Source organism: Symphalangus syndactylus, chromosome 21, assembly GCF_028878055.3.
Source record: "Symphalangus syndactylus isolate Jambi chromosome 21, NHGRI_mSymSyn1-v2.1_pri, whole genome shotgun sequence".
NCBI classification, from domain to species: Eukaryota; Metazoa; Chordata; class Mammalia; order Primates; family Hylobatidae; genus Symphalangus; species Symphalangus syndactylus.
This window is the reverse complement of record NC_072443.2, coordinates 18,398,020-18,974,735: the sequence shown is the minus strand read 5'-3', so window position 1 is coordinate 18,974,735 and position 576,716 is coordinate 18,398,020. Positions and strand designations below refer to the sequence as shown.

Here is a 576,716-nt window from a genome sequence, read left to right as displayed (position 1 = left end):
ATCTAGAAGCAATATGTTTGTAAGTTCTACATAAAATACAGATACATATATATCAACTTGAACATTTAGCACTCTAGAGAGCATGTGTATTCACGTTCATTGACATTCCTTTACAAATCCAGCAATCAAGCTTAGATATTAGACGTGAAACTATATGGTGAACATAGAAATAGAATTTTGATTTGTGCCAAAAACACATATTTTTTAAATTGCTGCAGTATCCCTTAAATGTGTAATTTATTTTGAAATGGGAACATATTTTATCTACAGGGTATTCATTTTCTTAATAACTGAATCTGGCATAACTTGCTAACAAGACAGCTTGAACTTGCACTTAAGAGAAAGCACTCGTGGTTATAGGTAGTTGAACATTTTAAAAGAAAATCACTTAACCTACTCAATTTAGAGCTTTAGAAGGAATACATTAATGTGTAAAGGAAAGAAGATCCAAAGCATAAATGCTTTTAAATTATCTTTTCCCTAGATAAAAATTATAGTACCATGACTTTCAAGCAGACATTAAAAATTCAACAATATGGTTTTGTTCTTGGAATTATTTTAAAATGAGGTTTATCAAGTACAGCACTATTGATATTTCAGACTGGAAATAATTCTTTATTTTAGGCTGTCTGATGCATTATAGAATATTTAACAGCATCCCTACCCTCTACCCACTAGATGCCAGTAGCACTTCCTAGTCATGACAATAAAAAAAAATGTCTCCACACATTGCCAAATATCCCCTGTGGGGCAAAATTTCTCCTGGCTGAGAACTACTTTCTTAAAGAATAATTTTAATATTAATCTACAGCATAATAATATTATATAACAATAAAATTTCTACCTATTATTAGTTTTCTATATAAATAATCATTTGTGAAAATAATGAGCAAGCTGCATCTGAAGTAAAATTATGAAATGGCTTCAAAATCTGTCGAAATTACTGCGATAGCTGAAGGGTTACAAGAATCATAAGGTCAATAGAGATAAAAATCATTTCACAATGTTTTCAAAACTGATAGTAACATACAAAGATATCACTCCTGGTCTTTGACTTACAATCCTCACCAAAAAAAAAAAAAAAAAAAAAAGAAAGAAAAGGCTTGAATCATCCAAGAAATATGGAAAATTAATAGTGAAAGAAACACAGTTTCAACCAGGAAAAACAAGGCAAAGTTTAGGATTTCGGAGCAATTCAAAAGTGGAAGTTACTGGAGGATTCAAAAGCAAAGGTTAAAGAATGGTGATTCTTAGGAATTCAAAGACTAAGTAATTGCCAGAGCCATTCTCTTTCTACCCACTTTTTAATCATCATGGGGACCCAGATAATGTAGAAAAGACAGAAACCATTCTGGCTTTAAGAATCCTAGGAGATTTTTTTTAACCATCTTATATGGAAATATTATTAGATTGGGTCTTATCTCTTCTTCAGCATTAATCAAATATTTTTCACATACAAATTAATGAATATATACTTCCATACTTATTAATGTATCATCTCTTTCAATCTGGCTCCCCATTTAAAATGTCTAACATGTTGTCTGTCACATATAGGCACAAATTGATTTTTTAAATAAATAATCAACACCATTTCTGAGGACTCTGTTCTGTTCCATAGATGTATGTCTCTGTTGTGGTACCAGTACCATGCTGTTTTGGTTACTGTAGCCTTGTAGTATAGTTTGAAGTCAGGTAGCATGATGCCTCCAGCTTTGTTCTTTTGGCTTAGGATAGACTTGGTGATGCGGGCTCCTTTTTGGTTCCATATGAACTTTAAAGTAGTTTTTTCCAATTCTGTGAAGAAAGTCATTGGTAGCTTGATGGGGATGGCATTGAATCTATAAATCACCTTGGGCAGTATGGTCATTTTCACGATATTGATTCTTCCAACCCATGAGCATGGAATGTTCTTCCATTTATTTGTATCCTCTTTTATTTCATTGAGCAGTGGTTTGTAGTTCTCCTTGAAGAGGTCCTTCACATCCCTTTTAAGTTGGATTCCTAGGTATTTTATTCTCTTTGAAGCAATTGTGAATGGGAGTTCACTCATGATTTGGCTCTCTGTTTGTCTGTGATTGTTGTACAAGAATCTTTGACAAACCTGACAAAAACAAGAAATGGGGAAAGGATTCCCTATTTAATAAATGGTGCTGGGAAAACTGGCTAGCCATATGTAGAAAGCTGAAACTGGATCCCTTCCTTACACCTTATACAAAAATTAAGTCAAGATGGATTAAAATCTTAAATGTTAGACCTAAAACCATTAAAATCCTACAAGAAAACCTAGGCAATACTATTCAGGACATAGGCATGGGCAAGGACTTCATGTCTAAAACACCAAAAGCAATGGCAACAAAAGCCAAAATTGACAAATGGGATCTAATTAAATTAAAGAGCTTCTGCACAGCAAAAGAAACTACCATCAGAGTGAACACGCAACCTACAGAATGGGAGAAAATTTTGGCAACCTACTCATCTGACAAAGGGCTAATATCCAGAATCTACAATGAACTCAAACAAATTCACAAGAAAAAACAAACAACCCCATCAAAAAGTGGGCAAAGGATATGAACAGACACTTCTCAAAAGAAGACATTTATGCAGCCAAAAAACACATGAAAAAATGCTCATCATCACTGGCCATCAGAGAAATGCAAATCAAAACCACAGTGAGATACCGTCTCACACCAGTTAGAATGGCCATCATTCAAAAGTCAGGAAACAACAGGTGCTGGAGAGGATGTGGAGATGTGGAGAAATAGGAACACTTTTACACTGTTGGTGGGACTGTAAACTAGTTCAACCATTGTGGAAGTCAGTGTGGCGATTCCTCAGGGATCTAGAACTAGAAATACCATTTGACCCAGCCATCCCATTACTGGGTATATACCCAAAGGACTATAAGTCATGCTACTATAAAGACACATGCACACGTATGTTTATTGTGGCACTATTCACAATAGCAAAGAGTTGGAACCAACCCAAATGTCCAACAACAATAGACTGGATTAAGAAAATGTGGCACATATACACCATGGAATACTATGCAGCCATAAAAAATGATGAGTTCATGTCCTTTGTAGGGACATGGATGAAACTGGAAAACATCATTCTCAGTACACTATCGCAAGAACAAAAAACCAAACACCGCATGTTCTCACTCATAGGTGGGAATTGAACAATGAGAACTCGTGGACACAGGAAGGGGAACATCACACTCTAGGGACTGTTGTGGGGTTGGGGGAGTGGGGAGGGACAGCATTAGGAGATATACCTAATGCTAAATGACGAGTTAATGGGTGCAGCACACCAACATGGCACATGAATACATATGTAACAAACCTGCACATTGTGCACATGTACTCTAAAACCTAAAGTATAATAATAAAAAATAAAAAATAAATAAATAAATACATAAATAAATAAATAATCAAATATTGGATAAATGATTTCTGTTTCTTCTATCACTGTAACAATCAACATTCCATAAGAGCAGCTCTCATCAGGGGGAGGAGCCAAGATGGCCTAATAGGAACAGCTCCGATCTACAGCTTCCAGTGTGAGCCATGCAGAAGACAGTGATTTCTGCATTTCCAACTGAGGTACCGGGTTCGTCTCACTGGGGAGTGCCAGACAGTAGGAGCAGGACAGTGGGTGCAGCGCAGTGTGCATGAGCCGAAGCAGGGTGAGGCATCACCTCACCCAGGAAGCGCAAGGGGTCAGGGAATTCCCTTTCCTAGTCAAAGAAAGGGGTGACAGATGGCACCTGGAAAATAGGGTCACTCCCACCCTAATACTGCACTTTTCCAACAGGCTTAAAAAACAGCACACCAGGAGATTATATCCTGCACATGGCTCGGAGGGTCCTATGCCCACAGAGTCTCGCTCTTTGCTAGCACAGCAGTCTGAGATCAAACTGCAAGGCGGCAGTGAGCCTGGGGGAGGGGCACCCACCATTGCCGAGTTAGTTGTTTGATTAGGTAAACAAAGTGGCCAGGAAGCTTGAACTGGGTGGAGCCCACCACAGCTCAAGGAGGCCTGCCTGCCTCTGTAGGCTCCACCTCTGGGCGCAGGGCACAGACAAACAAAAAGACAGCAGTAACCTCTGCAGACTTAAATGTACCTCTCTGACAGCTTTGAAGAGAGTAGTGGTTCTCCCAGCATGCAGCTTGAGATCTGAGAATGGGCAGACTGCCTCCCCAAGTGGGTCCCTGACACCCGAGTAGCCAAACTGGGAGGCACCCCCAAGTAGGGGTGGACTGACACCTCACATGGCCGCGTACTCCTCTGAGACAAAACTTCCAGAGGAACAATCAGGCAGCAGCATTTGCAGTTCACCAATATCTGCTGTTCTGCAGCCACCACTGCTAATACCCAGGCAAACAGGGTCTGGAGTGGACCTCTAGCAAACTCCAACAGACCTGCAGCTGAGGGTCTTGTCTGTTAGAAGGAAAACTAACAAACAGAAAGGACATCCACACCAAAACCCCATCTGTACATCACCACCATCAAAGCCCAAAGGTAGAAAAAACCACAAAGATGGGAAAAAAACAGAGCAGAAAAACTGGAAACTCTAAAAATCAGAGCACCTCTCCTCCTCCAAAGGAACTGAGCTCCTCATCAGCAATGGAACAAAGCTGGATGGAGAATGACTTTGACGAGTTGAGAGAAGGCTTCAGATGATCAAACTACTCCGAGCTACAGGAGGAATTTGAACCAATGGAAAAGAAGTTAAAAGCTTTGAAAAAAAAATTAGATGAATGGATAACTAGAATAACCAATGCAGAGAAGTCCTTAAAGGACCTGATGGAGCTGAAAATCAAGGCACAGGAGCTACGTGACAAATGCAGAAGCCTCAGTAACCAATGCGATCAACTGGAAGAAAGGGTATCAGTGATGGAAGATGAAATGAAAGAAATGAAGCGAGAAGAGAAGTTTAGAGAAAAAGAATAAAAAGAAACAAAGCCTCCAAGAAATATGGGACTATGTGAAAAGACCAAATCTATGTCTGATTGGTGTACCTGAAAGTGATGGGGAGAATGGAACCAAGTTGGAAAACACTCTGTAGGATATTATCCAGGAGAACTTCCCCAATCTAGCATGGCAGGTCAACATTCAAATTCAGGAAATACAGAGAACGCCACAAAAATACTCCTCTAGAAGAGCAACCCCAAGACACAAAATTGTCAGATTCACTAAAGTTGAAATGAAGGAAAAAATGTTAAGGGCGGCCAGAGAGAAAGGCCAGAGAGAAAGGTCCCACAAAGGGAAGCCCATCAGATTAACAGCGGATCACTTGGCAGAAACTCTACAAACCAGAAGAGAGTGGGGACCAATATTCAACATTCTTAAAGAAAAGAATTTTCAACCCAGAACTTCATACCCAGCCAAATTAAGCTTCATAAGTGAAGGAGACAGACAAGCAAATGTTGAGAGATTTTGTCACCACCAGGCCTGCCCTAAAAGAGCTCCTGAAGGAAGCACTAAACATAGAAAGGAACAACCGGTACCAGCCACTGCAAAAACATGCCAAATTGTAAAGACCATCAAGGCTAGGAAGAAACTGCATCAATTAATGGGCAAAATAACCAGCTAACATCATAATGACAGGATGAAATTCACACATAACAATATTAACCTTAAATGTAAATGGGCTAAATGCTCCAATTAAAAGACACAGACTGGAAAATTGGATAAAGAGTCAAGAACCATCAGTGTGCTGTATTCAGGAAACCCATCTCATGTGCAGAGACAACATAGGCTCAAAATAAAGGGATGGAGGAAGATCTGCCAAGCAAATGGAAAACAAAAAAAGGCAGGGTTTGCAATCCTCGTCTCTGATAAAACAGACTTTAAACCAACAAAGATCAAAAAAGACAAAGAAGGCCATTACATAATGGAAAAGGGATCGATTCAACAAGAAGAGCTAACTATCCTAAATATATATGCACCCAATACAGGAGCACCCAGATTCATAAAGCAAGTTCTTAGTGACCTACAAAGAGACTTAGACTCCCACACAATAATAATGGAAGACTTTAACACCCCACTGTCAACATTAGACAGATCAACAAGACAGAAAGTTAACAAGGATATCCAGGAATTGAACTCAGCTCTGCACCAAGCAGATCTAATAGACATCCACAGAACTCTCCACCCCAAATCAAAAGAATATATATTCTTTTCAGCACTACACCACACCTACTACAAAACTGACCACATAATTGGAAGTAAAGCACTCCTCAGCAAATGTAAAAGACTAGAAATTATAACAAACTGTCTTTCAGACGACAGTGCAATCAAACTAGAACTCAAGATTAAGAAACTCACTCAAAACCACTCAACTACATGGAAACTGAACAACCTGCTCCTCAATGACTACTGGGTACATAATGAAATGAAGGCAGAAATAAAGATGTTCTTTGAAACCAGTGAGAACAAAGACACAACATACCAGAATCTCTGGGACACGTTCAAAGCAGTGTGTGGAGGGAAATTTATAGCACTAAATGCCCACAAGAGAAAGCAGGAAAGATCTAAAATGGACACCCTAACATCACAATTAAAAGAACTAGAAAAGCAAGAGCAAACACATTCAAAAGCTAGCAGAAGGCAAAAAATAACCAAAATCAGAGCAGAACTGAAGGAAATAGAGACACAAAAAAGCCTTCAAAAAATTAATGAATCCAGAAGCTGGTTTTTTGAAAAGATCAACAAAATTGATAGACAACTAGCAAGACTAATAAAGAAGAAAAGAGAGAAGAATCAAGTAGACGCAATAAAAAATGATAAAGGGGAGATCACCACTGATCCCAGAGAAATACAAACTACCATCAGAGAATACTATAAACACCTCTATGCAAATAAACTAAAAAATCTAGAAGAAATAGATAAATTCCTCGACACATACATCTTCCCAAGACTAAATGAGGAAGAATTTGAATCTCTGAATAGACCAATAACAGCCTCTGAAATTGAGGCAATAATCAATAGCTTACCAACCAAAAAAAGCCCAGGACCAGATGGATTCACAGCCGAATTCTACTAGAGGTACAAAGAGGAGCTGGTACCATTCCTTCTGAAACTTTTCCAATCAATAGGAAAAAGGGAATCCTCCCTAACTTATTTTATGAGGTCAGCATCATCCTGATTCCAAAGCCTGGCAAAGACACAACCAAAAAAGAGAATTTTAGACCAATATCCTTCATGAACGTCAATGCAAAAATCCTCAATAAAATACTGGCAAACCAAATCCAGCAGCACATCAAAAAGCTTATCCACCATGACCAAGTGGGCTTCATCCCTGGGATGCAAGGCTGGTTCAACATATGCAAATCAATAAATATAATCCAGCATATAAACAGAACCAAAGACAAAAACCACATGATTATCTCAATAGATGCAGAAAATGCCTTTGACAAAATTCAACAACCCTTCATGCTAAAAACTCTCAATAAATTAGGTATTGATGGGATGTATCTCAAAATAATAAGAGCTATCTATGACAAACCCACAGCCAATATCATACTGAATGGGCAAAAACTGGAAGCATTCCCTTTGAAAACGGGCACAAGACAGGGATGCCCTCTCTCACCACTCCTATTCAACAAAGTGTTGGAAGTTCTGTCCAGAGCAATCAGGCAGGAGAAAGAAATAAAAGGTATTCAATTAGGAAAAGAGGAAGTTAAGTTGTCCCTGTTTGCAGATGACTTGATTGTACATCTAGAAAACCAGATCATATCAGCCCAAAATCTCCTCAAGCTGATAAGCAACTTCAGCAAAGTCTCAGGATACTAAATCAATGTACAAAAATCACAAGCATTCTTATACACTAACAACAGACAGAGAGCCAAATCATGAGTGAACTCCCATTCACAATTGCTTCAAAGAGAATAAAATACCTAGGAATGCAACTTACAAGGGATGTGAAGGACCTCTTCAAGGAGAACTACAGACTGCTTCTCAATGAGATAAAAGAGGATACAAACAAATGGAAGAACATTCCATGCTCACGGGTAGGAAGAATCAATATTGTGAAAATGGCCATACTGCCCAAGGTGATTTATAGATTCAATGCCATCCCTGTCAAGCTACCAATGACTTTCTTCACAGAATTGGAAAAAACTACTTTAAAGTTCATATGGAACCAAAAAAGAGCCTGCATTGCCAAGACAATCGTAAGCCAAAAGAACAAAGCTGGAGGCATCATGCTACCTGACTTCAAACTATACTACAAGGCTACAGTAACCAAAACAGCATAGTACTGTACTACCAAAACAGAGATACAGACCAATGGAACAGAACAGAGCCCTCAGAAATAATGCCACATATCTACAACTATCTGATCTTTGACAAACCTGACAAAAACAAGAAATGGGGAAAGGATTCCCTATTTAATAAATGGTGCTGGGAAAACTGGCTAGCCATATGTAGAAAGCTGAAACTGGATCCCTTCCTTACACCTTATACAAAAATTAAGTCAAGATGGATTAGAGACTTAAATATTAGACCTAAAACCATAAAAACCCTAGAAGAAAACCTAGGCAATACCATTCAGGACATAGGCATGGGCAAGGACTTCATGTCTAAAACATCAAAAGCAATGGCAACAAAAGCCAAAATTGACAAGTGGGATCTAATTAAACTAAAGAGCTTCTGCACAGCAAAAGAAACCACCATCAGAGTGAACAGGCAACCTACAGAATGGGAGAACATTTTTGCAATCTACTTATCTGACAAAGGGCTAATATCCAGAATCTACAATGAACTCAAACAAATTTACAAGAAAAAAAAAACAACCCCATCAAAAAGTGGGCGAAGGATATGAACAGACACTTCTCAAAAGAAGACATTTATGCAGGCAAAAAACACATGAAAAAATGCTCATCATCACTGGCCATCAGAGAAATGCAAATCAAAACCACAATGAGATACCATCTCACACCAGTTAGAATGGCCATCATTAAAAAATCAGGAAACAACAGGTGCTGGAGAGGATGTGGAGAAATAGGAACACTTTTACACTGTTAGTGGGACTGTAAACTAGTTCAACCATTGTGGAAGTCAGTGTGGAGATTCCTCAGGGACCTAGAACTAGAAATACCGTTTGACCTAGCCATCCCATTATGGGTATATACCCAAAGGATTATAAATCATGCTGCTATAAAGACACATGCACATGTATGTTTGTAGCGGCACTATTCACAATAGCAAAGACTTGGATCCAACCTAAATATCCAACAACGATAGACTGGGTTAAGAAAATGTGGCACATATACACCATGGAATCCTATGCAGCCATAAAAAATGATGAGTTCATGTCCTTTGTAGGGACATGGATGAAACTGTAAACTATCATTCTTAGCAAACTATCACAAGGACAAAAAGCCAAACACCACATGTTCTCAGTCATAGGTGGGAATTGAACAATGAGAACACATGGACACAGGAAGGGGAATATCACACGCTGGGAACTGTTGTGGGGTGGGGGGAGGGGGGAGGGATGGCATTAGGAGATACATCTAATGCTAAATGACAAGTTAATGGGTGCAGCACACCAACATGGCACATGTATTCTTATGTAACAAACCTGCATGTTGTGTAGATGTACCCTAAAACTTAAAGTATAACAATAATAAAATTAAAGAAAAAGAACAACTCTCATCAAGAAAGTCCTTCTTTTAGAGATCTCTATCTTTTTTGACATTCCATGATGTTTAATACTCCCCAAAATTGATCCAGATTCCAAAACCTTCAACTCTTCATGACTTAGTGTCCGCAATCTCACTTTTACTGCCCTGACATTCATAAAAAAACCTACAGCGTATGTTAGATAAGAAAAAATAATCTTATCTGGAGAAGCCGAAATCAATATAGTAGAGAGAAAAATACAAGATATGACATATAGTATTGCAAAGCACTTAACTAGAAAATAAAAGAATGGTTATACATTTATTCAAAATAATCCAACCTTGAGTAACTAAGTCTCTATACAATCTTCTGGCTTGATTACAGAGAAAGCCCAAAACAGGTTTTATATTTTAAGTACTAGACAACAATGAAATTCTTTATAATCCTGTTCATATTTTAGAACTCAACATGCTTAAATGTTAAGATTCTCTGGCATTAGGTCTCTAAGCAAAATAATAATTAATATTTAGAACCTATGTCTCTCACAGATCCTGAGGTTAAGTTACAGCAGAAAGTCAAAGCCAAATATACCATCAAAGGGGCAGAAATATATATTTCATTTTCGTGTTACTATATGACATAAAGAGAGATCAGTAGTTTTCAATCCTGCCTCCACATTATAATCATCTGCAGAGCTTAATAAAGTACTATTGTCCAGATGCTATTCTTAGAAATATAGGTTTAATTTTTCTGCATTGGGGTCAGAGCCTCAATATTTTTTAAAAGCCCACAAGTATTAGATTGTTAGTTTTTGGCAAAAAAAACGCAATTACTTTTGCACCAACCTCATAATTCCAATATGTAAACACTGAGACATAGGCATAATTAAAAGCTAAGCAATGAGGCTGGGCGCAGTGGTTAGCACTTTGGGAGGCCAAGGCAGGTGGATTGCTTGAGCCCAGAAGTTCAAGACCAGACTGGACAATGTGGAAAAACCCCATCTCTAAAAAAAAAAAAAAATACAAAAATTAGCCTGGAGTGGCGGTGTGTGCCTGTAGTCCCAGCTACTTAGGAATCTTATATGGGAGGATCACCTGAGTCCAGGGAGGTCAAGGTTGCTGTGAGCCATGAGAAACAAACACACAAACAAACAAACAAAAACCTTAAGCAATGGGGGAGAAATACAAGTAGAGAAGTTAGATAGTCATTAAAGCCATCACCTGATATTTTTAGTATTTGTTAGTGTAGTTAATTGGATATGTCTTATTCAGAAAATACAAGGCAACCTCTGCCAGTATACATCAGTGTTTGACAGTACAAACTCCTGGATTCAAATTTTCCTTCCTGCATTTCAACACGAATTAAAATATTTTCTCTTTCCTCTCACTAAAATCTTTGTTAGCATTGTCAAAATTTTGACACATTTTCCAATATTAAAAGATATAACATCTTATTGTGTGAAGAAATGTGGTCCTTTCAGTGATAAGATTCTCCACCTCTGAAGTTAGTGGCACACAAAAAAAGTAGAGAAAATCCAGCCAATCCCATTATAAATCAGTAATCTAGGTATTCAGATGACTACAAAGTGATGATGACATGAAATTATCAATAGATTTCTCAAGACAAATGACAACTTATAAGGAAATAATTGTCTTCTGTCTGAATTTGGTCAAATCAGTATATCTGAAAAATACATAGCCTTTGATCCCAAGAACAACATTGATTAAGTAAATATCTAACCAAGTGGGATTTCATCAAGGCAACTGCATAAAATTGAGATGAGGCTACATCAATGGTAGGTGTTTTGAAGAGCAATAGTCAAATGAGGCTTCACAGAAAGTACACCTACATGAAACAGATAACATATCAGTTTACACATGTACGAGAAATGTAATAAATCTCTAAATGTGCAATAAAATGAGAGGAAACTGCTTTTTAAAAAAATTAAAAGAATCATGCTCAAGGACAAAGAAATTGAGGCACAACAGCAGCAGCATTTTGGGAGCTGGAAAACAATTTGAGGGACCTGAAAGCTAAATCTACAATGGATTTGGGGGTCAAGTTTTAGGAATTGGAGCGGAGCTGCTAGAAGAGATAAAAACAGGTTATTGCTCCTCCTCAACCTCAGTAAAGGACAGAAGTTTTACTCTATAGAGAGATTGTTACAGAGAGACCCAAACATGGCCACTGATAGTATACTATTTTCACATCCTAATGTGATTCATCCAGGAGTGCCTCTCTCCAAGATTTTCTTGATAGAAGGACCAGAGAAAAACTACCCTTACTTCAAGTTGAGAAATTGAAAGGATGTAACTCAGGAAATGTTAGGAATTTTGTATACTGCCACGTAAAGACATCTAAGAAAATGAATCCACTAACAAATTAAGAAGCCGTAGTAAGAATTAGAAACAGATAACCTCATTAATACAGACTTTAAGTTTTAGGAAATCAGTAAGTGACTGTTTTTACTCCCTGTTGACCTCAGAGTTTGGCACATACTATAGCAGGTTCTCAATAGAAGTTTGTTGAATGAGTACATCAAGTTTCTGATTTCAGTTCTTAAGATCCTAGAAGATTCCCTGCTTCTTATAGATATCCCAGCAGTCATCCCTTAAAATACATATATATATATGCTTTTTATATTTTCATATATATTTATACTTTTTTTATATGTGACGTATATATCTTTTTGCTCACATTAGTTTAAATTTTGTCTTAATTTAAACTAATGTCAATTAAATACAAAAACAATAACAAAAGAGGAAGGAAAAAGGTTATAAGCCGTAAAATGTAGAACTAGCTTGTTCAAGTTGGACTAGGGGACAGTGAAGATCCTTCCATCCAATGCTGGAAAAATAATTGTTCTAAGTCAGGGAAGCAGTTTATTAAGCAATTGATAGTCTTTAATATGTGCCTGCCTAAATTCAATCTTCAATGGGAGAAAAATATTAGAGTATTGGAATGCTGCCTTTGTTTCCCAGGATTCAGTAAGTTCCTATAGGAGAGATACAAGCTTTAATCCAAGTTTGTCCATCTGAAAAGAGAAAGGCCACTACAAGCATAAATGCTTTTTAAAAGATACATTTTCTACCTGTGGCCATTAAGCTGTGACTTCTAAACCTTATAATTATAAACCTTACATCAAAATTTGTGTTTGCAAAGGTTAGGAAGGGAGAAACACTGCACTAGCTAAGACTGAAACCCAAAAGAACCAATATAATGGGGTAGTCTCTTCTATCAGGCTGCTCTTGAGCTTTCCTTTTGTTGTTATTCTGAACTCCCTATCTGGCAAAGGTGTTAACTTTTCTCTAAAAGCATCATTGAGGAAAAGGCAGACTCTAGGCTTTGAGCATTTAAGAAGCTCTGCCTTACCACTCTGGCTTACTGCTTTATTCTATTTGGGCAGTAGCTTAAACCAAAGGCATTGAGCTGAGACCTGACACATTGAGAGGGTGTGGGACCTGTTGCTAAGAAACAGAAACTGCAAAGGAGAGATCCATATACAAAGATCCCAAATTCACAATTTTTAATTTTATTTATTGCTGAAGAATTTCTATCAAATGAAACTTACAGGCAACTATACATAGAGCTTAAGAAAGTGAGAGGAAGAAAAAAAAAGGAGAGAAGAACAAAGAAGAGGAGGACAAGAGAAAATAAAGGAAGGAAAGAAGGAAGGAAGGAAGGAAGGAAGGAAGGAAGGAAGGAAGGAAGGAAGAAAGGAAGAAAGAGAAAGAAAGAAAGAGAAAGAAAGAAAGAAAGAAAGAAAGAAAGAGAAAGAAAGAAAGAGAAAGAAAGAAAGAAAGAAAGAGAAAGAAAGAAAGAGAAAAAGAAAGAAATAAGGGGAGAGAGAGGGAGGAAAGATTTATTGAAAAAGAAACCACAGGCTTGGTAAACAATGGTGACTTATTATTTAACTGCAGAGGCAATCCGCATGGTTGTGACAGAATTTTCCTCCAGAGGTAGACCATCCCACAGTTGGTGAAGCCTCATAAATACCCCTGCAGATATGTCTATAAAGAACCTTGCAAAATTGAATTTTTTCAAAATTCCATTTGGGTATAACCAGGACACCAAAATTTCTAACCAAATAAATCACACCACTTTCAGGAAAGTGAGTAAATATGTGGATACTCCTCAGTGTCCCAGCCTAGCCTGATAATAATGAAAGCTAACATTAATGGGACATGCACTCATTGTATGCAGGCATTGTATTAAGGGCTCATTGAATCCTCAAAATAACCCATGAGATAGTTCCTATCACTATGTTGGTTTGAAGAAAAGAAAACATGCTTACAAAAGTTAAGGGCATTGCTCACAGTTAGAAAATTTTTAAGGGTAAGAATCCAAACCGAAAGAATTTGACTCCAGGGCTAGCCATTGTAACAGCTCCACTCTAATAATTATGTAATGGTTTTGGACTCTTGACAGCTCTATACTTCTTCACATTTTCTCCTTATTTAGTGGTTTTTGGTTATGGGAGATTTTGCCCCTCAGAAGGTATTTGGCAATGTTTGGAGACATTGTTTATGTCACGAGGTTGGTGGAAGGGTGCTACTGACATTCAGTGGATAGAAGCCAGGGATGCTACAAAACATATGAAAATACACAGGAAAATCCCCAAGAAGAAATAATTAATCAACCCAAAATATCAATAGGGCCACTGCCTTGCCTGGAAAAAAATTTGGCTCTTCTTTGTACATTGTGAGTATTGGGTGGTCAAAAGTACCACCCTATACACGAGTCAGCTAACCACATCTAAACTTGAATGAGAAGATATCGCATTGCCCAGACATTCTAGATGTAAAGTTGGATTGTTTTTTTGCTTGTCACCTATATGAGAAAGGGTAGGATAGTTTGTGATTACACATAAAGCAACTGAATATAACACAGGAATCCTTCTGAAATTATACATGTGGAGAGTGGTGTCAGAAAAATGGTGGAATAGGAGTACTGTGGCTTCACTGCCCTCAAACCAGCAACTATTTACAGACAAAAGATACCTTTGTGAATATCTCAGAATTAGGAAGTGAGGCTGAGACACACTGCCTTGAACTGCAGAAATTTGAGAAAAGCCATGTTCAAAGAGTAAAAGAAATGGTTGTCTTTCACCATACTCTCCCTCCTTCAAGTCAGCACAGAGCCACACAGATGATTCCCCTGGACCTCCAGTTTCTACAGTGGGAGAAGTAAGACGAAAGTAGACATTCAGCTTCCCCGTGATTCTGGGACCCCTTACAGGAAGAATTGATACACCATAGTAAAAAAATAAAGGATAAAAATTATATAATCATCTCAATAAATGCAGCAAAAGCATTTGACAGAATTCCACACCCTTTCATGATAAAAACTCTCAACAGATTAGGTATAGAAGTAATGTGCCTCCACACAATAAACTCCATCATTACAAACTCATAACTAATTTCATTTTCAATAGTGAAAAGCTGAACATTTTTCCATCAGAGGTAAAACAAGAATGCTCTCTCTCGCCAATTCTTTTCACTGTACTACTAGAAGTCCTAGCCAGAGAAATTAGGCAAGACAGAGAAATAAGATGCATCCTAATAAGAAAGTAAGAAGTAAAATTGTCTCTATTTGATGACGACAAGATCTTATATGTAGAAAACCCTAAAATCTTCACCAAAAATAAAAAACAAATGCTTTTAGAATTGACAATTGATTAAGTTGCAGGATATGAAAGTGACATGCAAAAATCAATAATGTTTCTATATACTAATAATGAACTATCCAAAAACAAAATTAATAAAACAATTTCATTTATAATGGCAACAAAAAGATTAAATGCTTAGTTGTAAATTTAATTAAGAAGATAAAAGACCTGCATATTGAAAACTACAAAACATTGATGAAAGAAGTTACACAAAACACAAATAAATGGAAAGATATTCCATGTTCATGGAGTGGGAGATTTAGTATCGTGAAAATATTCATACTACTCAAAATGAACTACAGATTCAATGCAATCCCTATCAAAATTCTAATGTGATTTTTCAGAGAAATGTAATAAAGTAATCAAATTGTATGGAACCACAAAAAGTCTGAATAGTCATAAAAATCTTTACTGAAAAGAACAAAGCTGAAGACATCCCTCTTCCTAGTTTCAAAACATATTATAAAATAGTATGGTACTGGCATAAAAAATAGACCCACATGACCAATGGAACAGTATAAAAGCCCCAGAAATAAATTCATGCATTTATGGTCAACTGATTTCTGACAAAGATGCCAAGATCATGCAATAGGTAAAGAACAGTCTGTTCAATAAATGCCATTGGGAAAATTGGATATACACCTGCAAAAGGAAGAAATTGAATTCTTGTCTCACACCATATATAAAAATCACCTTAACATGGATTAAAATTTAAACATGGAACCTGAAAGTATAAAATAAGATATAGGAGAAAAGCTCTAAAACGCTGGTCTGGGCAGTGACTTTTTGGAAAGAACTCCAAAAGTACAGGCAATGAAAGCAAAAAGAGACAAATGAGATGGCATTATACTAAAAAGCTTCTCCCCAGCAAAGTAAATAACTAACAAAGTGAAGAAACAACCCAGAGAATGGGAAAAAAATAGTAGCAAGCCATACATCTGATAAGGGATTAATATGTAGAATACATCAGAAACTTAAACAACTCAATGACAAGGAAACAAATAACCCATTTTAAAAAATGGAAAAAAGAACTGAAAAGACGTTGCTCAAAAGAAGACATACAAGTGGCCAGTAGGTACATAAAAAATGCTCATCATAATTAATTATTAGGGAAACAAAGTTGAACTTATAATGAGATATTTCTTTAAAACTTTTAGAATGACTTTTATCAAAATAAAAATGAAAGATAAATGTTGTTGAGGGTACAGAGGAAAGTAACTCTTGTGCATTTGTTGGTCAGAATGTAAATTAGTAGCCACTATGAAAAACGGTATGGAGGGTCCTCATAAAACTAAAAATGGCATAACTATATGATTTAGTAATTCTACTTCTGGAAATATATCCAGAGAGATTGAAATCAATGTGTTAAACGGATATCTGCACTTCCATTTTTTATTACAGCATTATGCAGAATAATCAAGATATAGAATTAATCAAAATGTTCATTAGTAGAAGAATGGATAAAGAAGATGTAGTGCATATGTACACAGTGGAATACTATTCAGCCTTAAAAAGGAGGGATATCTTATCATATGTGACAACATGGATGAACCTGGATGACATTATGCTAAGTGAAATACGCCAGGCACAGAAAAACAAATACGACAGGACTTCACTTATATGTAAAATCTAAAAAAGTTGAACTCATAGAGAATACAATAATGGCTACCAGAGGCTGGGTAGGTAGAGAGGAAAAGAATGGGGAGTTGTTGATTAAAGTGTACAAAGTTTTAGGTAGACAAGAGGAATAGATTTTAAGATCTGTTGTTCAGCAGGGTGACTACAGTTAATGATAATGTATTATATATTTCAAAATAACTAAAAGAGTGTATTTCAAATGTCTCATCTTAAAAATAATGGGTAAGCAAGCTGAAGGATATGTTAGTTTGATTTAATCAATCCACATTCATACATATATCAAAACATCAAGTTATACCCCATAAATATGTCATATGATATATCAATCAAAAATAATATAAATAAAAATAAGAATTAATTAGAATTACTGCAGAACAACAACAAAAAATTATACACATGGAAAAATAGATGTAGGTACTTTACATTCACAGAGTGGACTCTTATAGACATTAGACATTTTTGCTGCCTATAACCACCTTCCTCCCCTTAGTGACTAGAACTTTGTCTTTCTCATTGAACTGTCAAATATCTTGGCCTACCTTTCTGGCCACAGACACAAATACATAATCCACTCATGACTGATCTTGGCACCTCATCCTTCTGGCCCAAAGATTTTTCCTGATGATCACATGGCTGTAACTAGTCCAGTAAGATACTTTCCTCAGTATTTTTCTATGTGGAGATTTTGGTGAAAATTCCTTTTATCTCTTGCTCTTTGGAGAAATGTTTTCATGTAGAAGAATCTAAAAGACTGGAGCCTACACCCACAGAAAAGTACAACTAAGATTGCAAGAAACAATCTTGCCAATACTGAGTCTTCAGTTCCGGTGTCTGAGATCTGCAAAGCAGCCCTCCCTTCTTTTGTAAGTTATATAATTTTTCTTTCAATCAATCGTTTCTTTCCTTGACTTAGATTTCTGTCCATTATTACTCAAAGTATCTTTATGACTACAACATCTCATGGGTATGGCTTTCCATAGAGCACTAATCGAACAGTTTTGATGTAAATGTTTTCAAATTTTTCCCAGGTATAAAAGTCCTATAATTCTAGTGGATCTAAAATTCTATAATTATAGTGGTCTTAGCTTTGAGCATCATCAAGCGAAATTAGCAGAGCACTTAAAGGAAACCGGATAATATTTATATATTCTGGATGCTGTCATGCAACATGCCCCACAAATTCAGCTTTCTAGAAACTCTGAAGCTATAATCACTGGGCTCCTATCATTATAATTGAGCTCGTAGAACAAAGTTCACAGGGGTGAACATAACATCATGGCTCTGACCAACTACTACTTCCCAGAGTGGCCTATGCACAGTAAAAGTAAAATTAAATTAAGCAATAACATAAAAATTTTAAAGTAAAATGCATCATCTCCTCTAAAACCATATGCTCTTGTGTTGTCATTTAATCTCCTGGGAAACCACCAAACTACAATGAAAGGAAAAGCAGTAGAAACTCTCCTCTGGTCTCAAACACATATATCCAAGTAGTGTATATCCAAGCATGTCTATTTCAAAAACTGTAATTCTGACAGCATTGCAAAAACACCATAGCTCAGTGGTTAATCAAAAGGTAGGAATGGGGAGGAGGTTACACTAACTACAGATGGAAAGATTTATGCATGTCAGAGAACTGTGAGAGTTCATGTTCAGCTAACATCATCCTCCTATTCACGAAGACAGAAGAAAATCAACTCACATGCTATTTAGTGTCAAATAGCAATCTTCTGCTATTATTCAAAATTTGCTTGAAAGTGGCCTGAAAGTAAGTACCTAGCTATTTCTACATATTCCTTTGCATGTGTGTGCAAGAGAAGGAGACAAAAAAGAACACTTAAAAGCAAATGATTTGCGAATGATTCAGGGAAATACGTGCACTTTAGATGCTGTTATGTGAGGAATGGGGAATAAGAAACTACTATTAGCAAGGTGAGTGGGAGAAAAAAAGGAAAAGAGAAAGGAGAAAAAAGAAACAGAAGAAATTAAATATATTACAATGTCGAAGAAAGAGAAACTTCTTTTTAATCCTCTAGGTAATAATCCCATGCCGTGTTACTTTTGTCATGTGTGACAACAAAATACATATGCTTTTGTAAAAATACATATCTCATGTAAAACAAACAATATTAGATTAGAAATAATCCAGCTACCTGAATAGTCTAAGGACAACAATAATTTATCTGCAAGATTTATAGGTTAAAATTATAATTCAACAAAGCACATTCAGAAGAAAATATGAAAATAAAGCCACATATGAATCAACATTGCTATTTCTTCTAAATTTATTTAACAAATTACTTCAAGCAATCACATGTTTTCAACTCATCTTGAAATGCTAATTGTAATATTTTTATATAACACTGGTAAGCATCTTTACCAGATATGGCTTTGGAGTTTAATATAATCTGGAGTGTTCAAGGTGTATTATTTTACATCAATAATATATGTTTTGTGAATAATAACAAAACTAAGTGGCCCAGGGAATTTGTTAGAATACAAAGTTAAGCACCTTGTAGCCACGATGTTCTTTTAATTTAAAAATAAAAGTGAAGATTACAGAGAGAAATAAAAATAATATAGCAAAGGCACCATGTAATGCCTTAAAATTTTGCTGCATCATTTACATAAAATTGAATTTGTATTAAATTATACAATCTTTTAATTGATCAATAAGTGTTGCTAAATAGCTGGGAATATAAAATTCACAGCTACTTAGTTCTTTTCCTTTGAATCAGTCATATTCAAGTAAAGTTCAAACAGACTATGGGATAGGTTTTATTTAATCAAACACTGAATTTAGGCAAGTGTGTTTTTGGCTTGTGTGTTGTCGTTTTAGGGAAATATTGTGAAGGAATTTAACTAAAGCAAAATCTGTAGGCCACCCTAAAGAGAATTTTTATTTGTATTCTCAAATTTGAAAGTTTGAAACATATTATACATACATTGAACAACTTAAAATTCCTTGTATCTTCACACTGCAGCTATTAGATTAGAGTAGACCTGTGGTTCTAAAACTAGTCTTCAAGGTGAAGGATATAAAGATAATTAAAGTGGTTACTAGACAACAGCTGCCCAAAGAATATACTTCACATTCCTTATAATCTCAGTGTCTTTCCGTATTATGGACTGAATTGTGTACCACCAAAATGTACATGTTGAAGCCCTAATCACCAATGTGAGTATTTGTACATAGGGCCTTTAAGAAAGTGATTATGGGTAAATGATGTCTTAGGGTGGGGCCCTAATCTGGGAGGACTGGTCTCCTTCTAAGAAGAGAAAGAGACGTAGTGATTGGTCTTCTTCCATGTGCACACAGAGGGAAGGCCATATTAGGACACAGCAAGAAGGCATCTGCCTGCAAGCCAGAAAGAGAGGCCTCACCGACACCAATGCCAATGGCACCTCGATCTTGGACTTTTAGCATCCACAACTGTGAGAAAATAAATTTTTGTAGTTTAAGCCACCCAGTCTGTGACATTGTGTTATGGCAGCCTAACAATATACCCTTTGTCTTCTGTTTCTGGCTTACTTAGTCAACACTAAGCATATCTTGACACTTATTATCTTTATGTATCTATCAGTTTGTTTATTCAACAAATCATTGTCTATTTCTACTGCATGCTAGGAATTGTTTTGATTCCAAAGTTGTTATCCAAAGATTCTGAAATCAGGTGCTCTTTCTCCTAGATCATAGATACTAGTCCTAGCCTGCCTTCTTTCCATTGCTGTCCCTTCTGTATAACCACCAGATTTAAGAGTTGATCAATGGCCATATTGCAGCCAAAGCAGGTATAAGTGTTACTTTTCCCCACTCCTGGTCCTCAGTTAAGAAGAAGGAAAAGGAAATTACATTTTTGCAAGTACTATACTAGATGTTATACATATTTTATTTTATTTAGCAAATATAGACAGGAGAAACCTTCAGGAGCTGTAGTAGTTGAAGATTATTCTATAGGATTAGAATTCAAATACCAGTAATAAAAACGTTTTAAATTTAGAACTTTGGCTTCAAAATATAGATTTATATCATCTGAGTAATAATTGTTTCTACCTCCATATGATCTCCACAAAGACTGTCATGTTTCCTTCTATTCCATCTTGTCTGAGCTGCAAACTAACTTTTCCAATATCTTATATAAAAATTGAGATATTAACATAACCCAGTAGCCCAATCTATATAAAATGAAGATGTATAACTAAATTTAGTAGTGGCTTAAGTAACTACATATAGCATTTAAACACACTTATCTTCTACAAAATGAAAAAAGAAATTTTTAGTAGACTTCTTGCATTTTAACTTTCAAGACCTGCCATTTTTTCTTCAATCAGTAGATGAAATGTAACTTGAAATCTATCACACAAGTAAATTTTGGTTTTCTATGTTTAATTTTATAAAAACTTGGGTATACTGAATACTATGGGCATACGACCATGATTGTTTTAATATGTAGTAAATATAAACATTTCATCTGCATGACACAGTAACTTGAATAGGTTATATATGAGACAAATCTTTAGCTTGTAAGGCAGTATTTATAGCAAGAAATAGAAATATCACCAAGTTAACACATTCTCAGTATATATCTATCAACAAGTTTAATGTGGACGCCTAAAATACTCATCCCAGGGTATAAATGCCAAGCAATACTTTAGGTTTTGCCAAATTTCTAGAACTCTTTCAAAATTTCACAACAAGCTCTGAATTCCACTAAGTGATATTTTTCTTCCTCTTAATTTGTTTGGTTTGCAAAGGAAATGACATTTTCCAACATGTTTCAACTTAAATTAGTGTTTTCTGCTATGAAAACATAATTTCACATCTTGGAGAAACTCACCATTACTGACTCTGAATGGCTGTTATGGAAGCAGTAGCTATTTGTGAGGCCTTTTGCAAGGATGTGGTTGGTCCAAAGGGCAAAACTAAAAGAAATCTCAGTGAGCATAATAGAACTCGCATGACATGATCAGTCCTTAAATAATTAACTCTATTTAAACTTGTAATTTTTTTTTAGTTGGTCTACCAAGGAATTGGGCTAGTGGAAAGAGTATCTTGCATTAATTTTTATAGTTCGCATGTGTTATTTTTTTGATTTCCCAAGAATATTTTTATATTAAAGAGACAACAGTTTAATTTTTTAAAAGCTTTAAGCATATAGTTGTTTTCAAAAAATGTTTGTTCATTGATTTATCATGCCATGACTTTGTTTTAAATAGTAATTGTATCAGTTAGCTCTGTCTGACATAACAAAATACCACAGAATGGGTGGCTGGCTGAAATCATAGATACTTATTTTTTATAGCTCTGGAAGCTGGAGTCCAAGATCGAAGTCTGGCAGGGTTGGTTTCTTGTGGTGATCTTCACATGGTGAAGACAGAAGGTGAATTCTCTGGTATCTCTTCTTTTAAAAATATATATATGTACATATAAATATATACATATAAATATATCTACATATATAAATATATAATAAATATATATATTTGTATAAATGTATGTGGTACAAGCATAATTTTGTTACATGCACAGATTGCATAGCGGGGAAGTCAGGGCTTTAAGAATATCAATCACCCAGATAATGGACATTGTACCTGTAAAGTAATTTCTAACCATCCATCCCTCTCCCACTCCCTCGTCCTTCTGGGTCTTCATTGTCCATTTTCCCACACTCTACATCCACGTGTACACATTATTGAACTACCACACATAAGTGAGAAGATGAAGTGTTTTTTTTTTTTTTTGTATGTCTGAGTTGTTTCACTTAAGATCATGGCCTCCAGTTCCATCCATATTGCTGCAAAAAACATAATTTTATTCCTTTTTATGACTAAATAGTATTCTCTTCTTATAAGGATGCTAATTCTGTTGAATCAGGGCCCACCCTTATGAACTCATTTAACATTAATTACCTTCATAATTGTCTTCAAATATAGTCATACTGAGAATTGAGCTTTCAGTATATGAATTTGGGGGTATGCAAACATTCGGTCCATAACAACAATGTTCCACCCAGCAGAGCTGAAGAGTCTCTGCCTTAGTGGGTTTAATATGACTTAGCTGACAGCCGAGAAGTTATCTCATAGACAATGGTCTAATCAGAAAGCTCTTGTACGTTCCTGGTAAGTCAAAAGAAGCACACACTACTTGCTAATAGTTAAGATTATAGGAACTTTTCTGCTCTACTTCGCAGTGATAGTAAAACCATGCAGCACAGCCTCAAGAAAAATCCTTGTGTAGAAAAACCTATAAACAAATAATGCATGTTGAACATTTCAGTATATTAATTTTTTTCAGGCTATTCATGTTCCAGACTGGATTATCTTAGATATGGGTTCACAAAAATTATCTACAAAAGAAGCAAATCAAATAGCGAATATTTTCTGAGCCTCTATTGTGTGAAACCATTACCAGCCATTTAAAGAGCACTCTTCCACAAGATCTATGTGGCTATTTCCAATAGTTCGTAGCGTCAATAAACACCATACATCCAAAGCGTGTAGTGACCCTATTGTTGCACATGAGGCTTTCCCACAGAGCCCTTTATTGCTAATATAAAATGAAAGAGATGTTGCTGCAAGTAAAGAAGTGGATCAAGCAGCAATATACACTACATATAAAAGAAATATAACTTCTCTTTCTAAAAATTCGCTTAAAACTTTAATAATTCATATTCTCTGCTTCTTTGTGCCAAAGTGAAAAGGAGCAAAAGCTAAGAGGCAATGATTTTTACTACATGATATTACCCACAGCTAGCTCCATGAGAAAAAAAAACATGGTTGTACTTTATCTGGGCTCAGGAGAAGTTTCTCTGGAATACAAAAAGAACACCTGTTTCTTCAGTCCCAGTTCTACTATTAGCTAACAATATGACCTTGGGTTAGTCACTTGGCAGTTCCCTCTCTGATGAACTTTGAGGAAGAAAAATGTCACCCACTTCTTTCAGATGTGGAATGCTACAATATGGTTTTCTAAATGTGTTTTTAGCCCACATAAGATGCAATGACATTAGCTTATGGAATTTACTACCCTGCAATATGGCCGAAAACATTGCCACAATTCGTCAAAAATTTTAATATATGCTTATAACTGTTGACTTGTTTCTCTTAAGAGAGAAAATAGAAAGAGTGTACAATAAGAGATGAAATTATTTTTCTCTCTGGCTTTGTGAATAAGATCGAAGTTATTCAGTATGCCAGGTTCTCAATGTGCTGACTATCTCAAGAGATTGCCTGGACATTTTAATTGCCTTGGGTACACAAAGCCTGCTCAGCATGTGTTGCCAGAAAGTGCTACCCAAATGTTTTGGAGTCCCCAGGGTTTTCCTATACAAGCACAGTAGAAGTGCAAGCTCTAAGATTGAGTTTATGTCAAAGATCCTATTTTCTCTCCTGTATATACCCAGCTCTAAGAATGAGCCTTTTGTAAATGTTTATTTGTCCCTTTCTGAAAAACCTAAAAACTGGAAAGTTGGTAATGTATTAAAATTGTATTCCATGAAACAAAATGTTTTTCCCCTAAGCCCCCAGATTTCTCACACGACACATTTTTCAGACTTATGATTCTCAATGTTTGCTTTTCACTTTCTGAATGTTTCCTCTGGTAAGATGTGGCATTTTGTCCTTGAGAAGTGAGTGCAAGTTACTATATTTTCCTTCTTGGCCATCTCATGAGACAGGCAGTGAAATGCCAAGAATAACGTAAACTGTACAGGAAAATACCATGACGTACTACACCTAGAAATATCTCAGCTTAATAGGTGTTGTGCCATTAACGGTGAACTTTATGGAGGTAAGGAGACGTAAATCTGTCATGCAGACAAAGATTTACAATAATATTCACTTCAGTAGATGATTTTCATCACAGTCAGGACCGTCAGGCAACTTGCGTGTTTTCTTGAGTCTCGTAAATTATGAAGGCCTCCTCCTGTTAATCCAAGGTTGGGCTCTTGACCTTCCTGGGGGTTGATGCTGATGATGTAGTTTGCAACTCTTCCCTTCCATTACCACTGATGTGATTTCAGTCAGTGAGGTGGAGTTTAACTGAGTAGCATTTATTGAAAACGATATTTGGAACAATTTAATTTAATAATAGTTTTCTACAAATAATGCATTTTTATGGTTGTAGTGTTATATATTTACAAGCAGTTCTAGACACAGCCTTCATTTTCAAAAGACACACACAGTACATTACTGTGAGAAATAATTTAAATTGTATTTTTATACCTTTATTTCATAGTTGTGAGGGAAAATTGAATGACAATTTTGTTAGCTATTAATGTGAAGTCACTGGGAGGCAAACCATGTTTACAAGGAGCTATTCACAGACTTGGGAAATACCACTGTATTAGGAAAATAACGACTAAAAACAGGTATTCTCTTTTTATTTGTAATAAAGCAAAAAAAATTTAACAGAAAAGGTACATATAGCCTTTTGTTTTAGCTCTTTTGGTTATCTATTGTTAACTGAACATGCTAGATAAGAAAGAAAATAATTTTTAATATCATACTCCATTCCTTTCTATGTATTTGGATACTAGAAAATGTATGAGAAAAATAATTTGAGATATGATTATAACTTATATAATATGTATTAAATATGTATGCTAACATAGTTTTAAGTGGGACTTCCAGCCCATTGTTTACATTGGAGTCCTAACTCTGTGACTTTACAAAGGCTATTCATTAGACAATTTTATTTTAAAATTTAAGGTAAAACTGCAGGATTTATTTGACATGCATGTGTGTATTCTAGATTATATATGAGGCAGGAATGAAATGGCAAACTGACAGTTACAGTCAGAGCTGCCGGACCTGGGATTAGGTGCTGCCCGGAGGACTTAAGCCTTACCAGTATCAGAGTTCTGAAGATTACTAGTTAACTGGTATTCTTCCAAGGGTAAAAACATTACTGACTTTCTTCCTAGCAAAAATCCATAGACAGAATCACAGAGTAAACTGAAATTAAGCCAAAAAAGTGATGTTGCAGAGATAAATATCCCTGGATTATTTTCATTTTCTCTTCATTAAAGCTACAATACCAACCATGTTTGTAATTCATAGTTTTCTAGTAAATAAGGAAGGCAAGCAAACCGCAGTAGTGTGCTAAATAACACCCATGAATCCCAAAAGAGTATGATTTATGAAGACCAAAGGAGGCTTGATGGAGCTGTGAGCAAGGAGACAGTTACAGAAGGCTGCAAATAGAAAGACAACCTTCCTCTTCAGCCCAGACACAGAGACGTGGAGGTGGAAAGAGTCATTCCTCTATATCAGTCACTACTCAAGTGCTTTATTTTTGCTTTTAAAATTTATTATTTACAAGATGTAATATTACAGCCATAAAACATACTCATCTGTGCAAGATTCTAGATAAACACTCTCAGTAGCGGAAAGTTGGTTGAAATGTTCCAAACACTAATACACACAGTACCATATACTAAACCAATTAAGATATTCAAAAGGCCACCACTAGATGACTGCAAACGTCAGCATAAAGGTCACAGTTTTTTCAAATACTTTTGCAATGTGTATTAAAATATTTAATCTCATTTAATTTTAATTGCTGAGTTTTGTTAAACCTTATAATTCTTTCACAAATAATAAATTACACACTATCACTGAAGGAGATATAGTATTAAACGGGATAATTAGCATCTCAAACTTCAGTTTTCACTATCCAATCCAACCCATGAAGGAAAACATGTTGTTCATATTTACCTGTAGGTTTTAATTCCAAATTTTGGAATTCAGCACTGAGCATTTTGGTCCCAGTATCTGTCACATATAAATTTGTTTCAAGACTTTTATGATGAACAGCAAAGAGCAGGTACAGGATGACAACATTTGCTTATTGCAGTAACCATTCTGATAATTTAGATTTATAATAAAAGTTAACTTATTCTGCTTTTACTCTGTGTATATAGTTTCTATTTTAACCACTAATTATTTAAATTACTATAAATTCAATGATGAGAAAAAAATAAGTATTTATGCATACATATGTATTAAATTTATTTCACACTTAAATAGAAATAAAAGTAGTACAAGGAGACACAGATACGTTCTAAATGTATAGTCCAACAAGAAGCACCAAGAGAAAAAGATGTGATGTTTAAATTACTAGAAAATGCAGTTTGTTATATGGTCTTTTAGAAACATAATAATATATTTGCATTTTAGACTTTTTGAAAAATTATGCTGTCAGGAAACCTATTTCACTCAGTCTAACCAAATAAATTGCCAATTCACTTAACCATAAAACTCCATCCCTTTTAAAAATCTATCATCAAGACATTTTGTGTTTTTTTTTAAACTTCCTCAAGTGTCTCCTCTCTGATCACCCTTCTAACAAAAGTGATCTGTGTTTCATAGCACTCTGTACTTGCCCTAATTATTAAACTCTATTGTTACTACTCATGTAATTACTTAGACCCGGGATCAGCAAACTACAACCATCAGGCCAATCCAATCCACTGCCAGTTTGTGTAAATAAAGTTTTATTGGAACACAATCATGTTTATTTATTTACATATTGTCTATCACTGCTTCCACACTACAATGGCAGAGTTAAGTAGTTGCAACAGGGAACTCACGGCTAGCAAAGCCTAAAATATTTACTCTCTAGCACTTCAAGAAAAACTTTGCTGACTCCTGACAATAGTTACAGAAAGTTTCTTGACTGCCCATACCTACTAGTAAAATATATTTTGATCTTCCAACTTTTATTTTAGGTTAAGAGGGTACTTGTGCAGATTTGTTACATGGGTAAATTATGTGTCACTGAGGTTTGGTGTACAATTGCATCATCCAGGTATTGAGCACAGATCCAACAGGTGGTTTTTTAATCATCACCTTCCTCCCACCCACCATTCTCAAGTAAGCCCTGGTTTCTACTCTTCCCCTCTTTGTGTTCATGTGTACTCAATATTTTGCTCCCATTTATAAGCAAGAATGCACAGTATTTGGTTTTGTGTTCCTGCATTAATTCACTTAGGATAACGGCCTCCAGTTGCATCCATCTTGCTGTAAAGCACATGATTTCATTCTTTTTTGTGGCTACATAGTATTCCGTGGTGTATATGTACCAAATATTCTTTATCCAGTCCACCATTGGTTAGCATCTGGGTTGATTCCATGTCTTTGCTATTATAAAAAAAAGTACTACAATGAACATAAGTGCACATGTATCTAGTGGAATGATTCATATTTCTTTTGGTATGTACCCAAAAATGAGATTGCTGGGTTGAATGGTAGCTCTGTTTAAAGTTATTTGAGTAATCTCCACACTGCTTTCTACACTGGCTGAACTAATTTACACTCCCATAAGCAGTGTTTAAGTGTTCCCTTTTCTCCACAGCCTTGCCAGGCACCTGTTGTTTTCTCACTTTTTAATAATGGACATTCTGACTGATCTGAGATGGTATGTCATTGTGGTTTTGATTCGCATTTTTCTAATGATTAGTGATACTGGGCATTTTTAATATGCTTGTTGGCTGTATATATATCTTCTTTAGAGAAGTGTCTGTTCATATCCTTTGCCCATTTTCCAATGGGGTTGTTTGGTTTTTGCTTGTTATTTAAATTCTTTATAGATTCTACATATTAGTCCCTTAGCAGATGCACAGTTTTCAAATATTTTCTCCCATTCTGTAGGCTGTCTGTTTTCTCCACTGCTAGTTTCTTTTGCTGCACAGAAGCTCTTTTGTCTAATCAGGTTCCGCTTGTCAATTTTTGTTTTCATCACAATTGCTTTTGGAGTCTTCATGAAATCTTTGCAAAAGCCTATGCCAGAATAGTATTTCCTAGGTTTTCCTATAGGATTTTTATAGTTTTAGGTTTTATATTTAAGTCTTTAATCTGTCTTAAGTTGATTTTTGTATATGGTGAAAGGAAGGGGTCTAGTTTCAATCTTCTGCATATGGCTAGCCAGTTATCCCAGCACCATTTGTCGAATAGAAAGCCTTGTTATTGTCAACTTTGTTGAAGAACAGATGGTTGTAGATGTGTAGCTTAATTTCTGGGTTCTCTAACCCATTCCATTGGTCTATGTATCTATTTTTGTACCAGTACCAGGCTGGTTTTGTTACTGTAGTCTTTTAGTATAGTTTGAGTCAGGTAATGTGACGGCTTTGGCTTTGTTCTTTTTGCTGAGGATTGCTTTGGCTATTCGGGCTCTTTTTTGGTTCCATATGAATTTTAGAATACCTTTTTCTAATCCACTGAAAAATGACATTAGTATTTTGACAGGAATAGCATTGATTCTGTACATTTCTTTGGGCAGTATGACATTTTAACAATCTTAATTCTTCCTATCTATGAGCATGAAATGTTTTTCCATTTGCTGTGTTTCTGATTTCTTTCAGCAGTGTTTTCTAATCCTCATTGTAGAGCTCTTTCACCTCCCTGGTTAGCTGTATTCCTAGGTATTTTACTCTTTTTCTCTTTTTGTGGTTATTATGAACGGGATTGCATTCTTGATTTGGCTCTCAGCTTGAATATTCTTTTATTTTATTTTATTTTTTGAGACGGAGTTTCGCTCTTTTGCCCAGGCTGGAGTGAAGTGGCATGATCTCGGCTCACTGCAACCTCTGCCTTCCAAGTTCAAGCAATTCTCCTGTCTCAGCCTTCCAAGTAGCTGGGATTATAGGTGCCCACCACCACACCTGGCTAATTTTTGCATTTTTAGTAGAGACGGGGTTTTACCATCTTGGATATGCTGGTCTCGAACTCCTGACCTCAGATGATCCACCTGCCTCAGCCTCCCAAAGTGCTAGGATTACAGGCATGAGCCATCGCTCCCAGCCTGGATGTTCTCAGTGTGTAGAAATGCTACTAATTTTTGTACATCGATTTTGTATCCTGAAACTTTATGGAAGTTGTTTATCAGTTCTAGAAGCCTCTGGGCAGAGACTACGGGGTTTTCTAGGTATTGAATTATACCATCTGTGAAGACAGATAACTTCATTTTTTCTTTTCCTGTTTAAATGCCTTTTATTTCTTTCTTTTGCCTGATTCCTCTGACTGGGACTTCCAGTTCTATGTGGAACAGGAGTAGTGAAAGTGGGCATCCTTGTCTGGTTTTGGTTCTCAAGAAGAATGTTTCCAAAATTTGCTCATTGGGTGTGATGTTAGCTGTGGATTTGTTATAGATGACTTATTATTTTGAGGTTCTTTTGATTCCTAGTTTTTTGAGGATTTTTAGCTGAAGGAATCTTGAATTTTGTCGAAAGCCTCTAACTGCATCGATTGAAATGATCATGTGGCTTGTGTTTTTAGTTCCAAATCACATTTACTGATTTTGTATGTTGAACAAACCTTGCATCACAGGAATAAAGCCTACTTGATCATGGTACATTAGCTTTTTGATGTGCTGCTGGATTTGATTTTCTAGTATTTTGTTGAGTATTGTTTTGTCTGTATTTATCAGAGATACTGGCCTGATGTTTTTTGTTGTTGTTGTTGTGTCTCTGCCAAGTTTTGGTGTTAGAATAATGCTGGTCTTACAGGATGAGTTGGAGAGGAGTTTTTTTGAAATGCATTCCATAGGATTGGTAGCAACTTTTATTTATTTATTTATCCTAGAATTTGGCTGTGAATCCGTGTGGCTCAGCACTTTTACTAGTGGGTAGATATTTTTATTACTGCTTCAATTTCAGAACTCATTATTAGTATGTTCGGGAATTTAATTTCTTTCTGGTTCAATCTTGGGAGGTTGTATGTTTCTAGGAATTTATCTATTTTTTGTAGGTTTTCTAGCTTGTGTGCATAGAAGTGTTTGTAATAGTTTCAGTGAGTTTCTTGTATTTTTGTAGGGTTGGTATAATTTTTTTGTGTAATTTTTCATTGTGTTTATTTGAATATTTTCTCTTTTTTTCTTTTTCTTTTCTTTTTTTGAGACAGAGTTTCACTCCCGTCACCCATGCTGGAGTGCAATGGCATGATCTTGGCTCACTGCAACCTCCATCTCTTGGGCTCAAGCAATTCTTCTGCCTCAGCATTCCAAGTAGCTGGGACACAAGCGCATACCACCACATTCAGCTAACTTTTGTACTTTTTGTAGAGACGGAGTTTCACCATGTTGCTCAGTCTGGTCTAGAACTCCTGAGCTCAAGGGATCCACCCACCTCGCCTCTCAAAGTGCTGGGGTTACAAGTGTGAGCCACTGCACTCAACTTATTTTTTTCCTTATTAGTCTACCAATCTTATTTATTCTTTCAAAAAACAAATTTCTGATATTGTCAATATTTTGTATGGTTTTTTTGTGTCTCAATTTTCATCAATTCACCTCTGATTTTGGTTTTGTTTTGTATTATGCTAGCTTTGGGGTTAGTTTGTCCTCATTTTTTTAGTTCCTTTAGGTGTGATGTTAAATTGTTAATTTGAGATCTTGCTTTTTGATGTGAGTTTTTAGCATTATAAACTTTCTTCTTGATACTGCTTTAGCTCTATCCCAGAGACCCTGGCATGTTGTATCTCTGTTTTACTTCATTTCAAAGAATTTCTTGATTTCTGCCTTAATTTCATTATTTACGCAGAAGTCATTAAAGAGCAAGTTATTTAATTTCCAAGTAATTGCATAGTTTTTAGAAATCTTCTTGGTATTGATTTCTATTTCCATTGCACTGTAGTGTGGTTGGTATGATTTGAGTTTTTTTTAATTTGTTGTGAATTGCTTTATTGCTAAGCATGTGTTTGATCTTAGAGTATATGCATGTGCAGATGAGGAAAATATATATTTTGTTGTTGGGTGGAGTGTTCTGTAGATGTCTGTTAAGTCCACTTTGTCAAGTGTTGAGTTTAGATTCTGAATATCTTTGTGAGTTTTCCACCTTAATGATCTCTCTAATACTCTCCATGTGGTGTTGAAGTCTATTGTGTGTGGTTATCTACTATTAGTGGTAGTAATATTGTGTGGCTATCTAAGTTTCTTCATAGGTCTCTAAGAACTTGTTCTATGAATTTAGGTGCTTCAGTGTTGAGTGCATATGTATTTAACATTGTTAAGTCTTCTTGTTGGACTGAACCCTTTATTATTGTGTAAGGCCCTTCTTTGTCCGTTTTCATTATTGTTGGTTTAGTTTGTTTTGTCTGAAATTAGAATAGCAACCCTGGCTCTTTTTTCTCTGTTTGCTTAATAGACCTTTTTTATTCCTTAGCTTTGAGCCTATGGGTCTCTTGAAGACAGCCTACAGGTGGATCTTGCTTCTTTATCCAACTTGCCACTCTGTGGCTTTTGATTGGGGCATTATCTGATTTACATTCAAGGTTAATATTGATATGTGAGGATTTTATCATGACGTTGTGTTGTTGGCTGGTTGTAATGAAGATTTGATTGTATAGTTTCTTTATTATGTCAGTGGGCTATGTACTTAAGTGTGTTTTTGTGGTGTCAGGTAATGATTTTTTGTTTTCATGTTTAGCACTCCCTTAAGGATCTCTTGTAAGGCAGGGCTGCTGGTAATAATTTGCATTATCATTTTCTTATCTGAAAAAGATCTTTATTTCTCCTTTGCTTATGAAACTTAATTTGGCTGAATATGGAATTCTTGGTTAGAATTTCTTTTCTTTAAGGATGCTGAACATAGGTCCCCAATAACTTCTGGTCTGTAAGGTTTCTGCTGAAAAGTCCACTGTTAGTCTGATGGGGTTCCTTTTGTACATGACCTGCCGCTTCTCGTCTTTAATATGTTTCCTTTCATGTTGACCTGGAAGAATCTGATGACTGTGTGTCTTGGATATGTTCATCTTTTATATTATCTTAATAGGGTTCTCTGAATTTCCTGAAGTTTCATGTCAACATCTATAGCAAGTTTAGTGAAATTTTCATGGACAAGATACTCAAATACGTTTTTCAAGTTGCTTACTCCCTCTCTCTCTCTTTCTGGGACACAAATGCATTATAGGTTTAGTCTCTTTACATAATACCATATTTCTTGGAGGTTTCCATCCTTTTTTAACTCTTTTTTCTTTATTTTTGTCTGAGTTGATTAAATGAGCCAGTCTTCAAGTCCTGTGATTCTTTCCTCAGCTTGACCTATTCTGCTGTTGATGCTTCTGATTGTATTATGAAATTATTATTATTATTTTAGCAAGTTAGGATTTTCATTTCTTTTTATTATTATTATACTTTAAGTTCTAGGGTACATGTGCAGAACGTGCAGGTTTGCCACATAGGTATACACATGCCATGGTGGCTTGCTACACCCATCAACCCATCATCTACATTAGGTATTTTTCCTAATGCTATCCCTCCCCTAGGCCCCACCCCCCGGCAGGACCCAGTGTGTGATGTTCCCCGCCCTGTGTCCATGTGTTCTCATGGATCAACATTGATCAACTCCCACTTATGAGTGAGAAGATGTGGTGTTTGGTTTTCTGTTCCTGTGTTAGTTTGCTGAGAATGATGGTTTCCAGCTTCATACATGTCCCTGCAAAGGACATGAACTCATCCATCTTTATGGCTGCATAGTATTCCGTGGTGTATATGTGCCACATCTTCTTTATCCAGTCTATCATTATGGACATTTGAGTTGGTTCCAAGTCTTTGCTACTGTGAACAGTGCCACAATAAACATACATGTGCATGTGTTTTTATAGTAGAATGATTTATAATTCTTTGGGTATATACCCAGTAATGGGATTGCTGGGTCAAATGGTATTTCTGGTTCTAGATCTTTGTGGAATCGCAACACTTTGTCTTCCACAATGGTTGAACTAATTTACACTCCCACCAATAGTGTAAAAGTGTTCCTATTTCTCCATAGCCTCTCCAACATCTGCTGTTTACTGACTTTTTAATGATTGCCATTCTAACTGGTGTGAGATGGTGTCTCATTGTGGTTTGGATTTGCATTGCTCTAATGACCAGTGATAATAAACATTTTGTCATATGTTTGTTGGCTGCATAAATGGCTTATTTTGAGAAGTGTCTGTTCATATCCTTTGCCTACTTTTTGATGGGGTTATTTGGCTTCTTGTAAATTTGTTTAAGTTCTTTGTAGATTCTGGATATTAGCCCTTTGTCAGATGGATAGATTGCAAAAATTTTCTCCCATTCTGCAGGTTGCCTGTTCACTCTGACGGTAGTTTCTTCTGCTGTGCAGAAGTTCTTTAGTTTAATCAGACCCCATTTGTCAATTTTGGCTTTTGTTGCTATTGCTTTTGGTGTTTTAGTTATGAAGTCTTTGCCCATGCCTATGTCCTGAGTGCTTTGCCTAGGTTTCATCTAGAGTTTTTATGATTTTAGGTCTTATGTTTAAGTCTTTAATCCATCTTCAGTTAATTTTTGTATAAGGTGTAAGGAAGGGATCCAGTTTCAGCTTTCTGCGTATGGCTAGGCAGTTTTCCCAACACCATTTATTAAATAGGGAATCCTTTCCCCATTGCTTGTTTTTGTCAGGTTTGTCAAAGATCAGATGGTTGTAGATGTGAGGTGTTATTTCTGAGGCCTCTGCTCTGTTCCATTGGTCTACATATCTGTTTTGGTACCTGTTCTGAGGCCTCTGTTCTGTTCCATTGGTCTACATGCTGTTTTGGTTACTGTAGCCTTGTAGTATAGATTGAAGTCAAGTAGCGTGATGTCTTCAGCTTTGTTCTTTTTGCTTAGGATTGTCTTGGCAATGCAGGCTCTTTTTTAGTTCCATATGAAATTTAAAGTATTTTTTTCCAATTCTGTGAAGAAAGTCAATGGTTGCTTGATGGGAATAGCATTGAATCTACAAATTACTTTGGGCAGTATGACCATTTTCATGATATTGATTCTTCCTATCCATGAGCATGGAATGTTTTTCCATTTGTTTGTGTTGTCTCTTATTTCCTCGAGCAGTGGTTTGTAGTTTTCCTTGAAGAGGTCCTTCACATCCCTTGTAAGTTGTATTCCTAGATATTTTATTCTCTTATTAGCAATTGTGAATGGGAGTTCACTCATGATTTGGCTCTCTGTTTGTCTGTTATTGGTATATAGGAATGCTTGTGATTTTTGCACATTGATTTTATATCCTGAGACTTAGCTGAAGTTGCCTATCAGCTTAAGGAGATTTTGGGCTGAAATGATGGGGTTTTCTAAATATACAATCATGTCATCTGCAAACAGAGACAATTTGACTTCCTCTTTTCCTAACTGAATACCCTTTATTTCTTTCTCTTACCTGATTGCCTGGCAAGAACTTCCAACACTATATTGAATAGAAGTGGTGACAGAGGACATTCTTGTTTTGTGCCAGTTTTCAAAGGGAATGCTTCTAGTTTTTGTCCATTCAGTATGATATTGGCTATGGGTTTGTCATAAATAGCTCTTACTATTTTTATATACGTTCCATCAATGCCTAGCTTATTGAGAGTGTTTAGCATGAAAGGCTGTTGAATTTTGTCAAAGGCCTTTTCCACATCTATTGAGATAATCATGTGGTTTTTTCATTGGTTCTATTTATGTGATAGATTACATTTATTGATTTGCATATGTTGAACCAGCCTTGCATCCCGGGGATGAAGCTGACTTGATCATGGTGGATTATGAAATTCTTGCAGTGAGTTTTTCAGTTTTAGAAGATCAGTTTGGCTCTTTCTTAAAATGATTATTTTTGTCTTTCAGTTCTTGTATAATTTTACTGGATTTCTTAGATTCCTTGGATTGGGTTGCAACTTTCTCCTGAATCTTGATTATCTTTGTTGCCATCCAGATTCTGAATTCTATTTCTGTCATTTCAGCCATTTCAGTCTGGTTAAGAACAATTCTTGGGGAGCTAGTGCAGTCATTTGGAGGTAAGAAGATACTCTAGCTTTTGGAGTTGAAGAGTTATTGCGCTGGTTCTTTCTTGTCTGTGTGAACTGATGTGCCTTTGATGTTTCAAATTGCTGTCCTTTGGATAGGGCTTTTTGATTTTATATTATTTGGTGTTCTTGAGGATTTTACTATGTTATAAGGTTGAGTTTAGTTGATTGGCTTTATTTCTGGATAATTTCAGATCTCAACTCTGAAGGCTCAGCTCAATACTCCTGTGCTGATGAGCTGAGTACTCTAACTCTGGGGACCAGGACTAGGCTCACAGTTTTTTTGTTTGTTTTTGGTTTGTTTTTGTTTTTGTTTTGCCCCATAAGGTTAAGCATCTGCCATGCTGGAGGGGACAAGGTGTTGCCAGTCTGCTGGCAACAATACTCTGATGGGGGGCTGCTGGCAAACGCACTTCAGTGGGTGGCAGCAGAGCAGTTGGGGTCGCCATGCACACGTGCAGCAGCAGTGGGTCAGTGGTGGAGTTAGTGTGTGCATGTGTCAGCAAAGCAGCAGGAGGAGGCTGTGGGAAAGCATGCATCAATAAAGCAGTGGGGGGAAGCTGTGAGTGAGCACATGCCACAAAGCAGTCAGGGAAGGGCTGTGGGCAGGTGCATGAGGGAGATAGCCTGCAAAAGCTCTCTGATAGGCAGGGTCTTCCAGCAAAAAGGCTACGGCAGTGGCTGATGGCAAGTAACTCAGCTGAGCAGCCAAGGCCATGCTGCAAGTTCTTGTGGCCCGGCAGACTCTGGGATAAGCCGGAAGACAGGGGGCTACTCAGATAAGATTGGCCTGTCCCACGTGAAAAATACCTCTGTTTTGTCCAGTTCTGGCAGCCAAAAAAAGGCTAAAGCCAACAAGAGAAGTATACTGAGTCTTGGGGCTTGGGCACTTATGGCTATGATCTACTGCAGCCATTCCCTGTGCCAAACCCTCTGGGCTCCATGCAGCCTGGAATTCTGTCTCTGCCAACTCTCTGTGCATTTCTCCCTGCCAACTCAAATGTCTGTCGGGGTCATGGGGTCTCCCGCAGCTAGGATTCCGGAGGTCCATGATGAGAATGCGCTACTCCACACCTCTTTCACTCATTCCTTCCCCAGAAACCGCTAGCGGCCAGGAGTGAGTCCTGATGCTCAGCAACTGTGGAGGGTTTCTAGCTTCCTCTCCTTTCAATGCGGGGTCTGTGTCTCCTCTCTACTCACTCTCAATGCCTTCTTTCCAAAGATCTGTTTGTAGTGCACCAGTCTTCTTGATGGTCCGGTCCTTCCATGGGAGAAGCTCTTCCTTTCCTTGTCTAGTCAGTTATCTTGCCTCCAAATCTGTAGCATCAAGACATTTTGAAACGTTCATCTAATTAATGGCACTTAAAATATTTATATTGACAGGGACCTCAAGAAAATGTTTAACAGAGGAAATGCTTATAGATTATTCAAACATATAATACACAGTCCTAAATGTTTTATTGGACTTATTTTGAGTCCATTGAAATACTTCTCTTTTGACTTAAGATGCTTATATAAAACCATACTTCACCTATACATAATCCCAAGTACCCAGTGTTAAAAAGAAACAATTCACAGAGACATCAATAGAGGAAAAATGGATAAAGGAACCACATTGAATAAACTTTTCCTTGATCACTGTTCTTTCAAACCATCAATTTATCTAGAGCAGGAAATACCACATAATTAGCAAGGCAACCAAAGCATATTTTGCTTATTGCCAGTAATGCCACTTCCAGTTATAAGTGGAAAACATCTAATCACTATTTATATTTCTCGCATCCCAACATATCCACAAAATCCCATTTATACCTTAAGGAACTAATATAGTCTTCTATGCAACAGTACTCATAAATTACAATTCTTGTACTGAATTTTAATTTTGAAATTTATTTTAACCAAAATAGCTCACTTGCACTTTAAATTATCTAATAATTAAGTTCTCAAAACATGACTCTAAAGAGTTCAGATATTATCTTCGGAAAACCTATACACCATCTGTGATTTTATGCAATTGTATATATATGACATATGAATATTTTTTGTAAGAGGGCTTAACATTTTAATAGCATCGGAGTTTAAGAAGACCTAACAAATTACAGTAGTATTCCATGTGTGCGTATGTTCAGCAGCAACAGAGAGATACACAAGAAAGTCAGGTAAATTGACACTCCCAAATTATTACCGATGAAGTTGTCTGGAAAATGAGAAAGTTGGAAGTCACATGAGAATCAGAAGTCTAGGCTTTGAGACTGTGCAAAATGGTGCTCTGGAACTTGATTTCACTTATTGAAGGAGTAGATGGAAAAATTTCATCTAACAGTAAGGAGAAGAGGTAAGTAACACACTTTCCAGGGCTCTAGATGGAAAAGATTTATGATGATGATGGTAACAGTAAAAATACTAATGAAAAATCTCCTCTGGTGTTTGCCATTATAAACCTACTCTCTCTAGGGTTTACCAACACCACAGCTGGTAAAAACTCAAAGTGACAAAAATAAAATGGTCTCAGATTCTTTACATACCCTGGTGCCCAGCAGAAGAAAATGCAAATTCGCATTGAAAATATATTAATATAATATATTAATATAATGTAATTAATATAATACCTTCAACCTAGACCCCAAATGACTACGTATTAAGTAGAGCTCACAATCAAAACTTACCAAATACATAAGAGGCTACCATGTATAAAAGTAGGAAGAAACCATGAAAAACAGTTTTATATTCCTCCAGTGACATCAGAAATTTTAAATATAAGATACAGAATGTAAAATAACCACCTATGGAATCTTTAAAGAATATTAATCTCCTCTGATTTTTCCACTCCTTTATGCCCCTCTTTTACCTAATAAAATTCATCACAGTATCTATAATGAGGTTCAGAGGTTGGCAAACTACAGCCCCATAAACCAAATCTGGCTGTGCCCATTTATCTACATATTGTCTATGACTTCATTAAAATGACAGATATATATATATACACACACACATTTTTTTTTTTAATTTCGTTGTTGTTTTTTAGGCAGAGTCTCACTCTGTCACCCAGGCTGAAATGCAGTGGCGCGACCTCGGCTCACTGCAACCTCCACCTCCTGGGCTCAAACAATTCTCATGCCTCAGCTTCCCAAGTAGCTGGGATTACAGGCATGCACCACCATGCCTAGCTAATTTTTGTATTTTTAGTAGAGATAGGGTTTTGCCTTTTTACTCAGGCTGGTCTCAAACTCCTGGCCTTAAGTGATCCTCCTGCCTCGGCCTCCCAAAATGTTGGGATTACAGGCATGGGCCACTGTGCCCAGCCTGAAATGACAGATTTGAGTAGATGTGACAAAGAATGCATTCTCCTCAAATCCTAAAATACTATTATCTGGCCCATTACAGGAAAAACAAAAGGCAAACTCTGGATTAAACAAATACTTAAAGAGAAGTAATAAAAATACCAAGAACAGAGAGATCACCACATTTGATTATAAACCCCTCTATTATACCATACACCTCCAGAAAAATTATAATTCAAAGTGTAAAGTATCAAAGAAATCAAAACCTCCTAAAACCTTCTAGAATGTGTTTTGTTAGATATGGGCATAGCAAGTTTTTACATTTGACTCTGCACTTTCCTTCAATTATTGTTAATTCTATTATTTTATTAAAAAATAGATTATCTTTTCAAGAATTATTTTAAAGTAAAAAATATGTTTCATATATTTACCTACATATTTACAATTACTGGCACTCTTCATTCCTTTGTATAAACCTGAGTTATCCATCTGGCATCATTTTCTTTTTCCCTGAGGAATCTCCTTTAACATTTCTTGTTGTCCCGGTCTTCTGGTAATAAAGTAGATAACATTTTGCTTGACTTAAAACATTTTTATTTTGCTTTCATTTATTAAGGATATTTTCACTGGATATAGATTTCTAAATTGACAGTGTTTTGTTGGTCCCCTACCTGCACTGCCCAGTACTTTTTAAATGTTATTCTATTGCTTTCTGACTTGCATTGTTTCTGATGAAAAGTTGATAATTAATTCTTCGTTTTGATGTTTTTTTCTTTTTTTTTTTTAGATGAAGTCTCACTCTGTTGCCCAGGCTGGAGTGTAGTGGCACCATCTCAACTCACTGCAACCTCCACCTCCCAGATTCAAGCGATTCTCCTTCCTGCCTCAGCCTCCCGAGTAGCTGAGACTACAGGCACCCACCATCATGCCGGGCCAATTTTTGTATCTTGTGGAGATGGGGTTTCACCATATTGGCCAGGCTGGTCTTGAACTCTTGACCTTGTGATCCACCCACCTCGGCCTCCCAAAGTTCTGGGATTACAGGTGTGAGCCACGACGCCCAGCCTCGATGTCTTTAAGTGTTGAACTTTGTAGGTAGGCAGTCAAATAACTTGTGGTTCAGCTTTATCCTTCTGAGGCTTGTTTCTAACCTTTGTTGGGACAAGTTTAGTATATCCTTTTACTCCAGATTTTATCACTATGAGTGAGCTTGACTCTTCAAGGATCTTTATTGAACACCCCATATGTTCATTTATGTGTTTCCAATCTAGCTGGTCAGAACTGGAACATCTCTCAGTCCTGTGTAAATTTGGGGAATATTCAAGTGGCAACTCCCAAGTAGTTTTTGCTTGGCCTCATACCATTTTACTTAGGCATTTTCAGATGAGTACAGATTAGCATTTTGCAATAGCATCAAGGAGAATCTTCTCCACATAGCTCCTTCCTCTCCAGTACTCTGCTCTGTAAATTCTCGTTGACTCAGTCATCTGAACTCCATCTCTATCTTCTTAACTCAGTAAGTGCACTATATTCTGCTTGGCTCTCACAACCTCCACCCCCAACCACATACACGCCACACACACACAACACACGGCACTTTCTAGAAAACTAAACTAAAGTTAGTTACCCATTAACTTTGAGTATATTTCTAAAAGTACTTTGAGGGTGGATTATAACTTTATGCCATAAAAGCAAATTAGGGTTACATGTGAATGTAACCAAGGTAAACTGTAAAGATAATCTGTGATCCTTCACCTTAAAAATTCTGTGACCTCTTCCTGGAAATGGAGTGAAGGAATAACGTTGGCAAATCTGCTGTGACAATTTGCTTTATGGGTAGGCACAATATGCAAGCCAAAGAACTATTGGAAGGCGGGAGATGACTGAAATCAGCTACTAAAGGTAGATACTACAAGCAGACCTAGAACATCTATTGTTTGAATAAATCTTATTCATCTTCACCTTCTTCAGTATAACGGTGGTTAACTGCATGGACTGGAAGCCAAACCCCTCAGACTTCAGCCCTACAATTTACTATCTGCATTGCCTTGAACAAATTACTTAACTTCTCGGTGCCTCAACTTACGCAGCTATAAAATACAAACAATAACAGCATATCCGCCATGTAGGATTATTGTAAAGATTAAATGACTCAATATATATAGAATGCTTAGAACAAGATCTGACACATAGTAGGCACTCGATAAGGACTGGCTATATTTATTGTAATCCTAGGCAGGAGGTGTTCTATCAGAGTAACATCTTACCCAGTCCTAGGCTCTATCTAATATAGTCTCACCATGCCCATTCCATATATCTCATCTTCACTGTATCTTCCCTTAGAACCTTTGTCCTCAAAGTGTGTTATCTGAACCAGCAGCATCAGCTTCAACTGAAACTTATTACAAATTTAAATCTTGGGACTCATCCCAGACCTACTGATTACAAACTCTGGGGCTGGGACCAACCAAACTGTTTTAACCAGCCCTCCACATAATTCTGATGCATAGTCAAATTTTAAAACCACTGCCTTAGATTCCTAATTCAATAAATCTCTGGACTATGTGAGCAAGCAGTAGCCCTGACTATAGTAATTTTATCACCTTGAAAAATATGCATTTTTAATCTTATGTTTATTTTCCCAGTCTTTCACTTTCAAATCTGTTCAGATTCTCTGAAACCACTTGGTTAGCTGTCACACCCTTCTATGAGGCAGTTTCCCAGTTACTCATTCTGACACTTGAATCCCACTTTAGAAATTATGATTTAATTGGTCTAAGTGTGCCTCGGCCATCAGAATTTTTAAAATGCAATCAAGGTTGGGAGAACTGATCTATATATCCTTGTTTAGGCACAAGTGATTCTAAATTTCCTTTTTCTAGACCTTAACACAAGAACAGTATTTTCTAGCCTCCATTGATAATTTAAATTATTTAGGTCCTTGGAAAAAATACAGATTCCAAGGCCTCATTTCAATCCCAGTAAATCAGAATCTTCAGAGAAAGCCCCAGGAAGCGGTATTTTTAACAAGTATCTCGGGTGATTCTTTTCATTATGGAAATTTAGAGAAGAGTGATACATAAAAAATAAATAAATATGTGTGATTCTTGCCACGTTTTATTAAGGGACAAGAATACTGTCTAGATTAGTGCACTGAACCCAGAATTACACCTCTTAGTTTTCCATTATTTTTATCTTTTTCCCATTAATTGTAATGTCCTAAACCAAAAAAATTATTATAGTTAGAGTCTCAAGGGACCAAAGTATGTGACATAGACTTAAGTTTTAAAATAACGATACAACTTCAGGGCAATTTTCAGAAAGAACAAAACCTAAATTCCTTGCTGATCTTGAAAGACAGTTACTTGCTTGCTCAGAGAGTAAACCAAGTTTACTATCTCATGTGAAAAACTATCAATCACTGATACTAATCTGAAAAAAATTTACATTAAAATGAACATTTATTTTAAATGAAATGGTTATATGATAATTAAATAGCAATTAATTATTACAAAGCTAGCATTTGTGAAGTTAAATGATTATTTGGCAAGAAAGATTATGAAATCCAAATTAAAAACACTAAGAAACTTAATTTGTCAAAATTACCATAAAACTTGCACAATGTCTCTTTGGAATTAATGAGACAGAACTCTGTGTGGTAGTCATATTACAGGGTAACTTTATGTATTTCTAATGTAATAAATGTGCTTTTATCAATTAAATACACAGCTTTTAGTATTTAGCTGGTAACAGTTATCTTGCTAAGTGACAAGAAATATATTCATTAGGTTATGTGATTCAATTTATTATCATAAAATTTATTCTGCATGGTAGATGTTCAAAATAGCTGAACTCATTTCACCACATTTAGTACTCATTCAGAGAATACAGCTCCTATGTTTCGCTTGAAACTTTAATCTTAATTGAGATCATTTGGTTCAGGAAAAATGCATGTGTAGCCAGGCTTAAAGATCGTGACTACCTGAGGAATATCAGATATTTTCCCCTTGAATTATTCAGTAACTATGACTGTGTCAATCTGTACACATTTTCAAAACAGGGAGGGTTTAAAACTGTCTATCTGTTCTAGCAGTCAAATACTAAAGCACAATGAATAGACCATAATAGCAATTTGTCAAAACTGCTTCATGCAGAATCCAAAGTATAAATGAATTACATGTATGTAATATTGTTATGTGCTTTAAGTTTATTGATATATAGTAGTTTCAATATTTGGGAGATACATGAAATATTTAATAAATATCTATGTACAATATGTAATGGTCAAGTCAGGGTAATTAAGATATCTATCACCTCAAACATTTATCTTTTTTATGTTGGAAATATTCCAATTATCCTTTTCTATCTATTTTGAAATATGCAATAAATTATTATTAGCTGTATTCTCTCTGCTGTACTTCAAATACGAGGACTTTAAATAGAATATTTGTTGGTGGTTGTTGTTGTTGTTGTTGTTGTTGTTTGAGACAGGGTTTCGAGGACTTTAAATAGAATATTTGTTGGTGGTGGTGGTTGTTGGTGTTGTTGTTGTTTGAGACAGGGTTTCTCTTCTGTTGCCCAAGGTTGTGCAATAGCGCAATCTCATCTCACTGCAACCTCCACCTTCCGGGCTCAAGTGATTCTCCTGCCTCAGCCTCCTGAGTAGCTGGGACCACAGGTGCATGGCACTATGTCCAGCTAATTTTTTTTGTATTTTTTATAGAAATAGGGATTTGCTATGTTACCCAAGCTGGTCTTGAACTCCTGAGCTCAAGTGATCCACCTGCCTTGGCCTCCCAAAGTGCTAGAATTATTGGTGTGAGCCACACCTGGCCTAAATAAAATGTTTTCAAACTAAAGATAAGAAATACAGGATAGCACTTTTTAACACAGGGCTGAAGGGCCCCTGGAATCATCGTGAAATCTGCCTCACAAGGCTTATTGCCAGTTCTGTTCCCATATTGTTTCCACCAAACCGCCTCAAGTCTTCCACCACCATCTTCCAAACCAATGCTCACCTTTCCATCCAAACTTACTCTTCTGCCTCCTACTCTCCCTTCTCTAGCCAATGTAACAGCTAATCTAATTAACTATACAGCAGGAACTAAATCCTATGTGTTTACTGAAGTGGTGCTTCTCACATTCTAATGTGTATAGGAATCACCTGTGGATCTTGTCAAAATGCAAATTCTGATTCTATACATGATGTGAATCTGTGATTTTGCAGTTCTGTCATGCTCCTGGGAGACTCTAGAATTCTGCTTGTCCACAGTTTATACTGGAAATAGACAGAGGCTTTTATAGTTTGGTTTGTTTGACCCCTCAAATCTCATGTTGAAATTTGATTCCCAATGTTGGAGGTGGTGCAAAGGGGAGGTGTTTGGGTCCTGAAGGTGGATCCCTCAAGAACGGCTTGGTGCTGTTCTCATGGTAATTAGTAGGTGAATTTTCACTGTAGCTCTATTAGTTCCTCAGTCCCTGTGAGATCTGGCTGTTAAAAAGAGCCTGATGTTTCCTCCAACCCCAATTCTCTCTTGCTTCCTCTCTTGCCGTGTGATCTCTGCACACACCAACTCCCCTTCACCTTTTGCTGTGAGTGGAAACACACCAAAGCCCAGAATAGAAGCAGATGCTGGTGCCATGCTTCTTGTACAACCTACAGAACCATAAGACAAATAAACCTCTTTTCTTATAAGTTTCTCTGTCTCAAGTATTCCTTTATAACAACACCAATGGACTAAGGCAGAGGCTAAAAGATAGCTTTATTCAAATTAGAGTGGTATCTTTCCTATCTGGTCCAAGGTCTCAGTGCTTCAGAAAAATGAAGATTGCTCTGCTTAATTCCAAACCTACTGAATTTGAATCTATGAAGGCTGAGTCCAGGAATTTGTAATTTTAAGAGTCTCTATAGGTGATTCCTGTATACCCTAAAAGCTAAATTACAGGTTCATCTTCAACCCCATTCCTAGGTCTTTATCTCGTAGCTATGTGTTTTGAGAGTTACCCTCTATAGATAATATTCTCATCCAAAGGAGCAAACCAAATAGTGGAGGTAGTAAAATAAGATGACAAGTTAGGTAAGAAATAGTTTTGGAAGAGTAGGGCATTCAATCAATGATGTTATATCTTTGTTCCAAACAACAACAGCAACAAAGTAGCCATTTTATTTTCTCTGATGTAGGGCATTTTAAATATTACAAAAGCATTTCTTGTAAAGTTCTCTTGTGCTGCTAGCAACGGTGAGAGCGTTTGCCAGAGTATGTGAGTCTCTGCGTTATCTCAGCATTTCCAACTTGCCAATCTTCTCTTTCTGACATTGCTTCCATTTACCATTACTTGGCACCACATGGCAGATGCTAAGTCATTGCTGGTAATTACATGCTCCAGTAGAAACTTAGATCCAGCATGCTCAGGAGAGTGTAAAAGCTGTCATGAAAATTTAAAAATAGAATCTCAAGCATGTGGCCTCTCAAAAGATCTACATGCAGCTTTCAACATCAACATTTCAAAAGAAATGAACAAGCTCCAAACTGAGCAGGGTTCTTCTGAAAATGTAAAGATTAAATGTATCCAGGTTATTTTGTGCAAAAACACCAAAAAAGCCATAAATGAAACGACTTTTGGAAGAACAGCTGCTGAAAATACCCCCAAACATATACAGACTTCATACAGCATTTACTCTGCATTTACACTGCCACCCTTCTTCCCACAGGGAAGTCACTGACTAGTATCAATTTTATTCACTTCCACAGCTTAGAAGTTTGCTGTTTTATAGATAGGTATGTTGAGTATACTGAGATATTTCTGAGGAAGTGATATGCTGAGTAGTATTTTTTGACATTACTTTGTGTTCTCCAGATGAACTCAGTTTTAAGCATGGTATGTTTTGTTGCTCAAAGCAGAATCCAAGAGTAAGTCAAGATTTCACAAATTCTATACAGAGTTATGCAATTTAAAACTTTGACATTTGTAGAAATGTGTAAGGATTCATGTCAAATTTGGTTTATTCTAAATCACTCTGCCTAACCCTAGGGAAAAATCAAATCGAGAAAAAATCCTTTGATATCAGGGAAGAGAAATAGTCACACTGTGTCTAGATGAATACATATATAGCAAAAATGAAAGAACGTAAGGGAGAGAAGGGTTAAAAGAGAAAAATAATCTAAATAAAATAGAACTCTGGTACATTGAAAACTAGAACAGCAAATTTTCTTAATATATTTGATCATAACTAAACACCTCTTTCACTCCTACTTATTTCAACTATATGCTTCATTTTATAAATGAAGTGCTTTTTTTATTACCTGTCAAAAATAAAAATTCAATTTAGTTCTCACATACATGTGAAAAACTAGTAAATAGCATTGTAAGATGCAAATTAGGCAATGTGGAGAATGAAATTATAAATAAGAAACTTTACTCTTAAGATGATAGTCACAGAGTCAAGAGAGTACAAGGTCATTAATAAGATAACCCTACAAATATGTATATTAATAATCAGGATATAAGTGATATGGAGGGGTAGAGAGCGCTAACAGGGCTCAGAGGAGTGACCTCATCAGGTAGGGGAGATCAAGGATTGCTTCCTGAAGTAAATGCTTTGTGAATGGGACCCTGATCCTTGATGAATGGGACTCTGATGCTTGATGAATAAGACCCTGATATTTGTGTAAGATTTTGAAAGAATGAATTTGAAAATGAAGATCTAGCAGAAACTACAACAAAAAAGACAAAGGCTGAAAAAGAAAGGATGTATTTGGCTGTATTGTGGATTTGAGCTCCTTTTGCATTCGTGGAAAGAAGAAGTTGAGATGTTGCTAATCACATGGTAGGAAGCCACATTGCAGAAGCACTTTAGTAAGCAGAGGACCCTTTTCATAAATCAACAATGGAAAATATTTTAATGCTTTGAAGTAAAATGCACAATTAATCTTTATATGTGGGGCATTTAATTGAAGAGAAGACTTGTTAAGATACTCCTATGAAGGGCTGTCTTGGAGAAAAAGACAAAGACAAAGCAAAGAAACAATTAGATGTATAGATATTGAGGAGATAGAAATTATATAGCTTCGTAATGGGTTACATGGAAAGTTTAGTAGAGAGATAAGCATGGGCTATAGTAGAGGCAGCTCAAAACTGACTTTAGGGGTTACAGTTTAAATGACTAAAAATATAATATTTTTCCAAAAATGACACAAAATTTAAAAGTTATATACATAACTGTTTTTCATTTCAATTCAAATATAAAATGTTTTGCCTCAGATGATCACTTGCTCTGCTTTGCTCATCTAAATGTTTTAATTACCTACTTTCTTTAGCTAACATATATGTAGCCTTTTTAAGTTAATATGGATGAATCAATTGTGAAGCACATACATAAACTGAACATAAAGATAGCTCCTGTGCTGGCAGATCATGCCTGACTGGTGGAGAGGTCCAGTGAGGCAGCCCCTACTGGTGCGTCCCAGACTACCCCCCCACCCAGCACATGTCACTTTGCTAGTGATTGTCTGCACAGATGGGTTTTCCTTACCTAGCCCAACAGTGCACACAAGTGAAGTCCAGCCACACCTCCACTTCTGTGACCACCATTGCAGACTGAGCCTTGCTGGGCACAGAGCCAGCAAATTCTGACTTTTCCTAGTGACCTGCCCTTGCACTAACACTACATAGAGAATTGCAGATCCTCCCCCTCTTTGAGCAATCACTCTCGCTTGCAGGGAACAGAGAAGGCATCCAGAACTGAGCCGGCCAGCACCCAGCCCCTGAGCCAACACCATCTCTAGCATGACCATGTACAGTCTCCAGAAGGGTCTCTCTGCTTACCCCTCCACGGCTTTGTCACCTCTGCCACTGTGGTGAATTCTCACAGGAAGGCAGGCACCCCAGCACCCACTAGCACTCTGCCACAGCTGCAGTACCTTGGATACCCAGCACAGGGGATTCCAAACCTCAAGGAACCAGAGAACAAAGTTTGGGCCCAATACAAGTCCCCCAGAGTTAGAGCACATAGTCTAAGACTTTGTAGCTGAATGTTGGCCCCCTAAAATCTCCCAGAAATAAAGCCAGTCAGCTAAACCCACCTTATAGCAAAATCAAACCCTCAAGGTCATCAAATAGGATACAAGAAAAAAAAAAAACTTCCAAAGGTCAACAATCTCAAAGATTGAAAGTACATAAGCCCACAAAGATCAGAAAGAATCAGTGTAAGAACAATAAAAACTCAAAAAGCAGAGTGGCATCTTTCCTTCAAATGACTGCACCACCTCTCCAGCAAAGGTTATGAACCAAGCTAAGATGGCTGAAATGACAGAAATAGAATTCATAATATACATAGGAACAAAAATGATTGAGCTACAGGAGTATGTTGAAGCCCAGTGCAAGGAAGCTAAAAATCATGATAAAACAATTCATGAGCTGACAGACAAAATAGTCAGTATAGAAAAGAATGTAACCAACCTGACAGAGCTGAAAAACACACTACAAGAATTTCATGATGCAATCACAAGTACTAAAAGCAGAATAGAACAACAGAGGAAAAATCTCAGAGCTTAAAGATTGGCTTTCTGAAATAAGACAGGCAGTCAAGAATAGAGAAAAAAAGAAAAGGAACGAACAAAATCTCCAGGAAACATGGGACTATGTAAAGAGACCAAATCTATGATTCATTGATGTCCCTAAAAGAGATGGGAAGAATGGAACTGACTTGGAAAACATATTTCAGGATATCCTCCATGAGAACTTCCCCAAACTAGCTAGAGAGGCCAATATTCAAATTCAGGAAATGAAATGAACCCCAGTAAGATACTTAACAAGAAGATTATCCCCAAGACAAATAACCATTAGATTCTCCAATGTTAAAATGAAAGAAAAAATATTAAAGGCAGCTAGACAAAAAGGGCAGGTCACCCACAAAGGGAAGCCTATCAGACTAATAGCTGAAACCTTACAAGCCAGAAGAGATTTGGGGCCAATATTCAACATTCTTAAAGAAAATAAATTCCAACCCAGAATTTCATACCCTTCCAAACTAAGCTCCATAAGCAAAGAAGAAATAAGATCCTTTTCAGACAAGCAAATGCTGAAGGAATTCATTATGACTAGACCTGCCTTACAAGGTCTGAAAGAAGCACTAAATATGGAAAGAACAACCATTACCAGCCATTACAAAAACACAATGAAGTACAAAGACCAGTGACACTAGAAAGCAAACACATAAACAAGTCTGCAAAATAACCAGCTAGCATCATGATGATAGGATCAAATTCACACATATTAATACTAACCTTAAATGTAAATGAGCTAAATGCCCCAAATAAAAAATACAAAATGGCAAGCTGGATAACGAACAAAGACCCAATTGCTAAGCTGTTTTCAATAGACCCATCTCACATGCAATGATACACATAGGCTCAAAATAAAGGGATAGAGGAAAATCAACTAAGCATATGGAAAACAGAAAAATCAAGGCTTACAATCCTAGTTTCAGACAAAACAGACTTTAAACCAACAAAGATCAAAAAAGCCAAAAAAGGGCATTACAGAATGGTAAATGGTTCAATTCAACAAGGAGATCTAACTATCCTAAATATGTATGCACCCAACACAGAAGCACCCAGATTTACAAAACAAGTTCTTAGAGACCTTCAAAGAGACTTAGACTCCCACACAATAATATTGGGAGACTTTAACAGCCACTGACAATATTGGACAGATCATTGAGGCAGAAAATTAATGAAGATATTCAGAATCTTAACTCAGAACTGGACCAAATGGACCTCATAGTTATCTACAGAACTTTCCACCCAATAAGAACAGAATACACATTCTTCTCATCATCACATGGCACATACTCTAAAATTGATCACATAATAGAAAGTAAAACATTCCTCAGAAAATGCAAAATAACGAAAATCATAACAATCTCTTGAAGCACAGCACAATCAAATTAGAAATCAAGACCAAGAAATTCACTCAAAACCCTGCAATCACATGAAAATTGAATAATCTGCTCCTGGATGACTTTTGGGTAAATAATGAAATTGAGGCAGAAATCAAGAAGTTCTTTGAAACTAATAAGGACAATGATACAACATACAAGAATCTCTGGGACACATCTAAGGCAATAATAAGAACAAAATTTATAGCACTAAATGCCCACATCAAAAAGTTAGAAAGACCTCAAGTTAACAACTGAACCACGCAACTAAAAGAACTAGAGAAATAAGAATAAACAGAACTAAAGACAAAAACCACCTGATTCCTCAACAGATACAGATAAAAGCATTCAATAAGAAACAAATCCCCATCATAGCAGAAGACAAAAAATAACCAAACTCAGAGCTAAACTGAAGGAAATCAAGACACAAAAAACTATTCAAAAGATCAATGTATTCAGGAACTGGTTTTTTTGAAAAAATTAATAAAATAAATAGACTACTAGCTACACTAACAAAAAGGAAGAGAGAGAAGATGCAAATAAACACAATCAGAAATGACAAGGAGAATGCTACCAGTGACCCCATATGAATACAAACAACCATCAGAGACTATTATGAATACCTCTATGCACATAAACTAGAAAATCTAGAAAAAACGGATAAATTTCTGGACATGTGCACCCTCCCAAGACTAAACCAGGAAGAAACTGAATTCCTGAACAGACCAATAACAAGCTTTGAAATTGAGTCAGAAATAAATAGCCTACCAACCAAAAAAAGCCCAGGACCAGATGGGTTCACAACTGAATTTTACCAGATGTACAAATAAGAATTGGTACCATTCCTGCTTAAACTATTTCAACAAATTGAGGAGGAGGTACTCTAACTCATTCTATGAGTCCAGCATCATCCTAATGCCAAAACCTGCCAGAGATACAACAAAACAAGAAAATTTTAGGCCAATATCCTTGATATACCTCAATGCAAAAATCCCTAACAAAATGCCGGCAAACTGAATTCAGGAGCACATCAAAAAGCTTATCTACCTCAATCAAGTAGACTTTATTTCTGAGATGTAAGATTGGTCCAACATATGCAAATTGATAAATGTGATGCAGTGCATAAACAGAACTAAAGACAAAATCACCTGATTACTCAATAGATGCAAATCAAAGCTTTCAATAATATTTAACATCCTTTCATATTAAAAACTCTCAATAAACTAGTTATTGAAGAAACCTATCTCAAAATAATGAGAGCCATCTATGATAAACCCACAGCCAACATCATACTAAATGAACAAAAGCCAGACATTCTCCTTGAAAACTGGTGCAGGAGAAGGATACGCTATCTCAACCTTCCTATTTAACATAGCATCGAAAGTCCTGGCCCGTACAATCAGGCAAGAAAAAAAAATAAAGTGCACCCAAATAGACAGATAGGAAGTCAAACTATCCCTATTTGCAGATGATATGAACTTATATCTAGAAAACCCCATAGTCTCAGCCCAAAAGCTTCTTAAGCTGATAAGCAACTTCAGCAAAGTCTCAAGGTAGAAAATCAATGTAAAAATCACAAGCATTCCTATACATCAACGATAGACAAGCAGAGAGACAAATAATAAATAAACTCCCATTCACAATTACTACAAAGAGAATAAAATACCTAGGAATACAGCAAACAAGGGAAGTGAAGAACCTCTTCAAGTAGAACTACAAACCATTGCTCAACAAAATCAGAGAGGACACAAACAAATAGAAAAACATTTCATGCTCATGGATAGGAAGAATCAATATTGTGAAAATGGCCATATTGTCCAAAGTAATTTATAGATCCATTGCTATTCCCATTAAACTACCATTGAAATTCTTCACAGAATTAGAAAAAACTACTTTAAAATTCTTATGGAACCAAAAAACAAACCCTAATAGCCAGGGCAATCCTAAGCAAAAAGAGCAAAACTGGAGGCATCACACTACCAGACATGAAATCATACACAAGGCTACAGTAACCAAAACCACATGGTTCTGGTACAAAACAGACACATAGACCAATGGAAGAGAGTAAATAACCCAGAAATAAGGCCACACACCTTCAAATCTTTGACAGTCTTGATAAAAACAAGCAAGGGGGAAAATATTCCCTATTTAAGAAATGGTGCTGGAAAAACTGGCTAGCCATATACAGAACATTGAAACTCAACATCTTTCTTACACCTTATACAAAAATTAACTCAAGATGGATTAAAGATAAATGTAAAACACCAAACCATAAAAACCCTCGAAGAAAATATAGGCAATATCATTCAGGACATAGGCATGGGCAGACATTTCATGATGCAGTTGCCAAAAGCAATCGCAACAAAAGCAAAAACTGACAAATGGATCTAATTAAAATAAAGAGCTTCTGCACAGCAAAAGAAACTATCATCAGAGTGAACAGACAACCTACAGAATGAGAGAGAATTTTTTTCAATCTATCCATCTAACAAAGGTGTAATATATCCAGAATCTACAAGGAATTTAAATAAATTTACAGGAATAAAACAAACAACTCCATTAAAAAGTTGCAAATGATATTAACAGATACTTTTCAATAAAAGACATTTATGTAGCAAACAACATATTTTTAAGAAAGCTCAACATCACTGATCATTAGAGAAATGCAAATCAAAACTATAATAGGATACCATCTCATGTCAATCAGAATGATGATTATTAAAAAGTCAAGAAACAATAGATGCTGGCAGGACTATGGAGAAATAGGAACACTTTTACACTGTTGGTGGGAATGTAAATTAGATCAACCATTGTGGAAGATAGTGTGGAGATTCCTGAAAGACTTAGAACCAGTAATACCATTTGACCCAGCAATCTCATTACTGTGTATATACCCAAAGGAATATGAATCATTCTATTATAAAGAAACATGCACGTGTATGTTTATTGCAGCACTATTCACAATAGCAAAGACATGAGATCAACCCAAATGTCCATCAATGATAGACTAGATAAAGAAAATGTGGTACATATATACCATGGAATACTATGCAGCCATAAAAAGGAACAAGATCAGGTCCTTTTCTGGGACATGGATGGAGCCAGAAGCCATTATCTTCAGCAAACTAATGCAGAAACAAAACCAAACACCACATGTTCTCACTTATAAGTGGGACCTGAAAAATGAGAACACATGGACACTGGTAGGGGAAAAACACACACCAGGGCCTTTCATCGTTGAGGGTTGGGGGAGGCAGAGCATCAGGATAAATAGCTAATGCATTTAGGGCTTAATACCTAGGTGAGGGGTTGATAGGTGCAGCAAACCACCATGGCACACGTTTACTTATGTAACAAGCCTGAATTTCCTGCACAGGTATCCCAGAACTTCAAAATAAAATAAAACAAAACATGTTTATATTTGGAAAAAAAAAAAAAAAACCCCTTTGTACATGGCTATCTTTTCTTCCTGTGTTCCTAAAGGATATTTGTAATAAAGGTTCTGATTCCATTTAAAATAAATAAATAGATATTAAAATTAAATTTTAAAGACACCCCTAAGTGAAACAATTGGCTTTAAGAAATACAAGTAATGTTTTTCTTTATGAGAGGAAAAAAAATAAGGGACTCAAATTTTTTTCTTAGCCAAGAGTATTAGTTTTCCATTGCTGTATAACAAATCATTACAAATATAGAGGTTCAGAATCATGAAAATGTATTATCACACAGATTTGATGAATCTGGACACTGGTTAATTGCATCATCATCTCAGGGTCTAACCGAGTGAAGTCAAAGTGTTGGCTGGGACTGTGTTCTTATCTGAGACTCAGGGTCCTCTTTCAAGCGGACTGGTTATTGTCAAAATTCATTTCCTTACAGCTGTAAAACTGAGATTGCTGCTTTATTGCCGGCTGTCAGCCATGTATTGTTCTAGCTTCTAAAAGCCACCTACTGTTCCTTCCATAGCGCCCTCTCCACACAATGACAATTTGCTTCTTTAAGGTCAAGAAGAGAACATCACTGTTGCTTCAAATCTCTCCAACATCAGGAAGACCTCAGTCTCTTCTAATTGCTTGACTGATTAGATCAAGCCTACCCAGGATAATTTTCATGTGATTATCTGAAAATCACCTTATTTGCAGGCTTAATTCTACCAGCGAAATTTCCTCACCTTTCTCATCTAATGGAACATAATCACAGGAGTGACATTCATTCTATTATCACTCAAGAGGAGTGAATAATACAGGACATGTACTCTAGGGTATGGGGGATTTTTGAGGGTCATATCAGAATTCTGCCTACCACATCAATAGAGAGATTGTTCTGAATTTAAATGTTTTTCTTTTCATTCCTAAAGGGAGATTTGTTTACTATTCACTCAATATGTGGGTTCCATCTCTCAAATAAAGAATAACAGAAAAAAGACAATTATTTAAACTCTCTTAGTCCATTTTGTGTTGCCATAACGAAATACCAGACACCAGGTAATTTATGAAAAAAGAATCTTAGTTGACTCATGGTCCTGGAGGCTAGGAGGTCCAAGATCAAGTGGCCATGTCTGATGAGGATCTTCTTGCTGCATCATCCCATGACAGAAGGTAGAAGGGCACGTGAGAGGGAGAGAGCAAGAGATTACATTTGCAGTCTCAAACCCTTTTATAATTAGCATTAATCCATTCATGAGAGTGGAGACCTCGTGGCCTAAACACCTCCCATTAGTCCACCTCCCAACACTGTTGCATTGAGGATTAAGTTTCCAACACATGGTTTTGGAGGGACACATTTAAACCATAGCACTGTCTATGACAACTCTCCCCACCTTCCTTGAAGAAATAGTCTTTGGGAACTTTTGCTTCAGATTGACACCAACTGCTGTCCCACTTTTGGGCAGTGCAGGCCTAGTGCTTGAAGCAGTACTTTCACCATTCCCCAATGGTATGGTTTCCATAAGCTCACTTGCTTCTGAACGTTCTCAGAGCATTCAGCACCATCACAGAAAAGAAACAGCAAAGTGCTAGGGACTCTTTGCCCTTTAAATTCTGGATCTCTTCCTGAAACTAGCAGAGATTAATCAGGTGAGAGTTAACCTAGTCAAGCTAGAATTATGAATCTATTTATAATAGAAACTGATTCTACTCAGTATCAGCTCTCAAAAGAAAATTCATTTTGCTTTTTGTAGCAGACACCTGTAATCCCAGCTACTAGGAAGGCTGAGGCAAGAGGATCATTTGAGGCCAGGAGTTCTAGACTAGCCTGGGGAAATATATATTTTCTTCAATATTGTGGCACAAATTAATTGCTACTTCTTCCATTTTTCCAGTATTGTTCAAAATTAAACTATAATATGATTCAAATGCCAAAATGGAGAAATCATTCAATGAATGTGTCTTTTCTTGTATGCAATGTATACTGGAAATTATAATACTTGCAAAAAAAAAAAAGAAAATACATAATATAGTATCTTCCTCAGCAAATTTATAAGATAATCAGATTCAAAGGCTATCTAAACATGGTAGAATACAGCACTATAATCAATTAACTTTGTCTTCCATGGGCATAGAAAAAAAATGGCCATGGAGCTGCAAACAAAATTAAGAAATATTTGCCATACATTTCCAAGAAAAAAAAATGTAGGATAAACTGGATTAGAGAAAAGAGTAGCAACTATCAGTTATTGAATTCCCACTTCGTTATAACCATTACAGTGGATATTCTATATAGATTATCACAGAACTTCACTGCTATCTTGCAAGGTATCTATATCATCTTTTAGAAATCATACAGTACAGAGAGACAGAAAGGTTAGTAAACTTACCCAGGAATACTGAAGGGAGTGAATGAGCTGCAATGTGTCCCCAAATTTAGCTGAGCTGAAAGCCAGGTCATTTTCTCATATATCATATTGTCTCTGGTAGAGAGCAGTGTCACTGAGAAGTCTGATGTTATATGTCTCCACAGCACTGGAGTAGCACTTGCTCAAGCAATGTTAGACTCTTCTGGTTGCTCAGTGACAGGTTTTTTTAAAAAAAAGAGTCACAAAAACATAAAAATGCCCACTATCCTGCATGTTATGATATTATGTCCTTTAAATTGGTTTATTTTCATAACAATTTTTAGTAACAGATTTTTTTTATCTTATCCATAAAAAAATTTTCAGCACAAATCTCATGGCTGATTAAATTCTTGGATTTGGTCATTTCTTTTCTTCTAGTTAAAAACAAACAAAAAACCCAGCTAATAATGCTCTACATTCAGAATATTCAGTTACTTAGTTTCTCAGGCTGCTTCCTGTGTTTCAGCTTGCACAAATCTGAACCAGTCTTCCTGAAAAAATAAATGATTGTTTGAGTGGGAAAGAGTCATACCACTTCAGTAACATATATATGAGTATGGGGAACAATTCTGTAGCTTTTGTGTTATTATATATTGATCTAATTGCTGTTTCCTCTAGTGTTGCTCTCCTTCCCCACTGAGAAGCCAAAGTGAGAGACTTGTGCTTGCATGTCCAGAGCCAGAAACATATTACGATAGCAGCCCTGCAAGGCAGCGCTGGGAACCAAACTGTGAAATTGTGTTTCCTCCAGCGGAGTGTGAACAGCACTATGTTCTTCTAGTTTCAAATGGATTAAACCACACAATCATAGCAAATAATCAGAAAATCCTGAACGTTGATTTTGTGTGTGTGCGTTTATTTTAGCAGTGTTCAAGAGAAAACTAATCAGAGAGGAAAATTTATTCAAATAAACGTTTCCTTGGCTAAGCAATGTTTGAGCTAACATTTGCTTTTCATTGGTGTTTGATATGTATTTTGACTAGTTCTTTAATTTTTTATTTCCTGAAGAATCCATTTTGACAGAGAATATGAGGGAAGAAAGATCAGTGGAATGATAATAATTTTATAATAACTAGAAAACAGATTTAGACACATATCTACAGCAAATTTTACATTCCAAAGACCATATCTATATTGTATAGAAATCTTGTACAAATTGGTATTTAAAATAATACTAACATTTGAAGAAAGTATATGAGTAATTGGAATTAAAGTTAGTAAGATAGTATTTAATATATATGTATAAATGTTCAACTCTGCCAGTTATCAAAAGAACACATTGAAATAAGAGTAATGTGGCTTTTTAAAATAAGAATATTTGGTAATCAAGCAGACAGTGTCATATCTAACTAATAAAAGTTATGAAAAATACACAATCACCAATGAAACAAAATGACAAAATTGGAAGATTCTTTTTGGAATAATATTTTTTTCTTGTGTTTCAAGACATGCAAAATTATCATAGCCTTTGATCCAATTACCCTACTTTTGGTAGACACATAGATTAAGAAAATTATCCTAAACAAGGAAAAGTTAATATACATGAAAATGTTTATTGCAGCATCTCTAAAGCCCTTAAAATTATGAAGATTATATAACAACCTAGAATGCTACTTATAACACAAACTGAAAAAGAAACAATTATATCTGACTGCTAATTGTAACAATATAAAAATCATGCCTAGATAAGGATTTTATGATGGAAAACTATGAAAGCAGTTTAATCTGTTACGTGTTAGACTGCAGATCATTTTAATATATTTTATTTTAATTTCAGTAAATGTTACACTTTTATTTGTCTAGCAAAAATAATTTCTTTAAAGCAAAAGTCTTTAGCAAGGAAACTAACAAGAGCACTAGTAGTCCTCCAACATCCATTCCCTCATTCTTCCATTTCAGCTGGGCACATGGCCACCAGAATAAAGATGACAATATCCAATCTCCTGTGTAGCCAGGTGTGGGCATGTGACTAAACCCTGGCCAAATGTGCTATGAGTCAGAGTGCAATGTGGCAGCTTTCTAGATACCTCCCTTAAGAGGCAGCTGTCACATGACCATCTCCCTACTTCTATGTTCCTTCCTTCTGCTACTTAGGCTGTAGAAGCCAACTTGGACAAGGGCCACTTCCTAGAGTTGGCAAAGCAGTGTAACTGAAAGTAGTCTGGGATCCTTCCAGACAGCACTGAACAGAGGAGTCATACTCCCAGAGTGAGCAACAAACTCTTGTGGAAACCACTGTTTTTACTTTTCTCTTACTCGCAGAAGTATCTCAATCTACTAAATGCAGAAGTATAACACCAAATGCCAGTTAGTTGCAATCTTTAAGCCATAATCAGATTTTTTAAAAAAAAAAGGCTGAAATCAAGGAAGGGAAAACAATGTGAGGCCACTCTGGCACAAAAAGGTTGCCAAAATTGACCCTAGGGGAATGAAGTTAGTTGACAAGATCTAGGCATGCTAGTACTACGATGTCAGGCATTCTCAGTGGGGGTCATATTGCCACAAACAGATAAAAACTGGTTGTTAGAGGATGAAAAAACTGTAGATATTAGAGAGGTTTGTAGCTCTTCAACAGACCACCATACATAAAGGGACATTCAATATGTCTGTGGTATTGACATTTTATTGGGAGCAAGTGCTAGTGTTTAGAACAAGGCTCTGAAAAGTTTCCTTAGGTGGGTAATAATGAAAGAGAAAGAGAGAAAGAAAGAAAGAAAGAAAAGAGAGAAAGAAAGAAAGAAAGAAGAAAGGAAAGAAGGAAGAAAGAAAGAAGAAAGGAAGGAAGGAAGGAAGGAAGGAAGGAAGGAAGAAAGAAAGAAAGAAAGAAAGAAAGAAAGAAAGAAAGAAAGAAAGAAAGAAAGAAAGAAAGAGGAAGAAAGAAAGGAAGAAAGAAAAGAAAGAAAGGAAGGAAGGAAGAAGAAAGAAAAGAAAGAAAGAAAGAAAGAAAGAAAGAAAGAAAGAAAGAAAGAAAGAAAGAAAGAAAGAAAAAGAAAGGAAGGAAGGAAGAAAGAAAAAGAAAGAAAGAAAGAAAGAAAGAAAGAAAGAAAGAAAGAAAGAAAGAAAGAAAGAAAAAGAAAGAAAGAAAGAAAAGAAACTACTTCTCTGAGAAACACTGCTCAATTTGAAATGTCCTCTCCCTCCTGTTCTACCAAACATATCCTATGTATTCTTTTAGACTCTGGAATTTCCCTAATTAACCACTACTTGTCACATGGTTTTATTAGTGATTGTTTATTTTTATATCTCTCCCACTAGATTTTTTAGCTGATTATAGGAAAAAGATTATGGCTTTCAGTTCTGAATCCATAACACATTGCTTGGCATGTATTAACAGCACAAGAAATCTGAATGGCTGAATGAGAACCCCAGGGGCATTTTTTCTTTTAAGTCTTCATCTCTGGCAATTTCCACTTCTTAACAATGGACACAATTCTCCCTCTGCTTGAATGGTGACACATTGAGACAACATGTGGCGATCTCACTTCATTGAGAACACATGGCCTTTCTCAAATAATACGTGGAATAAATTGTTAAAAGAACCCAGTTCACTGCAATAACATCCTCCTCCTCCTTATTTTTACCAATTTAGATTTTCCTGTAAAAAAAAATTAAAAGTAAAAATATTTAACCTTCTTTATATTCATTAATACTTAGCATTTTCCTTTTTAGTTTCAAACACTAAGTTGACTTGACGTCTGAAATAGTTTCACAATAGTGCAGAGTTTGATATTTGGAATTTACACAAACATTTCTGAAAAGGCTACTGCTAAAGAGAATCTAAGCTTTTCCAGTTTACAGGAAGTATCACAAACATTAATTATGAACTGAAATCTGTTTACTAGTGGTTTGTTTTATCAGTGTGGCTCAACTGTGTAGAATAACTTAAACAATAGTTATTAAGCACCCACCTACTGCATGTGAAGTGTTGTGCAAGATCTATGGGGGATACAGAGTGAAAAGAAGTATAGCTCTTGTCTTCACAATTTTTACATTCTATTTGAGAAACTATCGTGCCAGGTAATATAGTTAAGTGTCATAAAGAATATACCTATAGATGGCCGGGCATGGTGGCTCACGCCTGTAATCCCAGCACTTTGGGAGGCCAAGGTGGGTGGATCTCAAGGTCAGGAGTTCAAGACCAGCCTGGCCAACATGGTGAAACCTGTCTCTACTAAATAGACAAAAATTAGCCAGGTGTGGTGGCAGGCATCTGTAATCCCAGCTACTCAGGAGGCTGAGACAGGAGAATCGCTTGAACCCGGGAGGTGGAGGTTGCGGTGAGCCAATATTGTGCCACTGCACTCCAGCCTGGGCGACAGAGTGAGACTCTGTCTAAAAAAAAAAAAAAAAAAAAAAAAAAAGAATATACCTATAGATGTTTGGGAATTTGGAAAATAAAATTCATGCAAATAAGATTTGATGGATAGATTGACTGTGAGATGTGTTTTGGTTTATAATCAAGGGAGACGTAACAGCAAGGCATTGCAAACAGTGAACAGCACAGAACCAAAAAAGCAAATAAAACTTTCCAAGGACAGTGAATGACCTACATTTGATTTGTATGCACCTTAAATCTGAGAATCACTTATGTAGAGTATTTGTTGAAAAGTGAAAGAAAAAACAATGGCAATGTAGTTTGAAGCCATTTCCCACAAAATCTACCAGGTTTTGATGAAAACCTTTATAAGTCAGTAGGGACCATTGGAAGCCTTTGAGCACGTGATCTGAGGCTGTGTTTTAAGCAGATTAACATCACATATGTTTACAGGGTAATTTGCTAAGACTTTCAAAAGCAGGGAAACCAACAGGTAACTCTTTTGGAAGTCTGTAAAGAGTTAATGAAGACATAAATGAAGATTTAAGAGAGCAATACGAGACTGAGGATAAATGGGAGAACATTTCAGTAGTAAAATCTGCCAAGATGAAAACGGTCTTAGTCCGTGCAGTCTGTCACAACAACATACCTTTGAGTAAGTAATTTGTAAACAACAGAAATCTATTGCTCGCAGTTCTGGAGGCTGGGAAGTCCGGGATCGAGGTGTTGGCAGGTTTCATGTCTGGTGAGGGCCTGTTTCTCATAGATGGCACCTTCTATGTATCCTCATATGGTGGAAACCAGCTCCTCATCTTTTTTTTTTTCATAAGGGCACTAATCCCATTCGTAAGGAATCTACCCTCATGAAATAATCACCTCCCAGAGGCACCACCTTGGAGATCAGGTTTCAATATAGGAATTTTGGGGGACATAAACATTCAGACCATAGAAACAACTCTTTGAAGGTCAGGGATAAGGAACTGATATAGGGAAAAATTATTCCTGGTGTTGAGCCTGAGCAACTAAAGAGAAGTAGCTGAGAGAAATGTGGCGTTACACAGAAAGAGGAGAATAAGGAGGGCAAGTGAATTGCAGGATGTTGAGCAGATAAGGAGTCCCCATATGGCCATATTGAACTTGCTATACCAGCAAACATCAAAGTGAAGATATTTAACAGGCAGTATCGGTAGTTGGAAAAATGTTGAAGCTGAAAGTATAGTACTTGAAATCATGTAAACAGAGATGACTGTTGAAGTTGTGAAAATATTGGACAAAACAGAGTGTGCGGATAGCAATTAAAAGAAACAAGAGAAAACACTTGGAGTTTGCTAAATTTAAGAGATAAAAGCAAAATAGGAGGGAACAAAGGGGACAGAACAAAAGTCCCACAGGATATTTGGGGAAAACCATAGCAGCATATGCCGTCAAGACAAGAAAAGTCGGCCAGACACAGTGGCTCACGTCTGTAATCCCAGAACTTTGGGAGGCTGAGGCAGAAAGATCACCTGAGGTCGGGAGTTCGAGACCAGCCTGACCAAAATGGAGAAACCCTGTCTCTACTAAAAATACAGAATTAGCTGGGTGTGGTTGCATATGCCTGTAATCCCAGTTACTCAGGAGGCTGAGGCAGGAGAATAGCTTGAACCCGGGAGGCAGAGGTTGTGGTGAGCTGAGATCACACCATTATACTCCAGCCTGGGCAACAAGAGCGAAACTACCTCTCAAAAAAGAAAAGAAAAGAAAAGTCCACCTTTCCAAGAAAGAATCTGTGAGCACAGCAAGGGTACCAAGAGATCAGGAAGAAAGATGATATTTTCTTATGATTAAAATCAATTTTGGTAATCAAGTGCTCATTACTATTTTAATTAAAGCTCTCTCTAAACTCTGTTTTTCAAGGATTTCTAAGTACATACAGTACAAGTAGTGCAAAGCAAACACGAATGTATTATAGAATAAATATCAATGCAACAATATTGAAATACGTTTCCATTTATTTAGCATTATATCCATGCTTCTAGAAAATCAATTATGCAAACAGCAATATGGATTTTTTCATACAACTTTAGAGGATTTGTATTGCTAACTTAGTCTTTTTGAAGCCATTAATAAACTAGGGAATAATTTTCATTGTTGTCACAAGAATTACAATGTAAACTAATCCACAACATGAGTTGAGTTACAAAAAATATCAGCTGTGAACTTGCTTTGTGAACCTTGAAAAGTCCTAACTTCACTGATCTCCATTCTCTCTTCCTTCATATAAACTGTAGGTGCTGAATAAATCTCCAATGCACCTTCCTCACTTTCTACATTTTCTAATATATTCCTGAAATGCCTTTTAACTAATTAGCTTGTTTAATATATAATGCTGGATCTGATGAAAGGAATGAAAACAGGAATATAAAAGAGAGGAATATGAAGAACTACAGGCCTTCCATACACAGAAAGAAAGTTGTATTAGGTTCAAAATACTATATTGAAGAGAAGCTTCAGTTACATGATAAGAGACAGGAAATGTAACATTGGATGCTCAGCCGTGCTCTTTTGCTCCAGGGAGTGACAGATTAAAATAGCAAGGACTGTTGTTTTAAGAAAAATATTAGGCAAAAACTGAGCTCTTCTACCGGGGAATATCCGCAAAGATTAAAAAGAGACTATCGGATCTCAGCCTCTGTTAAAAATTGGTATTTAATCCTTTTTAAAAAAATAAATACACACAGCTGGGTCCTTCAAGATCCCCTTGCTCCTAAGAGACTGGGGTAAATTCCACACTCAGGTACTTAGGAGTCACTTAAATGAATCTCTGCCAGGAAGATGAATTGTTGTCCAATCCCAGTGGCACCACAGCCATAAGACAAGGGACTCCATTTTAGAAATCTCCCATCCCACATCAGGTTACAAAATCCACTTTAAGTATATATCAAGGGGGCAATCTGCTATTTATTCTCAAATGTGTTCAGTAATTTTCGGAAAAATATTAAACCAAAGCTGGATTTTTTTTTTCTTAACTTCTACCTCTTAATAGCACAAGCAGATATAGAGGCTAATTGGACCAGTTCATCAGCATAAATGTATAGCTACTTTTTTAAATGCAGTATCTGTCTCATTCATAGGAAAATTTGAAAAAGCTGATTTTCCTTAGTGACTGATAAATTATTTTTAGCAAATAAATGAGGCTAGATAAGATGATGTATTTTATTTAATTCCATATTCATTTTTTAAGTTTTCTTTTTATGAGCTTTTGCAGTATTTAAAATAGTGGAAAGTTTCATTAAGGTTTCATTAAAGGCATACAAACACAAACACCAAAGACTTACAGAGAAATAATAAACGTGTCATATTCTGACATAATAAGAAACATACATATTCATCTCTCCCCCGCCCTAGGTCCTCACATAAGAGCTCCTAACCCTCGTAGATAAGGGCACTAGGAGGATCTTTGGTTCCAATATTTAATCTTAAACTCAGTTCTTGAATGTGTGTGTTCCTCTGTGTGTGTGTGTGTGTGCGTGTGTGTGTATGTGTGTAGTATTTTCAATATGTGGTTAGTTGAACCCAATTTGGAACCCACAAATACAGAGGGCCAACTGTACTTAAAGAAACAGCAGGCATATGGAGGACTGCACTCTACTGATGGACACGTAGGCTAATAAACTTTTCTGAAGGACAATTTGACAATTTGTGTCCAAATTGTTAAAAATATGTTTAACTAATAATTATACTTTGCTAAAAAAAACTATGATTACAAAAAAATTTTTACTACAAAAGGAGCTGTGGAAGCCATATGCATAATAGAAAATAAATACATAGGACAACAAAGTAAATTTTGAATAAAAATAGCAGGTTATTTAAATTATGAACCTGATATTACATACTCATACACTAGACTATTATATAGTTATTGTAAATGTTGTAATGTCTGCTAAATGGATGCTAAAAGAGGGAAAATGTTCATAATACACTAATTTTTTTAAAAGATGAGAAGACAGTATGAGAGTCTTATTCCAGTATGTATATATTTCATACGTGCAGACAGAGAAGAAAGTCCTGTCTGGTAAGCTGTGAGAGAAGCTACCAGTTCACTTCACATTCTGGGTAAAAGTCATTCATGCTGGAGCATATTTTACGGTATAAAATGCTGATATTCTAATTTTATATTTTTTAATTAGCTGAAATAATGTTATACACAGATACTTCTCTTATCTACCATTTGGTTACCCAAGAGTACAGTTTATACAAGAAGGCAACATAAATGCCTATTCTTTCCTGTTGCATACTATTTTTCAAGATATGTATTAATCCCTTTACATTTTCAAAAGTTGACTAATTAATTTTTATATCATTTTAAACTCATGAATTTAAACATAGTGTATGGGTTTCACAACCTTGTATCTCTTATTCTATTGACTTTCAAATTGTCCTACATTTGGTCAGCTGGAGATACTTCAAGACAGTACATAATTCTTTTTGACATCATCCTAAGGATTCTCTGTTAGCTGTCTTGTCACCCAGTGTAACAAGATTTTCCAAATTTATCCTGTACATTTGTACCCCTATATGTAGAACCAGCCATTTCTCCATAAAGCCCCTGGCATTTCAAGGCAATTTGGTCACCAGAAACATGCACTGTTCCTGGTTAGTCATCGTTTCCAGCCACTTTCAGTGGGTATACTCAGTATATACATATAAATAATTAGCTTTAATTTTATATATAAATATACAATGTATAAATATATGCATATATTTATAACCACATTGATATTATGTAATCTCCTCTATATTGTATTTGTATCTTTTGTCTTCCACACTATGAATCTTGGTTTTCAAATATAGAAAAGATACCCTTGCTTTATCTCACATTATACACAGAATGATCCTAGAATATTAATACTAACAAAGCTACCACCAGTAATAATTATTAGAAACTATTTTTAAAAATTTTACGTAAGCTAATCCCTGCTTCCTTCTGCATTTCTAAGCTTTTACTCCAGATATATTTTCTCCTTTTTAACTTCTTTATTTCCAGTTTTATAAGTACACATTCTCATCACCATTCCACATGTAATGTCATGGTAGTCATCTGAAGTTTGCTCTCCAGCAGATTGCTCTGAGAAGGGCTCACAACAGCAATTTTCTCTGAATTCCTGTATATTTAAGAGTTTGTAACTGTTTTACTGATAATTTTGCTGCATATAAGTTTCTCACTTTATGATTTCTCTCCTTGATGTATTAAACATATCTCTTCATTCTTTTTCTGGCATGAAGCATTACTGCTGAAAATTATGAAGATGATATAGTTTTTGCCTGTAAGTGATAACTTTTTTACCCACTCAGAAGTTTATGTTTTTTTCTCTCAAGCTCAGGAGTTTCTCTAATATATCTTAACATTAGCCTTCCTGGGTTGACATTCTTGAGCATATGAGTATATGATGTGTTCTTTCAATAAGTTTCAAATCTTTGTTTAACCGCATAAGCTTTCTGGAATTACGGTTTTGAGCATTTCTTCTTTTTTCTGGCTTTAGTTTTCTTCTTCAGACAATTCTGTTATTTGTGTTGCATATCTTTTTTGTTTATCTTCAATGTTCCATTTTTTTTCCTTTGGCTTTAATTTTTAACCTTTCCTTTTCCTTAAGACATTATTAACTATGTTTATTTTCTCTTTTTAATATGATTTTTCCTTATATCTAATTCTTTCTTGAGTTCTGTCACTTAATTTCTGATTTTTCCTAATTCTCATGCGTGTTATTCATTTATACTTTGTATCACATTTGAATGACGCCGAAGTTGCTTTGAAATACCAGGTTACAATTTTGATCTGTTTTACAGGCATATCGTTATGGCATACTTTCATTGTCAGTGCAGATGTTATTCTGCTCCTTATTCTCTTTGTATATTGGTAGGTTTTAATGGGATTTAACCTCAACACTTTTTTGTTGTTTATTCTTATGTGAAATTGTATTCTTGAATTTTTAGAAGGGATCTTGGTTCAAATGATATTTTTTAACTGCACAGAGCTCCTTCTTGTAGTATTTCTGTGTAGCATTAAAATATATAATGCTTCTTACTGAGCTTTTCTCGTTGTTTCTTTCTCACTGTTACTGGGACACCATGTTTCCTTCCTTGCTATTGTCTCCAGCCTGATCAATTTTGATTTTATTCTTGGCAGTTTGGTACTCTGTCTTGGAAGGTTGATCAGTTTCAAGAGTTTATAAAGTCTAGACAGCTCCAGCTCTTTACACCTTAGTGTAAGCCTTACATTCACTCATCATATAAATAGGTAAGAACTCTCACCATATAAATAGGTAAGAACTCTCATCATATAAATAGGTAAGAACTATTCACTCATCATATAAATAGCTAAGAACTCTCCTCCTTTGTAGCTGTTGTTCTCTGACAGTTTCACGTTGGCTAATTTGGAAGTTTGTATTCTCAAGTCTTTTAGTCATTCATTGCTTCCTTCTTGTTTTTTCTAATGAAGATATTGGTATAATGCAGAATTTGTGGCTATTGGTGACATATTTCTACCTGCTTATATTTTGAGGCTTAAAAAAACACTTTGAGGCCGGGCGCGGTGGCTCACGCTTGTAATCCCAGCACTTTCGGAGGCCAAGGCGGGCGGATCATGAGGTCAGGAGATCGAGACCACGGTGAAACCCCGTCTCTACTAAAAATACAAAAAATTAGCCGGGCGTGGTGGCAGGCGCCTGTAGTCCCAGCTACTCGGAGAGGCTGAGGCAGGAGAATGGCGTGAACCCGGGAGGCGGAGCTTGCAGTGAGCCTAGATTGCGCCACTGCACTCCAGCCTGGGCGACAGCGCGAGACTCCATCTCAAAAAAAAAAAAAAAAAAAAAATACTTTGTTACCAAGTTTCATTATAAATATTAACTTCATGGATTTTTGATTTTTGTTTTCCAGCTGTCACTATATTCCTAGAATTTCCTAGGACATACTACTTTTCAATACAGATATAAGTACAGCTATAGCTACAGATGTAGCTGCAGATGCAAAATAGAATTTCAGGTGTAGGTAAAAATATGGATACAGCTACAGACATAGAAACAGACAGAAATGAACATGCATGGACAAAATGACTAGTAGAATAAGCATTGAAATATATATTATTGGGTAGAATTTTGAGTGATTTTTTTTTTGTTTTGATAATAGTGGTTTTTTTAAAACACGTAATAAAAACAAAAACCAAAGCTGGTACTTACAGATCTATGAGAATAACTTTCAGCTGCTCAGGGACATGTGGCAATGGCTACTTTGAGGATTCCATCAGCATCTAAATCCCAGTCACATCAAATTCAATTATCTCCCTCAGTTCAACTAGTTGTACTTTTATTTTCCTTAGGGTAAAGAAAATAGTTCACTGTTTATTTCCTCCCAACCCTTGGGTTCTTGGTATAAAATCTATTTTGAGTGAGAATATTCAAGACCAACTTCTGCCATTCCATTACAAGCTTCTTATGTCTTAATAGTGTTTAGCTTTTACTATTTAAACATTCTCAGCTTTCAGACTAATATCTCAAATAGAATATTATAAAAGCCCACTTAAGAGCTATAAAGTCAAGAATTTGACTCTCTTTGGAGTTCTTTTTTGTTTTCTTTTTCATTTTGTTTCCCCTCCCACCCCGCCCAGGGCAATAGATCTCACATTCATTTCCTAGTTTAATCATGAAGGCTGCAGAGTTAAAAGACAATTATCAAGAAGGAAGACCAAAGTAGATAGTATTTCAAACTGTTATCCATTTTTATTTCTATATATAAGTCATTTTCTCTGGATGATAGCATTATCCTTGTTTACAATGTTGACTATAACGCTCTTGTGAAAATTAGTTAATTAATTAGTTATTTATTAATGGTTAAAAATTGAACATTTGGTTATTATCAGACCTCTTCATAGTAATTTAGAATCCTCATTACAGTATCTTTATACTTGTTGTTGTTAAATTTGGCTGTTTTTGCTCTGAAAGAGCAACTAAGAGAAGTAACAGTTACTGCTAAAATAAAGCTTGCATTTTAAGGTTCTCTCTTTTCTACTGACGTTTTGAAAGGAATTATACAGCATAAAATCCCCTGGAAAAAAAAAGTCCCTTTTTCCTCTTTGAGTTCTCCCGACACCACCACCCTTACCCCAATTTTCCTATAGGTTTAACCATGTAAGATTACTGACATGCACGATTAGATGGGTAATGGTAAGTGGATGTTCTGTAATTCTCAGCTGAAGAGATAGCAAGTGCAATGACACTTTTTTCTGGGCGGTACCTCCCATCATGCCTCAAGGGCCATGTTACCCCAAGTCTTTCAGAAACTGAAATAGATGAGAAAAACTCCATCCTAATCTTGCTCTGAAATTAAGTTTCTATAAATGAGTTCTCTTCTTTATGGCCACCCTTTAGCAAGTTTAGTTTTTGATTGATTTAGCTAATGACTGATAATAAAAACCACAGTACATCAAATGCTACTCCTACCCAGTGGCATGGTCTTTGAAGAAAGCTATCATGATAAAGTTGCTTTTTAAATAATCCGAATAGTTTATGGATAAAATGTATTTCCATATCACGGGAGAGAATAACAAGGTTAATAAAAAGATAGTAGGCCCAAAATGGAGTCACTCATGCTAAAGTTCCATATTACCTATCCAAGAACTAAATTGTTTATTTGTATGACTCTGACCTTCTGAGAAATTAGAAGAAAGATGAGAACCAAATCCCCAAACGGTAGTTTTCAAAGAAAAAATAATAGAAGATTTTCAGCAACCAAACAAAATGGGATCAGTAAATCTGAGCAGGCAAAACAGGGAAGTCCTCTCGGCTTTAACCCATACAAGGAAAGTACCTGAGGACAACCAATCTACTTTCCACCCTTTTCGGTTTGTTTGTTTGTTTGTTTTCTACTAAATCTGCCTTACAAAAGCCAATCCTTCTGCCACTCCTGGCAGAGCTGCTTCTACTCTGTGGACTGAAAAATACTGCCTGGTTCATGAATTGCTAATAGAAGCCAATTAGAGCTTTAAAACTCAATTTATTGAAATTTTGTTCTTTGACAATAATAATGCTTGTATTTGTATAGTAATACACAATACTTTTACATACTTATTTCATTTGATTTTTAATTCTATATTTTACTAAATAAGTATTTACCGAATATCTGTCACGTCTGGCACTGAGTTGGTCATAATGGGTACAATCAAGTATAAGAAAAAATCCCCAATAGCCCAGTGGAGATGGAGGCAGTATCATTGCTGTTTAAAGAAGGGAGAAACAGTCTCAGAAAGATTAAGCAATTTTCCAAGGTCACTGGTAGGTAAATTGATAGCTGAATCTAGTATTCTCTCACTGAGAATATGATTTTGCATCACCCACTAATAATCTCCATTGGATCATTCACACTAATAACCTGTATGTATATATTTATATTTTCCTTAGTCACCATAAAATAAAAAGTAACACTTCCGGCTACAGAAAAAAAAAAATCAGCTTTATTTGAAACCAAATTTTCATGCAGATTTGTGTCTCTAGCATAAAACATTTTACGCCGCAATCAAATGAACGCAAAATTCAAATTCTAAACTGTCAACCTTTTTCTGTGTAGAGTTCAGATATTCTGGAATGCAAGATAGTTGAGGGAAGAGAGAATTTTATCCCTGAACTAGATTTGTTAAGCCAAAACACTTCTAGGGCTTATTACCTATTCAGTGACTCACTAGCCTATCAGTCTACTGTAGAAATAAAAGCTGCATTTACTTTTCTTTCTTTAATCTCAACGTTCTTAATTGCCATATTGACAAAAAAGAAACAGTTGTTTACCTTCCAAATTCTCTGGAGCACCAGCCAAATTAATCCTTTTAAGCAGTGTTGCTTCAGCTCCAGAAACAAGTAGAATGCAAAGTAGCAAGAGGCTCCCTTAACAGGCAACAAACACAAGATGCCTAGACATTAACCTTCACTGGGAGACCCCTGAAGGCATTTACTTCTTACTTTGGAAACAGCCCTGAGGTTGGGGAGGGGCTGTATGCACAACTAGAGCTGGATGAAGCAGTAAGCCAGCTAGGCAACTCCCTATGATGTCAATCCGCAAGGGAAAGCCTGGTAAATACTGTTGATTGCCTCCCCTTAGGCCGTTTTCCCTTCTTTCTTGATAACAGGATCCCAGCTATGTTCTCAACTATAATTTGTTTGGTCTAAGTGATGAATCGTGATCTGTTTGAACTGATGTTGCTATCTCATTTCCTTTGAAAGATGCTTTTATTCCTAGCCTCGCTTGCCTCTACAGGTGGCTATTTGACCCCAATTCTGAAAAACACTGTGAAAGAAATAATATGTTAGAATAGTGCTGGCTGACACCACTCCTTCTTCCTTCTTGTTTCGGACACTGCTGTGATGCTGTGCCCACAACCCAGAGGTGGGAAGAAAGGCTCACTTCCAGAGGAAGTGAGACCTAAATATGGAGAAATGATCAGGTTAAAGAGGATGGTAAATAGGGCTCCAAGAAGAAAAAGTACGCTACATAAAAACCCAGGCAAGAAACAGCATGGAAACTTATAAAACATTTAATAGGACCATTATAAAGTATGAGGCTAGGAGTGGTAAGAAATTAGAGAGATAATGATTATATGTCCGGAATTTATTCCTTCCGGTAGGTTCTTGGTCTCTCTGACTTCAAGAATGAAGCCGCGGACCCTCGAGGTGACTGTTACAGCTCTTAAAGATGGTGTGTCCAGAGTTTCTTCCTTGGTGGGTTCGTGGTCTGGCTGACTTCAGGAGTGAAGCCGCAGACCTTTGCAGTGAGTGTTACAGCTCTTAAAGGTGGAGCGTCAGGAGTTGTTTGTTCCTCCCTGTGGGTTGGTGGCCTCACTGACTTCAGGAATGAAGCCACAGACCCTTGCGGTGAGCGTTGCAGCTCATAAAGGTATTTCGGACACAAAGAGTGAGCAGCAGCAAGATTTATTATGAAGAACAAAAGAACAAAGCTTCCATGGTGTGCAAGGGGACCCAAACGGGTTGCCGCTGCTGGCTCTGGTGGCCAGCTTTTAGTCCCTTATTTGGCCCCGCCCATGTCCTGTTGATTGGTCCATTTTACAGAGAGCTGATTAGTGCATTTTACAGAGTGCTGATTGGTCCATTTTACAGAGTGTTGATTGGTGCGTTTACAATCCTTTAGCTAGACACAGAGTGCTGATTAGTGCATTTTTTACAGAGTGCTGATTGGTGTGTTTACGCTCCTTTAGCTAGACACAGAGTGCTGATTGGTGCATTTTTACAGAGTGCTGATTGTGCATTTACAATCCTTTAGCCAGACACAGAGCACTGGTTGGTGCATTTTTACAGAGTGCCAATTGGTGCGTTTACAATCCTTTAGCTAGACACAAAAGTTCTCCAAGTCCCCACCCAATCCAGAAGCTCAGCTGGCTTCACCTCTCAATTATGCAGGACACTCTGAGCCACAGTAAAGGACTTATATTTTAAACTAAAAGCAAACAGCTTTTAAAGAGCTATTGAAAGCTTGTAATTAAGGTGACAGAATTAAATTAGCACCTTAGAAGAAGAATGCATGGTATAACCAAAAGGCAGTTTCAGTCACTCACCACTTGTTAACTCCCGTTAACAAGAGTGACGTCTGGTATAAATGACTTTATTCCAAAGCTTAGCTTAGGGGAAGTAGTACAGGCTCCTGCCTTTAAGGGTACCACTTCATTTTGGGGGCAGAATGCAGCAGCTTTTAAAGGGGAACTTGGCATGAATGGCATGCAGGGGAGGAAGCAAGCAGATGCGGGGCCTACATGACTCACTTCAGTGCCTTATCTACCAGGTGGTCCAGCTGGCATCACCGCAGGTAGTGCTAGGTTTTAAAGTGGCCATAATCTGAGATACTCTCCAGGTGGGATGGAGTTCTATCATGGGCATCCTTGAGGATGTAAATCGACTGCTGTCAGCTGAGGCAATCTCCTGGGCAGAGAGAGTTTCAGTTCTGGAGCTTCTAAGTAAGCCCGTAATTAGGTAAGCTTGCCATGTAGCCAGTGTCTGGTGAAGGGAAAGTAAAGGTTATAATTGCATTTCTAAAGAGCTAAGTGGGAAGTGGAAAACAGGGGAGAACAAGGAAAGAGAGAAGAAATTAATTTAAAAAATAGCTCACTCTCTTCCTCTTAGAAAAATGGGGGTACTCAGTTACAATAGGACTTTAATAGAGACAGGGGAAACATGAAAATTACAGTTATAATAATTTCAATGAGAGATGATGTGGGCCAGACTAAGGCTAGTGACAGTGGTACTATTGAGAATTGAGTGGAACGTGGATATTTAGAAGGCAGAATAAACAGGAGCTCATGAGTGAATGAATACAGTGGGAAAGAACAGAAATGGGGGTTACCTCCCAGTTTCTCGTTCTGGCAGCTGCCAGGTGCAATGCCAATCATGGAAAGAGGAAAATCAGGAGGAAGAGTAGGCTTGAGAAGCTTTGGGGTATTTGTGAGTCCTCCAAGGGGAGATAAAAGTCTGAGAGTCAGGAATGAGATTGGAACTGACTCAAAACCTAGAGACCAGAAGTTCGATGCCCTTTTCAACAGCAGGGATAAATTTGGTGTGTCTGAAACAGATGTGTGCAGGAACCCTGAAATAGCTCATCATTTCAGGTAACAAATCTCAAACTGTACTGTGCATAAGGCTCACTCAGAGAAAATTTGCTACAAGGTAGATTCTTGGGTTCCTCACCAAGAGACTTCACTTTAAGTAGGCCTGCCCTCAGTCTGACAAAAATTTTGTGTTTATTTAAATAGGAATCCTATTATGATTGTTATGCATGCAGAAGTTAAAGACAGAGAAGAGCTCAAAGAGATGGGAAAAGAATGGAGAACACTGAGCTCTAAGGAAGGAGTGGCAATTTCTTTTTTTTTTTTACTCTGCTTACTTTTCAGCAAGTAGAGAAGACCAGCTGTGCCAAAATTAGGAGGAGCTATGCTAAATTTTACTTTAGTTCTTTAAGCAAGATTGGGAATACCATCAATGCAAAGAAGTCACCAAATAGAAGAGATGCATGTTTTCTTGTTTGTTTTTCTGACATTTAGTTACAATTCACTAGTTACTATTAAATATTTAAGCCCACTTTCTCAAATGTCCTATATATAGGATTTTTTTCTTATAAATTGTTTTTAAGCTTTGTTGATAATACTTCAGTTATTTTCCTTTAATTATAAAAAATAACAATTATAAATATCAAAACGAAAAGAAAAGTTGTGATTAATATTACAGATAAGTAGCAACAAATTACATAATCCATTGCTGAGAAAAGGATATATAATTGACCAAAGGACATGCAAAGTGGTTATTAAATAAGTTTTTTGTTTGTTTTTAGAATCCCATAATTGAGAATGTTAGGACAAATGGATCACACGTTTTTGTTTTAATAGGTATTGTCAGATTACTTTCCAAAAATGTTGTGGCGAACCTTTCTGTTCTAACAGGACATGAATTTCTCCATATACTTGGCACTCTTCAATCTTATCAATTTCCTAATTTTTGCCAATATGATAGCCTAAAAAATATTTCTTAATTGGTGCTTTAATTTTCATTTCCCTAATGATCAGAAAGATTTCTATATTTTTATTGGCAATATGTATTTTCTTTCAATAGATATCCTGCTTATAATCATGGTTTTTCAAAATTTAATTTTATTTTATTTTAGGTTCTGGAATACATGTCCAGAATGTGCATGTTTGTTACATAGGTAAACATGTGCCATGGTGGTTTGCTGCACCTATCAACCCATCACCTAGGTATTAAGCCCCGCATGCATTAGCTATTTATGCTGATGCTCTGCCTCCTCCCACCTGCCCAACAGGCCCGGATGTGTGTTGTTCCCCCTCCTGTGCCTATGTCCATGTGTTTTTATTGTTCAGTTCCCACTTATGAGTGGGAACATGCAGCGTTTGGTTTTGTATTCCTGTGTTAGTTTGTTGAGGATGCTAGCTTCCAACTTCATCTATGTCCCTGCAAAATGAGAGACAGGACTAGCTGGATTTCCTAGGCCGACTAAGAATTCCTAAGCCTAGCTGGGGAAGGTGACCACACCCACCTTTAAACACAGGGCTTGTAACTCAGGTCACACCCGGCCAATCAGATGGTAAAGAGGGCTCACTAAAATACCAATTAGGCTAAAGGCATGAGGTAAAGAAATAGTCAATCATATATCGCCTGAGAGCACAGCGTGAGGGACAGTGATTGCAATATAAACCCCAGGCATTCAAGCCAGGGGTGGGCAACCCCATCTGGGTCCCCTCCCATTGTATGGGAGCTCTGTTTTCACTCTTAAATCTTGCAACTGCACAGTCTTCTGGTCTGTGTTTTTCCGGCTCGCGTTGAGCTTTCACTTACCGTCCACCACTGCTGTTCACTGCCATCACAGACCCGCTGCTGACTTCCACCCCTCGGGATCCGACAGGGTGTCTGCTGTGCTTCTGATCCAGTGAGGCGCCCATCGCAGTTCCCGATCACGCTAAAGACTCGCCATTGTTCCTGCAGGGCTAAGTGCCCAAGTTCGTCCTAATCGAGCTGAACTCTAGTCGCTAGGTTCCACAGTTCTCTTCCATCACCCACGGCTTCCAATAGAGCTATAACACTCACCGCATGGCCCAAGGTTCCATTCCTTGGAATCCGTGAGGCCAAGAACCCCAGGTCAGAGAACAAAATGCTTGCTGCCATCTTGGGAGCAGCCGACACCACCTTGGGAGCTCTAAGAACAAAGACCCACCCATAACAAAAAGACATGATCTCATTTCTTTTTATGGCTTCATAGTATTTCATGGTGTATATGTACCCATTTTCTTTTTTCAGTCTATCCTTGATGGGCATTTGGGTTGGTTCCAAGTCTTTGCTATTGTGAACAGTGCTGCAGTAAACATCCATGTGCATGAATCTTTATAATAGAATGATTTATAATCCTTTGGGTATATTCCCAGTAATGGGAATGCTGGGTCAAATGGTATTTCTGGTTCTAGATCCCTGAGGAATTGCTACACTGTCTTCCACAGTGGTTGAACTAATGTACGTCCCCACCAACAGTGTAAAAGCATTTCTACTTCTCCACAGTCTCACCAGCATATGTTGTTTTTTGGCTTTTTAATAATCACTATTCTGACTGCTATGAGATGTTATCTCATTGTGGTTTTGATTTGCATTTTTCTAATGATCAATGATGTTGAGCTTTTTTGTCATGTTTGTTGGCCACATAAATATCTCCTTTTGAGAAGTGTCTGTTCATGTCCTTTGCCCACTGTTCTATGAGGTGGTTTTTTTTTCTTGTAAATTTGTTTAAGTTCCTTGTAAATTCTTAATATCAGACCTTTGTCAGATGGGTAGATTGCAAAAATGTTCTCCCATTCTGTAGGTTGCCTGTTCACTCTGATGATAGTTTCTTTTGCTGTGCAGAAGCTCTTTAGTTTGATTAGATCCTGTTTATCAATTTTAGCTTTTGTTGCCATTGCTTTTGGTGATTTCATCATAAAGTCTTGCCCATGAGTATTTCCCAAATGGTATTGCCTAGGTTTTCTCCTAGGGTTTTTATGGTTTGGGGTTTTACATTTAAGTTTTATGGTTTTGGGTTTTACATTTAAGTTAATTTTTATATAAAGTGTAAGTAAGGGGTCCAGTTTCAGTTTTCTGAATATGGCTGGCCAGTTTTCCCAGCACCATTTAGGTTATTTAATGAGTTTTGATAGAGAAAAAGATATACTTTAAATATGTCTGTTGGTTATAAAACAAAAACATTATTCTTGTTATAAGGGGAAAATATCCAAGGCCATATAAGGATCACAAAATCAAAATCTATTCTCAATATACTCCTTATTCATGAGGTGAAATCCATGAACTAGAGCATTAAGATTATATCATATGTTAAATGGGGAAAAAAGAGGAGTTATGAGGAAGATTATGAGACTTTCTACTTCTAAATAATTGAGAAAATGCATAGAATGTCATTGAGCAAATTTTTAAGAAACAGAACTTTCTGGTCTCTTGTGGCTTATGGAATGAAAAAATGTGGGCAACAATGCATTAAAAAAATGTCAGAAAGGAGTTGTGGGATATAGTCTATTTCTTTTGGAGATTAAATACATCAAGTATATGTAAGTGTTAAATATAAATGACTGAAACCTGAAAGATGATAAAAGTAAAATCATAGAGCCCTCTTTGGGCAATTAAGCCAAATAATACTAGCCTCTATGATTTTCATGCTGTAGCAAAGGAAGGAAGGGTGGGAGAGAGGCAGGAAGGGAGGGAAGGAAGGAGGGAGAGAGTGAGGGCATATTATTCTGCTAGATTGTCATATAGTCTAGAAGCTGTGCAATTGCTTTTTTTCCACTACAGAAAATCTAACTTATGAACCCAATTGTCTTTGAAAAAGACATTTTGCCAATTTTTCTTTCTATTTCATAGTGTAGCCAAGCCAATTTGTTGGCCACACTGTTCTGATTATTTTACCTTACTATATAACTCTAGTAAGAAACAGATCTTAATGTCGTTCAGTTTGATAATCAAATTGAGTACATTGTTCTTACATTCTACTTCCAGTTAGTGTTGCCATCATTTCTGAACGTCTCTGATAACAAATACCCTTTGGGCAACTTTATTTTTAATGCCACCCCACAAGAAACTTCCATTATTTGGCTGAGAAACAGTAGTAGGTTATCATGACTTGACATCCACCGTATCATGACTCCAACATAACAGGGTCATTCAGATCAGAATGACATTACAACAGCAATTGTACAGGTCTCTCCCTTGTTACAGTCATTATCTTTGGTCATTCAATTTAAATGCATCATTTAGTTTGACAGCACATTGTATGACAGAATAAAAGAGACCTTAGAGGTGAAAAAAAATCCCTAAGTAAAACTGATTTAACATCAAATAACTTCAAGGTTAACTCTGTACAATCAGTTGCTACCTTGCCATATCTCCTTTACCAAGAAGAATGCTGTCATAGCGAAACTGGGCCATTTAACCTTGAGGGTTAGAGAAACAAAGGAATAGGCTACAAATGTCTTTAAAGACACATGTATAGAAAACTCAGCAATTATAAAACAAAACAAAACCTAAATGGTTTGCAAAAAATGTACTTCAAACACAGAAAGTAGGGTCAAGTAGTGTTTAGGATTTGAAACTTATTCTTAAGAGCACAGGCTTTAAAGTTATACAAGCTTGTGCTTCGGTCCTGGTTTTGTTGTTTACAAGTGATATAATTTTGAGGTGGGCAAATGATTAAATTCACTAGTACAACTACCCTCGCCTGTAATACTGAGATTGTAATATGTATTCACGGAGTGATTTGGGGGGATAGAGTAAAATAAAAAGCTCTACTTAACACTGAAAATAACAAATGAGGGAGGGTAGTTTTTATCTATGGTACAATTGTTACTTAACTCATAAGAGAAATGACAACCTCTAATTAATTTTAAAGTTTAAGTTGAAGATTAAGTCTAAAGAATAGATGATTACTTCCATATTCCTTCCCAGTTGTCTTACAAATCCAGATGTGTCTTCAATTAACATAAAAAATACGTTTTTTTAATGTCATAGCTCAAGGTTAAATGGTCCAATTTAGCTATGACATAAAAACATATTTTTATATATTTCCACTTCCTCTCCTTTAAAATTGGAGTATGTAATGCAAATTTCAAAAAATAAAGCCAAATAGCACATATATACATGTGCTTCCTTACAAATTGACCTATTGTGTTAGCATGAATCTACAGCTTAAATTCTGAAAGCATATAACTAAATATTATAGCTCCAGTTCTTCCATTAGGAATGTATCTCTTGCATTAATAAACCATTGTTTTCAAAATGTGAGACACAACACATCCATAACCATCAAACACTCATATTTCAATGTAAACAAATGAGGCATTTCCACTGTCTTGTGGAGAACAAGGGAGGACAGCCCAGAGTGACACAAGACATCAATAAAGCAGCCTGAGTGAGGTTGGTACTTTAGCAAGCATGGAAATAGGGTTGCCAACAGACATGTAAGTAGAAAGAAAGAATGTATATATATAATAGAAAGAATATATGTATATATATTCTTTCTTATATTCTGTATTTTCTATATTACAGTTTTGCCTAGAGGTTTCATAAGCTTGGGCTGTAGTAAAATCTTTATGTGCTGAAACTTGCTGTAAAATATTTTATTCACATAAGGTGTGAGTAAATCTGTGCTGTGTCTACTGAGGGCCAAGAGACTCCCACCATCTGGGATACCACATAACTGAGGATGTCCCATTGAGCCATTTAGAAACATATGGCAGAATTGGCATTATCTGCAATTTCTTCCTAATCCTAATTTTTGTCTAATCTAGTTAAATTTAGTGGATTCAATTATTCAAGGGTCTCTTTGTGGTTAACTCACTCATTTTCAGGTTATAGCTCCGTTCTTCAGATTCCTCTGTTTCTCCCTAGGCTACTTTCTAACGTGTTATATTACAAGAGTGGGCAAACTTTTTCTATAAATACTCAGATACTATATTTTAGTCTTGATTGGCCATATGGTCTCTATTGCAACTATTCAATTCTGCCGTTGAAGCAGGAAAACAATCATAGATAAGATGTAAAGATGTAAATGAATGGGCGTGGCTATGATTTAATAAAACTTTATTTATGGATACCTCATATAGAGTTTGATTTTCATACAACATTCAAGTGTTACAAAATATTTTTATTGTTTTTCAATCATTTAAAAAATGTAAAAAAAAAAAAACCCCACACATTTTAGCTTCTAAGACACACAAAAAGAGGCAGCAGGCAATATTCAGCTTGTGGACTACAATTGGCTGACCCCTGGGTATATGGTGTTCTTGGTGTGGATATTTGAATGATCTTGGGACCTGCGAGAGGGAGACTCTGTAGCTTCAAGCTAATCTTTGGGTGTGTTAGCTGGTGATCATTCAGCCATTGTTAGCCTATTTATTGTGTGGTCATACCCCGTGATCCAAAATTTCTCAGCTTGGTCCATCCGCTTACCCCTCCAAGCCAATGCAGCTTCCTCTCTGCTCCCTGCTTCTGCAAACCCCTGAGTCTCTGCCACACCTTCCATCTCATCTTTATTCTCAGGTTGTTCCCACCATACCAATGTCCTTAAACTAATGCCCATGTCCAATGTCCATGCACTCTGGAATTGAAAGAGACACGCTTCCGGGCGCAGTGGCTCACGCTTGTAATCCCAGCACTTTGGGAGGCCGAGGCGGGCGGATCACGAGGTCAGGAGATCGAGACCACGGTGAAACCCCGTCTCCACTAAAAATACAAAAAAATTAGCCCTGCGTGGTGGCAGGCACCTGTAGTCCCAGCTACTCGGGAGGCTGAGGCAGGAGAATGGCGTGAACCCAGGAGGCGGAGCTTGCAGTGAGCCGAGATTGCGCCACTGCACTCCAGCCTGGGCAACAGAGCGAGACTCCGTCTCAAAAAAATAAAAAAATGAGAGAGACATGCAGATGTAAATGAGATCCACTCTCCATCAGATCAAACAAGTTGCTCTCTTAATTGTGCTGGTCTGGTGCTTCAGGTTGGCCAGACAAGCTCGGAACATCACTTTCCTACTGGAGAACCAAATGCTGAGCAAGGCTGCAGGCGCTCTGCCTTAGTTTTCTATCTACATGTGCAAGGAACTTCCTCCTCACTCTGGGGCTTTGAAACATTAGAAGGGAGATTACAAATTCTATTACAGTATTCCCCAACATCATATTCTCCTCTCTTCAGGAAGAGCATTGTCATTTTCCCTTTCTTGATGCCAAAATTGTGGAAAGCTAACTGATAAACAAATACTTTAATAAGTATTAAAATTACTACACCCTATATATTAAGGGTGTAGTCATTTTACACCTTAATATATAAGGTGTAGTAATTTTCGGAGCTATAACCTGAAAATGAGTGAGCTAATATATAGGGTTTTCATGGGCAGAAATGAGAAGGTTAAAAATTCTAGTGAAAAAGAACATTATAATCAAAGAAGAAAGCAAACATAAGATTGTCTACAGACACATTGCTTTCACTCAAAAGCATAATGCTTATTCTATAATTTGGTTCTGAAACCATCCTAAGATTAAGAAACCATTTACAGTGAGGCAAAATAATCTTTATGCTAATTACTAACAGGACTTTTTACAGATAGCATTGTGTTTAGAAAGTGTATTTTGTAGGAGAAAAGTACTTTATCTTGTACTCTGGGTTGAAAAATATTTTATACTTTTATTGTATGCAAACTTGTATTACAGAAGCAATTTAATAATGGATTTTTTTCCATCTGCAGGATGATGGATGAGAAATACTAGATTTGGCATTGAAAAAGAATAGAATACATTCTAAACATTCTGTTAATGAATAGTTTTATTTCATATGACCATAAATTATTAAATAAAACTAGAAAATAATCTGCTGATAGTTTAGTAAATACTCATTTACTTACTCAATGACCATTCAAAAAATATTTGTCGAGGACTTACCATATGTCAACCACTATTTTAGGACCAGATATAATATGGTGAACAAGACACTGTCAAGCACCATACAGACAATAAGCAAAATAAATAAGTAAAATATGTAACATGTAAATAAGTGATGTATGCTAAAAAAAAAAGAGAGAAATTATGAAACAGGAAAGAGCTCTGTGAAATGCAAACTTAGGTATTGAAATTTTAGATAGAATGGACAGAAAAGTCCTTACAAAAATATAACTTTGGGCTGGGTGTGGTGGCTCACACCTGTAATCACATCACTTTGGGAGACTGAGGTGGGAGGATCACTTGAGCCGAGGAGTTTGAGACCAGCCTCGGCAACATAGTGACTCTGTCTCTACAAAAAATAAAAAATTAGTCGGGCACACCTATAGCCCCAGCTACTCAGAAGCTGAGGTTGGAGGATCGCTTGAGCTCAGCAGATCAAGGCTGCAGTGAACCTTGATCAAGCCACTGCACTTCAGCCTGGGTGACAGAGTAACACCCTGTCACAAACAGAATTAATAAACAAACAAAGAAAAAAACCCACAGAACTTTGGAATAAAAATCAGAAGAAAGTGAGGGAAGTGAATATTAATAACTCTGACAATATAATAGAGAAGAACATTCTATTGAATGTTCTTTGAGAGCAGCAAGTACAGAGCCCTTGTCTTGAGAGTATGTTGGATAGGCTGGGAAAACAGTAAGTAGACAGAGTTTCTGAGGTCCTCAGAGGAAGAAATGAGGGTTGAGAGGTAACAGCAGGCCAGATGACATGCAGAGAGGTTATAGTGTGGATCTTGACTTTTACTCTGAGTTTTAAAGCTACGGAAATAGTTGTTCAGAGGAGAGACCTGATCTGATTATAATTTAAAAGGCTCACTCTGGCCACTGTGTTAATAACAGCCTTGTCTTAATCTCTCAGGCGGCTATAACAAAATATTTTTTACTATTCTGGTTGCTGGGAAGTTCAAGATCAAGTACACACCAGAAGATTCAGCTTCTAGAGAGGGCCCACTTTCTGGTTCATAGATGATACTTTCTTCTTGTTTCCTCACATGGTGAAAGGGGCAAACACGCTTTCTTGGATCTCTTTTATAAAGGCATTAACAAAAAGCAGATTCACTCTTGTGACCTAATCATCTACCAGAGGCCTCACTTACTAATACCATCACCTATGGGTAAGAATTTCAACATGTGAATGTTGAGGGAACTAAACATTGAGTCCATTGCAAGGCTATAGAAGGGCAATGGTAAAAACAGAGGTCAGATAGGAGGCAAGAGAGCATGGTGGCTTAGACCTGGGTGACAGCAGTAGATGTATTGAGAATGGTCAGATCCTAGATACAGTTAAAGGTTCAGCTGCTAGGTTTCCCTGAGGACTTGGATGTGAGGTCCAAGAGAAAATCAGTAGTCCAGGATGACAACAGGGATTTTGGCCTAAGATACTGGAAATAGAAAATTGTCATTTACTAATATGGGAAAAAACTGATAAAGGCATTGGCTTTGGGGAGAATACAGAGCTCAAGTTTGAACATCTTAAGTTTTAAAAGCCTGTTAGACACCTAGATACAGAGGTCAAGTAGGCAGCTGGAGCTAAAGAGAGAAGTGTGGAGCAGATAGATGTGCATATAAATGTGTGAGTCATTAGTGTGCAGAAGAATTTTATAGCCTAACGATTGAATAAGATCAAGGAAGGAGATGTCAGCAAAGAGATTGAGTAGGACTAGACAAATAGGAAGAAAACTAGATGAATAGAGTGTTTTAGAAACCAAGTGAAGATAGTACTTCAAGCAGTAGCAACAACAGTTGTTGAGACTGGTTCTCAATGTGCTCAAGTCATGATGGCCTTATGGTTTGCTTCTCTATTATGCCTTCTTTGTATTAGCTGATGTTCATTGTAGTTGGTTATATCATTGAATGAGTAAAAGTACTTGAGCACCAGGGCTAATAATGATATATGAGTAAGGTGGTTACCAAGACAATTTACTAGTGGGAATGTTCTGGATTAAGCTATTCAATACAATTGAACAAATATATATTAAGTTCCTACTATTTTTAAGACGCCTGGAAATCAGAAAAAGAGAGGCAACCACTGTCCTATAGAAACTCACCATCTAATAGGATTTATTAAAGCTGGCACACAAATAACAAATACAAATTGATACAGTTTAAATGTCTCCTCCAAGACCAACACTGAAATTTAATTGCCATTGTGATGGTGTTAATAGGTAAAACTTTTAGGGAGTGATTAGATCATGAAGCCTCTGCCCTCGTAAATGGATTAATGCCATTATCTCAGAAGTTTGCCCCCCTTTTCCTCTATCTGTCTCAAGTACTTTGGCCTCTCTAGCCCTTTCTCACCATGTGATGTCTTTCATCATGTTATGAAACAGCAAGAAGGCCCTCACCAGATGTAGCCCCTTGATCTTTGACTTCCCAGTCCCAAAAACCATAAGCCAAATAAGTCTCTTTTATTTATAAATTACTGAGTGTGTGGTATTCTGTTATAGCAGCAGAGAATGGACTAAGTTATAAACTGTAGTGGGTATGAATGTCATTCCACAAAACTCAGGTGGGCAAAAAGTATTTGTTTGTTTTCCTATGTCTTAAGTTAATTTTGTATTTTTGGTTCCCATTTGATCAAAATGAAATCTTAAGTCAAGATAATCACCTTTGTTCCAGGGGTTTTGTCATAAATAGAGGGTTCTTAGGTGGTGCCTCAATATAAGGGAATGAGAAGATGGTATTGTTCCTTATTCAAGAGCTCCTCCTGCTGCATCCTCTGAGATAAACATGTTAGGACCTAATAGTTACTGACCGATGTAAGTTGCCTTCAAGTTTTCCCTTGCTTCCTCCTGTAGGAACCCTCCAGGTTTGGTGCAGTCTCTGTCTCTGTTTCTCTCTCTCTCTTTCTCTGTCTCTGATGTTTTCAACATCTCAGAGGGAGAGAAAACAACCAGCTGCTTTCCTTTGCCACTGTAAGTTGTGAGAAATTCTGTGAGGCTGCTCTACGCTCTCTCATTTCAGACACGACACTGAAGCCTTCCTTTTGCTCTCACATGATACCGGGCACCAGGGGGAGGTCTGGTCTTGGGATTTTCTTGGTTATTCACTGAGAAGAAGAGAATGGATCTTGCTTTCAAATCTGGGATTTGTCTGTGCCTCTCCAGTTTTCAAGCAACTATGGAGCGGCAGAGCACAGCAGCTCTACCACACATAAATGTTCTTGCTTATCTTCTGATTACTTCTTTCTTCTCAGTCAAAGCAAATTTTATTGAGTCACTAGGGATGGGAAATACTAATTCTCTCTGATCATGTGTTTTTCCAACTTGATTGTTTGTTTATTTTAACTTTAAGCTTTAGAAATTCCAAAGTCTTTCACCAAACTAGGAATTTTAAAAGTCTTTTCAAATGGCCTTTCAAAAGTTGGGTTTTTTTTCTCTATCTCTCTCTCTTTCTGATTCTGGTCATATTTATTCCATGAAACATAAATGTGGAATATTTTAGCTACCTTCTCTACAAGAAAGATTATAAAGAACTACCGTCCATGTCTCAAAGTCTTATCCTACTGACAAATACATTTCTCCCACTGGCAAATACTTGCATTCTTTAACAAAAACCCTTATTCCAAAGCTCCCTCTGTGCTAAAAAGGTGAAGATTTACTTGAATTGGTTTCTACAGAATCTTAATTCCTTCATGCAAACAGCCATGGGTACTGTCTTAGTCTGTCATGTGCTGTTATAACAAAATATCACAGACTGGTTAATTTACAATAAACAGAAATTTTTTTCTCATAGTTCTGGAGCCTAAGAAGTCTAAGATCAAAGTACCAGCATCTGATGAGGGACTTCTTGCTGTGTCATAACATAAGAGAAGGACAAAAAGAGGGTGAGAGATAGAAAAGGGGGACAAAATTGTAGTTTTATAAAGAATCCACTTTCATAATAATGAGCCCACTTCCATGATAACAGCCTGAATCCATTCTTTACGGTAGAGCCTTCATAGCCTAATCACCTTTTAAGAGTCCCATCATTTAATACTGTTACAATGGCAATTAAATTTCAACATGAGTTTGGAAGGAGACAAACATTCAAACCATAGCATCTATGGTTTTCACCACACCCTACAAGGTTGTGTTATAAGCTCAGAAGTTAAGAGAAGTTTTCACCTCACTGTATTGCATCTTCACTCACTGTCTCAGGTGTCTCTCCATTCTCAGAAACAACTTTATCTCCTTCCATCTACAGGAGCTGAGCCATGGGTATAGGTAGAGCTTCTCTATCCTCCTATCACCATAGTTACCTGAATCTAGCCCCTAAGAAACCTCACACATTCCATTCTGGTACAATGATGGTTCTCAGTTGTTTTTGTCTAAAGTCGTCAGTGATATAAACTGACTCCCTACTCAATCTCTACCCATGCCTTCTTTCTACCAGAGTTGCATCTAGCAACTGAACATCAGCTATCTGGCTCAAGAAAGAAAATAAATTCTGTCCATTTTCTTAAAGAACCATAGTGTTTCCGCAACTTTTCGACTCTGGTTTCCTCCTGCAACTCCTCAAGACCACCTTAGTTTCCACCTAACCAGTGGTGAACAGGTTACAGATACAGTCCACCTGCAGATCGGCTTTCTTATAGGAAGACAAAAAGAAGAAAATCGATGTGTGTGAAGCTTTTAAATACTCTCCTTAAAATATCTCCCCTGAGTTCTATTCTTCCACAATTATTGAAGATTAAAGAGTTTCTATAATTCACTTGCAAAATTATTTGACATGTTGAAATAATTCAGTTAAAACTTTATTTCTATAGTTGGTATGCTAAGTTTTCAATTTCTTAGCTATTTTCTCTTTTACTAAAAAAAAAGAGCATGGTAGCAGAAAGTTAAACGGGAGTAAAATAGCTAAAATAATGTACTTTAAAATCTATTTTGTTTATGCTAAAAATATCTCTGAAAGGCCGTATTAATATTTACTTTATTTTACATGTCTAATTTTTTTTTTAATTCTGGGGTTATGGAATTTGAAAATTGTTTGATTCTAATTAATCAGAATTTTCTTTTATTTAGTTCTGAAAACCCATAAAAAGTATTAGCTGTCAGCAGCTTTAATGCCAGTTTATTAGAGGCCCTGACTCAGTGCCTGCTGATAGTTATTGTGAAGGCTGAAAGGTTAACAAGAATGGGCTGCTACCAACCGCCTTGCCAGGTGTTTTTCCCTGCAGTTAATGGACTTGAGCCAATTGAAATTATTACTCTAGAACAAGTTGCAGACACTCTTAATCTTCCCATAGAAACATTGCTAGGGAAAAAAAAATCTGGGATTTGTATTGTTGCTTTTCACCATTGTAAAATTTGGAACAATTAAAATAAACTATAGCTAATCTTCTATTTGTAAACGAAGGCTTGACAACTCTAAAAAGAAAGAAGTCTTTAAAAATAATATGAGTGTGTAGCATGTTTCATTAAACTAATAACAGTCCCTTCGATGAAACAATGTCTTGTAAAATCTTTCCCAATTTTTCTTTTGAGGCATGGTGGTTAAGGGCTACATAAGTATTAACATGTCTAAGTTCTTTTAATTGCTGGGTTTATAAATCTGAACAGCTGTAATGAAATAATCAGAAACAACCAGATAGAATTGGAGCCAGTCACCATGGGTATTTGAGAAGTGCATGCTGTTTGGGGAGACTGAATATGTACTGATCCAATCTAAAATGGAGCAGATGGCAAAGCAAACAGGTAAGCATTTGCTTTATCTTCCAGATATTGTGATTCACTGATTACCTCTATTTATTTTTGGAACTTTAGAACATCTGTAAAAATCATATGAAAGACAAACAGAGGTGACTGCGAAATACTTGAATAACGTGTGGAATTTTAGAGCTTTCTCATTGTCAGATGAAGATGGAGGGATTCTCACCACTTGCCAATCTTTAGGAATCCCATAGAATTTTAGGTAGAAACACATGAAACTAACTGCTTAGTTACAGAAAATACAAAGGAAGGAAATGCTTTAGTTGCATAAAATCCAAAATTAGGTAAGTGGGAACAAGAGAAAGAGGAATGGAAATGGACCAGATATAGCAGAAGTGGAAATTGGTCATGCCCACCCTAACATTGATGTGCTCATCTGGTGCCAACATCTTAGTTTCTAAATACCATTCTAAGAAACTTGAGTTCCTTAGAAAAATGGCTGAGGGCAAGAAAAATCACTGATGAATTTAAATGTTCTTATAATGTCAGAAAACAAGAAGGTCCTCAATGATTAATGGGGACATAACAAAAAGGCATAAGGACAAGCTTGAAAGATCTAGCTGACCAAATTTGAGACAATTTGAGCATTAAAGAAAAAAAATCATAACGTATTGCATTTTAAGTCAACAAAATGTAGAGGGGGTAGCCAGAAAAAAAAAAAAAAACCTCAAAAAAAGTATGCCAGCTACTATAAGTGGAAGAAATGATACAATTAGAAAATAACTATTTTGCAAACAATTTCAGAATTGATTTAGGCAACAATCATCAAATATTACTTAAAAACATGGAGTAAAATGACCTCCACATTGTCAGCGTTTCACCCAACAGATTATTATGGATTATGAAGGAAAAAAAGGGAAATTTTGCAATAGTGAGAGCATCTTAGCCCAGGGATCAAAGTAAGCATCACCAATAATGGGACAAATTACCATTATGTACCTCCTGATATGATACAATGGGAAGCCACAATACCACCTTGCTGTCGTATTCCTGAACAAAATATTTAACCTGATGTGTTCCAAACTGTGGAACATTTTCCAGAACAGTTTACCTGAATTTGTCAAAACCGTCAAGATATGAAAGGCCAAACAAATTAACAAACAAAACAAAAGAGATGATTGTAGATTAAAGGAAACTAAGAAGACATGATAACCAAAGGCAAATTGTGAGCCCTGATTAGATTCTAAAAAGTAAAAATATTAAAAACCGCATTCATTCAACTTATAGGGGAAACACATAAAACGATTGGAGAACTTTGAATAGAACTGTATGTTGAATAATATTATTAATGTTCAGTTTCTCAGATATGAAAACTAATGTTCCTGTGGAAGCATGATGCTGTTCTTATAAGGCATGTGCTGAAGCATTTAGGGTAAAATAGCATGATGTCTGCAACTTACTTTCAAATGTTTTAGAAAACAAAAAGGCAGCAGGGTGGGGTGGGGGGAACATAACAGTAAGTCTGAAGGCCCTGTGGAGGTAGTTTGCATGGAATGTAGCAGAACCTGCAAAATGACATGGCTGGTTGAAGTGGAATGAGGAAGAGAATTATGGAACCAGGGCCAGCTTTGGCATATGTGGTGCCTTTGTTGTATTTTTTAAAGGTTTGCGACAGGTGAGCATGGAATTGTGCAAAGAAGAAGGTATCTCTTCTCCAAGGGACATTCGTGCATTTGCCCAATTGCCCTCAGTTTGGGACCTTCTACAGACACAAACTGCACATTCATATGCAATGATCCCCAGTAGAATGCCAAGGAAAAAAACTGGAAGAAAAAGTCAATTCAAACATATAACGGAGATGAGTCTTATCTGAGTGTTCATTGTCCAATGCTCTAGTAGGGAGAATAACATAAAGGTATGCACAGTAAACTTATCACTTGCAGTTAGTCTCTACTCAAACATTTTTCCCCATTGGACATTATCTACCACAGCTCTTTAGTTCAACGTGTTTGCCTACCAGTCTCTCAATGAGTATTAGCCTAAAATGCAAACGTAATACTAAGTACTTTAAAAAGATATTACATTTCTAGTAAAATATTTAAAATATTATGAAATTAATGAGAATGACATTGGAGATTACTTGAATCACAAGAACAATCACTAACAAACTAGGAAATGGCCAAGTCTAGACATTTAATAGTTGAAGATAAGATGTCTTCAAGAGTAATAATGCTATTTGCAATTTTAAAAGGAATAATCGATATCGAGAGATTTAGAGAATGTTTAGGAAAATCGGTGAATAGTTTTGCAAAGTTAAGAGGAAAATTCTTTGAACTTTTTTTGTTCATTCTAATAGAGTATAGTCAAATATTAATTATATTAAATGTAAGAAAAAATAAACTTACTTTCACATCCAAAGATAACCAAATTTTTAATAGCATTTACTTATGAAATTTTGGTCTTCTTTTAAATTGAATTAACTTTAATTAGCCTTTCTAAAATACCAATTATTATCCTATTGAACCCTCTATTCTCTTATTCTTGTTCATCAGACCTAATTCCACAATCCCAAAATGGATCAATTTAACACTCCCCAGCATAGTCTCCTTCCAGAAGGATATGCTTTTTCTCTTGCCCTCAAGGAACTTACAAATGGCAAATATATAAATATTTACAGTAAAAATAGAACTTGGTTTATCTTGAACTTAGTATTATAAGAGAAGCACAAAGTATTAAGGGATTCGGAAGAAGAACAGGCCATCTTTATTTGGAGTCATCAATCAGTACTTCATAAAGGAAGTTGCATCTTAGAAGAATAAGTAGGATTTCTACAAGCAGAGTTGAAGAACTGAAAATATAGCAAATATCCAGGAATCAATGTATAATCCATTTTGGTCTTGCATAACATACATATAGAAGAAGGTGGACTTAAGACTCAGAATCATATTGGGGCTAGAGCTTGGAAGCCTTGAATACCAAACCAAGGTGTTTGGAATTTAGACAATGAGAAACAGGTATGGTAATCAGTCTTGTATTCATTTTCTTCAAAGAATGTGATACTATATACTAAAGTTTTGTACATTCACTTTCTCCAAATCTCAAAGAGAAAGCAGTTTAATTTTTTACAGCCCTTATTTTCATTGATTACCTTTTAGGAAAAATATATATTCTCATTGTTTGTAAAACCTGGGAGCACTGGTCCCAAATCCTTGCAAAAGACGCACTGTTGAATTGGGACCACAACCTGATTTCCTAAGGAAAAATTGCCATGACAGCAGGTTCTAAAGTTGTTCTTTCAGACAGCAAGCAGAGAAGACAACTGCCTCTTGAAGGAGTTATCCTGCTGCCCAGGTGAATGTTTCTGCTCAGTCAGCTTAGGGCTTTGATTCCATGCCCTTTAACTAGTTTATCTGTCAAGAGGACGTGAATGAAACCAAAGGTGGCATAAACACGTTTTTAATAGAAAAAAATAACATGGAACATGGATGATCCATGTACTAACAGGCAACAATGCAAATCATTAAAATCAGACTCCGTAGATAAGCAAATATCCGCATGGCAATGCTTTAATATAATTGAAGACAATAAGGAAATACAATTATCCTAAATGACTCAAGCACGAGCACTTCCTCTGTATTTTATTATTGGTTCATTTCTTCATTCATCAAACATTTACTGGAGCACCAGCTAAGTAAAAGGCATTGCAATGAATTCAGAAGCAGTGGCCATAATCACTCCCACTTTCTCATCAGAAAATTATTATAATTAAATGTCATTTGATAATTTTAAAATTAAAATTCTAAATTCTAGGTTAGCTGCACAATCTCTAGCATCGTTATTATATATTGAGCCTCTGGACTCAGGTGAGTTTTCCACTTATAAGCTGTGCATTCCTGGACAAGTTATTTATCTCTCTGGGAATCATTTGTTCATCTATGAAATAAAGACAACAAGAGCACATGTTCTATAAGATTGCTGAGAGGATTAAGTAAAGTTAGGCTAATACTTTTTTTTTTTTTTTTTTTTTTGAGATTGAGTCTTGCTCTGTCGCCCAGGCTGGATTGTAGTGGTGCGATTTCGGCTCACTGCAACCTCTGCTTCCCGGGTTCAAGCAATTCTCCTGCCTCAGCCTCCCAAGTAGCTGGGATTACAGGTGCCTGCCACTGCACCCAGCTAATTTTCGTAATTTTTGTTTTTAGAAGAGATGGGGTTTCACCATCTTGGCCAGGCTGGTCTTGAACTCCTGACCTCGTGATCCACCCGCCTCGGCCTCCCAAGGCTAATAAAATATTTAGAGTCTAGTACTTAACAATAATTCAATAAATGTTAGTTATGACTACTATTTGTAATTATTATCATTAGACTAAAGAGGCCACACCATTATTGAAAGTATTATTGTTAGAATCTCAGAGTGAAGTTCTATATATTTGAATTATTCTGAAAAACACAAAGATTCAATATCTATGTGTTTGTCTTATAGTAACAAGGGAAAAAACTGTTACACTGCAATGTAATGTCATGCATTTATAGCTTCAAGCTACAGAAAGGAATCGTTGTTAAATGAAGGGAACCAGAAGGACTCAAAATGCCTAATCACCCCCTCTTTGGGATTAGTGTTGCATCAAGTCACTTTTCCTGATCATTAGAGTGGACAGTTCACCCATAAGGACTGATTAAATCAATAACAATCAGATCAATGGACAGACACCTTGAGATATAAGGTTATTCAGATGTTTAGGCTGGATACCTATGACAGAGAATATATTTTGTAAACTCATCATAGTTGTGCTGGCAATAAAATCTCATTCTTTTTTTTGTTTTATTATTTTTTCCTTTCGAAGTTGTGGTCAGCTATTGTATGTGCTCTTTTTTCCTGTGTATTTGATGCCCTCTAGGCAAATGTTTTTAGTCTGCACGGTGGAAGATGTTGAAACATTTCTTTTGGAAATGCTTTATGACTGCCTGTAAAGGAGTTTAGGACTTCAAGGAACCATTAAATAAAGTCAATTTACGGGCTGGGCATAGTGGCTAATGCCTGTAATCCTGGCACTTTAGGAGGCCAGGCGGGAGGATCCCTTGAGCCCAGGAGTACATGACCCAGTCTGGGCAACATAGGGAGACCCCATCTCTCCAAAAAAAAAAATAAAAATTATCCGGATATGGTGGCATGTGCCTGTGGCCCTAGCTACTCAGGAGGCTGAGGTGAGAGGATGGCTTGAGCCTAGGAGGTTGAGACTGCAGTGAGTTGTGATTGTGCCACTGACCTCCAGCCTAGGTGACAGAGTGAGAGCTTATCTCAAAATAAATAAATAAATAAAGTCAATTTATACAGGAAAAAAACATCATTTTTATCCTTTCACCTCCACAGAGTGACCAGTCTAAACATCCTGATAAGCATATGCAACTATTATCACATCGTCAGCAAAGGCAATGTCTCATCATTGGCTTTTCTCATTTCTATATAGCTGCTAGTACTGGAATGTTCTAACACACCAAAGAGAATGATAAGTTTGACCTTTTGAGAAACATTGATGTTAAGGTGCTGGGGGTTTCTGGTGTGTTTTTATTCTTACTGTCTTATTTGTATTTAAAAAGCTCTAAATGAAAACTGTCATCAGAGTGAACAGGCAACCTACAGAATGGGAGAAAATTTTTGCAATCTGTCCGTCTGACAAAGGGCTAATATCCAGAATTTACAAAAAAACTTAAACAAATTTACAAGAAAAAACAACCCTATCAAAAAGTGGGCAAAGGATATGAACAGACACTTCTCAAAAGAAGACATTTATGCAGCCAACAAACATATGAAAAAAAGCTCATCATCACTGGTCATTAAAGCAATGCAAATCCAAACCACAGTGAGATACCATCTCACACCAGTTAGAATGGCCATCATTAAAAAGTCAGGAAACAACAGGTGCTGGAGAGGATGTGGAGAAATAGGAACTCTTTTACACTGTTGGTGGGAGTGTAAATTAGTTCAACCATTGTGGAAGACAGTGTGGCGATCCCTCAAGGACCTAGAACCAGAAATACCATTTGGCCCAGCAATCCCATTACTGGGTATATACACAAAGGATTATAATCATTCTACTATAAAGACACATGGACACATATGTTAATTGCAGCACTCTTCACAATACTAAAGACTTGGAACCAACCCAAATGCCCAAAAATAGACTTGATAAAGAAAATGTGGCACATATACACCATGGAATACTATGCAGCCATAAAAAAGGATGAGTTTGTGTCCTTTGTAGGGACATGGATGAAGCTGGAAACCATCATTCTCAGCAAACTAACACAAGAACAGAAAACCAAACACCGCATGTTCTCACTCATAAGTGGGAGTTGAACAATAAAAACACATGGACACAGGGAGGGGAACATCACACACTGGGGCCTGTTGGTCGGCGGAGGGCTAGGGAGGGAAAGCATTAGGAGAAATACCTAATGTAGATGACGGATTGATGGGTGCAGCAAACCACCATGGCACGTGTATACCTATGTAACAAACCTGCACGTTCTGCACATGTACCCCAGAACTTAAAGTATAATAAAAAAAAGCTTTAAATGAAGACTATATGACACTGTTTATAGGAGTAGAACAAGTTGTTTCATCACAACTTCCTCTGTTTAACTGTCTTTTATAACCTCAAGGCTATTCCAGATCATCAGTAAGATAGAGTACCTATGCCAGAATTCCCTGGAATTAGGTACATCCATTTTCCTTCTCCTGAGACCATTTGCCTGGGACTTTATCCTGACATATGTAGCAGTTAAGTGGGGAAACATCCAGCTGGACATTTCCAACACCTACATGGTTATATGTGTATACTTTTAGAATCATCATGTTAAGATGGCAGGTTAGACAACTCTCATAAGTATAGATGAAAAGTGGAAAATTGTTTTCATTGTTGGGAACAAATTGCTTGGATTTAGACAAAACCTGGATACTAACTCCAGCCTTAAAGTTTTAGCTGAGTTACCTTGGACAAGTTAGCCAACTTCTTTAGACTCCATTTATCCATCTATAAAATGGGGGTATGAATACATCACAGGATTGCTGTCGTAAGGATAAACGTGGCAATTTGATTCTAAATGTGTTAGAACGTGTTAGAATGTTAGATTCTAAATGTGTTTTTTGGTGATGCTTGACATTTAGTAAGCATTCACTAACTGGTGGCTGTTATTCTACAGCTTTCTTCATTGTTTGATGTTTCAATTTAAACACAGACTTTCAAGTTGGTCAGATCTCAGTTCAAAGAATATTATGTATAAAATCTTTGTAAGGGACTTCATCTTCCTGAATCGCGGTTTATTTATTTTCTCAAAGGGTATTTTGGGGAATAAATAAAGTAATGGCCATAAAGTGCCTAACATACAGTGTTGAAGTTAATCGTTACTCTGCAAGTGGCAGTTTCTTTACCCATTTCCGGTAATATATACCCTAGCTTCTGTATAAATGTGGCCTAAATATAATAAGCATTAAACAAAATAATACTGTCAACTAGCCAAAGTCCACTTACAACTCGCTCTCCATTGCCTGTCTACCCTAGAAAACCACTTAGACAACATGGTGACCCTGGATCTGGCAAATGAGATATTCACATGTGTGTGCTGAGGTTTTCTAGAAATGCTTTTGCTTTTCCTGATAAAAGGGACAGAAGAAGTTAACACCATTCCCTTCCTCCTTCTTCCTGCCTTGACCGAGGTCATAATTTCTGATCCTCTGATAACCATCTTGAGACCATGAGAGAAAGGGCAATAAAATTTCAGAGACAGCAACCTTGGCATGATTAAATAGATAAACCAATGCCAACAACTGCTTATTAAGTATTTTTTCTTAACCAAGGTAATAACTGTTTAGTTTGGAGAGTCAAATGTTGGTAGAGTTTTCTGTTACTTTTTTAGTGGTGTACTCTGATAGATAGTAAACCTCCTGTCTATAAATTAGTCCCAAGAAACCAAAAGAAAATATAACCCATACTCCTGCTGATGATTTGAATTTGTCTTTTGATTTTGCTCTATATGCTCCTGGCCAGATGCTTCCTTATTGTCTATTCTAATATCCCTAAGAATTAGAAAATAAAGTGACATGTGTAAGTAATATTTTATTTAGTCATTCCTTCTAACTCTTATACTGAACGAATTCTTTTGTTCCTATATATACAAACATTAAAATGGGTGAAGCTAGATACATGTATTATAGATGACATTGAATCCTGGAATGACCCTTTAAGGTAGGTTCTATTACCATCCCCATTTTACAGGTGAGAAAACAGAAGAATCAAGAAGCCCAAATTTTCATAGTTTGTAAGAGGTGAACTCAGGCAATCTGGGTTCTACATCATATTCTTTGGGCCTCATGTTCTTTATCAGTAAAAGGAGATGGTTTAACTAGATGGCTTCTAAATTTTCTTTCACCTCAAATTTTATACTTCTTTCAGAATATTAACCCCCAAATTTCTGCTAGTTCTGCTGTCCCCACCCAGTACTATAATTATAATTCCCTTGACGCACCGTAAGTGGGAAACAGTTTAACATAGACTGGATTTGAAGAATATTGCCTTGGTTTCAATCCTGTCTTAGTCATTTTTATTACCTATGTGACCATGGGAAAATTACTTAACTTCTGTAAGCCAAGTTCCCTCATTTGTGAAGTTGTGTACCATACCACATAGATAGTAATTTGATCTAAGGATTTCAAAAGATTATCCATATAAAGCACTTAATGCACAGGGCTTAGTGTATAATTCTCAGCAAACGTTAGTTATCTTTTTGTTGTTATTGCTGTTATGTTTACCTCTGAAAACTTGATTTCCAGCAAGGTGGTGAAGATTTTCCTGTGACCTTAAATCTATTGTCCTGAGAAAACCATCTCTCACAAGTTTGGTAAATTTTATTAATCTGTATTTATAATATCATAGCATTAAGTGTTTTTCTTAATACGCATGTTCTTTCTTCCCAGAAATAAAAAATTTATAAATTTAAAATCCACTTTTATTTTACTAGGCTTTTAGCGAAAGAAAAAATAGGATACTTTAAAAAGCAACTTTCTTTTGTCAACACCTACCAATCATCAGATCCTGATAACATGTATCTCAAGGTAGTTAAGGAATTGACTAATTACTGAGCCACTAAATATTATTTATGGTTCCTGGAGGACACAGTGCCTCTGATAGTAGTAACTCATCACCTTTCTTTCTGAATGATTAAGGGCAATTCCACAAGTAATAAGCCAATCATTTTGACCAGTGGATTTCCAATCATGTGCCTTAATTTTTTCCTCATGCTTATTCACATTCCTCTTTTAACTTTCATTAAATTATACATAAACACACACACACACACACACACACACACACACGTTGAGTATCCCTAATCCAAAAATTTGATATCTGAAATGCTCCAAAATCCCGAACCTTTTGAGTGCTGACATGACATCACAAGTGGAAAATTCCATGCCTGACCTCATGTGAAGAGTTGCAGTCAAAATGCAGACACACAACAAAGTTTGTTCAGCATCCCTAAGGGAAAAAAGACCATCCCAGCCCTCTTCAGCTGTAATATATCTTTTTTGTGCATGCACAGATTTCCCTACACAAGCACACCCACAAAGGGTAATAAAATGGCACATGTGCAGGTGGGATGTGCCAACAGCAGCTTCCCCAGGGTACCCCAGATGAGGCCAACACCTACAGCAATACTCACAAAATAGAACACAAAATACTATGTTTCTTTGCTTGTTCTCTGTTCTGTGGTGTAAAAGTATTATTGAAAATTTCAGAAAGACCTGTAGATACCCCTATGGGTAACAGTGATAAGAAAAAGAGGAAGCACAGAAAGTCAAGCTGTTGGAGAAACTAGACGCTGGTGTAAGTGTGAAACATATTACAGAAGAGCATATTGTCAGAATGACCAGCCTAAATCACCTGAAGAAACAGAAGGATAAATTGCTGAAGTTCTGTGCTGAAGGTGATGAACAGAAGTTAATAAAAAGTAGAAAAACACCACATGAAGCTAAAAATGGAGATCCTGGTTGTGTATTGAAAGAGTTGATCTATCAGCTTTGCAGTGAACACAAGCCACTTAATGGTATGCTGACTATGAAACAGCAAAGAGCATGATGAACTGAAAATTGAAAGAAGCTGTGACTATTCAACAGTCTGGTTGTGGAAATTTTAAAAAGGACACGACATTAAATTTTTTAAGATTTGTGGTAATAATGCATCTGCTGATCATAGGGAAATTCAATTAAGAAATTCATTAACGGCCAGGCACATTGGCTTACACCTGTAAGCCCAGCACTTTGGGAGGCCAAGGGGGGCGGATCATGAGTTCAGGAGATCGAGACCATCCTGGCTAACATGGTGAAACACTGTCTCTACTAAAAATACAAAAAAATTAGCCAGGCATGGTGGCGGGCGCCTGTAGTCCCAGCTATTTGGGAGGCTGAGGCAGGAGAATGGCATGAACTCAGAAGGCGGAGCTTGCAGTGAGCAGAGATCGTGCCACTGCACTCCAGCCTGGGCGACAGAGGAAGACTCCGTCTCAAAAGAAAAAAAAAAACAAAAAAACATAATGTGTGACTTCCTTACATACACACAAAAAAATCTACTTTCAGGGTCCATCAGTAAGCTGGAAGAAGTGAAGCTTGAAAAAAATTGTAACATAGATATTGAGGCTCCCATTGTTCATTCATTGACTAATGGTGAAATAGCCAAAATGGTGACAAATCAAAGTGACCATAATAATAATGATGATGAAGATAACATTGTTAACACTGCAAAAAATGTGCCTATAGACAACATGTTGAAAATGTATGATGGGCTTATTGAAGGACAAAAGCAATGTATTTTCATAATACAACAAGAAATTATATCCGTTTATAAAATCACAGAGAGACTTCTAAGAAAAAAACATTGTTAATGAGGTGAATGACTCTGAAGGAAACACAAAGCCATCCAGCAGAATGCCTCCTTATCCCTAGAAGACCCACTTCCTGGTCTCTTAACTTTTCTGATGTTTCTTCTCACATAAAAAAATAAAATACAGTGTCCAGTAACCTTTTAATCAAATTGCAGCATCATATATGGAGACTGAAAGCCTGCTGCTGTTTGTTGTTGCTGTTGTTTCACAGCTGACACAAGTATTCTGGAGATGCTACTGTGTTGCCTTGAACATATTATTTTTTCATTGTATTAATGGTATGTCATATTTTTACCCTTATGTACTTATGTGTAAGTGTAAAGAAAAGGATTGCTTTTCCAGAGTCAGGAATGAGGGTGATGCCAAACAACCAGGTTGTTCACATGAGTGCCTTAGATAGTGACATCTTTGTTTTCTGATGGTTAGATGTAGGCAAACTTTGTTTTATGCAAAAATTATTTAAAATATTTTATATAATTACCTTCAAGCTATTTGTATAAGGTTTATATAAAACATAAACAAAGTTTGTGTTTAGACTTGGGTCCCATCCACAAGATATTACATACATACAAATATTCCAAAATCTGAAAAAAAAATCTGAAACACTTCTGGTCCCAAGCATTTCAGATAAGGAATACTCAGTCTTTGTGTGTGTGTGTATGTGTGTGTATGTGTGTGTGTGTATGAAAAGATTGAGTATCCCTTTATATATATGAATATTGCAAAATGTATACACACACATATATACACACTTTATATACATATATATACTTTGCAATTTATATATATACACTAAGAATACTCACTCGTGTGTGTGTGTATACACTTTGTTTTTAAGAAAGGTTTTAAAGGCTCAAAAGCAAAAACAAACAAACAAAATTTTGAATTATTATGACTGAAAAGACACAAGAAGAAAATCACCAAATTGTTTAAAATCAATAAAATTATTTTTCATTTTCAAGGCTTTTGACTCACAACCTTCTGTGAGTACTACAAGGATGTTGCATATTGGAAGTGGGATTTTAATCTCTGCTCTTTAAATTTCCCATTCAGACAGAGTATAAATGGCTAGCTAATATTGAAATCCACAAAGTAAAAAGTTGGGATTTATCTAGTTAACGAGAATGAGCTAAGGTGCATTCACACCATGACCTCCAGCCTACAGAGGGTACCTACCACAGAGCTGTTCAAGGACACTAATGACCCTTCACCAAGGTATTTTTAAACGCCTGATTAAGAGAGTTTCTCTCTCCCTCTGGACAGGTATGGTTAGAGAAGTATCTGAACAGTTTGCAATATTAAATGAATTCAACACGGCTATCTCCCTGGACCTTTTAACTCCTTCTACATTATGCCATGGAAGTTGCAGTATTTCTGCCTTATTGATGGTAGGCCACCAATGACTCACCTATAATTGAACAACCTAATTGATTAAATCGTTTGTAGATGCATAAGCCAGCACATTAAATTCTGTGATCTTTTTGGGCATATCAATCATTTTATCCAACATCGTCCAATCAAACAATGTTTTTCATCTTCCTTGGTCTAACACCCATAGAATCCTATCTTATACGTGTTCCTGATTCCTGCTAACACAAACTGGGGTGGTCCTACAAGCCTTTGGGCATACAACCTATATTTTTCCAGAGTAGACCTTGAATGTCTCCATCTGTGCCATGTTGAGATCCAACTTCCATTACAGGCATGAGAGCCATGAAGGATAGTGAAGGTGGGTAACAAAGAGAATTGGCATTTCTTTGCGAGACAATTCACACCAATAGCAGTCATTAAAAGTTTCATTCAAGGGAATTCTTATTCACGCAGCTGAGGTTGGGAGGTAAGATTCTTCTATGCCCAGGAGATTAAGCTTTGAATTGATACTGTAACTCTGCAACCCTTACAATCAGATCCTAGGCGTGGTTTTCAGCCATATCTGTCGTGTGACTACAGGAAATGAGAGGCTTCCTCAAAGATGCCCTTGAACATTTCTGATTTCCTCTTTGTGTTCTGGATTGTATTTTCATTATCTAAAACTTGTCCCTTTTACCATGTATGATCTCTAGAGCCCATGGAAATAGCCGGGTGATCCACAGTCATTATAATCAATATTGTTACTATAGAACCAAATGCCACAGCACTGGATTTTCCAGTCCCTCACCTTCTAACTGCTCTTTAGCCTGTGCCACACAAGTGAAAATTTGAGGAATTATAAAAACTCTGTAAGTTATGGGTTACTAGTGTCCTATCCCTACTTCTAAGAAGACTATCTATGTGCTCATCAAATGTGTGGAGCTATTCAAGAAACAATTTCTTAGGTCACTCCTACCACCAGATACTTTATTAGTCAATTTCCTTGCAGAAAAGAGATTGCACATGCAATCTGGCTAACTTGTGAAAAGTTTAATTAAAGACTACTTAAGAAGAAGTGGACATGAAGTGCAAAGAAAAAATAAATGAAGATTTCGTAACTCCAGAGCTAGCAACAGCTGGAAACTACTATTGTTCCTGGGCCTAAAGGAGATTGAGTAGTATAAGAATGTGAAGTTACTAGTTGTCCACTGAAAAGAAGCTAGGGCAACCAACTGTAGAAAGAGAATTGAGTGGGTAATGCCCTGAAATCGCTCTACTCCTAGATTTCTGGATCAGCAGACACAAATCAAAATTGTTCGTCATACATAGTCTTAGTAGGGAAAACATTTCCACTGAGGCCTTGTAGCCAAAAATTACAAGTTTAGACATCATTCTAAATGTCATGTAAAACCACTTAAAGTTTTTAAGCTGGGAAATAACGTTGGATTCAACTGATGATTTAAACATAATTCTCTGGCTGTTCTGTAGAAAACAGATTGGAAAGAGTCAAGAGAGAAAATGAGAAGATGAATTTGGAGGTTACTACAATGGTTCAGACAAGAGATGATGTTGGCGTGCATTAGAAAGGTGGCAGCAGAGATGGATATAAAAGGCATGGATTGAGGTACATTTTGGAAGTAAATTAGGAGGACTTAGTGGCAAATACAATATGGAAAATGTGGTGAAAAAAATATGTCAAATATGAATACTAGTTTTCTGAACTCACTAACAAGCTACCACGTGTTATAATTTACCAAGATTTGTTCAGTATTAGGTAGCTGAGAATTAATTTTGAGAAAAATCCCTGAAGGGAGAAGGAAAAAAAAATGTAGTGCATAAAGAGTCACACAAGCTGCATAGTTTTCTAGGAACAAAACACATTTTCTTATAGTCTATTTCAGCATTTTGGACTCTAACCACAAATAGAAAAGTCAGCTTTATGGCTGTCTTCTGTCACTGGTAAATGGGAGCTTTCAGCGATGTCTGCTCACCTCTTTGAGATAAATTAGATTAGTAACTGAAGACAATAAAGTTATTTGTGACAAGCGAATTGAATATTGATTTTATTCTATTTTCTTCTGGTAACTTTGTAAGAAATATTTATAAGAAGTGAGGTTTCAATCCTAATCAATTAAAAATAACAATAGAATCAATTCATTGTTAAGTAACCCATTCCCAATATTTCCAGCTTCTGCATTTATTTGGCTTTAGTTTATATATCCTCCATTAGTCAAAATTTTATTAACTCTTTCCAGAATTGTGCACTCCACAGACACTCTAAGGGATGAAATGGAATTTAGTTTCAATGTCTGCTTTATCCTCTTCCCAAAATATCTGAATAACTTATTAGCTTTCCTAATAGGGAGCTAGTCATACCTGCAATGAGAGAATCTTGAAAGAATTCTTGGGGGAGCTTTTTTCCTTTTTCATGCTAATAAAAGTAACTCATTCTGTCAGACTGGGCAGCATGGCAAAACCCTGTCTCTACAAAAAATACAAAAATAAGCCAAGCATAGTGGAGTGTTCCTATAGTCCCAGTTACTCAGGAGGCTGAGATGGGAGGATTGCTTGAACCCAGGAGGTCAAGGCTGCAGTGAGCTGTGACTGCACCACTGCACTCCATCCTAGGTGACAGAGGAAAACCCTGTTTCAGAAAAAAAATTACATATCTCAAAAAAAAAATCACACTGGGATATCAGAGGAGTTTAGTGACCCTCAAGCCTCACAATCCAGCTGCTTCCTATAGGGGTTCCTTCCGGTACCCACGAGTAGGTAATTTTGTAAGGACTTTTGCAGGGCCTTTAGCAGAGAATCTGGGTGATTATAGTGCCACCTAGGATGGGTCTTAGTTCAGGTTTACAATGGTATCTCTCAGTGATACCCAGAAACAATGTGTAGAGTCTACTGTAGGCAGCTACGATAAGCCACTCCAATAAAGACTACTGCCTAGAACTTCTTGGCAAAAAATGTCCATAAATTGGTATGTCCAGAAAATACACAACATAATAACTTTTTGCTTCCTTAGAGGTTAGAAGGACATAGGACAGTTTAATTCCCTCTATTTAAAGTTTCAGTACTGAATAGTCCATGATGCTTTGACAGCTAACCCCACCAAAAGCCACCATCTGAGAACAGAGCTAAGGGCTGGTCCTTTAGAAGTGATGGTCATGATTTTCTTATGTGATCCAAAATACTGGCGACCACCGAATAGACGAGGAGTGGATGCCAGTCCCTAGAGGCTTACCAATAAAGGCAATCTTTGTGGAGTTTTTACTACTACATCAAATCAGAGCCTCTTTCAGAGTTTGTGAGACACAAAGAGGAATTCAGACAATAAAGTAGACAAGTCACTGAATCAGCTGTTGTTGGTAACAGCATAGAGGTAGACAGAATCACAATAGATAAGACAGAAAGCAATTAGTCCAAAGCAGGACAGTCTTCTAGAGCTGCCTTTGGGACATTATAACTATTCTTGTGGGCTGAAAAAGAATCTATTTATCCAGAATACTAGTTCTAAAACTCTAGAGCCTGGTTCCTGTTCTTTCTTATTTTCCAGTACATCTTTCCTATGATTTATTACCCAAAGTTTTACAAGCATATCTGGATTCCTGACACCTAACTCCTTAAAATTATCCTCATTTTGAGAATTATTTTTGAAAACTTATCAACAAGCGATCGCTTTTAATGTAGTAAGTGGGCGAATTACCTTTGAAATAGAATGTCTGTAATTCAAATTACGGCTTTTCTATTAACATGTGTGACTTTCACGAAGTTATTTAACCTCTCTGATCTTCAGGTTTCTTATCTGTAAACTGGAGATGAAGCCAGTGTTATAGTTGTAAAGTTTAAACAAAATGTTGCATTTATAGTATTTAACAAAAGATAATTGTCCATTGTAGAATATAATATTGTAGAAAATTATATTTTCTACAGATGGATAGGCTATATATATCTTCTAAAAATGACTAGAAAATGTATACTATATATAAAGTTTCATACCACATCGTCTTCTTATAGTTCTTATAGTTGGTATTCCTCTATCAAACGGTTGATTCTACTTGCCCTTGAAATTGAGTAAATTTTTGTAACTGCTTCAACCCAATGAATGTAATAGTGACACTACTTGACTTCTGTCAAGATCATAAAGACTAAAATGGAAGGGGCTTAATATAAAATAAAGTAATAAAGATCATAAAAGACAATATGGCTTCTGCCAGCTTTTTACTCTCTTAAAACTCTCACCCTTTGAACCCAGCCACCATGTTGTGGGAAAGTTTAGGACACTCGGAGAGCCCAAGTGTAGGTGTTGGCTGTGATCTAAATGTTTTATGTTCCTCAAAAATATTTGTGATGAAATCGAATCTTCAATGTGTTGGTATTAAGAGGTGGGGCATTTGGGACACGCCTAAGTTATGAGGGCAGAACCCATAAAACAAAATGGGATTTGTTCCCTTATAACAGATGCCTGAAGGAGATTTTTTACCCCTTCTGCCATGTCAGGACACAGAACAGGTGCTGTCTAGAAGGTGCTGCTTTTGACTAATCACTTTCTGTCATGTCCATTGTGATTCTGTCTACCTCTATGCTGTTACCAACCCACATCAGACTTTCCAGCCTCCAAAACTGTGAGCAATACATTTCGTTTTTCTTTTTTTTTTTTCTGAGATGGAGTCTTGCTCTGTTGCCCAGACTGGAGTGCAATGGCACCATCTCGACTCACTGCAACCTCAGCCTCCCAGGTTCAAGCGAGTGTGTGGCCCACCTCAGCCTCCCAAGTAGCTGGGATTACAGGCATGCACCACCACACCCAGCTAATTTTTGTATTTTTAATAGTGTTGGGTTTTCACCATGTTGGCCAGGATAGACTCAAACTCCTGACCTCAGGTGATATTTGAATGGTTGAAAATAGTGTTCCAGCTGAAAGTGCTAAGGCCTTAGTTATAGCCATCATTAACCACTAGATATGTGAGTGAACAAGTCTTCAGATCATACCACCTCTCAGTCTTGGAGTCTTCCAGTTGAGACCCGATACATTACAAAACAGAGAAAAGTCATCTCTACTGTGCCCTTTCCAAATTCCTGATCCAGAGAATCCATAACATAATAAATGATTGTTTTATACCATTAAATACTGGAGTTATATATTGCACCGCATTGTAACCAGAATTTTTGATAAATGATAGGTCTTGTAATGTCAGAACTCCTCAAATATAATGGAATAATATTACAATTACCAAGAACTTCATTATTAACATTATCATCATACTCATCACCATTATTAAAATGACAGTATTTTATAGGTGTCCTAAATATTTTCTCTAGGAAAATACAAAGTCAAGGGAAAAGCATTACTCAATTTATTCAAAGATTCTCTAAACTTAACTTTCCCGTAGTACATATTTCTTGAAATGAAGAGTGCCTATAATGTTTATAATGTGTCCTTGCCACTGAAGGACTGAGTCAGGAGAAACTTCCAGAAGTGTTTGACAAGCTGTATGTGTTTGTATTTATTTTAATTATGCTGAACAATCAAGAGAATTGAAATAGAGTATTGTGAAGACAAGCATTTTTTTGCAAGTTCCCAGACACAATGCATGTTTAATGTGCCCAGCTTCTTATACTAGCTATAGGGAAAAAATGACCTAAACAAGCCCTTTCAATAGGAAGTTGATGCTTTTTTTTTATGGTAATTGGCAGCAAGATAATTTGCTCTGGTTTATTTCTAGTGAATTTATAGAATTGATTTTAAAAAGTATACCTTTCACTCTTAGTAGAACCTGTACACAATACTATTGTCATATGGGTACCAGGGAGTGACAGATGCTGGTAATGTGGTTGGCTGCCTGGCTGGTTCTCAGCAATTCCTTGGGTTAATGAGACTTTTATGGTTATATTTTATTCTTCCATCTTCTACCCTCACTTATCTCTAATTTCCACCTTCTTGCTGAAACTTATAAAGGCAAAATACCTTTTGAAATATGTGAAAGAGCCCTGTGTCTTCGATGGAAAAGTGCCAGTGTCAAAAAGGAAGGATAAAAAACAGCAGTAAAACTAGAAACTATGGAAGTTTCTTTATACCTTAAATTACACAATATATGCAGTTCTTAGAAGTTAAATATAACTTGGACTTTGGTAAATTATACTTTAGATATACTATTAGAGTTTTAAACTGAAAAAAATTTTGTTAAATCTCTGTTTTGTAAATGTAAATGTTCAAATATTATTATTTAAGATAAATAGTGCCTAGACTTGAAAATATCATATACAAATTGAGTTAGAGATGAATAAAAAGTCTTAATGCAAAAGATAAAATGAAAACCACAAAAGTATATTTCAATATAAAAAATATCAATCTGATTTTGATTTTTTAATCTAAAAAAACCAGAATTTTTTAAACTCTGCAACTGTGAAGAGATCTTTAAAAATGAATTTATAAATTTAGTTTCATAAGTATTTGAAACTTAGATCTATAAAATATAATTCAAATTAATTTAAAAGGCAAATGAAAAGTATAAAAATAACTGCGATATGTACCATAATTTCATATATGCATACATGTAAATATACATATATTTGTAGAGACAGACATAGAGCTCCTGCAAATCAAACACAGTAATGAAAAGGTGTGTCAAGATGTAAAGAGGCAATTCAATTAAATAAACAAATAGTCTAATTAAATTATGTATAAATATATATATATCGCAAAATACACAAATAACAAATCAAAACAATGAGTTTTTAAAAATCTACCCAACTGTCAGTCACTGAAATGGGGAAACCAAAATACTCATACACAATATCATACGTTGTTTTTAAAAGTGTAAGTGGGTACCACCATTTTGAAGGGCAATTTTGCAATATCTACCAAAAAATGTATGATGGTTCACATCATTTGACTCATCAGCTTCACTTAGGGAATTCTATAAAACTGAGATATTCTCACAAGTGAGTGAAGGTGTATGCGTAAGATATTCATTAGAAAAATGTAATAGAGAAAAATTAAGGAAATACCAACAACAGAAGATCACAGGTATACGTATATATATATATATAATATATATATATAGCCATTAGAAAATTAAAGTTGACCTGTACAAACAACTATGCTTAAATAGGATATAAGTAAAAATGCAAGTTACAAATTAGTATTTATACCATGATTTAATTTTTTACAAAATAATATTAAAAATTATAGAAAAATTGAAAACTGCACTGTTTAAAAATGGTTATCTCTAGGGATGAGATTATAGGAACTTTCTTTAATACTTATTTCTATAGTGATCAGACTTTTATATAACAAACATGTACTGTTTCCTAATTAAAAATTTGAAAATGCAGGCTGGGCACGGTGGCTCACGCCTGGAATCCCAGCACTTTGGGAGGCCAAGGTGGGTGGATGGCTTGAGGTCAGGAGTTCGAGACCAGCCTGGTCAACATGGTGAAATCCTGTCTCTACTAAAAACACAAAAACTAGCTGGGCATGGTGGCAGGTGCCTGTAATCTCAGCTACTTGGGAGGCTGAGGCAGGAGAATCACTTTAACCCAGGAGGCAGAGGTTGCAGTGAGCCGAGATCACACCACTGTAGTCCAGTGTGGGTGACAGAGCAAGACTCCATCTAAAAAAAAAAAAGAAAAAAAAATCAAAAATGCAATAAATTGCGATAAGAAAGAAGTAAAACTTAACAGAAGACTCAATTTTATCTGTTTTTGTCCAACCTACAGAACAAATCCATTTAAAACTCCAAAGGCTCAACTAGCATTAAGGCTCGCATGTAATAACCTTGTCACTGATAAGAACTTGTTATATTAGGATTTAATCCATGTGTGATGTAAATATATGATCTTCAGCAGAACTCTGTCATGTACTTCATAACTATGAATATATAAGTGAAAGAAAAAACTAAAGTAAAGATACATTTTGAAAGTGTGTTAAAACAGTCTTTAATACAGATTCCATAGGCTCAGATTCTTGGCACTTAGAACAAATCTTTTCCTTGACAGCTCTAAAAATAAAAGGATTGACTAATCAAATTCACAACATTTAAAAATTTAAATTACTTCAGAGGGAAGCTTTCTGAGCATATTTAAATAATTCATTTACAGATAAAGTAAATTTTAATGAAACAAGAACTTCAAAATGTTGTAAATGTACTCTGCATATATTCAGTACTTAGAACTTGCTGCTAGTTTGTCTGGCCTCATTAATCAAAGTCAACTCTTGTTTGTTTCTGTTTTTTAAGAGCACTGGTCATTCAAACACTGCATCTAAAGGCAGATCCCAGTTTTATGTGGTTTATACAATTTAAAGAGCCCTCTCTAAGAATAAGAATAAAAAGGCACATGTCTGTGAAAATGTACTGCTAGTGTCCCTCTCCAGAGCATCACTATCTTCATGGGATGCCTGCTTCTCACTGTCCCTCATTTTATAATCAAGGAAAAGTAGTTTTCCTCTGCCTTGATTGTAGTTGTACCCTCTTTGAAGAATTAAGAATGCTTTCCTTTTCCAACAGAACTTAGTTTACTTTCCAGACTTTTCTTTTTCTCTAACAGAGGTTTCTTGGACTTCTTTCAGCGGCCTACTGAACCCCTTTCCACTTTGTACCTTCAAGAACAAAGACCACAATTCACTTTTCCTCATAAAGATTTGTTCCAATGACTGCAGAGATTCCCTTCGTATTGTATCATCGTTTTCTCCCAATTTTATAAAATGAAGATCATAAGGAAAGAATAAATCAAATGTTTCTATTCATTCTTTCCCAAGGAGAAACAAGTTCAGCTTTTTCTGAGATGATTACAAGGGGAGAAAATAGCCTTTCACTGTGTTAACATGTCAGGATCAAGAACTTTACTATCTTGTTAAAATACTGTTAGTAATCAGGATACAAAAATGGATCAGATTTACGTTTCTTCTTGAATAGCTATAAATGGCAGTAGGCTATGCACAATAATTACTCAAATAATCTGAAACACAAGGGAGGGTATAAAATCAAGAGAATATAAAAGCAAGTGCAACCAGATTACTGCTTGCAACTTGCCTTCAGACTCTAGTTGTAATATCATAAAAAAGGGAGATATAAACAACAAAGAATGGAAAGAAATAGAAAGAATTAGAAAAATACTAGCAAATATTGTTGATAATTCCTTTCATTTAAATACAAATTATTATTACATTTAAGCAAGAGAACCACATACAATACATTCTGAATATTCAAATCCATGAAAAATGAATATAAACTCTCCTTCTTTACCCAGCATTTTTTTGTAAGACAGCTTTCATGGGAAGTCTGGCTACATATTTCCAATTACTTAGCATCTCACCTAGCAATAAGGAGATATACTCATTAATTTTAAACCATTTATTCCAAACTAACAATGAGCTGACATACTGTTTGTGCTGGAAAGGTTGACATGGAAAGAGCTTTATTCAATATTTGTTTTTATTATTATCTTCATGCCGTCTTACTAAATAGATTACTTATGCATATGGTAATGAATAATTTGGACTCATAGTTTGCTTTGTTAAACAAAGCATCAGCATCTGCCTCAGGGGAATCTCTTACTTGAGTCTTAGCTTAAAACATTCCTGCCACTTGGTGTTAGACACCAAGTTACCTCCAAGCCCCTGAAATGAAACCTAATCCAAAGCTTTGTCATTTTCTTCAGAGACAAAGAGGCCACCTTCTGAGAAATCAACTGTAAACAGTTGATCAAATTATTGCTACCTTGTAATACTACATCATGCTTCATGATCTTAGGGCTTATGTTTTGAAGATAACATCTGAACTGATGTATCAGCCCAAATTCATAAAATCCAGAGGAAAAAACATAATGTGTACCATCTACTTCCTAGGAAAAAATAAAATAACTAAAAATAGAAATAAATACTGCCTCTGTCACTCTAAAAATGTACATGAAAGCCCAAATGCTGATCCCATAGCATATGCATGGGAGCCATTTGGGACTATCTGATGCAAAGAGACAGCAACCTCTCCCTGGAGTAACCCAATAGGAATAATAAACTAATTACTTATTTCAAACCAGAGGCCACTGAACATCCCTTCTTACTTCTTTTCCTCTCATTCCTTCTCCCACGAAGAAAAAGAGTACAACTTTTAAATCAATATCTGGATTCCACCAAGAAGTCAATAAATTCTAGTCTTTTAAGTGTAGTATCAATTTATATTTTGATTCCTCCTAGTCAATCTTTGGAAAATCAAGTCAGTTTTTCTCCATGTCTTAGTCAGTTTGGACTACTATAACAAGATACCATGAACTGGGTAACTTATAAACAGCAGAAATTTATTTCTCACGCTTCTGGAGCTTGGGAAGTCCAAGATCAATAAACCAGCAGATTTGGCATTTGGTGGGTCTGGTGAGGGCTTGCTTGCTCATAGACAGTACCTTCTCATTAGGTCCTCACATGGTGGGAAGGAAAAGGCAGCTCTCTGGGGTCTGCTTTACAACAGCACCAAACTCATTCATGAAGGCTCTGGCCCCAGGACCTAATAGCTTCCCAAATTTCCCACCTCTTAATACCATCACCTTGGGGGTTAGAATTTCAACATACGAATTTTAGCAGGACACAAACATTCAGGCCATAAACTAGAATAATTATGAAAAAGACTTTTCAGGGTTAAGAGGATCTACTTCCTTGGACTCTTCCTTCTTCAAGAAGTATTTGTGACTTCTTGTGCTCTATGCTACGATAGGAGAAACTTTGTCCACCATGGTTCACACTGTATTGTGTAAGGAGGCAGCTTCATGTGGTATTTGAGAGTGTGGGCTCTTCACACTGATCTCAGCTGTGGTGCATGCTGTGTTATAGTCAATAAGCTACATTACTTCCCATACCTCAATCTTCTCATCTATGAAATGGGAATAATAATAGAACAAAACTCAGGCTGTGATGCTGGGAGGATTAAATGGGTTAGTTCAGGTAAAATATTTAGGATAGTGACTTCTGCAGTGTAAATGCTCAATAAATGCTAGCTGTTGTTAGAGATTTTTCTAGGAAAAGTGTATGGCCTATGAAGTTTCTCTGCACATTCAAAAAACCCCACTATGTACCCATCCCTCTCACTGTGATATTCAAATTCTTGCCCAATTTTTCAAATTATCAAATTCACCATGTGTTCTTCTCTGAATTCCCAAAACCCCTTGATATCCAAAGACATCCAGTAGCTAAACAAAAGCTTTAGGCTAGGTGATTTTAAATTCTTTTATTCATTTGTTCCTAGAGAAAACAATTTTTAACACAGACTTTGTGCATGCAATGTGCTAGCCATTAGAACAGTGTAACAAAAGAATTGAAAGATGTGTCTCAAGTCTCCTAATTGGGTGGGAGGGGCAGTAAGGAGGAAAGAAACAGGTAAATAAGTAAATGAATAACTACCAGTTTTCTGCATTACTTTTCCTTTAATGTACAAATTATAATAGTCCAAGTCATTATCCAATCTGTGTCTATTCAATTTTGTTGTTTATGATGTTGAGGAATCCCAGTAAGTTCTGATGCACTTCACAGTTTATTTCTGACTGCCACCGTTTGTCTTTAAGAGTGACAACCTGCCCTGGCTTCTATCCCGCTAGGATCTCCTGGGATTCTCTCTGAAACACTTAACTTTCTATGTCCTGTTCTCTAATTTTCTTCACCCCCAAGCATGGATAGAGGTAAAACTAAAGGGTCTAAGGAGGCATGGATCATATCCGGGGGATTGAACCTTATTATAACCTCAGAACCTAACACAGTGCCTGGCATACAGGAGAGGCACTATAAATACCTGTCGAATGGAAGAATGAATATTTGAAAGAATTCATAAGCAAACACATAAAATAAGATTTTTTTTCTTCTCTTCTCCCCCAAGTCCTAGGCCTCTTCCTCCATATAAGGACAATCAATATGACTCTTTAAAATTTCTACAATGATACCTTCAATGATAGAATGAAAAAAAAACTTTATATTTTGTTTCAGAAAACTCTCAAACCATTTTTTCTGTGTGTTCACACCACAACAACTACAATCAACACAGAAGAAGACTTCTGTGACCAAATGTGTGGGAGGTTTTCCCCACACACTAAGCAATGGACACCACCCGGGTGGCCTCCAATTTAAGTCCATCACTGTCTACTGGGAGATTGGCCAGATACCACAGGTTGAGATCTTAGTCCTCATTACCGCCTCCCTACACACACACCAGTCACAAGTCCAGGCCTCCAGAACTTCTGACTAACCAGTTTCAAGTTGGGGTTCTCATAACCCCATCTTTGGGGTTTGATTTGCTGGAATGGCTCACAGAACTCAGGGAAACACTTATGTCTATTGGTTTATTATAAAAGATATTGCAAAGGCTACAGACAAAGAGATGTGTAGGGCAAGGTATGGAGGGAAGGGGGCAGAACTTCCATACCCTCCCTGGGCACACCACCTTCCAGGAACCTCCATGGGGTCAGTTATCTGGAAGCTTCCTGAACCCAGTCGTCACTGGTTTTTAATAGAAGCTTCATGATATCAATATTCCTTCTACCAGGGTATAGGGCAGGACCCTCTCTGAGTCTTAAAACCTTCAATCATAAAGGCGGGGAAGATTTGATTCCTGCCTTGAGGCAGGTGAAAGGAGGATAGGAGAAGGTCAGAGAAATTCTATTTCCTGAGGCCTTCCCCTGAAACCTAACACACCCAACTTTATAACAAAAGACTGTAACAAGGGTTATAAGAGTTATGAACCAGGAACTGTGCATGAAAATCAATATATATAACACCACATTTTCTTACATTATTCTAATATTAAACATCTCAGTGGCCTCATATCTGCATAATTCAAAAGGCTCCCCAAGCAGTCCTTCTCAAAATTAAGAGAGTACTCTCCTCCCCTCCTTGTTTTGCCCAGGTAAGACATGAAAATTCCATAACTTTTACTTTTATATGTAATACTTTTCCTCATATCCCTCTCTTTTGCTCATTGTTTATACTCTTATTTATTTTTGAATCTATCTCTATAATCTCCATACTCTGTAACGCAGTAAATTGAAAGATGAGATCTAGGCAAAATTATCCTGTGGGCTTTTGGACATAGGAAGTGCACCAGGTCTACACTTATAAAATAAAACAACACAAAATTTGAGAATTGCTTGCTGTAAAAAAAAAATCCACAGAAATATTATATGCATCTGTATTTAGATATATCTTGGGGTAAAATGCAAAAATGACATAATCCTTCACTCCATTCTGAATCCACATGCCTTGTGATTGAATTTGCACCTTCTTCCATCAAGAATGGGACCAGGCGGATGTTATAGCTCACTCCTGTAATCCCAGCAATTTGGGAAGCCAAGGCAGGTGGATCATTTGAGGTCAGCAGTTTCAGACCAGCCTGGCCAACATGGTGAAACCCAGTCTCTACTAAAAGTACAAAACAATTAGCCTGTAATCCCAGCTACTCGGGAGGCCGAGGCAGGAGAGTCACTTGAACCCAGAAGATGGAGGTTGCAGTGAGCTGAGATCGCCTGAGCAACAGAGCAAGACAGAACCTCAAAAAAAAAAAAAAAAGAATGGAACCAGTTTCTCCTCTTCATGTATTTGTTGTACCAGACTATGGATCTGCTTTGGCCAATAGCATGCAGCAGAAGTAATGATGTGTCAATGCCAAGCCTAGGCCTCAAGAAGTCTTGCATACTTCCTCAATTTCTTTCGGAATCCTAACTAGACACCATGGGAAAAAAAAAAAAAAAAAAACACTGGTAAGCTCATTGGAGAATGAGAGACCACCTGGAGCAGAAATGAGCCATAGCAGCAGAAGTTATCCTAGATGAGTCAGTCCCCAGATAACCTAGCAGCTGATCACATACACATGCATGCACTCAGCTAATATTAGAAGAACCTCCCTGCTGAGCCAACCCAAGTTGTTGACCTGCAAAAAAACCATGAGTAAATACTTTTTGTTTAAGATATTAATTTCAGGCTGGTTTGTTATGTAGCAAAAGCTAACAGACTCATGGAAGCTACTGATTGTCTACGTTCTTTAAGCAGTCTTGGATCTATTTCCCGTGAACTAAGGAAATGTATCTTTGTCACCACTGGTCTCTTCCCTCAAGTCTGAATTGTCAGGAGGCCAAAAACTACAAGGCAGTGGCTAATAGACCTAGGTTGAGAGGACAAGATTTACAGTTTTCTTCCGCTATCCTGAAACCTCAAATGTTACAAAGACAACTATTGATAATGTCTTTGTAACATTGACAACTAATAATAATGAGCTCTGCCTGTACTAGAAGATTCTGGTTTTCTTTTCATTTGGGTTTTCATGGCCTGGAATTTCATATTTTTTTCTGTCAAGTCTCAACTGCTGTGGCCCAAAACCCCACTGGGCAAAGCCAAGAGGGGTCTTGGAAGAAGCAGGAGCCTCTTTCCCAAGGGAAATGATGACAAATCTGGTTTCAACAGGGGCTTTGTGAAACATGGGCCAACGTGCTGACTGTGTCCCCAGCACCAAAGTTTGGTTCAAAATAAGGAGAAAAAGACATTCTCCCGACTTTGGATAGGACAGACCAATGAGTAAGTCAAGGCCAATGCCTGGAAGCAGTGACAGAACACGAGGCTGACACTGATGTCCCACTAAGGAGGCAAAGGCTCTGCAGAAAAGGTGGGCACCGTGGTGTTCGCTGTGATGGAGTCTGTTAGTGAGCATGTGTAACGAACTTCCTGAGAACACCAAGAAATAACCAAAGGCAACAGTTGCAGAAGTTCAAAGACCTGGGAGTTTTGAGCAATAAACCCTGAATAGAACAATTAAAATGCATAGGCTGGAGGTAAGTTGTGAAATTTGCATGACTTTAAATATTATGACATGTTTCATTTGGTGAATTTCTCTCAAAATAATTTTAAATATTAACAAAGCCTGGAAAATAGGTTGTGATGAGGTTTCTCATTTTCAAGATCAACAACTTGCCAGCAACAGTGAGAAAAAGAGTAATTTCTTGCCTCTTGAGGAAACATGAACTCTGTCTCCATTTCCTCCCAGCCACTGCAACCCCTCCCGGCTGCCCCTGTCAGTCTCACTAATAACACCACAGTCGGTAAAGTAAGCTGATGTCCCCCACGGTGAATGCTTTCTTCAGTTTTTAATTGGGCCACTGGCTAGCTCGTCAGTGCTCCTTTCACGCTAAAGCAATGGTTGAGCAGTCCAAGATTCCCACTTTTCACATTGCGTGACTTGACACCCAACAGCAAGAAAGCAACCCTCACAGATGCCTAACAAATGCTCTCAACCTGAAAGAGACACGAGTGTTTTCAGTGGCCTCTGCAATCCGCTTGTCAAGTTAGAGGAGGAGAAGCGGAAGAAAAAGAGAAAGGCTGCCAGAGCACAGTCCTCCCTACCCTCTTGTCAAAAGAATTATAACCACTCCGTTTGTTTACTAACAAAGATGTCAAAGTCCTTTTCAAGCCTAGGGTTTTACATACTGATCATATCAAATAAAGAAGCAAAGGAAAAAAGACTGGGACTTTTTTTTCCACCTCCCCCGCCCCCCAGCTTGTTTGTCAAACAGAGTATCATCAAAGAACTCCCGGACTCTGGAAGATGAAGGCATTGCCACCATGGCCTGAGGAGATTTTACTCTTGTCAATAATCACACCTAAGAGATGTCCAGGGTCTGCTTGGGTGTGACGTATGCCACTTTCAAAACATGGGTAGAAATGCTCTTTTAAAAATACACAAATGTTGGCAGCTGAAAAGATTTGGGGTTTCTCTGCTTTTGCAATACATAATAATATTTTTCAACATTCTTCAACATTGGACTCCAGAGTGATTTAAAACACACTATGTTCACGGATTCCTTTGGCCAGTACTGAAATGCACAAATAGGACAGACATGCATGTATAGAAAGATTATTACAGTTTCCGATCAAGAAGTAGGATAGGTGAATTTAAACATTGTCACAGTCAATGTGGTTGCAAATGCACAGAGGATTCCTGGCTTGGTTTAAGATTCGGTTGACCTACACCTTTCAAAATTACTGAGTTCAAGGAGGGACAGGATAAAATGCGGATTCTCAGGCCCAGTGTAAATCCGCATTCCCATGGATGGGTTATAGTTATCACTATTTTAAGCAAGTCTCCTAGAAGTGTCTTACTTAATAAGCCAGATGCAGTCTGCTGTATCTGCAACTGGGACTAGTGCCTAAGGATTCTTCAGATGCCAAGATGTTATAATTAAGAGTTTCTTTCTGTTTGTTTGTTTGTTTTGCATTTTTAAAAATAAACTGCCTACATTTGCAAGACCTACATGAGCTGGAGAAAACAGCATCCTCGCCTTCTAGAAGCTTTATAGTAGATACCTCTAATGTACATGAAGACAAAGTAAAGCGCATTTGCCCACATGCAATAGTGAAACTCCGAGACACTGCAACTGAAAAGAATTGGCAGCTGGTACAGGAAAAAAATGAACTGTGATTTCGCTTTCCCTAGTGAGGGACTAATTCCCCCAAGAGTACTTCAGTGTCCTTTCCAAGGTAATGTGAAAGTGTGCTTGACAGGCTTAGCCATTAAAAGGCCTGCAAGATGTGATGGACACAAGGACAGTAGGCTCACAGAAAGAGTCTCAAAAGGTGGACAAAGGGCAGTAATCTCCAGAGAATACAGCAGCTCTCCCCTGTCTGGGACATGAAGCGCTGCAGGGAAACATCCCACAGTGGAGCGGGATCGCAGGAAGGGTCAGAAGACTGAGATCCTGTGGCAATTCCCAGGGCAGCCTGAGGGAGTATTAGTGCCTCTACCCAATTTCTACCACCCTGTTTAGCTGCCCAAAGTGTTTTTAATAATAACAACATCCTTTAATATGAACAATTAGTATTTCTCTACCTTTCAGAGTAATAAATTATCTTAAGAAAACTTTGCTATTTATATGGGTCTGTAACATAAAGGTAATTTTGAATATATTTTTGCTGGGCACACAAACCAAGCTTCTTCATTCACCTTCCCACTGGCTAAATCCTCCCTAAATAGGAATAACGGAGCAACTACTGCTTTTGCTCTGGTCCTGGCTTGGAAAAATTATTCTTTCTCTTTGGAACTTTTTTTGCAGCATTCAGGATTGGCCTATGTGATTCCTATGTTCACGTAGCTAAAACACTATATTTGTTACTATTCTCCAGCTATAAAATATTAGAAATATTAGAACACTGTTTTCATCATACCAAAACCCCAAATCATCTTGTGCTTTTCCTTAATTTGGCATGAGGCTCTGCTTATTCTGATTTGATCTCTTGATACTTGCTAATCTTCTGATGGAGGAAAAAATTAATTCCGTAAATGGCCCTCTGGTGATCAGGGGATCTTAGATGCTAAGCTTTGTTTGTAGCAACTTCATTCTTAGCATGAGTCCTTTTCTCCCTTTGCACATACCACAAATTCCATCTCTGCATCTGTGCCAGCTCCTGGCAAGCACTCACACTGCCCTCGCTCACTATGATCAAGTTAGAGTGTGTACCAAAATAAACCCTAAACATTGTAAAGCCTAATAGAAAATTTAATCCATCTCTATTTTTATGAGTTCTGCTAATACTATAAATTTTGTTTTTAACTGATGGATGCCATCCTGTGGGGAAATTTGGTAATACCGAGCCATTGCTAACTTGCCTCTGGTTAGCTCTGATGCAATTAGCAGCAGGTAAATGTGCATTTTGCACTTCACAAGCCCTGAGATTGAGCTAAAATAAGCCCAGGATGGTCCCTACCAAAACCTCCAGCTCCCATTAGTGATAGCTGCCTAAATCATTTATTGAAAGGCTGCTAGCGAACTCAATAAGGGAGACAGTTTTGTTCCACAGATGATTATGTCTCCTGCTACACATATAAAACCTCGTTGCGTCTTCACAGCAACCTCCTGAAAAGTCTGCGTGACTACCTCTTTCCTTCAAAAAGCAGAAAGAAAAAAAATGTGTGGTGTTATATCTCAGTGAGGTAAGAACTCAATTCTGCTTTATAACTGAGCTTACTGCCCACCTCACCAAATGAATCAACCTGATTAGCTGTCGAGTACAAACTGCTGAGAGCCCACCACAGAGCGGTCACCTTTACACTTAACAGCACAGGAAAATTACAATTTCAAAACAAAACAAAACAAAATTTAGTCACTTACTTTAAAATAGCAAATCCAGTCATTGTCATGAATGTTGCTTAACACAATTTCATGCCCTCTCAGCCTTGCTGAGCGGCGTTTTTCTCCTCGCTGTCTTTGCACAGGGGAAGGTGAATGATTAAAGCTGGCAGCCTCACCACAGGCAGTTGCCTGTAAGCTTCTAAAGGCACTGAAGAAGTCTGTAGTCCTAGAGATGCCACGAGGAAAATGGCAAGCTGAGAGTGGCCCTAGAGATTGGCCATATTTGTCCAGCAGTGTTCATTCACCCCAGGAGTAGCTGACATTAGGGCAAGAGAATTGTCTCCTCTATGGAGGTTCAGTATTTGAGAAATAAACGGACAGTAGATAGATTAACAGGAGAAAGGGCATATCAATACATTACACGCATGGGAACAACTCAGGAGAGTGAGGACCCAATAACACAATGGGACTTCGAAGCTTATATGCCTTCTTCATAGGGGAAAGAGAAGTGGGAAATGTAGACGATTGTAGAGGAAGAATAAAAAACTTTTAGGGGAGATGAACAGGCCCAAAGAACCAACCACAGCATGGGACAAAGTCTATCTGGGCTCTGGTGTGGTGTCAGCTCTGCTCTTTCTTCCTGTGATATGCGCCATCTTCCCTCCTGGTCGATGAGCTCTCTGGGAAAGGGATTCACAACAGTTGAACTTCTGGAGGACCCAGCCTTTAACGCAGATAGAGAAACTTCACAGAGAGAGCCCTTTCCTACATGCGATGCTGCCCAGACGCTCTCTGTTTGGAGTACAAAGCAGCACATTTGGGGGTAATATTTTTCTGGGCCCCAACAGTAACTTATTATACATGAGAGGTACTCCCTTGTACTAAAGTAACTTGAATGTTTTTCCCATTTCCGCTACTAGATTGTGAGCTCCTGCAAAGCAGGAAAAATCTTACACAGTGTTGAATCTTTAAAACATAATAATAATAAAAAATAACTGAACAGCACCTTGTAAACATTAATTACAGTACTTAGAAACTTACATTAAAAGCAGTGGAGGAGCAGCTAAATAAAACCTGCTCCCACTTACTTAGGTAATAGTCCTTTTAAATTACCTAACTGCACCATAGAAAAATTATTATGCCAATTTTCAAACTTATCTGTTTCTCCCAATAACAAAGAATAACGAAAACCTTAGCTAGAATAATTGTAAACACCCAGCTTACCCAGCACACATGAGAGAGAAAATAGAAGACTGAGACAGAGTGTAACACATGATTGCAGCTAGACCACCAGTGTTTTACTACGTTATTTAAGCTTGGTATTATTAACATTTAGGGCTAGAAAATTCATTGTTATGGGTTATCCTGTGTATTGTATTTTGTGGGTGCAATAGTAATTGTGGTTTTTGCCATTGAATGTAACGGTAAAACCGCAATAACTTTTGCACCAACCTAATAGGTTATTTGGTAGCATCTCAGCCTCTCCCCACTAAATGCCGGTAGCATCTCCCCCTAGTTGTGACAACCGAAAAACAGCTTCCTCCAGATACTGTCAAGTGTCCCCGCTAAGGCACAGTTGACTATGTGTGAATCATTGATTTGAAGTTAACTTGAGTACTTAGGATGAATTTCCCAAAAGAAACAAAATGTGCAATAGATTTTACCTAGCATATTTTTATGTCTGGGTCATATATTATTCAGCCAGTCACTTAGAAACAGTAGTTAGAAACCTATCCTTAATGACTGGCTCTACAGTTGACTCTACAGCTAAAGCAATTGGGACCCAACACATTTCCCTAGAACAGTCATTCCCTAGATCTTTTTGAGTTTCACCCTGATTTTTGCGATGAAATTAAGAATGTAAAGCAGAGACCGTGCGCGGTGGCTCACGCTTGTAATCCCAGCACTTTGGGAGGCCGAGGCGGGCGGATCACGAGGTCAGGAGATCGAGACCACAGTGAAACCCCGTCTCTACTAAAAATACAAAAAATTAGCCGGGCGTGGTGGTGGGCGCCTGTAGTCCCAGCTACTCAGAGAGGCTGAGGCAGGAGAATGGCGTGAACCCGGGAGGCGGAGCTTGCAGTGAGCCGAGATTGCGCCACTGCACTCCAGCCTGGGTGACAGAGCGAGACTCCCTCTCAAAAAAAAAAAAAAAAAAAAAAAGGAATGTAAAGCAGAGGACTGGTCTGACCCAAGATATTGGATCCTCAATATCACAACCTCTTAAGCCCGTTAAACCATTCCTAAGAACTGGGGACAACCCTACTGAGCTCAGACCTCTGACTCACCAGGAAACTTGGACCAGATGGAGCTGCAGTGGATGGCAATCATTAGATTGAATCAGGGCATTCAAAAACTGAGAGAGGCCTCTGCCCTTCAAGATTTTGAGGACCTCTGGATATTAAAAAGGTAAAAAATTACATATAAGGATAATAGAAAAAACATTAAGACTGTTTATGCAATAAATAATAGAAAATTTAATTCAAAATTTGATTTGATTTCAAAAGAGGGGAGAACTTTTTATCATAAACATGAAAGTTCCTCAGCTACATCAGACCTCAAATTGGCAGATCTATAATGATATTGTTGGAGTCAAAATAAAAATGTAGAGATGACTCTCTAAATTTAACATTTTAGTCGGGAAGAAACAGTTGCAATTTGGACATACAGGCAGATCAGGTGGTCTTCAGTATGTCTGAAGTACAAAGAGAAGGTTGGGGAATTTATACAAAAGAAGAATGTTATGTGTGGTGCTAAGAGAAGGTTCTTTTTCATTATTAAAGTTTTGGGGAGCTGGCAAGATCTGCTGGGTGGGCGATGGCAGTGGGCAAAACTAGTTCTAGAGTTGCAGCAAGTTATCTCAGCAGCTATAGATCAAACTGGTCTCAGGTTACAACAGGCAGTTTCAGCAGCCAGACTTGCATAGCACTTGCGGAGAATTATATTTCTACAGCAGTGTTATGTACCTGAGTGCTATTTCTCCTGGTCCTTCTGACTGGGGTCAAGCTTTCACATTTCTCTTCCTTTTTTTTCCTTCAGACGATGTCTGGCTCTTTCACCCAGGCTGAAGTGCAGTGACGCCATCACGGCTCACTGCAGCCTTGACCTCCTTAGCTCAAGTGGTCCTCCTGCCTCAGCCTCCTGAATATCTAGGACTACAGGTACATGCCTCCATGCCAGACTAATTTTTTATTTTTATTTTTTGTGGAGACAGGGTCTTAGTATGTTCCCAGGCTGATCTCAGATTCCTAACCTCAAGAGATCTTCCTGCATCAGCCTCCCAAAATTCTGGGATTACAAGTGTGAACCACTGTATTTGGCCCATTTCTCCCTTTTGTTCAAGATCTTTCTTTGCAGATATTACTAATCAACTATTTTGCAATTAAGCTTAACTGTCCTTCCGTGCCAAGATGGACCTGTCCCAGTTTTCTCTTTCCCACATCAGTGAAAAAGAATAGGGATCTATGTCAGAGACACAGGCCACGTTGAGTAACAAAGAAGCCAGACTGACATATGTCCTCAGGAAAGGTCTTTTTGGAGTCTGGTATCAAGCTCTATCTTATCAGTCCTATAGGCATCAGCACTCGTCTTCAGGTGTTGAGCTAACATTATCCTGTTGGAAGAATTGGCTTTATAAAGATTAGACAGGCAATAAGGACAAAGCTTTAAAAATCATAATACAAAAAAAAAATCAGCAACAGTGTAATAAATCCAGTTTGAATAATAGTTTTAAACCGTGATCTAATTTTGAAAGTAACCAACTAAACAGATCAAAAAGTCCAGAAGTATCTGGTGAAAATTCTTGAAGCCATTTTTTTATCTTCTGTAATCGTGTTTCTACTTCATTAAGTTAGCTATTGCACAAACACTAGCTTAGCTAGTAAGTAATCTAGAGCAATTCTGTTAGCTAATACTAATTTAGCAAGAAAATCTAGGGAAATTTGTTGGGTCACAATGACCTTAGCTCTAGAGTCAGCTCCAATTGTTAAGCATAGGTTTCCAACCATTGTTACTAAGTGACTGATACAAGGCAGAAAAGCTCTGGCAACTGAGACCCATCTGGCTGGATGTATGCCTTCTAGGAGGGTATCTCTGTTAATATTAAAGCATAAGGTAATAGGTGTCAACAGTGTTCAAAGTTTGTTAACTTAATTTGAATCCAGAAATATTCTAAACCACATTGTCCTTTTCCTTTCCATTTATTGAGGTGTGATGTTGCATATACATATGATTGATTACCAAATCCCCCATAAATAAGAATGTATCCTATTGGGGCACAACAGGTAATCCCATGTAGAGTACCATATGTACCAATAGTTATTCATAGGGAAGTGTCAGCAATATTTATTCAAGGTCTTACTATCATGTTATTACATTGTTGGAAACCATCAACAATTAAAGAATTTGTATCATAAATATTTTTACAAGTTTTTAAGTTCTGATTTTTATAATTTTTAAATCTATTTTCAAAGTATTTTCTGCAGATTGTCAGCTCTGTTAGGGTGAAACAGGGAATCTGAACATGTGAGTCTGAAAGTTTGACTTTATAAAAAGGGCCAGATGCACAATTTGAACAAACAGTTACATTAGTAACATGAGTGAAATCTGTTATGTGGCAAACTAAAAGATCGCTTGCATCATGAACAGATTAGGGTTTTGAGTGACAGATCCAACAGTTATATTTCCACTTTGGCATTAGACTCGAAAATGTGCACTAGGGCATTATCTTTCCAGGAAAATGTAGACATGTAAGAAGAGACCAAAATTTTTTTTTAATGGTTTACTGACCTAATCCACAGTCCACAACAGATATTATCTGCTTTATCTCATCGATGAAGGGAATTTAGTTTTAAATTCCCTGTTTGGGTGCTGGTTCAGTGAGAAGTAGAAATCTTTTAAAATGAGAGATGTGGATCCAGGAGTCAATGCCCTTTAGTTTGGCAGCACAGGGACTTGTGAGAAGGACTGGTTATGGGCCTTCCGGTGAGGCTGGAGAGAATTATTATGTAGGTGTCTTTTCCAGTAAACCAAGTTGCCAGGCTGCAGATCATGATGTTTTAGGTCTTTGTTTCCTGGGACTGTGCTGTGGAAAGATGTTCTACCAAAGTATGATTGCCATTCATTACTTTAGTAATGCCTTTACAATATTGAAGTATGTCTCCTTTCATTGAGCATCAAAAGCAGAAGGAGCCAAGTGCATAGGATGGCCTGTGACAGTTTAAAAAGGTGAAAGTTTATGAGCCCCCAAAAAAAGTGGCCTTTTGATTTAATAATACCAAAGAAAGAACTTTAGGCCAAGGAAGGTGTAGAGTTTCCATAAATCTTTCAACTGGGTTTGTAGAGTTCCATTTGTTCGTCCTACTAGGCCAGAACACTGGGGATAGTAGGCACAATGGAAATGCTATGAAGTTGTCCAAACTGAACATACTTGTTTTATTACATGGCCAGGAAAATGGGATTCCCAATCACTTTTTAGTTCAAGAGGAGTTCCCTGGGTGGGATAATTTGTTCTGGAGGAATTTTGGCCATACCTGAAGCACTGGCTTATCTGCAGGAAAAAGCCTCTACCCAATGGGAGAACACGCAAGCCATTACTAGTGCATATAAACATATACCCACGGGAAGAGGTAGTTGGGTGAAATCCATTTGCCAAACCTTGAAAGGCCAATTAGGTCAACTAAAATGTCCAGGATTGGTACATATGGGTTTTCCTAGATTAAACTTAGGGCAGGTGGTGCAAGCCAAACAGGCATGTTTTGCAGCTTTTTAAATGTCACCCCACCAATATTGTTTTCTAAAAGAAATTAATTTGTTAATTGCCAAGTGAGTCAAATAATGTTCTTTGGTTAACAATGAATATTTTACTAAATTTGGGAAAACTGATTTGCTATCAGGTTCAAACCATAGTTCTTTTTTTCCATCAAACCGGCAGCCATGGACTTTCCTTTTCAGCTTCTGGGGTCCATTTTGTGAGTCTTTGGTAATTATTTTTCAGTCATCTTTCGAGGGCTCTTTTAGTGGGGCCACAGTAGAGATTTGATTAAGTGAGCCTCTAATAGCATCATTCTTTGCAGCATTATTAGCAAGGTCGTTTCTTCTAGCTTCCGTAGAGTCTACCTTGGAATGTCTGGAGTTCTGGTAATAGCCCAGGCAGCTGGTAGCTAGATGGTATTCAGGAAGTCCTGTACATTTTTAATTTGTTCCCTTGCGGAAGTGAGGAAACCCCTTTGTTTCCAGAGCATTCCACAATCCTGAGCAACCCCAAAAGCCTATCTGCTGTCTGTATACACACACACACACACGCACATACACACACATACACACACACACATATACATATATATACACATATATACATATATATGGGGCAGCATATTAACAGCCTTGTACAATAAGCCAAAAATCCCTTCTCTCGATAATACTCTCAGAAGAATCAACAAGAGCAATGCAGATTTGGGAGATATAACAATGAACCTTCATTATTTTATTTAACATTCCCAGAGAAAAAGTATCAGGCATTATTCTGCTTTCTCTGTGGGTTAGCTAAGTACCAAGGCATTCAGAAAAAATATCTCACTGTGCTTCCAATCAGAATTGAAAGGAAGTAGATGACTCAATTAAATCTGTATGTGTAAAATATATGTGTGTGTGTATATATATATACACACACACACATATACATACGCACATTTTCTTTTAGCAAGGGGGCAAAGCTGAGCTAGAGCAAATGTTCGGTCTGTTGGGCAGAAGTAGCCATAGGTAAGGGAGCATCTTCAATGACTTCAAAGGAAGTAGTAACTACATAACCTGCACAGTATTTACCACTGTTCTCTTTTAAATATCATTCATCTGTAAACCATAGTAGTCCAGAATTATCTAGAGGAGTTTCCTCTAAATCTTTCTGAGGAGTCAGAAAGTTTCCAGTAGTCACGTGGTAGGGGTTGGGGGTTCTCACCAAAAGGAGGGGGCAAAAGGGTAGCCGGGTTGAGATTATTACATTGAAAATGTGTCGTGTGAGGAGAAGCTTGTAAAAGTAGTTCATAAGAGGGAAGGTGACTGGTAGAGAAATGCTAGGTGTGATGTGAATTTAGAAGAGATTCCTCAGTGTGGGGAACAAAAATGCTTAAGGGAGATTCCATGATAATTTCTTCAGTGGAAGTTAGTTAATAGGGTGGTAGCTAGAACTGCTTGCAAACAAGAGGGTAATTCTCAAGCTACTACTGCCTCTAGTTGCTGGCTGTAATCTCCAGTGGGGTGGTGCTGAAATCTATGTTTCTGGGTTAGGATGTCCAAGGCATTTCCTTTCTATTCATAAACAAAAAGAGGAAAAGAAGCTGATAATTAGGGTGTCTAGGGCAAGGGTATTTAAAAGCCCTTCATTTAAGCTTAAAAAACCAGTATCTCCAGACTTTTTCCATATAATGGTATCAGGTTTAGAAGTTTTTAAGTAGGACATGCAGGGATCAGACAGTCAAAGAGAAGTTTGGTATCCATTTAATGGCAGTATCCCATCCAGTGAATCCAAAAAGCCCTCAAAGTTGTCATTTTATTTTGAGCTTACAGAATTGTAGAACACCTTGTAGTTGTTCAGGATCCAAATGCAGGTCTGCTTCTGAAATCAGATGACCCAGATATTTAACTTGGGACTTAACTAGTTGTAGTTTTTCTTTAGAAACCATGTTACCTTTGGTGGCTAGGAGTTTTATTTTTTTTTATTTTTTTTTTATTTTTATTTTTATACTTTAGGTTTTAGGGTACATGTGCACAATGTGCAGGTTTGTTACATATGTATCCATGTGCCATGTTGATTTCCTGCACTCATTAACTCGTCATTTAGCATTAGGTGTATCTCCTAATGCTGTCCCACCCCCCTCCCCCAACCCCACAACAGTCCCCGGAGTGTGATGTTCCCCTTCCTGTGTCCATGAGTTCTCATTGTTCAATTCCCACCTATGAGTGAGAACATGCGGTGTTTGGTTTTTCGCCCTTGTGATAGTTTACTGAGAATGATGCTTTCCTGTTTCATCCATGTCCCTACAAAGGACATGAACTCATCATTTTTTATGGCTGCATAGTATTCCGTGGTGTATATGTGCCACATTTTCTTAATCCAGTCTATCATTGTTGGACATTTGGGTTGGTTCCAACTCTTTGCTATTGTGAATAGTGCCACAATAAACATACGTGTGCATGTGTCTTTATAGCAGCATGATTTATAGTCCTTTGGGTATATACCCAGTAATGGGATGGCTGGGTCATATGGTATTTCTAGTTCTAGATCCCTGAGGAATCGCCACACTGACTTCCACAATGGTTGAACTAGTTTACAGTCCCACCAACAGTGTAAAAGTGTTCCTATTTCTCCACATCCTCTCCAGCACCTGTTGTTTCCTGACTTTTTAATGATGGCCATTCTAACTGGTGTGAGATGGTATCTCACTGTAGTTTTGATTTGCATTTCTCTGATGGCCAGTGATGATGAGCATTTCTTCATGTGTTTTTTGGCTGCATAAATGTCTTCTTTTGAGAAGTGTCTGTTCATGTCCTTTGCCCACTTTTTGATGGGGTTGTTTGTTTTTTCTTGTAAATTTGTTTGAGTTCATTGTAGATTCTGGATATTAGCCCTTTGTCAGATGAGTAGGTTGCAAAAATTTTCTCCCATTCTGTAGGTTGCCTGTTCACTCTGATGGTAGTTTCTTTTGCTGTGCAGAAGCTCTTTAGTTTAATTAGATCCCATTTGTCAATTTTGGCTTTTGTTGCCATTGCTTTTGGTGTTTTAGACACGAAGTCCTTGCCCATGCCTATGTCCTGAATGGTATTGCCTAGGTTTTCTTGTAGGATTTTAATGGTTTTAGGTCTAACATTTAAGTCTTTAATCCATCTTGAATTAATTTTTGTATAAGGTGTAAGGAAGGGATCCAGTTTCAGCTTTCTACATATGGCTAGCCAGTTTTCCCAGCACCGTTTATTAAATAGGGAATCCTTTCCGCATTGCTTGTTTTTGTCAGGTTTGTCAAAGATCAGATAGTTGTAGATATGCGGCATCATTTCTGAGGGCTCTGTTCTGTTCCATTGATCTATGTCTCTGTTGTGGTACCAGTACCATGCTGTTTTGGTTACTGTAGCCTTGTAGTATAGTTTGAAGTCAGGTAGCGTGATGCTTCCAGCTTTGTTCTTTTGGCTTAGGATTGACTTAGGAGTTTTAATAAATGTACACTGTCTTCCTTGCAGTCTTGCCTATAAGGAAGAACAAACAAATAACTTATCTACATAATGTAATAAAGACAAGTTTTAGGAAAAAGCCACATCTCCTAAATCAGCATTCAGAATTTGGGAGACGTAAAAAGGATTTTCAGTATATCCCTAAGGCATAACCACCCAGGTATATTATAGTTTTACCCAGGTGAAGGCAAATATGTATTGATGGCCTTAATCAACAAGAAGCTAAAGAAGGAACTGCAGAGTTTAATTACAGTGAAAAATTTACTATCCGTTGGTATTCATGTCAGCAAAGTGTGCAAATTTGGAACTATGGGATGATGGGGTATGATGATATTATTTATCTTGAACACATCTTCATCCTTGGCTGTTAGGTTTTCTTATTGGGATGAGAGTATTACAGAGATTAGTACAAGGAATTATTAAACCTTGAGGCTTGTATTTTCCAGTTATGGGTTTTATGCATTGTCAGGCAAATCGACTAAAGAGATACTTTTTGATATTAGGCAAGAGGGTCAATTTGGATTTTTATTAGGAGTGTACTCTGTCGATTATATGGCCCATAAAGACACAGGTATCTGTTCCAATAAGGAATTTTAGAAGGCAACAGAGATGTCTTTGGCACATGAAACAGCATAACAAATAACTGAGACATCATTGGTAGAGTCCTGTCAACTCGAGGCTAAAATAAGAGTCAATATAAACTTAATTTTATTTTGAGCCAAATTTGAGGATTGCAATCCAGAAATGCAGAATTAGCACAAACCAAGAATATGTCCTAGAGTGGGCTACATGAGCTCAAAATTTTTACATTTTGCTATCTAGAAAATGAAAGAAGGGAGACAGTGAAGCAAAGGTGACATTCTTACAATTCTGATTAGTGCTTAGTGACCTTATGTATAAGACAAAGCAAATAGGTGGTTAACATACACAGAGTAAAATGTTAACTAGTATATAGGTGTCTTAAGGTCTGGAGAGAGGTACCTGCTTTTATCCTGTCTTTGTGTTTTATCTGATAGGAAAGGTTGTAATTAGTACATGTCAGTTAAATATTTGACAGACCTCATCCTTGTGAGTGAGAGATTAACTTTAGTTTATAGGCCTAGTTTTTATTCCTCATATGTCCAAACTGAAGCAATCTTGGGTCACTTTAAAAACATATTTTTTTTTAGGTTTTCCTTTTTTTGACAGTCCAGTCAACTATTGGGGTCATCAAATTCTAGAATTATTTCCCTCTTTTGGGAAAAGGAGATGCCAGCATGGCTTTTCTCTTTAAAAAATCATATCCCCTTAAATGAGCTGGAGCAGACTCCACCAGTAAGAAAAGATGAGTATCCTGTAAAAATCCCAAGCAGAAAGTAATAGACTGGGACAGAAAGGCTATCAGTGGCCTATTAGAGACTCCCAGCCTTTGAATGTTTTATCACTCTGAGGTGTAGGGGCTGATTGAGGCTGCTGGGGTTGAACTGATAGGGTTGTTCCTGTGTCTCTGAGAACAGTTAGAATCTTATTGCCAATTTGAAGAGTAATCTCCTCACAGTGATTAAGACAGAGGATTGAAGAAAACAAAACACTGAGTCCTCACATCCCCTACATTGTGGGGGAGATAATGGAAGTTAATTTGAAGAAGGATGTTCTAATTCATTTTAGCTTAGGATAGTTCTTATTCCAGTGGTTTGGCTATTTACAGTAGTGACAATTACCAGGATATAGCCCTTGTGGATTCAAGTTGTACCATTTAGGATCTCAATTATGAGGTTTTTTGTTTGTCTGTTTTCTGTTTGTTTGTTTTGTTTTTGAGAAAGAGTCTCACTCTGTTACTCAGGCTGGAGTGCAGTGGTGTCATCATGGCTCACTGCAGCCTTGACCTCCCAGGCTCAGGTGATCCTCCAACCTCAGCCTCCCAGGTAGCTGGGCTACAGGCATGCACCACCACACCTTGTTGATTTTTGTATTTTTGGGGGTAGAGATGGGATTTTGCCATGTTCCCCAGGCTAGTCTCGACCTGTTGGGCTCAAGTGATCCAACTGCCTTGGCCTCCCAAATTGCTGGGATTACAGACATGAGTCACTGCACCCAACCCCCAGTTGTTTTTTCTGGAAGCATTCATCTGTGTAGTTGGACATTTAAAATTTTAGTGGCTTTCTTTTTATTGGTATTATCTAAGGTTTCAGGCCATTAATTTGCCAGATTAACAAGATTAGTAGTTGATATGGTCTCCTATTTTAGGCAGGCTCTTTTTATTGGTTAAGGAAGCTCTTAGGAGAGACCATTAGCAAACATCGAGTTAAAGGTGACTCTAGTGGAGTCAACATCCATGGGAAAACTAGAATTTTCTCTAAGTATAGCTTGGAACCTGATATAATATTTGTGAACCTATTCTTTTGGCTGTTGAGTACAAGCTTGAATTTTATTCCAGTCTGTGGCTTTGGGAAATGCTTTGACAATGGCCCCATGTAAATTTCTTGCAAGTTGCTGAGTCTGTTCCCAATATTGCAGACCATGTGCTGAGGAAGTAGGGACAGGTCTCACTAAATCCTTTTGGAGATGCGTCCAATCTGCTTTTGCATTTGGTGATGGGCCTGGCTTTCTACAAGCACACAAACAAGTCAGTAAAGACCAGAGAAGCCAAGCTCTTTTAAACCTGAACTGTAATGTAAAATTCATGGACAAAATAATGGGAGTCTTCAGTAACTAGGAAATTCCTTGGCTATAGCATGAAGTTCAAATTTAGTCCAAGGGTCATAAGAAATATAGGGAACCTCAGGATTGTTAGAGAGCCTGATCTTAAAGGAACAAGTTTTCATAGGTTGAGACTGAAAAGCAGGAGGTGGGGTGTTAGCACAGGAAGATGTATTAAAAAGGAGGAAAGTTTGGAAAGTGAAAGATTGAAAGGAGAGGCAGTAGATGGCACCTGAGAGACAGAAGGATTTTGGACTTTTAAAGTCTTTGTTTTCTTCTTTTAATTTTTTATTTGTCTTTGTTAATTAATATTTTGGAGCAAGAAAAATTTTGATTCTCAATTGCATTTAGATGCCTCAATGTACCAATTAAGGTATACATTTCATTCAGATTGCTTAGTTTTAGAGCCTTTGCTTTCTAGGTTATTCCTGAGACAAACTAATTTAGAGAAGTCAAAAGAACTTCAAGTAGGCCATTGTAATTCCAGGTCATCTTTAGTATGTTTGGCCCATCAAGACAAGAAAACATGTGAAGATGGACCATAATGCTTAAGTGTATATCCAGCTTCTATTGAGTACCCAGTGAGGGTTGTTTTGGCATGTCTTTGAATTTTAAGAACCCAATGTGATCCAGCTTAATGCCGAATACACAAAAGCCAATGCAATGTAAGCTCCAGTTCCCAAAAGCGAAATTAAAATGCAAGCACCAATTGAAGATAAAGTACATACCAGGAAGGATAGTACGCCTTCTCCAAATGAAAGGAAAAATCCCCTCATCCAAACCCGGAGGTCAAAACCTCACAGCTGAGGTCAACACAAGGAAAATAACCCTCCTCAACAAAAGATATCCCAGACAAGAAAGAGAAAGACTTCTCTTTAAACAGGAAGGAGAAAGACCTCTCCCAACCAAATCCCAAATAAAGTGGAACTCAAACCAAATTCAGGAGCTCTGTCCAAGAGAGACTCATCAGGGGGAAAAGGGGCACTCAAAGATCTCCATTATAGGTACCTCACATCATAATCCCAAGGGCCAGTGATTCTCCTCAAGGTCAATCAGCTTTGGAGCCCACTTCTGACACCATGTATTTCAAAGTCAAAATTAAAATGTAGAGATTAACTTTTTATTTGGGAAGCAAGAATTGTAATTCAGGGCATATATGTGGATTAGATGGTCTTCAGTATATCTTAAGAACAAAGAGAAGGTTGGGGGTTTTATAAAAAAGAGGAATGTTATGTGTGGTCTTGAGAAAAAATTCATTGGCATTAGTAAAGCTTTGGGGAGCTGGCAAGTTTCAATAGTGGGTGATATCAGTGGGCAACATTAGTCCTAGAGTTGCAGCAAGTTATCTCAGCAGGAGCTATAGATAAAACTGGTCTCAGGTTACAATTGTGTATTTGGTCTCAGGTTTATTGTGGCTACAAAAATGAAACGTATTGACTACCAAGAAAACCAGAACCATTCTGTATTGAAGGTAGAGTGAATACATGAGAGATGAATAGAGCCAAAATAAAATCTGAGTAATATTTGCTGAACTCTGCAAGTTCAGCAGCTGGACCTGCAAAGAATTATATTTCTAGAGCAATGTTATGTATCTCAAGTGCTTTTTTCCCCTGGCTCCTTGACTCTGATTTAGCTGGATATGACAAGAATGACCTAATTAGTATGATCAACTTTCACAGTATAATGGACGGACCCAATTCTTCCTCTCTAACATCATAAGGTTCATTCTTCTCATAGTATAAAGTCCACATTTCTTCGTTCAAATCTATTGAGAGCAGAAATATAACAGCTCTCCAAGAAAGAGTCCCAGAACTCAACCAAGTTAGACCACAAAAGTCACATCTATCCCTGAACAAGTGGTTGTGGCTACAAGAATGAAACATGCTGACTGTCAAGAAAACCAGAACCATTCTGTATTGAAGGCAGAGTGAACAGATGAGAGTTAAATAGAGCTGAAAGAAAATCTGGGTAATATTTGGAAGTGGGAAGGCAGGAAATGAATTCCAGAAATGCTACTAAAACTATCTACAACTGTGTTTAGATCTTCAATATTTACCTTTAAAAATTACATATTTTAAGCAAAAATTATAATGCTACTATTTTGCTATTTGCCGGATACATATAGAATAGATATTTCAAAATACATATCAATAAATTAACAAACTAATTAATTAAAAGACATATCAATAAACTAATTGATATCTGTATCAATTCATAGTGTGTTACGTTGATGTGGTTTGGGAACAGCAAGTTTGAAATGTACAATGATCATCTTTCAATACATTATGTATGTATCCGCATGTTATTTTCTTATTTTAAGATTATAGGAAGTCTAAATTTGGGACCTTTTCTGAATGCAAAGCTCTGGCCAAATAACCCTACTAGGCAGCTCTCACCACCACAACCACCACTACTGTGACTATAGACAGTTTCCACTTCTTTGAGTCTTCTAGTTTGATTAGTAAGCTTTCAAAGATAGTCACTAAATTAGAAATAGGGTTCACATTCAAATGCTCAAATGAAATATAAATATTTCTGCCTAGAGTGTATTCAGGAAATTAAACTCTCTGTTAGGGAGAATTACTTAACAGACAATTTCCATGAAGGTGAGTACACACTGCAGTAAAGAGCTTCAGAGATTGGGAAAAGGCTAAAGTTAAGCTGAGTTCCCTGGAGGATTGTTAAAGCAGTTTATTTTAAATATGCTAAAATGTTAGAGTATTATCTTTCTAATAAGATGAGATCAAAGAAGAGTCAACAAACAGAACTAAGAAAATAGATGCTGTTTCAGAGTTCAAAAGTTCAATAGCATATGCCTTCAGGCTTCCTGCTGACTTTTGCTGGGGTTGTTAGAATGTTCATGATTTTCAGGAGAGCTTGGAGAAAAACCAATAAAGATTTATTTGATATTTCTAAGCATAAAGATACCCTCTAACTTCCACATGGACATGTTGCAAGAGTTCAGGTTGCAAGTTTATTAAAACTCAATTTGCATTTTTCTGAGACACAACCAGATAGCGAAAGTGTCAGGAACAAAGTTCTGTCCTGAGAGTTTTGTGAAGAATCAATGCCATGTTACAATACTTCTGTGAGAAAATGCACTCAGCATGTCAACTTGGAATGGCAGGGGCATATTTCCCATCAGAGTAGGAATACTTCAGTTTCAAGTCCCTGGGCCAGGAGCCTGAGCTCCAAAACAGAAGAAGATAAGATATGAGAATTAAAGGAAACTTAAAGTGAAAACTTATAAAACCCAGGGACACCAACCAGGGAGTGGGAAGTATCCTCTCCTCACACCCCCATAACATCCTTTACCTCCATAGGCCTAGGCCATCTTGAACTGGAATTTGAGAAGTTTGCTTTCTACCTGACATTTTGTAATGTAATGCTTAACTCATTTTCGTTCATTTTCTTTCATTGTAAAATAAGCTCACCACCATTCAGAGGTTTTATAAAGAGTTATATTTTAGGCAAAAGTAGAGAGTAGCTAATACCTCTTTTGACTTTTTTAACCTTTTTAAAAATTTTGACCTATGTGTAGATCAATAAAACTACCATAAATTTAAACATACCAACATAATAATTGACTGTAAGAAGCATCTTATAGCCTTATAGACAAGAGAGGACTAATGAGTCTTCCCAAGGTGTTCAGCCTTTGAGAAGTAGTTAAAATCACAGGAGAATGTAGATTAAGAATATATTACCTATTCTTGTTACTGGGTTTTAAGAAGTTAAAATTCTTTTTATGTTACATAATTCAGAGCTGAAATAAAAGTTCAAAATTGGGTATTTTGAAGGAAAATACATGGTTCTACCAAAAAGACACCTGTACTTGTACGTTTATTACAGCACTATTCACAATAGCAAAGACGTGGATTCAACCTAAGTGCCCATCAACAGTGGATTGGCTAAAGAAAATATGAGATATATATCTCCTATAGAATACTATGAGATATATATCTCCTATAGAACAAAATCATGTCCTCTGCAGCAACATGAATGCAACTGGAGGCCATTATGCTAAGCAAATTAATGCTGGAACAGAAAACCAAATACCATATATATTCTCACTTACAAGTGGGAGTTACAAACTGTAAACTCAAGGACATAAAGATAGCAACAATAGACACTGGAGACTACTAAAGCAGGGAGGATGGGAGGGGCGTAAGAGTTGATAAACTAATAGGCACTATGCTCACTACCTGGATGATGGAATCATTTGTATTCCAAACCTCAGCATCATGAAATATACCCGTGTAACAAACCTGCACATGTACCCCCTGGAAAAACAAAAACTTAAATTATTAAAATAAATAAATGAATGAATGAGTGAATGAATTAAATACGATTGGATGCTGGATGCAACTGCAAATTGAAACAAACCCAGAACTGTTTATGCTAGAGCAAGAGAGAAAATTTGCCAGTGGGGTGGAAGAAATGGCCAAATGAGACAAGAAATGACCATCAGGTAGAGAAGAAAAGCCAAAAACAAGGACAATCATGTTGTATAGAGAAAGAGGGAAAAAAAAGATGACTAAGAAAAACAGTTGTTTTACACAAATAAAGAAAAGGTGAGTACGAGAGAAGGTAATAATTCCTGTCTTTCCTTTTCTAAAATCAGAATGATATTTGGCAAGCAGCGTATGGATTTCAGGATTGTCAGGATGTAAGAGCTGACTAACTTGGCTGTCACTCCTGGAATTAAGGGCAAATGTGACTCGAATTATAGGAACATTAAGGATCATGCCAACATCATCATATATCCAATCCACTGTGAGCAGTGTTTTGGCTGGCCAATCTCAAAAATCTAGGCTTTGATATCTTAGGGAAAGCAATGATTACATACCAATCACTGAATTACTGTTATCAGTTGTTTCACATTAATAAGCATCAGTGTTTTTTTCAGAAAAGTGTTAATCTGCTGGTCTTAAGGATTAAGGGAATTCTCCTCTAGAAAAAGGACACACACCAGGATTGATAGTCCCTGACACTAATCTCCTGGGAAAATCATGTAAGAGAAGACACTAATGCATGCATATGATACTCATCTAGTAAAGCTAAGACCCCCTTTCTACACTAAAAGTGCTCCCCAGATAAAGTGCATACAGATTATTTCAAGACAAAAAAAAAAAAGCTTGGCACATTATTTTACTCTGAAACAGCCAATTACCTTGAAATTTTTTGTAACATACAGAACTTTTTAATTAAGAACAACTGATTAAGCTGGCTTCCCATAGTCAACAAGAAAAGAGGTTAAACTGGGATGAGAAAGGGTATACAAGCATACCTTGGAGACATTGTGGGTTGGGTTCCAAACCCTGCAGTAAAGCAAATATCACAGTAAAGCAAGTCACACAAATGTTTTGGTTTCTCTGTGCATATCAAAGTTATGCTTACATTATACTGTCCTCTATTAAGTATGCAATAGCATTATGTCTAAGAAGCAATGCACACTCCTTAATTAAAAATACTTTATTGCTCAAAATTAGTAACAATCTTCTGAGTCTTCAGCAAGTCATAAGTCTTTTTGCTGGCCAAGTGGTCTTGCCTCAGCATTAATGGCTGAATGACAGATCAGTGTGGTGTTTGCTGAAGATTGGGATGGCTGTGGCAATTTCTTAAAATAAGAGAACAATGAAGTTTGCCACATTCATTGACTCTTCCTTTTCATAAAAAATTTCTCTGTAGCATGTGATGCAGTTTGATAGCATTTTACTTACAGCAGAAGTTCTTTTAAGACGGGAGTTGATCCCCTTGAACGCTGCCACTGCTTTCTCAGTTACGTTTAAAGTAATATTCTAAATCCTTTGTTGTTATTTCACCAATGTTCGCAGCATCTTCACCGGGAGTACATTCCATCTCAAGAAACCATTTTCTTTGCTCACTCATAAGAAATAATTTCTCATCCACTCAAGTTTTATTATGAGATTATAGCAATTCAGTCTCATCTTCAGGCTCTACTTTAATTCTCACACTGTTACCACCACAGCTTCAGTTACTTCCTCATCTGAAGTCTTGAATCCCTCAAAGTCATCCATGAAAGTTGGAATCAACTTCTTCCAAACTCCTTTTAATGTTGGTATTTTGACCTCCTTTCATGAATCACTAATGTTCTTATTGGAATCTAGAATGGTGAATCTTTTTCAGAAGCCTTTTGATTTACTTTTCCCAGAACCATCAGAGGAATCACTGTCTATGGCAGCTACAGCCTTAAAATTTTATTTCTTAAATAACAATACTTAACAGTCAAAATTCCTCTTTAATCCATGACTGTAGAATGCATATCGAATTATACAGACATGAAAATAACATTAATCTTGTACATATTTATCAGAGTTCTTGGGTGACAAGGTGTATTGTCAATGAACAGTAATATTTTGAAAGCAATCTTTTTTTCTAAGCAGTAGGTCTCAACAGTGTGTTTCAAATACTCAGTTAACCATACTATAAACAGAAGTGCTGTCATCCGAGCTTTGTTGTTCCATTTATACAGCACAGGCCAAGTAGATTTAGCATAATTCTTAAGGACCCTAGGATTTTCAGAATGGTAAATGAGCGTTGGCTTCAACTTAAAGCCACCAGCTACATTAGCCCCCTAACAAGAGAATCAGCCTGCCCTTTGAAGCTTTAAAGCTAGGCATTGACTTTTTTTTCTAGCTATGATAGTCTACGATGGGATCTTCTTCCAATGTAAGGCTATTTTGTCTACTTTAAAAATCTGTTGTGTAGTGTAGACTTCTTCATCTATTATCTAAGCTAGATTTCCAGAATAACTTGCTGCAGCTTCTACATCAGGATTTGCTGCATCATCTTGTACTTTCATGTTATGGAGAAGGCTTCTTTCCTTTCACCTCATGCACCAACCTCTGCCAGCTTCAGACTTTTCTTCTGCAGCTTCCTCGCTTCTCTCAGTCTTCACAGAACCTCACAGAACATGAAGAGAGCTAAGGCTTTGCCCTGGATTAGGCTTTAGCTAAAGGGAATGTTATGGCTGGTGTGGTCTTCCATCCAGACCACTCAAATGTCTCCATATAAATGATAAAGATGTTTTGCTTTCTTATTATTCACGTGTTCACTGGAGCAGCACTTTTAATTTCCTTCAAGAGCTTTTCCTTTGCATTCACAACCTGGCTAAATGTTTGTGGTACAAAAGGCCTGGCTCTTGGCCTATCTCAACTTTCAACACGCCTTCCTCACTAAACTTAATCATTTCTAGCTTTTGATTTCAAGGGAGATACCTGCAATTCTTCCTTTCACTTAAACACTGAGAGGCCATTGTAGGGTTATTAACTAGACTAATTTCAATATTGTGTGTCTCAGGGAATGGGAAGGCCTGAGGAGAGGTAGCGAGATGAGGGAACGACTGGTCGGTGAAGGAGTCAGGACACGCAGGCTATTTATCAGTTAGGTTTGCAGTCTTCTTTGGGCACAATTTGTGGCACTCCAAAACAATTACAATAGTAACATCAAAGGTTGTTAATCACAGATCACCCTAATACACAAGTTAATAATTTAAAAGTTTCAAATATTGCAAGAATTAACAAAATGTGACACTTACATAAAGTGAGCACATGCTATTGCTTGATGCAGGGTTGCCACAAACCTTCCATTTGTAAGAAACACATTATCTGTGAAGCACAATAAAATGAGGTTTGCCTGTATATTTATCTTATTGTCAGATAGAAACCACCAGATGGCATTGTGTTAGGTGTATCCTGGTAATTTTCATAATGCATTAGTGTGCTTGTGGCTGGACCTTAGGGAAAAGCAAGATGGCACTTTGTGTATCTCATAGGAAGTAATTAAACATTCCAGTAAAGCTTGCTCTATTGCTGAATTTGTGGCTATGATCATTTCTTTACTCTCTGCTACCCACTGTGTAGAAATACACCAACCACAACAGTCCGTGCTACTAACTGCTTAACTAGAGAAGGAAAGAACCACTTTGAGTGGGTGAAAGGAGTGTTTTGTGGTTGTTGGACTTCTGCACTGTGGGCTGATAGCAAGAAATGACCTCAGTCACAAATATAACAGCCACTTGGGTGTCTTGCAGTTTACTAAATAATGCTTCGTGTTTCATATTGTGTACCTTACAGACAATATTTCATTGATCCTGAAAAACATCTCAGTGAAATAAACAAGTGGAGATATTGCAATTATCTGTTACAGAGAAATTTTTAAAACACAATAATTTCATAAGAACTCAAGTATTGACTAAACATAAATTCAGAAATATGTCTCTAATATTTAACTGTCTAGATTATGGCTTGGTAATTATTTGCGATGTAGGGCCTCTATGTGGAATTAAAAATCTGTGCAGCACTATGATGTGTAGAGAATTACAGTCATTCAACATAGTACCTAAAGGCCTAACTAATTAGCTTTGTGACCGTGGGAAGGTCATACAACGTCTGAGCCTAAACTACTCCATCATAAAATTAGTGGAGTTGAACTATATCTCCATCATATCTGCAGTGTAGTAAAGTGTTTGCATGTGTAGAGTTTACAGTCAGAAAGATTCCAGTTTGAATTCCTGCTCTGTCACTTAGCTGTATGAACTTGAATAAGTTATTTAACTTCTTGAGCCTTAGTTTCAATATCTTTAAAATGAGGATCATAATGATACCTATTTCTTTAATTGCTTGAGAAAATCATGTGTGATTATAAACATAGAGTGCTCAGTATAGTGCCTGGTGCACACAAAGCATTCAATAAATATTAAGTATTATTACTTACAGATACAGGCTTAACATTGTGCTTCTTATTGGGCTTTACTTACCAGGTTGAATATGCTCTAGGATCTACAGCTGATTCAGGCTGTGCCAGCTCATCATTTGCTGCTACTTAGTTTTTAGTAAATGTAGTAAATAATAGCTTGCTTTTTCAGCTCTATCTCTTCTGCTCTGTAGTGGGGATGAGCAGGTCTGGCAAAAAGTTAAGGCAAATATTTAAGAATGCAGGAAGAGTGATTTAATCAAAATCACAGCTGCTATGAATGTCAGAGCTTTATCTACTGTTCCAGAAAGTTTTTGGCTTGCAGTAATGTCCTTAGTCCAGGCTGCATCTTGCCAACCCAAGTAATATTTCAAAGGTTGATTTAGATTTGGCTGTTCAAAGCATAGATCACTACTCCAATCTTCCTAACATTTCCAGCCCATGGCCAAGATTCTACCATCCTTAAAAGTTATTGCCACAAACAAAGCAATGATACACTGTGAAATTAAAATGCGGAAGAAATTATCCACAAGGAAGTGTATTTTAATTATTTCACCAAGTTTAGGTCAATCTAAGTGGATTTGGTAGTATTTCCTGATGAGATCCATGTTCTGGCACTAGGAAAAGGATTCAAAAGTGGCCCACCATGGTCTAAACCATCTCTAAGAGTATAATATCCAGCATCTCTAATGTTCCCACTAAAATACATAAGAAGATTCCGTGAGAACAAATAATAAGAAACATAAAAACTTACAGCCATTCCTTGAATCAGAAGCGAAGAATTTTTACTGTGCATCAGAGTAGGGGATAAAAATGAAAATAACTAGCCCTTAAAAATTCAGAGTGATAGATACACGTTCTAAAGATGGTCATTCCAACATATCCCAACCCATGTGATCTTACAACACTGACACTCCTTCATGAACATGGGCCTCCTTAGTTATGTACTATTAACAATATACAGAGGAAATCACTGTGTGACTTCTACGGCTAGGTTAGAAAAGTCAGTACTACTTCCACCTCTCTGTCCCTCTCTCTGTACCTTGCCGTTGGTACTCAGACACTGTATACAGGGAAACCCAAGCCACCAAGTCCACTATTAGGTTTTCTAGCCAACAATCCCAGCTAAGGTCTAAACCAGCAGCCAGGGCTGCTGGCAATGTAACAGTAGCTACTAGATGTGTAAATGAGGAGGACTTCTGACGATTCCAGCTCTCAGATTTTGAGATGCCCCAGCTGGTGCTGAGTGGAGCAGAAATGAGCTACCCCAATGCGACTTATCCAAATTGCAGATTTGTAAGGAAAATAAATGTTGTTGTTTTAAGCCACTAAATTTTGGGTTGTTTTGTTACACACCAATAGATAACCAAAAGACCCTGATACACATTTTTTCACATAAATGAAAGTGATCCTTTTGTTGTTAAGTTGGGATTGGAAATATTGTGTTCTTCTCTCCCTGCTTGTCCCGCCATTCAGAAAAACAGTTTCAACTGCAAAATTGGACTGTTCTTCCTTTATATGCACTGTTACTATAGCAGGATATTACCAATAAAAACAATATCATTCACTAATATTTACTGAGTGATTATGATTAAGCATGGTGTTAAGTATTTTGCCTACAATTTCTCATTTATTACCTTCAATAACTACATAAAATAAATAACAGAAATTCCAAAAAGTTAAGAAATATTCAAAATTTCTCAGCTATAAGCAGAAGAACACTATTTAAAACCAGTATGTTGAACCACATGGAAATATACAACCATTCTCACAAACTCTTACATCAATGACAAAATAAAAATTCCACTGGGAGCCCTTTGGAAAATAATAACAAAGACACCATAATAAAATAAAATAATATGTGAAAATGCATGGGATGTGGCCACAGCTGTACTCAGAGAACCAGAGTAAAATATACTCAGAATAAAACTAATAGGTTTAAATGTTTTCACTGTAAACAAACAAACAGAATAAAAACGAATGAACCAAGAATTCAATTCAGTAATTTATGAAATCAATATAAGGAAGCCAGAATGGATTATCAATATGAAGTGAAGCTTAGATCAAATAGAAAAGGTAGAGGTATCAAAACAAAACAAAACAAAATAAACCCAAGAGCACTGTCTTCATGAAAAAATAAAACCTGCAAATATTGAATGTAGTAGTCAGGGAAGGCTAACTGTTGCAGAAAAAAATAAATAAATTTTCAGTCACATAATAAAAACTGATTGGTTGCTTATGCCATAATCTAATAATATGGCAATGGGGTCAGGAGGGCTCTGCTTCATAAACTTGGCTTCTTCCATTTTATGTGGCCATCATCTTAAACATAGAAACTCCAAGGATGCCCTGAAAGAGGAAGGGAATAAATTATCGTTAAGGGGTGATGTTTACTGACTAGACCTAGAAGCTGTGTAGAAGAACACTTCTGCCTATGTTCCATTCACAAGAATCCCATCACAACCTTATCTATCTCAAGTTGGCTAGGAAGTTTAGTCCACCAATATTCCTCAAAGGAAAAAGAAGTGGATTTGGCAGACACATATCATTGTCTCTGCCACATTACTCTTTTGCGGAGGAAATGTTCATTTCTCTTTTCATCCCACATATGGAACACACTCATCCATACCCCAAAGAAAGTCCCAAGCATTCACTGCAATCGGTTGAAAGGTCAAAAACTCCTGATGATATAAAGTCCTTTTTAACTTGCCTCATGTTGCTTCTCACGGTCTTGTGACTAATGAACCAGAAAGAGAAATTATCTGCCTCCCTCTAACACTGACTACATAATGGTGGAGCAGGAACAGTAAAACTGCAATAACCATACCCATTCAAAAAGGGGAAGAATGGAAAACACAAAACAGTTAGTGGTACATAGCAGTTCTAAAATCCTGTGGGACAGATACTACAAACCTGACTCTGTGCTTTGGAAAGGACATCATATATTCATCACTCCTTTGGTCCCTGGCCTTCTCAGTTGAGAGAGTTTGTTCTTCCATTCCAAAATTCTCCATTGGCACAATTAAAATAAATTTTTGGAAATTATGCCCTCTCTGGGGGCAGAAAAGCCTTGGGAACCTACTTTCTGCTCATTGAAGGCTGAAGTTCCAATAATTGTTTTAGGGTTTAGCAGAAGAGTTTTAGTCCCAGTTTACTACTTTTTTTAGGCTTCTGAATTATTTGTTTCCAATTAGCGTGATGTACAGTAAGCATACCCAAATTCCTTTCATGGTCATAGTTCCCAAATCTATTTATTTTATTTTTTATCAACAGATCATTCCAAAATTAATGGCTGCTTTCTTGAGGAGTCAGAATTCCTTGAGGAAACAGGCTTAACTAAAAAGTTTTTTAAAAATATATTTAAAATATTATTACAATTATTATACATAATATGTTTGATAATGTTAAAATATTATTATATTATTAAGCATTAACTTCTCACAAGCTTTCTCAGTCATATTTGGTATCAAATCTTATTTCTAATTGTTTCAGAGCTAGAAACAATCAACTTTTCCAACTCTTCAAAGACCAGTTTTCTAGATTCATGTATTCCTATGCATTTTGCTTTCAAGTTGGTCAATTCCTTCCCGAAGCTACCTTTATCTTTAACAATCCCAATTAATATTAGCCAACATGTGTTAACAGTTTTATTCTTTCAGTTGACTCCCTTAGGCCTGTCAGCTGAGCAGGCCTATGGTCTGCCTCCCAGTATGGCAGGTTATAGCTTTACCAATTGTGTTGTCAGTGCATTATACAGATTGCCATATTTCCAGCCTCCAATACCTGTTTCCTTGAACTCTGACACCCAAATGCTAACTCACTCCCATGTGTTTTAGATTTTTATTATAGCCACAGCCTACTTGTGAATAAATTAAGGAAGACTAGCTACTTTTGGGGAAAAAAGAATGCTCAGAGTCTCAGAGGCTTAGCATATCATAATCCAAGGCAGATTGACGACAGGGTTTCTACTGCATGCAGTCATTCTGGAATGAAAAGAACCTTATTACCATACGCAGTGGTTCATGCCTGTAATCCCAGCACTCTGGGAGGCTGAGGCAGGTGGATCATGAGATCAAGAGTTCGAGACCAGCCTGGACAACATGGTGAAACCCCATCTCTACTAAGAATACAAAAATTACCCAGGCATGGTGGTGCATGCCTGTAATCCCAGCTACTCGGAAGGCTGAGGCAACAGAATCACTTGAACCCGGAGGTGGAGGTTGCAATGAGCCAAGATCACGTCACTCCACTCCAGCCTGGGCGACACAGCAAGACTCCATCTTGGGGGAAAAAAAAAGAAAATAACCTTGTTTTAGTTTCACTCTCTTCAACATAGGTTTTCACAATCCATATAGCATCATTCGGCCTGTGTGGAGAGAGGGAGAAAGAGAGCATCGAGAGAATGCACATCCTGCTCTTAATTGCCTCAAACTGAATATGCACCTAACTTTTCTTAAATTTTATCAGCTGGAGCTAGACTTATGTACCAGTGACTGTGTCACTCTTTTAGATGTGAAGACCTGGGAAGCATAGTTTAGTTGTGCACCCAGGTAGAGGAAATGGTTCTGGCTGATATTTCCCAGTTCAGTAGAGCCTTTGCATCTGTTGTAGGCAAACTCTTAGAAAGAGTTTACAGCCTAGACAGGAAAGAAAAGATAAAGCAAGGAAACCACTCTGCTCAAAATAGGATAGGGATTAATACCAGCAAAGAGATGCGAACATGTACTTAATACTATAATCTGGCCTCCTGAGACAACTGGATTCAAGGCCTTGATACCTAGTGACAGAAACAAGAGATAAGGCAGGGCGCGGTGGCTCAAGCCTGTAATACCAGCACTTTGGAGGCCAAGGCGGGAGAATCATCTGAGATCAGGAGTTTGAGACCAGCCAACATGGAGAAACCTCGTCTCTACTAAAAATATAAAAATTAGCCAGGCGTGGTGGCGCATGCCTGTAAATCCAGCTACTTGGGAGGCTAAGAAGGAGAATCACTTGAACCTGGGAGGCACAGATTGCAGTGAGCTGAGATTGTGCCATTGCACTCTAGCCTGGGCAATGAGTGAAAATCCATCTCAAAAAAAAAAAAAAAAAAGAAAGAAAGAAACAGAAGATAAAATTGCTGCCTCCAGAAGAATGGAAATTAGGAAGAAGTTTCAAGTTCCAGAAAACTAGGTCACCCCAGAGAAGACCACAGTAATGTTTCACCTTGAGGCATGTAGACCTTTAAGTAGAGTCCTTTATTACCACTTTTCCATTCCACTCTTATATCACTCCTAAAATCAAGACTGGTTCTAAAGTGTGAGGAGCAGTTGAACCTATATGTGAGGGTTAACCTGACAAGTCTGGATGGATGTAGAGACAGAAACCAAATCACCACACTACTAAGCCTAAAGGAAAAAAAATCAGAGACAAAGTTAGAGGAAAGAAAATCCATGGAAGATGGAACAGGTACCAAAATTTCTCCAATTTATATTTTTGAGAATGTACTGATGCTGAAGACACAAAGATGTGTAAGGAACATGATGTGATCCTCAAAGGACAGCTTATACTCAAGAGCAAGGCAAAGACTAATTGAGGAGGCATTAGTCAACCCAGTGGAATTAGCCCACTTCATTTCCCCTTTGGATGTTCTCCTGAAAATAATTCATTAAAATCAAAGTCTCAGAAGTTTTGACAAGAACAGTCAAAGAGCACTAGATTGTCACATTTTAAAGGATACTAGCTTTTATCTGGGAGGAGGGGTAATATAATTTTTAATGCTTTGAATCCCCAGTTTATCTCTCTGTAGAATGGATATTTTTTTCTCATCTGAGCATCCAGGCTTTTTGCCATTATCACTTGTTCTACTAATTAGAAAAGAACATACATAAAAATAACAACTTGAAGTAAATGTGTCTATTTTATTTAGTACTATATGAATGATATTACATTCTCATATGCTGTGACTTGCAATAATCATGTAATTCATTCTGCATCAATAATAAATAGTGATTTATTCTTTGAAGCTTTAATATGATTCATTTTGCCAGTAGTGTACTTACCTATTAGTTAATGCTTTGCTGCTGCTGACCTCAGTAGATTTTTTAGTAAAGCTTCATACAGCTTTCATATAGGTCACAAAAATGCCAACGATGTTCATTATGGTCATTTTCTAAACCACCCAACAGCAAAATGTTTTCCCTCAACTCATTTGTATGTATGTTCCTTAATTAATGCTCCACCTTATGCCAGATTATAGTGAAATTCTTGTCACTTTACATGCAGCGTGGCATTTACACAGATACCTTCTGAATTTATCATGAGCAATGCACATAGAATTTGCATCATGTGCCTTGAAGGCAGACAAACCAGAAACCTAGACCCATATACCTGCAGAATGAAAAGCATTAGGGAAATTAGAAAAGTGAGAGTCCTTGTAAAAGTTGAAAATGTGTGTGCCTTCTTCATCATCCTCAAAGGCATCATGACTACAAATTGCTGTTAACAAATAGATCTTCCAAAACCAGTGTAGAATTTTATGAATGTTTTTAGGAGGAGATTGTATATATAAGAAATATTCCTTATCTGAAAGATAGATGAGTTTTTTAAAAAAGTCAAAAAAGGTATTTGAAAGACTCTTAAAGCTTAAAAAATGGAACCAAACATCAATCCATTATGGAGAAAGTCCTGCCTGGAGATGATGGGGATTGAAATGGTGCCATTTGACTGTTCGAGGCATAAACATGTCGTTGGGCGCATAAAAGAGTTCAGTGAACAGAATTCAAAATTTTTAGATCCAAACTAGTTTCTGGTATGGGAACAGTGAAGAACTTTCTGTTGTAAGGTTGATTTACATGAGGTGTACCTAATATAAGAATGTTCCAATAGTCCCATTTTATTTGATGTCTTAAGCACAGCAAGCACAATAGTAACAGTGTTTAATGTAGCCTCTGAAGCTAGGCCATTTGGGCTTGCATCTCTGCTCTGCCCCTAAGTCACTGTGACACCTTAGGTAAATGTTCTAACCCTTATATTACTTAAGTTTCCTCATTTAGGAAATTTAAATGAAGGGAGGGCTTATAATAATAATGACTTCATGGGTTTTTATGAAGATTAAATGAGTTAATACAGGTAAAGCAATTTAGAATAGTGCCTGGCTCATAATAACCATTCATTAAAAGTTGCTATTGCTAGTATATATATATATATTTACTTGCAGGACAGGACTAGCGAGTGGTGGTTTGAATACAAATAGAATTAAAAATTACGATGTTGCTGAAACCTAGATTTTTTTTTATTACAGTTTGTGTGGGAAGTTTTGGGAGAGGACTGACAGAGAGAAAGGAAATGGAATTAAGGGGACAATGGTGGTCATGAAGCATCTGTGCCACCTTGGGAGTCACTTGGGATGTAATCTCCCTTGTAAGTTAATTCCTGCTTGGAGAGCCATATACATACATATATATTGCTTTCTTAGCAATAACATGGATGAAATATTTGCTATTTATCACAATTATTAAGATGAAGTTATCAACCTTATGACAGTTTAACAACTATTCTCTTTACCTTTTAATATCTATATTAAAAGGCACAGTAACATATGTATGTATATGGCTCTCCAAGCAGGAATTAACTTACAAGGGAGATTACATCCCAAGTGACTCCCAAGGTGGCACAGATGCTTCATGACCACCATTGTCCCCTTAATTCCATTTCCTTTCTCTCTGTCAGTCCTCTCCCAAAACTTCCCACACAAACTGTAATAAAAAAAAATCTAGGTTTCAGCAACATCGTAATTTTTAATTCTATTTGTATTCAAACCACCACTCGCTAGTCCTGTCCTGCAAGCAAATTGCAGTAATCTCCCAACTCACACATTTTTTTCCAGCGTTCTTTTTCCTTTAGGGTCCTTCAAGCCCTAAAATGTTTGAAAACATTTTTTTAATTGAAATAACAATCAATCAGGACTTGAACAGGGCTCCCCATCACATTTTTCTTGGATTTCCTCTAAGTAAGGGTCAGCACTTACTCAGAGAGGGGCTAAGCCTTTCAGACTATAGCTGCATGAGCTATTTTTGTGGTCCAATCTTAATCACCAGATGACATTTTAGGGATTTAAATGCCAAACTCGACCGCTTTGCGTTGCAGGCAAACAAAACCAGGACAAGATGTTAATAGGCCATTTGCCCTGAAAATATCTGACTCCAAAATGTCTGACTCTACAGATACCATACAGCTACAGACACAGTACAAGTCATGCAAAAATGACTCTAAGACCCGGCTTTTGTCTTAGCGCTACCTCCAATCAGCTTCTCGTCAAATAAAAAAGTAGGACTAAGTGGTATATAAGTCTTTAAAGGTTAAGACTCTAGTACAATAGTTTTTTTTTTTAATTATGTGTCTAATTTAAGACTCTCTGTTGCCACTTGGTGATCTCACTTATCTTTCTCAAATATTTTAAACATAATGATTTTCTCTAAGAAAGCAATATATATATGTATATGGCTCTCCAAGCAGGAATTAAATCAAAAATAATCATCTAATAAAACATAACATTATGTACAATACTCATTAGCTGAGATTTTCACACAGGAATCTTTTTTTTTTTTGAGACGGAGTCTTGCTGTGTTGTCCAGGCTGGAGTGCAGTGGCACAATTTTCCACCTCCTGGGTTCAAGCGATCCCAGGAATCTTTAAAATACCAACCTAGATAAAAGAAAAAAATTAATTTTGCTGACAAAATTAGATCAGTTCATCAGTTAGCTATGCAATGGATATATTTCATACATGAGGGGATATCAGCTAAATGATCTTAAAGGTTTTCTCTGAAACAGGAGGTCTTGATAGATTTTTTAGAGAGAAAAAAGGCAAAGCAATTTTAAGGTGTTTAAAATTTGTTGTGTCTTTGTAACATGGATGAAATATTCGCTATTTATCACAATTATTAAGATGAAGTTATCAACCTTATGACAGTTTAACAACTATTCTCTTTACCTTTTAAAAAATGACAGGCTTCTTTCACAAACTAGAGTTCCCTTTTGTGGGCAGTGTGTGCCGTATGTTACAACAACCAAACAACTGTATTTCAAATAACTTTTTAAGAAGCCCCTAGAATGCTGTATGTTGCTAACTCTGTGCATATCCTTTTCTGCAATGATACAATATTGCTAGGATAAGTCCATTAAAACCACATTCAAAAGGAACTGAAAATAAGAAGATAATAAAATTGAAGAATTTTCATAGTCTACATATATAGGAATGTCCTGCTGCAGTTTATATGCTGATGGCAAGAATAAGCAAAGATACAGTAACATATGCCTTCTGACTCACTCCAGGAAGAAGAGAAAAATACAAATTACGAAGAACAAAACATGAGATCGCTAAATTCCCCCATTAATATGTGTTAATATAGATTAAAGGAGAGATGATTAAACCTGGTAGGACTTGAGAAGTAGATGAGATTAAAATATTCCAAATAATTAATTCTTCTTTGCAAGCCCAGATATTTATAGCATACTTCTAAATATTTATAACCTTTGTGCTAGCAAATAATAAAGATTTGTACTATCAAGCCCCAAGATTTATTTGAGTGCTAATTTTTTCTAAACCTGGTATAGACTAGGAAGTTAAGCATCCTTGCTAGGAATTGCTCTAATATCTTACCCAGGGAAACAAAAAGGATTTATCCATGCTTGTAATGTTTGATATATTCTTAAATATTTTTAAAAGAATTCTGAAATGATTATAGATTCAGTGATACAGCATTTGTGATGGGTGAAAAACAGGGTGCACAGAGAAATATCAAGATTTTTGTCACCCTTATCTTGTAGGTACAAAGCAGGGAATAAATATGATGAATGCTGAACAGTCACTTCTCAACATTATATTTAGTTATTTTCTGAATCAAATTTCAGAATTTTGGCTGGACGTGGTGGCTCAAGCCTGTAATCTCAGCACTTTGGGAAGTTGAGGCAGGTGGGTCACCTGAGATCAGGAGTTTGAGACCAGTCAAGCCAACATGGCAAAACCCTGCCTCTACTAAATACAAAAATTAGCTGGGCATGGTGGCGGGTGCCTATAATCCCAGATACAGGGGAGGCTGAGGCAGGAGAGTCACTTGAACCTGGGAAGCAGCAGTCGCAGTGAGCCGAGATCGCGCCACTGCACTCCAGCCCGGTAAGAGAGCAAGACTCCGTCTCAAAAAAAAAAAAAAAGTTTTGAATACCACGTATTTTAATAGTCATACACACATACACTCACATTTTCTAAGCAATAGCACCTTAGAGTACATTTCTACCTGGTCCCTCAAGCCTAGCCAAAAAACAAAAATCAAAAAAATGAAGAACAAAAGGAAGAAAGAAAGAAAACAGACTTGATAACATTTAAAAGAGAACCATGTGAAAAATGCTGTCAGATACTGCTTGAAAGTGGATGTCAGACTGCTGCAAAACCAACTCCTAAAGAGCTCACACCACAAAACTGACATTTCATTCTTAATTGAACTTTCAAGAAACAGAACATTTTCAAAGTCTGACTTCTATTTTATGCACTTATTTTTCCTCTGCATTTTTTAACACATCAAGATACACTGAAGTTAATGAGGTCAACAATATCAACGACTGTGATCAAACTACTAACCAATTAGTGTTTAAACTAGAGAATGAATGTTTAAACTACATTTTCCATGTACTCTTGACTACTAGAAATTGTCAGCCGGTGAAGATATTTCTTCTATTACTAGATTTTATGCCAGCTACTAAGTTATCTATAAAGATTCTGCCAGGTTTTCAAGTTTATATGATTAATCCTGCAATGCTGGGCAATGATTAGCAATATGGATCTTGAATTTATTTTTAATAAATTACAGGTTAGTGAGAGAAGTAAAGATTACATTCAGTCTTGTAGAATACTTGATTTCATTGATTAGGTTATTGCTATAAAATGAGCCAGATTCTCTCACTGCATAAATCTATATATTTTTCTATAGCAACCAAGGGCACTGAGAATAATTTAATTGATAATTCTTTCCAAATATAACCTTTGTAGTACAGTTATGTGCCACATAATGACTTTTTGGTCAACAATAGACAACATATATGATAGTGATCCCATATGATTATAATGGAACTGAAAAATTTGTATCATCTACTGATGTTGTAGCCATCCTAACATCACAGCACAATGCATTACTCATGTGTTTGTGGTGATACTGGTTTAAACAAACCTGGTGCACTGCCAGTCACATAAAAGTATAGTACATACAATTATGTACAGTACATTATACTTGAAATGATAATAAATGACTACATTACTGGTTTATATATTTACTATACTACACTTTTTATCTTTAAAAATAGAAAAAGGCTTTTAGAGTAAGAGTATAGAGAAAGAAACCTATTTTGTACAGCTGTACAATGCATTTGTGTTTTAAGCTAAGTGTTATTACAAAAGAGCCATAAGGTTAAAAACACTAAAAAATTTGTAAGGTAAGGCCAGACGCAGTTGCTCATGCCTGTAATCCCAGCACTTTAGGAGGCAGAGGCGGGCAGATTACGAGATCAGGAGATCAAGACCATCCTGGCCAACATGGTGAAACCTCGTCTCTCCTAAAATAATACAAAAATTAGCTGAGTGTGGTAGCACACACTTGTAGTCCCAGCTACTCAGGAGGCTGAGGCAGGAGAATTGCTTGAACCTGGGAGGCGGAGGTTGCAGTGAGCCAAGATTGTGCCACTGCACTCCAGCCTGGTGACAGAGCAAGACTCCATCTCAAAACAAAAAAAAAAGAAAAAAGAAAAAAAAAGTGTAAGGTAAAAAAGTTCCAGTAAGCAAAGGCTAATTTATTATTAAAGAAAAAAATCTAAATAAATTTAGTGTAGCCTAAATGTGCAGTGTTTATAAAGTCCACAGTAGTGTACAGGAATGTCCTCAGCCTTCATATTCACCCACTGACCCACCAAGAGCAACTTCCAATCCTACAAGCTCCATTTATGGTAAGTGCGCTATACAGGTGCACCATTCTTTATCTTGTATACTTTTGCTATACATTTCCTATGTTTAGATACCCAAATATTGGCCATTGTGTTATAATTTCCTACAGAATTCAGTACAGTAACATACTGTACAGGTTCATAGCCTAGGAGCAATAGGCTATACCATATAGCCTAGGTGTGTAGTACGTTATACCATCTAAGTTTATGTAAATACTCTCTATGATGTTCACTGAATGACAAAATCACCTAATTGTGCATTTCTCAGAAAATATCCCCATCATTAGTGAAACAAGACTGCAGTTTAACAATTTTGATACTTGAAGTCATCACTAAACTCTTTCTTGTAAACCTCTTGTTCACTTTTTGTTTTTCTGATATCCCCCCTCCTTTCCTCACTCAATTTCCTTCTGTTTGAACGGTCTTCATAGGGTAAGGAAGACTCAATATTGTGGTCTACAGGATGGAGAAAGTATGATGCTATGCATAGTTAAAGGCATCTGAAGACTTCAGGATCAATGTTTCTCAGCCTCAGTCAGAGGCTTCAGAACTTCTATATGGAAACAGAGTAAGCAAGATGGTGGGAAGAGGGCAGTTGAAGACGGAATAGAGGATTTGCCTTAAGGCTGTATTTATATAGCCATTAAATATGTATTTGGGCAGTCTTGAGGTTGATGTTTTAATTGACTCAACTGATAACTGATGGAGATTTCAGGACTCTCCATTGGTCAAAACCACTGCTATTGACACCTCTACCACCCAACTCTGAGAATCATATGTCACTGAAAATCTGTGACAGAGATTGCCAAATGACAGAGTAAATGCATAGTAAAGTTAAGTGTCTGTTTTAGCAACAAATGAACAAAGCAGGACAGTGAATCAATGAAGTAGGACAATGATAATTACAACCGTAATTGGTGCTTCCATAGAAAAGTCCAGGATATAGTGAATATACAACAAGAAGGCTTAAGATAGACTAGGGAGTTAGGGAAGGACTTTGTAAGGAAATTAAAACTTAAGCAGCTTTATTTGTATATTCCACACATATGAACCAAATGCAAATAAATTTATTTGTTGATTGAACAAAAATTTCCCAAACTTCTAACATGTGGCAGGAACTCATCTGAGTGCTAGAGGTACAACAGTAAATGAAACAGACAAAATCCCTGCCTCCATGTAATTTAAATTCTGTACTAAAAGACAAAAAATTCACCAGTATGGTATGGGGTTTGGTGCTTATCACTACGGAAGCAAATAACTGAGATGAGTCAGATGCATTCTATGAATACTCTGCAGCAGTTAGAAGCAATACACATGTTTTATTTACACATAGATAGATTTCTTAAAACATGGTATTGAATAAAAAGAGTAAGATATAAACTAGGCTTTAAAACATAATACCATCAAAGAAAATTAAAAATAACTCCCACATAAAACAACACTATCTATATTACAAGGATTTAAACATATCCATCTCAAACAGATTAGAGTTGATTACTATGTGTCTTAGTCCATTTTCTGCTACTATAATAGAATATCTGAGACTAATTTATAAAGGACAGATTTATTTCTTACATTTCTTACAGTTTTAGAGGCTTGAGAAGTTCAAAGTCAAAGGGTCCACATCTGACAAAGGCCTTCTTGCAGAAAGTGAAGGGGAAGAGAGCAAGATAATGGCATTAACCCATTTGTAAAGACAGAGTTCTCATGACTTAATCACCTCTTAAAGGTCCCACCTCCCAACACTCTTGCACTGGGGATTAGGTTTCTATCACTAACTTTGGGGAACACATTCAAACCATAACACTCTGAGAGGAGGAGAATGAGAAAGAGAATCAAAGATGAGCCTGGATGCAGTGGCTCACACCTGTAATCCCACCAGTTTGGAGGTGAAGCTAGGCAAATCCCTTGAGTCCAGGAGTTCAAGACCAGCCTGGACAACATGTTGAAGCCCCATTTCTACAAAAAATACAAAAATGAGCCAGGCTTAATGGTGAGTACCTGTAATCCCAGCTATTCGGGAGGCTGAGGTGGGAGGATCACTTGAGCCTGGGAGGCAGAGGTTGCAGTGTGCCAAGACTGTGCCACGCACTCCAGCCAGGGCAACAAAGTGAGAGCCTGTCTCAAAAAAAAGAGAGAGAGAATCAAAGATGAAGAGGGAAACAATAAAACCAAACAAAAGGTAGACTTTACAAAACCTGATAATAGGATGTCAAGGACTTAGGAATCTGATTACCTATTTTTGAATTCCGGGTCTTAAGAACAAAAGGAAAGGAAAGGCATCTTTTTCTATTTCACATCACATTTTCACTTTTGTTACTTAACAATAAACGTACATTTCAAATATTCAATAACATAATCATGTATTTTCAGTTTTCCCTTTTTTTAAAAAAAGTGAGAAACTGGCCAAAAATTAAATTCAAATCTACCATTGCATAGAGCAGGCCTTCCATGTTCCATGCAGATAGAATAGAGGGATAGAAAATGAGTCCACTTCTTAGAGGTGGGCATTAACTATTTCCACAATTATAGTGCACATTTATTGTGCAGACACCTCTTTCCAAAGTGACCTAAATAAATTATTGCCCTCTCACCTATGAAAGGTCCCAGTTACTCCCCAAGGAGAAGAGAGACCTATTATCTAAATTATTCAAAAACTATTGGCTGAGAGTCTTAATTACCTTTCTAATTCATAAAATTCAATTGTGTGGGTGCTTCCAAATAGAGATAAGTCTGTGTGTATGTATTATTGGAATGATTGCTCAGTATGTGTTGATCTTTTTATTGTGAACAGGAGTATAATTCAGGATATAGAGTTTTTAGCAGTGACATCTTAAAACTGGGTCATTCAAAACTTGGGTCATTTTGAATTACTTTTCCTGGCTATCACTATTTTTTCTGGAGTTCATAGACTCAACCACAGGGATCTTCACAGCTTTGTAGAATTTGCACAACTCTTAACAAGAGATAGGGGAATCAGTCTGCCCTTGATTCATTGGAAGATTGGGATTCTTGCAACCTTCCTATAAATTAGACATAAATATATATTGCCTGTTAGCTAGTTCCTCATCCTCTTCTGTAGCAAAAACTAATTAAAGATGTAGAAGATTAATGTTGTAAAAGGCTGATTCTGTCGTGGAAAAATCCATTTCCTCTCATTTGATTTTATATTTAAAAGCCTTTAAATGATATAAAATAGTCTAACAAGATGTTCCCTTCCTTTTCCAGTGAGATCTAATCCTATGAGTTCTGAAATAAAGAAAGGGAAACTAGCAGAAATGAAAACAAAAAGTCCTCAGGAAACTCATCTTAGAGCTATTCCAACTAGTTTTAGAAGCAGCTGTCCAAAATTAACAGTTCTCAATTTTTTTGGTCCCAGAGTCACTTCACATTCTTAATTATTGAAAACTAAAAGAGATTTTATTTGTGTGGGGTATATCTCTCCAAAATTAAAAGTGAGAAGTTATTAAAATACCTGAATGCACAAACACACATTCCATTAGCTGTCTGAGTAATGATATCATCACATACCATGTAGTCTCTGGAAATCTCTCTACTGTGGCCTGGTGTGAGAATGAGGGTGAAAAAGGCAACTAGTGCTCTAATATTGTTAGAATGATAATTTTGGTATTGCAAACTCTCTGAAAGTGTTTTAAGGACCCCTAGGAGTCTACAGACCACTTTAAGATCCACTTTTCTGAATGAATGAATGAATGCTAAAATATATTTCTATAAGATTATATAGCTTTCATATAAGAATGTGCTGAACCTCATTTTTCCCCAAAGTGATGGGGCCAGGCCAGAGAAAAGCCAATGGTGAAATCTCAGGACACCCTACTAGTGATGGTATTCAGTCCTTCCGTGCAGACACAGAGCCCATTCCATTCTTCCACCATTAACCGCCTGCCAGAAGACCCACCCGCTCTGATCTTCTCCCTTTCCCTTTCCCTTTCCCTTTCCCGTTTCGCCTTTTAAACCTACCTTTCATTTGCCCTATTCCCTCCCAGACTCCCTCCCAGCTGAATAAATATAATAAACTAATTGCCTTTAAATGTTCATGGATATATGAGAATAGTGTGTATTTACATTTTAAATTGAGAGCTATTAAAATGACCTTAAGGAATCAACTTCTAGTGATAAAAATTTCTGAGGCAAGAAATTGGTGGAAAATTTCACCTGGCAAGAAATTTCAGTTGTCAACAAATCACACCAATAGCAACCACCTATAGATGCAAGAACAACTCTAATTTGAAAGCTGCTTTTACACTTTTAAATATCTACAAATCCAGCTCAACGCTTGACACATTGCAAGTCCTCATTAATGTCAAAGTGAGTTCCACTGAATTTACCATTAGTCTCTGCATAAAAACAGAAACATCTGAAAGCAGATGGAATTTCCTCAAGTTATTAAAACGCAATCTACTGTGTTTTCTATGCACAAAAATGCACTTCCAGTACATTTGCAAAGTTAAGGCAATTTCCAAAGGTCCTGAATTTTAGGATTTAGAGAAACAAATACAACTTCTTACTCAATTCTTCCTTTCTAAATTCCTTCTTTTTTTTCTTCAACTAATAGTTACAGGGCACATACTGTTGTGCCAGTCACTATTCTCAATGGTTTGGACTTATGATTGAATAAATATCAATCCATATCCAGGCGGATTTCTCACCTGTTGTCCTGTTGTTGCAAATGCTTTTCCTGTTCTAAAGCCTGATGTAGGGAGAGAAGTATGACATATTGTAATAAGCACATTTGAGGACCACACAATCTGCGTTCTAGTCCTGTTACTACCGTGCAATAGTGCTACCCTACTGTAAGGGTTTTCACCTTTGGCAATATTGACATTTTGGTCTGGGTAGTTTATTGTTGTGGGGGCTGTGTGCGTTTAGCAGCATCCCTGACCTCTACCCACCAAATGCAAGTAGCACCCCCTTCTCCAGCTACGACAACCAGACATGTGTCCAAACACTGCAAATGTCTCCTGGCGGACAAAATCACCTACGGTTGAGAACCACTGTGTTCACGAGACAGTCACTGTGTTCATGAGATGGTTCCGCTTTTCCTCTTTTGTAAAATGAAGAGATCATATCTCTGTCAAAATGTTGTTAATTAAACGAGATATTTATTGTTAATAAATATCTTCTACAGATATTTATTAATATTGACCAATTCATTTTTAACTAATGGGTTTTGCCTTTATGTAACTACTTGCTTGGGGTTTTTCTAACTCACCTAATCGTAGGCACTAACTAAGCATTTTATCAAATACAGATAGTTACCATTCAATCTTTTTTTTTTTTAACAAAGTAAGGTAAATATTCTTGGTCTGTGCCTATTTACCAGGAACAGAAGCACATTTGCCATTCAACTCAACAGTTCTCTCTCTGATTGCAACACAATTTTTGATTCAAAAATTCATATTCAGTTTTAGAAACAGTCACAGGGTAGACAACTGCCACTACATTTGACAGCGCCTTTTACATTTCGGCAGCTTTCCCCCCTAATCTGCGTTACAATTCAGTAGAGGGTGATCTACTATAGCAAGAAATGGTCTGGACAAGCTTCTGATTAGCAGGAGGTTCCAAACAGCAGCGTCTCTGCCAGACAGATGTCAGCAGAATCCAACCTCCCAACCTTGTTGCAACTGTGCACAGGAGCTGCCTAACCACGGTGCTTTGACATGACCCTCATTAGTTACGATTTCATACAAAGATGTTCAATAATAAATCCATTTTTTTCAGAGGTCAATATGTATTGGCCCTTCCACAACCATCCTGGCATCAATCCCAGGACATAATTTATTGCCTAATAAGCAAGCAAACTTTTCAATGATTTGCTGTCCCCCAAATCCCATTCTCTATGATTTGGCTGTCCTGCTGCCAACTCCCAGAAACCTGAGGCTAGGTGGGAAGGGGAGGGGGTCCTTAAAGAGACTGTCAATGCTACATAAAAATTTGGAAAAAATGGAAGCACCTTTACCTGATTTGGTAGTTGTCACTGATCGATTCACACTGCATTCTTCTAACTCCTCTTTCCAGAAGTCTGAGTCTATGTTAGTATTATAGTTTCCTGTCAACAGCTGTCCTTTCATTTCTCCTCCACACTTTCATTTTGCCCGGAAATCTGCTATTTAATTCCACCCACATGCTCCAGTCTAGCCACCCTGGAGAAGTTTCTGAGTTAATCAGCAAGCTTTAGCTTTTCCTGGCTAAAGCAAAGGGGCAGCTCAGAATAAAAGACGTCTTTGGCCCTTTGCATTGGGGCTTCCACCTAATTGCCTTGCCTTGCCTTCTCTCTTTGCACATCTCTTACACATTTGTAAGAGCTGGAGTCCTTTCTCCAGCAGCTGTGTCTAGCTTATGGACTGCTCATTCCTCATTCTGACACCTGCTTCTCACCAATACTTCAAGTCATCTTCCCTGGCAATGGTCCTTCACCCGATGTCATTGACAGTCTAGTGTTAGAACACCTGAGGTGTCAGGTAATGCTGAAGTAGACTACATTTGACAAGATAATGTAGCTTCGGAACTTTTGTACAATTATGGGCCAAAATCATTGCCTATAAGGAGAAAAATAACTCCTACATCAATGCAATTCATCCTTTTAAAAGTAAGCTGTTTTACTAGTATTTTCCTTCTAGCATTTTGTTAAGTTTAATAGCTTACTGAAAACCACAAGAGGAAGAAAGCTGGAAAATGTGGAAGAATTTCTAGCCTAATACATTGTTATTCACATTTTTTCTAAATAATCTACTTCTGGGAAAGAGGATTCATAAAAGGTAATGAGGGATTAGTATTGGTTCATCAACACTCTTTTCTCTCTTCCACCCGATCACATGCCCTGCTTGAAATCACTGACAGGGGTATAATATCAACCTGTCAATACAATCAAGTTCAACCTATTACATTTAGGTTAAATCTGAATTTTCTTACAAGAGTACCAAGTCTAGAAGCTTTAGAAGATGAAACCAATGTCCTCATATGAGATTGAGACAGTGCTGTGTGGCTCCAGTAAGATCATCTATGTCAATATATCTAGCAAAGTGTTTCTACAGCTATATCTGTACACAATTTTTGGATATTTGGCTTACTACAGAAGTTTGATAGAAAAAGAAGTATAAGGGTAAATGATAGAAGAACTCTTTTGATAATTAGCAGAGCAGAATGGAAAGGTAGAGACAGAAAAACTGTTATTCTCACTTTCTGTTTCTGGACACCAAAAAGAAAAAACAAAATCACTGCCCATGGTAACCTCTGAGGTGGCAATTTGAGACATTCCAAGTATTGAAATTCTAAAAGAAAGAGAATATTACCCGGCCAATGCTAGAAGAATGATGAGAGATTGCTTGGGCAATGCCCAAGGGGATGAAGTAGGCTGTGGGATAAGAGACCGCACAGACAGGGTGTCATTCATTAGCTTTGCAGGATAAACTTCTCTCCAGGCTCTGACCCTCAGCCAGGTCCCTTATTTTGTCAGGACATCAAGAGTAAATCCATCTTTCAGGGCTAAATTCTTATTAGCAAGTTTATAAAAGGAATTTATAAATCCAGAATTGGATAACACATTGGATAGCAATGTGTTTTTTTATGCAGGATTTGAACCATAGCAATTTAGCTAACTTAGAACTACATTTCCCTTAATTAACTTCCCTGTGGTTCAGGAGAGCCCTTTTGCATGAGTTTTGGAAGTTAGAGTGAAGCAGTGGCCATATTGTTTTCATCCTCAGGCTAGTGCAGGGGCACCAGGCACTGTTCCAGCCCATGCTCATTGACACCTCAGCTGACACTGGATTAACATGGGGCAACACCTAGCCCTGCAGCTGCCTCAACCCACCCTCAATTGTCCTTCAGGTTCTCTGTCTTCTTGGCCCATGTGTGTGTTAAGCTCTGTGGCAAAGGGCATCGGTTTCTCCTGCAGGCCACCAGCACCATTGAAGTTGGAGGCAGAATGAGACCAGGGTTTCAATCCATCCTCTCGGACTGCAGCTTGAGCCAACGAGTTACAGTTTTCCTTGCTCTCCCCACTCCAAATCTGTCTTCTTTTCTTGAAAGTCCTGTAGATTTTAAGCTCCAGAAAAGATGCAAAGGCAACAGCCTTGCAGAGGCTGATTAACCGTCTCCCATGATTGCATAAGGTACAATCTGTATAAAAAAATCTTAGTGGTTCTGTTTCTCTGATCTTACCCTGACTGTTAAAAAAAAAAAAAAAAAAAAAAAAAAAAGCTAGTTAAAAGATAGCTAGTATGGGTCTCAAGTTCTTCAAGCCCATGTGACAAGCATACTTCTCTGTAGACAGAACTAACTGAGAATGAAATAATAACCAGAAATTATTTCTAAGTTAAAAAACTTAGAACGGAACATTAATTAAATGAATTAAACATTTAATGTAAAACAGATGTCTTCATATAGCATCTTCTTGCCAGTTTACTGTAATCTAAGGCTGTCTTCTCCGAACTATGTTAAGATAAACTTTTCCAAAGTGTGCCTCTATATCCTTTTCAGTATGGCCAAGAGTGAATGACCAATGTCTGATTGATATTTTTTCGTTTGATTCATTAATCATTCAATCATAGTTCAATCTACATTGTTTTTTGTTTTGTTTTCTTTTTGTTTTGGTCAGCATAAGATGACTTTTTGTATCTCTTTTCTCATGTCTTATAACCCAAATACTGACCAAAAAATACAAGAGATCACATTTCTTCCCCACAACTGAGATGCTTTACTTCATTTCTTAGGTTCTGCAAGTTAGAGATAAACTTAACTTCTCAAGCAATCTTTTTTATGAGGCAAATACCCTGTAGAGGCTAGCAGACTTTTTCATCTTAGTGTGAATTAACTCCATCTGCTTGCTTTCTTCTTGCTGTGGTCAGCTGTGCTAAAAGAATCAGTTTTTTAGCAGAGGGTTAGGAAGGGAGAAAATTGTTTTAGAATGCAGGGATCTTTGAGGGAAGAGGAACCCAGTTGAATCATCACAGGAGAAAGTGGGCAGACTCATGTGGTCTAATGGTTCAGGGCTTCTGAGAAGCAGGAGAGGGAACATGCTCAGGATATGTTTTCTGACTCTAAATTCTGAAGTCATAAGTACGTCGGTAGATGATCTAGATTCTTCCATAGATTGTTTAAAGTCTCAGACCTTGACTGAGAAAATTAGATGGTGAGTTGTAGTTCAAAGGCTAAGTACATGAACAGCTCTCTCCCCAGTCGGACATCAAAGCCATCTCCATCTATGGTTCTCATTAGATGTCCTTTGAAAGGCTTTGGCACATATGTGTGGCATCAGAGATCTTGATAATTGCAAAATAATCAAGCTGCGAGCAGTAATTATTGACAATATAGAAGAATCATTGTATTTTTGCTGTTGTTGTTGTTAACTTGAATACAACCTCCAAATTAAGTGCCAAATGCAAGCCAAATGTGAAGTTCTTCTCTCTATCAGAACTCCAAATACTGGAGTTTATTTCATTCTTAAAAATAGTATTTTCAGCCTTAAAAGGAAAGCTTGGAATTATTGGAATAAAAATGAAAGAGTGTATATAACCGTATTTTATAAAATTTCACTTTCAAGCAAACTTTATGAGGCATTTTATTTTGTATAGAAACTTTGAAATAGCCTAAAGGCTTTCTTTGACCAGCTGCATATTCTATCTGTTAAATGTCTTCAGAGTGAAAAGATTCCCTCAGCAGAGGCACCTGCAGGATGTGCAACGATTCATTTTTACTCTGAATATCAGTTCTGTGGAAGCATCAGCTCTACTGGCTCATCATTTACATTCACAATGGACATCTGGAGCCAGAAAAATGAAACATTAGACTTGTTTGTGTTGTCAAATTAAAAGGGAAAAAGAGAATGGTTTAAAGTTCTGAGAGTCTCTGTAACATTTAATTATGCTTTCGACTGCAGTCCAATCAAAAATATGCTTTTGCAGGAAAATGGGCACCAAGAAAAAACATGCTTTGCTATTCAGATTGTTGCTAGGTCAACCTCTCAAATCACAAGCTTGGAGAAAAGCAGCCACCACAACGGGTATAGAGTCTTTCCTCTGAAGAAGCCGAACAGCTCCACCAGTATCCTCAATAGGACTGTTTCCTTACATTCCCAGGGGATGACATTGTTCATTTTTTCCTGACTGAAGCACTGTGAAGCCAACTGCATTTAAGAAGTTAACTAGATCTGGAAGATTGTGCTGTCAATATATGTATCATCCAGCTCCCGTAAGACAAATTCAAATCCAAAATATATGACTGGATACCTAGTTGATAGAGGAATGGTATACAGTGCAAAGAATAATATTTTGATGATTTTCTTATGGAAATTTTTGTTTTAGAAATTTTTTACATAAGAATTTTAGTAATTTTCAAAATCACTGCTCAGAAAGAAAAGGGCTTTGCTGTTGTTTAAAGAAAAAAAGTAGGGGCAGGCCAAGTGTGGTGGCTCACACATATAATCACAGCACTTTGGGAGGCCAAGGTGGGAGGGATCACATATGGCCAGGATTCTGAGCTCAGCCTGGGCAACATAGTGAGTCCCTGTCATTATTGCAAAAGAAAAAAAAAATGGGGGCATTAATAACAACTGCTGCTTTCTAATGACTCTTATACGATTATTCCTGGTGAAATTGTTTCAGATATTGGGCTATTTCTAACCTAATTCAATCTGATTCAAATTAATTTAATCATTTCCTGAAGGTCTGACAGGAAAAACTTCAATAGGCAGATGATGGCATTGGCAAAAAAAAAAAAAATGTTTTTCTTTTCTATTTTATCCAGCCATTACATCAACATTTATTGAGCCTTTACTTTGTTTACTGCACCATATTAAATAACAGGGAAAATTCAAAATGGAGCTTACAACCTCACTGGAAAGAAGGAACACAATAAATGGGAACAAGAAGACAATAATTTCTAAAATTCATATTTCAAAGAGAAGTTTTGTGCAAATTAGTGATATCCTTTTGTTAAACTTTCCTTGTCTACACACACACTGATCCAATGGGACAGTTTAAAACATTGTATCTCTAAAAGAAAATTGTGCTTGAAGAATAAAACAAACCCCTTAAAACTCAGATTTTCTAAAAAAAAAATTGAAACAAATTAATAACTATGAAGTTGGATACCAAATTCCTAAGATGAATATGCTGTAAGAGAACATATGAACAGTATGCAAAACTTTTGTCATATTATGGTTACCACATGTTGTTTATATTCAAAGTATTCTTTAAAATACTAGTACTTTTGAATCAATTTTTTATTGTTCTGAGAGACTTTACTTATGAATTGACATTTACTTCTAAGTTATTTTAATATTACGCTAAACCTCATTTTTTAAGAGTTTAGGATTGTTTGGTTTTGGTTTTCACATTTCTACAAACGTTATAATTCACGTCACCTGGTAATACCTCTGAGCAGCACCATGTATTTTTATTTAGCAAACGACATGGGATTGGCACAGTGTTCAGGCTTGAAAATCTGTTCCTCACTTATTCATATTTTTTAACATACTAACAGCAGCTAGTCCTTATTTTTTCTAATTCACAAAAGTATTTAGATTCTATTCTTAAAATTGCCTTTACTTAAGTTTTGTTCCCTATACGAGATGGAGATATTAAAATAGCAAGATGTCTTTACCTCACTAGGATATTGCTTGTGGTTAACCTGTTCATGCCTAAATGTCCAACATCGTTTAAGGAACCCATCAAGTAATGGTCGTAGCAGGTGTGGGAGGATTCTCCTGTACTTTGAGCTCCCAGTTTCAGTACAGTTGCACATCCTGCCAAGCTAAGCGGTGATCAGACCACCCCAGCTTGATTGTTTGCCACCCAGAAAATCCAAGCAGATGTCCTGTTAGAGAAACATGTTTGACAGCCAAAATATATCATGAAAAACTATTGCTTTAATTCCTCCTGTAACCCTCAAGTGATTATATCATGAAATGTAGATTGCATTTCTCTACATTTTTCCTATAGCTTATCACTAGCAGGACAGCAGAAGCACCTATAAAACCAGAGCTTTCTCTTCTCTAGCTCAGAGTTTGGTTCTCAAACTTTTCCTACACAGCAGAAGAACTTGGAGGGCTTGCAGGGCTCCACCCCTGGAGTTTCTGGTATGAGAGGTCTGGGTGGCACCTGAGAATTTGCATTTCTAATGTGTTTCCAGGTATTGCTGCTGCTGCTACCCCAGAAATCAGGCTTTGAGAACCACTGCTGGCCTCACGGCTTTTCTGCTTATTCTAAGATTATACACATATACACAAAACACATTCTCCATACAAATATTAATGGTATCCAGGCCAAACCATTAATCTCAGTTCAATATAAGAGCTCTCTAGTGTTCTCTCATTAAAGTATGGTGCTGTGGTGGGCTGTCTGCCTTCTGAGAAGTGGGTGTTGCCAGTCTCTGCTCTTTCCCTCCACTCATGTCCTGCCTCACTTGCAAACTGTTCATGCATAGGCTACTAGCTAGAAATAAGATTAGAAAGTTCTTAATTGGCTGTTACCTGTCACTGTCTTAAGCTGGCTTTGCACACTCTAAGCCTAGCAAATGTGGAAAGCCAACTCTTTGTCCTGGGTAATTTTGTGGGTCCTTTTGGTGTCCCCCTCCACCCCAGCATCCCAACACCCTGAACGTGTCTGACCAAAGCCCCAGTGATCAGGGCAGTGTCCCTTCTTTGCCTGGTGGCTGTTCTCTAAGCCTCTGCTTCTCTGGAAGTCTACTTGCTCACAATTTCTTGCCATGGGAATGTGCTTACCCTCCCTGTGAGGCAGGATTGTCTTCTTGGTCACTTTGCAAGCCAGGGAACTCCAGCCAGTGATGCCCCACCTGGGCCTCACATGGCCACACTACCTGTTGCAGGAGATGACCCATCCAGGCCGAATTGGCTCATGCGCTGCTTCCCAATTTCTTGTCCTGCACCCAAGAGGAATGAGGATGCACTGACAATCAAAGAGTGAGCAAGGCAGGAAGTTTTATTGATTGATTAAACAGCTTTCAGCAGAGAGGGGACTCAGGTATGGCCCTCCTACCCAAAGGCAGGAAAGTCCCCCTAATATGGCTGAGTCCAGGGCTTTTATAGGCTCAGAATGGGGAAGCGTCAGGTATTGGAAAAGGCAACATTTGATTGGTTAAAAGGCAGTACTGAGAAAGAATCAGTCAAGAAAGGGCAGTCAAACAGGAACAGAAGTTCTCACTCTGGGTGGAGGAGTTTCAGGAATCAGCAGTCCGGTCTTTCAGCCTTCAGGCTATTTTTGCCTCAAAGGTGGGATTTCACTAGGGACCCACTCCTGTTTGCCTAGGCATTTGGCTGCCTCCTGTTGTTACCACCTCAGGGTTCTCTCAGGCAGCCTTTGAAACAGTTCCAGGCCAAGTCTCTGCTTCTAGACCTTGGCCCTGGAAAATGTTCACACAGTTCTTGCCCCAGCGTCATTGGGATGTTTTTTACTTCCCAAATCCAGCTGTCAGTGAGCACAAGCTCGCTCTCTGCTCTGCTACAGACCACACTGACTACCTAGGCACCAGTGCAAAGTATATCCCACCTGTAAAGTGTGGAGTCCTGATAAGATAAGTTAGCAACCTTGAGGGAGGGGCCCCAGGTGGGGGAGAACAATTGTTCTGAGAGACAGTTAACCACAAACAATCAGCTTGCGCAACACCCTGTTCCCAAATACCTCACTCTGCAGGTAGCCCCTCCAACATGATCCTATAAAACTTCCCTCCAGCCCCTGCCTCCTGGAAGACACCTCCTTCTCTGCTGTGCTGCCCATTGGCCCCCTTGCAATGTATTTTCTAATAAACTTGCTTTAACTCACTGTTGTTTCAGTAAATTCTTTTACCAACCATGACACCAGCCTCAGTCAGTCACAACCATGACATAAAGAATGCATGTCAGGTTCTGGCTGTTCTGTGGTGCCACCTCCTCACAAGGCCTCAAGCTGAGGGAATCACTACCATCTCTAGTCCCCCTTAGGAGTAGTAAGATAGGAAAGGGCTCACAGCACAACTTTGTCCTGAAAGATCCTCTCCACAGAAGGAATCTTCCACATCCTTGTCCTCTTTCTTTGCTCCACTTCTTCCTTTCACTTCCTTCTCACAAGCTAAGAGCCTTCCTACATGCAGTCATGCCCTTTGAATGGCTGCATTTTGTCTGGCATCTCACTAGGAATTTTCTATGTTTTTTCTCTCTGGGCGCCACAGCCAAAATTTTCAATGTAAACATCCTATAACAATTAGAATCTTGCATCCTCTTGAACCAAACTAATTGCAATACCCAGCATCAAGGCTTTGTGTTCTCCAGACCACTCACTTATGCAAATGCCTTGTGAACAGTGTAGATTTTAGTGCATCTGTCACCTGCACCTACGCATCACATGATAACCTCTTTCACCCATTTCTCTTTTCCTAAGTCTCTGTCAGCTTAGAAGGCCCCATCTCTTACCATTCTCCTACCACTGGGTTCAACATCTTTCCCCTCCCTCAATCCTCTGGATCCAAATCCCTCTCTCCATTATCATGCTGAGTAATTTTCTTCAGGCAACCTGAACTTGCTAGAAGACATCAAGTTCCTGGAGGTTCAGTTTCTTCCTAACAATTGTCTCTCAATAAAATTGAATAGAAGCCCGTACATGCTCATTAATTCTGCTCCTTATTGTTGTAATTACAATATCTCATATAGCCTTCAAGAAAAACACTGTGAATGGAATATTAGAAAAGATAATGTTATAGATGATTAAATTGGGGTGCGAGATCTTAAGCTACTTGGGCAACATCACAAAGTAGAGGAGTGGCTACATTTACTTTTTATGTCGTCGAGGTGCATTTTATTATAAAACAATAAAACTCAGGTAATAGCCTGACCCGCAGCCTTCCTTCCTACTTCACCCAGGTGTGTCCTGACAGGCTAGTGTCCGAAAAAGAAATGAGCACAAGCAAATCAGCCTGGCCCAGGAACAGTGAAGACTTACTGTCAATCGATCAGAATTAACACTCCAAGGAGAAATGGCATTGCTTCTTAGCCAGTAGCTGCTGTCACCAAGAACTGTGCTGGCCACCATTTTAAAGGATTAGTTTCAAATTGCTTGTATTCCAAATTCCCACCAATTAACTCAGACTGACACAGGTTTGTGACATATTGAAACAAGAGGGGGCAGCCATCCTCTCCTGTGGAGAAACAAGGGATTTACTTCTGAAGCTGCTATTAGCATTAATGGCAGTTGTGAATTTACCTTGTCTCATTTCAGTGGGAGGAGAGAGTTGGCTGGATGATGAATGTAGATAAGATTGTTCTATTCAAAGGATTGTTTGCAATTTCTATTAGTAGCCATGGTTTATCTCCTTGTATGTCTTTATGAACCAAATTTTGCTCAAAAGTCATCATGCTTTAGATTATCAGCCGTATCAGGTAATGTCACCAATGATAAGTGCCTGCTGTTAAAATAAATGCTGTGTTCTGTTCTGCATCTCAACTTGTTTTTCATGCAAACTCCTAGGGGCTGGGGCAACAGTGGGAATCCATTTATCGGCACAAAACAGCCTTCTGTTTACATAAGATCACTTGGTAATCATGCCGCCTGTGCACCAGAAGTCAAGAAAAATAGTAAGTGTGGCTCAATTTGCAAGGCTAAAACAAGGGGGCTGTCTTTTGACACTCAAGCACTATTTATCAGGATTAATGTGGCTTTTGATAAGCTGCCAAACAACCAGAGAGGCCACATTTAGAACAAGGCCCACTGAAGACCTTTCGGCCTCACCATTTTCATAAAGACTCTTCACAGGGCATGTTGAGTAATTTCTCAGTAATTGGAAATAAAATGTACTAAAAGAAAGCATAACTAAGTATTCTCCCTGAAAGCTCAAATAATCCCATTTATCATATTCTTCATACCAAAGAAATTATGTTCTGCAATCATAAAAGGCAAAGATATTGTCTCCTTTTTCCCACAAACCCCAGTGTCCCCACACTTTTTCTGAAATTTTAATATATGCACCTGATATAAGAAGGCAATTGCTTATGTGACATGGCTTCAGAAATGCTACAAATCCCTGCAAACTCCCAAATTTTCTTTTCACCTGCTTGCCTGGATGAAATGGAATTAAAATAATATTTTCAAGCTAAGTGTTGAGAGATAGTCTTTCATGTATCTCTTATGCTTCTATACATCCTGCTGGGTGTGCCATGAATGAAAGGCCATGACTGCTCCTTACACTTGGCCTTTCATGAGGGCTGTGTTTGACTGAACAACCTTGAGAAATGAGGTAACACCTCTCTCCAGACAAAAGGCAGGCTTGCTTACTACTTGCTATAAAAGTATTGAATTGCCCAAGTTATTGTTCCTCCGATGCGATGTGAACCCACTGCATGTGAGGCATCCATCTGCCCCCTAGCATATGGGACTTGAAGCAAGGAGAACTGATGCAAACATACTGATAGTCATGCTGCTTGCTGTGTCATGAGTACTAAAGTCCTTTGTCTCTGACAAAGCAGTCTCATGTCTTCTGCCAACATCCATGAAATACTAACAGGATAACTTATTAGCTTGTAAGAGAGTCAAATCAAATTCCAACCCTGACACTAAGATGTATTATCTGTTCATGTTATAGATACCCAGAAAACCATTGGCAAAATAAGGAAAGAAAAATCTATTAGCGTATTAGCACAGGTTTCTTTATTGGATTTTCTTTCTTTTTCTTTCTTTTCTTCCTTCCTTTCTTATTTCCTTCCTTTTCATTTCTTTCTTTTCCTTTCTCTCCTCCACTCTCAGTTCATGTGGTTCAGGTGGGTCGAACCTCTTTTCTTCTTAACTCTATAACTAAAAACATGGTCTAGTCTAGCTATTTGGAGCATTCCATCCTCCCGTTCACAGCAGTTGGTTCAAGCTCAAGCTAAGCAAATGAGACTCAATTTATTGAACACCAACCACAAATAGGGACTGTTCTAGCAGCTGCAAATATATTTGGAAGCAAAACAAAAAAAAAGATTCTTTTTTGGAAGAGTTTATATACAAGTGGAATTTTTCTGTACTATCAGGAAAGAACTGCTGTCCTTGAGCTGCAGTTGATAAACTTGTTCAATGTAAGACTAAAGTGGCAGTGGCCATCCTTGGCTCCTCACTGTGAAGTTCTATTTGATAATAAACTCATTCCAGAGGGAAGATGACAACATTGATCCCCAAATGACCCATTTGCATTTAGTTTTTAAACTGACATAAAAATGTTATGTACTTATGATGCATAACATGTTTTAAAATATGTATACATTGTGTTATGGCTAAATCAAGCTAATTGAAATATGTGTTACTTCACGTGCTTAATCATATTTTGTGGTGAGAACACTTAAAATCTACTCTCTTGGTGATTTAGAAGTATATAATACATTATTATTAACTATAGTTACGTGCTGTACAATAGATCAATTGAACTTATTTCTCCTGTCCAGCTGAAATTTTGTCTTGATGCCCCATTTGAGCACCTCTATGTAGCTATGCATGCCTGAAGCCAAGCTACCCCTGGATATTTCAGTAATACAAATAGGTGAATTTCATTTTTAAGTAAGTCATTTTGAGTTGTGTTTTTGTCACTTAAAGCCAAGAGTCCTATTAATACTTGGGTTAGGTAAATTTGGATAATAGCGCATACTATACCAGAGAAGACTTGTGTCGATTCGCCTATTAGAGCCAAAAGAAGCCCTGCTGAAAAAAAAAAAAAAAAAGAGAGAGAAAGACAAAGAGAGAAAAGTTTAATTTTGTTTAAGTTGGCATTCGTCATACTATTTCTTATTTTCTTATTTTCTTCTTTTTTCTTTTTTGAGACGGAGTCTTGCTCTGTCACCCAAGCTGGAGTGCAGTGGCGTGACCTCCGCTCACTGCAAACTCCACCTCCCAGGTTCAAGTGATTCTTCTGCCTCAGCCTCCTGAGCAGCTGGGATTACAGGTGCACAACACCACGCCCAGCTAATTTTTGTATTTTTCGTAGAGACGGGGTTTCATCATATTGGCCAGACTGGTCTCAAACTTCTGACCTCAAGTGATCCATCCGCCTCAGCCTCCCAAAGTGCTAGGATTACAGGTGTGAGCCCCAGTGCCTGGACTATTTCTTTTTTCCCATGAACGTTTTCACCTTGTTTGTTTGTTTTGGTAACTCCTATCAATTTCTTATAAAATCAATGTTCCACAAATCTTGCTAAAAAATGTTGGTATATTCTTTTCCCTACATGTTCATGTTAAACTCATGATCAGAGAACCAAGCAGAATAAACAGAAAATGAGTACACACGTGAAAGCTTTCATCTACATAGTCTTTTACTTATTCCACAAGCATTTAATGGGAACTTACTATGTGTCAGACAGGGTGGAAGGCACTGAATACATAAACTCAGAAGGAAAAGTCGAGCAGAGAGTTTTACACAAAACCAGGTTTTACACAAAACCTGACCATGGAAACAGTCTATATCTAAAAGTAATGCAGTGTTTCATTTCCATAAGGAAAGTTGATATTAAACTCTATCATACTAAAACCATATTAGAACATGGAAAAGTCCATTCATTTTTCTGATTTTTGTTAGGAATTACAAAGTAAATTTCTCAGATTGTATACAGTAGCAATCTCTCAGAAGACAGCTAGAATTGTTGAAATAGCTAACCTATTTAAGACATGAGAATAATGTAATTTTTGGAATAGGAAACTTAATAATATCAGATTTACAACCCAATTTATAGTCCAAAGGATTTCAATTTGATCGGGAAATAAAACCAAAGTCAATAAACTGCTGTGTTAAATATTCCGAACAATGAATGAAAACTGCTTTGTAATGTGATAAGATGGAGGAACATACAAAAGAAGATATCTGTGGAGAATAAGGTAATCTTGAAAGTCAGACTCACCAGGAAAGGAGTGATGTGAATCTATTCAACAAGTTTTGGGGGTGGCGGAGATTTATCGCTTTTTGTTTTTGTTTTTGTTAGTTTTCTTGTTTCTAGCATTTGCGTAGTTCTATGCTAGACACTCTGGAAGACAATTTTAAAAACAACAAATAATAATGCAGCATTCTACAATCATATTACTCCGTTTGCATAATCAGCTCGGAAGTTAAATATCATTTTTGACTTGCCCTCTAACTGCCCATGAAAAATCAGAAAACAGAAATCGATATGCAGGCTCTAAACATAAGAAATTGAAGAAGAGAAAGATAAATTAGATCAGAATAGCTGTGGAAAACTTCTAAGAGAATCTCAAGACAAGAAATTCATCTAAACAAAGATATGGGGGTTATTTTTGTTTTTATTTGCTTGTTTTTAAACTACAGAGTGTTCATTGTGTCACCAATTTGGCTGAGGCAGAGGAGTAACATTGACAAGTAGCTAAAATGTGGGCAGAAAGACAGGCCCAGTGGTGACAGATGATGGAAAGAAAAGGGAAATATCTTTCTCATTTATTTCAATAGGCATTTCTTGAATAACTACTATATGCAAAACATTGTGGTAGCCTTTGTAAGTATATAAAGATTACTAATCTCTCAGATTTTTCACCAGGAAGTATCAATAAATCAGATACAGAACACAGTGCAGTGAAGGAAACAGGTAGCAAGGATCATCTAACTGATACAATTAAGGGCTATTGGAGGCTCAACGTAGGGTGGATCCCCTCTGGTGGGAAGTTAGAAAAAGCAGAATATACTCTGAGTCCTGAGGAATGAAAAAACTTTGACAGGTAGAAAAGCACATGAGGAAAAAGAGATAAAACTTGATAATTCATTGCAAAGAAAGAATGTAGAATTTTGTCTCAAATGAGATAATGTATCTAAAATTGTTATCAAGAAGTGCGAGAATCTTCAGTTCTTAGTCTTACTTGGAGAATCCTGCCAAGTGACTGATTAAGCCAAATTAAAAAAGAGAATTTATTGAAGGAAAATAGATAGTAGAGTGTTTATAGAGAGAAAGAGTACACTCTGAAAGATGAGGAAGAGCAGGCTGAAAGGGAGTGAGCCAGCAGCAGCCTGAGAAATCTGGGTTGGGTTTTTATGATGTCGACTTTTCTTGAAGTTCTCGCCTTTGTCTTAAGTCTCCACTTTTTTCCTTTGTTTAGCCTTCCCACTCTTGCCTTAAGTCCATCCTTTTCCCCTTCCTGGTTCCCTCCCAAGGCATGTGGGACCCTCCCTTCCTATTAGTTGGTGCACATGTGTGGGCCCAGTGTTGGATAGGAATTGCCCCGGCATCTCTTAGGAATTTTCCTTTACCCTCTTCTCCTTATCAGCATGCAGCTCGTTACATTCTAACAGGTTAAGTGCAGAGTGCATGACTTCTGGGCATCTTCACGGGTATTCCTTTCTGCTTAGATATTTCCCCTTCTCTCTGCTTATATCTAGTATGTAAGTTCGGGCAGCCTTTGGCATTTGGGTTTTTCCAGATCTCCCTTTTCTAAGGGGCTCCCCTTTTTGTTTCTGTCTAGCTACCTGCCTACTCTAACTAAATCATTTTGAAAATGGCTAAACACAATGCCACTGCAGAGGAGTAGACGGAGGCCTGGATCAATGTGCCTAATGCCTCTGAGCCTTGGTTCTTTGACTCTAGAATGGGAATAGTTGTGCTTTCCCTGCCCTTTCCACATGACTTTTGTAGCAGTTGTGTAAGAAAATGTAGCAACTTATTTTTTAGCCATACATATCTTTAACAGCTTTATTGAGGTATAACTGATATGTAAGGAATGGCATATATGTAATGTATACAATTATATGAGTATAGACCCATGAAACTGTCACCACAGTGAAGGTAATAAGCATATGTATCACCTCCAAAGTTTCCTCACGCTTCCTTGCTTTTGTTTTTATCTTGTGGCAAGAACATTTAACGTGATATCTACCCTCTTAACAAGTTTTTTAAGTGCACAATACAGTTCATTTATCTGTAGAACCTATTCATCTTGCATAAATGAGACTTATACTCATTCAACCACAACTTCCCTTTTCTCTTCTCCCCAGCCCCTTTCAACCACCCTTTCTGATCTCTGCTTCTATGAACTTGATTAGTTTAGAGACCTCATATAAGTGAAATCATGAAGTATTTTTTAGGCCAACTTATTTTTTAATTATTAATCTCTTTAAAATTGAAGTTTATCTATGACTCCCAAACCAAAACCAAACCAAAACTCCCATACCAAAACCAAAGTTGAGGTATGTCACTCAACTTAAAGAAAGCTAAAATAAAAATAAAAGTATCGCATTCCAGAAAAAGCAACAAAGCCAAATGTTGGGTCTCAGAAAACAATACCCCAAAGTATCGTGCTGTGCTATGTTGAGCACTTTGAATTAAAAGAAATGGGAAGACCTCAGAAGCTGCCTCAGAACCAAGGACTTGCTAACCTTCTCTTTTTTCTCCCCTTCAAGCACAGGAAGGGGTATTCTCTGGAATTTATTTATCTGAATAAGGAAACTTCTTTTCAAAAGAAATGCAATTATCTTAATCCCCTCCATAGAAATGTCACTAAATAACCAGGAAGAATTAATCAGAAGAGATTAAAAATCTCTACCACACCCAGGTAGACATTTTATCTCTTCTTCTGAAGGCAGCCCTGAGATATTACCTAAAAGACCTTATTTGTGTAAGATAACCTTTGTTGATGACACAGTTCAGCCTCTCACCTTCCTGTAACTGGCTAATCCCATTCAGTTTCCTAAAAGAATCATTTACAAACAACTGTCTGCTCTTTGAGCCTATTCATTTCACCTGAAAATCATTTACTATTCCTCACAATTCCCTGCATCCCCCATTTCCCTCTCGCCTATGAAGAGGGGTATGTAAGCTTCAACCATCTGGTCCTTCTTTGTGTCTCATATTTTGTATGACTCTCATGTTTATGAGTGTTAATAAATGTGTATGCCTTTTCTCCTATTAATTTGTCTATTGTCAGTCCTTTTCAACAGACTCAAACCTTCAGAGGGGAAAAGCAAAATTTCTTTGCCCCTAAATGAAAATCTTGTGACTAATGATGCAAATAAGAAAACCCAAAAAAGTAGACTTAAATCAGAAAAAAACAGAATATCCCGCAGTCTGATCGCAATGCAGGTTTCTGCCATAGCCTCAGAGAAATCCTAATGTGTTTTGACATATTTATCTGTGGGACTCTGCCATTGCATTAGCATTCTTCAAATTATTTCTACATTTAAATTGATTTCAATTACATAGACATTTCAAAACATTAATATTCATTTGAGATATTTCTGATATCTTCTTGGTGTGCTAAACTTTTTTAGGCACTAGTTCATAATTAACCCACTCCACATGTAACTGCTGGAGAACAACCCTATGAAATTCTGATTAGTATAAGAGCCTTTTTGCATATGCTCAAAGTTCCTAAATTATAAACATTTCATTGACAAAGAGCTCACAAGACTGCACTTTCAAATTTCTCTCTTTCCCATTGTTTGAGAATAAGTAACTTGGGTGAGGAAGAAGCTAAAACAACTAACAGATTCATTGGCTTGTTATGAGTTAGAAAGGGAGGAATTTGATTGGTTCTGTGGAAGAGATTAAAACGAGAATAAAGAGCTCAGAGGGACATAAAAAGATAACTTGATCCCTTCTTGTGAATTTCCTGAAGGACTTAGTATGAATGGAATGGATTTCCCATGGAAACTTCTTTTAAAAAACTAATTGACTTATGCAAACAGAGGTATGATGTACAATTTCAGGAGCCATGGGCAGAAGAAACCATGAACATTTAACTCAGAGAAATGAACAGCACTTGTAGGGAAGAGTCACGGAAGCAATGTCATCTAAATCTCAATGTGTAGAAAAACTCACAAATGTTATCTGAGACACATTAAAATTAAATGAAATAATACACAAAATACTTGTCACCTAGAAAGCATCTAAGAAGCAGCTATTATATTATCTCATTTAGGCTTCACAGCTTATCTAAACTTGAATGCAACGAAAGGTTTGGGGCTGCATGCCCCATGTTAGGCTGGAATGCAAGGTAAGGCAACACTGCCCCCTGGTGGTATGCTCTGTGCAAAACCTTCTCGGCGGAATTTGAAATAGTTACGCAGCTGCATTCCTGCTCTTGGTTGGGATCCAGGGATTGATGGGAGTGAATTTGAATTTGTGTTGCAATTGAAGTACTATCTTGCCTGAGGCCTGAAACTTCCCCAAAGTTGTATTAGAATAGAGAGAACTCCTGGAATCCAGAGAAAAACCTACTGTAAGTGAAGAGTGGTACAGATGGAGCAGCAGAGTGGGGAATTGTGGAGGAACTAGCAGTTCCAGGTGAACATAGTGCTAGAGTTGATCATCCCTTAACTTTAGCCTTCTAAAAGTTCTGTCCTCTGGAAAAGAGAAGGGTGCAATACTAAGAGGTAGTCAGTATCACTAGCGATGTAACAGCTTTACAATTAAAATGTCAACTGAAGATTTCCTGGCCAGTGGCTAGTTGAAGAGATTAGTAAGAGTCAATCGGGACGGGAGGTTGACAACAGCATGGCAGAGGTCTACGGGTGGCCTGGAAGTCAGCACAACAGAAGAGCTCAGCACCAGCACAGGCAGAGGCTCAGCAACTGGTCCTGCTAGTCCAACAAAAATAGGAGTAGAGAGATTGCTGCTCTGCAGGCAGAACTTTTCAGAATCACCCTCGTTTCTATCCAGCCAGAGATCCCAGAGGGAATAGCGAAGGAGGTCTCAGGGAGAACTCTTCTGTTAAGGACTTGTCAGGGAACATATTCACTGGCCAAACTACTTACAGTTTATAACCATTTAATAGATGTGAAAACTGAGATTTAGAAGCTTGGTCAAGTTCACACAAGTAGCTTTTTTTCTAGCAGAAAGATTAGAACATAGATCTATGTGATACTGATTTCTCTTTTACTTACACTGACCTAGCTCCCTTTTGTAAACAAACAAAAAACAAACACACAAAAAAACCCTTGGGTCTTCAGAGACATCTATGCCTCTGCTCCTTCCAATTTTAAAGTTTTCTTATTTCGCTTTACACTTAATTACATAAGTTTCTTCTAATCTTTTTCTAGAGTAGGTGGAAGATAAATACTACATAAAATAAATTATACTTCTATGGAAAAATATGGTACAAGTTCCAAACAACTGGCCTTTGCATGAGCCTTTATAAAATAACCTTTTAATGATTTGAGGTCAGAATCTATGTGGGCCAATCAGAGGATTGTTTCACAATCTACCAACAGGTTCCATTAAAATAATAAGAAATAAATCACCCTTTAAACTGCTTTGAAAAGAATATTCTGAAAGGTTAAATTATCCAACCTTGATGGATGTCTTTCAATGTATAGTGAATTTACAAATTTATGCATATGTCAAAGAGACTTGATATGACAAGGTTATGTTCTTAGAATTATGCATTTTCTTCTTTCATAGACTTTTAGTCTAAACTTCCAGTGAGATGGAAATAAGCAGAATTGAAAATAATGGCTGAGTCACTAAGAAATTTGTTAGCATACTTAATGATAAAGAGAGTTATTTTTCATAATAGGTAGAGAAATTTAATCACCAAGTTTCCTTGGAGAGAAGGAGGCCAAAAAATGTTTCCTAGTGTTTTCATAGGATGAAAGTGTGGACAATACTAATTCAAAATTAGATAGGCTGGGATACATTGAACCTCAGTTCTGGTTGCTATACTATTTAAATAGTGCCTACCACAACTCTGATTTCCAGATAAAATATCAAATGTTTTCTTTTTTCATTTATTTACAGAATTTGATTTTTTAAACCATATTTCATGGTCCTTTTGGAGAATAAAAATCGTCCTCAAATAATTTACATTTGACTTTTGGATTTCCCCCACACTTCTTTGTGGAGGAGGATGCTTGATTCAGTGGAGCTCAATTTCCATCCCACAACCATACCCTGAAAAGGAGCTTCCATTTGAAAGTTACCATGGTCTCAGTGTAAGCAAACAGGCACTCAAAGCTTTGAGAGGAATGTATAACAATATATTTTTATGACTTGGTAAAGATGTCCCTCAAATACCCCTCTAGCAGATGAGCTTATTTATTAGTAGAAGATACGTGCATTAGCAATTAGTATTTGATCACTCTAGTATTTCAAGCAGAAGGAGAATTAATACAAACAGTATTAATTCTTGTTTATCAAACTATCAGACATGCTGGAGGAATGGAGGCCCAGAAATACAGACTCTTGCTATCAGTGATGGCCAAACATTCAGAAATTTGCAGTAACCACAGGAAGACACTGACCACAATCAGTGCTGCCTCTAGCACTGTGGTGAATCATTCCCAGGGCCATATCTGGAAGCCCCTGCAAAATCTGATATCAGTTGAAGCCCACATTTCTGAACACCACTGCCAAGAGGAGCAATAATGGATTTCTGAGTTTCTTTCACCTTCCAAATCTCATGTCTTCTATGAGAAGCAAATTTCTGCCTTCCCCTCTATGTCAGAAACTAGAAGTTTTCAGGCAGCATCAAGGTTTCCGGTCACTAAAGACTTTTGGCAGAAAAAGATTCTAGGATCCTCTAAGAAGCACTTACGGTTAAGGACCAGGGAATCTGAATTGATGACCCAGACTTGACTACAACTACCTAAGAGGTTATATGGTGAGACTTAGTTCTCATACAACATGTAGCTGAAGTTGGATGCTCCTTCTAGCCAACTGGGTTACACTCTGGAAAGAACAGCTGAGCATCTGAGCATGAACTAAAAAGATGCAATTCTAAGAGAAAACTTGGACCATCCTTCACTGAAGGAGTGAGATTAACCTCCACCTGTGCAAAGGAACCTGTACAAGGATCTGGACCAGCAAAGTCATAAATGCTGCAGTGAACTCTGCCAAATAGATGTACAAAAGTGACACTGGGCAGCAGCTACAAAACCATGGCAGTGGAAAAATAAGTCCCACTAGTGAATCAGTCAATTCTCTTTTTCTCTCCCGGTGAGGTCATCGTAAGCAAGATTTGCATCTTATACTGTGTTATTGGAAGAGAGAAAAAATTTAGAAGATACTGGATACCCTGCTATTTTTGAAAGTATAAAATTGAGTTGATTTTAGTTTTAAAATTGTTAAGTTTCCAGATGAAAAATGGTAAACCGAAAGTATTTAAAGGGTCGTTGCTGTCTTCTGAAAGCCCAATAAACTGTATTTTTTTAATAAAGGCATAAACTCACATACACAAAGAGTGTTGGAAAAGAGACAAAAGCGACACAGCTTTGGAAGCTAGGAAGCAGCTGGATGAGTGGTAAATTACTTGGCAAATGTGAGAAAGCTGGATTCGCAGCCAGCAGTAGGGAAAGCTGAGCAGTTCCCTGATACATGTGACAGAAGCCCCCAGAGACTCGTGATTTAGTAGACCGGGCACCTCTAGAAGAACTGGGGTGGGGAAATGATGACTAAAACAGCAGGATTCTTTGGAAGTCATTTTAAAAGAAAAAATTAGACCTTCTGGCTTCTCACCAACTTTATGAAGCCGGACAGCTACTGTTGTCTCGTTCTGGCAGAAGACTAACTGCTTACTCAAAGAGAGTAAAACAGGTTTTTACCCACCGAAGGAGCGCCAGGCACAGTGGCAGGCAGAGGTGCCATAACACAACCAGGAGAAGTAATTCATACGCAAGTTGAGAGCCCCCAGGGTTCCTCCCCAACCTGACTCCCAGAATACCGGTTCTGAGGTCTACCCCCTCCAACCAGCACACAAAAACACCTCTCCTGGGCAAATCTGCAAATCCAAGAGAAAAGTTTTAAAAATGCTCTCTTAAAGGGTTTTTCCAAGGAAACACACCAGTCAAATTACTCTGAAGCCCACTGTTCACAGACATCCCACACATGCACAAAGCTTCCAAAGATAATTTTTTTGTTGTACTCTTCTCAAATATGAATGGCTAGTAAAGATACTTGAGGCCAACCTCTAAATGATAGACAGTTGCCAGATTAAATAGCTATAACAGAAACCTGAAGGAAAATAAGTCTATACCGGAAGAAGAAAAGAAAATTTAAAGATAGAATTAATATTCTCAGAGGAAAAAGGATATTGCATCAACGAATCAAGTAGTGATATTTGTATTAATTAAGGTAGTACTAATTGTTAGAAACAACTGGGCATTTCAGTGGCTTAACAACAGAGGTATTTATTTCTCACCTGTGTAAAGTTCAGTTAGGACTGAAATGGGGTGGGTGCTCTGTTCCACACAGTTGTTCAGGGTCCCAGGTTTCCTCCATTGTATGACTTCTGCATCTCTTTGGTTCTTATAGTTCAATCTGTTCATCTGACAAACAATGAAAGGAATGGTAAAGGAGGCGTACCTAGGTCCTAATGCTTTGGTCTAGAAAAATATGTACACACTATTCCTGTTCAATTTCCACTTGCAAGGCAAGGGAGCTTGAAAATGTGCCCCCAAACTGAGTAGTCACTTTTCATCAGCAACTCTATTTTAAGAACAACAACCAAAAAAACCTATATATGTGCCACACTTTTGTCAGAAAGCATGTGCTGCACTTTTAAAAAAAAAGAAAGAAGAAAAAGACCATCCACAGGAAAAAACAGCTCTTGGAAAACTTTAAAATATAATAGCAGTTATTAAATAACCAGTGTAAGAGCTGGAAGATAAAATTGATAAAACTTGGCAGAAAGTATACCAAAAGACAAAGGGATAGAAAATAGGACAGAAATAGAATAAAATTACAAGTGCATCCATAGAGTTCAACATCCAGATAATAAGAGTTCCAGAAAGAAAAATACAAGGGGAAAAAAAAAGAGAAAAATCAAATAATAATTGAGAGCAAATTCAGAGAACTGAAAAATATGAGTTGCCAGATTAAAAGATTTCACCCAAGGTCTGACATAGTAGATAAAATAGACTTATACCAAGATACATTACATGATGTTTAAGATCACTGGGCACAACAAAACTTTAAAAGCTTTAAGGGCAAAAGATCATATTTCATACAATAATCAAGAATTAGAATGACATTGGATTTCTCAACACTAAAACGGAAGTCAGAAGAGAGGGGAGCATTGTGATCAGAATTACCAAGAGGCATTGTTACCAGCTTCAAATTCTAGACACAGCCAAACTAACAACTAAAAATGATGGTATAATTAAGAGTTTCAAACATGCAAAGCCTTGAAAAGTGTACCTCCCTGCAACCTTTTCGGGTTGCTACTATAAATTGCATTCCACCAAAATGAGGAATAAACTGAAAAAAAGGAAGCTAAAGGAGAAAATAGGATCCAGTCTGAAAGAGAAACAAAGAGAATCCTCAGGATAATGGAGAACGGAGATCTCAAGACAGGGATTGTGCATCAGGCCTAGAGATTGACCTGTCTACATGGAAGCAGGGAGATGTTTCTTTCAACAAGTGAAACTGATAGCACACCGCAAAATTGACATTATGTTGAGAAGCTATTCAAACAGCTGTGGGGAAAGTTGGAGATAAAATAGTAGTAGTAAGAGTAGCAGCAGCAGCACAGGTGGTGGTATTACAAAAGATTGATTTGACATAACCGTGGCTAAAAAAAAAAAAAAAAAAGACTACGAAGGAAAAGAATAACATTAAAGAACATAAGAACATGTATGAAATATTAGCAATAGATTATTGAATAGTCAGGTAAAATTTCAGATTTTGTAACATATCTAGTTCTCTCATTCAATGAATAAATGGATTGTTTAAAATTTTCACATTGCATTTTGTCACACATTTAAGGAACACAGCCTCTTAGGAAAGCAGAAGACAGCTGGGTATGCTGGCTCACACTTGGTTTTTTTGTTTTTTTTTTGAGACGGAGTCTCGCTCTGTCACCCAGGCTGGAGTGCAGTGGCGCAATCTCGGCTCACTGCAAGTTCCGCCTCCCGGGTTCACGCCATTCTCCTGCCTCAGCCTCTCTGAGTAGCTGGGACTACAGGCGCCCGCCACCATGCCCGGCTAAATTTTTTTTGTATCTTTTTTAGTAGAGATGGGGTTTCACCGTGGTCTCGATCTCCTGACCTCGTGATCCGCCCGCCTCGGCCTCCCAAAGTGCTGGGATTACAAGCATGAGCCACTGTGCCCAGCTGGCTCACACTTGTAATCCCAGCACTTTGGGAGGCTGAGGCAGGAGGATCACGAGGTCAGGAGTTTGAGACCAGCCTAGCCAGCTTAGTGAAACCCCGTCTCTACTAAAAACCCAAGAAATTAGCTGGGTATGGTGGTGTTCACCTGTAATCCCGGCTACTCGGGAGCCTGAGACAGAAGAAATCGGGTGAACCCAGGAGGCAGAGGTTGCAGTGAGCCAAGATCGCCACGCCATCTTGGCGATCTTGCCGCAGTGCAAGATGCCATCTCAAAAAAAAAGAAAGAAAGAAAAAGAAAAAAAAAAAGGAAAGTAGAAGACAGCCTATGTTGCAACTTTGCAGATTGACTCATATTTTCTTTCCAGGTGTGGCCTGTTTTACTTCCTCTTAATTGCTACCTTTCATATGCAGCATTAAAATCATTAAGTGGCTTCTGTAAAAATATTGGCAACATTTTCAAACTTTTATTAAAATTTTGATCTTTTAAAGTTTTAAATTATGTCCTCCGAGGAAAGGTATTGGCAATCTTCTGTGAGTTTTCTGCAAAGTAAAATTAATCTTTAATAATTAAGAATAGGAAAGGCAACTTGGAACTCTGCAAAAGTAGGAGATTTACCTATCCATCTGGTGCAATTTGTGCCAGTTATACCAATTAGTACAAATTTAACACTTATGAGAAAATTTCTATAGTAGGTAGAAAACGAAGCTATATTATCCTAACCTAGCTTGCTAAATTTCAGGAATCATCTTTGGTATTTGTAACATGCAGGGATTAGGAGAGAGGAAACTGTAACCCCTGCCTTGTTTAAGCCGGGGGTAGTTTTTTTTTTTTTCTTTTTTCTATCTTGTATACACTTCATTCAATCTCTGTTAAAAGACACCAAAATATGCTTTCCTCTCCTTCCCACACATTGCAAGTCTCAGTCAGATAAAGCAACAAAAGGCACTGGTTAAGGGGAAAGGTTTCACAGGGTTTCTCAAAAGCCAACCTGTGAATCATATACCTAAGAATTGCCCAGAATATTTGTTAAAAATGCAATTCCTGGGCCCTGCCACAGAACTACTGATTCAGAATCCCCATGATAGGTCTAAAAATATGATTTTTTTAAAATTCACAAACATCCCTTATGGTTCTTATGCAGCTGAAATTTGAAGGCTCACTGACTTCGGGTGTGGGATTTGAAGATCAGAGCATTACAGGCGTCTTAGTGCCACAAGTTCAAGCAAGGCAAGGGACTCTTGTTCTCAGAGGCAGAGAATGGGAAGGATGGAAACCTTGAAGGTACAAATTTGCTGGGGCTGATCATCAAGGAGATCAGACATCTCAAGACAAACAAAGTTCTTCTCATTTTCCGCTGAGGTAGAGGCTATACATAGACATTCTTGGACCTGTAATGGTATTTTACCAGTTTTATGACTAATTTTATAAATTCTCATTTTACATGAAGCACACAGCAATATAGCAATATAAGAGGGTGTGTTTTGTTGTCTTTAATGGTTCTTATAGGGCTGTCTATGCAAGAGAAATAACTCTGGCTTAAGAAAGATGGAAGTGTTATTTTCCTCTCACATAAGAGCCGATAAAGCAGCTATACTTCTTCCAGGACCTATGCCTCTTCCAGGTCTCTGCTGTACCATCTTGATAGTCTGGCTATGAACTTGAGCTTACATCATGGTTTCCGAAGCTCCAGTCATCACACTTTGTTTCAGGAAACAGATAACAGCCAATGGCACAGATGTGCATATCAGCCAAGTCAGTCCCCTTTTGAAGGCCCCTTCCCAGAATCCGTATGTGATAATCTTTAGCTACATTTTAGCAGCCAGATAGTTTCTACTAGCTATGCAAAGAAATCAGTGAAATGTAGTTTTGGCTGAATGCATGGCAGTCTCCAACAAAGTTGGGGTTCCGTTGACCAGAGAGAAAAAGAAAGTAGATATTAAATATGACTTAGAAGTTCAGATTCTGTCATATACTTAATATTTGGCTGTGGAAAATTTGTTCATCTTCCACAGGCCTCCATTTTCTCATACGTAAAATAGGAACTGATACTTTTCATGATTATTGTAATGTTTAAGAGATAGTATATGAAAAAGACTTGGTACACAGTAGAGACTTAGTAAATGAAACAATTTGCCAGAAAATACCTGTAACTTCTAAAATATATTTTTGCAGTTATTCAATGCTGTTATAGGAAAGTTTAATTATCTAGTCACATGTAATACCATCAAATACTGGAACTACGTCACACTCCCTTGCCAGTATAGCTAACTACTTCATTCCATCTCATTCCATTACTACTGTCTTACCCTCTGGGGAAGTACTGATTAGGAATTAACAGACTCTTACAAAGTTCATCAACTGCTAAAGAAAAATAAGTATCTAGGAACAATAAAAACGGCAAATAATGAAGGGATCTACTCAGTATATGTAATAGATAATGCAAATCTATATAACTTTTTACTTTCCACCAAAACAATGTCCTCATTAGCCTAATAGACATTTTGTCTTAAACACATGCTACTTTGCTTCTTTAAAGTTTTCAAGAATCTCGGGAGGGAGCAAGGGAGTGAGGGAGGGAGGGAAGGAGACTGCAGAATCTAGGCAGGGCTCCTTACAAGAGCTCCTGAAGGAAGCACTAAACATGGAAAGGAACAACCGGTACCAGCCACCTCAAAAATATGCCAAATTGTAAAGACCATCGATGCTATGAAGAAATTGCATCAATTAACGGGCAAAATAACCAGCTAACATCATAATGACAGGATCAAATTCACACATAACAATATTAACCTTAAATGTAAATGGACTAAATGCCCCAATTAAAAGGCACAGACTGGCAAATTGTATAAGGCATCAAGACCCATCAGTGTGCTGTATTCAGGAGACCCATCTCACTTGCAGAGACACCCATAGGTTCAAAATAAAGGGATGGAGGAAGATCTACCAAGCAAGTGGAAAGCTAAACAAAAGCAAGGGTTGCAATCCTAGTCTCTGATAAAATAGACTTTAAACCAACAAAGATCAAAAGAGACAAAGAAGGCCATTACATAATGGTAAAGGGATCAATTCAACAAGAAGAACTAATTTTCCTTAAATACATATGCACCCAATACAGGAGCACCCAGATTCACAAAGCAAGTCCTTAGAGACCTAAAGAGAGACTTAGACTCCCAAACAATAATAATGGGAGACTTTAAGGCCCCACTGTCAACATTAGACAGATCAACGAGACAGAAGGTAAACAAGGATATCCAGGACTTGAACTCAGCTCTGCACCAAGTGGACCTAATAGATATCTACAGAACTCTCCACCTCAAATCAACAGAATATACAGTCCTCTAAGCACCACATCCACTTATTCTAAAATTGACCACATAATTGGAAGTAAAGCATTCCTCAGCAAACGTAGAAGAACAGAAATCACAACAAACTGTCTCTCAGATCATAGTGCAATCAAATTAGAACTCATGATTAAGAAACTCACTCAAAACCGCACAACTACATGGAAACTGAACAACCTGCTCCTGAATGACTACTGGGTAAATAAAGAAATGAAGGCAGAAATAAAGATGTTCTTTGAAACCAATAAGAACAAAGACACAACGCACCAGAATCTCTTGGACACATTTAAAGCAGTGTGTAGAGGGAAATTTATAGCACAAAATGCCCACAAGAGAAAGCAGGAAAGATCTAAAATTGATACCCTAACATCACAATTAAAAGAACTAGAGAAGCAAGAGCAAACAAATTCAAAAGCTAGCAGAAGGCAAGAATAATTAAGATCAGAGCAGAACTGAAGGAGATAGAGAAACAAAAAAAACCCTTCAAAAAATCAATGAATCCAGGAGCTGGTTTTTTGAAAAGATCAACAAAATTGATAGACAACTAGCAAGACTAATAAAGAAGAAAAGAGAGAAGAATCAAATAGATGCAATAAAAAATGATAAAGGGGATATCACCACCGATCCCACAGAAATACAAACTGCCATAAAAGAATACTATAAACACCTGTACGCAAATAAACTAGAAAATCTAGAAGAAATGGATAAATTCCTGGACATATACACCCTCCCAAGACTAAACCAGGAAGAAGTTGAATCTCTGAGTAGACCAACAACAGGCTCTGAAATTGAGGCAATAATTAATAGCCTAACAACCAAAAAAAGTTCAGGATCAGATGGATTCACAGCCAAATTCTACCAGAGGTACAAAGAGGAGCTGGTACCATTCTTTCTGAAACTATTCCAATCAATAGAAAAAGAAAGAATCCTCCCTAACTCATTTTATGAGGCCAGCATCATCCTGATACCAAAGCCTGGCAGAGACACAACAAAAAAAGAGAATTTAAGACCAATATCCCTGATGAACATTGATGCGAAAATCCTCAATAAAATACAGGCAAACTGAACCCAGCAGCACATCAAAAAGCTTATCCAGGCCAGGCGCCGTGGCTCACGCCTGTAATACCAGCACTTTGGGAGGCCAAGGCGGGTGGATCACAAGGTCAGGAGATAGAGACCATCCTGGCTAACACGGTGAAACCCCATCTCTAGTAAAAATAAAAAAAAATTAGCCAGGCATGGTGGCGGGCACCTGTAGTCCCAGCTACTTGGGGAGGCTGAGGCAGAAGAATGGCATGAACCTGGGAGGTGGATCTTGCAATGACCCGAGATCGCACCACTGCACTCCAGCCTGGATGACAGAGTGAGACTCTGTCTCAAAAAACAAATAAATACATAAAAATAATAATAAATAAAAATAAAAATAAAATAAAAAGCTTATCCACCATAATCGAGTTGGCCTCATCCCTGGGATGCAAGTCTGGTTCAACATTTGCAAATCAATAAGCATAATCCATCATATAAACAGAATCAACAATAAAAACCACATGATTATCTCAATAGATGCAGAAAAGGCCTTCAGCAAAATTCAACAGCCCTTCATGCTTAAAACTCTCAATAAACTAGGTATTGATGGAACGTATCTCAAAATAGTAAGAGCTATTTATGACAAGCCCACAGCCAATAACATACTGAATGGGCAAAAACTAGAAGCATTCCCCTTTGAGCCAGCACAAGACAAGGATGCCGTCTCACCACTCCTATTCAACATAGTGTTGGAAGTTCTGGCCAGGGCAATCAAGCAAGAAAAAGAAATAAAGGGTATTCAATTAGGAAAAGAGGTAGTCAAATTGTCCCTGTTTGTAGATGACATGATTGTATATTTAGAAAACCCCATCGTCTCAGCCCAAAATCTCCTTAAGCTGATAAGCAACTTCAGCAAAGTCTCAGGATACAAAATCAATGTGCAAAAATCACAAGCATTCTTATATACCAATAACAGACAAACAGAGAGCCAAATTATAAGTGAACTCCCATTCACAATTGCTACAAAGAGAATAAAATACCTAGGAATAAAACTTACAAGAGATGTGAAGGACCTCTTCAAGGAGAACTATAAACCACTACTCAATGAAATAAAAGAGGACACAAACAAATGGAAGAATATTCCATGCTCATGGATAGGAAGACTCAATATCGTGAAAATGGCCATACTGCCCAAGGTAATTTATAGATTCAATGCCATCTCCATCAAGCTACCAATGACTTTCTTCACAGAATTGGAAAAAACTATTTTAAAGTTCATATGGAACCAAAAAAGAGCCTGCATAGCCAAGACAATCCTAAGCAAAAAGAACAAAGCTGGAAGCATCACACCACCTGACTTCAAACTATACTACAAGGCTATAGTAACCACAACAGCATGATACTGGTACCAAAACAGATATATAAACCAGTGGAACAGAACAGAAGCCTAAGAAATAACACCACACATCTACAATCATCTGATCTTTGACAAACCTGACAAAAACAAGAAGTGGGGAAAGGATTCCCTATTTAATAAATGGTGTTGGGAAAACTGGCTAGTCATATGCAGAAAGCTGAAACTGGATCCCTTCCTTACACCTTATACAAAAATTAATTCAAGATGGCTTAAAGACTTACATGTTAGACCTAAAACTATAAAAACCCTAGGAGAAAACCTAGGCAATACCATTCAGGACGTAGGCATGGGCAAGGACTTGATGACTAAAACACCGAAAGCAATGGCAACAAAAGCCAAAATAGACAAATGGGATCTAATTAAACTAAAGAGCTTCTACACAGCAAAAGAAACTACCATCAGAGTGAACAGGCAACCTACAGAATGGGAGAAAATTTTTGCAATCTACCCATCTGACAAAGGGCTAATATCCAGAATCTACAAAGAACCTAAACAAATTTACAAGAAGAAAAAAGCCATCAAAAAGTGGGCAAATGATATGAACAGACACTTATCAAAAGAAGACATTTATCCAGCCAACAGACATTTGAGAAAATGCTCATTATCACTGGTCATCAGAGAAATGCAAATCAAAACCACAATGAGATACCATCTCACACCAGTTAGAATGGTGATCATTAAAAAGTCAGGAAACAACAGATGCTGGAGAGGATGTAGAGAAACAGGAATGCTTTTACACTGTTGGTGGGAGTGTAAATTAGTTCAACCATTGTGGAAGACAGTGTGGCGATTCCTCAAGGATCTAGATCTGGAAATATCATTTGACCCAGCGATCCCATTACTGGGTATATACCCAAGGATTATAAATAATGCTACTATAAAGACATATACACACATACGTTTATTGCGGCACTATTCACAATAGCAAAGACTTGGAACCAACCCAAATGTCCAACAATGATAGACTGGATTAAGAAAATGTGGCACATATACACCATGGAATATTATGCAGCCATAAAAAGGATGAGTTCATGTTCTTTGTAGGGACATTGATGAAGCTGGAAACCATCATTCTCACCAAACTGTCACAAGGACAGAAAACCAAACACCGTATGTTCTCACTCATAGGTAGGAATTGAACAATGAGAACAATTGGACACAGGGTGGGGAACATCACAACCCAGGGCCTCTCGGAGGGTGGGGGGCTGGGGGATGGATAGCATTAGGAGAAATACCTAATGTGAATGATGAGTTGATGGGTACAGCAAATCAGCATGGCACCTGTATACCTAGGTAACAAACCTGCACGTTGTGCACATGTACCCTAGAACTCGAAATAAAAAAAAAAGAATCTAGGCAGGGCTATTCCACTACTGTTCACTTCTCTACTTGTTTTTTATCAGTTGAAAAATATGACCACATGGTCCTCCCATCATAGTGTGTGTGCCTTTTTGCGATGTGATGGATCACTTTTCCCATCCAAAGTTGAAGTCTGTTTCCCTGTCTGTTGAATCTGGGCCAGTCTTGGACTTGTTTTGACTGATAGAAGGTGACAGAAGTGACATAATGTAACTTACAAGACTAAGAAGATCGCGATAGGCCTTACATACAACTCTGACTTCCCCTACTTGGAGCACTGCTTGGAGACAGCCATGTGAGAAAGTGGTCTAGCCTATGTGGAGGCAAGTGTAGGCGCTCCAGAGGACAGCTAGCACCAACCGCCGGATGTGTAAGTTAGGCCATCTCAGACCTTCTAGCCCAGGAGACCCTCCAGCTGAATGTTGCTACATGAGTGAATGAATCCAGATGAAATCAGAAGAGAAGCCACCTAGACAACCTACCAAATGGTAAGAAATAATAACTCATTGTTATTGTAAGCCTTTGAGCTTTGAAGAGATTTGTTGTATAGCAATATAAACTGATACAGTATTGTTTTGTGAAGAAGTACATTGAAGCTTTTATTTGCCTTACAGTAATCTCCGACCCTGTGAAAAGAAACATGATACAGTCCTAACACATAGCAGGCACTCAATAATGACCTTGTGGAATAATTAAATGAATGAGTCATGAGTGAATTTCCTTTAACTCAATAAAGATCTATGGTTCACATTCTGCGGCATTAAACCTCCATCAGCATCAAGATGAGGGCGCCATCTATTGGACACTCAGATAATTTGCGGAGGCAAAATAGAGATGACTTCAAGATCCCTTTTTTAATGTGAAACTTAACTCAGTAACAATTCTGAATGAGCCATATGCTTGCCTTAAAGAAGAAACTCATTATATAGATAACCCTATTTTTTTCTCTTCTCTATTTTTTATAATAAGAGCAGCTTCAACATACAATGGTTTCCACTCTGTTATTAGCTTTGTTTTCTTTTGTTTTTAGTGATAGAGTCTCGCTCAGTCACCCAGTCTGGAGCGCAGTGGCACCATCTCGGCTCACTGCAACCTCCTCCTCCCGGGTTCAAGCAATTCTCTGCCTCAGCCTCCCAAATAGCTGGGATTACAGGCACCCGCCACCACGCCTGGCTAATTTTTGTATTTTTGGTAGAGACGGGGTTTCACCATCTTCGCCAGGCTGGTCTTGAACTCCTGACCTCATGATCCACCCGCTTCGGCCTCCCAAAGTGCTGGGATTACAGGCATGAGCAACCGCACCCGAACGTTATTGGCTTTTTAAATAGCTACCCCAAAACAAAATTCACTTTTTGTGGATACAGACTCTCCAATATCTAATGGGATTATTTCTAAGCCTTCCTATATAAAAAATAAAATTTAGTCCTCTGGTACACATACTGTATCCAGTTAATATCAGAAGTCTCCAGGCATTTATACAGCTCAAAAGTAGATGTTTACGAAATACCTTATTGAGAATTGTTTTAATTGCCCCAACGGAAGATGTATTAACTATCCTTTGAAATCTTTCCAGGCTGAAATCACCACACCTGTGTTCTGTGATGTATAACTTTTGTGCATCAATTGCCCATGTGAGTGTTGGAATACGACCAAATTGTCTTCCCAGGAAAACCTTGGCCTCGTGCACAGAAGCTCATCAGGCACACATCCGTGAGAGATCACGTGACCTTCGCATCAGCTGTGTGTGCTGTGTGGAAAAGAAGATTCTTTTCTTGCTAACTTGTATGTTGCAAATAGAGATCAGAGGCCCATGCAGCATCACCTCCACAAGCCATTTGCTCCCTGTTAATTGCCATTTTATACACCTGTTCCCGGCCTGAGCAAGCAGTCAGGAATCCCGTTAGGAAAACTGACTTTATCTGTGATTAGCGATCTCCTCTTCTAAGAACGCTTGGGGTATTTTTTCTTTTTCCGTGGTCATAGGCTTCTTGTGACAGAAGAATCTGTGTGGCAGGAGTTCCTCCTAAAACAGGAAAGGCTGTGGTTAGGGTACTTTGTAACACAGCAGTGCTCTGAACAGGTGACATAGAATGGGCTGTGGACATTCTTGGAAGAATAAGGGTGATGTGGTCTTTATTAATGTTTAAATGTCAGAAGAGATATCAATTAATTGTTGAAGCACATACAGAATTTGTGCACTTAAAGCTGTTACCAAAAAGTGTAATCCAACATCCCTTCTGTATAATCCTTATCAAAAGCATATATGAGAGAGAGATGGACTAATGCTTCTGAAGTATTGCCTAAAGGTTATGCCATGCATCAATTCCACTAAATATTCTAAAATGTATCCCCAGATCAAGGTAGATCATGAGGGAAGGATGCATATATTTCATCATTTTAGCCATCCCAGAATTTCTTTCTTTCTGGTTTTTTTGTTTGTTTGTTTTGAGAGAGAGTCTTACTCTGTTGCCCATGAATGCAGTGGCACGATCGTGACTCACTGCAGCCTCGACTTCCTAGGCTAAAGCAATCCTCTGGCCTCAGCCTCCCATGTAGCTGGGACTACAGGTGCACACCACCATGCCTGGCTATTTTTTTCTTTTGTTTTTTGTAGAGATGAGGTTTCACCATGTTGCCCAGGCTGGTCTCAAACTCCTGGGCTTTATCCTCCCACCTCAGCCTCCCAAAGTGGGATTACAGGCATGAGCCACCACGCTCAGCCCAAAATTTCTTTTTGTTTATTCAGCTATCATCCTGTCAGGACTTTCTGCCTTGTCCTCCTAACTTGTCTTCCATATACATTTTCATACCCCTCTAATGCATTCTCCACACACTAATCAGTCTGCTTCTTGAAAAATGTGCATCTTATCACACATCTCCCTGAAAGCCTTCCATGACTTCCTAATGGATTTAAATTAAAGTCGAAATCCTTAACATTGTCCATAGGTTTATGCATGATCTCATCCCCATCTGCCTCTCCAGTTCCTTCCAAGGCCATTTGACCTCCTTCAGTAACCTGATGGAGTTATAAGGGAGCAGGTCCAGAAAATAATATTTCTCTTCCCTACACGTTCTGCCTGTTTAGGCAAAAGAGCAAGGTAAATGAGACAAAAAAAAAAAAAAAAAAAAAAAAAAAAAAAAAAAAAACACCTCTATCACATCTAAAGATTATACTAGAGAATATAGCTTTTAAATAAAGGGAATTTTTGAAGGCTAAACTCCAGAATTAGATTTATCCACCTAGGTCCAGCCAGCACTGAACAACTCTCCTCCTGACCCTGGACATAGCCTCAGCTGCTAAGTTTAACTCATTGCATTCTGTCAGCAGTCAGCTGCAGTACCACAGGATCTCAACATTTCGGTGCCTTGACACCACAAAGGTTTACTCTTTACTCATATAACGTGTCCGTCATGAGTCACCTGGGATTCTGCTCCACATCCCCTTCTCTCTAGGAACCAGTCTGAAGGAGCAACAACCATCTCAAACCTGGCTCTTTGCCATTACAGAAAGATAAATGGGGTTTTGGAAAGTCTCTCTTTTTGGCAATCACGTGCTCTGCTCCAGAAGTGAATCACATCACTTTCAATCTCAATCCAGTGGCCAGAACTAATAAAATTGTCCCACCAGTAAATTAAGCCTTTCATGTGCCCAGAGAATGGGATGTTGGAAAGCAAAAATAATGACTATCTCCACGGCCAAGAGTAACTGTGAGGACGTGCTCTTGGCAGGTACGTCATCCTCCTAAAAGACATGTGAGTAGAAGGTAGACTACATATACCAAAATTTGCCACTAAGAGTTTCATGGAGTAGAATAGGGCTTCTTTAAATGAAATCCTTTTTCATAGAAGCCAGATGAATAGGGAAAGGGTATTCTCCTTTGACAAGACCCTTTTGTGAAAATTTGACGTTTGGTTCAATTGAAATTAGACATGAAGCATAATTTGAGTTAGGTATTCATCTGAAACCATGGGCAGCCTCATGTGGAGAAATACACTGTATAGAGCTTGCCAAATATGTAGAAGACTTCCAATAAATAACTCAAGTGGGTTCTGGAAATTACAATGTGGTATTGGCAATCCTCAGAGAATAAAGAAAGAAAGTGTTTTTGCAACCTAATTTTTACATAGCTTTTCCCATTGGGAAAGTTGTAATGACTAACAGCATGATATGCTTGTGAATCATGGTATTCGTTTTCTCTGATAAGCTTTTTTAAAAATATATTAGGTGCATACAGAAAAGCATACAAACCAGGATTGAATAGCCTGATAGATTTTCACAAAATGAACATATCTGGATAATCAGCACTCAGGTCAAAAATCAGAATATCGCTGTCACCTCAGAGGGCCCTTTGTGTTTTCTTTCAGTCACTGCCACCAACACCAACCTACACACTATGGATGGTGATTATACTTTTGAGGAGGGGAGTGGGAGTGGAAGCAAGGGGAAAGAAGAAATATCATGTTTTGCCATGTATTGTTGTAATTGTGCACAAAAAGAATATGACTATTGAAGGGGTGGCCTGCCCCTCCACACCTGTGGGTGCTTCTCGTTAGGTGGGACGAAAGACTTGAGAAAAGGAATAAGACACAGAGGCAAAGTGTAGAGAAGGAAAAGCGGGGCCCAGGGGACCGGTGCTGTGCTTACAGAGGACCCACACCGGCCCCGGCCTCTGAGTTCCCTTAGTATTTATTGATAATTATCTTTACCATCAAAAAGATAAGGGAGTGACTGGACAATAGGATCATTGTAGGGAGGAAATCAGCAGTAAGACATATGAACAAAAAATCCTTGTAACATCAATAAGTTTAAAAGAAAATGCTGTGCCTTGAGATGCATATGCGAACATCTCCATAAACCTTTTAGCAGTATTGCTCCAGCAAGCCCCACCTTATTCCTAAAGGCGGTTTTCTCCTTACTCAGTAAACAAAGCACACAAAGGGTTTTACCTGGAGATGTTCCATCGCCCAGGGATGGGCAGGAGACAAATGTTTTTCTTTTTCTCTAGATTTAAGAGAATGGTGATGACCTTTAACCATAAGCAGCCTTTAGGCACTTGTTTAACAAAGCACATTCTGCACCGCCCAAAATCCTTTTAACCTTAAGTCACCACAGCACATGTCTCTTGCAAGGACAAGGTTGGGGGTAGGGTCGCAGATTAACAGCATCTCAAATACAGAACTAAATGGAGTCTCTTATGTCTACTTCCTTCTATATAGACACAGTAACAGGCTGATCTCTCTTTCTTTTCCCCACAGACTATATATTACCTTTGAAATAAAACAATGTTTTAAAGGTTGCAGCCACTTTAGACCCTCCTGTCTTTATCCAGTGATTTTCCCCTGGTAATCCTGTGTTATATCAGGTTGCACTCAGATTCAGTAGTTAAGAGCATGGCTTCTGGAGTAATACAGAAAAGACTTGAAGTCATGTCTTACCAATCACAAGCAAGCCTGGGCCTTGGTCAAATTACTCAAACTCTTAAAGCCTAAGGTCTATCATCTATAAAATCATTATGGTAATAATTAGTTAATTAAGGATTAAATGAGAGCGTCTTTGTAGAGTACTCAGTATAGCACCTGAAACATACTAATGGCTCCATAAATTGTACCTGTAATTATTATGTAGGAGAAAAATGTCAGGTAACTGACTTTTGGATATTGAAGAATATACTCTATTTCAAACACTAAATTAAAATACAGTTATTTCCGCCAGGCGTGGTGGCTCACACCTGTAATCCCAGCACTTTGGAAGGCCGAGGTGGCAGATCATCTGAGGTCAGGAGTTCAAGACCAGCCTGGCCAACATGGTGAAACCCTGTCTTTACTAAAAATACAAAAATTAGCCGGGCCTGGTGGTGGTTGCCTATAATCCCAGCTACTCGGGAGGCTGAGGCAGGAGAATCACTTGAACCTGGGAGGCAGAGGTTACAATTAGCCGAGATCACGCCATTGCACTCCAGTGTGGGTGACAGAGCAACACTCCATCTTTTCACTCTGAAGAGTTGAAGATAATAAGTGGTACTCACCATTCACAGAGTCTGAGAAACACAGAGCTAGCTAAAAGCATCTCAGAAATCATCAGATTCATTTATTTGTTTATTACGCAAATGAATAAACTGAAACTAAGAAAATCAATGATTTATTTATGCCCATGCCAAGAACCAGATTTCAATTTCTCTGACTCCCAGTCCAGCACTTTCTCCCACTATACCGTGATCCATTCACTCAGCCATATCCTAATAGAGCTAACAGTTATCGAGTGTCTTATAAGTACATGCCAGTAAAATTCAGACCAAAATGCCTATCTCAGGAAAAGGTGAAAAAACACTTTCTATTAGATCAGGCTGACTTATTTCCATTTATTCCATCAGCTTACTGGAAAGGATTGCGAAGAGATTACCTAAGTATTAGAAGATTGCTAACATGTGGTATTAAAAATTAATTCCATTTTTTAATATATTGAACAAGATGAGATCTTATCAGCCATCTGCTGCTGAGTCCTCTGTTGTCCCGGTTACTTATATTTACGCTAATGAAAAATCATTTCTCAGCCCTCCAAAACTCTTATTCTTCTCTATTCCTTATACACACCCTATCCAGAGAAAGGGATTAAGACTGAAATTAGAGAGTTGCAAATTCAACGTTAGTGGACAAGTGTAAGAAGACAGATGTGTGACCTGAGGAAAAAAAGGAGCAGGTGTTCTAGAAAAATATCCTCAAGTATTGATGACATTGGCTTGGAAAGGGAAACATGATTGCATTGAGAAAAGAAGTTTGGCCTTGTATTTGAATCCTGGTTTCTCCGAGTTGAATCCAACTGTTAATTCTGTAGCCTTGTGTCAGGCCCTTCCTTTGACTCACCATTCATTGCCTTGTCCCTAGAGAGCCTTCCATAACTGATCTGTGACTCTGTCATATAATTTTCACAAACTACAAAAAGAGAGGATTTCGAATTGCTAAAAGCATAAGGAAAGCTGTATTGTTTCAGCCATTCAACATACAGCACAGCTAAATCAGCTTCATAATTATAACTTTCATTGTTCTCTTTAAAGTCTTATTGACAAATCAGGGAAAATTTTTTCCTTTAAAAAATTTTAAGATTGAGAAGAGTACATTTCCTGTATTTTCTTTTAATAAATAGAAAGGAATGCCGAGATCAGCAAAGAGGGTGCATTAGAGATGCATACATTAGCAGATCAAAGAAATATAAATATTTAATACATAGGGATGAACATAAGGGAGTAGAAAACCAAATTTTTTTTCTTGACCACTACATGCATTTAATCAAATGGCCATATATTTTGTGTTCTTTCAACAGCATAACACATGGAGATAGCATCAATAATTCCAGTACCTAGTTTATTAATGGATCCTTTTTCCCTCAAACAGTATGTAAACAAAGAGCAATTATGGGATAATCTTGTTGGTGTATTCTTGAGAATAGGTAATATCACCCTATCACCTTCTATAAAGCACTTCAAAGAGATGTATTCCCTGTGTATGCATTAATACACTGACTCTTAAAAATGAAACATTATTGAAAACACACAAGAATCAGTGTCAAAACAAACTTTGCTTTCCACTTTAGTAGTCTGGCTTGTTTGAAAGAATAATGTTTTTTAAGTAATCTCATTCAAGAAAGCATTAAAAACCTGGTGGTTAATGATTCTAAAGAATTCATTAACCTTGAACACAAAGTTCCCCTTTTTCTCTGTTTACATTCTTCACAGTGAACAGATACGTTGAGTTATAACATCCAAAGAAAAGTAGATTTAGAAATTCTGTCTAAAGTAATTTTAACCACTCATTATGAAATGCAGCATTCAGAAAACGTACATGAAACACAAATGAAGAGTTCGGTGTTTTATATTTATAAAGCAAATGGCTATATATCTACCCCCCAGGTCAAGACACAGAACACTGCTGGCCCTGTAGATGTCCACGAGTCTCTCCTTGAACATACCTTTCTCTATCAACAAGAAATAACCAGCACCATAAATTTTATTATAATATCTCTTTTTTCATACTATCATCACTTATATGATCATCCCTAAAAATATAGTTTAGTTTTGTCCATTTTGATTAGAGTATATTATTTTGTGCCTTGCTTCTTTTTCAACATTATACCTGCATGTTTTATCCATGTAGCTGCATAGAGTTGTAATTTGCTCACTTGCTTACACACTGTGTGCAATTTCGTGATATAAATATACAAAATGTATTTATTACTCTAACGTTGACAGATACATGGTTTTTTCCCAGTTTTTGGATATCAGAATCAATTCTGCTCAGAATATTCTTGCAATGTATCCTGGTACATATGTGCCTAACTTTGCTTGAGCACTTATGGAATTCAGTAAGTGCTACAAATTGCATTGTGTTTTGTTGGTGCTGTTTTCCCAAGAGCCATTTTTAAAACATTTATCAGCTGCATTAAGTATATCTTCTTTTTCTGATGTTTTGACATCTTGGGGTCTTGCTGACACTAGAAGAGATGACTTTTTCCAGGGTTCACTAATTCCTAGGGATATAATGACTCACCTGGGACGATGTGTTTCATATAGAAACCAATGAATCCGAAGCACATACCTCACAACCTCCCCCTTTATCTAGCTCTTACACTCTGGGCTATTACCTACCTACCCCAGGGCCAGGTACCAGACAATGGGACAGCCCCTATTTCCCAGAACCTAACAAAAGTATTCAAACTAGCCAATTCTAAATCTGCTTACCCTGCCACCCCATTCCCTCCCACAAAAAGCACATAACAGGCTCTTGCACACATTTTCTCTCATTCCCTTTGCTTCCTGATTGACCCTGCTGTTTCCGCATGTGACTCTGCATGCCGTGCTGTACCTCCTGTTTCTAGGGATCTGTGAGTATAACAATTTCTTCTTTCATGACAGTCATGTCATGCATGTCTTACAACACCTGATTAACACACAGCCCGGGTACATTTTTAAACACTAACACATCTTTTTTTTTTTTTTTCTAAATTTTTCCAACATATCTTTTATAGCCAGTAACTCTAACTATACCTTACCCACACAAATGTATTCTTATAGTCATCAAAACGTCTCTCTGTGGCCGGGCACAGTGGCTCACGCCTGTAATCCTAGCACTTTGGGAGGGCGAGACCGGTAGGTCACCTGAGGTTAGGAGTTCCAGACCAGCCTGGCCAACATGGTGAAATCCTGTCTCTACTAAGATACAAAAATTAGCCGGGCGTGATAGTGAGTGCGTGTAATCCCAGCTACTCAGGAGGCTGAGATGGGAGAACTGCTTGAACCCGGGAGACGGTGGTTGCAGTGAGCCAAGATGGCACCCCTGCACTCTGGCCTGAGCAGCTAAGAGAGACTCCATCTCAAAAAAATAAAAATAAAAAAGTCTCTCTGCTCCTGCTTATTTGTCCTGTTGCTTAGAAATGATGAAGGTAGAGACTACATACAATTTGACTATGCTTGAAATACAAGAAATAAGGTAACAAAGGGTAAAATCAGCAGGAACCTCCACCAGACAAACTCACCGCCAGACTGTCCCCCAAGGAAGAAGAATTCTCTGAGTGTAATTATCCAGCACAGACTCCGAAAGAGTCTACGAGGGAGTTTCTAATTTTGTTGCTGAGGACAAAAAAATCAATTATCCATGCACCCCTGTCTACCCACCTCTGTATGTCTCATTTTATGTGTCTCTGTGACATACAGAAATGGAGGGTCATATGATTAATCTCCCAGGGACTCTGGAAGTGGTTGTCTAGGGAAGAATTTTTCAAGAGTGAGTAAAGCAGCAACTGCAAAGTTTGCTATAAGCTTTGCAGGGGTGACACAGGTTTCACACATAAGAAAATCTATCCCAACTTCTAGCTGCTGTGAACCAGGATTGGAAAGCCTCACTCAGAACAAAAGAACCTGCTATATCTGGCATATAGGGGAAACCTCTATCATGAAGAATCTTGACAGTGTGTTAAAACGTGAATAAACTTATCTCTTAGGATAAAAGTTTTGAAGATATTGACTCAGTTTTATTATCCAGACAAATTCAGTATTGGAAACTTGGGAGAAAATCCAAACCGAGGCTGTGAAGCAGTTATTATCCAAGAGAAAGATGAAAGAGAGGAAAGCAGAAACGTAGAAAAGAGTGTTGCCAGGTTACTGGAGGAATTAAATTCGCCAGAAAAGAAAGGGAGATGCTTGTAAATGAGGGGAAGGAGGACAAATTATTGCTGTATTCTTCTTCCAGTCTCTCACAGTGCTAATAAGAAAGACAACTCACTGATCTGAAAAATAGCTGCAGGCAGCCAAGGAGGTCAAGGAGGAAAAAAGTAGGAGGTCTCTGAATAAGCAAATCATTTGGGAAGCTTCTAGACAAGAAAGCAACCCTTTCTTGACTTGGACATGTGCTTCTATTTTGGCTCCAAGAGAGGAACACTGTAATAAAAGCCTGTCACTGTAAATTAGATTAGGACATTTGTTTACCCAATAATGTGCCAGAAACAGAGAAAAAACTGCATAGGCTGGGTAGACAAGCACTTACTGCATTTAACCAAGTCTGAGCATGAACTTGGGACAGTTGTCAAAGAGGCAAAATAAGACAAATGCGAGGACAGCAGAAGGGCAGTTAGGCGCCTGCTGAATCACACGGGAAAATGACTAAAAACATTGTGGAGACAATGACTGTCTCTCTGGTGTGAGATCACAGACCCCCAAGGTAATGAATTGAGTTTGCAAAAAAAGGGACAAGAACAGGTTCAAAAACAACATTCTCAAGCCTGCAGTGCAGTCTCCCAGCTGAAAGCTCCAGTGCTTCCTGTTGTTGCCAGGCACCATGGAAAGATCAAGGAGCAGGGAGAGGAAAATGGATGCTATGAGTAGCTGGGTGCCTCCGGGTATAACAAAATAAAAATGTGAACACTGCATTTAATTTGGCTTTCCTTGTCAGCAAGGCAGCTGTTTGTTCGGGATAAACTAAGTCATGACCTTGAAGTTCTATGCTTTGTACCAATGATATTGAGAATTGACTAGATTAAAACTCAATATCCAGAGATTTCAGAGCCTCCGAAATGATCGTCTCCAATCTATCATGTTATTTTCTGCCTCAGTACATTTACTTATTGTTTTTTCCTCCTTACTATACCTCTCATCTGCCCCTATTCAAAACCAACCTTCAAGCTTCCACTCCCACTTCTTCCTTAAAATTGTACCAGTTTTCAACCTTTGCTGATATTTCCTAACTTTTAAATTCTTTCAGTTAGTATCATAGAAATTATCATCTAATTGTTTTCTATTTGTCCCATGGGTGTTCATTGCCATTTGTCCTATTTTATAGGACTTTGAAGAAAGATAGAGAATCTTTCTCTCCACCCCCTTTTAATTCCCAGACTATCTGGAATAGCATTAGGCACAAAGTACGCCCTCACTAAAGAGTCACTTTTACAGGCTCCTAAATGATGTCTTAATCAACAACAATTTTTCTTTTTAAAATAAAATGGTAGAGTGGCCTGAAAATAAAACTTCACTCATTAAAACAAGCGTTAAGAGCCTGGCTGGAAAAATTCAAAGTCTAATTATTAGTTTTCCTGACGTGGCATAGGCAAACATTAAAAATGTAACACAGTCCTAACATCAGAATGCTGCTTGTGTGTGGAATTAAGGTGTAAAGTCATTAAGATGACTGTTCTAGAATCAGAATGGTTTGGAGTCACTCTGTGGTGCCACTGAGTACAGACATGGAACTGTGCCAGAGCCAATTTCTTCATTTGTAAAATGACGGCATTAATGGTAACCACCTCAGAAAGTCCATATTAGGATTCAATGAGAAAATATATTTTAAAAGTTAGTGTTTGGCACATAGTAAACACTCAATACATGTTAGCTAGTTGGAACTTTTACTCACATCTTGGCATTCCAATTATATTTATGGACACTCACAGATTCTAATCAACATCAAAGATATTGTGTTAAAATTCTAAGATTTTTTTTTTTTTTTTTTTTTGAGACGGAGTCTCGCTCTGTCGCCCAGGCTGGAGTGCAGTGGCGCGATCTCGGCTCGCTGCAAGCTCCGCCTCCCGGGTTCACGCCATTCTCCTGCCTCAGCCTCTCCAAGTAGCTGGGACTACAGGCGTCCGCCACCACGCCCGGCTAATTTTTTGTATTTTTAGTAGAGACGGGGTTTCACCTTGGTCTCGATCTCCTGACCTCGTGATCCGCCTGCCTCGGCCTCCCAAAGTGCTGGGATTACAAGCGTGAGCCACCGCGCCCAGCCCAAATTCTAAGATTATTAACTCTCACATCTGAACTTAGAGTAGAAGAATCAATTCAATTAGGTTTATATTTGGAGTAAAATGTAAATTAAAACCAAAGAGCTTTAGTATAGCTCTTCATTGACATATAAAAAAACAGTATTATTTACCACCCACCACAAGCATACAGAGATGATTCAAATAAAAAGTTTTGGGTGCATAGGATCAGTGAGACATTACACTAGGCAGTGGATGCATAGAAAGAGAAAATATTGACATCATTTCTGAATTTTCAAATAATCTTGGAAGCCAGAAAATCAAAAGAGTTGTATACTGAATGCCTCAGTTTTCATTCAGTGAGCATTTTTCTCCAGATTGAGAAGGGTAACAAGAAAATACACGACTTGGCCAGTGAACTTCAGAAGACAATCTGGTTGTAAAGTGAAATAATAAGTTAGACAATGTTTTTAAAAATATTTATTTTAGTACACAAAGAAGTACACAAATGCATGATATAAAAAGTAAGTTTGTGGCCGGGTGCGGTGGCTCATGCCTGTAATCCCAGCACTTTGGGAGACCGAGGCGGGCAGATGATGAGGTCAGGAGATCAAGACCATCCTGGCTAACACGGTGAAACCCCGTCTCTACTAAAAAATACAAAAAAAAATTAGCCAGGTGTGATGGCGGGCGCCTGTAGTCCTAGCCACTCAGGAAGCTGAGGCAGAAGAATGGTGTCAACCTGGGAGGCGGAGCTTGCAGTGAGCCAAGATCACACCACTGCACTCTCCAGCCTGGGTGACAGCGCGAGACTCCATCTCAAAAAAAAAAAAAAAAGGAAATTTGTGTGAACTGTCAAAGAAGACAGAGGCAATAGCAGTGGTGTGCTCATTTAAAAACTGGTTCTGGTCAGGGAGGAAGGATTGATTTTTTTATTGTTTGCCAATTGCTATTGTGCAAATATTCCCACCATGGCTGGTTTCAAGGTACTAATGAGATGTCGCTGAATACAGAGTTGGGGAAAGATGTGGATACTCGATTCAGGATCCAGCACACCAATGTCAGAATTTAAGGAGAAACTTGAAGGACTGACTGAATTGGAGATAACATTAGACAGTTGAGAAAATTGCAGGTGGAGACGATAGTTGGAATAAAGCCTCTGAGTAAAGACTAAGCACAGAATATAATGGAGATTGTGTGAAGTCAATCTGCTTAGAGTACAGTACACATGTTAAGAAATGGTAAATTTGAAAAAGTAGCTTCAGACAAGATTTTAGCAATTTCAAGCAAAGTAGACTAAAGGGTCGTTTGGTAGCAATTGAGGATTCATTAAAGATTTCTGAGGAGAAGCTGAACTCATGAAACTAACTCTTTAACGGGAGTGATTGATCTGTTGTATGATGTCTATATCAGAAGACGGAAAAAAACAGAGCCCTGGAGACCTGTTGCAAGATGAGGAGTACCAGGTCATAGTGGTGGCATTGAGGATGAAAATGTCACTGCTTTTTTATTCCCATTGTTTGGTGAGTGAAAGGGAGCAGTGTCCCCCAGCTTTTCCACTCTTGTAGTTCAGCAAGTGGGAAAGAGTGTTACAAGCCCTTTTGTTCATCAGGCAGAAAGGAGCAGCACCCAGTGGCTTTTTTCACTCCTGTAGTTCAGTGAGAGAGAGTGTTATAGCTCTTTTCACTCCCACCATTTGGCAGATTTTGGGTTTTGGTCCTGCAACCAAGAGGAATGAGGTTTGCAGACACTGGAGAGTAAGCAAGTCAGAGCAGAATTTTATTGATCAACAGAAAAGCTCTTGACAATGAGAGGGGACCTGAAGTGGGTAGCCATCTGTGAGGATGAGTCTGGGGTTTTTCTGGGCTTTGAATGGAGGATTATGTGCTGATTGGTTCATGGGTGGTCTTGGAAAAAGCACCATTTGATGGTTAAAAGACATCATCCAGAAGGAACTAACTGAGAGAGAGTGGGTAAGATGGGGATAGTTCTCACTCTGGTTTTAGACTCTATCTGGAATTGGCAGTTCAGTCCACAGGTTGAAGGTCAAGCCCTACTGGGGAATCACCTTTGTCTGCCTGGAATTTGTCTGTCTACTTTCGCTATCTAAAAGGCAAGAGAGTTGGATGCAACATTGTGGGGAAAAAATGTTGATAAAATTGGAAGACTTGTTAGATGTGAAGGAAGAAGAAAAGAGAATAACTATAACTTTCACATCTGGCCTTAAGAGTAGAAGAATCATCTCACTGAATGACAGGAGAAGCAACCGAGCAGAAGCTATTTTATGGGGCAGCCAATAGCTTCAACTTCAGAGATGTTCACTTTAAATACCAGTACTGTTTCTCTGCTCCCTTCAGAATTCCACAGGCCACACAGATATCTGGTTGCCTCTCTATCTGTTATTCCCTGTCATTCTCAAAGCCCAAACCCAATTAAACAACAGAGCAGAGATTTTAAACTCTTTTTCTTCTTGGAATCATCATATCCCTCCTATTTCTCCCTCCACCCCTATCTACTTACTCTCTATCCAATTCTGAGGATTTTTCTTTTACAGTAAATGCTCTCACTTCTAAATAATTTCCTCTCCCATAGTACATTCCTATACATTTTAGTACTATGTAGTATAGAGTAAATTTAGTATATTCTTATGCTAAAATAATTTGTATTTTAAATACTTCACTTTAGATAAACTGGTATATTTATTATTCCATCCATTCTCCTAAAATATCCTATGAGATAAGTGAGGGTAGCTATAATTAACCTCATTCTGTAAGTGGAGAAGTCGTAAGAGATAATTCATATAATCAAGTAACTGATTCAGAGGCAATCACTGATTCAGGATTTCCTTCTCAATATCCTACCCAATAAACAAAATACTGCTTTTTACCTCTAAATTTCCTTAAAAGAAAGATGCCACACAAATTCATTGTTGCTGTCTATGGTAATTCTAATTGCATTTCAAAACAATACAAAGTAAAAGCTAAACTAGAATTAAGAATAAATGCCTCATAATGAAAATTCCATTGCCTTTTTCCAAACTTGGCTTGTTTTCTAGGATTATCTATAACAACTAGAAAGTGAAGACCACTAAACAAAATTCTAAAGAAGATAATCCGAATGCTTTTTTATTTTGTGTGCCATAATTTACTACTCAAATAACAAAAATTAGAAACCAAATACTTAGATTTCATTACCATCTTAGCCTGGACATCAAAACCTTATAACTTTCAGTATATCTTTGTAAACAATAAGATGTATTTAAATACAAACAATTAGAAGTAAAGAGAGAAACAATGCAAGGCAGTTTCAGATCCAAAAGGTGCTTACTCTGTAAGTCTCAAACTGTAGTCTCCTCACGTCTCATATCCTTAGCAAAAGACATGCAATCAAGCCTCTATTCTGAGCTGAATGCTTCTAACTTATTAATTCTAACAGACAAGATAAGGAGAAAGAAAACCTCTCAAGCATGGAAATTTCATTGTTTCAATGTATAAGTGGTTTTAACCCTGAAGGGTAGCTCGCCAACCACTGAGGAACTCTTGAATGCTGAATGATGTTCTTCAATTCCTCCTTTTGAATTCAACATAATTATTTTGCATATGAACAACGATTCCTGAAAACATTGGCTTTGAAACTTAGACCAGTTTTTTCTAATATTGAGAAACAGGTCTCTAAGAAGCAATAGGGTTAGAAGGTCTGAAGCAATAGGGATATAAGCATGTTGAATGTAGATTGAGTGAATAATAATCTTGTATTTATAGAATGAGGTTGATTAGAGCCTACCCTCACTTATCTGATAGTATTTTTTAGGATAATGGGTGAAATTATAAATATTCCTGCATAATTCATAAGTCAGTTTTCTAATTATGTATTTTCCAATCAATGGACTTAAAAATGCCTCTTTGGCATTTTCAAAATATTTTGCTACTATGCAAGGGTTTCTCACTTAAAAAAAGGTAAGGTCCATTACTTAAATTTTAGGGTGGGAAACATATTGCACTCCTGGTGGGATTATTATTTAATGTTTTGTGATGTTTTCATTTTATATTTGAGAAAATATTTTTAGTCAGTAAGCAAACATGGGAACCACGTATAATAAAACATGTAAAATGTAGAAGGGGAAAGGTTATTATAAAGGTTCCTCAATTTTGGCTATTGCTGTGAACCATCTTTAGAAAATGTTCCATCTGAAAAATGTGAACATAGCTACTTTATACTCTCCTTATTCATGGAAGTATTTTCAACATTTTAAATTTTCATAATAATAGTGAGGTAATATCTGTAAAATGCTTTGAACTCCTTGGAGAAAGGCACTATGTAAATGCAAAACATCATGATTATTACTCTGCAATAAATTCCAGCTAACATAGTAGGTAATTAAGGGAGAGAGCTGAGGAGTAATTAAAAGTAATTGATATCTCACCATCCTTGCAAGGTGCTGTTTTGGCTGTTCATCAATGCCTTCAAAGTAGTGTCAAGTACAAAAAATAAATAAATAATTGTTAGATGAAAGCAGAAACCTGTCAAATCCCTTTTTTCCAACCAGCACATTCTGATATACAGTCTCAAAAAGGATTCTCAGTAATTCACAAATTCTCTTATTAATAGAGAACAAATAAGAGGTTACAGAGTCCATAATAGCATCTAAGGTCTTCATACTTTTAATCCTTCATACTTTAAGGATTCAAGGAAAATAATCTCAATACTTACTGCTTGTTTTGGGGGATGCAAATATAAAGTAAGTTGTTTAGCATTGAAAAACACATATTGCTTAATTGCATGAAGAATATGAGGCTGAAAAATTTGTTAGCACTGAAATCTCACAGAGATTCCTTTTGCCTCCTTCATTTCCAGCTGAAGTCTCACTGTCCGGTCTTTAAACCTTGAGCAGATCATAGTCATCCCCACTGGCATGAGTTTGCTCATTTCTCTACTCAGAATGCCCTGCCCATTTTTCTCTCCTCACTCAAATCTTGTCCATCATTCAAGGCCTGCTTTCCTATGACTTCACTTTTCAAAGAGAATTCAGAAGTGTCATCCTAGGACCATATTTAGAATTTCTTACTCCAAAACTATAGTAATTCCGAAGCATCCCAGCCACACAATAACAGACCATCCACATATTTAGAAAATATTTTCTGATCAAGGTTATAGCATGTTTTCTGGAATAAGAAACCAACAGGAGATTTGGAAATCTTTTGGTTTTCTCTCAGACTTTCATGATGTTAGGTCATTAGTAGTCCACATGCAGTCATGTTAGGGTAAGGTAGCAGATGGGCAAAATTGACCAGGGTCAATAATTTTGCATGCAGGAAGAGTCTCCTAGATTGCTTTAACCTAGTGGTAAAACCAGGTCTATAATAAATAGCACAAAACAATATTTTGTCTGCCCCAACACTACATCTCCAGAGTGGATTCAGAATTTTCTCCAACTACTTTTAGCCTATAGATAATGCCTGCCCATTTCCAGCAACACAATTTTTTTAAAAATATTAACCCTTTCACTTTCTCCCTTCCTTGTGATAGCTCCCTGTGAGAGCTACTTCTGAAATTTATCATATCACTGAAGCCACCACTTCCACTGAGACAGCCTCCTGCCTAAGGTACCACTACCACCGGTTATGATGCCTCGCAGAGGCTGCCTAAGTCTTCAAATATGTCTAGCCAAGTTGGAATCTTAGGAATTTAGTTAATGTCCAAGTTGAGATTCCCACATGATGGTCAGCAAATGTAGATATAAAGAAATAAGCAACGTCCATTTACAGGACTTGTTATGCCAGGTTTAATGACAGTATATCCGTATTTCAGTTGGTCCTTAACAATAATCTGGTGGAGGATATGAAGACATGCAAAAGTTAAGTAATTTTTCCAAGTTCACATTATTTCAAAACCAGAACTACAATTCAGGTCTGTGTCCTTTCAAAACTCTTTTTCCTTGCACACAACTATATGGTCTGGCATTCAAAAGGCATCAAGTCCACTAAGAGTGCTAAAAATGTGAGCACTGGGTGAGATCTGGCTATTTGCTCTCTGAACTGTTTTACTATCAGTTGAGTATGAGAATTTTGTACTTACCCACAGTGATTATAATCAAGAAGCTTCTAGAAACTACAGGTGAATGAATCTGACCTTCAGAGAACCTGGGACAGAAAAGATGGAATTTTCTCCCAAATGTGAATAGAAAAGATAACATAAAAGAAAGTCAGCATGGTGCTCCAATCTTCTGGAGGACACTTACAGGTCAGTAATTTTATTTCAATGGCTACTATAGGTAGATATAGGTCTCTTTGCTACTGAGAAACAGTTGCCTTTCTCACTTAACAGCATCCCTCAAGTTGAAGTGCCGTGAGAAACACAACAAATGCATGTCGTCAATCAGACACTGGCTTGCTATTTTCCATGAACTTGACATATCCCTGCTTTCCCATATGCCTTGCCTCCTCCTGCTACACATTGCCTTCCCACTCTCCCTCCTCCTCTTCATTTGTCACCTTCTGTTCCCTCCCCTGCTTCTTCTGTTTTCAATTTAGTGATGTTAAATGTTTTAAGTGTGAAATAATATGCATTAAACTGAGGTTCTTCAGGAGGACAATGGAAATATATGCACCAACCCTCTGTGTGTGTGTCTATGCATGATTATAATATATTGATCCATAGAAATAATATTCGCAATAATATAGTATGGGACCTGAAATAAATGTGAGATGGGTGAGTTAAGGTGTTAATAAAAACATAAAGTATGTCTCAGGGCACTCTAACTGTCCTTCTTTGGACCTTGATATCCACTGCTATCTATGTATCACTATGAAAGCACTGGCAAATACAAGAAGCTCTGATAGCTATTTTGCAGAGTAGTGTAAAGGTCTGCATGACTCTGAATGTTTTGAATATATCAACATGACAACATAGCATCTACTTGGCTATCAGTAAGGGTGATGATAAATTAGAGCATTATACATTTCTCCTATGTTAAAGAACCTCAAAACACTATATAGCTGACAACCAAATTTACAGAGATCTCAAGCACAATAAATAATGTCCTTTGTACATTTAATATTTAAAGACTAGTGATCTCTGAGACAGAGTTCATAGTACAGTGATAACTGGACTAACTCAAATCCCCCCAAAACAAAGGTATAGATGTGGGCACGGTTGGGATTTCTGTTGCCATCCTTAGCACAAGGTAAGAGGTATCGAATGAGGAAGATAAGACAGTGATGACATTTTTCCAAGCAGATCAGTTCTGGGCCTGCATGACACAAAGGCACGTGTTGGGGCATTGCAGAAGGCCTCAGCCACCTGGGAATTTTGGGGTAGGGGTGCAGCTGGATGTGATCTCTCTTTTTTAAAGAAATTTTACTCTTGATTCTCCCAAACATTTAATGGAATACTAGTACATAGTAGCTCTTACATAAAATTTTTGTTACTTAAAATTCTCTTGCACTCAGAAACTCACAGGAGCCTTTCAATTTCTTTGCCATCACTTCATACATACCCTCCTGGGCCCACCTTTGCTATACCTTTGGTTTTGTGTCCTCTGCTCTCCATGGTGCCATACTATACATTCTGAAGGGCCCTCCCTGTGGCCTCCAGGAGAACGAAGTTCTTTCTTTTTTCACATTTTAATGTTTTTCTTAGGCTCTGGAGGGTTTATGTATGTTCCATTTTCTTCTCAAAGAGTTGGGGTGGTTGTGGGTAGATTTGTATTCTCTGTAATGGTGAGCTAGGTTTTTCAGATCAATGTCCCCAGAGAAAACAAACAAAAAATTCTCATTTGTTTCTCTTCTCTCAGGGATCACAGTCCTTAGTTGCCTAGCATCATTGTCTTGAATGTCATTTCTTCCTGTATTCGGTCCGGTTTTTTAGTTGTTTAATGTGAGAGAGTGTTACGTTTTGAGTGTGTCCCCTCCAAAATCCAAGTTTTGCCAATATGATAGAGGCAGAGCCTTTCAGAGGTGATTAGACTATGAGGGCTGCTCTCTCGTTAATGGAATTGTACCCTTTTTAAAGAGCCTTCATGTAGTATTCGGCAAGGTTGCTAAATTGCTCTTCTGCACTTCTGCCATGTGAGGATGCAACAAGAAGGCCCTCATCAGACACCAGATGTCAGTGATTTCCAAGCCTTCAAAACCATAAGAAATAAATTCTTGTTCTTTGTAAATTACCCAGTCTAAGATATTTTGTTGTAGCAGCACAAACAGACTAAGACAGGGGTAAATCAGGTCTCTGTTACTTCATCTTGACTGGAAGCAGAAGTTGTCTTCATGACACAAGAAACCCAGAGCAATCATCTTGACCGTAGCAGACTTGCTTTCATAGCCTTCTCAACTTGCTGTCAACTTTAAGTGGAGAAACTTTCTTTACTGGTGTATTGTAAAGATACAACTCAGGAACAGCCCGATGGAAGAGATACATAGGACTAGTTATGGGGGATGCTGGGGGAACTGAATTTCCATGTGCCCTCTGGGTATGCCACCCTCTGAATACATCAATGTGTTCACCAACTGGGAAGTTCCTGCTGGGTTTGATCTTGTTTTACTTCCAAGGGAAGCTGGGACATTCAAACACTCAAGATAGAGAATGCATAGGCAGTAAATGAGAAAAGCACAAGGAGAAACATTTCTTTCTCAAAGAATAAGAGGAAGATATCAACATTTTGAAGCATTCCCCAAGCCTTTTCATATTACTTAATAGCAGGAATAGTTGTGGAGATAGGCTTAGCAAGAAATAACTGCAAGTCAATGTGATCAATGCTATAATACAGATATGTAAGAAAACTGTCATGGTGGAAGGAGAGAGAGTCCCTTCTTTGACTTTGAGATGTAAAGATTTTAAAGAAGGTATCAGAGGAGAAGTTACTTGAGGGAAAATGTTAAATCATGAGTTGGAATTGGATAGAACGATGGGGTAGAAACTTCAAATGGTAAAAAAAAGCATATGTAGACAAAGAGGGCGTTTAGGAAATATGAAAGCCAGCCACAAGTAGAAAAGGGCATGCCATGGGGAGTGCTCAGAATAGAGTTTTGAAATGTACAACAGAGTTACATCTTGAAGTGTTTTGTGAGCAAATCTATACAGTTTAAATCTGGAACAATGTTAAGCAGAAGTGTGACATAATCAGATTTTTATTTTTAAAAGATAAGTCAGAAAACAGTATAAGTCATGAATCAAAGGCTGTACTGAGACTTCTGGATAACAAATGAAGCTACCAAATAGCTACTGAGGAGTCAAGGAAAGAGATCATAATAATCTCATTAATCATCATAATCTATGCTTCATGTATAGATGGAAAGAAAAGATAGATTGAAGAGAAATTGAGGAGATGGAGATCTCAGGTAGTCATATTGGATATAGAGGGTTAGAGAGAGAAGAGACAAACAGGAAATTAATATTTTTCTGCTTGAGGGACATGGTAGATGGTGATGCTATCAATCAAGGCAGAAAATATGTCCCAAATGTCTATTGTTTCCATAGTCTTCCATGTGATAGGAGCAGATCCTCATCTTCTACCTCAAAGCTTTTGTTTTTAAAATGTACCCACAAACTAGTAAGTCAGCTAGACTTACTTGTGCCTATCATGTTCCTTCTCTCTGGCTTAGGCTCCTTTTCAACTACATCTACTTCCCATAGTGCAACTTGGAAAAACTGCCTCATCTACCACAGAACATGCTTTGTCAATGACCGTATCAAAGATACTATACCTGAATGATTCTAAGGCTTCCATATTAACAACCTTCAAAATGCCACTGAGCTCTATGCCAATGCAGAGGACAGGATGGGCCTGTACACTATAATTTCTCCCCCATCAGAATTTATGCTATGTAAATGCAGAAATTTTTATCTGTTTCGCTTACTGTAATTTTTTTTGGTATCTACACAAAGATTCTTTGTTTGACCAAACTTTGTACTTACCCACAGTGATTATAATCAAGAAGCTTCTAGAAACTACAGGTGAATGAATCTGACCTTCAGAGAATCTGGGACAGAAAAGACGGAATTTTCTCCCAAACGTGAACAGAAAGGATAACATAAAAGAAAGTCAGCATGGTGCTCCAGTCTTCTGGAGGACACTTACAGGTCAGTAATTTTATTTCAATGGCTACTGTAGGTAGATATAGCGTAAGTTGGGCTACTGAACCTTCTCCTAGGCCCATCTTTGTACTTGTAAAATGTAGTTTTAACAAGACTTCTACTAAGTCGCTTTAGTAAGAATCCCCCATCCTTGATACCTAATTACCCTCAATATCCAATCACAATTTCTCACTCCCTACTCTTGATGGCTCATCAACCTGGCCTGCATTCAGCAGGAATCCTGTTAGGCCATTTCAACTAGAATTGCCTAAGACAATTATCTCCTTTTAGTAATTTTTCATCCACAAACCACGTGTTCCTTGGCTATAATTCCCACTTGTCCCACTTGTATTCACAATGAAACCCAGTTCAATACTGAGGTCTCTTTTCCCCTATTGCAATAGTCCTGAATAAAATTAGTCTTGCTTTCACAACTGTTGTTGCATTGCCCTCTCTTGCTGTTCCAACTTCTGTGACAAGATGTCGCAGCATAAAGACCCTCACCAGATGCCAATGCCATGCTCTTCCACTTCCCAGCCTCCAGAACCATGAGCCAAATACATTTCTATTCTTATAATTTATGTAGTCTGTTAGAATCTGTGATAGCAGCGTCTTTTCTTTTGGATATATACTCAGTAATGAGATTGCTGGGTTGAATGTTAGCTCCCTTTTGAGTTATTTGAGTAATCTCCAAACTGCTTTCCACAGTGGCTGAACTAATTTACATTCCCATCAACAGTGTATAAGTGTTCCCTCTTCTCCATAGCCTCACTAGCATCTGGTTTTGTTGTTTTGTTTTGTGTTTTTTTGACTTTTTAATAATAGCTATTCTGACTGGTATGAGATGGCATCACATTGTGGTTCTGATATACATTTCTCTGATGATTAATGATGGTAAGCATTTTTTCATATTTATTGGCCACTTGTATATCTTCTTTTGGTAAGGGTTTGTTCATATCTTCTGCCCACTTTTTAATGGAGTTATTTATGGGGTTTTTCTGTTTAAACGTTTGAGTTTCTTAAAGATTGTGAATATTAGACCTTTGTTGTATGCATAGCTAATGAATATTTTCCCCTATTCTGTAGGTTGCCTGTTTACTCTATTAATTATTTTGTTGTACAGAAGCTCTTTAGCTTAATTGGATCACACTTGGCAATTTTGTTTTTGTTGCAGTTGCTTTTAAAGACTTAGTCATAAATTCTTTCTCAAGGCCAATGACTAGAACGATGTTTCCTAAGTTTTCTTCTAGAATTTTTATACTTTGAAGTCTTACATTTAAATATTTAGTTCATCATGAGTTAATTTTGTATATGGTTATGGGTAGGGGTTCAGTTTCATTCACCCAGTAATGTTTATTGAATAGATAGTCTTTCCCCATTTCTTATTTTTGCCAATTTTGTCAAAGATCAGATGGCTGTAGGTGTGTTACTTTACTTCTGTGTTCTCTATTTTGTTCCATTGGTCTATGTGTCTGTTTTTGTACCAGTACCATGCTGCTTTGGTTACTGTAGCCTTACAGTATAGTTTAAAGCCAGGTAATGTGATACCTTCAGCTTTGTTCTTTTTTCTAAGGATTGCTTTGGCTATTCAGGATCTTCATGGCTCCATATGAAATTCAGAATACCTTTTTCTAATTCTATGAAAAATGACATTGATAGCTTGATAGGAATAGCACTGAATCTGTAGATTGCTTTGGGCAGTATGGCCATATTAACGATATTGGTTCTTCCAATCCATGAGCATGGAATGTTTTTCCATTTGTTTATATCATATATGATTTATTTCAGCAGTGTTCTGTAGTTCTTTTAGAGATCTTTCACCTTCTTTGTTAGATGTATTCCTAGGTATTTTATTTTTTATGGCTATTGTAAACAAGATTGCACTCTTGATTTGGCTCTCAGCTTGAGCATTATTGGCATGTAGAAATGCTACTAATTTTTGTACACTGATTTTGTCTCCTGAAACATTATTAAAATTATTTATCAGTTCCAGGAGACTTTGGTGGAGTTTTTAGGTTTTTAGATTTCTAGGTATAGAATCATATTGTTCGCTAAGAGAGATAGTGTGACTTATTTCTTTCTCTTGCCTGATTTTTCTAGCTAGGACTTCCGGTACTATATTGGATAGGAGCAGTGAGAGTGGGCATCCATGTCCTATTCCACTTCTCCAGGGGTTTGTCATAGATAGTTCTTATTATTTTGAAACATGTTCCTCCAATGCCTACTTTGTTGAAGATTTTTACTAAAAAGGGATGTTAGATTTTACTGAAAGTTTTTTTCCATATCTATTGAGATGATCATATGGTTTTTGTTTTAAATTCTTTTTATGTGATGAATGACACTTATTGATTTGTGTATGTTGAACTAACCTTGGATCCCAGGAATTAAGCCTACTTGATCATGGTGAATTAACTTTTTGACGTGCGGCTGGATTCTATTTGCTAGGATTTTGTGGAGGATTTTTACATCTGTGTTAATCAGAGATATTGGCCTGTAGTTTTCTTTTTTTGTTGTGTTTTTGCCAAGTTTTGGTATCAGGGTGATGCTGGTTTCATAGAATGAATTAGGGAGGAGTCCCTCCACATCAGATTTTTGGAATAGTGTCAGTAGAATTGGTACCAGTTTTTCTTCATATGTCTGGTGGAATTTGGCTGTGAATCCATCCACTCTGTGGATTTTTTTGGTTAGTATGTGTAATAGTCCATTCTTACATTGCTATAAATAAATACCTGACACTGGATAATTTACACAGAAAGAAGGTTTAGCTAGCTAATGGTTCTGCAGGCTGTATTGGAAGCATGATGTTGGCATCTGCTCAGCTACTGGAGAGGCCTCAGAAAACTTACAGTCATGGTGGAAGGTGAAGGGCGAATAGGCTTATCACATGGCCAGAGCAGGAGCAAGAGAGAAAGGGAAGAAGTGTTAAACACTTTTAAAGGAAAATATCTCATGAGAACTCACTCACAGTCATAAGGACAGTACCAAGGGGGATGGTGCTTAACCATTCCTGAGAAATCCACCCCCTTGATCCAATCAATTTCCACCTAGACTCATCTCAATATTTGTGATTACATTTCAATATGAGATTTGGGTGGGAACAGACATCCGCACTATGTCATTCCATTCCCGTCCCTTCCCAATCTCATGTCCTTCTCACATTTCAAGTTACAATCATGCCTTCCCAATAATCTTCCAAAGTCTTAAGTAATTCCAGCATTAATACTAAAGTCCAACGTTCAAAGTCTCATCTGAGACAAAGGCAAGTCCTTTCTACCTATAAGCCTATAAAGCCAAAAACAAGTTAGTTACTTCCAAGATACAAAGGGAGAACAAGCATTGGGTAAAATGTCCCATTCCAAAAGGGAGAAATTGAGCAAAAGAAAGAGACTACAGACCCCACACAAGTCCCAAATTCAGTAGGGGATTCATTAAATCTTAAAGCTCCAAACTAATTTCCTTTGACTCCATCTCCCACATCCTGGGCACACTGATGAAAGGAAAAATAATTCTAATCAGTGCAGCTAAATTAGTTCTTGGCCCTAAATCAAAATATTAACACATCATTTTATTTAAAACATATTTATTTAGGTTTTCTATGGTCTGAATGTTTGTCCCCTCCAAATCTCAGTTGAAATTTGATCACCCAAAGTTGGAGATGAAGCCTAATGAGCAGCGTGTGAGTCATAGAGACAAATCCTTCAGGAATAGATTAATGCTCTCCCTCAGGAGTGATTTCTTACTCTGTTATTAATAGTTCTCATGAGAGCTGGTTGTTAAAAATTGCTTGGATTCTTATGTTCTTTGTAGAACTATTCACCATAGCAAAGACATGGAATCAACCTAGGAGCCTCTCAATAGTGGATTGGATAAAGAAAATATGGTACATATACACCATGGAATACAACTTGGCATAAAAAAATAATAAAATCATGTTCTTTGCAATTAGAGGTCTTTATCCTAAGTAAATTAATGCAGAAACAGAAAACCAAATATCACATGTTCTCACAAGTAGGGGCTAATCATTGGGTACTCATGGACATAAAGATGGCAACAATAGACATTGGGGGATACTAGAGTTGGGAGGAAAAGAGGGGGCCATGTTTTGAAAAACTGTTGGGCACTCTGCTGGCTACCTGGGTGACAGGCTCATTCATATCCCAAACCTCAGCACCATGCAATATACCTATGTAGCAAACTTGTACATTTACCCCCTGAATCTAAAATAAAAGTCGAAAATTGTTTAAGTGGCTGGCAGCTCCTCTATCCCCTTGCTTCTTCTCTCTCACCATGTGATCTTTGCACACACTGGCTCCCCTTCATCTCCCACCATGAGTGGAAGAAGCCCGAGGCCCTCACCAGATGCAGGTGCCCAATTTTAACTTTCCAGCTGTTATAATCATGAGCCAAATAAAATCTTTTTCTTTATAAATTATTTAGTCTCAGGTATTCCTTTATAGCACCACCAAAGGGACTAAGATAGGTTAAACCAAAATTATAGGATAAATATACTTATTTTGAGATTATCATTCCATATATTATAAAACTTTTTGACTAAGTAACTACTGGTCCCAACCATCTTGGTTAAAATGTTTTCTACCCTAGGACCATCACTCTGGTTTCATCTTTCACTCTGAAAACGGGATTCAAAATCAGTTCAAAGGAACTGATGAGAGACAAATGTCCTTTACTCCTTCCTGTTTTACTCTTTTTCCTTTTCAGCCATTCCCCTCATCCCAAGTTTAATTCTCTTCTTCCGATTACAAAAAAAAAAAATTGTTGAATATGATTTTAAATATTTACGTGAGATGTTGAGGGGGAGGAGAAATAAAGATCAACATTTTTAAGGAACAGTGACCACAAATGCTTTTTTTTTTTTTTTTTTTTTCAAAAAAAGTAAATAATGGAGAAGTGAAAAGCTAAGGAGGAACTGGTAATCTGAAAGTTGGTTTGAGATTAAAGATGTTACATTGCAAGACTTGCCCTCTTCATATCTATCCTTCATAGAAAAATCTGGTCATGTGACTCCTCAGCTCAACTTCTCCCTACCTAAAGACATATGGCCTATTGACATCCTCCATTCTCTCATTCCTATTATTTCTTCAGTCTTTTCATCTGCTGTTCTCTGCCATGTGCTTCACTCTCTAGGAATACCAGCTGACATTTTTTTACATACACACTACACTGTGCCTTCCTGAAAAACCTCTGCTCATGCTGTTTCTTCTGCCCTGATTACCTCTTCTAACCCACCTTTATCCCCTCGCTTCCTCTAGCTGATGCCTAATTCTTACTCATTTCTTAAGCCCAGTGCAAACATGACTTTTTCCACAAAGCTGTCCTGGGATTCTCCCCCACTGTCTACTGAGTTATATATACTTGAGCCTATTAATAATCAGTATTTCTTTTCTCCAAACCACAGAAACCCAATTCAAACGAGCTTAGAAGAACAAAGTAAATCTGTTACTCAAAAACAAATGGGAAGAGCGCCCACTGAAGTCTATTTTACTGTGAAATCTGCATTATTACACTTAATGCATAATCTGTTTATATTTCTAGCTATTGTAATCTATATTCCTGAAGTTATTCACCTTGAGATTTTCCAATGCCAATCACAATTCCCAGTGCAGTAGATATACATTGTTGTTGAATACAGAAAATTATTAAATGTTGGTTGGAAGTTCAGGAAAGTGATATCTAGTGGGAGTATATTATACATAGGATACCTTGTTTATAAGTGTATACAAGGAACTTAGTGAACAGAATTTCAGAACAAAAAATGATAAAATCTTTAAAGAAAAACTATAACTCTAGATTTCTATTTCAAACTTGGAGAAAAAGTGGGATACCTTTCCACTGAGATGAAAGGGCAGGAGGTAAGGTCAATGACAATAAATGTGGGATCAGAGGTGAGGAGATGAGTTGAAAGAGCTCATGCCTTCTGGTATTTCTTTTCTCACTGAGATAGCAGACAATGTCATCTGCTTCACAGAGAGAAGACAGTTGTATTTACAACTGAGATAGAAAGACTGAGAAAAGTTGTAACTTGAAAAAATTCTGGGAAAAATGGGAAGAGTTTCTTCTGAGGGACAAAAGAAAAGGAAGTAGTGGGATAATTTAATTATCACTTTGCCACAGGCCTAATGCCTCACAGTATAGCCAATAAAACATGGGCCAGAAAATTCTGTGAATTCACCTAGCAAGTTAGCTCTTTTTAGAAAGCAATCCCTTCCATTCATGTCTGTACTCATATCTATATTTTTATCTGCTTTAACTTTCTTTTACTCCTTCTATGAATATGCTTAAATCTTACTCCTCCCCAGAATGATTTTTCTTTTCCCCATGACTTAGTCCACTTTCTGTTGCTCATAACAAAATACCTGAAACAGAGTAATTTATAAAGAAAAGGAATTTATTTCTTACAGTTATGGAGGCTGAGAAGTCCAAGGTTGAGGGGTTGCATTTGGTGAAGGCCTTCTTGCTGTTGGTGACTTTGCAGTCCTGAGGCAGCACAGGACAACTCATGGCAAGGGGGCTGAGTGTGCTAGTTCAAGTCTCTCTTCCTCCAAAGTAACTAATGCCACTCTCCTGATAATCTGTTAAACCACTGACCCACTAATTTATTAATCCATGAGGGGATTAATCATGAGAGTTCTGGTTTCATGACCCAATCATTTCTTAAAGGCCCCACTTTTCAATATTGCCACTTTGGGGATGAAGTTTCAACATGAGTTTTAAGGAGAACAAACATTCAAACCATAGCACCATATAACTATAGTCTTTTCTCCCTCTTTTCATCCCCAGAATTTTTAAGAGTATCAACTATTCACTCTCTTATTTTACTTACTTTCCATTCACTGCCTCATTCACCATTTCTGAGTTTGGCTCTAATGCTACTGAAATATCTTTGAAAAGGGCACTATTCCTAGATACAAAGAACCAGAGCCTTTTTTCACAATCTTCCTTCTTTCTGGCATTTCTAAAAGCTTTCGGGCCCATTGGCAATCCCTTCTTTTTGAAACATTCTTATTCTCTGGCTTTGGACATAGCAATCAGAATCATTATACAAAATGAGACACTGTAGTGGTACAATGCAAAGACTGTGACTTGATCCCCAGCCACGCAGCTTCCTCACTCACTGGTGTTGGAGAAGTCATCTGACCTCCACAGCTCAGTTTATGTAGCTGTAAAATAGATATAATAGACATAATACTCACTTGGCAGTATTGCCTTCAGAGCTCAATCTTTTAATATTTAAGAAATATTGAACACCTTCTCTGTACCAGGCACTCTCTTGGGTGCTCGAGATACCTTAGTGGGGAAAAAGAAAAGATAAAAATGTATGCATCATTGCACTCGAAAAGAGAGAGAGACAATAAATACATAAATGGTATAGAATATTAGAGGAAGACAATGATAAAGAAAAATATAAACCAAGGAGAGGGGATTAGAAGTGTCCCAGTGATGGAACAGATTGCAATTTTAAATAGAGCGGCCAGGGTAAGCCTCATTAAGAAAATGACACTTCAGGAAAAATTTTTAGAAATGGAGGGAGTTAATCATTTGGAAATTTGAGAAAAGTATATTTCTGGCAGAAGAAATGAACTGAAAGGTCAGTGTGTCTACAGTCACATAGAGGAGGAAGATAGCAGTGATAGATGAGTCAGAGTTGTGAAAAAGAGAGGAGTGTGCTCTTATAGGCCATTGTGAAGATTTCCCCTTTTAGTTTGAGTGAAATCAAAAGCCTTTAAAAGGTGTTGAGCAAAAAATTGCATAATCACCAATGTTAATTAACAGGACCACTCTGGCTGATTTGTAGAGAATAGACTACACGGGATAAGGCATAAGCTAGAGACGAGGGTGCTATGGCAACAGTCCTTGTGAAGGATGCTGGCGGTACATATCAGAGAGATGATGGCAAATTGTGGTGAGATTGGTGAGAAGTAGTTGGATTGTAGACAGATTTTGGAGGTAGAAATGGAAGTATTTTCCTATTGGGTTGACTGTGAGAGCAAGAGAATAGAATGGATCATCGCAAGGTTTTGGCTGGAGCCACAGGAAAGACAAAGTTGCCATTTTCTATAATGGAGATGACTGAGAGAGGTAATGACTATCACATCATAAAATCTGTATAGTAAAATATTCTGCTGTTTTGTGAATTTGCTTCTTTCATTCTAAGATTTGTGGTAATCATTCCCTTTCTTATCATATAGTATTGCAGCATTCTTGAGGTAATTTCATATAATTCCATTTGTTTTTATTTTTATAGCCATTTTGTTTAGATAGGCCAACAAGATTTTATTATTCTCCATGTAACAGATGAGCTGACTAAGGCCTAGAAAAGCTATGAGATTAACCTAAGGCCCCAGTGTGAATACAATGGGTTGTACACTGGAACACTCAGTATTTTGCCTCTTTGCGTGACGTATTTTAAACCATATAATGCTTTCCAAGAATCAGGACAGTGCAGGATAATTTCGAGACAATGTAGTCCAAAACCTTATCATTATACCCGAAGCAACTAACAGAGAATCTAAATAACCTTCTCTGGATCAGTCTGTTTTGTTTTTCAAATCTGGAAAAAGACTTCATATTGACCCTCTATTTTGGCACAGTACATGACTTCTGTACTGTATTTTTTAATCAGAAAATTGACCACTGAGGTAGAAAGAAAACCAGGAGAAAGCAATGTTCCAGAAGCTAGATGAAGAAAGTCTATGAGAAAGGAACAACCTACTGCACCAAGAAGGAGGAGGCTGAGAAGTGGCCATTGCTTTTAGCAACATGACCAACACTGAGGACCCAGACAAGAACAGTTTAAGAGGATAGGTAGGGGCAAAACCCTGACTGGGGAGCTTTAAAGATGAAGAGTGGAGAAAACTTGGAGGCAGCAAGGAGTTTTTAGTAAATTGGAGCAGAAAAATGGAGCAAAGAGAAATAGTAGGGTTTTTTTTTCTTTTTTTTTAAAAGATGGGGTGGGGAAGAAGAAGGTTTTTGTATAAATGGCAACAGACCAGTAAAGAGGAAATACATGGTGATGTGAGAGATGAAAGTAAGTATCATGGCAGTAATGCCCTTGAGTGAGCAAGAGGGATAAAATTTAGTGCGCAAGGGGAGGGACTGACATTGGAATAGAGATGTGTGCAGTTATTCTTCTTCACAGGTGATAAAATTAAGCATGCAGAGGTCTAAAGGCTGGTCAGCAGGTAAGGGAGAAGTCTGGAAGTTCTCTCTGGAGTGTTCTGAGTACTCCATAGAGTAGCAAACAAGTCATATGCAGAAACTGAGGACGAAGGAGGATAAGATGGAAGAGAGGGAGAGAAAAAAGGTGTAACCCAGTCATGGAAAAGATTGCAAGAGTGAAAGCCAGGGAAGAACAGCACCATTTCCAGGTAAATTTATTTATTTACTGATTTTTAAATTTAATCAAAAGGTATTTATTTACTTTTTAAATTGATAAATAAAAGTTGAATATATTTATTCTGTACAACATTTTGTTTTGAAATAGGTGTACATTGTGGAATGGCTCACGCAAGCTAATTAACACGCACCTTACCACATTTAGTTATTTCTTTGTGTGGTGAGAACACATAAAATCCATTCTCAGCAATTTTCAAGAACAGAATACATTGTTATTAATTATGATTATCATGTTGTACAATAGATCTATTGAACTTATTCCTCCTATCTAACTAAAATTTTGTTATCATTTGACCAACATGTCTCCAACCTCCTTCCCCCAGCCTGTGGTAACCATTAGTTTATTCTCTATTTACATGAATTCAACTTTTTCAACGCTCCACATGTAAATGAGATCCTATGATATCTGTCTCTCTATCTGACGCATGTCACTTAACATAATGTCCTCCAGGTTCATCTGTGTTGTTGCAAATGATAACATTTTCTTCCTTTTTAAGTAAATAGTGTTCTATTGTGTCTACATACCACATTTTCTTTATCAATTTATCTATTAACGGACATTTAGGTTGATTCCTTATCTTGGCTATTGTGAATAATGCTGCAATGAATATGGGAGTGCAAGTATCTCCTTAACATAGTGACTTTCATATTCTTTGGGCATATACTCCATAGTGGGATTGCTAGGTCATAAGGCAGTTCTACTGTTAATTTTTTGAAGAGATTCCTTACTGTTTTCCATAATGGCTGCACTAATTTATATTCTCACTAACACTGTACAAGGGTTCCCTCTTCTCCACATTGTCTGCAACATTTTCTTTTGTCATTTTGATAATAGGTATTTTCACAGGTGCAAGGTGATAGGTATCTCACTATGGTTTTAATTTGCAGTTTCTGATGATTGGCAATTTTGAATGTTTTTTCAAATATCTGAAGGCCAAAGCTCTAGGAGTCAAAATAGCATAGTACTGGCATAAAAATTGACCCATAGAGAAATGAAGCAGACTAGAGAGCACAGAAATAAATCCATGCATTTTTGGTCAATTGATTTTGACAAAGGTGCCAAGAACACAAAAGGGAAAAGATGGTCTCTTCAATAAATGGTGTTGGGACAACTGGATATTCACAAGTAGAAGACTGAAATTAGACCCTTATCTCACACCATATGCAAAAATGAACTCAAAAAGGATTGAAGGGCCTGCCGCTGCAGGCTCCGTGAGACAGCTGGAAAGTTGTGAGTGTTCAAAGTGTGAAAGGGAGAACATCTGCTCCCAAATGCACATCCTCACTGGGAAACCTGAAGGATCTAATTATGGGAGAGGATTTGACCTTACTGGGAGCTGAGATGAATTTAGAGAGCTGGGCAAAATATAGGGGTAGAGGAAGCAGCAGGAAGAGTGCTGTGGTCACTCTTGGTCCCCAGTGAAGCTATTTCTGACTTTGCCTCACAAGGGTCCTTGGGGAGGGCTTCTAGTGGAATTAGGGAAAGACCACAGGGAGAAAGAAACTTCCAGCTGAACTTTGTAACAATTTCAACCAAAGCAAAGTTTCGTGGACCAAATCTCAGGGAGGAGGTGATCTGGGATTCCAGATAGGAACACAAAAGCCGTAGCCGGCAGACGGGAACAAAACCTGAAAGTCCTGCTTGTTTTCTTAGCAGGAAGGCTTGTAGCCTGGGCCAAGATCTTAGCCTTCTCACTGGCTGCCTGGAGATAAACTTGGTGCTACTGGGGGGACATGGTGGGAGTGAGACTGACCTTGCTGGCTGCATGAGAATTGGTGAGGCCTGTCCCTGCTGACTTTCTCCAACTACCCTGGCAACCTGTACGTTGCAGCAGAGTCAACTCTAATCCCCCCTGGGAATGTAACTCCATCAGCCTGAGAACCACACCTCCCATCCCCCAGAGTTCACAACAAGTCCCCTTATGGCCGGCTTGTGTCCAGCTTGTATCCTCCCTACACCACTGTAACTGATGCTCTCTTGAAAGTGCCACCTCCTGCCTGGAAGCCAACCAACACTAGGCCAGTGCACTAAACAAAACCACAACCAAAGACCCTCTCAGAGTCCACTTCATTCCCCTGCTACCTCTACCGGAGCAAGTGCTGATACCCGCAGCTGAGAGTCCTAAAGACGAAACACATCACAGGACCCTTTGCAGACATTCCCTAGTACCAGCACAGAGGCTGGTAGCTCAGCTGGGTGGCTAGACAAAGAAAAGAAATAACAATCACTGCAGTTTGTCTCTCAGAAAGCCCCATCCTTAGGGAAAGAGGGGAGAACACCACATCAAGGGAGCACGACATGAGACAAAAGAATCTGAACAACAGCCCTTGAGCCCTAGATCTTCCCTCTGACATAGTCTACTCAAATGAGAAGAAAATAAAAAAAAAAAAAAAAAATCTGGTAATATAACAAAACAAGGTTCTTTAATATCCCCCAAAGATCACACTAGCTAACCAGCAATGGATCCAAACCAAGAAGAAATATCTTAATTGCCAGAAAAAGAATTCAGAAAGTCAATTATTAAGCTAATCAACAAGGCACCACAGAAGGGTGAATGCCAACTTAAAGAAATCAAAAATATGTTATAGGATATGGATGGAAAAAACTCCAGAGAAATAGACAGCATAAATAAAAAACAATCATAACTTCTGGAAATGAAGGACCCACTTAGAGAAATGCAAAATACACTGCAAAGTCTCAAAAATAGAGTTTAACAAGCAGAAGAAAGAACTTCAGAGCCTGAAGACAAGTCTTTCAAATTAACCCAATCTGACAGAGACAAAGAAAAAAGAATTTTAAGAAAATGAACAAAGCCTCCTAAAAGTTTTGGATTATGTTAAATGACCAAACCTAAGAATAATTGGTGTTCTCAAGGAAGAAGAGAAATCTAAAAGTTTGAAAAACTTATCTGAGGGAAAAGTTGAGGAAAATCTGGCCTTGTTAGAGATCTAGACATCCAAATACAAGAAGCTCAAAGAACACTCAGAAAATTCATTGCAAAAAGATTATCACCTAGGCACATAGTCATCAGGTTATCCAAAGTCAAGATGAAGGAAAGAATCTTAAGAGTTAAAAGGCAAAAACATCAGGTAACTTATAAAGGAAAACCTATTAGATTAACAGCAGATTTCTCAGTAGAAACCCTCCAAGACAGAAGGGGTAAGGGACCTATATTTAGCCACCTCAACAAAACAATTATCAGTCAAGAATTTTGTATCCAGTGAAACTAGGCTGCATAAATGAAGGAAAGATACAGGCTTTTTCAGACAAACGAAAGCTGAGAGAATTTGCCACCACCAAGCCAGTACTACAAGATCTGCTAAAAGGACCTCTAAACCTTGAAACAAACCCTCAAAAAACACCAAAATAGAACATCCTTAAAGCATAAATCTCACAGGACCTATAAAACAGTAACACAGTGAAAAATAAAACAAGGTATTCAGGCAACAACCAGCACAATGGATAGAATAGTACCTCACATCAATATTAACATTGAATGTAAATGGCCTAAATGCTCCACTTAGAAGATACAAAATGGCAGAGTAGATAACAATTCACCAACCAAATATCTGCTGTCTTCAAGAGATTCACCTAACACATAAGGTTTCACATACAATTAACATAAAGGGGTGATATTTCATGCAAATGGACACCAAAAGGAAGCAGGAGTAGCTATTCTTATATATTAGACAAAACAGACTTTAAAGTAACAAGAGTTAAAAAAGACAGAGGGACATTATATAATGATAAAAGGACTAATCCAACAGGAAAATATCACAATTCTAAATATATATGCGCCTAACACTGGAGCTCCCAAATTTATCAACCAATTACTACTAGACCTAAGAAATGAGATAGACAGCAACACAATAATAGTGGGGGATTTCAATAACCCACTGACAGCACTAGAGAGGTCATAAAGAGAGAAAAATCAACAAAAAACAATGGATTTCAACTATACCCTAGAACAAATACACTTAACAGATATTTACAGAACATTTTACCCAACAACTGCAGAATATACATTCTATTCATCAGCACATGGGACATTCTCCAAGATAGACCATATCAAAGGCCACAAAACAAATCTCAATACATTTAAGAAAATTAAAATTATATCAAGTACTCTCTCAGATCACGGTGGAATAAAACTGGAAATCAACTGAAAAGGAACCCCCAAAACCATGCAAATACATGGAAATTAAATAATCTTCTCCTGAGTAATCCTTGGGTCGACAATGAAATCAAGTTAAAAATTCAATAATTATTTGAACTGAATGTTAATAGTGACAAAACCGATCAAAACCTCTCAGATACAGCAAAAGCAGTGCTAAGAGGAAAGTTAATAGCATTACATGCCTGCATCAAAAAGTCTGAAAGAGCACAAATAGACAATCTAAGGTTACACCTCAAGGAACTAGAGAAACAAGAACAAACCAAACCCAAATGCAGCAGAAGAAAATCAATAACAAAGATCAGAGCAGAACTAAATAAAAGTGAAACAAAAAAAACCAAAAGATAAGTGAAACAAAAAGCTAGTTCTTTGAAAAGTTAAACAAAACTGATAGACCATTAGTAAGAATAACCAAGAAAAGAAGACAGAACATCCAAATAAGCTCAATTAGAAATGAAATGGGGATATTACAACTGACACCACAGAAATACAAAAGATCTTTCAAGGCTACTATGAACACCTTTATGCACACAAACTAGAAAACCTAGAGGAGATGGATACATTCCTGAAATATACAACCCTCCTAGATAAAATCAGGAAGAAATACAAACTCTGAAAATACCAGTATCAAGCAGCAAGATTAAAATGGTAATTTTAAAATTGCCAAGAAAAAAAAAAGTCCAGAGCCATATGGATTCACAGCTGAATTCTGTCAGACATTCAAAGAAAAATTGGTACTAATCCTGTTGACACTATTTCAAGAGGCAGAGAAAGAGGGAATCCTCCCTAAATCATTCTATGAAGCTAGTATCACCCTAATATCAAAACCAGGATAGAACATAACAAAAAAAGAAAACTACAGACCAATATCCCTGATGAACACAGATGCAAAACTCCTCAACGAAATGCTAGCTAACCAAATCTAATAGTTTACCAAAAAAATTATCCACCATGATCAAGTGGGTTTCATACCAGGAATGCAGAGACATCACACAAGGAATGCAGAGATGTTTTAACATGTGCAAGTCAATAAATGTGATACACCACATAAACAGAATTAATAACAAAAATCACATGATCATCTCAATAGATGCAGAAAAAGCATTTGACAAAATATAGCATCGCTTTTTGATTAAAACCCTCGGCAAATCAGCATAGAAGGGACATACCTTAAGGTAATAAAAGTCATCTATGTCAATCCCACAGCCAACATTATGTTGAACAGGGAAGAGTTGAAAGCATTCCCCCTGAGAACTGGAACAAGACAAGAATGTCCACTTTCACCACTTTTATTCAACATAGTATGGAAGTCCTAGCCAGAGCAATCAGACAAGAGAAGGAAATAAAAGACATTTAAATTGGTAAAGAGGAAGTCAAACTGTCACTGTTCCAATGATATAATCATATACCTAGAAAAACCTAGACTCATCCAAAAAGCTCCCATAACTGATAAATGAATTCAGTTAAGTTTCAAGATACAAAGTTAACGTATACAAATCAGTATCTCTCCTACACATCAACAGCAACCAAGCTGAGAATCAAATCAAGAACCCAACCTCCTTTACAATAGCTGCAAAAAAAAACCAAAATACTTATGAATATACCTAACCAAGGAGGTGAAAGGCCTCTACAAGCAAAACGACAAAACAATGCTGAAAGAAATCATAGATGACACATACAATGAAAACACATTCCATGCTCTTGGTTAGGTAGAATCAATATTGTGAAAATGACCATACTGCCAAAAGCCATCTACACATTGAGTGCAATTCCCATCAAAGTAGCATAATCATTCTTCAAAGAACTAGAAAAAACCATCCTAAAATTCATATGGAACCAAAAAAAGAACCCACATAGCCAAAGCACAAGACTAAAAAAAAGAACAAATCTGGAGGCATCACATTACCGGACTTCAAACTATACTATAAGGCCATAGTCACCAAAACAGCATGGTACTGATATAAAAATAGGCACATTGACCAACGGAACAGAATAGAGAACCCAGAAATAAACCCAAATACTCACAGCCAACTGATCTTCAACAAAGCAAACAAAAACATGAAGTGGGGAAAGGACACTCCATTTAACAAATGGTGCTGGGATAATTTGTAAGCCACATGTAGAAGAATAAAACTGGATCCTCATCTTTCACCTTATACAAAAACCAACTCAGGATCGGTCAAGGACTTAAACCTAAGACCTGAAACTATAAAAATCCTGGAAGATAACATCAGAAAGACCCTTCTAGACACTGGCTTAAGCAAAGACTTCATGATCAAAAACTCAAAAACAAATGCAACAAAAACAAAGATAAATAGATGGGACTTAATTTAACTAAAAAGCTTCTGCAAGGCAAAAGAAACAATCAGCAAACAGACAACCCACAGAGTGGGAGAAAATCTTCACAATCTATAAATCTATACATCTGAAAAAGGACTAATATCCAGAACCTACAAGAAACTCAAACAAATTAGCAAGGAAAAAAAAAATCTCATCAAAAAGTGGGCGAAGGACACGAACAGACACTTCTCAAAAGAAGACATTTATGCATCCAAAAAACACATGAAAAAATGCTCATCATCACTGGCCATCAGAGAAATGCAAATCAAAACCACAATGAGATACCATCTCACACCAGTTAGAATGACAATCATTCAAAAGTCAGGAAACAACAGGTGCTGGAGAGGATGTGGAGAAATAGGAACACTTTTACACTGTTGGTGAGACTGTAAACTAGTTCAACCATTGTGGAAGTCAGTGTGGCAATTCCTCAGGGATCTAGAACTAGAAATACCATTTGACCCAGCCATCTCATTACTGGGTATATACCCAAAGGACTATAAATCATGCTGCTATAAAGACACATGCACACGTATGTTTATTGCAGCACTATTCACAATAGCAAAGACTTGGAACCAACCCAAATGTCCAACAATGATAGACTGGTTTAAGAAAATGTGGCACATATACACCATGGAATACTACGCAGCCATAAAAAATGATGAGTTCATGTCCTTTGTAGGGACATGGATGAAACTGGAAACCATCATTCTCAGTAAAGTATCGCAAGGACAAAAAACCAAACACCGCATGTTCTCACTCATAGGTGAGATTTGAACAATGAGAACTCATGGACACAGGAAGGGGAACATCACACTCCAGGGACTGTTGTGGGGTGGGGGTAGGGGGGAGGGACAGCATTAGGAGATATACCTAATGCTAAATGACGAGTTAATGGGTGCAGCACACCAACATGGCACAGGGATACATATGTAACAAACCTGCACATTGTGCACATGTACCCTAAAACTTAAAGTATAATAATAAAAAAATAAAAGAAAAGAATATTAAAAAAGAAAATGTGGCACATATACACCATGGAATACTATGCAGCCATAAAATATGATGAGTTCATGTCCTTTGTAGGGACATGGATGACGCTGGAAACCATCATTCTCAGTAAACTATCACAAGGACAAAAAACCAAACACCACATGTTCTCACTCATAGGTGGGAATTGAACAATGAGAACACGGACACAGGAAGGGGAACATCACACTCCAGGGACTGTTGTGGGGTTGGGGGAGCAGGGATGGATAGCATTAGGAGATATACCTAATGCTAAATGACGAGTTAATGGGTGCAGCACACCAACATGGCACATGGATACATATGTAACAAATCTGCACGTTGTGCACATGTACCCTAAAACTTAAAGTATAATAAAGAAAAGTATAAATTCAAAAAAAAAAAAAGAAGAAATGTTCAACATCACTAATGGTCAGGGAAATGCAAATCAACATCACGATGCAATACCACCTTACTCCTGAAAGAATGGCCATAATAAAAAAAAAATTAAAAAATAACAGATGTTGTGGATGTGGTGAAAGGGAACACTTTCACACTGCTGATGGGAATGTAAAATAGTACAACCACTATTGAAAACAGTACGAAAATTCCTTAAAGAACTAAAAGTAGATCTACCATTGATGCAGCAATCCCATTACTGGGTATCTATCCAGAAGAAAAGCAGTGATTATATGAAAAAGATACTTGCACATGCATGTTTACAGCAGGACAATTCACAATTGTAAAAATATGGAATTAGCCCAAATGTTCATCAATCAATGAGTGGATAAAGAAAATGTGGTTCATATATACTATGGAATACTACACAGCCATAAAAAGGAATGAGATAATGGCATCCACAGCAACTTGGATAGAGTTGGAGACTATTATTCTAAGTGAAGTAACTCAGGAATGGAAAACCAAACATCATATGTTGTCGCTCATAAGTGGGAGCTAAGCTATGAGGCTGCAAAAGCATAAGAATAATACAGTGGACTTTAGGGACTCGGGGGAAAGGGTGGAAGGTGGATGAGGGATAAAAGGCTACACATTGGGTCAAGTGTACACTGCTCAGGTGATGGGCACCCATCAAAGCCTCAGACATCACCACTAAAGAACTTATCCATGTAACCAAACACCACCTGTTCCTGTAAAACTACTGAAATATGAATAAAATGAAATTAAAAAAATGTATCGAAGACTTACAACTTGAAACTGTACTGCACTAGAAAAAAAACATGAGGGAAAAGCTCCATGATATTGGCCTGGGCGATGATTTCTTGAATATGAACCCCAAAGTACAGGCAACAAAAGCAAAAAGAGTAAAATAGAATGGCATCAAACTAAAAAGCTTCACAGCCAAGGAACCAATCAACAGAGTGAAGAGACAACCTACACTATGCGAGAATGTATTTACAAACCATACGTCTGGTAAGGGATTAATATTCAAAATGTAAAAGAAACTCAAATAATAGTAAGAAAACAACCCAATTAAAAAACAGACAAAGTATCTAAATACACATTTCTCAAAAGAAGGCATGCAAAAAAACAGGGTAAACCTAGAAGTGCCTTAGATGCGGCCATGGGAGCATCCACAGCCCTATGTGAGTACCCCAGTATGGTCTGCTGAGGCAAGGTTCTCTGCATGCTCAACAACTGGTAGCTATTATTATTGTATTATTCAAAAGCCCTCTATCCCTTAGTAGAGGTATTACAGAATGCTGAATTATCGACCTGAAAATTGCTCAACATATTTTTAGGCAAAAATTTAAGAATTTCCTCTTTAAAGTAATTATTTGGTATTTCTACAATCATTTATATTTGCAAATTGCTCCACAGTCATGCTCATTATATATGTTTCACCACATGTTTGACTCACAAATAGAATAAAATCAAGTTAAGTAAGTCAGAGGAGGCTCAATGCCTTCTTCAGTAAGTAACTTGGCAGCAGGGAATGGATAGGAATTATCCATTCCGGATTCAACAGTTTACAGCAGTATTTCCTCAAAGTATATTCTGTGGACCACTAATCCCAATAAATACTCCATGGGTCAAGAGTTCTATAGTCAAATAAGTGTAGGAACTTCACATAGCATATCTCACTCTTAAAGTTTTGCAATACGCATTGGCATCTTTGAGAAGCCTGGTGTTAAAAGACACTTGTTTAACTTTATTTACTCTTGCATTTCTAAGCCTTATTTGACCACAAAAAATTCTTTTTCAAATGGAGCTTACCTTTATGGGCATGTAGCAGTCATAGATAGAGTCAGTTCTCATATCCGTTTATCCCTTCTTCATTTTTACAATAATTCCCATTTTAGCTGGGTACATTGCCATTTAGACAAAAAGTTTTCTTGCCCAGATCCCCTTGCTGCTACATCTGGTCAAGTAACTAAGTTCTGACCAATGAGATATAAGTGGACATAATGTGTGTGGCAACTTAGAAATACCCTTAAAGGTAAGGAGCATTCCTATCTTTCAGTTGCCCCCTTCCTCCTTTCAGCTGATCAGAATGCAGTGATGGCTATAGCCTCAGAAGTTGAACCAGGAGGAGGGGCTCACTAAAGACAAGAAAGCTGCAAGACAGCAGGACCCAGACTCCTTATTGTGGGCCACCATACCAGTCAAATAGGGCCTAGCTCTAGACTTCTTTATGTGAGAGGGAAATAATCTTCAATCTTGTGTATATAATTGTGATTTTTTTTTCTGTTACTCAAGGCTGAGTCAAATCTCAATTAACAAGGTGTAACACCTACCATTATCTCATAGAGCTAATGTTCTTTAGAGGACTCTTTGAGAAGTGCTGGTCTAAATTCAGCTACTAAAACACCATGCCTCTTTTCCCACAGCAAGTGCAGTTATGTCTGAATCCAAACATATGTAATCTCCACTTATGTCAGATTTACATTTAATTCCAAATATTCACAAACAAAAGGCAGCAAGTAACTTGGAAGAACACTGGCTTATGTCGAAAAATGAACATTCAAGTCCTTACTCTGCCTCTTGAACTTAGAGAAGTATTCTAAAATCTCTGTGCCTCAGTTTACCTAAACACACAGTAAGAATAGTATAGTCACTAATTCACATAGTTGATATAATGGCTACATAAAATATAGGCCCCCAAAATCCTAAAAATTATGTAGTATACTATACAAAATATTTTACTGTTATTATTATTTTGCTGTTGTGGCTCAGAACGTGGTACCCCAAAATAGGGCATCTTAGCATGAATAGAAACATCACTCTCTGACCTTCCCCTGCATTTATTCCCTGAGGCCATGTAGCTAGGTCATTCTTGCATTGCTGTACAGACATCCACAGCCCTATGTGAGTACCCCAGTGTGCTCTGCTGAGGCAGAGACTGGGTAATTTATGAAGAACAGAGGTTTAATTGGCCAACGGTTCTGCAGGCTTTATAGGAAGCATGGTGCTGGCACCTGCTTGGCTTTTGATGAGGCCTCAGGAAGCTTTCAATCATGGCAGAAGACAAAGGGGAATTCCGCAGCAACTCACATGGTGAAAACAGAAGCAAGAGAGAGACTAGGGGAGAGGGGTACCACACACTTTTAAACAACCAGGTCTTGTGAGAACTCACTATTGTGAGGACAGGACCAAACCGTGAGAGATCCGCCCCCATACCCAGATACCTCCCACCAGGACCCACCTTCAACACTGGGAATTACAACTTAATAGGAGATTTGGCAGGGACACTAGACCACAAAAAGAATGCTTCCCTTCTTCCCTAAAGATCCTCACATGAGAGGCGTTGTGCCCCATACCAAGAGGAAAGGTATAAAGACGGAGGCACACAAATGAATCTTAACAAACAGGCCTTGCTAAGTTCCCCCAGTTTATTACCATTAGATCATACCCTTTTTGTCCAATCGTACTTCTACATGACTGGCTATTCTTAACTGAACCTCAGCAGCAAAATATAGTTTTCCCTGGGTCTTTGGCTCTTCATTTTTGAAGGCTCCCATGTCACATAAAACTTTGGGTAAATAGATGTGCTATGCTTTTCTCTTGTTAATCTGTCTTTTGTTTTGGCCATGAACTTTGTCATGGTGAAGGAAAAGATATTGTTTTATCTTCCCTACACCAGCATTTCAGCAAGAGCTCTTGTCCCAAACCTACCAACATGTAGGTGTGTGTTCTTGAGCTTTCTCACATCATTTCTATAGATGTCACTTCTCTGTGGACAGGTAGGACCAGCGAGACTCCTTGATCCCATTCCAGTGTAAATTCTAAGTGCAAATGGCATTCTTAGAATCTTGTCCCAGCTTCTCAGGAGGCTGAGGTGGGAGGATTGCTTGAGCTTGGGAGGTCAAGGCTGCAGTGAGCTGTGTTCATATTGCTGCACTCCAGCCTGGGTGACAGAGTAAGAGCAAGACTGTCTCAGAAAAAAACAAAAAACAAAACAAACAAACAAACAACAACCAAAAACAAACTTAAGACTAGAATGCAGCCTTTGGGGAGCTCATTAAGTCTATGTCTCTACATTAAGGTGAGATCACACCTCACCCATCCTAAAATTCTAAATTTATTAATTTATAAATTCATTAGTTCATAAAGACCTTGAGAGAAAAAAATTCTAAAACCTCATCTTCAAGAGCATAGCTCAGGGTTTAACAGCCTTCACTATAAGAACATTGCTGCTTAGAATTAAGTTTAAAAATTTTACCCTAGTTTAAGTCTCATGCTCTCTTGTGCATATTTTGATAGCAAAAATTTGGTACCGTTTGCTCAATATTCACCCTTTATGTGTGTGTGGGTATTTCCTAAAACAACCTTCTGAATATTGTGTCTGTAACTCACATTTGCCATGGCAATTGTTATTTCTATATTTTTTAAAAATCATATGAGATATCCACCTCACTGCTGAGGACTTTCATGAATATAATAGAAGTACTTCTAAATTTACTGATGTTAAGAAATCTATTTATAAGGAAAAGAGATTGAGTAACAAATTTACAAATCAAAACATGCTTTAAAGCTAAAATTGTCATTTCTAAACTAAGTAGCTAGAAAAATAAGACTATTAGTTAAAATAGGTACATACATTATTCAAATGACACAGCTAACATTTTAAGCTTAATATAAATGAAAAGCAAATGCCTAACTGGCAGTCATTTATTCTTGTCATTATACAACTAGAATAGGGCAAGCTAGTTTTGTATGTCATCATTCAAAGAAAGAGTGTTCCAACATCCTTTACAAAATTAAAATAATGCATAATATTAATTTTGTTTGTTTTCAGTTTCTAGGACATGTCTGACATATACTACTAGATATGTTCAGTCTCAATTTGCTGTTTTTATTGTAAATCCTGATGAAGGGTGTTAGCATTGCATTCAACAAGATTCATCAAGTGATTAATTTTCTGGAAGCAATATGAAATTAACCTAGTAAAATGGAGTTACTTAAAAACACTAATTAGATGTCTGTGTTTGCTTTTCAACCATGATCCCTATGCACTATTTAACTGCATAATCTACAGAACTGGTAATCTCCATTTGTCTCTATTGACAAACTTACCTTTATGAAGTCTGAACTGCAAGGAAAGTAGTTGAAGTTAAAAGTAAGAACAAAATGGGCCATATAAAACGAGTGCCACTTTGGTAACCATTAAAGGTCAATTTTCATATGAAAATATATTGTGGAGAATAAGAATTAGTTTTCTTACTGTTAGAGAAAGGAATTACAAACAAAGAATGAAAGAAAGTTAGAATAAAACCTATGGTGGTGAACTGGAATCTGAGGTAACTATATCAGTTTTTAATATAAATATCAGTGGATATAAAAATAAATACAGATGGCCGGGTGCAGTGGCTCACACCTGTAATCCCAGCACTTTGGGAGGCTGAGGCGGGTGGATCACAAGGTCACGAGATTGAGACCATCCTGGCTAACATGGTGAAACCCCGTCTCTACTAAAAATACAAAAAATTAGCTGGGCATGGTGGCTGGCGCCTATAGTCCCAGCTACTAGGGAGGCTGAGGCAGGGGAATGGCCTGAACCTGGGAGGCAGAGCTTGCAGTGAGCCAAGATCACGCCACTACACTCCAGCCTCGGTGACAGAGTGAGACTCTGTCTCAAAAAATAAAATAAAATAAAATAAAAATAAATACAGATATGTATATACGCATAGGTTAGTTTACATACACATATTTCCTACCTCTGTCCACTGAGAGAGCCTAGGAGCAAAGCTTTTTCAGCAGTAATGAGAATACCCAGGCCTTCATTACTTAATATCATCCTTCAGTAAAAGGAACCAGAGTTCTTGAAGGAATGTTGGATTCCAGGTCTGAGGCAGAGAAGGTATAAGACTATCTTGGAATATCTTGTGGTGTTAGAAATAAAGAAAATGCTAAAAATTGATCGGAGCACATTGAAGAACAACTTAAAGAAACTCAATGACCAAATCAGGGTCAATTTGAGAACAAAAATAAACAAAGACATATTAGATTAAAGCCCATAGTCCATAGTGATATAAATGATTGAATAAATTTAAAAATGAGTGACAAGGATAAGATTTTGCTAGCATCAAATTCTAATTAATAAATGTAGAAAGAATGATGGAAGTAGAAAATCAATATTAGGGCAAAAATAGTAACTATTACAGGTAAGAATCACAGATGAATGCTAAAATTAATATTAAGGTAGGAGAAGAAGCAGAGTATTTGCATGGCTTTAAACTATCTCTTCACCAGATACTTATTAATAACAAAAGAAAAAATAATAACTTTACAGTGGAGAAACCTAGCAGACACCACCTTAACCAGGGGATCAACGTTAAAATTATGTAATAAGACATAATGTATTAACACATATCAACATCCTATATGCCCTGACGTGATGCTCTGAGAAGGTCACAATATTACTACCATGGAATTCTAGCCAAAAATGCATAGTTTGAATTGAATCATGGGAAAACGTCAGACAAATTCAAATTCAGTGACATTCTACAGAATAACTGGTCCGTGCTCTTCAAAATGTCAAAATCATAAAAGACAAACAAAAACAGAGGAATTGTAATAGATTGGAGAAGACTAACAAACTATAACACTTAAGGCAAGATAGGATTATGGATTGAATCTTGGATTAGAAAATGGGTATTGGTGGTACAACTGGCAAAATTCAAAGAAAGTCTCTAGATTAATTAATAGTATTATTGTATCCAGGGTCATTTCTTAGATGTCATTAATTTTACTGTGGTTATGTGAGATGTTAATATTAGGAGAAGTTAGGTGAATGGTATATAAGAGTTTTCTGTGTTATATTTTAAAACTTTTGGTAAGTGTAAGATGATTTCAAATGTAAAATATTTCATCTTCACTCCCATTTTCATGAATTTCAATTGAAAACACTTAATCTTTGTGTTGAGGTTGTCTATTGCTATGAAATAAACCACTTCAGAGATAGTGGCTTAAAGCAACAGTCTATTATTATTATGTCTCATGTTTCCAGGGGTTGAATTTGAAATCATAGAAACAGCACAAATTGCTTTTTTTTTTTTTTGAGATGGAGTATTGCTCTGTCACCCAGGCTGGAGTGTAGTGGCACAATCTTGGCTCATTGCAACCTCCGCCTCCTGGATTCAAGTGATTCTCCTGCCTCAGCCTCCCGAGTAGCTGGGATTACAGGCACCCACTACCACACCCGGCTAATCTATGTATTTTTAGTAGAGACGGGGTTTCGTCATGTTGGCCAGGCTGGTCTTAAACACCTGGCTTCAAGTGATCCACCCACCTTGGCATCTCAAAGTGCTGGAATTACAGGCGAATTGCACAAATTTGATAACAGATGAAATGAACCAATTTCTTGCAGACACAACATGCCAAAACTCACACAAGAGGAAATAGACAATATGAGTAGGCCTATATCTATAAAGGAAATTGAACCAATAGTTAATAATCTTCCAACACAGATAGCACCTGGCCCAGATGTGTTCACTGTTGAATTCTACCAACATTTAAGAAAGAAATGATACCAATTCTCTATAATCTTTCAGAAAATAGAAACAAAGGAAATACTTTCTAATTCATTCCATGAGGCCAGCATCATCACAACACCAAAACCAGACAAGATTTTACAAGAAAATAAAACTGCAGAACAATATATCTCATAAACATAGATGCAGAGGTAATAAATACAATATTATAAAATCAAACCAACAAGGTATAAAAGGAATTATATATCACAACCAAGTGAGATTTATCCAAGATTTGAAAGGCTGGTTTAACATTTGAAATAAATCTATGTAATCTATCACATCATCAGGCTAAAGAGGAAAACTCACATGATATGTCAATAGACACAGACACCAATTCATAAAAAAAAAATCTCTCAGCAAACTAGGAATAGAGTTGAACTTCCTCAACTTGATCAAAAAACATCAACAAAAAAACCCATTGCTAACACATCTTATAGTAAGAAACTGAAGCTCTCTTACTAAGATCAGGAACAAGGCAAGGATGTCCCCTGTCATTACTGCTTTTCAGCATCGTAGGGGAAGTCCTAGTAAATGCAATAAGGTGAGAAAGAGAAATAAAAAGTATACAGATGAGGAAGGAAGAAAAACAACTATCTGTTCACAGATGACATGACCATCTATGCAGAAAATTTGAAAGAATCAACAAAAAATTCCTGGAACTAACAAGCAATTATAACAAGGTTGCAGGATACAAGGTTAATGTACAAAAGTCAATCACTTTCCTAATACCAACAATGAACAAGTGGAAATTGAAATTAAAAGGACATTTGCATTACATTACGTTAGCATTCATTTACATTAGCACCCCCAAAAATGAAATACTTAGGTATAAATCTAACAAAATATGTTCAAGAACTATACGAGGAAAACTACAAAACTAATGAAAGCTATCAAAAAAGAACAAAATAAATGGGGAGATATTCCATGTTTATGGATAGAAAGACTCAACGTTGTCATGATGTCAGTTCTTCCCAACTCGGTCTATAGATTCAACACAATCCCAGTCAAAATTCCAGCAAGTTATTCTGTGAGGGGCAAAAGCTGATTCTAAAGTTTATAAGGGAGGTAAAAGGATCAAAATAGCCAGCTCATTACTGAAGGAGAAGAAAAAAAGTCTGAGTACTGATGCCACCTGACTTCAAGACTTATTACAAAGCTATAATACTCAAGACAGTGTGAACTGTCCAAAAAATAGAAAAATAACTCTATGAAATAGAATAGAGACCCTGGAAATAGACACACATAAATATAATTAACTCGTCTTTGACAAACGGAGCAAAGACGGTCTTTTCAACAAATGGTGCTCATACCATTGGACAACAATCATGCAATAAATAGTGATAAATCTAGACACAAACCTCACACCCTTCATGTAAATTAACTCAAAATGGATCATAGACCTAAATGTAAAACATAAAGCTATAAAACTCCTAGAAGATAACATAGAAAAATAACTTGATGGCCTTAGCTATGACAATGGCTTTTTAGAGACAATACCAAACGCACAGTTCATGAAAGGAGTTGATAAACTGGACTTCACTAAAATTAAAAAGTTTATACTCCGCATGACATGGTGTCAAAAAAAATGAGAAGACAAGCCATAACCTGGGAGAAAATATTTGCAAAAGATACATCTGATAAAAGATTATTATCTAAAATATACAAAGAACTCTTAAAACTCAACAATAAGAAAATGAACAACTTTATTTAAAAAATGAGCAAAAGACCTGAACAGACACCTTCCCAAAGAAGACATACAGATGGTGAGCAAGCGTATGAAAAGATGTTCAACATCGTATATCTTCAGAAAATTGAAAATTAAAACAACAGCAAATGGCCAAAATTCAAAACATTGAAAACACCAAATGCTAGTGAAGATGGGAAGCAATAGATATGCTCATTCGTTGCTGGTGAGAATGTGAAATGGTACAGCTACTTGGTAAGACTGTTTGGCAATTTCTCACAAAAGTAAATATTCTCTAACCATATAACCCAGCAATCACACTCCTTGATACCCCTGGTATTTACCCAAATGAATGGAAAATTTATGTCCTTACAAAAACCTGCACATAGATGTTTACAGAAACTTCAGTCATGATTGCTAAAACTTGAAAGCAACCAAGCTTCCCTTCAGTAGAGAGTGGATACATTCATCTGTATCCATTCATCTGTAACTGTGGTACATCCAGACAATGGAATATTATTCAGTGCTTAGAAGAAATGAATTATCAAGCCACGAAAAGACATGAAGGAATAGGAGAAACTTAAATGCATATTACTAAGTGAAAGAAGCCAACCTGGATAGGCTGCATATTGTCTGATTTCAGCTATAGTAGGTTATGGAAAATACAGAACGAAGGAGACAGTAAAAAGATCAGTAGCTTCCAGAGCTGAGAGAAGGGATGGATGAATAAAGGATTTTCATGGCAGTGAAATTATTCTATATAATGCTACAATGGTGGCTACTTGTCACTATGCATTTGTCAAAATCCATAGACTGTACAACACCAAGAGTGAACCCTAATGTACACTTTGAACTCCAAATAATAATGATGAGTCAAGCAGGTTCGTCAGTTGTAGCACATGTAGCACCATGGTACAGGAGGTCAACATTAGGGGAAGTTGTGAGTTTGTGGAAATTGATGTATATGGGAACTCTGTACTTTCTGCTCCATTTTGCTGTGAACCTAAAACTGCTCTAAAAAGATTGTTTGTTAATTTTTAAAAAATTTTCTTTATATTAAAATGATCAATTTGGCATTTGCTGGAAATACTTATCAAGCAAAACACAGTAAATGCCAATCACAAAAGAAAAGATTGACAATTCCTAATGCATTAAAATTAGAAACTTCTGTCAATAAGAGATACCATAAACAATTTTTTTAAAAGCTACAGTCTGGGAAAAGATATTTATAACTCATAAATGTCCAGAACAACTCTAAAAAAAAGTCAAACAAGCCAATAGAAAAGTAGTAAAGGAAATGAAGAGGCAATTCACAAAGGGGACCCTAAGTGACCCATAGAAATAAAACAAATGCATAACCTCAGTAGCAATCAGGAGAATGTAAATTTAAACCTAAGATATTATTTCACATCTATCAAGTCAGCAGACATTTTTAGAAGCCTGAAATTACTAATATTTGGTGTGGATGTGGAGAAATACAAAATTTCTATACAGTGATAGAGGATAAATTGCTCTCTACCACTTTAGAGAGTAACTTAGCAATATCTTGTAAAGATAAAAATATTCAGCCCTAGAAAAACTTTATCCCACAAGAACAAAAAGGTATATACATAAAATGTTTGCTACAACATTGTTTGTAACCTAAATGTCCATCAGCAGGAAATGATTAAGTATGTTTTGATACATTTGTTCAATGAAGCACTATACAACCATTAAAATAAGTGAACTAAAATTACGTCTATTATCATGGACCAATTTCAAAACCATAGAGTGGTGTGAAAATAGTGAATAATCGAATGGTATGTGTAGTGCAATAGTATTTATGTAAAGCTAGAAAAGATGCGGATCAGTTCCACATGTTTTTTATAGCTACACACAGTTTTAGAGTGTAAAAATTTGCAAGGGAGTGATAAAAACGAATTTGGGCCTCTCTCAGTTATTGTATCAGAGGAAGGTACACAGAGTAGCTTCAACTTTTTGTAAAATGTTATTCTATTTTTAAAAATTGTATAGCAAGTAGAACAAAATGGTTATATTTTATATAATATTCTCCTAAATTTTCTGTGCATTGGAAATATTTCTTAGTTATGGGTAAATATGATAAATTCAAACAATTTAAAAGTTCACTGTCTTATTAGTACTTATTCCTGGCGTTGGCAGGACAATCTTCCTGAATTTCATAGCTGTAATAGGAGAAATTCTTTAATAACCTAATAACTTTGACCACAAGAAATGAAAATAGGAACTAAAATCAGGACATGAATTTGTAAGAAAAATCCATAGCCATGAATCCCCTAAATCATGAAAATGAAAGAACACCTCAAGGCATTATCTTTCACTGCTCAGTAAGAGACGAAAACTGACAGAAATTGAGTACTCTGAACATGATATTTTGTTTGGCTCTCTAATAACTCCAACTAGTTATTAGACAAAATTTCACTCAGGAAACAAGCCGAATCATGCAGAGATGCCATCTGAAAGTGTATGAGTCACTATAGCAAATGGAAGGCTAGTCTTTCATCCTGAATTGGGAAGTTAAAAAATCAAACCTAGGTGAGGGTCTAAATGAACATGCAATAATTTCGCATCTTGTGTTTGATTTTAGAAGTTCTCTGCAGAAGTGGCAATGATAGGTCAAACAATTTTGTCTCTAGACCATCCTTGCTTTGAAATGCCATCAAGGAAAAATCAGTTATACTCCAGAGAAATGCATTTTTAAAAAATTGTCAAACCCTTTGATTAGCTTCTCTATTGCTTCTATATCTATACTGTTTTTTTTTTTTTCTCATAGATTGGTTTTTAGATATCCCAATGCTGAACAAGCTTCATGCATCTTTATGCTAGAATGAACAGGTGCAAAGGCAACAATGTCCTCAAATGCTGTCCTCTCAACATGCACAGCCCCACTCCCTAGAGAGTAAAGCCTAAGGAAGGACAAGGTTTTTTGCATTCCCAAAATTTTGCAAAATTTTATCCAAATAATATTTGTTGTTACATTTCACCAAAGCACTAAAAAGTCAGCATCGTTATCAACCTTCAATACTAGGCATAAAAGAAAAAAAAATTCTAAACTACTAACCTCTTTACTCCTTTAAAATTTGGCCCTTACTTATGGAGGCCTTTCATTGCGTGTGATGGCTCTCAGGTGGAATCTAGTGAAATCCCAGGCATCCAGATAAAAATGTAGAGTTTCATGAAAATCTAATTATTGCATTTTTCTATCATGGAAAATGGTATATATTAGGGAGGACTTCTAGATAAGTAATTTAATTTATTTTTAATTTCTGTATCTGATGTTCTTTGACCTTTACCTACATCACAGATACCTTTTTGCAACGGGAAAATGAATAACATGGCAGAGAGCAAGTTATTAACTACTCACGAGATTATGAGCAGTTAATTTTCCCAATGACTCATTTCTTGAGAATTCTATTATCATCTCAAAGTATGACAAAATTCATGGGAAAAAAATGAGAAGCCCTTATATTTGAAACAATGGAGCATCTATAGGGTATTATCTTATATAGTTGGGTATTTTATGGATTTCATCAGAAGATGGGGTGAAAAGCCTGTGCATTGCTGATGCTTTGAGTACTTGAGTCCTTTCCCATTCGCTTGAGCCCCTCACAGCAACCCTCAATGATGGACTAAGGAGATGCAATTCTTCTCCCCATACCCTCTGCCTCATGCTGCCTTCTGTCTCAGTCACATTCCTTAAGGGCAAATAACTTCTCATTGCATTCATCTTCTTTTCTTATGCTTAGCAGACTGTCTGGTATACAGTGGGGCTCAATAAATATGAAAGAAATAAATTCTCCACATTTCACAGACGTGGAAGCTGAGGCTCAGAGAGGTAGAGAGACTTGTCCAAGGTGGAAAAGCAAATCCCAAGCCTCGTGACTTTGGCAGTCCACTTCGCCTTGCCCATGTTAAGCGATGGAGGGCCACTAACTCCAGACTCTCCTGTTAGGCAGCTTACAATGAAAACTACAGATTTCTCATGTTCTTCAAAAGGAAGGTGGCCCAAAGAGAGTGAAACCTAATTAAGAGGATATAACGTGGTAAAATATTCATTTACTGATAGTGATAACATCCTGCTCAAGTCAACTAGTGATGACATTTCTGACTGCTACCTTACTTCTCAAAGCTGCTAAAAAGGGTAATTTTCTGCTCCTACATGATTTAAATCCCTTGAGATCCATTCACACTTAGTGTACTCTAAGAATGAAAAATGAACGTTGTTTCCCACCATGTGTACCTTGAAGCATTTGCTCCTCAGCAGGATTGTATAACAGACACCTTTCAAGTGATTCCATGTCAATTAAGAGAAAGCAACTTTAGTTGTGATTGTGGATATTAAAACCAGGTGTGATTTCCTGGCTCTGTTTAGTCAAATCTCCCCAGGTCCCGTTCCATATAACAGCTCTCGGTTTGGTCTGGTCTAGGTAGATTGGGTGTACATTCCTGTTTATTGTGCCACAGCAAGCTTCCAATAGAATGTTGTTAGGGTGATTTCACACAGTGGCTGCGCAGGTGTGTTCTGCATAGGAGAAAAGGTTTTTCATCTTTGCGAATGCAATGAGATTTCATTCTGAATTCATGTAAAGCCTCAAATGAGGTTACGATGGTAAACATCACAGGAGAAAAAGTTAACAATGACAGTCGCGGTTCTCAAAATATTTTGGCTTTTTTCACCAAATTATTTATGGAGGAAACTTATTCTGTGCTTTACTTCTGTGGCTTGCTGTCAGAAGAGTGAGTTAGAGTAGAAGAGTGTGATTATTTTTACTAATGACCTTTTTTAATCATTATTTTTTACTGTTTATCAATGAAATGCATGGAGGAAGTAGAATGAAGTCTCATTTCATATTTAATACATTTAATATTGTTTGAATTTTCAGTGTGTGCTACCTTAGTAATTTTACATATTAATGAAATTTTTAAATGATGGACATCTTCCCAAATATGCTTATTTTTACACAATGTTCATTTTTTAAAACTCTGACAATAACAAAACGTAGCAAATAGCAAGAAATATATATATATGAAGCAACCACATAACTCAGTGAGAGACGTCAACTGAGAACATTCATATATATATTTATTCAAATTAAATTAGAAAAATATGTTTAACATGGATAATATAGTTTTGTTATATATTTCCTTCTCTTAATAATATATAACAATTATTTTTCCACATTAATGTATGAGTGTCTACAGCATTATTTTTAATGTCTTCAAAATATTCCATGATGAGCATGTTTTAAATATTTGTTAACCAATCCCTCAATAACATATATTTAGTTTGCCTCCAAATATTGTAATATTTCTCAATATTATAGATAATGCTATATAAGCATTTATATGCTTCTCCAATTAATTAGTTAGGATAAGGATGTTGAAGATATGCAGATTTTAGCGCTCTTATTACGTATCAGACTGTCTTGCAAAAATTTTAACTAACAGGTATTCCTACCCACTGTATAGTAAAGATACCACCAATTTATTATTTACAATGGGTATCTTATTTATCACAAAAACAAAATAAAAAATTATTTTTTAAATTTTCATTAATGAAAACAAGCTACAGAAGCAAGAACATTAATACCAACAGCCTCCTTGTTCAAATTCCTTTCCTTGGGAGAAAGGAAGGAAGGAGCTACAATTTGTTGGGTACCTATCATTGGCCTAAAAGGAAGAAGCTAAAGCTAAATTAATGCAAGTAGAGTTTATTTGGGCCAAGCTTGAGAACTGCAACCAGGAAGCAGAGATTTAAGTTGCCCTGAATATACACTCTGATTAGCAGCAGTTACAAATGGATTCTTAAAGGCAAAATAAGGGAAACAGGGAGTAGGCTGACACAAAGTTGTATATCAGAAATTCCCACAGGTTTACAGAAATAACATTGATCAGTGATTGGCTATACCTTGTTAAGCTATACGGTGTGGGTTATAGTGTCTGGTGTGGCATTATTAGGGTAATGTATAAGTACTTGTGACAATAGCAAGCAATTTTTTAAGAGATGAATACATAGCTCAAAGGCGGAAGTAGAAAATAATTGCTGTATCATTCGATTGTCTCTCTGGGCTTGAACATTAAAGAGACGTGCATTCTTCGGATAAAATTATTTTATTTTCTCACTGTAATGGACCAGTCACCAAGAAAAGTGCTTGATATGAGGCATTTCATTCAGTCTTTGATAACAACTCGGGAAATAGACACGTATTATGATTCCTATGTTACAGATAAGGCAGTCAAGTTTCACAAAGGTTGAGTATCTTGAGCAAGGTTACCTAGATAACCTTGAGATGTGAAGGCAGATTTGTCTGACACTATATTTAAGTTTGATGTTCACCAAATTTCCAACTATTTACGATGTTAGCAACACATGATCTTGCTGAGTTCAATATAATTCAAGGCACTCCTGGTCTTAGATCTGGAAGAAATATCTGGTTCAATATTTACATCTTTTATAGGGAAACACATAAAGCAAATAGGGAGGAAATGAGAATATTAGTTTGAAATATTTTCACAAAACTTTCAACTAAGGGATTATTTATATTCTGTAAAACTCAACATTTCAATGATAGAACTTTTAAAATGGGCTTAAGGAAAAGATATTTTCAGCTACGCACTTTTGCCTTAAATTAAAATTTAAAAAAAAAACGAGTTTAACTTACTAATGAGTATGTACCCTGAGAAATAAATGGCAGATAAAAAATAAAAAGGCAAAATGAGAACTAAGAAGGCAACGACGTACATCAGGGAATAAGCACTGAAGAACAATAGTGACAACTTCTAATGCATAACTCACATCCCACACGCCCATATGAAAGGCACAATCTTGAGTAATAGACGTAGCAGTCACTTATAATATCTGTTCTCATACTTGGTGTTAATGAAAGTGGAGCTGCAGGAGGGAAATGCACATGTTTTTTGTTAGCAATACACGGGTAACTTCACCTGTTCCAACTTTTTACATTCCTTTTGTTGACTACATGTTTATAGAGTTTTTCATGTTGGAATTTAATCATAAAGTCGTCATTTTAAAAAGACAATTACACCCTATTTTACTCAGTGCCATATCATGTTAAACTGTATAGCTTTAGTTAAGTTTCCTGTATAAATGATTACTCCTTAATATGGCATTTTAAAGAAGTAAGTGGAGCAACACGAAGATTCTGAATATTTTTCTAGACTTTTCCCCTTATAGTAAAGCAGCACAAACTAAAATTCCCAAATTTTAAGTCAGCTGATTATGAAATCTCGTATTTCTCTTTTTTTTTTTTTTTTTTTGAGACGGAGTCTTGCTCTGTCACCCAGGCTGGAGTGCAGTGGCGCAATCTCGGCTCACTGCAAGCTCCGCCTCCCGGGTTCACGCCATTCTCCTGCCTCAGCCTCTCCGAGTAGCTGGGACTACAGGCGCCCGCCACCACGCCCGGCTAATTTTTTTGTATTTTTAGTAGAGACGGGGTTTCACCGTGGTCTCGATCTCCTGACCTCGTGATCCACCCGCCTCAGCCTCCCAAAGTGCTGGGATTACAGGCGTGAGCCACCGCGCCCGGCTTCTCTTTATTTTAATGTTATATTTTGCACTTTTCTTCCAACAATGCAACCTGCTTTTGAAATATGTGCAGTGCCCCATATACACCATGGAATATTATGCAGCCATAAAAAACAGATGAGTTCCTGTGCTTTGCAGGGACATGGATGAAGCTGGAAACCATCATTGTAAGCAAACTATCACAAGGACAGAAAACCAAACACCGCAAGTTCTCACTAGGTGGGAGTTGAGCAATGAGAATACATGGACACAGGGTAGGGACCATCACACACTGGGGCCTGTCTTGGGGTGGGGGCAGGGGGGAGGGATAGCATTAGGAGAAATACCTAATGTAAATGACGAGTTAATGGGTGCGGCAAGCCAACATGGCACATGTATGCCTATGTAACAAACCTGCACATTGTGCACATGTACCCTAGAACTTAAAAGTATATATATATATATATATATACACACACGTGTATATACACATATATATACACACGTGTATATACACATATATATACACATATATATACACGTATATATATATACACGTATATATGTACATATATACGTGTATATATACACGTATGTATATGTACATATATACGTATATATGTATATATGCGTATATGTGTGTGTGTGCGTGTGTATATATATATATATTTAAAAAAAGAGGGCTGGGCACGGTGGCTCACGCCTGTAATCCCAGCACTTTGGGAGGCTGAGGCAGGTAGATCATTAGGTCAGGAGATCGACACCATCCTGGCTAACACAGTAAAACCCCGTCTCTACTAAAAATACAAAAAATTAGCTGGGAGTGGTGGAGGGCGCCTGTAGTCCCAGCTACTCGGGAGGCTGAGGCAGGAGAATGGCATGAAGCCAGGAGGCGGAGCTTGCAGTGAGCCCAGATGGCGCCACAGCTCTCCAGCCTGGGCGGACAGAGCAAGACTCGGTCTAAAAAAAGAAAAAAAAAAAATGAAAAGAAAGAAATATGTACAGTGCCCTAGTGCTTGTAGGAAACTGGATGCTAATCTTGTTTTTTATTTCACAACTTAAATTTACAAAATCACAAAACTAAAATCAGAAGACAAGGAAACTAGGAAAATCCTAGCTGGCTCAAGCTTGGGAGAGAGAAACCTTTTTTTCTTTTTCTGTTTGCAAATATACACCCAAAGAGAAAAATTTAGGAGTGGGAGTGATGCTGGCATTCCCATCTAATCTGATAGATATTTGAAAAACTAACCTTTATTCTAATTTATCTATGCTGTGGGAAATCACTTTTAACCATGTGTTGACAAAAGGCATCTCCCAGAATCCTGATAATTGATGCAGGTAGGGTGGTTATCTTTAATCTGAGACTGAGTTAAAAAAGTCTTCCTTCCCCCACCGCAAACACACACACATTCACAAAGGGTACTGACTCCCTAATAGAAAAATCTCCAGAATGCCTCCAAGGCATTCAACCTGTGTTAAGGCAGCGCTAATCTCAATTGAAGCACTTCTGATATAAAATCAATTGTTTCAATACCTTAAAAGAAATCTCCCTAAATAAACAAATGCATGAATAGTATGGTATTGTTTTTACCGAGGAGTTTGAGGAGTTTTAGATTTGGCAATATTCTGACTTCCCTACAGATATAAGACACTGGCATTCATCACGGACACTATTAAGAGAAAAAAAAAGTTTGATTATACTATTTCTGATGAATCTCAATTAAAAAGCCACAGATAAGTTTTGTTTCACTTTATTAGTATTGGCCAGAAAGCATCCTTCAATTCTCTTGGACATATTGGGAATATAGCCTCACTCAGCTCCCTTGCCCTGGCCTCTGCAGAAGCAATGTTTCAAAGAATAAGAATTCTGTCATTAGAAGAGCAACATGTGAGAGATGAAAGATGCCCAAGCTCTCATGGGCAGACAGCGTTCATTAGAACTCTGAGAGCTGAGGTCTCTCACCAACTCAATTTAGGCAACTTTTATTTACTTAACACTTAGAAAAACTGTAAAGAAAGAATAGATAGCCATCAGGCTATTCCTAAATTACCTCAGGAGTAACACAACTCTTCTTTCCTGCTGGGTAGGGTATCCACTTACTTCTCCACAGAGGGGTTCCATTTTCTACTTCACTTTTTTGACAGCAGCATGGGTCTCCTCCTACTGAGAGTCAGGCCTGGGGGGCATTTTCAATTAGAGCAGAAGGAAGCTTCTTAACAGTCTTTTCATATCTTGATCCAAATGCCCTAATGCCCTGAGTGGGAAAACACATAGATTGCAAACTGATGTTCCTACAAAATCCATATTTGCATCCTTGCTGCATAACTAAAATATAGGACTGGTACATTGAAAATCACAGAGAAGGGACATTTAAAATCATTTAGTTGACTTCCAGACCATAAAACCTCTACCTGTGAGCCAGACCTGACATTAACCTTCAAAACTCAGGTTAAGACTTTTTTGTTGTTGTTGTGATGGAGTTTTACTCTGGTTGCCCAGACTGGAGTGCAATGGCGTGATCTCGGCTCACCACAACCTCCACCTCCAGGGTTCAAGCGATTCTCTTGCCTCAGCCTTCCAAGTAGCTGGGATGACAGGCAAGTGCCACCATACCCGGCTAATTTTGTATTTTTTTAGTAGAGACAGGGTTTCTCCATGTTGGTTAGGCTGGTCTCAAACTCCTGACCTCAGGTGATCCGCCTGCCTCGGCCTCCCCAAAGTGCTGGGATTACAGGTGTGAGCCATCGCGCCCAGCCTTATTAAGTCTTAAATGGGGAAAGGAACAGAGGGGAAGACTCAGGGGCTTGCAGACTGGGGAAGGGAAGGAGACCCAAAATGTACATCTCTGTGAACAGTTGTAACCTCTTGTTAGTAAGAAGTATTTGAAGTACTTTAGAGTTTACATTTAATGTTTCACATGTTTTAGAAAAGATAATTTCAAAGTGTCTCGTTTATGTATATTAATGAACAAATATGAAGAGCAAACACACAAAGCTTACACAGTACTAGACACTTTCAATGCTTTATATATATTAAACTTCCTTAATCCCCACCACAGCCCTATAAAGAGGTACTATTGTTATTACTATTATTTACAGGTTAGGGAACTGAGAGGTTCGTTAACTTTCCCAAGGTCACACAGATAGTAAGTATTACGGCTGGGTTCATTTCCAGGAATTCTGGCTCCAGAGTTCATGCTGTCAACTCCCACATGATACAACCTCTTTGAGTTCTGGAAGATAATTAAATTTTATTTTTCTTTTAAACGTCATACAAAGGCATCAACTGGATTTACTCTCAGGCAATATACCTAATCCCTTCCTCCTCCTCCTCCAAGTTCCCTGAGTAGGTTTATTTTAAAGGTGTGTGCATTTAAGTTTTTATATTCTCAGAGATTATTTTGTAAATAGCATAAAATTCTTTGGAATTCCCAGATACATGCAAATAAAATTTGGAACTGATATTTGATGCTTTAACAAGCTGTGCCAAAGTCATTTTTAATACTACAAAAGATAAGTTTCAATAGCGAAATGATTGGTTTATTTATTTATTCAATTATTCACAATATGTAGAGCATGAGATCTTTTGGGTTAATTTTACAGATGAAAAATTTCATAGAAAGTGGAGAAATGAACAGATGGCATAATTCCAGGAAAAGCCAGGAAACTTAGTAGTTTTCTGCATAGTAATTTAAAGTAAAATTCACGTCAAAACCAAAGCATATGACTAGTTAAAGCAGGCAATCTGTTGTCTGGGTTAGAGTTTACAGAAAAAAGCATAAATATCACCAATAAGTGTATCATCTCTGACTCCAGAGATGTTCCTACACCCTCTAATTGGTGCCATTCTGTACTAATCAATACATTACAAGCACCTAATAGGCACTTCTGCAAATCCTGGAGAAACAACTCACACCACCAAAAGCACGGTAGCCCTGAATATTCATACCGAAGTGCAAATGTTAATTCATGCAGTGCTTGCGTTAAACTGGTCTAATTATCTACTGAAGGAATCTATTAAAGGCATGCTGTCAATCCTACAGATTGGGTTCAGCAAAGTGAAACCGAATTGCGTGCCTTTTCAGCTAATTGCAAAATTCTGCCTGACATGCTTTAAGAATGGTCAAAAAAAGTACACACAGCCAGCACACAGCTCCCAGTGAACATTGCTGCTTCTCCTCTTGTCAATCAAGGGAATACAGGACACAATGATAGGAAGAGAAGCACAGCCTAGGAGACGGGTGTCCTTTCATTACATCTCATATGGTCTCATGAGGAATGTGGCATGCTGCAAACCACCCGATTTTTTTTTTTAATCTCAAGCTGCATATACCCGGGTTTTCATTGCATAGTTTGAAACAAGAACCAATAACTTTTAAACCTTAACGATATTTCTCAATGGCTATGTTTAGTATTCCTATCGATTTAGGGGGATAAAAAAGTCTGTTTATAGAATTCTTTTTCCCGTTTGTCTCTAACATTAGAATAAAAAATAAAAGTAAGATCCTTCCCTTACTGCCACCCTCACTTCCTCTAGCTTCGCTGCATCACAGGTTTCAACTAGCTTCTCCCACACTCAGATAATGCTGAGGAAAGCTTGTTAGGAGGACAGAGGAACTACTTTACAACAGACCCTCTCTATTATTTTCCAAAATATTTTGTGGGGTGTGGCTGCTGTGCTGTCAAATCAGATCATTTTTTCTTCTGCCTGGAAAATGTTCATTATCATATTGCCATGGCCAGTCAGATTTCTCACACAGTTTTAATATATTCACACCTATATTCAAAACAGATACAAAAACTCAAGTTCAAAATTGTAACCCTCAGCCATCAAATAGCTGATTTAGCATTTGCATGCTATTTTAGAAGGCAGGCAGAATTTAATAAGATTTTATAAAGATTATTCTCAATAATGAATAAGGGATTGATGATTAAGTTATTTGGGAAATTCCCTATATAACGATTCACAGCCTATTTCTCTTTGTCTCACATTATGTGTCCAAAATATCACCCAGTCTGAGTAAGTTTACCTTCGAAATCTATCCAGATTCTATTCACTTGCTACCACCTCAACTGCTACAGCCTAGTTCAAGGTATCATCATCTCTTGCCTATAGCATTGCAATAACATAAACATTTGGATCTCTGCTTTCACCTTTGCCCTCCCTTAGTCTTATACCCCCTCCACACAGAAGCTATAGCATAAAGATAACATAATGAAGTAAAAAAATATCAAAGTGAAATAAGACAGTCTCGAAAAGACAAATAACATATAATTCCACTCATATGAGGTATCTAAAATTGTCAGACTCATAGAAACAGAAAGTAGAATGATGGTTGCCATGGCTGAGGGTAGGAGTGGGGAGAAGCGGAGGGTGGTCGCATGAGTCTACAGTGTCAGTTTTGCAAGATGAAAAGTGCCAGAGAGCTGTAGCACAGCAATGTGCATATAGTTGACACTACTGAATTGTACACTTACAAATGATTATGATGGTAAAAAAGGTCTTTTTAATGTCAGATCTTATCTTTTCTTCTGCTCAAAACCCTCTAATGACTTCACATATTACTCAGTAACATTCTGAACCTTTTCCTTGGCCCACAGGACTAAGCATGAATGCCCCCCAGTCTCCTCTATAGGATCTGCACCAACCCCCACACCTGCCTATGGAAACTCATCTCCTCTGTACTCGCTCTTCACTCATCTCTCTAGCCAAATGGTTTTCCCTCCTCTTCCTGAAAACACCAAGCACATGCCTTTCAACGCACATTCCTCCAGAGTACCAGCACTCTAAAATTACACCGGATTTACTGCTCATTCTAGCATTCATCAGCACCTGATCAATAGTCTATTTATTTCTTTTCTGTCTCCCCCAATTGAAAATATAAACTCCAACAGATCAAAAAAATTGTTTTGTTCACTGCCCTATCCCCAATGCTTGGGATAGTGCCTGGGGGCATTGTAGATGCTCAATATTTATTAACTAAATGAATGAACAAATGGCACGAGTGAACATGATTATGGATAGCTGAACTATCAAAGAAAATACATTGTATTACTTAGTCTTATTTTACTTATTTTTTTATTTTATGTTCAGCTTTTTTTTTTTTTTTTCCTTTTTTTGAGACAGAGTCTCACTCTGTCTTTCAGGCTAGACTGCATCGGTGCAATCTTGGCTCACTGCAACCTATACCTCCTGGGATCAAGTGGTTCTCCCCACCTCAGCCTCCTGAGTAGCTGGGATTACAGGTGCCCATCACCACGCCCAGCTAATTTTTGTACTTTTAGTAGAGACGGGGTTTCACACTGTTGACCAGGGTGGTCTCAAACTCCTAAACTCAAGTGATCCGCCTGCCTTGGCCTCCCAAAATACTGGGATTACAGACATGAGCCACTGTGCCTCATTACTTATTTTAGATCTTTACTCCAATTCCGGAAACAATTTCCTAAGGATGCTCAGCTTAACTCAAATTTATCTCACTAAAGTGGAAATATTATTTATAGGGTCTAGGAAATATATTAATGTATGAAGTATAAAAAGTAATTTTGTCAGCTGGGCTTGGTGGCTCACGCCTGTAATCACAGCACTTTGAGAAGCCGAAGAGAGCAGATCACGAGGTCAAGAGATGGAGACCATCCTGGCCAACATGGTGAAACCTCATCTCTACTAAAAATACAAAAATTAGCTGGCCGTGGTGGCAGGCGCCTGTAGTCCCAGCTACTCAGGAGGCTGAGGCAGGAGAATTGCTTGAACTCAGGAGGTGGAGGTTGCAGTGAGCCAAGGTCATGCCACTGCACTCCAGTCTAGCGATAGAGCGAGACTCTGTCTCAAAAACAGAAAAAAGCAATTTTGTCTAGTTTTTGATGTTGTATTTTTTTTTCATTCTTCTGAGGTCACAGTGTACACAAAGGATCTCATGTGATATGAGCAGCACTGCTTAACAAAGCTATCCTGTAGCAGAAATATTTAGTGCTTTCATTTCTGCCAGTAGATGACACACTGTGAGGTAGTCATAAATTATAGGCTGATTAAAAAAACACACACGCATTTAAATTTGTGTGTTGTCTGAAGTTAAGCTTATTAACTTTAACCTGCATTCCTAACTGCTGATATGAATTGGTGCCAAGAGGCCTGTAAGGTTGGAGAAAAAAAATAATAAGAGAGTAAATGAAGAGAGAAACATAGTTAAGAAAACTGGAACAAAAGGTAGAAACAAAAGAACACAAAATCTGTAGCTGGGAGGTAAATCAAAGCATTTATAATCATAATGAAAAAATGCAGAAATGCAATATCAGAAGTTAAATAACGTCATTCATAAGAGAATATCCATAGCATATTTCCAACCTACTGTGGAGTAAAATTCATGAATAATATTAAAGGTATTTACACGATCCACTTTTCTCCTGAATAGTGTTTGCTTAAGGTTATAAGATCTGGATTGCTTAAGCAAAATAAAAATTTGGGGTTATAAGACCTAAACCTGACTGCCCATGTTATATTGAAAAGAAGAATAACTTTTATGAATACAATAGTTTACATCAATATTATCATTTTATTCCACTAATGTTATAGATTATTGTGACTGAATTCATACCCTGTAATAATTATGTCATCCATGATAAAGATACTACTCTCCTTTTTCAGTATACATTGGTGTTGGTTTCATTTAAAACATAGTCTTTAAATTCAAATTTAATTTAAATAATTTGTTTTCCTTTGTAACTAGCACACAAGAAAATACAGTATCTCTTAAAGAAATTAGAATTTTCTTTAATGAGCTAAAATCTAACTAAAAATTATTTCTCTCTCCAATTTTTCTGAAGTCACTTTTTTAAAACATACATCTATCTCATTCCCTTCCAACTCTTAAAAGTTGACAGAAATACATTTGCAAATGTAAAAAGCAAATACCCCTAGCTAGGAAGCTTTCCTCTTTCTTTTCCTTTTGTAAAAATATCATTCTCTCTGTGCATATATTTATATAAAACATCTTTGGTGAAAAATGAGAAAAAGCTCCTTTAATAATATCAGTTTCCTAGCAGTTAAGTGTCTCACAAATTATATGAGTGAGGACAGGTTGTCTTTATAATTCCGTTATTTTACAGGGAACTTATCTCCAGATAGGCACTTCTGGAAGTAATTTGCATGCTTTTGTGTAAAGGCTTATTTAACCCTTTATTCACATCATTATCCTGGCTCAACTAAGGAAAATGTTTGATGAGTGATAGGTTTTGTGTTTCTGTAGCATAGAACAAATCTCTGGCTCCTCTGCTTCTGTTCATGATTGGTTTGTATTGTTTTGTTTTTGTTGCTTGTGGCCAGCATTTTAACTATCTGAAGAAATCAATCCTTATCTCTTTCCACGAGGCACCAGATGACTGTCAGCAGGCCACATAAATTTAATGTGTTTCAGATCTTTACCCCATCAAATAGGGAAGTGTATTAGCAACCTAAATAATATTGGGAAAGTATGTTGAAAGAGTGTTTTCATGCTCTTCTTAAGGCAAACAGATGGGAAGGGACATTTAAACATGAAACTCCATGTGATTTTAATTGCAGGTTCATGTTATTGATTCTATCAATATTTTAAGAGATTACTTGGTGCAATGCACCCTGTGCCATGGCAGATAAGGAGATGAATGAGATATGTACTTTTTCTTCAAGGAGCTTACAAAAATCTAAGGGTTTGCATTTTAGTTTTATGTGTCACAATAAGTTATAAAACACAAACAGGAGTCAGATAATTGTGTAAAATGACTGGCAAGCAAAATCTCTGCAGAAGCATTCTCTCAGTAATTAAGGCTATGAAGAAGGAACTTGTGGTAGATCAATTGCCAAAATGTCCCCACTTCCTCATGTTCTATTCATGTCCCTTGCAATGTGACCAGCTCCTCCCTTACCACTGGTAGAATCCATTATTTCCCCCTTAAATCCAGACTAGCCTGGTAACTTGCTTTTGTCAACAGAAAGCACCAGAGGAGTTAATTTGCCAGTTCTGAGCTTAGATCTCAAGAGGCTTTGATCTCTTCTGTTCTTTCCCTTGGAATCCACCACCAGTATGTGAACAAGCCCAGGCAGATGGTGAGATATGTCCGGTCCAATTATCTCTATCACCCCAACTAGCAACCAGCACACAGCAAGAAATGAGTAAACTTATTCTAGGCTAGGCAGCTTCTAGTTGATATGTCAGATTTCTACAGATGCATGAATGAGTCCAGCTGAGATGAGCTGAACATGGTCTGGATTAGTAGAACTGTCTAGCAGATTCATAGGCTCATATAAATAATATAAGCTTATTTATTTGAGCCACAGAGCTTTAGATGGTTTTACACAGTATAACCATCAGTTTGTAATACATAACTGACCTAGGAAAGTGGACATAGCATTTGCAAAGGTATGACTTTGTCTACTAGCCATATATGATTGCATCTATACAATTTGAGCTACTGTATATATATTTCAATGTAAAAAATAAATTCCATGAACAGAAATGTAATAAAAAAAATATCATTTGCAACAACATGGATAAATGGAGGATGTCATATGAAGTAAAATAAGCCAGACACAAAAAGACAAATACTGTATGACCTCATTTACATGTGGAATCTAAAAAAGTCAAACTCATAGACACATAGAGGAGAATGGTGGTTGACAAGGGGGTGGTAGTAGGGAAATAGGGACATTTTGATCAAAGGATACAAATGTTCAGTTATAAGATGAACAAGCTCTGAGGATCTAACATACAGCATGGAGGGAATGTAAGTTTCATAAGAACATGGATTTTTTTTTTCTATATTGTTCACTGGTATGGTCCAACCACCAAGAAAAATGGCTGGCATAGAGTGGGTGCTCCAAAAAATGTGTTGAAAAAACAAGTGCATTTAACTAAATATTTTTTTATTTCTGAATGTTGAGCTAAAGCCTCAGAAAACACATGTGAGTGGACACTAAGGAAGTTTGTGGATACCAAGAGGAAATTAGAAGGCTATAGTGATACTTGATATATACTGTGATGAGATCTTAAACTGGGGCTGAGATAGCAAGAGAAGAAGAAGGACAGGTCATTTTTGACCCCATTCAGTGGGCTAAGCTTGCCCCCAAAATGTGTATAATAACCCATTCTCTAGAATTTCCTCATCTTCCCCTTTCAAAATATTAACAAAAATGAAATAGAGTTTCTAATTTCAAGCATTCACAGTCTAGTGATGGAAACATACCAGCAAATTCCTCTTTGTAGTAGCACCCAATGTGGCAGTGCTATGATGAGGGTTAAATACAGAAAGGAAAAAGAAATGAAGCAGACAAGTTTTTCTGGAAAAAGATGATCCAGCACTGAAACCAAAAGAAATACTCAGATAAAGGATCAGGAGAAAGATGTGTCAAGGAGGAGAAGCAGTAACACAAAGTCCCTGAGACAAGAGAGCATGGAAAGTTCTAGGAAACGCAAATAATTCAGTATGGCTAGAGCAAAGCTTCTGAGGAGATATGAGGCAAGAAGAAAAAGTGGGAATTCATCCATAAAGGAAATTGTATACCTTGATAAATAGTTAGGTTCATTGTTAAGCTATGAAGAACCACTGAGGGGTTTTAAGCAAGGCAGTTATATAATGAGGTTTAGAGTTTAGAAAGATTCTCCTAAATGTACCATGATCGCTGAATGGAGAGAAGAAAGAATTATGTCAAGGAGAACATTATTTAACCACTACCATGGTCCTACTGAGAAATGTGTATGCTTGAACTAATGTAGTAGCACTGGGGATGTATATAAATAGACGTGATATTTTGGAAAGAAAGTATGAGAAAGTGAGAAATGGATAAGTAAAATTGTGACTTTGGCAACTAGTAGTTAGAGGTGCCACACGTAAACTAAAGGATGCAGCAGGGGTGGCAGGCTGGAGAAAAGATATATTCACTCTTTGACATGCTGTGTTTGAGATCACTTGAACACTGAGGTTAAGATGTGCAAAGATAAGACTTCAATTTATGTAGCATATTATCTAGTCCAGCATCCAACATGGTACCTGACCAAGAGTAGGTATTCAATAATTCTTTTGTGAATGAATGAACAAAAGAATTTCAGAAAAGAGGATCTGAATGTCAATCTAGAAAAAGGAATTATTATCATATACCTGGGGAGAATTCATGCTGTAGGAGTGAATTAAATCAGTTCTGCTCAAAGTGTGGCCTGTAGGCAATGCTGGTCCTCAAACTGTCACCTGTCCTCAATGAGATAAGTACAGGTATTAAAAGTAAGCATTTAAAAACTTTCATAACAATTTACAGAGTAACTTTATGTCTGTTTTATCTGATATAAGGAAATCAGACTTATATTTTGTAAGCTCTTGATTTCTTTTTTATGTCATATTTCAGTAACTCCTTTTTGTTTTTCACTTTTACAAAAGTTTGGGTCTGCAATAGATTGGATATACTAAAAACAAACAATAACAACAGTGAAAATCCTGGTCCATGACCACAGGTTGTTTAAGCACTGAGTTAGGCCATTTTAGGAAAATGTTTATGGCAACTCCTCTTTGGGCCAGCCTCACCTCCTACTCTTCCTTCTTGTCTGTTTTTCCAAATTCAATGGTATTCTCTCCCTAGGATCCCAAGAGTAAACTAAAGCACCTTTTGTGCATGTTTGTGTTTATTTAATTTAGCTCCAAAATCATTCCTATAGCATGAGTAAAAGGCACTTCTTTCCCTTGCCTGAGTCCTCTAGAAAGAACAATGTGACTGGCAAAATTCTAAGATATCCTTGGTGATATGCCTGTATATCTCTTGAGAGTGGGCAGTATCTATGACTTGCCTCCAGCCAATGGAATATGGTAAGGGTGATTGAATATCACTTTCTTGATTCATATAGATAATAGATTAATAGATAGATAGATAGATAGATAGATAGATAGATAGATAGATATAGACCTCCTAGAAGATTCACTCTCACACTAGCCTTTAAGAAGGAAGCCACTATTAGTTCTAAAGGTAAAAAACAATAAAAAAATTCTATGAACAATTTGTGGGAGCTCAGAAGTGGATCCTTTCCCAGTGGAGCATTCAGATGAGACCTCACACACAGCCAACATCTTCAGTGCAGCCTTATGCAACCCCAAGCAGAGGATTCAGTTAAGCCATGCCTGGACTCCTGGTCCCGAAAAAAAAATGAGATAATAGTTTTTTTTAAGCTGCTAAATTTATGGTAATTTGTTATGCAACATAGAACACTAATATAATTGTGAAATTATATTATTGAATTAGATTGAATTTAGATGAAGAGGAACTTAGTGAAATGGAGCATTGGTAGTGCTACTTCTATAATACAAGACATGAGGAAAAGAGAAAACTTATGAGGAAAATGAAAGTTTCTTGGGATACAGTGTATTTGGGGCATTGAAACTAATAGAACATTTTAATAACTTACAATTAAAATTTAGAAAAGACACAACTTTGTTGTCAAATATTTGAGTCACTTATTATAAAATGAAATATCAAATAACAGAAGAACATAGAGACGTTGAAAAGAAAACCCACAAAAGAGCAGAGGAGTCATGAAAATGTCTTGGGAATGAGGGAAAAATTATGAAAAAGGAAAGTAACAAGCAAGTCAAATGCTTAGGAGATGTCAAAATGAGTAAGAACTATAAAAAATTATTATATTTCATAAGAAAATGAAAAATGGTCCCTGAGGCCTTTTGAGAGAGTAGCTTCAATAGAGTATGAAGCATCGAAATCAATACTGTAAGAAGTTAAAGAAGGAATGGATGGTGCAAATTTGTAGATATTGAATATGGACAAATACAACAATTTTTGGAAGATAAAGGAGAAATGTCTAATGTAAGCTGGGGGAGGCAGAGTGCAGAGTCAAAGAATGCATATTTCAACATTGTGGAAGTGAAGGGTACAATAGAGAGAAAAGAGACTAATGATGCTGGGAAGAGAGAGGTGATTAAGGCATGACATCTGGGGCTCAAGTGGAAGCATTAGCCCTAGAGAAAGATGCTTTTTATTTATCGATTGTTTAAAAAAAAAAAGACAAAAGGACATGTAGAGGAGAGTAGGTTAAGAAAAATAGCTTATAGTCTCCAACCTCATGATAAAGAAGGGAAACTATCCACCTCATAATGAGAGGGAAGGATGGGACCAGGACTTGGAAGTGAATGAAGGTTTTGAACAGCTCTTGTGCAGACTGTGTTAGAGGATCAACAAGAGATTAATGAAAGGATTAAGAAGCAATTAAAGTCAGGCAGCATGAATTGGTGGTAGGCCAAGTCTGCAGAGTTTTGCTTGAAATCTGCTACTGATGCTGGGCAGCGGCTAGAAGAGAGGCTGGATTGATGGCGATCAGCGGCACATAGAAAGCACAGCATGCATCACTGATGATGAGACCTGCACATACTATTTGATTCAAAATGGACAGCCAGGAGATGGAGATTTTAGAAAGCAGATGGCAAAAGTACTTTTAGGCAGCTATGACATTGGTAAATGTTAAAATTTAACCACTAGAAAACAGAAAATACCCTAAAGTGTATTAATCACGGCTTCTTTTAACATTGTTCTTAATAGTCCAGCAAACTGCCTTAGACAAGTCCTTTTTATTCCCTAGTTCCTCATATTTGATTTTAAAACACTTACAAGGAATTGTCATTTTCTTAAGACAGTTTAAGCAGAAGCAGTATGATCTGCTAGGAATTTGTATGTAGAGCTTAACGTCCTGGTTCTGTAATTTACTGGTTGTATTTAGAAAGTTATTTTATCTCTCCTTGCCTTAGGTTCCTCATTCTAAGTGTGATAATAATCTCTAACTCCCAGTGTAGATGTGATAATTAAATAAGATAATTTATGTGATGATGAGTGGTATCAATGGCATCTATACGGGATATTTAAATAATGTTATTTAATTTTTTTCAGAGAAACAATGTAATTCCATATATTATTACATTGTTTCCCAGAACAAGCGTGTAAAAAATACTAAGAAAAACTGGAAAACACAGAAAAGTAGAAAAGGAAAAAATAAAGTGATCGAGATTCTATCATTCATTAAAAACCTATAATATATTGTTATATTATACAATTATGTAGCTAGAGAGAGGATTTTCAGGCCATAAATTCAATCCCTGCATTTTAAAAATGAGAAAACTGAGACCCAGAGAATACAGCTGGCTTTGCTAAGAGCACCTAGCCTATTAGCTGTAGAAATCAGGGCTGAAATGAGGTCTTCTGTCTTCAATACTTTTCTCCCACTGTGATGACAGAGGTAAAAACACTGCACTGCCAACACCGGCATTTATTAGATCCATATACATACAGGGCACTCACTACTCTGGGTGCATAATCATTATTTGTTATAATTTCACACCTATTAAGAAACCAGTCAAAAGTACGCATGTAGAACAGCAAAAGGACAACCTTTCTAAATAAAATGGGAAAAAATACCTTACACGCATGCCTGTGGCATAAACTGTACAAAATTCATTTCCTCTAGTGTCATCTTTTGCAAAAGTATATTTTTGCAAGAGAAAAACATCAATTTTTTAACTATCCTTGGTATCAAGCAAAGTATGATTGCTGTAAGTCATCTGCTTAGTAAGCTCTAAAACTCAGTCCCTAGGACTCTTGTGCTTTATCAACAGGTCTAAAGAATGTACATCCATCCTTTGAAAATTCAAAAAAATATATTTTTGCAGACTATTAAAGCTCTCAAGACTAGTCTGCCAGCTCCACACTTAGTCTGCAGTGTGGGAAGGCTCTGCCTAGCTTTTCGATGTGAACGAGAAAAAAGAAACAAGGAGATATAGAGCGACCTCAAAATGATATTCCATGGAGGTCCATTTTGAGTTCAATTTTCAGATGGTAATTTGGCAAAGAAATAACTGCTGCATATTCTTTTGGAATGACTTAGACACTAGCCCCCCCCAGATTCTATTTGCACAATTGACAAAAAGAATTTGTAAAAAGAGTACCTTTGCCTGATTCTTTTAAAACAAGAAGTTGAAGATTAATTGGACAGTGCAACAAGTATTGTCTAGGTCACCAACCTAGGGGTATCCCTCCAGGTCAAAGTATATTTATGAAGTGTGTTAAACATTCACAGTGAAGACAGAGAAAACTCTGGTCAGTGTAAGATAATTTTCATTTGGTTTAATAAACCCTTATTATCTCCCTAATGTGTGCCAGTTACTTTAGGTACTTCAGGACTCAAAACTAAACAAGTCCTGGGCCCTGCCATTGAGAATTCTTTAGTCATCTGAGAGAAGAAAATACAGACACAGATAATTTCAGTATGTTAAATTAGAAAGATAATGAGGGTTCTAGTTTTAGCACACAAGAAAGGGAGAGTGGGCAGCACTTAGCCTCATCTCCCGTTCGCGAATCCTGAAGAAGACAACTGATATACTGGATACTGGAGAGGATGACTAAAGTGCTAGCGAGGTAGTGAAAGATGAGGAAGGCATGCAGGCATCAACAAAGACTAAGGTATTAACCAGTATGGGGTGTTCTGAGGACTACAAGCTGTTAGGTACTGCTAAATAATAACATGCAAAGCGGTGTAGGAAGAGATAAGGGTTAAGACGTACTTAAGGCCAGTTATTGGAGAGACTCATGTACTATGCAGAAAAGCTAATGAACTTGAGCTTGATTCTGTGGGTCATGAACTACTCATCAAAGTAAGAGTGTGTGGTAGAAAGTTCACTCTGGGCAGTGTGGGGGGTGGACTTAAAAGGTACGAGGCTAGAAGGAAGGGACCAGCTGGAAGGGTCCAGATGAGCTATGGTGAGGATCTGACAAGGGGCAGTGACTGTGAGCATGAAGGAGTTCATACATGAGAGAATGGCTGAGGAGATAAGCTTAGACGGAATGGTCTTATGTTAGAGGAGGAGAGAAAAGAGTCAAGTCCAGGATGATGCCATGGTTTCTGGCATACATGTCTTCGTGTCACTACCTATGGATAGGAAGATAAGAAAGAGCAGGAAAAGGGGAAAGAAAATGAATTCAGTTTGGAACACATTGAATGTAAGGTGTGTGCAAAATACCCAAGCTAAATGGTCCGGCAGATAGAGGTCATATGGGACTGAGGTTCTGGGGTTTCTCCTGATCACCATCTGCTTTCTGCTCTGGTAGCATGTGGCAACACCTCTTGGCTGGCTGCCTGCCCCAGGAAGAACTAACCCAGCAAATGCAGGGAGAAGAACATTTTCTTTGCACTTGGGATATGTTATCTCATGGGAAGTTTCTTCCATCTTGGACAGAAAGCTCAGCTCTAGATAGGGACCAAAAGAATCCAACAGGTCTGTGTTGCAGATACAAAAACTGTGGTACCTCACAGAAGCACCACTGAGCCAGGTACTTTTCTCTCTCCCTCTTCCTACTGATCTTGTGGGACAACCTCAGGTATCAAGTCACTGATGCAGCTGATGATACCCCCGTGCCCTCAGTCCAAGAACATCTTTCAGCCTCTGCCATTTTTATGTCTCCCCTCTCATAGCAGAGCCCCTTCCAATGAATTTGAATTACTCAAAACCACATTCGTATTCAATGTGCATCTCCCCAAAACCCATCTTTCTTTCCCTTTGCTTCATGCCAGACACTTCCCCTTCCCACCTTTATGGCACTCACTGTGTCAGATCGGTCTGCTGGTTTGGTCTCTTGTTTCACATACAGCATAAAGGATTCTAGAAATAGGTTTTATTTAGTAATAGATTTTATTGTTCTCCTCCTGTCTTCCTGACTTTGCAGCCCACTTTCTATACTCAAAGATATTTTGTTTGTGGTAGTGTGAGAGAGTGAACCTGGATTCTAATCTCAATCCTGTCACTTAAATGGGCAAGACATATAAACTGAGACTTATTTTTTTGGTTGTTTGTTTGTTTGTTTTTGAGACGGAGTCTTGCACTCTCGCCCAGACTGGAGTGCAGTGGCACGATCTTGGCTCACTGCAAGCTCCGTCTCCCGGGTTCACGCCATTCTCCTGCCTCAGCCTCCCAAGTAGCTGGGACTACAGGCGCCTGCCACCACGCCTGGCTAATTTTTTGTATTTGTAGTAGAGATGGGGTTTCACCGTATTAGCCAGGATTGTCTCGATCTCCTGACCTCATGATCCGCCTGCTTCGGCCTCCCAAAGTGCTGAGTTTACAGGCGTGAGCCACCACGCCCGGCCCTAACTGAGACTTAGTTTCTTAATCTATAAAACAGAGATAAAAATATTTTCTTTTCAGGATTGTTGTGAAAAGTAAATAAGGAAGCATGCTAAAGTGCCTGGCCAGGGATAGGCAGCCAATAAATATTATTTCCCTTCTTGCCCACTCTTCTTAATTCTCTCTCTCATGTCTTTCCACTAGTTTATTTCATTCTTGTTCTTCTGCTTTCCTATTTTCTAGAGTTTTACTTCCCCTATCCACTTTTCTAGCTTCCTTTCCCTCCCCTTAGTAACTCCTCCCTGACTGCATAATCCTACCCAGAGATGGGATAGAACCATGGAGAGAAACGCAGATTGTAAAACATGGGCACTTATAATACCACGGTTTTCTTCTCATATCTCAAATTCCTTTCAAAAATAAAGACTCTGTGAGCAGGGTACATCTTTTCTTGATTTATTTCTATAGCAAAGTAGCCATTTAGTAGGTACTTAGTAAGCTGTTCTAAATCATTGCTGATGTGTATCTCAGTCAGTTAAATTAAGTGAGGCTTCCTTTTGTCAATTTTCTGTGTTGCTCCTCTTTTTCTCATACTATTGAAACAGAGGTCTTCTGCTTATTAGTATCTGCGTCTCTCACCCTGGTGTCCAAAGATGGCTTCTGTATAACAACAGGTTGCAGGTTCCTTTTTGCATTCGTTAATATCAAGCCTGTGGCTGTGCAGCTCACCCCAGAAATTAAATTACATAGATTCATAAGATCTCTGGTCTCATAAGTTGTTTGTTGTTTCTTTAACCATGCTTGAAATGAAAGGAGATATATTTTATGCCGTTTAATTAAAGTGTTAAGGAAGTGGCAGTCTCCCCCACAGGCAAAACTCTTTCTGCAAACTCAGAGTACTGTGTTGCAACACCAGTTAAGACACTTTCAGCTTCAATTAACAGAAACTTGACTAAAAGTGGCTTTAAACTTTTATTTCACATTATATAAAATCCAGAGTGAGCACTCATCTGTGGTTAATTCAGCAGGTCAGCCATGTCATTAAGGACCCAGGTGCTAATGTACCATCTCCAGCATGTCAGCAATCCATTCCTCATGGTTGCAAATGTTTTCACAGGGCTAGGCATCATTTGCAAACAGGACTATGCTTAGCTAAAAACAGGAAGTTCCCTCCTGTGTATTCCCTTTGATTAGTGAGGACACCTTTCCCAAAGCACCCTTGCAGAATTACTCTAGCACCCACTCATCAGGATTGGATCACATGACCATGGGAACCAATCATTGGCAAGGAGGTGAGGCATCATGCTTGACTTGGACTCATTCTGACTCAGAACAATCATGACTCACCCAGCTAGGGCAAGACAGGAACTCATTAGTGAACACGTAGCTCTGTGGAGGCACCTGAACAAAACCCAGGCTGTATCAGTAAGATAAAAAGGAGAGAAATGGCTGTTGGGATTGCAACCAACAATGTCTTACTAGATAAGTACAACAATGTCTCGCTAGATAAGCAAATATTGACAAGTACAATGCCCTGCATAGTGCTGGGACCAGCACCAAGATTACGGGGCACCAAGTTTATCTTCTCTTTGCTATGCATTTTTTCACAGTTAAATGCCTCTAAAGAGGGAATTTACTATACTATCATGTTCCTTCCTCTTAACAGAAGAGATACATTTTAGAATTAAGCCGCTAGGTTATTTGGACACAATATCTGTGTAAGGTTTGGGATGCTTGAGGCAATTTTTCTGGGATCTCAGTGAGAGAATTTAAGTAATACTGAGAGATGCTGGGCAAAGTTTGGGAAGGAATTTTGTATTTAAGGAAAGTGCCTTCAGAGCACAACGATATCCTCATAAACTTTGGAGGCAATATCACTGGAAAGACATGGATCAGGAGAATGCAGAGAGTGATATTGTAAGCAGTTTGTCTTTGCTGCAGAACAAACCATCGCACAACATAAAGGCTTAAAACAACAGACATTTACTATTACTCTGGAGCCTGAGCAACAGTTGGGAGGTTCTACTGATTTGATGCAGGTTCAGCTGATGTCTATTGGGCTCACTCTTTGTGTGGCTTGGCCAGGAGCTGCATAGTTTAGGATGGTCTCACAGTAACAGGCTATATGCCTCCTATCAGCCAGATGGCAAACCCTGACTTGCCCTTGTAAGGTTTCCCGGGTTTCAAGAAGAACGGGGAAGCAAGAACCAAAATGCGAGGGCTTTTTAAGGCCCTGTTTGTGCCATGTTTGTTCACGTCCCATTGGCCAAAGCAAATCACACAGCCAATAAAGAATCAATGTGTATAAGCAGGGGTGGGCACTAATAGTGCAGAAAAAGAAGGTGTGTGTGTGCATGTGTGTGCATACATATTTATGGTCACTTTTGCCATATGACACGGGAAGGGGGCTCTTATTTGGGAGCAACTGTAAGATACCTACAGAAAGATTCCAGAAACTGTTGGGAGGCTTACTATAGATGTAGATGAACCAAAGGGAAATTGTTATGGAAAGAAAAAATTGTGTCACTCAGAGCAGTTGTTTCCAAAAAAGAATAGAATAAAAGCTATCATAGTAGCAAATACTGGCAGTGTCCATCCAAATACTGCCTAGTGAAGAGGACACCTGGAAAATCTAAGCAGATCTTGTGTCTAGGTATCTCCACCTGTGGAGATAAAGGAATTCACTTATTTGAAGCCTGTAAGCAACCACCTTTGCTTACTTTCTTGTAAAGAACTCCCCATGCTCTAGCTTCATATGTATTTGATCTGCAGAAAGAACCATGAAGTAAAGATAATATGAAGATGACTTGTGTTTGATATTTATATTTCTCATTGGGAATTAATACATTAGGATTCTGGTTTATATACTTCACTATTGTATGAGAATTTAACAATACCTGAGACTTTCTTTACAAAACAAATCACAAATATTGTCATATCACATTGTGACATAATATATTATTTACAAAATACTTATATTTATCACTATTTCTCTAGATCTTGTTACTTACAGGGTTAATAAAGAAGCATATATTACCATAGCACACATTGTTTATAACTTTATAAGTGTATTTTAACTTAATAAACAATCACTGGCAAGTGCATTTTATGCCTTTAAAAAATTATCCTGAGAAGAGATGTTCAGACTTCATAAGACTATGAAGGGGAAAATGGCTTCAAAAAGGTTACAACTTTGAGTAACAATGAGTCAACCTCACCTAACAAAAGCAATGGTAGTGGCTCCAGTGGCGCAATGGGTTAGCGCGCGGTACTTATAAGACAAAAGCAATGGTAAGCATTAATGGATTTGCAAGGCTAAGAAACAGACCCTAAACAAAGCAGAATCACCAAAGATATGCCGTTCTTTGCACTGTACTATCACATACATGCTCTACCATAAATAGTGAACTAGAAGTGCTGGTGATGATTATTAAAGTAAGGATGTTGGACTGGGAAATCTCTAAAGGCCATTTCAGCCTAGCATTCTACAATTTTATAAATCTCCATCCTAACCTCAAGCCGTGGACATAGTTATCCCATAACTAAATGGAGAAATATATATTCAGCTTTCTAAAGCAAGATCTCAAACTACTACCCACAGGTCCGCTGACTGTTTTTGTCCTGCTCATGAGCTAAGAATGTGTATTCTACTTTTTTTTTTTTTTTTTTTGAGATGGAGTCTCGCTGTCACCCAGGCTGGAGTGCAGCAGTGGCACTATCTCGGCTCACTGCAACTTCCACCTACCAGGTTCAGGTGATTCTTGTGCCTCAGCCCCCTGAGTAGCTGGGATTACAGATGTGTGCCAGCATGCTTGGCTACTTTTTGTATTTTTAGTAGAGATGGCTTTTCACCATGTTGGCCAGGCTGGTCTCAAACTCCTGACTTTAGGTGATCCACCCCACCTCGGCCTCCCAAAGTGCTGGGATTACAGGCATGAGCCATCACACCCGGCCTGTTTTCAACATTTTTAAGTAGTTGAAAAAGTCAGAAGAAGACAAGGTTTTGTGACACATCAACATTATATGAAACTCAACATAAATGCACATAAATTGCATTCTATTGCAGCATAGCCACACCCATTGAATTACCTGTGTCTATAGCTGCTTTACTGTCAGAGCTGAGTCTCTACAGAGCTGCTTTACTGTCAGAGCTGAGTCTCTGCCAACAGAGACCAATTAGCCTGCAAAGCCTAAAATATTAACTATCTGGTACTTTACAGAAAAAGGTTGCCAGCCCTGTTCTGTAGGAAGAAAACTGAGTATCTGTAGGAAGAAAACTGAGCTTCTCCATTCCTTTTAACGTCTGATTCTCTTACTAAATGTTCCTTCCCGGATTAATGAGAACTAAAATAACTTATTCTCTTCCCCACCTCTACTGGAGAGATTTTACTGTGTGTTCCACTTTACAAGTTGCATGTCAGGCAAATCATGCATATAATTCACACTTTAAATGAGTTAATTATTTAAGTGTTCAATCTTTTAGTTGGTCTATCAGCCAGCATTACAAGGAAGAAATGAATAAACATGAGGGCATTTCATACTCCTCCCCCCATCATTCATTAGAAACGTTTCAGAGCCTCATTAGTCAGGAGCTTAAGCAGCCTTTATAGTAGGCTGATAAGATGCCAGACGTTACTTTCCAAACTGCATAAGTCTCACCTAAATGGAGGGAGTGAAATTTCTATCAACTCAGTAGAAATTAACTGTGACTCAGCCTCTCATTGCCTTTCTCTAGCTCTTCAGGAAAATCTAATTCCATCTCTGTGATTTATTTAAATTGCTGGAAAAAAACAGTTAAGCGAATAAAGCACTTGGATGCATAAAATGATGTGTCAGTTGCATGCCACAGAGTGCTTTCTATTCTATCACCAGGAAATAAAAGAATAAGGAAAAATGGGCAATCTTTAAAAGGATTTTGCATCAGACACTGCACACTCCAACCCTCTCCTGGCTCCTAAAAGCCTGGGGTGTTGTACTTTTTTTCTTTTTATGGCATTAAGATAGCAAACATATTCTCCTGCTTTGAATCCACTTTCCAAAACATGCTGTTGCTTTTGCACCAGCCGCACCCCTTGAATGACTCATGTTGCGAGGCACACGATGTCCACAAGTCTTATCTGCCTATGGGTCTCCCTCCATTCTCACAATGCATGTGTTGTAAGCATGCGGTGGGCAGTGACTTTAAGAAAAGTCCCCTGGGTCCTGAAGCTTTGGGTAGCATTTATCATAATGCATTTTTATGGTGCCTCTTGCAGTTTTTCTGGTCACATCTGATTGTTGTGCTCATTTGGGACTTATTGAAAAGAGCATTGTACTTGGAAAAAGGAAAAATCACTTGAGAAGGGTAATGAGAAGGGGTTTTGTGCTTCCATGTTTTTCATAAAATGCCAAGATCTGTCAGTTAAATAAAATGAGTGTCTTTTGAATGCTTGTAGTTTTTGCACTTACTCTTAATGTTATAAATCCCATGAGTTTGGCTGAAGTGCCCAGCGCCAGCGTGGCATCTGTTAGTGGAGGCAGAACAGATTAATTTGTAGCCTTCCGATAGCTGCTTTGAGTTCCAAGGGCTGAAAGTGTATGCCTATTGGAGAGAAATGTTTATTTTGGCAGCAGGGGGAAAGGACAGAGAATTTGGGCCAGTATGAACAGAAAAACATAATGGAGCCCTGTGCTGCTGCTGAAATTAAAGTCTGTCCACCTCCTATGAAATGGTAGCTCTTGGCAATGAAGTACTGCCAATGGAAAATAATGAGCTCTCTCATTAAAAATAGTTTGTAAAGTAAAATTTCAAAGCATAATTAAGGACCTTGTGAAAAGTGCCAGGAAAATGGTAGCCTAAATGTCAGTTTTGGGAGTTATACAAGTTTATATATGGCTAGGAATATTTGCTGGCAAGGTTTGAAGGTTCACCAAAAACTTCAAACTATTTTTTCTTTATAATTGTGTTTTCCTACTTTCTTTATCACCTATTGTTGATCACATTCCTCTTGAATTTATGCACTAGTACATTTTAATTAAAACTTTAAGAAATATGTAGATTAAGTCATGTAAAGACTATCAAAATATGCTTTTGTGAAAGCCAATCACTGCAAGCCTTAGGATGGAGTGGTTTCGTTTCCAATACAAAATTTTGATCACTGGTCACTCAGTGGGATAGCATATTGTAAATCAGGATTACTCCAGAAAATCTAGGGTGGTTGGCTACCATAATGAAAAGTTAGATATAATATTGTAAATGCCTTTATTCTCAGATAGTATAGTAAACCATGGTAGCTACTGTTTGTATGCCTAATATGCAAGCATCCTTTTCTCCTTTTCTGCTGACAAATACTGCCTAATCCCCCATCCTCTGCCAAAAGAATGACCAAGGTTTGATCATGGGAACAGACCATCCCATTTTGGCTTCTATGCTTGGTTCACTGGTAGTTAAGTGATCAACCAGGGCCCAACAGAGCACTTTCCTTGGATTGCAATATGAATACTGAAAGGAAAGGGCTGGCTCCCTTTTCTTTGGAAATGCTAAGCTGGTATCCTACAGGATGGGGTGGTCACCAGCTATCTTGCCTGCTGGTAGAAGAAAGCTGGAAAGCAATAGGGGGGATTGAGGCTAACACAAAATGAGAGGAAGAGCTGATAGGCAGTGGAGAGAAAGCAATCTGAAGATAACATCTGTGTCCTGGATCTGGTCATACCTGGTACAATTTACTCTTCTTCTCTACAAGGTGGTGGATCAATAGAGGCTAGTGTTTTTCTCAGGCTAGTTCGAGTCAAGTTTCTGTCTCATATAACTTAAAAAGATCTGACAGCCTGTCAATAGGCAAGACAGTTTCTCATAAAAAGTGCAAGGTATAACTATAATGAGAAAGTTATTGAAACTGTATTTAATCAATTCTATAGCAATTGTATACCAAGGGATAATATAATTTTCTTTTTCCTAGTTAAAATAAAGAGGATACTGAGCAGGAAGAAAGGTATGAGATTAATGATATCTATCTTCAGAATAGAAATACCATAGAATAATGTTAGGTGTACAGACCACCCCAGAGAGTCTACAGAATTCATATAAAATGAGGAGTTTAGAACTATAAGCCAGACAATAGCTAGCATATTTAGTTGGGTTTTTGGAATTTAGGGCTTTAGTAATTTCCCAATATTTAGTATTTCATCACCCCACAGATATTTCTTCTCATTGATTTTTTAAAATCCTTTAACATTTTCCAGTCAACATCATATATATAAAAACCGAGGATACATACGTAAAAGCAGAGCAGTATCTAGGGCTGGGTAACTAAAATTCAGAGAAAGAAAACTTTCTAAATAATGATTTTAAGGTTGTTGTTCAATCTTAAAACTTGGTGTATATATACACGCTGACAGCACAGGCACTTCCTCAGCAGCATAGACCATAACTGAACCTAGTTAGCAAGACAAATTAGTCAAAAAAAGGAAGCTGCCAGATGGTGTACATTGTCAATAACGCCCATCTGTGAATTACGAAGCTGATTTGCGGGTGCATTTGGTGCTTCTTTTCTTAGACAGCAAAGTAGCTGGTAACATCTTTGTAGAGGTGCCTGGGTATGCTAGTGACTTCATAGGTAACTTTAATTTCTTCCCAGCCTGAGATTTTGGAGAAAAGTTACTTCTGGCCCAAAAAGATCTTGTACTGCACTAAAGGAGCAAAATGTGACGTCAATTCTTGGGCGTTACAGAGAATTGCTCTCCTCTTTCAAAAACCAGAAAAATCATAAAATAAGAAGGACTTTAGAGCATTAAACTGCAACCTGGACAAGGCGATTGATATGCAGAGTCACCCAAAGGGGCCAATCTTCTAGAGAAAAAAGAAGTTTGGGTCCATCCAGAAAGCAAAGAGAAAGGAGAGGCACAGGGCTCTCAGGTTTGGCAGAGCCCAACTTTGGCAATGTGCAAAAAAGAGGGAGCCTTCCACATTTAACAGGTTTCAAGCATTCTTAGTTCCACCGGTAAGGTTATGCCTAAGGTGGAAATGGCATATGGAAGTTCTAGGCAACAGATTTTGAATATCCAGGTAGGTATGTAGATGTTTCAGGCTACCTTATTCTGACACCTTTAGGTAGCTTGATTGTGCCTCTTATTCTGATTCCACACTCAACAAGCATGCTTTTGACTCCAAACCTGGTCAATCCATACTGTAGAATTTTCTAATTATTTGAATGTCATGTATTTTTACACACATGATAGTAATTTCAAAATTAACCAATAAGGTGTACATGGATTATTACTGTCTTTTCATGTATTAAGTTAAACCTTATGAATTGATAATATTTGATGATTTTTTGATCTACAAAACAGCACATTCATTGCTTGGCTGCCTTAAGAAAATAAATAAATAACACAGGCTTCAAGGATTTTTGTCCATATGTCACTTAGTTTCTGTTGCATGCTAATAAACTGGTATTCCAATGTCTACCTCAGAATCACTTGCCTTTTAGTTAGAGTAATACAATAAAACTTCCACAGAATCAAGGAAAGTCAGAGATAGAAGAAGCCAGATAACAAATAGTCCAATTCTCTAATTTTACAAAAGAGTAAACTGAAGGCTAGGCCAGTTAAGCAGCTCATTGAAAGATGCAGAGTTTGTTGGACTCAGAAGGAGGACTGGGGAACTTTGCTTTCGGAAGAGTGGTCTTGCCACTATATTGATCGAATACACTATGTATCCAGAAATGGCTAAGAGGAGGGGTGGGAGGTGGGGAACAAAAAAAAGACTGTAAGGGAAACTAAGTCCTGTTCCAGCTCTCCCTTCAAGTTTCAACAGTTTATACTTTTGTTATTATAAGCACTAGACAAGGCACTATACTATTTTTTTTTTTTTTTTTTTGAGACGGAGTCTTGCTCTGTCGCCCAGGCGAGAGTGCAGTGGCGCGATCTCGGCTCACTGCAAACTCCACCTCCTGGGTTCACGCCATTCTCCTGCCTCAGCCTCTGGAGTAGCTGGGACTACAGGCGCTTGCCGGCGCACCACGCCCGGCTAAATTTTGTATTTTCAGTAGAGACGGGGTTTCACCGTGTTAGCCAGGATGGTCTCGATCTCCTGACCTCATGATCCGCCTGCCTCGGCCTCCCAAAGTGCTGGGATTACAGGCTTGAGCCACCGCGCCCGGCCTGTACTATTAAAAATATATGTGATAGTAGTTACAACGTTAAATATATTTATTGTTAAAAATTTGCAAAATGTGGCTGGGCACGGTGGCTCACGCCTGTAATCCCAGCACTTTGGGAGGCTGAAGCGGGTGGATCACTTGAGGTCAGGAGTTCAAGACCAGCCTGGCAAGATGGTGAAACCCCGTCTCTACTAAAAAACATACAAAAATCAGCCAGGCGTGGTGGTGGGCGCCTGTAATCCCAGCTACTCGGGAGGCTGAGGCAGGAGACTCACTTGAACCCAGGAGGCAGAGGTTGCAGTGAGCCGAGATCGGGCCACTGCACTCCAGCCTGGGTGACAGAAGGAGACCCCGTCTCAAAAAAAAAAAAAAATTGCAAAATGCACAAATGTATGCAAAACAGTGAATATTACCTATAATTCATACAAAAAAATCAATATCGATATTTGACAAATCTCTTTTCAGAATTTTTTTTTTTTTTTGAGACAGAGTCTCGCTCTGTCACCAGGCTGGAGTCCAGCAGGGCGATCTCGCTCACTGCAACCTCTGCCTCCCGGGTCCAAGCCATTCTCCTGCCTCAGCCTCCTGAGTAGCTGGGATTACAGGAGTGCACCACCATGCCCAGCTAATTTTTGTATTTTTAGTAGAGACAGGGTTTCACCACGGTGGCCAGGATGGTCTCCATCTCTTGACCTTGTGATCCGCCCACCTCGGCCTCCCAAAATGCTGGGATTACAAGCATAAGCCACCGTTTCTAGGCGTAAATTTGTGTTTTATTCTCTCCCCAGTAGCTTAACATTATTCTTCAAAGAGAAGACAGAATCCAGGGGGATGAAGAACACAGAAGAAAGCCATTCTCTGCTTTTACTAATCATGTGATCTTGGATAATGAATTAACATCTCTTCCACTCATGAGGTCAAAATAGATCCTACTTCTTCTCAAAGTTAGTGAGGATTTAATGACATTAATATTTAGAAATGCTTAGAATAGTACCTGGAATATAAGTGCTGTATAAATGTTTATAAAATAAATAGGTGCTTAATAAATATTTATGTAATAAATGAATATATATGTATGTACATAATTATAAACTATAATAGTGAATATAGACTTTATACACTTCTTGGTTCATTGAGTATTACATTGTTAGCATTTTCCTATGTTAATCAAATAAATCAGGCCAGGCACAGCAGCTCACACCTGTAATCCCAGCAATTTGGGAGGCTGAGGTGGGAGGATTGCTTGAGGCCTAGAGTTTGAGACCAGCCTGGTCAACATAGCAAAACCCTGTCTCTACTAAAAAATTAAAAAAATAGCTGGATATGGTGGTGCATACCTGTAGTCCTAGCTACTCCGAAGGCTGAAGTTGGAGAATCACCTGAGCCCAGGAATTTGAGGCTATCGTGAGCTATGACCATGCTACTGTACTCCAGTCTCAGGGACAGAATGAGATCTTGTCTCAACAAAAAAAAAAAAAAAAAAAAAGGAGAAGAAAAAGAAAAACTCCTATTTCATCAATTGTTCATTTTCTACTGAATCATTCTTATCAATGTCCATACTGCTATTTCCTTCCAGATATCCACATAGCTAATGTCCTCACCAAGTCTTTGATCATGTGACCTCCTCAAAGAGCCCTACCCTGGCCACTCTGCAGCAGACAACCCCAACCCTTATTACTTTGCTCTGCTTTTTTATTTTCCTCCATAGGACTTATCACCTTCTAACATACTGCATTGTATCATTATTTGTGATATTTGTATTTACATTCATCCTTCCTGCTGGACTGTAATCTCTGTAACAGCAAGAAAATTATTTTTTTCTTTGATGTACCCCAACCTCCTAGAAGATTACCTGTTACAGAGTAGATGCTCAGAAAATATTTGCTAAAGGGAAAAGGTTTCCTCCTCTTATTTTTCACTATTATAAATCATTTTGTGATGACTATTTCTTTAAGTAAATTTCTCTTACGACACCTATTTATTTCTTTTATACCTCTTGAAATGAAGTTATTGGGTCAAATGATGTGAACATCTTTAAATTTCCTACTATTTATTGCCAAATAGATTTCCAGTTCTCCCCTATCCAATCCAATTCACAAATTGTGGGGAGGAGAGACAATATAGCAACCAGCCTTCTCTGTGCTTCTGCTGCCCTGGCCGTCATTAAGACAACCCCTTCCCCCAGGAATAAGAACTTGCCAGTTTGATTGACCCAAGTCCTGGACATTGATAGGGCAAAACGTATTAGTGAATGAGGTGAATGTGCATTAAAAGATAATGCATCCGTGTGCATTCCCTCTCAAGTAGTTTTCTGTATTTGAACACCACCCGTAACTGCAAACGCACACCTCTTGAAGCAGCTAATTATCTCCTTATTTTTTCCTTTGATTCAGCCTATTTTTTTTCCTATGCATAGGTTCTAGGTCTATATTCTGAAAATGTAATTAAAAATGTGAACCTGAATGCACAGAGCTCATTAAATATTTGAATATGCTTCTCATGTGACATAGATTTCAAATACTCTGCTATCTTAAATTCTGTTATCTGAACATAGCTTCATTTGTTTCTATTCCTTTAAAATTTTGCTATTTAGAATATAATGCAATATTCTAGCAAATGTCTGAGCAGAGTATGGCTATCACCCTCCTCTAGATAGCATTCTTGTGTTAATGCCCATTAGCTTTATTGGCTGCCACAACACACTGTTGGTGTATTAAATTTCCCGCTGAATACATCTCCCATTTGGCTATTTGCGCTGACACCTAATCTTCGGTTCTCTATACTTGTGTCCTTCTTTTTCGAATTTAGGTTCAAGGTCTTATATAGTGCTAGTGACCACGGAAAAGAGTCTATTATATACCCCATAACAACCATTTGTTCATCTCTAGATAGTTTTCCTACCTCCATTGTAATTTCATGTTTATAAGAAGAATTATTCAGAAAGAAAATGAGATATGGTATATTTTATGTGAGGTACATGCCATACACAATCAGCAAGGGATTTTTCAGCATTTTCTGTAGCAAAATTCTAAGCCAATTTTAAAGGATGCTGACTGTGGAAAACTGACACAGGAAATAAGTCAGCAAAAGAATTTAAAACACAAAGGACAATGGGAGTATTGAGCACAAAAATGGCAAATAAGGTGGCTTATAAATTTGAGGAAATTAAGCTGTCATCTTTAAGCACGCATTGGTTAGATTTTAATTTTGCACCTGTTTTGCAGACAGAAGTTTTGTGTCTAATTCTCCTGTAAACATTTTAAGCAATCAGAATATATAGCTACATTGCTTTCATGGGGTACTGCTGGGAGAATTACTTTAATTACATTTAATCCTATGTAGGACTGATTGAGAGGCATTCTAACACAATAGGACAGTGGAAGTGGATAAAGTTCAGGTCAGGGATTTACCAAGTTTTTATGGATTTCTTATGTTCTGTCCTCCTTTATGGGATATAGCCATTTTGTAGATAAAATACTAAAGTAGCAAACCCAGGAAAATATGGGAAAGACACTATTGGTCACCTACTTTTGAAGAAATATGCCCTCTTTGAAGGCTAGACGTGGTGAAGAATTTGTGAAATGACAAAGATTTTTTTTTAACCTTTTTTTGTTTTTGTTTTTTTTTTTTTTTTTTTTTTAGAGAGAAAGGATCTCTCTCTCTCTCTCTCTCTCTCTCTCTCTCTGTTGCCCAGGCTGGAGTACAGTGGCACTAATATGGCTCACTGCAGTCTTAACCTCTTGGGTTCAAGTGATCCAGGCACACCAGCCTCCCAAGCAGCTGGGACTACAAGTGCATGCCACACACCCAACTAATTTTTTTTATTTTTTTTAGAGATGGGATTTTGCTATGTTGCTTAGGCTGGTCTCAAACTTCTAGGCTCAAGTGATCCTCCCATCTCAGCCTCCCAAAGCCCTGAGATTACAGGTGTGAACCACTGTGCCTAGCAGTCTCTGTCTTTTCTTGCAATGCCATCACATCAGGAACTAGCTACCTTACTAGCTAGTTAATTAAAAACTTAGCATGAGGCATGAATTTTTATTATAGAAAACCTGTGCATTTATCTTATGGGACTTGGAGAAGCTTTTGATAATTCCTGAAACTCAAAGTACCTATGTGCTCACATGTCGTACCTGAAAAGGGACATTATTGAAAGTGATTTGTGGTTGCCAAGTTTCTCAGGTACCATGCTAAGGTTTTGCCAGAAGTAGCCTTATACTCCAAAGATTATACTCTACTCAAAATAGCATAGTCATTAAAAATGAATTCTGTGATCAAATTCTCTCTCTTCCACTCCCTGGAAGTGTAAACTAACACCTTTGACCCTCCACTTTCTCATCTGTATAATGAGGATATAACTACTGCTGTGGTTTGAATGTGCCCCCTAAAGCCATGTGTTCTAACTTAATCCTCAATGCCACAGTATTGAGAAGTGAACTTTTAAGAGGTGATTAGTTCATAAGGGCTCTGCCATAATAAATGGGCTAATGCCATTATAATGGGAGTGGGTTAGTTATCTTGGGAGTGGGCTCATGATAAAAGGATAAGTTTGGCCCCTTTCTTCTCTGTCTTGCATGCTCACTTGCTCTTTCACCTTCTGCTATGGAATGATGCAGCACAAAGACATTTTCCAGATGCCAGCACCATGTTTTTGGACTTCTCAGTCTTCAGAAACATGAGCCAAATGAATTTGTGTTCATTATAAATTAGGAAGTTTCAGTTATTCTATTACGGCAGCACAAAATGGTCTAAGACAATTCAGATGTTTGCTTTAAGAATGAAATCATACACTTGTTTGTACATGAAGGCACTCAAGAAGTGCAGTGATGATTACATTAGTTATCTACTGCTATGTAACAGTTACATCAAAACTTAATAACTTAAAACAACAATAATCTTTTATTAGCTCACAATTCCTGTGTCAGGAGTTTGGGAGAAGCTTAGCTGGATGGTTCTGGCTCAGTTTCTCACAAGACTATAGATAAAATGTTGGCCAGGGTTTCAGTCATCTAAGTCTTGACTGGGGCTAGAAAATCCACTTCCAAAATGGCTCATTCATAGGACCTTTGGCAGAAGGCCTTAGTTCCTTGCTCCTTGGACCTCTACAGAGGACTGTTTTATTGTCCTCATGGCTTGACACCTGGTTTCCCTAAAGGAAATAATCTGAGAGAAAGGCTGAAGCTGTAATACTTTTTATGACCTAGCCTTAGAAATTACACATAATCATCTCTTATTGGTTACACACATCATCCCTATTCAATGTAGGAGAGGACTACACGCTTGTGTAAAGACCACTGGCAAAGACCATTGGAAACCATCTAGCAGACTAGCTAACATGACGATGATAACTGTGATGATAATAATAAGGAGGAGGAGGATGAAGGCACAGACCACAGGAGATCAAGAGCTTACCTGGAGTTCAGAGAAAATATGTGATGTTACCTTTGCTTTAGTGTACAGAAGAAAGAAGCTGGATACTCAATGTGAAACTTTAATAATTCTAAAGAACACCAAGAAAGTTTCTGAATGAACTGTTCTCTGGAAGAGCAATATAACTTACCAGTTCCCATGTTCCTAAAAGATAATATATTCTAAACTCATTCAACAAATATTTGATATGTGCTGTGAATTATTGTATTTGCTCGGGATGCATCAGTGAATAAAACAAAGATCTCTGTCCCAATGGAGCTTGCATTATAGTAGAGCAAGAGGCAATAAAAAAGAATAAGTTGCATGATATGCTAATGATACATTAAAAAAATAGAAGATACACAGTGTAAAGGGGATTTAGAAATGTTGGCGTGGCATATGGGGTTGGTTAAAGGACTAAATATTTGTTGAATGGATGAATGAACAAGACATAGGCCTGCCTCTGGAGTCTCTGGGAAACAGAACTTCAAAAGTTATATGTTCACCAACAAAAAAAAAAAAATAGCTTAAAACATGAATTGAAAGCAGTAGCTTAGAAAACCTAGAACACATTGGCTCTAAGAGGTTCTGGGACTCAGAACACCAGTGAGAGTAGCTGTTAGACTAGACACATTAGGAACCGCACACAAAATCCACAGTACTGGACACTGCATGTAAGTAGTGACTAGGATTATCCAGGACAACAGGTTTACTGTGAATAATGCTCAGCCAAGGGAAAGTGTGGTAGACTCAGATTCAGAAGAGTCTACCTACCTGAACGCCTGTGATTTCTAGACCATGCGGTAACCCTTCATGACAGTATCACCATCTCCACTCTACAAAAGAGTAAACAAGTATTCAGAAGCCAAATGATTTACTAAGCATCTGACTCGTTTCAAAGACATTGTTCTTTCCGTATGGCATATCTCTTCTTCCAAGATCTTCTTGAACATGTGATGGGAGAAAAATAGCATTGGTAAAATATCTAAATGCACAAAAGCATCATTTGTGATTTTCACATGTGGGACTCAAGAAGGGACCACAAACTTAAATTTTGTAAGTATCGTATGGTATGTAGTGTTTGTGCAGATCTCTTCACAACTTGAAACAATATTTCTTATGCTTCACGAGTTACAATGTGAAATATGACTCAGAACCGTTGTTCTCTCCTGAGGGGTCTGTATATATAATGAAAATGACAAGAAGAAACAGAACACAGAGATTACGCTGTAGACATGGAACTTCAATATTTTCCTTCCTGGATTGGTGGGAAGGTGGGAATTATACTCTTCAAGACACCCCGCACTCAACATGGCAGCAGTAGCTACGAATTTGGATCAGATGATTCTCACTTAATCAGCTCTCTTGAGAAGTAAGCAGAATAAAACCTATCCTGAATTCCTTACTGCAAAATTGTATGTGAGATTATACTCATAACTATTATTTAGTAAATGTAGACTAGAAAATGTACCATAATTATTTTTGACACACAGATAGCTTGACTGCTAAAATAACATGCCAGTGAGAAAGAGACAGGGAGAAACCAAATATACATTTCCAAAGAAGGCTAGTGGTAGTTAGATCAATTTTTCTACTTGCAAAAGTTATAGACCTCTCTTTGTAACAATAGAAAAGAGAGAGAAACAGAGAAAACAGCTCAAAATGAATGGCTTAGAATATCTATCACAACACAAAGAGACAGCTCTCATCTCCTAGAATAGTTTGGAGACTTCCTGTGTGGTCCAGTAGAGGAGTGCCTAGCCTAGTTTTGAACATGAACACGTATAGTCCTTGCTACCCAATATTAAGTAAGTGCATATGACATATTAAATGTATGCCAATGGCTTAAAAGTAAAAGAGGCCGCGCGGGGGCTCATGCCTATAATCCCAGCACTTTGGGAGGTCGAGGTGGGCAGATCACAAGATCAGGAGATCAAGACCATCCTGGCTAACAAGGTGAAACCCCATTTCTACTAAACAAAATACAAAAAATTAGCTGGGGGTGGTGGTGGGCGCCTGTAGTCCCAGCTACTCGGGAGGCTGAGGCAGGAGAATGGCATGAACTCGGAGAGCAGAGCTTGCAGTGAGCCGAGGTGGCGCCACTGCACTCCAGCCTGGGTGACAGAGCAAAACTCCATCTCAAAAAAAAAAAAAAAAAGTCAAAGAAGCCAGTTTGGCTTGCCAAATAAATACAATTTCAACCTCATCTTGCTTTTTGTCAAAAAATGATGTATTCCTATACATAAATCATAAGCCCACTAAGCACAGCCTCATAATTTGACACCAATCTTTTCTCTTGAGAGTCATTACTCAGGTTATCATCTTTGAAAGAGAATGGTGACATTTTTGCTTAAAAAAGAACTCATTTTAATTTTAATTTCTACCCACCGTGCATTTTAAATGAGGCAATGCAAGCTGTGGAATGCTTGCATCTGCCCCTATCAAGGCCAGGAAGCCAGTCCAGGGAAAGGAAGGGGGAAAAAGGGAAACACCTGTCAGGCCCTGAGAGCCCAAGGGTGCACAAGGTAGGCAGAGAGGCCTCCGCTGATCAACACTTTTTGACAGATGTCGCATCACTGTTGCCATCTCTCTTTTGCCAATTTGTAGCTCTTATCATATTCAAGAATTTAATTCTCAACTTTGAGAGGAAAAAAAGAACAGAGACAATGTTTATTCCCCGTACTCTTAGCTCTGGTTTGCCAAGCTGATTTCTGAATATGTAAATACTTTTCTCATGGAGACGCAAGAGACCGTCTTCTTGGTCTTGTTAAAGAGAGAAATTAAGCCAGAATGTTCTCAGGGTAGGCTGGCAGGGAAGCCAGGGAGGTATATTTCCACTCATGTTGCTGTTTAAGTTAATTTAGCCAGAAATCCAGAAATACGGCTATACCTAGTTGGCGGAGAGGAGTGAATAAAGGGCTTTAAGGAAAAACTGACTGTTCCACTGTTGACAACACTTTTTTTTTTTTTTTTTTTTTTTGAGACGGAGTCTCGCTCTGTCGCCCAGGCTGGAGTGCAGTGGCGCAGTCTCGGCTCACTGCAAGCTCCGCCTCCCGGGTTCACGCCATTCTCCTGCCTCAGCCTCTCCGAGTAGCTGGGACTACAGGCGCCCGCCACCACGCCCGGCTAATTTTTTGTATTTTTAGTAGAGACGGGGTTTCACCGCGGTCTCGATCTCCTGACCTCGTGATCCGCCCGCCTCGGCCTCCCAAAGTGCTGGGATTACAAGCGTGAGCCACCGCGCCCGGCGACAACACTTTTGTGTCAAGGTAACTCACCAGTGAGGCAGCCTGCCAGCGCAATACATGACTCCTGAGCAGCATGGGAACTGCTTAGCTGCACCGAGCTGACCGCGAGACACTTAGGAGTCATTAGGCCTTGGAGGCATTCTAATCTGGCAGTGCTGGAAATTTGTGACATTAGATGCTAAATAGTTGAGAGCACATCACACTCGGGAAAGAGAAAAATATATTATTATAATACAGGGTGAAATATATGATTACTGCTTTGCAAATTTCCTGAAATAAGGCATACTTGTGTAGTACATGTGGAAAAGTGCCAAGTATTGATAAGCTGCTTTCTACAGAGCCCTTCCAAATAAGGCTGGAATTTCTGGTACATCTTTTTGCCCTCTAGGCTGCATTTCAAACAAAATAAAAAGCCCCAAAAGAAACTGACTGAGCAGCAAAGAAACACATAATCAGAATATTAGAGGGCCAGGGTCAACACATTCCCCTACCACCTCCGTGACCTCGTTTCCAAGTCCCAAGTCTTTAGTAAGGGTCACTGGCACCGATGTAATTAGAACCTGTTAGCAATAATTCTGAGAGATAATCCAAGTGCTTTCCCTTTGATCGAGGGATACTATTGTGACTATTGTGTTTGCAAATATGCTGAGGGCTATTTCTGTTAGAGATGAGTTGGAAAAGCAAGCACAAGCTAACTAGGTCAGCAGATTGAGCCAAATACCTTATCTTCCCTCTGTTTCTCAAGGAGGCTTACTGAACGTTCCACTAATTCATTCATTCATTCACCTATTTGTTCATTCAACAAGCATTTATTGAACTTATACTATGTTGTTGACATCATTTTAGGGTGCCAGACATACAAAGATAAGATAAAATCCCTGCCTCTAAGGAGTTTACTATCCTGTAGAGATCTGCTTGAGCTGTTAAGATTCTGCAAGTTATAAAGATTAAGACTAAGAGAGGCGGAACACGGTGGTTCACGCCTGTAATCCCAGCACTTTGGGAGGCTGAGGCAGGTGGATCACCTGAGGTCTGGAGTTCAAGACCACCCTGACCAACATGGAGAAACCCCGTCTATACTAAAAATACAAAATTAGCCGGGTGTAGAGGCACATGCCTGTAATCCCAGCTACTCAGGAGGCTGAGGCAGGAGAATTGCTTGAACCCGGGAGGCAGAGGTTGTGGTGAGCCGAGATTGTGCCATTGCACTCCAGCCTGGGCAACAAGAGCAAAACTCCATCTAAAAAAAAAAAAAAAAAAAAAGACTAAGAGAAATTAAACTACTGAAAGTTTCTGGACAGAATCATGGACACTGATACAAAGGAATATTTTATTGGGTTCACTGAAATTTATATGGATGTGTGAAGTTTTCAATTCCTCATAAAATCCCAATGGTGTGAGAGGCATACTAGTATAAAGAAACGGCTTTTTAATAAGCCTTTTTATTCTTGAACTGGTGGAGGAGTATTTTGTTTCTGTACTAAGTGGGGGCTGCAGTAATATCTAAAGGTGTCATTCAAATGGAACCCTTAGATGAGTGTACTGCTTTGATGCCTGGTACAGAGAAGAAACAGCACGTAATTGGGAATGTCAGTATTCATGTTCTAGTCTTAATTCTGCCATGAACTCATTATGTGACTGTTACCAGAATCTTAACCACTTTGGAGGCATCAGCCTTCTTAACTACAAACAAGAGAGATAGAATATATGATTAGATTTAGCTATAAGTTTTGTGATTCTTTGACTCTTGTGTTCTTGAATCAACCAGGAATGAGTATACTCAAGAAGTAATGAAATCCAGTTCTGCTGCTATGGTTCCCCGCTTAAGTCCTCTGTTCTTACCTCTCTGATACCATCTCATTACCATTGAGCATCCAAAATTAACAAATCCAATCTGTTTGCTGCTGATTGTTCTCCTTTTCTCTGACCTCTCTGTAGCACTTCATTCTAGTAATCGACTGCTCCTTCTTAAAGTTAGTTCTTTCCCTGGCAAATATGGCACTCTCCTGCTTCTTTTCCATCTCAACCTATTCTTACAGACTCAGCTTCAACCCTACTAAACACCAGCTTTTTGATAGCTTAGCCAGAGCTTTTCGTTACATGTGGTGCATACATACACCTTGTTTCAATAATCCCCTTACAGCTTTCTTCCCATTGCCTTCACATTGCCTTTCTAGGAGATTTCATTCCTACTCAGGACTTGAAATTTTACTTCTATGTGTATCCTGCTTATTTGCTTGAAAATCCAATCAGGTATCGCCAATCGCCTAGAAAATAGTTTCACTTCTGTGCTCTCGTTACCTCAAACTCAACGTATCTCTCATCAACTATTTGTCTCCTCAAAGTAGTTCTATTTTGCTTTTTCAATCAACAGTAATAAGATCCACCACCTTTTATCCAAAACTCTCAAGCTGGATGTAATTTGAAATTAGATGTTTTCAAATATCAGAAGAGTAACATCTTACATATACCATATGTTTTTAAAACTCCCAAGAGAATCTCAGTCAGCATCCAAATTTGTCCCTTTGATTGAGCTACTGTCATACTGACAAATATGCCAAGGAGTTGAGACAGATAAATAGGCAAATGTAGGTCAGGAGGTTAAACCAAATATCTTTTCATAAATATGTTAATATTTGGAGAGCAAAACATATGGTTATTTACACAGTAAATAATGATTCTCAGTCAGTTTGGGTAAGATTTTGCTACCAAAAGACTTCAGGTCAGATCACTACATGTGTTATCAAAAAACAAAACAAAACAAAACAAAAAAACAAAAAAACCCAACCAAAGACTTTCAGAATTGTTTAGATCTAAGGATTGTGAATTAATATTAATGATGAAAATAACAATATTAAAATAATTATTTATTGGAAATTAATCATTCAAGTACCATGTTAGACATTTTATGTACATAACAATAATAATAGAGACATGCTTACTATAAAATGCTCTTATTTTCCTCATTTTGCATATGGGAAAACTGTAAATTGCTACCATCATTTATAAATTATCCAGGCTGGAAATGCAGAGTCATTTTTGGTTCCCCTCTCTTCCTTTCCTCCATATCTAATTAGTCTTCAAATCCTGTTAATTCTTCCTTTCTATCAGTCTCTCCTTTTGGAGTCCTACTGCTGTAATGTGACTTAACTCGGATCCTGTGAACCTCTCTCAGACTCTTAATACTGTACAGCCAAAACCAATAGCCTTCCTCCTCCTATTCAAACTTTCCCAAACTATTAATCTTCTTAAAACAGTACATTCATTATGTATTCATTCAACTTTTCACAAATACTTACTCAGTATCTACTCTATGTGGCATTCCTCATTTGAAAAAGCTTCAATGGGTTATTATTGCCTTTTGGATTAAGCCCACACTCCTTGGATTCATATTTGAGGCTCCAAATAATATCTACACTTTCAATTTTATCTCTTCCTATTCACTTAGTTGAACTCTGGACTCCAGCCACTGCACCATTAATATGTTACATTGTATGTGCTTCCATGTTTCTACTCAAGCCACTCCACCCTCCTATTATATCCTCTTCCTTTCTCTTTATCTGGTGATACCTTGCCCATTTCTGTAGATTTAGCTGTGCTCTCCTACTTCCTTTAGCCATCCTTGATCTCTCCTCTCCGATTTATAATTATGACTCCACCCACTATTCATTTGTCTCATAATTACATACTGCCTTCTAGTGCTATTTAACTTTTCACATTTGTGAAATGTGAAAATATGTCTTACGTTTGCAACCAAATTGAAGATTCATTGAAGACAGAGATAATTTTGTATTTCTCTGTACTCCTCTCATAGTTGAATATAACTCATAAAACTGAAAGTTGTAACATATTTTATGTTTCAACCACTTGTGACAGGACGAATGAAAGAACCAATGTCTTCCTAACTCTATATCTATTCAAACATTTTTCTCTCCTTATCAGTTATCTCAAAGTGTCCTAGATCATGATAATAATAAGAAAAACAATACAGTAGAGTTATCTCTAGAAACAATATAGAGGGCAAATAGTGCATTGATATAGTTTGGATGTTTGTCCCCTCCAAATCTCATGTAGAAATGTGATTGTCAGTGTTGGAGGAGGGACTAGTCGGTGGCATTTCGGTCATGAGAACACATCCCTCATGAATAATTTGGTGCCCTCCCCACAGTAATGGGTAAATTCTTGCTCTATAGCTACAAATCCAATGGTTAAAAAGAGCCCAGCACCTCCTCTCCCTCTTACTTCCTCTCTCACCATGTGATGCCTGGTCCTGTTTGCCTTCCCTCATGACTGAAAGCTTCCTGAGGCCTCACCAGAAGCTGGTGCCATACTTGTTGTACAGCCTGCAGAACCATAAGCCAAATAAACCTCTTTTCTTTGTAAATTATCCAGCCTCAGGTATTCATTTATAGCAACATGAAATAGACTAACACACATATAATCAAAATTGCCTTTGAAAACCTCTTAGGAAAGTGCTATAGTGGAGACCACTGGCTGTCAACAAGTCCAACACAACTAGTTTCTCCTCTAATCTTAGAAAAAAAATGTTTTTCCAACTTAGCACCTGATTATATAGTTAAGAGCTATGCTATATAAATAATATGTGTATGTAAATAATAGAATCATAGAGTGGCAAGATGCTCACAGTAACAAAGACGTACAGTGAGGGAACATCAGCTAAAATTCTCTCATCTGTTATTCAAAGAAAGATTGTTCTTGGCATACCTGATTCAAGTGAGCACTTAAAATGACTGGGGGTTTTTCCTGAAGAAAGAAATTAAGAGATTCCTAGAGTGAGAGGCTTATGCATGAGGCCATGTGACAAGGACTTGTGAGTGGTCTCTAGTTGTCGAGAGTGGTTCCTAGTATGAACGCTGAACCTCAGTCATGTACCTGCAAAGAAATTAATTTTGCCAAAAATTTGAGAGAGCTTGGAAAGAGATCTTTTTCCAGGACCGCTTCTAGATAGGGGCATACCCAATTTACATCTTAATTTTAGCCTTTTGGGATCCTGAACAGAGAACCCAACTAAAATATTCTGAACTGTTGACTCATGGGAACTGTAAGATAATACATTTGTATTCTTTTTAATTGGTAAGTTTTGTAATTTGTGATGCAGCAATAGAAAATCTAATACATCATCCGCTTTCTGTATATCAGGTGCTATACTAAACACTTCACATCTATGATCTTTTTTAAATTTTTTAAATTGACATATAATAATTATATGTAATTATGGGGTACATAGTAATGTTTCAAAGCATACAATGTATAGTGATCAGATCAGAGCGATTAGCATAGCCATCATCTCAAACATTTATCATTTCTTCATTTTGGGAACATTCAATATTCTGTCTTCTAGCTATTTAAAAATATATATTATTGGTATGGTGCTATAAAACACTAGAACTTGGGCCTTCAGGATCTTTTAATTTTCTTTATTGTAGAGCCGAGGGACATGAGCTTTAAAGAGGTTACATGATTTGCCCACGTTTGCATAACTAGGAAGTAACAGAGACAAAAGTGTATACCCAGACTTACTAACAAAGTGCATTTTCTTAACCACCTCTGATGGGGCAGCTGACCATTCTACTCTAGCCTTACTGCCTCAGTTAATGTTCTGAATATCAAACTCTCTCTGTGCTTTCATCAACCTCTGTTTGAATTTTTACTGCTTTCTACTGAGAACTTTCTTGCTTTGTTGATATTCAAAAGAACCTGTTAAATTAATGTATTTCATTAAACATTTATGAAACACGCACTACAGGAAAGCAGGGAATGAAGAGCTAGGGGAACTCAAAGATTCATAAAACATCTCCTGACCCTCAAAGTTCTTACATACTAGTGGGAAGACAAACTCATACACAAATATCACAAATAAGTAAGCCTAGCCTGAAGATTAAAAAAAAAAACACTCTGTGAATTCATCTGACAAAGGGGCTTCTGTAGAGAAGACGCAAAGACAAATTTATGTGACTATTTTCTATGAAAACCATATTAATGGGAGTTTCTGAGTGCCACAAGATTAAAAGCTAATAAAACCCTCAGTAAAAAAATAATAAAAAGAAAAAAAGGGAGAGAAAGAAACCCTCAACTAATTGTAATGTCTACTTCTAAAATTTATGAGAATAGCAATAGCTTTATTTATTGTCTGCTTACTATGGGCTAAGCAATGTGTTAGTACCTAAAGGTATTACCTCATTTAGATCTCACAAAACGACTGTGATATAGGTATTATGATTGTTCTTTTCATTGTTGTTATTCGAATTTTACTGATGGGGAAACTAAGATATAAAGAGGTTAAGTAACTTGCCTAACATCACACAGCTAGAAAGTGGCATAGAACTCAAACTCAGGCAGACTGACTCTGGTACATACACTCTTAGCCAGTATATCTTCTACAACATGATCATTTTATTAAAGAGGGAGGATAATGAGAGAATAAAAGCCATGTGGAGAATGGGGTAGGTGAAGGGAGATAAACAGAGATAACTGCTGTATGTGATCATAGAATTTAGCTGTGTTTCTCAGCACACAAAGCAAAATGGAAAATAATATAGTTAATATAGGCCAAGTAATCTGAAAACATTCACTGAAATCTAAGAGAAATTAATAATTACAGGCCTACACGGGGAGGGTTGGAGGGGAAGGCAGCACGGGGGCTTTGAATGACATGGCATATAACACCTTATATAGGATTTTTTTAATGTGCTAAAGTCAACTCTTACTTAAACCAAGAATAAATTAGTAAAATGAATTTTTGTAAAGACACATGGAAATGAATTGACCTTGTCTATTTATGTACCTTTTTACTTAACTGGATGCAAAAGGGAATGGCTAGTTAGAAGTGGTTTTCAAATTGCAGATTCCAAATCATTAATGGGTCATGAAATCAATTACGTGGGGGTCAAGGTCAGTTAAGTGGGATAGTCTTTTAAAAAATTATACATATATATGTCCATGTATATATGTGTGTGTGTAATACATAACAAGTTTAAGGATAAATACTGTGTAATAAAACTTTCTGTATGTCTATGGGCTTACCTTTGTATGTCATCTTATAAACATTATTCAAATTCCCTAAAAAGTCTGAAAGCCACTGCCTTAGCTTTGACTGTTCATCTTGCCTATCAGTTATCTCAGCTGGGCTCTTGTCAAAAGCTCCATTAAGAATAATATCAGATTGAAGTCATTAGACAGTGCTTGTAATGTATTTTGATTTGTTGATTAAAAGGAGACCTTCATGCTTTAGATTTCAGGCAGAGTAGAAAGGAAGTTGTTTTGTAATTAAGAAGGTTTTTATTTGCACTGAAAGGGGGAGTATCTCCTTTTTGCAGAAGGGAACTGCAAGAAAGTGTGCAGGATGAAAAAAAAGAAAAAAAAAGCATTTCATCTCTCTCTGTCTCTTTTTTTGTCTTCCTTGAGACTGGGTCTCATGCTATGTTGCCTACCAGGCTAGTCTCAAAACTGCTGAGCTCAAGCAACCTGTCTCAATCCAAGTAGCTGGGATTAAAGGTGTGAGCCTCATGCCTGGCTTCAAAAGCATTTATCACGAAGCATGAGATCTATTTGATCTCTTCAAATGCATGAGTGCCTCCCTCACTCTTCTCTTAGGGTGACCATGTGGGCTGGACTGTCCTGGTCACATAGTTGTCCTCGTGTAATTATTAATAGCTTGCTTTTCTACTCTCAAAAATGTCTTAGTTGGATGATAAATTACATGGTCCCCTTTTCATAGCAAGGAACAAATGTCCCTGCCCTGGAAAGAGATATTGGTAGGGAAGGGCTGTACCAAAAATATTCTGTCCTTTTATTTAAATTATGACTTCCCTTTGCTTCTCTTTCTCCTGGCAAATCTTCTAAGATATACTTGTCAGAGGAGATTCCATGTTTTCCAGCTTAGCAGTATCAATAAAGACCGTAGCACCGTTTCTCAAACTGAAGCCCAAGGACTTGGGGATTCTCAGATGACTCTCTGCTAACTGAGCTCCCAGTGAGAACGTGGGTAATTTTATGTTTCATATTGAAGCTATTCTGAATTTTTAAAGATATAATGTAGGTATATTCTGTATCATCTGGATGGGCACTATGAGATTCTAGTGCTTAAGAAGTTGTTTATGGGCCAGGCACGGTGGCTCATGCCTGTAATCCCAGCACTTTGGGAGGCCGAGACGGGAGGATCACAAGGTCAGGAGATCGAGACCATCCTGGTTAACATGGTGAAACCCCGTCTCTACTAAAAATACAAAAAAATTAGCCAGGCTTGGTGGTGGGCACTTGTAGTCCTAGCTACTCGGGAGGCTGAGGCAATAGAATGGCATGAACCCGGGAGGTGGAGCTTGTGGTGAGCTGAGATCTCACCACTGTGCTCCAGCTTGGGGGACAGAGCAAGACTCTGTCTCAAAAAAAAAAAAAAAAAAAAAAAAAAACAGGAGGTATTTATGTTATTATCAAGCTAACCCCAAGCAGTACTATTTTAATATTTGTGAAATAACTTGAAAACACCAAAGCTGTTTTTAATATATAAATTCTGTATTTATGGAAAGTTGGAGAGAAAACAGCATCATAAGATGCTACAAAAAATCAAAGATTTTTGGTAATTCAAACAGAAAATCGGTGGAAGAATCGAAAAATCATGTGATGTACAATAGCTAAGACATACTGAACACTAAAATCCTACACCTTAATGGTATGTATCATGCTTTGATTTCATGAGGCAATATAGTTTTAACAGAACAGCATCATCTGAGGTCTTAAATTAATGCTATTTATTTTATTTTCTAATTGTTAACAATGTTTTAGAGCTTTGTGGATTTTAAAGTTGTATAAAACTATATGTATACAGAATTTTTTACACTGTTAGGTTTGTTCATTTTAAAATAAGTATTTTAATAAAACACTGGGGCCCCAGAGAATGTTTTTGCTCTTTTATTATACATGGTACTTACATTACCAAAGTTTGAGATGCGTAAGAGTGAAAAACATCAAGCTTGGAAACAGACTGGTCTGCTGTGAAAGAGAAACAGAAACAACCGTGATTTCTGGCATGTTGGCTTAATAGAAATGGCAGTTTAGCAAAATGAACATATTGCCAAGAATGTGAACATAGCTGGTTGTACTCTTCAACGAGGCTCTTTCACCTCTTTCTCCTTTGTAATTCCCATCTCCTCCTCATGCTTTATTTACTCCCGTATTTATCACTCCTCTTAGACCTATTTTGGTTCTCCACTATTTTTTTTCTTTCTCCCTTGACTTTTGTGTACAGTATTAATCCTTTGCCTCGGCTGCAGTTATAGGTCAGAAGACTTTTACAAAGAGAAGAGACACGATCAAATAAAACACCAGTCATGTATGTGCCTGGAATATAGTAGTGGCTCAAAGTATATTCACTTTTCTTAGAGATAACCTATTTTTACTTAAAAAATTAGGCAACCAAAGTTTAGAAAGTTTTAGGCCTATTTAATGTCACAAATTCAGTTAAAGGCAGAAGTAGTTCCAGATCACACTAATTTTTCACATTTAAAAAAACACTCTGGGGTAACTGATAAGATTATGAAGATTAGGATTTTTCTATAGTTTTTGTGCTACCTCAATAAGCTATTTTTTGACTGTCCTTGATGTGAAGAACAACTTCTTTTTCTATTTTAAGATATTCTCATTTGCTATTCTGCCCTTGGATATTCCTTGTAGGTTTGAAGCTTCTTCCAGAAGACAATTATGGATTTATCCATTGACATTCCAACCTTATTACTGAGCCTATTTCATTTTGAAATTTTCCTACACTGTATGCATGCTTCAGCATGCCCATAATGTAGTGGATTCTCTATTTAATTTACATCTCTCAGTTCAATGCACAAGGTTTTGAAAGTGGCTTGACTATTTCTTCAATTCACTGTGGAAAAACTAAGTATTGCAGCCTAAAATACAGATATATTGTTACCAGATAGAAGTATGAGAACAAAAAGACTGTATTTTCAAATATCTCATTCACTGCAAAAATATCACCAGGTGCCATAACAGAATTAACAAATTACTTAAAGGGTATCCTAACCAATGAGCTGGGGTTGAGACACTTTAACCATTGTGATAATTAAGTTTCCTCAATAGGATTACTCAAATTTCTATGAAAAAAGTAAAAGAGAATGTAACTTGTGTGTGTGTGAAAGAGAGAGAGAGAGAAAAAAAAAGAGATAGATCCAGCTTTCAAAGCAAGGCGGCTTAGTATATAATATGCAAAGGGCTCAGACTTCATCGTGTAGTTGAGTGAGAGTCACTGACAAATTTTAATCATGATAATGACATGACGGAATTTTGTTGTATGAAGAGCACTTTGGCAGCAATAGAGAGTGTAGATTGTGAGGTATGAGGCAGCAGGTAAGAAGATGAGTTTGGAAGAAAATTCAATAGCTCAGTGATCTTAACTAAGGCAATGTCAATGGTATTAAGAGAAAATAATAAAAAAGACAGGACTTGGTTATTATCTAGAGGTGAGAGTGAGGAAGAGGAAAGAGAAAAATGGAACAATGGAACATTACTCCCAAGTTTCTAACTTAGAAGGCCGGCTGGCTGGTGGTGTTTCTAAATAAACTGAGGAGAAGAGGCGTATGAGTCAAGAAAGTTAGAGTCAAGGACATTCACTCTGATAGCCACAATTTTCTCAAGCAACAAGGAGGCAGTTGCACCATCTAAAGAAAATAGGAGAGGGTTTATGTGGGAGAGACGTAGAGAACAGTCAAGTTTCGAAAAGTCACTAATAAAAACGGGAAAGAAAGCTGACCAAGGAATAGTCAAAGTTTTTGAGCAGTGTAAAAATCTTAGGTGAGGCTAGGCGTGGTGGCTCACACCTGTAATCCCAGCACTTTGGGAGGCCGAGGCAGGCGGATCACGAGGTCAGGAGATTGAGACCATCCTGGCTAACACGGTGAAACCCCGTCTCTACTAAAAATACAAAAAATTATCCAGGCGTGGTGGCAGTCGCCTGTAGTCCGAGCTACTCGGGAGGCTGAGGCAAGAGAATGGCGTGAACCCCGGAGGTGGAGCTTGCAGTGAGCGGAGATCGTGCCACTGCACTCCAGCCTGGGCGAAAGAGGGAGACACCATCTCAAACAAACAAAAACAAACAAAAAAACTTAGGTGAGCATGAATTTGTGGTAAAATAAATCTGCACAGTTGTGTAAATTTGTAGCGACATCAATCTGCACTGTCCACTGTATGATTTTCTTCCTTTTCAAACAATGCTCAGCGATGTAGGATCTATCAGTAGAGGCATGGTCTACGGACTGATACAGAATTGCAAGTTTCAATATCAAGTGCGATGGGAATGTAAGACAATGATGGAGATGAGAGCTCTGTGTTGTAAGTTGTAAGGCATTAACCTTAGGGTCCAGGATGAATAAAGAAAGGAAACCAAAAGGGAAAAGGATAGTCTTTAACAGAATTAAGGTTTAAAAACTACAGGTATCAAGAAAACTGGATTGCTGTTTAATAAAAATGAGAGAATAATAAAGCTGGAAGAACAGGAGGTACTGAGATTAAATATTCTCAGGTGGAGAAATTCTAGATCTGTGTTGTTCAATATGGTAGCCAAGAGCCAAATGTGACTATTTACATTTATGTTAATTAAAATTTAAAAATTCTTCTTCAGGGCTGGGCACTGTGGCTCATGCCTGTAATCCCAGCACTTGGGGAGGCCAAGGTGCATGGATCACTTGAGGTCAGTAGTTCCAGACCAGCCTGGCCAATATGGTGAAACCCAGTCTCTACTAAAAATACAAAAATTAGCCAGGCATGGTGGCAGGCTCCTGTAATCTCAGTTTCTCGGGAGGCTGAGGCAGAACAATCTCTTGAACCTGGGAGGCAGAGGTTGCAGTGAGCTGAGATCTCACCACCGCAGTCCAGACTGGGCAACAGAGCGAGACTCTGTCTCAAAAAAATAAACAAAAAAATTGTTCCTCAGTCACGCTGGATTGCAGTGGCACATTCTTGGCTCACTGCAACCTCCGCCTCCCAGGTTCAGGCAATCCTCCCAGCTCAGCCTCCCAAGTAGCTGGGACTAGAGGCACATGCCACCACTCCTAGCTAATTTTTACTTTATATATATATATATATATACACACACATATATATACACACACACATATATATATATATATATTTTTTTTTTTTTTTTTTTTTGAGAGATGGGGTTTTGCCATGTTGCCCAGGCTGATCCTGTGAACTCCTGGGCTCAAACGATCTGCCCACCTCAGTCTCCCAAAGTGTTGGGATTACAGGTGTGAGCCATTTCACCCAGCCACACTAGCCACATTTTAAGTGATCAGTAGACACATATGGCTGGTACTGTCCATGTCTGGTAGAGCAGATAAAACAAAGCAGAAAGATCCATTGGAAAGTGTGACTCTAGACAATGCCAGGTTCTAGGAAACGCTCACGAGTGTGAGTTACTGAATGAAGAACATGAAGAGGCAATCAAGGAGCCAGGAGGGTAGGATATTGGGTAGATTTTCCACAGACATGATGAATTCAGCCAGGATGGTGGCAAAAGTTCTGATGGGGAAGACATGAACTAGACACTCTAGTCCTCAGTGGATGTATTAATAGAAGGTGTGATCAGATAGGCGAACACCTACACTTTGTTGGGAGTAGTAATGTGCTTCCTGGTGATGCATCCTGAACCTTTCATGCCTTACCAGTGTCCCTTGCTCTTGAAACATGCCTGCGTGACTCAATCTAAGCTCCATCACAGATACCACTTAAACTTCTCCTGGTTCAAAAATCACCTCTTCTAAAATTATATCAAATTGCTTCTGCCAACTCAATACTGTTGGATGGAAGAAGAATCTATTGAATCTATTGAATCTACCAAGTTGACTAGGTAGCTGAAAATAATGCATCAATGGACAGAGGTACAGCTCCATATAGAAGATTTACAGAGATTATCTTTACTATAACAAAGCAGTCTTCTAAGGAAGAAAGAACATAGGTAGTTTGATTTGTGTATGTCTGCTGTGTTTATAAACATTTGTTATAATATAGGACTTACACTGAAATTTTTAGGATCAATTTAAGAGGAATGAATATCACATGAAAATGTGGTATAACTAGTTACGTTGGCTATTAATGGCTAAAAATATCACACAAAACAATTTCCAGTGGCATCAGAGCTAGTTGTCACCTTTATAACCTCCCTTCCTTTAGATAGTTGGCAGCCATAAGCTATAAGCCCACAGTAATCCTTCCCTAGTAACATTAATTCACAAGTCAACAGAAGTTCTCCAGAGTTCTCTACCCCCTGCCCCTCACCCTAGCAATTACTGTTAATACCTTAATGAAGAAAGGTTTACCATTTTGAAAGGTTGTTGACACTTTGTTTGGATAAATATGTGAAGAATCTTTCTCTCTGTAACTTAGTAATTGTAAGCTGACATAAGCTCTGTCCTTCTCCTTTCCTTTCGCCATTGCCAATCTCTCTGAACTTTGTCCATTCATGTTAATATCTGCAATTCTATTTCCACAGGCTTTTAAGAACTAAGAAGGAGCTGGATGCTATGCTTCTGTGTTTTATTTTTCAATGAACTATACATTTTTAGTTCTGCTAGGCTGTATAGTTATTTGTGTGTGATAGGCTATTCCATAGCAATATGCAGTGGAAAATTCCTTTTGACAAGCCATAGCAAGCTTAATTGAGTCATGACGTATACCATTAAATAGCTTCCAGTGGGGCAAACATCCTCTTCCTAAGGTAGCGTATGCTTTCCCTGGGTTTCAACATGACAATATGCCCTCATGCAACTAAGGAAATTACTTTTCTCATTTGTGAAAAGTTTCAGGAAGGTATGGAGTTAATCTTTGAGTTAACAAATTAAATTTTAAAGAGATAAAAGCTCTACCACACTTTCTTCCTCCTTAGATTTAGTATAACCCATTTTTAAAAAAGCTTAGCACTGAATTACAGGTCAATTTTAAAATGTCTTCTTTACTCTATTGTTTAGTCATTCCCTAATGAGAATCCCATATCAATTCTTTTAAAATTTTTATTTTATTTTAAATATACACAATAACATTAATAGAGACTGTTCCGTCAAGATAGTATTTCTGGTTCTCTCCCATTGACTTTGCCTGAAGCCACTCCAAATTATGACATTACTCTTAATGTTTTCAGGACAGATGCCGTTGGAGCGTTCAGCAAAAGTAGTAGATTATCAGCATACATTAGTTAACTTGCGAACCGCCATCTGAATATTCTTCAGATACCCATGGGATCTGTGTGATTTTCTAGCTTCAATGTCAGTCTGAAGAGTAACATCAGAAATGGGCATCATCCTTACTTCTCTCCCTAGTGCAGCAATAAGGCAGGGAAAGGGAGATTGTAAACCATTGATTTAAACCATATAAATGGATTGAAAATAAACTGTGCTATCTGCTTTACTTGTCCCCAAAGCCAAATTTACCTAACACATAATACAAGTAGTCTCATTCAATTGCATCAAAGGACTTTTTGGCATCTAATAAAATTATTGCTATTGGTTTTAATTTTCTCGTTGTATTCCAGATGAGTTGCATTCATCTATGCAGATTATCTGATGCTTATCTCCCAGGCATAAAGTCTTCTTGGATAAGGGTCTATTAGATTTGTGATTATTTGGTCACGTAGCCAGGTGTGCAGGTAGCTATTATTTTCTACCCACCCACATTATATGAAAGAATATTTTTCACAATACTGCTAAGGGAGTAATATGAAATCTGAGTATAAGGTTATAGGAATATACATAATAAGATAAAGAACTGCAGGACACCTTGATTTCCAACCACAGATAATATCTGATGCTTAAAAAAAATTCAGTACAAACCATTTAAATGCATTACATTTATTCAGTCTATTTCTGAAAGTAGTGGCTGTTCAGCGTGTGGATGGCAGAGAGAAGTTAATGTGTTGGTAAGCAACCTAAATTTTTATAAAGCTATTTTGAAAGTAACTCAATGTCACAGAAAGTAATATCAATTACTCTTTGCTTTACAATTGACACTGCAAGTCTGCTCCAAATTTCCACTCTTCAGCTCAGCATCTGCAAAGAAAAGGAAGGCAGAGAATACCCTCCACTGGAGATTTCTGGGTATCAAAATCACAAGACACACTTCTTTAGAATACGGCCTGAAATAGTTCAAAGGTTGTTGTTTTTTCCCCAAGTATTGATTAATCCTTTCATCCCCTGGGAATAGGACATTACACAAAAGGAGGAAACTGAACAATGGAAAATAGGGGTAAAGTCAGTTAATAATCTTGAGGGTTCAAATAACCTACACTCTGTGAGACAGCATAGTATTGGGAAAAGAGCCTGGACCTTGGAGCCAGTTTTGATCGTGGCTCTACCCTTTAACTATGAAATATTAAGTTTAATGATTTATAACTAGCCGAAGAGAAGGTGAGGGAAAACATGCATCCTTTTTTACAAATAATAATACATGAGGCCGAGCACAATGGCTCACACCTATAATCCCAATACTTTGGGAGGCTGAAATGGGAGGATCGCTTGAGGCCAGGGGTTTGAAACCAGCCTGGTGAGGTCACATCTCTACAATAAAATGACAATAATAATAATAATAATTTAAAAATTAGCCAGGCATGGTATTGTGGGCCTGCAGTCCAGGCTACTTAGGAGGCTGAGGCAAAAAGATAACTTGAGCCCAGGAAGTCAAGGCTGCAGTGAGCCATGATGACACCACTGCACTCTAGCTGGGTTCGGGGCAGTGGGAGGAACTAAATTACATTTGATACAAAGTGAAAAAAAAAGGGGTTAAATGAAAATGAAACTTTGCTGGCTTTGCAGGAGTGGCCTGGCACCTGACCAGGAAAGGTTAAAAAAAGGTCAAACGAGCCTCCCATTGCGTGGCCAAGAAGTGGTTTCTGGAGAAATGGGTTTGGAGGATTTATCTGGTAAGTTCAGCTGTGGCCAAACTGAAAGCTTGTGAGCTGTACCCCTGACAACCAGAGTGTGGAAGCCCCAGAGGCCGAAATCCCTCGGAACATTCACGTTCTCCCCTGGGATGGGGGTGGGGAGGCCATGCAGAAAGACATGTTCTGAGAAACCAGTGTTCTAAGAAAATAACATGTTACAAGACCATGTTTTTTCTAGTTTCAGAACATTTTACATAACTCATAAAACAGTGCTTGTATAAAAATTCACACACAGTTGCTAGACAGCATACAATTTCCAAAAATGTTCTGGGTTTTTGTTATATTCAGTTTTCTAAGGATGCACTCCAATCAATGGAAAAATGCAGACATTATGCAGGATTTCATTATCTTTGGTAAAACTATTCTCATTATTTTGTCTCTTCACAGTATTAACTCTGATATCCACTTTGTGCAGGGTCTGCTATTACTAGGATGTCAGAAAAATGTTAAAGCTGGATCTACGAGAGGCAGGTATTTCCAAACAGCAGTAATAGCTCCTTGGCCCCCACCCCCACTTCATGTATCTATACAGTCTATCTATACATTGGCTGTACCCTTTACTTACCAGTGTAGCCTTGGCAAACTACAAACAGAACTGAGCTTTGGTTTTCTCATTCACAAAAGGGGGTTATAATACTTATTCCTGAGTTTGTTTTAAACATCAATAAAGACAACATATACAGTGGGCGTGGTGGCTCACGCCTGTAATCCCAGCACTTGGGAGGCTGAGGTAGGTGGATCACAGGGTCAGGAGTTCAAGACCAACCTGGCCAAGATGGTGAAACCCCATCTCTACTAAAAACACACAAAAAATTAGCCAGTCATGGTGGTGGGTGCCTGTAATCTCAGTTACTTGGGAGGCTGAGGCAGAAAACTGCTTGAACCCGGGAGGCAGAGGTTGCAGTGAGCTGAGATCACACCACTGCACTCCATCCAGCCTGGGCGACAGAGCAAGACTCCATCTCAAAAAAAAAAAAAAAAAATACATAATTTATAGAATATTCAATGCTCAAATATTATCTATTTCATTATAATTATGGTTTATCTTCTCATTAAAAAAATAATTTCAACTATTTAGATTCAGGGGATACATGAACAGGTGTGTTACATGGGTATACTGGATGATGCTGAGGTTTGGGGTACAGATAATCCCGTCACCCAAGTAGTGAGTGCAGTACCCAATAGGTAGTTTTTCAGCCTACATACCGCTCCTTCCCTCCCCACTCTAGTAGTCACCAGTGTCTACTGTTCCTTTATGTCCACGTGTACTCAATGTTTAGTGAGAATATGTATTAATATTTAGTTTTCTGTTCCTGAATTTGCTTAGGATAAAAGCATCCAGCTGCATCCATGTTGTTGCAAAAGACATGATTTCATTTTTTTATCACTGTGTAATATTACACGAGGTGTATGTACCACATTTCCTTTATTCAATCCACTGTTGATGGGCGGTTAGGTTGATTCCATATCTTTACTATTGTGAATATTACTGTGATGAACACACAAGCGTTTATGTCTTTTTTTGTAGGACAATTTATTTTCCTGTGGGTATATACCCACTAATGGGATTGATAGGTCAAATGACAATTCTGTTATAAAGTTCTTTGAGAAATCTCCAAACTGCTTTCCATAGAGGCTGAAGTAATTTACATTTCCACCAACAGTGTATAAGCAGTTCCTTTTCTCCACAGCCTCACCAGCATCTGTTATTTTTTATTTTATTGACTTTTTAATAATAGCCATTCTGACTGGTGTAAAATATCATCTCAGTGTGGTTTTGATTTGCATTTCTCTGATGATTAGTGATGAAGAGCACTTTTTCATATGTTTGTTGGCCATCTGAATGTCTTCTTTTGACAAATGTCTGTTCATGTCCTTTGCCCAGTTTTTAATAGGGTTATTTGTTTTTTGCTTGCTGATTTAAGTTCCTTATAGATTCTGGATATTAAACCTTTGGCAGATGCATAATTTGCAAATATTTCTCCCATCCTGTAAGTTGTCTGCTACTCTGTTGATAGTTTAGTTTGCTGTGCAGAAGCTCTTCAGTTTAATTAGGTCCCACTTGTCAATTTTTGGTTTTGGGGCAATTGCTTTTAATAATAAAATTATATATATATACACACACAGAAACACACATGCATGCATTTTTCAGTAATCACAGGAAAGTAAATTCAATAGCACACCAAGTATTCAGATTAAGTTTCATCGCATTATACTGGGAAAATAACAACATTTAACAAAGTACAGTGTGCAGATTTACTCTGTGATTAACCTACACAAAAGAAACCTATTTTTAAAACTTATAGTGTCTGAAGATAAAAAAAAAACTAATAATGATAACTTAAAAAAGAAAACATCTTTTCCACCATCATTATTCTTCTGTATTTACCCAATACACTTGATTTGGTCCAAGAGTTCTAGCGTTACTTTATATTTAATTATTATTATTATTTTTTGCTACGGAGTTTCACTCTTGTCGCCCAGGCTGGAGTGCAATGGCGAGATCTTGGCTCACTGCAACCTCTGCCTCCTGGGTTCAAGTGATTCTCTTGCCTCAGCCTCCTAAGTAGCTGGGATTGCAGGTGCCAGCCACCATGCCTGGCTAATTTTTTTGCATTTTTAGTAGAGTCAGGGTTTTACCATGTTGGGCAGGCTAGTCTCGAACTTCTGACCTCAGGAGATCCCCCTGCCTCAGCCTGACAAAGTGCTGGGATTACAGGTGTAAGCCACCGTGCTTGGACTTTAGCTTTACATTAAACATATCAGTTGGACATAAAGGAAAACAAATGATTAACAGACAACAGACTGAAGGTACAGAAAAAAAAAAATTCTTCCTGAGACTTCCTGATGACATAAACCCGGTTACATATGCTTACAAAACAAAAAAATTAATAAGCAAATAGTCTCTAGTTTAAAGGCACAGAACATAATGAACAATTCAAAAGTATTCAGCTTTAGCAGAATTTTGTATTTCTATAATCAGATAAAGTTGTTTTTTTTAAAAAAAGGCTAATTTCCAAAGAGATGCTATCTTTTGAAATGTGCTGCATAATTTTTCTTAATAGTTGGAAAAATAGGTTTGGACTCTTACTGAAGTAATTTCTGGAGAAAATGTGTGATGCTAACTGAAGCTAAAACCCTAAGTACATATAAAGAAATGTACACAGTATTCCCAGGATTTATGTAAACATGGAGAGCCACTTAGTAAATGGCACTGGGTTCTAGTAATCACATAGTCCACTCTCATTAGGCATCTCCGTCTTGTGCATTAATATGTGGCATCATATTTTCAGAGAACATTTTATAACAAAGTGAAATAAAAAGCCCCTCCAGATTGTGAATGTGAGATAATCAGATTCTGTAGTGCTCATTATGACTGCAATTATGTAACAAAACTCTCCAAATATAGTTCAGTGATTGCAGTTATTAATCATTCCGGTTTTGTCTCAAGTACTTGCTTTATAGCCTGCTGGATAGACTCCATAATTCTATAAGCTGAATGTCGAAAGTCAAACATGTGCATGTGAATCTGCTGTTCTAAAGGCTTTTCAATATAATTTACCCTTTCAATTTGTATTTGCGAATGCAAAAAAAGTGGGGGAAATAAAGCTGGTGTCAATAGAGTCACTGACCTTTGCAGTAAACATAAGATAGTCTTTAACAGAAAACAACGTTGCAAATAAAAAAACTATTTTGCTAGAACTAGAAATAGTGCTGCTTAAAAAGTTAGTGTCAGAATACCAATCAGTTCTGAGACAATCAGTTACAAAAGTGGGGGGGAAAAAACCTTGAACAAACCTGTACATTTGATAAGGGGGAAAATGGTCAGAGTGCTGGCAAATGTGAACTTTTGAAGGTTCAAAGCACTATCATAGATAGAATACAGATCTAAATATGTTATGCATAAAACCACGTATTCTGATTAATTTAACTATAAAATGCCAAGCAAAGACAGCAGATTTACAATATAGAACAAACACCATCTGCACCACCTTAAATCATTGTTACAGATATATTTCTAGGAAAAAAATACACCTGAACAATTCTCAAGCTTAGATTCTAAGATGCTAAAGTATTAACTAAATAGGATTCCAAACAGACCCAGAGAAAGTTACTGCATAATTATTTAAATATTAACATGTACTGAGTTCAGAAATATAATCACACATAAACACAGTTTACAAATTCATGTCACCATTTTCCTGTGCTCCATGATTTCTTCAATTTGGCTACATACATTGGGCCCCAGGCTTTGCCCTTATCTGGAATCACTAAGAGCCCACATTCCTGGCCAGTGGGAGCAAATGTGAAGTCGTGGGAGCAAGTCCTTGCTATTCCTTTAATGTCCATAGGCATGATGTTACTGTGGGAGTTTAAAATTTCACTGATCACATCTTGATTTTCTGCCTTGGAAAGTGTGCATGTAGAGTATACAAGTAACCCTCCAGGTCGTAAGGCCTTAATTGCAGAGCTGTGTGCAATCAGAAAAATGCAAAAGATTAGTTACGTATATTAAAAAGAAACCAGGGGGTCTGACAGCAAAGATTATACACTTAAAACTAACCTTACTCTGACTTAGACTGCAATTACTTTGGATGTTTTCTAGTCTTTTTTTTTTTTTTTTTTTTTTTGAGACAGAGTCTAACTTTGTCACCCAGGCTGGAGTGCAGTGGTGCAATCTCGGCTCACTGCAATGACTGCCTCCCAAGTTCAAGTAATTCCCCTGCCTCAGCCTCCCGAGTAGCTGGGATTACAGGTGGCCACCACCATGCCCAGCTAATTTTTGTATTTTTAGTAGAGACAGGGTTTCACCAAGTTGGTCAGGCTGGTCTTGAACTCCTGATCTCAAGTGATCGCCTGCTTTAGCCTCCCAAAGTGTTGGGATTGCAGGCGTGAGCCACTGTGCCCAACCTCTGATCTTACACCTATTTCTTTTTAACTTATCCCTGGAAGACTTGGAAAATGATAATCAGACCAATCAACATGGAAAAGATAGAGTAGGTTAGACTGGTTGATTGTTATTCAAAAACTAGGAAAATGGGGGTAGAGAACAGAATAATGAGTTTGTCTTTAAATTGATGGGAGTAAAAATAAAAACAAAGCATACATATGAAAGCATACGTATGAAGTCATCGATACCATACTTCCAATATTGCAATTTGGGCAACCAGGTAAAAAGTTGGAAGGTTTTTATCTAAGAAAATTGAATAAACTATTCGTGAAGACTTCTAAGGCAGCCACTATGGGTTTTAGACCCCAAATCAAAGATCTCTGCATTCTACCACGAAGAGAGCCTCCAGAGTAACAGTCAGCTCTTCAGAAAGTTATATCACCAGATAAAAGGTCTGATCCTTAAAATATACCTCTAGTACTTTTATTGTCTCATTATTAAATAAAAATGTATAACCAAGGATTGCTAGATAATTAAGGATCAGAAATGCTTAAGCAGTATGTAAGAGAAAGAACAAAATAAACAATAATGACACAGGAAGAAACAGAAAATTCAGGGAACAAAAGAGAAATATGATCTATTAAATGCAGACAGATCAGCAAAGATACAATATCCATAACAGAATGCCATGAAAAAGGATCAAGAAGAGAGTTCTTAGAAACTAAATATATGGTCACCAAAATAAAGAATATTCTGCAGAAGTATTTGGAAGTTATGGTTGAAGAAATCTCTCCACAAAAAGTAGAACAGTAATAGACTGACTGAAAATGAGACAAGGTGGATCAATTACATAGGTTCAAAATCCAATTAATAGGAGTACTAGAAAGATAAGACATTCATCATTATTTATTGAGCCTCTATTATATGTTGAGCATTGTTCTAGGTGGTAAGTACATCTCAACAGACAGAACAACAATAAAAAAACTTTCACCTCATGAAGCTTACATTCTAGCTGGGGGAGATAGAATATAACAAATTAAATATGTTTTGAATTAAACTATGTCCCTGCAAAATTCCTTTGTTGAAGTCCTAACCCATAGTGCCTTAGAAGGTGACTGTATTTACAGACAGGGTCTATAAAGAAGTAATTAAGTTAAAAGTAGTTCATTAAAGTGGGCCCTAATGGAATATGACTGGGCTCCTTCAAGAAGAGGACATTTGGTCACAGAATTACAGGGGAGGACCATATAAAGAAGACTGAGGGAGAAGACAGCTATCTACCAGCCATGAAGAAGGACCTCAGATGAAACAAATCTTGCTGACGCCTTCGTCTCAAACTTCTGGCATCCAAAACTGTGATAAAATAAACTTCTAGGCTAGGTGCGGTGGCTCACGCCTGTAATCCTAGCACTTTGGGAGACTGAGGCAGATGGATCACCTGAGGTCAGGAGTTCGAGATCAGCCTGGACAACATGGTGAAACCAGCCAGGTGTGGTGGCGGATGCCTGTAATCCCAGCTACTTGGGACAATGAGGTAGGAGAATCACTTGAACCCAGGAGGCAGAGGTTACAGTGAGCCAAGATCGCATCACTTCACTCCAGCGTGGGTGAAACAGTGAGACTCCATCTCAAAAAAAAAAAAAAAAAAAAGAAATAAAATAAAATAATAAAATGGAAAATAAACTCCTATTGTTTAAGCCACACAGTCTGTGGTATTTTGTTATGGCAACTCTAGCAAACTAATATAAATATATACACACATACATGAACATACACATATACAAAGATAAACATATATACATATACACATATACATACACACATATATGTTCAGGTTTGCACATATTTTTTATTTAGTATGCAATTTAGTGATAGATAACTATGAAGAAAATAAAAGCAGGATAAAAGGATTAGGAGTGCTTGGATGAGAGGGATTATAATTTTAAATGGGACAGTTAGAACAGGTTGCCATTTCAGAAAGTGACATTTGAACAAAGTTCTGAGGAGGTAAGGGAGTGAGCCAAGCAGATATCTGAGAGAAGAGCATTCCATACCAAAGGAATAGCCAGTGAAAAGACCTTGAGGCATGTTCAAGGAAAGAGGAGGTCAGTGTGGCTGGAGCAAGGTGAGCCAGGGGTGGTAATCTGAGATGAGATGACAGAGTTAAGAGGAGGGGGTGGAGAGGGTCTTGATGAAAACTATCAAAACTTCACCTTTATATATTTCATCATTGTTAAATTTTTGAACTTCAAGAACAAAGAGAAGGTGTTTAATGCCTCCAAAGAGAAAAACAGGTCACCTATTAAGAGCCCAGGAATCAGACTGGTATCGGTGGAGAAATACATTCCAAACCCTAGGAAAAAGCAATTTAAAGTGAATCCTATTTGCAGCCAACTCATAAAATAAATATGTAGCAAGAATACAGAAACTTGCAGATATCTGATGACTCCGAAATTTTAATTCTAGCAAAATGAGGAAATAAAGCAAGAAAGAGGAGAAATGTAATTCAGAAAAGAGTGGATGCAACATAGAAGAGCAGTGAAAGGAGTGAAGCCTCAGAGTGAGAGCTGCGTGGGAGGCCTGGAAGGCAACTACTGCAGTCTGGAAAAAGAGGGAGCTCTCCAGAAGGAAGGGAGAAGGGAGAGAAGAAAAAAAGATAAAATGACTGAAAACTGAGAAAAACTTGAAGATTTGGTATACATAATTGGGAGGGAAAGGGAGAGATCAACTTGTCTCATCTATCTGATTCTAGAAAAAATGTTTCAGTGGTATTCTGCTTATGAGATCGAACCAAGAGAGAAGGAATTTTAATTCTAACATATTATTCCATTATGCAGTGGACAATATTTATAGAATTAAACAACATGCACCACTTACGGGTCTTCAATGTTCAGAATTACTCCAAAGACCAATCTTAGCATTGTTACAGAATAGATTTTAACGTCTCAGAAATAATATGATCAACCTTGACAACATGCAAGTACAGCTGTAAGATACTGGGAAGTAGAAGGGAGGGAGAAATGGAAGGCAGGGTGGGCGTGTAAGTGTTCTTATTTTATAAAAGGAAAAGCCAAAAGATACTTGCCTCTAATTATTTTTTAAAAGAATAAAGATAAATAAAGAAAAAAAGACAATAAAGGTGTGATGTGTATTTAAGAGAACTTTCCCCCACTAATAGAATAAGAAATGTACTAAGTTTCAGAGCCGACAGGGAGAAACTGAGTACAGTGTGAGATTGCAGGGTGCAGGGTAGTGTGATGAGGGAAGGGTGGTGTAAGTGACATAAATCCCTGTGATAGGGCAGTAGTTAATGTCTAATTTTTTGATAATTTTAGAAAATGAATAAACGTATTATTTAGAGATTTGGGGGTGACCTGAAGAATGAATTAGGAACCGAAATCATTAGAAGTAATTGCCTCTGAGGAGTAAGACTGGAGGAAGAGAGGAAGAGTCGCAGGGGAACAATCCTTTTCACTAGGAGCTCATCTGTAGTTTAATTTTTTACCCATCTGATTTATTTCTGTAATACAAATTAAAGGGGAGATTTGACAAAAGAATAAATACCAGAGCTTTTGCCATGGAGGTCACTTAAATTTTTTTTTTTTTTTTGGGGGGTGGATGAGTCTCGCTCTTGTTGCCATGGCTGGAGTGCAGTGGTGCGATCCTGGCTCACTGCAACCTCCACCTCTCCAGTTCAAGCGATTCTCCTGCCTTAGCCTCCTGAGTAGCTGGGATTACAGGCACCTGCCACCATGCCTGGCTAATTTTTGTACTTTTAGTAGAGATGGGGTTTCACCATGTTGGCCAGGCTGGTCTCAAACTCCTGACCTCAGGTGATCCGCCCACCTTGGCCTCCCAAAATGTTGGGACTACAGGCGTGAGCCACCATGCCTGGCCAGTTATATGTATTTTCAAAAAAATTTTGACTGTTAAGGGAGAACCTCTCTAGAAAAGGTATTCCCTGAGGTTCCAGATAACTAAAATTCTATGGTATCCAGGATTTCTATACATCTCATGTATTCATTTATTGATTAAAGAGATATTTTGGGGGTTCCTACCACTGAGGGTCTTCTCACATTTCAGTGCTTGTTGTTAGTCTCTAATGTTTCTTCTCCTCACTATTCACTGCCCTCTAAATATTCCCCACGGAAACAAAAAAGGCTCCTATCTAGATGCTGGAGATGTGAACTGCTAAGGGGATAATAAATATCCTGTGGTAGGAAGAATGAAAACCCCTCAAAGATGTCCACATCCTAATCCCCAGAACCTGTAAGCAAGCCATTTTACATGGGAAAACGCTATGTGCAGATGTGACTAAATTAAGGATCCTGCAATGGGGAGATTATCCTGGATTATCCGAGTGGGCCTGATGTAATCACAAAGGTCCTTTATCATTGAAAGAGGGAGGGAGAGAGTTGCTGAAGATGTGACTATGGAAGCCTGGGTTGAACTGACAGGATTGCTGGCCTAAGGCAAACAGCCCAGGTATGTGAGCTGCTTCTGAAGGCTGGAAAAGGTAAGCAAACAGATTTTCCCTCAGCACCTCCAGGAGGAACACATTTCTGCCAGCATCTTGATATTAGTCCCACAGGGCTCATTTTGGACTTCTGACCTCCAGAAGCGCAAAGGTAACAAATCTGTGCGATTTTAAGCCACTAAATTTGTGGTAAATTGTTACAGCAGCAACAGGAAACAACTAATATACATCTAATGATGGCGTTTTTGGTTTTCTCTTTTTTTGTTTTTACAGCAACACACTAAGGTAAAGGCCAATTTGCTAAGTAAAGTTGTAACTACATTCATTTTGGATCATTTTCTACTAACTATAGCAATAGGTATAAGACTTTCTTTAAAACTGTTAGATTATTAAAATGGTATAGCCACTATGGAAAACAATATGACAGGCCTCAGAAACTTAAAAATCAAGTTATTATGTGCTCCAGCAATTCCACTTCTGGGTATATTCCCAAAACAACTGAAAGCAGGGTCTTAAAGAGATATTTGTATCCATGTTCATGGTAGCATTATTCACAATGGCCAAAAGATAGAAGCAACCCAAGTGTCCACCAGTGGATTAACTGCCAAGCAAAATGTGTAGACAGATACATAGATATAATGAAATATTATTCAGCATTAAGAAGGAAGAAAACTCTGACAGATGCTATAACACGGGTTAACCCTGAGAACATTATGCTAAGTGAAATAAGCCAGTCACAAAAAAGAAATATCACATGATTCCACTTATATGAGGTATCTAGAATAGTCAAATTCATAGAGACAGAAAGTAGAATGGTGGTTGCCAGGAGCTAAGAAATGAAGGGAATGAAGAGTTAGTGCTTAATGGATATCGACTTTCAGTTTTGAAAGATGAAAAGAGTTCTGGAGATTGGTAGTACAACAATGTGACTGTACTTAACACTATTGAACTGTACACTTAAAAATGGTTAAGATAGCAAATTTTATGTTATGTATTTTTAAACAATTAAAAATAGAGAAATACACAATAAAAATGTTAGATTATTGTGGATATAGGCAATATTTGAATTCAGATATTTCCAACCTCCCATTAAAATGACTATTTTGGTCTTAGTTCCACAATTAGCAAAGCCAATGCTTAATCAAGTAAGTATGATTCTTTCTCATTAAAGCTGTACAAAAGTACATAGAAGCCTCATAATTTACAAACAATATGTTCCTGGCTTAATGCTAATTTAAATTAATTTCTATAATGTTGCCAATGTTGGCTGATTCTTCTGCTTAGCTTTCGACATTCATAATTTATCTTTCTAAAATTAGGTAGATATAACTTAACTGCCCACATTAATATCTAAATGAGAAAATTGTATGTGGTAACACAAAGCCTTTTTAAAACAAATTGGGTTAATCCCAAAACCATAAGGAAATGTTAGGGATTCCTGTCAAATGGTCTTACTGTTTTGCTACTGCTGCTTGTTGTTTAAAGATCATTTTAATCCTTTTGCTTTCAGTAGTTATGTATTTTAAAACTATCAGAAAGTTGTATTCAAAGATAAAGGAAGGAAGGCAATTTGTAAAAACTAACTCCCAGGGTTTATAGCTAAGATTTTTCTACTCTGAGAATTATCTTATGCTATAGATCAGGGGTCCCCAATCCCTGGGCCTACAGACCAGTACCAGTCTGTGACCTATTAGGAAGCCAGCTGCACAGCAGGAGGTGAGTGGTGGGTGAGCGGGCGTTACCACCTGAGCTCCGGAATCTAATTAACGCCTGATGATCTGAGGTGGAACAGTTTAACCCTGAAACCATCTCCCTGTCCCCCTCCCCCAGAGCCATAAATGCCATTTTTCTTATGAACTGAACCAGACCATGTTGTGGCCTCCCACTGTTTTTGCAGAAAGTATAAAACTATCTCTATAATTACAACTTATCATTACACACTATAGTTTCTGTTAAGGCAAGAACATACAACAACTTTATAATCAGACAAGTTCAATGATTTAAAAACCAATATTTCTGGTCTTTGTTTTCCAATCAAAATTAAAAGATGTATTTTACAATATACTAAGCAAAAATTAACACACGCCTAAAATCTAAGTATCTAAATATACAGGGCCCTGTCCATTAAAATAATGTCTGGGATAAATCATCTGCTTCCATAACAATTTATACACATTTTGAAGTAGTGTACAAGTAACAAGAAATTATTATCACAGGTTTCATCCAAATCATAAACAGAGGACTGTATATGTATTTTTACAACAGTTAGATGGTAGGATGTGAGAAGGGTTGTTTGGGGGAGAAAAATGATTCACTCAAAACAAAAGAAAGATATTGCTTAATAGGTCTTAAGATCATTAAGAAATTTTAAATTCTGGAGGTGGCAAAACATTTAGAAATTAGAAAGACGTAAATAATACTAATAAACTTTGGCAAAGCTGTGGTACTGACCACATAAAAAGATAAGTCAGGATTAGAGAACGAAGAAGAAAAAAAAAGACAGGTTGGGTTCTCTATGCTTGTGTAAATGTCTGTGCCATGCAAAGTTATTTATCTTTTTTTTTAAATAAGAGGAAGGAAAACTAAACAGCCAGCCAAGCAACATCCATTTTTGCATAATAGTATAGTATCCTCTATCAACCTCTCCAAATAAGCCACGGCCCCTTGGCTCCTGAATGATCCTGTATCACGGTGTAACAAGATCCTGAGTAATGTCATATTATTCATTTGTGCTAACCACTAACTATAATGCATGAAATTATTACAAACCAAGCTGTATTAAGACTGGTATTATTCATCATTGAATTCTAATGATAACAGTAAACTTTCTAATCATACTTAAAAGTAGAAGTCAGAAAAATGTCATGACTAACAACAGTAGAAGCAAAAGTATTATTTGATCAGATTAAGTAGAATGCTAACCTGATACTCTAAAATGGAAACTAGTAAACATTATCTTGGGTTTTACATATTCTTTAATATAAAATGCCCAATTATAATGCAAAGCTAGGGAAGTACTTTTTAAAAAATTGATATAATTGTAGATAATCTGAAGGTATATCTGTTATTTTGACACATGTTTACAATGTAGAATGATCAAATCGGGTAATTAGGAAATCCATCACCACAAACATTTATCTTTTATCTCTGGAGCATTACAATTCTCTTCTAGCTACTTTGAAATATACAATAAATTATTGTTAACTACAATTTCCTTACTGTACTATCAAATCCTAGAATTTATACCTTCTATCTAACTGTATTTTTGAACCCATTAACCAACTTCTCTTCATTGGAGGAAGTACTTCTAAAGGAAGCAGAATTGCGGCATAATATAATCCCTCTATCATTTCTCCAAAACGCACATATTCCCTTCAGAAGCCTCCTATAAAAGTGCTGATCGGGTTTAAACTCTACTTAAAATATGAGGTAAGATTCTCTCTCACAACACTGCTGTAGGAAACAAAGTTGATCTTGATTAATTTTATAGCATATAATACAATGGCCTACTGCACAATGAAGGTAAGAAAAAAAGAAAAAATATATACTAGAGAATGATTTTACCCCAAGTACACCTAAAAGAGAAAGAAAGATGGCCTCCTTGCCACGGAATGTATACCAGATAACCTGTTACTATATGGCAGATATCAGGCATACAACTTTCCCCAAATCTTTGCTTGTCTTTCAGTGTATCATGGAACAGGCTGAAATGCATTTTGTATTTGAACCACCTAGTTAATGAAGCTGCTAAAAACAAAACAATACAGTTTTTAAAAAGAAACATTAAATAGAATATAATGTTAAACTTCCCTCATTTGCAAACAGAAAATCCTCAATAGATTTTTGACAGTTCACAGAATACAACCAAGTGGTACTTTAGGTCTATTTCTTGTACTCTGTTGTGAAATCCAAAAAGCTCTGTAACCTACAGGTTTTAAAAAATTATGTTGTGAGGCCGGGCGTGGTGACTCACGTCTGTAATCCCAGCACTTTGGGAGGCCAAAGGGGGCGGATCACTTGAGGTCAGGAGTTCAAGACCAGCCTGGCCAACATGGTGAAACCTCGTCACTACCAAAAATATGAGAAATTAGCCGAGTGTGATGGCATGCGCCTATAACCCCAGCCACTCGGGAGGCTAAGGCAGGAGAATCACTTGAATCCAAGAGGTGGAGGTGGCAGTGAGCCGAGATTGTGCCACTGCACTCCAGCATAGGTGATACAGTGAGACTCTGTCTCAAAAAAAAAAAAAAAAAGAAAAAAGAAAAAAGAAAAAAAAAGTTGTGGCAGATTCATTTGGCTTAAAAATCTGACTTAAACTCATGTAAGGCTATTTATGGCCAAGACTTATCTCATGTGGTATAACTATTCATATGTCTTGCTGAGAAAACGTTTTTATGTTTGATTATGGAGTATTGTTCCAGACCCTCCTGTAGAAAGGAGGTTAGACCATGTAGTAAGTATGTACTATATTACCTCTTTAAAATCCAAAAAAATTCTGAATTCTGAAACACATCTGCCATTAAATAAGATTTTTGGCTTGTATTTTAGATCCAAATGAATTATACTGTAAAACTATATACGATATCTTCTGTAAAAATCTGCATGTATGATAAAACTAGTTAGTATGATAAAACTAGTTAACCACATAGTTGTCCAATAAAAGCTTAATTTAATTACTTGTTGCAAGTAAATCATTTAAATGTTAACTTTTAAAAGCATCAGATAGGCAAATCTACTGATAAGCAGTCTATATGCAGGATTCCACCAGTTTTCTAAGGAAAACTGGATTGTTTTGTGGTTTCAATACACCAAGGATTCCTTCTCTCACTCCCTCAAAAAATGTTTTGATCTGCGTGTCTGTATTTTAAAGAAATTCTGTAAAATCAATAATAAACGTATTTTTTAAAGGCATTCATTTTGTCTTTCCCAAAGTTTAATGCTTTGCCTTCAAGGATGAAGTTCTCCATCCTTGAAAGGTCTGCTTAGAGGGAAACAGAGAATCATGCCTCAAAAGCCTTTTAAGAAACTGGCTTAAAACAAGGTGAGAATGTGTTGCTTCTCTAGCACAAGACAGACCACCTTTACATTCCCAGACTAATCTACATAGGCTTCCAACTAAAGGAGAGTAAGAAAGGAAAATAAAAGAAAAATTATTACTTGACTTAAATACCTTAAAGAAAAACATGTATTATCTTAATTATAGCATAAGTTCAATGACCTTGAAAAACTAAAACAAAACAAAACAAAACCTAAAATGTCTTAAAACACTGACAGTTATCAAAGTTCCAAAGGACGGTGTTTCAAAACATAACCAAAATTTAAACCACGATGCAGGATGTCCTATTTTTCCCTCGGCAAATATCTGAGTTTCAAACACAGAATGTTATTTTTATAAATAGCTATTAAAACATCCTAACACATTTAAAAAAATATAAATTCCCTTTCTCGGATCTATTCTTTTGGTGCTTGATTAGAAGATTTGGCATTCTGATAGGAGGGTCAGTGTTAATTAGATCACTGTATTCAGCTGTTTTCTGCATTTAAAAAGGGCTGAGCCAAAAAATGCAGAAAAGAACAATCAGCACAGCAACAGTGCCATCTTTTGACCGAAACGAGAGTGATTTTCCCTCTTTCATTAATTCCTCATGACTTATCACCAGGAGATAAATTCTTTTTATGTCATCGCTACAACACGTTTGAAGTCACAATCACCGTCTCGTCTACAATTTCTGGTACAGAAGTAAAAGAATCATACATGTCTGTGCCCTTGAAAAATTAAGATTACAGCCCCAAAATACTATGATGAATATATTTACTCCTCATCTTTATTCATGTCCCTTCCTTCGCCATTGGAGTATCAAGGCAATAGTACCCTTCCGTTGGAAGCAAATATAAGTAAAGGATGCCACAATATTAGTAAGCTTTTCCTTCTCAGAAACTCTAGCATTATACATTTTTTAAAACCAAGTAAGATTGTAGAAATTTAAAAAATTTAAAATAAGCATAGGAACATCGATCCTGCAATTGGTCCACTGTAACCATTTAATAATCAATTAATATTTCAGAAAGCCTGTATGAGACTACCTTATAAAGCTATTTGCAACTTATGTAGAAAAGAACAAGTTATATAATTAACAATGTGAAAAATGTATGAAAACTACAGTCTTTTTATCTCACTGCCCAAATGACAGTTTAAGTCCAAAACTGAAAAGGTAAGATGCTTCCAGAGAACACTGGACACATGTACATATTCCTCCATGAGGAAATTCTTACACTTTCTTTAAACTAGAATAGAGCAGCGAGAAAAAAAAAAAGAAAGAAAGAAATCATGTCTTTTGCAGCAACATGGATGCAGCTGGAAACCATTATCCTAAGTGAATTAATGTAGGGACAGAAAACCAAATATTGCATGTTCTCAATTATAAATGGGAGCTAAACATTGTGTACTCGTCGACATAAAGATGGCAGTAAGAGACACTGGGAACTACTAGAAGGGAGAGGGCAGAAGGGGGGTAAGAGTGGAAAAACTATTTGGTGCTATGCTTACTACCTGGATGATAGGATCAGTCGTATCCCAAACCTCAGCATCACGCAACACACCCGTGTAACAAACCTGCACATGTACCCCCTGAATCTAAAATACAAGAAATTATTTAAAAAATAAGTAAATGAAATAGAAAGAATCTTCCTGAATAAAAGAGAACAGAATGTGGATTTGGTCCAGAAATCAAACAAGATGCTGACTCCTATGTTAACTGAGTGTAGGATATGTGATCAGCTTAATTAACATTACCTTATGTTTACTTGGTGCTCTAGTTAAAGAGCACTTCACAGACAGAGTCTTAATAAAACCTTATGAGGTGAGATGTACAAGGTAAATAGTCTGACAAGATTTATCAGATCGAAGGTCACAAAGACTCTGATTTGCCTGAAGTGACGCAGCTAATTAATGCAGCACAAAGACTGCCACTCAAATGTAGTACCGGAAAGAGGACCTCAAGCTTTACCACTGCTATGTGCCCTGAAGCAAATACTACGACTGCTAAAATAAGTTTGGAATTTGAGGCAATAAGACACAGGACACCACATGCATTCATTCTAACATCCCAATTGTCTCAAATACCCATTGAAGGTAAAAAATAACTATATACCTCCAGGCACTTTTAACATAAAGAAAGTAGAATTAATAGGTCTTAAGCAATGACCTGAGAATCTTACCTACCGGTCCTTTTATACAGCATACAACCTCCACCTATTAAAGTGCTGCTGTACAGCATTATGATGAGGTGAATGAAAGCACATACTTCACACTGAGACATAATTTGAAACTTTTCATCACAGATTGGCATTTAAATGATAGTTGTGTACAATTTTAACATATTAGACCCAATGTAGAAACTCAAAAGTAGTTAGTCCTTCATTAAAATTCCAAATAATTTGGAATACCTTGGTAGTTATTCCAAATAACTTGGTAATTCATTTAACAATAGTTTGTTTGTACAACTCTAAAAGATAGATAAAAATACTGTTTTCCTCAGAAGCTTGACTCAGCAAGAAAATAAGTAGACAAACAGCCTGTATTAAAAAGCCTATTTTCAGCCTTCATTTACCTGATTCTGCCATTAATCCTCAACTTCATGAAACTTTCTTCTGATCTGGCTTCCTGGATGCTATTTTTTCTTTGTTCATCTTCTATTTCTCCGAAGTCCCCCTTTAGCCTCCGCCTCCCCATCTGCCTTTCCTTTTTCATATCCCTTAAATATCAGTCTGCCCTAGAACTCTATCCTTCATTTCCTTTTTTACCTGACGTTGTGTTTTATATGCTATCTCATTCAATCTTTCAATTAAGTTCTGAAGCATGAATTATTATTCTTACTTTGCAGATGAGAAAACTAAGGCAAGACAGTTATTTGTACAAAATTTCTCAGGAAATGTCCAAACCAGTATTAAAATGCAGGCAATATAGTTCTATAGCTCATACTTTTAATGGCAGTTATCCCCTGCCATTCATTATGTAAGGGCTTTGTCAACTACTTCTTGATTATTGTAAAATCTTTCAAACTGGCTGTCTTGCTTAAGAGTTTGGTTACTCTTGGGCCAGGTGCGGTGGCTCACGCCTGTAATACCAGCACTTTGGGAGGCTGAGGTGGGCGGATCATGAGGTCAGGAGATCGAGACCATCCTAGCTAACACAGTGAAACCCTGTCTCTACTAAAAATACAAAAAATTAGCCAGGCATGGTGGCGGGGGCCTGTAGTCCCAGCTATTTGGGAGGCTGAGGCAGGAGAATGGCGTGAACCCAGGAGGCAGAGCTTGCAGTGAGCCGAGACTGAGCCACTGCACTCCAGCCTGGGCCACAGAGCAAGACTCTGCCTCAAAAAAAAAAAAAAAAAAGAGTGTGGTTATTCTCTTCACATCTTCCAGCATTACTTGATCAAGGAATTTCCAACTTGTAGCAGACACCTCTAATTATTCTTCAGTATCTGTTCTCATTTCCTTCCATAGTAATGGGATTTTTAATTGGGCACAGCCAAGGCTAATTTCCTAGACTGCCTTGTAATAACCATAATCATATGACTAAGTCTGACCCATGAGATGTGAGTGGAAGTAATGTTGAATTATGCTTTGACTCCTTCCTACTAGTTGCAATGCAGATTAAACAGCAAGAACTGGGATAGCCACCCTGGATTGTGAGGTTGAAGATTAGGCCTGGATCCCTGATGATTCTGGAGTCTGGCCATCTACTGAGTACCTAGACAACCCTGGGAAGCCTACTCAGATTCTTATTTATTTAAGTCCCTATTATTTTGAGTCTCTTTCTCTGTTATATTAGAAGAAAAACTGTCTTAACTAATACTGAATTTGGTACCACGTGGAGTTGTAGCAGAATCTAAGTGTAGAACTGCCTTAATAAACAGGTAATAGAGGGCAAGGTCACAAACACTACAGGTTAGAAAGCCAGTATGATGGCTAGATAATTTATGTTCAACTTGGCTGAACCATGATATTCAGATATTTGGTCAAGTATTATTCTGGGTGTGTCTGTGAGGGTGTTTTTAGATGAGAGTAACATTTGAATTGTTTGAGTAAAGCAGATGGCCCTTCATAACGTGGGTGGGCTTCATACAGTCAGTTGAAGAACTGAGTAGAACAAAAGACTGACCTCCCTGGAAAAAGATGGAATTCTCCAGCAGATGGCCTTTGCACTTGACCTGTGATGTTGACTCTTCCCTGGGTCTCCAGGCTCTAGAACATCCACCAAATTTGGGACTTAGCATTCATAGCTGTACAAGCCAATTCCTTAAATCTCTCTCTCTCTCTCTCTCTCTCTCTCGATAGAAAAACAGGCAGACAGTGGTCCCATGAGATTATAATGGAGCTGAAAAATTCCTATCATCTAGTATTTACTATACTTTTTATCATTATTTAAGCAGGTCCTCCTTCTTAAAATAAATAAATAAATAAATAAAAACGTAACTGTAAAACAGCTTCAGGCAGATCCTACAGGAGGTTTCCAGAAGAAGGTATTGTTATCATAGGAGATGACAGTTCCCACATGCCACTTCCCCTGAAGACCTTCCAGTGGGATAAGACATGGAGGTGGAAGACAGTGATATCGATGATCTTGACCCTGTGCAGGCATAGGCTAAAGTATGTGTTTGCGTCTTAGTTTTTAACAAAAAAGTTTAACAACAACAACAACAACAAATTAAATTTAAAAATAGAAAAAAACTTATAGAATAAGGATATAAAGAAAATATTTTTGTACAGCTGTACAACGTGTTTGTTTTAAGCTAAGTATTACAAATGTCAAAAAGTTTTTAAAAACTTTAAAAATTTATAAAGTAAAAAAGGTACAGTAAGCTAAGGTTAATTTATTATAGAAGAAAGAAAAATAGTATTTTATAAATTTAGTGTAGCCTAAGTGTTTAGAGTTTATAAACGCTACAGTAGTGTACAGAAATACCCTATGCCTTCACATTCACTCACCACTCACTCACTGACTCACTCAGAGCAACTTCCAGTCCTGCAAGCTCCCTTCATGGCAAGCTCCTTACACAGGTGTACAATTTGTTTTTATCTTTTATAGCATATTTTTACTGTACCTTTTCCATTTTGGTATGTTTAGATACACAAATACCACTGTGTTACAACTGCCTACAGTATTCAGTATGGTAACTTGCTGTACAGGTTTATAGCCTAGGAGCAATAGGCTATACCATATAGCCTAGGTGTGTAGTAGTAGGCTATACCATCTAGGTTTATGTAAGTACTCTCTATGTTTGTACTATGATGGCTTCCCAAGGTTGTCCAGGTAATTAGTAGATGGCCAGACCGCAGAATCATCAGGGATCCAGGCCCAATCTTCAACCTCACAATCCAGGGTGGCTATCCTAGTTCTTGCTGTTTAATCTGCATTGCAACTAGTAGGAAGAAGTCAAAGCAGATATATAGATATATACACACACCCACATACATATGTACACATATATATGTGTATATATATGCGTGTATATATATATACATATATATATATATGTATATCTCCATTCTTTTTCTCTGGAGAACTCTAATATAGTCAGTGATTCTTACTGTGTCATGCCAAAACATTTAATAAAATCATTGTTTATGATATCTTGGAAGAGAGACTATATACTAACAACATTTACATAACTCTAGGATAACTAGAAGAAAATTGTAACATGTTAGTGTATGTTAATGAGAGAAAGCTCAGGAAAGATCTGAGGGATTTGGATGCTGAAATGGAGGAACATAGCTCTGCTCAGGAATGCTCTGTGTGTGTGGAAATCCAAGCCTACTGAGAATTCAGCAATTGGGGCCTCACAGGGTTGAAAAGATTCTGTAACCCCAAAGTTATCACTGATAACTTTCTATCACTGAAAGTTGTCTCTAAGGAGGCAGCTCTTCCAGGAATAATACAGTGGCCTCAAGCCTTATTCATGCACTTCTAAGTAAATGTTCTTGTCCAGACAATGGGAGTCAAGCCAAAAGCAAAAATACTACTTTTACACCTGACCCAATAAAAAGGAGCAAACTTTTGAGACACACACTATGAATAAACTTCAAAAATACTATGCTGAGAGAAAAATTCCAGATAAAAGAGTACATGCTATTTCATTACATTTTTAAGTTTGAGAACAGGCAAAACTAATCTATGGTAAAAAGAAATCAGAATAATAACTGCTTTTGATGAAGGGAACTGTGAATTCTGAAGGCATACTCAGAATCTTTCTGGGGTAATAAAATGTCATATATCTTGGTAACTTTGCTATGTAATTGTCAAAACTCCTTGAGCTTAGTGTACACATATACTGTTACACATCCAGTGGCTCAACATGTAGGTAAGGGCAGCAGCTGTGCCCACAGCTCCTCCAGGAATCACAGGATCTTCCTTCAGCTCTTCCAAATTCTGGACCAGGTTCCTATGCAGGTCCATGGTGGAATCCACCAGCTTTTCTGCAGATCACTCACATCATCAAACTGGATGTGCAGAGAAGAGACGTGTTTCATCTTTCATCTTTGTGGATTCTAGTGTGTCTTTACTCCCTGCTAACCTCATGTGCTAACTGCCAGCCCTGCTCACTTAAAGCCTACCACCAGAAGTAGTGACGCAATAAAACAGACTACTTAAGCAGCTCCCTTAATAATATCTAATTCCAATAATAAATCTCTTATATCATTTGTGGAGATTTTACTCTGACCAAACTCTGATATATAGCTAGCAATACTTCTGCCCCTGCGAAGCAAGATAGACTCTTGTGTAATTAACTACCAAATCAAGGAATTAAAATTAATTATTTGCCTCTTCTTTCTAGATGCTTAGAAAGTTCTAATGCTTACACAAATTGCCACAAAAATCATAAAATTTCCTTTTAACTAGGTGAATGAGCTTGTATTCACTTAGAAAAAAAGTGAATAAAAATGGTCTCTTCACCTAGACCCACTTCAGAGCTCAGTCTTTGAAACTTTCATTGATTCTCCACGGAATTTCTCCGTATTCTGTTTTTCCTAAGCAATAAATTTTTAGCTGCTTGAAAACAGGGTTTGTGTTGCATTCATTTTGTATTTTGTACATACAGCACAACTGGAAACTATATTCTTAAAATATATTTATTCAATAAGTGAATGGGCTGGGTGCAATGGCTCACACCAGTAATTCCAGCACTTTGGGAGGCCGAGTTGGGTGAATCACCTGAGGTCAGGAGTTTGAGACCAGCCTGACCAACATGGTAAAAACCCATCTCTACTAAATACAAAAAATTAGCCAGGCATTGTGGTGGGTGCCTATAATCTCAGCTACTTGGGAGGCTGAGGCAGGAGAACTGCTTGAACCTGGGAGGCCTCCGCCTCAGTGAGCAGTGAGCTGAGATTGTGCCATTGCACTCCAACCTGGGCAACAGAGCGAGACTGTGTCTCAAAAAAATAAAAAGGCCAGCCGCGGTGGCTCACACCTGTAATCCCAGCACCTTGGGAGGCCGAGGTGGGCAGATCACAAGGTCAAGAGATCAAGACCATCCTGGCCCAAACGGTGAAACCCCGTCTCTACTAAAAGTAAAAAAATCAGCTGGGCATGGTGGCGCACGCCTGTAGTCCCAGCTACTCAGGAGGCTGAGGCAGGGGAATCACTTGAACCCGAAAGGCGGAGGTTGCAGTGAGCCAAGATTGTGCCACTGCACTCCAGCCTGGCAACAGAGCAAGACTCCGTCTCAAAATAAAATAAAATAAAATAAAATAAAACAAACAAACAAAAAACAAATAAATGCTACCTTAATTAAGAGGCAGGTCAGGAAGAGAATTTTCAGTGTAAAACAAAGAAATACATTTAATTGAAACTAACACACAAAAATTCTGAATAGAGTTCTGCACATGTATCATAGAACTTAAATAATAATAAAAAAAGTAAATGTGGTGAAATGTAAAACAGTTGATGAATCTCTATAAAGAGCACACAGGAGCTCCTTGTACTATTCTTACATTTTTTTTCTAAGTTTAAAATTATATCAAAATAAAACTTTTATCAAAAAAAATTCTGAGTAGAGAATAATTAAAGCAACCTCTAACTTTTATGTTATAGAACAAATGGAAATGATAGAGGCCAGAGGCTTTATCAGGAAAAAAAAAAAAAAAAGCTTTTGCTAACAAGTAATTTATAAAAATGAGAACGGTTTTTCTTCTTGCCAACTGGATCTTAAATAATAAATTCCTACAGAAAGTAAAATAGCCTGTTAATGAGCGCAGCTACATAGCAATTGTGGTCTCATTTCTGATTGAGTAGAACAGTTTGGTAACCTTTTCAAAGTAAACTTGACTTTATGGAACATGGCCACTGTTTTAAAATTGAGATAATGGTGTCCCCAAAATGCCATTAAGACATTTAAAAATGTCAGTTGTCCCTTACGCTGCCTTTCTAGTAACAAAAGGAAAACCTAACAGAGTTTGGGAGAGTGGGGCAGGAGACGGTAGACAGTCTGATTTAAAGGAAATAAATGTAGTAAAAAAAAAAAATTAGCCGGGCATGGTGGCTCACACCCGTAATCCCAGCACTTTCAGAGGCCAAGGCAAGAGGATTACTTGAGCCCAGGAGTTTGAGACCAGCCTGAGCAACATGGCAAAACCTCATTTCTACAAAAAATACAATTAGCTGCTGTATACATATTGTTCAAGCTACTCGGGAGGCTGAGGTGGGAGGTGGAGGTTGTAGTGAGCTGGGATTGGGCCAGTGCACTGCAGCCTGGGTGACAGGGTAAGACCCTGTCTCAAGAAAAAAAAAAAAGAAAGAAAGAAAAAAGAAAGATTTTAATTGCTACAATATAATTCAACAAATGGTAAAACCACATCTTTAACTATTTCTTTTCTTCCCTGAAGCATTTTGGAAATTTTTTCTTCATTTACTTTTCCTTTCCATTTCATTTTTTTAATACTACATTGTTGACTTGTAGTATTCCTTTCCAATATTTCTGTTTTTGTTCCTTTTCAGCAGTTCCCATTTCTTTTATTTTTCCACTGCCTGTTTCTCATCATTTCACCCTGTTTCTATCAGTTTACTATTTCTGCTGGCAAACAGCAGTCTAGGAAAGAAAGCAAAAAAAAAAAAAAAAAAAAAACCCAACCACTATTATACACTATGACCAAAGAAAACATTAAGGTGAAAAGTCAAAGCTCATGTACAATCTATCAAATAGATGCAGATTTAAAATTAAGTTTCAGGGTACTATAAGCATCTAAAACACAGATATTTCTAGGTTGATAGTTACCTAATGCTGTCATCTGTTTTAAAAGTATTATTTTACAAGCCTGAGGGTAGACTTCACTGTGCTCACAGTAAGTAATCAAATTTCTAGATATCACACTCTTTATTATCAAAAGAGTTCTGTAAATTTGAGATAAAGAACCATGACCAAGCTTGCTGTTTTCAGAGATACCATACCCAGCGGCTATTCTTTTGTCAGCCTTAGAAACAAAAACAATGCTGATAATTATCTTCTTTCCACTGACAGCAAGTTTTTACCTTGAAGAAGCAATATTTCTTATAAAGAATATTTCTTTATATTTATATTCAATATTTCTTATAAAGTCCTAGTACAACAGAGTAATGGCATGAGATTTTTGAAATAGATTATAAATGACAAATTTTAACATATTTATTATTGGTTTCCACTTGGAGACTTCACGTTTAGTAACTCTTCTTAACAACTCATTGCCTCATTAATGTGAGTATGGAACGGTAGGGATTAAAACTGCTCCACTAAAATTGAACATAAGGATCTCATTTTGTGTTGCTTAGGTGAGCGAAGAGTGACAACAAACCCACATTAGGCCTGCCTAACTTCAAGGTAGGGTCTTTGACCTATCAACCATTGCCTCTTAACTCATACAAATGGAAAAAAAAAAAAGAAAAGAAAAGCTTTCAAGAAAACCACCAGAATTGACCTGATTTTGTCCCATGGCAAATGTGCTTATGAATGGAGACTGCTTATAGTTGATTTTAATGATTTAAAAGGGTTTATTCAAACCGCACGTGTGTGTGTGTGTGTTTGTGTGTGTGTGTGTGTGTGTTAAGAAGAAACTTTCTTCAAGTGAAATTCTACATGCTTAACCAGAAAAAGATACCCTGCCTCTAGTTAGATTTGGTGTGCCAGGCTAAGGGGCTCTCCTGTTCATCCCTATCTGTTCCTTCAAGACAGCTCCTAAAGTGATTCTACAGAAACCCTACATCTTTACAGAGCAGAGTTTGAACGCCAATGTCCTAAATAAATCTTTGGAGGAAAAAAAATGACCATCTTTTCCTAAAGAAGTCATTTGACTCCTGCTGTAGCCAGACTAAAAAAGAAATAAAAGCCTACAAAGTTTACTAAAGGCATTTTAGTGACTCCATTTAGGTCAATGGCATGGTAAGTTCAAATTCCTGTAGTGAGTGGCAGAATGAGGCCAAATGCCAGGAAAATCTTGCTGATAGAAGAAGAAAGAGTCACAGGGACTCTTAACGGATAGGCTGAATTGTGGTTTTTCAGCCCAAGGTCCAATCCTTTGGATCATAAAAGTCGTTGTTCCCACAGAAAGAAGATTCAGGGGAGGCAAAAAGAACACAGAGCACCAAGAGATAACTAAGAATGCTCAAGTGACAAAGACGCACCTTTTCCCAAAATAGCCAGGTCATCCTCTGCTGCACGCAATGGTCACTCTTTAGAAATCTTGAAAAGTCAGTTCAAATTTTTTAAACTAGAAGAATTTATGTGCTCCCATGTTTCAAACACTTTAATATACTTATTATACTTATTTGCTCAGCTTTGTTTTGTTAAATATCCATTAAAAGCTTTTCAAATTATTAAGAAAAAAGATGTTAAACTGTTGTTAACATCCGTGGTATTTTACAAATTGAATAAACGATGGTGAGTTAATGAAACGCTTAAAGTATCATCTTATTCTGAAGACTTTCTTCTAACATTAATCCATTGATAATCATTGCTCATCTGGAAAAATTCCATAACTTCCTAAGTATTTATTCCCAATAGCTTTCTTCTCTCTCTGTTTGCTCTCTTGTGTCTACCCTCTATGTGTAATAATCTTTCTAAAATAAATGTAATTATGTAATTTCATTATTAGAAATACTTCAGTAGCTCTCCACTGTATATATAACTGTTGTGCTAAATTATGGAATAAGCTATCCCCTCATCCTCTTAATCATGTTTCCATGCCAAGCATGTAAGGGGCAAGGCTTTTATTTTCTGTCTAATAGCTGGTTGGAAGAGTTGATTGAATCCCAAGATTTAGATGTGGGACTGGAATAAAAAGCTTGCAACTGGGACTCGGGTCCAAATCATGCCCCTGAATTCAGCTTCATCACAGAGGCCTGGTTGGGGTTCAGGAGTGAGCTAACATAAAAGATCAAATTGTCAAATCAGATTCACACAGACCAGAGACCTTACCCACTATCAAGCTTTACTATTTAATAATAATTTTAAGTATACAGGTAACCAAGTGGCAGAAGAGAAGCAGAGAAAGGTCTGGGACTGCTGATGTAGCTCCCCAGGTCTTGCTACCAATATTGGGTATGGGCTTTCTATCTCAGAATAGATGAATTCTCTAAATCATGTTCACAGGTCGCCTCACACAATGGGGAGCATTTAGGTTATGTCACAACATACCTTATGAAGTTGATACATGGTATCTCTAGGAAGCCATACCCCATAAATCTATATAGATGCTAGTTTGTGTTTACCATAGGCAATCCTAACCAGGAACATTCTGCTTAAAGCATGCCATAAATAAGAACTATCCTCTTAGCAAAACTCATTAGTCTATTTACCAAGGAGGCCAATTATCTACATGTTTATGAGAAGATTTAACTGGGTCACCTGCCTTCTTTCTTTCCTTAGGAGTGTCCCCCTGGAAATCAAAACAGAAATGGATCACAGGCCAGCTGCTATAACTCCTTCCCGAAGAGTTATCAAGCTCTTGCCTGGAACTTTAAAAAGTTGATCTTTTAATCTCCATTAGGATACATTTTTGTACTATTTCTTGCATTAATCAGATTGTGTAAGGAAAGGAGAGTTTTAGATATTCCTAACTACCTGAATAAATGAATAAATAAATGAAGCAATGGCATGTTTTCAAAAACTACTGAATAATTGAAATGTTCATGATAAAAGGCCAGGTGCGGTGGCTCACGCCTGTAATCCCAGCACTTTGGGAGGCTGAGGCAGGTGGATCACGAGGTCAGGGGATCGAGACCATCCTGGCTAACACGGTGAAACACCGTCTCTACTAAAAAAATACAAAAAAATTAGCCGGGCGTGGTGGCGGGTGCCTGTAGTCCCAGCTACCTGGGAGGCTGAGGCAGGAGAATGGCATGAACCCGGGAGGCGGAGATTGCAGTGAGCCGAGATCAAGCCACTGCACTCCAGTCTGGGCGACAGAGCAAGACCCCATCTCAAAACAAACAAACAAACAAAAAAGAAATGTTCATGATAAACTAAGTGGAAAAAGATATCAATTGTATATCACTATGATTCCTATTACTCTACAAACTATATGCAGCCAAAGGTAATAAATAAATCAATATATATATATATATCTTAGCTCCAGTATATTGTACTCTATTGTATATTATTATACTATAGTATAATAATATCGTATATTAGACAAATCTCTTTAGTTTAAATATTTACCTGTTGCTTCTTTTGTACTCCATCCTTAACAAGAATAAGTAAGGCGTCCTTCCCTCTATTCCCCCAGCACCCTAACTGTTCTCTCTATTATAGGTCTTACCACATTTTACGATAACTGGCCTGAGGACCTTGAGAACAAGAATCATTTCCATATTTTAAAATCTGCAATGCTTAGCTAAGTTCCCAGTACAAAGTAGATAATGTTAGGCCAGGCATGGTGGCTCATGCCTGTAAACCCAGCACTTTGGGAGGCCAAGGCAGGTGGATTACCTGAGGTTGGGAGTTCGAGACCAGCCAGGCCAACATGGTGAAACCCCGTCTCTGTTAAAAATACAAAAAGTAGCCAGGTATGGTGGCACACACCTGTAATCCCAGCTACTCGAGAGGCTGAGGCATGAGAATTGCTTGAATCCAGGAGGCGGAGGTTGCAGTGAGCTGAGATCATGCCACTGCACTCCAGCCTGGGCAACAGAGTGAGACTCTCTCAAAATAAATAAATAAATTTTAAAATGTAGATAATGTAAATAAATTAATAAAGCTGATAACATCTTATTTTCAATATTGTATTCATATTGTCAATATATATTTGACACTTTTTTATGAAAGAAAATATAATAGTTACAAATTATAGCTTTGGATGGCTCCTCGATTTTTTATCATTTCATTGAATGTGTAATATTTTGATCAGTAAACTCTTGTTAAAAAGAAGTGTGTACTTTCTGCAAACAAACTGCACATTTTAAATTTCATAACCTCTGACTACTGCCACCTAAACTTAAAAGAAAAAAGAAACAAGATGAAGAATACAGAGGAGGAAGAACAGAAAGAGGAAGAAAATAACTATTAGTAGTAATTGTAATAGTTGTTAATAGTGGTTTGTTTTTGTTTTCTGGATTCCAAACAGATGACTAAGCATACGATGACAGTATGTGACATGAACTGAATTATTAAAACTTTAAAAAGAAAACATATACATAGCTGAAGCAGTGGTGGAAATCTTCCATTCTGATAGCCCCATATAGTCAAATATTATTTTTCCTGTATAAACACATCAATTTTTTGGTCACTGTGTTGATGAATGATGAAGGCCATGCTGCACAGTCACTAGGTATTCCTTATCTTAGCTCCAGTGCATCAGAGAATAGATGTTAGCGTTTTTTTTTTTTTTAATGTTTCTTTCAAAACACAATTCTTGCTGTCAGAGTACCACTTTTTAAGGATTGTTATCTGGATGATTTACACAAATTTTCAAAACGTTACCGAATAATCTTAGCTTCCTTTTTCAATGAGCTCACAAATTGGATTTTACTTGTCAAGCAGTGAGAAAAGAAAACCAGAAGGGGTCAGTATTTTAAATGTGATTGATTTTCTCCTAGGAAACAAATGACATGATACATTACTGCAGTAAGTTACCTATATTTTTGTTATAAATCATATTCTCCAGTTAGTGCTTTCCCACCTAAAAATCATGTAAACTTCTCTTATACAAATATCATAGTCACTTTCTAAAAAGACTACATGTATTTCATTTTCAGTGTATTTTCCCACTTTATTTTTCGTAATATATTTAAATACAAATGAGGCAAAAGAATTTGATTATATAGTATGAACATACATAGCATGTAACAGGAATGACTGGATCAAAAATTATTTTGAGAAATGATAATAAAGGCATACTTTTAAGTGGCATTCCATTCATAGAACTGGTTTATGTTCAATTATTCCTTTTATCCTTGCCCCTCATTCTCATCTCCCGAAAATAGCTTTGGGACAGATGTGTGAGAAAATTTTATATAACTTTTATCTTTATGTTCTGTAAATTCAATAGAAAATTCTAATTCTTCTACCTCTGTATGGATAAATCAAAGAGTCTTTAAGTATACAAAGAACTCATATTGTTTTGAGATCTTTCTCCTGTCATCACTGTGCCTTCCAATAAGTTTTTCATGTTAAAAAAAAAAAACAGAAAACTAGTTAGATTACTATCTTTATCATTATATATACTGCTATATGTATATTAATTTTAAAAAATTTTAAGGAGTATTACATATCTACTAACAGTTTTAAAAAAAAATTTAACATCAGTGCTGGGCACAGTGGCTCGTGCTTATGGTCTCAGCACTTGGGAGGCCAATGAGTCAGGATCACTTGGAGCCAGGAGTTCGAAACCAGCCTGGGGAATATAGTGAGACCCTGTCTCTAGAAAAAAATTAAAAATTAGCCAAGTGTGGTAGCATGCATCTGTAGTATTAGCTGCTCAGGAGGCTTAGGTGAGAGGATCACTTGAGCCCAGGAGATTGAGGCTGCAGTGAGTTATGATAGCACCACTGCTGCACTTTATTTAGCCTGGGAGACAGAGCAAGACCCTCTCTCTAAAATATTTTTTAAAATAAAAATAAAAAATAAAGAAATTAACATCAAAAAACTTTTATCAAATAAGACATTAATTTTCATAAAAATGTGCCAGATTAATATCGAGTTGTAGAGTATATGGTTATAGGGCACTGTCTTTCCAAAAGCTGAAATTCTGAACACTGTACAGACTGCTTATGTAACATAAATATAAATAATTTCTGGTAAAGTAACTGCATGCCTTCATGCAGTCATAAAGGGCATAAATACCTTTTTAGAAATTGAAAAATAATGACTGTAAATATTTATGGAGTATAATGTGATATCTTGGTCTATGTATACATTGTAGAAAGAGTCAATCTAGTTAATTAGCATATCACCTCACCAACCTATCATTCTTTTGTGATAAGAATATTACAAATCTATTCTTTTAGCAATTTTGAAATATACATAATTAACTGTGGTCACCACGTAGCGCGGCAGATCATTATAACTTATTCCTTCAGTCTAACTGAGAGTTAGACTTTGATCAATGTCTTACCTTTCCCCATCCTTCCCCTTCACCCTCAGCCTCCAGTAACCACCTTTATATGCTATTTCTATGAGATCAACTCTTAGATTCCACATGGAAGTGAGATCATATGGTATCTATCTTTCTGTTTCTGGCTTATTTCACTTAGCATAATGTCCTACTGTCCTACCTATGTTGTAGTAAATGACAGAATGTCCTTGCTTTTAAAGGCTGTATAAGTTCTCATGTGTATAAAGTACCTTTGAGCACCATATCTGTCAACAGACAATGTACATACAAGTCTAGCCTTTGGAAAATAGTACAATCAGAAAGTTTCCCTTATTTACCTCTTCACTATCTTTTCCAGTCCTTTTCTCACTTCTGAGTGCAATCTTCTGCTCACAATATGAGGCCAGACAATATTTGTTTACCTGCATTCCAATTGCTCTTTGTAAATGAAAATAAGGATCTGCAATCAATCCTTCATATGAATGAAACTCATACACATTAATGTTTTTACTCTCCTGCATGCCTGCATTTTAAAACCTTTTATCTCATATTGTGAAATAAAAGGATTGCCTTTTGTTAACAAAAGGTAATGCAATAACTAGCTGAGGAAAGATTGGAAGACAGGCAAGAGGAAATTCTAGGTAGTGAGACAGTGATAAAACAGAGCTATTCTTGGTGATAAAATTGCTATAGTCTTTTTTTTTTTTTTTTCATTTTTTGAAGTCAAGGGCAGGAGATAAAAGAGAGATTGTGTCTGGTATTATCATTTTTTTTTCCTTTATCTTTTTAACCCCAAGACTTGTAGATGTCAGGACTCTGATCATTTCCTCTGCCTATAGCTTGGATATCTTGCTGTCTCCCCTTTGTCATCATAATCACATAGCCAAGGGACTCGGAATTTTGGCTGCTTCAAGTCATTGCAAAACCTCTCAGGCAGGCCAGGAAGCAGAGGCAGGGAATGTAGAGCAGCTGCTGAAGGAAAAGAATGGGAGATGGCTGGTGCGACAGCCTTTCCCAATCTCATATGATTACATGAAAACCTACATTCAATGTGATGTCACTTTTGTGCCCTGCCAATTTGCTACTAAAGTGATGTGCTACTAAAACCATTCCTTTAGGGAAGTAAGATGATGGAAGAGAGGACTGGCCACTACAGAAGAGCCTTAGTTGCTGGGACATAGGAAGGTGCCTATCTGGGGTTTATGCATGTGAATGATTTTTGCAATGATGATTGAAATGCTATACGATATTAAGAAAAGCTTATTAAATGATGAAAAAAACCCCTAAAATCTATAGCCATGTTTTGGCTATGTAAAAGCAATACTAATCAAAATAAATTATGGGAATTGCTTTACATTTATGCCTAATCACCATGCAGCATAATGATTACATCATCATTATTTTTGTCAGATTAACTGTGCTATCAATTTAATTACAGCTATAAATTCTAAATACTCAACCCATGTAATATACTGTTTTTAAACAATTACTTAGTCTTTTCTACATGCCAGGCACCAAATTATATGGTAGGAATAAAAATAATAAAACAATCCCTGCTCCCATGGGGCTTACAGTCTTGTCAAAAAGACAGGCACGTACTAGATAACTGAGTAGCAGAGGAACTGACAATAAATGTATCTTTAAATGAAGGTAAGGACATGAGGACAATATCCACCCCACTCCTAGGAAGTCAGGCAAGGCTTCAGTAAGGGGACGTCAGGGCTGATTCCTGAAGAATCAGTAGAGTTTGCCAGGAGAAAGGGGAGTGTAAATTAGAATAACTCTCAAAGAAATGAAACAGGAAATGCACTGGCCTCAGAAATGAGACACTGTGTGGACTGTTGAGAAACTGCATGGTTGGAACAAAATGAGTAAGAGTCCTGAGACAATGAAGTTGCTGAAGTAAGAAGGGGCTAGGTCAAAAGAGGACTTGAGTATTACACTAACAGTATGAAGTATTACAGCTCTTTTAGAATTCGTCTAGCAAATCCTGGTTTTCACTGGAAAATCCCCAAATTAAAAAAAAAAAAAGAGTGTGAAATTTTGCTGGTAATGGGGAACCACTGTAGGATTTCCAGAAGGATAATTGACACGAGATTTTCATTTCAGATGTGTCACTCTGGCTTCACTGTGGAGAATCAAGCAGTATGGTTCACAACTGGAGACATGTAGGACAGTTAGCGGCCAGTTAAAATCATTTAGGTGACAATACTGGTGGCTTAGGTTAGGCTATTCAGGATGGAGAGAGTTGGGTGAACTTGAGACACATGTAATAGGTACAACTGAGATGTCTTAGTGATTGATTGAATATATGAGCAAAAGGAAAGTTGGAGATGGATGTCTGACTTAAATATATGGTGGTGTGGCATTTATTAAAATCGAGAAGAGAGGGAGAAGAGGCAGGTTGGTGGAATTTCTAGTCTGATTTTTTGTTTTGTTGATTTGGTGAAGATTCTCTCTCCTAAGAGAATTAGAAATTATGATTTTTATCTTAATTATTTAAGTTTCTGGAAATCTCGGATAGGTAATTGAATATGTAGGTCTGAGGCTAAGGAGAAAGATCTAAGCTTAGATTCGTATTTGAGAGATAGTCTAAGCTCACGTATTGGGAGATATCAGTTGAAGCCATCAGATAGAGAAAAGGATCAGTATCAGTAGGCTAAAGAGACCCAAAATTTGTGGGATGAGCTGATGAGGAGCGAGTTAAATAATATATGAATAAGGCATAACTGAGAAGTAGGGAGAACCAGGAAAGCCTCTGATCACAAATGTCAAGGGAAGAGAATATTTTAAGAGGGAGTAAGCAGTAAACAAAGTCCAGTGCAGCAGGGAGTATAAAGTGGTATAGCCTTTTTGGAGAACAATTCAACACAGCTATTAAAATATTTGATCCTCAATTCTACTTCTCAATGTTCATTTAATCAGGAAAAATGCTAGTAGACCTGTCTGATGAGACAAATTAAAGAACGGTTTATAAAAGTAAACAAACAAAAACAAACAACGTAAATATCCAGAAATAGAGGATTAAAGGATTAAAAAGGAATATAATAGATCCTCTTGAATGTTTCACGTAAGTTAAAGAGAACAAAGTAGACCCACATGGAAAAGACTAAGAAACATTTGGTAAAAAAAAATAAAAAAAGACCATGTAACAGAAGAATATACATATCGTGATAAAAGTTATTTTAAAATGTATTTCACTATATGCAGATACTAATCCAACAGTTAACTCTAAGAAGAAAGGTGATATTTGGTTGGGCATGTGGCCAACAGGGCCTTTTGCTTCATTTGTATTATTTGATTTATTTTTTTACAATGAAAATGGTTCCATGTGTTACCTGTATAATTAAAAATATATTTTAAACATTCTAAAAATTTTAAAAATTAATAGTTCTTTAATAAGAATAGGTTTGGAAGAGTAAAGGAAACAGAAGATAAAATACAATTAATTGAGACAAAATGGGAGGAAAAACAGTAGACAGAATATATCACAGAAAACCTGGTAATAGAAAGAAAAGGAAGTCAGGGGCAGATTTGTCAGGAGACAGATAGAGAAGAAAAATAATATTCTCAGAAAGCCTGTTTGCTTACTTACTGTTTTAAAAAATTTAGATCACAATGTTAACAAGCCATCACAAGATTTAGTATCTGTTACAGGTGTAAGGAATAACAATGGCAAGCCTGGTGTAGCAGGAATAATTAAGAAACTGAGGCTGGGGGATGCTGCCTCATGCCTGTAATACCAGCACTTTGGGAGGCCAAGGCAGGCAGATCACTTGAGGTCAGGAGTTTGAGACCAGCCTGATCAACATGGTGAAACCCCCATCTCTACTAAAAATACAAAAATTAGCCAGGCGTGGTTGTGGGCACCTATAATCCCAGCCACTTGGGAGGCTGAGGCATGAGAATCGCTTGAACCCAGGAGGCAAATGTTGGAGTGAGCCGGGATCACACCACTGCACTACGGTCTGGGTGACAGAGCAAGACTCTATCTCAAAAAACAAACAAACAAACAAACAAAACGAAGAAGCCAAATCAATATAGCTTAGGTGAGAAAAATGATTTAGAGAAGGATCTAGGTCATCTCAAAGCTAATAACCCAAAGGGTAAAAGGGAACGATGGTATAAAGTTTTCAAAATATCTTAGTGTTACATGAAAGGTGGACACCAGAAGTATACAAACAAATGGTCTAACTGCTGAAATGTTCAGAAAAGCCTTCTGATAAGTACTACCAAGAACCACCATAATGAGCTGAGACGTAATCTGATACAAGGCTATGTATTAGTATTGGTTATAATATTTAGGTAATGGTATATGTTTATTGCTGTGTATCAGTCAGAAGTTGGAAATGCATACTGTCATTCACTGTCTTTCTACGTGCAAGAGGTAATGAGTGATTAAGGTACCATTTAGTTGTATTTTAAATATTATAGATAATTTTGCTTTAGTGGACGGGCGTGGTGGCTCACGCCTGTAATCCCAGCACTTTGTGAGGCCAAGGCGGGCAGATTATGAGGTCAGAAGTTCAAGACCAGCCTGACCAACACAGTGAAATCCTATCTCTACTAAAAATCCAAAAAAAAAAAAAAAAAAAAATTAGCTGGGCTTGGTGGCGCACACCTGTAATCCTAACTACTCAGGAGGCTGAGGTAGGAGAATAGTTTGAACTTGGGAGGTGGAGGTTGCAGTGAGCCAAGATTGCACCACTGCACTGCAGCTTGGGCGACAGAGCAAGACTCTGTCTCAAAAACAAACAAACAAACAAAAAAATTTGGTTTAGCATTAAACAAGAGGAATTACATGGGAGTAGGGCATATGTCAAAATCGCTGTCGGAACCCAAACAATAATGTTCCAAAATGGCTCTTTTCTTAATGAAACCAAATATTCAGTGGCCAGGTCCTTCTGGAAAATTCTCAGAGGGGAGACGAGACAAGCACTAACAACTAGCTACAACTTGCTAGGGGCTGATTCATCCAGAACATTAACAAAACATGCATCCTGATTCAAAGCTATTCCTAAGATGGCCGAATAGGAACAGCTCCGGTCTACAGCTGCCAGACTGAGCGACACAGAAGACAGGTGATTTCTGCATTTCTGCTTGAGGTACTGGTTTCATCTCACTAGGGAGTGCCAAACAGTGGGTGCAGGACAGTCGGTGAAGCGCACTGTGTGCGAGCCGAAGCAGGGTGAGGCATTGCCTCACTCGGGAAGCGCAAGGGGTCAGGGAGTTCCCTTTCCTAGTCAAAGAAAGGGGTAACAGACAGCACCTGGACTATCGGGTCAGTCCCATCCTAATACTGCGCTTTTCCAACAGGCGTGGAAAACGGCACACTAGGAGATTGTGTCCCGCACCTGGCTCGGAGGGTCCTATGCCCACGGAGTCTCGCTGATTGCTAGCACAGCAGTCTGAGATCAAGCTGCAAGGCGGCAGCGAGGCTGGGGGAGGGGCGCCCGCCATTGCCCAGGCTTGCTTAGGTAAACAAAGCAGCCAGGAAGCTCGAACTGGGTGGAGCCCACCACAGCTCAAGGAGGCCTGCCTGCCTCTGTAGGCTCCACCTCTGGGGGCAGGGCACAAACAAAAAGTCAGCAGGAACCTCCACAGACTTAAATGTCCCTGTCTGACTGACAGCTTTGAAGAGAGTAGTGGTTCTCCCAGCACGCAGCTGGAGATGTGAGAACGGACAGATTGCCTCCTAAAGTGGGTCCCTCACCCAGGAGCAGCCTAACTGGGAGGCAACCCCCCAGTAGGGACAGACTGACACCTCACTCGGCCGGGTAGTCCTCTGAGACAAAACTTCCAGAGGAACTATCAGACAGCTGAATTTGTGGTCTCACGAAAATCCGCTGTTCTGCAGCCACTGCTGCTGACACCCAGCCAAACAGGGTCTGGAGTGGACCTCTAGTAAACTCCAACAGACCTGCAGCTGAGGGTCCTGTCTGGTAGAAGGAAAACTAACAAACAGAAAGGACATCCACACCAAAAACCCATCTGTACAACACCATCATCAAAGACCAAAAGTAGATAAAACCACAAAGATGGGGAAAAAACAGAGCAGAAAAACTGGAAACTCTAAAAAGCAGAGCATCTCTCCTCCTCCAAAGGAACGCAGTTCCTCACCAGCAACGGAACAAAGCTGGATGGAGGATGACTTTGACGAGTTGAGAGAAGAAGGCTTCAGACGATCAAACTACTCTGAGCTACGGGAAGAAATTCAAAACAATAGCAAAGAAGTTAAAAACCTTGAAAAAAAATTAGAAGAATGGATAACTAGAATAACCAATGGAGAGAAGGGCTTAAAGGAGCTGATGGAGCAGAAAGCCAAGTTTCGAGAACTACGCGAAGATTGCAGAAGCCTCAGTAGCAGATGCGATCAACTGGAAGAAAGGGTATCGCTGATGGAAGATGAAATGAATGAAATGAAGAGAGAAGGGAAGTTTAGAGAAAAAAGAATAAAAAGAAATGAACAAAGCCTCCAAGAAATTTGGGACTATGTGAAAAGACCAAACCTACGTCTGATTGGGGTACCTGAAAATGACGGGGAGAATGGAACCAAGTTGGAAAACACTCTGCAAGATATTATGCAGGAGAACTTCCCCAATCTAGCAAGGCAGGCCAACATTCAGATTCAGGAAATACAGAGAACACCACAAAGATACTCCTCGAGAAGAGCAACTCCAAGACACATAATTGTCAGATTCACCAAAGTTGAAATGAAGGAAAAAATGTTAAGGGCAGCCAGAGAGAAAGGTCGGGTTACCCACAAAGGGAAGCCTATCAGACTAACAGCTGATCTCTCGGCAGAAACTCTACAAGCCAGAAGAGAGTGGGGGCCAATATTCAACATTCTTAAAGAAAAGAATTTTCAACTCAGAATTTCATATCCAGCCAAACTAAGCTTCATAAGTGAAGGAGAAATAAAATACTTTACAGACAAGCAAACGCTGAGTGATTCTATCACCACCAGGCCTGCCCTAAAAAAGCTCCTGAAGGAAGCACTAAACATGGAAAGGAACAACCGGTACCAGCCACTGCAAAAACATGCCAAATTGTAAAGACCATCGAGGCTAGGAAGAAACTGCATCAACTAACGAGCAAAATAACCAACTAACATCATAATGACAGGATCAGATTCACACATAACAATATTAACTTTAAATGTAAATGGGCTAAATGCTCCAATTAAAAGACACAGACTGGCAAACTGGATAAGGAGTCAGGACCCATCACTGTGGTGTACTCAGGAAACCCATCTCACGTGCAGAGACACACGTAGACTCAAAATAAAGGGATGGAGGAAGATCTATCAAGCAAATGGAAAACAAAAAAAGGCAGGGGTTGCAATCCTAGTCTCTGATAAAATAGACTTTAAACCAACAAAGATCAAAAGAGACAAAGAAGGCCATTATATAATGGTAAAGGGATCAAGTCAACAAGAAGAGCTAACTATCCTAAATATATATGCACCCAACACAGGAGCACCCAGATTCATAAAGCAAGTCCTCAGTGACCTACAAAGGGACTTAAACTCCCACACAATAATAATGGGAGATTTTAACACCCCACTGTCAACATTAGACAGATCAATGAGACAGAAAGTTAACAAGGATATCCAGGAATTGAACTCAGCTCTACACAAAGTGGACCTAATAGACATCTACAGAACTCTCCACCCCAAATCAACAGAATATACATTTTTTTCAGCACCACACCACACCTATTCCAAAATTGACCACATAGTTGGAAGTAAAGTTCTCCTCAGCAAATGTAAAAGAACAGAAATTATAACAAACTGTCTCTCAGACCACAGTGCAATCAAACTAGAACTCAGGATTAAGAAACTCACTCAAAACCGCTCAACTACATGGAAACTGAACAACCTGCTCCTGAATGACTATTGGGTACATAATGAAATGAAGGCAGAAATAAAGATGTTCTTTGAAACCAATGAGAACAAAGACATAACATACCAGAATCTCTGGGACACGTTAAAGCAGTGTGTAGAGGGAAATTTATAGCACTAAATGCCCACAAGAGAAAGCAGGAAAGATCCAAAATTGACACCCTAACATCACAATTAAAAGAACTAGAAAAGCAAGAGCAAACACATTCAAAAGCTAGCAGAAGGCTAGAAATCACTAAAATCAGAGCAGAACTGAAGGAAATAGAGACACAAAAAACCCTTCAAAAAATTAAAGAATCCAGGAGCTGGTTTTCTGAAAAGATCAACAAAATTGATAGACCGCTAGCAAGACTAATAAAGAAGAAAAGAGAGAAGAATCAAATAGATGCAATAAAAAATGAAAAAGGGGATATCACTACCGATTCCACAGAAATACAATCTACCATCAGAGAATACTACAAACACCTCTATGCAAATAAACTAGAAAATCTAGAAGAAATGGATAAATTCCTTGACAAATACACCCTCCCAAGACTAAATCAGGAAGAAGTTGAATCTCTGAATAGACCAATAACAGGTTCTGAAATTGTGGCAATAATCAATAGCTTACCAACCAAAAAGAGTCCAGGACCTGATGGATTCACAGCCGAATTCTACCAGAGGTACAAGAAGGAACTGGTACTATTCCTTCTGAAACTATTCCAATCAATAGAAAAAGAGGGAATCCTCCCTAACACATTCTATGAAGCCAGCATCGTCCTGATACCAAAGCCTGGCAGAGACATAACCAAAAAAGAGAATTTCAGACCAATATCCTTGATGAACATTGATGCAAAAATACTCAATAAAATACTGGCAAACTGAATCCAGCAGCACATCAAAAAGCTTATCCACCATAATCAAGTGGGCTTCATCCCTGGGATGCAAGGCTGGTTCAACATACGCAAATCAATAAATGTAATCCAGCATATAAACAGAACCAAAGACAAAAAACACATGATTATCTCAATAGATGCAGAAAAGGCCTTTGACAAAATTCAACAACCCTTCATGCTAAAAACTCTCAATAAATTAGGTATTGATGGGACGTATCTCAAAATAATAAGAGCTATCTACGACAAACCCACAGCCAATATCATACTGAATGGGCAAAAACTGGAAGCATTCTCTCTGAAAACTGGCACAAGACAGGGATGCCCTCTCTCACCGCTCCTATTCAACATAGCGCTGGAAGTTCTGGCCAGAGCAATCAGGCAGGAGAAGGAAATAAAGGGTATTCAGTTAGGAAAAGAGGAAGTCAAATTGTCCCTGTTTGCAGATGACATGATTGTATATCTAGAAAACCCCATCATCTCAGACCAAAATCTCCTTAAGCTGATTAGTAACTTCAGCAAAGTCTCAGGATACAAAATCAATGTACAAAAATCACAAGCATTCTTGTACACCAATCACGGACAAACAGAGAGCCAAATCATGAGTGAACTCCCATTCACAATTGCTTCAAAGAGAATAAAATACCTAGGAATCCAACTTACAAGGGATGTGAAGGAGCTCTTCAAGGAGAACTACAAACCACTGCTCAATGAAATAAAAGAGGATACAAACAAATGGAAGAACACTCCATGCTCATGGGTAGGAAGAATCAATATTGTGAAAATGGCCATACTGCCCAAGGTAATTTATAGATTCAATGCCATCCCCATCAAGCTACCAATGACTTTCTTCACAGAATTGGAAAAAACTAGTTTAAAGTTCATATGGAACCAAAAAAGAGCCCGTATCGCCAAGTCAATCCTAAGCCAAAAGAACAAAGCTGGAGGCATCACCCTACCTGACTTCAAACTATACTACAAAGCTATAGTAACCAAAACAGCATGGTACTGGTACCACAACAGAGACATAGATCAATGGAACAGAACAGAGCCCTCAGAAATGATGCTGCATATCTACAACTATCTGATCTTTGACAAACCTGACAAAAACAAGAAATGGGGAAAGGATTCCCTATTTAATAAATGGTGCTGGGAAAACTGGCTAGCCATATGTAGAAAGCTGAAACTGGATCCCTTCCTTACACCTTATACAAAAATTAAGTCAAGATGGATTAAAGACTTAAATGTTAGACCTAAAACCATTAAAATCCTATAAGAAAACCTAGGCAATACCATTCAGGACATAGGCATGGGCAAGGACTTCATGTCTAAAACACCAAAAGCAATGGCAACAAAAGCCAAAATTGACAAATGGGATCTAATTAAACTAAAGAGCTTCTGCACAGCAAAAGAAACTACCATCAGAGTGAACAGGCAACCCACAGAATGGGAGAAAATTTTTGCAACCTACTCGTCTGACCAAGGGCTAATATCCAGAATTTACAATGAACTCAAACAAATTTACAAGAAAAAAACAAACAACCCCATCAAAAAGTGGGCAAAGGACATGAACAGACACTTCTCAAAAGAAGACATTTATGCAGCCAAAAAACACATGAAAAAATGCTCATCATCACTGGCCATCAGAGAAATGCAAATCAAAGCCACAGTGAGATACCATCTCACACCAGTCAGAATGGCCATCATTAAAAAATCAGGAAACAACAGGTGCTGGAGAGGATGTGGGGAAATAGGAACACTTTTACACTGTTGGTGGGACTGTAAACTAGTTCAACCATTGTGGAAGTCAGTGTGGCGATTCCTCAGGGATCTAGAACTAGAAATACCATTTGACCCAGCCATCCCATTACTGGGTATACACCCAAAGGACTATAAATCATGCTGCTATAAAGACACATGCACACGTATGTTTATTGCGGCACTATTCACAATAGCAAAGAGTTGGAACCAACCCAAATGTCCAACAACGATAGACTGGATTAAGAAAATGTGGCACATATACACCATGGAATACTATGCAGCCATAAAAAATGATGAGTTCATGTCCTTTGTAGGGACATGGATGAAACTGGAAACCATCATTCTCAGTAAACTATGGCAAGGACAAAAAACCAAACACCACATGTTCTCACTCATAGGTGGGAATTGAACAATGAGAACTCATGGACACAGGAAGGGGAACATCACACTCCGGGGACTGTTGTGGGGTTGGGGGAGGGGGAGGCACAGCATTAGGAGATATACCTAATGCTAAATGACGAGTTAATGGGTGCAGGAAATCAACATGGCACATGGATACATATGTAACAAACCTGCACATTGTGCACATGTACCCTAAAACCTAAAGTATAATAAAAAAAAAAAAAAAAAAAAAAAGCAAAGCTATTCCTAAGAGGCTGCTCAGATTCTGGTAAAAGAAACAGGGCTATGAACTCCAAGGCTTGGGTCCCAGTGAGCAAACAACTTTGAACTACAGTAAAATCGTCTATGCACTTTAAAAGACAATGCACAGCAATACTACTTGTCACTGCGGGTGGAGGGAGGGGCGGTGAGCATTACAGTATGAGTGATAAAGGGGAAGAAGTTGGGAATTTTTTCAGTGCACCCTTTGGGGGGAATAATCATTGACACATACACAGCAAGCCCTCCACTGGGGGCCTGACATGTTCTATTATGCCTGTGTAAATTACATCAGACACCAAAATACACTTTTGTATTAACAGTCCTTACCTGAGGAGCTCTATCTGTAGAAGAGGCAAATTCCTCCTTTGACTTATCCTACAGGATGCCTTCTGAGAGTCAGAAGAAAACAACCAGCTTCGATCATTTGAACACGGAGCATCCACTAACACCTAGAGAAAAAAAAGACAAGTGATGCAAATATGCACTGACAATCTATTCTCAGGCACGAAGTAGATAGAGAAGTTCTCTAAAACATGGTAAACAAATAGCAAATAAGTAAAAACATTTCTTTTTTAACTGAAAATACACCACAGTAAGTTCTTCCTTATGACATTTCCTCACTCTTTTCAGAAAAACTTACCATGTACTTTCAGTGTTTGTTTTTGGGGGCTTAGGATGGAAGAATTAAAGTTTACTATGTCTACTAACGCTATTTGATATCCTTGACAACCACAGCAAAAACTTTCACAAAAGTTACTCATTGTAATCAGACATTAATATATTTCTGAATTCTCAGCACTTATTTCTAAGAACTAATATTTCAATTTCAGCTTACTGAAATGACCTCTTTTTCTTCAACTGTCATACTCTGATATGAAATGTTACTGAATTAAAGCAATACAGTACTGACCCAAATAATATCCGATCTTTTCCTGAGTATCTTTGAGTTACCTGCCAATATAAAACATTCTATAATCCTCAATCCCAATGTTACTGCTTCCTTTGAACCATGCTGACCATCAAATGAAAACTGCTTCCATGTTCACTTTATCAAAATTTTCCAGGGTACTGAGAAACTGTATCAGGCTATGTCTGAGAACAGATGGAAAATAACAACCACAAAGCAACATAATAGTGGTATTTATTGGGCATCCATCAGTTTGTCACAATGTAATAAAAGTACCTTGTCAAACATTTCAGGCTGGGCATCTCCCATTTTTCTGCCATCCAATTCAGACACGTTAATTACATTTATCAAAGGCGGTGGGATGAAAGATTCTAACGTCTGCCTCAGCCACCTCAATCTCAGACTATCATATTCATTACAATGAAGATAACCTAAAGAAAAAGGATTAAAAAGTTTCAAATGAAGGCAATGGAACTGTTAAATTTCTACTTTTCGGGAAATAAATTTCAGAAAGAAATTAACTCATCATAATTATGCAGAAATAGGGCTCAGAGGTAAACATTATAATTTTCTTATGCTTTAAAAACAGAAATAAGGTATATGTGTATGTATATATAGATACACATACCTACTACATAAAACATTTACAATAGTCATGCCTACACAATCTCTCAGAAGCTCTCAGCACTTGCTCCACCAAGTTTAATTTTATTAGAGGTAAAACCTATAAAAATTATAGATTCCTAAAGATATGTTATACAACCAATACCTCAAACATGGCTCTCACTCTAAAGAACTAACGCTTAAGAGTAAACACAAGTGGTAATTCAGGTGCAAGAAGATGAAACTCACATTGGGGCAGATGTAGGAACTGTCCTGGCTTAAAAGCTTCCTGTCCCACAGGAACCATTATTCGTTTTAACAACTCCGCAGGCTTTCAGTGTCTCCACAGGGACATGCCCAGTTATAAGAATCATTGCACTCAGAAGACCCAAAGCATGGCACCTCTATCAGGTCTCTAGGGGTTATTTATTCTTTCTCCCAGCCCACATGCAGTTTACCAATCAGGGTCATTTTTATAAGCAATCTCGCCTAAAAAATAGCAACAATCTCTGTCAGGTTACCAAGGAAACAATACCAGAGAACTGAACATTACATTTCAACGTAGAAGGGAAAAAAGATTGTAAAGCCTTTGCTCAAATACATACACACATACATATACACATACATATATATGTGTATATGTATGTGTGTATATATGTATGTGTGTATGTATGTGTGTATGTATTTTAACAACTCCACAGGCTTTCAGTGTCTCCACAGGGACATGCCCAGTTACATATTTTTTTTTTCTGATTGTCATTCCACTGTTAAAAAGTTAAAAAAAAAAAAACTTTCAATGACTTCCCATCATCCACTGAATAAAGTTCATATGCAGAGTCCTTAAATCAAGGTCCGTAATAGCCAGACCTCAGGACAATCTTTCCATTTTAATCTCCCACTATTTCCCCAGTATACTCTGTGCTCTACCAAACTTGATGGACTATTCCATTTCCCAAACATACTCTGTACTTCTCTTATTTATCTCACATGAGAGGTGTTTCTGTGTATGGCTTACCTTCTCTACTACCAGGGCTCCATATTTCTTTTCTTTCTTTTTTTTTTGAGATGCAGTCTTGCTCTGTTGCCCAGGCTGAAGTTCAGTGGCATGATCTCGGCTCACTGTAACTTCCGACTCCCAGGTTCAAGCGATTCTCCTGCCTCAGCCTCCCGAGTAGGTGGGATTACAGGTGCGCGTCACCATGTCTGGCTAATTTTTGTATTTTTAAATTTTTGTATTTTTAGTAGAGACTGGGTTTCGCCATGTTGGCCAGGCTGGTCTGGAACTCCTGACCTCAGGTGACCTACCCACCTCGGCCTCCCATTGTGCTGGGATTACAGGCGTGAGCCACCGTGCCCGGCCCAGGGCTCCATATTTCTATAGGGAAGGCACTCAGGAGATGGCATCAATTTTGTTGAGAAGAAGAGTAGAAAATCATCTTAAAGCACATCTGTACAGCTAGTTTTCATGTTTATTTTGGGTGTCTTTTGGAGGACTCACTAATGGAACTTAAACAGGTGTCTAAAAGCCCTTGTCTTAGCCTGAAATCACTATAAAACAATGTAAGACAGAAGTTCATGGTATGGACAGGGTGCAATTCTAAGGAAGCAAAAGTGAGAGAAAAAAGGAAGTAAATCACGGAAGGAGCATGACAGATACAGGAGGATTTGTAATCAAGCTGCCCAGAGCTTTGGTCGGTCTCTCAGGGCAACTCTACAGTTTGAAATTACAGAGCCTTGTCAGGAACTGGAGGTTAGTGGAGCAAGGAGGAAGAACAATCTGCTGGCTGCTTTTCGTCTCTTTCTCTCATTGGTTAAAGTCCATAACAAGAGCTGATAACTTCTATGAACTTCGGGGTTGTGTACCTGACCCCTTCAGGCAACTGCTAAAAAAAACCAGACAGTACCCAAGGCCAGGTATTGCAAGCACACAGGTGAGGTGATCTCTGCTTGACAGCTGGCACTCATTGGGAGGCTCTTCAATTTGTGGCAGTGGTAACATTAGCAGAAGATAACTGCATGAATGGCATGAACCTTTGCTAGGGTTTCTCCAGTCTCTGGAAACAATTCAAGTGGCTCCAGCCACGAGGTGAGGGATGGGAGTAAAGATGAAGCCAAACATATCTTTAGTGATGCATAAGGTGGGTCCACAAGATAACCCCCAAAGTCACCCCTGTCATTGTTCACCACTGCCTATCAAATACTAAGGGCCTCAGAGGAAAGACGTCTTACTCACCTTTCATTCCATTTTCCTCTTTTTCTAGTTTAAATGTTTTACATTCTATTTTGACTTTTTTAGTGGTAACCCAAAAGACTTTTAACATGCACGTGTTAAGAAAAATCTAAGCTAAGTCAATTTTCACCAACTTCCCTAAAAGATACAAGAATCTTGTAACACTCTTTAGATGCTACTGTTATTGTATATCTGGGTTTTCTTTGGACTTACATTTTTTGGCCCCACAAAACATTATCATGGTCTTCTACAGCCAATGATGGTTAGGCATTCCCCACATAATATCCCACCTTTGCTATTCATTTTTTTTCTAGCTCCTATCTTCCATCTTGGATGGCTTTCTTTTTTCCTGAAGCACATCCTTCAGAATTGTTGGTGACAAACTCTTAATCTCTCTCTCTCTTCCTCTATTTTGCTTTTGCTCTTTAGGAGCATTATTGACTGAATATATTTCTGGATTGACAGTCATCTTTTATATTCCTTTGAACGCTGGTTCTCAAGAGTCAACCCTCTGTCCATTGTTCCTTTGAAAGTAAGCTCTCTATTCTTTCTGGTTGCTATTAAGGTCTTCTCTTTATTTTCAGCGTTCTGCAACTTCACTATAATGATTTCAGAGTGTACTTTCTCTAAGTTGAAGACAGGCAGTTTTCCTTGCAATTATTTGGAGAGGACAATTTCTTCCTGGTTTACCTTATATGGTGGGTATAAGGTAAACCCCCACTTTGAATCCCAGCTTGATGTAAGTGAATCTTCTATTAGATGCTCTACTTGGGTAGGCTCTGGCTTTGTTTTTTATTCCTTCACTCTCATGAAGCAATAAAAAACATGTATGTTTTCCACGTTAAGCAAATGTTCTCAGGTCAAAAGCCAGCTTCAGTACATAATTTACCTTCAAGGTTCCCACTATCTCTTAGATTTTGGCCACTAAGTATTTAAAGATAATTGATGCATTTAAAAAATTTTGTTTAATATTATATCCTACATTTTTAGTTATTTTCTTAAGGGGGGTTGGTTAGGGTACGCAGTCTGTCACACCGCAGGAAACAGAAGTCTTCATCTTTTCTATATCCCTTACCTCTATACACATGGCATCCAATACCTTGCATTTAGTATGTGCACACTAAATGTAGATGACTTGATTGAAGCATGGCATTATAATAAGAATATTTAAATTATTATGACTGAAAACCAGGGCAGCTTTTCATTAAATTATATATAGTCTGAGTGAAGATTCTCAAGTCAGCATTTTAAAACGGCTTCCAGCAGAATTATTGCTTAGATGTAGATTTTATTTGAAATGGTCTTAGGTTGGTTAAACTTTTTAAAAACATGAAATATAAAGTGTCACAACACGAGTTTCATATATATACTAACACTTACTACATTGAGACAATTTTGTGCTTAAATTGTCGAAAACAAACCAAATCTTAATTTTTGTTTTCATCTTAACAGGAAAAGGGGCAAATTTAACAAATTCCTGAGGATTTAGCATTGGTACATGGCAATCTTTGGTCCAAGGAAAGAAACTGAAATTGGTAGTTTCATTCATTCATTTATTTTAGTAGACCTAACTTAAAAACAATAATCTTGCCTTCTTTCCAGTTTTTCCAATTATTCTTTGGAGCCATATGCTATAATTTATGATCATTTTCTATGTTCCTCTCAATATTATAATTGGAATAATGATACTGTCCTATGTACTAAAAGTGTTAGTGGGAGGTAAATCCATATGGGTCTGCAGCAACTTCAATTCTTGCCTCCTCAGAAGAAAGAATTAGACTGAGGGGCATAAGGCAGAAAAAGAGACCAAGCCAAGTTTAAGATCAAGAGTGGAAGTTTATTTAAAAGCTTTAGAGCAAGAAAGAAAGGACAGTTCACTTGGAAGAGACCTAAGCGAGTACTTTGGAGGTCAAGTGCCCCGTTTAACCTTAATCCTAGGACTTTATATGCTGGCCCAATTCTGGCTCTTGCACCCCTCTTCCTTCATTCTTCCTTAAGGGTGAGCTCCCCACATGCACAGTGCCCTCCTTGTACTTGGGAGGTGAGCACGCACAGTGTGTTTAGAAACTTGTATGCATGCTCACCTGAGGCTTTCTTCCCTTTTCAGTGGAATGCCCCTGGAAGGTCATACTCTGCCATTTTGTCTCTTTATGCACATGCTTGAGCTCACTTGCCTAATTCCTGAGATTTTATTGGAAGCTGATTACCAATTTCAAATGCTTTTATCTGTTTGGGAAATTGCCTCTCCCTGGTGCCTGCGATGAATTATCACTTTAGTGTGACAACTGTGGAGCATCAGGAAATTGCCTCTCCCTGGCACTGGCTGCCAATTATCATTTTTAGAGAGGCAGGGTGATAACAGCCAAGTCATCGCCTGATGGTTGCCTGACATTCCTGGTAGATGGGGGTTAGCCCTCTCCTGCCCCACTCATGCCTGATTACCTGTAAAAAAAAAGTGCTGCAAAGGATAATGGTAAGTTTCTTTAAACTTACCTGGAAGCAATGTTACAAATTCACAAAAGAACAAAATGGTGATGATGAATTTGTTAAAATGTGGTTGACATTAGATTAAAATGCACTTGACAGTACAACCACTTTGAGATTCTGGTTTATTAAGGACTTGTTATGGACTAGGCCAGTGCTATCTGCTGCAGACACAAAGATAAATAATAATATGGGCCAGGCATGGGGGCTTACGCCTGTATTCCCAGCACTTTGGGAGGCCAAGGCAGGTGGATCACTTAAGGTCAGGGGCTTGAGACCAGCCTGGTCAACATGGTGAAACCCCATTTCTACTAAAAATACAAAAATTAGGTATGGTGGCATGTGCCTATAATCCCAGCTACTCAGGAGGCTGAGGCATGAGAATTGCTTGAACTAAGGAGGCAGAGATTGCAGTCACCTGAGATCACACCATTGCACCCCAGCCTAGGCGACACAGCGAGACTCTATGTCTAAAAAAAAAAAAAAAAAGGATCTGTCCCTATGCTCCAGGACACTAACAGAGGATGCTACAGAAGTCAGCATTTGTGTATTACTGGTAGACCCTGAAATAGTCCATAGCACAACTACAACAATGAAAACCTGAGTTCAGATCCCAGCTCTGCCACTTACCTTAGGCAATTTGGTACTTCTCCTTGTCTCAGATAAATCTTTAAAATGGGAATAATAATACCCAACTCACAGAGCTGGAGAGTTAAATAATGGCCACCAGTGATAGTCACAGTTCCTCAGAGCCCTAGGACTTTAGGAAGATTTATATATGAGGATATAACAAAAGATGTTGGGAGAAAGTGAGGGAAAGAAAATAAAAATAAAAAACAAGATGTTGGAAGCAGAGACTACTAAAAAAATGTTTCAAAAGCAGAGATTTAAGCAATGTGGTTAACACAGTCCTTAGCACATACAAAGTGTTACAAAATGGTTATTATTTTCATTACCACAAAGAAGATGCACCTAATGCAGGGAGTTCAGAGAAGGCATTCCAGGAAAGTTAAATCCTGAAGTATAACCTGAAGGATGAAAAGGAGCAGGGGAAAAGAAAGGAAAAAGTGACACCTGTAGAATGCAAAAAGGACTAGAGATGAAGAAGCAGGAAGGAGAGTAAAAGCAATTAAACCAAGAAAGGAGTCTTTTCAGTCTTCTCTACTAACCAGATATCAAAAAGTTATCACTATTGGACGCAGTGGCTCACATCTGTAATCCCAGCATTTTGGGAGGTTAAGGCAGGCAGACTGCTTGAGCCCAGGAGTTCGAGGCCAGCCTGGGCAACATAGTGAAACCCCATCTCTACAAAAAATACAAAAATTAGCCACGTGTGGTGGCATGTGCCCAGTCCCAGCTACTTGGGAGATTGAGGAGGGAGGATGCCTTGAACCCAGGAAGTCAAGGCTGCAGGGAGCCAAGGTTGCACCACTGCACTCCAGCCTGAGCAACAGAGCAAGACCTTGTCTCAAAAAACCAAAAAAGTTGTCACTGACATCAAAGAGATTTTCATGTCTAGAGGGACATAGCCTTCAGCCAGAAAGTTGACTAAGACACTCCACCAAGCTGGGTCATCCTTAGTTAATATGCTAATATTTTCCCATTTAGAATCCATATTGTTTGCTCTTTTTCTGCCAAGACCAGGACATTAAAAAGGCTACGTTAACAAAAACCATGGTCAGTCCATCACTGTGGTAAACAGGTGAGAGCAGCTGAACCAACAGAAAGTAGACTCTTTTTTTTAAATCATCCTAAAACATAAGCTTTGTAATCATTCAAAGCCATGAGCCTCTTGGCCCAGAATAAAGGCCAGTACTGATCTAAAGAAATTTGGTGTACAAATGCACATTTAGTGCAGCCATCATTTTACATTTTACTTATAAAAGCTTTGATTAGTATTGCTTCTACATTCCAAATTCAAGCACTGTAGCTAACCTAATTTGGGCTTTAAGCATCAGCATGAAGACATCTGTACTTCTTAGTAAATCATTATCATTAGTCCTACTTAGATGAAAAGCTACTTTACTTGGAACACTGCCTGTAGTTCATTGCCCTTGATATAAGAACAGGAAGATTCTTCTCAACTTCAAACTCCTAGAATATATCAGTTTGCCTTTGGGTTCCTAATCAAATCAACTTTGCTACTATAAATGTGTAAAATATTTATAGCCTACTAATGAGGATAATTTAGGATTAAAATGTCCTCTCTTCAAAATGGTAACCAAATTTGACATCTCCCTTCCATCCTTTATAATACTAAAATTCTATATCCCGAATTAATTAGTATAAGCTTTTTAACTTAAAAACAATGTCAAACGACATAGAGTAGAAGTAAAAGTAAGTGCTCCTTATAACATACAATTCCACAAAACTTCAGCTCAAATTATAAAAATAATGAGATAAACTTGTAAAATAACATTTTTGCTGTGATTTCTTATTCTAAAATACAGCAAGCTTCAATAGCTGAGTTTTAACCAGAACTCTAAAACACTGGGCATACTTCCTCCTAAATATACAGTTAACTGATATATTTGTACCAATGCCTAGTACAACTGGATTCACATTTCTCATAAAAGAATTTTAGATCTATTTCAACAGGGAATGCTCTCATATAAAAGTATAAAAGCAGTCTTCAAACTGGAACATACATGCCTTGGGGATACATACCAATGTTCTAAGGGACAGGAAGGCTTGGACAGTTTCAAAAAAATCCATTTTCAGATCATCAACTGCCTAAAGGAGGAGAACACTTCCAGTGGGGCATCTCCTTTCACATGGCCCTTCACCAACTTTACAAATGACAAGCAAGCTTCCCACACATTTAGAATCTTATTATGGCAGAATGTGCCAGGGTGTAGAAACCTCCAGAACATCGAACAAGGGCAGTTCAACACATCAGTCTCTTGGCTGAGAAAGTGAGTAAGTCAGTCAGGCACAGTGGCTCACAGCACTTAGGGAGGCCCAGGTGGGCAGGTCACTTGAGGTCAAGAGTTTGACACCAGCCTGGCCAACATGGTGAAACTCCATCTCTGTTAAAAATATAAAAATTAGCCAGGCATGGTAGTGGGCGCCTGTAATCCCAGCTACTCGGCAGGCTGAGGCAGGAGAATCACTCGAACCTGGGAGGCAGAGGTTGGAGTGAGCTGATATCACGCCACTGCACTCCAGCCTGGGAGACACAGCGAGACTCCATCTCAAAAAAAAAAAAAAAAAAAAAAAAAGGCAACACTGCCTTTTGTAATTGAGATGGTTTCACGTCATTTGCTTTCAACAAAATCAAAAATGGACTTAAAGAGTGCTTACCTAATAGATCTTTAAAATAATGCTTGATGAAAGATCCGTATGTGATCTGAGGCTACAAATCAGAAGTTTGAAGAACCAGTAAAACAACTGTAACACAATTCTCTCTGGGACAGGATCTCACTCTGTTTCCCAGGCTGAAGTGGAGTGGTACAATCTCAGCTCACTGTAATCTCTGCCTCCCAGGCTCAAGCAATCCTCCTACCTCAGCCTCCTGAGTAGCTGGGACTACAGACATGCACCACCATACCCAGCTAATTTTTTGAATTTTTTTGTACAGACAGCGTTTTCCCATGTTGCCCAGGCTGGTCTAGAACTCCTGAGCTCAAGCGATCCGCCTGCCTTGGCTTCCCAAAGTGCTGGGATTGCAGGCACGAGACACCGCGCCCAGCCAACATTTCCATCTTCGTATCTGTGTGAACAGCACTGGCATCTATAAAAACAGAACCATCACACAAAAACAGACAGAATTGATGCTGAACTCTGCCTCATCTAGTAGTAAGTAATATTTATTCAGAGAAGCCTGTATTAGCTTTTTAAAAAAAGAATTAGTTTTAAAAGAAAAATTATTAAGAAAAAAATTTATAGTAAGTGTTGACTTGTTACTTTTAACAAATATTTGTAAAACTGTGTATCACTTTGGTTCTAATAATAATGGTAATGAAAAAGTCACTTGAAAAGACTTTTTGGATTGTCCAATACCATACCCTCTTCTCACATGTGGCTATGAACACCTGAAATGTGGCTAGTCTCAATTGAAATGTGATGTAACTGTAACATAACCAATTTTAAAGACCTGTAAAAAAAAGAGAATGTAAAATATCTTATTATTTCTATTTTGATTACATATTGAAACAATATTTTGAATGTATTGGTTCAATGTATTATTCAAATTAATTTCACCTGTTTCTTTCTACTTTTTAAAATGGAACTACTTAAATATTTAAGGGTATATATGTACTTCACATTATATTTCTACTGGAAAGAATTGCCTTAGAATCTTATAGTCTATTGACATCAAAAAATTATTTTAAATGTGTATGTTTTTGTTGCAGAAAAGTATGACAGGGATATCTATATAAGACTCTCAAGTATAAAGGTAAACAATAAAAAATACCTATCAGGCTTATCAGCATTCATATTATCTGACAGATTTGTATTTGCGAAATGTTGAAGTTTTGTTCCCAATCACCTGCTAGAATTAAATTGCTGAAAAAAATGTTATTTATACTGACTTCCTCAGCAAAAATTTCCATTCTTTTCCACAGTATCTCAGTTTTCAGGCTTCCCGAGTTTGCAAATTCAATCTTATGTTTCTCCCCACATATACTTTCAAAATTCTCTGTAACATACAGATATTAAAAAGTTGTCGAATACTGAAAGGAAAGCACACTACCTGGACAAGCACACTGCAGCAGAGCTATTGATTTGCCTCCAGGAGCAGCACACAGATCCAGAACCTTCTCCCCATCCCTTAATTCCAGAGCCAATACTGGGAGAAGAGAAGCAGCATTTAGGAGATAATATTTTTTCAGGTTTCCAATTTGGTGTCTTTCTGAAGGGATTCGGCCCGGAGTTCTGCTAAGGTAACACTTCATTGATTTAGGATAGTTGGGTAAAGATCCCTGAAAGAGTGTGTGATAGCCCTTCAAATGTAAATCCTTTTCCAGTTCAAAAGCATAATTGAATCGGTTAAGCAGGACAGCATATTGCCAGCATGATGGAGATGTTAGTATCTCCCTAGAAATAGAAAAAGAGAAAATAAGAGAATATTAATATTATACATACCAATACAATTTTATATTACAAATCAGGTGAATGTGGTCCTAGTTTTACACTTCACTTACCTGTGATTTTAAGAGACAGGATCAGTATTCCTGACTCTTCCTTTTGCCTCATGAGGCTCTGATAGGACTGAATCCAGCATTGTTATGATCCTGTCTTTATTTTAAAAACTGGTATTTCGTTCATTGTGGCTTTTCAAAAACTAATTGTGATCACTGAAATATTATATTATTGAGGCAAGAGAATAGAGTCTGGAGACAGGGAACCTAAGGCCATTTCATGCTGACTTCCTAGAACCAAACTGAAAGGAAAACCGTAACTTTCCATGCCTAAGTAACAAAAGAACCAGGGGCTACTCTCTTTGTAAACCCCCACATTTTCTGCTTGGCAAATGGGAAATTAAAAGTACCTCTAATTTGTTGCTTTTTGCAACCAATCACACGCTTGCACAGAAGTGCAACTTTGTAACTTCACTTTAGTCTCTGGTTGCTGTCCACAACCAATCAGATATTTGCACAGGAGTGTAACCTTTGTAACTTCACTTCAGCCTCTGTTGGGTTGCTTTCCCCAACCAATCAGACTGATTGCGGGCCATCACATCATTTACATGAGGTAAACACCAAGTGGCCAATGGAAAACCTCTAGTGGGTATTCGGACCCAAGAATATTCTGTATCTGGGGCCTTTGTGGCCATTCTCACACTGTGGAGTGTACTTTCAGTTTCAATAAATCTCTTCTGTTGTGACATTCTTTCCTTGCTTTGCTGTGTGTTTTGTCATATTCTTTGTTCAAAACTCCAAGAACCTGGACAACTTGCAGTCAAGACCCTCTACTGGTAACATTATGATTACTGAGGTTTTTGAAGCTTAAATTCTGCACCAGAGAGGTATGCCTCAGCTTACACTCAGCTTAGTCCCTCCCTGCAGAACATCTTGGAAAAAAAAAAAAAAAAAAAGGCACCCTGCCTTTAAATACCTCTAAGTCTGTCAAAACGAACCCTTGTCCATCACTCTTTGCACAAGGAAGTGTTTTTCTTAGAGACAATATTCAATTTCTTAGAGACTATTAATATTAGAGGGAAAAGTATTATCATAAAAGGGTGTTAGAGGGAATGAGTGTTTTCTCCTGATGAAGATAAAAGCTATGGGAAACTAACTACAGTGAACTCTACAGTCATGGAGTTAATGAAGCGATGAGTGGCTCAGATGATAAAAAACCAAGGATGATTTAAAAACCACTTATGGATTGATGGTGCAGGCTTTCCCCCAGCAGCTTTACCTTGCTAAATTTGTATTCGGTCCAAGAGTTCCATCTCTTGACAATCACAAACTCACATCAACTGACAGATGATCCAGCAGGAAATATTTAATTTATTTACTAGCTGACCTTTCTAGCTGAGTTATTTGGGAGTCTCGTTAACTATGGTCAATTAAATAAATTCCAGCTGCTACACACCCTGGAGTTGCCTATGTGAGGAATGGCTGTATTGAAATGTAACACCTGCGACGGGAAGCATGCCATGTGAATTTCAATTTAGGGCTAAATGTGAAACTGCTTTCTTCTTTCACTGCCTCTTACTACGGATGGTGAGTCACAGGAGCCTGGCATATCTGTTTTAGCTATTTTGGAGGATGACAACCTCTTTCTTTAAGAAAGAGGTTCGCAAACTTAATTGTGCATCAAGGGTCTGTAAAACAGACGGCAGGGACCTAGCCAGAGTTTCTGATTCAGTAGGTCTGAAAGAGAGCCTGAAATTCGTAGCTCTAGCAAGTTTTCAGGTGATGCTGATGCTGCTGATCCCCAGGACCACACTTTGGGGGAGATTGCTTTAAAACTGACCCCAAAGGGAAATCTGCAAATGTCACTATTATAAGTCTTATGGCAGTTCATCCTAACCTTACCTTCCAAACAGGCTGAAAAATCTATCCAGTGTTGAGTCATGTGTAACAAAAAAATGCTCAGAAACACAGTTATACAGAAGGAGTGGCTTGGCTTGCATCATGTACCTACCCATTAGCTAAAAAGGAGTAGAACACTTTCAATTAGTTAACATCAGACAGGATAAATCTCTATTCTTTCTTGTTTTTTTTCTTCAGAATTTTCAAAGCTATCTTGAATGTTTATTCTTTCAGATGAACTTTGGAATAAAAGTTCAGTTAAACATAATTTATACAATATTTGTGTATGTAGACAGGTAGAGATACAGTAACCTTGCCTAGGATTATATTAAATGCTTTAAACTTGGAGAGATTTCACATCTTTATTGCAGTCAATTTTTCCAATCCTGATGACAATATGTTTCTCCATTTATTCACATTTTCTTTCCTATCTCTTAGAAAGGTTATTAATCCTGCATGTTTCCTTTTAAGCTTATTGTTTAAGAGGATTATTAATTCAGGAACAACATTAGCTTTTGTATATTATCTAATATGTTAAATCTTGAAGGATGAGAAGAAATTATCTGTAGGAAGAAATGAGAAAGCAAGTTTCAGGACAAAGCCAATACCACATGTACAAGCACACAGGAATGAGAAATTACAGTGCATTTTAAAAATTAGTAGTCTCGTGTGGATCATGGCAGAAGATTACCAAGTATAATATGGTAAGGTTTTTCAGTTTTATCTTCTAAGTGATGAGAAGCCATTAAAAAACTTTAGGGGGAGAGAGCCCCAATCAGATTTAAAGACATGTACTGAGGATTGCTGGCAAGATGGCCCAATAGGAACGGCTGCGGTCTGCAGCTCCCAGAAGATCAACGCAGAAGGTGGATGATTTCTGCATTTCCAACTGAGGGACCCAGTTCATCTCACTGGGACTGGTTGGACAGTGGGTGCAGCCCACAGAAGGCGAGCTGAAGCAGGGTGGGGCATTGCCTCATCAGGGAAGCACAAGGGGTCGGGGAATTTTCTCCCCTACCCAAGGGAAGCCGTGAAGGACTGAGCCTGAGGAACCATGTACTCCAGCCCAGATACCACTCTTTTCCCATGGTCTATGCAACCTGCAGGCCAGGAGATTCCCTTTGGTGCCTACCCCACCAGGGCTCTTGGTTTCAAGCACAAAATTGGGTGGCTGTTTGGGCAGACACTGAACTAGCTGCAGGAGTTTTCTTTTCCATACCCCAGTGGCGCCTGGAGCACCAGCGAGACAGAACCATTCACTCCCCTGGAAAGGGGTGCTGAAGCCAGGAAGGCAAGTGGTCTTGCTCAGCAGGTCCCACCCCCATGGAGCCCAGCAAACTAAGGTCCACTGGCTTGAAATTCTCACTGCCAGCACAGCAGCAGTCTGAGATCAACCTGGGAAGCTGGAGCTTGGTGGAGAGAGGAGTGTCCGCCATCACTGAGGCTTGAGTAGGCGGTTTTACCCTCACAGTGTAAACAAAGCCACCAGTAAGTTTGAACTGGGCGGAGCCCACTGCAGCTCACCAAGGCTGCTGTGGCCAGACTGCCAGATTTTTCCTCTCTGGGCAGGGCATCTCTGAAAAAAAGGCAGCAGCCTCAGTAAGGGACTTATAGATAAAACCCCCTCTCCCTGGGACATAGCACCAGGGGAAAGGGGTGGCTGTGGGCACAGCTTCAGCCGACTTAAACATCCCTGCCTGATGGCTTTGAAGAGAGCAGCGGACCTCCCAGCACAGGGTCCGAGCTCTGCTAAGGGTCAGACTGCCTCCTCAAGTGGGTCTCTGACCCCTGTGTATCCTGACTGGGAGACACCTCCCAGTAGGGGCTGACAGACACCTCATACAGGAGAGCTCTGGCTGACATCTGGCAAGTGCCCCTCTGGGACAAAACTTCCAGAGGACAGAACAGGCAACAATCTTTGCTGTTCTGCAGCCTCCGCTGGTGATATCCAGGCAAACAGGATCTGGAGTGGACCTCCAGCAAACTCCAACAGACCTGCAGCAGAGGGGCCCAACTGTTAGAAGGAAAACTAACAAACAGAAAGGAATAGCACGTCCACTCAAAGACCCCGGCCAAAGGTTACCAACATCAAAGACCAAAGGTAGATAAATCCACAAAGATGGGGAGAAACCAGTGAAAAAGGCTGAAAATTCCAAAAACCAGAATGCCTCTTCTCCTCCAAAGGATCACAACTCCTCCCCCGCAAGGGAACAAAACTGGATGGAGAATGAGTTTGACAAATTGACAGAAGTAGGCTTCAGAAGGTGGTTTATAACAAACTCCGAGCCAAAGGAGCATATTCTAACCCAATGCAAGGAAGCTAAGAACCTTGAAAAAAGTTTAGACAAACTGCTAACTAGAATAACCAGTTTAGAGAAGAACATAAATGACCTGATGGAGCTGAAAAACACAGCACGAGAACTTCGTGAAGCATACACAAGCATCAATAGCTGAATTGATCAAGCAGAAGAAAAGATATGAGAGACTGAAGATCAATTTAATGAAATAAAGTGAGAAGACAAGTTTAGAGAAAAAAGAGTAAAAAGGAATGAACAAAGCCTCCAAGAAATATGGGACTATGTGAAAAGACCAAATCTACGTTTGATTGGTGTACCTGAAAGTGACGGGGAGGATGAAACAAGTTGGAAAACAGTCTTCAGGATATCATCCAGGAGAACTTCCCCAATCTAGTAAGGCAGGCCAAAATTCAAATTGAGGAAATACAGAGGACACCACAAAGATACTCCTCGAGAAGAGCAAACCCAAGGCACATAATTGTCAGATTCACCAAGGTTGAAATGAAGGAAAAAATGTTAAGGGAAGCCAGAGAGGAAGGTCAGGTCACCCACAAAGGGAAGTGCTTCAGATAACAGCAGATCTCTCAGCAGAAACTCTACAAGCCAGAAGAGAGTGGGGGCCAATATTCAACATTATTAAAGAAAAGAATTTTCAACCCACAGTTTCATATCCAGCCAACCTAAGCTTCATAAGCGAAGGAGAAATAAAATCCTTTACAGGCAAGGAAATGCTGAGAGATTTTGTCACCACCAGGCCTGCCTTACAAGATCTCCTGAAGGAAGCACTAAACATGGAGAGGAACAACCAGTACCAGCCACTGCAAAAACATACCAAATTGTAAAGACCATTGACACTATGAAGAAACTGCATCAATTAACGGACAAAATAAACAGCTAGCATCATAGTGACAGGATCAAATTCACACATAACAATATTAACTTTAAACAGACCAAATGCACCAATTAAAAGACACAGACTGGCAAATTGAATAAAGAGTCAAGACCCATCAGTGTGCTGTATTCAGGAGACCCATCTCACGTGCAGAGAAACACATAGGTTCAAAATAAAGGGATGGAGAAATATTTATCAAGCACATGGAAAGCAAAAATAAGCAGGCGTTCCAATCCTAATCTCTGATAAAACAGACTTTAAACCAACAAAGATCAAAATAGACAAGGGCATTATGTAATGGTAAAGGGATCAATGCAACAAGAAGAGCTAACTATCCTAAATATATATGGACCCAACACAGGAGAATCCAGATTCATAAAGCAAGTTCTTAGAGACCTACAAAGAGACTTAGACTCCCACACAATAATGTTGGGAGACTTTAACACCCCATTGTCAATATTAGACCGATCAATGAGACAGAAAATTAACAAGGATGTTCAGGACTTGAACTCAGCTCTGGACCAAGCAGACCTAATAGACATCTACAGAACTCTCCACCCCAAATCAACAGAATATATATTCTTCTCAGCACCTCATCACACTTATTCTAAAACTGACCACATAATTGGAAGTAAACTCTTCAGCAAATGTAAAAGAATGGAAATTATAACAGTCTCTCAGAACACAGTGAAATCAAATTAGAACTCAGGATTAAGAAACTCACTCAAAACCGCACAACTACATGGAAACTGAACAACCTGCTCCTGAATGACTACTGAGTAAATAATGAAATGAAGGCAGAAATAAAGATGTTATTTGAAACCAATGAGAACAAAGATACAACATACCAGAATCTCTGGGACCCATTTAAAGCAGTGTGTAAAGGGAGATTTACAGCACTAAATGCTCACAGAGAAAGCAGGAAAGATCTAAAATTGACAACCTAACATCAAAATTAAAAGAACTAGGGAAGCAACAGCAAACAAATTCAGAAGCTAGCAGAAGACAAGAAATAACTAAGATCAGAGCAGAACTGAAGGCGATAGACACATGAAAATCCCTTCAAAAAAAATCAATGAATCCAGGAGCTGGTTTTTTGAAAAGACCAACAAAATAGATAGACTGCTAGCCGGATTAATAAAGATGAAAATAGAGAAGAATCAAATAGATGCAATAAAAAATGATATAGGGGATATAACCACTGATCCCACAGAAATACAAACTACCATCAGAGAATACTATAAACACTCTATGCAAATAAAATAGAAAATCTAGAAGAAATGAATAAATTCCTGGACACATACACCCTCCCAAGTCTAAACCAGGAAGAAGTCGAATCCCTGAATAGACCAATAACAAGTTCTGAAATTGAGGCAGTAATTAATAGCCTACCAACCAAAAAAAGTCCAGGACCAGATGAATTCACAGCCGAATTCTACCAAACGTACAAGGAGGAGCTAGTACCATTCCTTCTGAAACTATTCCAAACAATAGAAAAAGAGGGAATCCTCCCTAACTCATTTTATGAGGCCAGCATAATATTGACACCAAAACCTGGCAAAGAAACAACAAAAAAATAAAATTTCAGGCCAATATCCCTGATGAACATCAATGCAAAAATACTCAATAAAATACTGGCAAACCAAATCCAGTAGCACATCAATAAGCTTATCCACCACGAAGTCAGCTTCATACCTGGGATGCAAGACTGGTTCAACATAAGCAAATCAATCCGGCCTGCAGCCTCCCTGCCCCTCCTGCAACACTCGACTCCAGGATTCCCCTGGCTCGCCTGGCCTCCATGGCCAACAAGGAAACAGCCTTTGACGACGCAGTGGAAGAATGAGTGATCCATAAGGAGTACAAAATATGGAAAAAGACGCCCCTTTTCTTTATGATTTGGTAATGATGCAGGCTCTAGAGTGGCCCAGCCTAACTGACCAGTGGCTTCCAGGTGTAACCAGACCAGAAGGGAAAGATTTCAGCACTCATCGACTTGTCCTGGGTACACACACATTGGATGAACAAAAACATTTTGTTATAGCCAGTGTGCAACTCCCTAATGATGATGCTCAGTTTGATGCATCACACTATGACAGTGAGAAAGGAGAATTTGGAAGTTTTGGTTCAGTTAGTGGAAAAATTGAAATAGAAATCAAGATCAACCATGAAGGAGAAGTAAACAGGGCCCGTTATATGCCCCAGAATCCTTGTATTATCACAACAAAGACTGCTTCCAGTGATGTTCTTGTGTTGGACTATACAAAATATCCTAAACTAGATCTTTCTGGAGACTGCAACCCAGATTTGCATCTCCATGGACATCAGAAAAAAGGCTATGGGCTTTCTTGGAACCCAAATCTCAGTGGGCACTTACTTAGTGCTTCAGATGACCACACCATCTACCCGTGGGACATCAGCGCTGTTCCAAAGGAGCGAAAAGTGGTGGATGCGAAGACCATCTTTACAGGGCATACAGTAGTAGCAGAAGATGTTTCCTGGCATCTGCTCCATGAGTCTCTGTTTGGGGCAGCTGCTGATCATCAGAAACTTATGATTGGGGATACTCATTCAAACAATACTTCCAAACCAAGCCACTCAGTTGATGCTCACGCTGCTGACGTGAACTGCCTCTCCTTCAATCCTTATAGTGAGTTCATTCTTGCCACAGGATCAGCTGACAAGACTGTTGCCTTGTGGGATCTGAGAAATCTGAAACTTATGTTGCATTCCTTTGAGTCACATGGATGAAATATTCCAGGTTCAGTAGTCACCTCACAATGAGACTATTTCGGCTTCCAGTGGTACTGATCGCAGACTGAATGTCTGGGATTTAAGTAAAATTGGAGAGGAACAATCCCCAGAAGATGCAGAAGACAGGTCACCAGAGTTGTTGTTTATTCATGGTGGTCACACTGCCAAGATATCTGATTTCTCCTGGAATCCCAATGAACCTTGGCTGATTTGTTCTGTATCAGAAGACAATATCATACAAGTGTGGCAAATGGCAGAGAACATTTATAATGATGAAAACCCTGAAGGAAGTGTGGATCCAGAAGGGCAAGCGTCCTAGATATGTCTTTACTTCTTGTGATTTGAGACTCCCCTTTTTTTCTTCTCAACCCCAAGAGTGATTTAACACTGGTTTTGTGACAGACTTTGTTCAGGTATCCCTCTATATAATAGGTACCACCAATAATGCTATTAGCCCAAACAGTGGGTGTTTTCTAAATATTATTGGCGGCGGGGCAGGGGGCGGGGTGGGCTTGATTCAGCAAAGCCACAGATTTACGTTGAAATTTTCTTCAGGAATTTTCTAGTAACAAGCCCCAGTCTAAAGTAGCTAAGGAAATGAAAATATTATGTGTGATTATTTTTCTTCTTATGCTGTATCGCCAAGTTTTTCAGACTCATTTAAGTAAAGGCTAGAGTGAGTAAGGAATAGAGCCAAATGAGGTAGGTGTCTGAGCCATGAAGTATAAATACAGAAAGATGTCACTTTTATTCAGGAAATAGGGAAGATTCAAGTCATTTAGATTCCTACCCGAAAATCCTGACACCTGACTTTCCAGGATGCACATTTACATACGTAGACCAGTTTCTTCCTGGTTTGTTCAGTTAAGTCAAAACTACACTCTCCTCTTTCCCCATATATTTTTGCTCATTAGTGTATTTCTTGAGCTGTTTTCATGTTGTTTCTTTCCTGTCTGTGAAATGGTGTGGTTTTTTGTTTGTTTGTTTTTAACTTGAGACCACTAAGTTGTAAAGATGTATGTTTTTAACCTGACAGTTATACCACAGGTAGATTGTCAAGTTGAGAAGACTGAATCAATAACTTGTATTTGTTTTAAAAATTAAATTAATCCTTGAAAAAAAAAAACGTAATCCATCACATAAACAGACCCAATGACAAAAACCACGATTATCTCAATAGATGCAGAAAAGACCTTTGACAAAGTTCAACACCGCTTCATGCTAAAAACTCTCAATAAACTAGGTATCAATGGAACATATCTCAAAATAATAAGAGCTATTTATGACAAACCCACAGCCAATATCATACTGAATGGGCAAAAACTGGAAGCATTCCCTCTGAAAACCAGCACAAGACAAGAATGCCCTCTCTCATCACTCCTATTCAACATAGTATTGGAATTTCTAGCCAGGGCAATCAGACAAGAGAAAGAAATAAAGGGTATTCAAATAGGAAGACAGCAAGTCAAATTGTCTCTGTTTGCAGATGACATGATTGCATATTTAGAAAACCCCATCATCTCAGCCCAAAATCTCCTTAAGCTAATAAGCAACTTCAGCAAAGTCTCAGGACACAAAATCAATGTGCAAAAATCAAAAGCATCCCTATATACCAATAACAGACAAACAAACAGCCAAATCATGAGTGAACTCCCATCCACAATTGCTACTAAGAGAATAAAATACCTGAGAATACAACTTACAAGAGATGTGAAGGACCTCTTCAAGGAGAACTACAAACCACTGCTTGAAGAAATAAGAGAGGACACAAACAAATGGAAAATACTTCCATGCTCATGAATAAGAAGAATCAATATAGTGAAAATGGCCATACTGCCCAAAGTAACTTATAGATTCAATGCTATCCCCATCAAGCTACCATTGACTTTCTTCACAGAATTGGAAAAACAAAATACTTTAAACTTCATATGGAATCAAAAAAGAACCCACATAGCCAAGAAAATCCTAACAAAAAAGAACAAAGCTGGAGGCATCATGCTACCTGACTTCAAACTATACTACAAGGCTACAGTAAGCAAAACAGCATGGTACTGGTACCAAAACAGATATATACAACAATGGAACAGAAAAGAGGCCTTAGAAAGAATACCACACATCCACAATCATCTAATCTTTGACAAACCTGACACAAACAAGCAATGGGGAAAAGATTCCTTGTTTAATAAATGGTGCTGGGAAAACTGGCTAGCCATATGCAGAAAACTGAAACTGGACCCCTTCCTTACACCTTATACAAAAATCAACTCAAGATGGATTAAAGACTTAAACATAACACCCAAAACCATAAAAATCCTAGAAGAAAACCTAGGCAATACCATTCAGGACATAGGCATGGGCAAAAACTTCATGTCTAAAACACCAAAAGCAATGGCAACAAAAGCCAAAATTGACAAATGGGATCTAATTAAACTCAAGAGCTTCTGCACAGCAAAAGAAATTATCATCAGAGTGAACAGGCAACCTACAAAACAGGAGAAAGTTTTTGCAATCTATCCAACTGACAAAGGGATAATATCCAGAATCTACAAAGAACTTAAACAAATTTATAAGAAAAAAACAAACAACCCCATCGAAAAGTGGACAAAGGACATGAACAAACACTTCTCAAAAGAAGACATTTATGCAGCCAAAAGACACATGAAAAAATGCTCATCATCACTGGCCATCAGAGAAATGCAAATCAAAACCACAGTGAGATACCATCTCACACCAGTTAGAATGGCGATCATTAAAAAATCAGGAAACAACAGGTGCTGGAGAGGATGTGGAGAAATAGGAACACTTTTACACTGTTGGTGGGACTGTAAATTAGTTCAACCATTGTGGAAGTCAGTGTGGCGATTCCTCAGGGATCTAGAACTAGAAATACCATTTGACCCAGCCATCCCATTACTGGGTATATACCCAAAGGACTAGACATCATGCTGCTATAAAGACACATGCACACGTATGTTTATCGCGGCACTATTCACAATAGCAAAGAGTTGGAACCAACCCACATGTCCAACAACGATAGACTGGATTAAGAAAATGTGGCATATATACACCATGGAATACTATGCAGCCATAAAAAATGATGAGTTCATGTCCTTTGTAGGGACATGGATGAAACTGGAAAACATCATTCTCAGTAAACTATGGCAAGGACAAAAAACCAAACACCGCATGTTCTCACTCATAGGTGGGAATTGAACAATGAGAACTCATGGACACAGGAAGGGGAACATCACACTCTGGGGACTGTTGTGGGGTGGGGGTAGGGGGGAGGGACAGCATTAGGAGATATACCTAATGCTAAATGACGAGTTAATGGGTGCAGGAAATCAACATGGCACATGGATACATATGTAACAAACCTGCACATTGTGCACATGTAGCCTAAAACCTGTAGTATAATAAAAAATAAAAAAAAAAAAAAGAATCCCGATCATTAAAAAGTCAGGAAACAACAGATGCTGGAGAGGATGTGGAGAAACAGGAACACTTTTACATTGTTGGTGGGACTGTAAACTAGTTCAACCATTGTGGAAGACAGTGTGGCGATTCCTCAAGGATCTAGAACTAGAAATACCATTTGACCCAGCAATCCCATTACTGAGTATATACCCAAAGGATTATAAATCCTTCTACTATAAGGACACATGCACATGTATGTTTATTGCAGCACTATTCACAATAGCAAAGACTTGTTACCAACCCAAATGTCCATCAATGATAGACTGGATAAAGAAAATGTGTCACATATACTCCATGAAATACTATGCAGCCATATAAAAGGATGAGTTCATGTCCTTTGCAGGGACATGGATGAAGCTGGAAACCATCATTCTCAGCAAACTATCACAGGAACAGAAAACCAAACACTGCATGTTCTCACTCATCAGTGGGAGTTGAACAATGAGAACACATGGACACAGGGAGGGGAACATCACACACTGGGGCCTGTCGGGGGGTGAGGGGCTGGGGGACGGATAGCATTTGGAGAAATACCTAATGTAGGTGATGGGTTGATGGGTGCAGCAAACCACCATGGCATGGGTATACCTATGTAACAAAACTGCACATTCTGCACATGTACCGCAGAACTTAGAGTATAATAATAAAAAAAAAAGACAAGAACTTATTGCAGACTGAGGCAGAACTCTTCAGAAATTATTCTATCTTGTTCTTTAGCGACTAGATGAAATAAGGCCTAAATAGAACAAACGAAATTTTTTATCTTTCATGATCTACACCCAACCCTACTGAACTATATAGATTTCCTGTAACAAGTTTCTTTAAAATTTACTGATCTCCACATGCCCCGCCCCCCAACCTCCCTGAATAACCTTTCCTCTCTCACCTATCTGTTCTCAACTTAGGGAGTTTTATCTCTCCAATGAAGCCTTTCCACTTACCACCCGGTTCACATCCTCCACCATACTCTGATATCATTATTAATAAATGTTACTGATTGGATGTGTACAATGTTCGTTTTGCATGTTTATATCATAGAACCATCACAACAACCTTGAGAGAGGCAGCTCTTACTCCTATTTTAGAGGTTAACTGAGGCTTTTAGAGATTTTGGCAACTTACCTGAGGTCACATTGCTAGTAGGCAGAAGTATCTGATTCAAAATCAGACTGACTTTAAAGTCTAACAGAAGTGATTCCCAAAGTGTGAGACCCTGGTACTACAGCACAGAGCTACAAAAGGGGGCAGGAAAGAGAATTTTACCCCAACGCTCACTTAGTACAAGTGGCCCTGACCTCCCTGAAACCCTTTTGTGTCTAACAATGAAATCAGCTTGCCACATCCTGCCTACAGAAGCAGCTCCAACAGACCAACTCTTGAAGGGACTGCTAAGGCTGCTCAGGTTGGTGCTTCCTAGCCCTGAGAAAGCAAAGCTGTGTATTAATATGATTCTTACAGCTCCCCTTGCACACACCTGCCACTGACCTCCATTCTCCTCTCCACAACACACACACACACACACAACCCCTCCTGTGCCTACACTGGGTGGGTTGCTAACCTGGGGCTGGAAGGAAAGTGGCTTCCGAATCCAAAGCTTTGATGGATGGGCAAATAGTTTAGCAGGCAGTAGAGGGAATGTACGGTAGATGACTCTAGAAAACAGCGGCCAGGCGCCACACTCCAGGCCTTCTCCCAAGATTCACAGTTAGTCTGAAGCGGCTCCATTTACTGGTCTTCCAGGTGAGAAGTGCAAGTACCTCAGTAGCCAGCAGAACTGGAGACATACAAGGTAAGTGACCTGCAAATTTGCTAGTGCATCACTGATATCATTTTGAAAAAAAGACACATTTTAAGTTGACATTAAAATCTCACCATATGTTTAAAGGATGCAATTTCCAGCATACTGTAAAAATTGACATTTTAAAATACAAATTACACTGCCTTTAATATGTGCCCAGTGGAACCTAAATATCAGAATGATTTTGATACCCATCATCCATTTAAAAATTCATAGACTGACTCATCTTTAACAGGTGGAAATTTTATGCTGCTCGTTTTCCTCTTTTATTTACATTCTACTTCATATAACTTGATCTTAATATATTTTCATGCTTGAAATCTTTTTATCACCCTATCATACTTCTCTGGCCCCACATATACACATGTGTATGTACTAAATTTGTTTTTCCTGTGGTCTTAAATCTCTAAGTGTTAAAATGGTAACTTCTGGATTCAGGGATCAATAATATTATTAGTACAAAACCGATCAAAACAACTTATAAAAGTAAAAATTGGTAAGAAATGGATACTTAATGAAATGAGCTTTTGTTTCCATATATCCATAAATGAATATTACTTCTTACTACAATAAAATCAGTCAGGATTCAACATCATTTTTATGCCTATTTTGTGTTTTTATAAAAGCTGAGAAAAACCTTCAGTTAAATAAGTGGATGAGAATTAAATATATTTTGTTATAGCAACGTTTCTTACTTTGAATTCTTTTGGAGTTATATCCCCAAATCACTTAGCAACCTATCATCAAAAATGTCTTAAGTGAATTGATAGCTGACATCTCAATCAAGGCTCCTTTACTTTTGCTGAAAGCAAAACTTGGAAACCACCTGACTTGTCAGAGAATCTGTTAGTCATTTGCTTTCTCACACTGACACTCCAATAGTTTCTGGCACATGGAGGTTTTGAAAACCTGGAGGGACATAGCAGAGAAGCCAGAATGGTGCAAGCGTGCCTTTTTTTTGTGAAAAGGGTGAAGGGAAATTGGAGAAAGGCAGATTGGGAAAGGAGAATATGTACCCCCTTATGTACAGAGGGGCAGAGTAATTTTCTGAAAGAGAATACATGGAAGTTGAGGATCTGAAAACTGACTGCGGTCACTTGCCTGAGCCTACATGCCCCCTTGAAAAGTCTTTCTATTTCTCACTCATTGTTGCTCCTCCCTCCAACATGCTACGTCTGTTTTGTCTTCTTTTTTTTAGAGACAAGGTCTCACTCTGTCACCCAGGCTGGAGTACAGCTGTGCGATCATGGCTCACTGAAGCCTCGACCTCCTGGAATCAAGCGATCCTCCTACCTCAGTCTCCCAAACATTTGGGCCTACAGGCACGCACCACCACATCCAGCTAATTGCTTATTTTTTCTAGAGATGAGGTCTTGCTATATTGCCCATGCTGGTCTTGAACTCCTGTCCTCAGGCAATCCTCCCGCCCTCAAGCAATTCTCCTGCCTTGGCCTCCCAAAGTGCTGGAATTACAGGTGTGAGCCATCGTATATTATCTTCTTGTCAACACTCATTCATTCTCTAAAAATACACCGTCTGTCAACTGTAGGCTAGGCACATCTATTTACTGATAATCATATAAAATAAGCTTAAATTCCTAAGAAACAAAAGAAAAATAAATTCCTAAGAAACAAAAGAAAAATTCCTACGAAACAAAAGAAAAATATTAAAACTGACCAAAAAACAAATATTAAGTAAAACTAGACAGATGGTACACAAGAATAACTGAATTTTGAGAAACAGCTAATGAAGCTAAACTAATATATCACACTGTGTGTCACCCTGCCTGCTTACCCATTTCCCTAACTCGTTTATATGGGAGCCTTGACTTATTTTTCTCCTTGGCTAAGTGCCTGGGGCCTAAATCCCAGAGTAAATTAATAAAATTAGAGTTGTGATTCAAGGCTCTCTGAACTACTTACTATTTTAACAAAGCTAAAGCATTAAAAAAAAGCTAGTTAAGTTAAAATTTTGCAAAACTGTATAATGTATCATTTGGATAATGTTTATTATTTGATAGTATAATTTTCTTTTTTTTTTTTTTTTTTTTTTTTTTGAGATGGAGTCTCGCTCTGTCGCCCAGGCTGGAGTGCAGTGGTGCAATCTCGGCTCACTGCAAGCTCCGCCTCCCGGGTTCATGCCATTCTCCTGCCTCAGCCTCTCCGAGTAGCTGGGACTACAGGCGCCCGCCACCACGCCCGGCTAATTTTTTTGTATTTTTAGTAGAGACGGGGTTTCACCGCGGTCTCGATCTCCTGACCTCGTGATCCGCCCGCCTCGGCCTCCCAAAGTGCTGGGATTACAAGCGTGAGCCACCGCGCCCGGCCGATAGTATAATTTTCATTCAACTTTTCTGTGACTTTATTCTTTTTTCCTACTATTCTACTCTTCACCCTACCTTCCTTCCTAGTGATGAAGATGAAAAATATCATTTAATCTAGAAATGGTTAAACACAATTAATATAACCCTGTAGATTACAGAACCTATTTAAATTTCCATAGCTAAAAAAGAGAAATTCCTTGATTTAGTGCTATTATTATCCACTAGAGGGTGCTCATTCAACTATTTTAAAAGTTGGAAATGAAAAATAAATCAATTTATGGAAATGCACCAAAGTATGTTTTTGAGTCATTTTATTTTTACTCTTCAGAGATGCTAATGAAGAGCTGATGGCTTCCTATTCTATTTTGGCAATGGCTCTTCCTTGTATTTCACAGAAGGGCAATTTACGTCAAGATTTGTTATTCACTGTACCTCAGACAGGAAATCCTTTGCGTTTCTGGTGGAACATCAAAAGGCTAAAAGTCCTGAACATAAGAGTCCTTCATACTACGGGATCTGAGCATACATTTGGAAGGATGCAACTCCAGACCCTTCACAGCAGCACAGATGGTACAGGAAAAGGCGTGGACTTTTAAATCACAGGACTGAATTTGCCACAACTACAAGATACCTATCAATTGTTCTAACCTCTGACTTTAAAGCATCTACAAGTTACTTCTTCACAGAGATTTGCACAGATTAAGGCTGAAAATGTGTGTAAAGCCGACATATAGGACAATATAGAAATCTAGATACTGGTTCATTTCTCTCTTTCTTAACCACCTCGGTCTACATCCTTCACAGATTATGGTAATATTATCCGGTTGTGTGTGTGTGTGTGTGTGTGTGTATTTTTTTCCTCTCTGTATGTGAACTCTGGGTCAGTGAGGAGAGTGTCCAAAAAAAAAGATGTTGCAGACAGTTCAGACTTATACGTTCTGTTTGTTTTGCTTTCTATAAAGTACATGCAAAATTTCCACAGTTAATAAAGATTTCTAGTTAACGCTTATATTAATCATACATTTATTAAGTATCCATTAATTATCCAATTAATCATACATGTATTTGAGGGCAGGATATATACAGTCCATTTTTGTATTCTCAGTGCTTAGCACAATGCCTAGTACACAAACACTGACAAAACTGGGAATAAGCAGAAGACTTGCCCAAGTCTCCAGGTATTGGTTCTTCAAAACCCTCCCTTGTCAGGAAAAAGATAAGCAAGTTAGTAAATTATGACAAGAAAACCTTGAAAGAATCACAATAGCTCTATCAACAAAATGCAATGGATACACGAAAGGCAAAACTAATTTTGCCAAGGGACATACAGAAGGCTTGAAGAAGTGGTTAATCATAGTAACAAAAATAATGCTAATGCATATGAAGTCCTTACTATACGTCAAACAACATTCCATTCACATTGTATATACACAAATTCATTTTATCTTCCCAAATGATTATATGAAATAGATACTATTTTTTCCCCATTTTACAGACGAGAACAATGGAGCACAGAGATATTAACTCACCTAGGTCATATGCTACAAGATGCAGAGGTGGGATTTGAACCCACACTACTGTACAGAGGGAGAAGAGAAAAAGGCATTCCTAGCAGAAGAACAGCATAGCCAGTCCCAAAGGCATGAAGGAGCCTGCCCAGAAAGATAAGATCTTTAGTTCAAACCATACTGCAGACTTCTGGGGAGCAAAGGTTTGTACTCAAGGTATGACACAATGGAATTTGGTAGCACTGAGAAACAGCATGACAGAGTGGGTAAAACAAACTCTCAAGGCTCTTCAAAGTGTGAGATGTGTATACTTGGGCAAGTTAAAGTGTGAGATGTGTATACTTGGGCAAGTTACTTAACCTCTGTGTGCCTCAGCTTTCCTATCTATAAATGGAAATAATAACTATTTCAGAGGGTTGTACATAAGATTGTTATTATTCATAAGGTGATTACAACATTGACTGGTATATAGTGCCATAAAAATGGTTGCTAAAATAAGCAAACAGGTAAGTACTAAACGTGGCTGTTGCAATATGCCAGATAAGAGATTGGGAAGGTCTAAGTGAATGGCAGCAGTAGAGAATTTTTTTAAAAAGATCCAAATTAAAAGGGGGCAGGGTAGTTGAGTCTCAAAGACAACTCTCACTTCTGACACCAACTACAAGTTCAGGGATTCCAAGGATGACTCTCAGGTTTGATTATTCACTGGGACAAAACCGAACTCACTGAAAGCTGTTATAATCACAGTTATAGTCACAGTTTATTATAACGAAAGCATACAGATTAAAAACAATCACAGGAAGAGACTCATAGTGCAGAATTCACAACAATTCAAAGCATGAAGCTTCCAGATGTCCTCTCCAACGGAATCATCAACAAGGCCAACTTTTGCTGGCAGTAATGTATGACAGTATGCACAAGAGTACTGCCAACCAGGGAGACTCACTAAAGCCTTGGTATCCACTTTTTACTGGGGCTTGGTCACGTACATATGATTGACTGTCCATACAGCTTTTAGTCACAAGCCCTTCTGGATGTTGAGTTGACACCTGTGGTCCCCAGGCCTCAACATAAATCACATCGTTAGATTATCAAGTGTGACCTCAACACCCAGGTAAACAAAGAGACACTTATCAGGAAGGACATTCCAAGGACTTAGAGATTGCCTCCCAGGAGCTGAGGGCAGTTGCTAGACTTATTTTTATATAAGGTTCATTTTTTACTACAAAGGTAGTGAAGGTATAGAGAAGAAAGGAGGCAACCAGACTGATGGTGATACACTTAATTGAGATAAAATAGGCAGGTAGCAAAGGCAACATAGGTTTGAAAGGGAAAAATAGTAATACACTTTTGAGTTTGCCAAGTAACTGAAGTTGCTGAAAAACAGGAGTATGGGACTAAATCTTGGGAAGAATCTCACAGCTTGAGATGACTGCATACTGATAAAAGTCATGCGATGAATGGGCTTACCTGAGGAGAACATGGAGGCAACAAATAGAGCAAAAGTTGAACCAGGGTAAACTCCAATTTTAAAGGGCTGCTCAGAGGATGACTAGACAAGAAAGGTTATTAAAAAAGAGCAAAACTAAATGCTAAATCTTCCTCACTACTACAGGAAACTAAAAATATTGAATAAATTACTTTCTAAATAGGCCAAAAAAAGAGCACTTGACTTTCCCTGGAAGTAGACTCTACAAGTACATTATGTCTTGCAAACAAGCAGTTAAAGAACAAAATATTTCATTCTGTTCTTATTTCCCCATACCATCTTCCACGCTCAGACTACTTCCTAAGCTGAGAAGCCTTTATTTTGCCTATGGCAAATTTAGTGTGTATTTATGCAAAACTTAAATTACCACGAAAACTCAACAATAGGGTAAATGAAGAAGAAGGCACAGCTAATTAAATGGATTTGAGGTTCATTGCTCATTTTGCTCAGGGTCAAATAATAGTATATGACTTTGTGAGTACACTAAGTAGAAAAATAAGTCATTATAGGATATGAGTAGCCAGACTGCTACAAAGTCTACAGAAAAAAAATGCCTCTTGAAATCTTTTTTTGGTTTGTTTTAAATCACATCCCAGATATGAAACAGTATAGAACAAGGATGAGCTGTGGGAGTTATTGAGTCAGACGACCCAGGCACAAGCCTCAGCTCTGCCATTTATTAGCTGAGTGAACTTGGGCAAGTTACTTAAACTCTTAACGGGTTTGTTCTGAGGATCATGTAAGTCAGTATTGTCTGGCATATAGTAAACAGGCAATAAGTGTTTGGTTATTTGGATACTATATTTGAGTACCTTTGTATACTGAAAACCTCATAAATTTATTACATACTTTATTATTCAGTTTTTCATCTCTGTGACAGAAAATACCCATTTGAAAATCTACTTTTGAAATAAACCCCACGAATATAAACGGTTTGCATATTACAGCATTTACCAATTTCTATAACAGCTTAATTGTCCTAAAATTAACTCAGAATCACCTCAGACTTTGTGATCTTTATTAGCCAAAAGTTAATTTGTTTTAGAAAATGCGTAGAACTGCCCTTTGTAAAGGAGAAATGCTTAAGAGTTGATCCAAGAAAAAAATGGACAAGCCAACCATCTGAAAAATTAGTCTGAATCAAGTTCCAGATAATATCTGTAGCCATGCAACTTTTTTTCCTCATGCAACATGTAGTGGGCTTTTGCCCTAACTTCATGAACAGTGCACCTTCTTCCCTCAACCTAGGAGGTCTAGTTCTTTTTGTCAAAGTAACTCCTCTAAGTCACCAAGACCCAGCTTCCCTCCAGGCCTTTGCTGGCACCCTCAGGCTTTGTTAGATACTTGGATCACAGTATTTACAAATTAGTTTATATAGTTGTAACCACACTCATCTCCTCACTTCTCCCATTAACACTAACTAGATGGCATGTAAACTGGACATGCAGACTGTCTTGCTCTGTATGCCAGAGGGTTATATAGTGTATTAGGCATTCAACGTCAAGAACCCATACAGTAACCCATACATTATACATTAACAGCAGCTTACCAAACACGACAAATCACATTTCTCGCACTTCCATGCATTAAACATTCCTTATTTATTTTTATAGTATATTTAAATAATTTTGTGTGTATATGCACGTGTTCAAAATATACCCAGCCATCAACATAGGAAAGAAATATGATTACCAAACAAAGTGTACCTTTGGCTGAGATAAAGCAGTGCTGGCTTTAAAGATTTGTGGTATTATCTTCTAAATTTCAGAAACCAGTCAAATATTCCAAATTTTATGGTTTTTCTTTTACAGTATAATTAATTTTGTCAAACTAGTAGGCATTCCTATTTCAAGGATAAAAGCAATTGCTCAAAGCAAAGGCGTAACAATTTGTGCTTACCATCCCTACAAAGTTTTCTTTCCCCTTTCCAACATATGATTCATTCTATTTCTTCTTAGTTGTTCCTTTCTATAGCTTCAGTAGGAAAGGGCAACCAGATTTAGATTCCTTTGCCTTTTATCCTCATAGCATCCCTCCCACAAAAAGGAGGACTACATATTGTACTTTGTCTGTTCCATCACAAAGCATCGAGATGAATTATACTAACCTTACTGTATTCCAGGCATCTCCGAGTTCTTTGGAATACTGTTTTTCAAAATGATCCAACACAACTTTGCAAATCTGTTTTGCAAGCTTCCCCTCTGATTTTGCTTTCAGCTATGATGATAAGAAAAAGTTGCTGACACACAGTGATATTACAAATTTACTGAACGTCAACATTAGCAAGGTCTTTTTTACAAGACAAGAACACTTTTTTTGGATAATTACTAGTTCTTGAAAAGGAAGCAATACCTTACATGTACCAAAACTGTACTACATTACCTAATTATGAAAAGGCAAGGTTTTTTCAAATAATTATTTTCCAAACGTGAAGCAAAAGTTCAAACAGAATCTACTGGGGCTGAAGAAACTGTCAAAAGGAACAAAATTAATTTTAAAAAGTCACTGTAGGGGCTAGGCGGGTGGCTCACACCTGTAATCCCAGCACTGTGGGAGACACAGGCGGGAGGATCACATGAGGTCTGGAGTTCAAGACTAGGTTGGCCAACATGGGAAACCCGTCTCTACTAAAAATACAAAAATTAGCCGGGAGTGGTGGTGGGCGCCTGTAACCCCACCTACTCAGGGGGCTGAGGTGGGAGAATCGCTTGAACTCAGGAGGTGGAGGCTGCAGTGAGCCGAGATCGCGCCACTATACTCCAGCTGGCTCATGCTTTGCAGGGACGAGGAGAGAGGATCATTTCCCAGTTCACGACCAGACTGGGAAACATATCAAGGACGTGTCTCTACAAAAAGTAAAAAAAAAAAAAAAAAAAAAAAAAATTAGCCAGGCGTGGTGGCCTGCTCCTGTAGTCCTAGCTACTAGGGAGGCTGAAGCTGGAGGATCGCTTGAACCCAGGAGTTCAAGGTTACAGTGAGCTATGAAGGAGCAGCTGCATTCCAGCTTGGGTGACAGAGCAAGAACTTGTATCTAAACAAAACTAAAAAGTCATCGTGGATGCTGACATCAAGAAAAATTGGTGACAGGTATTTGAGAACTCTGTACTATCTTTGCAACTCTTCGTTATTTTAAAGTGAAAAGTTAATTTAGGGGGAAAAGTCACTCCAATTTCATCGTGAACTTCCTTGCAATTGTTTCCTTTATTCATCCAAGAAAAGTGTATTAAATGCCTACTATGTAACAGACACTGTTCTAAGCTCCCGGGACACCGCTATGACACAGAAAACAAATCTCAGCCCTCCAAGAGCTGGAGGGAGTGGGTACTAGAAGTCTGCGAGCTGGACGGAAGGGACTCAGCATTACTGCACTCAGCATTATTTCAGAGTTTGACAGTAAAGCCAAAGAAACGCTGATCTCGCGAGGGGAAGAACAAAGGTGATGTTCCCCCATCCCAGCACCCTCCCTCGCCACCTCGGCCGCGTCCAGAAGCGTCTCATTCAGATAGAGGTACCCAGCCGGGTCCCAGGTCTCACCCGGGTCAGCATTGTCCCGCTGAGAGCTTTCAAACAACAGGTGTACGCGAATCAGCATCAAAAAGCCTCCAGGGAACTGAAAGAACAGTCTGACTTCCGGGATTCACGGGCATCCACTTTCATTCTTACGTTTCCTCTTCAATTTCTCGCGAGATACTGATTTGCTCGCGCTATAGAATTCTCGTCGAAAAGGCTTAGCTCCCGCGGGAGAGTTTGCGCGCAGTAACTTCCGGTAGCTGGTAAAGGCTGATACTTCCCAGGATGCGGAGGTAGCGGGCCGGGGCCAAAACGACTTTCGCTACTTGGATTGGTCGGCGTAGCTTTGGGCGGCCGGACCTTAGAAAGTCACACATCTGCGCGCCTGTGTGGCCCCAGCTTCTGCGGATGCTGAGGTGGGAGGATCGCGTGGGCAGAAGTCTGAGCTTGCAGTGACCCGTGATCGCGCCACTGCGCTGCAGCGTGGGCGACAGAGCGAGGCTTTGTCTCAAAAACAAATAAATAAAAAGATAGTCGCATATTGTGCTGAACAGTCTGTATATGCATGGGGCTCAATAAAAGAATGAGTTTTGGGGTTATGTTGTATGATGACTGCTTTAAAATATTCTCAAAGCGAAGCTAGTTACTGACTTAATCTACCAAATCTAATGACCCCTGTTAGCCTAGATATTCAGTACCCAAGGATAAAAGGGTGGAATGTAATGAAAAAGAAATTAAGTCATGCTTTTCCCCAGACCTGGCCCATGGGGATAATCTCTCCTTCTTTTAATCGAGAGTGTTAAATGATTAAACTGAAGTAGGCGTGTAAAGCGGTTACGACAGTGATTAGGAAACAGTAAATGCCCAAATGTTAGCTGCTGCTATTATTTTCACTATTGTGATCATTGTGATTTTTGTCGCGTTGATACCAAATGCGTGAAGACCAAAAGGACCCTCCACTGTAGCCTCCCCACTTCACCTTTACAAGGAGCAATGTTTAATGGTTCTCCAAGGAAGATGTTTATTACACCTATTTTGACACGAATATAAGTTTATTTGCTCTTTTGGTGTCATGCTTCAGTAACTATCATTTGTAGCAGCAATCAGCAATTAGAAAAAATTGGTTTGATGTGGTCCCTGATATTTAATAATCATTTTGAGTTGTTCCTTGATGCTCATATCAATATACGTACATGCTATAGATACAAGTCTTATATTCATGTAAAAACAAGTCTTTCCCCCAATCCGATTTGAAGCTTAATATATTTATTTATTTAAACAAGTTTCCAAGTCACCTGAAAAATGCATCTTATTAGAATTTAGATTTGGTACAAAAGACAATATGATATTCAGGAATGAAATGATGTCATCTCTTGGATGCCCTCTGTTTAATGTTTATGGAAAAGTCGGTCTAACCTTTCAGCCTCTGTATTTTTTTATAATTTTATAAATTTATATTTTATAAATATATTTTATATATTTATATATTTTATATAATTTATTTTTCTATGCTCATTCCAGAATGTTGCAATTAATTAATACAGTGGTATTGTATTTGCAATGTAGACACGTAAAAGAATTTGAAGAAGTGAATTTCGCGGCATTCTTGGCCTGGCTTCCTGGTGTAGCCAGCAAGCTCGGAGGTGCTAACCGCTGCTGTCATGGTTCGTTTGCTAAACTGCATCGTCGCTGTGTCCCAAAACATGGGCATCGGCAAGAACGGGGACCTGCCCTGGCCGCCGCTCAGGAATGAATTCAGGTATTTCCAGAGAATGACCACAACTTCTTCAGTAGAAGGTAAACAGAATCTGGTGATTATGGGTAGGAAGACCTGGTTCTCCATCCCTGAGAAGAATCGACCTTTAAAGGATAGAATTAATTTAGTTCTCAGCAGGGAACTCAAGGAACCTCCACAAGGAGCTCATTTTCTTGCCAGAAGTTTGGATGATGCCTTAAAACTTACTGAACAACCAGAATTAGCAAATAAAGTAGACATGATTTGGATAGTTGGTGGCAGTTCTGTTTATAAGGAAGCCATGAATCACTCAGGCCATCTTAAACTATTTGTGACAAGGATCATGCAGGACTTTGAAAGTGACATGTTTTTTTCAGAAATTGACTTGGAGAAATATAAACTTCTGCCAGAATACCCAGGTGTTCTCTCTGATGTCCAGGAGGAGAAAGGCATTAAGTACAAATTTGAAGTATATGAGAAGAATGATTAATATGAAGGTGTTTTCTGGTTTAAGTTGTTCCCCCTCCCTCTGAGAAAAGTATGCATTTTTACATTAGAAAAGAGTTTTCTTGACTTCAGATCTATGGATAATTATTTCTGAGCAACGTGTATTTATTCCTCACTAATCTTGGCTATATCAGATACCATTTATGAAACATTCTTGCTATAACTAAGTCTCTCCAAGACCCCGAGTCACAAGCACCTGCTACAGTGAGCTGCCATTCCACACCCATCACGTGTGGCACTCTTGCCAGTCCTTGACATGGTCGGGCTTTTGTAATGTTGGTAGTATTTATTAAAGATGAAGATGCACATACCCTTCAACTGAGCAGTTTCACTAGTGGGAAATACTGAAAGCTTCGTATGTGTATATCCAGAGGTTTGTAGACAAATGTTGCAGCCTTGTTTGTAACAGTGAAAAACTGAAAACAACCTGGAAGTCCAGTGAAGGGAAAATGAATATATTTCTGTCTTAGATTGGGGAACCCAAAACAGATTCCAAGACTGAAATTTAAGTGAAAGCAGTTTATTTGCTAGGTCATACCAGAAGTCATCAATCAAAGTATGGAGAAATGGAACTGAGAAGGTAAAAACCAGTTCAAAGTCAGTGAGGAGGTTCTCATTGGTAACGAGCTCCATACTGCTGAGATACAGGGAAACAGAGGGGAGAAAGCTAGAGTATTTAATCCCCCACTCCTTGGTTGTCAGCTCCCTGTCCTGCGTGTGGGCAGAACGTACTCCAGCTACTCAATAGCAAGTTCCAGGTGTTTGCTGAAAGAAGCTGCTGGAATGTACGGGAACAGTGAATGCCAAACACTTAAGGCAATTCCATGTTTAAGTATATAAACTCTTCTTCATACTTTTTTTCTTTTTAAGACAGAATTTCACTCTTGTTGCCCAGGCGGAGTGCAATGGAACAACCTTGGCTCACGGCAACTTCCACCTTCCCAGGTTCAAGCAATTCTCCTGCCTCAGGCTCCTGGGTGGCTGGGACTACAGGCGCGTGCCACCACGCCAGGCTAATTTTGTATTTTTGGCGGGGACATTCCATGTTGGTCAGGCTGGTCTCGAACTCTCGACCTCAGGTGATCCTCCTGCCTCGGCCTTCAGGGGTGCTGGGATTACAGGCATCAGCCACTGCACTTGGCTGATCTTCATTCTTTTAGTAAAAAGTATAAAGCCACACATGGTTTATTTGAAATATTTTATAATTTAAAAAACTACAGAAGCAGGAAAACCAATTAGAAGTTCAAGTGAGGGATGATGATAATTGGAACCAAAGGATTGCATGTAGTAAGAAATTGTGATTTAAGATATATTTTAAAGTTGCAAGTAGCAGGATATTCTGATGGAGTTTGACTTTGGTTTTGGGCCCACTGAGTTTGAGATGCCTTTGAGAAATGAAAGAAGTAGAGAATTAAAAGAAAAACTGGCCAGGCATGGTGACTCACGCCTGTGGTCCCAGCACTTTGGGGGGCTGAGGTGGGTGGATCACTTGAGACCAGCTTGGGCACCATGGTGGAACCCCGTCTCTACAGAAGATACAAAAATTGGCTGGGCATTGTGGCACACACCTGTAGTCTTGTCTACTCGGGGGGCTGAGATGGAGGGATCAATTGAGCCCGCGAGTTCAAGGCTGCAGTAAGTCGTGATTGTGCCACTGCACTCCAGCCTGGGTGACAAAAGAGACCCTGTCTCAAAAAAGAATCTAAAAACAATGGAACCATGCCTTCAGAATTCTATAAAGTTATTTTCAACTGATAAATCTATATTCAGTCAAATAATCAGGGGTGAAGGTAAAATAATACACTTTTAGACAAGCAAAGACTCAGGGGTTACACGTACCCTTTCTTGGGAAGCTATCGCAGAAAATACTCCAGCAAAATGGAGGAGTACACAAACCAGAGAATGACGTGGATCCAGCAAATAGTATCCAACACAGGCAATATTCCAGCTATGGAGCTAGCTTTAAAAAGAAACAGTAAAAATACTAATAGGTTAGCTGGGTGGGATGGCCCATGCCTGTAGTCCCAGCTACTCAGGAGGCTAAGCAAAAGGATGGCTTGAGCCCAAGAGTTCAGAGCAGCCTGGCCACCATAGTGAGATCCCTTCTCTTAAAAATAATAGGTTATTGGCAGATTTGGGGCATTTGGAAAGAAGTGCTTTGAAGATAAAGCAAAAGTAAAAAAAAAAACAAGGGGGAAGGGTTGGTTAGGCAATCATTAATTCTAGGGCAGGAAGAAGTACAGGATAGGAAGTAAGAGCATCAGATGCTATTTTCCTCAACAATGGGCAATATGTACATAGTCATAATGATGTGGTGACTGCTTAGCCCCTAAATCTGGTAACTACTTTGGGACAATATGGGAGGAAAAGTGAAGATAGTGATGGTGTAAGAGCTAAATCCTCATCTGTCATATCAAGAAATCACTATATAATGTATAACATAATCAAGAAATGACTAAGTAGTTATGTGAGAAAAAAATGGAACATTGCTAGAAGAGTTAGAAGTCATTGCTCTGGAGAATTAGCAGGGATGGGGCAGGGGACTGTTAGGATGCATTATAAACTAAAGAGGCTTTTAAAGATTACATGTATTAATATATGCATTCACTTGAAAAACTAAAAAAATAGTAATTTTTTAAAACCCATGGAGGTAACTACCAGAAGGAAAAACTAAGAGAATGAAAAGCGCTTTCCTCTGGAAAGAACAAGTGGCAGCACTGCTGTTTTCATTGTAAGACTTTTGGAGCCATTTGATTTTACTTAACCATTTTCATATATTTCTTTAATAAAAATAATTCTGTCTTAATAAAAAGTTACACTCATTCATTAAAAAAAGAATTTTAAGACTGTAGTAAGAATGATAGTTTATTTCTGTTAGAGAAAGGCAATGTGTTATACTTGGAAAGAGGTCATATTAATTTTATCACATATTTTTGGGACTCAGCATCTTTATATTTTCTGATTTTAAATAAACAACTTTGCTTATGAATTTTGTCTGAATCTCTAATAATCTCCTTATAATGCCTAATTAATTATGCCCTTAGTTTGGGTAGGTTTTCAAATCTTATTAGTTATTTCTTTTTTAGATTACCGATCATGTCCACTTATCTAGGTGTCTTAGTATCATTTTATTTATATTTGAGATAACCATGTCAGATGTTAAAACACTTTCTCAATTTTTCTTATAACCATTTGACTTTAAGTGTGAAGGTATCTTAAATTTTTTTTGTGCATTGTAAATTGAGTTTATTGATTCCACTGCTTTCAGGCGTATACATTTTTTCCCCGAGTGAAGCCACTTCTGTTTCTCCCCTTACCTTTTCATAGTTTAATCCTTTATGTTTAACCTCTTCATCTATCTAGAATCAATATATGTGTATCATGAGAATGTTAATGGATTTTACTCCCCATCCGCACCCCAAATAGCTACCAAAGAACAAACAATTCTACACTGAGTTTTAGGAATAAAAACTGTTAGCAGCAAACTTGAATTAAACCACTGCAGACATAAGACATTGAGCTCACACAAATAACATGAATCACATTAGTTTGTTTTTTGTGCTTTTTTAAATGTTAGTGTTAAAGAACCAAGCAGCTTAATAAGGACATACCTCTAGGCAGGAAACAAATTTTTACATACCTAAGCAATTTTATTGTAAGGTCAGTTGATCTAAGAAGTATTTCAGAGTAGTTTATGCAATAACTCCTAAACTATGTTTTATGAATTTTCATATTTATGTAAAACATGTGTCAAAACCCTTCATGTTCATATAGAGGTTTATTTTGTCAAAAAGGTAAGGACAGGCTTTGTAGTAAAACCATATGACATCAAGAGAGCACTGAGCTCCTTAAAATATATGGCAGAAAAACACAACAGGAAAACACAACAGGAAACCTGTGATCAATGCTACAGAACATAGCATAGTTATAGGCAATCTTAGGCTTAAACATCAGGTGAGATTCTCATTTTACTAAAATTCAGGGCTCCAATGTGGTCTGTACAAACTCCAGCAGACAATCCACTGTGTCTAGGAAGTAAATATAATGACTTTTATTTTTATTAAGCTTTATGTAGTCTTTTAAAATTTCTTTTTTTAGGGAAGTGTATTTAAGATGTACATAGTGCAGTAGAACAAGTATGTTAACTGTTATGGGCTGAAATTTGTCCCCCCAAAATTCACGTTGATGCCTTAACCCCCAGTACCTCAGAATGTGACTATATTTGGAGATGGGCCTTTAAAAAGTTAAGTTATAGGAAGTCAGAAAAAGAGGAAAATCGAACACACAGAGACAGTGGGGGTGGGTGGGCAGTGGAGAAAAAAGGCCATGTGGGGACACAAGACAGTGTCTATCTATCAGGCAAGGAGGGGCCTCAGGAGAAAGCAAACCCACCAACTTGCTCTCAGACTATCAGGCCCCAGAACTGAGAAAATAAATTTCTCGGTTGGTTAAGCAACTTGTTTAATAAAGTTGTTTAAGCAACTTGTCTGTGATACTTTGTTATGGCCACCCTAGCAAACTAATACAATAACATAAACATCAATGTATATTTAAAATGTTTTCTGATAGAAGATATTATGATAAAAACTTGGAAACCACTGATCCACTTACCTAGGTTGTAAATGATTTCCTCATCCACACACAGAAGGAACTGACAACTTATGCCCTCAACAAGCAAATGAACTTTTTTCCTATTTTCCATTTAATTATAAGCTGATCTCTCATTGAAGGAAGTTCATTTCTGGCTTTTTTTTTTTTCCCCCTCAAAAAACAGGTATCTATTATTCTGTTTCTGTAAAGATAAAGGATTATTGCTATTTTGATAACCTATGCCATGCTTAATTGAAAATTTTAAAATATTTGAATTTGTTCTTTGGATCAGTTGGAATATATTTCCTGGTAAGTTAATAAACCATTATTAGCAGAATCTCAGTTGCAAAGCATATTCCACTTAGCAAAAAAATTTACTAAGTGAAGCCAAGGATGATAAAGTTTATAAGCTACAGCTTTATATGTATAAACAATTTAGCTTGTGAATAGCTTTTGCTACCTAGAAGCATTTGATTTCTTTAGTTGTATTGTATAAGTGAACTGCTCCAGGCTGTTCACAGGTTTTACATATTAAGGGAATTCTCGTTTTCATCTGGCATTTATAAAAGCACTTAATTTTAAACTTGCAGAAAACATGGTACTTAAATAATTTATACAATATTATAAATTTGCCTCCCTCACTACAAAAGTAAGCCAACATTTCTTTCTAGTGTGTTTCTATGCATAGTTTTATATTTGAAGTCAGTTACATACAATATCATGTATACCACAAAATATGCATTTTACACATAAAGGCACATAAGAGCATCTTTTAAGTAAATAAAAACATTATCTGTTGACCAATAGCTTTAACACAAGACAGACATCAAATCCTCTAACATCATATGGTGAAATGCTATTTGTAGCTGCATTTAAAATCAAAAATTCTTTCCCACATACATAAAAACTTGCAGAGAGAAAAAAGTTTTGTGTGTAAAGTATCAAAAAAATGCATTATTTTAATCTACTGATTTAAACTGTTTTTCAATAATCCTATTTTAAAATCTTTACCTATTTTATTACCCAAAGGAAATCATTTAACTCTACCAATTGAAAACAGAATGTTGATATAAATTATTTTTATTGTGTGAAAATGTCAAAGTTCAGAATTAAGAATAAAAGTATAACATATAACAAAATAGGCATTTAATTGTTAAAATACACCTGGATTTACAAAACATTTTTTAAAATGTTTTTAAAATGCTTAAGGAATAAAAATTAATTTTTTGAGAGAGCTATATAAAACGTGAATTCTACATTATATTTAATTTCAAAATCATTTATTTTTCTTAAATGAAGCCAGTAGCTACACTATAGTAAACACAGATAGAAAGCACAAATTTTAAAAACACGTATACTCCCAAACGAGATAAATATTAAAAAGATAGCAAAAGTATGAGTTTAGTTTTAAAACTAAGTAAATGTTACAAAAAGCTATGCAATTTTCCCTCTAAAATCCTTTTCAAAGTTTACATTGTCTTTTCGTATTGCTTTTCATCACATTTCAGCCACCTCTCAAATTTAGGTTGTTACGAATTTTAGATCTGAAATCAAATGCTTTTACCTCACTCAGTGTGGTTGGTAAGTCCCATGTACAAACTCCAAGAATATATACAATGTTGACTAGAGTACAGGTGACCTGATTATTAAAGTTCAGTGAGTTAAAAAATGTGAATAAAATCTGATGTTCTGAAGTAAATTTTTTAAAGTAAATAATTATATTAAATGACATAAAATGTACTTAATGTTATCAGATACTAGTATATGTCTGTTGTGTTAGTACAAGTTACCAAAAGCACCAATCTTAACAAGGTGGTATAAAAATCATTCTGTTTATACTATTTTCACTGGATATAAAGGTTTGTTTTCAATTAAATGTAACATTATGAATCTATTATTAAAAATATACATCTAGAAGTCAGTCTAAATGCCAAATACAGAATCTTATGGATGCCATTCTTAAGTGGAACAGAAGTGCTATCATCTTAAATTAGGAAATTATTTTGGAATTATTTATTTATAAAAGTAATTTTGGGCCAAGATTTTTATTCTCATTACTTTAGTACACATGCTGTTTCCCAGTTGTAAAACAGAAGTCTCTGGACCTGCAGTCGGTTTTCCAGTCTTTCTGCCTTTAATTTCATAGTTTAATTTCAAGGCATGAAAGAATTAGAATCACCTAAAAGAGTCACTGCAGCTTCTGATGGAACAAGGGAGTACAGGGAACACCTTGATCTCTGAAAGTGTCTAACCTTTAAAATAGGACTTTACTGAGACTTTTAATAGTATCTCACAGAATGTATTTTGATTAATTTCAAAAACATTTAGGTATAAAAGGTATTTCCAGTCTCATTGAGTACTGTTTTCAAATCATATAATTGTTAGAATAAAGATCTGAGAATCTACTACTTCAAAAATATATTATTTTTACATTAGGTCAAATTACGATGTACACTTAAAAGAACAATGCTATTACAAAACATACCTCAAGCCATATAAATATATCCTGTTTGTATAGTTCGTGTCTAAAAGTAAATCAACTCTATTTTCCAGACATAATTTAAACAAATCATCTATAAAAAAGGTATATAATCAATATCATAGTAATTAAAATTTTTAAAGATTTAAAAAAATATAAAAATAGTTTTAAAATTTTCGTTATAAATTCCTAGAAGTCCTCCTTTTATGTGCATATATCTTACAAAAAATATTTAATATCTAGAAATATAGGCTATTGAACAAATAGTAAAGAAAGTGCTGAGTCCATTGGCTCTTTTGTAAAGTTTTCCTTCAGAAGTATGCTCAGGAGTGGGGATGTATAAACCAGAGTCAACTGTAAATCTTGCTAATTTGGTCCAAATGTTGATTTCATGTACTAGTCATTGTGATTCTTTTATTTTTTTAACCATGAAAAACACAAATAAGTAATTATCAAGTCAGGCCCTTGAGTATTAATCTTCTCACTATAATTGTTATGGTTATCTTGCCCCAGTCATCAATTTACAACATGTTTCTTCTTCTGAGAAAGAAGAATGTCCCAGTTCACCTTGCTGATATTAAGAGAACTCCTCCATACATCTTGTTTATGAGATCACGTCATGAGCATCACTGTTAGGTTGCTGTGGCACAGCCAGGGGAGGCAGTGGCTTCCCATAGAAATCTAAGAAAAGAAAGAAAACCAAATGCACAAAACAGTTATGGTAAATCAAGATTTTTGACACAGTTCATTATTTTTTAGACATTTAGACATTTTAGACATTTCCAAAGAGATAAACTTACAGAATCTTGACATGTCTCTCTAAAACAGATTTCCTTCTCTCTCGTGCATTTTAAATCTTAAGAGATGGCACCAACATTCCATCCTGTTGAGCCAAATTATCTTTTGCCTTCAATCCACACATGCATTAATCATATATTACTTGTTATAATGGTTAAAATATTCCTTCCTTATGTTATACTCTCCAATCCAATTTCCATTCCTTCTTACTTTGACTACTGCAATAGCCCCCAAATTTGGATTCTTACCCCAAATATAGCCACTATCAAGTTTGTACTTTACATTGCAACAAAAAATATTTTTCTAAGCACCAAATATAATGATAGCATTTTCCCTTTTAAAAATAAAAGCATTTCTTTAAAAGTTATACCAAGTTCAGACATCTTACCACATATATGAAGCCTTCACAATCTGGCCCTAAGCCATAACTCCACTTTCAACACTCTCTGTAATTTTATATTTTCTCTTTCTTACCCACTCAATGCACATAAACCTAATCTCCTGTCACTGGCAACTTCATGTTATTCTCCAACTAAACAATATTCTTTCCTACCTCTCTACCTTGAAATAGTCTGTTTCTTCTGCTTACTGACTCTTCTCATTCTTTGAAGACCTTTTTCTAATGCCACTTTCCTTAACTGCTCATGTACACAGTACTCCAACTGTACACCATAGAACTCATTGTCATATATTCTACAGTAAGCTGAAGAATTGTCCTCTCTATATAGTAGAATCCTCACAAAGGCAGAATGTACATCTTATTCATCTTATTATTACCAATGTTTTAACAAACAACAAAATACTTGTATGTTAAATGAGTTCAATAACAGAAAAAATATGTCATATGAAAAATTGGTATTTTTTCTTCATATGTATGTGTGTACATATAAATATACATACTAACATTACCTAGTTTTCTGACAACATAGTGAATATTTATATTGACAATGTATTCTAACGTACGCAAGTTCACTAAGAGTTGTATAATAAAGAAATAAATCTACTGTAGTCAATATAGACATCATGATGTCAAGTCAGTAAACTAAACAGAGATATGAGATTTCACTGAAAAGACCATTTCAGTAATTCTGATGCAGTCTAAGGACAAACTTTTCTGTCTTTAAAGAAAGAAAATCCATGAATTTTCACTAACGATTATCAAGAAATATTTCATTGCTGACCTAAATAGAATTCTGGGGGAAAAAAGCAAATAGCACATTTATATTTATGTACCTTTTAAATAAAAATATTTAAACTGGTTTGATATAATTTCAAATTATATGGTAATGCTTTTCTAAAGATTAAACTTCTGAGTTTTTTCCTAGTAAGTGAAACCAAGTTCTAGACTAGGTAAACACAGAGCCGTCAAAAAAGGAATTGGATGTTCTTAACAAACAAGTTTATTGAACTACATTTATCTATAATTCTTTTGCATTCTAGAAATATTTTACTGAAGGGACCTAGACTGATGGCCTGTAATCAGAACTTCTCCCTGTTTTATAAGGCAGTTCTCTACTTCTCCTAAATATCCTTCCTCTAGTTTTTGCATCCTAGAATTCTAATGCCATAAACTAGCTAGACTATAGCATATGTTATATTCAAAGAGAACTGTTCTCTTAATTCAATAAAAATGTTAGTAACTTTCTACTTAGTCGAACTTTATTAGGTTTACTGATTCGATCTCTGATTTTATAAACTGTGTTGATCTTTACTTCACTTTAATATTCAGCAGCTGGTTGTCTTATTAGGAGTAGAGAGAAAAAATTATGTGCCATTATCATCGAGTATATTGAGCATATACAGGAAACAACAGCTTTTTAACACTTAAGTTATAAATTCTAATGTCTCATAGTTAAATTATTTTAAAACCTTTCCTTTTTATAACTCCTTGTATGAATATATCATGGATAATAAACACAAGCTATGATTCTTTTTACCTCTGTATTCTAAGGTAAACACCAAATTAAATAATACAGATGTAAAGCATACTTAAGAATAAAAAATTAAATAAAATGAAAAAAAGACGTATAATGAAAAAGGATGGCTATGGATTTGACAAGCTTCTAAAACTAAAACATAAGTTTGTTGAAGTTATAAGGTTAAAGAAAAGTGAATGTAACATGTACAGATGATATCTGAAAACCAATCCTTTTGCATTACCATTATGACGTGTTTCACCAAGAGGCTCCAGTTTTGGAAGTCTAGTGACTTTAGGGGTTCCCCAGCCAACTAAAGAAAAAGAAAAACATTTAAAAAACACTGTTAAACAAGGTTTCTTTAGGTCTGTTGAGAGGATCCCTCCCTGGAAAGGAAGTATATGTAACATTCAATGTCAATTCAAATATATTGAATGACAGTATGGAAAGCCAGAAACACATTTTAAATGGCTTCTATATTTTAAAATGTAATTATAGGCTGCTAACATCTGCTTTAACTTTTCAATAACTTTTAATAAAAACTATAAGCACCTTCACCACTATCAAAAACAAACTCATGCTATCATTCTAACTCTAGGCAGAAACTAAGTATTTTCTTAATAAATAGAATACTGGAAATGAGTCTATAAGAGATTCTTAAAATGTTACCAAATAATTTATAAAGCCTTGTAGCAGGGATATAAGGGCACTATAGACATATTTATCTAGTCATTACATATTTACTGACCACCTATAGTAGGTGAGGTGCTAAGCTTAGTGCTGAAAAGTTACAATTATTGTGCAAATTAAGTCCCAGTGTTTTATATGCATTACTCCATTTAATCCTTGTAACAACTTAGGACATGGGTATGTATATTGAAAAAGTATTAGAAAAAATTAATACGTCTTGGTTTCAAATGTTAAGTTTCAGGATGAAAGGTCCAATTTTTTTTTTTGTTTTTTTTCCCCGAGATGGAGTCTCACCCTGTTACCCAGGCTGGAGTGCAATGGAGTGATCTTGGCTCACTGCAACTTCTCCATCCCAGGTTCAAGCGATTCTCCTGCCCCAGCCTCCTGAGTAGCTGGGATTACAGGCACGTGCTACTACACCCAGCTAATTTTTTTTTTTGTATCTTTAGTAGAGACGGGGTTTCACCATGTTGGCCAGGTTGATCTGGAACTCTTGACCTGGTGATCCGCCCGCCTTGGCCTCACAAAGTGCTGGGATTACAGGTGTAAGCCACCACGCCGAGCCAGTCCAATGTTTTAAAAACTCATGTTAGCCATCCATCATGAAACTTAAATTAACGTGGGTACTGATATTTCAAACAGAACTTGAACATATTCTAGGAAATACTGGGTAAAATTTTCTTAATAGTTTTTACTTATTTTTTTCTTTATAAAACATTTTTTTATTCAAAAAAGCAATGGACATTTTTGTTAGCAAATTTTGTCCAAATCAGAGTAAAAGATTCTTCTTCACAAATATACAAGATAATGAATATACAGAATAAAAATGACAAGATTCCTTTTTTCTTTTTTTTCTCTGTTGTTTAAAGCAGCATTTCTAAATTCAGTATCAGTATCAATTTACTCACCAGGAGGAGGGGGTGGGGGTGGTGGTGGACTCTCAGGAGCACAGTCATCTATATTAAGTGGTTCCACCCGGTGGTTCCTTTTCAATCTTAGTTTCTTAGTTTTCTTTTTACCATTAGCTACAAGAATATAAACATGAAACTTCATGTCTTTATGAAAAAGTGCACTTTTATAATAGAAAACAAAGAATACAACAAGAATATTGATATTATTAACAAAAAACATCTTGACTATTTAACTTTGGAAATTGTTACAATAACCAAATGTGTACTTGCATTTACTAAGAATATATTTTTTAAGTGATGGCTTATTGAATGAATGAATGATCAATGAATATGATAAAAAGAGCCAAAATTCTGTATTTTAATTTCTGAGAGGTTTTTCAGAATACAAAAAAATGTCATATGTCACAAATATAATTGTCTAATTGCAAGAGTTTCCATGAAATTCATAATAATCTGAGAAAAGAAGCTATTCATTACTGTGTCACTCAGTATATTTGATTTTTCTCAGTGGGATATGTAGAATGATTCCAGGTATAAATAGTACAAAAATAATCCTTTGAAATGTGACCTAAAAGGCCCTAAACAAATCTAAACATGTTACTTATTTAAAATAACCCCTACAAGGCTATGCATGGCAGCTCACACCTGTAATCCCAGCACTCTGGGAGGCTGAAGTAGGAGGAATGTGTGAGCCCAGGAGTTAAGAGAATAGTCTGGGCAACATAAGGAGACCTCATCTCTATGGGGGAAAAAAACCCCAGCATGGCTTTGTTTTCATGTGCCTGTAGTCCCAACTATACAGGAGGCTGAGGCAGAAGGATTACTTGAGCCCTGGAGTTTGAGGCTGCAGTGAGCGTGATTGTGACACCGCCACCCAGCTTTGGTGACAGAGTGAGAACCTATCTCAAAAAAAAAAAAAAAATCAAATAAATAAATAAGTAAATAAACAAATTACATAACTCCTAAAGAAGGTAGGCCCAATACAATACAAACATGTAACCAAAATCACAGTAGAACTAGCAGAACTGAATGTGTTCTTTCTTTTAAAAATTATTTACATATTTTAACAAACACATGTAAACACTTTAAGGAAATCTATGTTAATGTACAAATTTTAATAAGGTAAATTAGGATGACATAGTAGTTAACTAAATTTAGAACATCAATGTTACTGCAATTTTTTTTCCTTGCTCTCTGCCCAGGCTGGAGTGCAGTGGTGCAATCTTGGCTCACTGCAATCTCCACCTCCCAGGTTCAAGGGATTCTTGTGTCTCAGGCTCCAGAGTAGCTGGGATTGCGGGCATGTGCCACTACACGCTGCTAATTTTTGTATTTTTTTGTAGATATGAGCTTTTGCCATGTTGCACAGACTGGTTTCGAACTCCTGACCAAGTGATCTGCACTCCTTGGCTTCCCAAAGTGCTGGGATTACAGATGTGAGCCACCCTGCCCAGCCAATGTAACTGCAATATTTCAAAATTGCCGTGTGTGTGTGTGTGTGTGTGTGTGTGTGTGTGTGTGTGTATGCAATGTACTTTCTAAATGGGAATTATCTGTAACATAAAATATATACAATATCTGTGAAGCCTACAAAGCAATAAAAAATACAATCACACTTAGAAACAAATTATTATTCTAAATAAATTAGTGTTGTTTGAAACATTTCACTTTATATAAAAACAAATAGGTCTTTGTACAATTAAAGTGGTAAGCCTAACAACTGGAAGAATAGATCCACAAGATGTGGAAGAAAACAACCACCAAATGGTACTTTAGGGTAGGCAGTAGTTCAGGATCACGGAAAAGCACAGGATGTGGATCAGATGATCTGGACTGGGGTCTCAGCTTACACAGACAGATATATGATCTTAAGTTACTCAACCTCTTCAAGTCCCTGGTTTCTTCATTTATATAATGGAACACTATACCCTGGGATTGCTATGTGAAATAACAAAATATTATGTTGAATAATATAGTGCATACAAAGGCATGTTTTAAAGTATAAAATATAATGTTAGTTATTATTATAGTTACATGATTTACTACCTGAGATCTCCCTGTGCTATATTTTCAAATCATTTGCCAAAATCATTTTATTCTTTAACAAGCAGTAGAGAACTATTTAAAAACTTAGTGACCACTGTAATAGGTCTACTTCCTTTTTAACTCTGCTGACAGTTACATGGGTATAAATATGACTGCCCTAACTTCCCAATTGACAAAAAGTGTAACTTTCAAATCTAGTATTTTCATCCAGCAAAATATCCATGTTAGCTAATCTGTATCTCAGGAATTGAAATCTTATTTTCATAAGCCCTGTGATACTATAAAAATTTCTTATAAATAATGAAGCCATATTAATAACTAAAAATGTCAAGGAAGCAACAATTATAGGGCATCTCTCATGTGGCTGACACTACTAGGAGTAGAATTATTTTCTAAGTAACCCTAAAAATCTTGTGAATAAAGACAATGTTTATTTGCATTTTAGAGATGAAGAAACTAAGACTAAAGAATGTTATATAACTTAACGTATACCTAGTAGATAAGAGAGTCAAGATTCTATCCCAAGTTGTCTGATGCCAAATGCAGGCTATATCCCTATGATACCAAAAATCATGAATGTTCTGTTATATAACACAGCCAGTTAGAAAAAGAAAAGCAATTATGAGTTGAAGATTTTTTGTGATATTAAAACAAGAGAAAAATGGCTATTTGACAAGACATTTTAAAAATGTTGTACCGATTATGTTTGCAACCTACAGCAATAGCCAGTCAATAAAGGAAATGATGCTGATGCAGCATTTATGAGCCTTAAAAAACAAACAAAAAACCTTAAGATGTTAAATTTATTCCAAGGATTCTTGAGAGCTATGCTGTATCCCAAATTTATGAAAATAAAATTAAAAATGGAATTTTCTGCTGAAATCCTTATAAGTTACAAAGGACCACAAAGTCATCATGGAAAAACATGTTAGGAACAAACTGGCTGAATAATAAAAGACCTTGAGAAAATCATGGTAAATATGGCATTTGAAGACAGAAAAATATTGAAGTACTCATTTATAAAAACAAACAAAAAATGAGATGAAGTATAAGTTTTATTTATATATACATAAGATAATTACTTTAAATAACTAGATTTATCACCTGATTCCAGTGATGGCTGGTGTGTCTCATCTTCATTCTCTAACTGCTGTGTTAATGCCTCCTTGTAATTTTCTACTAGTCCAAATTCATTATTTTTTTGGCCATTGTCATTAACCTGGCCTTGTGTCTCTATTTGCTCATGCTCCATTTTATGTTTCAGGTGGCAGCCATCACTGTCTTTCTCTGTTTTTTGCTTTTTTTTCTCTCTTTCAAGTTTTCTTTCATTCTAACAAAAAATAAAATACATTATCTTTACTATGATGGTTTTATCTAAGATAGTTTTAAGGGAGAAGAAATCAAATACCTTAACAGCATTCTGTAACTTCAAGGACACTGTGAGACTTCTATTTTAAAAATGATTTCATGAATACATCATTAAAAGATGCTAAGTGCCAAACATTCAGTAAACACAGAAAGTATAACAAAAGAAAACAAATATTACCAGTAATTCCACAATCTAGAGATGACTACTATTTATCTGTATTATTCCGTATATAATCTGTTCAGTATATAATCACTAAGAGATGATTTTCTCTGCCAACTCCCACACATACATACATACGTCATGTACATACATACATCACCCAGAAACATACATAAATGTATGTATCTATATATACTTACGTATTTGTTGTTTAAACAAAAAAGAATTGAAGTTTTTATTGAAGAACATACATTTCTTTCCATGCCAATGAATAGATAAAGTGCTCAGAACAGTGCCTTACACATAGTAATGTTAGATACAATTATTTTCATCAATTATTATTTTGAATGTTTATAGCACACCAATTCTGTATCAATGAACAAAGAACTTATTTCCAATTTTCCACTATTTTAAAAAACAGAATCATCGTAATAGTTTTCTATTTTTTTTAGATTAAATTGCTAATAGTAGAACTGTTGAGTCAGTGGGTAGGCAAATTTAAAAATGTCACATATAGTTACAAACTTCCCTTCAGAAAAAATGAATCAATGAACCTCAGGCAAAGGGTTGGGAGAGTGATTTTTTTCTACATCATATTCAATACCACATATCATGATTGACCTTTTACATCTCTGCCATATTAATACATATTTTTAACTTAGTGTTATTTTCATTTGAGTTTAAGTTAAAATTTTTATTGCTAGCAAAAATGAACTATTATTGACTTATGTTTTTTTTTTTTTTTTTTGAGATGGAGTCTCACTCTGTCGCCCAGGCTGGAGTGCACTGGCGTGATCTCGGCTCACTGCAACCTCCACCTCTCCAGGTTTAAGCAATTCTCTGCCTCAGCCTCCGGAGTAGCTGGGATTATAGGTGCGTGCCACGCCCAGCTAATTTTTTGTATTTTTAGTAGAGACAGGGTTTCACCATCTTGGCCAGGCTGGTCTTGAACTCCAACCACCTCAGCCTTCCAAAGTGCTGGGGTTACAGGTGTGAGCCACGGCGCCTGGCCACTTATTGACATTTTAAATATTTTTTTAGGAAACTGCCTTTGGTAACCCAATGCCCACTTTTCTATTAGATTCTCATTATTTTCATAGTAATTTGTAAGAGTTCTTTTGTGCATACGTGTCACTAGGACTAGTCACAGAGTCACATAAGACTATGCGTTCTATTTTTCACTAGAGTTTATTTCTTTTCATTTTTGCTTTTTAACTTTGTAGAATAGCTCTTTTAAAATTGGGTAACATAAGATCTATCCACCTTTTTCCTTTATGATTTGTGGCTTGATTGTCCTGCTTTGAAATTTTTTCCTCCTCCAAGCACGTATAAAATCTTATTTATATTATCTACTAGTAACTTGAAGACTTTCACTTTTTAAAACGTATTTAAGTTTTTGATACTTTTGGAATTTAACTGGGTATACAATATTCAGTAATTTTCCTTTTTCTAAATGGTTATTAAGTTGTTCTATTATTCTTTTCTCTCAGATTTGAAATGTTATCTTTATCTTGTACTAAAATGCTCATACATAAATAAGTTTATTACTATTCGTTCCATTGATCTGTCTGTCTCTTCTGGAACCAATACCTTCCAATATCTCACCATTTTAATTATCTGCGGTAATAATAAAAAAAAGTTAGGTGCTTCTGTACCAAGAAACATGCTAAAAAAGTTTTGTGGGGAAAAAAAGAGAAAATCTGTATGGTTAAAAAAAAAAAAAACTATGGCTAATTTGCTTTTATTTCTTTACTGGCCATCTTCTTGAAATTATTATAGTTTCAAAGCATAAGTGTACTTTCCCCATGCCACTTATTAATTTGGGAACTTTCTATATGGGATATATACTATGTCGTACACCACTATTATTAACTTCTATACATTGTGGGAAATATGGTGCTGGGAGAAGCACTAGAGCCTTCTACATAATTTATACCCATGGTACTATAAAATAATTAGCCATTATTTATAAAGCAAGCCTTATTATACACAGAGAATAATTGTTGTTTCAAAGTAAAAAGTACAACTTGACCTCTTCTCTCTCAATATTTTTAAAAGAACATAAAACAAAACTTGACAAATACAATATCTGATTGCATGGAGACAAAACAATAGCTCATGCTATTAAGATGGCCTTACTATAATTAGAAAAGCACATATTTAGGGTGAATGCAATGAGGTTAATGAAAGATTGAATACAATTAAACCTCCTGGTATCCAAGCAACTTAAAAACAAATGTCTCATATTACCAACTATTTTGCAAAATAAAACAATACCAAAACTATCCAATCATCTTCTTACCGCGGAGCTGCCTCCCTCCTCAGTAGCAGCCCCAAGGAAGTTTAAAAAATCATCCACCTTTCCAGATGAACACCTGTGTGGAACGAGGTAGTGACAGGGGAAGGCGAATGGGGAATATACAGGCAGGACCAGGAAGTCAGCCTAAGGTTTAGGAAGCAATGCCTCAGAAGAGGCATCGCTGCTGCCAGCCATAAAAGCAGAGCCAATGCAAACTCTGGACACGAGCAGAAAATGAAAACAAAGACACAGATACACAGACGTGCACACACACAATCCCTTAACTTCTTCATAATAAAAATCTACAAATTAATGTTGGTAAAATTTCTGATTTAAAATGGAAATAAATGATATTCAGATATAGGAGAATTTATTGCAGTTTCAAACATCCTTAAGTATCCTGGAAAAATAGAAAATTGTTTATGTACCCTAATGCATTCTAAGTAAATATTGCAGATGGACAGTAACAGCAATACAGAAACACAGAAAATATAAATAAGAGTAAATATGTTATTACTACATGAAATAAATGACAAAATAGATTTGTCAACACAGCAACTATAATAATTGCTACAGTCAACTTTTATTTATTGTTACTTAATTCTGAAGTCATATTCCCCCTTTTACACTGGATTCAAAGGTAATTTAAGAGTAAGAAAAAGCAGTAAACCTTTAATCAGTCTCTCATGTTTAATTTCTTATAGAAATAATCTCTCTGAAGAAACACTTCTGTTTCCCTGCCTCCTTTCCCAAGTTCCAACTTATAACTTAAGATACAAAAATTACATTTGCCATCATTCATACCTCAATGATTACAGATGCTATTGGCTGGAAAGGATTCGTTGGTTCTGGGTCCAGTTCAGCCAGACCACTGGTTCCATCGAGTTCAGCCTGCTCCTGTTCATTTTGTTTTCTATTGTTTGAGGAAAAATAATTGAAATTTCCTTTGAGAAAGTGCTGAACCATGTTAAAGAAAACTGCAATAGGTATAAGGCTATTACATGTAGTAATTTAAACATCTGGACATGGTTTTAAATTACTGAGAACATTTCAAAAATCCTTATGCAGGTAAGAGGCTGCTTCCCCCCATGTAAAGACTAATCATTTCAATTAAAAAAAATGCTGATAAAAATGACATTTCATATGACTGACTTCTTAATAGCAACAGTGCAATTATTCTTCCATGTGCCAAGGGTATTACTGATCAACTTATTAATTACCCTCCAAAATCAATGCTGTCCTCTTTACTGGTGTTAACAAATAGTAATTATTCTTTTTTTTTTTTTTTTTTTGAGACGGAGTCTCGCACTCTCGCCCAGGCTGGAGTGTGGTGGCACCATCTCGGCTCACTGCAAGCTCTGCCTCCTGGGTTCACGCCATTCTCCTGCCTCAGCCTCCCGAGTAGCTGGGACTACAGGCACCCGCCACCAGGCCCGGCTAATTTTTTGTATTTTTAGTAGAGACGGGGTTTCACCCTATTAGCCAGAATGGTCTCGATCTCCTGACCTTGTGATCCGCCCACCTCTGCCTCCCAAAGTGCTGGGATTACAGGTGTGAGCCACCGCACCCAGCCAAATAGTAATTATTCTTATTAACTCTTTTATTAGGGGCTAAGTCATCTCTTATAAAACTAGGAAAACGTTCCTTCAATTCAACCTATGTTTTTATTTCTGCATAAACATGTTTCTTGTTTAGTATAAAAGAATAAGAGACTAGAATATCTACAGATTGATTCTCTAGAAGTATATGACAGAGTAGTAATATATTTTATCAAGTTGCATATCATATTTGAACTAGATAATAACTTCCATAATAGTGTTGAGTGGCTATAAAAATAAGTTACCATATGTATCATTCAGATTAAATAAGTATTTCCATATTAGTTACCACTGAACATCTACTATCTCTGTGATTTATAGTAATGTTGTTCTATACATGATGAGTAATGTTATTAAGATGAGCAGCTGGCTGGGTGCGGTTGTTCACGCCTGTAATCCCAGCATTTTGGAGGCCGAGGCGGGTGGATCACGAGGTCAGGAGTTTGAGACCGGCCTAATCAACATGGTGAATACTGAAAATACAAAATTAGCCGGGTATGGTGGTGCATGCCTGTTATCCCCATTACTTGGGAGGCTGAGGCAGGAGAATTGCTTGAACCTGGGAGACGGAGGTTGCAGTGGGCCGAGACTGCGCCATTGCACTACAGCCTGGACAACAAGAGCAAAATTCCGCCTCAAAAAAAAAAAAAAAAAAAAAAGATGAGCAGCCAAAGACCAAAAAAAAAAAAAAAAGAAAGAAACACAAGTATTGTGGATCTTTAACTGGACTGTAAGTACGGTATAGTAATGTAAATGTTCATTACCATAATATTTACTAGCTGTGTTCTAGATGGAAATACATATCCTTTTATTATGAACCTAGGAAGCCAAGATTTGGAGATTTGCAATTTACTACTTCTGTGACTTTGGACCTGGATCTTTTGAGCCTTAGCTTTCCCACAAATGTGAATAAAAATAACCACTTCATAGAGCTGTATCAAGGGTCAGATAAAGTAATATATGTGAGAACACTCTGTGAATGAACTTTCTCATAGGATAGTCATTGTTATTATGTTATTTATTAGTAAGCAACTTCAGGAATACAGTATTAATATATTATTTTTACTTGGCATGTTTTACTGTTTTTCAAAAACACTAGAAATGACTATCTGAACCAATTAGATTGGATTTAGCGAAGTAAAAAGGTTGTTTTTAATCACCCGTCTCCGAATGTCAATTTACTTTTAATTATGGAGTACTGGCTCAACAGGAGAGGTCTCCTCAAGAGGAGAGGTCTCAGACCACAACTGGCATGGATAAAGAGAAAGAAAGAAAGGGTAAGGAGTATTGGAAGAGCCTGCCATAACATGATCTAGAATATCATTATGGAAAAGGCAAAAACATTTAAAAAGTTACTAACATTAGATTTCTTTTATGCAACTCAATTTTTTTGTTGCTTCTGTCTTTATTTTCTTAGTGGAGAAAAAGGAGTTTTCACATAAGTATGGCCATATATTTAATTTTTATAAATATTATATATAAAAGGTATACTTACATGCATGATTGGTTGTACTGAGTTTTATATGATAAAAATACATACTAAGAAAAAAAGATTCTCACAGGAACTAAAACCCTTTGTCAACAGCTGCCAAAATCATTCACTCTAATCTGTCTTTTATATAAAGAGATCCCTAGATGAAAGACATGCTCATATTATTGAGCACTTGGGGATAGACAGTCATTTCTATAATATTTCTCTAAGTCCTATTGATGAATTAAATGAAAAATACCAGTTATCAGAGGATTTCCTTCACAGTATAAGGAAGTACCTCATAATGGGGTCACCAAGGGTAGTGGGTTCTTGCCCACTGGGCTACAACTATGTTAAACTACATAGAAGGCCAGATGGAAGGCAACTATGGATCAGATTTTGCTTGAGTTGAATTATTCTCTAGCAGCTCACCTTCTATCCTTGCTGAAACTAAAAAGGTTCCTCAGTCTCAACGTTATTGACATATTAAGCCTGATAATTCTTTGTTGTGGGAGACTGTCCTGTGTGTCATAGGATGTTTAGCTGCATCCCTGGCCTCTACCCAATAGATTCCAAGTAGTACACCACTCCTCCCCCTAGTGGTGAAAACTAAAAATGTCTCCAGACACTGCCAAATGTTAAAAACTACCCTGTGCATTGAGAACCACTGCACTAAGGTACCCATAAGCAATCAGAGACAAAAATTTAAAACTCTAGAAGACAATGGCTACATAACGAGTAAATTTTACTATACAACCACCAGAAAAATTAGAAATCTATCACTCAAACTTGTATAGAAAAAGATCCATAGAAATACAAAATTTACCTAGTGTCTTCCTTCATATAGAAAGAAGAAACTGAAAAGATAAAACTAACAACTGATTCATAAAACTGTTATGTTTTTGATTCTTCAAATGCACTGTGGTGCAAAATTAATCTACTTACCTTTCTTCTCGTAATTTTCGCACTCGTTCAGCTCTTTCCTGTTTCTCTTGTTCCTCAAGAGCACGCTGCTCTGTTGTCTCTTTTTGGATGCGTTCATTTAAGGCATCAAAGTCTCTTGCAATAACATGTAGCAGCCAGTAAAGGCCTTTTTTAATGGACTTGTCAATTTTCTTTCCATACCCCGAGACTGCTGAACATGGTTCCTAAAACAGAAATTTATTTGACTAAAAGATTAAAAGGTCTCCACACAAATCTATTCATAAACCATTAAGTATAATTAATGGCAAATCAAAATTAAGCCATTTAAGTTAATGATATGAAGCATCTGCTTATTTAACTTCCAAAACATAGCATTGCAATGATTAACATCAGTATATAGAACTTAAAATATTTTACAGATATCTGTATGCTATGTGAGATATTATAAAGAAGGTGACAGTGCCACTTATAATATTAGAAGAAAAAATTTAATTGCCATAAAAAGACACCTCTGTTGATTAAAAATGCCAGGAAGTTTTAATTCCTTATACTAAAATCTACAGTGGTAAACATCCATAAGATTGACAGCCTAATGTTTTTTGAAACCAAAATAAATTATTAAATCCACTGTTGATCTTCCTTAAGACTTTATGACATCTCTCCTGATATGATTTATCTTTTCTTCTTTTGTTTTTTAGAGACAGTGTCTCATTCTGTTGGCCAGGCTAGAGTGCAGTGGCTGAATTAGAACTCACTGCAGCCTCAACCTCTCAGGGTCCAGTGGTCTTCCCACCTCAGCCCCCTCAAGCAGCTGGGACTACAGATACACACCACCACACCCAGCTAGTTTTTGTATTTTTTGTAGAGCTAGGGTCTCACTATGTTGCCCAGGTTGGTCTCAAACTCCTGGGCTCAAGCAATCTGCCCCCTTCAACCTCCCAAAGTGCTGGGATTACAGGCATGAGCCACCATGCCCAGCAAAATAATTTTTCAAAATTCATTATGAATCTCTCATATGTTTAAATTTTGTATTTACACTTTTCTTTCCCATTTTACAAATTTCATGCCAGATGTGTTGGCATAAAGCACAGACGCTATCAGCAATATCTTAAAACACAATTGTGAAGCTCCTTGAAATCATGGAAAGATAGTTCATGGAAATAACAATGAAATAGACAACAAATATTACGGTATTAAGTTATATCAACAGAAAAGTGGGAGTGTGATTTCACAGGTTACAAAAAATTCTTTGAAAACATTGCCTTTTAATTGCTATCACTTTTATAAAAACCAAGTTATACTGAACCTATTTGAAAGGACACAAAATTAAAATTAAAAAAAAAAAAACCTTACTATCTGACACAGGCACTTGTGCTTATTGACCAATTTTTCCAGAGATAGACATTCAATGACATCAGCTTCTCCTAAAGCTCCTTCTTTATCTTGTTTATTTGCCAACCTGAAAGATAAATAAAGTACTTTTATACAGCATATATATAATTGGATGGAAACTTAAAGATATTTTGACCACATTCTTTTTTTTTGTTTTTTTTTGAGACTGAGTCTGGCTCTGTTTTCCAGGCTGGAGTACAGTGGTGCAATCTCAGCTCACTGCAACCTCCGCCTCCCAGGTTCAAGTGACTCTCCTGCCTCAGCCTCCAGAGTAGCTGGGACTACAGGTGTGTGCCACCACGCATGGCTAATTTTCTGTATTTTTAGTAGAGACTGGGTTTCGCCATGTTGGCCAGGCTGGTCTTGAACTCCTGACCTCAAGTGATCTGCCAGCCTCAGCCTCTCAAAGTGCTGGGATTACAGACATCAGCCACCATGCCTGGCCTGACCACATTCTTGATTCCCAAGTTTTAAATGTACTGATTACAGAACACACTAGTATCTTAAAATGTTGTAGCATCAATTTTGTCATTTTTCCTTTATTTATTATTGCTAAAATAGTTTTTAAGTACTGGCCTATATAAGGAAAATCAAATAAAGTGTCAAGAAAACATAAACAAGAGATCAATATGCCAACAAAACAGAAAAAGAACAGGACTAATTTCCACAGGTCACATCCATAAATTATATTCTTATCTTCGTAAAATACAAACTGTAATGTTTTAAATGCCCAAATATTCATTCTGAATTTGTAATATTTGAGCTCATCTACAATTCTAATGTGTGAATGTGTCCACATAAATGTGCAATTTACTGAAAACCCAAGGCCACTTCTTTTTTTTTTTTTTGAGATGGAGTCTCGCTCTGTCGCCCAGGCTGGAGTGCAGTGGCACAATCTCGGCTCACTGCAAGCTCCGCCTCCCGGGTTCACGCCATTCTCCTGCCTCAGCCTCTCCAAGTAGCTGGGACTACAGACGCCCGCCACCACGCCCGGCTAATTTTTTGTATTTTTAGTAGAGACGGGGTTTCACCGTGGTCTGGATCTCCTGACCTCGTGATCTGCCCGCCTCGACCTCCCAAAGTGCTGGGATTACAAGCGTGAGCCACTGCGCCCGGTGGCCACTTCTAATATATTTGGCAAAGCACTGGGAATTAAAAAAAAAAAAAAATTGTACTCAATTAGAGACAAACTAGACACCAACAAGATGAAAAACCAATATATTCTACAGAAAAACAGGATTTACCACACTATACCACTATTTAATTATATAACATAGATTTAAAAGTTTAATAAAATACTGCCTTGCTCAAAGTTTGACAGACTTTTTATTAAAAAAAAAAATTAAGTACATAGACTAAGAAATCTAACGAACCCCTCCTACCTATCTTTAAAAATTATCAAAACTGTGTCATTCTTGCTTATCTACATATCTTCTTTTTTTTGTATTTCCCAAGTTACCATTAAAATCTACATACCTTCTATTTTGCTGCCTGAGTCACATTACTTCACCCAGATATTAAAACATCATTACCATGATACCACTATCACACCTAACAAAATTAACAGTGAGTCTTCAATATTACTCGATTTACTCAATATTCTCCAATAGCATTTTACAAGTGTTATGTTTAAATTCAGGTCCAATATACGTTACTTATCACTTAACTCTTTTTGAATCTATATTACACCTGCCCTCCCCGCTACCACCCCCACGACTCTTTTCCTCCCATGACATTTGTAATTTTTCTTTAGAATTCCCATGTTTGGGATTTGGCTAATATCTTCCTTATACACTTATTTAACATACCTATCCTATATTTCCCATATCTGGTGGTAAGAAGCTGGATGAGTTTCAGATGAAATCTTTTTGGCAAGCATACTTCGTAGGTGGTGCTTGTATTTAGGGAGGCATATATCACTTTTATATAATGTCCCATTTTAGTGGATTTACTAATGGATTTACATTTAGCCTGATCCATCCAAAATAAAGTTCCTCATTAATCTTTCACTTAACGATTTTAGCAGCCATTGATGACCTTTACTTAATTCTATTATTTTACCAAAGTTTATGAAACAGTAACTTTTCTAGTTTCATATTCCTTCTGCATTTACTAGCAGGATTCTTGCTAAAAATAAGCTTTCACCAACTACTTGGTGCCTCTTAAAATTCACAAAGTCAAGATAAATGTTTGATCCTTTGACTTTATTTCCTAATTTTCAAAATAATGAATTGATGGCGTAGCAACCTCCGAAGGTGATCAGGTTGATTTAAAAAAAATCCTATAAATTTAAGGATTACGAGTGCAGTTTTGTTATGAAAATGCATTGCATAGTGGTGATATATTGCATAGTGGTGAGGTCTGGGCTTTCAGTGTAACCACAAGCTTAATAATGTGCATTGCAGACATTAATTTCTCATCTCTAACTCCCCTTCCACCCTCCCACCTGTCCAAGTCTCCAATGTCTATTAATCCACACTCCATGTCAATGTGTACACATTACTTAACTTCCCTTATAAATGAGAACATGCTAGATTTGACTGTTTCTGAATTATTTCACTTTAAAAAATGACCTCCAGCTCCATCCACATTGCTGGAAAAAACATGCTTTTTTAAATAGTTGAATAGTATTCCACTGTATGTATATACAAAACACACACACAAACATTTGCTTTCATCATCCATTGAAGGACATTTAGGTTGACTCCCTATCTTTGCTACTGTGAATAATGCCGTGATAAACATCTGAGTTCAGATATCTTTTCTTGTATAATGATTTCTTTTCCTTTGGATAGGTGCCCAGTAGTGAGGCTGCTAGACTGAATGGTAGTTCTTTTTTTAGGTCTTTAAGAAATCTCCATACTGGCCGGGCACGGTGGCTTACGCCTGTAATCCCAGCACTTTGGGAGGCCGAGGCGGGCGGATCACAAGGTCAGGAGATCGAGACCATCCTGGCTAACACGGTGAAACCTCGTCTCTACTAAAAATACAAAAAACTAGCCAGGGGTGATGGCAGGCGCCTGTAGTCCCAGCTACTCGGGAGGCTGAGGCAGGAGAATGGCATGAACCCGGGAGGCGGAGCTTGCAGTGAGCCGAGATTGCGCCACTGCACTTCAGCCTGGGCGACAGAGCGAGACTCCGTCTCAAAAGAAAAAAAAAAAAAGAAATCTCCATACTGTTTTCCATAGTGATTGTACTAATTTACATTCCAATAGTGTATAAGCATTCCTTTTTCTACACAATCTCGCAAACATCTGTTATGTTTTAACTTTTTAGTAACAGCTAAAAATTCTGACTGGTGTGAGATGGTATTTCATTGTGGTTTTAATCCGCATTTCTCTGATTAGGCATATTGAGCATTTTTTCATATGCCATCTGTATGTCTTCTTTTGAAAAATGACTATTCATGTCTTTTGCACGTTTTTAATGGGGTTGTTTTTTGTTGTTGTTGTTGATTTCCTTGTAAGTTTTGGTTATTAGTCTCCTATAGGATGAAGAGTTTGCAAATATTTTCCCTCATTCTGCAGGCTGTTTGCTCCATTGATTACTTCTTTTGCTGTGCAGAAGTTTTTACTTAATAATTAAGTCCCATTTGTCTATTTCTGGTTTTGTTGCTTTTGCTTTTGAGGTCTTAGTCATGAATTCTTTGCCTAGACCAATGTCCAAAAGAGTTTCATCAAAGTTTTCTTCTAGTATTTTTCAGGTCTTACATTAAGTCTTTAATCCACCCTGAGTTAATTTTTGTATATGGTGAGAGACAGGGTTCCAGTTTCATTCTTCTGCATATGGCAATCCAATTTTCCTAGCATCACTGTACCCATGATCTGGGTTCTCTATTCTTTTCCATTGATCTATTCATCTATTTCTATACCAGTACCATGCTACTTTGGTTACAATAACCTTGTAGTATAATTTAAGGTCAGATAATACGATGCCTCCAGCTTTGTTCTTTTTGGTTAGGACTGCTTTGGCTATTTGGGCTTTTTGGTACTTTTTCTTATTTTGAGAGGCATCATTATGAACTTATGGATTGAAAAATGTATTTGATGTGTTTCAATTTGTTGCAGTTATTATTGCTCTTTTTAAGGCTCAAAGGTACCCATTCTGAGGCAGTGGGAGTCCCCTTCGGGTTGGCTCTTGGACCCTTTTGGTACAACTCCAACAGTCTTTGATAGCTTTATGTTCTACTATGAAACAAGGTTCCAGACTTGCAATTATCCATTTCCCTAAGAAGCCTTGATCTTTTCAGTGGAAAATGGCATTTTAAAGACTAAAACCTAGGAGTTATAGATAAACATTTGCTATTGACTTACTACTGATTCTAGGCCCTTTCAGTGCACAAAGCTAGAAAATAGTTTTATTCTAGAAAAAAAAATCTAATCATGTATTCGTGTTGATGTTTTCATTACAAATCAACTACCAAGTTTTACTTAGCTTCTTAAATCTTGTTTTTGTTTATTTCTTTGAGACAGGGTCTCACTCTGTTGCCCAGGCTTAAGTGCAGAGGTGTGATGACAGCTCACTACAGCCTCTACCTCCCAGGCTCGAGCCATCCTCCCACCTCAGCTTCTCAAGTAGCTGGGACTACAGGCACATACCACTATGCCCAGCTAGTGTTCGAACGTTCTTTTTTAAAAAAATTATTTTAGTAGAGATGGGGTTTCACTATGTTCCCCAGGCTGGTCTCAAACTTCTAGGCTCAAACAATCCTCCTGCCTCAGCCTCCTAAAGTACTGGATTACAGGCATGAGCCACTGTGCCCAGCCTTAGATCTTATTTGTATCTCTTTTTACTTATGCTGAAAACTACAGTTTCTAATGACATTATTTGTTTTATCCAACCATATATAGGAATTTTAACATAATAATATCAATATTATTACTAAATATTAAGACTACTAAGTGCAGGTTAACATATCCTTGTGGTTACATAACTTTGTCTCTACGCTATATCCCACTAGAGATGCAGAGTCAATAACACTGTTTTAAAATTACTTAAAACAATAATTCTCTGTGTGGTTTTGCCATCACCTAGATATATACCTAGGTTCATTTCTTTCTAGGTGCTTTTGCATTTTAGAGATCATTTGTCTATTTGTTTTAAGATTTAATTTCTAAAATATTTACATCGGCCAGACGTGGTGGCTCACACCTGTAATCTTAGCACTTTGGGAGGCCGAGGTGGGTGGATCATTTGTCAGGGGTTCAAGACCAGCTTGGCTAACATGGTGAAACTCTGTCTTTACTAAAAATACAAAAAAAAAAAAAAAAAAAAAAGAGCCAGGCCTGGCGGCGTGCACCCGTAATCCCAGCTACTCGGGAGGCTGAGGCACGAGAATCGCTTGAACCCAGGAGGCAGAGGTTGCAGTGAGCCGAGATCATGCCACTGCACTCCAGGCTGGGTGACAGAGTGAGACCCTGTCTCAAAAAATAAAAATAAAAAAATATTTATATGGTTCTAAATTCAGAACTATAAAAACAAGGTACAATCAGAAGGAACTATTTGCCATCTCTCTGCCTTTTCCTTCCCTTCTCCTATAGGTAACCATTTTCATTCGTGTTTAGTTCATCTTCCCATTATTTCTTTTTGAAAATATAAACAAGTGTACGGAGAAAATGGTATTTTAAGGACCATAATTTGGGCACTGTGAACATTCAATGCTATTGACTGGTGTATGTATTTGTGTATATATACAATATTTATATCTACCCTTCCTTTCTTCCTAAAAGTTAGCATATTATATATATTCTTCTGCAGCATGCTTTTTTTAACTGAACAGTAAAGTTTGAAAGTACCCTGAAGCAGTATAATAAAATCTTCACTATTTTCTATAATTGCAAAATGCTCCCCTTTGAATGTTCCATCATTTATTCAGCCAGTTCTACGCTGAAGGACTTTTGTGTTTCCAGTGTTTTGTTTTTACAAAGAGTGCTATAAAAAGTAGGGGTGTAAAGGAGTCATTTCTTATTTTGAGTACAGATTCCAGGAAGTAGAACTATTAAAACAAAGAATAAATATAAATGTGATTGGCCGGGCGTGGTGGTTCACATCTGTCATCCCAGAACTTTGGGAGGCTGAGGCAGGTGGATCACCTGAGGTCAGGAGTTCGAGACCAGCCTGGCAAACATGGTGAAACTCCATTTCTACAAAAAAATTAGCTGGGCGTGGTGGCAGGCGCCTGTAATCCCAGCTACTCAGAGGGCTCAGGCAGCAGAATTGCTTCAACCCGGGAGGTGGAGGTTGCAGTGAGCCAAGATTGTGCCACTGCACTCCAGCCTGGGCTACAAGAGCAAGACTCCTTCTCAAAAAAATAAAATATATATATGATTTTGATAGATACAGCAATTTCCTTCTTCTTGCCCTCAAATAGTAACAAGTCAGGTAGAAAAAATGGGTCTGAAATTTGGTAGTACAAGAGAAATTTTCATTTTTAATTCTTCCTATAAACATTTCCCTCTGGTATAAATTAATTTTGAGTTGTTATATTGACAAAATAAATGATTTAACATATATTGCTGGATAACTTTAGTTCTATATAAAATTTATTTTAAAATAAAAACAGCAGGCATAATAAAAAATAAAAAAAATTAAAAGTAACGTGGGATGAATGGTTTACAGACATGAGCTCTTTCCTGGATGTTCTCCTTCTGAAATTCTATGATTTTGTGAGCTAAGCTCTTATGGGATTTCCTAAAATAGGACAGATTTCAACCATTTTAAAGTAAATGGAACAAAAAAAGCTTTTACACCAAGCTTCTTTTCATTCCTATTTAATTCTATATTTTTAGCAAGTTTTGATATCTATAGAAAAGAAAGTAACGTTTGTTTAAATACAAATCCATTTTCTTAGAATAATATATTACATATACAATGTAGGACTACATTTGCAGATCCAGTGCCAAATACTCTACGTAGGCAGTTTAACAAGGACTTCCTGTTACCGACTAGCTCCAATGAAAATGATCTTCCTTTAATCTAAAGAATAGGCGTCTGACAGGCAGAACCGGATTCTCCAGGTGTGAAGTAAGCAATCTATTTTCACTTGCTATTAACAACAAAAGTACAACTTTTATCTCTTATTTGACTTCATTAGTTGGCTTTCAATTTACAACATGAAAACTATACAGAAATTAGCCTGTGCCCTATAAGACAGAGATTTAGATAATTTGTTCAAAACATTACATGAGATGATATTCAGATATTCTCTCAAAGGCAGGACTCCAACACCGCAGGTGGAAAACTAACAAAAGGAAGAAGACAGAAAGGTAAATAAATGACTCTTTTCTGTACTTTTTAATATGAGGTATCCATAGACTGAAATCTGTTTATACTGTTACATTTAAAAATCACTCAACAAATAGTGAGGGTTACTTGTTTTGCTAGATTTGCACAGGGGTACCCGTAGCTGATTTGTTCACATATATTACTGACATGCTGACTGGGATCTGGGTATAAAGCTCTTGAAAACAGACTACGATAATAAAAACTTTAGAGGAAAGAAAAAATTTTTAAGTCTTTTAAAAAGTAAGCTCTCATTTAAAAAATACTAGAAAGTCAGATGTAAAAACAAATCTAAAATTATTTCTTTTATAGACAGACTATGAATGTGCTTACTTTAGAGAACATTTTTATATTTAACTCTGAAAAGCAGCTTATCCAAATTTGACACATACGTATAACCTTAAAAATCTGAAATAATTTGCTATAATGGTCTTAATTAATTGCTTCATTGTTGTTTACTAGAATCTTCTAAAATTTAAAAAATGAGAAAATAATCTTGTGAAAGGGCTACCATAAAATATCGAAGTACTCACTAACCTTTATAATATTTCAACTAGTACATTAAAAATACTTGTTATACCATTTAACATAAGTGTTACCATTTAATTGATAGTTTGAAAAATTTAAATCAGCATCATTTAAATACAACATATGTAGATAGGTTAGATACTTTCAACGTTATAATTGTTACTATGTTAGAATTTAATAAATATTCCACTTCAAATCAAAATAATAATGACTTTTATATGTATTTTAAAGGTGGACTTGAAAATTGGCCATGTAATACCTAGAACACATTATCTTCATAGCTATGCAGTTTTAAATGTAATATAAAAATCATTTTATGTATGTCCAGCTTACTTGAATCAGATAAAAGTTCAAAAATTATACGTCATATTTAAACAAAAATGATCTTAATGTTGTTAAGCAAGTTAATTCAATAACTTATTTACACTAAATAAGTAGAAAAAAGCACTGAAAGTTTACATTGCAAAAAAAAAAGTCAGATACTTCAAAATTAGACAATATATGCAATTTGTAATTTTTTTTAGTTTTTAGATACTATTTGGCCCTCACTTTAGTAGCCAAAGAGATTAATATTACAATAAGATCCTCTGCTTTCACTTGCACTAGAAAAATGTGGCAAGTTGACTTCATATACAAAAGCAACAGAATATTCTGTTTTCTCTTGGGTAAAAACTGGTCATATTTCTTGAAATGTTTTATTTAATCATTATAGTAACTATCAAAAGAAATGGCCTACTTTAAAAAAAATCTATAAATACACTAAATATCTATCCCAGGGCATATTTCTTACAGTACAAGGTAATTTTTACTCATGTTTCTGTTTCTAGGGATTTTCAATATCTGTAATAGGGCAGAGAACCTTTTATTTGAGTCGCACCAGTTTACTTTTCTATTTCCCAGAACAAGTTTTCCAAGTTGATTATCATACATATGAGTTAGTGTTCTTTCTTTTTTAAATATCATGTTTAAGCTCACAGATACAGTTCTTGCTAGTAAAATTCAAAACTGTATAGCAATGCTGTAAGTTAAACATAATAAAAGATGATTCATATTTGTATATAACTCTGCCAACATAATAAATTTAAGGTACAGAATAGACTGCATAAAATAGTAATTTCATCAATTTCACCTAGTCTAAGCAATTAAATGATTTCACAACTATGAGCTTCATATTTTATGCTTATATGAATCCTGTCCTTGCATGTTTTAAATTCTAACATGCTTATTTGTCTCATTTTGCCTAATGTTCTAATTAATGAAGATATAAGATCAATAAATTGGATAGTTATACATATAGTTATGAGTATGCAACTACTAGAAAATGTAATTTATATACCGTATATAAACATATTTGAGTACCTATCTTAAGTCAATGTCTACACAGATGAACAAGGATTTAGGGAAACATTCTCAATTATCTTAATTCTGTAAAGATAAGCAACTATGACTTGCAGTCAAAATGCACAGACACAGAAGTTACTCCCTCTTTCTCTAAACATACAGAATTTGATGTAATCATAAGTTTAAAAAAGACAAATTTTCAAACAACATCACTAAATTTTAGAGTGAAAAAGCAAAGTTTTCTCCTGGCTCACACAGTGAAACCCTATCTCTACTAAAAATATAAAAAGTAGTCGAGCATGGTGGCGGGCACCTGTAGCCCCAGCTACTCTGGAGGCTGAGGCAGGAGAATGGTGTGAACCCGGAAGGCGGAGCTTGCAGTGAGCCGAGATGGTGCCACTGCACTCCTGGGCAACAGAGCGAGATTCCGTTTCAAACAAAAAAAAAAGAGAGAAGTTTTCAGGTGCCAGAAATGATGAGGAAACATACTTAAAGCCAAAGTGAAGAGCAGTAATTAAAGCTAATTCCACCGGGCAAATACTTTACCTTAAAGCTGAGCTTTAGAGTTTGTTGCATTATAGGGAACTAAAACTGAGTTTCCTAGATGAAGCAGTTAACTAGGAATAATACAACATAATCTGTATACAAAGACAGGAGTAACTCTGTTGACTTGCCCAGGATTATAGCAGGAAGTGAGACATCCACTTAGCCTACAAAAATCACTAGAGAAAAATAAGGCCTACATTATACTACCTGTGCTACAATGGGCAAACTCCATGGGGCGTTGGTACTGACAATCAAAAAAATAGCCTCAATGTATCCATAATTTATCAGGACACTCAGAGCATTCTTGTATAATTCCCCAATGAAGCTAGGCTACTGACAAATTTCACTAAATACACTTGCCCACCTTTAACAGAGTGGTCACCAGTCAGTGGCCACAGCAAACATAGGAGTTTACTCCTAAGAAACTAGAAATAACCTAATAATGTAAAGGATCTTTCACATAAATATTCTCTAAATGTTCAAAAGAAATACAGGCATAGGATCCATAAACCAAGACACAGTATAACTTTTATAGCTCACTTTAAACATCATTTACATAATATGCATTGCCATGATGTATAACACTGAAAGGAAATCTGATTCTATTTCTATGTTTTGCCTTTAATATCAATAATGTATACAGATATTAAAAAAGAATATTTTGTTTTTTGCTTGTAAATTAAGATTAATAAATAAAAAGGACATATTAATATATTTTAAAGGGCTCCTTAAAGTACCTTTTATTCAAATATAAAAGTGTGGTGCGTTTTCAGGGAATGATATTACATGGATAAAAATCCAGGAACAAAAAAAAACCTTTATAGACGTCAGACTCAAATATCCTGCTTTCCAAAATCAGTGGCAGTAAAATGCACCTTCTCAAAGGCACTTCACAGGAAAATTCACCTTCCTAGAGGCCTGTGTACACCGTGCTCCAATATCAATTTGAAATAGTCTATTTCTTAAAATATTTTAAAACTATGATGCTTTAGAAAAAGGCTTTTGATTACTTTATTTCTAATTTTTTAAAAAAGAGGCTGGGTGCACTGGCTCATGCCTATAATCCCAGCACTTTGGGAGGCTAAGGTGGGAAGATTGCTTGAGCCCAGGAGTTAGAGATCAGCCTGGGCAACATAGCGAGACCTCATCTTTACAAAAAATTTTAAAAAATCAGCCAAGCACAGTGGCATGCAACTGTAGTCCCAGCTACTCGGGAGGCTGAGGGGGAAGGATCGCTTGAGCCTGGGAGGTAGAGGCTGCAGTGACCCGCAATTGAGCCATTATACTCTAGCCTGGGTGATAGAGTGAGATCTTACCTCAAAAATAAAACAAAACAACACACCCAAAAAAGAAAGATCTTTCCAGTCATAAAAACGTTAGAGGGAGTTGTTTCAGGATTTGTTCCAAACCATGCAACCAAAGAGAAAGTTCAAGATGTTGTAGTTCTTGAGGAATGTGAAAATTAATGATTGTTAAAAGCTACTGAACCATTGTATAAATATAGGACTTAATTTTTATGGATAGAAAATCAAAATCTGTTTTGTTTGATGCCACTTTCTCTTTCTCTCTCCTCTGAGCTTGTAACACTGTTTCTCTTCCTTTGTCCCTATATTTACACAGGTGCAAGTCAGTTTAAAAAAAAAATAATGTGGCAACTAGCACTTCAGCTATATATGCTGTATTTTTAAGAATTCATAGTCAAGGTAGAAGGATCCCTTGAGGCTACGAGTTCAAGACCAGCCTGGACAACAAAGTGAGATCCTTTCTCTATTAATTGATTAATTAATTTTTTAAAAAGAATTCATAGTGACAAGCTAGTACAAGATAAGGAAACAGAAATTTGGTTAGATGACTATGACTTGAAGCAGAAGAAAATATAAGAATCCCAATATCCATATAGTACCAAATATAAAATTCAGTATTTCTTAGACTTTCTGTAAACATCAGTCTGTGAGATCCAAATTATTTTTCTTCTTTTATAGTGTAAAGTGATCAATTTGGTCTGATTATATTAAAGATCCTAATAAAGCTTCAAACAACAACATTATTTTAGATCCTATATGCTATATTATCTCCTGCTAAATTTTTTCTTTTAAATAGATACAGTATGTATATTAGTAACATAATACAGTATTTCATATAAACATTATTTGTGTATATTTCACTAGGATAACCAATTTCTACTCAATACACAATAGGGGAAAAAGAACAGATTTGCAATCAAGTAGACATGTCTAAACGTAGGATCTGCCACCTTTTAGTTGTGTGGCCTTAGGCAAGTCACTTTAAAATTCCCCTTATTTGGACGTTGCTTTTGTTGGACTGGACTGTTTCTTTAATTTTCTTAATGTCTGAAAGGCCATAAAAATAATACAAAGAAAATGGAGAAAATAAAATTCTTAAAGAAATTATTAAAAAAAAAAAAAGCCCCTAAATACATGAGTTTCTAGGTTGAAAAGACCAACTAAATGTTTACCAAATAAATGCATGAAGACCTACCCCAGATCACATTATTGTGAAATTTCAGAACACCAGGAATACGAAAAAAAAGGTCAAGAAATTAATGAAAGGAAATATAAAAATAGATCTACAAAATATCAGAAAACAGAGGGCAGAATATTCAGAGGTAACAAAACTAGAAGACGTAGTAACAAAACTTTCAAAATTTTGAGGGAATATAATTTCCAACTGAAAATTATATCCACAGAAAATATAGTATTCAAGTATAGGGCAGAATAAAAATATTTTCAGTAATGCAAATTATCATTGCATTTATGTTTTGAAAAGGAGCTATGGTACATTCCCAAATCAAGGAGATAAACCAAGAAAGGTGAGGAATTGGAAATCAAAAAGAGAGAATATAAAAGAGGAAAAAAAAAATTCTAACACAATCAGGTTACATTAGAGGTTCCAGGAAAGGAGACTCAAAAGATGAATGAAATGAAATAAAAATATATATATTCTATATTTAAATATATCAAGAGGATATTTTCAATTCACTTCAGTTTTAGAATGAATTAGTCATGCATATGTACAAAATTAAGCAGGTGAAAAACTTTGGTAATTAATAGTTTCTTAAAATTAAATGTTATATGTTTCTTGATCTATGTGGTAGTTACATGGATGTATTTACTTTGTGAAAAACCACCATAATATACATTTATGTTCTGGGGGACTTTCTGTATATGTATAAATATGTCAATAAGAAGTTTTCTTAAATATATTCATTTTCTATCTCTATCCATTGAAAAAACATAGAAATAATTTAAAAAATTATTCGAGAAAGGAAATATAGCTACAGTGCCTTACGTGACTCACATATAAATAATATTTGGGTAGTCACAATAATGTAAACACAAAATATTGATTAACCAAAATTTGTGATATAACTATATTAAAAGGGGGAAGCTGAGGGAAGAATGGGGGTATGAGAGAAGATTAAATCCACATTTTCCATAGAAGCAACTCAATAAAATAACTAAAACCAAAAAAGCAGCCGGGTGCGGTGGCTCACACCTGTAATCCCAGCACTTTGGGAGGCTGGGGCAGGTGGATCACTTGAGGTCAGGAGTTCAAGACTAGCCTGGCCAACATGGTGAAACTCCATCTCTATGAAAAATACAAAAATTAGCTGGGCGTGGTGGCAGGCACCTGTAATTCCAGCTACTCAGGAGGCTGACGCAAGGAGAATCTCTTGAACCGGGGAGGAGGAGGTTGCAGTGAACTGAGATCACACCATTGCACTCCAGCCTGGGTGACAAGAGCGAAACTCTGTCTCAAAAATAAAATAAAATAAAATAAAATAAAATAAAACTGAAGAAGCAAAAATACCTACACATGCAAATTACCTAGAAATAGGAGTTTAGAAGCAACATATAGCTAAGGGGCTGAAAATGACTGCCTTTATGACTGCCTTCAAGGAATGGAGAATTGGAAAGAGGATGTGGTACGGCAGGTAAGGGTCAGATATATATCTTTAGAAGCCTTGACATGACTTGACTTGTTAACCTGTGTACATGCATTATTAATTTGAGGGAAAAAATAACATTTTTAAAAAGCTTATTTTAAAAGTTTATGGCTATATTAAATGCGACATGATATCTTCAACACTTTGGGGAATAATTTATTTTCAGCATCAATATAGTAATACTAGAAAGAGCTTATAGATTAGGAAGTCATAAATACCACTAAACCAAAAAATGAACACTAGGAAGCTATACAAGATAAATTACTAAACCAACTTACTTTAACATCAAATTTTCTCTATACTGAAAAGAAGACTAGTTCTTATCAGATATATATAATAAAACATGGGTGATAATTCTGCTTTCACAAAGTTGCCACATGGTAAAAAGTTTCCACAATTACTTCCCAATAGTTTGATGTGTCTTTAAGTATCTATACTTGGATAAGCATCAAATATTTTATACAATATTTGGCCAGGCATGGTGGTTTGTACCTGTAATTCCAGCACTTTGGGAGGCTGAGGCGGGCAGATCACTTGAGGTCAGGAGTTCAAGACCAGCCTGGCCAACATGGTGAAACCTTGTCTCTACCAGAAATACAAAAATTAGCTGGGCATGGTGATGGGCACCTGTAATCTCAGGAACTCGGGAGGCTGACGCAGGAGAATCGCTTTGAACCCAGGAGGTGGAGATTGCAGTGAGCTGAGATCATGACACTGCACTCCAGCCTGGGTAAGAGAGCAAGACCCTGTCTCAAAATATATATATATATATAAAATATTAAACACAAAAGACAAAAACAACTTTTTAACACCTAAAATTGGCAATTCTTTCTATAGTATCTTCTAATATTCCTCCTGACTAATCTTCCTTTCATAATTGTTCCACGTTTAGTATCATTCATAGCTTATTTTTTTCCTTGGATCTTTTAAAAACACTAGCTTTGGTTAGTTCTACTCTGAAGGTAGAGAAACTGTTCCTTGCCAGTAGAATATAGACAATAAAAATATGCAGAGGAAGAGGGGTATGGAATCTCTTTCCAGCTTAGAAGTCCCCTATTTACATAAATTGCACTGACTGAACTTTTTTACCTTTACTATAGCAAATCAGTGGCAAAAACAAAAGATTACTGGCTATTTGAATTAAATATTTAAAATAGGTGAAATAAATAGTAGAATGCTCTAAGTGCATTTCAGCAACAAAAACTTGCTCTTAAATGTTTCCCACCAGTACTTAAAATGCTCAGCAATATAGTCATGTGGCAATAAAGTAATATAGCAAATGTTTCTGAATAAACTTTTAATATGTATAAAACACCTTTTCCTGACAAAAACAGATTTCAAGGTCTTATCCCTTGTGATCTGGCTCTTTTCCCAACCACTTAACTGACCTAATTGCCTCTTTTCAGAACTCACCCTAAATGATCTAACACCACTGAAAAACCTTCATAGCATAGTAAAGCTATGCTATATCATAGTGAAGTTACTATGCTCTAGTATGCTATACTATAATATAAAGAGTTGAGTCCTTCAAACTATACTGCCAGAATCTGAATCTCAACTCTACCACTAGCTGACAACATAGTTCAATTACTAAAGCTGAGATCTTAATTTCATTATCTATAGAATAGAGATCATGACAATACTTGTTCTTATAAGAACATACAACACACTTAGTGCCTGGCACATATTAGGAGCTCAAGGAAATCTAAGATATCAAGATCTCAACATAAGAACTCAAGTAAATATAAGACTCATCAAGGTGTTGGGAAAGAATAAAGACCCTCTACTTTCTCCTCCAAATATTAACTCTATGAGATACCAGAATGAATAAAAACCCTTGACCTCATGGAGTTAATATTGGGAGGAGAAAGTAGACAATTAAGTTAATACAAATAAGTAAAATACATGGTATGTTAAATAGTGAACAATGCTAAGAAAAATAAAGTTGGGAAGGGTCAGATAGTTGAAAGAAGGTATAGTCCAAGGTAGGGTGACAAACATCCTAACTCAGAGAGTGTCATTTCAGTAAGGACTGGGTTGGGGAAATACATCACATACTACACGGGAAAGAACACTTCAAACAGAAGAGAAGGCAAGCGCCAAGGCCCTAAGGCCAGATGGTGCCAGATTTGTGTGAGAACAGCAAGGACAGTGAGACTGAAGCAGAGAAAGGGAGAGTTGTAGGAGATGAGGTTGGAGGGGTAACAGAAGGGGTGAAGTCATTGTGGAGCTTTGTAGGCTCTAGTTTTTCCTCTAAGAGATAATGCCAAAGGAGGATTTTAGGCACAGGAATGACATGGTCTGACCTATATTTTAACTCTGAATTCTGTGTTAAGAAAAGACCAGAGGTTTATGGTGGGGGCAGGATGGGGGTAGTTGGTGCAAAAAGGAAACAAGGAGAACACTTAGGAGACTACCGTTAACAATCAAGATGAAAAATAACAGGGACTTGGCCAGGCGCGGTGGCTCATGCCTGTAATCCCAGCACTTTGGGAGGCCAAGATGGGAGGATCATGAGGTCAAGAGTTCAAGACCAACCTGACCAATATGGTGAAATCCTATCTCTACTAAAAATACAAAAATTAGCCAGGCATGGTGGCATGTGCCTGTAGTCCCAGCTACTTGGGAGGCTGAGGCAGAAGAATCGACTGAACCTGGGAGACGGAGGTTGCGGTGAGCCAAGATTGTGCCACTGCACTCCAGCCTAGGCAACAGAGTGAGACTCTGTCTCAAAAATAAAAAATAAACAAAAATAACAGGGACTTGAACCAGGAAGATGGTAAGAGGTGGCTAGATCCAAATACATTGAAAGAGATGTTGACAAGATTTGTTGTGTTTGCATATGAAATGTAGAAAAAAAAAAGTCAAGAATGACTTCCAGCCAGGAGCGGTGGCTCACACCTGTAATCCTAGCACTTTGGGAGGCCGAAGATGGTGGATCGCCTGAGGTCAGGAGTTTGCGACCAGCCTGGCCAACATGGTGAAACCCTGTCACTAATAAAAATACAAAAATTAGCTGGGCGTGATGGCACATGCCTGTAGTCCCAGCCACTCGGGAGGCTGAGGCAGGACAATTGCTTGAACCCGGAAGGCAGAGGTTGCAGTGAGCCGAGACCGCACCACTGCACTCCAGCCTGGGGGACAGAGTGAGACTCGGTTTCAAAAAACAAACAAAAAAAGACTTTCGAGTCTCTGGTCTGAGCAACTGGAAAAACAGAGTTGCCAGAAGAGAGATGGGGCAGTTTACGGGTTCAGAGGAAGATTATGAGCTCATTTTGGACAGAAGCGTTCAAATGCAGCTGTCAGGTAGGCAATTTTTTAAGAGCAACCTAAACTGAAGATACAACTTTGGGTCATCAGCTTACGAACAGCATTTAATGCCATGAGACTAAAAAATGATGATGGATAAAAATGAGACTGAGTCTAAATTCTTCCAATATTTACAGGTGGGGGAGATAAGGAGCAGCCAGGAAAAAGAAAATAGTGATAAAGGAAGAGCCAAAAAGGTAAGAGAAAAAAACAGGAGAAATACTTTTCTTCAAAGTGTCTCAAGAAATGATTGTTAAGTGCTGATGGGTTAAAATCATCAAGTCCTATTGCTTCTACTTTCAAAAATATATCCTGATGGTTCCTATTTACTCCATCTCTATCATTAAAGTCTCTTCTGTGAATTACTTCCACCCCCTCCCCAGGAAACTATTCTCTATATAGAAAGCAACAACATCTTTTAAAAACATAAATCAGGGCCAGGCATGGTGGCTCATGCCTGTAATCTTAGCACTCTGGGAGGACAAGGCAAATAGATGGCTTAAGCCCAGGAGTTCAAGACCAGCCTGGACAACATAGGGACACCCTGTTTCAGTTTAACATTTTTTTTAATTACATATCAAAAAGAAAAAATATATACAAATCATGTCAATATCCTATTTATCTTTTAACTGTCTTCTACTGCACCTAGAATAAAATCTAAACTCCTCCCTTTGGCCCACAAGTCCTTTATGATGTGGTCCATGCCTACCTTTCTACTTCATTCTTCCCATGTTACTCCTCTGATTCCTTTCTGTCTACATTCGCTTTGTTCTTATGCAATAACTCTGTTCCTAAAACATATCAGTCTCATTCACTGCCTTGGCAACCCAACTCCTACACCTACAATACACTCCCTCGGCTCTTCATCTGCCTGGCTTCTCAACATTTAGTCTCACATCTCAAATATCTGCTTAGAGAGACCCTGCCTGATTATTGTATCAAAAACTAAAATTATCCCGTTTATCTTTTAAATTGTATATTGTCCTTCTCACCCTAAATTATAAATTCCTCAAGGACAGAAATTGTTAAATATATATTACAGCATTTAAAACTTTACATATAGTAGACTTCAATGACTATTTCACAAAATACCAGTCCTTTAAAACCAAAGGAATATTACCAGGACATTGGTTTAACCTTTTACCCAAAACAGGCATCATTTCTGTAACATGCCTGCCTGGAGTCATCATTCGAGAACATCTTGAAAATGTCCAGTGATGGCAAACTCAGCACCTCATGAAGCAGCTCATTTCATCTTGGGAAAGCAATATTTGTTTGAAAAGTCTTCTTTATATTGAATCAAACCTCTTTCCATGTAATTTCCACCCACTGCCATTTGGAGTTACGCCAAGCAAGTCCAATCCCACTCGCATACACAGACCTTTGTGTTTTAGAAGACAGCTGTATACACACCCTACATCTTCTCTTTTACAGGACAAATATTACCATTTATTTCAATGAGTCTCCATTTGGTATGGTTTTCCAATCTCATCCTTTCCATGCTAGTTTGGTAATTCCTAACTTAAGAATTTCCATCTCAAAATATGCTCAGAAGTTCATTGAGTTCCCCTTACCCTTGCAATTTGCTCTGAATAGCATAGAGTTGGCAGAGTTTAGTTTATCCATACATCAGACTATTATTTATAAAAGCATAGTGACTATTCTGATGGTTCTGACAGAAAGCTTAATTAGGCTGGGAGCGGTGGCTCACACCTGTAATTCCAGCACTTTGGGAGGCCAAGGTGGGCGGATCACGAGGTCAGGAGTTTGAGACCAGCCTGGTCAATATGGTGAAACCCCATCTCTACTAAAAATACAAAAATTAGCCGGGCGTGGTGGTGGGCGCCTGTAATCCCAGCTACTTAGGAGGCTGAGGCAGGAGAATCACTTAAACCCAGGAGGCAGAAGTCGCAGTGAGCCGAGGTCACACCACTGCATGCCAGCCTGGGTGTCAGAGCAAGACTCTATATCAAAAAAAAAAGAAAGCTTAATTAATTAAAATCTCCAATACTTTCATAGACACTATTGTGAACCCAAGGGTCTTCTAATCTGTAGATACGAAAATATTTTTCTTATAGCTAGATGAAATATTTTAAATCTATTCCTGTTAAATATATTTTTGTTATTTTTAGTATAAAGTTCCACACTATTTTAATCTTTGAATCCCTACCCTGTACTTCAACATACTAAAGATTCCTCCAAATTTTACACCATCTACACATTTGTTAAGTATGCCTCCTATGACAACATCCAGATTAATAAAAATATTTCCATAAACATATCAAACACTGAGTCCTACAGCATAACAGCATCACATTCAGAGACCTTTTTTTCTGGTTGATATTAATATTATATGTGGTCCAATGAGCCATTTGTACTCCCTAACAGCCTCTTCTTATCTTCAAAAATGTCATGAAAGACATTTCTAAAATCAAGTTGCTCTGTGATAATAGTATTTTACTGCTTTTTATTCCCTTCATTTTATATGTATGTATGTCATGTCATATATATCTATATGATTAAATATAAATTATGTACATCAATTTGATTCTTATGGATAACTACCAACACAGCATGTGATAAGTGTCAATATTATTACTCCCAAAATAAGATTTTATATAAATATATTCTCATGTTTATAAAAGTATCACTTAACACAAATTGATATAAATTTTGTTCTAAGACAGTCTGGATATCTTTGCAAAAGAATGCTAAGAATGAGAAATCAGCATAATCAAACCAATATTTCCATATATATGCAACAGCTAGAAAAAACGTTATGCCAAGTAAAAGTTAATTCAGAGGCTTCGGAAAACTTAAAATAAATTCAATATTATGCATATAGCTTAACGTTCTCATATAAAATCTGTACTCTCACTACAATGGTTTTAACTGAATGATGCATATTTAGCAAAATGCGTATTTTTTAATGTTACATTGGTCAAATTAACTGGAAACAGTATCTTTAGTAACAAGGGCACTTTTGGCATCTGAAGATTAATCCTATAGGTTGAAAGTATAGTCAAAAGCATTCTTTATTTAAAAAAAAAACTATCATGTGATAAATATTATGACATTGAACTTATTTTTGACCAACTGTGTCTGCATCACTGCTTTCTCAGCTATTGCACACAACTAAATGGCACTCACATGCAAAGTAACTTACAAATTATTTTATATTACTTTCCCTATTTAAATGGTTTTTATGAGGAAACTCATTGATTTTTTTCTAATTTTTTAACCTCATTTGAGAAAACTAGGATAATTTTTGCTGGGATATAGACAGTTATGTGAAATCAACTGCTACTGGGGAAAAATACCAAATTTCTACTTGTTCAACACAAAAATTTTTGCTTCTTAGGAGGAAAGGGAAGATGAAAGACCGACTTCAAGAACTAAAACAGAGAACAAAGGAAATTGAACTCTCCAGAGACAGTCATGTATCAACTACAGAAACAGAGGAACAAGGGGTGTTTCTGCAGCAAGCTGTTATTTATGAAAGAGAGCCTCTAGCTGAGCGACACCTATATGAAATCCAAAAACTACAGGAAAGTATTAACAATTTGGCAGACAATGTTCAAAAATTTGGGCAGCAACAGAAAAGTCTGGTAGCTTCAATGAGAAGGTTTAGTCTACTTAAGAGAGAGTCTACCATTACAAAGGAGGTAAAAATCCAGGCAGAACACATCAACAGAAGTTTGAATGATTTAGTTAAAGAAGTTAAAAAGTCAGAGGTTGAAAATGGTCCATCTTCAGTGGTCACAAGGATACTTAAATCTCAGCATGCTGCAATGTTCCGCCATTTTCAGCAAATCATGTTTATATACAATGATACAATAGCAGCAAAGCAAGAGAAGTGCAAGACATTTATTTTGCGTCAGCTTGAAGTTGCTGGAAAAGAGATGTCTGAAGAAGATGTAAATGATATGCTTCATCAAGGAAAATGGGAAGTTTTTAATGAAAGCTTACTTACAGAAATCAGTATCACTAAAGCACAACTTTCAGAGATTGAACAGAGACACAAGGAACTTGTTAATTTAGAGAACCAAATAAAGGATTTAAGGGATCTTTTCATTCAGATATATCTTCTAGTAGAGGAACAAGGAGAGAGCATCAACAATATTGAAATGACAGTGAATAGTACAAAAGACTATGTTAACAATACTAAAGAGAAATTTGGACTAGCTGTAAAATACAAAAAAAGAAATCCTTGCAGAGTACTGTGTTGTTGGTGCTGTCCATGCTGTAGCTCAAAATAAAGAAGCTATTTTAAAACTTTTTCCAGCTTTATGGTAAAAGATAGCTTATATTTCAGTGTCTTGTATTGTTTTTCTCCATCTCATGGATCCATTCACATACCTTTCATCACTGTTAAGTTGTAATTTTCCCCTTTAACCCTAACTCACTAAAATTACAGAAACTTCTGTAGCCAGTTACATAAAACACACTTTTATTTAATTAAAGTAAAAAAAATACGGTTACCATCAACTCACAAATTAACTATTGAAAATGAGATGAATAATCTTAGTCTTCTGGTCAGGTACCAAGCTCTATATTATACATTTTTCTCATCTGTTAAGTAGTAATGACTACCTAGGCAATCCATTTGGCTGATTTGAGAATATTTTAATAGTTAAGAATCATGCTACAATAAAGCTAAACCAAACTAGAACCTTTATCAAATCTTTTCTCTTTTTTTTGAGACAGAGTTTCACTCTGTCACCCAGGCTGGAGTGCAGTGGCATGATCCTGGCTCACTGCAATCTACACCTCCCGGTTTCAAGCGATTCTCGTGCCTTAGCCTCCCAAGTAGCTGGGATTACAGGTGTGCACCACCACACTCAGTTAATTTTTGTATTTTTAGTAGAGGGAGTGGTTTTGCCATGTTGGTGAGGCTGGTCTCAAATTCCTGACCTCCAGTGATCCGCCCCCCTGAGCCTCCCAAAGTGTTGGAATTACAGGCATGAGCCACCATGCCCAGCCCATTATCAAATCTTTTATCCTCAGAAGGTAACTTAACTCAATGTCAACAGATCAGGGAAAACTCAACTATGTACTTGAAGAATCTAATTAGTAACTGGGAGCTGAATCTAACTTAAGGAATAAGAAGATGAGTTAAGTTTCTTGAACTCGGGTCCATACAGGGCAATGTATTACACACTGGCAGATAAAGTCAAACTAAAGGCAACTGTATTCTTGAATATTTTGCCATGACTTTAAGATAATGCTATACTACACTATAAGCTAGAGATACAGTCTAAATTCACACAACACAGGGATAGAGTTTTGCAACTCATATTCTAGTGGAGAAAGCAGATAAATACAAATATTAGATAACATTAAGTTCTGGGCAGAGACTTAAAATGAAAGGGCAATGAAATGAGACAGAGACTGTCAAGGGGTGCTTCTTTAGATTGGGTAGTCAGTGAAGACCTTTCTGAAAGGTGAAATTTAAGTGAAGATCTGAATGAGTACAAGGGAGGGTATAATTCCAGGCATAGGAAACAAATAGTACAAAGACCCTGAGGAGGGTCTAACTCTGTGCAAAGAAAAAATAACAATCCAGCTGGGGCATAGTCAGAAAAGAGCAGTGAGATACGAGATGAGGTTAAGAAAGGTCAGCAAGGGCTAGATGTAAGGTTTTGTAAGCCATGGAAAGAAGTCTGAAGTTTACACAAGTGTAATCAACACAAGGCTCTCAGATTTTTCTAGACCTAACAGTAATATTATATAATTTACACTTGAAGAAGATCATTCTGTCTACTGTATGAAGAATGAGTTAGAATGGATTTGGAGGAGGTGAGTAGAAGACAAGCACATAGGTATAGAAAACAATTAGAAAGTTAATGCAGTAGGAAGAAATGATGGAGGCTTGGACTAGGATGGAAGAGGAGGTGGTGATGGTGGCAGCAGCAACAGTAATATTAAAGAGGAATAAAGTATTCGCAATGTCCTAGTCATTGTTCCAATTATTTCAGAGTAGATAAAGTATGAAGTAGACACTATTTTTACAATTTTACCAATATGAACACTGAGGTGCAACAAAATTAAGTAACCTGTTCCAGGTCACAGAAACTGCACATAGTGAATTGGGATATGAACCCAGGCAGTCTGACTCCAGAACCAGCTCTTAACCATTTCTTACTACATACTGTATAGTGGTGGTGGAAAAAGTTAGATTAACTTCTATAGATTTAAAAGGTAGAATTACAGGATACAGATTAGATGATGATGCCATTTCCTGAGATGGGAAAAGTCAGAGACGAAGGTTTCAGAATTGGCCATGAGAAGGAAATCAAAGATGCTATTTTGGTCAAGAGAATCTGAAATGACTATTAAAAGGTCCAAGTGGAGGTTTTTAGGATATTACCTGTATCAGTAGGAGTGCTTGAGATATGTCAGGACTGGAAGTACAGATTTGGGTCATTTGAGTAAATAAATAGTATGTAAGGTGGTATGAAAAGTATGTGGATGTAAAAAACTGGAAGCGCAGATAAGGGCCTGGAGTATTTCAAAATTTAGACTCAAAGAAGAAGAGGAGTTAATATAAGAAACTAACTGAAACTGTCAATGAGGTATAAGGAAAGCCAATGCAAAAGGAGAGTTTAAAGAAGGAAAAATGTGAAGAAACAGTCAACTTTAGGTAAAATAAGAGCGGTAAAATAACAATAGATTTGGCAGCACGAAGACAATTATTGACTCCAAGAAGAGCAGTTTCAAGGAATTACAGAAATAGAAGCACAAATGGAGTCTGCTGAGGAAAGAACGTGACATGAAGAAATACAGCAGCCCCTACATGTAATTCTTTCCAGAAGTTTGAATAAGGTACTATAAAAAGTAATCAATAGCTAGAGAGAGATGTAGAGTGAAAGGATTCCACTACACTTCCAGGCAAGAAACATGAAAGCACATTCTGCTGACAGGAAAGATCCAGAGAGAGAAACTCCTCACATAAGAAAGGGAAGGGATACTATTATGTAAGAGCAGAAAGAGGTGGAATAGGAAGCACAAATGGGGAAGCCGGACTTGGGTAGGAAGAGAAACCCTTCTTCCATACTATAGAAGAAAAGGTAGGGTTTAGGAATCAAAGCAGACAGTTGAGTAAATGTGGTAGTGGAAAAAATGAGAATATTCTTGTGCGATGGTTTCTATTTCCTTAAAGAACTCAGGCAAAAACTGAAAGCACAGTGGGATTAAGGGAGAACAGAGAGAGAGGACAAGGAGGGCAACTGTCATTTTGAGAGAATAACAAACATTCTAAGAAAGATAAGAAGATAACCAGGCAGTTATGATAACTTTAATGTGAGATCAGCCATCACAGTCACATATTACTAATCGATCAATGTTTGGCATTTGTGTGCTAGCACAGAATGTGTAGATGACTGGGTCTAACCAAGACAGTGGCTTTTCCAGCTACGTACGATGAAGGAAAATATGTCAAGACACGTTGGGGTATTTGAAATGACTGAATTTGTATATGTAAAATATGTATTTCATAAATAATACAAAATAATTTTTAATTTATAAAATATCACAAAATCGAAGAGCTTTCTATTGTGTCCATTATCAAACATCGCTAGAGAAAAAGATGTTTCATGTATCTCAGCTTCAAATATTTAAGAAACATTACAAAAAAGATAAATTTAAAAATGATAAACTCCACAGCTGACTAGTGATAGACGTCTCTCTGTTGTTCCTTCTAAAATTTTTTCTGCAGCCTTAGTGATACCTGTTTGTAATTGTTCCTAAATTGTTTATCATGAAAACTGATAATATTAAGTACTATTTAATATTCATTAGTACAATTATATCCAGATGAATTTGTAAAATAGTTATTTTCTTTCAGCATTTTATATTAGAACATACCGCTTTTAAAGCAAGACTTAAGCACAAAAAAAAATCATCACAAAGCAATGTATCAGAAACCGTTTTCATTGTTCTCTTTTCAAACCAATTAGTATCACCTTAACCTCAACAAAACAGGTAACGTGATAATTAGTTGTAGCATTTTGTGTATTTTATATACACAATAGGCACTAAAAGTCGTTATTTTTTCTTAAAATAATAACCTTAAAGGGAAACAAATTATTAAAAGAAGCGAAGGCAAAATATTGCAATACTAAAAGTATGCAATAATAAAAATAAAAATTACTATGAGCACTAAAGCTCATATTCATAACTACTAAACTGCGCCATTTTCTGTAATTACAAGCTTCATAGAGCTTGAATTCATAAGATGAAATACTTTGAAACTGGTTCTCCTAATTCTTCTACACCCGGACACAGTATATTATCAATAATAACGATATTCATATCCACCATTGCATTTACAGAACACTAGTGAAACAATGTACTAGAGGCTTGAGAGGCTTTAAATGCATGATTTGGAATTCACATAACAAGACAGGTATTATAATCCCTATTTACAAGTGCAGACATAAAAGCTTAGAAAGATTAAATAACCTACTTAGGGCCTTTCTGACTTACACTTTCTCCTACACCAGTAGTTCTCAATTTTTGCTACGAATCAGAATGATCTGGACAGCACGTATGGAAAAAAACCCCAAAGTATATCTGGTCTCACCTTCAAAAATTTTGAACGTCTAGGCTGATGCTAAGGCAGGTGGTCCATGGACAATATCTTGCTGCCTAGTAACACTGCCAAAGAGTTTTTTTCTGTTATTTTGTTTCTAACTAGATTGGAGTGATAGGGGAGGCAGGGATGGGGACCTCTGCAGGCTCCCAGTGCTTAAATTACCTACAAAATCAATTGGCTAAGAATCTCTACTGTAAATTACAGCTGCTATGAAGCTGAATGTCATTAAGAGACAAAAGGAAACATTCAATAAGGACATCTGGAGATGAATCAACAGTATAAGTAAATGACATTAATGAAGATGACAGTGTGGTAAGGCTCCACTGAAAGGAGAGAAATCTTAAGCCAACAGACCTTATAAATTCAATAAGTAGGGGTTTCAGAGGAAATTAGGGGACTCACCACTCTATCTAAGGATCAACTGATTACGTGACATAGGCAGACCACAATTCTGTATCTATAGGTCTCCAGCATTCTAAAACAGGACTCAGATTCTCTTATTATGTAAATGTTTAACATAATAAAAGTATGTTTGATTCAATTTCTGATAACTGTATTAGGATAACCATAACCTATTTAACTTCTCCTGGGCACTTACAATAAGGAATATGACTAAAAGAAACTTGCAAACTAACATTTTGCTGTAATACTGCCTAGAAGGAAGGTGAGTCAAATAAGCATATAAAGGTTGGAAACCAAAAAAAAATCTCATGTTGAAAAAGTAGTAATTAAAGCCTGGCTATTGTTTCTCCTAATATGGAAAATCACTGAAAGGGTTTTTAATCTTTTTAGTCGTAAACTTCTTTAGGATCTGCTCACAAGAAAAATGAACATACACTTGGGATTCTGTGTATGATTTCAGAAGGTCTTGGGAGACCACTCATGGTGCAAAGACCCTGGGTCAAGAATATGTTTGTATGTATGTATGTATGTATGTATGTATGTATGTATGTATGTATCTATCTATCTATCTATCTATCTATCTATCTATTTATCTATCTATCTATCTACCTACCTACCTAATGTATTTTACTGCTCCTTGAGGAGCAGGGCTACCCCATATGCAGTGTCCCCAGAGTAGCCAAGAAACTTTTTTATTGGAATGCTCATAACATCCAGTAAGATCAAATCAGAGATATCATGTTGTCTTCCTCAAGTGAAACTCTATACATATATCACTTTTGCTGTAATCATTCAATTTGTGAAGACTTGCCAAAAGGTAGTTCATGTAACTCCACAGAAAAGCGGGCAGTGTGTAATGAGAAAAGTGGCACCGTCCAGTAGTTTGAGAGTGCTAATACAAATAGAATTATTATCCTAAAAGAAAATTTTAGCCTGTGCCTCTCCAGGATTACTCTGGTTAAAAGCATTAGGAGATTCAACTATAAAAAGAAGGGGTAATTTATTATCGTTCTGAGGCCAACTTTTAAGACTCTACAGGTACTAGCGAGAGGGGGTGTAGAAAGAGCATGTGCCTTCTTATGACATCAGTGTAACCCTGGACTGCTGAAAATTTCAACAGATTAAGCTGTTTAAAATACCTCGCAGCTCAGTTTATTCCTCAGGTAATCAACAAATCATGCCTTGTACTATTAACGGAAAATGTCTATACTGGATGCTGAGCTTAAAATTTGGGATTACTGCTGCTTTCTGCACTATTTATAAAGTTGCAAAACCTGTTTACTTTTTCTCTTGGAAAGGCCTTCTTTGTCAAGACTACCTAGTTTGAAGGTTTTTTGTTTGTATTTTTAAAAAAATGTTATCAAGGGCCAGCTAGATTAATTAAGCTCTAAATAGTTAAGGGGGGTGGGGAGCAGGCAAGAGTAGATAACGTAATTCATACCTTACAGTACAAGCTAAAGTTAATTTCTAAATAGCTGATGTGAGAGAAAAAGGACTTTGTAGATTAACATGATTGCAAAGCATAATGTTTGCATGGCATTTATTTTTACTCTCTTTAAAAGGAATGCAAATCATTTTTAATTTTTTATTGAAATTGGTTCTGGTTCATGCCACTCTACACAGCTGAATACAAAGAATTAGAATATTTTACAGTTACTTTTATTATAGAAGAGGCATTTAACTAAGCCCAAAGAAGTAAAGTGACTTATCAGGGTTATCAACAAATTCACAGTAGCTCTTAGAATCCAGGTTCCAGATTCTGTCTTCTCCCTAAACTAACGATTTTTCAACTTTTCACCACTTATTTCAGAAGATTTTAATTAAAATATTATGCTGATTAATAAATGCTATATAACTGCCAAAAAGAACTTCTGAGCTAATAAAACAAAGAAGCCTACTCATACTCTGATTCTGACTTTTCAAGAAAAACCTCCAGTCTGTGACATCAAGTAACATCTGGCTGATATGGTTTACCTCAGTGTCCCCACCCAGATCTCATCTTGAATTGTACTCTCATAATTCTATGTTGTGGGAGGGAGCTGGTGGGAGACGATTTCAATCATGGGGGCAGTTTCCCCCATACTGTTGTCATGGTAGTGAATAAGTCACACGAGATCTGACGGTTTTATCAGGGGTTTCTGCTTCTGCATCTTCCTCATTTTCTCTTGCCACCACCATGTAAGAAGTGCCTTTTGCCTCCCACCATGATTTTGAGGCCTTCTCAGCCATGTGGAACTGTAAGTCCAATTAGACCTCTTTTTCTTCCCAGTCTTGGGTATGACTTTATCAGCAGCATGAAAACAGACTGAGACACTGGCCAAGGCCTTATCTGCCATCACACATGCTGTTAGGCTTGTGTGTAGGAGTAGTAGAGAAGAACTAAAGATTGTCACAACCTGCTACTGTGGTCATTCACTCTACTTCCCACAAATAACAATGAATTCACGCTCTGTCAATTTGTAATTTTGTGATTATAGAAAAGATTCTTAATCTTTAGGTTTATTTCCTTCTATTAAATGAAGCTTTTCAGAGGTCTTGTTTTCTGCTTGCTTGTTATTGGGGGTAGGAGGAGAAAGTTATCCAAGCATTAAAATGACTTCTAAGAGGCACTGTGCGTTACCTCAACTAGTTTAGGCTCAGATAAGGCATGGGCAGAAGAAATTAGATGCTGTAAATGTATTTGGCATATGAGTGGTCCAGATGCCTGTGGACAGTAAGGAGGACGCTGTGTGCAACAAACAGAACTGCCACCTGACTCTAATACAGGTATTCCCTCCTGCTACCCTTCTACAGCCCCCATCCTCTAGCACTGAGCTTAGCACAGTTCTGCCGAACATCTTTCCTACTTATTATACAGCAGATCTGTCAGTGCCAGACCTATTATATGCTAGGCATTATTTCTAGGTGCAGGGGTTAAGTTAGTTTAAAGAAAGAATTTCTTATCTGCATGGAACTATGAGAGGAACTTGAAGGACTTTAAGCTAAGAAGTAGTAAAATTATCAAAATTGTATTTTTAAAAGTCTCATATTCTTTACATATTCTTGTATTGTTTCACTGGTCATAACAAGCATGTACCAGTTTTGTAATCTGAAAAATATCAAATAAAGAAAAGAACCGCCGGCAGTGTAGAGGAGAACCTGGGGGGCAGGCAAGACTGGCAGTTAGAGACTGGTTAAGGGACTGTTCCTATCAGCAACACAGGTGATTAGAGAAGAGGAATTGAAGGGAGGTAACACTAAACGGAAACGGAGTAGTGAAGAGATTCAAACGATAGTAAGATAGTAATATCAGTAAGAAAAATTAATTGCAAGTCAGAGAGAAAAAGGTAAACAGGAGAACTTTCAAATATGGGGCTTGGGCAGACATTCAAGAGGTGTTTATAAACATATTAAAAAAAAGAGTAGGATATAAAATTTTATTTATTTATTTTTGAAACAGAGTCTTGCTCTGTTGCCCAGGCTGGAGTGCAGTGGCGTGATCTTGGCTCACTGCAACCTCTGCCTCCCGGGTCTCAAGCAATTCTCCTGCCTCAGCCTCCCGAGTAGCTGGGACTACAGGCGAGCACATACGGCTAATTTTTTTTATTTTTAGTAGAGACAGAGTTTCACCGTGTTAGCCAGGATGGTCTTGATCCTCCTGACCCCGTGATCCACCCTCCTCAGCCTCCCAAAGTGCTGGGATTACAGGCATGAGCCACCGTGCCCGGCCCAAAATTGTATTTATTATATGAATACTGTATACATTACATGTCTCATAAATATATATGCATAGGAAACTCATCAAAATGCTAACGGTGGCTGGCTCTGGATGGTAAGTCAATCATGTTTTTAAACATTCTTTTCCACATATGTACAACTACTAAATATCAATAAAAATATATACAAAAAACCTTTCCCTCTATCTTTGAAATGTACTAAGAATGTGTACTTTTGTGTACATTTTGTATATTTTTGAATCACATTCCTTCCAAAAAGCAGTTTACCTTTAGTAATAAAATTCTGATTGTAAAAATCCCGTGAGAAAATCTGGTCAAATGGCAAACCATTCTGTATTTCATAAACATATTACACTGTCCATAATTAATTCTTAAATCTTTGAATTCTCACTAACTATGAGTTTATAATGGTGAAGCAATCACAATTGTTGTGTATTTTCTTTTCTATTCAGGAAATTCACTAGCTGAGAGAGGTGACAGAATTGAAAGCAAATATTTTGCTGTTATTTGATTACTCAGTAATCACTGTAGTCACTTAACAACTGTATACCCCTACTTTGAGCCGTTTCCATAGATACCTGCATGACTGACTCCCTCATTTCAAATGTCAGCTTCTCAATAAGGCCTATTAGGATCATCCTAATTATAAGAGCAACATGCCCTTGTCATCACTACCACCATAGGCTTTCTGATATTCTTTTACTTGTTTGTTTTCAATACACTGATGATCTAATATATAATGTAACTTATTAATTATATTTAGTGTGTATCTCACCACCTAGAATGTAAGTTCCTGAGGTCTAACTTGGATTTTTGTTATTTTTATTCCCAAACACATCCCCAACCCTTGGCAATGTTGTGATTATAGAAAAGATTCTATGCTTGGCAATAGTAGATGCTCAAATAAATATTTGTTGAATTAATGCATGTATTAATGAATAAATCCATAAAAGAGTAAATGAAAAAAATTAAATGACTAGTTTTAAAAAAGCACATAATATTGTTTTACAAATAACCATCATTAATATTTTTTACTTTAGTCTAGAAATCACTGATTCCCTGCTTAAACATTTGTAAACACCAATTTAGCCTATGGGGTTCTGCGAAGTTCTCTCTTCATACATATCCCTGTTAAAAGTTTTCCTTTAGATTCAATAAAACATGAGAATTGCTTATACGAATCAAATAACTTCTCTAATTAAATATATAAAAATTTAAAAGTATCAATTTTACCAATAAATCACATAATACAGTTTTAACTTTTGCAATCAGAGCTTCCAAACCACCTCATTTAAAAATGTTCATTTACTACTGAAGACCACTGAGAAACTCGACAATTTTTCACCTAACCACGCGACAGGTTGATTTTTTTTTTTTTAATCCTTAATAATGAACCACAAGAACAAGGGAAAAGGGACAAGATGGCAAGGGCAAACATTTAGTTTACTACAAGTTAAAGACCAATTTAAACTACTTTCAGTTTGCTATGCCTCACGGTTATAGCACCATCTACTGTTTACTATGCATAAATGCTATGAGGGGTGGTAGTGCAAAAGTCCTTTGTAACTTCGCTTTTAAAAAATGTTCACCCACATGGACGAAATCATATAAATGTCTAATTTGATAACAATCACATGTTCAATATGGAAATGTAGACGTGAAAACTGAGAAATCAATGTGGTATTAGAAAAATAAACTGTTTACGTAACTCTGAAATAATAACTAAGGAAAAAAGGACAAAAGCAAAATACAAGTTATTAAAAGAGAAAAAAATTAAAAGATATTTTAGAACCTTGTTAATGGAGTATTTCAAAATGCAAAATTCTATAAAAAGTAAACTATCACATAAAACAATGAGTTTATATTTGAATATCGAAGAGATCCACTTTTAAGAATTCTATAGCCTTAGCCCTTTTTCCCTATAGACAGCATTATAACAAGGCCTCAGTAAATTAACAACTCCCAGTTAATTACATACATTTTAGTATACTAAAGCATGACTATTTTAGCTTATTCAGTAGTTTGTAACAGGTAAATTTCTTTAGTGGCCAATGCCATCGTCCCTACATTTACAATGATGCTAACATTACTTACACCAATATCGGCTTTCCCGATATCCTAGGATGTCTCAGCACTTCTGACATAGCCTCTTTTGTCTCTTCCATTCTCTCTTCATCACTGGAATCCACAACAAATATTACCCCATAGGATTCAGCATAGTAATTCTTCCAGATTCCCCGAATTCTTATTCCACCTCCCAAGTCAAAGATGGTGACTTCAAACTTTCCTTGTCTAAGGTTAATTTTTGAAAATCCAACAGTACGAGCTACATCTTCAGGGTTTTCTGTTTCAAATGATACAAAAAAAAAGAAAATCTTTAGACTTTAATTGACAACATTAATTTTTCAACTAAAATTTTAGCATCCAAGTGAAATATTTAGCATTTACTGACACAATAAACATTATTTTGAAGCATACTGGTTTGGGGACAGGCCAGAATATCAAACTAGAAATTTTACTCCATGCAGATAGGAATCTTTCTTTCCCCTGATATAACACCCGCACCTAGCATATAATAGGTACTTCATAAGTATCTGTTGAATTAATAAATGAATAAACTCTTGCCTTTAAGGCTATTTACTGTACAAGTTACAAACAATAAAAATGTCAACCTTTCAATACCATAGCCATCCCCAGGGACTGTTAAAACACCTGTGGAGTTACAAAGAAAACCATGAACACTTAGAGAATAGAAGAGTTTAGAAGAATCAAAGAACGAGAGAAGCTATAAAGAATAAGACTACTCTTTTTTAATTAGCTGAATTAAAGCTATATTTACAATAAAGAGACGTTTAAGGGCAGCTTGCAACAAAAAGTAGATTTCATTCTTTCCATAGGAACATATTTTGGATGTTACAATAAATACATAATTGAATTTTTTTGGATTTCTATATACGAAAACATAAAGAAGATACAGGATATATATGAACTGCCAAGGAGTGATAATGACAATAAGAGATTTAAAAGATATCTGAGGATCTTAAAAGACATCATTGGAGAGAGAGAATTTAGGCCTTAAAGCTGTGTAGGATTTAAACAGGCAGAAGAGGAAGGGAAATGGCAAAGTACATGAATATGAACAAACTGAACATTGTGCCTGCAGCAAAGCCTTAAGATTAGGAATGCAAACAGAAGAGGGTTCTGAAGATAGAGGACAAGGAGCTATTGAAAATATCTCGCAGACCAATGATATAATTAAGGTGACTGAAATAGTGCTTTATTAAGATTAAATCTTGCAAAAGTCTTTAGACTGACCAGAAGTGACAGTAATAGCCTCTTTTCGGAGAGGCATGAAAATAAAGGAATGGAAAAGAGAACTCATGAAATATTAATGGCATGCTGACTCATGGCTATAGAGAAGAGTTCAAACTTCATATTTTTCTGTTCTATTTTTTCTTCATCACTGGAATCCACTACAAATATTATCCCACAGAAAACACTGTTCAGAGCTGCATAGTCAAAACAATAGCCACAAGCCACATGAGACTTTTTAAATTTAAATAAACTAAAATAAAATTTAAAATTCAGTTCTCAGTTGCATCAGTTACATTTCAAGTGTTCAAAAGCCATATGTGGTGGCTGGGTACAGTGGCTCAGGCCTGAAATCTCAGCACTTTGGTAGGCTAAGGCAGAAGGATCACCTGAGGCCAAGAATTTGAGACTAGTCTGGGTAACATCTAGAGTTAAAAAAAAAAAAAAAGCCACATGTGGCTAGTACTCCATCCTACTGGACAGAGCCAATATAGAACATTTCCGTCATTGCAGAAAGTTCTACTGAACAACACTGGTGCTTAGAGGGTCTTATTTCCAAATTTAGCAAAACATTTGCTATTACAAAGATTAATTTGAAAGGCATTCACTAAACTTAGGTGTGACTGAGAAACAGACTTGCAACACACCAATCTCTTGATAAGCGCCTTAGTGAAGTTTACACAGCACCTGAGAAAGTTAAGAGCCACTACAAGTCATACTTTTGCTAATACTTTCATTACCTAGAAAAAGAAAAAGGTAAAGTTAGACATATAAGCAGCATGATTTTCCAGAAACAAGATTATACTAGGCATTTAAAAATGTGACCTAAGCCTAACCAGAACTAGTTCGTGTGGATAAAATAGGCAGCTGTCTTTCAGTATGAATAGACAGGAACCCCAGGCAATCATCAGTGAAAACAAATCAACTATGCTGAAGTAGGAATAAAGGAACTAACATGTATCAAACACCTCCTTGGTACCAGGACTTTGTTAGGCATCAAGGGTGCAAAGATGAGTAAGACATGATTGCTGTCCTCAAAGTACAATGTAATATAGAGAAGCAGAATATTAATAGGAATAACACAGAATTTGTATATTCTTTAAAAAAAAAATGACCTGGAGACGATAGTGTGTAGGAATTCAAGGGAAGGAAGGTGAAAAATGGAGGGGCAAGTTATGATCTAGAAAGGCTTTCAGAGAAGAAATAAAATCTTGAAATGAAGACTTCATTGTGAGTGAACACATAAAAGCTACATAATTGTAACAGAGAAGGGAGAACTGTATTTTAGGCAGAGGGAGCAATTTAAGTACAGATAAAATGATGGCAATATGCCCAGTAAACCAATTCAGATTAAGGAATTTTTTTCAAGGTTATATGGTAGGCAGAGACAGGCCTCAAACAGAGGTCTTCAGGACTTTCAAAGCCTGTTTCTTTTGATACATGGAACACCTTCTATTCTTTCCTCTGGTTCCTACTCAGCATTTGTGTTTCACAACTTAAGACTAAATGTTCAGGTACAACTTTCCCAACAAATTCTTTTCTGACGATTTCTCCTACTTCTACTATCATCTTTACCTCTATCATAATATTCTGTCCTCCGCTGGTCTTCACAATAGCCTATACCTTCCCAACACATGGGACTATGTCTTTGTATCCTTAGCATTCAGCACAAAGCATACAGGGCTCAATACTACACCACCAAACCACTGAGATAACTGAAGCTGCTGTCCCATAGGTCCACCCTTTTTCTTTTGTGCTTCCATGTATTTATCCATCTATCTTTGTACATGTATTTAGGGCCCATTACAGATGAGAAATCATACAAGAACCAGGAACACAAAGATACATGGTCCCCAATTGAGAATTTCAGTAAAGTATATGTGGTAAGACATCATCTCTAGAAAGTCCAAGATAAAATGCAAATATACAATCAATAAATTTTTGAGCATTTCTTATAAGCTAAGTACTATGCATGGTTCTAGAAATACAAACATTAATAAAATCCATCTTCTGATCTCATAGAGCTTTTAGTCTATTGGGGAAATATATATATACACACACACACACAAATAACTACATATGAAACATAAATATATATATGAGTAACCATAATTTTTTTGTTTTTTTTCTCTTCACAAATCACAAATAACTACAATATAATGAAGACATGTTAATACCCAACAATGCTAGGGACCAATCCACACAAAGAATTTTCGCACCAAAAATAACAATAGTTCCCTATTAGGAAACACTATTTGATAGTCAAGAGAATCCTAGATTTTTTTTTACCTAGGCTCATGACTGCTTACAACAAACTATAATCCCCAAATACTATGGCAGCTAGGGGTGGCCATGAGAGAAGGCTAGCCAGTGATGTGTTGTTAAATATTTGGAGGAGAAGAACTCTGATACATGTATGGTATCTGCCAATTTCCACAGTATAAATACTTTGACCATGGCCAATTTCAAACTAACAATGTGAGGTACCTAAACATAGAGTTGGGAAGAGATATGCATAATCGGCTCTCACTAGTTGATATGAGCCAGTATGAAAAGCAGGTCCAGAACACCACTGCTTCTAGTCATGATGTGAACTAAAATAATGCAGCAGCTTTTGGTTCGGCTCCTAAAAGAAAGGGGCATGGCCTCCCCTTACCCTTTACCTTTTCCTTCTAGCTGAAATGCACATTTTGTAGTGAACTAACTTCAACATGTAGGTGAGGGAGAACACTGGGGATGGCAAAGAAAATAGAACAAAGAATTGAAGACTAACACGATGGAGCTGACAAACCTGTCCTAGACTACTTTTGCCTAGGCTGTTATGAGAAAGAAAGAAACATCTATCTTGTTGAACCACTGTTATTTTAGGTCTCTGTGAGAACAACTGAACCTGTGTCCAGCTAATGCAATTACTGACAACCATGAAGAAGAGAAGTTTGATTTAAAGAAGTAAAGTTCCACGAAGGGGTGTTACTTTTACATTAAGAAGCTATTGTGAAAAAAAAATAGAAAGAATGAATAAAACCTAGTATTTGAAAGCACAACAGGAGGACTATAGTCAATAATAATTTAATCGAATATTTAAAAGCAACTAAAAGAGTAACACAAAGAATAAATGCTTCAGGGAATAGATACCCAATTTTTCACGATGATATTATTATGCATTGCATGCCTATACAAAAATCTCATGTACCTTGTAATATATACATCTACTATATACTCACAAAATTAAAAATAAAAAAGGGAAAAAAAGCTATTGTGAATAAAAAAATTAGTTAGGCATTGTGGAACACACCTTTAGTCTAGCTACTCTTGAGGCTGAGGCAGGAGGACAGCTTGAGCCCAGGAGTTTGAGATTACAGTGAGCTATGATCACGCCACTGAACTCCAGCCTAGATGACAAAGTGATACCCTGTCTCTAAAAAACCAGAAAAATATGACCAGGCTCAATGGCTCATGCCTACTATCCCAACACTTCGGGAGGCCAAAGCAGGAGGATCACTTGAGGCCAGGGGTTCAAGACCATCCTGGGCAACACAGTGAGACTCATCTCTACAAAAAATTAAAAATAAATAAATAGAATATGAATTAGAAAAAAGCTACTGTGACATTATAGATAAAAGAAACTGAGGGTTTGGATTTAGCCAATGGCAACACAGTCAGAGAGCAGGTAGACACATCTGAAAAGAAACTAGCAGATAACTTTTTCTCAATTTCACACAGAAATAAAAAAAAAAAAAGAAGGCTGAGAAGTCAGAAAAGAATCAGAAATAAGTAGAAAAGTAGGAGCCATGAGAGAGATGTTTTAAGAAGACCTAGGCGCATAGCCTAAACAATTGCGACACCAAAATAAGCAAAATGCCTTTAGAGAATTTACAGCCTGAAGTAGAGAGATACACAAACAAAATGCAATTAAGTAGTGACCAAGTAGGTATCAGGAAGAGCAGGCCAAAAAAGTGGACATGATCAAGTCTACTAAATAAGATAGTAAGGGTTGGGGCAGCTGGGAATTAAAAAGGATTTTATAAAAGAGGAGACTGTATGACAAAAATACATCTTTAAAGATCAGTAGATACTCTCTCTAGTTAGGTAAGTGAGAACAACATAAAAATATAAAGGAAAGAGAAGGCTTAAATCTGGGAAGTTTCAAGTAGTTCTAGGGAAATTACAGTCCTAAAAAAATTTCAAAGTAAGAAACTGAAGAGTAAATACGGGATGAAGGACAAAAAGAGAATGGGAGGTGGGGCTCGAAGTTGAAGGCAGCTTTGACATTAAGCATTTTTTAGACTCAGAAAAAGGAACTTAGAATATATGGAGGTGGAATACATAAGAGAAAGAAAGGAAAGAGGATGTTCTAAGTACACCCAGTACACATAAGAAATTAGGTAATCTGATTAGCACATTCTAAGGTGCCTGCTCCCATGAATGTCAGGCTTTAGAGGAATGGATAAAAGAAGAAGGTTAGAAGAAGGTGTGATGGCCTCCAGGTCAAATCTGGTTTGCCACTTGTTTTTGTATGGCCCACAAGCTAAGAATGTGTTTTACATTTTAAATCACTAAAAAAATTAAAAGAAAAACATTTCCTAACACATGAAAATTATATTAAATTCAAATTTCAGTGCCGTAAATAAACTTTCAATGGAGCTTGGCCATGCTCATTTCTATACGGATTGTCCTTTTTTTTTTGAGACGGAGTCTCACTCTGTTGCCCAGACTGGAGTGCAGTGGTGCAATTCTGGCTCACTCAACCTCCATCGCCGGGGTTCAAGCAATTTTCCTGCCTCAGCCTCCTGAGTAGCTGGGATTACAGGTGTATGCCACCACACCTAGCTAATTGTGGTATTTTTAGTAGAGATGGGGTTTCGCCATGTTGGCCAGCCTGGTCTCGAACTCCTGTCCTCAGGTGATCCGCCCGCCTCGGCCTCCCAAAGTGCTGGGATTATTACAGGTGTGAGCCACCGTACCCAGCCTGTATACAGATTGTCTATGGCTGCTTTCACACTACAGTGTAAAAGTTTTGTAGTTCAGAAGGAGACTGGACGACTGCAAGGTCTAAAATATTTACTATTCAGCTCTTTACAGAAAAAGTTTGCTGACCACTGGTTTAAATAATGATGGTGAGTATCTTGTGAAGATATAACGTAGAAGATAGCATAGACATAGGCTTTAGAAAAAATCATAGACAATAACAGATAATTTACTTAACATTACAGAGTAGCATTTGAGGTGAGAAATGTTTTTTTCCAACAGTGAGTTTTGCAACCTGTTAATTAATAAATGCCCTTCCACTATTTACTAAGCATGATATCTTACTGCAATCATCAGTTTCCAGAAACAAATACACGTTATGCATTTCTCCCAATTCTTACCCTTTAGATCAGTGGCACCAGGGACCAGTTTTGCGGAAGACAATTTTTCCATGGACTAGAGGATGGAGGTGGTTTCAGGATGATTCAAGCACATTACATTTATTGTGCACTTTATTTCTATTATTATTACATTGTAATATATAATGAAATAATTATACAACTCACCATAACGTACAATCAGTGGGACCCCTAAGCTTGTTTTCCTGCAACTAGATGGTCCCATCTGGGGGGTGATGGGAGGCAGTGACAGATCATTAGGCATGAGATTCTCATAAGGAGCACATAACCTAGATCTCTTGCATGTGCAGTTAACATAGGGTTCATGGTCCTAAGAATCTAATGCCACCACTGATCTGACAGGCGGCAATGCTCAGGCAGTAATGTGAGTAATGGGGAGAGGGTGTAAATACGGACGAAGCTTCGTTCACTGGCCTGCTGCTTACCTTCTGCTTTGTGGGCTGGTTCCTAACAGCCCACAGACAGATGTTGGTCCACGGCCCCGGGGTTGGGGACTCACTTTAGATGCCCAACATTCTAGGTGCCCAACAAAGTCACTAGCATAGATACTACTATATTGTAGCACAAAGCATTAAATTAAGATTACCTGGCCGGGCTGGGTGTGGTGGCTCATGCCTGTAATCCCAGCACTCTTGGAGGCCAAGGCAGAATAGCTTGAGGCTAGGCATTCCAGACCAGCTTGGGCAACATAGGGAGACCCCATCTCTACCAAAAAGGAACTAATAAATTAAAAATTAAAAAAAAAAAAAAGAAGACTAGGCAGCATTCAATGAGATACACTCAATGAGATGTAATATGTATGATATATATTCAATATTCAATGAGATGCAGTATGTATGATATAAAGCTGTTTAATGATATAGATTTAATTATAAAAATTACTTATATTGAAAAAAAGCATCAAGAGATTCAAAGAGAACTATGCTGGCTAACTATACCTCTCTTTCATCTAAGCATAGGCATGTGACTAACTTCTGGCCAGGAAAATATAAGTAGAAGATGGGTATTCTTAAAAGCAGGGGCAGCTCATCTTTTTAAATTTTCCTTCCTATTGTCTAGAATACAGATACTATTCCCTCTTAGCAGATCAAAGGCATCAAGGAGCCTCTGCATCTCTGCATGTATTCAAATCTGCAACATAATAGTCTGGTCCCATTAAGACAGAGCCTATTCGCCACATGAGTCACAAATATACTAAGAATATAAAGTAATACAGTGCACAGTATCTGTACCAAATTAATAAGGAATAAAGCAACTTAACAAAATAAATAATTCAGAATAATTTAATAGAGTTCAGAAAGCACATAAATGTTTTCAGCTTACCTCCTTGGATTCCCTTTGCTGTTGAGGTTTTACCAGCATTATCAAGTCCCACCATCAAAAGAGTCACCTTTCTTAAAATAATAGAAATTTAAAAATCACTTTCTTTATTTAGTATTGAGGAAAAATAAATGCAAATTCATTAATTCAATCAACATTTAAGGAACACCTATTAAGCACAAGAAAATCTGTTGGATGCTAGGGAGTACAATGATGAATAAAATATAGATTCAAAAGCAAATTCATGAAAAATACCTTTAAAGGATCATCCTTTCGTTCTCTAAGAAAATAAAGTAAAACTGTACAATAGATAATGCAAAGGACAGAGAATAAGGGAAAGAAGGAAGATGGAGGTGGGGAGACAATCTAACTCTGAGTTATCTATCATGGCTAAAGACTCAATTTTCTAGTTTATTGAAAGCTAACAAATATCACGAATCTGTTTATCTTATGAAAGTACATAACTGTTTTTAAATATGTAGCATCTTACCAAATATAAATTTATACATAATAACATGATTATGAAGTGCTAACATTTTGAGAGAAGGCTACTATAATTGTAAAGTTTAAAATATTTCTCATGATACAGCTAAACTCCACAGGAAAAAAAAAAAAAAGACATCTAGTTCAACTTAAAAACTGAAGAAACATAAGTTCAGATAAATTAAGTAATCTGGTCAAAGGTCACACAATGAATCAGTTACAGACTCAGAACCAGAACCTAATTCACCTGACTGGTAGGGATTTAAAGGTGGGACAGGTATAAAGGGACAAACCTATTATACTGGTCCTAGTCCTGTTAACTTGGTGATTCTTTTTACCACTATATAGATTTCTTTTCTAGGTTGAACTCTGCACAATATAACAGGTGAGACAGTCCATTACCACCATGGATTTGAAAATGAAAACTGCCTTGGGAATGCCCAGAAAAAGAAAGCCACAGCTTAACACAGCTGCCATATTTAGACCATAGAGTATGACCAATCTCCTATGGAGTATAGTTACTCCTCTTTAGCAATCATCCCATGGAGGGCTGAAAACAGAATTTAGATAGCCGTAAAGGGTGTCCTTTCATTTCTCTAGGCTTTGCTCTCTTGGATTTAGACTTGTAAAAAAAAAATCAGGTGTACTCGAAGGGGCCACATAACAAAGAAGACAGAGGTGAGAGTATGAGGCAGTCTAGTTATGGGTCACAAGCTGGGAAAGAACAAACTCAGTCTGGCGAAAGCCAAATTGATAATTTCTTAAATAAATAATCACTGACCATCTTCTATATACCAGACACCAGTGTTCTAGGTATTTGAGACACACTTGTTTATTACAGCAACCACTACCATAATAAAACAAACAAAAACAAATAAAGAAACTCTTCCTTATTAAGCTTACATTTTAATGACAAAAGACAGACATTAATAATATGATAAATAATAAAGTGTAAGTTTTATAGTACATTAGAAGGTGATTAGGTACTATGGGGAAAAAAAACAGAGTAGAGCAGAGTACAAGGGATCAAGGTTGGGGGTGGGAGGTGAGGGCAGTTTTATATAGGGTGGTCAAGGCAGACCTCATTCGGAAGGTAAAATCTGAGCAAGGACTTGAACAAGGGAGTGAGTCATGCATATATTCGGGGCAAGAGAGAACAGCTGGTGCAAAGACACTTAGGTACAGAAATACAGGAAGGTCCAAGAATCAGCAAAGAAGCCACTGTGATGAAACCAAGTGAGAAAGGAGAAGAATAGGAAGAAGGAAGTCAGAGACACATCAGAGACCAGTTCATGTGAGCCCATAGGCCATTGTGAGGATTCTGACTTCTACTGAGTAAAATGAATTCCATGTTAATTTCCTTTGCTATCTAGAAGGCTTTATCCTTTCTAGATGTTTCAACCATCCCATACCTAGCATGGGAAATAAACAGAAGCTGTGTCTATACTTGACTCAGTGTGAGAATAAGGTAAATCACAATAAGCAGCACTCCAGGGCCCCATTCTCAATTGGCTAGTGGCAAAGCCAGTGGGAATGCCACAAAGATCCACAGCAGATTATAGATTTATGGAGAAGAGGTAGTAGGCAAGGTCTAGGAACCTCTATCCATCTGGAAATGTACCTGCATTATCAGCCATGAAAAATATGAATTTACTTCCTAAAGAAGCTCCAAGATACTAAGAATATAATTTTATTATTTTGTTTTAAGAATTAATAATTATGAATTAAGTAATTCATAGAACTATCAAATATCAAAGAACAAGATTGAAGTACAAAATAACTTCCAAAACAAAATATAGTAAATGACTATCCAGAGAAGCTGGATAACGTAGCATTTAAAATGAGTAGCTTAGCAAAGCACGGAGGCACATCCCTGTAGTCCCAGCCACTCCAGAGGCTGAGACAGGAGGACTGCTTGAGCCTGGCAGGTCAAGGCTGTAGTGAGCCATGATTGTGTCACTGCACTGAAGCCTGGGCAACAGAGCAAGACCTTGTCTCAAAACTAAAACAGGCCAAGTGTGGTGGCTCATGCCTGTAATCCCAGCACTTTGGGAGGCTGAGGTGGGCAGATCACTTTGAGCTCAGGAGTTCGAGACCAGCCTGAGCAACATGGCAAAACCCCATCTCTACTAAAAATACAAAAATTAGCTGGGCATGGTAGCACACACCTGTAATCCCAGCTACTCAGGAGGCTGAGGCTGGAGAATCACTTGAACACAGGAGGCAGAGGTTGCAATGAGCCAAGATCACGCCCCTGCACCCCAGTCTGGGCAACAGAGCAACACTGCATCTCAAAAATAAAATAAAATAATAAAATAAAATAAAACAAGCCAGGTCAGGCCTGGTGGTTCATTCCTATAATCTCAGCACTTTGGGAGGCTGAGGAGGGCAGATCACTTGAGCTCAGGAGTTCGAGACTAGCCTGGACAACACGGTGAAATCCCGTCACTACAAAAAAAAAAAAAAAAAATACAAAAATTAGCCAGGCGTGGCAGCGCACGCCTGTAGTCCCAGCTACCTGGGAGGCTGAGCTGTGAGAATCACTTGAACCCGGGAGGTAGAGGTTGTAGTGAGACGAGATTGTACCACTTGTACTCCAGCCTGGGCAACAGAGTGAAATGCTGTCTCAAAAAATAAAATAAAATAAAATAAAATACAATGATAAAATAAATATTTTAGATAATTCAAGTTACTAGAGATATAATGAAATGGACTAAAGTAATGCTAATATTAAAGCTAACTCAATTGTTCTTTATGTATACAATGCATTTCAAGATCTACAGTGCTTTAAACATTGCCATGAATGAGAGCAATTACTTTGGGGGAGTAAATCCCTGTTTTCTACTAGTTTACATCATTTATACCACAAATATTAAGCACCCATTACATAGTAGCAAACAAATATCCACAATTCTTAGGCCTCATAAGCCTTACAGCCTAGCAAGAAAAAAGGCACTGCAGAGGTAATTACAGTAACATGAGATAACTGTTATAAATTAGGGGAGGCAGTGGGCAGTCATAAGGATAGACAGCAGGCCACAGAGCCCACCCTGGAACTCAGAGAAGACAATACCACAAATAAACAAATAAGCATCAACTGAGTCGGCAGTTCCTGGAAACATCACGAAACCTTTTCACATCCCTTATGAGTCAAAGTAAAAATTCCCTGATACACCTTTTTATGAAAAATAACTCCTTGTTCTCTATTACATAGAGCACCTCACGTTTTCCTCCATTCTTGTCAAGATTTCAGTTTTTTAAAAAAACAAACATCTAAATACATATACACTATGCATTCTGAAACACTGTTCTTAAAGACACCAAGAAAATTAGCTTTTACCTTAAGAGTCTGTCTTTATTTATAGGTTATTAGGCTCAAACAAACAAAAATGTCCTTCAAAGAAGAAAATCACTTTAGAGAATTATAATAGTGTTGAGACTGGCATAAAATAATTCTATTTCTATTTTCACTTTTACTACCTTTGCAACTAGTTAATTTTTAAGACTATGTCCTATTCTTGAAAAAAGGCTTTAATTAAATGTTTTAGGGAATTAAAGCATTACTGAATAAACATAACTAACAGGCAGTACAAATAAAAATCACAGCATGGATTACTGCAAAGCCTGATAACAAAACATTAAATTTATACTTTCAGGATAGAATGTGATTAAAAGGTTAACATTCACCTAAAACTCAAACTTCTATAAAGAGGTATAATTTATTTAACCAAGTTTATAATGCACACGTAGCTATAGCTTTTTAAAATATGATAAATTGGAAGGGCATGGTGGCTCACACCTATAGTCCCAGCACTCTGGGAGGCCGAAGCAGGAGGATCACTGAAGCCCAAGACCAGCTTGGGCAACATAACGAGACTCTGTCTCTACAACAACGTTTTTAAAAAATTAGCTGGGAATGGTGATGTGTACCTACAGTCCTAGCTACTTGGAAGGCTGAGGTGGGAGGATCACTTGAGCCCATTGAAGCTGCAGTGAGCCATGACTGCACCACTGCATTGAAGCCTGGGCAACAGAATGAGACCCTGTCATTCATTCATTAATTCATTCATACATGCATGCATACATACATACAAAAATATGGTAAATTATTATTGGGAACAGTTTGGCTGTGGTGCTGTATGACAACAGAAAGATGAAAGACTGCCAATATCTTTTAGTCTGATGATTATTTGATCAAACACATTAGCCCTTCAAATTGAAAAAATAATATACAGTACTCTTAGGTTTACAGTGTCTACAAAAGTTGACACTAGCAATAAAATCAATCATTTAATCATTTGGTCAGATGGTAATACAATTAAAGCGCATTAAGCATTGTGGACACAAAAATGCCTCAGACATCTTTTCTGTCCTGAAGTGCTCAACCTCTAGTGAGAGTGACTAAAACATAAATACAAATACATTCTGACGCTATGAAAGTTTAAAATGTTTAGCTATATATGTAAGATGATAAAGGGATACAGAACAAGGGGACTTTATCCAGTCCAAAGCTAAGGCAGAAGGTCAGAAAAGCTTCTTAAGGTAATGCCTAACCTAAGTTCTTAAAGTGAGAAGTTAGCCAAGCAAGGAAAAGGTAAAAACAGAAGGAAGATGAAGGGATTCCAGACTCAGAACACTGCACAAGAAAATACCAATCACATTATGAGTTGATAAACAAGGGGTTAAGAGCATATCTCAGTATAGCAGCCTTAAACAAAAGAAGAACATAGTCACAACTCAATACAACTATGTAGTGAGTCTAAAGGGAACTTGACATACTTCTACTTAAGGAACCAGTAAATGAGCATCCCTAGTCCAAAAATCTGGAATCTGAAACGCTCCAAAATCCTAAATTTTTTAAGCACCAATATGACACCACAGTGGAAAATTCCACACCTGACCTCATGTGACAGGTTGCAATTGAAACTTTGTTATATGCACAAAATTATTTAAAATATTTTATAAAATTACTTTCAGGCTATTGTATATACAATAAATGAAATTTGTGTTTAGGCTTGGAGGCCATTCCCAAGATACTTCACTATATATATATATATATATATATATGCAAATGTCCCAAAATAAAAAAAAATTAAAAATTTGACAAATTTTAGGTCCCAAGCATTTCAGCTAAGAGATACTCAAACTGGGCCAGGCACAGTGGCTCACGCCTGTAATCTCAGCACTTTGGGATGCCGACGCAGGTGGAAAACTTGAGGTCAGGAGTTTGAGACCAGCCTGGCCAACATGGTGAAACCCCATCTCTACTAAAAATACAAAAAAAATTAACCAGGCTTGGTGGCACACACCTGCAATCCCAGCTACTCAGAAGGCTGAGACAGGAGAATCACTTGAACCCAGGAGGTGGAGGTTGCCGTGAGCTGAGATCATGTCATTGCACCCCAGCCTGGGCGACAGAGCGAGACTTTGTCTCAAAAAAAACAAAACAAAAAAAAGAGATACTCAAACTGTATTATCAGATAATTAATGATGTAACTTTTCCAGAAGTTGAAAGTGATCTCCTCACTCCTATTATAGTCATCCCTGGGTCTTTGATTACTAGAAAGGCTGAGATACAAAGGACTGTAGTATTATAAGATTTACAGTATGTTATACTAGTAATAAGTAACATAAGAGGTATTATGGGTACTCTGAAATGTAGCCACAAACTTGGTGTTAGAGACCTGAGTTCAAGTGCCAGATTTGCCGTTTCTAAGCTATATGACACATTACTTCTCAGAAGTTCATGAATGAAATAGCATAATAACAATAGCCACTCTAAAGGGATATAATGAAAATTAAATAAGGCTGCAATGAGCTGGGATCATGCCACTGCACTCTAGCCTGGGTGACAGTGTGAGACTGTTTTCAAAAAAAAAAAAAAAAAAAAAAAAAAATCTAACCATAGCATTCTTCTGCTGAAAATCCTTATAGAGAATCAAGTCTCAATTTGGCAGCCCCCACTTCTGCCACTCCCAGGAGGCCTGCCATGCCGAGGATTCCTTCTATGCCGAGTATTCCCCCAGCCCTTCACAACCATCCCTGGCTACTTTTTATACAGGCTCCTCTACCAGAACTTCTCTTTATCAGCTCTGTAGCGTCTGTATCAAATGTGCTGGGCACACAGTAGGCTTCTTTACTGAAAGAAACAACAAACATTTTCTGACCCCCATTTGCTGAGTAAATACTAAGTAAAATTAAAATACATAACGTTTGATTGAGAAAGTACTATAATGAAGCTAATTTATACAAATCTTCACATCAAAATAGTTCATATTAAAGAATGTAATTAAATCCACATATATCAAATTGGCTGAAGTTTTCTGAAAAAGCTTACATGCTCATGGTTTCAAGGTACTAATTAACAGGAAGACTTTCAAAACTGAAATAGGGGTCTCAGCAGCTCGGGCGGCGGGAGGAGTGCCAGTAGCCAGGCAGCCCAGCTTCGCGAAGGCTCTCAGCGCCGTGGCCCACAGGTGCCCAGCAAGTGCCCTTCCCGCCGCCAAGATGCCCAAGAGGAAGGTCAGTTCAGCCGAAGGGGTGGCGAAGGAAGAGCCCAAGAGGAGATCTGCGCACTTGTCGGCTAAACCTGCTCCTGCAGAAGTGGAAACGAAGCCAAAGAGGCATCAGGAAAGGATAAATCTTCAGATATAAAAAAAAAAAAATGCAAACAAATGGGAAAAGGGGAGCATAGGGAAAACAGGCCAAAGTGGCTAACCAAGAAACTAAAGAAGATTTACCTGCAGAAAACGAAGAAACTAAAACCGAGGAGACTCCAACCTCTGATGAAGCAGGAGAGAAAGAAGCCAAGTCTGATTAATATCATATACCATATCTTATCAGTAGTCCCTGTCTCCCTTCTTCTACAATCCAGGGTATTTTTATCAACTGTTTTGTAAGTGCAAGTTTTTCAGTAGCTCTAGAAACATTTTTAAGAAGCAGGAACTCCCACCTCATTCCATTGTTAAGTTTTTTCAGGAGGTGAAATAATTCTCTGGTTGTTTATTTTTTGGTGAAACCAGAAAACAGTATGGGATATTGAATTACAGGAAGTTTTGACTGTCTTGGATGTCAGCTTAACATTCCATAGATGGGGGCTTAGTTTTTATATATTGTAATACAAAATATACTAAATGGCCATACAGAGTCAGAATCCTGCATTTAATGTCTTGAATATTTTAAATTACTTCTATTCCCGTGTTGTTTTTTTTTTTTTTTTTTTTCACAGAATTGTTTCCTAAAGAAAACCACTCCTTGATCACGGCTCTCCCTGTCAGAACTGTGTACACTATAACATCTTTGGTCACAGAAGTCCCGATTTCCTAATAACTGTGTAATGTGCTGTGAAAGATTGAAAATTTGGGTATATAGTGTATATGCTATTAAACTGTGAATTGGTAGAACGTGTACAGCTTATCAAACACTTATAGATACTGGCTCTTGATAATCCTCTTAAGAAAAATTTGCCTCCAAATGTTAAGTTGGAATGTCACTATAATAACTATTTAAAAAAGAGGCCGGGCACAGTGGCTCACACCTATAATCCCAGCACTTTGGGTGGCCAAGGTGGGAGAATTACTTGAGCCCAGGAGATTGAGACATGCCTGGTCAACATGGTGAGACCTTGTCTCTACAAATAAAAAAAAAAAATTAGCCAGGCATCGTGGCATGCACCTCCCACTTACTCGGAAGGCTGAAGTGGGAGGATCGCTTGAGCCCGGGCAGTCAAGGCTACAGTGAGCCGTGATCACTCCTCTGCACTCCAGCCTAGGCAACAGAGGGAGACCATCTCAGAAAAAGGAATTACAATAGAGGTTTTCTAGATTTTTGGTATGTATGTTAAGAATTGTGTACAATTTGAAATGGCCATATACTTATTCTCAACACGACAAATAAAATCTCCATTACAAAAGAAAAAACTGAAATAATTCTTAGTAAAAACAAAAAAAAAAAAACAAAGGTAGAGATTAAGAGATCCAAAGGTCTGTTTTACATCACTTTAGCTATCTGCTGAAGCAAGTGAAGACTTCCATACTCCAGGAGCTAATAATTAATATTGTTCAAGTCAACACAATGTATATAATAGATCTCCTAAGTGAGAACATGAGAATATCTTATCTCAGAATTCCTTTTTATATAACAGATATACATATTAATATATCAGAAATACTGGTCAGGCACAGTGGCTTATGCCTGTAACCCCAGTACTTTGGGAGGCCAAGACAGGAGGGCTGTTTGAGCCCAGGAGTTTGAGACCAACCTGGGCAATATGGTGAGATCCTGTCTCTATTTAAAAAAAAAAAAAAAAAAAAAAAAATCAGAAATATAAGCATCATGGCATTAGGGAGGATTGAACTTAGAAAACATTTAAATTCTGAATCTTTCCTGAATGACATTATGGCAATCACTTGAACACCTACAAGTCTAAACTTCCTCATCTTTTAACTAAGGAAGATAATAGTTTCAATATGATAATTACATAAAAGCTATTCCTTTTTTTTGAGAGACGGAGTCTCATTCTGTCACCCAGGCTGGAGTGTGCAGTGGTGAGATCTCGACTCACTGCAACCTCTGCCTCCTGGGTGCAAGCAATTCTCCTGCCTCAGCCTCCCAAGTAGCTGGAATTACAGAAGTCTGCCACCACGCCTGGCTAATTTTTTGTATTTTTAGTAGAGACGGGGTTTCACTATGTTGGCCAGGCTCATCTCGAACTCCTGACCTCAAGTGATCTATCCGCCATGGCCTCCCAAAGTGCAGGGATTACAGGTGCGAGCCACCATGCCTGGCCCATAAAAGCTGTTTCTAACTTCAAAAATATTATGCAAGTCAAAGAAAACATTTCGCTAAAAACACAAATATCAAAGTTTGACACATCGGAACTCTATTATCTACAATATTTAAAACTACATGGAGCAAATTCTAAATTTTAACATAAACATACAAATTCTAGAAGTAACAAATACATATACAAAAAAGACTTTAGAACACGGTTTTACGATGCATATGTGAGAATTTTAAAAAATCACTATACGACAAATTGATAGAAAAAAAGTATTGAAAAAGTAGTGTGATTTTATTGCAGAAGTACACTATTTTCTGACATTTCAATTCAGATCTAGAACCCCATATTACAGCAAAATCATTATCTAAATTTACTGAGCATGAATAAATAGTGAGAAGGCCAAACTTGGGTTTATAGCCTGCTTTTAAGCCCTGATCAAGTCAAATTCTTAGTGTCCATTTTTTCATCTCTAAAATATAAGGGGGTAGAATAAGAATGTCTCTAGGTCCTTTTCTATCTTAAAATTCTAAAATTCTTACTATGCATAATCAAGAAGAACTAGGCGGATAAAAAGAGATGTAAAATATTCCAGTTCAGCATACAGCACAACAGATAATCCTCGCTAATCTGTACATACAGCTTAACTGGAAAACTAAGAACTCAGCAATTTCTATAAATGGTCTAGATTTATAGTTATATTTATTTAGGCCAAGAATGGTGGTATTAGGGAGCTAAGAATTCCCTCAATGAAAAAGTTCATAGCAAAGAGGACATAACAGACCACTAGAAACATTGTGTACTGTATCTTATTTTAGACTTGGACACAGCAAACAATTTACTAATAAATTTGAAGTAAAGCTTTGATAGGTTGTATTGTGATGCTGAAAAAACATACATGGGCTAGAAATCAGTTCCAATTAAAGGTTAACTCTGTGGAAGAATGGTGGGAGATGAATGGGGGCAGGAAGTTTCAAGGATTTGTTACCTACTTATTAAAATAAAATTGAAATATGATGACTAAAGATTAATATTTATAAAACCTGGCAGGCATATGGTACTTACTATATCTTTCTTTTTGGTTAAATAATAGTAAAAATATTTCTGTTAGTTATATATGCATAATATATAAGGAGATATATAACATGTATATTTTCATATAAACAAAGAATTTTGTTGCCAAAATTTGTATGCAAAATTTGTTGCATAAATTTCTTCAAGACCCAGGTAAAATTACACCCCTTCTAAAATCTTCTTTCCTGATACTCGTTAAAAATCTTAAAAATCATCTTTCACTTCTTGCATATTCGATCATTATATTTTACATGTACTATTTCATCACCGAGATGCTATGTTATAAATAACAGGAGCTCAAAATGTGTAGATGAGAATGTTTAAGGGTTAGAATCTGCTATAAGGCCCAGAGATTTACTGAGCATCATAGCTTCACAGACCTTGTGTCCTGTACTCAGGATGAAGGCTGCTCCTTATAGGCTAAATAGATTGCAATAGATCAACATTTTTTAATGTTAAAAATGAAAATATAAAACTACAAGAAAAAAGTATATGTGAATGTAATCTTGGAATGCTGATGGACTTTCTAAACATTACACTGAAAGAGTAATATATTTCAATTTAAAATTTTTATTTAGTCTTATTGATTGATTGTTTGATTGACTGAGACAGGGTTTCACTTTGTCGCCCAGGCTAGGCTGCAGTGGGGCAAGCTTGGCTCACTGCAGCCTCCACCTCTTGGGCTCAAGCGATCCTCTTGCCTCAGCCCCCCAAGTAGCTCGGACTACAGGCACATACCACTACTTCTGGCTAATTTTTAAAAACTTTTTTGTACGGACGGGGTCTCACTATATTGCCCAGGCTGATCTCAAACTCCTAGGCTCAAGCAATCTTCCCAAGTGCTAGGATTACAGGTGTGAGTCACCACACCCAGCCTGAACTCAAAAAATGTAAATGTTTATATTTAAAAATCACAAAAAGTTGAAAATATAACAAATGGAAAGAAAATACTTGCAATATTATACAACTGACCCTCGAACAACACACGTTTGAGCTGCACAGCTCTACTTATACACAAATTTGTTTTTGATGAAAGTTACACGTGTGCCTTCCTCTCCTGCCTCCTCTGCTTCCCCAGCCTCCATTTCTACCTCTTCTGCCTCTGCAATCCCTGAGACAGTAAGACCGAACCCTCTTCCTCTTTCTCCTCAGCCTATTCAATGGGAAGAGGATAAGGATGGAGACTTTTATGATGATCCACTTCCACTTAATAAATAGTCAATATATTTTTTCTTCTTTTTAATTTTTTTTTTTTTTTTTGAGACAGAGTCTTGCTCTGTCGCCCAGGCTGGAGTGCAGTGGCACAATCTCAGCTCACTGTAACCTGTCTCCCAGGTTCAAGTGATTCTCCTGCTTCAGCCTCCCGAGTAGCTGGTATTGCAGGTGCCCGCCACCACACCCAGCTAATTTTTGTATTTTTAGTAGAGACAGGGTTTCATCATGTTGGCCAGGCTGGTCTTGAACTCTTGACCTCAAGTGATCTGCCCACCTCAGCCTCCCAAAGTGCTGGGACTACAGGCGTAAGCCATCGCGCTCAGCCCCTTATGACTTTCTTAACATTTCCTTTCCTCTAACTTTATTTTAAGAATACAATAAATTATACATATAACATAAAAAATATGTGGTAACTGACTATTCATGTTATCAGTAAGGCTTCCTGTCAACAGGAGGCTATTAGTAATTAAGTTTTTTGGAAGTCAAAAGTTATATGTGGATTTCTGACTGTGCTGGCAAGGTGGGGTTCAGTGCTCCTAAATCCTGCGTTGTTCAAGTGTCAATTGTATTACAGAGAAAGAGTAGCTACGACAAACACTTAAAATTTCTTTTTAAAAATTCAGTAAGAAAACACACCTGCCCCAATAGAAAAAACACAACGGTAATTGCTGAGAGAAACAAAAATGCGCAAGGAAAAAAAGTTAATCTTCCTAGTATTCAAAAAAAAAAAAAAAAAAAACCACAACAGAAACTCAAAGCAGAAAGCAGTTTCCCCTATAACCTGAAGAAGATGAAAAATCGATGACTCCTAATTTTCTCAGTGAAAAAGGCACTCCAATGCATTGTTGGTAGGAGCAGAAACTGTTATTTTTTTAAATCCTTTCTGAGGAGCAATTTGGTAACATATTTTTAAAAGATAAACTTAAGAACAATAAAAGTTTCAAGAGTTTATTTCCACATTCATTGATTCATGAATGGAGCCGTACCAAACTGAACCAAAATTCATGAATGGGGCCATACCAAACCCCAAATAAGTGGGGTTCAGTACTCCACTAAGGGGGATCAAGCGTTAAACTTTTATAAGATCTTGACTCCTGACCTAGACTGGTGCCTTAACACTTGATCTCTGACTCCTGCCTTGTCCTTATCACACAAATCTAATCCCTGATTCCAATGTCTGGAATAATATGCTCACTAGGAGAGGATCTAGGTGGACAAATACAATGGATACAGAATGTACTAAACAAATCTGCAAAGTAATCTCAAATATAGCATATTAATAACCATCATCATCTCTTTTACAAATTCACTCTTCACATTTTATCTTCATAAAATATAAACATAAAGAGGAATCTTAATAAATTCTACAGAAAACAAATACATACATAATAATCAAACAGGCAATTTCTGTTGAAAAAATAGAGAATACCATAAAAGCACAAAATTTTGTTTTTAAAATTAGCTTGCTCACCTCTCATTTATTCCGGTAAAATAAATGGAACTACTTGCTAATGTTATTTACTTCAGGATGATTATTACTAAGAAAAATCAAACTACATACAATATTTGGCAAATATTTATTCAGCCACTATTATAAATCAGGCATTGAACAAGGGGACTTAGAAGACAGGTGTAATCCAATTTGTGTTCAAATCCTTTGACAGTTATCCAAATTGAGATGTTTACCTATGTCCTTTATATTAGGCTATGATCTAGAGCAGTAAGATCCAACAGAAATGTAACATAAGCCACATACACATTGAAATTCTCTAGTAATCTCATTTTTTAAAAAGTAAAAGTTAATTCTAATATATTATTTAACCTAGCATATGCAAAAGTTATCATTTCAACATGTAATCATACTTTTAAAAGACTGATCAGATGCTGACTTTTTTGCATAATAAATCTTCCTTCAAAGCCCACTATGTATTAAACATACACTTACAGCATCTCAATTCAGACCAGCCACATTTCAAATGCTCAATAGCCACATGTAGTTCGTTGTTACCCTACTGGACAGGACAAATCTAGATGGTGCTTATTAAAGAAGAAAATACACTCTGGGTTATGCAGCTAAATTTTAATAATGCTTTATTAAGAAAATTCAATTATCTGTTCTACTTGGAAATCAATACATTCTCCTTTCTCTGAACTCTGTCTTTTCTTTAAACAAATCATTCCAGAGAGTATATATACAAAAACTGCTAAGAAAAGCAAAGACTAAGAATGATGAATTAAATTGAACACTCCTTCTTTGAATTACACGTTTTCACTGTTTTTAGTTAAAAGAACGTTAAGTTATATGCCTTCACAGAAACCAAATACATTTCTTAAAAGCAGACACGGAGGAAAATGACGGGTCAACTATTATGAATGACCCTCAAGTCTTAGTAGATACTGTGAAATTAGACCAGAATATAATTAAAACAAATAAATCAGAATCTATGCACCTAAAACTACTCTCTGACTTTTTTCTTTTTTTTTTTTTTTTTTTGAGACAGGGTTGCACTGTGTCACCTAGGGAGTGCAGCGATCTCGGCTCACTGCAACCTCCGCCTCTCAGGCTCAAGTGATCCTACTGACTCAGCCTCCAAAGTAGCTTGGACTACAGGCGTGCGTCACCGTGCCCATTTATTTTACTGTAGAAACGGGGTTTCGCCATATTGCCCAGGCTGGTCTCGAACTCCAGGGCTCCAAAGATCGGCCAGCCTCGGCCTCCCAAAGTGCTGGGATTACAGGCGTGAGCCACCACACCCAGCCCATCTTTGACTTACAGAGTTGATCTTACTACTTACATTTAAAACATTCAAATTCAGTTAAGAGCTAATAATGCGGAAGAATCTCTAGTTTCATTTAAAGTTACTTTTTTTCCAATCTACACACGTATTTTCTGTTATAATGTGTAAGTGTAGCTTTTCAGATTCATTCTTTAAAGGATAGTTCATTCTCATGGCAAATATACTTAAAATGTTAACAATTAAAAAAAAAAAAACTTTGCTTTATCTTACCCTTGGCCCAATTCCAGACTAGAACTATGTGAAGTCAACATCATTTATATAACAAACACAAGGTCCCTTTATAGGTTGGGCCTCAGTTTCAAAAGCATCAATTTCACTGATTATTTCCTAAGACAGTGCCTGGCACAAGGTATTGTCTTAATAAATATTTGTTGACTGAATGAATATCAAGTAACAGGTACTAATTATTAATACTTCCAGCATTTCAAAATGAAATGTTAAAAAGTGGACCCTTTCAATTAAAAGGTTTTACTAGAGACCGTATGAAAATTGGAAGCTACATTACAGTTGAGAAAACACTATCTATCACTTGTTCTCATAGAATACAATATTTCTAAAGCACAGAGTATTATCACTCTCATTTACTATTTAAGAAAGGTGGGGCCAAAATGGTTGAGTCATATAATTATTAAGTAGTGGAGCCAGATTTCAAGCCCACGTCCTCAAATACAACTGTGTGGGGGTGTGTGGAGGTGTGACTTGGAATGGAATGTGCGCATATTATGAAAACTATATTCCATGTCCCCCTCTTTTTAAAAGAATTTCCATTACAAAAGCTTCAGAGGAAAAACACACAATGGATAGTTTTCAATTCCACACATACACACTTTTTAACAAATTCAACCCTATTTAAAATATAACAACGATAAGCATTGTCAATCGCAACGGAAAGTCGACCAGACAACAAGGCTACATCCTCCAATCTCTCCCTCCCTGGACACCCTGGGAATGAAAGCATCCCTTGCGGCCTGGGATAGACTCGTCCAGGCGCGGGGAAGAGGCGGCGCCCCGCCCCTGGGGCGCAGCAATCCCCAACCCCTAGGACCGCCAGGGCAGCTGGCTCCAGCCTACCTGACGGGCTCCCGCCACCGCTTGAACCAGCCGCAGCAACTGGCCATCAGACTGAACATCCCGGGTCGCTCCTCCCGCCACTTTCCATCCGAGCCCGGAGCTGACACCGGCACCCCGCTCTTCCCCGGGGGCCTCCGCCACTCCGAGACGCCCCTGAAGCGGATAAGTCGGGAGGAAAAGCCGGGAGGGAAGTGAAGGCGGTCGGCCCGAGCACTGAGACCTGCTAACCGTGTGGGTCCGCGACGACTGCCCTCTTAGCCAAGGAACAGCCTGACCAAAGACGCAGATACACCTTAGCCGAGTTAGCGGGACCCGGCTAAAGAAAAGCCCGGCGTCGACGTGCTGACGTTACCTCGAGGCGCGGAAGGCGTTCCCCAGGCAACGCTCGTACTGCGCTCCTCCAATCATCGGTTGAGGTTCTGCGGTGGAGACCTCTGAGTGGCTGAAGAGTCCTGACTACCCGCCCCTGCGCGAGACTAGGAAAGGAGAAAGGGGAGTACTCTAGAAGAAGGAGGCGGAGCTCGAGGTAGCGTGTTCTCGTAACTAGGCAACTGGAGCGTCCCGAGATAAGCTGGAGGATCCCGGACAAATCTCGAGCAAGGCCTACCTTTATACTTATATAAAATGTGTTGCCAATCCATGGTGCTGTTCCTTTTCTTTCTCCAGTGTCCCCAACTGAGATTCAGAGATCTCAGGTCTTGTGCATTGGTTTCTTTTTTTCCTTCTTTCTCTCTTTCCTTTCTTTCTTTCTTTCTTTCTTTTCTTTCTTTCTTTTTCTTCTTCTTTAGAGAAGCAAGATTTTTTTTAAGGTAGATTATTCTAATATTCTTCTTTTCTTTTTGTTTGTTTGTTTGTTTTTTGCTCAGGGATGGGGACCCTCTAGAATTCTAGCCGACTTAGGCAGCATGACTACAGGAACAATACACTGGGGCAATTCTTGTAAGTTAAAGACAAGGGGGAAATTCGCTTCCTAAATATTCTCAGTAGTTCAGATGAGAGTGAAGCCTTAATCTCTAAAATGTTTATCACTGTTACATATGTGAAACGGAATTGTATATTTGTTGTAGGGGGGACTGTGATTACAAAAGAAAAATGCATTTGTTGTAGAAAATGTGAAAAATACTAAAAAGAAACAAGATGAAGAAAATGAGATCTAACAGGACCTGTCAAAGATAACCATTTGGGGCCCGGCGCCGTGGCTCACGCCTGTAATCCCAGCACTTTGTGAGGCCGAGGCGGGCGGGTCACGAGGCCAGGCAATATAGACCATCCTGGCTAACATGGTGAAACCCCCTCTCTACTAAAAATACAAAAAAAAAAAAAAAAAAAAAAAAAGCCGGGTGTGGTGGCACGCGCCTGTAGTCCCAGCTACGCTGGAGACTGAGGCAGGGGAATCGCTTGAACCCGGGAGGCAGAGGTTGCAGTGAGCCGAAATCGCGCCACTGCACTCCAGTCTGGGCAACAGAGCAAGACTCCGTCTCAAAAATCAATACATAACCATTTTGATGGATGTTTGTTTCAGGATTTTTAGGTACATAAATTGCTGGCTATTTGGTTTCTGCAAGATGAAGGTTGTTATCTCTTGACTGTTTTGTAATAGTTTATTTTTTAAAGAGGTATGTAATATTTGCATTTCTTTTATATTCTTTGGAGAAAAAGAAATGACAAGGATATTCCTGTAGGGAAAAAAATTATGCACAATATGTAGGGATCTGTGTGTCCATTCATTTTCTACTTAAATATTTTCAAATCCTGATGAAAGGATAGAAGGCACTGAGAATCCCAGTGTATTCGCGGGGAATATAATGATTTGAGACTAAGATACATATAGATTTTAAATTAGTCTCTGTCATTACTAACTCATGTAACTTTTTTTAGTTTTGTTTTGTTTTGTTTTGTTTGAGACAGAGTCTCCCTCTATCACCCAGGTTGGAGTGCAGTAGCATGATCTCGATTCACTGCAACCTCCACCTCCTGGGGTCAAGTGATCCTCCTTCCTCAGTCTCCCAAGTAGCTGGGACTACAGATATGCGCCATCACGCCCAGCTGATTTTTGTATTTTTTGTAGAGACAGGGTTTCATCATGTTGCCCAGGCTGGTCTCAAACTCTTGGCCTCAAATGATCTGCCTGCCTCGGCCTCCCAAAGTGCTGGGATTATAGGCATTAGCCACGGCACCCAGCCTCATGTAATTTTAATTCAAATTTATATACATCTCATACAGCTTGCTATCTCCAAAATACTGTGCCTTATGGGGAACAAAGGGGGTGATACCTTTTCTTCTCATAACAGTCACAGGCAATGCTCATACAACAAAAAGATAGAATAGCAAGAGAAAAGCATAACAAATTTATTTAATCCAAGTTTTATGTGACATGGGAGCCTTGTAAATGGAGATGCAAAGATGCAGGGAAAACTACCCATTTTTATACATGGGTTCGACGAAGAATGAAAAGCCCTGTAGAACTCTCATTGGTCAAAAAGGATATGACCTAATGAGAGCAGACTGTGTGGAGAAACTCAGCAAGGCCTGTCTGTTCAGATTCCTCTTGACCTGATTGTTCAGCATTCCTTCTTCCAGGGTATGGGGTAGGACCCTTTCTAGAATGGGAGTCTTAAGATGTACTATCAAACAATGCAAGTCAAAGAATTTATTTATGGGCAGGTCTTTCACGGATAGGAAGAAGGTTAGAGTAATATTGTGGGGTTTATGGCTGGCTTTTGGGAAAGGGGGTTGTGGTTTCTATAACTGCACCTGGAGAAAGAGGAATTATAGTTTCTATGGCTTGCTTAGGGGGAGAATGAGGGGCAAGAGATGGGGAACAGAAGGTTAGAGACAGAAACTTTGCTTCTGAGGCCTTTATTTTGGGATATCTTCTTCTAAGCTCCAACAACCCTATCTATAACATGGAAATTAAAATACCTGCTTGGCCAGGTTGCTAAGATGACAAAATGAGAGAAACGAAGCTCAAGTGCAATTTCTGATAAATAATAGATAGCAAATTTTAAAGTTGGTGTCACCTGTCCCATAAACACTTATGGTATGTGTCCTCCTACCTCCAAATATCCATGGTGGGAGATAGGAGAGCAGGGCAGGATAAGACTGCAATGTTCCAGTAACTCCAAGCCAATTTAGGACTGTTTATGCTGACTCTACTTTCGTGACTCACTTTCTTAAACTAGTGTCTTGCAAACTCTAAAGTTATATTGTTTGTATTCACTCTGATCCATTTACTATGATTGGGCTTCTGTCCCATCTAACTACTGAAAACATATTTTTTGATATAACTTATATTTCCTAATTACCAAATCGGTTCTTTCTATTATTTAATATATATAATATAGTTAACTTTTCTAAAACTGTTTCCTGCCTTGGTCTTTCACAGTTATGCACTGCACTACCCTACCCTGGTTCTCTTCTTCTTTGTTTTTTTTAATTTACTATGGACTGCTTCATGAATTTGCATGTCATCCTTGTTCAGGGGCCATGCTAATCTTCTCTGTATCATTCCAATTGTAGTATATGTGCTGACGAAGTGAGAGCACAATCCCTGGTTCTCTTCTGATCTCCCTGGCCATTCCTCCTCTGGATTTCTATATGTAACTCCTAAGATATGACCTTACCCCTCTGCTTTTCTTTTTTAAAACATGTTCTCTTGATGGAATTTGACTATTATTTCTGTGACTGAAGGATCTCACGATGTGTATGTTTCTTGAGCATTTTTAGAACTATATTCAATACTGTTTTTTTACAAATATATACTCAACACCAGTTTTGCAGTAAATCCTCATTTATCTTCATCCAGAGGTTCTTAGAAACCATAATTTTAAACAAAATAACATACAATAAAACCAATTTTACCATAGACAAATTGATATAAACCAGAATTAAGTTCCTATGGCATATTTCTGGTCACAAAAACATCACCAAACTTCAAAATAAAGGTGGAACCACTAGTAATAATAAACATTGAAATAAGTGTGAGCTATACATTAAGAAAGATGAATAACAACAAGTAAGATAATTATTTGTCCACTTATTCCAGTTCAGGATCATAGGTGGCATCTCAGGGTAAAAGGAACTAGCCCTTGACAGGACACCATTCCATCACAGGGTGCTCTCATACATGCCCACACTCACTTAGACTGGGACAGTTCAGACACACCAATTCACCTAACATCCACATCTTTCGGATGTGGGAGGAAACTGGAGTACCTGGAGAAAACCCATGCAGACATAGGGAGAACAGGCAAACTCCATACACACAGTGGCCTGGGCCAGTAATTGATTTTATTTTTCTCAGCCATGTCATAATGAAACAATACTATTAAAGCATCTGCTCTACTTCATGCCTTCCCCAGTTCCACTAGTGATAACACTACCGAGCATTCCTGGTGCCAACATGCAGTCCCTTAGCAAAGCTGACTCTTAGTTTTTGAATATCTTAAGTGGTTTGGTAGCCGTAAGTGCTGCTCACCATGTCTAGTTCTCTTTCCTTACAGGCACATGAAATAACAGTTATTCCCACCCTCTTCAAGTCAGGCATACCTGGTGCCTTGCTTTGTCTAATGAAATGTAAGTGGTATGTCACTTCTTGGTAAAACTATTTAAGAGCTGGGGCACAATTCTCAATGTTCTCTCTTCTCTTGCAATGGTAATTGTAGAAGACTATGTTGACTTTGAGGGACTGTAAAATCAAAGCAGCATGAATTGCTGACTTCACACATGGAAGATAGTTACTTGGAAAGTCATGCAGACTTGTAGTAGACTTCCAATGAGCAAGAAATAAACGCTTGTTATCTAAAACATTGTAATTTTCTGGCTTTTTAGTGTGTAATCTGGTTTATTCTGAATGATGAAGAGTCATGCTGCTATGATTCTAGTTAACACTCATTTCAGGATAATCGTTGATATTTTGGCATAAATATTCCCAGGCACACATTGTTGAATTAAATTGAATGAAACGTTTATGTTCCAGTCACTGTTCTAAGCACTAGTGATATAGTTGTGAACAAAACCTTTAAAAATTCCTGCCCTCATGAATCTTACATTCTACCGGTGAAGACAGATGAAGAAGTGGATAAGTAGACACTATGTTGGTGGAAGATGATATGGAGAAGTGAACTGGATAAAATGATGGGATTAAGATTATGAATGAGACTAGATTAAGAGTTAAATTTTGGACAGGTTTTAATTGTATATTAAGGTCTGTATCAAAACCAAAGTTTGGCTAAATGACATTACCAAGTGTCAATTCATATTGCGCTAAAGCCAGATATCACTTTCACAAAGTTAACTTCTGAGATTAATTAAAAACCCAGAATTTTATCAAAAGATGTATTATCAAATTGTATATTAGTAGATTCCAGATGGTTTTACAAAGTTTGACGTTACAGTGTAGGACACATAAATTTTCAGTGCTGACAATTATTACTGGCAGTGTGATGCAAATTTGTGGTGTTAAAAAGATAGTCAGGCCAGGAGAAGTGGCTCACACCTGTAATCCCAAAGCTTTGGGAGGCCAAGGCATAGAGGATCACTTGAGGTCAGGAGTTCCAGACCAGTCTGGGCAACACAGCGATACCATCTCTACCAAAAACAAAGAAAACAAATTAAAAAATTAGCCTGGCATAGTGGTGTGTGACTGTAGTCCTAGGTACTCAGGAGACTGAGGCAGGAGGATTGCTTGAGCTCAGAAGTTCGAGGCTGCAGTGAGCTATGATTATACCACTGCACTCCAGTCTGGGCAACCCAGTGAGACCCTGTCTCAGATAAATAAGTAAATAAATAAGGCCAGGTGCGGTGGCTCATGCCTGTAATCCCAGCACTTTGGGAGACCGAGGCAGGCGGATCACTTGCGATCAGGAGTTCAGAACCAGCCTGGCCAACATGGTGAAACCCTGTCTCTACTAAAAATACAAAAAAACTAGCCAGGCATGGTGGCCGGCGACTGTAATCCCACCTACTCAGGAGGCTAAGACAGGAGAATCACTTGAACCCGGGAGGTGGAGGTTGCAGTGAGCCAAAATTGCTCCACTGCACTCCAGCCTGGGCGACAGAGTGAGACTCTGTCTCAAAAAAAAATTTTTTTTTAAATTAATAAATAGGTAGGTGTATAGATAGATATTCACTTTCAACTGAAGTCTTTAGAGAAGCAAGATTTTTTTTAAGGTAGATTATTCTAATATTCCCTTGTTTTCTTCATATTCTTTACATTATTTTTATGCCTGTATGGCATACAAGACCGAAAAAACATGTGGATGATCAAAATGACCCCATTTGCTTTTACTATCACCATAGTTCTTCCTGAAGTCCTCATTGACTTCCAGGTTTTGGTTAATATCTTCAGGGACTAGTCAGTGTCTCACTGTTTCTGCTTCTGAACCTAGGGATCCTGTCCTCTTGAACCCTGGAAGTTGTCTTGACCAGTCAGGGAACTGCGTTCCCCACCCCTTCCCCTTTGGAAACGTCACACTGTGGAGGAAAAGCAGCAACTAGGGAGCTGGTGAAGGATGTCTCAGCAGTGTTTACTAGGCCTCCAGCACTACAGCCCATCCCCCAGCTCCCAAAAGCTTCCTGGAAATGTCCTTGTTATCACTTCCCCTCTCGGGCTGGGGGCTGGGAGCGGGCGGTCTCCTCCGCCCCCGGCTGTTTCGCCGAGGCTCGCTGGGTCGCTGGCGCCGCCGCGCAGCACGGCTCAGACCGAGGCGCACAGGCTCGCAGCTCCGCGGCGCCGAGCGCTCCGGTCCCCGCCGCGACGCGCCACCGTCCCCGCCCGCGCCTCCGCGCGCTTCGAAATGAGGGTCCTGGGTGGGCGCTGCGGGGCGCTGCTGGCGTGTCTCCTCCTAGTGCTTCCCGTCTCAGAGGCAAACTGTGAGTAATCAATAGCGTCTCTTCTCCCTTCCCCAGCATTGTCGACTGAACTGCGTGCCCTGGTTGGTAGGATTTTCTTCTCGAGCTGCAGCCTCCTAGAAAGTTTCCAGTAAGTACCGACAGACACCCAGCGGATGGAAACAGCCGTGGATAGATCAGGCAGTGTAATGGTGGGGCAGGATCACTGTTTGCACAGTTGCGAGAATGTATTGCCTACAGGACAGATCTAAGAACCTAGTTGACACTAAGTATCAATGGAGGGATGAGAACACCTGCCCATTTGCCTTCAAAGCTGAAGTTCCCAGTCAGAGAACTAGGATGAGCAGATTCTAGCATATGAGTAGGGAAGAAAAGGTAACACACTGTGTCTTCCCTTTGTCCAAGCGCCTGCCCCCAGCCTGCACCCGTCTCCTGAAACCTACCTCCCTTTTGCAATTTCTGGACTTTGAGCTTGGTTTGCTTGTCTCACATTAACGAAATGTTTTAGGATGACTGAGGGTTTGTGTATCAGTAGATATATGTCACTTTCTAACCCTGAAATCAAAAGGACTGTTAAATACTGTATTCTATTTCTCAGATCGTTTGTACTGAGGATTTTTTAACACTGCGTGCCACTGATCTGAGGTGGTGGCATGAATTCTTTATGTCCTTATGCCTGGATTCAAGACAGGATATTGAGTTTTCTCTGAAAAATATATAAGGAATAGCAAGTCAATTAGTACATTTTAGTGGTCAGTTAATTTGTTTTCTAAAGTTGTAAGTGTGTTTATTGAATAAAAATGCCTTTTTGTTTGTTTGAGAGTGAGTCTCGCTCTGCTGCTCAGGCTGGAGTGCAGTGGCTCCATCTCCGCTCACTGCAACCTCCACCTCCCAGGTGCAAGTGATACTCATGCCTCAGCCTCCCTAGCAGCTGGGATTACAGGTGCCTGCCTCGACACCCGGCTAATTTTCTTTTCTTTTCTTTTTTTTTTTTTTGTATTTTTACTAGAGGCGGGGTTTCACCATGTTGGCCAGGCTGGTCTCGAACTCGTGACCTCAGGTGATCCTCTTGCCTTGGCCTCCCAAAGCTTTGGGATTACAGGCGTGAGCCACTGCACCTGGCCAAAAATGCCTTCTTGTTCTATGTTTTATTTTCAGGGATTGGAACGGGAGTGAGAACTCTGAATTACAAATAACTTTTAGGAGCCTAGAGCTCCAAAGTAAACTTTTCGAAGATGGAAATTTCTAGAAAATTATATATCAATTTGCTAACATTCCACTAGTTTCTATTAGTTAGTCATCAGGATGAATGCAGTACTTTAAAAATCTAACTTGAGACTAAAACATTATTTTTTGATCTTACATTAAAGAGCTACAATTGCAAAACTTCAGCATTCAAACCCCTATCATTCAGCCAATTTGTAACTACATGTGCTTATTACCTATATAGTTCATTAGGACAATTAAATATTTGCTTCATAGCTAGTGTTTTGGGGAGGAGAAAGGCAAAGTAGCTTGTCACACTTAACTCCTCGTCATCATGGAAATTTGCTAGGCCTTTTCTTTTTGTAGAGATTGTTACATTTTGACTGAATCTAGGCAGAGGTAAAAATTATATGGGTTTGTGTATGTGTATTATATATAAACATATGGGGAATTACATTTGTCATATATAACACTGATAGAGCAGATAAATTAATTCTTCAAATATACCACATAGAGAATAGTTGGCCCCATAATGCCTTCAGTTAAAAGTTTTTGATTGCTTAATTGGATTAAAAGTCATCTGTGGTTTACTGATGAGGAAATTTGGATATAGATGTGATGTTTTTAATCCATACGATTTGATTTTACTTTATTTTTATTTATTTACTTTTTTGAGACGGTCTGGTTCTGTCACTAAGGCTGGAGTGCAGTGGCATGATCACAGCTCATGGCAACCTCCCTCTCCCGAGCTCAGGGGATCCTCCCAGATCAGCCTCCTGAGTAGCTGGGACAACAGGCATCTGGCACCACGCCCAGCTAATTTATGTGTGTGTGTGTGTGTGTGTGTGTGTGGTTTTTATTTTGTTTTGTTTTTTTGGTAGAGTTGGTGTTTTGCCATATTGCCTAGGCTGGTCTTGAACTCCAGGGTTCAAGCGGCCTGCCTACTTTGGCTGCCCGAAGTGCTGGGATTACAGGTGTGAGCCACTGTGCCCAGCCTCCATATGATTTTAAATCTGAGATATAATTAGAGCTGTAAATATTTTATTTGTAATTCATTGTGTAGTTCTTTATTTAGAATTATTTATTTATTTATTTATTTAGAGATGGAGTTTTGCTCTGTTGCCCAGGCTGGAGTGCAGGAGTGCAGTGGCGTGATCCCAGCTCACTGCAACCTCTGCCTCCTGGGTTCAAGTGATCCCCCCACCTCAGCCTCCCGAGTAGCTGGTATTATAGGCATGCACCACTGTACCCGGCTAATTTTTGTATTTTTAGTAGAGACAGGGTTTCACTATGTTGGCCAGGCTGGTCTTGAACTCCTGACCTCCAGTGATCCACACACCTCAGCCTCCCAAAGTGCTGGGATTACCGGAGTGAGCCACCTCATCCAGCCTATAATTCATTGTTTAGGCCATAGAAAGCTAAGGATGATTAAAAAAATATTTTTGTGATTAAAAAAAATCTTGCCCAGACTGGATTGCAGTGGCTACTCACAGGCACTGTTATAGTGCACTACAGCTTTGAACTCCTGGCCTCAAGGAATCCTCCAGTCAGCCTTCTGAGTATCTGGGACTATAGGTATGCACCACCATGGCTGGCTTATAGTTGTGATTTAAAGAAAAACATTTACAAATCATAGCTTTATTTTAGAAAGAGTTATTAGAAATAATCTAATTCAACTTATTTGTTTTAAAAATAAAAAAAGAAATTGTTCAGAGATATTAATTTTCCAGAGTACATATATATACATACATATATGTATGAGAGAGAGAGATGAGAATCTCTATATTTAACATCTATACTGTCACCCGGACATGGCCGCTCATGCCTGTAATCCCAGCACTTTGGGAGGCTAAGGAGGAAGGATCGCGTGAAGCCAGGAGTTCAAGACCAGCCTGGGCAACATAGTGGGACCCTGTCTCTACAAAAGAAATTAAAAAAAAAATTAGCCGGATGTGTTGGTACACACTTGTAGGCCCAGCTACTCAGGGGTCTAAGGTGGGAGGATCACTTGATCCCAGGAGGTTGAGGCTGCAGTGAGCATGATTATGCCACTGCACTCCAGCCTGGGTGATAGAGCAAGATCCTGTCTCCAAAAATAATAAAAATAAAATAGATACTGTCTATATATTTTAATCATTTCCCACTTAAGGCATGTGGTGAGGAAATAGGAGAAAGAGGATGTCCCTTTGGCTGTGCTAATTTGGCCTTATCTAGACTGCCACCCTGGGCCAGTGCAGGCTACTGTAGACACTACTGACTCATATTTTCCTCCTCTTTTGTACCCTCTTCTTTCCTTCTCTAACTATTCCTTTTACTAGTTATGAAGCCTTATCTTTTCTTAAATTATCTTTACTAAAAAGTCCAAAATGTTGCACTGATGGAGAGATTTTATCAAGGTTAGGTTACAGTTGGAGTTTGTGCTGGAAGAGTTAGAAACAATTTCTAATATACAGCAATACAACATCAAACCCTATGCCATATTCTCTTACTATTAATTCTGTGCTAAGAAACAATAGACCTTTTCTGTTTATCAAGTTTATATTTTTGCAGCTTGAGCGATCTATATACATACTTAAACTTTCAAAATATTATGCCTGATAATACAGTATCCCTTGCCTATAAGCAACAGTAATGAACATTTGCTAACTAAAGGAAAGAGAAAAGGAAAAGGAAAAAAGAGAGGAAGGAAGGAGCAGTTGAATAATTTATTGGAAGGCTACTGAATGGCTAGCTGAACAGCCAGGCCTACAGAAGCCAGGAATGTGAACATTTAGGTGACCTATACAGTGGGAACTCATGTGACAGTACTTTAGGAGCTGCCAATCAGATGACTCAATTCTGTCTTCCCGTCCTGTGTGTCTCTGTGAACAGCTCAAATTCCTAGAAGACCGTGATCATTTTGGCTTAGCCTGGCACTGGAGTCCTGTGATTGACAGCTCACTAGAATTGCATAGAGTGCCGGAAGAACAGTTCCCACAAAAGAATGGATGCTGGGAAGGATACAGAAATAAGAAAAGTCTACATATTCTAATTATTGGCTGTCTAACATACACACTTGCCCTTCTTTCCATACATACCATTTGAAAATATTTATCTAATATAATGCAAATAACTACTGCACAGAGAAAGAACCCTCTCCTCAATTGGTTCCAGGCACCACATCCAGAGAGGAAGGCTTGAGGCTTCCATTTCCTAGGTACCATCAAATGATGGCCATGATTCCTGTATTTCTGTGCTATGCTTTATGGATAAAATGATACATTATAGTGTACCAACACATCTTATATGCAAAAAAAAAAAAAAAAAGAAAACAAAAACAAAAACAAAAAAACAGGCAAGGGAATACAGGTAATGGTTTTAGGGCTTGCCTTTCTCTCCCTTGGTTACAAGCATGAGCTGGTATTTATGACTCTTTCCCTACCCATTTCATAGCTCTCTTGCTGTCAGGATGCAAGTGCCTCATGTTTGTGTTTGCTCAATAAGATGAACCATAGCATATTCAGGAAGAAGCTGAGCCCTTATTGTCCCTACCTGTGGATGGTCCATCCATTGTTTCTTTTCCTATTTCTCCTGCGGACAGTAGTCATCCTGGAGGGGCTTCACGCCTAACCCTGATTAGTATGTGGCAACAACACTATTTTGCCTGGATTATTGTCTTCCTTCCAACATAATCCTCTTATTTTTATTTATTTATTTTTTTTTTTAGCAGGTAAAGAGCTTCAAATGGCAACACAGCAGTCTCAGCTTGTAATTCAGTGGAAAATATGTTAGGTCCCCTAGTGAATGCATTCCTTGGAAACCATTCTTGGTTTCCAAATTTGTAGGTGAGCCGAATGCAGTTGTGAGGACAGAATGTAAAAAATTTGAGATTAGGTAACTGTATTAGTCCCCTAAGACTGCCATAATAAAGTACCACAAAGTAGGTGGTTTAAACAACAGAAAGCTGTGGTCTCACAATTTTAAAGTCTAGAAGTCCAAAATGAAGGTATCAGGAAGGTTGGTTTCTTCTGAGGGCTGTAAGGGGAGAATATGTTTCATGCTTTCTCCTAGCTCCTGGTAACCTCAGACGTTCCTTGGCTTTGGGGTGGCATTATTCCTGTGTCTTCACATCGTTTTCCCTCTGTACATGTCTGTCTCTGTGCCCACATTTCCCCTTTTTATAAGGACAACAGCCTCACTGGATTAAGGCCTACCCTAATGACCTCATCTTAATTTGATCATCTGCAAAGACCCTGTTTCCAAATAAGGTCATATTTACAGGTACTAGGGAATTACGACTTCAGCATCTTTTGGGGTCAGCCATAACAGTCATTAAACATCATATCATGACAAGTACTTCTTTCCTTTTTCCCTTTATTCTGGATCTGCGTATTTCAGCTTTAGTAAAATAGCACTGTATTTTATTTTATTTTATTTTAAGCCAGTCAAATTTGCCAGTTGGAAGTTGTGTATCAACTTAATGATACTAATATTAACAAGTTCTGATAACCAACTACTATTGGACCAGCCTATAACCTTTTTTTTTTTGAGACAGGGCCTCATTCTGTTGCATGGGCTGGAAGAGTGCAGTAGCACAATCATGTCTCACTGCAGCCTCGACCTGCCAGGTTCAAGGGATCCTTCCACCTCAGCCTCCCAAGTAACTGGGACTATAGGTGCATGCCATTACACCAGCTAATGTTCTTTCTGATTTTTAGTAGAGATGAGATCTTGCTATGTTTCCCAGGCTGATCTCAAACTCCTGGACTCAAGGGATTCTCTGGCCTCAGCTTCCCAAAGTGCTGGGATTACAGGCGAGAGCCATTATGCCCAGATAGCACTATATTTTAATGATTGCTGGTACAGAGAACATACCACATTTTTTAAAACCGTATTTTGAAAGATAGTGTTGTGTCTTACAGTGAGTGAGCCCTCAATAATTGGTGAGTTCATCATTCCATAAGGTTAGCTCCTTCCAGATATTAGGATATACAGTAAGGCCAAGGAAAACTATAATCATTCCACTGATTTGTTTTCTTTTTTCTTTTTTTTTTTTTTTTGAGACAGAGTCTTGCTGTCGCCCAGGTTGGAGTGCAGTGGCACGATCTCGGCTCACTGCAGGCTCCGCCCCCCAGGGTTCACGCCATTCTCCTGCCTCAGCCTCCCGAGTAGCTGGGACTACAGGCGCCCGCCACCTCGCCCGGCTAATTTTTTGTATTTTTAGTAGAGACGGGGTTTCACCATGTTAGCCAGGATGGTCTCGATCTCCTGACCTCGTGATCCGCCCGCCTCGACCTCCCAAAGTGCTGGGATTACAGGCGTGAGCCACCGCGCCCGGCCTGATTTGTTTTCTTAATTGTGGTGTTAAGTCCTTAGAGGTGGTGTTGTGTGGCTTAGCATAAAGCATTGAATAAGTCTACCAATAGTTGTGCTGACAGAAAAATTAAATCCCAATAAGTGTCTCTACGTATGCTGCTCCTCCATGATGGAAGAGCCCTTCTTAATCAACAATCCACCAGATAATCTGATTGAAGTATGTAATATGTTCAACTTTCAGCAGCTCGAGGAATAGCAATCCTGCAGAAAAATTTGGTGTTTTTACTTTGATAATGAGAGTCTGGGTGGGTCCTAGTGAAGGAAAGTTCATGTGGCAGATCCAGTGTGGCCAATGTGTAGCCTCCATCCTTGCCACTGTGGCTTCCTTTTTAAATAAATATTGGATAAACATTAGACTGAGGGCAACCCGAAAGCCATATGTGGCCTATAAACTTCTGTGTTTGGCCCTCATTCATTTCAAAATGGGAACATTTCATGTCAACATTTGGTTTTATGGCTTCTCTTGAAAAACAATGAAGGAACATCTGACAACACTGGCCCACATCCCAACATGGTAAGATTCAGCTTAAGCTGATTGTGAGCTGCCTTCTTTTTTTTTTTTTTTTTTTTTGTTTTTGGAACAGAGTCTTGCTCTATTGCCCTGCCTCAGCCTCCTGAGTGGCTGGGACTACAGGCATGTGCCACCATGCCCAGCTAATTTTTGTATTTTTAGTAGAGACGGGGTTCCACCATGTTGGCCAGACTGGTCTTGAACTCCTGACGTTGTGATCCACCCGCTTTGGCCTCCCAAAGTGCTGGGATTACAGGTGTGGTGAGCTGCCTTCTTTAGATAGAATGTGCCCTCTCCAGTTTGCCACAATACTGAGCATCTCCCATTGTCTTCAACCAATTATCTTCCTTTGTTTATGCCGCCTACTGGACACTTAGAATTTTTAGTTTGTGGTCCTTGCACTAGATAGTCTTGAGAGGAAACATAACTGATGGTCATTAAGTAGGTCATTCTGCCATCATTATTATTAAGAACTTCTCTGGTGTGGCGCTGTCTTGTGAATGTTCACCTGGAACACAAACATTCTCATCTCTGGGGCAATTCTTGCTTGAACTTCTTCCCTAAGCCTGTGATCTACCTCTTTACAAGTCACTGAACCTCTGGAAAGACCATTTGCAACCATCTCAGGCAATTTCTCATTGTAGGCAAAGTAAACAATGAGAAATGCCACTTATTCTGCCCATAGTGAGGGTTTTGCTTTTCCATTGCCTCTCAGGACCACCCCTGAGATAGGTTAGTTTGTTAGTTTTTGGCTGTAGCTTTATAGGAGGCCTACATCTGGCTCATATTGGTATACCACAGAGAAGCGTCTGTTGATATGGTTCGGATGTTTTGTCCCCTCCATATCTCATGTTGAAAAGTGACTTCTGGCCAGGCGCAGTGGCTCATGCCTGTAATTCCAGGACTTTAGCACCTTGGGAGGCTGAGGCGGGTGGATCACTTGAGGCCAGGAGTTTGGGATCAGTCTGGCCAACATGATGAAACCCTGTCTTTACTAAACATACAAAAATTAGCCAGATGTGGTGGTGCACACCTGTAATTCCAGCTACTCAGGAGGCTGAGGCAGGAGAATCGCTGGGACCTGGGAGGTGAAGGCTGCAGTGAATCAAGATCATGCCACTGCACTCCAGCCTTGGTGACAGAACGAGACTCTATGAAAAATAAAAATAAAAAAGAAAAGAAAAGTATCAGGTTGTTACTGGGGGGGTCCTTGCTCACAGAGCTCCCAAGATGGTGATGAGCCGCTTCCAAGATGGTGGCAGGCCGCTTCCAAGATGGTGGCAAGCCTCGTGTTCTCTGACCTGGGGTTCTTGCCCTCATGGATTCCAAGGAATGTAATCTTGGGCCATGCGGTGAGTGTTATAGCTCTATTAGAAGCCATGGGTTATGGAAGAGAACCACAGAACCCAGTGACTAGTGTTCAGCTCCATTAGGATGAAGCCAGGCACTTAGCCATGCAGGAACAATGGCAAGCCTTTCGCCAGATCAGGAGCGGCAGTGGGCGCCTTGCTGGATCAGGAGCACAGCAGACACCCTTCCGGATCTGGAGGGATGGGAGTCAGCAGCAGGTCTGCGATGGTGGCAAACAGCAGTGGTGGACGGCAAGCGAAAGATCAGCTCAAGCCATAACAAACACAGACCAGAATAGTGCAGTTGCAAGATTTAATATTGTGAAATAGAGTGAAAACAGAGCTCCCATACAAAGCGAGGGGACCCAAAGGGGGTTGCTGTTGCCGGCTTGAATGCCTAGGTTTTTATCCCGATCCTTGTCCCTCCCGTTGTGCTCTCAGGCAATAGATGATTGACTATTTCTTTACCTCCTGTTTTTGCCTAATTCTCATTTTAGTGAGCTCTCTGATTGGTCGGGTGTGAACTAAGTTGCAAGCCCCTTGTTTAAAGGTGGATGTAGTCACCTTCCCAGCTAGGCTTAGGGATTCTTAGTTGGCCTAGGAAATCCAAACCTGCCCTCAATATTTCAACGTAGGTTCTTTCTATTTTCCATAAGTGTCAGCTGGCTGAGATATAAAGAGAAAGAGTACAAAGAGAGGAATTTTACAGCTGTGCCTCTGGGGTGACATCACGTTATCTGTAGGACTGTGATGCCCACCTGACCCTCAAAACCAGCAGGTTTTTATTAAGGATTTCAAAAGGGGAGTGGATGTAAGAACAGGGAGTAGGTCACAAAGATCACATGCTTCAAAGGGCAAAAGGGAGAACAAAGATCACAAGGCAAAAGGCAAAAGCAGAATTACCGATAAGGGTCTATGTGCAGCGGTGCATGTATTGTCTTGATAAACATCTTAAACAACAGAAAACAGGGTTCGAGAGCAGAGAACCGGTCTGACCTCAAATTTACCAGGGTGAGGTTTTTTCCCCACCCTAGTAAGCCTGAGGGTACTGCAGGAGACCGGGGTGTATCTCAGTCCTTATCTCAACCGCATAGGACAGACGTTCCCAGAGCAGCTGTTTATAAATGGCCCCCCCGGAATGAATTCCTTTTGCAGGGTCTTAATATTAATATTCCTTGCTAGGAGAAGAATGTAGCAATATCTCTCCTACTTGCACATCCATTTATAGGCTCTCTGCAAGAAGAAAAATATGGCTTTTTTTGCCCGACCCCACAGGCAGTTAGACCTTATGGTTGCCTTCCCTTGTTCCCTAAAATCGCTGTTATTCTGTTCTTTTTCAAGGTGCACTGATTTCATATTGTTCAAACACACATGTTTTACAATCAATTTGTACAGTTAACACAATTATCACAGTGGCCCTGAGGTGATGTACATCCTCAACTTAGGAAGATAACAGGATTAAGAGATTAAAGTAAGACAGGTGTAAGAAATTATAAAATTATTAATTTGGGAACTGATAAACGTCCATATTAAAATGAAATCTTCACAATTCATGTTCCTCTGCTGTGGCTCCAGCCGGTCCCTCCATTTGGGGTCCCTGACTTCCCGCAACAGAAAAGAAAGAAAAGGAAAGGGAAGGGGAGGGGAGGGGAGGGAAGGCACCTCCACTGTAGGAGGTGGTGCCTGGTGGGAGGTGTTTTGGTCATGGGGGTGGGTCCCTTATGAATGACTTAGCACCAGCCCCTAGGTGATGAGTGACTTCTCATGTGAGATTCACAGAGGTTCACGTGAGATCTGGTTGTTTAAAGTCTGGGACCTCTCCTTCTCGCTCTCGCTCCCGTTCTGGCCATGTGATCCACCAGCTCCCCTTTTGCCTTCTACCATGATTGGAAGCTTCCCGAGGCCCTCACCAGGAGTAGATGCTGGCACCATGCTTCTTGTACAGCCTGCGGAACCGTGATCCTATTAAACTCGTTTTCTTTATAAATTGTCCACCCTCAAGTATTCCTTTGTAGCGACGCAGACAGATTAACACATCTGTAAGCCAGAGATTAACTGGTCATAGATCTCTTTTTATGAGACCAATGAGGGGGTTTGAGGGTGAGGAGGAAGTCAAGAGAGTGACCAACCTGTGTAGGCAGCTAAGTTATGCCTTTAGGCTCATCTTATTCGTACCAGTTGAGCATGGTTTATGCTATCACAACTACATAGCTTAATGGAAAAGACAGCATCCCGCTTAAGATGAGCTGTTTACATCTCATGGTCACCAGGTGTCAGATAGTCAGATTTCCAGACTCCACTTAAGTCCCAAAAAACAAACAAACAAACAACAACAAAAAACCCAAGAGCAGTTTCTCAAAAGAAAACGAATTACTTGCTGAAGGAAATGAGACTTGCACAAATCATGGGGCTCTCTACTGAAATTTCTCTTCTGGAAATTGCTGCAGCTTCTGAAGAGGACCTTGCTCTTTTATGGAAAATTTGAGCACAATTAGATCTGGTGGATCATTGGCTAGGCCAAGTGACAGACCGCTTGAATTGAACTTTGAACTAGCTGGAGAGTATTCTCTTGCTATGGTTCCCATCTGCATTTGGCAGCCTTTCGACTCCTATGGTAAATAGATCATGGTAGAAAACCTTAAAATGGAATATGCATCAAAAATAGGACATCTACCAAAATTTATTCTTCTACCTTAGTGATGGACACTCAGGTACATAACAACTTCTCTCACTTTTGCAGGAATGTTACAACCTGACCAAACTCTTGCTGAAGAGTCCACTGCTCTCAGTCCTAGGGAAGGAATGAAAGCTTTGGGTTTGAGTCTGATTAGGCCTATAGTTAGATGGTTCTAGGACAGAATTCTGCTTATCAGCTGACTTGCATAAGCCTCAATTCCAACCAGCATACCTTAATCAGCATACATTAGGTCTTAGACATTTTGCTTCCTCAAAGCCCACTATCTAATAATCACTAAAGGTTTTTGGGATGTTTCTCTTCAGTGTAGTTATTCAGGTAAGATACTTTATTTTAGTGTGGAGAAACTGGGAGAAAAGCTTATAGTATGAAACTGAAGGATACTTCTTCAAGGGCCTCTCTCCTCTCCTTCACTCAAGAGGTTCTGGATCAGTCAGATAACTCAAAATTGGTGATTAAGGAGAGGCAGTGATTTATTTTTATTTTGATTGAAGTACAGCCTTTATTTGCTAATATAGGGAGTTTGTGCTTTAAACAGTGAAGAAATTGGTGGGTTGTCTATTCATCTCTATCTCGTGAGATCTCTGCTTGTTAATCCTTTCTCCAAAATGTGATCACTACACACACCCCCGTTTTTGTTCAGGTAAGTAAGAGCTGCTACCTAAGCTCAGCCACACCTGTTTCTTCCCATTCCACTTGAAATCTGGGGGCTCATTTCCATTGCTGTCCCTCCCACCAGCATGTTTGATCTAGGGAGAACTGCCAGTAAAATGCTTATTAAAAATTCCAGTGGTTTCTCCAATAATCGTTTTTCACAGGATCAGTGAAAATGTAGTCTTCTCTTCTATATTGGGGGAGAGGGGGGATGATTGAGGAGGAGAGAATAGGTAGGGGCGACGTAAAAAATTCAAGCCAGAATTTCTGTCTCCTAGTCTTTGTGAATTCTTTCTGTTACATTATGCCAAGGAATGTCTGGCTTTTCAATGTTATTTGGTGTCTGCCAAGATTGGTCTAGGACGGCATTAGCCAACCAAGCCAACTGTTAGAACTGAAGCTGGCAGCCCTAGCTAGCAAATGGAATGAAAGCAGCAATATTACCACATTCAGCCTGATTAAAAATTATGCTATCTCTTTTTGTATTCATTTTCTATTGCTTTGTAACACATTACCAAAAATTTAACAGCTTAGGAAAACACAACTTATTATCTCACAGTTGCATAGGTCAGAAGTCCAGGCACAAATCCAGTTAAGTTGCTGAGAATCTCACAAGGCTAAAATCAATGGGTCGGTCATGGTTGAGATCTCATTTGAAGCTTGAAGTCCACTTCCAGGCTTCCTGATTGTTGGGAGAATTCAGTTCCTCGCAAGTGTAGGATTGAGGCCGTCAGCTCCTGAGGCCTCTCACCATTCCCACCATGTGGCCCTCACCATAACATGGCAATTTGCTTCTATAAAATCAATTTTAAAAGCATCAGCTGCTGCTTTTTGTCTCCTATCGCTGTTTCTGAAATCTGAATTTGGCATACAAAGCTCAAAATCTAGGGGATTCCAGCCTCATCTCTTCCTACAACTGACCTTTCCCTGCTTCTCCTCTCAAAATGGACCATTCTCTGTCCCTTCTCCCCTATGGTCTTTTCACATGCTGGTCCTTCTGTTTGAAAGACAATTCCTCTTTGTCATCCTCCCAGTCATGCCAGGTGATCTATCCAAAGACTACTCAAGTTTTAACATCCTTTATGATTTTGTTTCTCTTTTTTAGAATCATGAATTGAACTATGATAAAGCTTTGCAGGGTCTTAATTTTTCCATTAAAGGATAATTTAGAAAAGTGTTTTTTTCTCAATAGCTAGTCTCTAATATTTAAAAAACCATCTTTGCTTTTTTTTTTTAACTCTTGTTTTATTCGTTATTTTATTCAAGGAATAAACCTGAACGACTCTATTTAATCTATGTGTTTTTGCTTTTATTAGAGCCTTCTGATTTTTATTATTAACAAAGAAACAAGCACATTATTGAATAACCTCTGTTACAGGTATTAGTTTAAATGTTTCATACCCTTATATTAGTTAAGATAGTCTATGAAGTGATAACACATTAATCCTCAAATCTCCAAATTGATTTTCAAATTTCTAAATCTTGATGGCTTGGCAAAATAAGAGTTAATTTCTTAACCATATCAAGTTCAGTCTGGTTTGCATAAATCTCTTTCATCTTTAGTTATGCCATCTGGAAAACATGGCATCCAAAGTTCCTGCAAAAAAAAAAAAAGAGAGCAATGGAGGTGGTGTACTTGTTTTTAACTGCTTCAGCTTAAAAGTGACAAACGCAGCCGGGCACAGTGGCTCACGCCTGTAATCCCAGCACTTTAGGAGGCCGAGGCGGGTGGATCACAGGATCAGGAGATCGAGACCATCCTAGCTAACACAGTAAAACTCATCTCTACTAAAAATACAAAAAAATTAGCCGGGCTTGGTGGTGGGCGCCTGTAGTCCCAGCTACTCAGGAGGCTGAGGCAGGAGAATGGCGTGAATCCGGGAGGCTGAGCTTGCAGTGAGCTGAGATCGTGCCACTGCACTCCAGCCTGGGCAACAGAGCGAGACTCCGTCTCCAAAAAAAAAAAAGTGACAAAGGCACTTCTGCTTATAGTTCAAATAGTTACAACTCAATGAAGCACATGGAATATTTCTTCAGCACTGTCTCTGTTAGAAACATTTTCCCTCTAAGGTTTAAATTAATGTTTTTTCCTCAAAGAGAAGTATAAATACTTATTGCCTATTTAACCTTTGGTAATATATATTACAAAGTGTGTGGTTGTTTTAATTATCTGAATAAACTTTGTGATAGAGGGAGGGCATAATTTACTATGTCTACTAACACACCAGCTGGGACTTAGTATTATTACATTGAGTTGGCTATTAATGTAGCAGAATGAAAAAAATATGGTAACAGCTGATATTGAAATTACTCCTACAGTGAGAACTGTTATTATATTAGAAATTACCTTGAAAAGAAGCTTGAGTTTTGGAAAGTGAAGTCCCTAAAACATGGTCTATAACTTTGCTATTCCAATATGGTCCATGGAACATCAGCATCAGCTTTACCTGGGGACTTACTAAAAATGAAATATATCTGGCCCTACCCTGGATGTACTCATCTAGAATATGCATTTAAACAAGACTTTCAGGTAATTTCTATCCACATTTAAAGTTTGAGACAGTCTAGTTTTTAATGAGATAGAGAAGATAGAGAAGTGAACAAATTTTTGCAGAATGGCCAGAGGTGGCAATTAGGGCAAGACAAGAGGAAATGTCAGAGAAGGGAGAAAGAAAGCTGAGCACCATGGCAAGAGAATGCAGCTTGTGGAGAAGGTCTCCAGTGAGAAATTACTAGATGTGAAGTGGGTAAAGACTTTTAGGAATGGGCATTTCTTTTTTCTTTCTTTTATTATTTTTAAATTCCTTTTTTTGGTTGTTGTTATTTTGAGAAAGAGTCTTGCTCTGTCCCCCAGGTTGGAGTGCAGTGGTGTGATCACAGCTCATCGCGGCCTCGACCTCCTGGGTTCAAGCAATCCTCCTGCCTCAGCTCCTGAATAGCTGTGACTACAGGCTTGAGCCACCATGCCCAGCTAATTTTGGCCATGTTGCCGAGGCTGGTCTCCAACTCCTGAGCTCAACGGATCCTTCTACCTCAACCTCCCAAAGTGCTGAGATTACAGATGTGAGCCACTGCACCCAGCAAAAGTGGCATTTCTAAGTTTCAACTTTAAATTACAAAAGTTGCTTAAATATAAACAACTGAACCCCCAATTCCTCTGCCTCCAATGTTTTCAAAAAGTGTCAATTTTCACATCTAAATTGATTAAGCACTCCATTAGTCTGTCTTCTTGCTGCTGATAAAGACGTACCCAAGACTGGGCAATTTACCAAAGAAAGAGGTATAATTGGACTTTCAATTCCATGTGACTGGGGAAACCTCACAATCACAGTGGAAGGCAAGGAAGAGCAAGTCCCATCTTATAAGAATGGCAGCAGGCAAAGAGAGAATGAGGAAGACACAAAAGCAGAAACCCCTGATAAAACCATCAGATTTCATGAGACTTATTCACCACCACGAGAACAGTATGGGGGAAACCACCCCAGTGATTCAATTTTCTCCCACCAGTTGCCTCCCACAACATGTGGCAATTATGGGAGTTCAATTAAAGATGAGATTTGGATGGGGACACAGAGCCAAACCATATCAAGTACAAAGAAAAGAGTCTCATAAGATGCAAGTGAGGAAGAGGTTAGTGAAAGCTAATCTACAAAACCAACCGTGACTATCCACAAGAAAGAAGGAATGCAGAGGTTTTGACAGATGTTGGAATTTTATCAAATGTAGGATTGGGTTTCATATCATTATTCAGTGAATCAAAAAAGGCAGGATGATGTTTGACATTAGCAAGACCTAAATTGTCTTTACATTATTAAGCTTTGATTGAGATTAACATTGCATTAATCTAAAAGAAAACAACCTTTGCGATGAAAAAAAGTCTTGACCCTTGTTCTGTTAGATGATGCAAATTCTTTTTAACTAAATATTCCTGTTTTATTAGGTTTTATTTTACATATATCTCACAAAAACATATAAGTAAAAATAATAATTTAGGGGGGTTGGGTGATAATTCAATATTTTTATTTTATTTTATTTTATTTTATTATTATTATTTTTTTGAGATGGATTCTCGCTCTGTCACCCAGGCTGGAGTACAGTGGCACGATCTCGGCTCACTGCAACCCTCCACTTCCCGGGTTCAAGTGATTCTCCTGCCTCAGCCTCCTGAGTAGCTGGTACTACAGGTGTGCACCACTGCGCCCAGCTAATTTCTGTATTTTTTTAGAGACAGGGTTTCACCATGTTGGCCAGGTTGGTCTTGAACTCCTGATCCAGGTGATCCACCCGCCTCAGCCTCCAGCAGAACTGTGAGCCAATTAAGCCTCTTTTTAAAATAAATTGCCCAGTCTCAGGTATTTCTTCGTAGCAATGTGAGAATGGCCTAATACAATAAGGGATTTGAGCATCCTTGGATTTTTATATCTGCCGGGGTCCTGGAGCCAATCCCCCAAGAATACTAAAGGACAACCATGTTTATTGGGTACAATGTAGTGTTTTGATATTTTTATACATTGTGAAACGATCAAATCGTGCAAATTAGCATATCCATCACTTCAAATATTTATCATTTCTTTGTGTTGAGAACATATGAAGTCCTCTTTCAGTTGTTTTGAAACATACAATCCATTATTAACCTTGGAATTTAGACCTTTGGGTCTCATGGGATAACTTTCCTGGCTTACACTACTAGCTGTAAGCCAGTGATTCTCTAATATTTTAAAACTATTCAAGAAAGCCATGTTTAATGCAATCTAATTTGAAAATGTAGATATGCAATAAAAAATGCATCTGTAGTACCACTGACCAGAGACCAATGTAACATTTTGCTCTATGTTCTAAGCTTTTGTCCACAGATAAACATTCTTAGAAATGAAAATACATGGAATTGTGCTCTGTATAATTTTTGTAACTTGATGTTTCATATCATAAAACTATGATGATTGTTTTTGTATCAGTAAGTTAAAGTCTATATCACCCTTTAAAATAGATACATAATTTTCCTTTATATGTGCTTATTATAATATATTTAACCAAAACTATATTTTTGGACTTTTAGATTATTTCCAATGTTTTGCTTATATCAATTATATTGTAATGAACATATTCATATATATTTATATATATATATCCATGTTTATTTCCTCAGGTTAATTTTCTAGAAATAGAGTTGTTAGCTGAATGTCTATATAGTGTGCCTATTTTGAAGGTTTGGGATACATATTGTTACATTTCCTCCTGGGAATCTGCTTTTAAACGTAGATTTAAAGGGCATCTTGTTCCTCTCATCTTTGCTAAAGTTGGACATTAACTTCATTTTAAATCTTTGTTAATGCAAACATAGTAAAGATTTTTTAGTGAGGTAGAGGGAGTGGATGGAGTGGATGTATTAGTTTGATATGAGACTTGCCCAAAATGCTTTAAAAAACTTGGCAAATACTGGAATCTCTGTATCACAAAGTGAGGGTAAGAAGACCATAAAATTCAGTCATAAATGTTAATGTACCCTTGTATATCCACTATCTTGTGAGGCTTGAAAGAATTCTGATAGAGTGTGTGTGTGTGTGTGTGTGTGTGCAGGCGTGTAGAGAGAGACAGAGAGAGAATCAGTCTGTTGCCCAGGCTGGAATGCAGTGGCATGATCTCAGCTTACTTCAGCCTCAGCCTCCCAGGCTTAGGCAATCCTCCTACCTCAGCCTCTTGAGTACCTGGGACTACAGGCATGAGCCATCATGCTGAGATAAACATTTATGTTTATTTCTTTTTTCTTTGAAAATATACAATTTAATAGTAAAATTGCTGCACCTTATAAAATTCTTGAGAGAACCAAAGATGAGTTAAATTATTCTTCCTAGAGTATAACCAAAAGTTTCCCATAAAAATTAGTAAAATTGAAAGATACCAGTAAAAGATACTACTATCCTACTGCTGTATATTTGTAGATACATTTGAATAGCATTATGAAAATTATTAAAATAAGTGCTTCTGAATCTTCATTTCACTGGGACCATTTATTTACCATCATGGATGGAAACTTTATTCTGATTATAACTCAGTCTATTTACATTAAAGCAAAACCATGGGAATTGATCTTTTTAAATCTTCTGTTATATAGTCAGGATAGAATCAAATAGTAAACCAAGTGTTCAATATATGGTCAGTTCTGTTAAGAAAATTCTGCCCATGTTGCATATTCATCAGTGTGAAATTGAGTATCTGTAGATATAGCCAACTTAAAATATATATTTTGATTCTCAAACTAGATGATTATCTTTCATCCTCCATCTGAACTGTTCAATACTCCAAATTCAAATAATGGTAATGACAATTGCCTACAGAATTTTCTTTGCCTTTCTTTTTTTTTTTTTTTATACTTTAAGTTCTATGTTACATGTGCACAATGTGCAGGTTTGTTACATATGTATACATGTGCCATGTTGGTGTGCTGCACCCGTTAACTCATCATTTACATTAGGCATATCTCCTAATGCTATCCATCCCCCCTCCCCCAACCCCATGACAGGCCCTCGTGTGTTATGTTCTCCACCCCGTATCCAACTGTTCTTATTGTTCAATTCCCACCTATGAGTGAGAACATGTGGTGTTTGGTTTTCTGTCCTTGCGACAGTTTGCTGAGAATGATGGTTTCCAGCTTCATCCATGTCCCTGCAAAAGACATGAACTCATCCTTTTTTTATAACTGCCTAGTATTCCATGGTGTATATGTGCCACATTTTCTTAATCCAGTATATCATCGATGGGCATTTGTGTTGGTTCCAAGTCTTTGCTATTGTGAATAGTGCCGCAATAAACATCTGTGGTCATGTGTCTATAGCAGCATGATTTATAATCCTTTGGGTATATACCCAGTAATGGGATGGCTGGGTCGAATGGTATTTCTAGTTCTAGATCCTTGAGGAATTGCCACACTGTCTTCCACAATGGTTGAACTAGTTTACAGTCCCACCAACAGTGTAAAAGTGTTCCTATTTCTCCACATCTTCTCCAGCACCTGTTGTTTCCTGACTTTTTAATGATCACCATTCTAACTGGTGTGAGATGGTATCTCATTGTGGTTTTGATTTGCATTTCTCTGATGGCCAGTGATGATGAGCATTTTTCATGTGTTTTTTTGGCTGCATAAATGTCTTCTTTTGAGAAGTGTCTGTTCATATCCTTTGCCCACTTTTTGATGGGGTTGTTTGTTTGATTTTTTCTTGTAAATTTGTTTAAGTTCTTTGTAGATTCTGGGTATTAGCCCTTTGTCAGATGGGTAGATTGTAAAAATGTTCTCCCATTCTGTAGGTTGCCTTTTCACTCTGATAGTAGTGTCTTTTGCTGTGCAGAAGCTCTTTAGTTTAATTAGATCCCATTTGTCAATTTTGGCTTTTGTTGCCATTGCTTTTGGTGTTTTAGTCATGAAGTCCTTGCCCATGCCTATGTCCTGAATGATATTGGCTAGGTTTTCTTCTAGGGTTTTTATGGTTTTAGGTCTAACATTTAAGTCTTTAATCCACCTTGAATTAATTTTTGTGTAAGGTGTAAGGAAGGGATCCGGTTTCAGCTTTCTACATATGGCTAGCCAGCTTTCCAACCTGCCCCAATAGTCATGTAGGTTCTTTTCTATTTTCCTAAGTGTCCGCTGGCTTGAGAAATAAAGGGACAGAGTACAAAAGAGAGAAATTTTAAAGCTGGGCATCCAGGGGAGACATCACACGTTGGTAGGATCCCTGATGCCCCCCCAAGCCACAAAAACCAGCAAATTTTATTAGGGAGTTTCAAAAGGGGAGGGAGTATATGAATAGGTGTGGGTGACAGACATCAAGTACTTAACAGGGTAATAGAATATCACAAAGCTAGTGGAGGCAGGGCGAGATCACGGGATCACAGGACGGAAGCGAAATTAAAATTGTTAATGAAGTGTCAGGGGCACCATTGTCATTGATAACATCTTATCAGGAGACAGGGTTTTGAGATCAACGGGTCTGACCAAAATTTATTAGGTGGGAATTTCCTCTTCCTAATAAGCCTGGGAGTGCTACAGGAGACTGGAGTTTATTTCACCCATGCATCTCAACCATAAGAGACAGCTATGCCCTGGGGGGCCAGTTCAGAGACCTACCCCTAGGTGCGCATTGTCTTTCTCAGGGATATCCCATGCTAAGAAAAATAATTCAGCGATATTTCTCCCATTTGCTTTTGTAAGAAGAGAAATATGGCTCTGTTCTGCCTGGCTCACCTGAGGAGGTTTCTGCTGCCTTTTGTTCAGCTAAGCCCTGCCCCCAGAGGTGGAGTCTACAGAGCCAGGCAGGCCTCCTTGAGCTGGGGTGGGCTCCACCGAGTTCGAGCTTCCTGGCTGCTTTGTTTACCTACTCAAGCCTCAGCAATGGTGGAGGCCCCTCCCCCAGCCTCGCTTCTGGCTTGCAGTTCGATCTCAGACCGCTGTGCTAGCAGTGAGCAAAGCTCTATGGGGATGGGACCCTCCAAGCCAGGCGCGGGATATAATCTCCTGGTGTGCCATTTGCTAAGACCATTGGAATAGCGCAGTATTAGGGTGGGAGTGTCCCTATTTTCCAGGTACTGTCTGTCATGGCTTCCCTTGGCTAGGAAAGGGAATTCCCCAACCCCTCGCACTTCCCGGGTGAGGCAATGCCCTGCCCTGCTTCGGCTCACACTCTGTGGGCTGCACCCACTGTCCAACAAGGCCCAGTGACATGAACCCGGTACCTCAGTTGGAAATGCAGAAGTCACCCATCTTCTGCGTTGCTCATGCTGGGAGCTGTAGACTGAAGCTGTTCCTATTCGGCCATCTTGGAACTCCTTTCTTGTTTCTTTCAACTTCTTAAAATATCCTTATTAGTCTTTTTTTCCCTCTTTTATGAAATGCCTAATTATGTTGTTAGTTTATTTTTTTAGTAGAGCTTTTTCCTTATAGATTTGTATATTTTCTGTATATATTAAAAGTATTTAATTTATTTCATATAAGTGGCATCTTTTTTCCTACTTTGCACCTTGATTTTCACTAGTACAGATTGTGTTTTTGGATGCAGATATTTTTGCTATTTATGAGCCAAATCTGTTTTCATATTTTTCTTTTCAATTTTGTCTTTAGTGTGGTATAAAGGAATGTCTCTCCCATCCCAATAATATATCAATATAGTAAAACCCTGCCAAATGTGGTAAGTGGGGTACGAAATACTCAATTTTATAAAAATAGGTTACATTGATTGTGAGTTTATAAAAATGACAGAAGTGAACCTATGTAGCTAACTGTCCAGGTTTCGGGTCTGGCTTCAATATTAAGGTTCCTACTGTGGTGTGGCACTGCCTAGTATTGTTGTCTGCTTAGCTTAAATGTTGATGAGAATGATTCTTGGTCCTGGCACTGACTGAGACTTTAAGGACAGCAGCGATATATTCTAGGAATCTCCTGCTTAGTGAGTGCCTGTTTCTCCAGAGCAATTTAGAGACATTGGTCCATGAGAATCCTGGAGCCTGATAAACACATGTTCCATGACCTGTTATTCTGTTACTATGCCATGCTTGCAATGTTTTTTTTTCTCTGGCACATTTTTAATAACTGAAAATTGTAACTAACAGCCAGATACTTGCTACCAGATATTTGCATAAAATCAGGAACATGGAAGAAATGAATAAGAGAAATGTATAGAACAAATAATCTCAAAAGAAATATAAGTAATTGAAGTCATGGAAGGTATCTTTTAAAAATTGTAACTAATATACTAAATAAAATAAATGTGAGTAGATCTGGCACCCATAAAACAAAAATAGGCTGCTATGGAAAAGGAAAATTATAGAACTAAAATATAATCTTTAGACTTAAAATGTTATTTTCATTTATATTCTGTTTCTAAACATTATTGTTTATCATTCTAAATAGTCTTTATAAACAACTTTCAAAATTCTAAAAACAACAGTTTGTGATTTTGAGTGAAATTGCATCAGCATTACAGATTAATTTGGGCAACATTACATCCTTAAAGTACTGGGCTTTCCAATGCAGGACTGTGAGACCTAAGACTTTTTTATATCTTCCAGTAACATTTTGTGTTTTTTTGCTGTATCTTTCTTACGCATGACTTACTTATTCCTTTGTATTGAGTATTTCTTATTCAATTATATCCCCCCACCACACACTGTGTAGGTTTTCTGACTGTTTTTTTGCTGGCATATAGGAAACCTATTGATTAAAAAAAAAAAAAGTCTCAGTCTAGGCTGGGCGCGGTTGCTCACACCTGTAATTCCAGCACTTTGGGAGGCTGAGGCAGGTGGATCATCTGAGGTCAGGAGTTTGAGACCAGCCTGGCCAACATGGTGAAACTTTATCTCTACTAAAAATACAAAAAAATTAACCAGGCATGGTGGCAGGTGCATGTAATCCCAGCTACTCAGGAGGCTGAGGCAGGAGAATCACTTGAACCTGGGAGGTGGAGGTTGCAGTAAGCTGAGACAGTGCCACTGCACTCCAACCTGGGCAACAGAATGAGACTCAGCTTTGAAAAAAAAATTAAAAATTAAAATAAATAAACAAAATAGAAAAGAAATCTCAGTCTAGATGTTTTTCCGAAAGTGCTAATGAATTTTCAGAGGGTTCTATTGGATTTCATTGGTAGATATTCATTTACCTGCATATACTAATTTGTCTTTGCCTATACAATATTTGTTTTATTTTGTTAAAATATACGTAACATAAAATTTATCATTGAAACCATTTTTAAGTGTAAAATTCAGTGGCATTAAGTACATTCATCTTGTCGTGCAGCCATGACTGCCATCAATCTCCCAAATTTTCATCTTGCCAAACCGAAATTTTATAACCTTTGAAATATACCTTCCCTTTCTCCTATTCCTGCATCCCCTGGCAAGCACCATTCTATTTTCTGTCTCTATGAATTTGACTACTCCAGGTACCTCATGTATATGAAATCATACTATACTTATCTTTTGGTGTCTAGCTTATTACTTTTTGCATAATGTTTTCAAGTTTCATTCATGTTATAACGTGTCCAATATAATATTGTTACTTTGCTTCTTTTCATCAATTATTATTTAACTAAAAATCTGGAAGAGTGATCAATGATAATAATTATTTTATGAATCTTTGTCTTGTTCTCGAGTTTAATGGGTATATCAATAGTGTTTAATTGGCTAATGTTGTTTTCGTTATTGGTCTCTGGTATGTACTCTTTGACATGTTAAAAAAGATTCTTACACTTTGTAGATTCCTAAGGCTTTTACTTTTATTATTAATTTTCTTTTTTTTTGAGACGGAGTTTTGCTTCGTCACCCAGTCTGGAGTGTAGTGGCATGATCCTGGCTCACTGCAACCTCTGCCTCCCAGGTTCAAAGAATTATCCTGCCTTAGCATCCTGAGTAGCTGGGACTACAGGCGTGCACCACCACGCCCAGCTAATTTTTTATGGGGTTTCACCATGTTGGCGGAGCTGGTCTCGAACTCCTGACTTCAGATGATCTGCCCTTCTTGGGCCTCCCAAAGTGCTGGGATTATAGGCATGAGCCACCACCCCCTCCCAAGTTTTATTATTATTTTTTCTTTTTTTTTTTTTTTTTTTTTTTTAGCTTCTTATCTATTTTATTTTGAAAAACATCTAAAATATCAAATAAACTTTTTTTTTATTAATTTTTTTGCATACAAAAACAATAAACATTTTCTAAAAATACATACAAACAAAAAGATGCGTATCAAACATATTAGGAAGGTTGCACATGGGAAGTCGGGGAATAGAAATGGGGGTGGGAGTTAAAATAAATGAGAGAGGGACTTTATATGGATCAGTGATAATAACTCAATCCTCTATTTGACAAAGAAGAGGGAGAAGGAAGAGGAAGAAAAAGAAAGTGGGATAAAGGATCAGAAAGGGAGGAAAATAGAAAAAATTAGAGTATGACTCCAGGGTAGACCTGTTTTGTTGTCATTGAGTTGGTTGGTTGGTTTGTCTGTTGTATTCTTCATGTTTCGCCAAGTTGGCCAGACTGGTCCTAGCCCGAAGTGATCAACCCGCCTCGCCCCCCAGAGTGCCGGGACCACAGGCGTGAGCCACCACGTCCAGCCCCAACATTGCTTCTGGCCTCCGTGGTAGACCTCCCAGATGGAGCGGCCAGGCAGAGGAGCTCCTCACTTCTACCCAGACACGGGGCGGCCGGGCAGAGGGGCTCCTCACTTCCCAGACGGGGCGGCCAGGCAGAGACGCTCCTCACTTCTTCCCAGACGATAGGTGGCCGGGCAGAGGCGCTCCTCACTTCCCAGACGATGGGTGGTCGGGCAGAGGCGCTCCTCACCTCCCAGACGATGGGTGGCCAGGCAGAGGCACTCCTCACTTCCCAGATGAGGCAGCCGGGCAGAGGCGCTCCTCACTTTCCAGACGATGGGTGGCCGGGCAGAGGCGCTCCTCACCTCCCAGACGATGGGTGGCCGGGCAGAGGCGCTCCTCACCTCCCAGACGATGGGTGGCCGGGCAGAGGCGCTCCTCACCTCCCAGACGGGGCGGCCGGGCAGAGGCGCTCCTCACTTCCCAGACGGTGGGTGGCCGGGCAGAGGCGCTCCTCACTTCCCAGACGGTGGGTGGCCGGGCAGAGGCGCTTCTCACTTCCCAGACGGTGGGTGGCCGGGCAGAGGCGCTCCTCACTTCCCAGACGGTGGGTGGCCGGGCAGAGGCGCTCCTCACTTCCCAGACGGGGCGGCCGGGCAGAGGCGCTCCTCACTTCCCAGACGGGACGGCCAGGCAGAGGTGCTCCTCACCTCCCAGAAGGGGCGGCCAGGCAGAGGCGCTCCCCACCTTCCAGATGGGGCGGCGGCCGGGCAGAGGTTGCAATCCCAGCACACTGGCAGGCCAAGGCAGGCGGCCGGGGGGTAGAGGCTGCCGCGAGGCCAGACCATGTCACCGCACTCCAGCCCGGGCAACACCGAGCACTGGGTGAGCGAGACTCCGTCTGTAGTCCCAGTACCTCGGGAGGCTGAGGCGGGCAGAGCACTCGGCGTCAGGAGCTGGCGCCCAGCGTGGCCAAGATGGCGAACGCGTGCCTGCATCCAAAGGAGAAAAAGCAGGCAGCGGTCGCGCGCGCTGGCAGTCCCAGGCAGTCCGCGGCGCGGGCAGCAGCAAGCCGAGTAGATTGTAGCCTGGGCCAGAGAGGGAAAGAAAAAGAAAGAAAGGAAGGAAGGAAGGAAGGAAGGAAGGAAGGAAGGAAGGAAGGAGAAAGGAAGGAAGGATTATTTTTTCTTATATCAGAAATGTTTTCTGTTTTTTTTTCCAATTGATTTTAGGCAGCGAATTTGATGTTGTACTCATTCTGTAACACCTAATCATTCTGTTATTTCTAGAATAACATCTACTTGGTCAGGTTATGGGGTTTTTGGGATCCATTATTATATTAAAGTAGCCAATAATTTATTTAGAATTTGGCCATTATACTTCTGTCAGATTGGTTTATGTATTTTATTTTCTGTACTATCTTTATCAGGTTTTGGTTGGTATAACTATTTTAACTAAAAGAAATGTAAAGATTATAGAAGTTCTATCTGAAGCTATATAGGATACTAAATAGCTGGGCTTTAAGTAGAATCAGAATATTATTAATTTCAAATAGGGCTCTCTTTCCATGTTTTGCTTTTGTTTTCTTTTAGTAAGTAAGTTTACTGTTGACCCACCCCCAGTGTGAAAGGTAATTAATTTTATTCATCCTCTTTTCTCCAGTCCATCTGAGTTTGACAGTAACATGATTTTTTCCCTCTGTAGGATTTTAGGATATTGTTTCTATTTTTGAAGTTCTAAAATTTCCCTAAAAATTCTTATCTATAGATTTTCCCCTCATTTGCCTTGATCAAAAAATGAATATACTTTGAAGCCTTATGTCTTTTAATGGATTAGGGATTTTAAAATATTTTAAAGATACTATTTTAAATTATTTCCTTCCCTCCATTGTTTTATCTCCAGGACTTATATTGATTCTGAATCTTTTTACTGTGTCTCTTATTTTTTTTCAACTTTTACATTTATTTATTATTTTCTCTATAGAGCAGGAGACTTTCTTGAATTTATCTTTCATGTTATTAGACTAAAATTTAGCACAGCCCATTCTATTTTTCAGTTCACCCATTAATTTCTTATTTCTTTTTTTTTTTTTAATTATACTTTAAGTTCTAGGGTACATGTGCACAACGTGCTGGGTTGTTACATATGTATACAGGTGCCATGTTGGTGTGCTACTCCCATTAACTCGTTATTTCCATTAGGTATATCTCCTAATGCTATCCCTCCCCTCTCCCTGCACCCCACCACAGGCCCCAGTGTGTGATGTTCCCCATCCTGTGTCCAAGTGTTCTCATTGTTCAGTTCCCAGCTATGGGTGAGAACATGCGGTGTTTGCTTTTCTGTCTTTGCAATAGTTTGCTCATAATGATAGTTTCCAGCTTCATCCATGTCCCTACAAAGGACATGAACTCATCCTTTTTTATGGCCGCATAGTATTCCATGGTGTATATGTGCCACATTTTCTTAATTCAGTGCATCATTGTTGGACATTTGGGTTGGTTCCAAGTCTTTGCTATTGTGAATAGTGCTGCAGTAAACATCTGTGGGCATGTGTCTTTATAGCAGCGTGATTTATTATTCTCTGGGTATATACCCAGTTATGGGATGGCTGGGTCAAATGGTATTTCTAGTTCTAGATCCTTGAGGAATTGCCACATTATCTTCCACAATGGTTGAACTAGTTTACAGTCCCACCAACAGTGTAAAAGTGTTCCTATTTCTCTACATCTTCTCCGGCATGTGTTGTTTCCTGACTTTTTAATGATCACAGTTCTAACTGGTGTGAGATGGTATCTCATTGTGGTTTTGATTTGTATTTCTCTAATGGCCAGTGATGATGAGCGTTTTTTCATATGTTTATTGGCTGCATAAAAGAGACTTAGACTCCCACACAATAATAATGGGAGACTTTAACACCCCACTGTCAACATTAGACAGATCAACGAGACAGAAAGTTAACAAGGATATCCAGGACTTGAGCTCAGCTCTGCACCAAGCAGACCTAATAGGCATCTACAGAACTCTCCACCCCAAATCAACAGAATATACATTCTTCTTAGCACCACATCGCACTTTTAACTTCTTATAGCAATCATACTTTAGTTCTCAATTTTTTTCTTTTCATTGCAGCCTACTTTTTTTATGGATGGGAGAGCCTCTCAAATTTGTTTAGGATATTAGCTACACATTTTAAAAAGTTTTCTTCTGTGTCTTCAATTACCTCTATTTTCTCTTGGGTCATTCTTGTTTATTTCTTCCATGCTATTAACTGTATGCGAATATCTGGTGATCTTTGATTGTTAGTTTATATGTTTTGAAGAAAGTCCTAAGTAAGCTGGATAAACTAGGTAGTTGGCATGGGTTCTTTTGTTTTTGTTTACATCTGTTTCCCCAACAGGGCTTTCTCTTAATTGGGAAGATTGTTATCAGTCCTATAACTGGGCATATGTATCAATAACCAGGCTTCTATTTAGGTGCCTATGTGAAAACTGTGCAAGGGCAATGCCAAGGTAAGGGGGGAAGAGTATTTCTCTTTGAAAATAACTCTTTCTAGGCCGGGCGTGGTGGCTCACGCCTGTAATCCCAGCACTTTGAGAGGCCGAGGCAGGTGGATCACGAGGTCAGGAGATTGAGACCATCCTGGCTAACACTGTGAAACCCCATCTCTATTAAAAATACAAAAAAATTAGCTGAGTGTGGTGGCGGGCACCTGTAGTCCCAGCTAATCGGGAGGCTGAGGCAGGAGAATGGCGTGAACCTGGGAGGCGGAGCTTGCAGTGAGCCGAGATCGCACCACTGCACTCCAGCCTGGGTGACAGAGCGAGACTCTGTCTCAGAAAAAAAAAAAAAAAAAGAAAGAAAATAACTCTTTCTAGTTGCTTTATTGGCTTTCTCCCAAACTTTAAATGAGATAAAGTTTGGAGTGACTGGAAGTCCTACTCTTTGTCATCCCAGATGCACAGAGGGAACCTTCCCTCATTATGTTATCTCTATCTTTAGGGAGCAGTTTTTAGGTTTTATTTTAAAGGCTAGAATCCTGGCTTCTGAGCTTCTGCAAACAGAAGAGGGAGAGAGGGAGACTTCAACTGTTTTGTTATTCTGAATGGAGTTGTATAGTTAATCTGATGCTTATTCTTAGCATCTGTTGATTCTGGATCCTTGAGAAATTGGCACACTGTCTTCCACAATGGTTGATCTAGTTTACAGTCCCACCAACAGTGTAAAAGTGTTCATTCCTATTTCTCCACATCCTCTCCAGCACCTGTTGTTTCCTGACTTTTTAATGATCGCCATTCTAACTGATGTGAGATGGAATCTCATTGTGGTTTTGATTTGCATTTCTCTGATGGCCAGTGATGATGAGCACTTTGTCATGTGTCTGTTGACTGCATGAATGTCTTCTTTCGAGAAGTTTCTGTTCGTATCATTTGCCCACTTTTTGATAGGGCTGTTTGATTTTTTCTTGTAATTTTGCTTAAGTTCTGTGTAGATTCTGGATATTAGCCCTTTGTCAGATGGGTAGATTGTGAAAATTTTCTCTCATTCTGTAGGTTGCCTGTTCACTCTGATGATAGTTTTTTTTTGCTGTGCAGAAGCTCTTTAGTTTAATTAGATCCCGTTTGTCAATTTTGGCTTTTGTTGCCACTGCTTTTGGTGTTTTAGATATGAAGTTCTTGCCCATGCCTATGGCCTGAATGGTATTGCTTAGGTTTTCTTCTAGGGTTTTTATGGTTTTAGGTCTAACATTTATGTCTTTAATCCATCTTGAATTAAATTTTGTATAAGGTGTAAGGAAGGGATCCAGTTTCAGCTTTCGACATATGAGTAGCCAGTTTTCCCAGCACCATTTTTTAGATAGGGAATCCTTTCCCCATTTCTTGTTTTTGTCAGGTTTGTCAAAGATCAGGTGGTTGTAGATGTGTGGTATTATCTCTAAGGGTTCTGTTCTGTTCCATTGGTCTATATCTCTGTTTTGGTACCAGGACCATGCTGTTTTTGTTACTGTAGCTTCTAGTATAGTTTGAAGTCAGGTGGCGTGATGCCTCCAGCTTTGTTCTTTTGGCTTAGTATTGTCTTGGCAATGTGGGCTCCTTTTTGGTTCCATATGAACTTTAAAGTAGTTTTTTCCAATTCTCTGAAGGAAGTCATTGGTAGCTTGATGGGGATGGCACTGAATCTATAAATTACATTGGGCAGTATGGCCATTTTCACGATATTGATTCTTCCTATCTACGAGCATGGAATGTTCTTCCATTGTTTCTGCCCACTTTTATTTAGTTGAGCAGTGGTGTGTATTTCTCCTTGAAGAGGTCTTTCACATCCCTTGTAAGTTGGATTCCTAGGTATTTTATTCTCTTTGAAGCAATTGTGAATGGGAGTTCACTCATGATTTGGCTCTCTGTTTGTCTGTTATTGGTGTATAGGAATGCTTGTGATTTTTGCACATTGATTTTGTATCCTGAGACTTTGCTGAAGTTGCTTATTAGCTTAAGGACATTTTGGGCTGAGATGATGGGATTTTCTAACTATACAATCATGTCATCTGCAAACAGGGACAATTTGACTTCCTCCTTTCCTAATTGAATACCCTTTATTTGTTTCTCCTGCCTGATTGCCCTGGCCAGAACTTCCAACCCTATTTTGAATAGGAGTGGTGAGAGAGGGCATCCCTGTCTTGTGCCAGTTTTCAAAGGGAATGCTTCCATTTTTGCCCATTCAGTATGATATTGGCTGTGGGTTTGTCATAAATAGCTCTTATTATTTTGAGATACGTCCCATCAATACCTAATTCATTGAGAGTTTTTAGCGTGAAGGAGTGTTGAATTTTGCTGAAGGCCTTTTCTGCATCTTTTGAGATAATCATATGGTTTTTGTATTTAGTTCTGTTTATATGATAGATTACATTTATTGATTTATATATGTTGAACGAGCCTTGCATTCCAGGGATGAAGCCCACTTGATCATGATGGATAAGCTTTTTGATGTGCTACTGGATTCTGTTTGCCAGTATTTTATTGAGGATTTCTGCATCAATGTTCATCAGGGATATTGGTTTAAAATTCTCTGTTTTTGTTGTTGTGTCTCTGCCAGGCTTTGGTATCAGGATGATGCTGGCCTCATAGAATGAGTTAGGGAGGATTCCCTCTTTTTCTATTGATTGGAATAGTTTCAGAAGGAATGGTACCAGTTCCTGTTTGTATCTCTGGTAGAATTCAGCTGTGAATCCTTCTGGTCCTGGAGTTTTTTCTTTGGTAGGCTCTTAACTATTGTCTCAATTTCCGAGCTTGTTATTGTTCTATTCAGAGATTCAACTTCTTCCTGGTTTAGTCTTGGGAGGGTGCATGTGTCCCGGAATTTATCCATTTCTTCTAGATTTTCTAGTTTATTTGCGTAGAGGTGTTCATAGTATTCTCTGATGGTAGTTTGTATTTCTGTGGGATCGGTGGTGATATCCCCTTTATCATTTTTTATTGCGTCTATTTGATTCTTGTCTCTTTTCTTCTTTATTAGTCTTGCAATCTTCTTTATTATTTTATCAATTTTGTTGATCTTTTCAAAAAGCCTGCTCCTGGATTCATTGATTTTTTGAAGGGTTTTTTGTGTCTCTATCTCCTTCAGTTCTGCTCTGATCTTAGTTATTTCTTGCCTTCTGCTAGCTTTTGAATGTGTTTACTCTTGCTTCTCTAGTTCTTTTAATTGTGATGTTAGGGTGTCAATTTTATATCTTTACTGCTTTCGCATGTGGGCATTTAGTGCTATAAATTTCCCTCTAATACACTGCTTTAAATGGGTCCCAGAGATTCTGGTATGCTGTGTCTTTGTTCTCATTGGTTTCAAAGAACATCTTTATTTCTGCCTTCATTTTGTTATGTACCCAGTAGTCATTCAGGAGCAGGTTGTTCAGTTTCCATGTAGTTGAGTGGTTTTGAGTGAGTTTCTTAATCCTGAGTTTTAGTTTGATTGCACTGTGGTCTGAGAGACAGTTTGTTATAATTTCTGTTCTTTTACATTTGCTGAGGAGTGCTTTTCTTCCAACCCTGTGGTCAATTTTGGAATAAGTGTGATGTGGTGCTGAGAAGAATGTATATTTTGTTGATTTTTCTCAAGTCAGTTTTCTTGGTCTTTTTCATGTTACTAATAGCTGTTTGCTTCCATATTTCTGATGATTTTTTGTTGTGTTTTCATATATAAACAGCAAAACTGGGTTAGTTTTAGGTGGCAGGTGTAGTTTTCTTCTGCTGTTTTATGTATTTATCTGGTTTCGTGTTAGTGTTTCTTCTAAATGGGAGAGTTATCAGTTAGTTCTCTGTACATTTATTAGTTTTTTTTTTGTATATGTATGCAATGAATGTTTATTGGGGCTAGTCTGATTATTTTACTGTCACACACGTCCGTGTGAAGTGACCACAAAACAGGCTTTGTGTGAGCAATAAAGCTTTTTAATCACCTGGGTGCAGGCAGGCTGAGTTAGCAAAGAGAGTCAGTAAAGGGAGATAGGTGTGGGGTTGTTTTATAGGATTTGGGTGGTAGTGGAAAATTACAGTCAAAAGCGTTGTTCTCTGGCGGACAGGTGCAGGGGTCACAAGTGCTCAATGGAGGAGCTTGTGAGTCAGGAGAAGTAGTTTCACAAGGTTATGTCATCAGTTAAGGCAGGAGCAGACCATTTTCACTTCTTTTGTGATTCTTCACTTGCTTCAGGCCATCTGATTCTATACGTGCAGGTCACAGGGGATATGATGGCTTAGCTCAGAGGCCTGACATTCCTGTCTTCTTATATTAATAAGAAAAATAACATAAACTAGTGTTGAAGTGTTAGAGCAGCAAAAATTTTTGGGAGGCGGTATGGAGAGATAATGGTCAATGTTTCTCAGGGCAGCTTCGAGTGGGATTAGGGGCGACGTGGGAACCTAGAGTGGGAGAGATTAAGCTGAAGGAAGATTTTGTGGTAAGGGGTGATATTGTGGGGTTGTTAGGAGTAACATTGGTCATATAGAATGGTTGTTGATGGCCTGGATACAGTTTTGTATGAATTGAGAAACTAGACAGAAGACACAAGGAGAAGGAGGAAAACAGGTATTAAAGGACTAAGAATTGGGAGGACCCAGGACATCCAATTAGAGAGTGTCCAAGGTGTTCAGTGTAATTACTTGCTTTGTTGATGAGTTTTTGGGCTCTATCCTTGACAGAGTCCTTTTTAAGTTGGAGGCTGAGCTTGGTGAGGTGTGTTTTTAAAAGACCATTAATCCGTTCTATCTTTCCTAAAGATTGAGGTCAGTAAGGGGTATGAAGGTTCTACTGAATACCAAGAGCCTGAGAAACTGCTTGGGTGATTTGACCAATAAAGGCTAGTCCGTTATTGGACTGTATAGAGGTGGGAAGCCCAAACTGAGGAATTATGTCTGACAGAAGGGAAGAAATGACCACAGTGGCCTTCTCAGACCCTGAGGGAAAGGCCTTTACCCATCCAGTGAATGTGTCTACCCAGACCAAGAGGTATTTTAGTTTCCTGACTCATGGCATGTGAGTAAAGTCAATTTGCCAGTCCTGGGCAGGGGCAAATCCCTGAGCCTGATGTGGAGGGAAGGGAGCGGGCCTGAATAATCCCTGAGGAGTAGTAGAATAGCAGATGGAACACTGAGAAGTGATTTCCTTGAGGATAGATTTCCATGATGGAAAGCAAATAAGAGGTTCTAAGAGGCGGGCTAGTGGCTTGTAACCTACATGGAAGAGGTTATGAAATGATGACAGAATAGAATTGGCCTGTGAGGCTGGAAGGAGATATTTTCCTTGGTCCAAGAACCATTTGCCTTGTGTGGGAAGAGATTGATAGGTGAACATTTCAGTGGGGGAGTAGGTGGGAGTGACCAGTGAGAAAGAGAAAAACTGGCACTGAAGGACAGAAGTTGGAACACTAGCTGCTTCTTTAGCTACCTTATCAGCCTAAGCACTGTCCTGAGTGACGGGATCTGATGCCTTTTGATGGCCCTTGCAGTAAATGACTCCAGCTTCCTTTGGAAGTAAAGCAGCCTTGAGAAGAGTTTTCATTAAAGAGGCATTAATGATGGAGGACACTTGCATAGTGAGGCAAAAAACCTCTTTCTGCCCATATAACAGCATGATAGTGCAGGATATGGAAGGAATATTTAGAGTCGGTACATGTGCAGGTTTGTTACATGGGTATATTACGTGATGTTCAGATTTGCAGCAAAATGATCCTGTGACCCAAATAGTGAGCATAGCAAACAACAGTTAGTTTTTCAATCCTTTTCTCTTCCCTCTCTTCCCCCTTTAATAGTCATCAGTGTCTATTGTTGTCATTTTTTGGTTCACTAATCTTGGGGGGGTCACATTATGACCCCATCTAGTCTTAATTACTTCCTTAAAAGACCTGTCTCCAAATATAGCCACACTGGGTGTTAGGGCTTCAACATATGAATTTGGAGTGGGGAGGGGGTGCGGGGGGGATATGGGGACACATTCAGTCCATAACACCTTGCCCAGTACAATGAAAATGCTTATTTTATCATTTTACTTACTATGAAAAAAAAAGGTAGTTTTTTCATTTTGTCTGTGGCTGACTTTTTTTTTAATGTGGGCTTGAGTTTCTATGTTAACTGCCTCTTTCCTTTCTGCTTGTTTTATTTTTATTTTTTTCCTTGATTCCTTAGCCCAATGATGTTCTCTCCTTTCCTTAATGAGTTATTGTTTTATTTCACTGTTATTTATACTGTGTCTTAAAGCGTTTTGGTTATTAGGCAGAGGGTGCTGAGATGCTGGTAGAAACCATTGAATTAGAAAGACTTACTTGATGATATACCAGTATTCCAAGTAATCTCACTTGCAAATAAGCACTTTAAAAAATAAATTATATCCTAAGAGTTAAAGGAATGCCATTGATATCTGAAATCCTTCTAAGCCTCTAAGCACAGTTTCAGACATGCTTATTTCAGGGATCTAGGGGCTATTGCAAGTAGGGCGATATTGCAAAATTAGGAGAATTCTTTTACTGTTGCCTTTTTAAATGTCCAGGAACACTTTGCCTGTTGCTTTTCCAAACATAAATACAGGCCACAGAACTAATATATTGATGTAATTGTAACAAAAAAAAGTCAAATAGAACAAAAACAAAACATTTTCTGTGCAGTAACTTCTTGGTGCATGATGTCAAAATCAAATGATGTTTTGAGGTCCTAGTGGGTAGGAGATAAAAAAGACAATGAAAGCTGAGTGTGGGTCTATCTTGCTGCGTGTCATGAAAAAGACCTCCTGTTGTGGTATTAGGAAACATAACCAGTTTGCAATCTAGTAGTCAGGAGAAAAAAAATGGAGTTGTCGAAAATTCCTTCTTTATCCTTGCCAACATCTGAGCTCTTGAATCCCTTCAATGAAGCATCTTCATTTATCACTGACCAAGAACAAACAATTCAAATAAAAGAAATGGCCAGTGTAACTTTTTTTCTGGGTAATAAAGCTGCCTATTCTATCATTCGAGTAAAGATATTTGCTGTTTGGAGGGAATAACTAATGTGTACTGCTATCTCTGTCTAGTTAATCAAAGGTTTTAATCCGTGGAAACAATGCCAGAGTGACTTTTTTTTTTTTTCTAGAAAGGGGCTGGAAATTGAAGTTATAATTAAATCTTGGCGTAAAGAGAGGTCCATTTCACTTCTGCTGTAGTTAAACAGTTCAGGCATTGCTCCTGTACTCATTCATTGATCTGTGCCAGAATGGAGGGTCAATGGTCACATTTTTTTTTTTTTAATTCCACCAGTGGCTTTTCTACTTCTAAATAAATGCCAGCCTACACTCCCCTATCCTTAATGTTTTAGAACTCACCTTTATATGTGCAACATTTCATTCACAGATTACTTCTTCTTTTTCTCTCCCTGGATTTAAATCTTTATCCACACCTATCTCTTATGATCTTTGACTCTCATAAAGTGTTTCTCATCAGTCAGTATTTGCTCAGTCCTTCAAAAAGACCTACATACAGTTCATCATTACAGAATGTTCTTTAACCCATTCCACCCCGTAACACAATATGAGAAGAAATTGTTGCACAGCAGCATAATCCTCAATGTGATACAAAATATAAAATCTAGAGAAAAGCAAGGATAATAGTTGGTGAATCCCTACATAAAAACCCATTTTTGAGTTTTCCTTAATCCTGGCAACCTTCACATTTTTTCAAATGCTCCCTTCCCCCAGTTGGAAATTTTCTGTGGTAGAAATCTTTATGAAACATAACTGAAGTATTTTATAGTTAATGTAATTATTTTAAATACATTTTTGAATATACAGCCATTTTTACCATTATTATTTATTTATTTTTTACCATTATTAACTAGCCTTTTTTTTTTTTTTTTTTTAATGTGATGGAGTCTTGCTCTGTCACCCAGGCTGGAGTGCAGTGGCACAATCTCTGCTCACTCCAGCCTCCACCTCCTGGGTTCAAGCGATTCTCCTGCCTCAGCCTCCTGAGTAACTGGGATTAGAGGCGCCCACCACCACTCCTGGTTAAATTTTTTTTTTTTTTTTTGAGATGGAGTCTCGCTCTATCGCCCAGGCTGGAGTGCAGTGGCATGATCTCAGCTCACTGCAACCTCCGCCTCCTGGGTTCAAGTGATTCTTCTGCCTCAGCCTCCTGAGTAGCTGGGGTTACAGGCACGCGCCACCATGCCCAGCTAATTTTTGTATTTTTAGTAGAGACAGGGTTTCACCATGTTGGCCGGGCTGATCTCAAACTCCTGACCTCGTGATCTGTCCTGGCTAAATTTTGTATTTTTAGTAGAGATTGCATTTCACCATGTTGGCCAGGCTAGTCTCGAACTGCTGACTTCAAGTGATCAGCCCACCTCGGCCTCCCAGAGTGTTGGGATTACAGGTGTGGGCCGCCATGCCAGCCCATTATCAATTAATTTTTTAAATAATATATGCAATTCTTTTTTCTCAGGTTTTTTTTTTTTTTTTTTGAGGCAAGGTGTTGTGCTGTCACCCAGGCTGGAGTGCAGTGACACATTCGGGGCTCCCTGTACCTCAACCTTCTGGGCTCAAGCAATCCTTCAGCCTCAGCCTCCCAAGTAGCTAGGATTCCAGGTGTGCACCACCATGCCCAGCTACTTTTTAAATTTTTTGTAGAGATGGTGTTTCCCTATGATGCCCACTCTGGTTTCAAACTCTTGGGTTTAAAGGATCCTCCCACCTCAGCCTCCCAATGTGTTGGGATTACATGTGCGAGCCATAGTACCCAGCCTCAGTCTTGGTTTAAACAAAATTTACTGTTTCAACAATTGAGACATGTGAAGCACAGTTATGTCTCAAAGTATCATCTGGTGGTTCTCTATATTCGTAAAGTGAAAGCCATTTTCCTTCACCTCATCCAACACTGAAGCCCAGACAAAGATAAAAACACTCGGCCAACTCAAATGCTAGCCAAAGACTGTCTTCTCAGAAACATTCTTTCAAGGGCAATTTTTCATTTTTGAGATGCCAAATAAGAAGAGCCTAGGGAAAAGAGAGATGGAAAGCAGAACTAAAAGAGAGATGAGCTTTTGGGGGGAAGAATGTGAGAACCATCTTTGCAAAAAAACAAGGGAGCAAAATGGAAGAGCTTCAGAGGATAAGCTGTCCTAAAGCCTGGACCCTCCTCCATCTGCCACCTCATCCTTACCTGACTGTTTAGTTTTGGACAACCTGCAGACCTTTGGTCCTGCCCTCCTTGAACAGAGGGTGGCATTCGCAGAGGCAGTGCTAGCATCACTACCATTACAGGGGCTCTTATGAAACGAATAACAATAAATTACTTTTTTGGAGGTAAGTCAATCAAATTTACACTCAAAAAACAAAGATTTACCCCCCACATGAAGAGAACATATGAAGGCTGTGAATACAATTTCAAAGAGAATTCCAGTTCATGTTTGTACAATGGTTTTATTATTGTCATAATTGTTCCACCTGCTTTGGTCATTATTTTGAAGAAGGAGTGACTCAGATAAGTTAAAAAAATCAAGTTGACTCAGTTGTACTTCTTATCTTGAAAGACTCATAAACTCCACATTATAACCTAAAATTTTGAATCTGAATGTAACACTTTTCAAGCAACATAGTTGGGTTTTAACAAGGACTTTCTTGAGATACTTTTTAATACAAAGAAGTGAAACAAATAAGTAAGGGACAGTGTGCTAATACAAAAAGAGGACAGGGTTTGGATGCTGGTTATCTGTGTTCTCAGCTGTGGAAACTTGCTAAAATTAACTCAACTTTAAATTTTAGCTTATTCATATATAAAGCGGAAAATTTTAATCTACTTAGAACAGTTATGATTCAGATTAAAGGAGATAATGTGAAACAGCATTTATGTGCTCATATGTCATGGTTATTACGGTAAATAATGGAACTTTTTAGATATTGCTGCATGTCAGCAGGGTGAATATTTTTGGGCAGAAGGACTTTGAGCCAATTGCTGAAAGCACTTCAAACCCCATGCTTGTCTCATCCCACAGTCCTGTAGTTTTAATTTGGGTTCATGATGTCATGTCTGTATCTTTCTGGCAAGAAGCAGTAGACTGCTTCGAAAGCCATTCTCTTAGATGGATGGGTTTATTTTGTAAAGGACAGCTAATTATTTAAGATAGTGACCTTATCCACTGCACAACCACATAATTTCTTTTGCAAAAATTAAAGTCAGCTCATGGCAGTTGTGCAAGAGCAGAGTATGAGCTGTGGCAGCGGGAGTCATGGGAGACCAAACATGTAGAAAGTTTCTCCTGCTCTTTGACCGAGTGTTGTTTGGCTGAAAGTAGTGCAGCCAAAACTGTAACCAAAGAAGGCATTATGCTTCCAGTAAATTCTCAGGAAAAGTATTGCAAGCAACAGTAGTAGCTGTTGGATTGGGCCCTAAAGGAAAGGGATTCAAGCAGTCAGTGTGAAAGCTGGAGATAAAGTACTTCTCTCAGAATATGGAGGCACCAAAGTAATTCTAGACCACAAGGATTTTTTTTTTATTTAGAGATGGTGACATTCTTGGAAAGTAGGTAGACTGAAATAATTCACTGTTGAAATGGCATCAACATGAAGCTGCCCATTCCACTGAAGTTCTAAAATCGTACATCATATATTAATTACTATGTCTTTTATTATAAAGTAATTATATCTAAACTAATGGCATCAGTGTCTCTATAATTTAGTTTCACTGTATTGATAAACACATTTCCAAATAAAAATATGTAAATGAAAAAAATTAAATCAGGTACATCATGGACATTTGAGTAGCAGAATACACTCAAGAAAAGAGCACTGGGCTAAGCGGATGGGTATATTTGAATTCCATTAGCACAACTCGTAGCAAATCATGTCACCTCTCTCAGCTTCAATTTCTTCAATAAGAAAATAGGGATGATAATTCTGTCTTATAGTTTATTTCAGTATGTGAAAATCAAATGAAATAATTAATTCATGCTTTGAACATTGTTATGTATCATACCAATTTACAGCGTTGTTGGGCTGAACTAGATGAAATCCAAATTTGGTGCAAATATATTTAGACAAAATTTTTTTTTGTTGTTAGCTTAATTTTCCTGTAGGACAAAAGCATAACCGTTTTCGTTTTTTTAATATTCCTCTCAACAATTGATACAATAAAACTTCCTGATTTTTGAAAAGCAGCAGACAATAAACAATGGATTGCAGGTCTGAGAGTTGGGATGCCTATGATCTAGCTGTAGTTTTGTTGTTTATTCACTTTACAATTATTAAAAAATATGTTGCATGCTTTTTACCTGAGTTTCATCTTCTCTTAAATAATAAAGGTGGTTATGTTTACTTTTATAAACTTAAGTGGACATTCTGAAGAACTCAAAAACCTTGGCTATTCTGGGTGATTTAGACCTTTGCTTTCACAAGCATGAATACAGTATGTGTTATTACACCTGCTTTGTACCATTTAGTGGGGGCCCATACGGGGAAAGAGATGTTCTTAAAAATCACTATCAAACTCCTAATTCTAAAAGTTAATATTGTGTAAGGAAAAAATGCCAAGAAGTGAATATATATGGAGCTTTATTTCCTAAGTGCATTTAACCTTGATTTTTAAAATTGAATCAGTGTATTCACCCTTCAATGAAAGTGTTATTGTTTTCCCCAGAAAGAATCACATAGTTGCTGTAAAGTTCAAGAAGTCCAAATTTTTTGCTGTATTTATTACAAACTAGCATGTGTAAAACTACTTCAAATAAATGAGATAATTGCCCATGTCAGACTCTTTCATTGTTGACAGGACTGTCATTGATAAGTCAATAACACACTTGGCAGATAGCATGATCACAGAGTACCATCTTTTATATACATACTGCCTTGACTTAATCTCTATTTTAATGAGCATGATAAACATGGCAAGAGATAGGGTTACAAATCTAACCCAAACAATTTATTTATTTATCCATTACATTTAAACCTCTGCTTTGGCAAGTCAGAGAAATAAAGTAATATTACTTCACTCTTGAAAGATTTTTTAGTTACTTAACTAATAAATATGGTGAGTGACTGTTGATAAGTCTTTTTGCTTTTTTTCTTTCTTCTATTGTCAACTTTTGAGTATTTATTTTTTATTGTTTACCAGGTAATAAGAGACAAGAAAAGGGAAAGAAATTCAGACATTTATATTACTTGTTTATCTTCTTAGTGAAAGAACCATTTGTGGTTAAAATCAGGAAAAAAGTTACTTGTAGATTTTATTTATGTTTTTTACATTTTTCATTAAAAAGCTATATTAACATGCTAAAATAATAAACCAAAACTCGAGACTCTCTCCATACTTTTCTCCAAATATAATTGTTGTATTAGCAGTTTGTCTTTCCAAACTCTTTTCTATGTATTTTTCCACATGATATTTACATATATAGTACTTTAGCTGATTTGTAGAGAATTATGCTATGACTGTGGCATTTTACAACTTGCATTTTAACTTACTGTATCTTTGAAATCTCCAGTACAAGAGTATCTTCCTTTTAGCAACTACATATTATTCCACAGTACGGGTTTATTATAGCTTTTATTTCCATTCCCCTCTTTTTTTTTTTTTTTAAGTCAGGGTCTTGCTCTGTCACCCACACTGGAGTGCAGTGGTGTGATCATAGCTGACTCTAGCCTTGACCCCCCACAGGCTCAAGTGATCCTCCTGCCTCAGCCTCCTGACTAACTGGGACTACAGGTGTGCACCACTACACCTGCACAATTGTTAAAATTTTTTGGAGATGTGGGGTCTCTCTTTGTCATCCAGGCTGGTCATGAATTCCTTGGCTTGAGTGGTCCTCCTGCCTTGGCCTCCCAAAGTGCTGGGATTACAGGCATGAGCCACTGTGCCTGATCCTGTGCTCCTCTTGATAGATATTTAAGTCATTTTTAATTTTTTGATCTCAGTCTTTCAATAAACAATTCTATTTTTTCCAGCACATGGGCATATATGTAAGACACACTTAGAAGCAGAGTTGTTGAGATGAAGAGTATATGTGCTTTAAATTTTACCAAAATACCTTCAAATAAAACCTGCCAGTTTATGCTCCACTACCAGTGTACAAGAATACATGTTTTCCCTTACTCTCACCAACAATTGATATTATCATTCTTTTAAAGTTTTGCCAGTCTAATATGCAAAAATATAATTTTTAAAATAGTTTGATTTGAACACTTTATAATGTTTATTGCCCATTTATTCTCCGTAGTGATGGTTTATATGATTGTTTATATTGTTTTCTTTATAGTTTGTTTATATTTTAGAAATGATTTTATATACAACCATACATGCATTTCTGTATTGGTCAGCTTATCTGGATGCTATTTTTTCTATTCTATATGCTGTAAGTATTTTCCTCCAGTCTGTTGCTTGATATTGAACTTTGTTATGTTATTTTTGTTGTTGCTGTTCAACAACAGTCTCCACAGAGATCACAAAGGTTTTTCATTAAAATTGAGAAAGTTTATTACTCTTGCTTTAAAGATGGTATGGCTTTTCTTTTCTTTTTTTTTTTTTTGAGACAGAGTCTTGCCGTATTGCCCAGGCTGGAGTGCAGTGGCAGGATCTCAGCTCACTGTAACCTCTGGCTCCGTGGTTTAAATGATTCTCATGTCTCAGTTTCCCAAATAGCTGGGATTACAGGCGTGTTCCACCAGGCCTGGCTAAGACTATGGCTTTTGACATAGGCATTTCATCATGTTTTTTCTTTTTTTTCAGATTTTTTTTTTTTTTTAGAGTGAGGGTCTTACTGGCTGGAGTGAATGGTATGATCATAGCTCACTGTAACCTTGAACTCCTGCACTCAAGTGGCACTCCCGCCTTAGCCTCCCAGGTAGCAAGGACTACAAGTGCATACCACCATGCCCAATTAATATTTTTTATGTAGTGGCGCACTCTGGTAATCCCATCTACTCAGGAGGCTGACACAGGAGAATCGCTTGAATCTGGCAGACAGAGGTTGCAGTGCGCCAAGATCGTGCCACTGCACTCCAGCCTGGGCGACAGAGCGAGACTCCTTCTCAAAAAAAAAAAAAAAAAAAAAAATATATATATATATATATATATACACACGTTTGTTTGTTTTTTGTAGAAATGGGGTCTTGCTATTTTGCCCAGGCTGGGTTTGAACCACCTGGGTTTGAACCACCTGGGTTCAGGTGGACCTCCCACCTCAGCCTCCCAAAGTGCTGGTATTATGAAGGTGAGCCACCACACCTGGCCTCAGCATGTTTTCTCCAATGTAGTCATAATGAAGGAAGTATTGAATATTATCTGGTGTGTTTAACCTCAAGTATAAACCTGAATAATTTGTATAGACTATCATACAAGGGCTACAGCTGCACACCAAACCTGCTCTCTGAATTGTTAACCAACGTGCTTCTATATCTGCATTTTTTTCTTAGTTCGATCATACTGATTTTAAATGTCATACAATTCATAGGCAGAAAATGATTTTAACTCTTATTGTTTAATAAAACTATATTTTAGATGGAAAAATGATTAATTCATATAAACTTATTTTTTCCTTCAGTTTTGTCAAAGCAACAGGCTTCACAAGTCCTGGTTAGGAAGCGTCGTGCAAATTCTTTACTTGAAGAAACCAAACAGGGTAATCTCGAAAGAGAATGCATCGAAGAACTGTGCAATAAAGAAGAAGCCAGGGAGGTCTTTGAAAATGACCCTGAAACGGTAAGCATTTATGGAAACTGTCAAGTTCGCACATCTAGACATACAACTACAGACTGAACATTTCCAGCCTGTACTTCTTTCTGTTCCATCTTAAAGTCAATAATTCTGTGTATCCCCTTCCACACATAACCACTTCCATTTCAGGAGGAAGTACCTTCAAAGGAAAGTGGGCTTGCTAGGCAGACATGATCACCAATAACAGCTTGTCCTGACTAAACTATAGTTCAGTTACACTTCATTATCAGCAAATAGTATTGACCTCATGGTTTGCAAATATTTTCTTCTAACCAGAATTTGATAGTGTTGGAGGGGAGAGGATGTCTGAAGTATTAAGGTATGTGTGTGTGTGTGTGTGTGTGCGTGCATGCATGCTAGTTTGGATTATTGTCACAATGCTTCATTAAATTTCTCCATTGGCATTTATTTTTATTTTTATTTTTTGAAACAAAGTCTCTTTCTGTTGCCCAGGCTAGAGTGCAGTGGTGCAATCTCTGCTCACTGCAGCCTCCACCTCCTGGGTTCAAGAGATTCTCATGTCTCAGCCACCTGAGTAGGTGGGATCAGAGGCGTGTGCCACCATGCCTGGCTAATTTTTGTATATTTAGTAGAGACGGGGTTTTGCCACGTTGGCCAGGCAAGTCTCAAACTCCTCGGCTTAAGCAATCCGCCTGCCTCGGCCTCCCAAAGTGTTGAGATTACAGGCATGAGCCACTGCGCCCGGCCCGCTACATGAAAGATTTTAAGTCACAATTGTAGGTATCATCTCATATTGAAATTTTAAATAGATTTTAAGTAGATCTCAAAGTAGAGAGAACAGTGTAATAAATTTCATTATACAAACTCCTCCACCCCTTTAATAATGATCAACACTCTGCCATTCTTGTTTTACCTATATTTTACCCCATCCATTCTAATTTTTGTTTTGTTATTCTGGAATATTGTAAGGCATGCCTGTCTGCCCAAGATACCATACTAGTATATCACTCATTAATATTGAGTATGTATTTCTAACATAGTAGATGTATTCTGTCAGCTTAGCCTCTAAGCAGCAAAAGCCCAGTGAGGGAGAAGACCTTGATGCAGAGGAGGAAAGATAGTGAGGAAGGAAAACTCATTTATGTGCTTCCTCCCTTCCACTAATTCTAACATTGGGCTCATTGACAGAAGAGGAAAAAAATGAGAGAAAGAGCAAGACAGAAAGGGGAGAAATGAAAAAAAAAAAGTTACTTTTTTTTTTTTTTTTTTTAGACAGGGTCTTGCTCTGTTGCCCAGGCTAGAGTGCAGTGGCATGATCATGGTTCACTGCAGCCCTGACCCCCTGGCTCAGGCAATCCTCCCATCTCAGACTCCTATGTCGCTGAGACTACAGGTGTGCAGCCCCACACCTGGCTAATTTTGGTATTTTTTGTAGAGAGGGGGTTTTGCCATGTTGCCCAGGCTGGGCTCGAGCAACCTCCCCACCTTAGTTTCCCAAAGTGCTAGGATTACACGTGTGACCACAGTGACCCCCCTGCCCCACCCCCACCAAACATTTGTTACTGTGTTACGATTCTCATGATCACAGGTGTGATCATTTTCAACCCTAGCCAATCACTCCCTGCCCACATCCCTAATACCACAGCCCACATTTCCAGTCCCCACAGTACCACTTATGCCTCAACATCTCTAACATATTCCTTTGACGATCGCAACATCACCTTTGAATCCCATTACCTATTGTGTAGGTTTATATGTGAGAGGAGGAAAGAATGAGGCCTTCGACTCAATTCTGGATGAGCTTATATTCTGTACTTACTAAGTGGTAACATTGAATATGTCTTTGTGTAGAAATTCTGGTTTCTCATGAGGTATTCTTGTGCTGTTAATGGTACACATTAGATTTATTATGGCTTAAGAATGCTTTCGTGGACCAGCCTGAGAACCTTACTATCAGAAATTTTTAACATTTTTCTCTCTTTAAGAAAGCACATTCTTTACTCCAAATGACTGATTTACAAACTTTTGGTACACAACCAATTTATAAGTAAGGTACTACGTGTACATAAGATGTACAAGATAAATGTCTACTTTAATTCACTTCAAAGTATGTCACTGTTAGCTGGGCACCTTGGCTCACTCCTGTAATTCCAGCACTTTGGGAGGCCAAGGCGGGAGGATCGCTTGAGCCCAGGAGTTTGAGGCCTAGGCAACATAGTGAGACCCCATCTCTACAAAAAAATAATTAACAACAACAAAAAACCAGCTGTGCATGGTGGCATGTACCTGTAGTTCCAGCTACTTGGGGGGCTGAGATGGGAGGATTACTTGAGCCCAGGAGGTTGAGGCTGCAGTGAGTCATGGTCATGCCACTGCACTCTAGCATGGGTGACACAGAGAAACCTCGTCTCAACAACAACAACAACAAAAGAGTGTGTTACTGTGATTCAACACTGAATCTGGTGTGGGTGACCATTATGACATAAAATGTGTCAAATTGTTATCTAATCATCATGGAAAAATTAAAGGATGTACGAAAAAGGCATGTATGATTATATTTACCATCTTAAATAGAGCTTGTTTTCAGATTAGAAGCTTTTGAAACATGATTAATTGATCAATATTTCTTTAAGCCTAAGTATCTTACTGGTTTAATTTTATTGTTTTCTCTTGGTATATTTTACTATATAAAAATTATAATGTGAAAATGATGGTTATATGTAATTTATTTGTGTCTTTAATATAAAAACACATAAAATTAAGTTTTAACTCTATAATGAAATTTAGGTTTGCTAAGATATATGTTTTCTTTTTCTTCTTTCTAGGATTATTTTTATCCAAAATACTTAGGTAAGTTCAAAACATCTCAATTATATAATCTTAGAAATGGAAGGGAACTTAGATATGTTCCTGTCTAACTCTCCACCTATCTATTCCATCCAATGTAATTTCATTATTCTTGGGAATGAGGTTTCATTTTATATGCAATTTTGCTGTCTTTATATTCAAGACATGTTGAGAAATTTGGAACGGTTCTTTAATTACCATGTGGCATTTTAAATTTTAGTGATTTTCTTTCTCATGTCTTTCTCATGAAGCTCTTGGGCTGATGCTCAGTTATATTGAGGTGCTAGACATAGTCTATGAGCATATGCGTTTTCATGGGTTAACTTTTTTTTTTTTTGAGACAGCGCCTTGCTGTGTCACCCAGGCTGGAGTGCTGTGGCCTGCTCTCGGCTCACTGCAACTTCTGTCTCCCTGGTTCAAGTGATTCTCGTGCCTCAGCCTCCTGAGTAGCTGGGATTACAGGCATGTGCCACCACACCCAGCTAATTTTTGTATTTTTAGTACAGACGGGCTTTCGCCATGTTGGCCAGGGTAGTCTTGAAATCCTGGCCTCAAGTGTTCACTCTCCTCAGCCTCCCACAGTGCTAGGATTACAGGCATGACCCACCCTGCCCAGCCTTAGCTGCTGTATTTTAAAAGGGCAGTGGAATATGAATATACATCCATGAAAAAGATGTTTTCTTTTGTAAAGTTACATGTTACTCCTCACTTTTCAAAACAAAACCCAAGAATTTGTACTATTAAAGTGTAGGAAAGATAGTATATCAAGACTATTTCAGCTTTTTAATTTTAGATAGAAATGTAAATATTTTTTAATAAAAATAAACAATATTTGGCTGTTAAATATTATGTGTACATTAAAAAAACTGTTAACGCTTGCTTCTTAGGGCCACGTAATGAGGCTGCATTTTTGCATGCACACTACTGTAGAGGAAACATTCCTTTGATCAGAGTACATTTGGGTGAAGATAAATACCATGCTAATACAGCATTACATGTTCTGGGGAAGTTCCTTAGATAAAATATTTTTCATAATTTTATCCTCGTATCTCTCTTAACTTCCACTTTTCTGGCCCCGCCCAACTCTTTTCTTTGCCTATCTCATTTGGCAACATGGTAAAAAAAAACGAAAGTATAAAATAAAACAAACTAAAACAAAAACACAAGATGTGGGCTCCAGCCTCAGACCTAAAAATTTTTAACTGTGTCAGGTTAAACGAGTTGTTTAGCTTTCTGGCTTCTGTAGTTTTAAGTGTGCACTGTAACTATATTTTCTAACTTCAGAGCTTTTAAGTCACCAAATAAGTCAACGTACATAAATAACCTACTGTGTCAAAATTTCTTCAAATGTGTTATTGTTTAATCAACCCATCATGTGAAACAAAAATATACTTTTTATTATGATTTTTTTAAATTTAAATTTCATATTTTGGTCTTTATTTGTATATAGGCTTGTGTGGTGAATTCCACTGTTAAAAACAATTTTTAAAAATGTCCTGCCTAAGTTACACTTTTTTTGTTATTTGATGTATATATTCTATAGGCCAATGGCTCTAATTTGAAAAGCAAAACAAAACAATCCTTTCCCTGGTAAATCTAACAGTGGTTTTACTAACTAGAACAGCTCATACAGAAAGGTCCCTGTAGTGAGATAAGGTCACCAAAGAAATTAAAGAATTGTAACCCATATATTTGGGGCAATATTTAGACTTTGTTTTCAGGGGCTAATAAAGCACTTCAATTGGCCTACATATTCCATGTACTATCTTGAAAACATGTGATTTGGAAATAAGTACTCTGGGTTTCATTATAGTTTTTAAATTGTGTTCTTCTCTTTTGTAAGAAGTGGAATAAATAACTACCATTTCCATAGGCCTCGTATCACCTAATAGAGTGAGTGTTTCTAGTAAAGAGAGAGAAACTTCCTGGGAAGAATGGTGAACTCTGAGCCTAAATATAAACATTAGAAATCACTTTTTGATGTGAGCTGGCAAAAAATAAAATAAGGAAAAAACCTGAAAAATAAAAAAAAAAATTATTTTTAGTTTCTAAGATAAATTGGTGAATTACCTCAGAATGCTGACTCCCTCCCTTCAAATCTTCTCCAAAGAAACAATAACATTCCAAGCACTAATAATAACAAAATAAAATGACAACAAGAAGAAGTTTAAGAAATGCCTGGGTAGGCCAAAAGCTGGCCTGACCTGCTGGTATGTGTGGTGGGGGATTGGGTTCTAACTGACAAGGTAGTAGTGATAAAACAGATTTGATAATTTAAAAAATGACCTGAACTTTCCAATTGAGAAAACAAACAAAAAATACAATAGAGCAAACCCCAAGTAACAAGAAGTTTTAAAATAACAAAAACAGAGATAGAAATAAGTGAAATAGAAAAACAAAAGTGAGCATTAACAAAAGCACATTCTCATTCTTCGAAAAGGTTAGTAAGTGAGACTGACATCTGGCAAGAACAATCAAGGAAAAACAAAAAGGAGAAAGAGGAAATGCCAATACATAGAGTACAAGATAGAAAGGGAAAATATTCTAAACTCAACACAGATTAAAAATATTATCACAAAATATTACAAACAGCTATATCAAATACATTTGGAAACCTAAATAAAATGGATGTGTTCCTAGAAAAACATAAAATAGCTGTAATTTCACAGGAAGCAATAGAGAACTTAGTTATACAAACGAGTATTAAACAACTTAAAACCACAGCCAAAGCCCTCTTCTTCCTATTTCTCCTGAAACCCAGATCCAGATGGTTTTACAAATGAACTCTTCCAAATTTTAAGAAATTGTTAATGTTTCCCTTATTAAGATATTGTCCTTAAAAATGAGCTTATTCTAAGAGGCTTGTGTAATCTTGACTCCAAAATCAAATAAAGACAACATTTAGGAAACTCATTTTAAAATTTAAGTGAGGGAATAAAAGAAAAGAAAAATAGCATTCCTTTTGATTTCTGAATTAATTCTAAATAAAATTATATTCAATCCGATCTTAAGTGTGTTAAAAATAATATCATGATCAAGTAGAATTATTCCAGAAATTTAAAGATGATTTAACATCAGGAAGTCAGCTGGGTGCAGTGGCTTATGCCCGTAATTCCAGCCACTCAAGAGGCTGAAGTGCGACGATCACTCGAGGCCAGGAGTTTGACACCAGCCTGGATAACATAGTAAGACCCCACCACTAAAAGTATATTATTACCTCAGTTCATACAGAAAAAGCAGTTGATAGAAATCACTACTTAGTTATGATAAAAGCTTTTGTCAAACTAAGAATATAAGAAAAGGTTCTGAGGTTGATAAAGGTTAAATATAGAATAACCATATAATTAATCTTCCAAATTTTCACACTTCAGTTCAGGATTAATAATGCACAAGGTACTGTCAGCTATGAAAAGAATAAGATAGGATTGTTTTGAGCAAATTGGCATGAGAAAGGAGGGAGGGAGGGAGAGATGGAAAGAGAAAGAGAGAGAAAAGAAGAAAAAGAAAGTTAACAAAATCTGCAGTAAACATACCTAATGAATAAAATTTAGATATAGTTTCTTTTTTTTTTATTATTATTATACTTTAAGTTTTAGGGTACATGTGCACAATGTGCAGGTTTGTTACATATGTATCCATGTGCCATGTTGGTGTGCTGCACCCATTAACTCGTCATTTAGCATTAGGTATATCTCCTAATGCTGTCCCTCCCCCCTCCCCCCACCCCACAACAGTCCCCAGAGTGTGATGTTCCCCTTCCTGTGTCCATGTGTTCTCATTGTTCAATTCCCGCCTATGAGTGAGAACATGTGGTGTTTGGTTTTCTGTCCTTGTGATAGTTTACTGAGAATGATGGTTTCCAGTTTCATCCATGTCCCTACAAAGGACATGAACTCATCATTTTTTATGGCTGCATAGTATTCCATGGTGTATATGTGCCACATTTTCTTAATCCAGTCTATTGTTGGACATTTGGATTGGTTCCAAGTCTTTGCTACAGTGAATAGTGCCGCAATAAACATAGGTGTGCATGTGTCTTTATAGCAGTATGATTTATAGTCCTTTGGGTATATACCCAGTAATGGGATGGCTGGGTCAAATGGTATTTCTAGTTCTAGATCCCTGAGGAATCTCCACACTGACTTCCACAGTGGTTGAACTAGTTTACAGTCCCACCAACAGTGTAAAAGTGTTTCTATTTCTCCACATCCTCTCCAGTACCTGTTGTTTCCTGACTTTGTAATGATCACCATTCTAACTAGTGTGAGATGGTATCTCATTGTGGTTTTGATTTGCATTTCTCTGATGGCCAGTGATGATGAGCATTTTTTCATGTGTTTTTTGGCTGCATAAATGTCTTCTTTTGAGAAGTGTCTTTTCATGTCCTTCACCCACTTTTTGATGGGGTTGTTTGTTTTTTTCTTGTAGATTTGTTTGAGTTCATTGTAGATTCTGGATATTAGCCCTTTGTCAGATGAGTAGGTTGCGAAAATTTTCTCCCATTCTATAGGTTGCCTATTCACTCTGATGGTAGTTTCTTTTGCTGTGCAGAGGCTCTTTAGTTTAATTAGATCCCATTTGTCAATTTTGGCTTTTGTTGCCATTGCTTTTGGTGTTTTAGACATGAAGAAAACCTAGGCAATACCATTCAGGACATAGGCATGGGCTAGATATAGTTTCTTTATGGTTGAGAACAAAAAGAAAAGTACTGGAGGTTACATTCAATGCAATAAGAAAAGAAAAATAGGGATTTTATAGATCATAAGCTATAATATATTCCTGTCATTACTTTTAATTGATATAATACTGGAAAAAAAATAGAATCCATAGACAAAATATAAGAACACATAAGAGATTTAGATAATTCTATGACTCTCCTATAAAAATCCATTGTAGTTCTTTATGCAAGCAATAGTCTAGTAGAAATTAAAAAGATGATACCATTCACAATAGCAGCAAATCCCATAACATATCTAGAAATATCTTAAGAACACATAAAAACACTATGGAGAAAATGTTAATACTCAAATTGAAGACAGAAAATGAATTAAAACCGTGGAAAGATATTTCATGATCTTGAATTGAGTGATGCTATAAAGTGATCAGTTCTCCTCAAATTGATTTTATTTTCTCGTATTATATTTTATATTTTTAGAGATGGCGTCTCACTATGTTGCCCACACTGGTCTCAAACTCCTGGGCTCAAGCAATCCTCCTGCCAGGGCTTCCCAAAGTGCTGGGATTATAGGTGTGAGCTACTGTTTGTGGCTAACCTCAAATTTATATGTTCAGAGCAATCTTCTTTAAAAAAATATTTTTGAGAAACTGAGTAAACTCATTTTAAAATTTAAGTGAGGAACTAAAAGTCCACACACGTCTAAAACACAAAAGAGAGAAATACCTTATCAAATATTAATAATACAAAGCTATAGAAATAAAACTATATGGTATTTTCAGAACATGAAACTGAACAGAAAGTTCAGAGAAAGACTCACATATCTATGACAACCTAATATTTGATAAAGATGATACTGTAAGTCACAGTGGATTATTTAAAGATGGTATTGCAAAGAGGGGCCAGCTATTAGCAGACAAATAAATGTGGGTTTCTAATTACCACCAAGTGTAAAGGTGAATTCTAGTTGGAATAAAGACAAAAATGTTAAAATAAAACTATGAAATTAAAGAAACAATATGGGAGAATATCTTTGTGACTGATGGCATGGGGGAAAATTTTAAATTCACAAAAACTGTATGGTAGAATAATAAATTGGATTATAACAAAATTAAGAATTTATCTTACAAGAGAGACATGAATAGTAAGATTAAGAGACAAATGACAGATCTGTCTCTGTCAAATAAATATCAAAAATATAAATATCAAGAGATGATATTTATAAATGTTTATTTTTTTTCAAATCCACAGGAAAAACAAATATGGATCACTAGAAAAATGGTAAAAAAAAATAGGGAAAATTTTCAAAGAAGAAAACTTTAAGATTTGGAAAATGACATGAAAATATGCTCCATCTCCTTAGAAATCAGAAAAAAAATGAGATATTACTTTATTACCTGTTAGTCTGCCAAAAATTAGAAAGCAAGGATGTAGAAATCCTTATACTCCACTAGTGAGAACTGCGCCTCTGCAGAGCCATTAAGTACATTCTTATTTAATGATCACACAATTCCACTGCTGGGTATCTATTCCAAAGAAACTGTTATGCAGGTACTAAGGAGACATGCATGAGGATGTACTTTCCACCTTCTTGTAGAAGTAGAAAGTTGGAGGTAATTTGAGTGTCTTATCATGGGTAGAGAGAATTATAAAGTGGTGGTTCCATACTGTGGTGTAACGCTTAGTGGTTAGTAGCAATGAATTATATGTAGCAGTATGGATTGATCATAGAAATCAAGTTCTGAGAAAAAATATTAGAGGATGTGATATATAACACAAAACCATTTACACATGTGAAAAAAAACATGGACATGAAATTGTAAATATATATTTTCAAGAACACTTACAAATTTTAAAAATACACGTAACCACTGGGCATGATGCCTCATGCCTGTAATTCCAACACTTTGGGAGGCTGAGGAGGACAGATCACTTGAGGTTAGGAGTTTGAATCCAGCCTGACCAGCATGATGAAACCCCGTCTCTAGTAAAAATGTAAAGATTAGCCAGGAAGGAAGGAGTGGTGGCGAGGCCTGTAATCCCAGCTGTGTCCGGAATTGGTGGGTTCTTGGTCTCACTGACTTCAAGAATGAAGCCGCGGGCCCTTGCAGTGTTACAGTTCTTAAAGGCGGCGTATCTGGAGTTTGTTCCTTCTGATGTTTGAATGTGTTCGGAGTTTATTCCTTCTGGTGGGTTCGTGGTGTGAAGCTGTGGACCTTCACCGCGAGTATTACAGCTCTTAAGGCGGTGCATCTGGAGTTTCTTCCTCCCAGTGGGTTCGTGGTCTCATTGGCTTCAGGAGTGAAGCTGCAGACCTTTGCGGTGAGTGTTACAGCTCATAATGGCAGTGTGGACCCAAAGAGTGAGCAGCAGCAAGATTTATTGCAAAGAGCAAAAGAACAAAGCTTCCACAGTGTGGAAAGGGACCTGAGTGGGTTGCCACTGCTGGCTTGGGCAGCCTGCTTTTATTCTCTTATCTGGCCCCACCCACATCCTGCTGATTGGTAGAGCCGAGTGGTCTGTTTTGACAGGGCGCTGATTGGTGCGTTTACAATCCCGGAGCTAGACACAAAGGTTCTCCAAGTCCCTACCGGATTAGCTAGATACAGAGTGTCGATTGATGCATTCACAAACCCTGAGCTAGACACACGGTGTTGATTGGTGTGCTTACAAACCTTGAGCTGGACACAGAGTGCCGATTGGTGTATTTACAATCCCTGAGCTAGACATAAAGGTTCTCCAAGGCCCCACCAGACTCAGGAGCCCAGCTGGCTTCACCCAGTGGATCCCGCACCTGGGCTGCAGGTGGAGCTGCCTGCCAGTCCCATGCCTTGCGCCCGCGCTCCTCAGCCCTTGGGTGGTCGATGGGACTGGGCGCCTTGGAGCAGAGGACGGTGCTTGTCAGGGAGGCTTGGGCCGCACAGGAGCCCACGGAGGCAGGGGAGGCTCAGGCATGGTGGACTGCAGGTCCCGAGCCCTGCCCTGTGGGGAGGCAGCTAAGGCCCAGCGAGAAATCGAGCACAGCGCCAGTGGGCCAGCACTGCTGGGGGACCTAGTACACCCTCTGCAACCACTGGCCCGGGTGCTAAGCCCCTCATTGCCTGGGGCCAGCAGGGCCAGCCGGCTGCTCTGAGCGCAGGGCCTGCCAAGCCCACGCCCACCGGGAACTCCAGCTGGCCCACAAGCGCCACGTGCAGCCCTGGTTCCCACTCATGCCTCTGCCTCCACACCTCCCTGCAAGCTGAGGGAGCCAGCTCCGGCCTTGGCCAGCCCAGAAAGGGGCTCCCACAGTGCAGCAGTGGGCTGAAGGGCTCCTTAAGTGCCGCCAAAGTGGGAGCCCAGGCAGAAGAGGCGCCGAGAGCGAGTGAGGGCTGCAGAAGCTGCCAGCACGCTGTCACCTCTCACAGCTACTGGGGAGGCTGAGGGACGAGAATCACTTGAACTCAGGAGGTGGAGGTTGCAGTGAGCCAAGATTGTGCCACTGCACTCCAGCCTGGGCGACAGAGACTCTGTCTTGAAGAAAAAAACAAAGAAACAAAAAAAACAAAACAGAACAAACAAAAAAAACAAAAACCACATAACCCATTAGAATGACTGCCTAAAGGGTGAATGAAAGTGGAAATGGAGATAGAAAGGAATATGTATGTATTTTTTGAAAGCAAGTGATGGGCTTTTCAAACACCAGCGATCATAATATACTGTCAAAGGGGCGGGGTATGAATAACTTAGCCTTGTGCTCCTCCAGTCAAAACAAGCAAACATTCAGCCTTTTATGTGATGCCTCTTCTGTGACTTAAAGACAGAGGGGTATAAAGTAGTTTCTTGGAGAAATAAAACATTTACCTGACTCTTGATCCATTAGAATCCCAATACAACCTTTGTCTAGGAGTCAGTGGCTGTTTGAACTATTTTTTAGAATTCACAAATCAAGATAGCTAGGATAGTGGTGCCTATAGAAAGTGGCAAAAGGAAACCAGTTTGATTGTTAATAAAACTAATAGTGAAAAATATAAGTAAAGGTACAAGTAGCAAGATCTTTTCCTAAGAGGTTATGCCTTGACCACCAGAACCTCTCTTGAAAGGGTCTGTTTCTTAGCCTTTCTCTCATATGCTCCTAATTTCTGTTTTTAATCCCTTTTCTTGTGGGAGCTTCTGCATCAGTTTACAGAAGCAGAGACAATCTCCCTCCAGCTTTCACCTTCCTGTTTACCCTCCTCAATTTTTACTATTCCTGTTATGTGGTAAGAAAGAAAAGTGGGAATATGAGGGTTCTGTATTGCACTGCTTTGGAGTGGCAAAGCAAATGGCTCTTCACACTGTAATTCTGAACACACTTTTCCATGAAATTATTATCATGAATATTCATGTAGGCTTCTATATAATGTGCCTTATGTGTTTAAGCTAATGTAGTCTGGCCTGGGGTTCTAAACTCATATGAAACATTTCACTTGGGTCTCCAGCCTCAGAGCTTTCAAATTTTGGCTGTTATTCACTGTAAAATTTGTCAGAGATGCGAAATGAAGCTTTCTCAAAAACGATGATTCTAATGAAGTCTTCACACAAGAATAAATGAAGTCTGAGAGTAGATGATTCAAGATGAAGGACAAATGAACCAAAGATAAGACTACTTGAGACCTAAAACTACTTAGGTTTTACTGGGGCTGAGTTTGGCTCCCTTCCCCTCTCTATCTCTTGTACTCTTTTGCCTTACTACCTTCCGTCATGGGATGATGCAGTAAGAAGGCCCTTACCAGATGATTAGCACCTTAATATTGGACTTCCCAGCCTCCAGAACTGTAAAAAATAATTTTTTTCTTTATAAATTACTGAGTCTGTGGTATTCTGTTATAGCAACACAAAAAGGGCTAAGACAAAACATTTGTGCCAGACATTGGGTTGCTGCTATAACAAATACCTGAAATATGGAAGCAGTTTTGGAACTGGGTAATGGCTAAAGGCTGGAAGAATCTGGAGGAGCAGGCTAGGAAAAGCCTAGATTGCTGTGAATGGAACATTGAGGATGATTCTGGTGAGGGGGTCAGAAAAAGAGAAGACATGTAGGAAAAGAATGTAACTTCTTAGAGATTACTTAAGTGTCGTGATTAGATTGTTGGTAGAAATATGAATGCTAAAGGCCATTCTGATGAGATCTTGGATGGAAATGAGAAACAAAGCAATGGAAACTAGATTAAAGACCAACATTGTTACAAGGTGGCAAAGAAATTGGCTGAATTATCTCCATGCCTGAGGGCTTTAGGGAAGGCTGAATTTAAGAGATAAGTACTAGGATAGCAGAGATTTCTAAGCAAAATATTGAAGGAACTGTGTGGCTACATTTATTTATTTATCTATTTATTTATTTAGAGACAGAGTCTTGCTTTGTCACCCAGGCTGGAGTGCAGTGGTGTGATCTTGGCTCACTGCAGCCTCTGCCTCCCAGATTCAAGCAGTTCTTGTACCTCAGCCTCCCGTGTAGCTAGGATTACAGGTGTGTGCCACCACGCCTGACTAATTTTTGTATTTTTAGTAGAGACAGCGTTTTGCCATGTTTGCCAGGCGGCCTCAAACTCCTTACCTTAAGTGATCCGCATGCCTCAGCCTCCCAAAGAGCTGGAATTACAGGTATGAGCTACCATGCCCAGCCTTTGTGGCTACTTTTAACTGCATACAGTAATATATGAGAAGAAGAGAAATGATGTAAAGATGGGATTTATAATTAAAAGGGAATCAGGGCAAAAATATTTGGGAAATTTGCAGCCTGGTCATATAAAGAGTGAAAAGGTCTTTAGGAGAGCAAACCAAGGGTGTGTCCCAAGTTACCATTTGCCAAAGAGACTACCATGAATAGAAAGGAGCCAGGGGCTCATTAGTCTAAGTGAAGTAACTCAGGAATGAAAAACCAAACATTGTATATTCACAGTCATAAGTGGGAGCTAAGCTATGAGGATGCATAGGTATAAGAATAATACAATGGACTTTGGGGACTTGGGAGAACTGGTGAAAGTGGGGTGAAAGATAAAAGACTACATATTGGGTACAGTGTACACTGCTTGGGTAATGGATGAACCAAAATCTCAGGAATCACTATTAAAGAACTTACTTATACATGTAACCAAACACCACCTATTCCCCCCAAAACCTGTTGAAATTAAAATAAATAAATAAATAAAAGGAGCCAGGTGCTGTTTTTCAAAACAATGGGTGAAAGACCTCAAAGACATTTGAGAGATTTTTGAGGCTGCCTCTCCCATCACTGGCCCAGAGCAAGACCTTGATGCAGTTTCCAGAGGGGCACCTGCAGGACCACCAGTGCTCTGTATGACCTAGGGACTCTGCTGCTTGAATTTCAGCACAGTGTCCCTTGGCCATCCCAACCATGGCTCAAGTGGGCCTAGGTGCATCTCAACCCAACACTCTGGAATGTACATACCTCATAAGCCTTGGTGGCATTCATGTGATGTTAATTTTGCAGGTGCACAGAATGCAAGAGCTGTGGGGTCAAGGTGGCCTCCACCTAGATTTCAAAGGTTATTATGGGCAGCCTGGGTGTGCCCAGGCAGAGACTTGTTATAGCAGCAGAGCCACTATAGTGAGCTCCCACCAGGGCAATGCCTAGTGGAGCCATGGGAGTTGGGAAGCCCCGAGAGCCCAGAACTACAGGGCTACCAGTATGCAACTTCTGTCTGGGAGAGCTGCAGTCACAAGACTCCAACCTTTGAGGCTGCAGCATGGCCTTAGGGATGGGCTGGCCAAAGTCTTGAGGGCTCAACCCCTACCCCTGTGTGCTCAGAAGTCAGGACATAGAGTCAAGGAAAACTATATTAGAGCTTTAACATTTTATGTTGTTTTTCTTAATGGGTTTTGGACTTCCTTAGGACCAGTTACTGTTCTTACCTGTTTTTCCTTTTTGTAATGCAAACGTCTATCACGCTTATCTCATTGCATTTTGGAAACTCATAGCTGGTGGGAATTGCCTTAGAATCATGCCTTGAGTCTCACCCATATCTGATTTAGATGAGACTTTGGACTTTGGACTTTTGAGTTGGTGCTAGTATGAGTTAAGATATTGGGGCTTATATTAGTCTGTTCTCACTCTATTATAAAGACATACCCAAGACTGGATAATTTATAAAGAAAAGAGGTTTAATTGACTTATAGTTCAGCATGGCTGAAGAGGCTTTGGGAAACTTAGAATCATGGTGGAAGGCAAAGGGAAAGCGTATTAGTTCATTTTCATGTTGCTAATAAAGACATACCTGAGACTAGGTAATTTATAATGTAAAAGAGGTTTAATTGACTCACAGTTCCACATGGCTGGAAAGGCCTCATAGTCAAGGCAGAAGGTGAATGGGGAGCAAAGTTACTTCTTACCTGGTGGCAGGCAAGAGAGCTTGTGCAGGGGACCTCCCATTTATAAAACCATCAGATCTTGTGAGATTTACTCGCTACCATGAGAACAGTATGGGGGAAATTGCCCCCATGATTCAATTATCTCCACCTGGCCCTGCTCTTGACACATGGGGATTATTACAATTCAAAATGAGATTTGGGTTGGGACACAGCCAAACTGGAAGCAAGGCATGTTCTTCACAAGGCAGCAGGAAGGAGAATGAACACAGGAGGAACTACCAAACACTTACAAAATCATCAGATCTCATGAGAACTCACTCACTATCATGAGAACAGCATGGGGAAAATCGCCCCCCGATTCAATTACCTCCACCTGGTCTGTCCCTTGACACATGGGGATTGTGGGGACTAGAATTCAAGATCAGATTTTGGGTGGGGACACAGCCAAACCATATCAGGGCTATTGAGATGGAATGAATGTATTTTGCACATGAGAAGGACATGAATTTTGGGGGCTGGAGCAAATACTAGGCTTTGAATGTGACCCTCAAAAAGTATGTGCTGGAAACTTAATTCCCAATGGAACAGTGTTGGGAGGTGGGGCCTAATGGGAGGTGTTTAGGTCATTAGGGCTCCACCATCATGAATGGCCTAACACCAATTATAAAAGGTCTTGAGGCTGCAAATTCAGCCTCTTGCTCTTTTGCCCTAACTCTTTTGCCATCTGCTGTGGGATGGTGTAGCAAGAGGGCCTTCATGAGATGCTGAAGTACCTTGATATCAGACTTCCCAGCCTCCAGAACTGGGAGAAGTAAATTTATTTCTTTTATAAATTAGCCTGTCTGTGGTATTTTGTTATAGCAACACAAAGTGGACTAAGATAGGGGCTCCAGAAACACCCCCACAATGTGTAAGGTAAGACTTATTTGGGAAAATATTCTAACTCACCATGGTAGGCTGAAAAATGACCTCCTTCCTCCACCCTGCCTGCCCCTCCCCGCCCCAGACATATCTATGTCCTAATCCTTAGAACTTGTGACTGTTACCTTATATGGCAAATGGAAACTTTGCAGATGTGATGAAAGATCTTTCCATGGAGACATTATCCTGGGATATCTGAGAGGACCCGATAAAACCATAAGGGTCCTTATAACAGGATGGCAGGAGACCAGAGTCAGTAGTAGATATGGAGTCAGATATGGAATGATAAAGCAAGAACTGGTAGACATACAAGGATGAGGCCATGAGCCCAGGAATGCAGATGGCCTCTAGAAGCTGGAAAAGGCAAGGAAAGGGATTCTTCCTTGAAGTCTCCAGAAGGAATGGATCCCTGCTAGCCCTTTTGGTTTTGGACTCTCGGCACTGTAAAACAATAAATTTTTATTATTTAAAGCTACTAAATTTGTGGTAGTTTGTCATAGCAGCCATAGGTAACTTAAACACATACTGACTTCAAATGAATCTTTTAATCTGTCTGTGGTACATTGTATTTTTCCAAAGATGGTTTAAAAATGTCTTCCATTCCACATACCCTTCTACAGTGTCATTTTGCTGTGTCCACATCAAGAGGTAGAATAAATCCCCCACCCACACCCTACCCTTTGAATCTGGGTGGACCCTGGGACCCCTTTGATCAATAGAATATGATAGAAGTTATACAGTGTCCCGTAACTGCCATGGCAGCTTGCTTTCTCTCTCTTAGAAGCTAGCTGTCATGAAAGAAGTGCCACTTTAAGACCAGCATGCTAAGAGAAACACCCACATGGAGAACTTTGAAGCATGATCTACCATATGGAAAGAGATGCCAAAGAACATTAGCTCCATCTTGGATGCAGTCCCCTGCCCCAGCCATCCTGGTTGACTCCATTGGCAGCAGAGACAAACAACCCAACCAAACTCTACAAATATTTGACCCGCAAATCATGAGAAAAATACAATGATTATTTAAGCTACTAATTTTGGGGGTGGTTTGTTCCTCGGCAAAAGCTAAGTAAAACACCATCTTTTTTATAGTAAGCTGGTGACTGAACAATGAAGTAATACATATAGTGTCTTTAGTGCCTGTTAAGAAATATATTTTTGGCACTAAGTAATTCCTAGTTACGTTAAAGTCGCAAAGTATTTCATCTTTACAATTCCAGCTGTTATTTCTTAGTTTCCTAGCAATATCTACCAGGTTGCTATATCTGATTACACAGGGTTGTAGTGAAGAATGAAGGGAATGAAGTAAACCTGTTTAGTAATATAGAAGCATTATGCAAATATTATTGTATTAATCTCAGGGCAACATTAGAAGAATTGGAAGTAGCCTATAGCAAGTAGAAACATGAACTGATTCTATTGACTTAATTACATATACTTTATAAATCAGACTCTGGTCAGTAGATTTGAGGCTAACATCTTGTTTCTGCTGTGGAATTAAAAACATAGACTTATATGACAATAAATTTCTGTGCTAAACCAAGGTTTTTTTCACTTCTGACTTTAAGGTTCTTCTCCAGAGAGAAGAAGCTGTCACAGACCTATTTTTTATGATTCTGTATCTGTTGCCGTCTTGCTTGTAGATTTTTAATTTTTCAGAAAGGTAGATGGAAACATTTAGTGTTGCATTTTGAAGACTGAATCTTGTGAATCCACAGGAGCATAAATATCCTACCTCTTGGGACAATTCCTACCATGAATTCAGATCAAGTATGTGTGTCTACTCTAAGAAGATTATGTTCATTTTTATTTTCAGTTTGTCTTCGCTCTTTTCAAACTGGGTTATTCACTGCTGCACGTCAGTCAACTAATGCTTATCCTGACCTAAGAAGCTGTGTCAATGGTAAGCACTTCTACCATCAACTGAAAAAACAAAACAAAAACTCTGTAGGTAAAGTACACCCATGCTAATATAACCTAATGTTTAAAAATTGAGAAATGCTCCTTTGATGAGTTGTATGCCCAGCAAGAAAGTATTTTCAAACTGCATTTAAAATATTTGTTCATAGTTGTAAATGCTGCTGTATTACTCAAAATGAATTTTTTTGCCTAATGTTTAAACTGAACAGTGTTCTGTGTTTAGTAAGCTTTAGGTCATCAGCTTCAGAATTTTTATTCCCAACAGCTTTATTTTCGCTGTTGTTGCATAATCATGTAGTGTGACTAAATGTTACAGTAGATTAATAGCTCAAAGTAGAGCCATGTTTTTTCTTCTAACTTTTTGGCACTGATAATATAAATGTGGAAAATGTTATATGAATCAATTAGCTTTCTTGCTCTGAAGTTCACAAGGGGCCTAATGATAATTCTGGTATATTATTTTTGACTCTTTGTTGGGAAATTGGTAAATTAGTAAAAGCAAATGGTTCAACCACAGGAAATAAATTGTGATGCTTGTTCAGAGAATATTTTGCATCCAGGATTGACATTCTCTAGATATTCATTTAACTGTGTTTTTCTCTAAAGTGGTTGTAATTACACAGGGAGAACAGTTTGTCTGAACACGTATATTTAATTATTTAATTCATGCTTTATCTTTTCTTAAAATTTACCAAAGAACAGAAGAATAATAATTTTGATAAAAATTTTCTATTAGTTTCTTTTCTATGATTTTAAACTAATACCTTATGTATTGCCACATTTCGAAAAAACTTGATCCTATGAAGACTTTTTAAAAAAATTATGGAATTAATTAGGCATTAGCTAGGTTGGTTATTTATTTATTTAACAACAAAAATTTTCTTTGGCTAACATATGCGAAGAGATAGAAATATTGGCAGTATTAGGAGTATTGGAAGTATTGGAAGGATGGGAAGAACATGTACAGTTGACTGGGAAGTTGAGAAGCTGGTGTGGAAATGTGCAGAAACCAGGGGACTATTGCAGTGTCTAATGAGGGGACAGAAATTACAAATAAAAAACAAATGGCATGTCATTTGCCATATCGATAAAGTGCTTTGATATTTTAGGAAGAAAATAAACAAGGCACTATAATTCATCTTTACTTGTACTTTTTTTTTTTTTTTTTTTTTTTTTTTTTTAGACAAGGTCTTGCTCTGTTGCCCAGGCTAGAGTGCAATGGTGCAATTGTGGCTCACTGCAGCCTCAACCTTCTAGGTTCAAGCAATCCTCCTGCCTCAGCCGTCTGAGTAGCTGGAACTATAGGCACATATCATCACTCCTGGCTAATTTATTTTTTATAGAGATGGGGTCTTGGGTGTGTTCTCCAGGCTGGTCTGACTCCTGGCCTCAAGCAATCCTCCTACCTGGGCCTCCCAAAGTGCTAGGATTACAGGCATGAAACACCATTCCAGGCCCTACTTTGTACTTCTTAATATTGCTCTTTTTCTCTGGTAATATTCCTTATTCTAAAATCCATCTTATATTAATATTGTCACTCTGGCTTTCTTTTGATTAGTGTTTTTATGGTTTACTTTTCCATCCATTAACTTTGAACATACCAGTGTGTTTATATTTCAAGTGAGTTTCTTTTGGGTCTTGCTGTTTTCTCCAATCTGACAATCTCTGTCTTTTAATTGGAGTGTTAGACTATAGACATTTACATTTAATGTTACCATTGATGATGGTTAAAGTCTCTTAATCCCATCTTTTTATGTTAAATGTTAATCCCATTTTTTTCTTTTCCTCCGGCAATTGTATTGCTTAATTGAGTTTTTTTTTGGGGGGGGGAGTTGATTCCATTTTATCTCCTCTGTTATTAATTATGCTTCTCAAACTTTTTTTACTCATTTCTTTTCTTTCTTTCTTTTTCTTTTTTTTTTTCAGTCAGGATCTCACTCTCTAGCCCAGGCTGGAGTGTGGTGGGGTGATAATAGCTCACTGCAACCTTGAACTCCTTGTCTCAAATCCTTCTTCTCTTCTGCCTTAGCCTCCTTAGTAGCTAGGACTACAGGCATGTAGCACCATATCTAGCTAATTTTTAAATTTGTTTGTAGAGATAAGGTCTCACTTTGTTGCCTAGCTAGTTTTGAACTCCTGGCTTCAAGTGATCTTTTTGCCTTGGCCTCCCAAAGTGCTGGTATTACAGGCATGAGCCACTGTGCCAGGCCTCATTTCCTCTATTTTTTTGTGCTGTTTCTGCCTTACATTTTAATATTATACATTATAAACTCCATGATATGTTAATTTATAAATAGCTTATCAAATGAGAAAATATTATTTGTTTATTTATTTATTTATTTTTGAGACAGAGTCTTGTGCTGTCGTCCAAGCTGGAGTGCAGTGGCACAATCTCAGCTCATTGCAACCTCTGCTGGATTCAAATCATTCTTGTGCCTCAGCCTCCCAAGTAGCTGGGATTCTAGGCCTGGCTAATTTTTTTGTACTTTTATGGAGACAGGGTTTTGCCATGTTGCCTAGGCTGGTCTCAAATTCCTGGCCTCAAGTGATCCACCCACCTTGGCCTCCCAAAGTGCTAGGATTACAGGCATGAGCCATTGGCACCTGGCCCAGAAAACATTGTTCTGTATTTTCTCATATGTTTACCGTTTCTGGCATTCCATATTCTTTTTCATAGATCCACATTTCCATGTAACATGTTCCTTCTGCCTGAAGAAATTCCTTTAACATTTCTTATACTACATATCTGATGAAGATGGATTTTCTCTCTTTTTTTTTTTGAGACAGAGTCTCACTCTGTTGCCCAGGCTGCAGTGCAGTGACACAATCTCGGCCCACTGCAAGCTCCATCTCCCGGGTTCATGCCATTCTCCTGCCTCAGCCCCCGAGTAGCTGGGACTACAGGTGCTTGCCACCATGCCCAGCTAATTTTTTGTATTTTTAGTAGAGACAGGGTTTCACCGTGTTAGCCAGGATGGTCTCAATCTCCTGACCTTGTGATCTGACTGCCTTGGCCTCCCAAAGTGCTGGGATTACAGGCACGAACCGCCATGCCCAGCATTTCTCATATTTTTAAATTAAAAAATAGTATATTGCCTTTATTTTTGGGAGATGTTTTTATTGGGTAAAGACTTCCATGTTGATAGTGCTCTGTCAGTATGTCAAAGATGTCTCTCCATTGTCCTTTCACTTGAATAGATGCTGATGGAAAATCTGGTGTAATTCTTAGCTTTTTTTTTCTCTATGTATGCACTGTGTTTTAGATTTCTCTTTTTCCCTGGTTTTCTCTAATTTGACACAGTATTTTTAGGTTTATCCTGATTGATGTTCAGCGGTCTTCTTGGATCTATGTGTTCATAGTTTTCATCAAATTCAGAAAACAATTTGCTATTATTTATTCAAATTTCTTTTTTCATTTTCCCTGCTATCTTTCCTCTTCTCTTGAAATGTCAATAACATGTATTAGGCCATTTGGTATTGTTTAACAAGTCATTCATGCTCTAGTTATTTATCAATTTATTTATGTATTTATTGTTTTTATACTTCTTATCTGTCCTTCCTTGATTTTGGATAGTTTTTATGTCTTCAAGTTCACTCTTCTTTTCTTCTCCCATGTATAATTTACTTTTAATCCCATTTAGTGTATTTTTCATTTTATATAGTTTATTTTTCATTTCAATAAGTTCCATTTGGGTCTGCTCCACATCTTCTATTTTATTTTATTTTTTTTCATCATGCCTATATTTACTACTGGAACATGTGGAGTGCATTTAAAATAATTTTATTTACTTATTTTTCTGATTTTTGGTCATCTCTTTCATTTTGGATATATTTTCATCTATTGATTTTTCTCTTGGTTGTAAATTTTTTTTTCTTGTTTCTTTACATGAGTATTTATTTTTTAATTTAATTTAATTTTATATTGTATTTTATTTTATTCGGATATAAGGTCTCACTGTTACCCAGGCTGGAATGCAGTGGTGTGATCATAGCTTACAGTAACTTCAAACTCCTGGACTCAAGCTATCCCCCTCCCTTAGCCTCTCAAATACCTGGGACAACAGGCATGAACTACCACAGCTGGGGAATTTATTTTTTAAATTAATTTTAAAGATTATGTCTCGCTATGTTGCCCAAGCTGGTCTTAACTCCTGGCCTCAAGTGTCCTCCCTCCTCTGCCTCCCAAAGTGCAGAGTGAACCACTGCATCTGACCCCTACTTATTTTTAATTGTTTACTGGACCAAGCAAACAATACTATTCTCGGTATAAATAGAAAAAAGAACTTGGAACTTTCAATTTGGGCTAAGATGATGTAACAGGGACCAAGTTTATCCTTCTGCCTGAAATAAGTAGAACTTTGGTCTAAGTATATAAAATAATGGTTTTGAACATTAGAGAACAGGAAGCAGAACACTGTGACTCCTAAGGAAAAGAAAATAAGCTTACAGCTTACGTTGCTGGGTCCTGGATTTTCTTATCTTCTTCCCAACAGTGTTTGATTTTGTTGTGGCATTTAGGTAACTTATGTGGAATACATTAAAAACAAATCTTTTGAGGTTTGATTTTAAGCTCTGTTAAGGCAATCTGGAGTAGCCATTAGCTTAAAACTAATTTAGCCTCAATAATAAGTCCTTGTGAGGATTCTACCTGATGCCCTTTGTACTGTGAAATATTTTAGGTCTGGTTAGTCTAAAACAAACTATCCCTATCCTTCTATGAGCTCTGGAAATTTTCCTGTGCAAATCATCATCCCCCCTAGGGGATCTTTTTGCAGATCTCTGGAGACTCTTTCTCTTTTCCTCTCTCTCTCTTTCTCTCTCTCTTTCCATACACACACATTTTTTCCCTCTCTCTGCCTTTATAGTACTCTGACCAGCAAAATTCTAATTTGATCTCCTCAAACTCCAATATTTGTTTTCTCAACCCAGGGAGACCACTGGGCTCTGTTTGTGTTTCTTGCACTGTTGCATAGAAGCTATCTCCAGGGAGTAGTGTGGTCCAATTGTAGCTCTCAGCTTGTTTATTTTCTTTTCCTTAGGAATCATGGCGTTCTCCTTCCTGTTCTCCAATGTTTGAAAAACCATTATTTTACATAGTTAGACTGAAGTTCTGCTTATTTAAGGCAGGAAGATAAATCTGTTCCTTGTTACATCATCTTAGCCCAAATTGTAAATTTTAAGTTCCTCTTCCTTTTTCTTTTTCTTTTTTTTGAGAGAGAGCCTTGCTCTATCGCAGTGGCATGATCTCAGCTTACTGCAGCCTCTGCCTCCCAGGTTCAAGCAATTCTTGTACTTGAGACTCCCGAGTAGCTGGGACTACAGGCATGTGCCACCATGCCCAGCTAAGTTTTGTATTTTTAGTAAAGACAGGGTTCCACCTTGTTGCCTAGGCCTCAAGTGATCTTCCTGCCTTGGTCTCCCAAAGTGCTGGGATTACAGGTGTGAGCCATCACACCTAACCTCTTTTTTCTCTTAATGTTGAGAATAGTATTGTTCTGTCTACCTCATGGAATTGTTCTAAGGCTCAAATGAGGTAATATATTTGGAAAAATATCTAAATTACAGTTATGAAATACTATATACACTTGCAATGCAAAAGTAGTGTTATTGGATCTTTGGAGTGTTGCTTTTCTGGCTGGAAACTTCTGTGGCTGGTGGTGCCTTTGCCTGAGTTCTTGTCCTGCATCCATGAAGAATGAGGTATGCAGAAAAGTGGAGGGTGAGCAAGATGAACAGGAACTTTACTGAGCATTAGAACAGCTCAGAGGAGACCCTCAGTGGGTAGCTCATCTCTGTAGGCAGGTTGTCCCATCAAGTGTTCAGCTCTCAGCAGAGAGGAGGCCTTGAAGAGGGTGGCTCCTCTCTGTAGCCAGGTCATCCCATTGTCTCTGCAGCTCTCAGTAGAGAGCAGGCCTAGAGTGGGTGGCTCCTGTCTGCCGCTGGTTGTCCCATCAGCAGCTCTCAGCAGAGGACGGCCTGGAAATGGTGGTTCTTCTCTGCAGACAGGTCATTTGACATCTGCAGCTCCCAGTACAGAGGAGGCCCTGGAGATGGTAGCTCCTTTCTGCAGCTGGTTGTCTGGATATCTATTCTGCTCTGGCTGAGTCTGGGGTTTTTATGGTCTTCAGAGGGCGAAAGTGCATGCTGACTGGTCCATGGGCTGCCATGGGTGGGCCCAGAAAAAAGCACAAAGTGTTCCCCCATCTGTCAGCAGGACTGGCAGCCCAGCCCACAGGCCTCAGGCCTTCCCCAGCCTGAAGGTGGGACTTCACAGGGGACCCACCCTTTTCCACCTAAGAAGCTGTCTACCTCCTGCCACTGTTCATGGCACCCAGGCTGTTTGTGCCAAGGGGGTGCCTGCAGGCCAGCACTGAGCTGCCCTCAGCTCCCTTCCCATGCTTGTTGGAGCCCAAAGACTGGAGGGGGCAGGGTACTGGCATGTTAGCACTGCCCTGAGCTTATGCCCACCCAGCTTGACTGCAACAACAGCTGGCTTCAGCTCCAACCTTGCTCCATGACCAGAGTGGGTGCCAGGAGTGAGGAGAGGCCAGGAAGCAAGAGCAGGCACTTCTGAGCCTGTGGTGGGCAGAATGGGCCTCCCCAGGCCCTCAAGAGCACAGAGATGCCCAGGTTTCCAGCCAGGCTTGGGCAGCTGCAGCTGCACTCAGGGGACTCTTGTCCCACAAGTTTGGAAGGGGTGGAGCTCCCCCTTGTCCTTGGCTTTTACCAGCTGCATGGCACGTGCAGCCCTGGCCATGCCTTTAAGATCAGAGTGGATGCCTGCTGCGGGGAGAAGCCTGGAAGCAGGAGCAGGCCCCCAAGAGCACAGAGACACCCGGGTCCGGAGCCACGACAGGGAAGCTGCAGCAGCATCTGGGGAGTGTGGGGCTTCTATCTGCTCCGTGGAGTGGGAGGCCCTGGCCCACATCCCCAGTGCAGCTGGAGTCTTGGCAGCGGCCACTCTAGATGGGCCACTGCTGCCATCTGTAGTTTATTTTTACAAAATAATTATAAAGATTTTCCTAATGGGCTCACTTTTTAATTTAGGAAAAGTATTATTTAAAGGAAGGAGTTGTGTTTTTTCTTTTTTTCATTGGTTCTAGGCTTCAGGATTTTTATTATAGTACACACAATTTTATTTTACCATGACATGAGGTAAAAAAAATAAATAGATGCCTATTTCTTTCAGCCATTCCAGACCAGTGTAGTCCTCTGCCATGCAATGAAGATGGATATATGAGCTGCAAAGATGGAAAAGCTTCTTTTACTTGCACTTGTAAACCAGGTTGGCAAGGAGAAAAGTGTGAATTTGGTATGTATGATAACCCCCGCCCCCCAGCTCATCAGGATTGGTCTCCTGAAAAGTTCTCTGCAGGTTATATTACTTTAAAAATAATTTATTTTTTTTCCTGTTTTAGACATAAATGAATGCAAAGATCCCTCAAATATAAATGGAGGTTGCAGTCAAATTTGTGATAATACACCTGGAAGTTACCACTGCTCCTGTAAAAGTGGTTTTGTTATGCTTTCAAATAAGAAAGACTGTAAAGGTAAGAGCAGGATGGTAGAATTAAAACACATTTGCTATGTAAGAATAATCCCAGTTAGAGAAATTTTACTAGCAAATTTTTGGAAAAATGATATGTAAGTGCTTATACTAACACATTTTTATCGACATTGAAGCCTTGTGATACTGTGGATCTGCTTTTTAGTTTTTGTTTTTGAGAGATAGGGTCTCACTCTGTCTCCCAGGCTGGAGTAGAGTGGCTCCATCATGGCTCACTGTAGCCTTGACCTCCCGAGCTTAATTGATCCTCTGACTTCAGCCTCCCAAGAAGCTGGGACTACAAGTGCATGCCACCATGCCCAGCTAGTTTTGTTTTGTATTTTTTGTAGAGATGGGGTTAATCATGTTGCCCAAACTGATCTTGAACTCAAGTGAGCCTCCTGTCTCAGCCTCCCAAAGTGTTGGGTTTACACGTGAGAGCTCTGTGCCTGGCCTGCATTTTAGTTTACAGTACTGATAACACAATTTTTTAAAATTTTCTTATTGTATGTGCTTGTACACACTTGTGTGCATGTTTCAATAAAGAATTTCATTATAAAGCCACGTTTCAATGCAAGTCTTTGCATGCTACAAACTTTGCAAAATCATTGTTTATCCTTTGTTGTCAGACATATTTTTTATTCTCTTCTAGTAAGATACATAGCCATAGAAAGAAATCCACTGCAATAACTTCTTCCATTGTATTTTATTTTTCCTTTTCAGAAATATTTTTCTGATTTCCAGCATCAACCCTTCATCTGGCACCTCATTTCCTGTTGTGGTTTTGGGAAAGTAAAAGATCTAGTTTTCTTTCTCTTTATACCTTTAAAATCATATCATTGGTCATAACTCCTTTTTCTTCTTCAGACTTAAATATTCCCTGTTAGTTTAGCTTTCTAACAAGTCATTTTACTAGTGTATTTCTTTTGTTTTTCATTGTTTTCCTATCCCTAAATTTTGACTTTTTTTTCTCTCTGTATACAGTCTGTCAGTTTGGCTGTGTTAATGCTATGACTAAATCTTCAAGTATTCACACCAGGTGTATGGATGACTAAAAACGAAATTTCTCACCTGGACTTAAAATTTGCCTTTAGAAACTGGATACAATATAATATCCAAGTTCTCTCCTCCACTGCTTTTTTTGTTTTGTTTTGCTAAAATGTTAAAAAAAAAAAGTAAGTTAAAATGTGAATTTCTTGTTCAACTCTTTATTTTATATATATTTTGGTAAAGCCCTAAATTGGATTCATGTTCAAATTGTCTATCTCTTACTGAACAGCAGTGTTTAGTAGGATAAAATGTACTATAATATTATTTAAACTTCAGTTAAACGACTCTAAAGTGAACTATATTAACAACAAATTCTTCTAAACAGTTATCTAATTTGTGACCATGTATCTTTCTTATCTGCCTATTTGAAGGTCTGAGTTTGGATTTTGAGACTGCTTAGAGTAAGACTGTCATTAGAACATGAGTTATAGAAAAACCATCACAATGCTGGATACCATCTGCATTTTGTGAACAAATAGTACCCATTCTTACTTCTACACTTAAATACTTTAATAGTCTCTTTCTAAAGGATTTATGTTTTTATTGTTTTTTTAAGATAGATAGGGTTTCGCTCTGTTGCTTAGACTGGAGTGCAGTGGAACGATCTCAACTGACTACAGCCTCAACCTCCTGGGAGATCCTCCCACCTCAGCCTCCCAAGTAGCTGGGACTACAGGCGTGCACCACCATGCCTGGCTAATGTTTGTAGCTTTTGTACAGATACAGATGGAGTTTTGTCATATTGTCCAGGCTGTTCTCAAATTCTTGGGTTGAAGTGATCCATCCACTTCAACCTCTCAAGGTCATGGGATTACAGGCATGAGCCACCACACCTGGCCAAATTTGTGACTTTTTAAAAATTAAAAAGTATTTAATTCTTGTCTACTCAGTTAATACACATATATATTTGTAAATGATTACAAAAGTGCTCTTATTAATAGGAATGTTCCTGATGACCACATCTGTTCTTATATTCATTTGCATTATTGTTTACTCATGATATGTAAGTAATAACGTAGAAAACAGATAGAAGAATATATAAAAAACTATTACAGCCAGGCACTGTGGCTCACGCCTGTAATCCCAGCACTTTGAGAGGCTGAGGCGGGTGGATCACCAGGTCAGGAGATCGAGATCATCCTGGCTAACATGCTGAAACCCCGTCTCTACTAAAAATACAAAAAATTAACCAGGGTGGTGGCGGGCGCCTGTAGTCCCAGCTACTCCGGAGGCTGAGGCAGGACAATAGCGTGAACCCGGGAGGCAGATCTTGCAGTGAGCCGAGATCACAACAGAGGGAGACTCTGTCTCAAAACAACAACAACAACAACAACAACAACAAAACACACACAAAACACTATTACAATGGGACCTTTGCCAAGATGTAGAAATGGTTGGGAGCCAGTTGCCAGTAACTGTCTGAAGATGAAAGAATAAAGCTTAACTTTTCTTTTCTTCTTCCTTTTTTTTTTGAGACAGAATCTCGCTGTGATGCCCAGGCTGGAATGTAGTGTGAGCTTGGCTCACTGCAACCTCTGTTTCCCGGGTTCAAGTGATTCTTCTGCCTCAGTCTCCCGAGTAGCTGGGACTACAGATGCACGCCACCATGCCTGTCCAATTTTGTATTTTTTGGTGAAGACAGGGTTTTGCCATGTTGAGCAGGCTGGTCTTGAATGCCTGAGCTCAAGTGATCTGCCCACCTTGGCCTTCCAAAGTGCTGGGATTACAGACATGGGCCACTGTGCCCAGCTGAAATAATAAAACCTTTTAATCAGACATTAGATGTCAGTTTGGAGTCATAAAATCAATGCACTGTAACTTAAACTTGTATGATATAAATAATTCCCTGAAATATGCCTCAAACCAAATACACTTAGTGACATATTTTTACTGATTTTATTTTATTTTATTATTTATTTATTTACTGACAGGGTCTCCCTCTGTTGCCCAGGATGGAGTGGAGTGGTGCAATCATAGTTCAAGGCACCTCAACTTCTGGGTTCAAGTGATCTTCTTGCCTTATCCTCCTTAGTAACAAGAACACATGCCACCACTCCTGGCTAATTTTTTTCTCTTTTCCTTTTTTGTTTTTAATATATAGAAGTGGGGTTCCACCATGTTGCTCAGGCTGGTCTCGAACACTTTGGCCTCCCAAAGTGCTAGGATTACAGCACTGCTGCTGTGCCCGGCCACTCCTGGCTAATTTAAGAAAAAATACTTTGTAGAGACAGTGTCCCACTGTTGCTTAGGCTTACTTTATTTCAAAAACATAGAGTTTTTAGCTCTTTTTTAAAAATTGGATATTTTACATTGAATTAATTAAAGATTCACATAAAGTTGTAAGAAGTAATACAGAGAGATGCTATATACCCTTTACCCCATTTTCCCTTAATGGTAACAGTTTACAATATGATAGTACAATTTCACACTCAGGATATTGGCAATGATACAGCCAAAATATAGAAAAATTCCTACAAGGGAAGTGGTTTTATTATTTTTGTGCAAGTTATTTTAAATAATATCCTAAATTTTGACTATTAATCTGGAAAAAAAGCTGTCAATTTTTAGAATAGAAAACATATTTTCTGTTCTGAATTTGTCTTTCTCCAGAGAGTACACAGAATAGTTCACTAATAATTCCATCTCCATTGAACTATTTCTGTCACGTTTTGTTTTCTTCACAGATGCTCATCTAGTAACTAGTTACTATCAATATGTTATCTCCTTCTTCATTTGGCAATATGATATATGCATCTGAAATTTCTGGCATATTCATTTAGCACTAAATTCATATTGGATTAACTGCAGATTTATGAGTACTTAGAGACCTTAATCTTATTTTAAATTTGAATCACTATTGTCTACTTTAGACAACAACAGTAGTGTACTAATTAGATGTTTGTTCATTTCCAAAGAAACAAGATAGAATAGATGAGCCATCCCATGTACAAAAAATACTTGTGATAATTTGGAGTGAATCTGTTTTCAATACCTCCATTTATTTTCGTACCACAACCTGGCAGATAAGAAAATATCTAAAGCTTTCTCCTTCTTAACATAACTAGAAAGGAACATGGCAAACATCAATCAAATTCGCTATGCATTTGTAGAAAGAAATCGTATTTAGTGAGCTAACATATGATGATAGATTTAATGTTTTTTGGTCCGAAGGCCAATCTGTTATCTCATTACATATATTAAACTAGATCCAGGAAACACAAATCAAAGTTTCTTTGGTAGTGTCTGCTGGTATGGGAAGAATGTTTTTTAAATATAGTGATTTTATTTATAGATGTGGATGAATGCTCTTTGAAGCCAAGCATTTGTGGCACAGCTGTGTGCAAGAACGTCCCAGGAGATTTTGAATGTGAATGCCCTGAAGGCTACAGATATAATCTCAAATCAAAGTCTTGTGAAGGTAGAATGATGGTGGTATCATTACTGATGGTTGAGAGGGTGGGTGTGAACCCTGAACTGATATTTAAAAGCATTGGTTTTGTTTGACATCAACAGTCATATTTTCTTATCCCTAATATAGCTTGTTCAGTTGGGTAATCACTGGCTTCCTTCCTTCCAGAGTAAGAGTATGTAAGGCATATGGTCTTTAAGTTTAGTGTTAGGCGTGCCAATTGGCCCTTTGAGCTACCTATGAATTGGAGACCTCCATGTGTGATAAAAACAAGATAAACATATTTTCACATCATTTACATCATATTCAAAGATAAAGAGAATTTCACTTTGGAAGGAAAAACAGTAGATAGAAAAGAAAGACACAAGCTTAAAAATCATCTTAGTGCGACAATGAGCATGGTTAAAACTTTAGTTTTTATTCCAAGCTTTTCAGTGATTTTTCTGTGCATATATAAATAAATCATTTATTCTAAAATAAAAAATGACACAGTTCTATTATCTCATGATAAAGAAATGATAACAATACTCTAGAAATTTAAGAAATACTGATCGGTAATGTCAGAGCCTGTGGGTTTGGGGCAACCCCTTAAAGGTGCTATTACTTCATGTGACTGCAGTGGCGCTGCCCTGTGTGCCTCAGGAAGCTTCAACATATTATAGTTGTTTGTTTGTAGGTTTGTTTATTACGATATACAGATTATCTCATACCTTCCTTTCGATTTTTTAAAATTTTAAAACAGATTTACTGCCATGGCTGGAACTAATCAATACTAATTTTCCTATTGTGGCTGTGTGTGTGTATATATATATATATATATATATATATATATATGTGTGTGTGTGTGTATATATATGTGTATATATATGTGTGTATATATATGTGTATATATATGTGTATATATGTGTATATATATATATGTGTATATATATATGTATGTATGTATATTCACACACGTATAGTGTACCTTTCAAAAAATAGATTTAGGGTCTGCAAGTACAGTTTTAATGTACTCTTTTAACCATTTTTAAATGTACAATTCAGTGACATTAATTACATTCATGCCATTATGCAGCCATCACTGCTATTTCCAAAACGTTTTCATCAGCCGCAACAGAAACTCTTCAGCAGTAATCATTAAGCAGTGAGTTTTCTTTTATTAGTTGCCTTGACGGCGGTAACCCCTAATCTTGTTTTCTGTCTCTATGAAGTTGCCTAAATCAATAATAATTTTACAGTATATTTTTTAACTACATATGCTGCTTTTGAGATTTTGATGTCCTATCTCCTTTTGCAATCACCAAAAATATTCCCCTGCCCCCTCCAACACATTTCTGCTTTCCCACCATTGCAGATAGAAATTACCGTGGAAAACTCTAGATGTCTGCAGAATTATCATTAGCCAACTTCATCACCTGTATTGTAGTTTTATTTAATGAATGACATATTTTTAAAAAGATTTATATATGACTCTTATCTATCTATAACTTTAATAATGTGCAATTTTAATACTAAGGATTATTAATTTTGGGAATCTATTTTGAATTATTTTATGAGAACATATTCAATAATAGCATTTATGAGCTTGTAGAGTTTTAAAGGTCATAGGGCATATCCAGTGAAAATGTCAGTGATCTTATATAACTCTGAGATAGATGTTTGCTTCAACATAATATTATAAATTTCCAAGAATGATTTTCTCAAAATATGGAGTAGGGACAGGGACCATATAGAAGATTTCATAATATGGGAGATTACATCACAGTGAGGTTTTTTTTAAAAAAAAAAAGATATTTCCCTAAATTCACTGCCACCATTAATTATCGCATTATGAGTGTTCCAATGTTCTTGATATTGTCATTTAATTCCTGATTTTATCAACCTTCAGTTAAAGGGGTCTTTTCTTCCCTTCCCTTCCCTACCTTTCCTTTCCTTTACTTCCCCATCATCCTCTCCCTTCCTCTTTCCCTTCACATTTCTGTTTTCTTTTTTTGAAAGCAATGAATTGCGAGGTAATCTCAATGAAATTCAAATAATCAGAAATGGTATTTAAGTTGAGATTCTCAATCGTTTTTTTCTTCAAATTCAAAATGAGAAATTTGGTAGAATTTTTATACTTTACTTAATCACTGAAAGTTATAAATTAATTTTTGTTTCAAATATGTAAATAAAAATTATACTTGTAACTCCCTTAAATTTCCATGTTAAGTATTATATTTAAATGTAGTTTGATGTCATAGTATTTCTTTCCCTAAGGTTCGATTATCATTGATTATATCCTACTACAATCATAATATTCCTGTGCCTATAAGACTGAACATTTAGGGGATATTAAAGTTTGTGTGTGTGTGTGTGTGTGTTTTTTACCTCAGATATAGATGAATGCTCTGAGAACATGTGTGCTCAGCTTTGTGTCAATTACCCTGGAGGTTACACTTGCTATTGTGATGGGAAGAAAGGATTCAAACTTGCCCAAGATCAGAAGAGTTGTGAGGTAAACATTTTACGATGCTTAACTTCTCACCTGTTTTCTAAAATGAGAGCTCCTAGATACTTATTTTCACATAGCCGAGTTAAGTCAGGAAAATACAGACATTCTGCAATAATTGCTGTAGCTTTAAGCAGGTTATGAGTCATGATTATTTAATAATTATGGTCATGTAAGTCATAAACATTGGGGATAATTAGTGGCTGGGTTTAAAAAAAAGAGGATAGAGTCACAGTTTAGAGAGTACTTGTCTGTAGTCTGTACATTTATAAAATACAACTTGTATGTTTACTTAAGAAATCAAGAAAAGCTGAGTTTAATAGCCCTCATTATGAAATTGTGAAAAAAAATCTCCCATAGAAACTTCAGTGAAAACATTTTCCAGTGTCTACTTTTCTGGATTCCACTCTGACTAGTTTGATCATGCCTTAGGCATTTTAGGGTTTATAAAGTGCTCATAAAATTTCAGAGGGTACAAGTGCAGTTTTAATGTACCCTTTTAACCATTTCTAGGATTTAGTGGGGTTTAAGTACATCATAATTCAGAGAGGTTGGTTTCTTAATCTGTGTCTCTCAAACTTGCTTTCAGTTACTTAGATTTAATGCATAATTGACCCAGGAATTGAATATTAGGGGTGGGTGCTCATTTTTACTTCATTGAAATAAATGTCACCATCTGAGCTCTTTTTTTCTGCATCTTTTTTTTGACAAGTGAAGGTAAAATTATATATTATTATGAGGCAGACCATAAAAAATGCCTAAATAATGATTTAACTAAGTATACACACATACCTCTATAGCTGTTGCCAAAACAAAGCTGTGTATGTCCAGAAAAATGTCACATTCAATAATATGCAACCTACTTGGTAATAAGCTAGTTGGCATGTGTAGTAATTTTGGTATGATATTACTTCATTGAAATGCCATGCTGTGTGAACATCTATTTTGTAATTTAGTCCTTTATTATTTCTGCATTTGGTGTAGTTACATATCACTGTCTGCCTTGAAATAGATTTATAAAAGTTTTAAGGGGAAATAAAATGTTATTTCTGGGCCTATATTTAATACAGTGCTATGTACGTAATTCTCCTCAAAATATCTTCATGTGTGCTCAATAATTTATATGTTAAAAGCTTTTCGTTATAATGTTAGTTTTCACTCGTAGAAAAAAATACTTGATATCATATGTGATGACTTTAAATACTGTTCTTTTAAATTTCTTGGAGACTATGAGATCTTAATTTATATTTATTTCCTTCATGTTTTCCACTATTCCCTTTACTATCTAGATAGCACATTCTTGCTCAGAAAACTTTTGCTTAATAAATGAATGAGTGAATGAATGAGGTGCTGTTTATTGGTACATTAATTCTTACACCTATTTCTGACTTCAAATAAAAATAATTTTCAGACATAATTAGTGGGAGATATTATACCTGACAGTTAATTAAGGAAATATATATTGGTTCTTGGAGAAAGAGTTTGTGTTTAGGATGAAAATTTGCAAAGGAAGTATTAAAGCCAAAGATCAAAAGCCATGCACATTGAACGAGACTTTAAAACACACGTATTCTTGGAGGTTATACTGATAGATAGACTATACAACGAAATGGAAGATATGTCTTTATTATTACCAAAAATATTCTTAATTATTTTAGTGTATTACAGATGATACATTAGTAACCAAACAAAAATGCGTGACCTCACACAGACATTAAGCAATAACCTATGCATTTTGATTTTCTTGTTGTTTATTTGGTTTCTTTTATTCCAGGTTGTTTCAGTGTGCCTTCCCTTGAACCTTGACACAAAGTATGAATTACTTTACTTGGCGGAGCAGTTTGCAGGGGTTGTTTTATATTTAAAATTTCGTTTGCCAGAAATCAGCAGGTGAGGAACCTACACCAATGATAATCTCTAGAGGTTAAGCAGATAAGGGCAGAAGAAAAGTGGCTGAAAAGGTTTGAAGTGTGTGAAATTGTATTACCTATCAGATAATGTAGTCATATTACCAATCAGATGACTTGGGGAACCCTAAAGTTAATTTACTCCTTCACACATGTAATTTTCATGCTAAAACCTTTTTGAGTCATTCTAGGCTGACTTTCCCCAATGACCATTTTACATTATTCCATATTATTCCTTTTGTAGAAAATGCATATTTACTAAGAAGCTGGGAAAGTAGATGTAATGTACTTGTGAAATTTCCATTATTCTTTACACATGTTATGAAAACTAGGTAGTAAAAAATACCCAGTATTGCTTTTAGAATATCATTATATTCAAAATTATTAAGGAAAAAATTTAAACTTGCTTAAGTGGCATTTTAAAGACATACATTACATAATTTTAGTTGGCTATCTAAATACTTTATCCATTATTATCATAGTTAGATTGAGTTCAGAAATGAAGCAAATGCTTATGTTTTTTAGTCATGATTCCACTTTATTTTTTATAGCAATGTTTATGATCCAATTTTTGTTTTATTATATTTATTTATTTTTGAGACAGAGTCTTGCTTTGTTGCCCAGGCTGGAGTGCAGTGGTGCAATCTCTGCTCACTGCAACCTTCGCCTCCCAGGTCAAGCAATTCTCCTGCTTCAGCCTTCTGAGTAGCTAGGACTACAGGTGTGAGCCACCACACTCAGCTAATTTTTGTATTTTTAGTAGAGACAGAGTATTACCACATTGCCCAGGGTGGTCTCGAACTCCTGAACTCAGGTGATCACCTCAGGTGATCTGCTATAATTGTACTTGAGTTATCAGATTTTCTCAGAAGCATACATTGCTGGAAGTAGAAGAAAGAAATTGGATTTTTTTTGGAATAATGAGAAGGAAAAATACTTGAGACAGATTATACAGTTCAAATTTTAAAATATTTTAATTAAATAAGCATGTATGTTTAGAATTTAATGTTAGATACATGAATGATTATTCATTAAATAATTCAACTAAATTCATAGATATTATTAAAAACATTGAAAATTATTCTAAGATCAATAACTTACGTAAATACTTAAGTAACTGTGCTCCTTCCACACTTATTTCTGCCAATATGTGGTTTTTTCCTTTAACATCACAGAGCAAGTAATATCTTCCAATGATAGAGATTGGAGAAAACCCTTCCCTGCTATGAGAATAATAATGAGAGAAAAATACTAGTTCTAGTAAATAACACTTTTAGGAATACAATTGATCCTCCAAATCCTTGAGTTCCTCATCTGTGGATTTAACCAACCTCGGGTAGATAATATTCAGAAAAAAAACAATGACAATACAATACAAAATAATACAAATAAGACACAATACAGTATGACAGCTATTTACATAACATTTGCATTGTATTGAGTATTATACATAATGTAGAGATGACTTAAAGTACGTGAGAGGATGTGCATAGGTTATATGCAAATACTATGCCATTTTATATAAGGGACTTGAGCATCTGTGGATATTGATACCATCCAGAGGTCCTGGAGCCAGTCTCCAGGAGTTTGTTCATTTCTCACTGACGATTCACAGTAGTTTGATCTCTAACATGGGATCGGAATTGGTCAAATTATTTTTTCCAGAATTTATTATTTATTTATTTTAAACTTTTCATTGAAATATAAAGTACGTACCGAAATGTACACATTAGATTAAATGTATAGCTTGATGAATTTTTATAAACTGCCCCCTGTGTGATCAACACAAATAGCTAGTGCTTTTATTTATTTTTGCAAATTTCTTTCCGTCTGTTGCTCATTATCAAATACTTTCCCTACGTCAATGTCAACAAATTCACTCTATTTTCCTGTTTACCATGCTTGTGAAAAAGAGTGAATTGTTCCCCATTGTAATGAATCAATATGCTGATGATATATTCCAGAAACAAAATATGCAGAACACGACCCTTTGAAACTATGATTTCAGCCTGATTTTACAAAGAAAAGGAAATTATCTCCATAATAGAATCAACTACTGGAAGATCCTGAGCATACACAGATTTGGATTTTGGCAATATTGCTTCACATCAGCAAAATGCTCAGATAATTATGAAAGAGCATAGAAGTCCTTATTCCAAGCAAAATTGTTCTTTTTTTCATAATCTGAGTTCAGTAAATTCCTGCTACATTGTTATCCATCCAACATACTTTACTCCACATTTTACCTCTTTTTAAATATTTCTTTGGGCCGGGCGCGGTGGCTCACGCTTGTAATCCCAGCACTTTGGGAGGCCGAGGCGGGCGGATCACGAGGTCAGGAGATCGAGACCATGGTGAAACCCCGTCTCTACTAAAAATACAAAAAATTAGCCGGGCGTGGTGGCGGGCGCCTGTAGTCCCAGCTACTCGGAGAGGCTGAGGCAGGAGAATGGCGTGAACCCGGGGGGCGGAGCTTGCAGTGAGCCGAGATCGCGCCACTGCACTCCAGCCTGGGCGACAGAGCGAGACTCTGTCTCAAAAAAAAAAAAAAAAAAAAAAAAAAAAAATATTTCTTTGGAATTCTAAAGATGAAAACATTCATTTTGTCACCTTTTCTTTGTTCCATTTGAGGGAGATCTATGCCCCATTGCAAATGGTGCCTCTATTGCTATTACTATTATACTATATTGCGGTAAGAGTGTGGGATTCTGTCCTGCCTAATTTAGCAATTATCTGAAGTCCAGACTCTTTAACTTAAATTGCCTTTATTTTAAGTTAGGTGACTAATAGTTATACACCTATTGTACCTTTTCCCTGTTTGTCTTTTGTCAATCATTTGGATTTGCTAGTCCCTTGGAAACTTCAATGCTGATTCTCATTGAAGTGTTTTAAGGATACTGAATCAACACATGTTATTTTAAGTCCTGCATCCTAAGACTTTTCTCCCCTGTAATAGCTACATATATGTCTAGAGTCTTAATAGCAACAGATGTTGCCAGCACTCAGATACCCCCAAACACGTGGGAGACTATGTCTTTTAAGTTTTCCTTCTGTGTATTCTACAACAGTGACTTATGCAATTGGAGTTTTAGGAAAGCTAATAGATATATTTTAAGTTTTTAAATTTTACCTTTCTTACCACACATGAAGGCTTAATGATGTCTGCAGTCATCTGCCATCTTGTAGATCTCCATGAGTGATTCCTGACATGTGAAATTATAGGGAAAATATGCCTTTTGATGAATAAACCAACGATGAAATTGTAACACATTTTATGATCACTTATGGATACAGCAAAAACAAAAACAAAAAACAAAAAACTACCACTTCTTAATGTCAGATTATATAGTGTATACAAGGCTCCAGGAGAGATATAGAATGACTGATACTTATACCTGTGTATTAATTCCAGCATTTGGAAGGTGCTTTCAAAACATAAGCCACAGAAAGATGACAAATTACCAAAGCATTTGTTCCCTGGGGAAAAGGTTCCAAGAATAAGCAAGAAAATATAATAACTTAATTTTAAACATACATGGAACCAGAGATAATACATGAGCAGTCTAATTCTGCCCTTCTCTTTTATTAATTCCAGAAAAAGAAATAATTGACTCTTTGTGTTACTGTTTGTCAGTACAAGAAAAAAAGAATAATGCATTGAGCTTTCTGTATTTCTCACTCTTAAGGATCTCTCTTTGTCCATTGTTTAGATTTTCAGCAGAATTTGATTTCCGGACATATGATTCAGAAGGCGTGATACTGTATGCAGAATCTATTGATCACTCAGCGTGGTTCCTGATTGCACTTCGTGGTGGAAAGATTGAAATTCAGCTTAAGAATGAACATACATCCAAAATCACAACTGGAGGTGACGTTATTAATAATGGTCTATGGAATATGGTATGTTTGCAGATTTCATCAATTATCTTCCCACTTTGATGCAGTCTGTATAAAATCATTATTTATTTTTATAGTGATACCAAACCAAAATGGATTTGGATTTATCTGATGCTATATGAGATATAGTCTACATACTGTAAGTCCCTGAAACATCCTGAGAAATAATATTCTCCCTTGATATATTAGAATCATTGTTTTTAGTTATTTGCTTGAACTACTCTGTCTTTAACTGTTTACCTTTTTTAGTTGCTGTTTGGTGAACAGTGGTGTTAGGGATTATTAGGCGGCCTAACATTTTTTTTTTTTTTTTTTTGAGACGGAGTTTTGCTCTTGTTGCCCAGGCTGGAGTGCAGTGGCGCAATCTCAGCTCACTGCAACCTCCACCTCGTGGGTTCAAGCAATTCTCCTGTTTTGGCCTCCCGAGTAGTTGAGATTACAGGCATGCGCCACCACGCCCGGCTAATTTTGTGTTTTTAGTAGAGACGGGGCTTCTCCATGTTGGTCCAGCTGGTTTTGAACTCCTGACCTCAGGTGATCCACTCGCCTTGGCCTCCCAAAGTCCTGAGATTACAGATGTGAGCCACCACACCTAGCCTTTTTTTTTTTTTTTTTTTTTGAGACAGTCTCACTCTGTTGCCCAGGCTGGAGTGCCGTGGCATGGTCCTGGCTCACTGCAACCTCCACCTACTGGGTTCAAGAGATTCTTGTGCCTCAGCCTCCTGAGTAGCTGGGATTACAAGTGTGCAACAGCATACCTGGCTAATTGTTGTAATTTTAGTACAGACAGGGTTTCACCATGTTGGCCAGGCTGGTCTCAAACTCCTGGCCTCAAGTTATTCACCCACTTCGGCCTCCCAAAGTGCTGGGATTACAAGAGTGAACAACCACACCTGGCTGGCATAACAATTTATGCAAAGACACCACTGATCAAGGAAAACTCTCTTCAATTGCCAATAATATTTTTTAAAGTAAGGATAAATAAACATAGTAACAAATCTAAAAAGGTAATTCAAATTCAAATATACGCAGATAGATAAGTAATCCTTTAAAAAAAAAAATAGACACAGGGTCTTGCTATGTTGCCCAGGCTAGTCTTGAACTCAAGGAATCCTCCTCCCACTTTGGCTTCCCAAAGTGCTGGGATTACAGGCATGAGCCACTGTACCAGACCTAGTTATCAGTTTTTGTGCAAATGATATACATTAGCAGGTATCAGTGTGCTTACAAGTTAACATTTTAGGCTGGGCGCAGTGGCTCATGCCTGTAATCCCAGCTCCTTAGGAGGCCAAGGCAGGTGGATCACCTGAGGTCAGGAGTTCAAGAGCAGCCTGACCAACATGGCGAAACCCCATCTTTACTAAAAATACAAAAAAAATTAGCCAGGCTTGGTGGCACGCGCCTGCATTCCCAGCAGGAGAATTGCTTAAACCCAGGAGGTGGAGGTTGCAGTGAGCCAAGATCACGCCACTGCACTCCAGCCTAGGTGACAAAGTAAGACTCTGTCTCAAAAATAGAAAGAAAGAAAGAAAAGAAATTAGCATTTTAATTTAATCTTACATATAGCCTCTATTCTAATGATCAAGAATAGGCCGGGCGCGGTGGCTCACGCTTGTAATCCCAGCACTTTGGAAGGCCGAGGCGGGCGGATCCCGAGGTCAGGAGATCGAGACCACAGTGAAACCCCGTCTCTACTAAAAATACAAAAAATTAGCCGGGCGTGGTGGCGGGCGCCTGTAGTCCCAGCTACTCGGAGAGGCTGAGGCAAGAGAATGGCGTGAACCCGGGAGGCGGAGCTTACAGTGAGCCGAGATTGCGCCACTGCACTCCAGCCTGGGTGACAGAGCGAGACTCTGTCTCAAAAAAAAAAAAAAAAAGAATAGCACTTTAATCAACTGGATTAAAGTGGGACTTTTCTGAAGGGATTACTGCTAGTTGATAGTGGTGAGAAGTCTTTTCTGAAGTATAGAGTCATTGCTGCCATCAGCAGAGGATAGCTGAGAGAAAATTGGCTTCACCTTAGAATGTGGTGCACAAAAGAGATCTTTTATGCCTAGAGGAGCTGGCAAGAAATTTGTGCTGATCTCTATTTATTTATTTATGTTATTTATTTATTTATCATCACTATTATTACTATTATTTTGAGACAGAGTCTTGCTCTGTTGCCCAGGCTGGAGTGCAGTGATCTCTGCTCACTGCAACTTCCACCTCCTGGGTTCAGGTGATTCTCTTGTCTCAGCCTCTCAAGTAGCTGGGACTATCGGTGCCTGACACCATGCCCAGGTAGTTTTTGTATTTTTAGTAGAGACAGGTTTCACCATGTTGGCCAGGGTGGTCCCAAACTTCTGACGTCAGGTGATCAACCCTCCTCAGCCTCACAAAGTGCAGGCATTACAGGTGTGAGCTGTTGCGCTCAGACAAGAAGTTTGAGAAGTCATGTGAGGTCATCACTAAATTATTTTGGTCCTTCATTTATGCAGACATGCACTCATTTATTCAATAAGCTTTTAGTGAGTGCTTTTGATGCTACGTTCCTGAGTTCAAGGCATTAGAACTATAGCATATCGGGGGAACCTGCCCCCAATATTTCAATGTGGGTTCTATTTTCCATAAGTGTCTACTGGCTGAGAAATAAAGAGAAAGAGTACAAAGAGAGGAATTTTACAGCTGGGCCTCCAGGGGTGACATCACATATTGGTACGACTGTGATGCCCACCTGAGCCACAAAACCAGCAAGTTTTTATTAAGGATTTCAAAAGGGGAGGGGGTGTAAGAACAGGGAGTAGGTCACAAAGATCACGTGCTTCAAAGTGCAAAAAGAACAAAGATCACATGCTTCTGAGGAAACAGGACAAGGGCAAAATCAGAAACTACTGATAAGAGTCCAACAAGGATCACAAGGCAAAGGGCAAAAGCAGAATTATTGATAAGGGTCTAATGTTCAGCGGTGCACATATTGTCTTGATAAACATCTTAAACAACAGAAAACAGGTTTTGAGAGCAGAGAACTGGTCTGACCTCAAATTTACCAGGGTGGGGTTTTTTCCTCACCCTAATAAGCCTGAGGGTACTGCAAGAGACCAGGGCATATTTCAGTCCTTATCTCAACTGCATAAGACAGACACTCCCAGAGCGGCCATTTATAGACCACCCCCCAGGAATGCATTCCTTCCCCAGGGTATTAATTATTAATATTCCTTGCTAGGAAAAGAATTTAGCCATATCTTCCCTACTTGCACGTCCGTTTATAGGCTCTCTGCAAGAAGAAAAATATGGCTCTATTTTGCCCGACCCTGCAGGCAGTCAGACCTTATGGTTGTCTTCCCTTGTTCCCTAAAATCGCTGTTATTCTGTTCTTTTTCAAGGTGCACTGATTTCATATTGTTCAAACACACGTGTTTTACAATCAATTTGTACAGTTAACACAGTTGTGTTCCTGAGGGGACGTAGATCCTCAGCTTATGAAGATAACAGGATTAAGAGATTAAAGTAAGACAGGTATAAGAAATTGTAAGAGTATTATTTGGGAACTGATAAATGTCCATGAAATCTTCACAATTTATGTTCCTCTGCCATGGCTCCATCTGGTCCCACCATTTGGGGTCCCTGACTTCCCACAACAATAGCAAGAGTTTTTCCTCGCTCTAGAGCTTAGTACCTCACAGATAAGTAGCTGATGCTTCTTTGGGAAATAATGTAATGTAATATGAAATATATTACAGTAGAGGTATGAACAAAGCACACTTGGGCAAATGTGGTGAATTTATAAATGATTACATCTTATCTTTGATTTTGAGTCTAATATTAATAGGAATTTTAATTGTAAATGTATCATAATTCATTCAGCAAAATATTTATTGGCACTTCTACATGCTAATCCTTATTCTAGGTGGTAAAGATACAACAGCAAATTAAAAAAAGTCAGTGCTCTTACGGAGCTTGCATTCCAATGGTGAGATGCAAACAACAAATGCATGAAAAAATAAATATGCCAGATAGTTATTCATGTTGTAAGGAAAAAGAAAAGCCAGGCAAAGACATAGAGAGTGATGGTGGTTAGTATGCATATAGAATCAGGAAAGGCATCTCTGATGGGATTAGATCTGAGCTGAGACTTGAGAGCACATGTCATGAGAAATACATGAAGGAATATAAAATGATTCTGTACCATATGAACAGCAAGTACAGAATTTCTTGGAATAGGATGTGTTTGGTATTTGAGGAATAACATGAGGAGTAGTGTAGCAGCAGGGGACAATAGTTAGAAAATGAGGTTAGAAACGTGATCTAGAATAAGATCATCTAGGGCCTTGGAGGCCATGATGAGGATGTGGATTTTATGCTAAATGGAAAAGGCCCTGAATGGTTTTGAGAAGGGATATGATCTAGTTTGCATTTTAAAAGATAATCCCAATCAGAAGCTGATGGCTTTGTGGAAACCAGAAGTGGAGAATGAGTGTATAACAGGATATGGGGATATGGAGTTAGGAGACTGTTGGAATAACCCAGCGGAGAGAAGATGACAGTTTGACTGGTGTGCTGATGGTAAGAGTGGTAAGAAGTGGTCAGATTCTGGATATTTTTGAAGTTAAGCCTTCAATTCAAATTTTTGAATACTCAGCATAAAGAGGGGTTTTAAGGCCATGAAACTGTTTGTGTTGACCAGTGGTTCCAAACGCTATCTCATCCAATGTCTGAAAATACATAATGCTCCTTTACTATTCTATAATGAAATGTATCAGTAATATAAACTACCTTCACATATACCCAATCAAAACCAATATAATGCTCTCATTATTATATTAATATGGATAAATAAAAGGAAAGTAATTTATAAGAAAATAATATGTATTTCAGTATATACATAGTCAACTATAACTACAACACTTGTCAAAGCTTGCTTCTATGCATTAAGTAAAAGCTACAAATGAAGACTAATGCTGGGGCATTATATTAGCAACTCAAATACCATTAAGGGTATACATGGTGTTGCCATTGGTAATATTAATTTTCCAAAGTGGTGAGAAGTTCCTGGTAAAGATATGAACAAAACAAGTATCAATCTATCTTTAGTTGTCAAGATTATTACATTCTTGAAAGATGTAATGAATGCTAAAATAGTGCAGCAAATATTTTGTGTCTATGTAGGTACAAACTCAGATGATTGTAAGCATGAATATTCCCTACATGAATACCTAGCAGGGATGTTCAAAAGATTTTAAGAATACTTGATATTTTATTACTAGCTCTGCATTACTTATTATTATTAATTCTGCATGACTAGCCTATGTACATAATGCAGATTGTCTATCATCTTGCAATGCCAGCATGGCCCCTACTCATTGTGACAAATAAAAGTGTTCCTCACCTCCAAATTTTCCAAATGCCCTGGAGTGGAGTCATGGTGTCTCACTTAAAATACTTGCATGGCTACAGGAAAAAGGTCTGGGGCCTGAGCTGTGGAGAGGGGAAGATCCAGCAAAGGAGACTGAGAAGTAGTGGTTAGAGTGTAGAAAGAGAAGCAAGCAGGGTCAGGTGTTGGAGGCTAAGTTAAGAAAGTTTGTAAAGGAGAGAATAGTTGTTCACATGCTGCTAATTGGCTATATTAAAGAAGGAGTGTTGACCAACTTTAAATTTGTGTTACTAAATTTATTTTATGTTGGAGGATAGTTTTTCCCTTCCTATCATGGTGTTTTAATATGCTTATTGTTTGGCTTATATTATTGGTTAGTGAGTGAAGAGTTTGCTCTTTGAGCACTGTAGTTCTACTTGAAGCGATTGAAGCAGTGGTTCTTCAAATTGCCTTAGTGGAAGGAATTTTTATTGTTGTTTACCCTTACTTGAAACCTTTTTTAAAAACCCAAACAACTCTCAAAATTGGGAAACTCCAATTTAATTTTGTGTATTTTTTTCTTATTGCCTCAATCACTTTTGAATTTTAAAGAAAAAATAATTTGTGTGCAGTTAACAGAATAGTGAACATATTGATTTTTCTTACTTTATATTAAGAACTTATTTACACTATTGATTCCATATGTGTATTATCAGACAATTGCAAAATAAGACCATTTAAATTTTTCCTGAGATAGAATGGCTCACTTAATTGTTAATTTTCTAGCAGCCTGGAATTGAAAGATATATAACTGGATGTTTAAGCTTAACAGAATAGTATTTTTTTAACTTTAAAATATGGTATGCTTTTAATTTTTGATCAAGTGCTGCCACCCTAAATGCCTTTTTATCACATTTATCATAATTTGACATTCCAAATGAGTTGTAACAAATTAATAATTACATTAAAATGATTACAAAATATTTTATTGGAATAATAACATAAGTTTTAGATCCCAGTATTTCAAATGACATGTAGTAATGCTTGGTTATTTGGTAATTTTTCTTTTTAATTGTAGGTGTCTGTAGAAGAATTAGAACATAGTATTAGCATTAAAATAGCTAAAGAAGCTGTGATGGATATAAATAAACCTGGACCCCTTTTTAAGCCGGAAAATGGATTGCTGGAAACCAAAGTATACTTTGCAGGATTCCCTCGGAAAGTGGAAAGTGAACTCATTAAACCGGTAATGATCCAAGCTTCTATCATTCATCATGGATGAATTCCTTTTGTCTGTAATAGATTTGAATATGTGCTTTTCTGAGAGTCAATAGAAGTTGTTTTGTTAAGCATACTGTGACGACTTGAAATGATCATGGAAAAATAACATTAGTTACCCTTGAAATTATATTAATGAAATAAAAAAATGATGTAGTGGTTTTGTGCCCATTTAAATCCCCAGCATAAATCATGAAGTGGATTTCTAAAATTCTCAAGTTAACACTTGAGAATGTTAACACTAATGTTAACATTAGTAATGTAATGTTCAGTGTTAACATCATGATAATTCATACTCAGTCGTTAAACATATAAATTCATATATTTAAGTCCAAAATTACACTATTTTGTAAAAGCCAGTCAAAGGACTTTCTCAAGTCTATTTTTAGGACTTAAATGCAAGAGCTAAAGAATAGCACATAAGGTGAAATTTATTGTTAAAAAAATACCTCTTTACTGAGGGTACAACTATAGCCTGTCACAAATTGAAATTAGATATAATAGATGTTTTTCTAAATATAATATTTGTTTAATAGCTATAGAATAGGTTTGATGAAAGAGACTAACCACTAACTCTTCAAAGAGTTTTAAAAATTTCATTTGAAGTCACAGGCCTGCCAGATACACTTGCTGATTTAATTTAAATATTTACTATCTTATATCCGTCTTTCATTCCTGGCAATTCATAGTTACTTTAGCTTTTAAAAGATTTCTATTATATGATATTAAGCTTGAATTAATTAACCCATGTTGACATGAGTATACCTGTTGTTTGAAACTGAGAAATTAATACACTTTAAAAGTAAAATAAATTATTCAAAAAGTATCAATCATTTATGAAATGGTTTTTACATGTCTTGAGCCTGGCAGGATACTTAACGGAGGCTAAAGAATGCAAACAGTTTTGTGTCTGAAGAGACTTAGAGTCTGATTGGCAAGACAAACCCATATTCTAAATGCCACTAAAGAAAAACAAGGCCGGGCGCGGTGGTTCACACCTGTAATCCCAGCAATTTGGGAGGTCGAGGTGGGTGGATCACCTGAGGTCAGGAGTTCAAGACCAGCCTGGCCAATGTGGCAAAACCCCATCTCTACTAAAAGTACAAAAATTAGCCAGGCGTGGTGGTGGGCACCTGTAATCCCAGCTACTCAGGAGGCTGAGGCAGGAGACTTGCTTGAACCAGGGAGGCAGAGGTTGCAGTGAGCCAAGATCCTGCCACTGCACTCCAGCAAGACTCCATCTCAATCAAAGAAACAAAAAGATAAACAAGACAGCTTAGAGCCCAGGGTCACAGCTAGAAGCAAATATAGAACTTGAAAGCAGAAAAGTTACCACTGGATGATGTAAGAGAGGCAGGTGGAGCTTGAAGTGTTAAAAATCATTAAGATCCCACTGAGGGCTTGTGATAGCATAAGCTCGCTTGTGCTGAAAAAGACTGTCCATCTGAAGAACACTTTGAAAAGAAAAACTTAAATAAAATTTAAAATACTTTCAACTATTATCAAAGAAAGGATTTTTTTTTCTCTTAATGAAAACCTATACTCATAATCGAGCCATTGTTTAAGTTTAAAATGCACTCCTTGACTTGTATTTTAATTTGTTAGATCAACCCTCGTCTAGATGGATGTATACGAAGCTGGAATTTGATGAAGCAAGGAGCTTCTGGAATAAAGGAAATTATTCAAGAAAAACAAAATAAGCATTGCCTGATTACTGTGGAGAAGGGCTCCTACTATCCTGGTTCTGGAATTGCTCAATTTCACATAGATTATAGTAAGTGATTTTCCATTTATCTCTATTTTCTCATTAACGAGTAAATTTATTCATTAACAAACAGTAATAATTTATTTGTGAAACATTGCTGAGTATCTACTGTGTGCCCACTCCAGTCTTATGCTTATTCATACTATTATATACCTTTTACAAAAATTTTTCAGTGTATTGGGAAAAATATAAAGGCATTTGAATGTGCTTGTGTTGTTATTTCAGGTTTATCGGTACATAGCCTGATTCCTTTTGGGTAAATTCAATTGATCTATTTTAAAGTTCACTGATTTCTCACTTGTATGGAGTCTACCAATGAATGCATCAGAAAGATTCATCTTCATTTCTAGCACTTCTATTTGATGCTTTCTTAAAATTTCTACCTCCCTATTGAAATTCCCTATCTGTTCCCACTTGTCTAGTTTATGTACTGAGTTTTCAATGTATTCATCATAATTATTTTAAATTCCCTGTCTCATAGTTCCAACTGTGTCATATCTGAGTCTGGTCATTTTGTTTGCTTTGTCCCTTGACCAAGTGTTGTTTTTCTTGCATCTTTGTGTATCATGTAATTTTTAGTTTAGATTTGGGCATCTTACATACAACAGTAGAGACTGAGATAAAGAATATTTGCGTCTGGAAATGAGCACATTTCTTTTGCTAGGCTCTTAGTAATGGGACTGAATCAATCTAGTGAAAAGTTGAGCTTCTTAAGTTTTGTTGGTGCCAGGATTACCCTTAATGCACCACAGGTTTCAGATCTTTTATTTGGTTTTGTTTTGTTTTTGAGATGGAGTCTCGCTTTGTCACCCAGGCTGGAGTGCAGTGGTGCAATCTTGGCTCACTGCAACCTCTGCCTCCTGGATTCAAGTGATTCTTCTGCCTCAGCCTCCCAAGTAGCTGGAACTACAGGCACCTGCCACCACGCCCAGCTAATTTTTGTATTTTTGTGTTTTTGGCCAGGCTGGTTTTGAACTCCTGATCTTATGATCCACCCCCTTGGCCTCCCAAAGTGCTGGGATTACAGGTGTGAGCCACCGCACCCAGACTCAGATTTTTAAAATACTACCTTCTGCTTAGAATAAGGGAATGGTTTGGTGGCTAGTTTTTCTTTTTCTTTTCTTTTTTTTTTGAGACCGAGTCTCACTCTGTCACCCAGGCTGGAGTGCAGTGCCACAATCTCGGCTCACTGCAACCGCCACCTTGCAGGTTCAAGTGATTCTCATGCCTCAGCCTCCTGAGTAGCTGGAATTACAAGGGTGTGCCACCATGCCCTGCTAATTTTTGTATTTTTGACAGGGTTTTGCTGTGTTGGCCAGGCTGGTTTCAAACTCCTGACCTCAGGTGATCTGCCTGCCTCAGCCTCTCTAAATGCTGGGATTAAAGGCTTGAGCCACCGTGCCTGGCCTAGAGAGTTTTTCATCATAGCAGCTCAGTTTTATGTATTCCCTCCATAATATGCCTCAAGAAAATGTCTCTCCCACTTGTGTCTCTCAAGTGTCTTGCCCACCTCCAGCAGACTGCTCTTGTTACCTGACATTTGCTAACATGGCAGAGAAGATGCGGAGGTTAGGGAAGCATTCTATGTTGTTCTGGTACAAATTCAGTCTTAGGCAGGTGTTGTATCCCTGGGTCTCAGGAGTGCGGAATTTTCACTGTTCCTCTTCCCTGACTCTCATCAGCAGGGGAGATGTCTAGTGATCAGGACTCAATATGTTTTCTTGCTCCTTCTCCGTGATAGATAGCTTTTTTTGTTTGTTCTTCCTAATCTGTAGTTGCAATGAGTCTTCATATGTGTCCTGATGACAAGGTTTGCTGTTTTTCTCCTGGCTTGAAAACTTGTGTTGTGTGGAGGAGACTGAGAAGGATCTAGATGGGGCTCTGTGGCTTCCCTGTAGCTGGTGCTGCTTTCAGGACCATATTAAGAGAGAGGCTTTCTCGGGTCTCCTTCCCTGCACTGTTTTCTCTTGAGTGCATGGTAAGGTCTGTGGAGAAGAGCTTGTGAATGAGCATGAATTGTCTTTGTGTCTGTAGTTTCTAGGGCTTATAAACTCTTACATCAGCCCCCACATGGAGTTCAGCAATTTGTTTAAATCTTTACCTAAATTATTTTTACCAAACTGCATGGCATTTCCTGTCTGCCCTGGGTTAGAAAGTGTTCTTATTCTGGCTTTCCTTGGGAACACCTGTCTTTCTTTAGGTTTCTGGTTAGTTTGCTGCTCTGCGACCTCAGCTGTTTGATAGTTTCAAGAAAAGTCGTGATTATGCAGATAATTTGGCTTTTGTTGTTGTAAGGGTGGAGGTGGTGCCCTTTCCACTTTTCTACAGCCTAAGTGGAGCAGGGAGTCTTGCCACACTGACCCTAGGGTTTTAACCTTATAAATAATACTTCTGTGAACATCCTGAATCATACATCCTTCCACCTTTATGTGATTAATTCTATGGAAGAAAATTTTAGAATTAGGTTATCTCTATCAAAGGTTAGGCAAATATATGATTATTAGAGGTTCAATTACATTCTTTTCCAAAAATCTTTTATCAATTAATATTTCTACCAACAGAACGAGAAAGTGTATGCTTTAGTTTTCTTCCAATCTGATAGTTCAAAAATTAAATTTTGTAGGTTTGAATATTAATATTATTTCCCTAATTTCTACTGAACTTGAATATCCTCCCATATGTTTATTAGCTATTTATATATTCTAATTATTTTATTGAATCTTTTTCTTTTTTAGTAGTTCATTATTTGAGCTACTAACACTTGCATTATAAATTGTTAGCATTAATGTGATATCTCTGCTTTAAGAAAAAAATTACATTTTAATTGTGTTTATTTGTAACCCAAAAAGGGTGAGGTAAGGTGGCTCACACCTATAATCCTAGCACTTTAGGAGGCTGAGGCGGGCAGATCCCAAAGAGCTAGAGCCCAAGAGTTCAAGACCAGTTTTGGCAACATGGTGAAACCCTATCTTCACAAAAAATACAAAAATTAGCCAAGCCTGATGGCCTTGGCCCGTAGTCCCAGCTACTCAGGAGGCTGAGGTGTGAGGATGGCTTGAGCCCAATAGGTTGACGCAGCAGAGAGCCAGGATCTTACCACTGCACTCCAGCCTGGATGACAGAGTGAAAGCATGTCTCACAAAAAAAAAAAAAAAAAAAAAAAAAAAAAAAAAAAAAAAAAAAAAAAGTGTTTACTACATTAAAACAAATTTTCAAATTTTTATGTAATTAGGAGGTACAAGTGCAGATTTCTTACATGCATATATTGTGATATATTGTGTAGTGGTGAAATCTGGGCCTTTGGTGTACACATCACCCAAATAGTGAACATGATACCCAATTGGTAATTTTTTAACCCCTACCCTCCTCCCACCCTCCCATCTTTCGTAGTCTGTATTTACTACATTTGTTTGTTTGTTTTTGAGATAGGGTCTCTCTCTGTCATCCAGGCTGGAGTGCAGTGGTACAGTCATGGCTCACTGTAACCTAGACCTTCTGGGCTCAAGCAATCCTCCTGCCTCAGCCTCCCAAGTAGCTAGGACTACAGCCACATGCCACCATGCCTTGCTAATTTTTATGTTTTGCAGAGACAGGGTCTTCCTATGTTGCCCAGGTCAGTTTTCAAACTCCTTAACTCAAGTGATCCTCCTGCCTCAGCCTCCCAGTGCTGGTATTACAGGCATGAGCCACTGTGCCCAGCCCTTTTTACTACATTTTTAAGGACAAATTTTACAAAAATGATTTCCCTTTTTCTAGCGTAAATTAATACAGTGCCTAGTTCTGGTCTGCCTATGAAGGATTTTTTTAAAGTAATAAATGGGGTGAGGATTAAATTAGGGTAAAACTAAATCCATGATGATTTGGCCAAAGGAAAAAAATCCCGAAAAGGTAATGAAAATAAGAGTTATATTGTATCTAAAAAAATTAGTAAGTAATTAATCATTTCATGGATAATTTATGTGATCTACTTTGTAATTAATATTTAATGTTACATTTTAACTTCTATACATTTGCGTGTTCATTTTAGTTTGAGTTTAATATTCTGTGTTAAATTTACTTATTTCAAGATAAATGTTTAGGTGATAGAAATTCCAGTTATCCTGATTTGAGCATTACACATTGTATGCATTTATCAAATGACATATGTACCCCAAAATATTTACAATTATGATATATCAATTAAAAATTACTTATTTCACAATGATTACATATAAACATTCTTTTTTTTTTGGAGACAGAGTCTCACTCTTTTTCCCAGGCTGGAGTGCAGTGGTGTGATCTCAGCTCACTGCAACCTCGGCCTCCTGAGTTCAAGCAGTTCTCCTGAATCAAGCCTCCCGAGTAGTAGCTGGGACTACAGGTATACACCACCATGCTCGGCTAATTTTTTGTATATTTTTTCAGTAGAGATGTTTCATCATGTTGCCCAGGCTGGTCTCGAACTCCTGAGCTCAGGCAATTCCAAAGTGCTAGGATTACAGGCATGTGCCACCACACCCGGTCTATATATTTTTTTCTTCTGGATGGGAGTTACAGGATTATAATGAAAAACTTAGTGACATTATATGTGGCTAAGTGGAAGAACATCTTGTCAAAGGAAAATGATTTTCCTTATTCACATTTACCCTTTCAGGGGCTCCGTGTGGTATTTGGGCTTTGCTATACGTTACATCACATTAAATGAGGAAGACTTCATTCAGATTTTGAACTAATATTTTTAGTAATCCAACTACTCTGGAAACATATTAATTCAACAAATATCTACTGAGTGACTGCTGGGGAAAACAAAGCAATGATGGAGACATATACCTCCTAGAGCTTGCACGTTAGTGGGATAGACAATTAACCTAGTAATTAAGAAAGAGAATGTGAAGGATTATGACAAGAGATTCACAAAACAAGGGCTCCTATTCTGATTTCAAAACTAACTGCTGAAGTCAGCGTATTTCTCTAGTATCGAACTATACAACTCTCCTATGTATATAAATCATATTTATCCTTTGGAGTGATGATGGCAACTGTACCCAGATTTTCCCTAAATTATTACTGTAAATTTGTTGAACTTTCAAACATATACTTGGAAATATGACCGCTCTGAGATTTGAGCACTGGTGAATGTGCAAGGGAGAAGGAAGCGCTCGGTGTTAAAGAGCAAACCGGGAAAATCCATGATAATCCTTAACACCACAATCCAGAATTCTCTTCTAGGAAGAACAGGAAGATGGCACTCCATTTGCATGTTTCTTGACTGCATTAAAAAAAAGTTTGTTTTGTTTTGCCTAGGTTATACGGATCATTGAGAAAGGGAATGAAAATACTATTACACAAGATAGTTTTGAATATTACCTGGACTGTGTTAATAACAATTCCTTCTGGTGCACTTCAGGAGTGCATTGATCATGCTTCTGTTTCATTATTTTAAACAGATAATGTATCCAGTGCTGAGGGTTGGCATGTAAATGTGACCTTGAATATTCGTCCATCCACGGGCACTGGCGTTATGCTTGCCTTGGTTTCTGGTAACAACACAGTGCCCTTTGCTGTGTCCTTGGTGGACTCCACCTCTGAAAAATCACAGGTAACTTAACTCTAAACGTATATGAGCCTTGTTTTTCTTTTCATTTTTTAAAATGTATACATAGCAGTATTTACCTCAAAGGACTATTTTGAAGATTAAATAAAGTAACTTATGTAAAGTGTTTGGCACAGTCTCCAGCACATCATTAAGGACTCAAAAAATGTCTATTATTGTTACTTTTTTTTCTGGCTTGTTTCCAAGGTCTGAATGAAGAAGTAAGGGGAGGGAGGAATGAAAAACCTACTGCATCTATACCTAAGATTAGGCAGACTCTCACACAGGCTGCTTGGAGCCATTCGAGTACATAGAGACCCCCCTGATTAAGAATCCTTTAAGCGTTGTGGGAATTAGTCTGTACTGACAACGTAGAAGTGAGTCTAATTACAGTGCACTGTCAGATATTCAGTGCTTAATTATAATGTTTTGTTCTTTCTTACACTCTTAATCTTTTCTCCCAAGAGTAAGTTAGGAAAAAAAGAGAAAGTTAAAACTTGGTTTCTTACTGGCAACTCTTATTTGAAATTAGGAGGAAGAACACCAAAAAGCCTTAGATGAAAGGAAATATGAGGGTTATCAGAAAATCTGTATTATTCAGACTTCTATTAGAGCATAGTCGTTCTGTTTATGTGTCATCCACAGTGCATTCCAACAAGTTACAGCAAGAAGCTGATGTTTATGCCAAGGCTGACTTGGATGCTTTCAGTAGATTTTAGAAAGAGACCTACGGTTGAATAATGTCTATTGTAGTAAAACAAGTTATGCTGTTTGCAACTTAAAGTATGATTCAGGGAGGAGGATGGGAAGTTTCTGGTGGTTAACCATAAGTAACCTAAAAATATCCTGATGAGTTTTTTCTTGTTTTTGCTTTTGTTTTAATCTCCTGTCTTTAAGGAGATTTCTACATTTGGATTTCAGGGGTTTTTTGTTTGCTAGTTTGTTTTCCTTTTTAAACAAAATGGAATTCCTATCTTCAACACTACATTCATGTAGTGGAGGAGGTTAACACATGACATGTCTGATATTTATTTTATCTTTTGAGTGTTTGCCTCCATGGTTCTTTCTTTGCATGTCAGATTTCCTTCTCAAAGTCTATGCAATATTTCATAACATTATTCCAGATATCATTGATCATTTTGGAGCATTTTCTTTATTGACAATCTCTTTTAATGAGTTTAAGGATACGGACATGTACAACACAATAACAGATTTCCTCAAGTAACCTATATTTGCAAAGTTAGTCTTTTCACTTAAAATGGGTATCTTGGATTCCTAAATAAACATTTCTGACTATGTTTTTATCACTTTCCTCTATGCCACGTAAGCTATAGGAAGAGATCATACTCAACACATTGAGTAATTTAGGCATAACGGCAGTTTGAAAGGTTCAGCAGAATGAACACATTTTCTTTCTGTAGAATCTTCTGGTAAATGTTCTATAATGTACTGGTGGCAATTCCTGGTTTTTCTTTCTCAGGGCCTCTTCACTTATTTTATCCCAAGTCTATAGGATTGCTTGTGTGGCACAAAGAAACCTGTTAGTCCTGCTGGCACATGCTTACTAAAGCATTTCAAATTTCCCAAGTCTTTTATCAACAAAGAGTGATTCAACTCCTTCCCTTTTCATATGTAAACTTGGAAATTAGGAAGGCTCATAAACAGAAAGATATAAGACACTCCTATAGGTTCTGGTTGTTTTACTGAATTTTCAGAAACCAGTATACATTTATATTTTAGCTAAACTTTGAGTTTGTAAAACTAATGTGTATTTTAAATTTTAGTCATAATTATTATAAATTAGTCTTATAATAATTAGTAATTTTTCCCTTAAATTTAGAGGCTCTATCCTACATTTTCTTTACTTACTGAAATTTAGTTTTTGACTTTGAAAAACTCAAAAGTCACTCTTAAGCAGCATTACTCTTACTCCTTGCTTATATTGAATCTTTGCTCTGCTCTTCAGGATATTCTGTTATCTGTTGAAAATACTGTAATATATCGGATACAGGCCCTAAGTCTATGTTCCGATCAACAATCTCATCTGGAATTTAGAGTCAACAGAAACAATCTGGAGTTGTCAACACCACTTAAAATAGAAACCATCTCCCATGAAGACCTTCAAAGACAACTTGCCATCTTGGACAAAGCAATGAAAGCAAAAGTGGCCACATACCTGGGTGGCCTTCCAGGTATCTGCTTACTTTTTCTTCAGTTTTAAAAAGTATATTTTAATCAAACTGATAATATTTTAAATATATAATTATAGTAAAAAAGCATCAGAAGGGAACATAAAATCCAGTATTCATTATTCTTTTTCTAGGGGCTAGTACCGACATTTTATTGGCATATTTTTGTTTTGCTTAGTTTAAAAATGTTGAACTAAGGCTGATCAAGTTTTGCTTCATTTGGCTATCCCAGCCAGAAAGGATATGTTATTTTATTTCTTCATCACAATAGTCTTATAAGTTCAATATTTGTTCTTATTTACCCAATATTTATTCATCTATTATTCAGTTCATCTTATTTATCCAGCTTTTTTTTTTTTTTTTGAGATGGAGTCTGGCTCTGTCGCCCAGGCTAGAGTGCAGTGGCGCGATCTCGGCTCACTGCAAGCTCTGCCTCCCGGGTTCACGCCATTCTCCTGCCTCAGCCTCTCCGAGTAGCTGGGACTACAGGCGCTTGCCACCACGCCCAGCTAATGTTTTTGTATTTTTAGTAGAGAGAGAGTTTCACCTTGTTAGCCAGGATGGTCTCGATCTCCTGACCTTGCGATCCGCCCGCCTCAGCCTCCCAAAGTGCTGGGATTACAGGCGTGAGCCACCGCGCCCGGCCAGGACATAAGTTCTCAATAAAAGTTGGATAAATGGGGCCGGGCACGGTGGCTCATGCTTGTAATCCCAGCACTTTGGGAGGCCAAGGCGGGCGGATCACAAAGTCAGCAGATCGAGACCATCCTGGCTAACACAGTGTAAACCCCCTCTCTACTAAAAATACAAAAAAATTAGCCAGGCGTGGTGGCGGGTGCCTGTAGTCCCAGCTACTCAGGAGGCTGAGGAAGGAGAATGGTGTGAACCCAGGAGGCGGAGCTTGCAGTGAGCCGGGATTGCGCCATTGCACTCCAGCCTGGGCGACAGAGGGAAACTCTGTCTCAAAAAAAAAAAGACCTTATGTCCCAGGTGCTCGCAACATAGTAATAAACAATCTAATGGCGAGGTAGACATTAAACAACTAATTAGGAAAATATCAAAATAATTAAAATTGTGATCACTTTTATGAGGGAAAAGTATGGGTTGCTTTTAGAACCTGAAAATACGACTTCTTGCCTGGTCGTGGGGGCCAGAAACAACTGGTCTGAATAATAGACTAAACTATAAATCTGATACTGAACAGGCTAAATAAATTTAACCAGGTCTGAGAGTGGGGATTGGAGTTATTATGCAAGTAAAATGTTCCGTGTGTGGGCAAAGTGGAAGGGGATGACACGCTGGAGGAATCTGTAGGATATCAGTGTGGTTAAAGCATACTGAGCAAGGGAGACGGTAGTGTAGAGTGAGGCTGTGAACTGGGCGGTTGGATGGATTGTTTGTAGACCTAGTTCAGGATCGTAAGTCTTATAATGAGAGACATGACACTATGAAAAGTTTTAGACAAGGAAGTAGTATAGCAATATTACAATTTTAAAAATTCACCCTGCATGCTGGATGGAGATGGATAGGTGGGAGACAAAAGTGGGTTTAATTGAGATGATCTGAGAGGCTATTCAGTAGTCCAGATGAAGAAGCAGTGACAATAGTTGTAGTATCTAAACTACCATCAACTGTTGCAAAACAAACAGTCTGGACACTGTTTAAAGTGCTTCAAATATATCCACTTGTTTAATTTTCAAAATAGTCCAGTGAGGTAAGTGCTATTATTATTCTCATTTTACAGATGAGGAAACTGAGGAAGCTGCAGGACCAGGGTGATAACAATGAAGATGATGGACAGTGAATAGATCGGAGATATGTGTTAGAAACAAAATTAATAGGATTTAATGACTGAAAGACAGGTATAAGGATGACTTTTAGGTATTTGGCATGAGCAGTTGCATGGATGGAGATTCCATTTACCAAGATGGGGATAACTGGAGGAAAAGCAGATTCATCTTTAACTGAATATTGGAAAATATGAAATTGGCACCAATATTTCACTTTAAATGGAAAAAAAGAGGCAGAAAGTTATTTAGAAGCATTTTCAGATGACATTTGCAATTCTCATGGGGAGAATCCTGTTTGATGTCTGGACCTCTGATAACCTTCAATATATTGCTTAAACTGCTCATGGTCTTGATTTCCCATATATGGAAATTGTATCTGGGGTTCTGGGAAATAGAAGTAAATAGGCTTTGAAAGCTATAGAAAGTCAGATAGATATAGATAGATAGATAGATAGATAGATAGATAGATAGATAAATAGATCAATAGAGGTAAGTAGTGAGCATGCCTAATTATTAGGGAGTAATATTATAGTTTAAATGAATAAATTATATATTGAAATCTACCTACTACCTTATCCATAAGTTAGCTGAATGCAATTTTAGGAAATCAAACCAACAAAGAGTTTAAAAGAAGTAGAATTATCAAAATTTCAGCGGTTTCAGGATTTTGGCAACAGCACTGAGGACTAATTTCAGGCAAAATGTCTTGGGAGAAAGAGTGGGGAAAATTTGAGAGGAGCTAAATATTGAGATATTAAGAGTATAAACTGTGGGATGGGTAAATTATTAATTGCATGCAAAGTAGGCATGTTAAATTCCATGTGAAGTACTAAAACCCAAGAGAAATGGATGATTTTGAGTAATTTCTTTCCTCAAAAAATGAATGAATTTGAGTAATTTCTTTTCTCAAAAAAGGAAAAGTGGCATAATCTATGATGTTTAGCCCAACTTGAAAGGGATTCTTAACAAATGCTATGAGCTCATAGTCATAGTAAAGTAGAAACTTTATTCACTGTGTTGGCAAGTTAGAAATTGAAAATTTAAAGGTTTTTTTTTTTTGGCATAAGGTACTGAAGATGAAGAATAAGGGCTAAAGAATATCCATTGTGAGTTAAGATTAATGGAGAGGAGAGGCCTAAAAAGAGGAAGGAAAATTGCTATTTTTAGGAACTCTAAATAGTACATGAAAGTGAATCCTGTATCATGACCTATTGTATGCTCAACAAAAAATTATTTCTTTGGAAAAATACAGAAATCTGCTTTTATTCCAACAATAATAAAAGAGATATATTGATCAGAGATTTCCAAGTAGCTATAATTTGGAGTTAAGAAAATGATTTAACAATGCTTAAACTGTTGCTTAAGTTTAAAGAGAAAATAGTATGTTATTTGTATAATAAAAATAGAATATCACAAGAATATGCTTGTTTCTACTCTCCCTCAAATATGTTTAAGTTTAAATGGAACTAATTGTGTTTATGAAATCCGAGGAACTCATGACATGCTGAATTCAATGAAGTACAATAACATGTATATCGGAGTCACTTAATGTATATTTATGGAATAGAATTTCATTATTAACTTTTCCTTTAGGATTAGAATTTGGTTGGAAATAGGAAGTCTGAATGACTTCTCTCACTGTAAACAAACAAGATGCTAAAAGTCTTGGACTAATATTCTAATATTTTACTTTTACAGATGTTCCATTCAGTGCCACACCAGTGAATGCCTTTTATAATGGCTGCATGGAAGTGAATATTAACGGTGTACAGTTGGATCTGGATGAAGCCATTTCTAAACATAATGATATTAGAGCTCACTCATGTCCATCAGTTTGGAAAAAGACAAAGAATTCTTAAGGCATCTTTTCTCTGCTGATAATACCTTTTCCTTGTGTGTAATTATACTTATGTTTCAATAACAGCTGAAGGGTTTTATTTACAATGTGCAGTCTTTGATTATTTTGTGGTCCTTTCCTGGGATTTTCAAAAGGTCCTTTGTTAAGGAAAAAAATTCTGTTGTGATATAAATCACAGTGAAGAAATTCTTACTTCTCTTGCTATCTAAGAATAGTGAAAAATAGCAATTTTAAATTTGAATTTTTTTCCTACAAATGACAGCTTCAATTTTTGTTTGTAAAACTAAATTTTAATTTTATCATCATGAACTAGTGTCTAAATACCTATCTTTTTTTCAGAAAGCAAGGAAGTAAACTCAAACAAAAGTGCATGTAATTAAATACTATTAATCATAGGCAGATACTATTTTGTTTTTGTTTTTTTCTGATGAAGGCAGAAGAGATGGCGGTCTATTAAATATGAATTGAATAGAGGGTCCTGATTCCTTATTTCAAAACAATTCCTCAGGGGGACCAGCTTTGGCTTCATCTTTCTCTTGCGTGGCTTCACATTTAAACCAGTATCTTTATTGAATTAGAAAACAAGTGGGACAAATTTTCCTGAGAGCAGCACAGGAATCTTACTTCTTGGCAGCTGCAGTCTGTCAGGATAAGACATCAGATTAGGTTGGATAGGTGGGGAAATCTGAAGTGGGTACATTTCTTAAATTTGGCTGTGTGGGTCACACAAGGTCTACATTACAAAAGACAGAATTCAGGGATGGAAAGGAGAATGCACAAATGTGGGAGTTCATAGTTTTCCTTGAATCCAACTTTTAATTACCAGAGTAAGTTGCCAAAATGTGATTGTTGAAGTACAAAAGGAACTATGAAAACCAGAACAAATTTTAACAAAAGGATAACCACAGAGGGATATAGTGAATATTGTATCTTTGTAATCAAAGAAGTAAGGAGGTAAGATTGCCACGTGCCTGCTGGTACTGTGATGCATTTCAAGTGGCAGTTTTATCACGTTTGAATCTACCATTCATAGCCAGATGTGTATCAGATGTTTCACTGACAGTTTTTAAAAATAAATTCTTTTCACTGTATTTTATATCACTTATAATAAATCGGTGTATAATTTTAAAATGCATGTGAATATCTTTATTATATCAACTGTTTGAATAAAGCATAAAATTACATAACAGACATTTAACTCTTCATACAATGAAGTAGTTCTTCAGTTAAAAGACAGATAAAGCTCCAATATTTGAATAATATTTATGGTTGGGTGGTAGACTGGAGCTCAGAAGGTGAAGAGAAGCAAAAGTAACATGTATCTTTGGACACATCCCAGAAATTGTCTTGCTAAATATTATTTTTTTCCCAATTGCCACCAGGTACTATGGGGGATGAATATCAGCAAGTGACTATTGATAATTACATTCATGTAAAAGAGCAAGGAAAAAGAAAAACAGAGAAAACATGAGAGAGGGAAAAAAAGAGTGAAAGAAAGGAGAGGAGTTCCCTGCTTCTCGTTTGATTATGTCACATACAGGTCAGATATGGGGATCAATTCTACCTTTCACATCAGGAGCAGAAGCCTTCCCACATGCAATGATGCTCGTAGAGGCTCCAGAGACGCATTTATAAATTTCATCTACCTTTGAGATGTGCTCATACGTGGCTGGAGAGAGGGTCTAAACCTATGGCTAAGAATCTTTGATTGATGTTTAATTTTGAACTTTGCCAAGAAATATAGATTCCTACTTTTAAAGAGTGGTAGAGAACAAGGCAAAGTGGATATTTGGTGCCATTTCAGCTTTGTATATAAGTGAGAAAAACTCCAAATAACAGGACCATTACAGAGTCCCTTAGAATTCACCTTTTGAAAAAGCTTTCTTTTTTCTTTTTACTTTTTGAACATGTTATGTGAGATGGTAATAGAACTTAACCATTTGCAGTGGTCAGTGATGGATCAATGAAAGCAGTGGTTAATTTGTAAGAACAGGACTATTCACCTCATTTCTCCTGTCTGAAAGTATAATTCTAGTCACAGTCCCTATATGCTGGTACAATAAAGTATTTCCAATTTTCTTTTCTTTCTAGAATTAAGGAACTGGTGGGATTAATGGAAAGAAGACTTTTTCATGTGAAAATTTATTTTTTCACAAAATAATTGCCTATTTATTTTTGCATTCCCCTGGACCTTTAGTTGCTATCATTGGTGGGAACTGAAATAATAAAGAAGATGAATATCTGAAATAATTTTTAGATTTCATCATGTTGGTATTAATATTGATTTGGGAGATGACGCAGTCACTACAGACTCAAAGGACAAGTATGATCAATTTCTAATTCATTCAGCAACAAATATTTATCAAGCACCTACTCTGCTCTGTGCATGTGGAGTCAAAAGCAGTATGTCTGAGGGCTAAACCCAATGGAACAGGAAGTCACAATACTCAAGTTGGCCCTTGGTAGTCCTCAGGTTCCTGTTCCTTGGAGCTACAAAGCAGCTCTTTTCTGGTCATCCTAAGAAATTGAAGTGATAAAACTTTTGGTCGGCCGGGTGTGGTGGCTCACGCCTATAATCCCAGCACTTTGGGAGGCCCAGGCAGGCAGATCATCTGAGATCAGGAGTTCAAGACCATGGCCAACACGGTGAAACCCCTTCTTTACTAAAAATACAAAAATTAGCTGGGCGTGGTGGGGGGGTGTCTGTAATTCCAGCTAGTCGGGATGTTGAGGCAGGAGAATTGTTTGAAACCGGGAGGTGGAGGTTGCAGTGAGCCAAGATTATGCCATTGCACTCCAGCCTGGGCAACAGGGTGAGACTCTGTCTCAAAAAAACAAACACCAAAAAAACCTTTTGGTCAGTAGTTTGCTCCTTCTGAAGGAAGATTGTTGTGATGATGGTCTTGCACACGAGTTTCTTGCTACAGCAAGCTTTGAGCTTTCAGAGAACTTATACTTGAAAACTGGATCTTCTATGGCAGAGACATTGCTTAGGGATTCATCTAGTGCTGTACGATATAACCTCTGGCTATCTTGTATTTATTTGTGTTTGCAGAATGCGAAGGTGGGGGCAGTTACCTAGGTCAGCATACATGGGTTTTGGGTAAGTATTATTAATAATATAAACAGTGCAAGGCCAGATTACGAGGTCAAACTGACAATGGAAAAAGATCTTAGCTTCAAGTTGTGAAGCTAAGGTGTCAGAAATAGAGGGGAACTGAGTATGGGGAGGTTTGGAACAAGTTGAAAACCAGTGAGGTTGGAGGGTATTTCCTGATCCGCAGTCCATCACTCTGCAGTGCTTTGGACGTGCCACGGTGTGGCAGTTGTCTTACCTGCAGATAAGAATAGCATTTGGTGAATTTACAGACTCATTTCTGCTAATCTACTTGCCATAACAAGCACTCCTCAAAGAGAATCTTGTTTTCATGGGAAAGAAATTGTAAAGTAATACCTGCAATTTGCTAGTGATTGATTCTCTTGCCTGCTAACGTTTCAAACTGGGAAATCTGGAATCTCATTCTGTAACTGGGGTGTCCCCACTTGACACATCAAATCCTTCCTCAAGTTGATTTGAAGAGAAGGGAGAGCGGGCCAATATTTAACTGACATAGGAAGAATCTGGCATTATTATCTGGATGTCCTAAACAATAAATATAAAAAAATTAATTTAAATAAAGGCAAATTGAACACTCGGGCTGACACTGGAGCTTCTGAAGATGAGCATCTTCCTGAGCCAACTCGGCATGTACAGATGGCCACAGGGGACTAACAACTGGCTGTTCTGAAAAATAGGCACAGTCTTAGTCTGCCTTGTACATGTAGCTAGCCAAGTTGCAAAGCTGGGATTGCAAGGCAAGTTGCAAAGAGCCAGGATGTCTGGGTCAAGAGTCCACACCCAAATTTGAAACTACAGTGTTCCCGTATTCTTACTAGTTAGCACTTAGTCAATGGTACATGGTTGGAATGAACAATTCCAACAAATGTAACAATTGGTTGGATAGAACTAATCCTATCTCCAGTTCTACATATAACTGGTTGTGATATTAAATCTCAGTTGTTAATATTAATCACTTTAACATTTCGAAGATTAATTATGATATTAATTGAATTAAGCAAATGCTGACCCTGACTCTGAACACTTAGATAATTAGAAGCATGGGCTAGAAAGATTCCCAAGAAAACAATGGAACAAATATCTTGGTACTGCCCTTGATGTACCCAGTCCAAGGGAGAGCAGACACGTGGACAAGTAATTAAAAAGTGAGCCTGAGTTTGGTAAAGACTGAAATGCAGAAATAAATATTTGCAGGGGGTTCTGGGAAGGAGAAATAGGTTCTAAATGAAAGCTCAGTGAGGTGCTATCTAACGAGGCCCCAAAAGACAGATACGAATTTCTGTTCATTTCCCTGCATCCAAGTCCTGTCTTTGTGACCATCCCCCACAATGCTTTCAGATTCTCTCTCTCACACAGATATCTTATTTCACTGAAGTCCTCAAAAATCTCCTTTCTTTTCCTATTGGTTATTGCAAGAGGTGAAAATAATTAATCTTGACTTTCAAGGGGTTTCATCATTAAACCAGTAGATCTAAACCCAGGCTTATTAGATTCATTGACCCCTTTGCAAACTAAATCAGAAGATTCTCATGGGAAACCAGGGTTACAAACCACAGATTCAGTTTCTGTGGGTAGCTCTCTAACCTCATGCACTACTCTCCTTGCCTCTCCTGTCTTCTGTGCACATGTGAGGGGTGTGCATACACGAGGCACACACACACATACACAGACAAGAACAGACATAAAGCCAAAGGATGAGTTAAAAAACAGAACAGGAGGCTGGGCACAGTGGCTCACGCCTGTAATTCCAGCACTTTGGGAGGCTGAGGTGGGTGGATCACGAAGTCAGGAGATTGAGACCATCCTAGCTAAGATGGTGAAACCCCGTCTCTACTAAAAATACCAAAAAATTAGCCGGGTATGGTGGTGGGCGTCTGTAGTCCCAGCTACTCGGGAGGCTGAGGCAGGAGAATGGCGTGAACCCAGGAGAGGGAGCTTGCAGTGAGCCGAGATCGCGCCACTGCACTCCAGCCTGGGCGACAGAGCCAGACTCCTTCTCAAAAAAAAAAAAAAAAAATTACATTAAAAAAAATAATTGGCCAGCTGCGGTTGCTCACGCCTGTAGTACTAACACTTTGGGAGGACAAGACAGGATAATCCCTTGAGCCCAAGAGTTCCAGACCAGCCTGGGAAACACGGTGAAACCCTGCCTCTACAAAAAAGAAAAAAAAAAAATATATATATGTGTATATATATAGATATGTGTGTGTATATATGTATATGTGTATATATGTGTGTATATATATGTATATGTATATATATGAACATTATATATATGTGTGTGTGTATATATATATGAACATTAGCTGGGCATGGTGGCACACACCTCAGTCCTACCCGCTCCAGAGGCTGAGGTCGGAGGATCACTTGAGCCCAGGAAGTCGAGGCTGTGGTGAGCCATTATTACGCCACGGCGCTCCAGCTTGGGTGACAGAGTAAGATCCTGTCTGAATAAATAAATAAATGAATAAATAAATAAAATATGTTAAAATAATAAAACTATATTTTAAAGTTATATATTATAGAATTACTTTTAAAAGTGCACATTTTCTGTAATTCCAATACCCAGACATAGTCACTATTATCTCTTTTTTTGGCATGTGTTCTTCCAAATGATTTTTTCTATGTACATATTAACAGGTTACATTAGTCTTATATAAAATATGATTATACTTTACACTTCCTATGTTGAAACTTGCCTTTTTTTTTTTTAATTATACTTTAAGTTCTGGGACACATGTGCAGAACGTGCAGGTTTGTTACATAAGTATACACGTGCCTTGGTGGTTTGCTGAACCCATCACCTCGTCGTCTACATTAGGTATTTGTCCTAATGCTCTCCCTCCCCTAGCCCCTCACCCCACAACAGTCCCCAGTATGTGATGTTCCCCTCCCTGTGTCCATGTGTTCTCATTGTTCAACTCCCACTTATCAGTGGGAACATGCAGTGTTTGGTTTTCTGTCTCTGTCTTAGTTTGCTGAGAATGATGGTTTCCAGCTTCATCCATGTCCCTGCAAAGGACATGCACTCATTCTTTCTATGGCTGCATAGTATTCCAAGGTGTATATGTGCCACGTTTTCTTCATCCAGTCTATCATTGATGGACATTTGGGTTGGTTCCAAGTCTTTGTTATTGTGAATAGTGCCACAATTGCCTTTTTAACTTAATAGTGTTTCTTGAGTCATATCTTTTCTTTTTTTTTTTTTTTTTTTTTGAGACGGAGTCTCGCTCTGTCGCCCAGGCTGGAGTGCAGTGGCGCGATCTCGGCTCACTGCAAGCTCCGCCTCCCGGGTTCACGCCATTCTCCTGCCTCAGCCTCTCCGAGTAGCTGGGACCACAGGCGCCGCCACCACGCCCGGCTAATTTTTTTTTTGTATTTTTAGTAGAGACGGGGTTTCACTGTGGTCTCGATCTCCTGACCTCGTGATCCACCCGCCTCGGCCTCCCAAAGTGCTGGGATTACAAGGGTGAGCCACTGCGCCTGGCCCTAATCAGGCATATTTTCTTTGGTAAATATAATTGTTCTTATTGTTTAGGGCTATTTTTAGCAGTGATCAGACTTTTTGGCTCATAAGTGCTCTAAACAATTTTAAACTATATATTCCCCATTCTTTGATATCTCAAATAATTTTTCTTATTATATAATAAAAGATAGAAAATGTTAAATATTTCATAAGATTACATAAAAATGACTATAATTATAACAAATATTCTACAGCATGATTTAATAAAAATAGGTTTTTATGCACTACTGAATAAAGCATAGTAAGTTTGAAAAAAAACTATGTAAAATTTTTATCCAGATAGATTTTGTCCAACATATCTCAAAAATTTGTAGGCCCCTGAAACATTTTATTTAAATTTTAAAAAATGAGTTATCAGGAACTCTACTGCTGTGGCTGTTTTGAATTTGAAAAATCCCCATAGAGACCAAAATATTTCTCTTTCTTTGCTCAGGACCAAACGATATTATCACTCCATGTGGAAATTACAAATTCAGACTGGAGTGTAGCGGCGCCATCATGGCTCACTGGAACCTCGACCTCCTAGACTCAGGTGATCCTCCTACCTCAGCTTCTGGAGTAGCTGGGACTGTAGGAATGTGCTACCACGCCCAGCTATTTAAAAAAAAAAAAAAAAAATTGTAGAGAGAGAGAGAGAGGGACTTGCTATATTACCAGGGCTTGTCTCAAACTCCTGGACTCAAGTGATCCTCCCACCTCGGCCTCCCAAAGTACTGGCTGCATCCGACCCTTAAATACCACTAGAGGCCAATCAGGTATCTTATATAGGTGAAGTGCCTGGTGGAAGATGGCTTGGTCAATAAAACTCGTTAGATCTGGATAATTTATGTCCTACCCAAAGGCATCTAACTTAAAAATAAAAAACCCAAGGATCGGCCAAGCAAAACCGCTGTACAATTTGGGTTGAAGTAACTCCTTTATTCACACCCAAAGTGTGAAATAAGATTAATTTGATTTACCAAGGAAAATTTCCTAGGAAGACAGGGCATAAATTTCAGAATTTTCCCACAATTAGGATGTGTTTTGCCTGTTAAAACATAGTAAATTCAGACTAGGTTGGAGCTTCCAAACTCAGAGAAAAAAAAAAACAAATCAGCTGGCAGCTAATACTGCCATGGTGGTAAGAATGAGGCTTGTTTGGTCAGCTATAGTTTATTTCTGAGGAATTGAAAGTGTAATTTGAGAAATAGGAAAATAGAAAAGCTGACTGCAGCGGTTGGGGTGGTTTCACCTTTCTTAGGAGGAAGAGGATGACTAAGAGGGCAACTGGAGAATGTGCCATGAAAAATAGAATGTGAGGCATTTTAGGAGACAAACGTGACATGAGATGCCTTTTTCGTAGGACAGCGAGAGGGGCACGCTTCTCTCAAGAAGATATTGTACTCTTAAGTTCAGGATTCCAGATCATGATGTTTAAACGTATGAAAACAGGCTCCTCTGACCCTACGGAATGGGAAGTACCCTCTTTTCATCCCATATTATTATTATTTATTTATTTATTTTTTTGAGACGGAGTCTCTCTCTGTCGCCCAGGCTGGAGTTCAGTGGTGCCATCTCGGCTCACTGCAAGCTCCGCCTCCCGGGTTCCCGCCATTCTCCTGCCTCAGCCGCCCGAGTAGCTGGGACTACAGGCACCGCCATCACGCCCAGCTAATCTTTGTATTTTTAGTAGAGACGGGGTTTCACCATGTTGGCCAGAATACTGTAGATTTCTTGACCTCGTGATCCCCCTGCCTCGGCCTCCCAAAGTGCTGGGATTACAGGCGTGAGCCACCGCGCCAGGCTCATCCGGTATTATTGTCGTTTCTGTGTCTGAGGGGAATCCCACTCAGTTCTGTCAAAACTGCTAAGAAGTGGGGTGAAAACTGATGAGAAGTCATTGCAGCTGTTTCAGGGAAAATAAAATGCTTCTCGTAACGCTGCTTCTACGCAAATGCATCTATGAAACATTTTTATGGGGAAAGGAATTCCATAACAAAGGTAAAAACAACATCTTTCTTTCTCTTAGCTTTGTAAAATAGTCTCCATTTTGGCAAAGAGACCGTACAACAGGAAGTCCTAGGTCAGGGTCGTCTGTGTTTGGAGGCCGAGAAAAAGGGAATATAAAAGGAATGTGCAACCAGGAAACCAGTGTAAAGGTTCTGTCAGTCATGAGTATGGCCAGTTTTATTCTACGGCTGTCTCACCTGCTCTGCCACCCCGCCTGCCCCCTTCCTTTATAAGAGAAACAATAAAAAGATAGATAAGGAAGTAAAATGTTAGCATATTCTTTGGCTTCAGTAAATGGATGGACCTCCATCAGCCGGGGACCATAGTTCTCTCTGGGACACAGATAAAAGCAATGTGGTGCCTGCGTAATGCTGTTACATCTTAACTACTCTTAAGAGCTGAATTATCATTACTATTGCTGCTCGCAATATTTATGAATTTAATTAGAACTTTGTTTTCATCAGTACATTAACACTCAAGTTTTCTTCTCAGCACACATTTTTATTATTATATCCTGTGGATTCTAATTTGAAGCAGAGCATTTAATTAAGGGAGACTTGCTTTCTTATAATACTCAATATGTAATAATGATTTCTCAAATGTGCTTCTTACAATCATATTTTTCCTATGATAAGGCATATACTAATTTGTATCTGTGCAATTAAAGCTGAATATAATAAGTGTCTTATATGACAATATTGAAGCTACGTGGTTTATGAATTTTATGTTGATTCAATAACTCTCATTTGTTTGCATTTATGCAAAATACCTTGTATAATTTTTAGATAGATACCAAAACCTTAGGAAATGGTTATAAATTCTTTATAAAACTTGCATGCAAGTTAGTTTTAATTAATCTTTTCCTTTAAGGGTTCTATGTATTTTAGCTTTTATAAATTTTATAAATTTCCCTGGTTTTAATAAGTTTTATTTAAGAAAGAATGACATGAATCCTGTAGTAGTCTTTTTTTTTTTTTTCATAGTAGTTTCTTTCAGATGTGTTTCTAGGCTAGTTTTGCCAGATAAAGGTCAAATTATTTGGCTTTCATCATCCTATGGGTTTGTAAAGAATGAGGGATCAAATAGCCTCAGTATGGCTGCCAGAAATGTCACCTATATTTAATATACTACATAGAAGTCAGTCAGCAAGTGTCAAAGCAGGGAGTTAAACCTAAAGTAATCTGGCTCTATGCGCTGTGCTTTCTACCTTCTGGGCAAATCTGCATTCTTAATTCATACTAATATATTACATGCTGTAAGGAGGATGAAAGGGTGACTATCTCTGTCTTGCTCACCATTGTATAACTAGAGCCTTCTGTGGTGTCACAATGAATAAATATATTTTATAATAGAGAGTACATGTATTTATAGTATTTAGAGAAATGGTTTTACCCTTATATTAATTATAAATTATTAATTATAACTTATAAATTTATTAATTAATATCCTACAACTATTGTATTCAGCCTCTAGAGATGATTTTATTATTGTTATTTTTATGCTATTGTTGTTTTTAAAAATTGGTCATTTTGTTTACTTGACTTATGAACCCTTGAATGATTTATTTTAGATGAACTTACTTTTTTTTTAATGCACTGCTTGGCTCTATTCTATATGCTATGAATAACTCACAGGACGTATCTCTTTCTCATGCTCAGACAGTTTGCAATCCTGTTGGGGAAATTAGCAACAAATAAATGGAAACTTAACAGTACTTTTAAACAAAATGCCATAAGGCATTATGTGCTTAACTAACTGACACGTCTTTTCTAAATAGTCAGGTAAAGCAGAAATAATTAATGGATACATCTAATTGAGGTAAAATTTACATAATATTACTCTATTACAAAGGTAACCTGAAAAATCAATGGAAGACATTATATTAGACATATATTCACTTTGGGCTTTTTTTCCCCCTCATGCCATTCAGGACATCTAAATAGCAGGTACAGTACTCGTGTACTTGGAGAATAATGCTGGCCTTCTCCCCCGTAGAATGTAAAACCTAAACTGAAACTTACCTCTTTTTTAATATTGATGCATTAACCAAAATACACCCTGATTTGAAAAGCTATTGACTCTTGAGTGCGTTTTAACATTTACGTTGTCCTTTGAACAGCATGGCTCACACAATACTTCTCAGGAAATATAATTTCAAAGCATAAATGTGAAAATTCCAGTCATTTATTCTCATAGGTTGCTATTTTGTAATTTTAAAATCACATATAAAATTTCCTTGCTTAGCAACACAACATTGAGATATGGGAGTGGAGATTCTAAAGTAATGCAAACAGTCATACAAGATTTATAAGAATATTAAAACATAAGTATATAAATATTTCATTTAGAAAATAGATATTTTTGAAAAATATTTAAAATAATATATAATCAGTACATAAACTTTTGTGTAGATATTTAAAGGCCTACCCATACATATTTGTATTTTTAAAAATAATTTAAATTACTGCTATAGTTTAAATAGTATAATAAATGCTATACTATTTTTTAATCTGGAAGGCTTAATTTAAGAACACTTCAGAAGTCTGTTTTTTTTTTTTTTTTTTTTGAGACGGAGTCTCGCTCTGTTGCCCAGGCTGGAGTGCAGTGGCGCAATCTCGGCTCACTGCAAGCTCCGCCTCCCGGGTTCACGCCATTCTCCTGCCTCAGCCTCTCCGAGTAGCTGGGACTACAGGCGCCTGCCACCATGCTCGGCTAATTTTTTGTATTTTTAGTAGAGACGGGGTTTCACCGTGGTCTCGATCTCCTGACCTCGTGATCCGCCCGCCTCGGCCTCCCAAAGTGCTGGGATTACAAGCGTGAGCCACCGCGCCCGGCACCTGCCAACCACTTCTGCATTTATATGTTCGTGTTAGATACAGTTCAGACATGGCAGAGTAATAATCATTTCTAGGTTTCAGTCCCAGGTCCAGAATTCCGAGAGAAGTATTATTGCTTTAATCCAGTGTATTTGTTTATGGAAAGTGAAGCACAAAGGTGGACTGTTGAGTAAAAAGAAATATTACAATATTGCTAAATACTCTGTATTGCTACTATTTGTACTATTACTATTGTAATTTACCAATTTATAGGCTCCAAGAATAAATTTAAAAATAAAATTAACATTAAAAATGTGGTACATGTATATCATGGAATACTACATAGCTGTAAAACGTAATGAAATCATGTTCTTTGCAGCAACATGGATGCAGCTGGAGGCCATTATCCTAAGAGAATTAATGCAGAAACAGAAACCAAACACCAAATGTTCTCACTTATAAACGGGAGCTAAACATTGGGTACACATAGACACAAATATGGGAACAATAAACATTGGATATTCTAAGTGGGGAGAGAGGAAGGGGCCAAGTGCTGAAAAACTACCTATTGAGTTGTATGCTTACTACTTGGGCAATGGGATCATTAGAAGTCCAAATCTCAGCATTATGAAATATATCCACACAACAAACCTTTCATGTCTTAAACCAGACTTGAAAATGGTAACAGGCTGCTTTATTTGCCTCATTTCAATTTTGTGCTGAAGAAGAGAGACTGTACTTTCCATTTGATCCAAAGTGGCTCACATCTGTCCCTTTGTTTAACAGTGACGGATTTAAGAAAAGAGTAATATTTTAAAACCTTAAAATGTGTTTTTATGCCGTATGTTTCAGCATCACAATTTTCACCAGCACCATTAGAACATATGTTCAGATCAGTATGGTGTATGAACATAAATGCCCAATACACTAGGCACTCATGTTAATGGTCATTTAACAAAAGAAATAAATTGTGAATTGCTTGTAAATTATGTGAGGAGGAAGGTAAAGAACCTAGGAAATAATTAACCAGCATAATTCATTCAGATGTATTTCCTCTGAAAGCATTAAAATGTCATTGTTGCTTCCTGAAAGAATTACTTTAAAGCACTGATATATTGTGGTTCTTTTATATGATTTTCAGAGAGCTGATTGTGTGGTTCAGAAAATTAAAAAAAAAATACTAGAATCTCATATTCAATTTGGCCTTCATTTGTAGACTATAGATTCATACAAATAAAAATTTAATTTTATGACCCATTCATTTAATGGTAGTTATATAATGCTTTAAAAATTTTTTTATCCCTTTTATTAAAAACAAATATAAGGCTTCTTTGGAGTGGGCAGAATGGGAGATATAAAATAAATCAAATGTTAAATAAGGAAAAAATAGTTTTAATTAATAAAGCTGTGTTTCCAAAAGTAGCTTTTATCACATTTACTATTACTTACATTTAATTTGACTGACTAGAAACTAGAAGGTATCAGGCTATTAGACCTGAAAAAGTAGCGCCATGACCATGTTGAGGTAAAGTCAGGAAAAATGTCATTCAAAATTATTCTGGGGATTTATATTATTCTGTATCCAGGGACTAAATTATTTAGCTCTACTAATTGTATAATAGAATATGTAAAGTATATTTTAGACTGAGGAAAGAAGCTCAAGATACTTCCTATAAGTTGTACAAGTTTACTAATTTGAATAGATACTTTTTATTTTTGTTTTTTTAACAACTGCATTGGTTAATTTTAGGTGCCCAACTTAACTGGATTAAGGGATACCCAGATAGCTGGTAAAGGACTATTGCGAGGTCTATCTGTGAGGGTGTTTCTAAAAGAGACTGGCATTTGAATCAATGACCTGAATAAGCAAGATCCATCCTCACCCAGTGTGAGCAGGCACCATCCAATGGGCTGATGTCTGGGATGAAACATAAAGGCAGAAGAAAGGCGAATTCCCTCTCACTTCTGGACCTGAGGAAACCTTCCTTTCCTGCCCTTGAACATCAGAACTCCAGGCTCTCCAGCCTTTGGACTCTGGGATCTGCACCAGCAGGTCCCAAGGTGCTCAGGCCTTCAGCCTTGGACTGACAGTTCCATCATTGCTTTCCCTGGTTCTGAGGCCTCCAGAGTTGGACTGAGCCATGCTAGTGGCTTTCCAGGTTCTCCAGCTTGCAGATGGCCCATTGTGAGACTGACTTCCCAGCCTCTATAATTGCACGAGCCAATTCTGCTAATAAATTCCCTCTCATCTCTCTCTCTCTCTCTCTCTCTCTCTATATATATATATATATAATATCCTTTATATATATTTACATATAAATAAATATATTACATATATATATATATATATATATATATCTCCTTTGGCTCTATCTCCCTAGAAAACCCTAATACAGCAACTTAGATTTTTAAAGTAGCATTTGGTATCCACCTTCTCTCCATGTATGCCTTTAGTTTAGTACATCAATGGAACCCATAATCAGAGACAAATGTGAGATGTTGCTATATTTCCTCCATTTTCCCTCACTCCAACATTTTTCCTCATCTGTAAAACTCTTCAGTTAAAAGACTAAGAATAAATCCTCATTATTGACAAAAGGAGCTAGTCGTGTGGTAAAGCCCATTTTAAAAGCAGGCTACTTTTTTGGCCACTAATTGCTTTGCTTTATATTCAAGCTCTCTGGAGGTTTCCAAGTTCCTTCATGATTTTTTCCTACCTACTGTCCTCAGCCATCTACTTTATCAGGTCATTACTTTGTGGTTCTTCACAAGTACCATCTAATCCATTTGTCTTCATCATTTAGCTTTTGCTTATTGTGGTTTTTATTCAACTAAGACAGCCTTCCCCAACTTCCATTCAGACTTTTTCCTAATCGATCCATCCATTCTCCTTTTAGCATATTTCTATATAATTTCATGGATACTGTTTATTCATAATATGTCTCCCTCCATAGATTATAATTTTTATGAAAGGATGGGCATTGTCTGGACCCCAGTGCCTGGCACTTAGTAAGCGATAATATATCTGTTGAATAAATACATAATTTCTATTGTCTATAAGTACTTGCTTGACTTCCTTACTAACTAGGCTGTGAACATTTAAGTATAGCTGCTTCTGGACAATATCACTGCCTCATGAAATACCAATGACTTCATGGATACTGAAAAAGTCGTGGTTTATTAAAATCATGAGGTACCAGTGATGGCCAAAGGGAGAACAAGGAATAAAGTAAAAAAGGATGAATCATGTGAGTTTCAGTAAGCACTTTTTTAGCATGCTGAGATGAACTATAATATGCTTCACTATCATGTCCTCTAGAAGGTAGAATATTTCACCAATGAAATTTTTCAGAGCTACGTGTTTATAGCAGAGCATTAACAGAAGATAAAAGGAAATATAAAAGGCTTCTGTAATTGTGTTTCATCTATAAAGAAACCGGAATGAACTGCCCCTACTCAAGACTATAACAGAATGATTTAGGGTAAAAGATATTGTACCCTAAAGAGATATTACCCTGTATGGAAGGTATTAACATGCAAAGATGCATCCTATTTTTCTTCTCATTATTGGAATTTCATGTCCCAGGCAAAACAGATGACTCCTATTACTGTAGAACATCCCACACCCACAAATCATGCCAGAACTGTCCCAAGGGAAATCTTCAACATTTATATTAATCTGGACATGTCATTATTTTTCAAATACTCTTACAAAGGAAGTGCTCCATCAATACTTTGACATCCCTGAGAATAACTTAAATGAATTCTATTCATCGCAAAGGAAAAAACACAATAATTTACATTTAACAGACCTGTTTTCTTCTGCTAGACTGAGAAGCCTAATATCTTTAAAAAATAATTTTAGGTTTTCAGTTTATTTTAGATTTGGGGGCACATGTGCAGGCTTCTTACATGGGCATATTGCATGATGCTGAGGTTGGGGATACAAACGATCTTGTTACCGAGGTAGTGAGCATAGCACCCACTAGGTAGTTTTTCAGCCCACAGCCCCTCTCCTTCTTTCCCTGCTGTAGTGGGCCCCAGTGTTTATTGTTCCTATCTTTGTGTACATGTGTACCCAATGTTTAGCTCCCACTTATAAGGGAGAATATATGGTATTTGGTTTCCTGTTCCTGTATTAGTTAACTTAGGATAATGGCTTCCAGCTGCATCCATGTTGCTGCAAAGGACATGATTTCATTCTTTTTAATAGATGCATAGTATTCCATGGTGTATTGTACCGCATTTTCTTTATTCAGCTCACTATTGATGGGCATCTAGGTTGATTCTATGTCTTTGTTATTGTGAATAGTGAATTTATTGTGAATATTTTCTTCTTTCCTATTTCTTTGCACAAACCTTGATTGCATGCTTTTTAGTTTTTGCTCATTACCTTGTTTTAATTGAGATGAAATTCATATAATATATAATTGTAGTCATTTTAAAGTCATCTAACAGCATTTAGTGTGTTTACAGTGTGCTCACCAATTATTTTACTTCTCTCTGGTTGATTCCTTATATTAGTGTTCTCCAGAGAAACAGAGCCAATAGGATATTTAGAGAGATATACAAAAGGGAATTTATTTTGAAAATTGGTTCACAGGATTGTGGAGGCTGAGAATTCTCATGATATGCTGTCTGCAAAGTGGAAAACAAGGGAAGCCTGTGGTGTAATTCATTCATGTCTGAAGGCCTGAGAATCAGGGCAGCCCATGATGTAACTCCCACTCTGAGAACACAGGGGCACTGGTGTAAGTCCTGAAGTTTGAAGCCCAGAGTGCCTGAAGTTCTGATGTCCAAGGGCAGGAGAGGAAGGATTTCTCAGGTCCAGGAGAGAGTCTGATCTTCCTCTGCTTTTTTGTTCTATTCAGGTCCACAACGGACTGGATGAGGCTAACCCACATTGGTGAGGGCACATCATGTTTATTCAGTCTGCTGATTCAAATGTTTATCTCTTCTGGAAATATTTTTCCTCAGACACTTGCAGGAATCATGTTTTACCAGCTATCTGGGCATCCCTTAGTCCAGTCAAATTGACACAGAAAACTAATCACACTTCTTTTCCTGTGAATGTAACAAACTTTTATTGTCTCTTTATGCCTAAGCTCAACCCTATGTCTTCAGAACTCAGCAGATAAACTGATGTCTAAATTCCCTGAGAAAAACTGAGGCCTCACAATCTCTCCCTGTCTCCCTGTCAACCTAGCTTTTCACTCTCTTTCACCTCCTCTCCTTTCTCTCTCTCCCTGTTTTTTTTTTTTTTTTTTTTTCTTTGAGACAGGGTCTTGCTGTGTCACCAAGGCTAAAGTGCAGTGGTGTGATCTTGGCTCACTCCAGCCTCCGCCCTCCAGGCTCAAGCAATTCTTGTGCCTCAGCCTCCTGAGTAGCTAGGATTACAGGTGTGTGCCACCACACCCAGTTAATTTTTGTATTTTTAGCAGAGACAGGCTTTCACCGTGTTGGCCAGGCTGGCCTCAAACTCCTGACCTTAGTTGATCTGCCCATCTCGGCCTCCCAAAGTGCTGGGATTACAGGTGTGGGCTACCATTCTCGGCCCCTTCTTTACTGAAGAGGAAAAGCAATTTTTCTCCTGTCCAGTACAACCTTTCCTTTCTTCTCCCACTTCATTTTCTTAATTTTCTTGGCACCTTCCTTTCATTCCTAATGAGTTTTTTCTTCTGCCTATTTTGCCTGGTCTACAAATTTATCCAAGATTTCTCCATTCTGAAAACAGCCTTTGGTCAATTCTTCTTATTTCTTTCCAGATACCTATTTTTCTCCTTCCCTTAATCACTGCTAACCTTCTCAAGAGTAATTCATATTCTCTGCCTCATTTAAAAAATATTTTATTTATTACTTAACCCTCCACCCAACTCAGCTCTTCCACTAAAATTGCTCTTGTAAAAGTCATCATTCACTTCCCGTTTGCTAAATTGAAGGCCTCAGTTATAATTCTCATTGACCTTTTAACCAAATTTGACACATGTTGATCAAAGCCTCCTATCTGATCTGAAATACTCTTAGTCTTTGGTTGTTGTGCCCTGCCTCTCTGAGGATTCCTTTCCAGCCTCTCAGATTTTGGGGTGTTGGGGTTGGGGGGTGGAGCAACTCTGGGAAAACCATCCTTTAAATGTAAGTTTTTTCAAACTTCAACTTTGGCTTTCTGTTTACTTTATATACTTCCATGGCTAGTTTCATAATCTTTCATTGCATCTCTTATCTTCTGTTTTAGTTGCTTTGCAAACTGAAAAAGCACCATCGAAAGCATTGGGAAGTGAACTTGTATCTTTTGGGTATTAATATTTGGAACCATAACCCGATATTTTTCACCCCCAGCACAAAATTACTTTGAGGTCTTGAGTTTTATCTTAACTCAGGTAGATTTTATATTCTAATTGATATTATACCTACCATTGTTTAATTTTAAAAAGAACATGTTACTGTGTAACTAAGATATCAGTTGAGGTAGTTTGTCTTCGGGATTTTCTTTTCTTAAATCTCATCCCATATACTGTGGGTCTCTCCCTGTTGCTCCAGAAATTGGGGATTTGGTGTGTACATGGAAGGGGTATAGTTTAACCTTTCCTTATTCAGCTCTTATTTTCAGTTCCTGCTTCTAACACAGTTCACTTTATATTATTTTGCTGTCTTTTAGTACCATCCACTCTTGTCAGGATATTATCATTCCAGATGTGGAAGATGGACTCTTCAATTTTCTCAAACATAGCTGACACAATTAATTTGTAGGCATAGCAAACTCACTAAAGGTTTGATGGCAATTGAGTGGACCTTAATAAAGTAAGTACAAATTTATATTAGCCATTTCTATTTATAAAATTTCTCTGTTATCACATCATCTGATCATTTTCCACTCGCCTCTGTCTCTCTGCTTCCTGAAGATTTTCTGCATGTACAATGAACAATAAGAACCACTTCCTTAACTTCTTCCTAGAAACTTCATTCATGTTTTTTTAAATTTTAGTATTATACTTTAGGTTTTAGGGTACATGTGCACAATGTGCAGGTTTGTTACATATGTATCCATGTGCCATATCGGTGTGCTGCACCCATTAACTCGCCATTTAGCATTAGGTGTATCTCCTAATGCTGTCCCTCCCTCCTCCCCCCACCCCACAACAGTCCCCGGAGTGTGATGTTCCCCTTCCTGTGTCCATGAGTTCTTATTGTTCAATTCCCACCTATGAGTGAGAACATGTGGTGTTTGGTTTTTTGTCCTTGTGAGAGTTTACTGAGAATGATGGTTTCCAGTTTCATCCATGTCCCTACAAAGGACATGAACTCATCATTTTTTATGGCTGCATAGTATTCCATGGTGTACATGTGCCACATTTTCTTAATCCAGTCTATCGTTGTTGGACATTTGGGTTGGTTCCAAGTCTTTGCTATTGGGAATAGTGCCACAATAAACACACGTGTGCATGTGTCTTTATAGCAGCATGATTTATAGTCCTTTGGGTATATACCCAGTAATGGGATGGCTGGGTCAAATGGTATTTCTAGTTCTAGATCCCTGAGGTATCTCCACACTGACTTCCACAATGGTTGAGCTAGTTTACAGTCCCACCAACAGTGTAAAAGTGTTCCTATTTCTCCATATCCTCTCCAGCACCTGTTGTTTCCTGACTTTTTAATGATGGCCTTTTTTTTTTTTTTTTTTTTTTTTTTGAGATGGACTTTCGCTCTGTCACCCAGGCTGGAGTGCAGTGGCGCAATCTCGGCTCACTGCAAGCTCCGCCTCCCAGGTTCACGCCATTCTCCTGCCTCAGCCTCTCCGAGTAGCTGGGACTACAGGTGCCCGCCACCATGCCTGGCTAATTTTTTGTGTTTTTAGTAGAGACGGGGTTTCACTGTGGTCTCGATCTCCTGACCTCGTGATCCGCCCACCTCAGCCTCCCAAAGTGCTGGGATTACAAGCGTGAGCCACCATGCCCGGCTATCATGGCCATTCTAACTGGTGTGAGAATGCTCATCATCACTGGCCATCAGAGAAATGCAAATCAAAACCACAATGAGATACCATCTCACACCAGTTAGAATGATGGCCATCATTCTAACTGGTGTGAGATGGTATCTCATTGTGGTTTTGATTTGCATTTCTCTGATGGCCAGTGATGATGAGCATTTTTTCATGTGTTTTTTGGCTGCATAAATGTCTTCTTTTGAGAAGTGTCTGTTCATGTCCTTTGCCCACTTTTTGATGGGGTTGTTTGTTTTTTTCTTGTAAATTTGTTTGAGTTCATTGTAGATTCTGGATATTAGCCCTTTGTCAGATGAGTAGGTTGCAAAAATTTTCTCCCATTCTGTAGGTTGCCTGTTCACTCTGATGGTAGTTGCTTTTGCTGTGCAGAAGCTCTTTGGTTTAATTAGATCCCATTTATCAATTTTGGCTTTTGTTGCCATTGCTTTTGGTGTTTTAGTCATGAAGTCCTTGCCCACGCCTATGTCCTGAATGGTAGAACAAAGCTGGAGGCATCACGCTACCAGACTTCAAACTATACTACAAGACTACAGTAACCAAAACAGCATGGTACTGGTACCACAACAGAGACATAGATCACTGGAACAGAACAGAGCCCTCAGAAATAATGCCGCATATCTACAATTATCTGATCGTTGACAAACCTGACAAAAACAAGCAATGGGGAAAGGATTCCCTATTTAATAAATGGTGCTGGGAAAACTGGCTAGCCATATGTAGAAAGCTGAAACTGGATCCCTTCCTTACACCTTATACAAAAATTAATTCAAGATGGATTAAAGACCATGTTAGAGGGTGGAGCCAACATGGCCGAATAGGAACAGCTCCGGTCTCCAGCTCCCAGCCTGAGCGACACAGAAGACGGGTGATTTCTGCATTTCTGTTGAGGTACCGGTTTCATCTCACTAGGGAGTGCCAAACAGTGGGTGCAGGACAGTCGGTGAAGCGCACTGTGCGTGAGCCAAAGCAGGGCAAGGTATTGCCTCACTCGGGAAGTGCAAGGGATCAGGGAGTTCCCTTTCCTAGTCAAAGAAAGGGGTAACAGACGGCACCTGGAATATCGGGTCAGTCCCACCCCAATACTGTGCTTTTCCAACGGGCCTGGAAAACGGCACACTAGGAGACTGTGTCCCGCACCTGGCTCGGAGGGTCCTATGCCCACGGAGTCTCGCTGATTGCTAGCACAGCAGTCTGAGATCAAGCTGTAAGGCGGCAGCCAGGCTGGGGGAGGGGCGCCTGCCATTGCAAAGGCTTGCTTAGGTAAACAAAGCAGCCAGGAAGCTCGAACTGGGTGGAGCCCACCACAGCTCAAGGAGGCCTGCCTGCCTCTGTAGGCTCCACCTCTGGGGGCAGGGCACAGACAAACAAAAAGTCAGCAGGAACCTCCTCACAATTAAATGTCCCTGTCTGACTGACAGCTTTGAAGAGAGTAGTGGTTCTCCCAGCACGCAGCTGGAGATCTGAGAACGGACAGACTGCCTCCTAAAGTGGGTCCCTCACCCCTGAGCAGCCTAACTGGGAGGCACCCCCCAGTGGGGACAGACTGACACCTCACTCAGCCGGGTACTCCTCTGAGACAAAACTTCCAGAGGAACTATCAGACAGCTGAATTTGTGGTCTCACGAAAATCTGCTGTTCTGCAGCCACCGCTGCTGACACCCAGACAAACAGGGTCTGGAGTGGATCTCTAGTAAACACCAACAGACCTGCAGCTGAAGGTCCTGTCTGGTAGAAGGAAAACTAACAAACAGAAAGGACATCCACACCAAAAACCCATCTGTACATCACCATCTTCAAAGACCAAAAGTAGATAAAACCACAAAGATGGGGAAAAAACAGAGCAGAAAAACTGGAAACTCTAAAAAGCAGAGCACCTCTCCTCCTCCAAAGGAACGCAGTTCCTCACCAGCAACGGAACAAAGCTGGATGGAGGATGACTTTGATGAGTTGAGAGAAGAAGGCTTCAGACGATCAAACTACTCTGAGCTACGAGAGGAAATTCAGAACAATAGCAAAGAAGTTAAAAACTTTGAAAAAAAATTAGAAGAATGGATAACTAGAATAACCAATGGAGAGAAGGGCTTAAAGGAGATGATGGAGCTGAAAGCCAAGTTTCGAGAACTACGCGAAGAATGCAGAAGCCTCAGTAGCAGATGCGATCAACTGGAAGAAAGGGTATCACTGATGGAAGATGAAATGAATGAAATGAAGTGAGAAGGGAAGTTTAGAGAAAAAAGAATAAAAAGAAACAAACAAAGCCTCCAAGAAATTTGGGACTATGTGAAAAGACCAAACCTACGTCTGATTGGTGTACCTGAAAATGACGGGGAGAATGGAACCAAGTTGGAAAACACTCTGCAAGATATCATCCAGGAGAACTTCCCCAATCTAGCAAGGCAGACCAACATTCAGATTCAGGAAATAAAGAGAATGCTGCAAAGATACTCCTCGAGAAGAGCAACTCCAAGACACATACTTGTCAGATTCACCAAAGTTGAAATGAAGGAAAAAATGTTAAGGGTAGCCAGAGAGAAAGGTCGGGTTACCCACAAAGGGAAGCCCATGAGACTAACAGCTGATCTCTCGGCAGAAACTCTGCAAGCCAGAAGAGAGTGGGGGGCGATATTCAGCATTCTTAAAGAAAAGAATTTTCAACCCAGAATTTCATATCCAGCCAAACTAAGCTTCATAAGTGAAGGAGAAATAAAATACTTTACAGACAAGCAAACGCTGAGTGATTTTGTCACCACTAGGCCTGCCCTAAAAGAGCTCCTGAAGGAAGCACTAAACATGGAAGGGAACAACCGGTACCAGCCACTGCAAAAACATGCCAAATTGTAAAGACCATCGAGGCTAGGAAGAAACTGCATCAACTAACGAGCAAAATAACCAACTAACTTCATAATGACAGGATCAGATTCACACATAACAATATTAACGTTAAATGTAAATGGGCTAAATGCTCCAATTAAAAGACACAGACTGGCAAACCGGATAAGGAGTCAGGACCCATCAGTGTGCTGTATTCAGGAAACCCATCTCACATGCAGAGACACACATAGACTCAAAATAAAGGGATGGAGGAAGATCTACCAAGCAAATGGAAAACAAAAAAAGGCAGAGGTTGCAATCCTAGTCTCTGATAAACTAGACTTTAAACCAACAAAGATCAAAAGAGACAAAGAAGGCTATTACATAATGGTAAAGGGATCAATTCAACAAGAAGAGCTAACTATCCTAAATATATATGCACCCAACACAGGAGCACCCAGATTCATAAAGCAAGTCCTGAGTGACCTACAAAGGGACTTAAACTCCCACACAATAATAATGGGAGATTTTAACACCCCACTGTCAACACTAGACAGATCAACGAGACAGAAAGTTAACAAGGATATCCAGGAATTGAACTCAGCTCTACACAAAGTGGACCTAATAGACATCTACAGAATTCTCTACCCCAAATCAACAGAACATACATTTTTTTCAGCACCACACCATACCTATTCCAA

The 576,716-nt window shown here is 37.7% G+C and overlaps 5 protein-coding genes, 1 long non-coding RNA gene, 2 other non-coding genes and 2 pseudogenes across 36 annotated transcripts; 7 read left to right on the top strand and 3 right to left on the bottom strand.

Moving 5' to 3' along the window:
• Window positions 1–240,398: 240,398 nt before the first annotated feature.
• Window positions 240,399–367,270, bottom strand: NSUN3 (NOP2/Sun RNA methyltransferase 3). Of its 6 annotated transcripts, XR_010118608.1 has the most exons (11): window positions 367,113–367,131; window positions 365,686–365,795; window positions 363,560–363,641; window positions 362,111–362,233; window positions 358,019–358,234; window positions 344,754–345,097; window positions 335,017–335,171; window positions 334,161–334,282; window positions 243,927–244,080; window positions 241,097–241,192; window positions 240,399–240,718 (listed from the first exon to the last, which is right to left on the bottom strand). XR_010118608.1 is itself a non-coding variant. In XM_063630555.1 (8 exons), exons 4-8 carry the CDS (start codon window positions 358,183–358,185, stop codon window positions 296,896–296,898), a joined length of 1,068 nt encoding a protein of 355 aa, XP_063486625.1. In that variant the 5' UTR covers window positions 358,186–358,234; window positions 362,111–362,233; window positions 363,560–363,641; window positions 365,686–365,795; the 3' UTR covers window positions 291,601–296,895. The 6 variants fall into 6 exon arrangements, 4 of the variants coding, with proteins under 4 accessions (XP_063486625.1, XP_063486626.1, XP_055116636.1 ...); XR_010118609.1 differs by lacking the exons at window positions 240,399–240,718; window positions 241,097–241,192 and adding an exon at window positions 243,431–243,495; XM_063630555.1 differs by lacking the exons at window positions 240,399–240,718; window positions 241,097–241,192; window positions 243,927–244,080; window positions 367,113–367,131 and adding an exon at window positions 291,601–297,175.
• LOC129471704 (uncharacterized) lies at window positions 253,634–293,171 on the top strand. Of its 4 annotated transcripts, none has more exons than XR_010118612.1 (4): window positions 253,634–253,648; window positions 286,015–286,098; window positions 292,577–292,683; window positions 293,120–293,171. It is a non-coding gene; the product is annotated as an uncharacterized lncRNA (long non-coding RNA). The 4 variants fall into 4 exon arrangements; XR_010118611.1 differs by lacking the exon at window positions 253,634–253,648 and adding an exon at window positions 268,921–269,036; XR_008653688.2 differs by lacking the exon at window positions 253,634–253,648 and adding an exon at window positions 284,531–284,750.
• On the top strand, window positions 324,588–324,646 carry LOC129471747 (U7 small nuclear RNA). Its single transcript, XR_008653709.1, has one exon. It is a non-coding gene; the product is annotated as a U7 small nuclear RNA (small nuclear RNA).
• Window positions 352,001–353,456, top strand: LOC129471699 (histone-binding protein RBBP4-like; annotated as a pseudogene).
• Window positions 367,271–367,315: 45 nt separating the features above from the next.
• Window positions 367,316–413,253, top strand: STX19 (syntaxin 19). Of its 3 annotated transcripts, XM_063630557.1 has the most exons (7): window positions 367,364–367,504; window positions 368,655–368,847; window positions 382,058–382,173; window positions 399,185–399,237; window positions 403,289–403,421; window positions 409,082–409,141; window positions 412,306–413,253. In XM_063630557.1, exon 7 carries the CDS (start codon window positions 412,319–412,321, stop codon window positions 413,201–413,203), a length of 885 nt encoding a protein of 294 aa, XP_063486627.1. In that variant the 5' UTR covers window positions 367,364–367,504; window positions 368,655–368,847; window positions 382,058–382,173; window positions 399,185–399,237; window positions 403,289–403,421; window positions 409,082–409,141; window positions 412,306–412,318; the 3' UTR covers window positions 413,204–413,253. The 3 variants fall into 3 exon arrangements, with proteins under 3 accessions (XP_055116639.1, XP_063486628.1, XP_063486627.1); XM_055260664.2 differs by lacking the exons at window positions 382,058–382,173; window positions 399,185–399,237; window positions 403,289–403,421 and having other exon boundaries at window positions 367,316–367,504; window positions 368,655–368,885; XM_063630558.1 differs by lacking the exons at window positions 382,058–382,173; window positions 399,185–399,237; window positions 403,289–403,421 and having other exon boundaries at window positions 367,350–367,504.
• On the top strand, window positions 367,318–372,319 carry DHFR2 (dihydrofolate reductase 2). Of its 3 annotated transcripts, XR_010118610.1 has the most exons (3): window positions 367,318–367,504; window positions 368,655–370,275; window positions 371,359–372,319. XR_010118610.1 is itself a non-coding variant. In XM_063630560.1 (2 exons), exons 1-2 carry the CDS (start codon window positions 368,750–368,752, stop codon window positions 369,253–369,255), a joined length of 390 nt encoding a protein of 129 aa, XP_063486630.1. In that variant the 3' UTR covers window positions 369,256–372,319. The 3 variants fall into 3 exon arrangements, 2 of the variants coding, with proteins under 2 accessions (XP_063486630.1, XP_063486629.1); XM_063630560.1 differs by lacking the exon at window positions 367,318–367,504 and having other exon boundaries at window positions 368,750–369,117; window positions 369,234–372,319; XM_063630559.1 differs by lacking the exon at window positions 367,318–367,504 and having other exon boundaries at window positions 368,750–372,319.
• Window positions 369,831–447,463, bottom strand: ARL13B (ADP ribosylation factor like GTPase 13B). Of its 13 annotated transcripts, XR_010118607.1 has the most exons (13): window positions 438,498–438,586; window positions 431,681–431,751; window positions 430,944–431,076; window positions 423,753–424,002; window positions 391,934–392,039; window positions 390,602–390,804; window positions 387,392–387,500; window positions 383,865–384,090; window positions 380,712–380,828; window positions 379,358–379,426; window positions 376,967–377,080; window positions 373,942–374,122; window positions 369,831–370,483 (listed from the first exon to the last, which is right to left on the bottom strand). XR_010118607.1 is itself a non-coding variant. In XM_063630553.1 (12 exons), exons 2-11 carry the CDS (start codon window positions 431,717–431,719, stop codon window positions 377,004–377,006), a joined length of 1,329 nt encoding a protein of 442 aa, XP_063486623.1. In that variant the 5' UTR covers window positions 431,720–431,751; window positions 438,498–438,586; the 3' UTR covers window positions 373,120–374,122; window positions 376,967–377,003. The 13 variants fall into 13 exon arrangements, 12 of the variants coding, with proteins under 12 accessions (XP_063486623.1, XP_063486624.1, XP_055116622.1 ...); XM_063630553.1 differs by lacking the exon at window positions 369,831–370,483 and having other exon boundaries at window positions 373,120–374,122; XM_063630554.1 differs by lacking the exons at window positions 369,831–370,483; window positions 430,944–431,076; window positions 438,498–438,586 and adding an exon at window positions 447,098–447,445 and having other exon boundaries at window positions 373,120–374,122.
• Window positions 438,668–439,097, top strand: LOC129471703 (non-histone chromosomal protein HMG-14-like; annotated as a pseudogene).
• PROS1 (protein S) lies at window positions 447,399–554,887 on the top strand. Of its 5 annotated transcripts, XM_055259900.2 has the most exons (17): window positions 447,399–447,623; window positions 447,964–448,036; window positions 451,600–451,672; window positions 495,829–495,986; window positions 498,788–498,812; window positions 513,572–513,658; window positions 520,865–520,987; window positions 521,094–521,225; window positions 525,564–525,689; window positions 528,053–528,174; window positions 529,943–530,058; window positions 533,786–533,975; window positions 540,383–540,550; window positions 542,188–542,356; window positions 547,774–547,925; window positions 549,886–550,111; window positions 553,597–554,887. In XM_055259900.2, the coding sequence occupies exons 3-17, from the start codon at window positions 451,666–451,668 to the stop codon at window positions 553,755–553,757; spliced, it is 1,962 nt and encodes a 653-aa protein (XP_055115875.1). In that variant the 5' UTR covers window positions 447,399–447,623; window positions 447,964–448,036; window positions 451,600–451,665; the 3' UTR covers window positions 553,758–554,887. The 5 variants fall into 5 exon arrangements, with proteins under 5 accessions (XP_055115875.1, XP_055115874.2, XP_063486622.1 ...); XM_055259899.2 differs by lacking the exons at window positions 447,399–447,623; window positions 447,964–448,036; window positions 451,600–451,672 and adding an exon at window positions 453,569–453,970; XM_055259901.2 differs by lacking the exons at window positions 447,399–447,623; window positions 447,964–448,036; window positions 451,600–451,672 and adding an exon at window positions 494,545–494,640.
• Window positions 450,534–450,642, bottom strand: LOC129471800 (U6 spliceosomal RNA). Its single transcript, XR_008653748.1, has one exon. It is a non-coding gene; the product is annotated as a U6 spliceosomal RNA (small nuclear RNA).
• Window positions 554,888–576,716: the final 21,829 nt, after the last annotated feature.

Bases quoted from the DNA above. Each gene is read 5' to 3' on its own strand.
- NSUN3 (XM_063630555.1), bottom strand. From the start codon at position 358,185: ATGGAGCCGCTTCAGACTAACTGTGAATCTTGGGAGAAGGCCTGGAGT. The intron at 345,098-358,018 runs GTTAGCAACCCA...TTCTATTTCTAG, and splicing joins CACTTTCCTTCCAGCCCCAG to GGAGATACTAACATCTCCAT. The intron at 297,176-334,160 runs GTAAGGACTGTT...GATTGCACACAG, and splicing joins CTACAGATAGAGCTCCTCAG to CTCTGCAATTAAGGCCTTAC.
- DHFR2 (XM_063630559.1), top strand. From the start codon at position 368,750: ATGGTTCGTTTGCTAAACTGCATCGTCGCTGTGTCCCAAAACATGGGC.
- STX19 (XM_055260664.2), top strand. From the start codon at position 412,319: ATGAAAGACCGACTTCAAGAACTAAAACAGAGAACAAAGGAAATTGAA.
- ARL13B (XM_055260646.2), bottom strand. From the start codon at position 431,719: ATGCTGGTAAAACCTCAACAGCAAAGGGAATCCAAGGAG. The intron at 431,077-431,680 runs GTAAGCTGAAAA...TTAATTTATTAG, and splicing joins AGCAAAGGGAATCCAAGGAG to TTCCTTTTTGGTAGAGATGG. The intron at 379,427-380,711 runs GTGAGTAAATTG...CTTTTTCTTTAG, and splicing joins ACCCCCACCCCCTCCTCCTG to TTGGCTGGGGAACCCCTAAA.
- PROS1 (XM_055259899.2), top strand. From the start codon at position 453,610: ATGTCTCAGCAGTGTTTACTAGGCCTCCAGCACTACAGCCCATCCCCC. The intron at 520,988-521,093 runs GTATGTATGATA...TTCCTGTTTTAG, and splicing joins AGGAGAAAAGTGTGAATTTG to ACATAAATGAATGCAAAGAT. The intron at 533,976-540,382 runs GTATGTTTGCAG...TTTTAATTGTAG, and splicing joins ATAATGGTCTATGGAATATG to GTGTCTGTAGAAGAATTAGA.